This window comes from Caretta caretta, chromosome 6 (assembly GCF_965140235.1).
Source record: "Caretta caretta isolate rCarCar2 chromosome 6, rCarCar1.hap1, whole genome shotgun sequence".
In the NCBI taxonomy this organism is placed as follows: Eukaryota; Metazoa; Chordata; order Testudines; family Cheloniidae; genus Caretta; species Caretta caretta.
Window position 1 is genome coordinate 38,470,167 of NC_134211.1, and position 471,202 is coordinate 38,941,368.

At 41.7% G+C, this 471,202-nt stretch overlaps 3 protein-coding genes, 2 long non-coding RNA genes and 1 pseudogene across 16 annotated transcripts; 4 read left to right on the top strand and 2 right to left on the bottom strand.

Moving 5' to 3' along the window:
- The first annotated feature begins 18,378 nt into the window (after positions 1-18,378).
- On the top strand, positions 18,379-20,812 carry C6H11orf91 (chromosome 6 C11orf91 homolog). 2 transcript variants are annotated; one of them, XR_012668728.1, is made up of 2 exons: positions 18,379-19,649; positions 20,179-20,248. XR_012668728.1 is itself a non-coding variant. In XM_048853238.2 (2 exons), exons 1-2 carry the CDS (start codon positions 18,414-18,416, stop codon positions 20,265-20,267), a joined length of 492 nt encoding a protein of 163 aa, XP_048709195.1. In that variant the 5' UTR covers positions 18,379-18,413; the 3' UTR covers positions 20,268-20,812. The 2 variants fall into 2 exon arrangements, 1 of the variants encoding a protein (XP_048709195.1); XM_048853238.2 differs by having other exon boundaries at positions 18,379-18,816; positions 20,179-20,812.
- Positions 20,813-29,640: 8,828 nt separating this feature from the next.
- KIAA1549L (KIAA1549 like) lies at positions 29,641-240,338 on the bottom strand. Of its 2 annotated transcripts, XM_075129443.1 has the most exons (21): positions 239,881-240,325; positions 135,911-136,237; positions 132,368-132,952; positions 130,018-130,130; positions 127,076-127,295; positions 124,716-124,849; positions 117,515-117,677; positions 113,052-113,111; positions 111,375-111,526; positions 109,620-109,791; positions 106,660-106,823; positions 100,400-100,590; positions 90,796-90,923; positions 72,981-73,159; positions 71,277-71,494; positions 64,916-65,045; positions 57,198-57,545; positions 50,668-50,765; positions 49,177-49,325; positions 43,303-43,454; positions 29,641-38,133 (listed from the first exon to the last, which is right to left on the bottom strand). In XM_075129443.1, the coding sequence occupies exons 1-21, from the start codon at positions 240,095-240,097 to the stop codon at positions 37,852-37,854; spliced, it is 4,182 nt and encodes a 1,393-aa protein (XP_074985544.1). In that variant the 5' UTR covers positions 240,098-240,325; the 3' UTR covers positions 29,641-37,851. The 2 variants fall into 2 exon arrangements, with proteins under 2 accessions (XP_074985544.1, XP_074985543.1); XM_075129442.1 differs by having other exon boundaries at positions 132,368-136,237; positions 239,881-240,338.
- On the top strand, positions 239,842-262,103 carry LOC125638141 (uncharacterized). Of its 2 annotated transcripts, XR_007357162.2 has the most exons (5): positions 239,842-239,960; positions 246,833-246,939; positions 255,561-255,769; positions 255,849-255,940; positions 260,527-262,103. It is a non-coding gene; the product is annotated as an uncharacterized LOC125638141 (long non-coding RNA). The 2 variants fall into 2 exon arrangements; XR_007357161.2 differs by lacking the exons at positions 255,561-255,769; positions 255,849-255,940.
- Positions 240,688-241,356, top strand: LOC125638139 (small ribosomal subunit protein uS3-like; annotated as a pseudogene).
- On the bottom strand, positions 249,770-404,340 carry HIPK3 (homeodomain interacting protein kinase 3). Of its 8 annotated transcripts, XR_012668909.1 has the most exons (18): positions 403,872-404,340; positions 367,837-368,938; positions 294,445-294,568; positions 286,499-286,618; positions 284,594-284,680; positions 283,130-283,314; positions 281,919-282,078; positions 281,180-281,303; positions 280,345-280,452; positions 270,196-270,317; positions 269,857-269,981; positions 269,590-269,748; positions 268,206-268,502; positions 265,423-265,563; positions 261,839-262,074; positions 261,402-261,529; positions 255,153-255,566; positions 253,716-253,802 (listed from the first exon to the last, which is right to left on the bottom strand). XR_012668909.1 is itself a non-coding variant. In XM_048853458.2 (17 exons), exons 2-17 carry the CDS (start codon positions 368,934-368,936, stop codon positions 253,326-253,328), a joined length of 3,693 nt encoding a protein of 1,230 aa, XP_048709415.2. In that variant the 5' UTR covers positions 368,937-368,938; positions 403,872-404,285; the 3' UTR covers positions 249,770-253,325. The 8 variants fall into 8 exon arrangements, 7 of the variants coding, with proteins under 7 accessions (XP_048709415.2, XP_074985545.1, XP_048709416.2 ...); XM_048853458.2 differs by lacking the exon at positions 255,153-255,566 and having other exon boundaries at positions 249,770-253,802; positions 403,872-404,285; XM_075129444.1 differs by lacking the exons at positions 255,153-255,566; positions 403,872-404,340 and adding an exon at positions 403,653-403,746 and having other exon boundaries at positions 249,770-253,802.
- Positions 404,341-404,500: 160 nt separating this feature from the next.
- LOC125638140 (uncharacterized) lies at positions 404,501-447,164 on the top strand. 2 transcript variants are annotated; one of them, XR_007357160.2, is made up of 7 exons: positions 404,501-405,800; positions 408,817-408,905; positions 409,696-409,753; positions 409,882-409,996; positions 440,040-440,119; positions 446,321-446,494; positions 446,583-447,164. It is a non-coding gene; the product is annotated as an uncharacterized LOC125638140 (long non-coding RNA). The 2 variants fall into 2 exon arrangements; XR_012668910.1 differs by lacking the exon at positions 408,817-408,905.
- The last annotated feature ends 24,038 nt before the right edge of the window (positions 447,165-471,202 follow it).

Genomic DNA, 471,202 nt, shown 5'->3' on the forward strand with positions numbered 1-471,202 from the left:
TGCTGGCAGTAGCAGAGCATTGCCACCGCACTTTAAAAGGAAAGGAGGAACAGTCCTCCCAAAAGTTAATGGCTCTGCAGATACAGCATTATTCAGGACTAAGCAGACCACACCGGGGACAGGGACGGGGTTGCGGAAGGGGGCGAGGGGCTGGATTTACTGGGGTTTGTAACTACTGTAAACAGCCTGGACACTGGAAAAAAGAGTGTCCAAGACGACCTAATAAGTGTATGGGAAATCAAGTGAACCCCCCGCTGGTTCCTCCAGCTGATCCCCAACCCTATTTTTCACCCCAACAATGACGGGATGCTGGGGAACCTCACAAAGTTTTAGCTCCCTTATTACCTCTGTCCCCTACTGGAGAATGTGTCTTGACTGTAAATGATCTCTCTCTCCCTTTCCTTGTTGATACTGGAGCTTCTCTTTCTACAATCCGCACCACTGACTTGCCTGAGGTTCCCCGATCTGGAAAATCTGTGTCTGCTGTTGGCATTACAGGGATCCCTACCTCTTTTCCCCTCTCAAAACCTTTGTCTGTTCAGGTTGGTCCCCTCTCTGAGGAGCATGCATTCCTCCTCTCTGATTCCACCCTGCAAACCTTCTGGGACGGGACTTGCTATGCAAACTTGGCTGTTCTATTTACTGCTCCCCAGATGGTGTCTATCTGCAAATCCCTCAGTCTTCCTTATGTGATTCTGTAGCCTCCCTGCTGTCTGAAACTTCCCTCTCACTCTGGTCCCTTGCTGTCCCTTAACTCCGTCCCTAGAGTACCTAATCTCTCAGGTTCCTTCCTCCCTATGGCCATCGCATACCTTCTTTTCCAGTGGTTCCTAACCCTGCTACAATACTAGCGTCTATTCCTCCAAATGCAACCCACTTTACTGTTGTAGATTTGTGCTCCGCTTTCTTCTCTGTCCCAGTTCACTCTGAATCCCAGTATCTCTTTGCCTTCTCCTACAAGGGTCAGCAATATACATGGACTACCCTTCCCCAGGGGTATACAGAGAGTCCATCCTATTTTTCTCAAGCCCTAGCCAGGGATCTCGCTGATCTGGTTTTCCCATCAGGATCCACACTGATCCAATATGTGGACGACTTACTCCTGTGCTCCCCCTCTCTGTCTGCCTCAGAAACTGATTCACTAAAACTTCTCACAGCTTTAGCAAACAAGGGTCATAAGGCTTCTCGCACAAAATTGCAGCTCTGCCAAACCTCTGTCACATACCTAGGCTTTCTTCTCTCCCAGGGCTCCTGTACACTCTATCCAGCCCGGGTACAAGCCATCCTTAGCTTTCCCCAGCCTTGCTCTCCACGCCAGGTCAGAAAATTCTTAGGCATGACAGGGTTCTGTAGGCAATGGATTCCCCAATATGCTTCTCTGGCTAAACCACTCCAAGAACTCACTTGATCCTCTGTACCTAACCCCATGCCATGGCCACTTGAAGCAAATGCTGCTTTCATCTCCCTTAAGCAGAATTTAGCCTCTGTCCCTGCCTTAGGGTTACCTAACTATGACAAGCCTTTTACCCTTTTCTGTCACGAACAATCTGCTTGTGCCCTCGGGGTTCTTACTCAGGAGCACGGTGACAGAAATCGCCCGGTGGCTTATTTTTCTGCAACCTTGGACCCTGTAGCCCAGGGTTTACCCCCTTGCCTACGCGCCTGGTCGAGATGTCTGAGTCCCTTGTCCTCCGCTCTCCTCTCACTCTCATGGTTCCCCATTCTGTGGAAACTCTCCTTCTGCAACGCAACACTGCTCACCTCTCCTCTGCTCGCCTCACTAGGTATGAACTTTTGCTGCTTTCAGCCTCACATATCACTATTAAGCGCTGCTACCCTCCTTGCTTTACCTAGTGATGGTGAACCCCATGACTGCCTTGCAACTGTCTCCGCTATCACTGTCCCACGTCCCGACCTTTCAGATGTACCTCTCCCTAACTCTGACCTGGTATTATTCACTGATGGGTCCTGTTATAGAAATGACCAAGGCCACCTTCTTGCAGGGTACGCTGTGGTCTCTCTCTCTGAGACCATAGAAGCTGCGCCCTTACCCTCTATGACCTCTGCCCAGGTGGCTGAACTGATTGCTTTAACCCGTGCCTGCTTTCTAACCGAGAGGCTCTCTGCCACTATTTTTACTGATTCTCGGTATGCCTTTGGGGTTGTGCATGACTTTGGCACCCTCTGGCAGGCTCGAGGTTTTCTTACATCTACTGGTAACCCTATCAAGAATGGCCCCTACATTGCCGCCCTCCTGTATGCAGTTTTACTACCATCTGCCTTGGCAATTGTTAAGTGTACTGGCCACGCAGCGGCAGACACCGAGGTGGCAAAAGGTAATGCTGATGCTGCTGCAAAACATGCCGCCACTATGAAACCTTCACCAGAAGCGTTTCTTGGTCCCCTCTCTGTCTCTGTAATGCCACCATCCCTGTCTCATCTCGCTCAGCTCCAGGATTCTGCCCCAGAAACAGAGAAAGACTCCTGGAGTGCTTTGGGTTGCTCTTTGCATTCTGATTCCCTTTGGCGATCACCCACCGGTACCTTCGTAGCCCCCCTCTCACTCTACCCGTCTCTAGCCGCCCTGCTACATGGTGTTTCGCATGTCAGCAAGGAGGGGATGGTCTCTGCTATGAGTAAGGCGGGGTGGTGGGCTCCCCATTTCAGCTCCTTTGCAACCCACCACTGTGCTGCTTGTGTTACTTGTCAAAGCCACAATGTAGGCAAATCTGTAAAAGTAACACAAGTGTTCCGGGGTTTGCCTCAAGCACCTTTCCTACACTGGCAACTTGATTTTGTACAAATGCCGAAGTGTCAGAAATATGAATTCATTTTAGTTATAATATGTCTGTTTTCGGGTTGGATTGAAGCCTTTCCCTGTCGCAAAGCTGATTCATTGTCTGTTGCAAAATGTCTGTTAAACCACATTATCCCTACCAAGGGAATTCCTGCCACTTGGTCTAGTGACCGGGGAACACATTTTACTGGAAAAATTGTTCAACATCTAAACCAGGTATTACATGTCACCCACCTGTTGCACTGCCCTTACCATCCACAGAGTGCAGGGGCAGTTGAAAGGTGAAATGGTGTGCTTAAAAATAAGCTGGCAAAAATCTGTAGTTCCACAGGGTTAAACTGGCCAGCTGCTTTACCACTGGCCCTTATGGAAATTCGGTCATCCCCATCCCAGAGACACAAATTGAGTCCATTTGAAATCATCATGGGACGCCCTATGCGAACAATGGCTATTATTACCCCAGCCCCAGACCTAAACCTAACTCACAGCACGCTCCTCCAATACTGCAAAGGGTTAATGCAAGCTGTGAGCTCCTTCCATTCGCAGGTGCGAGCAGCTTGGCCGACGGAACCCACCTCTGCTGCCTGTCACACTCTTGAGCCTGGTGATTGGGTCTACCTGCAGCACCACCTTCAGAAGCATGCCTTGGAACCCCAGTGGAAGGGTCCATACCAGGTACTGCTCACCACCCAGAGAGCAGTGAAATTATCCGGCATCGCTGCACGGATCCACGCCTCACAGTGTAAGCCAGCGCCACCTCAAGGGGACCAAGCACCTCTGCAAGACCACGCAGAACCAGCTTCAACCACAGAAGACAAAGAGGAACAGCCTGCAATACCTTACAATCTGCGCTCTCGTAAGGGTTGCCAGAAGCAGAAGGTAAGCAGACAGCAGGACCCAACAAACAAGAAGCAGTAGTGAGCCTAGCGCCTGCTGGACGTAAAACCGTGACTGCGGTTCCCTCGAAAGGGGTTGTCGGAACCAGAAAGGGTCCTGCTTCCGACATGTGTCCTTTGAGAAGCTTAATCCTCAGCTACTGTGTCCTGAGGGTCTGGGGAATCCAGAGTGACAGTGACAATTCTTTCATCCAACAACAGGTGCAGATAGCCCAGATCCTGAATATTTCTAATTGCTGGGTCTGCAGCCACATCCCAGCTCACTCACAAGCTAGTATCCCCACCATGGCAATCCCTTTGAATTCCTCAGAGCTTGCTGGAGAACCCTATCCACTTAAAAGGACATGGAAGGAAAATGACACTTGGGGGCTGGGAAAAACATATGTTCCTAAACTTATAAGTGTGGTGAAAGGAAAGGGCCACTGGTGCTGGGTGTGTAATGGGACAGGGCTGAATCTAGGGAGGAGCAGCTGTCTCCAATACATCGTGTCCCATGGTGTATGGGACTATTCAAACAAGGTTGGAGAATGGCGAACCGAGTATGGAAAGATAAACTTCCCCTCAACCTGGGATCAAACCAAAGATTCAATCCCTTGCTCCCCCTACAGCCTCCCTGAGAAAAACAGCACCATCTACAAATGTCATGTGAATGCTACCTCTTCTCCCAGTGAAAATCATCCTGTGCCCTTTGGGGGATACTATTCCTCCTTCGTAAATTCTTACATGTCAAAGGGTTGCAGTCAACCCTTCCCAGCTTTAATGGGACATCATTGGGTTCGTGGGGAAAATGCTTACACTGTGTTACCAGCAAATTGGTCAGGTATCTGTTATCCTGCTCAGCTTTTCCCACAATTCCGGGTGCTTCAATCCCTCCCACGAAATCGCCTCCGTAATTTCAGGCGAAAAAGGAGGGACTTGCCAGATGCTAAATGGTATGTGGAGAACATAAGCCCCCTAACTTGGGAAGAAGCTGTTGGCATTTCTTTAGTCCCAGTAGGGGGGGTAATCCACCATGCAAAAAGGCTTTTAAGGTTACAAGCGGTGGTTGAGATCATGGCCAATGAAACAGGAGAGAGCTTAAAAGCTCTAGCCAAAGAAGCAGGAGCAGTCCGACAAGTGGCCCTCCAAAACCGTTGGGCATTAGATATAATACTGGCAGCCAAAGGAGGGACCTATGCTCTAATTGGAACAGAATGCTGTGTATACATACCTGATTATACTAATGAGGTAATAAATCGTGCTAGCCATCTGCAGCAAATTGCATACCTTCCCCACGAAGAACCAAATTCCTTGTGGAAATGGATAAGTAACTTATTCAATTTCTCTAGTCTGGGAAACTGGTTGTTTCAAGGAATCCTGACTATCCTATTTGGAATTCTAATAATCTTTGTGTGTTTTCAATTGATTTCTTGTTGTATCCAAAACTGCACAAGACACACCATCCATCAGGTTACCCCTAACCAGAGTGCTAATCTAATGTTGTTAAATGTCACCAGTGAAAGTAATGAAAAAGAACGATTGATGTATGGAATCCAGTAAGTCATTGGTCATGGGTGTAGCCTTGACCAAAAGGGGGGATTGTGGAAGTATAACGTTGTATAAGGGGACATGCTGGATACATTGTATATGAGAGGGCATGCCAAAACATGTTACAAAAGTATCTGAGGGAGCACACATAGGGACAGTTAGCTTTTGAATGGAAAAGCAATTAAGATAGAGCCAGCACATCTAAGGGTATGTCTACACTACGGAATAAGGTCGAATTTATAGAAGTCGGTTTTTTAGAAATCGGTTTTATAAATTCGAGTGTGTGTGTCCCCACAGTAAATGCTCTAAGTGCATTAAGTGCATTAACTCGGCGGAGCGCTTCCACAGTACCGAGGCAAGCGTCGACTTCCGGAGCGTTGCACTGTGGGTAGCTATCCCACAGTTCCCGCAGTCTCCGCTGCCCATTGGAATTCTGGGTTGAGATCCCAATGCCTGATGGGGCTAAAACATTGTCGCGGGTGGTTCTGGGTACATATCGTCAGCCTCCCGTTCCCTCCCTCCCCCCGTGAAAGCAAGGGCAGACAATCATTTCGCGCCTTTTTTCCTGAGTTACCTGTGCAGACGCCATACCATGGCAAGCATGGAGCCCGCTCAGGTAACCGTCACCCTATGTCTCCTGGGTGCTGGCAGACGCGGTACGGCATTGCTACACAGTAGCAGCAACCCCTTGCCTTGTGGCAGCAGACGGTACAGTACGACTGGTAGCCGTCATCGTCATGTCTGAGGTGCTCCTGGTCGCCTCTGTGAGGTCGATCAGGAGCGCCTGGGCAGACATGGGCACAGGGACTAAATTTGGAGTGACTTGACCAGGTCATTCTCTTTAGTCCTGCAGTCAGTCCTATTGAACCGTCTTATGGTGAGCGGGCAGGCGATACGGACTGCTAGCAGTCGTGCTGTACCATCTTCTGCCGAGCAGTCATGAGATGTGGATGGCATGCAGTCCGTCTGCTGCCAGCCAAAGATGTAAAAGATAGATGGAGTGGGTCAAAACAAGAAATAGACCAGATTTGTTTTGTACTCATTTGCTTCCCCCCCCTCCCCTGTCTAGGGGACTCATTCTTCTAGATCACACTGCAGTCAAGGTGCAGCGAGATAAATCTAGCCATGTATCAATCAGAGGCCAGGCTAACCTTCTTGCTCCAATAAGGACAATAACTTAGGTGCACCATTTCTTATTGGAACCCTCCGTGAAGTCCTGCCTGAAATACTCCTTGATGTAAAGCCACCCCCTTTGTTGATTTTAGCTCCCTGAAGCCAACCCTGTAAGCGCCCCTCCCAGCGTCAGAGCAATGGCAAACAATCGGGCATCTGAGAGTGCTGTCCAGAGCAGTCACAATGGAGCGCTCTGATGGGGCTAAAACATTGTCGCGGGTGGTTCTGGGTACGTGTCGTCAGGCCCCCGTTCCCTCCCTCCCTCCGTGAAAGCAAGGGCAGACAATCATTTCGCGCCTTTTTTCCTGAGTTACCTGTGCAGACGCCATACCACAGCAAGCATGGAGCCCGCTCAGGTAACCGTCACCCTATGTCTCCTGGGTGCTGGCAGACGCGGTACGGCTTTGCTGCACAGTAGCAGCAACCCCTTGCCTTCTGGCAGCAGACGGTGCAATACGACTGGTAGTCGTCCTCATCGTGTCCGAGGTGCTCCTGGCCGCGTCGGCTGGGAGCGCCTGGGCAGACATGGGCGCAGGGACTAAATTTGGAGTGACTTGACCAGGTCATTCTCTTTAGTCCTGCAGTCAGTCCTATTGAACCGTCTTATGGTGAGCAGGCAGGCGATACGGACTGCTAGCAGTCGTACTGTACCATCTTCTGCCAGGCAGGCAAGAGATGAGGATTGCTAGCAGTCGTATTGCACCATCTTCTGCCAGGCAGGCAAGAGATGGGGATGGCTAGCAGGCGTACTGTACCATCTTCTGCCAAGCAGCCATGAGATGTGGATGGCATGCAGTCCTTCTGCACCGTCTGCTGCCAGCCAAAGATGTAAAAGATAGATGGAGTGGGTCAAAACAAGAAATAGACCAGATTTGTTTTGTACTCATTTGCCTCCTCCCCTGTCTAGGGGACTCATTCCTCTAGGTCACACTGCAGTCACTCACAGAGAAGGTGCAGCGAGGTAAATCTAGCCATGTATCAATCAGAGGCCAGGCTAACCTCCTTGTTCCAATAACAACGATAACTTAGGTGCACCATTTCTTATTGGAACCCTCCGTGCAGTCCTGCCTGAAATACTCCTTGATGTACAGGCACCCCCTTTGTTGATTTTAGCTCCCTGAAGCCAACCCTGTAAGCCGTGTCGTCAGTCGCCCCTCCCTCCGTCAGAGCAACGGCAGACAATCGTTCCGCGCCTTTTTTCTGTGCGGACGCCATACCACGGCAAGCATGGAGCCCGCTCAGCTCACTTTGGCAATTAGGAGCACATTAACCACCACACGCATTATTCAGCAGTATATGCAGCACCAGAACATGGCAACGCGATACCGGGCGAGGAGGCGACGTCAGCGCGGTCCCGTGAGTGATCAGGACATGGACACAGATTTCTCTGAAAGCATGGGCCCTGACAATGCATGCATCATGGTGCTAATGGGGCAGGTTCATGCTGTGGAACGCCGATTCTGGGCTCGGGAAACAAGCACAGACTGGTGGGACCGCATAGTGTTGCAGGTCTGGGACGATTCCCAGTGGCTACGAAACTTTCGCATGCGTAAGGGCACTTTCATGGAACTTTGTGACTTGCTTTCCCCTGTCCTGAAGCGCATGAATACCAAGATGAGAGCAGCCCTCACAGTTGAGAAGCGAGTGGCGATAGCCCTGTGGAAGCTTGCAACGCCAGACAGCTACCGGTCAGTTGGGAATCAATTTGGAGTGGGCAAATCTACTGTGGGGGCTGCTGTGATGCAAGTAGCCCACGCAATCAAAGATCTGCTGATATCAAGGGTAGTGACCCTGGGAAATGTGCAGGTCATAGTGGATGGCTTTGCTGCAATGGGATTCCCTAACTGTGGTGGGGCTATAGATGGAACCCATATCCCTATCTTGGCACCGGAGCACCAAGCCGCCGAGTACATAAACCGCAAGGGGTACTTTTCAATAGTGCTGCAAGCTCTGGTGGATCACAAGGGACGTTTCACCAACATCAACGTGGGATGGCCGGGAAAGGTGCATGATGCTCGCATCTTCAGGAACTCTGGTCTGTTTCAAAAGCTGCAGGAAGGGACTTTATTCCCAGACCAGAAAATAACTGTTGGGGATGTTGAAATGCCTATATGTATCCTTGGGGACCCAGCCTACCCCTTAATGCCATGGCTCATGAAGCCGTACACAGGCAGCCTGGACAGTAGTCAGGAGCTGTTCAACTACAGGCTGAGCAAGTGCAGAATGGTGGTAGAATGTGCATTTGGACGTTTAAAGGCGCGCTGGCGCAGTTTATTGACTCGCTTAGACCTCAGCGAAACCAATATTCCCACTGTTATTACTGCTTGCTGTGTGCTCCACAATATCTGTGAGAGTAAGGGGGAGACGTTTATGGCGGGGTGGGAGGTTGAGGCAAATCGCCTGGCTGCTGGTTACGCGCAGCCAGACACCAGGGCGGTTAGAAGAGCACAGGAGGGCGCGGTACGCATCAGAGAAGCTTTGAAAAACAGTTTCATGACTGGCCAGGCTACGGTGTAAAAGTTCTGTTTGTTTCTCCTTGATGAACCCCCCCGCCCCTTGGTTCACTCTACTTCCCTGTAAGCTAACCACCCTCCCCTCCTCCCTTTAATCATTGCTTGCAGAGCCAATAAAGTCATTGCTGCTTCACAGTCATGCATTCGTTATTCATTCATCACACAAATAGGGGGATGACTACCAAGGTATCCCAGGAGGGGTGGTGGAGGAGGGAAGGAAAATGCCACACAGCACTTTAAGCACAGCACTTTAAAAGTTTACAACTTTAAAATTTATTGAATGACAGCCTTCTTTTTTTTGGGCAATCCTCTGTGGGGGAGTGGCTGGTTGGCCGGAGGCCTCCCCACCGTGTTCTTGGGCGTCTGGGTGTGGAGGCTATGGAACTTGGGGAGGAGGGCGGTTGGTTACAGAGGGGCTGCAGTGGCAGTCTGTGCTCCAGCTGCCTTTGCTGCAGCTCAACCATACACTGGAGCATACTGGTTTGGTCCTGCAGCAGCCTCAGCATTGAATCCTGCCTCCTCTCATCACGCTGCCGCCACCTTTGAGCTTCAGCCCTGTCTTCAGCCCGCCACTTACTCTCTTCAGCCCGCCACTTACTCTCTTCAGCCCTCCACCTCTCCTCCCGGTCATTTTGTGCTTTCCTGCACTCTGACATTATTTGCCTCCACGCATTCGTCTGTGCTCTGTCAGTGTGGGAGGACAGCATGAGCTCGGAGAACATTTCATCGCGAGTGCGTTTTTTTTTCTTTCTAAGCTTCACTAGCCTCTGGGAAGGAGAAGATCCTGTGATCATTGAAACACATGCAGCTGGTGGAGAAAAAAAAAGGGACAGCGGTATTTAAAAAGACACATTTTATAAAACAGTGGCTACACTCTTTCAGGGTAAACCTTGAAAGTTAACATTACATACATAGCACATGTGCTTTCGTTACAAGGTCGCATTTTGCCTCCTCCCACCGCGTGAACGGATTTTGGTTGAATGCCAGCAAACATACACTGCAATGCTTTGTTCTACAGTGATTCCCCAGTACGTGTTGCTGGCCTGGAGTGGTAAAGTGTCCTACCATGAAGGACGAAATAAGGCTGCCCTCCCCAGAAACCTTTTGCAAAGGCAGAACCGCAAATGCCAGGGCAAAGTAATCCTTTCACATGCTTGCTTTTAAACCATGTATAGCATTTTAAAAGGTACACTCACCAGAGGTCCCTTCTCCGCCTGCTGAGTCCAGGAGGCAGCCTTGGGTGGGTTCGGGGGGTACTGGCTCCAGGTCTAGGGTGAGAAACAGTTCCTGGCTGTCGGGAAAACCGGTTTCTCCGCTTGCTTGCTGTGAGCTATCTACAACCTCCTCCTCATCATCTTCTTCGTCCCCAAAACCTACTTCTGTATTGCCTCCATCTCCATTGAAGGAGTCAAACAACACGGCTGGGGTAGTGGTGGCTGAACCCCCTAAAATGGCATGCAGCTCATCATAGAAGCGGCATGTTTGGGGCTCTGACCCAGAGCGGCCGTTCGCCTCTCTGGTTTTCTGGTAGGCTTGCCTCAGCTCCTTCAGTTTCACGCGGCACTGCTTCGGGTCCCTGTTATGGCCTCTGTCCTTCATGCCCTGGGAGATTTTCAGAAAGGTTTTGGCATTTCGAAAACTGGAACGGAGTTCTGATAGCACGGATTCCTCTCCCCAAACAGCGATCAGATCCCGTACCTCCCGTTCAGTCCATGCTGGAGCTCTTTTGCGATTCTGGGACTCCATCATGGTCACCTCTGCTGATGAGCTCTGCATGGTCACCTGCAGCTTGCCACGCTGGCCAAACAGGAAATGAGATTCAAAAGTTCGCGGTTCTTTTCCTGTCTACCTGGCCAGTGCATCTGAGTTGAGAGCGCTGTCCAGAGCGGTCAGAATGGAGCACTCTGGGATAGCTCCCGGAGGCCAATACCATCGAATTGTGTCCACAGTACCCCAAATTCGAGCCGGCAACGTCGATTTAAGCGCTAATCCACTTGTCAGGGGTGGAGTAAGGAAATCGATTTTAAGAGCCCTTTAAGTCGAAATAAAGGGCTTCATTGTGTGGACGGGTGCAGGTTTAAATAGATTTAACGCTGCTAAATTCGATCTAAAGTCCTAGTGTAGACCAGGGCTAAGAAGCAGGCATCAGAATGGAAGGTGTGAGGGCAATTAGTTAAGTTAACTGGAAGCTGTTAAAGGAAATTGTTAAGGGTGGCAGGTAATTGAAGATACGTGACTGGTCTCAGGGATCTCGAAGGGTGGTGACTAAAATCTTTTTCTTCTTTTGTCTGAAACTTGTTCTCCAAAAAACTGTATAAATTAAGAGACACAAGCCCCACTCGGGGGGCTCACTTCTAAATGTATTAGCAGAGCAGCTTTGCTAATAAAACAGAGTGGTCTGATAAATTGTGAGTCTGAGTCAAACTTTGACACTCCCCACCCCATTTTGGGTAAACCATTTCCCTCAGGGAAAGACTCAAGGCTTCTGCTCTCCCCATGGGCTTGCTCCTTTCCTTTCTAGGCCCAGAGCATGATGGCAAATCTCCACACTACAGCCCTCTACTCCTTTTCAGATGGGTTCCATCTTCAATTAGTGCTGGTCAGTCAAGCCTAAGTCTCCCCCCAGGTGCATCTTACTAGGTTAATTAACCCCTTCTGAGCCACCTTAGCCCCTTCAGGGGTGTGTGGGGTAAACATTCTATCATAGTCCCTCCATAGATACTTCATGAGATTGCACTTACCTGTTCTGCAGTGATTGAGTGTGTTACATTACCCATTACAAGACACTGCATATCCTCCCATCATGTTCAGCCAGCTTGGCTGGGAGGCATGCACGAGAGGTGCCTATTCCCCACCTACTGCACTTACTCACAGGAGGGAGGGTCCAAAACACATCCCTGCTCAACCCATACACCAAGCCTCAATCTACATACGGTGCCACATGTGAAAGGCTTACTCTCCTGTGCAGCTGCGTAGGACAAGAACATCACACAGACCTTAGTGAACTTCTAGAAAGCTTACTTTTGTTCCTGTTAGTTATACCAAACAGCAGCGCTTTTTCTCTGATACCAATGTCCTTTATCTTATTTTGTAGAAGAAGAATGGCCATACTGGGGTGAGATGGACCTTTGGTCTGACCAGTATCCTGTCTTCCAACAGTGGCCAATGCCAGGTGCCCCAGAGGGAATGAACAGAACAGGTAATCATCATCAAGTGATCCATCCCTTGTTGCCCATTCCCAGCTTCTGGCAAACAGAGGCTAGAGACACCATCTCTGCCCATCCTGGCTAACAGCCATTGATGGACCTATCCTCCATGTATATTTGGTTTTCTGAATGCTCTGCTCTAAAAGACATCAAAACAACAATGTATCCAACTTAATAACCTCCTATAAAAGTAATCTCAGTATTTTTGCCATTTAGCTTGACCCCTAGACATGACTATTTACATTAATAGTCACACATTAACCCAGGTTTCAGAGTAACAGCCGTGTTAGTCTGTATTTGCAAAAAGAAAAGGAGTACTTGTGGCACCTTCGAGACTAACCAGGATGTCTGTAACTAACTACCGAAATACCAAATTACACCGAAAGCATCTTGACTAATAGCCACAGTCCCAAGAAATGACTAGATAGCAATTTGAAAGCTGTTATCCTCATTTCAGAATATCAGGACTAGGAGCTTTTACTTGCCATCCAAACAAGCTTGCTGTCAGCGATTACACATGACATCAAGGAGAGAATCACGCAAGTTACGAGTATCAGGAGAACTTTAAAATCCATGGTATGCCATAGTGAATTATATCTGACAGCCTTTCCTTGTTACAGCTGTCCCATGCTTAGTGTCACTCTTCTGCCCTGTATCTGATCCCTAATTCTTTTTATAGGTTTCAAAACTTTTTTTGTGCTAAAGACGTTACCAGCATATTGACTGTCACATGGAAATTAAGCACCCTTTAATACAATGCCAGAAACAAACACTAGATGGCACTAAAGACAGCAAAATCCATTTTATTAGCACTAGTAGCATATGCTCCCCATTTATTTTTTGTGAAGATAAGAAAATTCTTGTGGTACCAGATTCTTTTTAACTATGTAGAACCCATTTATTTTGGGGAAATGCAACTAATCACTTTTATATTGTCGATCTTTGTAGTATCTAATCATGGGAAAGGAGACTAGCAAAGGAAAAACTGCGTGCTATAACTACCTGTATTACGTTATCTTCTCTCAGACTTCCTTCTTGAATGGCTCCTCATACCTTCCTCCTACTCTTGCCTTCACATCTTCTTCCATGTTGTCCTTTACAGTTGAAATTCCCTCCTCTTGTTACAAGAGTTTCCTCTTCACTATTCTCTCTCCCAGGAGCACAGGATTTGCAAAACTGCATCAGTGCCAACGTCCATCTCATCCAGTGTTCTGCCCTCTGATAGTGGCCAGTACCAGATGCTTTAGAGAAATGTGTAAGAACCACACATTATGCAGATGTCAGATATCTGCCCCCACATTATTTCTCATCCTGATCCCTAATACTTGGAGACTGGCTTAAGCCCTGAAGCACAAGGTTAATATCCCTTACAAAAATTTTATCAGTAATTATGATAGCTCTGGATAGTCTTGATATCCATATAATCATTCTTAAATCATATTAAAACATTTATTCCATGTGGGCTTTCGATAATATGTAAGAGACAGAGGGATTTTAAAAAAAAAGAATCTGTATCATATTGACAGGTTTCAGAGTAGCAGCCGTGTTAGTCTGTATTGGCAAAAAGAAAAGGAGTACTTGTGGCACCTTAGAGACTAACCAATTCACAAAAGCTTATGCTCACTGTAAATGTGTTAGTCTCTAAGGTGCCACAAGTACTCCTTTTCTTTGTGTATCATATGTACATGTATCCTGTGTCAGATTTACAGTAAATTCCTTAGAATACTTTTATGACGTCAGAGCCAAACACACAAATAGTGACAAAATAAAAGGACTATTATTTAATTTCATCATGAAACACAGTAAGTTTATTGAGGACCACTGCACCAGCCACAGTGGCCACAGTTGATGGCTTCACCCCAGGCATTGTGGAGTTCCCAAATCCAGCACAGTCCTGCAAATCCACAGATCTCTGGGACCGCCTCATGGATGGCATCAAGTCGGCTCAGCGTGCACCTTTTCGTGCACTGACGGAGAGATTGAGAGCACGGTGTGCTGGGGTGTTTTTGCCCAACCTAGCAATGTGGATGAAATGCATACAATGCCGCTTTTGAATACGAGTGAATGAAAGAAAGCCAGATGTCTGACAGACTGACATTTTGTTTAAAATCAAACCATTTTATGGTCAGGATTTGTCGCTGTGTATATGAAATGCCTCTAACCACTCCAAGTCTGCCTGTAAGAGGTTTCATGTTTCTGACCCATTTAGCAAAAGAGGTAGTATACAGATTTGATAGATTCTGAACTTTGTCTCAGAGCAAAGATGTTTTTACATCCATAAGTGAAACATGGACTTCATGGAGGAGCCAGCGAGATCTATTTGTCAAGGAATGACAATTTGGTGCAACCATTTGAGCTTCTGCATGCCACCAATCCAATGTTCCTCCAATCTAACTGGGAATGACCATCTCTAGAGAAAAGGGTAGTTTTTACTCTATGTCCATTCAATGCTCAGCATCTCTACTGACATTGCCGATCAGTGACAAGTGATGTGGTGGTTGCCAAGATGTGGATACCTGCCCAGTAGGAAATGGGCTAAAACTGAGGACTCATTTCACATAAGCCACTCAAGAACCAACATACAGAAATTATTTTTGGTCACTACTAACATGAACTGGACTGAAATCTGTAAAGATTCTCTCATTACCGAGACTTCTGAACCATCCAGTACCCTTCTAAAATCGAGTTATAAAGATGTGTTCAGTTCCTCAAGAACACGAGTGGTGTTAATATTTTAGCGTTAACACTTGGGGAAGAATAAAGAGTTTTACTAGCTGAAGCACCTTTCACATACCACCATAATACATCTGTTCTTATTATCCATTTAAATTAAATATATTCCATAAATAATACAAAGGGAAATAAAGTTATGGCATGAACCCAGCCTTTTATCTTTCAGCTTCTAATCGTATTCAAAGGCACCGTCAGTTGCTTTTATATTTACTGTCTGTATCTGCAAAATTTCAAAAGCAACACCCACTCGTATATTAGCCAGCAGCACAGAATATTACAACTAGAAGAAAGCTGCCTGTTTTTAGCAAGATAATATCAAAATACGCATTTTTAGTGCCTTGCAAATCCACAGATATCTGCTTTATATCTGCAGATAGTGGATACAAATTTTGTATCTATTCAGGGCTCTGATGGGAAGAGCTGGGCGGGCAGCTGTGAGGAACCGCGGCACGGATCCTCCACCTGCCCGGGGGGGAGGGGGGCGCTGCTTGGGCCCCAAGCTCAGGGCAGGTGGAGGGTACGCCGCGGCTCCCCACAGCTGCCTGCCCAGCTTTTACTGTGACTAGGGGCTGCAGCTCCGAGCCACCCCCCCTCCCCAGCCAGAGGCGGGTCGGGGAGAGCTGCGCTGGCAGCTGTGGGGAGCCTGGGTCCCTCCACCTGCCCTGGACGGAGGGGCTGGGGGGCAGGGACACGTGCCGGGGGCTGCTCGGGCTCCCCATCCAGGGCAGGTGGAGGGTCTGCTGCAACTCTACCCAGCTGCCCGCCTGGCTCTTACCATGGTTGGGCTGCGGCTCCGAGCCACTCCCCTCCCTGGCCACAGATGGGTCCAGGAGAGCTGCGCTGGCAGCTGTGGAGAGCCTGGGTCCCTCCACCTGCCCTGGGCGGGGGGCTGGGACACTGCCCGGGCGTTGCTTGGGCCCCCGCCCAGGGCAGATGGAGGGTCCGTCACAGCTCCCCACAGCTGCCAGTGCAGCTTTCCCTGACCCTGCTCCGGCCGGGGAGGGGGCGGCGTGGAGCCACAGCCCAGCAATGATAAGAGCCGGACGAGCAACTGTGGGGAGCCGCAGTGGACCCGCCACCTGCCCTGGGCGGGGGGCCCGAGCAGCAGCCCGGGCAGCTCCACAGGTCTCCCCTCTCCCACTGGCCCGCTGTGCGTGGGGAGACGGGGGGCTGAGAGCAACCCCCCCAGCTATGTCCCTGCCCCCAAGGCTCCCTGGCCGGCCGAGGGCAGGTGGAGAGTCCGCGACTCCGTTCAGGCTCCCCACAGCTGCCTGCAGCTCTCCCCAACTGAGCTCTGGTGGGTGGGGGGGGGGGATGCCTCAGAGGCTCAGTGTGGCCCCCAGTGTAGAGCCCTTCAAATCCACAGATATCTGCATCCACGGATGAGGATATCTGCAGATAATTTCTGCGGATAGGATGCGGATATACATTTGTGAATCCGCACAGGGCTCTATTCATTTTATTCAAGAAAAGAATGAAAAAATATGATGGGTTGAATTCACCTCAATGCATGGACTCCATGCAACACTTAAGCTTACATCAGCAGTTCAATGGGGCTTGTGCAAGCTCAGTGCACTGTGGTTAGCTTCACCCTATGTGAATTTACTAATTGTGATACGGCCACAAGCCCTAAAGACCTTTCACCCACAGAACAGATACAACACTAAAATTTTCAGGCTTCCTATCCCATGGAAAAGGTTCATCTCTCAGTATAGATTATCACCAAGACTGCCAATTACTGCCACATGATCTGTGGAGTTTTGTTATGGGAACACCTGTTTACTGAGTTCAGGACTGAGATCACCAGACTGATTTCACACAGACCATCAACTTGCCATCTCATGTTAATGACATAATGACTCCAGATCTTGGAGTCCTTGAACTCCCAAAATTCCCACTGACATCAATGGGAGATTTATTTGCAGAAGAAATGCAATCTTGGGCCCACAGACATGTTCAACCTGGGTTCAATTTGAACAAGCAATCTAAAAGCGAATGCCACTATAATGTCATTACTAACTCCCTCCTGGTCCTCCCCCACCCTCAAAAATCCACTTCCCCCTATTCATGGGTGGGCCTAGGGATAGACAGCTAAAAGACTATTCTTTTAAGGCACTATACTGTTCAATAAGTAATTGCAAAAACGCTGCTTTCTGAGTCTATCATGCATCCTTGACAGGCAACATCACATTTTCAATAAAGGAAGTGTTCAGAAGATCCCTTGTCTCACTTCATGCACAGTTCTCAGGAGGCATGGAAGTTGTAGCAGGATTTGCTCCATATGCATTTGAGCAAATTTTAGTAGTTAGGTGCTACTGGTAACGATAAAGGATACAAAAGTAATTTTTAAGTTAAAAGTGTCCCTTTAAAGTACACTTTTACTAGGCATCCAGATGTTCTTGGGGCACTTGGTTGGCTGCTCAAAGACAGAAATAGGTCTCTTCTACAGACTAATTTCTTTAACTTATTTCTGACACAAAGTGATCTGTAACAGTAGTGACTATCTATGGCCATTCCCTTCCAGAATTTAATCAATATACACCAGAATTGTTTCTGTGAGCATTATCCCTTTCAAGTTACTCTCCTCAGCGTCAGGCTGTGGCCTTGGAGGGACACACACAATGTCTCTGTGAGGAAGTGATATTGGATGAAACACAGAATCTCATACCCATCAAATTTCTGTCAGTATTGTTGATACTCATTTGTTGTAGGCCATTTATCGCTATCAGTAACTAAGTTCCATGGATATAGGGGCACCGTGGTTCCCAGCCAATGGGAGCTGTGGACCTGGCATTCAGGGTGGGGGCAGTACGCTTGAGCCCTGTGGCTGCCCCCGAGCCAGGGGGACATGCCAGCCATTTCCAGGAGCTGCACAGGGCAGGGAGCCTGCCAGCCCCTCTACGCCGCCAATCAGACTTTTAACAGCCGGGCCAGTGAGCCGCCAGGGTCCCTTTTCAAAAGGGCGTTCTGGTCAAAAAACGGACACCTGGCAACCCTACCAGCAGGTCACTGAGAAAGAGGCGCTCTTGGCACCTGCTCCTTGACCCAGAGTTAGACTTGGCTAAACAGAGGAGCCCTGTGCCAGGCTGAGCTTTGGGGTTTCGGCCAGGGCAGGGGCCGGGAACAGCTTCAATGTCCCACCTGGAATGAAGCCTCCCCTCTCACAGCACAGGCACAAAGGGGCTCCACCCCCACGCAGGTGCCGCTGGCACCTCTGGGTCCAGTGCCTTTCTCCCCACAGTTGCCCCCACCCCTGAATCCCTCTTCCCGGCTGGTGCCCTCACCCCCTGCCCCACCACCTGGTGCCCCTTCCCCCTAGGCCTCCCACCGAGGGTTACCAATTTTGGTTGGACGCATTCCTGGAGATTTCATCACGAGGTAATTCCAGGAGTGGCCGGGAGTCTCCAGGAGAGTTGGCAACCCGACTCCCACCCCATCGCCCTCAGCTACTCTGCCCCTCCCCTTTGCCCCCATCCGCCCCACTCTCCCCTTCCTCCCTCCCCCCCCCGGCTCCACCGCCGTTCCACCGTCGCCAGGGCAGCGGCGGTTGGCCGGGGTCGGCGGCGCCATGAGCCAGCAGCCGCAGCAGCGGGCGCCGCGGCCCCTGTACTTCCCGTCCCTCTACGACCGCGCCGCGCCCAGCGCCGCCCCGCTGGCGGACTGCGGCCTCTGGCGGAAGCTCTTCGTGCCCCTGCGGGGGGGCGCGGCCGGGCCCCAGCGGCCCCCTCCCGGCCTGGGCCCCCCTCCTGCCGCCGCCCGCAGCTGCCCGCGCCCCTGGCCGGCCGGGCTGGCCCCCATCCCCTACGAGCCGCTACGCTTCTTCTGCCCCGCGGCCGACAGCGGCGCCGCCCCGCGGGGCCCCGGGCAGCAGCAGCCGCCGCCGCCGGACGGGGAGATCTGCGAGCTGGGCATCCGCCTCAAGGAGCTGGAGCTGCTGGCGCTGACCGGGGACGGCTCCGACCCGCAGCAGTGTGCGTGTGCGGGCAGGGCCGGCCCGGAGCGGGGCTGCTACCCCCGGCCCGGCCCCGCTAAGCCACCCACAAGCTACCCTCGCCTGCTGCCCAGAGCACGAGCACAGGCCCCCGCCCCCGCCGGGCCTGGCCCCGGCCCCCAGTGCCCCGCCCAAATCCTCTGGATCACGGCGGGTCCTGGGCTGCAGCGGTCGCTACCCACTAGCTGAGGCATGGGCACCGTCCCCAGCCCTAAGCACCCCTCACTCACTCCCTTAGTCCCCACATGAGGACCCCCCAGCGCAGGGGCCTGGACCTTCCGCCCTTTCCCCTCACCCACCCCCCCCCCCCCATTCTTTGGGCAGGGGTATTCGTATCTCGATCCCTCCACAGGCACATCTCTGCATCCGTGCCCTTGAAGGAGCTGTCTCCCTGGGGGCTACCCCTATGTCCTTAATCAGGCCAGCACCTTGTGAACAGACTGCATGCAACTTCCCAGCCTCACAGCCTTAGATGGTTTGAGAGGTGCTCAGGATTGCTCCCACCTCTGAAAATGCTCATGCTGGCCAGAAAAACGGAGTAGAGGCAGAAACAAAATGGTGGCGTTTTTCCCTCCTGTGAAAAATGGCATTTCCCTTTATTGAATGTAGAGGGACAGATGGAAGGAAAGTTACCTTGCTCTTACAGGTTTCAGAGGGGTAGTAGTGTTAGTCTGGATCAGCAAAAAACAACAAGTCGTCCTTATGGCACCTTAGAGACTAACAAATGTATTTGGACATGAAGAGCTGAACAGGCCCTAGCACTGGTACTGGGATATAGAAGCACTCAGCAGATCACTACTGAAACCAGCATAGGTCAGTAGTGACCTGATGTTGAAGGCTAGTGGTGAAATGCCTTTGGCGTTTTCATTTCAGTTCCAAGTGAGCAAAATGTTCACAGGAAAGGAATAAAACAGAAACATGGCTGATATCCATTTTTGGCAGTCTCAGCAGAGAAGCCAATCATTGATTGGACATGAAGATTCTCATCTCTTCCCCCAAGCAGAATCACATTAGCAGGAAAATCTGAAGTCTTTCAGGAGATCTAAAGTCACACAAAAATTAAAAAGAAAATTTAAATCTATAAGATACAAAACCTCTAAAATATCTAAAAGAAGTTGTAACATGTAACTTTAATTCAATTACTTTACCTAAGAGCAAATTAATGGATTGTGTGTGTCAAAATAGTGGATACCTTTTTCCACTTTAGTATATGATTATCTTCAGTGAGTTGTAGTGGTTTACTGAATTTCACATGAAAGTGAGAGTTCTTTTATGAAAATATTTTGTATTTACATTTTTAAGTAGTAGAGACAAATTAATGTTCTGTTCCATTCCTTTCTAGATAAGCTTTTGAAGGCACTAAAAGATGAAAAAGTTCAAGGCATAAAGACAAGACAGAATCTGAAAAAACAGACACCTACATCATCATAAGGATTATTTCAGTTAGCTGTTCTATCATTATGTTACCTTACAGCTTTGTAATGGACTCTGTGTGATATTATTTTACTGATTATATGCTATTCAGTTATATTGCCAAGTTAGAAATTTACAGTATATATTCTCTACTTGGCTTTTTGTACTTTATTTGTCCAATACTGAATGTGTCAAATACACAATACTTCTTTTTGGGTATTAATCTTTATAAAATAACTTGAATATTAATATATGTTTGGTTTACCCTAATAGCAGTGAGAAAAAAAGAAAAAGTGACATCTTGCTTATGTTTCAGGATGAGAGCTGATCTTGATCACCTGGTTACAGCTTTACAAAATTGATGAGGTATATTATTGAAGACAAAGGGGATGGATATTGCCTTCCTCAGAAAGATCAGGAATTTAACACTGCTGGAGGCAGGATACTAGTCCAGTGACCCAGCATGGTAAAATCGTATGTTCTTATGACAGAGAAAGCACAATAATTTTAAGATACCATGCAGTTCCCCAAAATATATTAAAATACATACTAAGAACAAGAAACTTTTCCCCAGTGTCTCTCTGATGTACAATATGATGCAATAGCTGAGCTTATCTAACTCCCCACAAAAATATCATCATCACCTCCTTCCATCCTAGCCTGTCTTGTTCCCCAGCATGACCCATTTCTCACTAACTGGTTCATGGGCCTAGGACCAACAGACAGCAATGTAAGGATTTCAGGGTGCAGGTAGATGAGGGTTTGCATTAGAAGGAAGACAGCATCCCATTTTCCACAGTGATTACCGTAAAGCAGTGGTTCCCAAATTAGGGGCACCACTCGTTCAGAGAAATCCCCTGGTGGGCCAGGCTGGTTTGTTTACCTGCCGCATCCGCAGGTTCGGCCAATTGCAGCTCCCAGTGGCTGCGGTTCACTGTTCTCGGCCAATGGGAGCTGCAGGAAGTGGTGTGGGCCGAGGGACGTGCTGGCCACCACTTCCCACAGCCCCTATTGGCCTGGAGCGGCAAACCACAGCCACCAGGAGCTACGATTGGCTGAACCTGCGGATGCGGCAGGTAAACAAACTGGCCTGGCCCGCCAGGGGCTTTCCCTGAACAAGCGGCACCCCTGGTTTGGGAACCACTGTCCTAAAGCCTAGGAATTTGGTCAATTCCTAGATGGCTTATAATAGCAGGTTTTTCTTTTCCTGAAAAGCCAGTCCTCTTGGATCTAATATGGGACAGGTTCTTTTATACTAATTTCAGTATTGCGTTCCATCTGCGCTCAAAATACATCTTTCATATAGTGTGGAGCATAATGTTATCCATAAGGGGAGGGAGAAGAAAATAAATCTATGACTACTTTGTTCTAGCTGTTTTGAATCATTAGATTTGTAGTGGTAGAGCACAGAACAGATGTAATCTATAAACAATAGATCATATTTTCCAAAAATCATTTTAAAAACAACATGATGTAGTGAATGGGACAATGGAAAAAGAGGATATTATTGAACTAAATATATTACCCTGACTGCAGTTTAGAAGAAAATGATTCATGGGTCCCTGGCTACAGAAGCTGCTATTGCCTCAGAAAAATATAAATGAGTTTTATCAAAAGGAAGAAATCAATTTACTATAGGCATTGTTGACCATGCAGCTATACCGCAGACCACAGGTCTTAGGACCTGAGATTGTTTTGGCAAAACAAAAGATATACTTTCAGAGCTGCACTTACACGGAGGACTTGTACTGCTTGACTAAAGAATGCACTTCTCTCTCACACTTTCATCATGCCACACACGACTGACTACAATGGTGGGAGACTTAAGAAAAAGCTCATTGTAGACCAGGCCAGTTTGATAGTTACATTGCAGCAGAGGAAGGATGGTCTTGTAATTAAAGCATAGAACTGAGTCAGGAGACCTCAATTTTATTCCTATTTGTTCTTGGTCAAGTCACAGCCACATTTTCAAAAGTTTCAGAGTAGCAGCCATGTTAGTCTGTATTCGCAAAAAGAAAAAGGAGTACTTGTGGCACCTTAGAGACTAAAATTTATTTGAGCATAAGCTTTCGTGAGCTACAGCTCACTTCATCGGATGCATTCAGTGGAAAAAAAATGCATCCGATGAAATGAGCTGTAGCTCACGAAAGCTTATGCTCAAATAAATTTGTTAGTCCCTAAGGTGCCACAAGTACTCCTTTTCTATTTTCAAAAGTGGATCTCGAATGTTGAGTGCCTTCCTCCAGCTTCAGTCTCCTAATATCTGCACACCTGCAGTTGCATTAGAAGTCAATGGGAGTTGTGACTGCTCAGCATCTGAAAGTCAGGCCATATTTGTCTAAAGCTGGGCACCCAAAACTAGAGGCCATTAACTGAAGATTTTGGCCATGATCTCTGCCTGTGTCCCAATCTACCTCAGGTAACTGCAAGGCTCAGTTAATTAAATGTTAGTAAAACAGAGCTTCTCACATATAACTACAAAGGTAATTTTTTTCTTAATAAATTATTTGATTAAGTTCATGTTTTATGACTTTTTGTGTTTGATTGGGTTTTGTATTGCCGGGGCCATAATAGATTTTATTGTTGTTTAGAGGTATGTAGCATTTTCAGAGCGATAGATGTCCTGGTGCACCTGAGAGGACTAACTGTTAATTGAAAACGGTGTTCAAAAGGAATGTCATTTCACAAGCAAAAACAGAAGCAACAATGGTAGGGAGATTGAAGGCCAAGAGAATAGCTACAATAAGTGCATAGAGCTGCTTACTGTGAATCCAAGAAGAGCACAAGGAAGGAAGCAAGAAGGAAACATGATTATCTAGAATTATATGACTTCTTGTAGGAAATAAGAGATTTTTTTAATCTTGGTGCATGTCCACTAGATGGCGGTATTAACCAATATTTACAGCAGCTCAAGGCGGGACTTTAGAGTGCAACAAGGTAATTAATGTATCAAAACCAATCCCATCATCATTCCATCCTGGGACTAACAGAGTGAACAAACTATTCAGCCCAGCTTTGGGAAAGGAGACTATCTGAACTCTGGGATGGACGCAAACAGCATATTACCACCACCTTGTTGCCTGTCTTCCCTTAGATATAAGCTGCACCATATATATGGTTAGCACCAACTGTGCCAAAACAAATTCTGCAATATTGTCTAGTCAGGTTTCAGTGATACATGCAATGGCAAGGGTCTCATCCTTCATACAAATATGGAGTTGAACTTTAGTAACCAAGACCTTGTATTAATCAGTATGAGCCAAAGGTTAGGATATTTATCCCCCAAGAAACGATTACAGGTGAAACCAATGGAATCAAGATTAAACATAATTCAGGTTTATGCTTTACAGTCCTGTCACACCCATTACCACAGAATTCAAGGCACCTAAGTCTTAACAACCAAATCCGCCAGGTTTAATATATCCCTGGACATATGATCCAGTAGCTGGGACACTAGCCTGCAACTTGAAAGACAACTCCTGCTCCACCACAGTCTTCCTGGGTGACCTTGGACAATACAGTTAGGTCCACATTGTTAAAGATATTTAGGCATTGTTCTGCTCAGTGTTGCAAGGCCAAAGTGATTCCCATGGCTAACTCCCATTTTCAAAAGTGACTTAAGCCCTCAGGAGTCCCACGGACTCAGTGGGGATTAGGCCACTTCTCCTTAGCATACGTGCAACAGGCCGCAGGTGACACGTGACCAGGATTCATCACCAAATTCGGTCTGCCAGTGAGATCATTAGCTTCCCTGGTTTGGGCCAAATACCGATGGGGAGTGCAATGTAAATTCGGATCCTTCCCCCCCATTAAGCTACTGAGTGCCTTACAATGATGAGCAGAGCAATACCTAAACACTTTTACAAATCTGGACCTTAGAGAACTAAGGCCCAGAGAAACTATTTGAAGAATAGGTATAAAAGTACCTTTCAGAGGGGTGCTGAGGATAAAGACAAAGACATATTATGAGCACAGGCACTCACTTTTCAAAGGATTAGGTTACTCTGTCAACCTTCCTTCCCTCAAATGAGTGCTCCTATGAGACTATGAAAGTTACAACTTTATTAAACATAGCAGGACACATTGCTGTAGTGCAATGACTTCTATGGAGCCTATGTTGTTCACTAAAAGGTGAACATGGCCCAGTATGTATAAATCATCAATTACAAAGTCAAGCAACTACATAAAGGGAAATGGGGGATATTTTATTAAATATCTGTCACCGGGTTACAGTGTGCATGGTAACACCCATTGTTTCATGTTCTCTATGTATATAAATCTCCCCACTGTATTTTCCACTGAATGCATCCAATGAAGTGAGCTATAGCTCACAAAAGCTTATGCTCAAATAAATGTGTTAGTCTCTAAGGTGCCACAAGTCCTCCTTTTCTTTTTACAAATACAGGCTAATGCGGCTGCTACTCTGAAACGGGTTCAGGATGCAATCCAGCCCTGTGAGGGGTTGTGTCAACACTTGTCCTGCAACTCTGGGTGCCTTACAATGCTTTGCTACTGTAGCTCCCAGCCTGGGATGCTCACAACCAGCCAGCAAGTCACATGCTGAAACGTTTGTGTGCTAGATACAGCCCCTCAGGTTCAGCCACTCTGACCCCAGCAGCCTCTCTACACCTTCACAGCCCCACTCTGGCTTCTAACCAGCAAGGTGACCCCAACACATGTCCCGTTCCAAACGTCCCCAAAATGGTGTGCTCTATAGCGTCTAGCACTCTCCAGGACAGCTCAGGGAAATAATAGGGTTCATTTATTCCTCTGAAGACACAAAAGCATATCATAGCTTATTAACTCAGCTGGTGTGAATACACCCTTACATTCAAACTCCAGCATTGAGAGTTGGTTTACTGTTAAAATAATACAAGTGCATTAAGAGGACATAATGAGGTAAATGATTATGCCCAGTAAAAGGAATAAAGTTAGAAAGGGTTACATGCAAATAAAAGTGAAAACATATCTAGAAGATGAGAATTTAATCTAGCAAAATACAGACTTTATTCAAGATGGTTTCTTACCTATATTCAGCTTTCAGGGACTTCAAACATCCCTGCCTTGGTTGAAGGGCCCATCTTTCTCAGCTTACAAGAGCTGTTCCCTTGTGTCTGTGTAGCAAGGGATGTCAAAGATGGCTTTTTTCTTTGCTTGTATCTTCCAAAGGTCAATAACTTTTGTTTCAAGAGGCAGGATGAGGGTGTCCTATCACCCTGTATGTAAATGAGACTTCCATTTGTTTTGTTTCCACAATTCTTAATTTACATAGGAGATAGGTAAAGAGCTACTTTATCTCCTGTCTGGGAGTGTACAGGAGTGAACTCCTCACACTATCCCAGCAAGCACTGGATTAGACTGCAAGCAGGGGAGCTTTAGGCTGGAGGCAACTAATTAGAAACAGGATCACCTGTGCAAAGCCAGGTAGCTGGCTGTAGTAGGGGCAGCTGGGGAAGGCTTCAGAAGAACAGGTAGCAGTCACTCCCTGGGAAAAGGGAGATGGGTTGTGGTGTGAGAGATGGAAGGAGGGAAGGGGAAACCAAGCGTTTTAAGAAGCAGTCCAGGGAAGGAACAGTGAGCAAAGAGGAAAGCCCCCAACTGCTGAGCTGAGGGTCCCTGGACTGGAACCCAGAGTAGAGGGTGGGTCTGGGCTCACCTACCAGCCACTGGAGAGTGGCAAGGGTGTTGTAGGTGCCAGCCAGCAGGTCTGGAAAGACTGAATTTCCCTGGAAGGGGAGGACTTTAGTGACCTGGCCGGAGTGCCAAGCCACAGAGAGGAAGCTGCAGACCCAGGAGTGAGCAGGGTAAGACAAAATGGGAGAAAACCTCCCCGGAGACAATGCAAGCTGGCAGAGCTAATCCCCAGAACAGCCAGCAGGAGGTACTGCTCATGGTGAGTGGACCCTGTGACAGGGAGGAAACCTGTTTCTCCCTGTTTGGCCACAGACCTTAAAGCATACCAGCACTGTGTTATTTCCTTATAGTGTTAATCACCGGTGTGTTATTGGCTTTCAAAAAAAGACCTCATTATATACACTTCTATAATGCAGTAATATTGCATACAATCAGTTGATTCAACTGCCTATCACTTTAAGTTCAGGTCCCTCAGCTGCCCCCCAACTTTATAGTAAACCTTTGCAATGTATTCTTTGAAAAGTAAGTCAGACTAAGCTTCTCTCTCATGCTTTTGTCTCCTCTCCCACTTGGGTTGAATTGTTTACCTAATATGTAAAAATGGATTTTCATTGTTGTTGCCTGAAAACTGGGTGGTCAAAGACTCAAATACACATGAGACCTTGTCCAAGACAGACTGTGCCTTTGCCTTGCTTGTCAAATACATTTTAAAAATATAATTCTAGCATATTCATAAGTTTTTGTACACCCTGGGCATACATCATGCAAGAATATGAATGGTTAGCGAGTTATTGGTTTTCCAATGATACAGATTATAACCATAGTGAATTGAGGTACACTGAACCCATCAGACCAGCTGAAACTTGTTACCTGATAACAGTGAGCCTCTGGCACTGGGATGCTCTTAGGGTCACATTTTTCTCCCCTATACAGCTGCAGGAAGGTTAGCCACTGGGTGACACGAAGGCAGCCAACCAGAGCCCCCTTTCCTGTATGGGCAGCTGCCACCATATTTTCTTTCCCCTTCATATGGAAGAAACCTGGTTTGTCACCTTTGTCTGTTTACAATCTTCAGGACATAATGTCAGAGTATCCATAATTTCACCTACCAAGCTGTTACAAAATTTCTTAGTGTCATTAATGACCAGTGTGGTGTTAGATTTTAAATGATATTACATATCACCTTTTAAATAAATATCATGACACCAATGTGTGAGGTGTAAAGAGCATGCAAGGACTGACAAGAGTTGCTGGATATGGAGTAGTGAACCACAAATGGGCCTCTGCCACAATCTGCCACTGAAATGAAGCATAATTGTTAATCGAACTTGGAAATATAAGGACGTTTGCAGAACTGTAGGCATGCACTTGCCTGCAATGTGTGTGTGCACATAAACTGCATATGCTATTCCTACAGTTTGAATACAATTGCATTAATGACCCATGGAAACAAAACAACCAACATTAATGACATAAAAATGGTTATTTGTACATGCAAAATTTTTCTATTTTTCTTTCCTGTTTTCCTTGGATTTTGTTACAAATAGTTTCTCAACTATGGTGGCATATAGTGCATTCTTTCTTTATACTAGTTAGTGCATCTGCAAACCTTACGTTTATTGATTTCCTTTATAGATATCATAAAAATATATGAACTGGGAAGACAATACCAACTTACTATTCACAGTGTTTAAATTGTTTTTGCCTGATGCAGACACTAGTTAGGAAAAGGTAACTAGACATTTAAAGGTTTGTGCCTCTCAGACCAATTTTGTAAAGCACTCTGGTGAATCAACCAATCCATCTGCACTGCACTCAGGAAAGCAACAATTTGATTTACGGGCAAAGTTTTCAAAATGTCAGCAAGGTGTCCCCTTTCATTTCCAGCTTTTTAACAAGGAAGGCTTCTCAAAGAGCAGCTTGTGACATCTCCACAGCCAACATCAGGGTTGATCAATGATACCCATTGCTCTGAAAGCAGTGTGTGTCCATAGTGATACCCATTGTTTCCTCCATGGAATGCAGTTAATTATTTCACTTCAGAAATCTGAAGCGGCTTTGGCTGCTTTGTGGAACAGTTAGATACTAGGACTTTAGAGACAAGAAAACATTTGAGCTGTATTTTAAAGTACTTTGCAAAAAGCAACCATGTCCACCAGCTTTCAAATCTCTTCCTCTTGTGAGCTCACTATGACAAAATGTTCCAAACATAGGCCTAACCTCACCATAAGGGATCATTAGAGAGTAAAATAGTCTTAAACAAGAACTACTCTAATTTACCCTGGAACAGCTGATATACGAAATCCAAAACCAGTATGTTACAATACCAGTACCGCTTCTATTTTCAAAGAGGTGTGCAGAGTTTTAGTCACCTGACTTTTGAAAATTTTGGGCGAAGGACCTAGCATCCATACTTAAAAGCAAGGAAATTAAGAGCTATCCCTTAACTCTAGGAAAACTGGCCATTTTGAAGGTGGTTGATAACTGGAGACTGGGCTTGATAGCAAATAGGAGTCACTAATCAATAGATCAAGCATGATTTCTAGGAGCTGGTAGATAGGACAGGTTGAGATCTTGAAGCAAGTCATGAATAAGACTAGTCAGTTGTTTAGTACCACAGATTTACATAAGGAGATATATGCTACACCACTACATGGGCTGAAAAAATAACACAGCATAAAAATAGAGCAACTCCAGGGGTCATTTAATTTTTTACAGCAGCCTCCCAAAGTCTGACCTACAGTCCAGAAACATTGTAGTGATGTCCTCTACTGGGACTCCATTAATGGCCCTATTCTGTGTCTGTCCTGGGGGGAAATTCCCTCCTGGGTCTTTCTGGCACAGTTCCAGCCTCTATATGCCACCAAGGTGAATGGTCCCTTGAAATGTGTGTTAACTGCTTGTACTAAGCAGTGACACTTTGAGTTAGTTTCCCAAACTCGAAGAAGAGCTCTGTGTAAGCTCAAAAGCTTGTGTGCATCTCTCTCTCTGATAGAAGTTGGTCCAATAAAAGCAATTATCAGTCCCCCCCTTGTCTCTCTAATATGCTGGGACAACATGGCTATAACAGCTGCATAGAACAACATCAAGAGTCCCAGAAAACGAGCGGGAAGGGAATATTATCAGGCAACAGCCCCTCTTCATTGCATGCTCCCTTCAAGAAAAGAAATCCATGCAAGAGTAAATTACTTTCCTTTGCAGCTTCTGGCCCTGCCTGAAAGGGATAATGTGCACAGATATAAGGGAAGTAGCCAATTGCAACAAAGATCCCAAGTTGAGAGGGAAACTCCAGAAAGGAGACTCGGGGTCTACACGCCATCCCTATATTCTGTGATGCTTGGCCTTTGTGCTCCTGCCCCACTTCAAGGCTGCACACACCTCCTCCTCGGAGGGAAGAGCAAAACTCCAACATGCGGCTCTTTTAGCCTTATTTTCTCCCTCACTCAAGTTTTTACATGTGAGGGGAGCATCAGGACCTAAGGAGGTCACTCCATGCCCTTGGAAGCTCTAGCGATTCCAAGAGAGCTGCATAATCACCATTAAACTTTAGGGCAGCATATTTCAAAAGATCATATAAAATGCTGCAAATAACTGTTTCGGTTACATGCTTTACTTTGGGGGTGAGACAGAAAGGGAAATAGTAATCAAAAGGAGAAAAATGAGACATGCTCCACGATAATGATGATAATATACAATCTCCAGCAGGCAGCCAGAGCATCTCATCTGTTGAAAAGGACACATCAGGAACAACCACCAGTTAGCAAAGCATGTTTTAAGATGTTTTATTTAATTTGCCAAAATTGCCAAGAAAGAACATGTACAACTTCAGCTTAGCGAAATCAACTAACATTAAAAACAAATTCTATGAAACCATATGCTTCTATTCTGTAATCACGCTACAATTCAGAATGAAACCAAATCCATTTGTAATGACCCAAGCATGTTAACTGGTTATTTGTCAATGATATGTATAATTGTAGCATTAGTACATGTCATGTTTTTAATCAGAAAGGATACAATTCCTGGATATTTCATTTTAATTGCATAGTATAGTATTAATATTCATTATTCTCTTTCAATTTAGTCTCTAGACTTTGTCTAACAAATTGCTGCCCAAACTCTTAATTATGCAACTTTTCTTGATTTCAGAAATCTAAAATGGGCAAATTGGCTTGAGAAGTTATGAACAATTTTCATTTACACAACCTTTTACAGTGAAGAGCAATCATGCTGTGAACAAGATAAAATGACTATTTTCATCATATGCAGGACTAGTCCTTTTGATAACTCAAAGATGCAAAAAATACATTTTAATTGAAAAGTGGGCTGATTTGCATGGAACAGGAAGCAATTTATGTAGTTAATAATTTATCTTAGGAAAATCTTCTAAAATTTAGAAGCTAATACTGGAAAGCCTTCCTAGCATATATGAGTACAGCCTCAGGTGGAGATTTTCCCTTTAAATAACTGCATTTTCCAATGTTTTTAAAACATCTGGTAATTTGGAGACTCCTGTACAGTTGAAAAAAATCCACAACAATAAACATTTTGTACTATTATAACAGCTTCCACCCAGGGATCTCAAAATACCTAACCAATATTAGTGAATTACACCTCACCTGAGAGGAAAGGCAATATTATCACACCCCTCCCCTCCCTTTACAGATTGAGAAGCTGATGCTTAGCAAGAAATGATTCATTGTCACACAGGAAGGCTGTAGAAAAGACAGAAACAGACCTCAGATCTCCCAGCTCCCAAACCTGTGTTTTAACCACAGGACCATCCAGCCTAAACAGATGGAAACAAGGGCTCACGCCTGCTCCCTTGAAAAATTGGGGGAATTTTGACAATGGCTTCAATGGAGGAAGAGAATTATATTTGTCTTTTAATGCATTTTCTACCACAACATCAGCAAGCTTCAGCAAACAAGACACTGATCTATGGAATATCACAGCAGTTAATTAATATATACATTACCTTTGGGGCCTGATTCTCCTGTCACACCAGTTTTATACCAGTGTTTTAAATGAAGTTACTTTTGATTTACACTTGTGTGAAAGCAGAATTATAAAATACGTGTCTACAGCAGGTAAAGTGTTATATCAAGCAAAAAGTTGAAGAACCTTTCATGCTGTATCCATTTTCTTTTTTTAGGAGAACAATACAACCATAGCGAAAATGTTACTTGAAGTTGGGCTAACGGTGCTGCGTTGTTGAATTCTGACCTATCATTCACATCCAAAGGCTAGCTCCATCTTGGTTTTGAGTTTTTGGACACTACTGTTATTCTCAATGATGCTACTGTGTTTCTGGTACTATACTAGCTAAGGGCTGAATGAACAAGTCAGAGGAAAAAAAACTAAATATTTGCAGACTCTGTGGCATGCAGAGTTCTATGGAAACTAACTTTGGGTGGTTTCTTGCACTTTTCACAGTTCAGAATGTAGACAAGGCCAAAGATAGTGTGTACACCCAGAATTTACCTACGCTCAGATTTTTCCTGTCTGAGGGGGGGTTTTTAAACAAAAAGAAGAAGGGAACAAATGCTCCGCTAAAAAAAAGTACATAAAACTAATTTTAAACAGCTCTATTCAAACCAATAGTGCTGCCACTTTCCAATGTATGTTAACCCCCATTTCCTGTGAGCCCATGCACTACAAGAATCAAGAGATCCTGCCACTTGCTGTTTTACAGTGGTGACAGGCTTCTTAGGTCCTGGTCAATCAGCTGGCATGGGCTGCATTATTTTGCTGGTCCATGTGATCTATGCTAAAATATCCATTTTTTGAAAATTTAAGTCATTTAATTGAGCCTAAGAGCATATGTCAGAAGGAGCTGTTTAAAAGAAATCATGTACACAGCACTCTTCACGTTGTCCCATTGGAGTCTGCTAAATCCAGTGCTCCATGCCATAGGTGTGTGACTTTAAATGATGACATTATATGCCATAGTGTTTTGAGAACAGTTTACAGGCATAGAAATGCATTCAGCTACAGCAAACTAAGGCATATCCTTGAATTTGATCTCCTTTGTAAATGTGTCACTCAGTGGAGACAATTTTCTGTATCATTTACACTCCTTTGGAGCCTTTATTATCTACAATGTAAATGCATATTTATTAATTATTTACAGACTATAATAGATTGAAACTGTTTCTTGGGAACTGATAGTTGAGTGTTGAAAACTATATTCAGGCACTTTTAAAAACAAACATTATTTTGACCTAATGTAAGGTTTCTTACAATATCTCTGTATTGTATTTAAACCATAGTCAAACCACATATTATTATTATTATACTTGATAAACTAGCAGCTCAGAGCCTGATGCTTTCAGCAGCTTTACTCAAGTGTAACTGCTTGGGGCTAAATCCTTTGCCATGCCTGCGGAGAGCTTGATGTAGCAAAGATGGCTTTAAGGATCAGATTTTTAAAGGTATTTAGGGGCCTAAAGCTGCAGATAGGCACCTAGTGGGATTTCAGAAACACCTAGGTGCTTCCGTGGGGATTAGGCACTTACTGACTTTTGAAAATCCCACTGGGCACCTATCTCCTTCTAAATACTAAATTTAGGTGCCTAAATACTTCTAAAAATCTGGTGCTAAACTACATTTCTGCCCCATGATTATGAGGCAGGCTGGCTGGCTGGTTGCCTAAGGGTTGCTTTAATTCACATCTGCTTATAATGGCTAATGATAAGCAGCTGTAACAGAGCACACTCCAGTCCACACCCCGTCAGCACCTGTCCCACCACCACCAAGGCATCTATGCTACACTGGCTTTATACTGTACGAGGATTCCCTATACAAGGGACCTCACCAGCTGCGTCTTTAGGGTAGTTTTCTAACTACTTGGCACTGCCTCACCAGTACAAAGCCACTATACTGGGGCGAGGGAGAAGGATCCGACCTATTAATTTCTGTGGAGTTATTGGTGCAAGTGAGAACAGCATTAAGCCCAGAATTAGTTTTGTGTCATTTCCCAGCAGAGCTATTGTAGTGGTAGCTAGGGATGATTTTCAAAAACCAATTACTTGGTCATCTTTGTTAAAATTCATTTTTTAAAATAGCAAATGAGCACCCAGTACATATGCTAAGCTAAAAACTTATAAATCTCATTTCACAAGCAAGGCTTTGTATTGTTTGGTCAGATTAGATATGTAGTGTTCAAAAAAGCATTCAAATCAAGGAAATCTATTGTTCTGTTTTTGCACTCCTACAATTTAAAAAAAAATGGAAAAACAACTTCGTACTTCTATAAATTGGTAAAACAAATATCTCACTCTTGGGCTCACAGTTCAAGAATCAAGCTTCAGCCGAGAGCAAAGGTTTATTTTGACCATGGGTTAAACTCCTGGAAGAGAGAGTTTGGCAGAGAAATTGTGATTGACCGTTAGCTATATTGGCAGTGTTTGGCACTGCTAGGACATTTACACACAAAATACTACCTGTAAATAACACAAATGCTGATATACATTTCACCTTGAACTCTCACCCATTTGAGAAAATTGCTCAACACACCAATAATTTTCTTTGGAGCTATTGCAGAGGACTGGTTACAAACGATCTGGTTCCACACACATTTTGAACAGTGTGTATCATTTACTCCAAAAGCTGTATTTTGGCACAAACGTTAAAAAAAAGAAAAGGCATGCGGGGTAGTGGGAATAGTCTTTGATCTGACAGGTTGGAGCCAGGGTAGTATACTGGGTACAAATATATTGGAATGCTTAGAATACATGGTATTTCTGTGTGAGTGATTTTTTCCCCCATTGTATTTTGGACCCATTGCACTCTACTCCAACAGTTCTTCAGGCCCAGAAATGCAATCCCTATCAAGGCAAAAATCCTGGTGCAGACAATGTGCCTGATTCCTCCTACAGTTTTGTCCATGCAGCCCTAGGGATTCTTTAGGGTTCCATGGTGTAAATAAAGGCTGTTACCCTGTGAACACTTAGACGAACACAACACTGAACACAATGAGCCTACCCCACCATTGCCTTGTGCATCTATACCAGTACAGTGTGACTACAATGAGTGTGAAATGCCACCATCCTTATAATAAGGCTACAGTATATCAGTGTACAAGTGGGTTAAAATCCATTTGATTGCGACCATATTATAACAAGTGTATTGTATGATACTGCTTTTTAAATTTTACATTAGGATACATTCAAAATATATTAGAGTGACATGTAACATGCTGGTACACATTATACTTGTCATGTCATGCACACTCTTGATAACTAGAAGCCATTCTGCCAAACAGAAGCCTGATGTAATTCCATTGCCTTACATGGAGTTGCTTCAAGAATAAATATGGCTTATTGTGGCCATAGAGAATAGTGGTAATTGGAGGTTTTAATTCACAGGCTATTTTGGGATAGTATGAGGTATAACGGATATCATTTCCCTACGTTAATTGGATGTTCAGTGATCCTCAGCAACAAAAAGCAGTGAAGCTGCTGTAACCCCAGAATTTTCTGATCTTCAGGAATCACCATGCCCAAAGGGAGCTATAGATCCCGGAGTGCATAGATACTCTTATTTTTGATATTATATTGAACATGTTCTCTCCCTAACCATTCTGTGGCCACGGCTACTCTGAAGCTGTGTCATATGCACAAGGACACTCTGGTTCTTTAGGATCCATTCCCCATTTTTACAGAGTAGATAGGATTTCCATTCAATGCTACAGAGACATGATGAGACACAAATACTGTTCACATTTCTGCTGTGTTCAGACTTCTTGCAAAACCCAGATAAATTAGTTCCTTCAGAAAAAAACCCACTATTTAACAAATCACACCCCCTTATCCACCTCAAGTTACTGTTCTACAGTTAATTACAAAGAACACATATTAGAGACAGATTATTGAGTGTTGTAGCACATATACTGTAATGTAGTTCAGTATTATTTTTCAAGTTGAAGAGGTTTTTTTTTTTAATTAATGATTTACACATCTGAAGACAAGACATTGATCAGGATATCACCATTTCTTATTAACAAAATCCTAAAATGTTAACATGGAAATGCTATTTAAAAGAATGTTAAAGATTTGTGGGCAGATCTGAGAAGTCACTTTCAGGCTAGGTCTTTTCCAGTAAAAATTGCATCAACATACTTCTGATGAGACTGCAGCTCTAACTGGTAGATAAAGTCTATTTCCTTCTTTTACATCACTGTTGGAAAAACTATATTGCAACTGCTGGCATACAAAATGTTTATTATATTACAAATTATTTGTACACTGTATTTTAACTGTGTCATTGCATTGTGCTCAGATAGCATAATTATAACATGATTTCTCTTTCCACAAATGTCCTTACTGTTTTCATATAACCTTTTCCTGTAGTTCTTTTAAAAACTGCGAAATGTTATAAACAAGATAAAAAGCCATTATGAATGAAGAGATTAAAATGTATCTGTGAATAAAGTGCACCACATTGTTTTTCGAAGTAAATCATGGAATTTTTCAACAGATAGCACATCTTCAATACTATCCCAAACAGAATTAACTTTGGATATCTAACAGTTCTTCCCCAGGTGGGCGGGGCGGGGGTGCGGGGAGGGGGAGGAGTTGATTTAACTTTGCCATCATAGTTTTTTCTCTCTAGGAGGATGCTAAGCTAAAATTTAAATGAAAATTATACTGGTGAAACTTGCGTGTAGATAAGGCCTAACAGACAAATTCAGCCTGGTGTGAGAGTGTGCAGTTCCTGCTAAAGCCAATGGGAAATAGTCCTGCTTACGGCAAACCCAATATCTATAAGCCTTCACTTTCAAATGCAATATTTTCAGGGAGACAACAATTAACACAAAAAGACATTTCGATGCATTGTGTTATGCTCATGAGATTAGTATTAGTTGGTTGATAGGGAACTGAGACACCAGTCTGTCTTCATTAGACTCATATTTATATGAAAGGCTGAGTTTCTTTGGTGCTTTGTTCACTCAAGTTATCCAACTGCCTATTTGTGTACTCTAGGCATCAGGTATGAATCTTCATCAATAAGTTGCTCAAGATTTTTCCCTTTTTTGCAATTGGTTTATGGTAATTTTCTGTCCATAATAGATTGGTCAAGTGTATAAATATACAGCATATTTACATAGAGATTACAAAAATACATTTCATTTATATCTAATTAAGTAACAAAAATGAAATTTCACATTTGTTTAAAGATCAACTAGCATTCCAAAATCTTTGAATAGTTAAGGTCTTTAGAGCAAGAGACATCTGTTTTTTCCAGGGTAGCTATGCATCACTATCTGGAATGAGTTTTTTTAATTTTAATTTTTTGAAAAAATAGCTCTGTTTTAAAAGTTTGTGCTTCAACAATTTCAACGTCTCATTCCAATCTTTTTTTTTCCTGTCCAGTCAGGTTTTTTTCAAATGGCCATAAAGCTAAACCAAGCTCCCTTTCTCACCTCAGTAAAGACCAAAGAAACTCATTACAAAAATGGAATGACCAGATAAAATAGCATATGCATCTGAAGCTGAATAAATTAACAGGATGAACATTACCTTTAACTTCACTAGCCAAACATGCCCAGAACACAGCATCCCATAAGCAACTTCAGTTCCCAAATCTAAATTATTACTGAAGGAACTGGAAGTATTTTGCATCATCTCCTAACTATTTTGTGAGACTGCAAAAGATGAATACCGTCAAATTCAGCTGTTTAGGTTTTTGTGGCGGTTGCACTCATATAACAGTGCAGTATAATCTTTATCTTGAGCAGTCTACAGTCATCATAGGTTCAGCAAATACCCCCCTTTTTCACAGAACAATAATATTTTGTTAAATCCACATACTTGTTTACTTATTTACACTTGAATGTAATCAACAGGTCCTCTACATTCAGAAATCCCTACAGAGACTGAGAATTCTAGAGTTCGTGTATTCACTGCTCCAGTGTAATCAAAGTCAGTCACAGCTTCAGGTAGCATTCTCTGGCATCACTTTACTAGATGTCATTGTTCAAGAAAGAGTACAAAGCACTGTGTTAAATAGAGGCTTTCCTGTCAAAGCAGGTGTATTCATTATTCCAGGCTGGATAGATTTGCTCAAGGTTCTCAAATTTACCAGCTTCACAATGCATTCAGAATGAATACCTCTTGAATGTAGGGCAAAACTCAAATAACTATTTTTCATTTGTGGGTTTCTGAAAGTTTTTAGCACCCACTTCCTTTGTTAATCTTTCTTACCATCATGCAGCATAAGCTCTCTTAATATTGCAAACACATTCTCGGTAACTCAACAGTGGCATTAATGAACACTGAAACCACCAATTACCCCAATACAATTAACTCTGTTCACAGTCTTCTCTTGTTTCTGGCCTTTGTACTCATCATAGCATGAGAGCTGGGACTATTTACAGGGTACATTGTTTATATTACTTATTCACATCAAATTCTTGTGGTTTGAATGTGGTCTCTAGAAGGAAAAGACTGACGTTGCTTTGTTGCATTCAGCCCTGCTTATTCTGTAATGAACTATTAATATTATCTCTATCATAGAAGATTTATGGCCTTTAGTTTACTCAGTACTACCATATTTTCTTCTTTAATCACAGAAATAAAATTGACATGCAGAAGTTATTTTAGACAGTTCTACTTTTGTGCCTCTTGTGATTCTTAATAGACTGCAGTATTACACAGACATATGTTTAATAGCATCCTAGTGAAAAAGGGCTCATAGGACAAGAGCTAAGTAACAAACAATTGCATATCATAAATAGAACTTATCAGTATTAAAGAGTTGCCTGGCAGCATACCCTTATCCAGCAAACAAACAGAGTGCGTATCTTCAAGTCCTCTTGTTCTATTTCATTCCATTTCACAATAACCTAGTGTTGATCTTTCAGGAGAAAAATTCCATCACTTTGCAGCAAGTTTTTAACTGAAAATTAAGACTTACTTCCTTGGCTACAACAAGGTATGTGATACAAACACTGTGCACAAAGGTATTAGACCTGGAACTCAAACATGTCTGTTTGTTTCTTGGCCAGTTTAGCAACCTCCTCTCTTATTGCCTTCACTAGAGCAGCTGTAGAAATGTTGGTAAGAGGTGCGTCAGAAGGGTCGTTTTCTGAGAGGCTCTGCTGAGAAGCTGCAGTAGAAGGCAACGGAGCCTGTTCCAGACTAGGATGCATGTTTGTTGACTGACTGTACTGGCGGGGAAGTCTTGAAGGAGAGTTATGTTGGTAGCGTGATCGTGGATAAGCCTCTATGTAACCAGGGAGCGGAACCTATAGAAGAGAGCAATCACACAAAATAGCTGGCCTTCAGGTCACCTATTACTTAATCTAACACTCCAGAGAACTCCATGCAGTCGGATCCAAATGAACATATGCCTCTTGGGTCCAAGTTAACAGAAAGCAGACTTCATACTCATAGTGCCACTTCACTGTGTACATTTTTGTATGTGCTGTTTGTAAGCAACAATCACTGTTAAGTTCCTAGCTATTCAAATTGTGTGAACAAATTCTCTTTGCAGAGGAAAAAAACCTGTACATGCTAAACTGATCACCACTACAAGGGCAGATGGATGCCTTGTTGAAAGAGTGTCCCTTTATTATTTTGTATGATGCTTTGTTTTCCTATAGCTGATTTCAATACAGAGATATTTTTCAGGATACTGTGATAAATCTAAGGCATAAATTATACTTAAAAAGCCAAGAAAAGAAGAAAGGAGTTTGCTGGCTTGAAGCACCACTGTCTAATCCACATCAAGCAAGCAGCCAGGTTCTGAGTCTTAATGCTTCCAATAAAAACTGACAGTGGACATAGCATTAGAGACAGGCTATCTGGGTTTTTTTCGCCTTCCCCTGCAGCATAAAGCATGGGTCACTTGCAGGTTTAAACTAGTGTAAATGGTGGATTCTCTGTAACTTAAAGTCTTTTAAATCATAATTTGAGGACTTCAGTAATTCAGCCAGAGGTTATGGGTCTATTACAGGAGTGGGTGGGTAAGGTTCTGTGGCCTGCAATGTGCAGGAGGTCAGACTAGATGATCATGATGGTCCCTTCTGACCTTAAAGACTATGAGTTCATGAGTTCAACACTAAGGAGCTGCCTCACCATTTACTAAGGGGAAAATGAAGTGTTCAACCTGTCTGCTAAAATTGGGATGAAAATCCTCTCTCTATATATCCCCGAAACCCATCATTACACAGCTGGCTATGTGCTTTATTGGACAAGGAGCTTTGACTTCTCTGAAACATCAGGTTTTATGGCCAAATTCAATGCCGGTGGAATTCTTAACTCAACTGCAATTATACCAGAGATGAATATGGCCCATCGTGTCAATCATAAATAATGGTAATTGGAAGATTTTATTCCCACATTGGACCAGATATGCCACAGTTACATTTCAGTTTTACTTTGCCCTAACTCTGTGGATTTCAGTGGAGTTTCAGTGGCTTAAACTAGAGTAGCAGTGAGGAATCAGGCCCTTCGTCCCTACAGGATACTAAATGTTGCTGGTGCAACACAATGATCCACAATGGCAAGCTCTAAATTCTTATCAAAAACTGAATTTGAGGACGTTTTAGAACTCAGCTTCTAACTAATTTTATTTGTTTTGCAAACTGCCTAGCAAATTGGTAAAGAAACGACAGTGCTTAGTTTTAAGGGATGTTTTAAGCCACTGTGTTTAAAGTTCTGGTTCATTTTCTTAATTAGACAAAGTAACTTTACCCAAGAGTTTACTGATACAGAGTAACCATTTTAAATCCAATTAGAAAAAATGAAAAAGAATCTCACTGATTTTCAGATTTGAAGAAGTGATTGGCACAGAATCCTATGGTCATCATAAATCAATAGAAAAGCCATTAAAATGCATAAACATAGAAATTCTTTTACTTTTAAATAGATAATTCTTTTACTTTTAAATAGAAAAGGACACAGGGCCAGATTTTCAAATGAATTTCGTTCCCATTTAGGCATCTAAACGAAGTTGCCAGATTTTCCAGAGTGTTCGGTACTGAGCAGCTTCCACTGAGAGCAATCATCGCTGTTGGGTAAACTGTTGATAGCTGAGCACCTTTGGAAATTTGGCCATTTTATTTAGGTGATAAATGGGAGCTCTTGGGTACTGAACTTCTGAAAATCTGGTCACTAAGGGATGGATTTTCAAAGATATGAGGTGTCTAACGTTGCAAATAGGTGCCCAGTGCGATTTTGAAAAGCACCTAAACAGGTGGGGAGGGGGGACAAACTTCTATTGAAACCAATAGGAGTTACGCACCTAACTGCTTAGGGCTGGAGAGGGGACAAACTTCTATTGAAACCAATAGGAGTTACGCGCCTAACTGCTTAGGGCCTTTTGGAAATCCCATCAGATGCCTATTTGCATCTTCAGGCACGTATCTTTGAAAATCTGGTCCCTCATATTACATATGTGCTGCACGATTCAGGGTATTTCCATTCACTTGTTGCACAAAATATAAAATCCACCAGGCATAGTATTTGCCTGAGTACTAGATGAAAGTTGTATTTAAATACAGCCAGGAGGCTGCACCCCTGTTTAGTACAGAATTGGACTGATCACATAGGAAGCATTCCTATTGAACAATATATAAAAACCACTAGAGGTCACTATTTTATGGCTTTTACTCAGCAACAACTGAAGATTTGCTTGGACGATCATAGCCCCGCCAGATACATTTCCCTTCCTCCACCAAATATAAAGTTTCAAATCTTTGCTTTTCTTTGAGAAAGAAGTGCATTAAAGTAAATGAAGCTTAAAGTAAATTCTCACAATTTCACCCATATTTGGTGTTTTTTAAAGCCCCAGCTCCAGGAGGCATGCGATTAGTGGAGAATCTCAGTTTTCATTTTTTAAAAAAGTAAGGTTCTAGCCCTCATGATTTCAAAAAGAAAGCATGAAACCAAGACTCAAGTGCATTCTAAAAACTCACAAACCAGAAGACAGAGAAACTCAAAATGTTTTATTTTTAATTTCATGATTTTTGAGGACCAATTCATGAGGACCAATATTTTTGAACATATTGAATTGGCAATATTGTGATTCTATTCCATAGTGACAATTTTCAGATTCAGGAGATCCCTGGGCATGATATAAATCATTTGGGGGCAGAATCTTGGTTAAAAAGGGGGGGGGGATTTTTTTCCACATTGTTTCTTTTCTTTCTCTTGCCTACTAAGTAACCCCATTTTCTGGCTGTGGGCTCATAAGGAGATGCCAGCCCCCTGTTTACGAGGAGGTAGGGGCTAAAAGCTCTGAAGGGTAAATGTAGCTGAAGGAAATCTGCTGCCTTCTCCTCTAGGAGAGGGATTCATACCCCCTCCTGCCACAATGATCTTTTGGGAGCCCTCCCTCCCCCAATGCTTCCTCTTTGCCTCCTCATATACAAAGTTGGGGACTACTGCCTGTAGCAGTTGCCCCAATACCGCTCCTGTGACCCTCTCTCCACCACCCAGGCTCTCTGGCCTTACCAGAGCGTATCCCCTTCCAAAGGAAGGAATAGCAGGCCGGAGTTTCCCTCCAGCTCCATTCACCTTCTTTAGAGCCGCCAGTTCCCACTACGTGGCAAATAAGATCTGGCCATCACTTCCTTAGGCTATAGACAGAAAGTAGGACCATAGGAAGGAAAGAGGTAAAAATTAAATACTTCACCTATGTTTTTCAAAGTAGAAGTCTAAACTCATTGATATGGTTCCAAGGGGCCTCCTAAATTTGAAAGAGTCAGTAGGGTTACAAACCAGGCTTACCACAATTTAATAACTGAAATTCTCCTCTGAAAAGAGACTTTAAAAATGACACCACAGGGCACCATATCCTCAGGACTCTTCAAAAGATACTTTTTCCAATGGCCCGTGCTACAAATTCAACCTGGAATCAGAGTCCAGCTTGGTTCTTTCCTTCTCATGTGGCAGTAATAAAGGTCTGATAGGCCAAATGGGGTCCTCAGCAATACCTCATTGTTTCCAGTGGCGTTGCATGGGGTAACTTATTGGCCCTGTAATGGCAATTTACTAAACAGTTCTATTGATCTACAGGGAGAAATTGAACACATCTCCCTTTCTGTTTAGCTGAGTTGGTTCTGCAGTAACAGGAGTAAACTGAATCCACCAAGGTAGCAGATTTGTTGAGTAAGAAGTTACCATTTTTTAAAAGGTCATTTTACAGGAAAGTGGGAAAACAAAGTCTAATTGTGAGAAATGGTTTCAAATATGAAAAACAACTCAAGTTCACCTTACAATCTTTGTATTTCTACAAAGCTACTTAGATTATGGACTGTCACGCTAAATATTATAATGAATTTGTGCTCACATGTGCTAACTTGTAATGAACATGTGTTAACTTGTAATGACCATAGCCTACAGTACAAACAGCTAATAATAAAACAATTTATTTTACTTTTACTGAACACTATCTATTCTGATTTTAAGTATCATTCAGCTACTTACTCTCAGGCTCAACTGGGCTTAACTGAGCAACAGAAAGCCTAGTCTTTTTTTAGTCTGTTTTATAAAAACGTACTGTTTACCATTAAGGGAAATTAAAACTTCTCTCATGCTCCATTTTTGTATCCTCTTCCCAGTCTCATCTTCACACTCTCTCCCATGCTACTTCTTAGCTGTGGAACATTCCCATCTTTTCATGAGCCAACCTCTTGCTCCTCTTCAAATCTCTCCCCAAAATACAATTCTTCCACGAAGCTTTTTAAAAAATGCGAGATTCTTATACCACATCTGTCTCATGATAGTATAAATGCCTTTGATCCCAGGCAATGCCCTGGCTGTTTTGTGCCATTCCTCTTGCCCGGGGGGATACTAAGGAAGTAAGGATCCACCATAGCAGCTCCTATGCCACATCCCGTGCCTATGACTGGAACAAAGGGCATGGGTATGGCCAAGGCTTCCCTTGAACCTTTGCAATACACATCTTGTGTAAAAAGCCCTTTGGGGCAGGTTGCCCCACATAAATGGAATGGTGGCTTTTTGCTGAATTGATCCCAATACAGTTGGATGTAAGACAGTCAGTTAGCTATTTGCATGTTGTCTCTAAAGTTAACAGTCGCAGTTCTCCACTGCCTCTGAGCTACAATCAGACATAGTCGAGAATGGTGGCTGTAGAGAGCCATTTATGGCTTCCCAATCCCCCAGATGCCCTATTCAAGCAGAAGTTAGAGCAGCCAGTGAGGGATCAGGTGCAGTGGAGCTTGGCTCCCCTTCCCACCCTGTCTCGGGCATTTCCCCAGCCTGTCCCCTCTTTCCCATTCCTATGGCATCTCTACTACATCTTTACATTGCTGAAGATTCTCCGCACACTGGGAGAATTCTCCTGTCCAAATTTTCCAGCCTCTTTAAGTTCACTTTGCACCACTTATGCCCTCTATGTGTAAACCATATGACATATTATTATAATAGAGAAAAACAAGAACACTTACCGAGTCTGCCCATTGCCCTGGTAATTCATTATCTCCAGCATAGGGCATCCAGGCTTGGTTCCTGTATGCTGTGGGTGGTGTTGGGATGAAATAGCCTGTGAATCCAGGTCGGTTTGCTGCTGGTATGGCAAACACTGCTGGTACTGTATTTCCTATGAAGCAATGGGGTAGAGATGATTAATAGTTGATAATCTTAGCTATAAACCTAGAGGATCATTTCAAAGTGTACCTCAAGCAGCCTAGGGAGACACTCTGAGTGTTTGTGAGAATGTTGATAACAACAAACTAGAATATGATTGCTCCCATCAGCTGCACAGAGCCCCTTTCTAAAAAGGCAGAGCATATTAGAGAAGCTAAGGACTGTATGTTGCAGATCAGAAGTGAGGTGTATTTGTAAAGTTGTCTCAAGAAGTATGCACAATAGTTGTGTCAGAAGGAGGAGAGCTCAGTGATATGTAGCAGATATGGATGGCTTCTCCCTTCCTACATGGGTTAGGGGTCATGCCCCTCATACACTCATTATCTCATGACCAGCCTCCAATATCTATCTACAACATTCATAGAATCATAGCATTGTAGACCTCGAAAGGTCACCTAGTCCAATCCCCTGCACTCATGGCAGGACTAAGTATTCATGAGAGAGCAGAGGTCTTTTTGTGCTGGATTTTCACTACTTTTGCCCCTTCTCCCAACTGACACGCATATTTTGTCTTTGTAGGCTCAAAGAAGACCCCACTCGGATCAGACCCATTCTCAAATAACTGATTTCTATTCAAGCTGAAAGTCATTACAAAAGACTAGCGTAAGAGGGCACACAAGCCTCCACACAAGACAGGAAATTAGCTAAAAATAACCCCAGAAAGGGGTTTAAGAAGAAGAACCCTGCTAAGCTGGAGACGAGCAGGCAAAAGTAGCAGATGTAGAGTTCTTTCTGTGGGAGAGAAACTTGCCAAGGCCAAGACGGTGCTTAGCACATCTCCCAGAGGAAAATACACTTCACCTAGTGTATTGTTTTGTCTGAGAATAACTGGCAGCAGCTAGTTCCACCTATTTTGTTGGGATAAAAAAAAGAAACAGTCTTTCAGCGTGTCGATCACAACGATGGCATACAATCTCTTCTGACGTCCCACCTCAGCCTCTGTTTTTAAACAGACTTGTAAAGAATGTTAAGCTGCCAGGGCTGACAGATGCTTGGAGTACTGTAGATGTGGTATGCTCAGAAATGGGAAGACTCAGGCAGTGCACTTTAGCCTCTAGGGGAGTGCCCTAGGGCACACTCAACACAACTCTACAACCCAGTTAAGGAGAGCAGTAGATAAGCTCCCAGTGGAGCTTAATGCAGCCCTAGGCCGGAAGGATTGTGAATGCAATTCAGGGCTCATAAAGAGGGGAAAGATACATTTTACTGCTAACTTCCCTCTCTAGGACCATTATTGTTAGGAAAGATTTATAGGGAGCTGTACCTTTACACTGCTCTTTATAGTCACAGGGCTAGATTGTGGCAGTTAGGCACAAGCCCCCAGCAAGGAGTGGTGTGGAACTGCACCACAGCAGGAAAAGCATTGGGGATACTGTCTTAGGCAAGTACAGTCATCTTGGTGCTGGTCCCTGGACAGGGAGGTGTGCAATTCATACCAGTCATTATGACTGGCACAGAATGCTACCTGCAGTTTGCCAGCTCCTTTCCAGGAGCAAATAGTGAAGTATTGGGCCATTAACCCACCTCTTCCCGGCTCCCTTTTCAGAGCACCTGCTCCAGGAGTTGCCAGGGTAGAGGGAGGAAGAGGGACAAGTGCCTCTGTGCATCCCAGAGCATAGAGCACATGATGACTGGTATTGTAAGACGATGTGCATGGCTGGGGGAGAAGCTTCCTGCTCAACCATGCACAGATAAGGGGGTGGCCATCCTGCACTAAAACATGCCTTCTGCCCAAAAAGCTTACCATCTAATTAAGAAAAGGCAAACAAACATACATACTAAGTGTACAATGATAATCCTGTGTGATACCTTATTGTAATTCTTACTTAAGAATTTCTTGTAATTTCTTAGTTTCAAATTAACGAGCAGGATTTTCACCTAAATTAGGGCAACTTTGTGCTGCTCCAGGCAGAATCAGGATCTGGGGCAAAATATAGCTATATTTAAAGCTGGTGCTTATCTAATCAGAGAGGTAGAATCTCTTTGACCCTAAATCATTCCATTGACTACTCTCACACTGAAGGACAACTCAAGCATTCTCAGCTGTCCAAGTACTTATGATACTTTCATCCAAGGAGCCCATTTTATACAAACTTAAACCAAATATACACAGCTCATTTTATCCTCTACTGAAGTGCAGCATCTCTGAGGAAAAATATGTGATTTTCCTTTTAATACAGCACAGCAATAAATCTCCAGAGTACAGGAGAAGAAGTGAAGAATGTTATCTAGTTGAAACTGCAGGACACATATCCTACCAAAGGCACAGTATATAGAAGGGGCATTCTAAAATGTGGGATATTGTATACTTCAAAATGTTTTAAAATTATAGGGTTGAGCCTCAGTGCTTCCTTTTAGATACTTATGTTCCACAGAAGTTACAGGCAACAGATTACAGTTTAGGGTATCCAAATTTTTATACTCAGTAGTACATGGTGAATATGATGCAGATAACTAATACTTCTTAGGAGGCTGCAAGACAAACTGTTCAGAAACATTAAAGAAGTGATGTCTAATAAGCCTGTCAATTTCAAGACCCAGTCTTAGTCTTTAGAATTTAGAAAGCCAAATTTTTGTAGCTTTTCATTAATAGTTATATTTTGTCAATGGGAAGCCATTTTCTCAGGCAGATGTTAGCCAGGTAAATAGTGTCAAAACAATATGGCCCCTTGGTCTCTGCACTATTGTGCCTCAGTCAGACACTATGCCCCAAAACACACAGAGGGGAGCAAAGCCATTGCATTACCCACTGACCGCATGCAATCTGGTGTGCTGGGAGTGGGGGTGGGATCACTTCTTCCTATCCCTTCTGGGAGGCTCTTGGCTCATGGGTTATTTCGGAAGCCAACTAGGGGATTTAGCTCTCTCAATTAGAGTTGTGTGATTAAATCTCAGTCAACCTTGAAAATGTCAACCATGTGCTCTGGTGCATGCAAGGACTGTCATTGTGCCCAGATCCTTGCACCCTTCTCTTCCCCTACCTTACACATCTGTTCAGGGCCAAGCACCGTGAAGCCTACAATGGAGATATTTCTGTGGTGCTACCTATGGCCTTGATCCAGCAAAACACTTAAACACATGCTTATCTCTATGTACTTTGATAGCATCAACGGAACTATCCACATGCTTAAAGTCACAATGAGAGTATCCATGTGATTAAAGTTAAGTGTAGTTTAAATGTCTTGCTGAGGCAGGGCCTGGCCTACACTTGACTGGATTTGCTGGTTTTGCCAGATCAGCAAACCCCATAGTGGAGATGCAAAATTATACCTGTAAATGATCTCTCTCTTTTTTTTTTTTTTTTGGTATAGCTTAGACAAGTTCCTTGAATGTAGTTAGCTATCCTGCCAAAAGGCCTTTTGTATTGGTATAACTATATCTACACTCGGGCTTTTGCAAGCACAGCCCTGTCAAATGAGGTGGAAAAAAAATCACACGCGTGAGCAATAGAGCTATGTCAGCAAAACTTTTAAGGGTAGGCCTAGGGCCAAAGGCATTTAAGTGAAGTGTAAAGGAGCCCTTCCTGCTGGGCACAGTACAGCTATTTATTTGTTAGTTATTCTTTTGTGAGTGGTCTTGTTAATATCAACATACTATCCCATACCAGCATGTAATAAGGGTGGTTCGAGATTTATCAGAGAGCAGACCAACAAACTAACGCCCTGAAGATCGGTGATTCAAAACCTCTTTATTTCAGATCCTCATAGCTAGACTCAGGCTTAGTGCAAGCAGCAAACAAAATTAACTACTAAGGTATTTTATTTCATATATTGGAAGTTTTTATAGTACCAAATTCAGAGAAATCCCCACCCTAACTAAAGTCTATCTTCTGATGAGGTCTTCACTCATGGTGTGGAGTGTAAGTGTGTGTGTAGATGGGGGGGATTAGTGAGGTCAATACACAAGTGGAGAAGGTGTTTAGATTTGTTTTATTAAACAGACAGCTAGGCTGGCTGGCGGGCTGACTGGTGTTACAATATTATGGGGGGCGGGGAGGGGGGGAATCTCAGACTTTGCTTGAAGGGCCTGAGGCTGCAAAGAGCCGCAACTCTCACTGTGAGGGGAGTGAGCAGAGCTAGTGAGAGGACCACAGGAATTGCATTAAACTAGCGAGAACAAGGGAGTAAAATAAATGCAACAAGTGCTGGAGAAGAGAGAGGGAGAGAAAGTCTCTCTTTTGGGCCTGCTTTCCTCAAACATATTTCACCCTTTTATTCATGGTTTTCTTTTCCTCTGTTTCCAAGTAGAACAATGACAAACTTAGTGTTTTGTTTTGCAAGCAGCTCCCTTCTGGGGTCAAAGTGCAAAAGACTCAGCTCCCATTAACTCTTGTTTGTTTTGATCACTACAGACAAGGATGCTTGTGCTCTGCTGCACTCTATACCTACATTAGGTGGCAAAGTCCCCCCAGTTTATGATGGAGCAGGGCTAAATTATGCAGCAAGGTTAACTGACTACTGAGTCATTCAAGAATCTTCTCTCTTAGTGCATCACACAATGAAACACTAATTAATCCAGGCTCTGACTTGCACTGTAGCAGAGGATACTAACAGTTTTGGTATTTCCACAATGGCAAAGCTTTGGAAACAAAAACAAACAATCAAAAAGACATTTTAAGTCACTTTTTCTTCATGTCCTGCTGGGTGTGAAGTTAATCAGGAATAGGTGGTACAGACTCTGACACGAGAAGTCTGTGAGGAGGTGGGGAAACGTTATCACAGTAGAACCTATAAGCCCCAGCTGAGATTGGAGCCCTGTACAAACACATCATAAGAAACAGTCACTTCCCCAAGGAGTTTACAATCAAAATAAAAAAGCCAGATAAAGCATAGCAGAGGAAACAGAGGTAGAGAGGTGACATGACTCATTCAAGGTCACCCAGCAGGTTAGTAGTGGAACCAGGAACAGAACCCTGGTCTCCTAGTCCTGTGCCCTCTCTACCTGACCACACTACCTCCCTTGAATGGGACTCCAGCTGCTCTAGCCTCTACTGTCAGAAGTTAATTCATCTGACTTCAGAAAGTTATAATTCATTCCAGTGAATAGGGGGAAGGGGCAGTTGATATTTGCTGCTGCTGGGGATTTAAAACATATTGAAACAGGACAGTGAGCTCTCACTGCACAAGCCAGGGAGGAAGGGGAGCTCTTTCTATACTTTTAGCAGCACTGGACAAGGAGGCAGGAGAGCTCTGTGTTTAGGAGATGGGTAGAAGCTGCATTTTCCCCTGCTCTCCCCTTATTTTAACCCTGGGTTGCTGCTATTGTTTTTTCAGAGACAGTGTTCAATCATGCAAGGCTAGGAGTGTGGCAGGCAGATTGTAGTTCTAGCAGGGTTCAGAAGCTTTGCATGGCAACTGCCTCCTACAAACCAGGACTCAACAAGTAGTGTGGCCATACTTGCTTCTGATGAACTCCCAGGCCCTTAACCAAGCCACACAATCTCCACTCCATAAATTCCACCGGTTTCCTGGTAAATATGAATTATTTGACGTGCATGTGACAAGAGGGGCAAGACAGAGTACCCCGTGTTGACCCTCAAGCCACCAAGAAAAGCATTTAATAAATCCTTCTCCATAACAACGAATAACAATGTGTGCTTGCAATATCCCATACACTCATCTGTACACAACACAGATTGGGGAGGTGATTTCTGTTTGTACTACACTCGTTTTCACCTGAGTAGTTCAATGCTGACTGATCCAATGGACCCACAGATACCGGAGCTCTTGAACCTGGGGCAAAGGATGCAGGATCATGCTGTTGGCCCTGCTCTGTCCCACTGGATTCAGATATTCTTGTCTTGCTGCCAATATCTGATGTTGACCTGTGCATCACAAAAAACAGCAAGAAACTTTGATAATTCTGACTGATAAGCAATATCCTCAACAAGGGTGGCAGGAGTTCCAAGCAGAAAACAGTAGGGAACTATTTGCTTTTTCTGTGGCATCCCTGGTTGCAGGAATATCAATAGAAAGCAACTTCCTTTGTCCTTGGCCTCTATCTTCTACAGTATTTTTTACAATTCTACAGCCCATTCACTCAAAACTCCAAAATGGATCCAATAATAAGATACAACAGACAATGCTGGATAATTACCACTTGGTGTGGTGTTATAAAGCAGAAGACTGAGTGATTTTAGTTATGTGTAGAGCACTGTTGTCCCTAAGAAATGCCATGTGTCAATTGTCTCCTATCATGAAATTTAACTGACAAAAATAAGCCAAGCAATGAGAACTATGCATTTCCTGAGGTGATGATATCATTGGCAGCCAATCAGAAGAGCTCCATTAGTGTTTGGCATTCTGACGGAATTTCACAGTAACAGCCAGCAGGCATACATGTCCTTTAGGATCATAGTTTGCCCCAGGTGGTGTTATACAGCACATGGCTGAAGGCCAAGTGACTTCATCCACCTGAAAAGGGCAATAATTGCTCAGAAATGCCTTATTGCTATGGTGAAACAAAATGTATATATTAAAAGTAAAGAAAACAGACATGCATTTATTAGTCCTGAGGAACATGGGAAAGAAATATCCAGCAGTCAGTCAGCAATCCGTGACTGAGTCCTGAGTTCCAAAAGCCATTTTATTATTTATCCGTATCATTTTCTATTCTATAGGGCTGGACGATTTAGAAAAAAAAAAGCAGAGAGGATGTGAGTGTGAAATATCCACTACTTTATACAATATATGCCATTTTGTCTGTCTTTTTAAAGTCGAGTTAAACTATGGCTTGAGAGATATCAGAGCATAGATTTGCTAAATTTATTAGACAACTCACTAGCTAATAGTGGAATATGGGATCCTTTGGGGTTTATTTTCTTCTACCATGTTGAAATTTAAGCACCGGAAATGAAAAGAGAGAGTTCCTAACTTCATTAACATCTCTTCATTACGAGGAAGGTGGCTACTACATGCCACTACAAGTTATAGGTTTCAGAGTAGCAGCTGTGTTAGTCTGTATCCGCAAAAAGAAAAGGAGTACTTGTGGTGCCTTAGAGACTAACAAAATAGCTCACGAAAGCTTATGCTCAAATAAATGTGTTAGTCTCCAAGGTGGCACAAGTCCTCCTTTTCTTTTTACTAGAAGTTATAGTTATGGAGTCATTCTCATTAGAGCAATAGAGATTTACAGTTCTTGGCTGTAGCAAAATAATAATGAATTACCTCCTGAGAGATGCCACAGCCACAGGACCTGTTCTGGGAGGAACCGGGGGTGGGGGAGAGCCCATTACCATTTCAGGAAGCTGAGAAAACCTGTACGCCTGTGAAAGAGAAAAATGAATATTTTCTAAAACTTCAATTGACCTTATTTTAAAAAAACAACAACATGAGAACCTAAAAAGTGAAGGTATTTGTTTAAATTCATTCCAACAGCCCTTAAAATTGTGTGAACAGTTCTATAATCGCTGACTGCTAGGAAGTTAACTTTTGGTGGTGCCTATAGTAGTAGGTATTTTATTTCAGATTTTATAACAGGCCAAGTGATTTTAAAATAATGCAGAAAGCATACACACAGATGGTATCACAGAGCTACAGCTGAGCAATTAAAAAAGAAGAAATAAGAAAATAATGCCTCAGTCACTGTAATCCAACCTGAGAGGTAAATCCTTCACAATTTTGGAAGACTCATCCCTTCCTGAAAACCCCCAGAGAGTGAGATCACAGTACTTTTTGCCCCTCTGAAAGTTAAGTGTTTTTAAGTCAGTATATCTGGAAGCATCCTCAAAGCAACATATACTGAAATGAAACTGCCTGCAAGCAATTACTTAATATTTGAACTTCTTTTTTCTGGCCTTTCAGGGGATTTTTCCCCCATTTTCTCCTAGGCAAGAAAACCAAGGTTCTTAAACCACAACACTCTAAAGCAATGGAAGTCCCAAATAAATCCACAAAGCAAGGTAATTCAGAGAAACCCAGGATCAGACTGTTGAGTCATGAAATCGAGCATCCAGCCTCCAGCAAGGCTGGATTTCATCTCTAGTACATCTAGAGACTGTGCAATGCTTACTGTATGTCAACAGAAACATCTTCCTGACCCTCATGGCCATCAGCTCATGGTCCAAAGAATGACGTATCACCTTTATCCATACTGTTGCTACAAATATTATTTGTCAGAACTTCATCTAATCTGCTTGGAAATGCAAGTGATCGTGTATAATTCTGCTTAGCAGTAGATTGAACCTCTTCTCAGACACTCCCTGATTTACTTTCCCAGACAAGTCTAGGTACTGAAGACATCTTAGAGCAATGCATGGGATTACAGTTAATGCAACTGAACCATAACTAAGATGATACAACATGACAAGGTATTAGGAGACTGTCTAATCTCCTCAAACCTATGAAATCAGAGGCTGAAGTCCAAATGTCTTCAGCCAGCAGCATCCTACAGTGATAATCAATAAAAACTTAATCTTTTTGGTCCCACACAGTTATTTTCTGTTTTAAATATCTGCAAAAATGTGGTATCACAGATACCTTGTGAAAAACTGACTTCTGATGCAGACAACTGTAGATATAATAGCATTAAAAACTATTCTCCCTCTAATCTACTGTTCAGGTCCCTGAGTAGAAATGTCAATGGCACTCACTTTGGTATTCAATCTAAACTAATTCAGACTGGAAATCAGGTGGAACTTTTTAACAATGAGAGTAGTTAACCACTGGAACAATTTAAAGGGTTGTGGGAGATTCTCCATCACTGGCAATTCATATATTAGGATTGGATGTTTGTCTAAGAGATACGCTAGTTCAAGCAGGAATTTATTCAGGGAAGTCCTGATTATGTGTTTGTTTCTTAATCTTACTTTTGTGTTTTAGCGGATTGCATCTATTTTCCTTTATCATACCAATTCCAAAAATGAGTTGCAAAGATAAAATAGGTTTAAGAGTAGCAGCTGTGTTAGTCTGTATCTGCAAAAAGAAAAGGAGGACTTGTGGCACCTTAGAGACTAACCAATTTATTTGAGCATAAGCTTTCGTGAGCTAAAGCTCACTTCACCAAGCAATGAATCACCTGATGAGGCACTTGAAGCCACTCAGAGGAGTCACTTGACAGAGGGTATTGAAACCTTATAAAAGGACTCTCCTCTCTCCACCAAATGTGGGGAGACCAGAATAAGAACACAGAGCTGGGCAGGTGGAAAAAGAGGAATCCTAACTGCCCTGGAAGGACATTAAAACCCTAAGGGCCCTCAGGTGAGGTGAAGAAACTGAGGCAGGGACTTATATGCAGGTTTTGTTATTTTTCTATAGCTATATATATTTCTTGTGCTGTGTCTAGGATTAAAGCTGGTTCAGAAATTCCTTTGCGAAATCTGTGTTACTGCTTTGACCCTCACGAAGCCCCAAAGAGGGGAAACCAGTCATTCAGAGGATCCCCAGCTGTGGTGGGACTCTGGGGAGTGTGCAAGAATGAGTGGGGAGGCTGAGTACAGCTGGCACTAAAGAGGAAGGCTTGTAATTGGCTCTAATGTAATTGGCTCAGACATTAGATAATTTGATTTCAGTATTAATATTTAATCAGCTTCAGGTTATCGATTCAATTGAGCTGGGTGCCATTTTTGAGTTGAGGGTTATAACCCAGTTAGTAGCTGAAAGCCTGTGTTGTTGCATTGCTATAGTTCATAAGCCCATGTGCTTTAAAGAAGAAGGCCAAAAAACGGCTGAGAACTAAAAAATTGGCCGGAAATAAACTACGCATCTCAGTAATGATTGAACCTGTGATATTCCAAGCTCTCGACCATGCTTGTAGCTGTTTCTTTCACTTCACACTGACTCTGACATTCTAGGCTTCAGAGTGATATTTGGAGTTATTCCCCGGGTGGGCTGGGCTGTGAAAGCTGGGTGGATTTGTGAAGGTGGCAAATGAGAGGTATGTGCTGCAGAGAGGACTTATGAGTTTGGGGTTATCGTGTGTGCTGGTGATTGTGTTGATTTGTGTCTAAGGGGGTTTGTGCTGGGACATTTGTGTTGATTTGTGAGAGTGGCAGTAGGTATATGGGTGTGGACGTTGGGTCAAGTAATGCAGTCTCCCTCACACAACCAATGAAACTGTTGCATGCAGATAAGCTGCAGAGTAAGGATAGTGATTGGCTGAGTTATCTCTGATATCATCATGATCTAGGATCCTTGGCCTGGCATACAGAGATGCCTTATTACAGCATGGGTGTAATTCATAAAGTCAAAATAGCTGAAAACTTAAATTGGATGGTAACAGACCACAAAACCCAGTGATGATTCAACCTATTGATATTCTGAACAAAGAGAAGGTCTCAACCATGCTTGTAGCTGCTTTCATCACTTTACACTGACTCGGATATCTTAGGCTTCAGAGTTACAATCCTAGAATCTTATATATATATATATGAATAGCCACCTCTTTATATCACTTCTTAGGGTTTACTATGTATTAATCTGACACTTTAACTAAATTGATTCCAATCCAATATTGATACTAACTTGTTGATTTGACCGTGATTTGATTGTGGTTTAATAGTTCAGTTTATTATTATTTTATTATTATTATTAATGGTAGCTTAGCTGTGGGGATATGTTTCCTTGATTTTAATTTTAATAGCTGTAAAAGTTTACAAAACTGATATTGATTCACATTTGCTTCAATAAGCAGCATGGGTCTAGAATCTTTGAGACGCTGGCTGAATATCAGCTAGTCAAAGCCGGACCAGTTCTCCCTCATTAGTCTTAGTTCTCACATCAGAATCAGGCCCCCTTTATCATTATCTTCCCTCTTTGCAGAGCACTAAAAAGAGGAGAGAGATGGTAGCTTGCCCAGAGTCCAAACTAACAAGGCTCTGTTATTCTGTGGTTTTCAGTTCTGGTCTCCAGGAAAATAATTGCCATTTTTCAGACTACAGTTCTCAGCGTGGTTCAGGCAGCTGTCAGGATTTCTGAAGTGGCAACTACAATGTTAGTATCCTTAAATGAATGCTTGAAAGGGTCTTAAAAAAAACAAAAAACCACCAACCCAAACTACAGATGTTGAGCCCCTTAGCTAAACACTTAAAGATAGGCTCCAGCTGACCCTTGCAGCTGCATGAAGTGCCTGAAAAACCTTATAAAGCCCCTACCATGATTCTTATTGGAGTCACGCAGCTAAACACTACAACCTACTTAGAAAAACAAAAATAGCATTTTAATGTCATTTTCCCAGTTTTTATTTAGAGATACATTGGAGAAATTTCAACTTCAAATCTTAGTGAAAATCCTGTAGATCCCTTTTATAAAGCATTAACGCTAAGATGCAGAGAACAGAATGACTAGTCTCTCTTCAAAACTACATAGCCATATAACTTTTATTTCACTTCAGAAAGACCTACTTTACTATAAAAGTAATTTGACTGGACATCTAATGACCAACACAACTGCTAATCTAATTCCAACCATAAAAAATGATCAAATGCAGTATGAACTGCAGTAGGGGAATTTCAAAGTGCCAGGAGTACTTTTATTGTGATTTAAATAGTATTTCCCTGAACGTGAGCATTTAATACCACTGGCTTCAAGTTATCCATGAAGGATTGTTCAGAAAAAGCATCCCTTATTGTACATTCTTCTGACCATTGAAGGTAAACATATCAATGATGATTCTGAGTTGTAACAATTTCTCTCTAAGAGTAATAGATTACTCAAATATAGACAGAGTCAAGAATCTTTATTTCTATTATAACTTTAGAAATGCCTTCTTTCAGAATAATATGTATTCCTGGCAAAAAAATCCTGCCATAACAACAACTTTGCCTTTTGATTTTTCTCTTTCTGAAGCAAATTTCCAGGTGTTTTCAGTAATTTCACATTCTTACAGGGCCTATTTTTCAGTTTCATTGCCAGTAGTCTGACTGCTGTTCTGTTTACTTCACCAGACAAAACTAATCCCAGGTTTAGCTTTGCTTATGATACTTGTGAAAGAAAATGTTTGTTTTGTAATGTTCACATACAGTACAGTAGAACCTCATAGTTACAAACACCAGAGTTACAAACTGACTGAACAATCACACACCTCATTTGGAACCAGAAGTACACAATCAGGCAGCAGCAGAGATAAACAAAAAAAGCAAATATAGTACAGTACTGTTCTAAACTACTAAACAATAAGGAGAAAGCAGCATTTTTCTTCCGCATAGTAAAGTTTCAAAGCTGTACTAAGTCAATATTCAATTGTGAACTCTTGAAAGAACATCCATAATGTTTTGTTTGGAGTTACAAACATTGCAGAGTCACAACCAACCTCCATTCCCGAGGTGCTCATAACTCAGAGGTTCTAATGTATCGGGAACTTTAAAACAGTGATTTTCAACCAGGATCATGGACAGCCGTTCTGATACCGCTATCTACATACTTTTCAAACTTCATCATTGAAGTGTCTGAGCACTCCAGTCATTCATCAATTTATCCTCTCAATACTTGAGAGGCAGGAAATATCTACATTACAGATGAGAAAAATGAGGCACAGACTGACTTGCCCAAGGTTGCACAGGAAATCAATGGCAGAGGCCGGAACTAAACCCAGCTCGAGTCCCAGACCAGTGGCTTAAGCACAAGACTATCCTTTATAGACCACACTTTGTGGTCCTTGCAACTGGTACACTAGGCCCTCCTGCCAAGATAACCCTCCGTGTATCCTAAGTATAGCTGCTGTCAGCTCCCTGTCCAGCTGTGTATTCTCCAGCCATCTATGAACATGAGCTTCTCCAAATCTGACTTTCCTAGTCATTAACTGATGTGCTAGTGTGTGAACAATGAATAAGAAAAAGCAGGTAAATGAGGCCTTGGTCTGATAAACTGCTACAGTTGCCCCCATAATGTTGAGAACCACCATTTTAAAAAACAAGAAGCCACTTACTGTACTTGTGTTGAATGTGTGGGATGAAATTCAATGTTGATAAATGCAAAGTAATGTGCTTTGGAAAACATAATCCCAACTATACATACAAAATGATGGGGTCTAAATTAGCTGTTACCACACAAAGAGATGTGGAGTCATCATGGATAGTTCTCAGAAAACATGCACTCAGTGTGCAGCAGCAGTCAAAATAAAGCCAACAGAACATTAGGAACCATTAGGAAAGAATAGATAAGACAAAAAATGTTGTAATGCCACTGTATATATTCATGGTACACCCACCCCTTGAATACTGTGTGCAGTTCTGGTCACCCCCCATCTCAAAATAAATATTAGAATTGGAAAAGGTACAGAGAAGAACAACAAAAATGATTAGGGGTATGGAATGGCTTTCATACAAGGAAAGATTAAAAAGACTGGACTGTTCAGTTTATAAAAGAGATGGAGGAGGGTACGATAAAGGTCTATAAAATCACGAATGCTGTGGACAAAGTGACTAGGGAAGTGTTATTTTACCTCTTTACATAAACACAAGAACCAGGGGTCACTCAATGAAATCATTAGGCAGCAGGTTTAAAACAAATGTAAGGAAGTACTACTTCACACTATTACATAAACAGCCCAGGTGAGGGGCCCATTATTAAAACTGGAAATTAGGAGTCTTCTTTTAAGTGTGTGTGCACGCACACACCTACAAATGTGCACATAGTTACCAGAAGTGAAAGTGCATGTGTGTTTCATGCACATGTACATGGGGCTCTAGCTTTTAAAAACATAGCCCAGAACACCAGTATCCCCATGATAGTACAGTGTAGTAAATAATATTTGAACTTACTGGTCTTGGTAAGCTGTACTGATACATTTCTGGTCTATATGTTGGCACCCACTGTACTCCCCCTCTGGGTCGGGTCATGGTACCAGGGGCACTGGTCACAACTTCAGAGTATGGTAAGTGTTGTGCTGAACTGTGAGCATCTTGTCTGTTCTGCCCTCCATGGCCTGCAGATGCCAGACTAAATGCCTCTTCCAAGAGCATATGCATCTGTTGTCTAACTTCATCAATGGAAGGCTGAGAACTTAAAGTTGATGTCTCAGAATGGCCTTTAGCCTGACGGGATCTGGTATAACTTCGAGGTTCATTGACACGGTCAATATTTGTTTCTTCTATCACTTCAGGTTCGGTCTGTTGGATAAAATAAAAGCATTTTATATACACACACACTTATAAGAACAGTGGTCTGTGCTGCTTCTTTACATATTTTCTTCAATACAGGTATACCAGAAGTATCTCATGCCCAGGCACAAAATGGTATAAGTCATGAGACCATATAAACCATATAGTACAATTTTTATGTCAGTTGCAGCTGTGAGTGCCCAGAATTTCTGCATCTCAGATCCGGGGTCTCAAGTCAAGCAACCAAAAAAATGAGGAGCACACAATTAGTGACCACCTGTAAAAAGTTTGGTTTAAGTGATATGCCCAGCATGTTACAGGAACTCTGACAAAAGCAGGGATAGAATTCAGATCTCTAGGACAGCTTTCAACTGCCTTAACCATGAGACCATCCTTTCTCTTCCTGCAATTCTCTGCCTCATTCTCTACAGCCTTCCAGCTTCTGCAACAAATGAAGCCGGGGTCCAAGAGACAGTCTTCTTCACTACACAGTTCTGATTCATCCCTAGAGCATGTCCATTCTGTGCACTAAATAAGGCAGGGGGAGTCTTGTGGAAAAAATAGTATGACCATATAACTAAAGACTATCATAATGCACATGAGAAAAGGCCCTATTTCTGGCACGTCCTAACTTTTGAGTGTTTGACTTTGCAACCATAAAAACTTTATTTTAAAATGTGTGTATTGGTAATTATTGTGAAAGCTTTAATTCTTCCTCTCTTTCACATTTAAAGGGACATCGTTAACTTTAAAAATCACACACCTATTAGAATGTTTTTTCCTTCCAATGTAAGAAGGAACACCTAAGAAATTAGAGAGAAATACTGCTATTTTCATCTTTCTCATTTCATTTACTTTGTGCATTCATGGGACATCATTTCCTCCCTTTAGGTTAGTCAGTTTCCTTTGTTTGTGTGGGTCTTCCACCTGCCACACATGAAGGAGAAAATCTTTTTAAAAAATAGGTAAATATAATTGTAAAGCCAAGAAAACTGCCAGGGAGACTCAGAGGTAGGTGAAATTATTTAACTAATTTTTAAAAATTAGAGTTCAAGTTGACAATGTTCCTTTAATTCTTAGTATTAATGAGTCCAGTGTGTACCAAAAGAGAGACTAGCCCCACAAATGTTACAAAAACCATACATGATCACTTGCGAAGGGCGTGTGTGTGTGAGAGAGAGAGAGAGAGAGAAATAGCTGGCCAATTGTGTGCATTCCCTGGCTCTCCCAGTCTTTAAAACTCTCTGGTTTGTGATTTGGGATAAGATCTGGATTATTTGCAATGGGTGTCAGTGGTGAGTGGAAAAAAATGATCTTCTCTAGTTCTATTCCAAATCCATAGAGTAGCCTTTGCGAAAGGATGGTTATACATTTATAGAGGTGGGTTGTTGTTTTTTAAATCCATCCATGGTGTTATGGACCAGAATGTAATCGGTTGGGCTTATTAGAGCAGGAGTCAAGTCTAGTGGGTGGAACAGGTATCCAGTTTAGAGAACAACGCCAAGGGTCAGCACCGGAGTCAACTGCCAATTACCAGAGCCAGGGGTCAAAACTGAGGGTCAGAGCCAAGGTCAGATACCAAATGCCAGAGCCAAGGGCCAAGCCAGACTCAGGGTCAGAAGTCTGAGGCCAGGGTTGGAGCCAGGACTGGTAACTGATGATTGGAGGCGAGGTGTAAGGGCAGGAACTGGAGGAGAGGCAAGGATCAAGCATGGGGAGCACAGTATAGGGGTGATGCAGGAATCAGGAAACAGGATTGGGTGCAGGAGACAGGCACAGAATGCAATGGTGAAAAACAGGAACCTACAGTTGTTTCTAAGAGGTTCCAAATTCCAGCCTTGCTTTGCCATAGCTTATTTTTCAGAAAAAAAAAGTCAATGCACTTTGGAATTAAACAAATCACTACATAGAATCAATTCTCACAAACACTAAATATCAGAAGTCTGATTTCTATTTAACTGCCTGCAGTTAATGTGACACTGCACCAGAAATCATTTGTACAAATATATTTCCTCCCTGATTGTTCTATTTATGTAGAGGATGAACAAACAGGCAAATTCCAGTATAGTAACTATAAAATATGGAGGGTTTTTGTGTATACACATAGCTAATAAAGCTTCAGAGGTCACAGTGCTCCCTCTTTCAAGATTAATAGGTATAATCCTGACCTATTTCCTCAAGCCCGTAAAAGTGTCAGTGACTAGAAACCCACAAGAGATCTATTAATACCTAATGCTGAAATAAATCAGGTGCCCAACTACAGCCCTGTAGTTAAGCCATTACACTTCTAGAGGCTTTGATCCGTTCCTGAAAATGAAGAAAATAGTGCTAAACTATACCATAAGAATAATGATTCCTTACTAGAACTTCATGCTACAACCTGACTCAACACTAATATTAGGATGACCAGGCAGATTTTGGAGGAGGTTGTTGTGAAGGATGAACATTTATTCAAGTTTTAAAATCTAGTTGCATTAATTCATCATATATGCTGGGCTTGTATTATTTACTGTTTATTTTCATTTCACACTGAAAAACATTAGAATTATAAATATTCAAGAATAAGTGTGAATGTTAAATTGTGAAGAACCTGAAGAAGAGCTCTGTTTAAGCTCAAAAACTTATTTTTCACCAACAGAAGTTGGTCCAATAAAAGATATTACCTCACCAACCTTGTCTTTTTAATATCCTGGGAATAAGAACATAAGAATGGCCATACTGGGTCAGACCAAAGGTCCATCTAGCCCAGTATCCCATCTTCTGACAGTGGCCAATGCCAGGTCATGAATGAACAGAACAGGTAATCATCAAGTGATCCATAGCATAGCTACAACACCATGGACAACTACTGAAGATATTACAATGCCATTATATAAATCAATGGTATGCCCTCACCTGAAAAACTGTATTCAGTTCCAGTCACGCAGTTTTAAGAAGAAGGAGATAGCAAACATAGCAGTCCAGAGAAATCCATGGAAAATGGTTATAAGGAAAGAAAGACTTTCATACAGGCCAAAGTCAAAAACTTTGGACTGTTCAGTTAAGAGAGCAAAAAGATAAGAGGGGACGTGATAGAGCAGTAGTTCCCAAACTTTAATGGCCCGCAAACTCCTTTCACTAAATTGTGAAATCTCGTGAACCCCCTCCTAAAAATGAATATTTCCAGGGATTTAAGTTTAAATTTCCTCTGCACTCCACGGGGCTCCTGCTGCTGGACCCCGTTGACCGCCCCGGTCAACTGAGCCCAGGCTGCAGGTCCCACTGACTGGGGCAGGGCTCGGGCTGCCAGCCCCAACTGCCGCGCCCCGTTCTCCCTGGGGCTTGGGCTGCCAGCCCTGCGCAGAGCGCTGGGGTTTGGGCGGCTGGCTCCCCCGCTCACGGGGGCAGGGCTTGGGCTACCAGCCCCAACTGCCCTGCCCCACTCTCCCTGGAGCTTGGGCTGTCTGCCCTGCAACAGAGACCCATCTGCTGCTTCCAATGCCTGGGGTCCTCTGGCCGCCATTAATGAAATGTTTCTGGCGAACCCCCGGTAACGTTCTGCGAACCCCCAGGGGTTCATGAACCCCAGTTTGGGACAAGTGATTATGTAAGAATTCTCAGCTTACATTTAAAAAAAAAGAATAAGTTTCTAGCCTTCATGGTGGAGAGAATAGCAAGAAAGTGTGATCCGAATGATCCCAATTGCTCAAAAAAACAGAAGGCGGTTAGAAAAAACCCTAATTAACAATCTCATGATTTTTAAGTCAATTTCATTATTTTGGGGTAGCCTGATTCATTTTTTTGAATGGTTGGGGTTGGCAAGACTATGTGCATATACCTAATAATTAATCTGTGTAATTAATTGCCACAAGAAGTGGATTCTAAAAAAGAAGGATTAGACATTTATTGGTCTGAAAACATCGGCAGTTACATCAGAGAGGATGCACTTGAGGTCTTCAGGCAGAACTAATTTTATGCAAATTACTACTATATAGCCATAGCCAACTATAACGTGAGAGGAAGAGGAACAGCAAAGGCATGCTTGATGTACATAAAACATGGAGTTTGAGATTAGGGCCTTTTGGAATATGAATGAATTAGTTACATTACTTATAGCTTTTTTAAAGACTCGCGCTACTTCCCCCCCCCCCCGCTGCCGCCGCCCAAAAATAGCTTAAATTCAGCACCATAAAATCCTTACTCTTGTATTTTTGAGTTAATGACAGGAATCCATGTATGCCTACAGAAAGTTTTCAACTATTGATATTCCAGAGCTGTGTTACCTACAACCCTACCCAAATCTATTATTCATTAGCACATAATACAGATCTGCTTTTCTTCAGTCATTCAATCTTTTGATTACCTGGGGAGGCTGGACTTGAAAATGTTTGCTACCTAAATGTTTCTTTTTAGAGAAGCTTGCATAAGTAAAAGATACTGAAAATACTTTATACAATCCAATAGGAAGTGTCAACATGCAAGAAACATTTAAGAAATCTGATGTGTATAAAATGTTTAGATCAGGGTGGATAAAAATTGATGACTTTTAAATCAAATATTTTTGATTTTGTAAATTTAAATTAAATAAATGTTTATCTATAAAAATATTTAGAATTCAATTTGAAATAATGACAACCTATGTGGAGACCTAAACTGAGTATCATCTATTAAAATAAATTTAATTTAAATAAAAAATATTCAAGCAATATGTTGGCTGCCAAAGTTTTCAAGAAAGTTAGGCCACCAAACTGGTGGAACTCACTGGCTAAGCACCTGGAGCCTGAGTTTATTGATGTGCTAAACCAGCTTTTGGCTGTATTAGTCTCTGCTGCAGGTGCAGAAAGTGTATTTTCTTCATTTCGGTTTATTTATCTGCCTCAATTCAATGCATAGTTCATTCAAAATTAAGAAACAGATTAGAGTTAAAAGCAGGAAAGTTTATTTTTCTCTTCCAATCTAACTAAAAACTAACTGTGAGAAGATAAAGTCTACTAGTTCTAAAACCATGAAGAACATGGTGACTAGAAACAATTTATTCAGTTCACTAACTATAGATAATGCTTTCTTTGTTTAATAAATCTGTTAGTTTTAAATGCAAAACATGTTTTGATATACTTACTTTGGCATTTATATTAGGTTTATTTAACTAACTGAAAACAATTTTAAAATGCTGTTTTTGTGCATTCTTAATTAATTCCAATATCCATCCAGCTTGACACAAATAATGAATAGAACAATTGTATAGTAAGAAAGAAATACATCTGTCAGTTACTGGGCTAACTGTACCTTCTCCGGGTCTCTCTGAGTGCACCTCACACAGGTGTCAGGACTTGAATTCCACCCCAGGAGATGTAAAGGTCCAACATTTCATCTACTCTCACACCAGGACCTAGGTTACAGTTGCTTGGGTATCATGCATGACTAATTAAATAGGTCCAACTGGAGTTGGATCCTCTCATAGCATGTTTGTAGTGATACACAGAAACACTTTTTCAGAACAAAGAATGACTTATTTTGCCCCAAAGATACACATTGCTTGGAGAAACAGCTTTAAAATAGACAAAGAGGCCTATATGCATATTCACTTGCCTAAACTTAATCTCTCTATCTGCAGCTCAGACAGGTCTGGCTCATTCAGCATCTGATCTAGGAGGAACAGCCTACATTGCTTGAAGTGTCCTCCCTGTCTCTGTGACTCAGTCTGTCAGCCTTTCCACTGTCACATCCTGGCCAGCCTCTCAGCTCAACCCAAGCCAAACCCCTCTTTCTTTTATAACGTCATTGAGGAGTTAGGTCTCCTTTTAATCCCAGTCTTAGACTTGGGAAGAGTAAAAACATCCTAGGCCTGAATGGAGCCAGCTGGGTGAATTCTCTCACCAATTGTTGGCCCAGCCACTGTTACCTTAACGCCTTTGAAGCTGCGTACCTGACCTCTGTCATTTTTTTGCCTTTCCTGCAAGGTTCCATAACAAGCCTTTTTCAGCCTCCTTTGATTTAACTTTTGGCATTCAGCTAATAGCACCAAACTGAACAGCAATCGGAGTCACACAATATCTATAAAAAATACAGACATGTTGCCAGTTCAGCAAGATGTCACTCACCATTTTCTAACATAATAAAAAAAGTAAAATTTAGAATCTGAATAAATATTTGCTAAACTGTATAAATGCTTAAATAAATACATACACATATAATGTATCTTCCCGGGAAAAAAAACAAGTACCAAATTGAGTGTAAAGGCTATACTGGGTCGCAAATCAAGATGTTTTAATGGTTACCAACCAATGAGCATTAACTTTTGTTTCGGAAAATAACTTAAAAGTACAAATACAAAACAAGATTAAAATGATTATTTAAATCAAGGTTTCTGGCTTGCTGATTTAAATTATTATTAAAATTGGTGATTTAAATTACTGATTTAAATCAATCCACCCTGGTTTAGATTTTGCTGAACATATTCCCTCACATTGCCAAATTCCTTCACTTATCTAAAAACCAGTGCTTGACAGTTGGAGTTAATTATTAAGTCACATGCAAAATGTCAGTCTCTCCAGAGGTTAAAGGATACCCCTTACCCAGAAGCACTCCCTTATTTTTCCAAAACTTCCTCTCCATCTTTTACTTCATCTCTAAGACCAGATCCTGTGGTATGGCTGAGCTGCAGGATTTGAGATGAGGTTGCAAATATTGCATTATGACACGGTTTTACTCTTTTGCTTCCTTGATTCAGGAGGCCTGCAGGGGCAGGACAGCACAGAGGACAGCACAGAGGCAATACTTAATGCAACTAATGATGGCTAAAATAGCCTTTTGGGGCCATTTACCAGTCCAGGATTAATGGAGCACAACTTGCTCTGAATATGCAGCCTCTTGCCCCTGAAACAAGAGTGTAGTCAAGATCTGACTACACTGGCTTTGTGCCAGCTGGGAATTCCTCTACTCAGGTGGAATCCCTCAATGGCTATGTAACCCAGTTTTCCATCTCTTTTGCATCACCCAGGGTGTGGAGCAGGGTTGAGGATCTGGATCCTAATTTCAGGCAACAAAACAATGGGTAAAAAATAAAATTGCCAGTCGGTTATAACTGGTTGTAGACTTAGTGCAATTATTAAAATAAAATAAGATTTAGAAATCAATGGTTTAATTTAGTACTGATTTTCAAGGAGGAAGTTGTGTTAACTATTCTTACACTGCAAAACAAGCTGCAAATAGAAAGTACATTAAATGTTTTGCATTTGATTTCAGTAATTTGGGGCATTGAGGAGATATAATGTACCTTAAGGTTAAACTCATAAATGCACTCTGGTTAGCTTATCCTATGCTTTTTCTCTTTTCTTTTTTTAAAGACTGAATTAAGGATTTACTGAGCAAACTTCATTGAATGCATCTGATAAACTTACATCATATCCACTGTTGCGGATCCCACGCCTTGGTCTCTCCCGGGTAACTAGAAGATCCATCTCAGTTTCTCCTGGGCTAGGGCTGTTCAGAGACTGTCTGCTTCTGTACACAGAGTTCTTTGTCTGCTGCCTGGAGAAAATCCAATGAGAAAATATTAAAATGAAGGCAAAGCACAAAAATAAATGACAGACAGTATTCTGCAATTATAACCTTTATTCTAACATTATCTTAGTTATTACAAAAGAGCCACTTTAATAGGATACCCTTTCTATACACACACAAGTGCTGGAAGAAGGCAAAATTACAGAAGAGATCATTATACATTTTGTTTTCCATTATTAAAACACAAGAGTAAAGGGCTAAAGGGCACAGGAACCATAAACTGGAGCTGCCCAGAGGAGCTGAGCTCCAAGTGAATACCAGGATCCTTTGTGGTTTATAGCTGATAGGATTTAAAATAATTAGTTATAACTAACATTAGTTTGTCAGTTCAACGGGTGCTGCAAGTGCTGAGAAACTTTGAAATTCAGGTCATTTTATTTAGATGCCCGAGTGGGTTTAGGTGCTTAGCTTTAAACACCTACATTTGAAAACTGTGATTTGGGGCAAGTAATTTAGGAACACCGAATATCACCAGCAAAACCAGGATTAGAACTCAGGAGAAGTGAAGCGAATTATCATTGGGCCTGATCCTCAGCCCTTCCTCCCTTTCCAAATGCTTGCTGCACTAGCAGGACATCTTGAGGATTTCCTGGAGTAGAGGAATCTACGTGTGGAGGAAAGCCCAGGTACAACTTCTGTGCCACCTGCTCCCAGCCCACCTGGCATAGTTATGTTCCAGGGAAGAGATGAAGTTTAAGCAGCTTTTTCTGCCACTTCTGTGGTCTAACTGGGTAGCTATGTCTGCTTTACACCACCCCATTTTCAACCCCTCAGGCTGGAGAGAGCAGGGGGCTCCGCACTCAAGCTGATCCCTGACTGGGTGAGTCCCTTAGGTGCCATTATGATATGAGGCTGCTCCAAGTTGCACTGGGGACCAAGCCAACCCCAGGATCAGTATAGTGCAAAGCTCCCCGCCCTCAGACAATGGATAACTAAGTACACAAACTATTCTGTAGTCACAGAGTTTAAGGCCAGAAGTAACCCAGAACATCTAGTCTGACCTCCTGTATATCACAGGCCACCAACATCACCTATCCCCACACACTGAACCCAACAACTGACACTAAACCAAAGTATTACAGCCCACAGGAGCCTAAACTATTACATACCACAGAGAGAGAACAGGAGGGACCAAGGTGTAACAATGCCTGAGGCCCTTGCAATGGTAGGGAACTGATTGAGATATATTCAGATAATCCCAGCAAATGACCCACTCCCACACACTGTAGAGGAAGGGGAAAAACCCGCAAGGTCACTGCCAATCAAGACCAGCGTGGGAAATTCTTTCTGACCCGTATGGCAATAGGTTAGACTCTGAGCACATGAGCAAGAACTAGCTAGCAATGCACCTGAGAAAGAGAGAGAATGCTCGGTCTAACCTCAGAACCCTGGTCCACCCCATCCAGTGAGAGAGAGAGACACACAATTATAAATGTAATAATCAGCAGTCAAAGCACTTTCAGCTGCCTAGCCATTGTCACGTGTTTTGAGGGCATCAGAGGAGATTTGAGTTTTGACAGATCTGAAGGAGGTTACTGGAATGAAGGGGATCTCCTCCCAATAAATAAGGGATGGCATGGTAGAAAGTGTGAAGGTTTTTGTGGTGAGATTTGACTAAAGGGCAAAATAGGCTGGATTCATAGATGGAGCTGAGGGCTTTATGCCAGACAACAGATTTTAGTATGGTAAAGATAAACCATGAATGACCTTAAAAGTTTTGTCTTAAAAGTAACTGCCTTGACTTGAAAATAGCTATATATGAAAAAATCATCAAAAATTAGAGGCATGGAAAGACTTCGATATTAGAGAGATTGAAAAGATCAGAACTACTTCAGATACAGCCACACAAGAGAGAGATGTGAAATAGAGAGTGGCACAGAGTGCAATCAAGTACTGCTATTTACCCTTTTAGATGATACAAGAACAAGGGGACAGTCAATGAAACTAAGAGACAACACATTTAAAAGACATACTTGATAAAAGGATACACTGATTTACACAATGAGGAATTAGTCCATGGAACTTACCACCACAAAGTATACTTGAATCAAATAGATTACGAGAATTCAAAAAGCACTGGACATTTGCATGAGTAATAAGAATATCACACAGTTACACTAGCTAGGATAAAATATTTAAAGTATATTAACCATCAAGCCTAAGGGCCCTGAATCAACAAAGCGCTGAAACACCTATGACTTAGGGGAAGTTTCTTCCTAACCCACTGTTGAGTCCTGATTCCGCAAAGCTCTTGGAATTTTCAGAAGTGCCTGTGATATATAAAGGGGACCGATAGCTCCCTTTGACGGACACCCAGCCAGCCAGTTAGCTGTAAAATCCCTCTTGGTAGCTGTTCTTTACTTGCTTTACCTATAAAGGGTTAAAAAGTCCCCCAGGTAAAGAAAAAAAGTGGGCACCTGACCAAAAGAGCTAATGGGAAGGTAGAACTTTTTAAAATTGGGAAAGAAACTTTCTCTTTGTCTGTTGTTCTCTGGGCTGGAGGGACAGAGCAGCCATGCTAAAAGCAACTTAAGCCAGGTATGATCATGAATCATCAGATCATGCCTAGAACTGCTTATCTGAACTCCAATGTGTAAGTAGATCAGAATGTTTAACTAGATGCAATTAAGGTTATTTCTTTTATTTCTTATTGGCTTGCGGATTCCTCTGTGCTAACCCCAGATGCTTTTGTTTGTTTGTAACCTTTAAGCTGAACCCACAAGAAAACTATTTTGGGTGCTTGATTTTTGGAATTGCTCTTTTAAAATCTAACAAAAGCCTAAGTTTCAGATGTATTTTCTTTCTTTCTTTCTTTTTGTTTTTAATAAAATTTACCTTTTTTAAGAACAGGTGTGGATTTTTGGTGTTCTCAGAGGTTTCTGCATGTTGTTTGATTAGCTGGCAGCCATTCCCCGGGGGGTGGGGGTTAAAGGGCTTCAGGGTACCCCAGAGAGAGGAATTCCCAAGTGCTCCTTCCTGGGTTCAAAGGGTTTTTTTTTTGCATTTGGGTGGTGGCAGTGTTTACCAAGCCAAGGTCAGAGAAAAGCTTTAACCTTGGGAGTTTAATAGAAGCCTGGAGTGACAAGTATTAATTTTTAAAATCCTTGCAGCCCCACTTCTGCACTCGGAGTGACAGAGCTGGGATTCAGTCCTGACAGTGCCCAAGGGATTCAGGAACACAAGTCCCACTGAAAGTGGATTAGGAAGAAACTTTTCCTCAAGAGTGGATTAGGTAGAAACTTTCCCGATAAAGATATTATTCGACCATTGTTTATTATAGGGATTTATCCACCTTCTGCTGAAGGCTCTGGTGCTGGCCACGGCCTGAGACAGGATATGGGATCAGATGGACCATGGATCTGATCTAATATGGCAAATCTTATGCTCCGAAATTAAAGGCATTTAGAATTACATGTGTTTCTTTCAAAAGGACAACAAACATTTTCTCCTGCTTATACAGTTAGGGACACATTTCCTAAAAGGTTCACACATTTAGTGCTCTAATAAATGCACACCCTTGACCTGATTACATACCACGCAGTGAAAAACTGAGACCAGTGCATGCCATCAGCAAGGTTTTTAAAAATTGCCCTGAGATTGCCAATTAGCTGATTTAAGGAAGACTCACTCATGAGAAGGGAGGTATCAACATTAACAACTGGCAATCACGTGGTATGTGTCTTCTGGGAACACAACTGCAGCATTTTGAAGCATGAATTAGATGCACGGAATGCTCAAAGCAATTGAAAGCACAGGGTGTTGGTTCTTGTACAAACCAAATTATTTCGTGATAGTGTTTTGTAAACAATTTTTAAAATGCTGTTTTCCACAAATCTGAATATATAAAGGTCAGCCTGAATAATGCATTTAATTTATTTTTTTCCTCCCATAATGTTTTGGAAGTCACATACATACAATTAATATTAATGGTAGCTATACCAGTGAAACAAGAGGGTAACATGCCATTTTTTCCAGGAACTCTGAAATCTTTATTATTTTACCTACTTCTACAGTACGTTATCTTTAAAAATGTGAACTATTTAAAATATAGGTTTTTAATTGCGAATCAATATCTGGACAATGATAAAAGCAAGCTGTATTAGTCTTATGCTAAACTAGACTGCTGTAAGAGTGATGGTTTTTATTATAGAAATTGGATTATATCAGTTCATCTCTCAGAGAGTTGCACTAGGCTGCAATATCATGTTACTGTATTCATCCAATAAACTTATATTCTGTAAAAAAAAAAAAAAAAGAAAAGAAAAGCTTGAAGCTGGGAAATGTCCTGCAGCATATCAAATTAGGTATCTACAGCAAATATGTCATTCTAGATGTTGGTGTGGGGACCATAAAAGTGGTTGTTTTCAAAAAAACGGTCAATTTTTCTGTGGCAAGAAACATTCCCAAATTTTGAAAATGCCTGACATCTTTACAGAAAGTGCATCAGGGAATGATACCTTTGTTTTTAGTTCCTGTAGCCCAGCTCTATTCAGCAAGCATTTCTAGTGTTTGTACAATAAACATTTAATGGCTCGGCCCCAGTAGGCAGAGAGATCATTCCTTGACAGTTCAGAGTACTTGCCTAGATGCAGTTTTTCGTAACAATGAACTTTGTCTAAAATAGCTTACCCATTGGTTTACACAATACATTAGAAAGCACACTTAGAAAAACAAAAGTATTCCAGGATCTGTCAGCATACTGGTGCATAAACAAACAAATATTGGTATATCTAACAAAAAGCAGATAGTTAATATTAAAGCTTCATGTATAATGTTCTAAACGTTTCCCCACACCACTTAGGATACATAATAAATATCCAAAATATGGCTTCAGTACTGGATTGTTGTATTGTACACATTAATATTCATGTTTCTGCAGGCCTCACTTATATTCTCAGGACAGATTGTGGTAATAAAAATAGGATTACTGTAAAATACTAATATTCACGTTCAATATCTTACCTTTTCTATGCATATGTAACAATGTATTCCTCCCTCACTGAATTCCTGTTCAAGGAACTGATGCCCCAGACCCTTCAGCAAGGACACTAGATACAATTTAATCAGAATCTTTTTTCTTCATTAATCTACTGGTAAAACCCTGGGACAAGGCTTCTCAAACTCCACTTCCCACTCTCTCCAGGCCCTCACATAAACAAGCTCGTTTGTCTGCAGCTATTGCTTATACTCCAAGACCAGCGCTTTTAGAATCCTGGCTACAATCTCTCTCACCTGTGAAATGGGGGAGCATGCCGACTGTGCTGCCACTCCCAACAAGGCCGGCTCTACTAGTTGTTGAGGGGAGATCTTGGCGTGACCTCCTCGCTTTGTAAGGCAACTTGTGCTCGAGGTACACTACTGGGGGAACTTAGTGCAGACCAGAGCCTGCAAGGATGGCCAGCCCCGGTGCAATGCATATAGTTGGGGCTCCTGGCCCTCTCCTCCACTAGTTCATCTCTGTATCTGAAAATGAATGCTCTCCATTTGTATATTGCCTCCACGAGCTATAAAGTGCCACACAAACATTGATGATGTCTCACAATACCCTTACTCGTTTTAGAGATGAGTAAATTATGTCAGAGATTAAATGACCTACCCAAGATCCCAGAGCAATGAAGTGAAGAAAGCACCGTAGCAAGTGGTTACCATTAACTGCTGAAAGAGATACTGAAATCAACAGACATAATGGTGGCATGTTCTAATTTGCTGGGTCTAAGTTACCTATATCTTAGATCCAGCTCTGGAAATAATTACAGGTGTGCCTAGAACAAAATGATAGATTGGATCACTGTTGCACTTTGCAGAAGATCGGAGTCAAATGCAAATTCCTGGCTCAAATCCATTTCTAGAATAATCAGTCTTTTGAATAATAACCTGAGCACATTTTCAGCTTAGATCACTTTAAAAATGGCTCACAAAAGTCCTGGAACCATGCAACCTTCAAGTAATTTTGTTCTCTTTCCACTTCTTCTTCTGTAACCATGTTATGGTTTTACTAAATGTGAAACATTCAGAAATAATCTTGGGCAATATCAATTTTCTTCATGAAATAGGAGGCACGGAACAGATTAAACATTAATATGTAATACACCTTTTCGTCATCAGTGATGGATGTTTCACTTCAGATGAGTCTTCTGCCCTACAGCCCTGAGGCAGTGCCTACTTTCTAGATGTATATAAAAAACAAAAACATCTCACCTGTTTTTAGGCTCTGCAAATGGAGAAGATACATCTGCCTCTGGTTCCAAAACATGGTCTATTTCCTTTTGTGCTTTCTCATATATCTTTTTTCTTTCTGTCAGCCCCTTGTTGTTGTCAATCTGAGGGAAATCATAGTATCCTTTCCTCTTGGCTTTCAAGCGCAGCTTGTTGCGATAGTGCTCTATATCGGACTTCTGCTTCAAGGCTTTGTTTACCTAATGGAAGGTGAACGAATTTCAGATGACTATGCCATGCTGATGATTTCTCAACTACATTTTAAAAGTGTATTTGATGTGCAACGCTTTGCTCTGCAGAGTGCCTCTTGCATCACACCAGGCCATCTGTCAGCACTAGGGAAATGCAAGGGACAGAGTCGTATTTTGTACGACTTGCAGATGGTTAAATAAATTTTAATCTCCTGGAACTAAGTACATCATAACAGTGACTCAATCCACAGCCACAGAAGAAGAGAGCTGATGTCAGCCAACCATCTTCTTGACCCAAACAATGTTTATTTTTAGGGAGGCCTGGGGGCAGTATTCTGTATATTTGAACAAATTTCACTTTTGCCCAAAGTTGACTGTGTAAAAAAATGTCTGCTTTATTTAGGGTTTGTAACTAAAAAGTCAAATTCTATGATCTCCTTAAGAACTCCATCATATCTGTGAGTATGTAAGGGAATAGCATTTGTATGTTCCTAGGTCTTACTCTGATGATACACAGCCCACAATTCTTGGAAGAAAAATAGGCATTGAATATTGTGCATGCCATGACGCTGGATATAAAATGACAATTGTGACGCGTTAGAGCTTAAAATACAAGCACAAAAGTAGAACATGATATAATGCCTTAATCCGGTCTCACGCGGGTAGCTTGACTACACTGTCTTTTATTGTATTTCTAACTGGCTAGCAGTTTAAAGTGTTGATTTTGTCCAATAAAGAGTTAGCCTTTACATAAGTGTGCAGCATGGAGGAGCAAATAAGAAGCCTTCCCTCCACATTAGGTATATAAATTCCCTCATTCCCCATAAAAGCAGTTTGTTCTAGAACAAAATCTAAATAAACATATTTACAATATTATTTGTAAAATAATACAAGTCTCAGAGCCAAGCTGCGGCATTTAGTCAATGGCCCCATTAGATCCCAGTGCAGACCCACAAGATTCTATGGGGACCTCAGAAGCAATTGTACCTAATATGCAAGCCAGCACACAAACAGAGCGAAGGCATGGCCCTGCTTTCTCCCCATCCCACTGTGAGCAGGAAGGATAGTCTAAGGACTTATGAGATCTAGGTTCAATTCCCAGTTCAGACACGGACTTCCTCTGTGAACCTGAAAAAGTATGTCTTAATCTACCCTTTGCCTCAGTTCCCTTTTTTCTAAAATGTGGTGCTGGGAAGATAAAATCCCTTAATGACTGTCAGATGTTCAAATACAACAGGGATGAGGGCTGTAAAAGTACCTAGATAGGCTTTCTCCTTCAGGGCACCATACATCTATAGGTGTGCAAGGAAAGAGTGGGTCCTGAGCACAGAGACTGCATTTGTGACAGGATTTTACATAGGCCACACAAAGGGTGAAAGGCTTCTAACATTTCTCCTCTCTCTCTTCAATGCACCAACCTAAGGTCCTATCACAATGTGTGCCTCCAGATATAATCAAGAAACCAGCAGGTGAAACACTGTCAGATTACTCTTACCTCTCCATTAATGATAGCAGATTCCTGGCTCCTGTCTGATGCAGGGTGAGCGGGAGGCAATGCTACAGGTTTGATAGCAATCAGCTGTACAGATCCAGAAGATGTGTCGAAGGGATCAATGGCAGACTTGGCGATGTTCTCAAAGAGAATGCCTCCCTCCTCTTCATCACTTAGGGGCACTAAAGCATATTACGTTTATTGAGCATATGCTCTCAATAGGTTTAATACAGGTTCACGTGACAACTAAGTGAACACACGCAATAGACTAATACTGAGGTGCTCAATAAAACTAGACCCTGAAGACTTCCACATTGGAAGAACTCCAGTTAGATTTTAGATGGATGAGAAACTTTCTTCTAGGGGATTGTTTCTTTACATGCTCTCCCAAAAAGGGAAGATTGATTTTCACCTATGGCATGGAAGGAAAATTAGAAAAAAGATTGATGTAGAAGAAATTGTAGGAAAATGATAATGGAGAACAAAAAGCACATCCTTCCATATACTTTATACAAAAGAAGATTGCCTGTGAGTTTTCAGATGCCACGACACGTATAGAAGTATCCAGCAGAATCCCACATTAGCACTTTATGTCAATCTGAAAATAAAGCCACTGATTTTAGCAAGGACTGTAAAGATGATTACTACTGAAGCTGTTAAAATGAAGCTCAGTGTTGAGTGTGCAAGTATGCTCAAGTAACTGCTAGTTCCCCAGCTGATGTAATCTTTTGCTTTAGAAAAATAGCACCTCCAGTCATTTCATAAAGTTTGTCAGAATTTGTGACCAGAAAGGAAAAGACTACTAATATAAAACAACTCTGAATGTTTACAATTAAAAGGCACAGTCAATCCTCTATTTGTAAATCTCTGATTAAAAGGGGAGCCTTCAAAAAAACCAAATTAGCCACTTCCCCCAAATTTATGTTGGAAAGAGGGCATCACATTATCAGTTGTTGAAGCCTATTTTATCTTTGTTTTGAAAAAAGTTAACTGTAAGGCATAAGGGCAAATTCTGCAGAGATCCCTCCTTAAATAATTGTGCTATGAAAGAAAAAAATGTATTCTATCTGTTTGAGACAGAAGTAGAAAGCAGCTTCCATTAAAGAGAAGAGTGGTATGCTCTATATTACTTCCTCTGAAAATATATTCTGTTTTAATCTTTAATCACTGCAAGAATTATAATACACTAAAGGCAGCTCAGCAAGAGATAGATTAGCCCTGGTTAAACAACTAAGATAGATAGTTTGGTAAAAATGTTTGATAGAAGATACATAAAATATGAACCCACTGTATAAGCTTATTCATCTTTCTCTGTGTATTCACAGTAGGCTGAGTTGACATCATTTGAACTGTTGAAAAATACAGGTTATATCATGCTGTCACTAAATAATGTCCCTCAGGATTTGTGAAATTGCTCAGATAAAATGGTCTTTATTTTAGTCTACTGGGAACTCCTCTCAGACTTTTACAGAGGGTAGTAAAGCACATGAATTCTGAAGACTCTTATTAGTAAATGGGGTGAAAACCTGGCTCAGTGATGCCAATGGCAAAATTCCCACTGGTTTCAATAGGGGCATAATTTTACAGTAGGAGTATTAGATGAACAATCTAAAGCTTACATACTATACTGTACTACTTAATAGGAGAACATTTAAAAATTATTATTAAGTCCAGACACTTTTCCCCCCCAGGTATTTTTAATTGCTTAATGCTTGTGAAAGGCATGCAATTAAACAGCTTAGGACCATGGGCTTTTAAGCTAAATAGCTATATAAACTGCTGTTTAGTCAAAGAACAGTTACAAATACAAGCAGTTGGACTGCAAGCTTCCTACATGCTGCCATAACAAGGTGCTTCAGTTGTGGAGGGACTGCCTCTAAGGGAGAAAAATGAGTTCATTAGCTTTTTGATGGTGTTTTTTGTGAAATGGATAGCTGTACCAAATATTGTACCAAGACCAGAGTTTTATTTTACATACACAATTGAAAGGTTGTCAAGAAGGTCATGACTGACCTGAACTTGGATAGTATCTAACCAGTAACCTAAATGCAAAAAGATACAAAATCAGGTACTAACTCCCTCACCCGCATCATATAGGCCTTGTCTGCACTGGGCCATGAACAGTGTGTGAAAACCAAGTCTGAACTTTATTTAAACACTATTCCTGCTAAACAAGTTTTAGACATGGATTGATGGCCAGCACTGACTGGACCAAACTGTTTTGAAACCACTTTCAAAAGTTAGTCCCAACCAGGCTCAAATATGATTTTTGTAATGGCTGCTTTTTAACAATGTGGTCCAGTCTACACTGTTCAGGCCAATCACAGAGGAAAATGACTTAGCTGGAAGTGTTCAGTTTAGTTCAGATTCTAATTTCACATCTAGCTCAAAGCCCAGCAAAAACATGACCCCAGGCTGCAATGTCTTTTTTCTCTAATCTTCAATTCCAGAACAATAATGTTTTCAAACAATCCCTGCCCATCACATTGCTTGCAGAGAGCGCAGGGGAGCACAACTGTGTTACTGTCATCAAATATTTCAAGAGTATTGTACTTGTTAATTAAGGTCTCAATCCTGTAATGAAGTCCATGCAGACAAAGTCCCGCACCCACACAGACTACTACTGGCTTGAAAATGGCTCAGCATCGGCATTCATCTGGCTGCCCAGAACTAGGGTGACCAGATAACAAGTGTGAAAAACTGGGACAGGCGGTGGGGGGTAATAGGCACATATATAAGAAAAAGCCCCCAAAATCGGGACTGTCCCTATAAAATCGGGACATCTGGTCACCCTACCCAGAACGCATTGCAGGATCTGGACTTAAGAGTGCTTATTTACCTACTATTTCTTTGCGTATTGGACACATACTTATTCAATTAAAAGAGAAAGGATGAGTGCAGAGAATCAATGGTCAGCTACTTTTGTTGTTTTGCATTAGCACAAAGCAAAAATACCATCATCACCTCTAAGAGCAGAAAAGTATATCTTCAGCATCCAACATAGTGCTATTTGTATGGATAAATTAACTCTAGGGCTGTCAAGCAATAAAAAAATTAATCGTGATTAATCATGCAATTAAAAAAATTAACTGTGCGATCAATTGCACTGTGAAACAATAAAAGAATATAATTTATTTAAATTTTTTTTATGTTTTCTACATTTTCAAATATATTTATTTCAATTACAACACAGAACACAAAGCGGACAGTGCTCACTTTATATTTATTCTTTATTACAAATATTTGCACTGTAAAACAACAAAAGAAATAGTGTTCATCAATTCACCTAATACAAGTACTGTGGTGCAATCTCTTCATCATGAAACTTGAACTTACGAATGTAGAATTATGTACAAAAAAAACCCACTTTCAAAAATAAAACAATGTAAAACTTTAGAGCCTACAAAGTCCAATCAGTCCTACTTCTTTTTCAGCCAATCGCTCACACAAACAAGTTTGTTTACATTTGCAGGAGATAATGCTGCCCAGTTCTTGTTCATAATGTCACCTGAAAGTGAGAAAAGACGGCTACCTTTTCCATAACTGGTGTTCTTCGAGATGTGTTGCTCACGTCTATTCCACAATAGGTGTGCATGCTAGCCACATGCACGGGTGCCGGAAGTTTCTTCCCTAGCAGTATCCGTAGGTAAACTGGAGGGTGTAACCCTGGGTGATGGTGTTGAGGACCCATCGGTCCAAGGTTAGCCGCGACCATTCTGGTAGGAAAGCACACAACCAGTTGGAGAAGGGAAGCTCTATTGAGGGTGGATCCCTGATGAGGACTGGTGGAGTGCCCCCGAGCGTCCTGTCAAAAACGCCTTTTCCCCACCTGCTTGCCCTTGGAGGACCCAGGCTGGGGGGCAGGCCGAGGCTGCCTCTGAGGGCGTCTCTTATAGTCCTGCTGCTTCTTATGGGCGGCCTCATACTTCGGGAGGGCAGCCTGGGTGGGAGTCTGCTGCAGCTTGAACTTAGGTTTTGCTGGAGCCGGGACATAGAGGCCCAGAGTCTGGGGGGTCATGCGGGAGTCTTTCATGCCATGCAGCCTTGTATCCGTTTCCTCTGCAAACAGAGCTTGCCCATCAAATGGGACATCCTGCATGGAAGACTGCGCCTCGCTGGACAGCCCAGAGAGCAGGAGCCACGACACCCATCTCATGGACACCGCGGAGGCCATTGATCGTGTGGTCGTGTCCGCAGCCCTTCCTCCTAGCGGCCGCTGGCCCTTCCTCCATTAGCGCCTTGAGCTCCTTCCTATCACGCTCCTGAAGGGATTCTTCAAACTTGGGCAGGGAGCCCCACAGATTGAATTCGTACTGGCCCAGGAGAGCCTGATGGTTTGCCACTTGTAACCGGAAGCTCGAAGATGAATAAACTTTCCTTCTGTCAAGGTTCCTTCCCCACTCTGAACTCTAGGGTACAGATGTGGGGACCTGCATGAAAGACCCCCTAAGCTTATTCTTACCAGCTTAAGTTAAAAGCTGCCACCACCAAAGTGTTACACAAAGAACAGGGGAAGTGCCCACTTGGAAACGTCTCCCCCTCCAAAATATCCCCCCAAGCACTACACCCCCTTTCCTGGGGAAGGCTTGATAAAAATCCTCACCAATTTGCACAGGTGAACACAGACCCAAACCCTTGGATCTTAAGAACAATGAAAAAAGCAATCAGGTTCTTAAAAGAAGAATTTTAATTAAAGAAAAAGTGAAAGAATCAATTCTGTAAAACCAGGATGGTAAATACCTTACAGGGTAATCAGATTCAACACATAGAGAATCCCTCTAGGCAAAACCTTAAGTTACAAAAAGACACAAAAACAGGAATATACATTCCATTCAGCACAACTTATTTTATCAGCCATTTAAACAAAACAGAATCTAACGGATATCTAACTAGATTGCTTACTAACTCTTTACAGGAGTTCTGACCTGCATTCCTGCTCTGGTCCTGGCAAAAGCATCCCACAGACAGAGAAGACCCTTTGTTTTTTCCCCCCTCCAGCTTTGAAGGTATCTTGTCTCCTCATTGGTCATTTCGGTCAGGTGCCAGCGAGGTTATCCTAGCTTCTTAACCCTTTACAGGTGAAAGGGTTTTTCCTCTGGCCAGGAGGGATTTAAGGGATTTCCCTTTACATTTATGACACCTTCTGAAAGAGTCCAGTCTCCAAGAATCTTTCTTTGTTCTTTGGGGTCAGGGCTGGCTGACCCTGACGTTCCCTGTGGTTGACCAACTCGACCACCAGGGAGTTGGGCACCGGGTGGGTATACAAGTACTCATGCCCCTTAGTGGGTACAAAGTACTTGTGTCCCACCTTTTTAGAGCTGGGGGCCAATGAGCATTTGAAATCTTAGCCACCCCTTCATGGACAGGCAAGGCCACCCTACCCAGTGCCGATGGGGACAACACGTTAAACAGAGAGTCTGAGGGCTCCTCCATCTCCTCTGCCTGGAGGTGGAGTCTTGCTGCCACCCTCTTTAAGAGTTCTTGGTGGGCCCTGAAGTCCTCCTGCGAGACGGAGTGGGGTGGGGCTGCAATCACCTCCTCCAGGCGGTGTGAAGAAGCCAGTGTGGTGCTCTGGGTGTCGGCCGGCACTGGAGGGTCCACCACCTGGTCAGACTCCGGGCATGGTGCCAAGGACGCGTGTCCCACTGCCTTTCTCAGGAGTCTGGAGAGGGAGGCCGACGGTGCCTCCGAAGCTCCGGCCACCGAGCGAGCTCCCACCAGGGGCTGCACTGGAGGCCACAGTGCCCACTGGTACCATTGGGCCGGCCACGATGCTCAGTGCCACTGCACCTGCTCTGGCACCATCTGTTGGGGTTGGCTGGCCTGGCCCATGGAAGGACGGCTATGAATGGAGACCAGGCTGCCGTAAGATCTGCTGCTGTCTCTGGACCAGGAGGAGCAGCAGTGCCGGGATCTAAGACGGCCACAGGACCACGATCTCTATGTGGAGGACCAGTACCAGTGGTAACAGCTGCTCTGCGAACGGCCTCCATGGGCAGACCCGCAACAGCAAAATGTCGGCGATTGACGCCCGGGCTGCGATGTCTTGGTGGAGACTTGGAGTGGGAGTCTGAGAGGGAATGGCATCGACAACCGTGCCGTGATCGACTGCGGTACCCTCTCCAAGACCAGGACCGATGGTGATGCTCGCTGCAGTCCTGCCGATATTCGCTCCTTGAGGATGAGCAGTGCTGCGAGTCCCGGCCGGCCGGAACCCAGCCGGACAGTCTGGTCCGTGTCAAGGGCGATCCACCTGGACTCTGCCCCGAGCGATCACTGGGCAGTGATTGGTGTCGGGAACATTCCCTTGACTGAGACCGGTACCGGGCCAGAAGCGACTGTGGAGATCCCAGCTTGCCTCTGGAGCACGGGGCCAACATCGGCGCTGTTCCAGGCACCAGCATGGACATAATGTCCTGGGCCGCCTGGAGAGCTTCAGGCATGGATGGCTTCTGGACATCCAGAGAGGCCTGTTCTGAAGGGGCCAGGCTAATCTGCTCAACATGAGTGGGAGGCCTGGGGCCCAGTGGGGATCGAGGACTGCCAGACATGGGCCTAGCCTCTGTCCCAGACTTCCCTCAGTGCCGCTGCAAAGAGGGAGTCTTCCTGGCCCTCTTGGCATGCCCCATGGATAGAGAGCAGTGCCGACTGGTCAATGGCACCAGAGGATCACCCCATACTGACGCTGCGGTGCCAGGTACCGGTTCGGAGCGGCATGCCGGGGTTGGGGTCAGCACTGACTCCATCAGGATGGCCTGGAGCCTAACGTTCCTTTCTCTTTTGGTCCAAGGCTTAAACGACTTGCAAATCTTGCACCTTTTGCTGATATGGGTTTCTCCCAAGCAGCGCAAACAGTCTACATGCAGATCACCTCCTGGCATAGAATGCCTACAAGAGCTGCATGACTTAAACCCCAGGGCGCGGGGTATGCCCCGGCCTGGCTCACTGACTAACTAAACAGCTAACTAACTACAGGTACTAACGCTGAACGAACAAACAGTTCTGGGGACGAGCTACAGCAAAGCTGGAGCAGAGCAGTTCTGACGCACCTTCACTGGTGGCAAGAAGGAACTGAGGGTGGGGGGAGCGCGCAGTTCCCCTTATACCCCCCCAGGCAGGCACCACTCCAGGGGTCATGGGAGGCGCTCCCCCATGGGTACTGCTAGGGGAAAAACTTCCGGCACCGGTGCACATGGGGAGCATGCACACTTATTGTGGAATACACATGAGCAATCACTCAAAGAAGAACAGGTGTTCTTATGGCACTGTTGTAACAAGTGTCGTGAGATATTTACGTGCCAGATGCGCTAAAGACTAATGCTTCAACCACCATTCCAGAAGACATGCATCCATGCTGATGACAGGTTCTGCTCAATAACAATCCAAAGAAGTGCAGTCCGACGCATGTTCATTTTCATCATCTGAGTCCAATGCCACCAGCTGAAGGTTAATTTTCTTTTTTGGTGGTTCAGGTTCTGCATCGGTTTCCACATCGGAGTGTTGCTCTTTTAAGACTTCTGAAAGCATGCTCCAGACCTCATCCCTCTCAAATTTTGGAAGGCGCTTCAGATTCTTAAACCTTGGGTCGAGTGCTATAGCTTCCTTTAGAAATCTCACATTGGTGCCTTCTTTATGTTTTGTCAAATCTGCAGTGAAAGTGTTCTTAAAATGAACAACATGTTCTGGGTCATCATCCGAGAGTATTATAACATGAAATACATGGCAGAATGTGGGTAGAACAGAGCAGGGGACATACAATTCTCCCCCAAGGAGTTCAGTCACAAATTTAATTAACGCATTGTTTTTTTTATGAGCGTCATCAGCATGGAAGCATGTCGTCTGGAATAGTGGCCGAAGCATGAAGGGGCATATGAATACTTAGTGTGTCTGGCATGTAAATACCTTGCAATGCCAGCTACAAAAGTGCTATGCAAATGCCTGTTCTTACTTTCTGGTGACATTGTAAATAAGTGGGCAGCATTATCTCCCGTAAATGTAAACAAACTTGTTTGTCTTAGCAGTTAGCTGAACGAGAAGTAGGACTAAGTGGATTGTAGGCTCTAAAGTTTTGCATTGTTTTGTTTTTGAGTGCAGTTATATAACCAAAAAAAAATCTACATTTGTAAGTTGCACTTTCACAATAAAGAGATTGCACTACACTACTTGTATGGGGTGAACTGAAAAATACTGTTTCTTTTATCATTTTTACAGTGCAAATATTTGTAATAAAAAATAATACACAGTGAGCAGTGTTATAATTGAAATCAATATATTTGAAAACATAGATAAACATCCAAAAATATTTAATAAATTTCCATTGGTATTCTATTGTTTAACAATGTGATTAAAACTGCGATTAATCATGATTATTTTTGTTATCGTGATTAATTTTTTTGAGTTAATCACGTGAGTTAAATGCAATAAATTGACAGCCCTAATTAACTCTAATCAAATGGGACCAGAAACTGAATGTTTATTCCACACTAACTTAACATTTGTCTATTAAGTGTCATTTGAATCATGAATGTAGCTTTTTCTATTGCACTTCTTTTCATTGCTGGGTGAGTGATAAAATGGGGATGAGATCTATAGATTTGAGCAAGCTGGTGTAATTTAGATAGGCAGTGAACTGCCAGAAAGCACTTTCACATTTGCTCTCTTTTGTCTTTCCCTGTGAATTCAAGAAGAGTGCTCAGAATCTGATTAACCACAACTCACCAAGTCACTATCAGTAAACCAACCAATGGAAGATCATATGGAAAACTACAAGTCCTTGAGGGCTACTTCATCTGCATCTATACAACATGGTTCAGCACATTCATTTCGTCTCTGAACATGTGGTTGAGGGGAGAGGATGTGAGATTACAGAACACTTAAAGAACATTTGGATTATATTTTAATCTTAATAGTCACTCAAAAGGGGGACTTTAATTATAATTAGTGCCTGAAAGGGAGGAAACCTGCAACAACCCACACCTAAAACAATACTTTTAGTTTGTTGTTTTTAACCAGTTGAACATGAATAAAAGAAAGTTATGGATAATTCCATCCCTCTTTCTGGATTAAAACAAATACTGACCAGTGCAAGTTTGTGGGGGCAGAAAGAAAGGTTACATATACTTACCTATCTGTAATTTTTCCTTCTCAGAAGTAGGCACCTGGTGCTTCATGACCCATTACAACTGGGTTCTTCCTTCTCATCTTCCAAGCATGGAAGCTCTCTTTTTTAAAAAACCCTTTCACTCTAGTTTCAAAGTGCAGCACCAGCAGATGGAGCTAACCCATCATCTCTGTACAAGAACTGTGAGAGTCTGGCCCCACCCCATAAACAGCTGATTCCTCCTGCATTTTTGGTCAAACTGAACTGTTCGCAAATCTTGGTCAAATCTGGTGTAACCCTTCTGCCCATCAGAGTTGGCAGCAACAAGGGCCGGGTTCAATATCTAGGGGATCCATTCCAATAACACAACGCAAACCGGCTCGAGCCCCCACCCAGTGACCTGGGACAAATATATACCACCCCCGCTGGGCGCCTCCAAGAGGCAATACTTCCCCTCTCGCAAGCACATAGTCTGAGTGTAGCAAAAAGCCTTTTAATAACAGAGAGAAACAATGTGGCATTATGTTGGGGAAACACCACCAACAGGATTCATAACACACCCCATGAGCAAAAAAACCCACCCCAAGCAAATTGGGGCATGCCCCTTTCCCTTTGGTTCTTGAGTCCAGCAATCCCAAATCACCCAAAGTCCCAAAAGTCCAGTGACCCAAAAGTCTCTGTCCCTGGTCAGGGCAGCCCCAGAGTTCGAAAGTTTCTCTGCGGAGCTTTACCTCCCAACCTGGGTGGAGATGGGATGGGGGTAAGAGGCACCTTACATGATCTGAAGCTGACCGCCCCACAGCTCCATAGGCCTTCGCTTCGCTTTGCTCCGCTCTGCCAGCCACCCCACGAACTCCTTTGCTCAGCTCCACTCCGCGGCCCACAAGCAGCTCCCACCGTCCCACAAACTGCTCCACCAGCTGGTCCACAAACTGCTCCACATCCCACAAGCAGCTCCCACCATCCTACGAACTGCTCCACCGGCCTGTTCACAAGGCACTCCAGCCGTCCCGCAAACTGCTCCACAATATATCTTCAGGCTCCACCACTACTTAACACAACACTCAGTGATTTCAGCTCTCAGTTCAGCTCTTTGGTGAATTCAGCTTGCAGTAGGGGAGCCTCAGTGCTGGTGCACCATTAGCCCAAAGTGAGCTCAGCAGCCTGTAACTAGACTCCTAATGGAATCAAAATTAGCTCTGATATTCCACAGTGGAGAGAGGAGGAAGTGCAATTAGCATGTAAAGCCCTCACCAAGGGGCCCACGCCACCAAGTATTAATACTTGTCCCCAGCCTCTCTCCAGTCACAGAGTTTTAAAACCCATGACCCTTGCCTAGCGAGTGCTACTTAGTTGAGGGTGAGTCCCTCCATCATAACAAAAGGCCAAGTACAGTTCCAAGCACAGTTCCCATAATCAGGGTAACAACAATTTATTCTTCCTGCCCCAATAACAGAGACACTGGGGATCCCACAGCAGCCAAAGTGACCATTTGGGCAGCTATGGCCTCATTCTAGGCGGGGTGGGTGTGCCTATGCAAATGAGATCGGCCCCTGTAGTTCTTTTCCACAACTTGCCACACCTCACCACCAGATGTCAGGGTGGAGCTCATCCTGACACTGCTTACACTGGCAAATAATTTCAGCTGAATAAAAATGAAGGAAGACAAATTCCAAAGAGTCAAAACACTTGATTTTGATATTTTCAAAATGAAACATTTTGACTTTTCATTTCAAAATGAAATTGTTATATTTTTAAAAACCCAACATGAATAAAAGGGTAAAAGCCACCACAAAATGAAACAACATGAGATTTTCATTTCACCAAGAAAAATAAAATCATTGTTGTCTTCAGGTCAACTCAAAGCTACAGGTTTTTCTTAGCATTTTTTTTTAGCTAGTTCAAGATGGCCTCTGCATATTGCCACTTGTGGACTTTCACTAGCAATACAACACTCAGGAAAGTGGGCGAAGTTCTACGAAGGATGTCCCCACTTAGGCGTTGGTCAGAGAGCAGACAGGCTGTGTCCAGAGCTCTCAATGCTCCCCCTGCTGAAACCCAGGCAGTATAACTCAAACACAGAGGTAACCAGAGCTGAAATGGATGGGGGAGACAGCAGAGGGAGTCGGTTGGGGTCAGGAGCCTGGAGGCGTGCAGCAGGAGACTAACTGGGAGTCATGGAGACAGACTGGATGAGGAATTTGCGGGGAGGGAGTAGAAAACTGAATTGGCAGAACATGGAGTTTGGGGACAAGGAGCCACTGGGAAAAGGGGGAAACGGACAAGGGACACAGATCAGATGAGAAGCCTGGGGATGGGGCACAGTCGTGGCTGGGCAAATAGCTTGTGCGGGGGAAGAAAGAAGACTGGCATGAGAGGAAGAGAAGGAAGGCTGGTAAACAGCAGGGGAAAACTGGGACTGGCTAGGGAAGGAGACTGTAACTGGGATGAAAAGTTGGGAGGAGGAGAAGAGAGGACTGGGACAAGGCACAAAGGATCAGTTTTGAAGGATGAGGGGGTGGAAACAGGGGCAGAAGGGTCTGTGCCTAGTGTCTCATTTTGCTCTAATGCTGGTCCACATGATTAGCACTGATAGAATGATAACCTACTACTTCTATTTTTCTCCATTAGCTCAAGTGGCAGGTGATCTAAAGGTTCCAACCCTGTTGTGTTCTATGTTGGTGTAAATATTATTCCACATGATGGAATTTATATTTTTTCAATTTGCTTTTGTAAAAAACTAGGAAGGAAACACACAAGGAAACCTATATTATATGAGCACTACGACTGCAAAAATCAAGCACTCATATGTTAGGAAAATGCCAGAATTAAGGTTCTCCATGTCACCTTAATTGGCTGGTGTATGATGAGCCAGCAAACAGCTCAGCTGATCTGGATGTGAGTGTAGGGATTTGCTCCCCACCATCCCAAGCTATAGCCGGTCTCTCTGGTAGAGAAGACAGGGGAGTACTACCATGTCTTCTCCTGCACTCCCGCCCCTCCCAACCTTGCTTGCTCACCTATGTGGATTCTCTTCTCAATTCTTATTCCTCCTATGAAAATATGTAGGCACTTTTTCTTAAGTCTCCTGATCTGTATGGAGTGTCATATTTACTAATTCAGCTGTGACAAATTAGAGCAAAGGCTATTAAACGTTATTTCCAGTCCCAATAGCTAGACTACGTCCAAGAGATTGTAAAGATGATTTGCTGGGTGAAGTCTGAAGCCTGTGCAACTTTTTTTTTAAGTGAGAAGAACTCAAAGTAAATAGAATAAAGTTCAAAATTTCAAAAAGGGTCATTTTAAAAATAATTCTTCAGCAAAGAGTGACTGAAAAAATTCAGTTTTCCTACAAACAGTTGAGTTTGATCATTAAAGTCCAACATAGAGGGATTTTAGCCCAGTTTTCTATAGAAACTGCAACACAACCTCAGCTATAGAGTCCTTGCTGAAGCCTCCGTAATATCAGTTCCTTCAATCAAGACTTTTTATATATCCTGATTTCGTATTTGCTGTTTATTCACTTGGAGTGCTGAAATACTGTAGGCATGAATTACGAGTAGGTTTTGAAAGTAGACAAATAGAGTTTATCTATTAAATAAACAACCAGTGCTGTCATTTTCCTGTACAACTGAGTTTCAGTGAGGAACAGAATCTAAAATTGGTTTGTTACTATGGCAACTAATGAGCCAATCAAACGTGGAGTCCCCAAATCAACCATGTGACTAGCAAGGGATTCATTCCAATTTTAAGATGCTGATTTTCAGGGGAGAAAATATGCTGCTCCTTTTCCTAACATGGACATTTGGGATGTCAGGCTACAATTGTGCTGAATAGCTTGAGCAGTCGAAGGCAAACATCTAAAAGAAAAACAGGCTCTTTGTTAATCTGGAAGGACAAATAGCTGACACATTATCCCTACGCTAATTACCTTGGATAAAGATAAAGTCCTGCAATAAAAACACCACTACAGATGACAGCAATGTCTGAAATCATAGCAAAGGGAAATACGACAAACATTACATGAAGAATATGATGGCTTATTGCTTTGCGTTTTTAATTGAAAAAATAATATGCCTGTAATATCAATAACCCAAACCTGGCATTTTAAAGCATGATCTTCCCCTCCTGAGGGGCTAAGTAGGAAGGAATCTTAGATATCCATGAAGAAAATCTTTCTTTTTCAACTGTTCTATCAGAAGGGGAAGATTTCCCCCCTAAAAAAAGAAAGCACTGTAGGGCGGGCCCACAAACTCTGCAGGATTGCAAGTGATGAGTGGGAGGCCCTGTTATCTCCCATGCCTGACCTATGACCCCCAACATCTTTCCTCTTTGGAACTGTGCTGTTGGGGTGGCATCAGGGAGCCCTATTAAAAGGGTATGTCCCCTACAGAGCTGGTGGGAGAATGATGTGTGTACCTCTGTCTGCCCACTCCCCACCGCCTCCTCCTGCAATGTGTGCATCCAGGAGACCCCTGGAGTACTCTCTGCAATGTCCAGGGAAGTAGGGGAGATCATCCTCTGAAGATTGCTGAAGCCCTCTTCCATTCCGGAAGGGTGTGATGTGAGCACTGGCAGAGTGGGGGATACAATCTGGCTCTTCATTAATAATTTATAATTTCTGATCAACAGAATTATTTTACATAGGGGGAAATCATGCCCCTGCTCCCCAAATACAGACTGCCGAAGACACAGTGGAAGTAGTTCAATACCAGCATGCAAGGGCCTGCATGCAATGTGGTTTCCCTGTGCCAAGAAAGTTGTTAGGGCAGTTACAGGCAGTAGATCCTCTGCTACATAGATCCACTAGCCAATGGCCTCTCAGTGGAGGGGGTAGGGGCATACAAGCAGCAATGGCTATTGCAACTTTAGCATGGCAGTAATAGTGGCTATAAATTAGTATATACTAGTTTATACTATAATTTTCACTAGTATAAATAGTATATATTAATATAATATATACTAATATAAATAGTGGCTATAAATCCATTGCTACTCTGCACCCTAATGGAAAAAGATTCAGCCCTAGACAGTTCCCTTGCATCAACTTAGCTAGCTGAGCTTGGTGTTGGAAGGACAGGAGAAAGGAGTGTCAAATACACAAGAGAATACAGCAGCTATTAGTTTTCCAGTACAGTTTGAAAAGCACAAAGTCATTGTTTGCTAATAATGGTTAAACTAAAATTCACCTAAATGGAGATTTTAAATAAAGGGCATGTATTGTCTTGTACAGTATCACAGGTTTCTTTTAGACAGCTATTATGCCTATTCTGCAGATGCACTAGAATTCTGATCAGTAGAGATTATGTTAAGTATTAGTCAAATGTTTAAGAAAGAACTTACCAATTTTCTTTGATGATTTAAAACCTAACATTCTAAAGAAAACCAAAATATAATACCCCCACCACAATATTTTTGACCAGATAAATGAACAATAAATGAAGTTGTGTTTGACTGAATGGTCTCTCATGTAGAAAAAAATCATAGCCTGGAAATACAATATTTACCTCTGGAAACCACTAACATTTTTGTACTATAAAACAAGCAATATTTGAAACATTAGGAAAATGATTAGGACATTAAGAAAAATTGATAGATTGTTGTCTAACACAGCTTGTTTTATATGGGCCGTAAAAGATTTTGGTTCTGCTCCTGCACATTACTCCTGGGGGAAATCCGTGCAACACTGCACATGCAGAATTCATGTCCCCTGTAGATTTTTTTTATTTCTCCTCAGAATATAGATTCTGCTAGAGAGGTTCTGCAATTACACCATTTGCCCACCAGAGGCTGCCTTGGCACCAGAAGAGAGGGAAGCCAGCCGGCAGAGAGAGAGAGGGAAGAGACTGTGTTCCTCACAGCGGGGGAAGATGAGGATCCATGGCACAGACAGAGTGGAGCACACGGGGCTGTTGGGGGGGGGGGGAGGGTGTCACAGACTGGAGTTCAGAAAGACTCGTGGGGGTACAGACTGTGGCATGGGCACAGGAGATAATGAGGTAACAGCATTGAGCCAGGATCTCAATGGGAAGGGGGCTGCAGGGCCACAAGGGAACGGGGGAAGGAGAGTGCAGAGATACATGGGGACAAGGGGTAGGGGTCTGCAGGGACACATGGGGACAAGGGCAGATGTGCCTCACTGAATGGGAGAAGCTAGGGGTCAGCCAGGGTCTGCATGGGAGAGGCTCCCCAACTCTCAAACAATCTTTCACCTGCCACCAAAAAAACCTGTTCCACACTTCTCCCACCCAACAACTATCCAGGTTCACTTCCAGGTTCCTTCCCTCTACCTCAGGCTCCTCCATTATCCCTGACTCCCCCAAGCCTTTTAACTGCTTCTGAGGGGTGCAGGAAATACATTTCTGTATTGTAGTTTAAATGAATTACTCAATGTTCTGTATTAATACACCCAGAAGGGAATCTATTTGTCAAAAAAGTCATTTCCTGAAACTTTTTGTTTTGTCTGTATTGTTACAGACATACTTGTTGACAGGTATTTTGAAATAAATTACCCAAATTACTGAAACTGGCATGATTATATTGTGTTCTTTTGACAAATAAAATATGCAGAATTTTAAAATATTGTGCACAGAATTTTTAATTTTTTGGCTCAGAATTTCCCCAGGAGTATGCAAGTAGAGGACCTCATTGCCTTTAATGGAGCAACATACAGGTGCAGGAGTCCATCAGAATGGGTGTGTAACTGGGTTTACAAATCCCAGACTGAGCATGGGCAGAAGGGAGAGGAGAGTCTTCTCTGCTTGCAGGCTGACCACACCCCCACACACCTGCCAGAACTGCCAATCATGAAGACACGCACCCACAGCTGTGACCAATAAAGAAAACAAGTCCAGCTATAAAAGAGGGATAACAGAGAGGGAAGGGGAGGCAGAAAGGCCTTGGATAGCAGTGGGGCAACAGACCCATTCCAGGCTGTCTCTGAGAAACTGACAGAGAGACAAAAGGAGACTGCAAGCCATGGAGTTTAAGGGCTGATAGACTCAGTTTAAGTTAAGAGGTTATAGCATGGTCTCATCTTGATGAACTGAAGGGGGACCAGTTAGGAGAAAGCTAGGACCCCTAGAGAGACTTCCCCAAGAGCAGTTGACAAGGTGTCATTGCTGGATTGGGGATCTTATTAGTAAAATCACAGCTTTGTCAGCAGAAAATAATACAAACAGTATGAGCATGCAACACAAAGAAAAGGAATGTGTTCTATACATTAATTTCTAACAATCATAATAAAAAGAAAAGGAGTACTTGTGGCACCTTAGAGACTAACCAATTTATTTGAGCATGAGCTTTCGTGAGCTACAGCTCACTTCATCAGATGTTTACCGTGGAAACTGCAGCAGACTTTATATACACACAGAGTATATAAAGTCTGCTGCAGTTTCCACGGTAAACATCTGATGAAGTGAGCTGTAGCTCACGAAAGCTCATGCTCAAATAAATTGGTTAGTCTCTAAGGTGCCACAAGTACTCCTTTTCTTTTTGCGAATACAGCCTAACACGGCTGTTCCTCTGAAACCAATCATAATAAAGTCATTTTAAAAGAGAACATTTCAATTGTATCAATACTATATTCCCTGTAGAATGCACTGCTACTAAATATACAGAAACTGCAGAAGGAATAAGAAAATGTAGTGCAGTTTTGCCAAACAGACCATCGAGTTTGTCTGTTATTCTATGTATCTGTGTATATGGTATTATGTTTTTGTTAAACAGGTGGTATTTAAGCCACACCGCATTTTGTATCACATATAAGGATCACCACAGGGAGATGTTATGATTGTATGCCATTTGTATCATAAGCACCAAAGAGATTACACTACTGATGTACTGAAGTAGGAAGGGGTTAAAGATTTGTATTAAGATTTTCTGTTTGCTTCAGCTTCCCATTCCCTCCCTGAAATATCTTGAACAAAGCAGGAATTATCCTCTTGTGCCTGTGACAGAACCTTAGCAGGTCACGTGTATTTTAATTCTCCCCCTCTAGAAGCAATCGTTATGTCTCACTCAGAGTCTGGCTTCACAAGGCTGTGAACACAGGGCTAAAACTGAAGAGGAAGAAGGAAACAAGCAAAAACAAAAGCAAAAAGAGAAGGGAATTAAAATCCAACACTTATTAGATACACCTTATACACTTTAAATCACAAGATTGGCATCATCACAAAGGACTGGTAAACAAAGTCTAGTGCCGTATCAGACTCTTAGTACCAGGAAGAGCTGTCACTGAGGCCATTAGCAAAGAGATGGCAAAAAGGAGGAGGATAAGAGAGCGCATCGAACTCTCATACCTTTTCACAAAAAACTGTTACCTGATGAATGTACTTTATCAGATCTGGGCCAGCTGAGAGGTAGCAGCAATTGAAATGAGTGTCCTAGGGCATACACAGAGACACACCAAACCCAGTCTATCCCACCAAAAAGCACTACATTTCATTTCACTGGTTTGCTGCTAAAATCAGTAAAGGCTTAAGAAGGCCCGGAAAACTGTGCAAACATCAACCGGTTCCATGTCAGATTTAGGGAAGGCACAGCATATTATGGCTCAGAAGAAAAAGAGAAGATATAAACAAGAATAGATGCATGAAGGACTAGTAAGTGTAGGACAAAAGTGTAGGAGAATTTCAACATGGCATAGCTCTGTGTTGGTATCTCTATGGAAGTAACTGCAGGCATACAGTAGGTCTTTCATCAGGAAATACTTCTCACCATTTCTCTTTCTTCCTTCATCTTTTGTCATTTTCTGCTGGACCACTACTTTCTGTGAAGAGCTTCTGCCTGAACTGGGCTTTCCTGATTCGTTGCTGATGACAGAACCATTCTGACTAGGCGACCTGCTGTAAGTAACCATAGCAACAAGGAAGACTGTAAGTTTCATCTGTATAAGCCTAATTTCAAGGTTATTTCATTTGCACAGTTTGCATCATTGGCTTTTTAGTCTTTGATTTTGTACACAAAAGAGATAGGAAATAAACCACACAACAGAAACACAATGAAAGCAGAAATGCACTTACAATATTAAAAAATTACTTTTATGTAGGCTCAGTCCTGAGGAGGATTTTAGTGAAATCAGAACTGATTATTTCTCCTGCACGAACCCAAAAAGACACAGGAAAATAATGCAAAAGGTAAAAGAAGACATCATTTGTTTGGTATCCATTAAGCAGTTCAAATAAAGCAGATGGTTTTTAATGCCAATTATTTCATGAACATGGCTAAACAGATTCATTGCAAGCACTTTCCCACGATTTAGTCTGCATCTGGGTTCGCAGGTTTTGTCAGATGAGGCTGAAATTGGTTCCTTATTCCCAGTTCCTTAATCGTGGTACTAGCACTTTAATCATGGCTCCCCGTTCCTTATTCAAAGGGCAAAATTATTTAAAAATAAATCAGTGTAAGATTAGATGTTTAGAAAATTCATCATATTAAATTTTTTATCATATTCAATATTATTAATTATTTAATTCTTTATTAAAGAAATTATCAGATAAGGAGCCGGGGTTGGACTGGTTGCTGTCACATCTCCACTTCCATATAGTATACAGGGCTTGACTAAGAAGTTGGGTTTTGATTGGCTGTTTGTACCAAAGTGCACCTTGGGTCACCCGAAGTGATAAAGCCCTGTGACTGTCAGCTTGTTCTGAATGATGTGAAATAAGTCTCTCCTCTAATGAAAGCTTTTGTTCCTGCATGTTGTGCTGCCAAATGCCACCCCTCTCTCCCATCTTCCATTTTGAATACAGAGTTTGAATAAGGAGCTGGGGTTTGGCAAGCTACATGTGATAAAGTAAGTCTCAGATCACCGCAAGTGACCTGTCCCAACAACCATGAAGCTGTGATGTACCGGAGGCATGGAACTTCCTGACTTGAAACTTATTCTTTGAGAAAAATTGTGGCCCATGTCACCAGCCCTTCTCCCCTCCCCTCCCCATAGACCCCATCCCTGCCCCGACACCCTTTAGCAGAGCAAGAGGAGTGGCAAATGGGTGTTTTGGAGAGTGAAGGTATGAGTCTATGCTTGCAGATAGAAGGACTTGGCGGCAGGTGTTGTATTTGTACCATCTGTTGGTTGGTTGTTCTGCATGAGTGTTGTGTGGCTGAGCTTTGGACTCCTGAATTGGCCAGCTGAGAAAGGTCTGTTTGTCTCTCAGTGAGGGCCTTGTCAGTTGGACCCCTGCGACTTTGAATCAAACCAGTGTTTGAAGTCTGAGTGGTAATTCCCTCCCTGTGTGCTAGGGAAGAGGCTGAGCAGTGATATTAGTCAATTGCCGGGTGAACAAGAACAGCAGCAAACTGGATCAGTTTCAGTGAGACTTTGGAGAGGTAGTGAGATTCCTGTTTTAGGTACGGCTCAACACTATACCAGGTAGCAGATATGGATGGTGAAAGAACAATTGCTGTGACCTGCCTTGGATGTACCATGTTTTCCTTTCTGCAGGAAGACCAAACAGATTTCTAGAGTATGAAATGCAAGCTGGTGGAGGAGAAGATACATGGACTGGAAGCACAGGTTGTAACATTGTGCAGCATCTGAGAACCGAGAGACTTCTTGGACTACCAGATTTGGAAATCATTCTCACAGATGCCACAAGGGGACAGATCATCAATAAGGAAACTGGAGAGAGTAGAAACCAAAAAAAGTGGACAGGCAATTTGTAACCAAGAGGGGAAAGAGAGGCAAGATGCATTCAACTCAACTTCAAGTATCAAAACATTTTCAGATACTGAGTAAGTCAACTCCAGAACAGCTTGTCTCTATAGGAATGAAACAGAAAGCTATATAGGACATACCTGAGGGGGATCCTTGCAGTATGAAATAAGCAGCAACCAGGAGAGGTTTTTCAAACGTTCTAAGAATGCAAACAATCAGCACTGGTGGCTCCATATTAAGAAGAGCCAACAGAGTTCAGCAAGGGACACAAAGACAATAGGATGATGTGCTGTCTCCCTGGAATGAGGATATGATTTTTCACTGTGGTATTAGACAGAATTATGAAGTTGTTTGGCAAGTCTCCACCGATGATGATGATGATATGGCATCACATGGAACTATGCAGATTATAGAAGATTAAAGCATCTTGGATGGGAAAGGAAGAAAAGGGAAGTGCAATCTTCTCAGAGACCCTACTGCTCCAGTGAGCAGGCAAGAGAGAAGATACTGTTGGCTGCATGATGTGTGTGAGGTGGAAGGTTTTGCTTTGTTGAACATTGGGCCACATTTCAATGGACGAAGAAGCTGTACAAATGGGATGGCCTACATCTCATAGTAGGGGCTAACCTTTTTGGCTGGAGACCAGCTGAAGCAGCTACGAGGACATTAAACTACCAACTCAAGAGGAGTGTGATAAGGAGGCAAGTGTGGCATAAATCTCAAATTCAAGATGCCATCAACAAATTGAACTGATGTGGCAAAGAATGAGCAAAGAATAAATTTTTCAGCTGCTTATATACCAATGCGAGAAGTCTGGATAGCAAGTAAGAAGAATTAGAAATTTTCATCGATGAAGAAAAAATACTTACATGACTCACCTACTGAAACCTGGTGGCACAAATCACATAAGTTATGAAGTGTAGGAAATCGCTATGGGTAGCTAAAGACAAAGCCTGGCTGGCAGGGCTAAGGACAATAACGAATTTTTAAAGAAAGAAATCCTAGCAATGGCACAAAGCTATAGGCATTTTACTAGATGGAGATGGTAAATTTGTTTATGATGATGCAGAAATTGTTCAATAAATATTTCTGTTCTCTATTTGTATCACATGAGGCTGCCAAACTACTTTCGAGCCCATCAGCTAGCCCTAATAACATGCTCCCACGTGTACTCAGAGTTGGCTAAGGATGTCAGGCATCAGGGCCTGCAGCAGAGGTAGTCTCCAGGCAACCTAACAAGCACAGCTGACCTGTAGTAGTCAACCTAATTGACTGTACCACCTTTTTGGTTGGCATAGTCAGCAATGGGCAAATGTTTTAAGCAGCAGTTCAGCGGCTGCTTAAAGCATTTGACCATGGCTGCAATAGCTTCTGTACCTGCTTGATCCCAGCCTTGCACCTGCATTGGACCCAGCCTTGCCTCACTCCCCTGGAAACCTGGTTTTCACCCTCAGCTCCAATTCCTGACTTCTCCTCTGACTCTTGGCTCTGGCATCTGGCCTCTGACCCCGCTTCTGATCCTGGACTCTGACCGATTGATGCCTACCCCAACCACTAGGCACAACTGCCCACACACCAGTCACTGACAAAGGAGAGCTGTGGCCCACCACTGTTAATTTTTAATAAATTTTTGAAACTCAGGAAATTCCAGAAGATTGGAAGAGTACTGATCTTGTGCCAATACTCAAAATGTGGAAGTGGTATGACCTAGCTATCCAAAGTCCGGTTAGCCTGACATCAATCCCAGGCAAAATAATAGAAGAGCTGATATGGGATTCAGTTACTAATGAGTTAAAGACAGGAATATAATGAATTCCTGTCAAAATGGTTTTATGGAAAACAGGTCTTATCAAGCAAACTTGATTTCTTTCTTTGACATTGCAAGTTTGGTTGATAAAGATAAAGCATTCGCATCCACCGTGCAGTCTCCTGTGTTGATGGTACATATCTGCAATTGGCCAATTAGAGTCATAGCCTAGGAGTGCTCTACAGAGTCCTCACTGGCACTAAGCTCCCATATAGCAGCAGGTGCAAATAATGCTTTCTGTCATCTTTGGTTGGCTAGAAGACTCCATCCCATCCTAGTGGAAAATGACATGGTCTTATTTATATGTGCTTCGTCACCTCTTGTTTGGACCATAACAATGCGATATACCTAGGCATGAAGCCTTCAGCAATTAGGAAACTCCAACTAGTATAGAATACCGCAGGACATCTCCTCAGCCATGCAGGCTTCCACTGACATGTCGCTCCTGTCTTCCACTCCCTACCCTGGCTTCCCATAGAATTTTGAATTGAGTTCAAGGTTTCGGTCCCTACCTGGAAGGAGCTCAGTGGCCTGGGCCCAGGATAGCTAAAAGATTTTCTAAGCTCCAGAATGAAGACTGGGTGTAGTTAACAACTCTGCTCCCCAGGCACAATGGCATTATCTACAATAAGGGTAAAGCTTGTCTGTGCAGCAGAAAGAACTTTCTTTGGGGCCAGTCCCTGTCCGTAGAATGAATTCCTCCATCACAAACCTCACCACCTTGTGCTCCAAGGCTCTTTTCTTTCACCTTGCCTTCTAACACATAGCACAGGGCTGGGCAAACTTTTTGGCCCCGGGCCACATATAGGAATAGAAATTGTATGGCGGGCCATGAATGCTCACAAAATTGGGGTTGGGGTCCTGGAGGGGGTGAGGGCTCTGGTTGGGGGTGCAGGCTCTGTGGTGGAGAATGAAATTAGGAATTCAGGGTGTAGGAATTTCAACATGGCATATCTCTGTGTTGGTATCTCTATGGAAGTAACTGCAGGCATACAGTAGGTCTTTCATCAGGAAATACCTCTCACCATTTCTCTTTCTGCTAGACCACTACTTTCCGTGAAGAGCTTCTGCCTGGACTGGGCTTTCCTGATTCGTTGCTGATGAATTCCAGGAATTCCAGGCTGGGGAGTGGGGTGTGGCCGGGCTGAGGGCTCTGGCTGGGGGTGCAGACTTTGGGGTGGGGCTGGGGATGAGGAATTTGGGGTGTAGGATGGTGCTCTGGGCTGGGACCGAGGGGTTCAGAGGGCGGATCAAGGCTGGGATCAGGGGGAGGGGATTGGGGTGTGGGAAGGGGTGCAGGCTCCAGCTGGGGGTATGGGCTTTGGGGTGGGGCTGGGGTACAGGAGGGTGCTCCGGGCTGGGATTGAGGGGTTCGGAGGGAGGGAGGAGGATGAGGGCTGGGGCAGGGGGTTGGCTCAGGGGTGCAGGCTCCGGGCGGCGCTTACCTCAAGCGGCTCACGGAAGCAGTGGCATATCCCTTCTCCAGCTCCTACGTGGAGGTGCAGCCAAGCGGCTCTGCATGCTGCCCCATCCTCAGGCACACCCCCCTGCAGCTCCCATTGGAGCGCTGGACGGGGCCATTGGAGCACCTAGGAGCCGGAGGAGGCCATGCTACTGCTTCCGGGAACTGTGTGGAGCGGCCCCCGACCCTGCTCCCTGGCTGGAGCGCTGGAAGCCCCTGACCCCACTCCCCAGCGTGAGCTTGAGGGCCAGCTTAAAACAGCTGGCGGGCTGGATCCGGCCCACAGGCCATAGTTTGCCTACCCCTGACATAGCAACTTGTGGTTTTTATTATTTAAATATAAATGTTAAACCCTGCAAAAACAAGACACTCAACTGCATATGCTTCTATCCCTGGGGAGAGGATGAGAGAACAAACGACATATGACATGTATAGTCATGCTGTTTAATGCACTTCTGGAAAGCGCTCAGATACTGTGGTGATGAGCATGATAAAAGAACCACTATAGAATAGATATAATATACTTAGACTGAGTACCACATGACATTTAAAAATACATCAATGCAAGGTTAGTTTTAGAAATGTCATCACATTAATGACTGAATATGATAAAAAATTAAATTACTAATTTATCTATTAAATAATCAAATGGGGATGAATACTGATTTTTGATGATTTTTACATGCATATTGTATGTTTACTTAAAAAAACACAAAATAAGAGTTGGCTAATATATTTGTAAGACCAGAAATAAATGGCATATCCTCATCTCTTCATAAATTATCAGTCACAGGCATATGTCACTTGGGATGACCCAATATATATTTTGTCACAAACAGCCAATCACAGCCCAACTCTTCATTCAGCCTCCATGTACAACATGGAAGTGGGGTGGGGGCGAGATGTTGCAGCATATTGGGCAAGAACAAAGCTTTGGGCTATTTCAGCTCCTTCAGAACAGTAGGCCAGTCACAGGTATGTGTCACTGGGGGTAACTTATTTTGTCATGTACAGCAGTCAAAACCCAGCTCCTTATTTGAATATTTAATTAAAGAACTAAGTAATTAGTAATTTGTTAACACATTCAATCACATTAATCTGATAAAGTTCAATCTTACATTAATGCATTTTTAAATAATTCTGGCCTTTGAATAAGGAACCGGGAATAAGGAACCCACTTCAGCCTTGCTTTTGACAGCCATAATTCACAAACACAAACAGACTCCTTTTCTCCCTCTGAACACCACCCTATCAAGCCAGTGCCACTTTTTCCTGACACTCCCAATGAAACATCATTTACATGACCATCTTCTTTGTCACTGTACGGATTGCTTAATGCCCTGAAGCTGCTACTGCAGCAACCATGGACATGGGTGCAAGGGTGCTGGAACAATTTGTACAGGGAGGTGCTGAGAGCCACTGAACCAAACTATAAACCCTGCATATGAAGGAGACCACTTCAAGCCAGGGGGTGCTGCTGCACCCCCAGTACCCCTAATTTCAGCACCTATGCTGGGGTGGGGTCAGAAGTGTTGAGAAGGGGTATTCTCAGACAGCATTCTCCCTACAGAGGGCACAAGAATGCAGAATAAATCTGGGGCATTCTGACAATTTGGGTATCTGCCCTCACACACAATTCATAAATTGTGCAATTATGAACTCTCTGTATCTCTACGAAGCTGCAAACTTCATTTTGAAGGTGGGGGCTTGTTGCCTTCCCTATAGTCTCTGCCCCCAGGCTGGACCACGATTTCGAAGTGTAGTGATACAGCACTGACAATGGCTGATTGTTCAAGACCCACAGAGGCCTTACCTGTGGAGAACAAAAGTGTAACTGCATCCTAAGGAAAAACTGTTCTTTTCAGCTTCCCTCAACAGCGAGCTGGTGGATTTAGAGAGTGGAAATTCCCCAAGAAGCACATAGCATGTCTACACTACAGACCTCACTGCGACACAGCTGGGCTGCTGTAAGGTCTCCTGTGTAGCCGCAATATGCCAGCGGAAGAGAGCTCTCCTGCTGGCATAATTAAACCACCCCCCACGAGCGGCGCTAGGTATGTTGGCAGGAGAGTGTCTCCCACTGACATAGTGCTGTGCACACCGGCACTTCTGCCAGTGAAACTTTTGTCGGTCAGAGGGGTGTTTTTTTCACACCCCTGAACAACAAAAGTTTTACCGACAAAACTGCTAGTGTAGACATAGCCTAAGTAGGAGCTTTTAAAGAGGACTCATAGGGGGAAGACAGGAAGGAAACACACAGGAAGTTAGGACAGGAGAAGGTCTGAAGGAACCTTGCTGTCAGTGGGAAGGGGGTAGGATCCAGAGAAACAAATAAAGGGCAGCTGTCCTTGCAGGATCACTGCCACCACAGAGCTTCTAAGTGTTCCCCTTTTAAAAAAGAAACTCATGTTTATTAAGCTGAAATTTCAAAGTTTCTTTCAAAGTTCAATTATGACAAAAAAGTGTCTGCTCTGATCAGATAACAGCCACTTCATGAAAATCTGATACAAGATGACCTTTCCAGGTTGTGAATTGGCCTGGAATGAAATTGCAAGTATCTCAGATGGTCATGTAATATTTTTCATTTTCACAAGTCAATAGGCAAGGGACACCATCATAGGACCTAACCACATCAGCCACACCATCAGGGACTCATTCACCTGCACATCTACCAATGTGATACTTTCCATTTGCCCAGAAAGGCATCACAACAGTACCGTACTATATGTTCAACCCACCTGACAGTGGGAACCGTCTTCCAGTGAATTCCTGAATCAGTAAAAGCTTACTGATCAGAATTGGTTTAGGAACGCAGAGATTTATTACAAAAGGATTTTGGAGAGACAGGGTGGGTGAGTGAATACCTTCGATTGGACCAACATCTGTTGCTGATAGAGACAAGCTTTGAGCTTACACAGAGCTCTGCTTCAAGAGGATTTTGCATATACCCAAAGCAATTAATGGATTTTTTTCTATTAATGGGGAGAGTTAAACTCTGTGTGTGTGTTTACACAAGGGTGAGAGTCAGGAATCAAAGAGGCTTGAAAAACATCTTTAAAGAACAGCTCCTGATGAGACTTATCTTTTAGGAGCATAGCACCAGCACCTACAGCTGTTACAGTGATAATTTCCTGTGTGGCATTGTGTCAGAGAATTGGAGACTTTAAAAAGGACAAGTACCACTGAGTTCATCTGAACTGGATAACTTGACTCCTGTGCTCTTCAACAAACATAATGATCTGTACATAGCGTACCTAATACATCACTGACTTTAAAAGCCGGAAGGATTTTAGATGAGAAGAGCAAACTAATCCTAGGAACCAAGAAGGGCTTTTTAAACTAGTTTTTTCTGTTTCCTATGTATACTATCTCTGAGTAGCCTCCTCCTAGATAATCTATTATATAGGAGACAATTACCAAAGCGAACATGTTAACATACCTTTTTCTCTGTATGTAAAAGACAGAAACTTCTAAGTTTTCTAAGTCATGCTAAGTTTTCTAGGTATTTCTGACAAAGCAAATCTGGTAGAGTGCATTGGCAAGTATAAAATAAGATGAATAAACTGAGATTTTCTTTCCTACAAAGCTTCTCTGCACAGACCAAATAACCTCCCTTTAAGCAAACAGTCTAAAAAGCAAGGATTTTATAACTTCAGTGAAACTGACATTAACTCTAGCCTTCATTCTCACCGCTAAAACAACAGATCTATATTTACTCTATTCCCTTCAGTAGAAAATTTCAACATCAAAAATTCTCATGTTCTTCACTTGTAAAATGAATTTAAGTGACCCCACTCATTCACTGTGAAGGAATACGAGAAATATCTAATTTTACATAGTTTTTCAAGCACCCCAATCCATTGGATTGGAGCACTGGATACGCATTGTGTTGCTGTTGCATGTGCTCTGGACTCTGACACTTAATATTATTTACGCGTTGTTTGGGGCTCTGTTCAGCCTTTAATAAAGATATGGGAGCAGATCCTTAGGTGGTATAAATTGTCAGTGTAGCTATGCCAATTTACATGAACCGAGCATCTGTCCTATTGTCCATTTGCAAAATTCAGATCCAGGTTCAGATTGAGCCTTTCCAAACTTCAGATCCAGGGTTTTGGTTCTGACCCATCACTAGCTAATATGTTGTAACATTTTCCACTCATCTCTTTAGCTAGTTACACATATGAAAATGTCTGCTAAAGCCTCACTTCATATTATCCTACTTTCTTTAGCAATCTCACACATATGGTGAAAAACATCATCATATGCCAGGCACTTTTCCTGAGGAACCAGATGCTGCGGGCACTGCATGGGTGCCAACCTCACTGTTGTTTCATTAACAGCCAGCAGCATCCAGCCCATTCCTGCCTTCAGCTGAAGTTTGTTCAGTGCATACCTTTTTCTTGTTTCATTGGACTTGGCAGTTTTAGTGGTGCTCCCATCCTGAGCAATTTCTCTCTCCTGGGAGGCAGGAGCATCTCTAGCTGGCAGTGGTAGTACTACAGTCTCCTGAGTCACAGGTAAAACCTCATCTTCAGCTCCCTGCTGACCTAAATGCTGTTTGGCATAGTCAAAACCTTGTACTGGCTGCAGAGAAGGAAAAAACAAAACTGTGGGATTCCAACATGCATTATATGTTCAGACAATATCTTTTGCTGTTACCTATTAGCATGCTGCATCACTGCCAATTATCTATATTATGGTTATGGTTGCAACTTTTAACTGTAGCACATACCCTTAATTATATGCGCTACAGTTAAAAGTTGCAACCATAACCGTAATTTAGATAATTGGCAGTGAAGCAGCATGCTAATCAGACTTTTATTCAATGTGTTTTAAACCATTAATGGATATTAAATTGTCCTTGTTTTGAGTAAGATAATTGAGAAGTCAGAACTGAATGTAAAAAAAGAAAGAGGAAAAGAGGGACAAAGATAACAGAGGTTTCATATCCATTATAGATTGAATTAAGTTACCAAAATAAAGATGTCATTTTTTCTTGGATACATGTGGTTGACACAATGCTATAAACATATATGAAAGCACATTGAATGAGGAGATGATGGTGGTGCTTTTTTTGTTCCCAGAGCAATTCAATTTTACCCTCACTGTACCCCTAAAACATGCCCAGTAACATTCCAGTAAATAACACGTCAAAATTATAAGCCTAGTGCTTGAAAAGGCTCCTTCAGGCTCTTCTGACATTACTGAACATTTGAGTTACTCTGGAAAAATAGCCATCCAGATTTGAACTTTACAGTTGGGCCAAAATAGTGAGTTATCCACAGTATCTTCTGCTTTGTATAAACATTTGTTCCACTTCTGTCCCTTCATGACAATAGTCAGAGACATATTTTGTGGGTATCTGAGTCTGAAAATTTTGCCATCTCTAAGAAAAGATCACTTTCATTCTGTTGAAAGTGGCTTGTCACATTTTCAGTCTCCTACTTAACACTAATGCTGATTTTTAAAGATGCATTGACAGTGATATTCATCTGATAAGCAGCTCCAGCAGAAGTGCACTAAGCAGATACTAAATGGACTAGCATTGATTTGGACCAACAAAGCCTTAGCACATTATAGCAGTGAAGCTTACACCATATCAGAAATGCTGGCCCCATTAACAACCATTACTCGCAAAGGACAATGCTATCTGCCCCGTTGGGAGCTTTATATCTTCCCAATACTCTGAAGGGAAAGTACCAAAAAAGATGCCATTAGATCAACTTCAAGGGGAGAGGGAATAAAAAAAGGGCAAGAAAGTCATATGAAGGACAGCTAGGGAGAAATACCATAAGCCATCCTAGACGCTAATAAAATGAGTAAAATTAATGGTTTAAAGTATTCATTATATATGTTAATTGTGAGCAGAGAGCATCCTAGTTATTTCTGTAAAAGGGGTATTAAAACAGAAAACCTGTTACCAGACTGGTTAACAGACATTACCATCCCCCCTCTAAAAATGGATCAATATGTTACAAAGTATACTTCAGTCTTAAAAAAAAAAAAAAAAGACAAGAATCAGCAAACAAATATTTTGACATAACTCAAGAGTGGTGTAACCATGATCTGATTCCAACAATGCTATATCTAATCATTTTCAGTTTTTACTTACCCCTCTCCCCCAATGACAAAACTTTGTTAAAGGAGGAGCTGGAGAAAACATTCTCATTAGCTGACCTACTGTACTAAACAACAACATTTGATCTTGGAACTCTGCTCTGTAAAAGCCCGCATGAGCAGGGGGCTTTAGCATCCCAAACTAAATTGGCAAGACTAAGATCTGTTATCATGATTTACTCTGCACTGCAAGGAAAAAGATATCATCTGGCAAGATTTCTGAGAAAGATTTAATGAGTGGGATTTGAGTAAGGCTGTTGAAATGATATTTGAACACAACTGCTCAAGTAATTTCTTACATTGGCTGGATGAGACTAGAACAGATGGTATGGGTTGCTGCTGACATTTGTTTCTTTGGAATTAGAGCTGTCTGGAAAATGGAAATCTCTTCCTGTGAAAAATTTTCACATTTTTGAATATTTTTATACTGAATCAGTACAAAAATAATTTAAAATTTGAAAATTTTTCCACAGGAAAGAATTTTCAGAAAGATTCCATTTGGGGAGAACTGAAACCAAATTTTTCAGCTTGCCCACTACCCACCTGAAGGCTCTTGTAAATTTCACTTTCTCCTGCTGGAGGCTGAGTGTCTAGACTCTATGCCTTCCCCCTAGCCCAGCTGCAGCTCCCCAGATGCATGTACATAAGTCATCATTTCAATTTTCCCAGTGAAAAAAAATCAGTGTTTATAGCACAACTGAAGTCTTCTCATAGAAAAATTTGATTTTGTAAAAAGGACACTTTTGGTCAGAAAATCATTGTTGGAAGATTCCTGGCCAGCTCTATTTGGAATGGTGATGTAAAAGCTGATAAATACCAGAATGACCATGTATACTCTGCGTCAGGCGATTTTTTTTCCCCTTGTATGCTCTCTACAAATGAACGGTGGCTCTCTCTCAGGGCCTGCAGTATTTATTTTTGCTTGAGGGACTTAGACTGTGGATGTTATCTATATTTATCTAAGAGCTTATTCGTCCTTTAAAAAAATAAAGAGGGGGAAAAAAAGGTGACAGACTATACAATAAGATTATGGCTTTCAAAGGCATGCTATGAATTAGAACTGAAGAGACGCAGAAAAAGAAGTTAATATCTGCCCAAAAAATCCCCCATATACAAACGTAGCATTTAAAGACTATTAAAAAAATTCCCATCCATTCATTTACTCACTGCTCCAAAAGTTTCACATTCCTCAGTTTATACTCTTTATTTTGGAACTAATACTTTATCTGAAACAAATGGTAATGGTGCCTTTTCCCTGAAGCTCAGCACACACATTGCCAGCTATTAAATCAATCTAGACTGGCAACAGGATTTAACACAACTCCAAAGAAGGCTGCTATAAACTACACTGTTTATGAGCAGCTAATCTTTTCTAACTTCATTTATTTATTCATCCTTCAATAAGTTACAATAAGGGTGGTTCCTATATTACCATGCTGAAGCAGGAATCCTGCTTTTACAGCAAATACCGGTGTAACAGGCTGTCTGTCTGACAAATGTCTCCTCATGGCGGGGGGGTGGGGGAAGACAACACTCTGCAGGCAAACTGCCACACTTTCCCTCTCATTGGATTCCTCAATAGCTCACACAGTCATGTTATTTTAAAGCATTCCCCTTACAAAGGGGATCCAGTTTATTCAGTCCATACACACATGAATATTCCATGCCAGCTGGCCATTGGTTCCACAGTTCAAACAAACTGTTTTCTCCCCTTGCTTCCTGGAGCTCGGTTATAATCCCAATGGTCTTGCTCTCTGGGAACCAAGAGTCCTCAGGCCTCCTTCCCACAGCTGGGTTCAGTTCAGTCTCCCTCACTCCCTGCAAGAACCAGTCTTGCTTCCATCAGCTGCTTCCTCAAACCAGCTACAGCTTCCCAGACTTCTGTCCTACCAGGGCCTCTCAGCACCCTAACCTGAGCGTTACCAGCTCTCACTTGAGCTCCCTCAGCCCTCTCCTTTATATAAGGCCTGACTAAAGATCATGTGACCAGTGAGTCAGATGACTCATTCTTGCCTCCTGAAGAGGTGAATTTAGCTTGTCATAGGTGGACAGATTACTATCTCCCCTTAAAGTGCCAACCACCCAGTGACACCTAGCCTATAGAATGATATTTAAATGCTAAAGGTTTTATTACCCTTCCACCCTTTGTTCACTAATTTAATTCCATTCACACAGGAAGGATTCTGTGAAATGATGTAATAGGCAGCTCTATCTGAAGAACTGCAGTGCCCCCGTTAACAGTAGGAATAGGACTGCAGCAATGAATAGGCAGCTCCACTCTGCTAGTTTTCTTTGACATAAGGCTTCTGAAATCAGATCACATAAAACTGCACCACTAAAAAACAAAATAAGATACGAAGGAGGGTTCTCCTCACAGAATTTTAATTTCTTTTATTTTAACGCAGAACAGCCAAAAAGTACCAGAAACCCTGACTCTGATAAACAGATTTCAAACACAAAATATACAGAAGTGAGTTTTAAAAACTGCTTCTTAAACTGGAAATATCTACTGCAACTCCATTTTTTGAACAGATTTTGGCCTGGAAGATTTGCAATAATCAAGTGGTTTCAAGCACTTTTGTAATGAAATTGTACATGTTTACTTTAAAATATTCTATACATGTTACCATCAATCATTTATGATTCTGTAGTAATTATAGCACTGGTACTTATTGTTATGCCTAATAGACTCAAACTCTAAGTAGGTTAAGATGAAAATATATTGTTCTTCTTGAGATATTCTTATTTCATTATCTTCCAAAAAATATATTTCTCAGACCATTTTAAGCAGAAACATCAACATCAGAGATGGGAAAGACCTATTTAACCATCCAGTCCATCTCCCTGCCAGTGCAGAATTGTTACCTCTATCATCTGTTCAATCTACACCTTCCAACTGGAGCTGATGGAAATGTTTCTGACAAAAGAGTTTTCCATCAGAAAATTTTTTCAAGAACGTGTCATTTAGATAAAATATCCTTTGGAAAAAAATCAAAATGAAGCACTTTGATAAGGTTGAAACATTCTATTTTGACCTTATCAAAACGCTCAGAAAGCAAGCAGGGTTTTTATGATTTCAGTCCCCTACCTGCGAAAAGAGGGAAGCCAACAGGGAGAGTGAAGGGATAGTGATGTGCACATATGCTCATTAGCCTAAAAACACCTCACCCAGTCCTGGCTTTGGTGGGTTGCCTAGCCTAGAAGCTGAGATTTTAGTAATGTTGGGTAGGTTGGCAGCTTTTTTCACTATGGGAAGATATAGTGCTTTAAAACAGAATATGTGATTTTCTAGAGGGAGATTCAAATGGGGGACTTATCTGTCAGTGCCCCTATAATTTACATGGCTCATTAAGTAAAGGGGAAGTATAATTTCCTTAATTCACTGTAATCTATATTTGCAAGTAAAAGAAAAGAGTGGTGGTGAGGGAAATGGTTGGCATTTCTGCATTACTAATTGGCTGGAACCGTTCTAATTTAGTACTAGATTCTCAGCTTCTGTCAAAGCAAAGAACTTTAACTATTGAACTCTGATTAGTGCTAAAGGGAACTGCTTAGCAGAAATTCTGTGCATAGAATTGAGAACATCTCTGTCACAGGGCAGGGCTTCTCCCCAACTTCTAAACTCACTGCCAGGCCCAGTCTCTTTTAAGAAGGTTTATTCTCTTAACAGAGGCAGGTAAACAAAGTGAAAACACTTTATGTCACTCCTTTCTCTGCACAGGAAATAGACACCCATGTCTGGCCCATGCCAGCCAACCCGGGCTTGTGGGACTTGGTCTGTGTCATTGTTACACAGACTTCCCAGCTCAGGTTAGGGCCTGGGCTCTAGAACCCTACAACATGGGAGGGTTCCAGGGCTCTGCACAGGAGTTCACTCTGCTCCATTCCACTCCACCATGGCTTGGCTTGGCTTCCCTAGGCATAGCCTCTCCCAATCACTCTATCTTCCATCTCCCATTTTCTGCCCTATGGCAGTCCAAGGGTAGCCCAGCCCCCTTTATTGGCTAGATTGGGCTCACCTCTTCTTCCACAGGTAGGTGGGCTCAGTTCTACTGGCAGGGACCAGCTACACTGTGACAACCTACCTTAGAAACAGATCAAGATTTGATTTTCCATTTTTATCTTTTGCTCCCCAATTGACATAAGAGACAAATGCCATGGGTGAAGCATGCTTAGTCCTGTGGGAGGGAATAACCATCTTCTGTATGATTAGACAGAAGTCGTTATGGGGTCCAAGGAGAGTCCTATGGACTCCAGCCCTTCTAGGGTGGAAGGGTGATTGCTTTGGCAGAAGGTCTCAAGTGGGGGGCATAATCACAAAGCCAGGAGAAACTGAGGCATAGATCTTTCATTTCACTCCAGGAAAAAGCAAACAGGTTCTGTAACAGCTGAGAAAGTCCTAGCCTGAGTGTACTGACCAGTTAAACTCTCAAATGTCCTTTAAATATGTTTAGGAAGGGATTTGAAGAATGAACACTCTGGAAAAATTAACGAATGTGCTGAGACTAGACATCTCCTGATTGAACAGACACTTACTTTAGCTCTCTGAGGCAGGTTCATCATGGGGTCTGGTTTGAAATCATTCTTGTTCTTCCTGCACAGAACTGCTGTGATGATGATGATGATAACCGTAACCACAGCAATGGGAGCCAGTACTGCTGCAATGATCCACAGGTTGTTTGGTGGGTTTTTCACCACAGCTGCAAAAAATCGCAAGCGAGAGAGAGTCAGTGCTCCACCATCAGTTGCTATGTAAAAGCAACAGAAGAACTAGCTGGGCACTTCCTTAAATGGTCTTCACATAACAATTAGTACAAAAGATTTACTTATTCATTTATTTCAAGTTGGATGAGATCTCACTCAAATGGCTCTTTCACAATATAAGTAAAATAACGTTGAATGAAACAAGCCATCGGTGTTTTCCTAAAATAAAACGCCAGCAGAGCTTGGACTGAGATAGTTTCTGTGTGAAAAATGTGCACACTGTACCCAGTCCTGCTCCTACAGAAGACATTGGTGCAGACTCACAGCTGCTATAAATTTGCATAGCTCCTTTGAAGCCAATGAACTTAAGACAACTCACACCAGCTAAGGATCTGGTTCATTGAGCATTTTGCCATCGACATCAGCAGAATGGTCCTTTTGTAGGGCTGCTGTTGTGCTATAGCTTTTTTGGTGGTCACGGGATGGGTGTCGCAAAGAGGACAAAATGTGGCACTTGGGGTGGGGGTAAATATAGGGGCTGGGAAAAATCATTTTCAGAAATATTGATAATTGCACTGGAATACGAATTATTTCCATGTATTACCATAGTGCCTAGGACAAACCCCACTATGCTTGATGCTGTACAACACAGCACTAATGCATATCTCACCTTGTATTACTTGTTAGAACATCTTTACCTAGAGGGCACGCTAAGATTTTAGATTCCATTTTATTTGAGTAAATTGCCCCTTACATCTCTCAGCATATACATCTAATTAGTGTATATATTAAATATCCTGCTGTGAAATAAATGCAGAGTTTTCTCATTTCATTTCTTTTTGCAAATGCTTATGCTAATCACCACATTTTGTTTCTTAATTTTGTTTGACTATTAAATGATTAGGCTTAACCTGTATTCTGTATTTATTTTCCTATCTTACTGGCTCCTAACATGGAAAAGGCGATTATGAAAATACTAGTGTGACATTTCTAACAGTCTTACTCCACTTTCTATTTGACTTAACAGACTATACCAAAGACCAGATTCTGAGAAGTGACGCATGCCCTCAACTGCCACTGACTCCACTAGCTGTCAAAGGCACTTTGCACCTGGTAGCACAAAGCCCTAAATGTATAGCATCTGGCTACCAGTAATTACCATAGTACAACTAGCTAAAAGCCTGTCCGGGGCTTGATCCTGTCATCCTTGGACACTCAGACCTCCTTGGAAATCAGTTGTAATTTTGATGTGCTGGAATAACACAATCGGGTGTTCAGTGGCATATTTTTGCACAGAATCTAAACTGGAATAATATGTTTCACTAGATCTCAAAAGAGGCAGTGTAGACTCTGAATTTTAATCAACAGTGTCCCTCTTAATAAGCAATGTTCACCACTTAATGACCTTAGGTCATTAAATTAATATCTTACTATGGGCTATTTTTTGGTTTGGGGTGTTTTAAACAAAGGCTTCAGTCCAAATTTTACCTAACATCCACTTTAATAACCAACTACCCCTGTAAGCAGCAAGCAATTGTAGAAGAGGTTTATATTATGAGCACTGGAAAATGTGCTGTTCTTCCAGAAGAGTGTAGCGAGAAAGGGATGATCTTGTGCTTCATACAAAGGACTGAGACTCAAGAGATCTGGGTAAGTCACTTGCGACCTGATTCAATGCCCAATCAACAGGAGTCTTTCCACTGACTTCAATGGGCTTTGGCTCAGGTCCCTAATCTCTCTGTCTCAGTCCCTTGGTCTGTCTTGTCTACTCAGATTGTAAACTCTTTAGGGCAGGGATTCTCTTTCGCCATGTATCAGTGCAGCATCTATCACACTGGGACTCATCCAGGCACTACTGTAAAACAAATAAAAATGCATCAGAACGAAAAATGTGTAAAATATCTTTCTTGTAATTACAAGGAAATACTTGTACTATGTCCAAAATGAGGCAATGGGAATATTTTATTTTACTAGCAAGGTACTGTGATGCTTTGTCTCCTCCATTCAAATAATCAAATCTGAGAGTCTTAGCTATCCAAGTTCATAATTTCATTTAATGATGCTCTGTAAACTCTTGACTTCACCTTGTACGGAACCAGAATACGTACACCTACAGATGAGCAAGGCCTCCTTATAACACCATGCAAGTACAAGGTCAGGTCAGCTCAAATCTTGCAAATGCAATATAGTCACTCAAACATCCATTTCAAGAGCATAAAAGCATGTACAGAGGATAAGAGGACAGTATGTTTTTCTAATTTACATCCATTTTAGCAGGAAAGGCACTTTGAAGCATTTTTATGAGAAACAATGTAATTTAGAATTTGAGGGAACGTAATTTATGCAAACAGGGGTCAAAAATCTCTGTTGTCTGAAGAACAACAAAGACTGAAAATCAATAATACAGTGTGATCAAATCTAGGACCAAACACAGAATGTACTGTACTCACTGGAATTGATATTGCACCTTTTGAGCCATTTTTCTGACTTCATCTCATGCTTATAGCCAATAGTTTAATCATTTGTCAAAACCATTTCTCCTTTTTCTATCAATGTTCTTTGTAGCTTCTCTAATGTCAGTCCTTCATCCAAACAGATGGAATTACTACACTTTCATACACAGGAAGTGCCACCTGACTGAAGATTTTACTAAAACAAGTTCATTTGAAATTATAGAGTGTGGTTAATGAGCATGTCCCGTAATGAATGTTGCATTTTGAATATTCGTTCTGAGAAATGACAATAAATGTGATTAAAACTGGGGATTGAAAACTTAAGAAAAGAATTCTTACGATCAGCTTGTACTTGGATGACATAACCTAACGTCAAGGCCATCCTTTGAGAATCAACAGTACTCAACATTTTGGCAGCTGCAGTTCCCAGCAGAGGTTTCCCGTTGTATAATGTATAATAAGTCAGTTCAGCAGGCTCCTTGGGTCCTGGAATACGCTGCATTTTTACCATCTTATTATAAAAGGAGAGAGAAAGAGACAGACGCTATGTTTATATTGTACCATCACTTAGATCCTGATCCTGCACAGAGCCACCTCCAGGCAGACCTCTGCATCTGTCAAGAACTCCACTGAAGTTAATGGGATGCCACACAAGTAAAAGCTCAATGCAAAACTTCTCACAGAATTTCAGGGCCTTACATTGTTTCATAGTATTGCTTTGTTTACCCAGCATACAGCAGTCCTTCCTGACACCCTTTATAAGGATCTTTTAAAAATATTTATAATTTGAAATCCCTAGATGAGAAAACAGAGGCAATGAAAAAATATAAGTAAAATAGCAAACAAAATGTCAACTCTTTTTGGGGTCTCTACAGTGTAGCCCTGGTGTCAGCTTGCTTCTGCGCCATGAAAAAGCAATTAAACTGAGAGAAATTTAAATGTGCTTTTATTTAAAATTACACTTCGCTGGTATTCTGTGAGTAACAAATCCTTGCACCCACTACCCACAAGCAAACAAAAAGACTCTTTTGGTTTTGTTCTGTCATATTGGTAGAGGTTTGAAAGTGCACCTCTTTATTTTTCCTGTGGTAAGTGGAGTTGTACTAATTATTTATAATCACATGAAAAAGAAAAGGATTTTTCTTTTTTGCATTTTGTTATGGACTCAATGTTTTCATGTAACATTTTTCTAAGATTCATGATTATATCAAATAAAAATGCCCTCCCTTTTAATTGTTTCATATTGAGAACACAGATAATTGTGGGGAAGATGTTTGCAATGCAAATACTAGAAAATAGTCCTTTTTTAAAATATTTCACAGTAAATGAAGTTTGGAGAAAGGTGCAGAGAACTGACAACTTAGCTTGTGAAATTTTGCAGGCAGAAAATTTTGAATTACATGAAAGTAGGGCAGCCGGCTAACTCTGGTGTAGAAACAAAATAAGCTCTGGTGGAAAACACTGACTGGGAATTGAAAGCTCACCAAAGAAAAGACAAAGGTCATTTCACAATGCAGTATTCTGTCTGAATCAATCGTAAAATGTTCAGGTTTCAGACCCTCATTTCAGAATGTGATCTGTGTCCCTGCACAGAACAAGGCCATATTAAAAAATAAATAAAATTTAATTTTAAAAAAATCCCTGATTGCTTTGCACAGGATCTCATCACAATGCAGAAATCAGATACAACTTTTACTTATTGTGTCAGCCATATGAAAGAAGACCTATAGAAATTCTCTTCACTCTTGAGAATATAGCAAAGCTCTTACTGAAGTTAATTTCACTACTAGATTCTTTCTACTAAATTTTGCATGCTACATAAACATATATAGTAAGCAGAGAGCAAAATATTTCCTACTGCAGAGCAACCACTGTCTATTTCCAAAGAGAAAAGAAACATGAAAACGTGCCTGACTTTGGAAACAGAAACTCCTTTGAGTGACCTGCACAACTCTCACGCTGGTTTGGTATTCATGAATAAGAATGTCCAAACTCATTCCAATTAACTATTTTGCACAGCAATCCATGCAGTATCTATGCACCCAAAGCCTTTTAGAAATAGTATCTGGATACAACTTGTATCCTATTGATCACCTGCACAGTGTAGCTGCCCACTGTAGTAGCACGTTTAAATCGCCTTCCTTGTTGATGGGACATCACGAACAGTGGGGCCAGCCGCTGCTCCATTAGTCTTGCAAAGCTTTGGTTGTTAAGTCCCAGTAACGTAATGTCGACCCCTTGTATAACTGTGGCAATGGAGAAAATCTCATATCAGCATGGATGGATTAAATAATACATGGCTGCAACTGTATGTGATAAAGATGTACAAGCTAGTTTAGAAGATAAACAACTAGATAACAAATTTACACACTCTAAATAATTTCCATTGTGGGTATAACATGACTTTCTGTTTCCAGCCACTATACAGTTTTTCTCAGATAATTTATCAGCTACATTTCTACACACAGAGAATAAAATCCTCCAACAGTTGTTCTCAGCTTTTCGGTTTACCAATAGGTCTTTGAGTATCTCTACATCTACACCAAGCTTCAGTGCAAAATAAAAGCAAACCCTTAAATGAAAAACATAAGAACAGACAAGCCTCAAGAAGGTTATCAAAGGACAATTATATGCATTTGTCAGGTAAGGGGACAGTTTTTCATCCAAGGGTCTGTAAATCTGAAATTGAAATTCTACAGGATTCAGTTTGACAAAACATTCTGTGTTCTAGGGCATTGAATGATTTGTGAATACACATTTGATTTAATAAAGTCCAATAAATTGTAAAGCATATACAGTATACTTTACACAATTCATACATGTTCACTGTATTTTTGAAGTCATTTCAAAACTTTAAAGGGCTTACCCTTGCAGTTGGAGTTATATTTTAAAAAACTAGAATATCTGTAGTATCCCACTGAAGTCAATAGGAGTTTTGTGTCTGCAAGAACTGGAGCATCAGGCTCATTGAATCTGATCCAAAGCCCTCTAAGGTCAGTGGGAGTCTTTCCACTGATTTCAGTGGGCTTTGGATCAGGGCCGTGATGAATTGCAATAATCTTCTACATAAGGGTAAGTCTTCATCTCAAAAACATCACAACATAACACAAATAAGCAGAACAAGGATACCAAATCACAGGAGATATACAATAGAATTTGATCCATTTCATGTAAGGTTTCATTTTATTTTCACTTTTGAATTAATAGTAAGGATTCCAAGTACTGACACAATGATATTGTGAAATTTAGTTTTCTATTGGATCAAAGATGCCAAAAAAACTTTACTGGCCCACCTATGACTTCTAAGCGTAAAAAGGATTCTCAGTAGGAGTGTGATATAGTGAATATGATTACACTGTAAATACAGTATTGTGAAGATCATTAGCATTCTCTGCTGATGTACTAAAGTTATATAAAGTTCAGATTCAGAAACTCTTGCATCCAGAGACAGCAAGTGAGTCATCACAAACTTTGTTACATTCTACAATATTCATTTTTTTTCTGGGCTTGAGTCAAACCTCTTTGAATTTTAGATTTAAATCCAAGACCTACATAAAAACCAGAAATCCTGAGACAAGTACTAGACACAGGAGACTGCCACCACTGAAGCTGGAAAAAATCACAACTGTGCCTGCCCGGGAGTAGCTATAAATAGGTGAGTAGTCCTGCTATATGCAATGGGACGTGTTCAGTATGACTACTGTTCATTTTCGTGTGAAGTCACTCACTGGTATGCTTGCAGGACTGAGTTCTAACAATAGAAAAAAGTACCTGTAATCACCCAGTAGTCTCTAGTAGTTTCTGAGACATCAAGGTTTGGATACTCCAAAGCTTAAAAAAAATTAAAAATTATTTCATCATATTCCAACATCCAACACATTATACATCTCAAAAAATATAAAATTAACCAAGCACTAGGAAATAAGGCTAAAGTGTGGCTTTGCCACAAGCCCCACGTATGGGGCAAAACATTAGTGTGCTGTCCAGGAGCAGACCTGGAGACACAACAGAACTCCAAGGGTCACCATCTATTTCCCAATTTGTCCCTTGCTTTGTGGGAGTGGGGCAGCGGTCAAAAGTACACTGGGCCAAGTCCATTCCTAGCACAACATACATGCCCTGGTGCAGCTATGCCAGCTGGCATATTGGGAGGGGATGGAGCCAAGGCACCTTCCATTCCAGAGATACCATCCTTGCTCAGACTTTTAGGGACATTTATGAAAAAATTAGGGACGAATTAGGGAGGCTGCTTGGAGCAGCAGCAAATGCCAAAGGTGTGAAGCCAAATATACAAAGGTGGCCTGGGGTACTGCCTTGAACGCTTGTGGTGCATTTTAGATGCACTTCTGTGCATGGTAGAGTAATAACAGCGGTAAGCTGAAGTAACATTTAGTAACATCAACTTCTGTGACCAGGAGTGACCATGATATTGGCCATATACTCACTCCTTTGCAAGCACTTCTGACACCATTTTGCACGGTTTTTTGTTTGTTTGTTTGTTTGTTTTTTGGAGTTTTTGGCTGATTTTGTCCCTGGGTTAGGGCACTGATAAAAGGCAAGCTGTGGCAAGTTTAAATGGGTTGGGGCACAGGATTCACTGCCCAAGCCACAGGCTGCATGTTGTGCTCTAACTACCCTTTGTGGACCTGCTGTCATGCTCTAGATACCTACAGTGTGTTAACATAGTCCAGCAGGTCCATATGATTATGGAAAATTAGGGTGGGCTGGCACCTCTGCCATTCTCTACTTCCTCCTGCTCACAAATGCAGAGGCTCTACATAGGCTGCTCTTCCTACATTGGGGAGCCTGTGTAAGGGAGTAAGGGGACATTTAGTGCCTCCTTATTCCCCTGTGCAGCTTTACAAGCCAGGGCATAATTTGGTACTAAATAAATAATAAAATAAACCAGAGTCTGATTCTACTAGCCCTACTCAAATACACATTGAATAGAGCCCCACACATCACGTAGTCCTACTGAAACCAATGATTTCAGTAGGACTGCTCATGGAGTAAGGTACTATTTAATGTAAGGCTAGCAGAAGCTTATCCTAAATAAACAATATATAAAAATAATGTATTTAATATATGTATCAAATATATCTGTTTGTGTGTGAATTATAGATGAAACAAACAAAACTGACCCTATTTCATATTGCCAAACTATATGGCATCAAACATTCAGTGTATGAGGTTAATATGCCACCATTCATAGTATTATATATGCTGAAATTTACTAGATGGCTGTGAGAAACTCATGTTTTACATTTTGACCCACTTGCACTTTTACATCTCAAAAGTGCTTTATAATGTGGAATTCACGAGCAATTAATTCACAATCTAGATCTGCAGCTTTTTCATTAAAAAGGAAAATGTGGAAAGGATTTAATCTATGGCATACAGCAGCTTTAGTTACTGTAGAATTTTAGAAAACAAAATAAAGTGATTTGAAATATTAAACTTTGCAAAGCATCTGACTATACACAGTAATTACTTTTTATAAGGAATTGTATCACTGCTTACTTTAACTGTCGCCTTCTTCTTTGTACGGCTGATGTAAACGTAGAGCAACAACTATAATTTTACATTCAGATGGTTGAGCCAGATAATCGCGTCAGGAGTAGTGGAGTGTATCGCTCTAATGCCTCCTTCCTATTTATGAATCAGGCATTGAGTCGTTATATGTTCCATGGTCTGTTCTGGGTGACCAGATTCGCACACTGGAGAGTTCTTAATTTGTCATTTGTGCAGCAAGTATCCACATCTGCCATGATTTGTGCAGATGCTGTTCAGGGTTCCTTGACCTGTGCATGTATATGATAACTCCTGAAGGCCCTGAAGGAACCACTACAGCCTTCTGGGAAATAATGAGTTCTCACAAACATAGGAATAGTTACCTGGTAGACTGATACCATTACGGTGTCAAGTTAATAAGCACAAAACAATTTCCTAAGTAAATATTTACAGAACAGTCAGTATCAGGCTGAGGCTATATATTTTGCACGCATAGCAGGTTCATCAGTCAGCTGCATACCTGCTGTGGGGTGAATTTAACCAAGACCTGCAACTACTCTTTGAAGCCACTACATGGCGTGCTACAGTAGCACTAGCTAAGGACTTTATCATGCCTACTAGGCACAGACCTGTGCTGGGGGCAGTGAGGAACTGCATTACCCCATGGGGAGCTCTGGCAGGGATTCTGCCTCAGTGAGAGAATGCCTTTCAGAAGTCCCTTGCAATGAGGAGCATGCCTGCTGCTATACCACCTTTGTGGAAGGCAGCATACTCCTCTCCCTTGCACACCAATCCTGCTGCGGAGGCTGGTTTGAAGAGAGGGCCAGGGCCTTCGTCCCAACCCCTCTGGGAGCTCTCTGTGCACCAGAAGTAGCCCTGAATCTGCAGCAAGCATGTGGAGTTGTGTCAGCCATGCAAAGAAAAAAGGCTCCTTGTGCATGACTCCCCTTTCACCTGCATAAATTTCATAATCTGGAACTGATAAACATGTTGAGCAGGCCGATGCTGTGAAATTGTCCCAAGATAGAATTGTCTCAGGCAGTCAGAGATGCAGTACAGTTAGTGATGCAAAATTGTACAGTTTCAACCACAGTAATTCAGTTCCCTGCACGGCAATTGGTTGTGCTGGGCTAATTTGCACAATCACAATACGGTTATTTCTCAATGGTAATCCACTATGTGAATCCCTGTACTCTGATTTCAGAGTAGCAGCTGTGTTAGTCGGGTTAGGCTGCTTCTCCTGGCCTACTCGCATTGGTGAGTGAGCAGTTACTCATGCAAATGACTTCAGGGGGATTATTTGGAAGAGTAACTCATCATCACTGTGAGAAAGGGGGTCAAAATATGGCTCTATATGGTTATTTCTCAAGAAGGAAGAAAGGACCAAAAAGGTGATTTAACATTTCCCTGACTTCTCAAGTGTGACAACACTGTTTCATTAGGCCAGAAAATGTATTACAGTTTCTAAGGATTTTATTTTAAGATACAAACTCCAATAATTCAGAGGTAGGAGCAAAAAGCTGTACTTTGCCCTACTCTGTTAGGGCTAGTTATTGCAACACATACGGAATGGAAAATAACACACTGAGAATCCCATGAAATAAATAGGTCTGATAGGCTGGGTCGAAGACAGTGTTTGAGCCTTATCATTGAATTTCTTGGCTACTGTAGGCTTAAGCCAGATCTTTATTGTTCTTCCAACACAGTCTTTAATATTTGAGAAGTGTATCATGAAGACTTATGCATAATAAGATCAACTGGAACCTGCCCTCTTTTAACTCAAGACCATTATTACATATTAATGTCCCCCCATTGTGTCTTTGTCTCCATTTACACTGATCTTTTCCTGTGAATAGCAAACTCGTAATTATACTGAGCCTAATTTCACAGGCTGAATTTAAATGATCAAGCAAAAATCCCCATAGCCACCAATATTCTTGTGTCTTCACTCATTTTATGGAAATCAGAATATTACATGGGTCAAAGAAAATACATTCTGTGCGTACTGCCCTGAGGCATGATTTTCATCAATTCACAGCATCCTTGCCTCCTCATAATACAGGGAAATAAGAGGCTGCATAGTATGAAATGAATACTTCATCCTGAAATATTTAAACCTTGTTTGTGATTTAAAGAAATGTCTTGCAAAGTTAGCATAAGACACTCAGAAATTGCACCAAGAGTTGTTTCAAATAGGTTTTCAAACACAGTTCCTCTGCTCTTCACTTCAAGGCCTTCACCCATTCACCACTCTATTGGTTTCAAAAGCACCTGGATCTGTTGACATTCAGAGCACTACAAAGTCCATCTATTTCAACAGGCATTTGGGCTCTAATTCTGCTCCTGCTAAAGTTAATGTCAAAACTCCCATTGATATAATGGTGCAAAATCAGGCCATTGCTGAGGGCTGATGCTTGTTGGGTAGAGAGAGAGCGAGGGATGTCTTGTTATGTTTTCTTGATTCAGTGCTGGCTTTATACTTGTGTGAGATCTGCTGCTGTTTTGTCACTGGGAGACGGGTGTGGGGAGGAAGAAGTTTTATGCATTCTTAAATATTTACCAGGGTTCCTAGAGGCTGGGATAGGTGTCTATTTAATAAGTTAAACTGAAATAAATAAATAAATAAATAAATAAATAAAACGCCTTTTAAATTTCCATTTGTTACATTTCAAAGTACCTCAAGCAGGATCAGCAAATCAGAACACTATAATGTAAGAGCTTACATTCTGCAATGGTCAGTGGCGGGTAGGTAAGGTAGAATCCCACCAGCTCAGCTGAAAGCTGATTAAGAAGGTAGCTGGAGGTGGTGCCATTTAGGGCTGTACTTTGATTGCTCACCACATAAAACAAAGTGACCGCTTGGGAGACATTTGACGTGTTCAAAATCTGAAACAAAACAAAAGTAAGGAAATGGTGGGAGGCTACATTTCAACTCGTTAGTTCACACATTTTATATAATCAGTCCTAATAACAAATCAGAGAAATGTTGACTGTGATCATCATTTTCTGTAAAAAGGATGTGCTCTGTTTAGCACATGTAGCTTCATTACCGAACAGAGGCAGGTGGAACAGGAGTGGCCCTAAGTGAGGACCAGAAATTCTATTCCTGATTTTCAATGGAAAAATGGCAAAAATACAAGGAGGGTGAGACTGATTATTTGATAGATAAAATATTAAAAAGGCTTTACTCAGGCAAAGTGGTGTCACGTCCCCATCCCCCCCATGCGATCCTCAAGGGGCATCAGTCCCTTCTCTATCATCCTACTGAGGTGGCAAAAATCTCCTCCTCTCTCTTCCACCTTCATGGGAAAAAGGTCCTCCCCTTTCTTTCTGATCTTACTGCTCTGTTGAATGGCTTTCTGCTCCCTTCCTCACCCCCATCTCTGAGCCTGCCTCTATCCATACTGTGACTGGCATCTACTAAGGAGTACAGGAAGGGAAAAGGGGTGCTGAGAGAAGCACCGTTGTACCTCCCATCTCCTCCTATATTGCCACACATACCAGACACAAACTAGGAGCTTATTGAGGTATAAAAGAAAAAAATGTTAACTTTACTGTTTTTATGTAGGTTTTGCTTTATGCTTATTCATATAAATCATCATTTAATTTAACTGCCTCTTTTTAGGGTTATAGAGTAACAGCCGCGTTAGTCTGTATTCACAAAAAGAAAAGGAGTACTTGTGGCACCTTAGAGACTAACCAATTTATTTGAGCATAAGCTTTCGTGAGCTACAGCTCACTTCATCGGATGCATACTGTGGAAAGTATAGAAGGTCTTTTTATACACACAAAGCATGAAAAAATGGGTGTTTACCACTACAAAAGGTTTTCTCTCCCCCCACCCCACTCTCCTGCTGGTAATAGCTTATCTAAAGTGATCACTCTCCTTACAATGTGTATGATAATCAAGTTGGGCCATTTCCAGCACAAATCCAGGTTTTCTCCCCCCGCCCCCAACACACACACACACACACACACAGAAACCCACTCTCCTGTTGGTAATAGCTTATCTAAAGTGATCACTCTCCTTACAATGTGTATGATAATCAAGGTGGGCCATGTGGGCCATTTCCAGCACAAATCCAGGGTTTAACAAGAATGTCTGGGGGGGGGGGTAGGAAAAAACAAGGGGAAATAGGTTACCTTGCATAATGACTTAGCCACTCCCAGTCTCTATTCAAGCCTAAGTTAATTGTATCCAATTTATAAATGAATTCCAATTCAACAGTCTCTCGCTGGCATCTGGTTTTGAAGTTTTTTTGTTGTAATATTGCAACTTTCATGTCTGTAATCGCGTGACCAGAGAGATTGAAGTGTTCTCCGACTGGTTTATGAATGTTATAATTCTTGACATCTGATTTGTGTCCATTTATTCTTTTACATAGAGACTGTCCAGTTTGACCAATGTACACGGCAGAGGGGCATTGCTGGCACATGATGGCATATATCACATTGGTGGATGTGCAGGTGAACGAGCCTCTGATAGTGTGGCTGGTGTTATTAGGCCCGTGATGGTGTCCCCTGAATAGATATGTGGGCACAGTTGGCAACGGGCTTTGTTGCAAGGATAGGTTCCTGGGTTAGTGGTTCTGTTGTGTGGTATGTGGTTGCTGGTGAGTATTTGCTTCAGGTTGGGGGGCTGTCTGTAGGCAAGGACTGGCCTGTCTCCCAAGATTTGTGAGAGTGTTGGGTCATCCTTCAGGATAGGTTGTAGATCCTTAATAATGCGTTGGAGGGGTTTTAGTTGGGGGCTGAAGGTGACGGCTAGTGGTGTTCTGTTATTTTCTTTGTTAGGCCTGTCCTGTAGTAGGTGACTTCTGGGAACTCTTCTGGCTCTATCAATCTGTTTCTTCACTTCCGCAGGTGGGTATTGTAGTTGTAAGAATGCTTGATAGAGATCTTGTAGGTGTTTGTCTCTGTCTGAGAGGTTGGAGCAAATGCGGTTGTATCGCAGAGCTTGGCTGTAGACGATGGATCGTGTGGTGTGGTCAGGGTGAAAGCTGGAGGCATGTAGGTAGGAATAGCGGTCAGTGGGTTTCCGGTATAGGGTGGTGTTTATGTGACCATCGTTTATTAGCACTGTAGTGTCCAGGAAGTGGATCTCTTGTGTGGACTGGACCAGGCTGAGGTTGATGGTGGGATGGAAATTGTTGAACTCATGGTGGAACTATCAACTGCATGAAAAAACTTGTACAGATACAGTCAGACATCATCTTCCTTTCCAAATGCAAACAGATGGACATCGTACCAAAAGGACTGAAGGTAAAAAATCCATTACCATCTACATAGCACACAGACTATGCTGACAGCTTGTGCCACACGCTCTCAAAGAAACTGCGGAACCACCTGATCAACATCCTCTATAGCAAACAGGGAAAGATAAAGAATGAGCTCTCAAAAATGGATACTCTCATAAAAAACCAACCTTCCACACAAACTTCCTCGTGGCTGGACTTTACTAAAACTAGACAAGCCATTTACAACACACACTTTGCTTCTCTACAAAAGAAAAAGGACACTAAACTTTCTAAACTACTACATGCCACAAGGGGCCACAGCAATGGTTCCCTCAACCCACCCAGCAATATTGTTAACCTATCCAACTATACTCTTAGCCCAGCAGAAGCAGCTGTCCTATCTCGGGGCCTCTCCTTCTGCCCCTCCACACCCACGAACATGATACAGTTCTGTGGTGACCTAGAATCCTATTTTCGACGTCTCCGACTCAAGGAATATTTCCAACACACCTCTGAACAACATACTAATCCACAGAGACCTCCCTACCAACACTACAAAAAGAAGGATTCTAGGTGGACTCCTCCTGAAGGTCAAGACAGCAGACTGGACTTCTACATAGAGTGCTTCCACCGACGTGCACGGGCTGAAATTGTGGAAAAGCAGCATCATTTGCCCCACAACCTCAGCCATGCAGAATACAATGCCATCCATAGCCTCAGAAACAACTCTGACATCATAATCAAAAAGGCTGACAAAGGAGATGCTGTTGTCATCATGAATACGTCGGAATATGAACAAGAGGCTGCTCGGCAGCTCTCCAACACCACTTTCTACAAGCCATTACCCTCTGATCCCACTGAGAGTTACCAAAAGAAACTACAGCATTTGCTCAAGAAACTCCCTGAAAAAGCACAAGATCAAATCCGCACAGACACACCCCTGGAACCCCGACCTGGGATATTCTATCTACTACCCAAGATCCATAAACCTGGAAATCCTGGGCGCCCCATCATCACAGGCATTGGCACCCTGACAGCAGGATTTTCTGGCTATGTAAACTCCCTCCTCAGGCCCTACGCTACCAGCACTCCCAGCTACCTTCGAGACACCACTAACTTCCTGAGGAAACTACAATCCATCGGTGATCTTCCTGATAACACCATCCTGGCCACTATGGATGTAGAAGCCCTCTACACCAACATTCCACACAAAGATGGACGACAAGCCATCAAGAACACTATCCCCGATAATGTCACGGCTAACCTGGTGGCTGAACTTTGTGACTTTCTCCTTACCCATAACTATTTTACATTTGGGGACAATGTATACCTTCAGATCAGCGGCACTGCTATGGGTACCCGCATGGCCCCACAGTATGCCAACATTTTTATGGCTGACTTAGAGCAATGCTTCCTCAGCTCTCGTCCCCTAATGCCCCTACTCTACTTGCGCTATATTGATGACATCTTCATCATCTGGACCCACGGAAAAGAAGCCCTTGAGGAATTCCACCATGATTTCAACAATTTCCATCCCACCATCAACCTCAGCCTGGTCCAGTCCACACAAGAGATCCACTTCCTGGACACTACAGTGCTAATAAACGATGGTCACATAAACACCACCCTATACCGGAAACCCACTGACCGCTATTCCTACCTACATGCCTCCAGCTTTCACCCTGACCACACCACACGATCCATCGTCTACAGCCAAGCTCTGTAATACAACCGCATTTGCTCCAACCTCTCAGACAGAGACAAACACCTACAAGATCTCTATCAAGCATTCTTACAACTACAATACCCACCTGCGGAAGTGAAGAAACAGATTGATAGAGCCAGAAGAGTTCCCAGAAGTCACCTACTACAGGACAGGCCTAACAAAGAAAATAACAGAACGCCACTAGCCGTCACCTTCAGCCCCCAACTAAAACCCCTCCAACGCATTATTAAGGATCTACAACCTATCCTGAAGGATGACCCAACACTCTCACAAATCTTGGGAGACAGGCCAGTCCTTGCCTACAGACAGCCCCCCAACCTGAAGCAAATACTCACCAGCAACCACATACCACACAACAGAACCACTAACCCAGGAACCTATCCTTGCAACAAAGCCCGTTGCCAACTGTGCCCGCATATCTATTCAGGGGACACCATCACGGGCCTAATAACACCAGCCACACTATCAGAGGCTCGTTCACCTGCACATCCACCAATGTGATATATGCCATCATGTGCCAGCAATGCCCCTCTGCCGTGTACATTGGTCAAACTGGACAGTCTCTATGTAAAAGAATAAATGGACACAAATCAGATGTCAAGAATTATAACATTCATAAACCAGTCGGAGAACACTTCAATCTCTCTGGTCACGCGATTACAGACATGAAAGTTGCAATATTACAACAAAAAAACTTCAAAACCAGATGCCAGCGAGAGACTGTTGAATTGGAATTCATTTATAAATTGGATACAATTAACTTAGGCTTGAATAGAGACTGGGAGTGGCTAAGTCATTATGCAAGGTAACCTATTTCCCCTTGTTTTTTCCTACCCCCCCCCCAGACATTCTTGTTAAACCCTGGATTTGTGCTGGAAATGGCCCACATGGCCCACCTTGATTATCATACACATTGTAAAGAGAGTGATCACTTTAGATAAGCTATTACCAACAGGAGAGTGGGTTTCTGTGTGTGTGTGTGTGTGTGTGTGTGTGTGTTGGGGGCGGGGGGAGAAAACCTGGATTTGTGCTGGAAATGGCCCAACTTGATTATCATACACATTGTAAGGAGAGTGATCACTTTAGATAAGCTATTACCAGCAGGAGAGTGGGGTGGGGGGAGAGAAAACCTTTTGTAGTGGTAAACACCCATTTTTTCATGCTTTGTGTGTATAAAAAGACCTTCTATACTTCCCACAGTATGCATCCGATGAAGTGAGCTGTAGCTCACGAAAGCTTATGCTCAAATAAATTGGTTAGTCTCTAAGGTGCCACAAGTACTCCTTTTTTTTTTAGGGTTATAGTCAACACACAAAATATGTCACAGTATAGTCACTCAATAGACTTCTCTGCTCTGATCGTCACTGGTTATTCTACAGGATATTAAACACACAGAGAACTGTAATCAATAAACCCAACATTTAATGTATTTGTCACTAACACAGGCTTTATAAGGATATGAGTACACTGCAACATAAGCCTGAGCTTGAGCTCAGCTTAAGGCTAACTCCCTCTTGCATCTACATTGCAATTGCTCAGACCCAAAGGCTGGAGGGTCTGAGCTCGAGTTAAGCCAGGACCCAGAGTCCAAGCCCTATTGTTTGGCAGCATAGATGCAGCCCTGCTTGACTGAGGTCCCAGGAGTCAGTCAGAAGTATCCCACAGTTCCTTGGGACAATTTCCATAGTCCTTTCTATCCCAACAATCTGCAATCCACTCTATTGAAAACAGAAGCCAGCCCCCACCACCCGCCTCATGCGAATGGCAGAGTTAACCCATTCTTCTCTGATCACCAATCTGCAAGCACACTATCAGAGAGCCTCCTGGGTTTGCAATGGAAAGTGAACCTATCAAGCCTTTTGTAAAGCGAACTGCTTCCGGGTCACAGGAGCACAGCCAGATTTTGGTGAATCTCTGGTGCAAGGCCAGTAAAATTGTGGAAAAGCAAAAGCACCAGGAATGACCACGTGTACCAGCAGACAGATAAAAAGCTGGCAGCTCTGCAGATTCTCCAGACAGGTTATCATTGTAGGGAGCATATTAAGAGGCTGAAGAGTGAATACCAGAAGACCAGGGACAAGAACTGCACTTTGGGCAACCTGCCAATTACATGCTCATTTTATGATTACTTTGACTAGGTCCGGGGCTCTGCGCCCAGCATGGAACCATCCATGTTTCATGAGGACCTGGTGAGCTGGGATGGTGCCCTGCTGGCCCCTGAAATCAGCATGGGAACTGATGGGAGCCCAGCACCAGGCTCCCTGTCAAGAGCATGAAGTGACTCTTTTAATAGAACTAATCACAGAGGAGTAACTACATGAGTAACTTTAGGCATGTGAGGACTCTCCTCTCCCATAAATCTTTGTACAATCTTTGCAGAATCAAGCCCATGGTGTACAGGACAGATTTACAAACATGGAGCATACAGGACACAAAGAAAGGCGATTCATTCCCTTGGTTCTGATCCTGCAAACACTTGCACATCTTTAACTTTACACACATGAATAGACTCACGGGTTCTTAGTAAGAGTGCTAGATATGACATGTTCTACTCCTCAAAGTTCAGTAAACATATAGAGAAAAGTATCTTACACTTGATTATCAGAAGGAGTTTTGTTGGAGCTGACTTGTAATAAATATAAATAGTATTAGAATGATGACTCTACTTAAACCTGAAACTCAGTAAATTTTCAGTTCAGAAAAGTGACATGAATAATGGTTATTCAAATAATAAAACAGCTTTTCGTGCAACTGTGCTTCATTATCTTTTTTCAAAAATGTTGCATCCATAAGATCTTAGCAAAACGTAAAACAGCATAACTTAATATGAAAATATAAAAACATTTCCAAAGGAACTATCAAGTTTATTATGATGACATTAACATAATGTCTATAAGCTCTCTTAACAGCAGGGAATAATCATATGTGATTTAAAGATTGGCTAAAGAGGTTGTATTTTACCTGAACTGTTAAGTTGTTGCTAGTGTTTAAGACCTTTCTTTCAGCATCCTCGAATGCTTTTTGTAACCGTTGCTCCATGGTCTGAACAAACTTGCATGACTGTATGTTGTCTGTTTGACCAACAAACTGCAGCTCTAGAACAGGAACAGTATGTATGTGTTTTAGTGAAAATATATTCCTAGTCTGCATAACTCTTATAATGAGTCACACCAAAACGATCGATTTAAGAAATTAAACAAGTGATAGTAATATCATGCGAGGGTTGCATATGTTTTTAAGTAGCATTATAAACAGTTCATCATTAATATAGAATACAAGAATTAAAATCTGTGATTACAAGCATAAATAAAAGTGATATGTATGATTGAAAATGTTCTCGTTCAGAGGCTAAGGGACAAACTAAAAGCATTTTAAAACATGAATGATATCTTTACAATCTTTAAGTCATGGATTCCTCATAGGAAAGAAAAAATCATCATACAGATTCTCATTCTTTTTTCTCTGGATAATAGCATATGCAACAAGATATTTGTAATATTTTTATATATTTATGAAATCTCTTCCCCTCCCCCAGCCCAGTCAGTGAAATTCAAAATGTGTCCTTACAGGCTGACCTGCTAGTGCAACACTTCACCTAGTATATGGGGAATCAGTCTGGAGACACAAGGTAAGTATGGACCAATTCCCCCACATTCTCCTGTTACTCTGCACTGAGCACTGCTGTAGTATTACAGAGAGGGTAAAATGATAAAACCAGGTTTAGGATGTTTGGAATCCAAGACCCCAGTTGGTCCAGCCAGACCTTATATGCATATATGGGGCTCTTGGCATCATAGGAAATACATAATATGCTTCAGAATACATTTCACTCATTTAGTTCAGGGTCTGACGATTTCAAAAATGTAAATGTATTGGGCCCAATTCATCCCAGGTGTAACTCCACTGTTTTCACTGTTCTCACGTTTAAAGAGACAGCATGGACAATGGGTACTCCTGGAGGAATTCTGTGCCACTGCGCAATGCAGAATTTTGCAGAAATTAATGTGTGCATGCAGAATTTCCTTTCCCCCATGGAAATGGGCTGCAGTGCTGCTAGCCGCCACTAGGGGCCACTGGACCCAGCCCAGCCCAGCTTGCACATAGAAGACACTGCTGGGGGGAGGGAGAGGGAGATAGAGGGTTCCTGGCAGCTGCAGTTCCCAGCATGCCCTGGGGGAAGGAAAGGACGGCTTGCAGGAAACTCTATGCAAGCCTGGGACCGAGCATCAGTCTGTTTCTCCCTCTGTATCCCTGGGCTCTGGGAGGGAGGGGGATGGGTGAATGGGCAAGGGGCCCTGCAGCTGGGCTCTGGGGAAGAGAGTGTTCGGGTGCATTGGCTGGAAGCGTGGCACAGGTGGTCTCTGAGGGAGAGGGATTGTGGGTGTCTGGCCCCCTGACTGGGCTTGGGGAGGGGAAGAGGCAGGAAGAGGGCAGAGAAACAGGAACTGGGTTGTCATAGGGGTTTCTTTAACTCTCTACTCCTGGGGGAAAATGTGTGCGTGTCCGTATTGTTACAGACATACTTGCTGACAGGTATTTTGAAATAAATTACCAAAATAATTGAAACTGACGTGATTATGTAGTGTTATTTTGACAAATAAAATTTGCAGAATTTTAAAATATTGTCTGCAGAATGCCCCCAGGAATAAATGGGACTGCACACATCGAACTGGGTACCAAATTTAGAGCACTGTTTTCTCTGAGGGGAACTGATTGCTGAACTGACAGTAAATTGTGTACTAGGAAAAGAGCCTGAGACATAAGCCCTTGTCTCAGAGGCCTGCTATGAGGCAGGACCTGCTCACATCATATGGAAAGAACGGGGCTGATATTGCAGAAATACACATTCCTAAGAAATGTTAAGTTCAGAGTACTCATGCAAACACATCCCAATATTAAGGATGGTACAAAAACATTCCCCAAGGATAACAGAAACACACTGACCCCTCCTAAAAGATAAGGTCAGGATGACAGTACGTAACTTGTTTGTACTGGTGTATAAAGATGTATCTCTTTGGCCAGCCTTGGAGGCAGTGGAAAGTCCCGCCATGGACTGAGCTGCATCCACTGTCATAGGCATACATGTCTTAGTATCCTCTTAGAGTGCCAGGTGCTATTACTGTGCTTCATCAACAATAATCCTCGCTGGGTGCCTTCGTACTTTAAAAGATCTTGTGATCATTGGGCGGTACACTCGAGGTCTGCTGTGCCAACAGTCTGCGCAGAGCTGGGACAGCACACAGGGAGAACATACACATGCACCAAATATCTAACCACAAGTTGTGCAACTGTTACACCAGATATGTGATTTTGTTACTTGCCTGTTTTCAGCTGGAAGTGGTATGCAGGTAATGGATTCCATGGCAAGGCCAGTACAGCAACAGACTGAAGATTTGGCACATGCTGCTTTATGTCCGCTGTGGTGTTGCTAATACCATAAGCAATGAGCATTTCAGTAACAACAGCAGGTATAAAAACCAACCTCCCCTTCGTAACGTAGTAACCAACTGTCACATTGTTTGATTGTTCCAGAATTTCAACCTAAAACACACAGGGAAAATGTCTTTTTAATTTCCATTTTAAGTACTATGCTATTGGATTTTTTCATTCTGAATGGGATTTCCTAGAGGTTTTGTATGCAATCTCCTTTAGGGCAGGAGGGAAGCAGGTGGTGCAATATACAGTAATTTTAATTTTGAATCTGAAATCTAAAGTTCCCATCCTGAAAACCCTGATACACAAGTAACTTCACACACAAAAAGTTCCACTAAGTTCTCATGTGTGTGTCAATGTTTGCAGGCTCAGGACCAAAAGAGTGTAAGGATAAAATTCTTTACTGCCTGACCCCCCCTTAATTTCACTTGGGGCTCTGTTCTGTGTACTCAGAGCTCTCTCAGCAGGCAAAGCTATCATTGTGATCACCAGAAGTTCTGGGCATAGATCAACTACAGAATGAGCACAACAGTGAGCTACAGCAAAGAACAGGAATAGAGAGAAAAATTTTGCCCCAAGAACATACAATTTCTTGGGTTGTTAGACTCAAAACTTGTCCTTAGCACTACATCAAGTTGGGATCCTCCATTAAAGGGGAGAGGAACACAACCCAGAAGGAGAGGAGTAACAGTACAGCTGCTCTGCAGCCTGTATAGCCATCGTGGGGTACAAGCTCACTTCTGCCATCTTCCCCTGCTGACTTAGCATGAGAAAGGGAAAGGAGAAATTTGTAAAGTTATAGCTCAACAACAAAACTGGACTTTCCACAATTTATTCAAATAGGATGATTTTTGTCCTTCCTCCATCATTTTTATCAATGTTCCCTTTTTGTGTCTTTACTCACAGCCAATATGCCATAAGCAGAGCTGTGCAAAGAACCCCTGTTTACAGCAATGGGAGCTCCGTCCCTCACTTTATACAGAATATGGCTCTAGCAATCTATTTCATTCTGGGCTTACATTCCAGATAACCCAGAATTTCATGTCATTTAGATGGAAAGTAAGGAACATGCCACTCATTTATTTTAGTAGAAATTGTTTACTCCCAACTGCAGGGTTTTTTTGTCACTGTAGAAGCGAATGTATCAGGTACTAGGCTTCCAAACTGGATGGATTGACAGCAGTGATAACCCATTTACTGGTCTTGCTGTTGCAGCTGATCCGTATTAAGCTGTGGAAGCACTTGGCTCACTACATGGCTATACTCATTCCTGGCTTTCAAGAGGAAGAACCTGCTGCTGTCAGTAGCCATCTCCCACAATGTGCCAAAGAGACAACTGCCTCTCTTCCGCCTTTTTACCTTTTAAAATAAAATGACAGCCATCATAAAAGTGACCCTAAAATTGTTAGAGCCCACATAGTGTTTGGGCCACCCCTGCCTTTCTCCCATGGGAAAGCTACAAAAAGCCCTGCACTTTCTTCCAAGACAGATTGCCACCTCTGTAATGCACCCAATTTCTGCAAATAAAATTCCCCACCTTGACTTGCCCACAAAGCAGTCCAATAAAGCTGCAGCCAATTTATAAAAAATAAATACTGGTAAGTCAGGGGCTTTCATAGAAAAGACAGTTTTATTTCTGGTTTAAAGAAGATTAATAGAAATGTTGTATCTTCAGAACAAGAAAAACCTGTCTGAAAATGACAAAGAAATACTGTATACGCTCGTATTTAAAGTTAGCCTGCTAAACGCAGCTACAGAGTTATACAACAAGCCGTTACATCAGACTTATAGAAAAACAAGTTAAATAAATTCTAACCATAAAAAGGAGAAATACGTGCTAAAGTATAACTTTGTCCCTTGACATGCTGAATTGCCATTTGGAGTTAATCATACCGGTGAAGTTCTCAGATGCTTGGAGAACTGTATTACTTAAAGACCAAAATAAATTCTCCAAAACATAACAGTTTGCCATTAACTGGACGCACAGTCAAAACAGTCTGTTGTTATTAAACAGTAATGATGTTATGAAAGTTTTTGGAGAAAAATGTTTCCTTCTCTATCTGTCACTGGCAATAAAATTTAAAAGCCTCAGAATGTGTAATTCTAATCCCCCCCCCTTTTTTTTTTTAAAGCTCCAAACACCAATTTTCTGGTTTTTTGTTTTTGTGCGGGGGCAGGCCTTGATGAGGTGAAAGAGAAGGGGAAAAAATTGGGTAAACTATGGGGTTAAATATTCTCACTACTGCATAGCCAAAATCAAGCCTGCCATGTGCCATGCATCTTGTCTCTCCCACATTTGGCAGCCCTGAGATTTCTCACATCCAGCAGGGCTGCAGGAAGGGCCTGCTGGCCATCAAGGGCCATTACAGCACCTGCTGAGCAACAAGTCAGACAGCCTCTACTTCACATCACACTGCTCCCTCTGCTAGAGCCAAGTGGATAAGGAACAGTTGGGAAGAGAAGGCGATTACTCCCTCAATCTTCCAGTAGTTAATACCATCCTTAGATTATCTAGAACCAGTTCATGGACTGAATTCCATTCAGTACACAATTCCATCAAAAGGTACCTGGCTCTGCGTATCACAAATGCAAACTACTCAGTTTTGTGGGTCTTGGAGGCCTTATTCCTTTTTGTTTGAATTGGGTCTAATGGAAATAAGATGAGATACAAGAGTTAGAAACTAGGATGCCCTTAATTCATATTATTAAAAACACACAAAACCCCCACAAAAACAACATCTTTCACAAACTACTAATATTCAGTACAAAAGTTCTTTTGGGAGGGCGGGGGGGAGACTTATTTTACTATATGCTAACTAAGCTTGCTTACTTGAGCATTGACATTTTGGTTGAAAGCTTGTCTCAGTGCCTGGGTCAGTCCTTTTGTCACATTCTCTTTTAAGGAACTGCTGATCAGCAGCCTTCTTGTGTTCAGGAACAAAACTGTTGAACAACACCAAGTTAAACATTAGTTTGAAACATCAATGTGCTGTTTGCTTGAGGGTTGGTTTATTTTTTCTTCTAATTTTGATCACAGTCATTCGAAACTCAAAGACTATCCATAAGAAGCTATGCTGTGCATCAGGTACACGGAAGTTCAGTACTGCAGGGGCTAGACACAACCCGATTTCTCAAGTCCTCAGTGTACAAGGCCTATCTGGGGGGGATCACGGACTAACAGTTGCAGTAATATTTTAAAACACTGAGTTACCAGCATGCTGCTGTTTTGAGGAGAGTACTCTATAACCAGACTATCTGAAGACAGACTGATGAAGCATTCTAACACAGCTGATGTGGCATTGCCTCACAGGGCTCATGGTACAGGAAGGTTCAGGGAGGACTGTGTGGAAGAATATGCACTGCACATTTTCATAAAGAGAACAAATTAATATTTTTACTTCTCAAAAGTGGAAACAAACAAATAAAAATGGCATTTCATATCCACTGTGACTTTCATTATAGAAATTGTCCGAACTTTTGTTTTTTGCTCTGGGGCAAAGACTGGGTCATTTACCCGTGGCATCTTTGTAGCATAATTTGCAGACAGACTAAGGGCTAGTCTACACTAGAAGCACTACATCGATGCAGCTACTCCAATGCAGCTGCGCCACTTTAGCACATCTGGTGAAGATGCTGTATGCTGACGGGAGAGTATATGCATAGCTTTAGAGGGGAGATGGCATCGAAGGCTGATAACAGAGGACGTTCATTAGCATCTGTACTCCCTCCTAGAGAAGGTACATACAATGCCGCAAAAGCACATACACAATTGTATTTTAATACATTGTGTCCCAAAAGTATCAAACCTACTTCAATAAGGTTTAGCTTAATTCAATAAAATTTATCTAAATTCCATAAGATTGTTCAAGATATTACAGGATATTGTCATTCTGTCACAGCTGCTGCCCATGTCGTGTTAGTGCAGCAGATATTTAGGGGCCTCAGACATAGGAAAAAGGATATAATATTTCCAAGAGAGGATCATTTCCAGATTTCACTCTCCCAAGCCCCTCTCATGCCTGTATAAATTGACATATCCTTTTATCTATACCTCCCCCTTCCTTTTGTAACTCTCAAAGCCAAGTATCTAATGTGGTGATACACTATGCCAGTGGTTCTCAATCAGGGGTACATAGAGGTCTTCCAGGGGTACATCAACTCATCTCTATATATTTGTCTAGTTTTACAACAGGCTACATAAAAAGCACTAGCAAAGTCAGGACAAATTAAAATTTCATACAATGACTTGTTTATACTGCTCTATATACTATACACTGAAATGTAAATATTTATATTCCAATCAATTTATTTTATAATTTTATGGAAAAAATTAGAATGTAAGCAATTTTTCAGTAATAGCGTGTGGTGAAACTTTTGTATTTTTATGTCTGAGTTGGTAAGCAAGTAGTTTTTAAGTGAGGTGAAACTTGGGGTACACAAGACAAATCAGACTCCTGAAAGGGGTACAGGAGTCTGGAAAGGTTGAGAACTACTGCACTACACCACCAGCATAAGTCTGGTAAAAAATTATTTCTAAAGACCCATTCAATTGACTGTTCTTAGGAGTGGCCTTACCTTAAGTTTAAGAAACCAAGATTAGAGCAATGACAAGCGGTGCTATTATCAAAATTTAGTATGTCAACATGTGACAATAAAATATTTTGAAAACGTATGATATGAAATGCTTTTTTGAGGCACTGTTATGATATAAACATTGCTTTGAAATTCTTCTGTACATAGGAGTTTACAGAATGACATGCCATTCCATATCAGAACAAAAGTCTATCTAGTATATTAACCTGCTTCAATCTGTTACCTCTGCCTGTCACCTCTGCCTGTCACTGCAGAGGAAGGAACAAACTATCATAATGTGCTTGACCACCGTGCAGCTCATGCCCTGGAGCATGGGATTTGGTTACCTCCTTTGAGCATGTATACGGTAGAATGTAAAAGTATATATATAAATCTATTATCTATATTTACTAACCCCACCATAACCTATCTATTTGGCTTGTTAGTGTAGTCATCCCCATTGTATCTAATCCCCACATTAATCATTATAGCTCTTAAGTTATTTAGTAAACTAACCAGTATTTAAACAACTTTTCTATTTATGATGAACTATACTTCATACAAAACGGATGTATTTCTAATCAAACAAGCTGAATATAGATCCATACCTGATTTAACCATAAGGTTACTGGATAGCTGGCATTCCGGGGGGGGAACTGTTGTCACATTAGCAAAAGTTGCAATTGCAGTTGTAGGAGCAGCAGAATTGTTTTCCACTGGAGCAGGGGGGAGCCTAGTTGTTTTCGCTGATGCTGTAATAGATGTCAAAGCTGCTGTAATTGTCAGTGGATATGCAGTTGATGTTTTGGTGATTTCTGAGCTTGTAAATTTCTTGGTGTCAGGTACTGTGGTTTCTATCTGTCTTTGTGTGTGTGTTGTGGATGTCAGTGTGGAAGCTGTGACTGTGCTAACATTATTGGTTAGAAACATAACGGTGTGGGGGCGTGATGTAGGTGTGTGTCTTGGTGCAAACGGAAAGTTTGTATGTGTTTCTACTGTTGATGTCATTTTTGAGGCACTGTTATTTTTTGCTAGTGTTGATATCAATGTGCTTAATGCTGTCACAGACAGCAAGGGTGCATTTTCACTGCCTAGAGAAAACAAGGATGAAGTTGGCGCAGATTTTCCTGTTACTGATTTTGCTTCTGAAGTTGCTACTGTAGGTATTGCACCTGCCGACACTGAAGGTAGCACTGTAATGACAGAATGGGTAAAGTTGGTTGTTGGCAAAAAAGCAGAGGTTATATGTGTTGGTGATGCATGGACAGAAGTTATGATGACTGACTGTAAAGCATTGGTGGTATGTGTTTGCGATGGGGTGCCATTGGTAGCTTCATTAGGTACAGCAACTGTAATTAGAATATCACCTGTACCATTTGCATACCACCTTTCTGTACTAAACGTAGCTTGTTTTTGAATAACACTAGTCAAGTGACTCGGTGGTTCTGAAACAGAGCTGTTTGTAAAGTCTGTCAAATTTCCAGAAGACAAGTATTTTTCTGGAGTTAGAATAGATATCAGTGTTGAGCTTGAAGATTGTTTGGCTATTGGAAAGGAAGAAATTGTTGGTTGTGTACCACTGATAGAACTAATTTCATTATTAGCTGAGACAATCAAATTGTCAGTGAATTGAGAAGCCAGTGGTAGCTCAGATGGTGTTGTGTATAAGGCTTTTGTTGATGAAGAGATATTGTCACCATGGATTGTCTGAGATTTCAGAGTGCTATAAGCAGTACTTGTATCATCAGTTGCAAAATCCTTCACTGTAGGCAAATACAGATGGGGGGATACTTCAAAGTTTGCAGTGAAGTTAGTGTCCCTGAGAGTGAAGAATTCAGTAACATTTTGAGTTGTGTCAGTATCTTTTTTTGACTGGGCTGCAGGTAGTGCTGTAGTGGTAGCCTGGGGCGAATACTGAACACTAGACCTTTCCAGGGCAGATGAACGTATGTTAAATTGTGTGAAATTAGGAGACTTAATTTCAGTCAAAGGTGAAGTTGAAACATTTTGATTAGATTTTGCAGATGTAGACGTTTCTAAAGTTACAGAGATAGAAGCAGTTTGTTTGTTTGTAACATCATTTATTTGCTGTTGCAGACCTGAAATTGTTGAATATGGGGCGTGATACCCAGTTTCTAATGAAGAAGTGCTTGGAGAAACTTCCATTATTGGAATGTTGGTTGTTTCTTTTACTGACAGAACACTAACACCAGCTGAAGTAAGCACGGCTGTAGTAGTCCATTCAGAAGCTGAAGCACTGATTATAGGTATAGGTATCTTTGTGGTATCTAAACTGCTTTCAGAGGCAGCATTTGAAATATTAGAGAAAGCTGACGCTGGGCTGTGTGGAGCTTCTGTTGCTGGAACAAATGATGGCAATGCATATAATTCTGAAGGCACAATAGTGGTCCATGGTTTTGTATCATCTGTGGTTGAAACTTCATCAGTGGTAAGATCAGGTTTATTTAAAGCTTGTAGAGGGGCATATTCTATATGTGGAGTGACAATGGTGAATGTTTCTGTATCTGTTTCTTCATTTTCTGTTAAGTCTACAGCTGGACTTTCTCCATTAATAGCTGAAAGCTGTGAAGTTGTAGAATTATGAATAGCAGGTGTATCTTTAATAGTGAGCACAGATTTTGAAAGGCCTGTATTGGGAGTGGGTAATGATACTGCAGATGTAGTAACAGAACTGATGACTTCTGTTTTCAAAATACTTTCAGGCAGCACTGTTCCTGTTGTGCGCTTGCTGGGTCGAGTTTCTGGAGAAACTCTGGAACGCTGAGATCCGTAAAAAAGGACATTGTTAGAATCTATGTTGGTGTATACTTTGGCTGTACTACCTGTTTCGAAAGACTGATGGGGTGCCTCTCTAACTAAAGAGCCATCAGAAGGTTGCAAAGTATGTTCAAAATCACTTGATAATACCACTGTATTGGCCTCAAAACCTGTATCAGTCACCTCTTTTCCAACAGCTTGACTGATTGACACTGCTGAGCGAAAGGACGAAATATTTATTAGAGGGAACACAGAAGTGTTCTCATAGGCTGGTGTTGAGTTTGTTGCATTGTTAGTATGTGCTATAATATTAAAGGTATGATTTGTCACAGTTATTAAGGAAGATTCTTTATCTGTTGAATAAGGGAGTGTGTTTTTTCTGAAAAGAAAGTCTGATATACTTGTAGGTGCTGGCGGTGGAACTACTGCGTTGCTGGTGCTTATTGCATCTGGAATAAATTTTCTTGGCACAGTAAAGGAAGACCTATTTTCTGTTGAATGGGAGAGTCCCACTGGATTATTAGAAGCTGGTGATAAAAATATTGTCTTGGTAGAACCCGACATGGCATTAGTTGATGTGGAAGACTGATGACTCATCACTTTTGGTAATGCAGATATAGTGCCCACGGTATGAAAGAATGAAGTACTAACCATTGGAATCTCTGATTTACTATTAAAAGCTGGTGACGATGCATCTGGGCTGAGGTCATTCTCTCTGTCAGTCACCACTGCCTTGAATGGCAGATTGGTGGGTATTGCTCCAGAAGAAGACACGTTATCTGTTGAGTGAGACAATGAAGTTCTTTCAGTAGGAAACCATGACACAGTTTCAGAAGCTATTGGTAGGAAAGACTGAGAGGAAATTACTGACAGAGAAGTTGGAGAGTGTGCAGAAAGTAGGGAGGTACTTTCTGAGGGTGACACTCTTCCCATTGTCTTTGTGGAATGTATCATTGTTGATCCAAAGCTATTAAGTGATGTGGTACCCGTGACCTCTTTGGGACCCCTTCTGGATAATGTGTGATTCAATGTACTGGAATTTACAGCAGTGACTGTGCTTGGTGGATTATCTCTGCTTGCACTAAAATGAGAGTCAGTTGAATCTATGTGGAAGGAACTTTCAGTATCTGTGGATAAAGGCACTTTGGTGGGTAGTACAGTCAACTTAGAAAAGATAATGGTATGAGGTGATTGTATTACCAATGAAGAAAATGATGGTGATGGAACAGTTGCAAGAATGTCTGATCCTGATGTGGTTTCTTTTGAAATGGAGGGTGTTTCTAATGATGTTAGCTGAGATGGTACAGCAGTACTTGAATGTGTCATTGATGGTTTTGTGGACAATGTGGCAAACATACTGATTTGAGGCAAACCTGATACAACAGCTGTTTCATTTACATCTTGAGAGGATGACCTCACTGGTGATTCAGCTGAAACCTCGGAAGGCTCCTGGGATGCACTATTTCCGCTGCCTTGGTAAAGAGTGGGCGAAAAATTAGTTTGATCCATAGTTCTGGCGCCAGTCAGTGTTGTTTTTATTTTCTGAAGCAAGTTTGCATTCTCCAATGTCTGTCTCATTGACATGTCAGCCACTGAGGAAGACTTAATTTCTGTTGAAGGCCATGTTGGTGAAAATATAGATCTCCAGTGAGCAGGAGACTCTGTAGAAGGGGCAACATTTATTTGGTGTTGTTTGGTACCTGTAAAAAATAATTAAAATGAATATTTTGCAAAAAATGTGTTATCTTGATACACTACACCAGTGAATCTGAACAGAAAATGTTTAATCCTAGGTAAATGACTTATTTCTCTGTGTTGGAAGGACATAATGAATGAACCATCAGAGAAAGTTAAAAAATATGAACATGAGAAGTGCAATGTGAGTAAAACATAACTCTCTAATTGTTTCATTATACAGAAAAATTAAAGATAACGCCAAGCTTTACTCACAGTGATAATACAAAATAATTACTAATATTGCTCATAAATTAGGATGGCTTAACTTAATAGGAAGATAAGTTGTTGCACCCGAGACAACTTCTGATGTTATCATCTTCATACTGTGTCAAAATATTATATGCAATGTAGTTGTAACCGTGTTGGTCCCAGAATATTAGATACACAAGGTGGGTGAGATAATATCTTTTAATGGACTGGCTTCTGCTGGTGAGAGAGAAGCTCAAATGCTGGTCCAAATAAAAGATATTACCTCAACCACCTTGCCGCTCAAAATATTAGGGATTAGAAGCAGCTATACAGAGGGAATGGATTCTGACAACCAAACATCACTGACTTAGCATAGTGTACACTATGGGAATAGAGTCAAAATTGGTTGGGTTCCTCTATGAAGCATCTGTACGTGGTCATCTTGCCAGCTGTAATAACGTGTGTAATTATAGGCAGAAAGGCAAGAAAATATAACAGGAATGAAATTGATTAGGGGGGGATTAAAAACAAATGAGGAAATTAAACTCCTTATTTGATATGTGCAGATGTATAAAACATCTCCAGCACCAATTTATTTAGCATTCTACACCTTATTGTTCCTAAGCGTTGTTTTCTTAAAATGATTACACAGTACGCTTAAAAATCACAATTCAGAAAACCTTACATTCTTTTTATTTTAATTATGACTCAATCAAGATTAAAATTAACATTTTGTTGTTGTTTTTCAGGAGATAATCAATCAACTAAAGCTTATCATTGTCCTCTTCCATTTCACTGTGAGCCAGATTGTGGCCCAGCCTATGTACCCAGTCCATAAGAGGAAGCAGACCCCTCCCCTGTAATGGGCGTGGGTAATTATACTACAGATGTAACAAAACTGATGCTTTCCCTGCACATACATACACATTGCTATGCGACTTCAACCAATGTTGGAGTAGATGCTACAGACCTCCTAATCCCCCTTGAAACCACTTATAAACTTGAAGTGATAGCTTGTAATTTTAACAGTTTTCAATACTTTGCACCACTCAGTCAAGTGGGTAGGAAGTAGGCAGGGCATTGGCTCAGCCTCCCAATAAGCCTGTCAGTGCAGCTGAGCCAGCCCGGGAAGAGGTAACCTACTACCAGTAGGGGCCAGTGCAGATCATGACTCCACTGGAATAAGCAAGGAACATGGAAGATATCATGCCAGTCTGAGGCCACTTACTGGGGATTGATGCTGCTGCGATTGATGCAGTGAGGGTCAATTTAGCAGGTCTAGCGAAGACCCACTAAATCGACCTCAGAGTGCTCTCTGGTCAATTCCAATACTCCACCAGAAGAAGAGTAAGGTAAGTCAACAGGAGAGCATCTCCCGTCAACACAGCACGGTGCAGACACTGCAGTAAGTTGACCTAAGCTACATCGACTCCAACTATGTTATTCACGTAACTGGAGTAGCATAACATAGGTCGATTTTCCCCTGTAGTGTAGACAAGGCCTTAGGCTCAATTCCTTCTCTGTGCAGCATCTGTGCTGCAGATTGTCCTGTACACATACACACAGGTCAGAATAGATGATCAAAGTGGTTCCTACTGGTCTTAAATCTGTGATTCTATTACTCTAGTCCTGTATTTGGGCTCCAACCCACCATATACACAGATTTTCCATTCAAAACACTTTAACTACAAATACGCACAAGTGGCTGACCAAGTACCGCAGAGTGAAAGGTAGTTCAGATTAGTTTATTACTAACTCAATATTATTGTTTGCCATATAGCAAACATCTTAATGTGAAAATTAAATGCAGAGTCCAAACTATTTTGAAACCAGTATTTTCATTTAGCATTAACACACTGTAGTTAAGCTAATATCAAGTCCAACTAGCATTTTCACATTACAGGGATTAAAGACCTTTCCTCTTACTATGCTGTTTAAGAATTGTATTGGATCATGATGAGAAATGGCTTTGTTGCAACATATGCTGAGAATAAAGCATCCAGATACAAATTATTTTAGGGAAGGAGCATACTTAATTGGAATGAAAGAAAGAGGAGAATATTATGCACCAAAATGAAATCCTCAGATATTTCCTAAATATAGGCAGAAAAATATTATATAGGGGGAAATTAGTTTAAATTATTGTACTTACAATGGGCTAGATTGTGCTCTTCAGTACAGTCCTGTATCGGAGGTATTACATAAACCACACAACCTCCCAGGGGGAGCCCTGAGAAGCAATGTGACTCACACAACCCTATGTCTACAATACAGATGTTACACCCATTGTTCTCCCCTCAATTGATTGAAAAATACCTTGCATCCACACACAAAAGGGCTTCCACCAACAATGGATTGATGGAGAAGCAACAATCACAAGTCACAAGACTGAAATGCCTGCAAGCTGCATGGAAACTTTTAAAAAACACCATAATAGAGGCTCAAATTAAATGTATATCCCAAATTAAAGAGACTAATAAGAGGACTAAGAAATTGGCACCATGCCTAAACAACAGAGTAAAAGAAGTGGTTAGAGGCAAAAAGACATCCTTAAAAAAAAAAAAAAAAAAAAAAAGCATGAACTCTGGCAAGTCAAGTGTAGGAGTACAATTAGGCAGGCCAAAAAAAAAAAAATTTGAAGAGCAAATACCAAAAGACTCAAAAACTAACAGAAAAAATATTTTAAGTATATCAGAAGAAGGAAGCCTGCCAAACAATCACTGTGGCTCCTGGATGATTGAGGTGCTAAAGGAGCACTCAAGGAAGACAAGGCCGTTTCAGAGAAGCTAAGGGCTTGTCTATACTGGCACTTCACAGCGATGCAACTTTCTTGCTCAGGGGTGTGAACCCCGCCCCAAGTGCTGCAAGTTTCAGCGCTGTAAAGTGCCAGCATAGACAGTGCACCAGGGCTGGTAGCTACGCCCCTTGTGGAGGTGGCTTTTGTAGAGCAGTGGGAGAGCTCCCTCATCAAAAGCTCTTAAGCAAAATAAGCAATCATGAGATAAGAGAGAAGGTCCTTTCTTGGATCAGTAACTGGTTAAAAGTCAGGAAACAAAGGGTAGGAATAAATGGTCAGTTTTCGTAGTGGGGAGAGGTAAGTAGAGGTGTCCCCAGAGATTTGTACTGGGACCAGTGCTGCTCAACATATTCATAAATGATCTGGAAAAAGAGGTAAATAGTGAGATGGCAAATGAGGATACAAAATTACACAAGATAGTTAGGGCCAAAGCAGACTGCGAAGAGTTTCAAGGGGATCTCACAAGACTAGGTCACTGGGCAACAAAATGACAGCTGAAATTCAACGTTCATAAATGCAAAGTAGTGCATATTGGAAAACATAATTCCAACTGTACATGCAAAATGATGGGGTCTAAATTAGCTGTTACCACTCAAGAAAGAGGTCTTGGAGTCACTGTGGACAGTTCTCTGAAAACATCCACTCAATGCACAACAGTAGTCAAAAAAGTGAACAGAATGTTAGGAATCATCAGGAAAGGAATAGATAATAAGACAGAAATATATCATATTGCCTTTATATAAATCCATGGTACACCCATACCTTTACTACTATGTGCAGTTCTGGTTGTCCCATCTCAAAAAAATATATTAGAAATGGAAAAAGTACAGAGAAGGGCAACAAACATGATTAAGGGTTTGGAACAACATCCATATGAGGAGAAATTAAAAAGACTGGGACTATTCAGCTTGGAAAAGAGGCAACTAAGGGGGGAGATATATGATAGAGGTCTATAAAATTATGGTGCGGAGAAAGTGAATAAGGAAGTGTTATTTACCCCTTCACAACACAAGAACTAGGGTTGCCCAATGAAATTAATAGGCAGCAGGTTTAACACAAACATTAGGAAGTACTTCTTCACACAATGCACAGTCAACCTGTAGAACTCATGCCACCCTTAGCCATGCAATACAACCAAGTAAATCAAATCAATTCAGGGCTCTAATGCCTAATGCTCTAAGACCCCCCCAAACAAAAAAAAACAGGGGAAAAACACTTGCACATTTACAATAGTTAGGGCAGGGGTTTCACCTGGTTCTGAAGCACTAATTATAAGTCAATAGCAAAGTACATGGTTCTGTACAATACATCCCTACAAAATTAGCATCTGGATTAGTTTAGCACCAACAAAGTGAAGTTTCATTTATATAGGATTGCTATTGTATGAAGAAAACACAAAATTAATTGCCAAATGTTAATCATAGAACTAGGAACTGAAGGGAATTGCTACACAAACCACTGAGGTCCTACATAAGTAACATACATTTACATCAAATTTTTGCAATCTACCACTTCTACTCTTACACATGATTACCCAGCCACATTTATTAGCATTCGGTAATATTCTTTGACTAGATCATTAGAATAAGGAAGAAACTTGAAGGACTGAGCTGTCTAGTTTTCAGGATTAGCTTCTAGTAATTCCTATGATAAACAGGATTATTTAGTTAATAACACCATTCACAGCACCAAGAAGGTATCCAGGACTGAACTCTGGGCCAAAAATCATAATCAGACTTTCCGCATTAACCAATAAGGTCCAGGAGCCTTGCACCTATGATGGAGTGATTTTAGCAGTGTCATTTCTGAGACAGAGGCAAGTAGATGGGGCAGCATTAGTAGCAAGAGGAGCTAGGCAAACAGAGGAATCGTGATCAGCTAGAATATGGCTATGCCAGCCAACCTCGGGGTGGAACTACCTCTGGATGCTAACCACACCCAGTGAATGAGATGCTATTTTATAGGGGAAAGAATGGAGTGGTGGGCTGGAAATGACGTTGCAGAGCCAGCTCAGGAGTATCAGCCTGCATGAAAAGGCTTGCAGCACAATAGGTACTGTCAAGGCCAGGTTGTGGGAAACCAGATCTAGTGGTCAGACCACACTAAGGAGTTGAGAGTCAGCTGGGTCAGGATACCAAGAGATCTGAAGCAGGAGACAAACTGGAGATCAGAACCACAAGCTGATAACCAGAGTCAGGCGGAGTCAGGATACCAGGGGGTCAGAGGCAAAAGACAAACTAGAGCTCAGAATCACAAGTCAGAGTGCAGGAGCCAATCTGGGACAGGATGCTGGGAAGTCAAGCTGGGGGAGCAGGAGTAGGAGCAGGAAGTACAACACTGTCCAGAGCAGGGTGGATCACAGTTCTTTGGACAGCTTCCTGTTCCCTTTGCTGGCTTAAGTACAGGCAGAAGGCCTATTGGCTGCCCTGGGACTCCCTCAATAGGATATCAGGGATGGAGCCTCAAACTGGGGCTGGGTTCATGGATCCTGGGTCAGCGGTTGTCAGCAGGCTGCCAACTGGAGGATTGAAGTGTGGTTGTTTCTGTGGACTGAGGTCCAAGGCCCGTGTTTCATGACAAGTACACTGCAACACTTTGGTCTCTATGCTGCTGTTCCTGTTGTTTGTGGCTCAACGAGTTACATGTCTTGAACATTACTAGCCACTGTGACAAAGTTCCTGCTCTACCTTGGTGGGTCTTGTGCTTATTGGCGGATTTGCTCGCCTTGGAGCCCTCAGCTTGGCCGTTTTTCTGAACCCACAGTCCAGGTCGACTCCTCCTGTGCCTGACCAGGAGTTGGGAGGATTTGGGGGGAACCCGGGCCTGCCCTCTACTCTGGGTTCCAGCCCAGGGCCCTGTGGAATGCAGCTGTCTAGAGTGCCTCCTGGAACAGCTCCATGACAGCTACAACTCCCTGGGCTACTTCCCCATGGCCTCCTCCCAACACCTTCTTTATCCTCACCATAGGACCTTCCTCCTGGTGTCTGATAATGCTTGTACACCTCAGTCCTCCAACAGTCCGCGTTCTCACTCTCAGCTCCTAGTGCCTCTTGCTCCCAGCTCCTCACATGCACACCACAAACTGAAGTGAGCTCCTTTTTAAAACCCAGGTGCCCTGATTAGCCTGCCTTAATTGATTCTAGCAGCTTCTTGATTGGCTGCAGGTGTTCTAATCAGCCTGTCTTAATTGTCTCCAGAAGGTTCCTGATTGTTCTGGAACCTTCCCTGTTACCTTACTCAGGGAAAAGGAACCTACTTAGCCTGGGGCTAATATATCTGCCTTCTATTACTCTCCTGTACCCATCTGGCCCGACCCTGTCACACAACCAAAACAGTTGCAGTGGCTGTGTGACGTACAGAGTGTGTTCTTTAATGGTGTATCCTGTACAATACAGAAACTGTTGTCTGACATTAGAACATTTAGGAGACCTTAAAAAGCAACTATGGGGTGCCTTCTTTCCAAACCTTTAGCTCCAGTTCAGCAAACCACTTAAGCATGTAATTAACTTGAAGTCCCATTGACTTCAATGGAATTTTAGCATGCACTTTGCTGAATAAGGATAGACTCAAACACATGCTTAAAATTAAGCACGTGTTTAAGTGCTTTGCTGAATCAGGGCTTTAGCCAGTCTGTGGTTTAAAATTGCTTTAAATGACCTCAAAATTCATCATTGCCCAGTCTGTTACACCACTAACAAATTGTACTAACTGACTATTGGTACACATACTGTAACAGAACCCAGAGCCAAAGCCTTCTGCATGGTTTACATTATACAAGACTCACCTACTGCTTTCTGAAGTGAGTCCTAGAGGGAAACATGGAGAGAGATTTATTTTTTTTCTGCAGGCTTTGCTTTCTAGAACATCAGAATACATCAACATCAATCCACGTATGATCTGTAACATTCTCTCTCTCGTCCTCTGTTCCTTCACACTTGAAGGTCATCATTCTCATCAGCAGCATACAAGAGATACTGTAGACTCAAGATAGTGTCAAACTGACATTATCACAGTTTGACACATAGAGGAAAGCATGGCATAACTTAGAGTAGCAAAAAACAAATAAGAATGTCATCTGCTATGGAGTCATCTGCTGTTTCTCTTCCACAACTCACAGCTACCCAGCTCCAGTCCTTTTCTCCTCACTTTAAAGTAAAGTATTTTTCTATGCCAGCTGATAATTTTTCTTTTACATCCTTTGGTGAACAAAATCCCCCAGGCATCCACACTCATTCTGTGAGGTTTACAGAACTACTTACCAGGTGTTCTTTAGGCAGATTCAAAAGACTGTCACATTACTGCTGTGAAATTTCTTATGATTCCATCTGGCTACCAGTGCATTTCTAGAAACGTCTCCCACTCTCACATAACTTGCCATCTTCCATTAGCAAGCAGCTGGGGTACTCGGAAAGTGAGAGAATCCTCCCATTATGTGAAGTTTAATCTCAAATTCATGTACATTTGGGCAATCCCTTTCCTAGTTGAGAATGGATGGATTAACATAAGCACCTACCGTTCTGAGATCAAATAATAAGAAAGATATAAAATGTGTATGTGAGTGGTGGGCAGAACATACCAAAATGGGACACAAAGAAACAGCTGCAGAGATGAGGAAGGAGAAGCAAAGAAGCAAAAATGAGGGGAGACCAACAAATAAAAATGCATACAGGTTGCAGCAACACTTCCTTTGGAGGCCCCTGCCGTATGTTTAGTAGCAATTGGAGAGGAGAGGACCAAATCCCATCTTTGTCTATAACATAACTACACCTATAACTGGCCTTGGGGGAACCTGGAATACTGGTTATCACTGCAGATATAGAAGGAGCATAAATGACTATACTTCTTGAAGTATAGTCCGACACATATATCAAAGCTGTGTGAAAAGTTTGGAAGACTTGTGTGTAAGGGGACAGAGTTATGGAAGGCTAAAAAAGCATGCAGGAAAAGCTTGAACCTAATACTCAGGAGATCAGTGCACACATTTGGAGACAGAGCACTGCGAAAGAAAGATAAACTTAGCTGTAGTCTTTTTTAATGGAGAAGATTTGGAAAAAATAGGTGACAAGGGGACCAATAAAAATGTGGTTGCGGGAGAGCAGACAGGAAATTACTGGAGTAATTTACTGGAGTAAATTTAAATTTACTTAAATGGTTAAGATTTTGGCAGTGGGGACAGATAGGAAAGGAAGAAACAACGTGGCAGGATTTCGCAAGGGCCTAGATGTGAGGGAAATGGAGTGGAAGAGTGTCAGCAATGGCAGAGAAAGTGGGAGAGTAGAGGATTTGGAGGTGGAGCTGATAAACTCAGTTGTAGCCATGTTGAATTCAATGTGGTGAGAAGACATCCAGGCAGAGATATAAGAAGTGGGTGGAGAAGAGGGACTAGATAGAGGGTGAAAGCTCAGGAAGAGGACAGGTAAAATAGAGAGTGTAATGCAGCTGAACCCTTAGGTGGTCTTGCTCTCTCCTAGAAGGAGAGACTAGAGAAAGAGTGGAGAGGGCTAAGGAATAAATCCCTGCAGCACCACAGCAGACAAAGAGATGGGAAAAAGAGATGAAGCTATTGGAACAAATATTCAAAGATTGGCGAAAAAGCAAACAGGAGAACCAAGAAAAAATAGCATCTCAGAAGCTCAGGGAAGACATTTTGAATAGCAGTGAATATTCAACACTATCAAAGAGAAGCAGAGATATAAAAATTATTAATTAAGGGCAGAATGTATTTAGTAGCAGGGTGAGAGCAGGCATAATGACTATCAACATGCATTTGATATTAAAATGCAGATAAATAACAGCCAGAAAAGTATAAGTACATGGTGAGGTTTAAGCAAGATCCTAACGAGGCAAAGGCATTGAGTTGTAGCATGAACACACAAGTTGTGGTGTGCTGCCTACTGGAACATTAAATCTTTAACTGGCTATCTCAGGAAGCAAGGAGACCAGAACCAAGACACATGAAGGAACAGACATGGCCTGACAGGACATGCATGCATGAGTTGCAGTGGTAGCAACTGGAGACAGCTTTAGTAAATCCACTGAAACTAAAATTCCTTCCACATTTACAACTTCTGTTTCAGATTAACAGCTTCTGAAAATGCAGATTAGCACAACTAATTACAGTGGTAAAGTGTCTGCCCAGGAGAGAATGTGACCTTTACAATCCACCAGCAACTCTAGCACTTGGCAAAAGCAGCTAAAGAGCAAATTGAACTGAATATGAAATTAAAAACTCTGTCTTGAGAACTCTGTACTCACTTAAATTACACACCCAGCCATAGTTTGTACATTTCATTAGTTATTTATCCTATTTAGGATGACCTTTTGTTCTACCATACTTCAGGCTATTGACTTACTGCCTTCTTCTTAGGGCTAAAACCCATTTAGCAGTGAACTCATTAAAACAACCATTATTGATTAATAAACTTTTTCATTTCGGGTAACAGGAAATATTTCAAAATGTGCCAAGGCAGGAAAGAGAGAAAGCAATCAATTTCAGAGGAAGTTATGCCTTTTCACCTATACAAACAAACGCAGGGCTCAATCATGAGCCCTCCTGTGACCTGCATAGAGAAGTAAGAGCTCATAAGGAGCCTCCTTACCTTAGGTCCCCACCCAGTTCATGAGTGGCCACTCTCTCTTCTGCACAGGTGGTTTGGCAGGGTTGGGAAGTGTGTGAAGCTTTGACTCTGCCCCCTACTGCACCAGTTCCTATACCACAGCTGATGCAGACAGGACAGTAACCTGGGTCATCAAAAAGGATGTTGAGATTATGTCTCCCTGGAAAAAGGGGGAAACTCCAGGACCACAGTCTGGTTCCTGCCCCGCTCCTGAGGCAGTGCATGTAAGCACTGCCCCTTATACAGACTGGATTCTGAGGTTTCAGTCCAACCCACAGTAAAGGTGACTATATTGAAAAAAGGTTACAACCAACAAAAATGCATGTGTGTCTGCCATGTCCATAAAACCTTGTATTTTTGTACAGCGTTTAGATCAAGCCACCACATATGCAAATTGCACACTTACAGAGCTGAGGTTTGAAAACTTGGCCCTATTTGCTTTATGATGTTAGAAGCCAGGGAATATGAAAAAAACTAGTTGCAGAGCACATGTTCTACACTAGATCAGGTAAGGAATGGCTTAAGTCCCTGCTCCACGCTAGAGAACCTACCTATTCAGTCTGTCAATTAGAGAGAGACTCCGTCTCCCATAAACTCATCAGAGCAGGCTTTTAAGCAAGAGGAGGAAATAGCTTGGGGTCTCTCATAAAGAACATTTTCTCTTTTCTTCCAGCCTAGGACAGAACTGAGCCTGGAGACTCTCAGAACCAGCCAGACTGAGAGGTCGGGAGAAACTGGGGAATAGACTGCTTCATCCCTGCCAGAGTACTGCACCCCTCAGAAAAGACTGTTTGCATTTTCTATTGATTTACAATGACTGAAAGGATCCTGCCAGGCTCCTTGGCAGTAGATTCTACACAATGATCCAGTTCTGAGGATAGCCTTCTGAGGATAGTTTTACCACTCTGGAAACCAAATGGAACAGAGAGGTTCCATGCCGGGAGACTGCTGCATGAAATGGTGTTATAGTTTTTCTTTTGTGCCATTTTTTCCTTTTATTCTGTGGCTCAACACCACAGCCCCAGGATGGCCTTTTACAAGTCCCTGTAAGAAAACTACCAAATACAGTACGCAAGTTCAATATCTGACACCCCATTTTTCAAATTTAAAAAACCCCAAAACACCAATTCTTCGTTGGGTAGACATATCTATTAATAAGACAAGGAACAGCTCAGTGTTTCAGTCATTTGGAGTCTGGACTTCTTCAGGGGGTGTGATAATCCTGGAATAAACTTAAATGACTTAAACCAGATTTCCACTTTTATTGCAGAGAGTTACTTTCCAATGTATATTCAGGTCATCAAGATTTATTTATTCATCTTTACTAACTATATCTACTTGAAGCTCTAAATGCAATACAAAATATACTTAAAGTAGCTTTTAATAAAATATCAATAATACATATCAAAATAAGGCACTAAAATAAGGACTTTCGCCCACAGATCATAAAAGAAAAAGACCTCAGCTCTTCTACAATATCTTCCCAACCTAAGACAACTTCCCTAAGCAAGCATCTTCTATCCACCAATCAGCCCTTCTCTTCCCTTTCCCAAGAGAAGCCTAGGAGATCAAGTAGGTGTTCCAGCATGTCCTGAAGGTCACCATATCCCAGCTCTGGTTAACTACGGAAGGCAGTGAACTCCAAACCAAGGACTCCTCTCAGAGAATGCCAGTTCTGTCCTGTTTATACAAGGAGAGGCCTGTTTGCTTGAACGCCTCAGATGATCTCAACTGTCACGGTAACACACAAAAACAATCAGCGTCTCAGCTCTGGTCTACATTACAGGGTCTACACTACGGGGTTAGGTCAAATTTAGCCGCGTTAGGTTGATTTTAAAATGAATGTGTCTACACAACCAACCCCGTTCCATCGACCTAAAGGGCTCTTAAAATTGACTTCTGTACTTCTCCCCGGCGAGGGGAGTAGCGCTAAAATCGACCTTGCTGGGTCGAATTTGGGGTAGTGCAAACGCAATTTGACGGTATTGGCCTCCGGGAGCTATCCCAGAGTGCTCCAATGTGACTGCTCTGGACAGCACTTTGAATTCCGATGCACTAGCCAGTTCACAGGAAAAGCCCCACCAGGAAATTCTGAATTTCATTTCCTGTTTGGTCAGCGTAGTGAGCTCAGCAGCACAGGTGACCATGCAGTCCCCCCAGAATCGCAAACGAGCTTCAGCATGGACCAAAAGGGAGACACAGGATCTGATTGCTGTATGAGGAGAAGGATCTATGCAGGCAGAACTCTGATCAAAAAGAAGAAATGCTAATATATAATGCCAAAATTGTACAGGACATGGTAGAAAGAGGCTACAACAGGGACACACAGCAGTACCGTGTGAAAGTTAAGGAGCTCAGGCGAGCCTACCAAAAGATAAAGGAGGCAAACGGTCACTCTAGGTTAGAGCCCCATACATGCCGCTTCTATGATCAGGAGCATGGCATTCTGTGGGGGGGGGACACCCTACCACTACCGTACCACTGTCCATGGACACCTGCAAGGGGCAAGTCTCACGCAACAGGGAAGATGATTCTGCAGATGAGGAAGAGGAGGAGGAGGAGAATGCACAGCAGGCACGCGGTGAATCCATTCTCCCCAGCAGCCAGGACCTTTTCACCACCCTGGAGCCAATACCCTCCCAAGGTGGGATCCCTGACCCTGAAGCTGGAGAAGGCACCTCTGGTGAGTGCATATTTGTAACTACAGTACAGGGTTTAAAAGCAATAGTGTTTAATGTTTGATTTGCCCTGAAGAATTGGGATGCATTCGCAGCCAGTACAGCTACTGGAAAAGTCTGTTAACGTGTCTGCGGATGGAGTGGGAATCCTCCAGGGACATAAAATCATGGAATCATAGAATATCAGGGTTGGAAGGGACCTCAGGAAGTCATCTAGTCCAACCCCCTGCTCAAAGCAGGACCAATCCCCAACTAAATCATCCCAGCAAGGGCTTTGTCAAGCCTGACCTTAAAAACTTCTAAGGAAGGAGATTCCACCACCTCCCTAGGTAACACATTCCAGTGTTTCACCACCCTCCTAGTGAAGCTCTCCTAGAGGTACTCTGAAAGCCCTTGCAGAAGGTTTCTAGGGAGGGCTGCCTTATTTCATCCTCCACATTAGGACACTTTACCACGCCAAGCCAGTAGCAAGTCGTCTGGAATCATTGCAGGAAAAAGCATAGCATCGAATGGTCCTGGGTTTTGGTCGCATTCAAGCAACATTCGGTCTTTATCTTTCTGTGTTAGCCTCAGGAGAGTGATATCATTCATAATCACCTGGTTGAAATAGGGGAATTTTTGTAAGGGAACAGTAAAAGGACCCCATTCATGCGGGGCTGTTTGCGCTTGGCTAAAAGGGATCATTCCAGAGAATAGCCACGCGGCAGAGGGAGGGGTGAAAGGATCATCCCAGAGAATAGCCACGTGGCGGGGGCAGGGGTGAAGGGATCATCCCAGAGAATAGCCATGTGGAGGGGTGGGGGGAAATGTGTGCTGCACATCCACCCGAAAACCACAGCCCCTCCTTTTAAATGTGAAACCCAACTGGCATTGCTTGCAATGGGAAACGATGGTGCTGCAGTTTGAAATCATTCCCACATGTTATGAAGGCGGAAGAAACCAACCCCGTGTACCAAAAGGCTTACCATGGCTGCCTGGAAACCGAATTCTGTTGTCCAGCCATGTGTGATGTGTCACCATACTGGCAGGCGCTCAATATAAAAGGCAAAATGCGACCTTGTACCTAAAGCACATGTGCTGTCTACTGTGAATTGCTTGATTCACTGTGAAACAGTGTCCCTTTTGTTCTCAGAAACGTATCATCTTAAATTTTACTCTCCCTTTTTATCTTCCCCCAGGTGCAAATATTTCTATGCTCCCCCTATCATCTCCGTCCCTGAGGTTATCGCAGATTAGAAGGCGAAAAAAATGCACTTGCGATGACATGTTTTCCAAGCTCCTGTAGTCCTCCTGCACTGTAGTCCTCCTGCACTGCATGGAGGCATTCAGTGGCAGAGGCCAGGAAAGCATTAAGTGAGCATGAAGAGCAGAGGCAGGAGGCGATGCTGAGGCTAATGGGGGAGCAAATGGACATGATGAAGCGTCTCTTGGAGCTGCAGGAAAGCCAGCAAGAGCACAGACCCCCGCTGCATCCATTGCATGACCGCCTGCCCTCCTCCCCAATTTCTATATTCTCCTCACCCAGACACCCAAGAACATGGGGTGGGGGGAGGTGCCGGGTACCTAGCCACTCCACTCCAGAGGATGGCCCAAGCAACAGAAGGCTGTCATTCAAACAGTTTTGATTTGTAGTGTGACTACAATAAGCAATGTGGCCTTGGCCTTCCCTCTTCCTGCACCCCACCCCACCCGGGCTACCTTGTCAGTTTTCTCACTTTTTTTTTTAATTAATAAAGAAAGAATGCATGGCTTCAAAACAAAAGTTACTTTATTTCCTTTGCCAGCTGTGATTGAAGGGGGGGAGGATGGTTGGCTTACAGGAAATTAAAATCAACAAAGGGGGAAGGTTTGCAGCAAGAAGAAACACACACAGCTGTCACACCGTAGCCTGGCCAGTCATAAAACTGGTTTTCAAAGCCTCTCAGATGTGCAGTGTGCCTAGCTGTGCTCTTCTAATCGCCCTGCTGTCTAGCTGCTCAAAATTGGCCGCCAGGCGATTTGCCTCAATCTCCCACCCCACCATAAACGTCTCCCCCTTACTCTCACAGATATTATGGAGCACACAGCAAGCAGCAATAACAATGGGAATGTTAGTTGCACTGAGGTCTGACCTAGTCAGCAAACAGCGCCAGCGAGCTTTTAAACATCCAAAGGCACATTCTACCACCATTCTGCACTTGCTCAGCCTATAGTTGAACTGCTCCTTACTACTGTCCAAGCTGCCTGTGTAAGGCTTCATGAGCCATGGGAGCAAGGGGTAGGCTGGTTAACTATTGGCATTTCAACATTCCCAACGGTAATTTTCTGGTCTGGGAAGTAAGTCCCTTCTTGCAACTGCTCAAACAGCCCAGAGTTCCTAAAGATGCAAGTGTCATGCACCTTTCCTGGCTATCCCACATTGATGTCGGTGAAACGTCCCTTGTGATCCACCAGTGCTTGCAGCACATTGAGAAGTACCCCTTGCGGTTTACGTACTGGTTGGCAAGGTGGTCCGGTGCCACGATAGGGATATGTGTTCTGTCTATTGCCCCACCACAGTTAGGGAACCCCACTGCAGCAAAGCCAACCAGTATGACCTGCACATTTCCCAGAGTCACTACCCTTGAGAGCAGAACATCAGTGATTGCATTGGCTACTTGGATCACAGCAGTCCCCACAGTAGACTTGCCCACTCCAAATTGATTCCCGACTGACCAGTAGTGGTCAGGCGTTGCAAGCTTCCACAGGTCTATCGTCACATGCTTCTCAACTGTCAGGGCAGCTCTCATCTTGGTATTCCTGCGCTTCAGGGCAGGGGGAAGCAACTCACAAAGTTCAAGGAAAGTGGCCTTACGCATGCGAAAGTTCTGTAGCCACTGTGAATCATCTCATACCTGCAACACTATGCAGTCCCACCAGCCTGTGCTTGTTTGCTGGGCCCAGAATCAGCATTCCACTGTATCAACCAGCCCCACTGCTGCCATGATGTCCCAATTGCCAGAGCTCATGTTTTCAGGAACATCTGTGTCCACGTCCTCATCACAATCGTCCTCGTGCTGGTGTCTCTTAGCCCAGTTCTGCACAGACTCCAGGCTAATGTGTGAGGTGTTTACAATGCTCACAACAGCAGCAGTGAGCTGAGCGGGCTCCATGCTTGCCGTGGTATGGCATCTGCACGGGTAACCCAGGAAAAAAGGTGCAAAACGATTGTCTTCCGTTGCTTTCATGGAGGGAGAGAGGGAGGAAGGGAGAGAGGAAGGGACGACTGACAACATGTCCCCAAAACCACCCTCGACAATGTTTTTGCCCCATCAGGCATTGGGCGCTTAACCCAGAATTCCTATGGGCTGCGGAGACTGCAGGAACTGTGGGATCGCTACCCACAGTGCACTGCTCCATAAGTCGATGCTAGCCACAGTATTGAGGACACACTCCACCGACTTAATGCGCTTAGTGGGAACATACACAATTGACTGTATAAAATCGATTTCTAAAAATTGACTTCTATAAAATCAACCTAATTTCATCGTGTAGACATACCCTCAGATAGCTAAGACCCAAACCATAGAGTGCTCTAAAGGTCTAAATCAACACCACAGATTGACTGGAAATCAGTTGGTAACCAGTGCAGACCATGGAGCAAATGTAACGTGGTCTCTTTAAACCTGTTTTACATGGTAAGCACTGCATTCTGCACAAGCTGTAATATCTGAATGGTTTGAAGATACAATCCCCATGCAGAGCACATTGCAATGATCTAATTTTGAGCTGACAAAGGCATAGATAATGGTGTGGAGCTCTCTGCATGTGAAGGGAAGAGATACAACCTCTTTTGACACATTCCACCTATAGGAAGTGCTCCTGACAGCTTCTCCTTACTTGGGAGTCCAGCAAGATGCCCAGGCAATGAATTATGGACACAGAGGATGGAAATATCCTGTTAACCATGAGTGCCGATATAATTTCGGCTATTTTCTCCATTTGCTTAAATCCTACAAGTTTATCTCAGTCACGTTTAGGTACAGCCTATGCCACACAGCCAATTCAATTACATTTTATTGACTCACATATGACATATGTCTTTTGCTAATACAAAAAGAAAAACATACACAATCTAAAACAGCAGCAACAGCGATATAATACTCAGAATGTCACTCAGAACCTAATAAAATCTCCCTCCTTTGGCACAACGCAGAAAAGGGCAAAAATTGCCACCAATTTGCTTATTACCAAGGATTGAGAAAAAACTAAAAACCTTATTATTTTGTATGCAAAAGAGGTAAAATCTAGCATTCTCAGAAGCTGGAAAATTCTACAATGCAAATGATAATGAGGTAGATCTTCCAATGCTCCAGATTTACATGGGCAAAAATGAAGATGTGAAGGAACTTTTGCATATCTACCTTTAAGGATAGCAGTTTCCATGATTTGGAGTCTTAACTGAATATATGCCTGACATAAAAAAAAATGATTTGATTACTCATTCAAATGTGGTTCAAAAACATGAGCCCTCTTCAAAGTAGAAAACCAAAAGGCAAACGTAGAATCATGAATCATAGCTAGATGTTCTTGCTGGATAGTATCACTCGCTCTCTGTTTGAGTAATTGGTTATGTTGATTAGAAGATATCAACAATAATGAGTAATAGAAAAAACCATCCTAGCTATAACAAACAGAAGGGTCTTACACAATGGAAATAAGGAGTACATGGATTGTTCCTCCGTCTCCTGGAGGTAAAGAGGGGACAATGAATAATCTGGAAGAGTACAGATCTTACACCAAAATTTAAGAAAAGAACTACAACAAGCTCTGCTACTTACAGAAGGAACACCCACCTCTGCATGTAAAAATAAGGCAGGGGGGAATTTGAAAGAATTAAAAGCCCCTCAAATATTATTTTGAACAATCTCTTAGGCTGAAATTTGGCCACTAAACCAAACTTCAGCCCCATAGAGTGTCTGCACTATTATTTTAGCATTAAAAACTCTTAGCACTGGAGCAACTCTGTTCCCACCATAGAAGTGGGTAAAATAGGACTCCCCTGGAGCAGAGCCAAGGGCCTTTTATTTAAAATCTTAATACAGGGACCAGCAGCCTGAATGATGAAACTTTATCCCTAGTTAAGTAAAAGCACACACTTGTTCTACAGAGTGGCCTTCTACCTGCCACACAATTTGTGGAGAGTTCTTTCCAAAGGTCATGACCTGGTCTTGAACGTTACAATAAGAGGAAAAAATGAGAAGTGACGGTGGCCTCTTGGAGTTTGCGATAAAACAACCAGATCATTGGTGTATAACACCACCACAATAAATCTACCCCGAATTTGCAGCAGAGAAAAATTATCTTCCTTTAAAACATCCACCACATTATTAATAAATAGATTAACAAGAAGGCATCCCTGGCATGCTCCCGTGGAAACAGGAGAACCTTCGTGCATTCTCCATTGTCTTTACTTCTTACCCTAGCCATATTACCCTGGTGTAGAGTCTCCAAAATGTACAAGTCTTAGATCAATACCCATCCTTCTTGATTTCACCCAAAGTTTATCTCAGTTAATAGAATCAAATGCTATTTTTAAATCTATGAAACAAGCAATCTAGTACCCTTAACCAGAGTATATTTATAAACCATATAGAATAAAATAAAACAAGTATCAGTTGTAACTCTACCAGCCTAAAGTTGGATTGTTCTTTATGTAACAAATTAGCTTCTGAAACCAGTATTTCAAGTTTAGAAATCGGAAATAAATTCCCTGTCACATCTAACAGACTAATAGGTCTATATGATGCAAGATTCTTTCTATCCCCCTTTTTAAAAATAGGAACTATTATACTGGACTTCCAGACAGATTGAATCCATCCAATATGATTAATGACAGTAAATAATTAAGGCCAAGATTCAGATACTGCTGAAAAACTTCAATGGGGAGAAAATCTTCCTCTGGAGATTTTTCCTTCATTGGGCTAAAATGAAGGATTATATGTCACTGTCTGTTACTGAAGGTCAGAGTGGTAAATCAAAGAGAGGCTTCCTGATTGCATCAACTATGGTAGAATTAGATTTTAAAAAACTGTTTGGGGGAAATCAGTAATGACCTGGCCAAAATGTACTATCCAGGCTTCATTAATATGGGGTTCCTCAGCTGGAGTACATATACCAGAGCAGAAGGCCACCATCTTCCAAAACACAGAAGAATTTTTTGCGTTAGCTGCTGCTTCAAAATCCTTCCACAAGGATCTAAGATAGTCTTGGTTTTTGTGATATAATAAACCTTTATATCTTTTTCTGACAGCTACTAAATTCTGAAGACAATTAGGAGGGGGATTGCATCTTACCCTAACAGCTATATACACGAGAGCAGATTTCTCCTGCACATTGTCCACATCAAATTGTCAGATAATTCTCACCATGTCCCAGTCGCCATCAGACACTCGATAAATTATTCTGCAACACCTTAAAGATCAGAGAAGACTGAAATATACAGCTGGGTGACATTTTCCAGACACTGCAACTCCTACTTCCTCACCAACCCCCATTAGCAATACCAAATACACAGTGAAGAAGACGAGGAAAGATGGAATCCTGTGGAACCCCTAGTTAGGAATACCTTCAGAACTGATGAGTACTTGCTCACTCCCACCCTTTTCAGATTTCTGAGGAAAGGAACAGACAATCAAAAGTGAATCCTCCATTCATAACTAGTTTCTGTGGTTGTGTCAAAAATACTTCTATAGTAATGGTAGCAAGATGCTGACAGGTCTAAAAAGAATTAGCAGATACCTGATCTTCATCCATCATCAGGCTGAAATCATCAACACCAGCAATCTAGTTTCTGTAGAACATTCAGGTCTAAAACCTAACTGGCTGGAGTGAAACCGTTTTCATAATCCTCACCAAATTTATTACAAGGCAAAGATTGCATACGTTGAACAAGGTTTTAACAATTACTTTTTTATGAGAACCTGAAACCTCGCCTTTGCTTAGGAAGGCACTGAGAATCACTTCCATTAATGACCCAAATTACTTCCCATTGGCTGTTATCAGCTGCTTCATATATACCCAGCAAAACTCAGAGAAGACTGAATTTGTCCTTCTAGAAATGAACTCCACTTCTACTGAGGCAGTAAGCACAGTCCAGTTCTAAGTTATCTTACCCACAAAATAGTTAGAAAACTCATCACCGTGAGAATTACAACAGAATACCAGGTTCAGACAGCCACAGTTAATCGAGTTGTCTAACACAGGAAACAGCTCCACTGATCAGAACTTTGCAGATACTATGGTGGAGGCACAGGAATACTTCTTGGCCTCCTGCAGAGCCATGGCATAAGATTCTGATAATGTTTAAGACCCAGCCAATCCAATTCAGACTTGCGCCACAAGTACTCAGGCTGTTTTCCCACTTACTTCGTTAGTCACAGGTCATCTGGATATCCAAGTGGCACAAGTGTGAAGCCGAGAAAGAGAATATTTAGGAGCTGCTATATCAATGGCCATCGAAAAAGTCTTCTAATAGATACCGCTGTCAGAGATGTACTATATGACTTCAGGAATTTTAATCCACGTTCTTCAACCAAGTTTTTATTTTCAAGTTTGGTTGATTAAATTATTAACATAACTTCTAAGGAGCACCAACACATGAATGAAAAATATTAATTATGTTAATGTTAACTGCTGTGAAGGCTCAAATTTACTTCCAAAGGTACTTTAATTTACAGCATTCTAAATTACACACAGACAGACCATATAATGGTGACATCCACAGGATAAATAGCATTATCATGCATCTTTGACCACCTCATCTTGATTCTGCCCTTCTAATCATACTACTCTCGGACTACTGCTAACATTCCAAACCTGTGAAATGATCCAAAGAGCCACTAGTTAAAAATAAAAACATCCATAAAGCTATTTCTCTCTCTCTCTCCCCGCCCCAACCCCCAATATTAAATTTTCTCTCTGATTTCCAGTAGTACGAGGTGCAGGCTGATCAATATTCACTCCTGGACTAGTGATAATATAAGGTCTAATATATCATCAGCAGTCAGAATTAGAAAAAGAAAGTTCATACCAGTGGAAGGAAGAGATCCCCGGCTTTCCAAAGGAATGCACAGAACTTGCGTCTAGCCTTGAAATGTCCTGAGATATTGAACCTTAACATCATGACATTATTATAAATGTACAAGCTATTTGAGGTCATCTTAGAGGTTGCTAAAATGTATTAGTTATATTTTTTTTATCCCAGTACAGTTGTACTCATGGTGTTAAGGGAACACAGACTTTAGGGATGGAGGGATATGAAAAATGCTACCAACAGAAATCATAAATATTCTCTAAGGCATTTTAAAAATAGGTTTCCTGCAAAAATATGTGGCATATCCAGAATACATGACAATGTGATACAAAGATTTTAGTGGCACTTGCTTTGGTGAGCTGCATAACTTATTTACTGGCGTCACCACTTGTGAGTAATGCTGCCATTCCAGATGCATGTTGATGACCATTATGCATCTGTCTGTGGCCCCCATCTGGCAGAGACTTATACATAAGCTTACCTTTACACACTGCATACAGCTATAGAGGACAACAAAAGATATTACTGAGGTCAAACCAGTGTGACAAAGCAATGACTAAATTCCTCCTGAGCACAAATCAGTTATAGTGTGTTATGAGTATTTTTTACATTTTTTCTCTCATACATACAGTTTTCCATTTCAATAAGTATAAAGAACCAGGAACTGCCAATGAGACTACATTTGCAGCCAAATACGCAATATGAGCAGTATTTCATTTAAATTTTCACCTGTACCACCGGCCACCTATTAGCTGTGGTTGACAGAAGCGTCAATTGAAACCAGCAAACAGTTCTCTTCAGGTTTTCCTTCACCCTGTCATCATCTCCTATTTAGCCCAGACACAAGGTGGATGATATTCAGGAGAGCACAACATGCATGCAAATCCTTCAGGGCTGTCATCAATGACACTTCAGGAACTGACAGGCTCATGTGGGTTATACAAAATGCCATCCTTCCCTAGGGGTTAAATATGTTTCTTTTGTGACACACTGAGTTCCAGTAGGATACTACAATAGTATCCAGAAACTGGGTGTGGAGAGAAAGATAGAGGATAAACTAGAGGATAAAAGACAATACACAGAGCCAGAGTGAAACTCCATACCCTTGAAGTTGAGGAAATAGTTTTGCCACTAGCAATTACAGCTGCATCATCTGCATAAATGCTTGTTATGTTCAGAGAGCAGATGTTCAGTGGGATCATTAGTAAATATAGGAAGTAAATGTGGGTTGAAAGCAGAGCTTCATTTAACATAATATTTTAGGGTAATAGCAGCTAATCATATTGAATGCAGAATCTTCAATAATGGCTATTATCTTTGCGCCCTCTAAATATATATGTGTGTTTCCACCACCCGATTTTTACTTGGGTGTCAAATTATTCTGAGAAGATAAGGGAAATGGCTAACTTCAAAAGTGTGATTTTTTTTGCTTCTCTAAAGTGCAGCATTTTTTTTAGGGGCAATGCTCCTCTGACCCAGATATTTTGCCTCAGCATTTTACTTACCCATTAACATTTGTAACCAAACATTTACATAGGCTTTTAAAAAACATGTTGTACTAACCTTTGCTAAATAAACATCAGTTCAGAAATCAAAAGGATACATAAAGAGGCTTCATTTGTATGATTTTGAGTGTTGCTAATTCTCATTATTTTATCCCAAGTCTTGTCTTTGGTGTTTTTCATGTTTTTTTTTTTTTTTAACGTTTGGCGTTGGTAAGACTAGAAGTAGCCCCAAAGTGTGAATGTACATTAAAGGATTTTTTGTTGCTACCTATAATAAGTACTTAGACACCTTAGGAACTGAAAATGTGGCATCTCCTTGATTTTTCACAAGTAGTTTCAAATCCCAGATGGTGCAGCCTTTAATTTATATGCAGAGAAGAAATGGGTTTTCTTGAACAAAGGCTCCTGAAGCATCGTACTGTTTGCATAAAGCAGGCACAGTTAACACACAGCAATCAAGTACAAGACCAAGCAGAAGCCACTGAAATAATCCCTCCTAAAATCACACACATTATCCTTGTACTGAACCAAAATAAAATTGTGCTCTCTTTTGAGCTTGCTAAAACAGCTTTCAAAAGGATGAACCAGCTGTAAAATCAGTTTTAATTTCAATCATGTTTTCCAACAAACTCCAAAATAAAAATCTGACTTAAAAAAGACACTTCTGACTATTTAAACTAAATGCGTTTTAATTAAAATTCCAAAAAAGAAGCAAAAAGGTTTAGAATTGACTAGCCCTTCAAAGTTCTGTTTAATATTTTTAAGACTTGTAACCCAAATGCATGGTTAGATTTCTTTTACACAGCTACATTAAAATGGCTGTTTTAAATGAGGTTTTGAGACAACCAAGAGAGCAGGTTTCAGAGGAACAGCCGTGTTAGTCTGTATTCGCAAAAAGAAAAGGAGTACTTGTGGCACCTTAGAGACTAACCAATTTATTTGAGCATGAGCTTTCGTGAGCCACAGCTCACTTCTGATGAAGTGAGCTGTGGCTCACGAAAGCTCATGCTCAAATAAATTGGTTAGTCTCTAAGGTGCCACAAGTACTCCTTTTCTTTTTCCAAGAGAGCAGTTAATTCTCCCTTTGGAAAGGGCATGATTGCAGAGCTATCATGTAATATACATGGAGGTGGTATGTGTATGGGGAGTGACACCTCCCGTATGGCCTTTAGGTGTATATGTGGCACCTTTTCCAGCATATTATGCAAATGACAAAATGAGGTGTACAAACACAAATTTTCACACGGGGCTGGAGGATGAGCCTGTCCCACACTCAGCAGTGGTGGCTACTGTCCCACAGGGTTGGGCCCAGGTGTTGTGTGGCGCTGCAGCTCCATGCACGATGGTTGCAGCACCACTCACTCAAATTTGGCCTGTCCAGGCCTCCTTCATGACAGAGGGTAGGCCAGGCCAAACCTGAGTGATGCTGTAACCGTGTGCACAAGGTCATAACACCTGGAGAGGAGAGCTGAGTCAGTGAGAAGCGGGCTCGCTCTCCAGCCCATCACCAATAAACTCATCTCCCCACTAGTTGCAAAATCTGGCTCCACTTCTGAATGCACAGAGTGAATATTTGACTCTGTAATAAAGTCCATCTGTCACATGTACAGTATACATGGAAAAGGGATTTCCCCGTGCCTTATGTTGTCCTGTGTTCTTTACTGAGAATGTCCACATTTTGTAGATTCTATCTGCAATCAAGGACAAAACAGTGAAGACTGAAGGAATGCATTGTTTATTCTGTACAGTGCCTCCCGCCATGTGTTCTAGTAGAGCCCTACTGTTAATGCTTTGTAAGCATAAAAGCCACACTTCTAAAAATCAAAGGCATCTCAGATTATCTCATTAATAGAAAACTTGTTCTTCTGGAGAAAATGTCAGCATACTCTACATAATTCATTTTATTTCCTATTTGAACTGCTTCTGTAAGGGTGCATTTCAAATAAAGACAACTAAGTTACAATCTGAATTGAACCTAATTCACTCTGAAATCCTATTCTGGGGTTCAGTTTTGTGCTATGGTACCTGTCTTTAACCATCTTGGACTCAGGAGTCAGAATTTACTAAATCTAAAGAAATTTGCTGCTTAACTCCAAAATACATTAAGGTTAAAGTAGCAGATTCATAGGTCTGCCAGCATCAAAGAGGTAACAAACATAAAATAAACAGAAATGTGGAACTCTTTCCACATGAATGAATGGGTCTAAGTACATGAGCTCTCTTTAAAGAAAGAATCCTTGAAACCTGTGGGATTCTTAGGTTACAAAGATTCTTTCCTGAACTTGCTTGATCGGACAAGTGGGTAAGTAATGGGTACAGTTCAAGGAGCTGCTTTTTCATTTCCTGATTTTTTAAACTATTATTATTATTTTAGGGCAGAAATCATAAACTGAATGGAAGACCGGCTGATATGCTGTTTTAGCTTCTTCTCTAATTCACATATACCAACTTGTGACAAGCTGCCATTTTAAATCACATCTTTTCCAAAAATCTTTTTGTTTATTTAATACTACCCTTTGAATTCTGCTTCTTACACATACTGAAGCAAAGAAGTGAATCCTCCAGAAAAAAGAAACCACTGCTATGAGGGGCAACTCCAATTTCAGAGGACAACAAAAGATATTACTGAGGTCAAACCAGTGTGACAAAGCAATGACTAAATTCCTCCTGAGCACAAATCAAACTGCAGTTTTGTTATAACCTGAAGTAGCCATTTAAGATGAAGTGGAATATATTCTACAATTAAAAATGACATCTTAATGAACTATGCATATTAACTAGGCTAATCGTAAAGCTCATTGTCTGCATCATTACAGTAATAACTATAGATCAAGCTAGAAAGTGGTGTGTAAATGTTTGGAAATGTTTTTCATTTCCTTTGACTTTCACTGTGCTTTGTATGGCAGTGAAATAGATTATTAACCTTCACTTTTAGGTCTTCTCTCGGCAGCCCAAAAGAGGTAATAGCTTGCCTTTATAGTAGTGTGTCAGCTCTTTCACCTTCTCACTTCTTGAAAAATCACTGTAAATGCTATCTGACATGACACCGTTACCATCAGTAATAAAATCAGCAATCCCTATTAACAGAGCAGGAGAGGCTAAAAGCAAACAGGGGAAATCTGGTCAATGTAAGTTAAATAACTGCCCAATCAAACGGAAATTAACATATTAGCAGTCTCCAATTAAAACCTGCGTGGAAAAGATGAACATATGCAAATATATGACATTTGTTTCTATATGTGTGAAAGAAATGGTAAGCATTGGTGAACTAGGTAGCTCAGAAGGTTGGTAATGAGTTATGAAGCTTGTGACTTTATCATTAATAGTCTGAATCCAGCCTGGGTTAATAGTGACTAAAATTAATTATCTGATGAGTATTTAGAGGCCTATATGGAGGATGGACTCAGTCCATGCCTAGCAAGCAAGCATCTAGATTGCAAAAATCACTACATAAATCACTACATGACACCCCCATTGGCAGTTTCAAGAAATAGGTCAAGACTGAATGGACGTGGGGATTAACCTAACTTCACATCACTAGAGGTCTTCCATTTCATTTTTGGGGCATTTTATGATGAAAGGACACATGGCAGGCAAGTTAATGCTGTGTTAAGGAGAGATTTTAGAGGAAAGGCCTATTTGGGGAAATATTACTACAGTACTAGCACAAGATAACTAGAATTCAAACAAGTGTACAAGCATTTTCTATGGGACCAATTGGTATTGTTTAGCATCTCATTATACAAAAATATAGTTTGTAAAATATGTATGTATGTAAGCAACTGAACAATTCCGAATATAAACACTTTCCCATGTATTTATAAACCAGGCATTTCCCTTCTTTGGTTGCATTTCTCATGCTTTGGGAATACCACCTTGACAAAGAATTTGGGATTGAAGCTGAAGAGCCATACAACATAATCCTGCAGTCAAGAACTTTAAGTGTTGTGCATACACTGAGGTGCACAAAGGATATAAAGCGAGAGGTCAAATTTAAGCCAATATTCCCAAAACTGTTATAGACCAAAGAACTTTACAATCATTTGTGACTTCAAAAGAAAGAATATAAATGAGTGGAACTGAAATGCAACTGGAATTGTCAACACTTGTGAAAACTGCTGCATAGGCCAAATCTCAGTGAAAGGAAAGGGACTGGGAATGAAGGAAGCTTACTGAGATCTGGAGATAGAGCTCAGATAATTGTTTCTGCTTTTTTGTTCTTTTTCCTATTTTGCGGGTTTGGCTCTGCTTTCACCTCCAAATTACTTATTCTTATTGTGGTGAATGATCTGAGAGACACTAACTAAGGGGGCTTTGGATCAAGCCCTAAACTGAGAAAGTTTGCACCCATGTATTTCTAAGATCCCTGCCCAATCAAGGAAATTAAGGCAGCATTTTTAAATTAGGTAGCCTAAAGTTTGGTACCTAAATCCATATGTAGGCGCCTAAATAAAAGTGGCCCTATTTTCACGTGCTGAGTAAGGCTAAGATTTTGTCATGGTTATTTTTAGTAAAAGTCACAGACAGGTCATGAGCAATGAACAAAAATTAATGGAAGCCATGACCTGTCTGTGACTTTTGCTGCTGCAGCTCCATGGCTTCCCCCACCACGGTGGTGGCTGGGAGCAAGGTCCACCCTCCTCCCGTGGCAGCTGGAAGCTGCAGGGTGACCATATTTCCTAAAGAGAAAATGGGACATCCCCAGCCACTTGTCAGAGCCCCCTCCCACCCCGCCCCTGTGTGAGGCTGTCGCCCACCACTGGAACCCTGAGGAGGGCCCCCTGCGGAGGCTGTCGACCTTCGCTGAAACCCTGATGGGGCCCTGCTGGCTGCCAGCTCCAGCCCCACAGTCCCTGGGGCTTCCCTGAGTTCTTGATCTCCATGTCATAAATGTAGCCTGAGTGCTGAGCATCTGCAACTCTGACTGACTTCAATGAAGGCTGTGGGTCCTCAACACATGAAAAATCAGGCTACTTTGATTTTGATGTCTACACAGGGTGCCTAACTATAGATAACCAAGTTTAACTATTTTGGTGTGACACTTTAACATGAAGGAGAGATAATACGTGTAGACCAGTAGTGTTTCCAAATATCTATTTAGCTGGTGTATCTGAGAAAAGGAGCATTCTATTTGGGAGAGCACTGCCTCTTTTGACTATTAATCAGTTCAGGGTTGGCACCCACATAAAGAGTCCCTCATAACACATTAGTAAACTAGAGAAATAGAATTTTTCTGGTGACAACAGGACATTTTCCTATGCGCTGGGTGAAAGTTATGCTCTTGTTTGTGGTCGGATGTTGTCCTTAGTGCCACAAGTAGTTTTACCTGAAATAATGGTATATGCTAGGACATGGATGGGAGTAAAATCTGATATTTATAATGGGACCTTAAAAGAGCAATTTTATTATAGTGAATTTCACATGCATTGAGAGCAGAATTTTATTTTAAACATACAATGGGTATTAACTATGCAGACTAATATACCCGAACCAAAAATAAATAAGTGTAAATAAATAATTAAATCAGGGGTGGTCAGCCTGAACCTGAGAAGGAGCCAGAATTTACCAATGTACATTGCCAAAGAGCCACAGTAATAAGTCAGCAGCCCCCAATCAGCTCCCCGCCCCCAGTGCCTCTCACCACCAGCAGCCCCGCCAATCAGCACCTTCCCTCTCCCTCCCTGCACCTCCCGATCAGCTGTTTCATGGCGTGTAGGAGGCTCTGGGAGGAAAGGGGAGGAGGGGGAGGAGCGGGGGCACAATAGGCTCAGGGGAGGGGGTGGGAAGGGGTGGAGTGGGGAGAGGGCTTGGGGCAGAGCCAGGGGTTGAGCAGCGAGCACCCTCCGGCACACTGGAAAGTCGGCGCCTGTAGCTCCAGCCCCAGAGTCGGAGCCTATACAAGGAGCCGCATATTAACGTCTGAGCCACAGGTCAGCCACCCCTGAATTAAAAAGTTACAATAATAGAGTCTGGTGGAAATAAAGATTTAGATCCACATAGAGGTTATCCTTGCAGTTCACTGATCTCATCCCAGCTGTATCACTACACGAAGGAGAAACCATAAAACAATGTAGCTAGTCTCAATAACAGGACTACTATCAGTAATAAAAATAACTGACCATTCTGAGATTTGGCTTGTATCAGGTAAGGCAATCCATAAAATCAGTCCCCAAAAGTCAGAGATACAGCATATTGAATAATGACAGGTTTCAGAGTAACAGTCGTGTTAGTCTGTATTCGCAAAAAGAAAAGGAGTACTTGTGGCACCTTAGAGACTAACCAATTTATTTGAGCATGAGCTTTCGTGAGCTACAGCTCACTTCATCGGATGCATACCATGGAAACTGCAGCAGACTTTATATATACACAGAGAATATGAAACAATACCTCCTCCCACCCCACTGTCCTGCTGGTAATAGCTTATCTAAAGTGATCATCAGGTGGGCCATTTCCAGCACAAATCCAGGTTTTCTCACCCTCCACCCCCCCACACAAATTCACTCTCCTGCTGGTGCTAGCCCATCCAAAGTGACAACTCTTTACATAATCAAGTCGGGCTATTTCCTGCATAAATCCAGGTTTTCTCACATCCCCCCACCCCCATAGAAAACCTGGATTTATGCAGGAAATAGCCCGACTTGATTATGTAAAGAGTTGTCACTTTGGATGGGCTAGCACCAGCAGGAGAGTGAATTTGTGTGGGGGGGTGGAGGGTGAGAAAACCTGGATTTGTGCTGGAAATGGCCCACCTGATGATCACTTTAGATAAGCTATTACCAGCAGGACAGTGGGGTGGGAGGAGGTATTGTTTCATATTCTCTGTGTATATATAAAGTCTGCTGCAGTTTCCACGGTATGCATCCGATGAAGTGAGCTGTAGCTCACGAAAGCTCATGCTCAAATAAATTGGTTAGTCTCTAAGGTGCCACAAGTACTCCTTTTCTTTTAGCATATTGAATATTCATATTATGGGAAAACTCAAAACTACCTGTAACACAGAGTTGTATATTTTACATTTTTTAGATTTCATAATTTACTCTGATACCTGGGGATATAAATTGCTCCAGAAGATGAACCAGGAGAGAAATATTAAACTGGTTGGACTACCAGACAACTTAACACAAGGCTTATGAAGACGTCATTGCTATCCAGTAAAAATGTTCATAGAAATCAAAGCAGGAATATAAATTACTGACTTTAAATTTAGCAACCTCGAAACTCACAAAGACCTACACTCAGAGATAAGACACAGAGATGTAATTTTAGATTGTGGTGCTGTCACAACCACCAGCTTGATATTGCTCCAAAAAAGAAAAAAAAATCTGCAAAACATCAGCTTTGAGTCGGAAGAGACAGTTCTAGTGACATACTTGAGTATGAATGAATCAGTTGATTTCCTCACCTCATTGTGACGGTATAGACATTCCCTGTTCTGAGAGAGGCAACAGTAGGCATGTGACATGAGCAAATGAAGAGGAGTCTTCAGTCACAGAATACAGTTAATAATGACAACAGTCTGCCTACACAGAACAATTGCTTATGAGAGCAAGCTGAAGTCATTCTTGAATGTAAGCTCAGTAAATTGTTAATGGTTACTAAAGAGAGCAAGCAGCTGGTTGCACAAAAATCCCACAAAAATAAGATTCACTGCCAAGAGCAAGGGGCAGCATTACAACAAAAAGATGGTGCTTCTTCCAGATGGTGTTGTGAACAGTGCTACTCAACTTAGTGACTTTCCAAATTAAAGCTTCCGATTCCAAAAGAAATTACTAGGATCCTTGACAGAAAACCAAATCAAATACTCCCTAAGAAGGCTTTAAAAACATGCAACAGGCCAAAGGGGACACATTTTTCCTTTACAGGAACTATCTTTTTTCCAGTACAGTAATTCAATGTAGACGATATATTTCTGACTGCTAACATGCTCTCTCTCATACATATAACAGAAAGATAGAAATGGATCTAATCCAAAACTCCTCCCATCCCAAATCCCCAGCTGAATCTAGCCTTGTAATTTTGAGTGCAGGTCAGACCTAAAAAGCCAGAAAGAGCCTGGCTTTTTGATCCCGTTTGGATGCAGCCATGTCAACCAATTTCACATGATTCTGCCATTTTGCTAAAATGTCATGAGCTTTTAGTACTCTCTGAACAATCCTGAAGCCTAGCACGGGCTGAGCCTCAAGCCTAAAGTCCAAACATGAGTCAAATCCTGTTCCAATCACTGCCTTCTGATTCCATCTCGAGAGACACCTATGGGCTATATATTCGCATATGAAAGAAAGAGAACAGAGATAGAGAGAAATTACGCCTTGTCTAAATAGGCCTTTTCCTTGTCTCTAGACTCTGTGAATGTGTTTGTGTTTTTATGGATATAACCAAGGACTTGATTGTTTCATATCTGTCCCAATTATCAGGTTGAACAGAACCCAAGGAGCACCTTTACCTCACATAAGGTATTTCTACTGAGATAAGACCTCCTAGGAAATTTAGAACTGAGGTAGGAATTATTTGGGAGAAAATTAAAGGCAATAGTTTTAAAAAATTAAAGCCTTAAGAGAAGCAAAGACATAAAAGTAAAGTGTATTAGGACTGCCAAATCACCTGAAAATTCACTACTCATACAATTAAATGACAGTTGTCTCAAAGCACAAATGATTTGAAGTTGAAAAGAAAGATCTCCTGTGATTATATCATTGTTAAACAGAACCCTAAGGAGGTCAGAGGTTCTTTCCTGATGCAAGCAATATCATAAGCAGAAGGCATTTTCTCTGTGGACTAGAGCTGGGTATACAGTGCACAAAAAGGACCATTCAGTTGAGTTTTTAAATGAATTTGTTTAAGTCAGATACTTGCCCTTTCTGGATTTGTTTTTTTGTTTGTTGTGTGTTGTTGTTTTTTACCAACATCCACGCTGTTAAGTCTACTAGCATGAATATTTACAGAAAGTGTACCTCAGAGTCATAGGGACAATCAGAGACATCAAAGTTCACATTTGCAGGCACAAATATTTGCTCTAGGTGTGCTCCTGTGTTCCTCCATCAACCAGGGTGAAGAAACAAGACCATTGTGACTTCTCTGACCAATCACTATTAACCAACATAGCTGAGACAGCAAGCAATACTCATAGAAAACTATTCCTGGTCAAGCCATAAAGTAAAAAAAAAATGGTGCAAAAACTGCATTGAATAATTCTGAACCAATACATATGAGGAAAACTCAATCTGCTCATAGATCTTCCACAAGCAGGAAGAGGCTGCATATTGTCAAATAATGTATTGCTCCTATTATTCACATGGCTCGGTGGTATCTAAACCATGACCCTCAAGGCTCTAAACTGTAGCCCTGGAGCATGACTGGGTGACAATGAAAATGGTCTGTTTGTCTGTGAATTGAAACTTTGTCCCAGGGCCGGTAAGTTTTACACTAGTGTTTGAATCAGCACCACACTTAAGGGGAGGATGCGGAGGGCACTGCCTCCCCAAATGACACCCACTGATTCCCTTGCAGCCCCAGGAGCAGCTATGGTGTGAGCTGGGAGTCCTCCAAGTCCCTTCCCTGCTGCAGCTGTTCAGCAGCTTCCCCTACTATCCAGCTGCTGCATTGCAGGGAAGCCTGGAGAGTAGCTCTGACTGCTCCATTGCCTGCTTCCCTGCTGGGCTGAGGGAGCCTCTTGGAGGCTTATGTGGGCACCCTCCTCCACACAGCCAACCAGCACAACTCAGAAGAGGAGGGAAAAAGAGGAGAGCTGAGAACGAGCCAGAAGTTGTGGCTCCATGATTGTCTGCAGATTAGAGCGCTCTAAAGTGCGCCAATAGGCTATGGTCTCCAAGGGACCATGAAGCAGCTGGGGATAGCCAGAGTACAGTCTACTCCAACCATACCCCTTCCCTGCAGGCTGTGGATAAAGAAAGGGAGAGATGTAGGGGCTGGTGATTCCTGTTCTATACCCCCTAGGGATTTCTCTGCAAGGGATCTGTGGCTTTTGGAAATAATACATCTGGCCCTGACACTGCAAGTATTGCACACCACTGATCCAGTAATACTGAGGATTACATTTCTCATTCTCTGGAGGAAGGCTATACCAGCTGAAAGACAGGTTCCATTTTCACTTGACTTGAAATTAAGACAAATTATATAAATATTTGAAGCTTTTTACTTGTAAGAATGCAGAGTGGAGATGTCTATTTAATACTGGATAAGTATTTTGCCTCACTGACTAACATTTATTTCATTTTCACATTTGATCAAAATTAAAACTATATGAATCTAAATAAAGATTAATTACTTTCTTCATTTTTCATTGAACAATGCTGTATTCACTGACATGTGATACTTAATACCATCCATAGGATGTATTCAGAAATGTGATGAAAATCTAAATGACCAAAATTTTCATTGGGAATTAAAGGATATAAAGCATCTTTTAGTCTCAAAAATTAAAACTTTAAAGTGAAAATTGTTCTTCAGTCATTTTTCATTTCTTATGAACCATCCAGCTTTACAATTCCCAACAGTGAGCTTCTTTTACTACAATAAATATTTCAAACAATATATAAACACATAAAAATGTTGACAATGGCAAAAATCTATTTTGGTGACTGAACACAATGCACTAACAAAGTCATTTAATAACAGCAGCCATGGGATCTAAGCATTTTAAAGTGATATAACGAGACTGTGTTGCTATAAAGGGTAATTTACAGGTATAACACTTAGCTAGAAGCCAAATTACTTTTAATATCACGTATGCATATGTGTAAGAAAGAGAATGTTACAGGAATTAAAAAGGTTTCAGAGGAACAGCCGTGTTAGTCTGTATTCGCAAAAAGAAAAGGAGTACTTGTGGCACCTTAGAGACTAACCAATTTATTTGAGCATGAGCTTTCGTGAGCCAAGTGAGCTGTGGCTCACGAAAGCTCATGCTCAAATAAATTGGTTAGTCTCTAAGGTGCCACAAGTACTCCTTTTCTTTTTAGGAATTAAAAAGAAAGGCATTAGTACTGGCAGAACAATCCAGGCTTTATTGAAATTCTTTTCAATTGTGTGTGGGGGGGGAGGAGTTGTGTTCTTTCCTGGCAGTATAATTTTCTTGTCATCTATGTATGGTTTTGCACATCATGGGTGCAAAGACACTAGTTGACCTAAGCAGATAATTCAATTAGGTTAGTGAAAGCGGCTTCACTTAACAGATGACCTGCTTTCTTCTTGCTCAACCTTTTTAAAAAAAATAAATAAATACATAAGCACCTGCCAACCTGCTGTAAACACTGCGAACATAATTCCTTGCTGCCTTGCACCACATGGTATCATTTACACCTATATGAAGTGACTGTAACATACTACTTGTCTGGGTCTCCTTTACACTCAGGCCGTTTTACATCAGTCTAGTCATGTGAAGGGGCTTTAAAGTGTATGACTCCCACTTCAGAGCCCTTTTATAATGCCAGAGCCACTTAAAGTGGCCCTTGTGCAAATGAGAATTGGGCTATGCCATTCTGATCTGGTGGCCTTTTAAACTGACTTTGCACAGGTGTAAATGATTACATAAGGAGCAAGAGTGGAGACTCAAGCTCACTATGAGTGATCAGATTGGAGCTCTGTAGCCTCACATTTCTCTGCAATTTCACTGCAACCTAGCTAATTATTAGAGGGATTTGACATTATATTTAAAAATCTCAGACACTACCACCGGCAGACACAAAACTCACTTGTTCTGCCTGCCAACCATCTAATGAAAGCAGGCAAACCCCCTCAACCCCATAGTTGAAGTAGACAAGTGGGCAACATACCCCCTTTATCATAACAGAAACTAACATTCTCATGAATTTCCCCAGTCACTGACCTAGATTTTCAAAAGTGACTACTGATGTTGAGAGCCTCAATATTTGAGGGCACAACTCCAGGTGCCTTAAAAGAGAATGATTTTCAGCAAGTCCTGAGCACTTACCCTCTGGAAATCAGACCCCTTTAAGGTATCTCAAGTTGGGCATCCAAAATCACTAACCACTTTTGAAAATTTTGGCCATCAGCTTTCCACAGTGGAATAAATCTAAATGAGAATTCTATGGAGGTTCAAAGAAACCCAGCTGGTACCATCTACAAGAGCTATGGAAGGAAGTCTCTTGAGTACCAGCAAAGAGACAACTTAGATTTCTGGATTCAGGGAGGGTAAAGTAATTTTAAAAAATCTAATTTGGAAGGTCATCTTGACTGCAAGCTTTTTCTTACCCCTCTTAGCTAGTGGGAGGGTCACCTCAACCCTCCGTTTGTGACTGTCAAATGGAAAGGGATACGCAAAAGCTAATAACGAAAAATATTACAAGCACATATTCACACATTGCCGAGGCTGGAAAAATCCATGATGAAGATTTTGTATTCATCAGATGAAAGTACTGCAGATGGACAAAGTAATGAATAGATTACGCAGAACAGTTTTCTGATCAGAAACATTGTACCAATGCCTAGCACAACACAATAAATCCAATCTCAGTGAGAAGACAGAACTAACACTGTAATGTATGCAGTACGATTGTGACTGTCAACATCAGAATGTCTGAGATACCTCAGTGCAATTACACAAAGTGCCAAGGAACTCCTTCAGAAATGTTAATTAGTTGTACGTGCACACCATTATTCAGGCAAACTATGTTCAGTACGGCACAGCATAGGCACAAACAAAGACATTAGTTATGATGAGCTAGAACCAGAGCTAGAACCAGAAGCAGCCTTATGGTTGCTATGAAGCTCAACGACATAGGTCCCCTGATTAGCAGGTAACTGGAACTGTAAATAAGAATCTTAGTTTTCTGCTTTTCTTTATTCCCCTCTGAATATATTGTATCTTTAAAAGCATAAACCAATATAAACCGATTGCTACAGGTTAAAGGATTGCCACTCATTTTTCAAAATGATCTCAGGTTATTCACTCTTTCCCCAATAGTCCCTCACGCCTGCCTTTGCAATATATGAAAAACCTGCTTTTTTTGGAAGCATCTCAGATAAGTTTGCAGTATGGCCTACCTCAACTATTCAAAAAGCATGCGTCCAGTCCCCAACAATCCAGAGATTGGCTTAAAAATGAGATTTAAAACATAAGTGTTTTATTTGCCTTCTGTTTTGTAGAACTTTTAGAGTTCATGTTTTAAAGCTTTCCTTCACAACCATGAGGGCTAGAAACTTTTTTTTAAATTAAATAAAATTGCAATTTTTCCCATGATCACTCAGGGGCTGGGGTTTTAAGTAAAAATAACCAACATAGTGAGCGTTGCAATAATATTCTGAGAGGTGTAAGGTGAGGTTGGGAATAGGGGGTCGGCGTGCAGGGCATGCTTGGGGCAAAGGGCTGCGGCCAGGGGAAGAGGCCCCTCTCCCCTTGTCCTGGCCCTGCTGCGGTGGGGAGAGGGCTGGAGAGAGTCCTCTCTCCCCACTGCAATCCTGGGGCAGCCTGCACCCCAAGCCCCTTATTTCTGGCCCCACTCCAGAGCCCACACCCCCAGATGGAGTCCTCACCCCCACACACCCAATCCTCTGCCCCAGCCCTGAGCCCACTCCCACACTCCGAACCCCTCGGGCCCACCCCTGCCACCCATCACCTCCATATTGGTGTACATAGAATCATAGAATATCAGGATTGGAAGGGACCTCAGGAAGTCATCTAGTCCAACCCCCTGCTCAAAGCAGGACCAATCCCCAATTTTTGGCCCAGATCCCTAAATGGCCCCCTCAAGGATTGAACTCACAATCCTGGGTTTAGCAGGCCAATGCTCAAACCACTGAGCCATCCCTCCCCCCCATAACAAAGTTTATTCTGCACATGGATGAAAAAATTAGAGGGAACATTGGTGGTGAGCTCTTGCAGCTGCCACTGATTTCACTGTGAGCTGTGGCTGCTCAGTGCTTCTGAAAGGAAAGCAACTTCTATGTAGGTGGCTAACGATGAAATTTGCAGTATAAAGTTTAAGTGCCACGTTTGTAAATTTTGGTCATATTGCCCAAAAGTATACTGGTTGCTTTAAATGTTTATACATCTAAATAATTGAAAACTTCAACAGCAGAAGCCCAGAACTTAGTATGTTGCATCCCTGTGCATACCCCTAGAAAATATTTAGGTCAGCAGACTGTGATTTCAACTTTTTTGTATGTATGCGGTATTAAAGATTTATCAAGTACCTTGCTCTTTGACTTCTGAAACACACACATTCTCAAAGGAAAAGTTTAGTTCTGTAAGCTACTTGGAAGATAATTTTATAAACATCTAATAGGTCCTTGGCATTTACAAGCTGTTAGACATGCAACCAGGAGTCTTTTCCGTAAGAGTATGGATTATTTGTCCTTTGTGAGCCAACCCAGAAGGAAAAAAAAAAGACAGCTCTGGAACTGGTAATATTATGCAGCTTTTGTCAAAGATTGACCTGTATGTTTTTCATAAAACATAGCCCTGAACATTTTGCTATTTATCTTGAGCAAAGTAAAATTAAGCATAGAAGTATCATTGATATTTGGAGGAAATACAGAAGTGAAAACCCACACGACCCTACTGAATAAAGATAGAACCATCTTAAGAGATCTGCTTTCCGTGTGTACTGAAAATCATATCTGTCTTCCATAGTAATAAAAAGGTTTTACTACCTTTATTTTTACTCTGGTTTGGCCCTACAGATTCAACACAGCTGTGGAAGAGGGAGATGGAGTCCATTTTTGCAGGTGCAGTCTCAACCAAATTCTTAATGAAATTCTAACTAAAGGGCCAAATTCTGCCTCATGGAAAGGGATTAAGAAACAAATACTTCTTGATAAATATAGACTAAATATAACTCGTGGGGCAGGAGAACTGGTTAAAAAAAATTTGTGAACTAGATCCCTATTAGAATGTCAAGATTTTGAGCAGTGCACAGTTTCGTCTATACCCGTCTTTGCATGAAGCTAGAGAACGCATCAGTCTTTACAGTAATGCTCTAAATTGATTTACTGCCAGCTGAAGCATTAATAAAAGCACACACATTGAAAGATGTAGCTGGTTTTCAACATACATAGTGTTAAGAGTTGTTTCTAGTACTTCTTCTCTACAATGGAGTCTTACAATAAACTCACAATAGGCTAGATTGTGACATTACAATATGCCTAATGCAGTCCAGGAGGGAGTTTGTGACTCAACCTTCTCTGTGGAGGGAATAAACTGTATCCACCAGCACATAGGCCCCCCAATACTTTGGCAGAGCTATGGTGCTGGGTGCACTGGGGGGAAGGGGAGTGATGACAAGGCTGCATTCCTGCACACACCTGTGCGGGGGGTGGGGGGGAGAAGAAGTAGCAGCTCTGCAGAGTCTACTTCCCCTCTTGTGCTACTAATGCACCCCTAATATTGCTGCACCACTGCACTAGCCAAGCCATGATTCAGATCAAACAAGGCAACCACTGAGCTGAGAAGAGTGTTAAGAAAATCGAAAGCTCCTCAATTCCCACCAAGCCCGTTATTGAAAATGTTCCTCCTCACTCCTCTGGCTGTGTGTATATTATTTGTGAGTGTCTTCATACAGTTCCAACCACGGCCCTGACTGTCCCACAGACACTACTGCAGAACGTCAGTATTTCTTCTTCTTACTGTTACACAGCTGTATCAATGGGAGACAGGAGAACATTACTTTTGAATTCCTTTCTTCTTGTTCCCAACCGAATCACTTCAAAACTCCACACGTGAAGATCACACCATGCCCATGGATGCATGATTCATTATAACTGTAAAACTTCTGCCTGTGATTTCTAACTAAAGCATTGACATGAACAAGCTTTTTAGGGAGCTTCCATTGTTCCCCCACTGAAAGCACATACCACACAGTATCATAACTGTTAAATGCAACCTCCACAAACAAACCTATGTCTTTGTTCCCTGTCAGAGTGGCAACTTCTAGCAAACAATACACCAATGTCCTATTTTTTGTAATTGCAATTTCTAGAGAGGTGGTAGACACCTCTCTTTTCAATATTGTGGTTGCTCTGTTCAACAAATTCTTCCATTTTCCTCAGCAGAACAGAATTAAATGAGATAATTTATCATCATATTTCAATGTAAAACATCTTCAATTTGTATAGTCATTTCAGATACAATGCACTTTATAAAGGAGAGCGGTATCATTATATCCATTTGACAAACAGGGACACAGAGGCATTCAAAAGTGAAGTCATTTGCTCAGGATCACACAGATGACCAGTGGCATAGTCACAAATAGATCCCAGGTCTTTTGAGTCACAGTCTAGTACTCTAGCTGCTAGAAGCTCCCTGGTTCTCCTCACACTTGCTTATCACAAATACTGTACATTCAAGCAAGCATGAGGAGTTAAAACTCAGAAGAAAGACAAAAAAAAGTTTTAATCTTTTATGTTTTAAATCTTACGTTTTGGAATGTTCATGATTTGGGGGTAGGATGGGTCTGATGAGTTTTGTACTTTTTGAGATTGTCAGTATTGTTTCAACTCAAACATTCTTATAAAAGATGAGGAGGGCAACTTAATAAAAGTCCAAGTGAAGCATATGGAAACTCAGCATTTTGATTATACCAGATCCAGCTTTGTGCAACAGTCTGGTTGATCAAGCTTTCTGGTACACGCACATGTTATTTCCATCCACTAGTTATAGAGAAATCAGGAGAGTGAAAGGCTTGCTTGACTTTCTGAAGTGACTGAATTGCTAAGTAAGGGCAGTAAGAGCCTGAATGGTGGATGCTACCTACTGAATGGCAAGTAAAGCTCAGGATAGCAGTTTTAGCCATGCATTCACTGTTTTACCTTCCCTTCGCAAACATTAGTATGTGGGTAGAACTGCTAAGCGGGACAGTGGAGTGCATGTACTGTAAATCCCAGCAAGGTGTGATGCTGTTTCACAAAGGGATTCCTTATCTTTATGCTCTTTAGAATGGAACACACCAAAACCCCACCACCACCTCACGGACATTTAACATGATATCCAAAAGGTTATATGAGGATGCATTTTTGGTTTACTATGTAATACAACATGAACACATTCAAGATAATCTTGATGGTTAGTCCTCTGTATTGCTTATAGTGATGTGCCCGGCCCTATGTGATGTGTAGAAATAAATACTGTGCCTTATCCTTGACTTGTCCATCTACAGGCACGAACAGGAGTCCAGTATAGTATGAAGTAATACAGCGCACATAATTTAGAGTGCAACCTTTAGAGGTGGACTATTTCCAGGAACAACTATTTTGAGAAGTATTTGAAGGAGGGCACTTAGGGCCCAACCCAAAGTCCATCAGAGTCAATGGAAATTAGATCAGACCCTTAGCAGACAATAATTGGTAAGCTGCCCCAAAGATGTGGGAATGACATGAAAAGGGAATGAAACTGTGCTGCCTAGAGAGCAGGAGAGAGCCTAGTGATAAGAAAAGAGATTTAGACAGGGTTATGGTGCGTAGAGTCTTGAAAATGAATGTAAGTGTCTCGAACTTGGTGCCAAGGAAATTTGAAGCTGCTGTAGGCATTTGAGTAAGTGTGGGAGGATAGCAGGTAGGGGTAGCTGATCTTGGCACCACAGAGCTAGATCTTTAGCCTGTGAAAATAGTTGTAGCACCATCAACTTGAGTGGAGCTGTGTTGTTTTACACCAATTGGGGATCTGGCCCCCAGACTTTTAAAGGACATTTGATAGCCTGCACTTGGAGTTACTGGCATGGCATTTCAGACTAGAGAAATACTCGGTTCACAGTAGAAATTTGTTGTGCAGTGTGAGCTGTTCAGAGAGACAAAGAAATGTGTATGAAATGAAAGTTGTGAGGGAGTATGCTGCTTGCTGTGTGTGGAAACTGATTGATGAGAGCAGGTGTAGATGAAAAGAATACTGAAATCCTTTGTCTCTAGAGCCAGGCAAATTGCCTGACCTTGATTTCATTGATGACATACTATTGATTTTAACACCAACAGAAAATTTTCAGCAGAGAATAGATGAATAAAATAATGCCAAGAAAACCAACACAACAAATGTTATCTTTGTATTAGTAGTAAGCATGGAAATAGCAGGTGGGGGGGGCAGGGGAAGGAATTATCTATGAGGTGCCAACTTACCTGTGAAAGGAAACTCTAATAAGACAAAATTGGATGAAGGGAGGGAGAGAGAACTGGTGTAGTGGACCCCAATCAGCCAGCATATCCCAGGGCATAGGCTCCTGCAGGCAGAAAGCTGACCAAAAGTATCAGTCTTTCACTATGAGGTATGTTTTCCCATCCTTTAATCATTCTTATGGCTCTTTGTTGAACTCTCTCCTGTTTATCAACATCCTTCTTGAACTGGACACAGTATTCCAACAGCAGTCTCACCAGAGTCACTGCTTTCCAGGTTGCGGTCTGAGAGGCCATACAGAATTAAGATGCTAAAATAACATAATTGATGATTTCACGGAATTAGGAAAGATCATGGAGGCCCAATCCTGCTCTCACTGAAGTCAATACAAGCTTATGGACTGAACCTGTAAGCATTTACACAGGTGAGTTTCTTTACCCACATGAATAGTCCCATCAAAGTAAATGGGGCACTCTCATGAGTACAGTTATTCATATAGGGTCTGATCCAAAGACCATTTAAGTCCATGGGTAGCTCTCCATTGACTTCAGTGAGAAATGGCCCATAGTTACAAACATATAATTAACAAATCTGTGCCAATCAACACCTTAATCACTTGCTTGTGTATTATAGCCCCCACACAGACACTTTATCTGTTTTTATGTCTTTTAAATTGTACGTTCCTCAGAGCAGTGATTGTCTAGGTCTGTACAGCTCCCAGCAAAACTGGGCCCCAATCTAGCACAAAACTGTCTGCACACAGTTTACCAGTCATTCTCACAGATGTCCCTAAAGGTGGATGTGATGTAGACATGAAAGGTCACAGTGCAAAATGATAAAATGCACATTGACCATATTTTCCCTCAAATAAAAACTGTCATTTTTTTAATTCAACTTTTAACAATATATGATATTTCATGCATATACCAGTACAAATGCATTCACAGACATTTTACAGATTGTTAGACCTTGGGACAAACACCTCTAAGCAAACCCCTTAGATGAACGAGGAAATACAACAGACAGGGAAAAAAAAGAACTTGTTACAAGTGAAAAACTACAATGAGTCAAAATCCATGGATCCTTCCCCTAAACCAATCAAGCATAATAAATGGTGATGGGCTATTCTCTATGCCAGGGGTTCTCAAACTGTGGGTTGGGACCCCAAAGTGGGTTGTGACTCCATTTTAATGGGGTTGCCAGGGCTGGTGTTAGACATGCTGGGTCCGGGACCAAAGCCTGAGCCCCACTGCCCGGGGCCAAAGCCCAATAGCTTCAGCTGTGGGTGGCAGGGCTCAGATTAGAGGCCCCTCTCCTAGGGCTGAAGCCGTGGGGCTTTGGGACCCACCCCCCATCTGGGGCGATGCAGCTCAGACTTTGGCTTTGGTCCTCCCCACGAGGGTGGTGGGACTCGGATTTTGGCCCCCCCAGCCCAGGGCGGTGGGCTCCGATGGGCTCAGGCTTTGGTCCCCACTCCTGGGGTTGTGTAGTAATTTTTGTTGTCAAAAGGGGGTCATGGTGCAATGAAGTTTGAGAACCCCTGCTCTATACCACACTAAACTGCCTGGTATTGTTCTGGTGTGTGCAAGATGACATGGCAAAATAAAATGGATTAAAAACTACCTACAATACCTCTCAGGAATGCCAGGAAATATTAAATATTTTGTTGATGGAAGCTGTGCTTTTCTAGGGGGGAAAAAAACAGTGTTTGGGCATGTGATTGATTATTGTGCATCTTCACATTTCTCTGTGAAGCCACAAAGACGCGTTGACAATGTTTTGCATTTTCTCTCCTTAAAATTCTGAGAAACTCAAGGACAAACTAACCTAGATAACACAGACTTAACTGTTCCTATCATGATGTCATTGCATTTGTCTATTGCACACTGAACTAAAAAAACAGTAGCAATTACCAAGTAGAAAATCCATTAGGATAGTTAAGGAGTAGAGATGCATTTTTTTACAATGAGTCTAGATATGACACTCGTAATGCTAGATATCAGAACAAAGGGGAATGTGGACATTTATGTTCTTTACTTAGGCAGGGGTAGGCATGCAGTGACTCGCAAGCTTCACTAGTCCAAACAGTCCTGAAATGGTCCACATTTCATTAATGAGACGACCAAAGCTCCCCTTCATCATTGCATCATACAGCAACCTTTCTGGAGAGATGGCATTGCAGCTACATCTCCCTTTAAAGGGGGGAGGAGTCCCTATCACAGATGGAGTTTCATGGGAAAGCATATAAAGGAGCATCTCGGTGGGACTGATGAGGGGACAATGAGCATCTCAACCCAATACGAGGCCAATCACTCCCCATGTCCAAGCCTGCCCTATCTGCACACTAACTGTGTGGGATGGGTGAAGGAGTGTAGGGACAATGTCATGGAGGCAATTGAGACCTTATTCCATATGGATTTTGGGAACACACTCTGGGCCATGATATGATAGATAACTAGACACTAATTTCAGCAAGCTATTTTCTCCAGTGGCCAAGTCCTGGAGTCCCTACTTAATCCTTATTCAGGCCATAGTCCCACAGATGTTAAGAAAGATTTTACTTGAGTGTGACCCAGTTAATGATTTAGGGATTTGGCCCATTGTATTTAGTCCAGAATCTACTGTTGTCTATGACAGTGGTGCTCAACCTTCCCAAACTACTGTACCCCTTGTAGGAGTCTGATTTGTCTTGCATACCCCCAAGTTTCACCTCACTTAAAAACTACTTACAAAATCAGACATAAAAATACAAAAGTGTCACAGCACACTATTATTGAAAAATTGCTTACATTCTCATTTTTACCATATAATTATAAACCAATTGGAATATAAATATTGTACTCACATTTCAGTGTATAGTATACAGCAGTATAAACAAGTCATTGTATGAAATTTTAGTTTGTACTGAGTTCGCTAGTGCTTTTTATGTAGCCTGTGTAAAACTAGGCAAATGTCTAGTTGAGTTGATGTACCCCCTGGAAGACCTCTAAGTATCCCCAGGGGTATACGTATGCCTGGTTGAGAACCATGTATGAGAAGGAAGGCAGCCCATGAAAGAATCTGAATCCTAAGAAGTGTTCCACAATGTGAAAAAGATTATGAACCCGAGGAACAGGCCACAGGCATTAAAAGGTTTGTAATGACTGTGCAAAGCTTAATCAAAACAGAAGCCAATGTGAGCAAACTTGAGCCAGCATTGCCGAGGTTTCACTCGGCTTTAAAACATTCTGACAAAGGGAAAGGTCGTGGCATACAGGAGTAAATGTTAAAAATATACACTGCACAGGAAATCTGATTTGTATCCACTCTTGATATCCTGCCAATTGTTTTAAATACTCCCCCTTCCTACACCCATCTTGCCCCTGGTCATTAATTCCCTTCAGGGAAAGATGCTTTTTCTACGCACAGACATAAAGTATATTATATATCTATTGTACCTGTCATCTGATGATCTGGAAGTTTTTCAAATATTAGTTATCCTAACAAAAACCCCAGAAGGTAATGTACTATTATTAACCCTTTTTTAAAGATGAGGAAGGAAACTGAGACACAGAAGATAAATGACTTGCCCATGGACACACAGCAAGACAGTAGCAGAGTTGAAAAGGGAAGTCAAAACTCTTGATTCACAGCCCTGTGCTTGAGCAACTACACAGTGCTTTCTCCCTTTCATGTTTTCAGACACTTACATATACAAGTGTTTTGCTCATTATTAATATATCACATTTTTAAGAAACTATATTAACATGCTCTTGCAAAGTTAAACCCTCTAAAGTTAGGAAATGGACCCTTGGCATATGCATTATAATACAATCTTTAATTACATGATCACGTACTATTTTTCCCCAGATCCCGTGCCGCATTCAGTGCACAGGATGGACAGTAATCAGGGAATGAGATAGCTGTTCAATTTCTTTTTTATCATCCTCATTCAATGTGTGACCCCTATTAGTATTTATTAATGAGGTTTTGTATTGTGCTCATCACTAGTATCTAAGATTAACATATGTTCATGAATTTGTCTTCACACACCTGTGTCAGAAAAGGAAAGTTTTCAAAGACAGGGAGCTCAGGCACAACAAAATTAAGACTAAAATTTGCAAAAGTCTCCACTAATTTTGGATACTGAACGTGAGCCTCCGCTGGCCTGATTTTTCAGAGTACATAACATTATATAGCACTTTATATGTTCTAAGATCGGTATACATGGAGATTAGCTAATTTTTACAACACCCCTGTGAAACAGGTGGGTAAGTGTTAAGATCCCATTTTATAGATGGAAAAACTGAAACGGAAAGGGAAAATGTCTTGCCCAAAGTGACAGGATTCAAATATAGGACCAGAGTAGCAGCCACGTTAGTCTGTATCCGCAAAAAGAACAGGAGTACTTTGTTATGTTATTATGTACTTATGTTATTTGTTATGCTCAAATAAATTTGTTAGTCTCTCAGGTGCCACAAGTACTCCTGTTCTTTTTGCAAATATAGGACCAACACTGTACTCATTCCTCCTGACCATGCTTCCTTAGTTGCAGAGGTATTGAACATCCAAAGAGCCTACTGAATTAGCTGCAGCTGTGAACTCCTGCATATCAAACCCCCAGTGTCTGAAGTCAGGCACTGAGAAAATTAGGAAGACAGTTAGTGGCCACCTATAAACATTTTGGTTTAAATGACTTGCTCAGCATCACATAAGAACTCTTATGGTGGAACCAGGAATGAAATCCACTTCTCCAGGAAAGCATTCTATTGCATGAAACCATGAGACCATAGTTTCTCTTCCTGCAATCCCTGCCTTATTCACTACATGCCTTCCAAATTCTGCAACAAATGAGGCAGGGGTCCTGTGGGGGAAAAAAATAGTATAATCATTTAATTAAAGACTATCACAATACATATGCAGAAGGGGTCAATTTAAGGCTGCACAAGCAATCTTAATTATGCCATTTCCTAACTTTTCAGTGCTTGATTTTTCAAGCTAAGTAATATATTTTAATGCATATTTCTATATGCAATTTCCTAAGTTGTTTTCTTTTTAAAACCCAGCAAATTCTATGTGGGCAACTGTAAAACCACCTTCTGCCCCATTGTCTCCAGGGTTTGAATCCTGGACTTTCAGCATGGTAGCTCAGACCTCTACCACTTGAGCGAAACAATTAATTAGAATAGCCGAGTCTAGGAACAAGCTCTTGACAGCCATTAGCAGAAGATCTCTAACACTGTCTAAAGGAACTTCATTTTAAAGGGAGTATAGTTGAGTATTTAGATTAGGCCTGTTCTTCCTAAGAAGCAGTGTAACAAAGTGGTAGAGAGCGGAGTCTGCCATATTAGAGAGCAGGGTTCTATTCAGCTTTTGTAACTTTTCAGTGACGCAAGAGGACCTGCTCAGCCATAAAGGATGATGGAAAGGCACAATTATTAACAACAGTCAGCACAGCAGAAGAAGTGAGTCTCACATACATGGCCTCCTGGTTCCCAAAGGGGATACATTTGGTCTCTTCCCTTCCAGAGGTACTGGGGGAGTGGGGGGCACTAACAGAATGTCAAGGGTTTTGGCAACAAGCCAATAACTTTAATGAGCAAGACCACATTAAGAAATAATAATTTTCAATAGCTCATAATTTAGTCAAATCTAAATGGACTTACATGGAGCTGTGACCCTCAGACAACCTCCCTGCCAAATTTTAAATTCCTACTGTAAATCATTGAGGTGCTAGAGTTCTCCCAAAAAAAGTCTTAAGAATTACTATCATGGAAAGTGTCAGGCAGCCTAAATATGGGGGTTGCTGCCACTCCCCTCTAGTTAAAATTGTTAATAGTATTTTTCCCCCATCTTACTGTTAGAATGAGTAGAGGCAATCCTTTATTTTCTGTAACAGCAGTTACTGACTGGCCTTGAATAGCTGAAACAAATCCATTTAAAAAAATCAGAATTTGTGTTTTCCTTTTTTCTTGTTCAGTGACATAAATTTGTTGTTGAGCAAAGATCTAAACCGCTAAGAGATGATTTTAGTCCAGAGGAAAATCAGACAAATAATATTTTGGGGTTTTTAACAGATTGGTAGGCTTTAACACACACAAACGAGCTTTAATGCGCCTCAGATAATCTGTTTCTAGTCTGGTCCCAGTTACAGAAAAATCAGAACTTTCTAAAGAAGCTTGGTTTGATATGCAGACTTTAGACTTTTTAATATCAAATTAGGAGGTGTGGTTGTAATTCTTCACTTCCAAGACCATATTCTGTCCTTGGATGCAAGTGCAGAGTTTCCAACGCAATACTAGCGTACAAAGTAAATATTAGACAACTTGTTTATAAAGCGCCACTGGGACCTGAAAAGCTATTATGGATCCTATCCTGCAAGACCATTATGTAACTGGAACAGCTAAATTCTAATTTAGATCTCACACTGGTTTTACACTGCTATAACTAACACCTTCGATTTCAGTGGAGTTACTCTGGTTTTCATGGTGAAAACAAGACCAGAGTTTATGGGAGAAGAAATTCTGCTTTCACATATCTGAGCATGGTTCTCATTGTATTCAAATGAGTCAGATTCTCAGATGGAGTAAATCAGTGTGGCTCCATTGAAGTCAATGCCAATTTACACCACGTGAAGGATCTTGATTTATGCATTTGATTCTATTCCAAGGAGAATTAGAAAATTAGTTGTAAAATGATGTCTCTTTCCCAACAAACTGGGCACAAGTAACAAAATCATTAAAGTGCTAAATAGAAGGTGACCATTAAGCATTTTGGTTCTGTTATGGTGCTTCATGCACTGAGGACAGCTACTACATTACAAAGTGGGGGGGAGGGATAGCTCAGTGGTTTGAGCATTGGCCTGCTAAACCCAGGGTTGTGAGTTCGATCCTTGAGGGGGCCATTTAGGGATCTGGGGCAAAAATTGGGGATTGGTCCTGCTTTGAGCAGGGGGTTAGACTAGATGTCCTCCTGAAGTCCCTTCCAACCCTGATATTCTATTCTATAATTTGAGTATTAATGGCTAATTTGCAAATTCTCCTTGGAATAGAATCAAATGCTTAAATCAAGGAAAGTAAATCACTAGGATTAAGTACTAATGACAGGTTTCACAGTAACATCCGTGTTAGTCGCAAAAAGAAAAGGAGTACTTGTGGCACCTTAGAGACTAACCAATTTATTTGAGCATAAGCTTTCGTGAGCTACAGCTCGCTTCCTCGGATGAAGTGAGCTGTAGCTCACGAAAGCTTATGCTCAAATAAATTGGTTAGTCTCTAAGGTGCCACAAGTACTCCTTTTCTTTTTAAGTACTAATGGTAGTATTTAAGTGATACAGCTTGGTGTCCAATGCAGTCATGGTCACTTACAGCTAAGAAGCACGGAAAAGTGTAATTTCCACTAAAAAGGAAGCTGCTCATTTTCACAGGAGAAGGAAGCAGTTATGGGCCGGAACAGAGGGAGAGGAGGCAGAACAGATGGAGCTGGATGGAACGTAGGTGGTTTGTACCAGCAGGATTTTTTTTTAAGTGATTTGTTGCGATTACTAGGAGTCAGAACTATGTATCCACACATTTCATGTAAGTTGTTTCTCATTTTTTAAAGTAACAGTTGAAGTATTACCAACATGACAGATAGATCCCTAAAACAAATCTTATTAGATGGATGACAGTAAAATATGGGGAAAATTCTGGACTTAGATTAATAAACTGACAAAAGGGCCATATTGTTAGCTGACATCTGACGACAGATCTAATAGCTGAAAGACTCAAAATGAATGTCACTTGAAAAGAAGTTGACACATGATGGTTGAAAAAGACCAGAGATACCAGGAATATATTTTTAAGAGTATCTCAGAGATATTCCGTGAAACCTCTAAACATATGTGAAAATATTGCTTATAAAACTATTAAAATATTTACCATAAAATTGTAAATGTAACGAGCAAAATCAAATTTTGAAGGAGCCTGGCCTCTAAAATCAAGGTTCCAATTTTACATGTACAGTTTTTTAGGGCTACAAATTGGGTTGCATTTGTGTATGCAGAGTGAGTAGATATTTACCTGATTTTTTGCCTGATAAATTGAAGTATGCCCAAATTGTACTCCAATGTTAGAGGCCATTTTTAAAAATAAACTTCAAAAATCTCATTTAAACCCACAAATGTCAAGACATTCTTACCTCAGGTTTTTCATAGCATGCCTTGTGCTCAGATGCAGTAATGTATAACCCACTAACATTTTCATATTAGGATTGTATAAACCTAAGATTCAATAATAAAAATGCTGTCAATTCCTTGACTATAGAGGCAAGGACAGTGTCACAATCATCATTGCTTGATTCCAAATAATATCAATTTAATTATGTAATGGTTGTCTGAGGGTTTGTCTACATGGGGTGGTGTTGTTTTTTTGGCCCTACGCTATTTAACATTTTAATGATCTGGAAGAAAACATAAAATAATCACTAATACAGTTTGAAGATGACACAAAAATTGAGGGAGGGGTGAATAATGAAGAGGACGGGTTGTTGATATAGAACAATTTAGATTGCTTAGTAAACTGGGCACCAGCAAATAATATGTGTTTTAATACCACTAAATGTAAATTTATACATTTGGGAAAAAAGAATGTAGGCCATACTTACAAGATGGGGGCCTTTAACCTGGGAAGCAGTGACTCTGAAAGAGCTCTGGAAATCGTGGTGGATAATTTGCTGAACGTGAGCCCCCAATGTGACTCTGTGGCCAAAGAGCTACTGTTCTCCTGAAATGCATTAACAGGGGAATCTCAAATAGAACTATCGGGGTTATTTTACCTCTATATTTGGCACTGGTGTAACCGCTGCTGGAATATTGTATCCATTTCTGGTGCCCATAATTCAAGAAGGATGTTGATGAATTTGAGAGGGTTCTGAGAAGAGCAATGAGAATCATTAGAAAACATGCCCTATGGTAATAGACTCAAGGAGCTCAATCTATTTAGCTTAACAAAGAGAAGGTTAAGGGGTGACCTGATTACAGTCTATAACTATTTACATGGGGAACAAATATTTAATAATGGGGCTGTTCAATGGAGCTGAGAAATGTATAACATGATCCAATGGCTAGAAGTTGAAGTTAGACAAATTCAGACTGGAAATAAGGTATAAATAGTTAGCAGTGAGAGTAACTAACCATTGGAACAATTTACCAAGGGCTGTGGTGGATTTTCTATCACTGACCATTTTAAATCAAGATTGGATGTTTTTCTAAAAGATCTGCTCTAGGAATTATTTCGGGGAAGTTCTAAGGCCTGTGTTATAGAAGCAATCAGAGTAGATGATCACAATGGTCCCTTCTGGCCTTTGAATCTCTGAACCTATGAAACTGGATCAAATTGATTTTATCAGTTTTGAAAATGCTTGCATATACATGATGCTTGGGAGCTCTAGAGTCTTCCAAAGTGGACCAGGTTTGCTTCTAATTCAGTTAGTTTGGTCTTCTGTTTGTGTGCACACAATTGCTGTGCACTAATTTTTGCATGCTACCAAAAGCTATCCCAGTGCTTTGCAGGCTGACCTTTACTGACCTGTCCATTTACTCGTGTGTCCTCCCAGCCTCATTATCAATTTTGCAGGATGACCCTTCCCCCTTTAAAAGATGGCACAGAGCCAGATTTTTCCCCTGTGCTCCTAGCTCCCAGTGTGTCATTATTCTGGCAATATAACTGTGATAACACTTCAGAAGCCCCACAACATGCCTCACACAGTTGCTTGGAAATTCACTGAAACCCTGGATCTCTTGCCATCTGAGGAAAAGTACCAGTTCAGGAAACTCTTGTGGCTAGCCACAGGAGTAAGGACCTTTCTGTGGACATTGCAAAGCAGTGCCAGATAAAGCACAAGCGACTCAGGGGAAAGTACATTGAAATGAGGGACAAAAGGAGACAATCCAATAGGGGACATTCATGGGTATACAGATCATAAGACCAGAGGGACCATTGTGATCATCTAGTCTGACCTCCTATGTAACACAGTAGACCACAGAACTTCCCCAAAATAAATCGTAGAGCACATCTTTTAGAAAGACTGTCAAATCTTGTTTTTAAAATTGTCAATGAACTGGAAAGGATTCTCCAGAACTATAGTATGACCCGTCCCAGACACCATTCAGAGCCTGCTGCTCCTCTCCAAACCACCAACAATGACTGGCGAGACCCCTGGAGGATGAGCAGGAGGATGCCTGAGAGGAGCTGTCCTCTAACAGCCAGAATCTTACTGGGACTCGGGAACGTGGCTTCGGCCAACTGGAAAGCTAGCCCCAGTCCTGCCTTGCTATGATGGACCCCAATTCTTACCCTGAACTGGCTAAGCTTGAGTCCCAGCCAGAAACCCAATCTCAGACTGAAGAGTCAAATCATCTGGAGAGAACTCAGGCATGTAAGGACCTATCTTTACAAATTATTATTATTGTTGGCAGATGTGAGCTAGGAGTTGCCACCTCGCTCCCCACACCGCTTCATGCAGCTTCAAAATGGCACCCATGAGCATGGCACAGTCACAGTCTTAACCCTGCCCACTTCTGCTCCAGATTCAAATAATGAAAACATTCATTTGTGCTAAACTCAACAGTTTGAGACAGTGCTTACAGGATAATAAAGATCCGATGAAGTGAGCTGTAGCTCATGAAAGCTCATGCTCAAATAAATTGGTTAGTCTCTAAGGTGCCACAAGTACTCCTTTTCTTTTTGCGAATACAGACTAACAAGGCTGTTACTCTGAAACAGGATAATAAACGTTAGTTTTTGTAGTTTACAAGGTATAAGGACATTACTGCTCCCTGCTGAGGTACAAATGCCCTGTAACACGCATTGTAGCTGACAATCATTGTTGGATGCTATCTGTTCTTCTCTGCATTTTCTCCATGCCTGCAGAGGAGATATAGCAGAACATAAGCCTCAGAAATAGCTTGATTTTGTTTTGCACCTTTTAGGAATAGCTGCATGCCCGGTATTGCAGCCCCTTTTGCTCCTGAAGCACTTCTTGTGGAGGAACAACCTGGTGAATAACTTCACAGCCTATCTGCTGATCTGCCTTTTGCCTTTTTGAATAACACCAGTCTCTTCCTCCTAGTCAGCTGCCTCAACATAACGTCACTGAGAGTGAGGACAGTGTCGATGGGATGTAGCAGGGATTACTGTCCATGCCCCTCATAACCTCCAATACTATAGAAATGCCTCCAGCACACAAACAAAACTGCAAAAACAAAACCTAGGGGTGGTGTAGTTGGAGCTAACAGTATGAAAGCAGACACAGTAGACTGAAATCCAAATGCAGCCAGGACTATCTCTGGGATATGAACAACAAACAACTACTTTTCTCCCTTACTCCCATAGCCACAGCACTTGCAACAGCCAAACCATCAAGGACAGGGCCTGTATCTACTGAAGACAGGCTGGTCAACCATATAGGGAGAAAAATGAAGACTCAGGACAAGATGTTTGCAGAACTCATGGCAAAGTCAGAAAGGAAAACCAGGCTGGCTGAAAAATGGAGGCTGTACATGAGGACCCAGAGGGAGAAAGAAATGCAGCTCTCCCAGGAGATTTTGGCTGTGGCCAAGGACAGCATTGCTATGGCAAAGGAGAGCATGGAAAAAAAGAGAGATGCAGAGGCAACTCATGGACACTATCATGAGTCTGAATGCCCCCCTGCAAAACATGTTCCTGATAGGTCAGCAGGCCCTGCAGTCTTGTAATTTGGGACCCAGCCATGTCCTTCAGCTCCTTGACAATGCTGGCTGCTGAGACTGGCAACCATTCCTTTCCCATAGAAGTACTCTCAGCGGCTCCCATTCACCTCTCAACTCTGACCTCTGGGCACAGAGAACACTTGCACCTTGGAATCAAGCTCTTTTGAGCCCTCCAATGCCTGTGAGAATTTTGAGCTCAACCCCAAAACTCAACCCCAAAACTCATGTGGACAAGAAGAGACCAGGCATATACTCACCTTTAACTTTATGCTCCACTTCCCCTCCACAAATTATTGTATTTGCAATGTTCTTATTGTTGCACTTTGAGTTTTCTTTGCACTGTTGCAGTAACTAAAGGTTTGTGAATAGATGGTTACTTAAGAAGACTGGAAATTTATTTCACTAACCAAATACAAAAATATTATTTTTCTATTCATTTCATTAAAATATTATTGTTTTTATTGTTCTTTCATAATAAACTTACAATATAATAATTTACAATACATCTATTATGAGTCATCACTGCATTTAACACAGCAAATCCCTTTTAGATAAAATAAAAGCTGAAATAATTCATTGGATTTTACAAAAGCATATAGGGAAAGTTCAACTTCAACCACCCCCATACAATACCCCCATGGTCCCAATGTCTGCATCCCAGTGCTCATGGGCTAACGTGTTCAGGCATGAGGCTCAAAATACAAACTACAGGCATCCCTGACAGCAGTCCCCCGGTATTTGCTTTCTCTATGGGGTGCCTTGAGGGTTGCTTGAACCACCAAACAAGTCTCCGCACTCCAGCCTCCCACCCATCGGTAAGGCTTTCCCCCTTGCTCTCACAAATATTGCACAAATACAACATGCAGTTATAACGGTTGGAACATTTTTTCCTGGTACTTCCAACCTATTCCATAAGCAGCAGCATCTGCCTTTCAAACAGCCCAGATGCACACTTGACTATCATTCTGCAATTACTCAGGCGATAGGTCAAATGTTCCTTCCTTCTGTCCATGCCTTCATTAGCCAGGGCATCAGGTGATAAGCCAGATCTCCCAAAGTAACCAGACCAACCTTCACACCAATAATGTCCACATTATTTCTCCACTGATTTAAACAATACTGAGTTTGGAAAGATCCTAGCGTCAGGGACCCTTCCAGACCACCCTGCATGTATGTCTGTAAACCTGCCACAGGGGCCAGCCAGTCCTTTGAGCGCCATGGAGAAATCTTCCTTCCTGTGTATAAATTCTGCACCCTGGCCAGGTTGGGGGAGAAAAATGGGAAATCATAGGCACCTGGGTTCCACCAACAGCCCCAATAAGTTTGAGCACCCCATGCATGCAAACCCATCAATAATCTCCTGAGCATGACCCACTTCAACAGCACTTTATCAATGGTAGAGCAGACTTGCACGGAAATGGCCTCAACAGTTGATCTCCCCACACCAAATTGGTTGGCTACAGACCAGTAACATTCTGGGGTGGCCAGCTTCCAGATGGCAATGGTAACTCATTTCTGCATGGGTATGGGATAGTATTTGTTGGCATACTGTTGCTGAAGCTCCAGGATCAGTTCTGCACAGATGATAAAAAAAGGTAGCCTTTCCCATCCTGGAGCACTCTCACCATCGCTGGCTGTCCCAGCTCTGCAGCACGATCCTCTCCTATCAATCCATGCTGGTTTCCTGGGCCCAGAAACAGTGCTGAATGCTGCTCTGACCCAGGAACTGTTTGTCTTGTTACAACAGCTCGGCGTCCTTCACCTCATCCTGCTGCCATGGCTGCAGAGTATGCTCCTGCTACCAGAGGAGCAGCTGCTGCTGCCATAGACTAGTCTCCTGTTTCCATGTCATCTGTTTGGTGGTGAGATGGGCAAAATCCAGTGCCAAATTCATCCAGCTATGAGTGCCATAATACAAGCAGCCCATGCATAGTCTCACTTGTCACCATAGCAATGCGGAGCATTGTTGGGTCCATGCTGGCCAACAGCCTCTGGAAAATGGCATGAGCCAGCCCCAAAAAGGGTGAGGAAACATGGGGTTTTTTTAAGAAAATTGAACCCATGGGATACCTCTGGAGACTCAGCAAACTGCCTTCACATATTCACACCATGTGAACTGAAAATGCCCTGGGGCTAGCGATTTAAAGGAGCCCAGAGCTCCGGACACCGCTGCCGTGGTCTGGAGTCCCAGGCCCTTTAAATCGCCACTGGAGCCCCGGGCAGTGCGGGCCAGGTGGCCTGGAAGGGTTGGCTAGGGGATGCTGACGCCCCAGTCCAGCCCCTTCTGCCCGAGGCCCCGCCCCTTCCAGAGCCAGCCCCAGCCCCGTATCGGTAAGTGACTGGAGTTATTTTCACCCCTACTAACAACTGAGCTAAAATTAATAAAGAAGGTCTTTGTATACTGGTGCTTTAATCTCTGCCTCTGTTGTCAGATTTGTAAAATGGGTATAATAATGGTCATTTACCATGCAGGGGTCTTGTTAGAATTAATTTAATATTTGTAAAGGTTCATTGAGTTCCTTAGATACACATGACCTGCATATGTCCCTGAGAAAGCTCTGCTAGAATAGATAGAAGAGTTAAATATTTCACATATAAAAAATAATGTATCCATTGGGTATTAAAGACGGTTTGTCAAATAGGTCGGCTGCCCTATGAATTTGAACACCTTCCCTGGGTTTGTTAATAATAAAATACACATAGTGGCAGAGAAAAAAGAAAAACCTACATCTGAAGGATATTCAGCTTGGGATTTGATCACAAAGAAAGCTGAGAAAATTTTACCAGCACAAAATTCAGTTCAATCATGATTTAATTTTCCTAGAGGGGTTTTTGTATGTCTCCCTGGCCCAGGTGACCAATTAATCAGTAAATGCTTCAATACAGTTTCCTGATAAACAATTTAAGGCAATGAGTAAGCCAATAAACAAACACATCCCTTAGAAAATTCAGCTGCATGAGATACAGTTTTACAGCCGCTACTAAAGGTCTGATCCAAACAATCAAAACTCCTGTCAGCCTATGAGACTAAAAAAACAAAACAAAAAAATCTAGACTGTGCAGGAGGGCTCTGAGAGATCTCTAGTGCTGCTGGCCACCTGGGGTTAACAAGCAGGATCTTTCCTTTGGGATTTTTACACATGATCATCTGTATACCCAAAAAACAAGCCCATGTGTAAATCAGCTCTTTGAAGTGCCTTATTACAACCAACCTCACTGGTCTTTAACCAAAGGCTGTAGAAACCATCAACCAAGTGAAGCTTTTCAAACATCTGTTTTCAGTTCTGCCCTTGATGCTGCGAATGAAGCGGTGGCGTTCATTGCTTTGGGTGGCAAAAAAAAAAAAGGCAAAAATGTTACCATGAAAGGCCCAGAATAATTCACTTCACAGCATTTGGGACAGATCTTAGCCAAGCTGCAGTCATTTGTTTTAAGAACTGAAATCATTACTAAATAAAAGCATAGGTTGAAATTGAATTTTCAAAGCAGTTTTGAAAGGGAAATATTTCCCATCCCCCGTAATGGGATTTTCTTGGTGAGAGCTGCTACGCGACGGACGGGTCTGCTCAGAAGGAGCAGGCTCACGGCACAGATTAAGCAGCGGGGAATATGACTCCCATTAAAGTAAGTAACGGAAAGGCAATGTTCTGTTTCCATGTATCAGGAGAGCTGGGAAATCTCCACCCTCACTGCAGAAAGCTCCCTATGCTTCCAGGGATCTGCTGAAAGCTGCTGCCTACTCTCTATCCTCAGCTGTGGCTGCACTAGGGGCTGCTGACTTTAGGAGCATAGAGTTGAGGAAGAGACACCCACCTGCCCAGCCGGAGGTGAGCAGGCAGAAGTGGTATCTTTTGCCAGTCATCAGCACAGGTAATAAATGGACACAGGCACTGGAAAAGGAGGTAAGGGGGAGGGTAAGAGACACCAGGGGATTGATGGGGAAACAGGATGCAACACCGGTGATTTGGGAGGCATGAAGAGATGGACAGGGACACCAGAGACTTGGGAGTAGAGGTGTGTGAAATTCAGAATTTCCATCCCATGGGAAAGTCAGATATTTCAACATTTGCATTTGTCCCAACTTGGGACGAAAAGTTGAAATACCGAACTCTTCTGCAGAATGAAATAATCAAAAAATGTCAATTTGGAAATGTCAAAATGAAATGTTTTGAATCAGTTCAACATTAAACTGCATTTTTCTATCGTGGCATATTGTAGCATAGGAGTTGTAGGTTGCGAGTCTGATGCTCCCATTCTCTCTTATGGGCCAGACACCCTAGCCCGACTACATCTCCAGTCATATGACTCCCATGATGCACCACAAAAAATGGTCAGAGAGTCCATGCTGCGTCATAGGAGATGTAGTCCTCCAAAGGCCATATTGCATCACAAATGTAGTCTTCCAGGGGTCCCAGCCCAGGGGAATGGGGCTCTGAACCACAACTCCCATGAGGCAATGCATCACAATAGGGAAATGCCATTTAATGTTGAACTGACTCAAAATGTGTTGGGTCACTTCAACAATCTGAGATAGTCCAATTCAGGTCAAACCCATGTGAAACAAAATATTTCAATTTGATTTTCCCAATGGAAAACTGAAAATTTTAGGGAAAATTGACATTCTCCTGAAAAATTTCAATTTTGCAGAAACTGTATTTTTTGTCAAAATAATTCCAATGGAAAAATTCCCAACCAGCTCTACTTGGGAGTACGTAGGGGTAAAGAAAAAATGGATGTGGGTTAGGGTGGTCATTTTGGGTGGGTGGCAAAAGCATGTTTGAATTTGTGTGAGGACTCATCCAAAGATTGTTAAACTCCTGGGCAATGCTGGACGTCGGTATGGAGAGGTGCTGAAATCACTGAGCTGCCTTCTCAGCAATGCAACCTGTTTACTTGAATCACTCTCATAATAATTTCCTGAATCCCTCTGACCTTTAACCATATTCTTTTAAACAAGCTCAAACAGAACAAATACCAATAGTGGCACAATAACATAATTATACTGACTCCGAATAAGACTAGAATGGCAGAAAGACGCTATTTCAAAATACAGCTTAAAGAAACCCCTCCCATTTAAAAAAAAAAACAAACTTCAAGTACCAACATGATGCCAAAAGGAACAGGAAAACAAACAGGTATGAAATATACTTGTAAACATTTACTGAAAGACAAATCCCAAAAGTTTTCCCCTAAAATAAAAGTAAATAATTTAAGAACTGGGTACCAGTTCATTGCTGTATATTAAAATATGAAAAGGTCACGTCTTTAGTTGAAACAATGGTGTTTTAGCTAAAATCCTAGTTTATATTTAAAGCTCAGAATGAAATAATATACTTCTTTCAATAGTCTTTTTTAAATGTCCTCAGAATGGTCAAATGGAAATAATTCAACTTTAATTTCTATGATAGTAACATATGAAGCAGAACTAAAAAAGCAACTGTTTACATAAAAACTTCTTTTGGAATTGTGCAGAATTGAAATTCCCATCTATTTCTAATAGTTTATGTTATGTCTTTCTATTTTGTACTGCTCTGTTATCGAGGTTTGCCAAGGCCAGTGATAGCAAAGTTATTACAATGTCAGTAAATGTTAATGAGCAGTACAGTTTTAATAAAATGGTCTTTATCTGGGGAAAGTATGCAATTTCTTGGTTGGGAAGAATAGCCACAGTCAAAATGAATATGCTGCCAAGGATATATTTCTTCCTTCAAAATCATTCTGTGATTATCCCAAAACCCTAGCAGACGTACAGAGGATGTTGTTAAAATTTATATGAAATAGGAACAGACTGAGAGTGAGAACAGATACTTTGTACAGACCCGTTAAATAATCCAGATATTAACTCAAATCACAAACCAGAGATCTTCAAAGATTGTTAAAGCCATGGAATAAACATGGTTGGTCAGCAATTCAGTAGAGACATTTTCTAAATTATTTAGAGACCTAAACTAACCTTAACTGGCCCACTCTTCCCTAGTATCAAGACTTCCAAGTCAGACATTATGTTTCTCGACTTTCTAGAAAAATTGTTTTATGAAGAAAGCTACCATTAATAGACGCAATGGTCAATTAGGTTAATCAACATCTGGTCAATTAGGAAACAATAAAATTATAAATAATTTATATCAATCTTTGCAGACAGCTTTCCTAATAAAAAAGCATCCATATATGACATACTGGGGAAAGGATGTGAATTGACAAATTACCCCAGTGGACTGGGGTTTGATCTAGAAAAGAGAACCAGCAACCTCAGTCTGTACATTGACAGAAGAAAATTTACTATTTCAGTGAACCTCACATCAGTCAGGTTATACTTTGTAATGTTGGAGAAACTGTGGTGAAAGAGATTTTATGCATATATGGTGGACATGTCCAATCATTAAAGCAGTGGGACGAATCCATACCCAAATATCACAAATTATTGGAAATAATGATCCTTCGGTAATCCTCCTGGGGCTTCCTAGTGGGAATGGTCACACAAAAGGAAATGAAGAATTAATCTCTGATTTGCTAGTCACTGCTAGCCTCCCACTGGAAAAAGAAAAATACCATAAAGGAATGGTTCAAAAAAATATGGGAGATTGAGGGGTTGTGGAAAAATTAACACACCAATTATGTACTCAGCTTAATAGACAGAGGACAGATAGATATTTAGATATGTGGTTACCTTTTATTCAATACTCAGAAAAAATACATTTACCTGCAAAAAAAAGAAAAACAGAAAAGCACATCTAGCCAATTTTTTGATAATATTGATAGCCATGCCTCGTCTGTTAAATAGGTGTGCAACTGTGCCTCAGAGGGTCACAACTGAGGATACCAAATTCAGGATGAACTGCTGAAAAATAGGGCAGATACATCCCCCAGAGGATATAGCAAACCAGCAACAAAAGTAAACTTCTGTTCCACCACCACGGGCTAACAAGAAGTTATAAAAACAGTTTCCTTGGACATCCCAGTCCTTGCAGTACTACCGAAAACACTGGATTTAAAGGTGAGTGGTTCTTTACAACCAGACTCATCAATAAACAGTTCTTCTGATCCCAAAGGACCAGCCACACAGCCAGGTCAATATATAACTTAGATTTACTCCAAAATCACACTGATGCCAATCCTTTAGTATCTAAAATCTAAAGGTTTATTCATAAAAAGAAAGAGAAAAGTGTAGAGTTAAAATTGGTTAAAGGAATCAAATGCATACAGTAATTTGCAAAGTTCTTGATTCAGGGTTGTAGTGGTGATGGAATAAACTGCTGGCTTAATAAGTCTCTGGTTGCTTCCAAATCATTAGAAGGTCCTCAATTCCTTGGTTAGAATGCTCCCACTGGTATAAGTTCATAGTCCAGAGATTTGAGCAGGACAGAGGCCAAATGGAGGGGTTTCCAGGGCCATTTGTATCGTCTGCCATATGGAGGAAAACCCATTGTTTCAAACAAAAAACTCAGCACTGGTTAGGGTGACCAGATCCCAAGTGTGAAAAATCAGGACGGGGTGGGGAGTAATTGGCACCTATATAAGACAAAGCCCCGAATATTGGGACTGTCCCTACAAAATCGGGACATCTGGTCACCCTAGCACCGATAGTGGAGTATCACAGGTGACCAGTACTGATAAGTATTTTTTTTGCCAAGAGTAAGGACTGGTCATAGTAAGTCACACTGGTACTCAGCAGTAACTTTATGGTTAAAGGTCAGTTGGTGATTACATTATGCCACTGTATTAGGTAGTACACCACACTGGCTAACAACAAGATAAGAACAGTACCTAATATTTACTACCTAATATGTTCAAAGCATTTTCTAGATGTTAATGAAGTGATTTTTAAAAATGCCTAAATGAGTTAGGAGCCCAACTCCGATTGAAAACCAATAGGAGTTGGGTGTCTAGCTCTGCAAGGCAACTGAAAATCATACCATAAGTAAATAATTCTCACAACACCTCTGTGAGGGAGGTGGGTAAGCATTATTACCCACTTTACAGATGGAGGAAAGAGTGGCAAAAAGGTTAAGTGACTGCTCAAAGCCACACAGCAAGTTAATGGCAGAGCCAAGATTAGAACTCAGTTCTTCCTAACCCTTGCTAACACCTCTAAATCACCCTGCTTCAAGAGACAATTGCAGGGAACTAATACAAAGAAATATAAGATACCTGTATACGTAACATAACGAAGTTAAGATGGTGCTGTCTTTCTCTATATGAACTAGTGAGGATAGTTCTTATGAACCTCAAAAGTTCAGCTCAAAGAAGCAGCCAAAAATGTGGATATCAAATTTTGTATCCACAATTTAAATGTCTCCCTTCTCCTTTTGTACTCCACTTCCCTCTCCCCACTCTCTCTACTCTACTTCCTTCACAAGCAAACATATCCTTCCTTTTCCTACTTCCCTCATCCCACTATTCCACATCCTCAATCACAGGTGATGATGGTAGGGTGTCCTCAGGTCTGAGGTTGTGTACTGAACTCTGGTGACTGCTTTATTTAAACATTGTGCTTTCTGGAGGTTCTTCTGAGTCAGACACACCACAGAATGCATTGCCTCCCCTCTGACACCTGGAAAACCATGCAAGTCATAAGCTATGACAGCAGCCAACCCAGCAGATATTTCTTCAGATCCCATGATGGATTTTAGCAAAGTTGATTCCAACAGAGACCATGGATGTGGTGAAGTAATAATATTTTTGTACCCTAAACATAACGTTCAGGGAGGGATTTGGGGGAAGGTCTCAATTTTTACATCCTGGTTCTGGCATCCTTAATGTCAATAAGACAATAGAGGAAATAAGTACAAACATCTGTGTAAAGTAATACTGAGAGCCTGACAGACCGACAAAGGCAAAAAAAATCACTAACATTACTCCATACTGTAGGTAGTGCGTATGTTATATAAAAGACAAAGCCCGTGCTGAGACCCTTATAGTCTGAATTAACAGGAGGAGTCAAAAGGAATTATGGTTCAGCTTCATCTGTGAATTTCCAGCTTTGTACTTCCCCTCTTCCCCACCCCCAATCTTTCCAACATTGGATTTTATGCAGTATACGTGCAAAGGAGAATCTTTTAGGTTTCCCAAGCTCTTCTAGAAATGCATTGCAATTTTGTGCTGTGCTGTTCCATTGATCGTTTGAATGCATCAGACTTCCTTAGGTAATTATTATTCAAATTCATAACAAAAATAAAAGCATTTTGCATACTGGAACACAAATGTACCTAAGATGACTGGAAAGGTTTCCCTAAAGGCTTTAAAGTGGTATTGTATTGTTAATGTTTAGGATTCACTTTGCTGATAGACATCTTCAGTGTTATCTGCAACTTATCCTAACGTGCCCTGACAGAACAGACATTGAAAAAGACTCCTGGGCACAGTAAATTTCATTAAAGCAAAGAGAGAATCAATTATTTCTGTTTCTCCCTTTTTGTTAGATGGGGGAGGAAAAATTAAAGGATTCCTAATTCTATACAAAGGAAATCAATTAATTCAGAAGGGAGTGTGAGCAGAATTTTGTTTTTGTATTCCCTCTTGCCAGAACAAAATCACTTCTGTTGTATTAAAAATATAAATGATAAAAGAAGAAACAACCATATGTTAAACAAATGATATCAGTGAAATAAGCATCCAGATTCATACATATACAGATAAATATAGCAGGCCAGGGGCGGGGTTTGTTGTATTTTTGGGAGGTTTTCTGACAAATGGGAGGTAGGCAACAGAGGACAGAAACATTAACCTACTGAGTGGGATTACCTCCAGTCTTGAGCTAAGGATGGGTAAATCCTTTCAGAGTTTATATAGGATGAACTGGAATGTGGTGGGTTGCAGCATTTGTGTTTCCTAAATCTCCTCACAAATTGCTGCAAAGGAGAGTTTGACCCTCTTTACTGATCCACATTCAATTAATCTGAATATTCACAATTCCAGTTAGGAAAGATTTTGCACCAGAGTTGAGGGTGGTGCCAAATCCAGGGTTTCTAATGCTTTAGGAAAGCTGGAAAATGTAGACCCCTCATAACTACTCTCATAGTAAACATTCCCCAAGTACTTTGCTGACCTAAGCAAATGCCTGTTCTGCTGATATGAAAGAGGGGCAGCTCTGACTCCAGTGTGTCAAGTGCAGATAGATGTCATTGCATGTTTCCATTTTTACAACGATGCATTTTGTAAATGCTGACAAACAGCTCTTATTTAATTGTTGATAATATCCATTACACAACAGAACTTCCAAATAAGGGGTCTATCGGAATTTTGCCATTGATTTCACAGGTAGCAAGAGTAGGCCCTAAAACCAGTAAATCAAAGGACATCAAAGTCTTGAGTGAACAAGAACTTATGTCACTTGATCCATAACAGCATCCTGGACAGAATGGGATTCAGACATTACACAAAAGATGTCAAGGAAGCCCTGTAGTTCTGTAGCACTACATTTATTGGACACCACAAGTGAATTGACTACCTCTCCTTCATGACAGCATCTTCTGGCAGAAAAGTGCTCCCCAACTAAATTAACTCTAGTCAACTTACTTCTAAGGGGAAGGGCCAAAATTATCTTCTGATCTGAATTACTTCTCTTCCCTTTCCCTGCTCTGCACTGTACCCCTCACTACTTCCACAGTCACAGATTGGGGCTGAAGTTGTGTAATTGATTACTTTATTTCTGGGATTATCGTCTCCCCAATCTGACTCATCCCAGTAGTTTCTCAATTTGGAAGTAGGGCATGATTTTATTTCTCATTATCTGCCCCGATGGGAGAGAGGTGAAGCACTGAAACAGCAAATACATACAACTTGGGATTTTTCATCTAAGAATTGTACACTTTTGGAAGAACTTCTTTGGGGGATGAAAGAGAAGGGTGTGGCTTGGCCCTCGAGTTCCTCAAACCATCTCCAGTATTGACACGAACCAAAGCAGCAGTTACAGATTCAAGGGAGATTTTAAGAAATTAAAGTTAGTGTAATGGTCTCAGAATAGTTCCTAAGGAATGTCTATCCCAATCAAAGAGCCACTATTTGGCTCAGTTATGCCTAATTAGACTATTTGGCACAGTTATGTCTAATTCAGCATTGGACCTAGAGCAGCAAGGGCTATTGTTTGTCGGGGACTCAGTGGAAATGATTACAGTATGTGGAAACTACTGTGCATGGCTGTATTATACTCAGTTCTGGCCAGTGATAATTCCATCAACTCTCATTTTCAAGAGCTTTTTTTTTTTTTTAAACCTACAATAAAATTAGAAACCCTTCAGAGGCCTATTTAAGGAGAAGCCTCAATTGGAACTGAAAGAGGAGAAAGATTAATTTTAAGCCACATGAGAGTCTAGAGTATTCTGTCCTCATGTCAAAATAAATATAGTTTGAGAGACTCTGGGTGCAAATAAAAAGGCATCTGGATCGGATTCCAGGATTTTATGTGCATGGTCAGCATCAGCTGTAATTTTCTCTATTAATGCCTAGAGTTGTTCTGACACATAGTACATGTAATTTTGATGCAGCGAACAAACTCAGCCAGCACTTCAGTTGGCATTAAGTGTTGTGTTGGCATCATTTGTAAAGAGCTGCTGTCTCCTGAGGAAAGAAAAAAACTGGAAGCAGGAGACTAGAGGGAGACTATTTCAAAGTGTTCGGATCAATATCTGGCAAGGAAGTCTGCAGGGTACAAATCCATTGCTACAAGTGGGTGTCTTTATGGACACTAGCATTTCTGCACTAATAGAAAAGAGAAAGAGAGAAGAATGCAGAAGCCGGGAGAAGTAATCCTAATGAAAGAGCAGATCTTAAATTAGCCTGACTGTACAGTATCAATAAAGAACAATATTTGGCTAAACTAACAAATATTTAGCACCAAAGCAGATGCTGTAGTTATAACAGGGTTAATATTCAGTGGTACTGAGAGACAACATAAAATGTCACTTCCTGCTGCCAATGGAAATAATGGCTTCAGGTTACTATAGCATGCCAACAAAATCATATGCCATGCCCACAGGGAAGATTATCCATGTTAACACTATAGTAAGAAAGCATGATTAAATCATCAAGGAACAAGTACATGAGTGATATTATGGAGAAAGTTCATGCTAGTGATTGCAGTGGTCTTGAATATATTTTAACCTCACAGTAACTCACGTCCTAATGATTAAATTGCACTACAGGGAGAAATCAGCAGGTGCTTTGACAGAGAGGTTAGAGAAACAACTCTGCTGGCAGCACTAGTTGGTGTATTATTCATAATTCTTTACTTCACCCCTCAGATAAACCAGAGTTTGACTTTATACACAGATGGTTATGATGACACCAGCCAAGGCCCATAGAGTGCTCACATACACATTGCAGAGGCAGCCATGCACACTTTAACTCATCACACAAACCGACTGCCACTATCTGCAGAGTGAAGTCAGGGGTTGAAGCAAAACCTGGCTGCTCCAGATGAGGGACCAGACAGACAGCTCAGCTAAAAGAGCAACTCTGCTAACTCCAGCGGCCAAAGATTATTGAAACACAGGGCAAGTTTACACTACAGTGCCTACCTTGGCGCCGCTGCACCAATACAGCTGTGCTGCGGTAATGCGTCTGGTGAAGACTCGCTATGCCAACAGGAGAGCGTTCACCTGTTGACATAATTACTTCACCTCCACGAGAGGGGGAACCTATGTCGGCAGGAGAGCGTCTTCCACTGACTTAGCAACGCTGTGGACAGCGCTTAAGTCAATGTAACTTGCGTCACTCGGGGGGGGGGAGGGAGGGGGAGGTCTTTTTCACACCCCTGAATGACATAAGTTACATTGATTTAAGTGGCAGTGTAGACCTACCCACAAACTGAGTCCTCTAGGTCCTAGTCTTGGTTTTGTATTGTAATTACAAGATTAAAACTGTCTCCATTTATTATCCAAATCGAAGATTAAATCCTCATTGGTACTGCTCAGCAGGGCTAGATAAGGCGTAGATACCAGATCCACGCCTAGAGCTCTGGTTCCTGGAGTCCTGCGATTACATCAGTCTCAGCTTTCAATTAAAAACAATCATAAAAATAATTCTAGCCCTCATGCTGGAAAGGAAAATCTTGAAAACATGAAGTGAGAGTAATCACTGCAGCAATCATATGCCTGAGTCAGCAGATTGTCTGAAACACTAGCTTACAGATTGATGAACTGCCTTATTCATCTCTATGGGGTACTGACTCCAAGACCCATTGGTCTGGAATCCCAAGCAGAGAACACTCTGAGTGACAGGAGAAGAGTGTGACTGGACAAAGAGGAAAGGAGTTCCTGTTGCTCCCTGTTGCCAGCTGCCACCACCTCTTCTGGACTGGGGGTGGAGGGGCTGTATTTAAGCATGGGGCCGCAGGGGCAGAGCCACAAGGGGCTGTGGGTTGTGGCATACCTGGGGCTCCAGATTGCCTTATCCATTCCTGCTAACCACCTGCAACTTCTATTGGCAACTGCTCAGAAGCTCTCAGAGTTTGGCCTGTAGCCTTCAAGAATGTCCCAGAAGCCCCTTCATTTTTAGAATATATATCAACGCTTTTCTCAGTGAGCTCTTCGCTATATTTAAATCTAAACTGTTACAGTCTGTAGGATGAAGGCTTCAAGCAGAGGTGGAAAGAATTTTCTGTGACCAGTGTAACAAAGTGCTACAGTCATCTCTCAGGCAGAAGGGATCTACTGCTGAGAAACGTGTTGAAAGATAGCAATAACTTGGTTTTTTTTCCTCTCTCTTGATTTTGCTGATAGTGGTTTCTATGTGCTCTTGGTTCATTTTATGTAACGACCAATGCTGAAAATCATTAGGGAACAATTCAGTTGTGCTACATTAATGACGGACGTGATAAACAAGGTCTTATTTTATTGCTCCACTACAGTAGCTTATAAACATAACCTTCTAGAGTTAAATTGCCTTTCCCTTTAGTAACCTTAGCCAAATCAGGAAGTGCTGCCTTCCTCCAATACAGTAAAAGTTTAATGGTTGATGCTGTGCATTGATACTTAAATGAACAAGGGACTAGGACTCTGCAGATACAGGGCCAAATTCTATCCTAGTGCACCTGCTGAGGGATTATGAACATTCCAATTAAATTAATGGGAGCTGTGCACATGCAATTAAGCGCTGAATTTGTGTGCTTCCCCTATTCATTAATTTGGCTGGCAGTCTAGAAAAAGCTATCCTTCTCGGGGCTAATCATCGATAACAGCTGTGTCCACTAGAGTAACATGGCACATTAGTATATGTGAGCCAGTGTTGCCATCCCCTGTCTCTCCTTCTCCAACTCCCCTCTTCACCTCCGTGCACAAAATATACCATCGAGGGAAGTTTGTGCTCATAGTTCAGCAGCTGAATGTTTCAGCACTGCCAGTCATGCTAGGTTGGGAGCAGGTGGGGAGATGAGAAACCGTTGGGGTACCACTGGTAACAATGGACAAGCTCATCCTCCCACAGTAAGCCATATGGGAGAAGGGTTAAATTGGAATCTCTTTAAGGGTCCCCCCTTATACAATCCCTCACCTGTTATTCCATTGGGGGCAGGCTTGGACCATCCATACACAACAAATCACAGGGCTTCCCCAAAACCTAGTGTATCCACAGGGACACATGTGGGACCTTCAGCGAGCCATCCATGCCAGCTCTGTGCCTTATGTGCCCCCCCCCCCCCCCCGCTTCCCACTTGCTTCCTTGCAGTGTGCCTCCAGCGGAGCTCCACTACCAAGGACTCCTACTGTCCAGAGGTGCACCAGGGATCCCCTCTAATACGTGTTCAGGATAGGCAATACAGGCCCAGGCCTGACATTGTATGGTTTTTTCCAAGGAGTCCTCATGCAGTCCTCGGGGTGGGTTGGTGTGGAACCTCAGGCTTTGCCCCACAAAGCATAGGGCTGCCCATTCCCCACACCAGCCTGCTCCCGTGATAACCTCCATGCAGATCTCCCTCCTGCAGAGTGGGGTCCTAGGAAGGGATAATGATGCCATGGTCTGATGGGAAAGATCCACGTGTGGAGGATTCCATCTGCAGGTAGATCTTGGGGTGCAATCTGGTCCAATACACATTTTATGATTACTGGGTGACATGCTTTAAAAATGAGAGAGGTACTATAATTGTATTGTAATTCTTACTCATAAGGGGGCAGCATTAAGACTGTGCATGCAACCCAAATTGTAGCAGTGTGTGACTCCAGAGTGCTTAGCCATGCTAATGTAATGTTCTCTGAACACAGTTTTAGTATGGAACAGAAACTCAAGTGGAGCTACACTGTTATAAGTTTTCTTCCAACTGCCTCAGATTTTCCACTTCACTGTAATTCTGTGCTATCACCCTGCAGAGAATCTGAAGTAGAAACGCACAAAACTCCTTCAAATAATTTTCACACAAATGTTTTTCTGTTTGTTTTTTATCTATTTCTAGCCAAATCAACCATTACACTTCCATCTGGATTTAAGAAAGAAGAGACAATGCTTAAAAATAGAGAGAAAGAGGAAGGAAGGGGAGAAAAAATAGGAACTTTCAACTATGACATATTAATAATACTAGTTTTTAATCGAGAGTTTTGTCTACAGAAGGCTGCATCTGCCAGCAAGGAACAATGTAGCTAGCAATATTTCAGGAATATATGGACCATGTTTCTGATTTCATATTTATCTCCTTTTCTCCCAGGATCTGGTCTCTGCCTTATACAAGTAAGCTCTGTACTTTTTGGAAGTCAGGCACCAGCTGCCATGTATGTTGTTGAACAGAAGCAAATCCATCCCTAGCTGGAGACCTGAAATTTCTAAAGTACTCTTTTTCTAAGTTCCAGACTCTAACCTTTCCAGAGGAGGCTCAAGAAAATCCACAGAGAAATGGGGATAATAAAAAGGAAGAGTTCACCATTGACAGAAGGGAACTGTGGGAGAGCCAGGTTTGGCACCAGTTATTTGGTATGACACAGCCAAAATGTGCCGATTCTTTGTTTTAGAGTAATATCAAATGAGGTTCAGGATTGAATGCCTGTTTATAGCATGGACAGCCATCACCATTGGGATGGGAAAAAGGTGAAGCATTAAATGATTTAATTAAATTTTAAAGACACGCTAATTAAGAGCATTGGTTCATTTCAGATCTGGATTTACAATTATGTCACTTTAAAAGCATGGCAGACTTGCTGGTCACCCACAAAGTCCCACGTAACACGTGAGAACTGCCGCCACAAAACTTCTACAGTGAGAGCAAGTAGTCCCCGCTAACTACTGACATTATCCTAAAATGGCTGCTTAAGCATTGCCTTATTACAAGAAAGTAGTCTTTAATCCTTGCATCAATGCAAAGAATGCCTGTAGCTGATTTTACAGTGTCAAATGCTTATCTGGTTGTTTTAAAATCCCTAGGAGGGAGAGACTACAAATAAGTGGTAACAACCTGGAGAGTCCCATGGGAGATTGTTGCACTTTCCCCACAACAGAAAGGATGTGGACAAATTGGAGAGAGTCCAGTGGAGGGCAACGAAAATGATCAGGAGGACTTACAAAGAGAGGCTGAGGGAACTGGGCTTGTTTATTCTGCAGAAGAGAAGAGTGAGGGGGGGATTTGATAGCAGCCTTCAACTACCTGAAGGGGGGTTCCAAAGAGGATGGAGATCGGTTGTTCTCCATGGTGGCAGATGACAGAACAAGGAGCAATGGTCTCAAGTTGCAGTGGGGGAGGTCTAGGATGGATATTAGGAAACACTATTTCACGAGGAGGGTGGTGAAGCAATGGAATGGGTTACCTAGGGAGGTGGTGGTATCTCCATCCTTTTAAGGCCCGGCTTGACAAAGCCCTGGCTGGGGTGATTTAGTTGGTGTTGGTCCTACTTTGAGCAGGGGGTTGGACTAGATGATTTCCTGAGATCTCTTCCAACCCTAATATTCTATGATTCTAATACCCTCTTTTCCTCAGACCTGCCATTCCCTCACTACATATCTCTGTAAATTGTCATGAACCAGAGGCAATAGAAAAATTGTTTACGTTAAAGAAATTGATCCCATATCAAACAACGTACACCTGAGCAGGCTTCATCTCTCCACACAACTCAGAAGGGTGTTTCTGATTGCTGAGCCCCGTCTGTGGATGTTACAGCTGTGCATTCACTGGAACAAGGCAAGAATGTTCTGAGGCATAATTATGAGCAGTCAGACTTTGTGAGATGGCTATTTAGGCATTATAAGCCATGCTTGGATATTTCAGTAATCTGTCCATAGGCCAAGAATCATCATTAATCTCTGACGGAAAAGACACATGAGATCAAGATGCAAAATTTAGCCTATGAATATCCACAAAACAACAAGTACAACTGCATTTCTTCACCTGTAAAACAACTATCAGTAACAATCAAATTATCCCACATTTCTTTCCTTTGGAGAGTTCTGCTAAGAGTCACTGACAGGAATATCTGCCTTCATCCAAATTAACAGCATGCATTTTCATCACTCCCTGAGGCCAGCTGTCCTCCTCACCAGCATCCAAATCAGGTCTTGAACTCCTACTATTGAAATACAAAAGGTTAGTGCACTAACAGCCAGAACATTAGCGTACTGAGTTAGCCAACCAGCTTCAGTTCCGTTTCTTACTGAAGAAGCCAAGGAAACACCATGTACATTTTAAAATTAGATAATATGTGATGTTGCACCCCATAATGCTTTATGGGAATATGCTTATGGAATGTATATATGTCATAACTGGAATATGTTTTATGCTACATATGCCATGTAACAGATCTCTGTTAAGGTTACGATCTGCTGAATATATTCGTCCTATTTGTATGCATGTATCATATTTGTATTTGAGGTTATGAATATTGGCTATGTACTTGTTTAATTTTAAGTAGCCTTAGTGAAGCAGTTGGTCAGTTTTCTGAGAAAAGACTATTCTCAGTAAGTGCTCAATCAAGAAACACTTAAGCCAACAATGAACTTGGAGAAGCCAATCCACATCTGAGCTATCCCAGGAATGTGGCCTGGCTGGTAAGGAACTCAGTCATGCATGGGCATGTGACTTGCCCATGTGACTCCAAAACTCCATCTTGGAGCTGAATTCTGGATAGGAAAGAGGAGGGGGTCTCCACCCACAAGAGAAAGTCTATTTAAGCCCCTGGGAGACCCCTCCATTTTGTCATTAGCTGGCTCAAGAGATAGCCTCTTCATCCCCAAAGGATACCTGAAAGAAACTGGAACAAAAGACAGTAACCACAGGGGTGTGAGTAATTGCTGGACCCAGACTAGAAGGAGGCTAGTCTGTAAAAAAAACAAAAAACAAAAAAAACCCACATCTCTGAGGGTGAGATTTCAATTGTAATCACTTTCTTACCATATTAGGTTTAGACTTGCATGTTTTATTTTATTTTGCTTGGTAATTCACTTTGTTCTGTCTGTTATTACTTGGAACCACTTAAATCCTACTTTTTGTATTTAATAAATTCACTTTTTACTTATTAATTAACCCAGAGTATTATTAATACTTGAGGGGGGGGGAAACAGCTGTGCATACCTCTCTATCAGTGTTATAGAGGGCGATCAATTTATGAGTTTATCCTGTATAAGCTTTATACAGGGTAAAATGGATTTATTTAGCATTTGGACCCCACAGGGAGCTGGGCATCTGAGTGTGGGAGACAGGAACACTTCTTAAGCTGTTTTCAGTTAAGCCTGCAGTTTGTGGGATATTGTTCAGATCTGGGTCTGGGTTTGTACAGGCTAGCATGTCTGGCACAAACCAGGCAGGGTTCTGAAGTCCCAAGCTGCCAGGGAAAACAGGGTCAGAAGTAGTTTCAGCACATCAGTTGAGAGTCTCAAGAGGGTTTCTCTGATCCAACCCGTCACAAGAAGCATAAAACAATAACAGCTATAAATAAAAAGTACCATACATTCCTGCTACTGACTGTAAAATCTTATAAAGTATGCAAAATTCATTAACGTAAAATTCTACAGTTCTCAAAGCATTTGCTCCTGCAGGTGAGACTAATGGAACTTCTCATTCTCACATTCCTGAGAAATAAAATGGATACAGTGATTTACCATAACGTTCTGTTGTCCCTTCATCTCTTAAAAGTCAGTCATAGATTGCACATAAATCTGTCCTTTCAACTAAAATAATGAACACATTACCTTATGTCCATTTGGTTTTAATAAAAAGGTTTGGCACTTAAAAAAAAAAGTTAAGCAACAGCCTACTTGCAAAAAGTTGATGACAGAGGATATTTTTGTTTCATTTAGTTTTTAAGGAAAAGAGCTCTCTAGGGATCTATATGGTGCCCTGGTGCAGCAGAATTGCAATGACTATTCTTAACTTGAAAGGATTTTAATTTAGAAGTTTAACAGGACTGCATAAGATGAGACAATTCTTGTAATATGATGGACTTGGATAGACATTTCATATTGAAACAATTTATAACTGTACATTTAAATCACTTGCACAATATCAGTTATACAATTATTTGAGTGTGATACACTCTATTTAGATCTCATATGGTTTGCAGAGATGAAGCATAATATCTCATGAGTAGTCACCACTGACAGTAGAAACACGTGTTACAACAAGCAGGGAAAAAATGATCCGAGAATGACATCTTTGATAGCAGTCCATGTTCAGAGGCTAGTGGAAAGTGTATTGATTTACTCACCAAAACTACACAACAATTATGTTTAAATTCAATAATTGTTTTGCCTATTTGGGAAGAGCACTAGATAATAATGAGCCAAATCCATGCACATCCTCACTCCATTGACTGTAGAGGAGTGACACCAGGGATGAACTTGTTCCAGAAAACTAGATTGCAAGTCAATGCTCTTATGATCTCTTTTCTATAGAATTCCTAAACTAATCTATAGAATTCTATAGTTGGGGTGTAATTCTCTATTAAATTCTATGAGGTTTTAAGATCAATTTCCATATAACACCTTTGAATTGCTATAGATATAAATAAATTTATTAGTCTCTAAGGTGCCACAAGTACTCCTTTTCTTTTTATAGAACCCCAGTGATTCTATTCTTATAAAATTCTATAGGACTGCTCCATAAGGGCTGAATTTTTCCCCAAAATTGTAGCTCAAAAGCAGCAGTTTCCTACTACTGACATTAAACATCAAAATTAAGTGCATTATTTTATCTATGTTTAGTGTTAACTAATTTCAGTCTTCTACAGTAACTGCCCTGCTGTTGGGCACAAGTTCTGGTCTGCATTAGCATTAGTACAAGCTATAAGAAAATGTAGATGCCATTCAGATCAACATAACATTATGTTTTGTTTAAATTATTAGCCTAAACAATCTGAGCATACACATAACAAATCTTGATTGTTACCATATTATTAGTTACATACTAGACATTTTCAACCTAAAACTAAATATCTATTGGACTATTAATATCCAGCAAAAAAATTCTTCTTAATGGCTGATCAGAGCTTGTGCTTTGCTTTTGACACACTGACAAGCTTGATCAGTCAGGAACAATTAAGATCACAGCTGCAATTGCAGTGCTAACTCAGTAAAGACACAAAACCTCAGGAGAAGCATTTCCCTAACAAGGAAGGAGAGTGGTTTTATTGCAATGTTCATTATACCAGTGGATCAATCAATATCTCCTCATCACATATTCTTTAGTTATAAGTCATTTATATTAACAAAGCCAGAGATCTCTAACGAGAGACTCAGCTGTAAATATCATTTCAGGTTTAACTGTTTTTTGCCATATTCTCCCTTGACATAGTTTTCCTGCTCAGCAATTTTTATTCCCCTCTAAAAGGGCTACTCATCGTGTAAAGCTGTTTTTGTAAATCCATATTTTTGCCTATAATCCAAACTTTAAAATTAATGAAAGAGGAAGGATAGTTTTGCGGTTAAGCTACTGGACTGGGACTCAGAAGATCTGGGTTGAATTCCTAGATCTTCTGGGAATATATAAGCCTCTGAAATATGACAATTCGTTCAGTAAAGGCAGGTTAGAGTTTGGCAGCATTATTCTCCTAAGATTCTGTCTCCTCTGAAAATGCTGATCTTTCTGTAAATCTGGTCCCAGGAGCCTCCAGTAAGGCATCCAAAAAACAAGGAACATGCAATTAGTGACCACCTGTGAAAGTTGGTTTAAATGATTTGCCTATACCTTGCATAGGAAATATTTGGCAGAGGCAGAGATAGAATCTAGTTTTCCAGGGCAGCATTCAACTGCCTTAACCATGAGACCATTCTTTCTTTGCCTGCAATCCCCGGCCTCATCCCACACCTCATTCCACCTCTACACACCTTTCAACGTCTGTAATAAAGGAAGTAGGGGGCCACACAGACAACAGACTCCTTCCCTATGCAACACTGATTTATTCCCAGAGCAAGTCCATCCTCTGCACTAAATGAGGCAGGGTTCCCGTGGGAAAACCAGTATGTGATCATGTCACTAAAGACTGTATATTCATAATGAAGGCACACAAGGTGGCTGAATTAAGACTGCACAGGCAATCTTTATTATGGCATTACCTATCTTTTGAATAGTTGACTTTGAAAGCTCAGTAATATATTTTCGTGTATATTTCTAAATGTAATTTCCTAGGTTTCTTTAAAAAGACAAAACATTTCTATGATGTGCAACTATAATACCACCCTTCTTTCTCCCCATTGTCTGCAAGGTTTGAGTCCTGAACTTTCAGCACTGTGGCTCAGAACTCTACAAATTGAGCTAAAGGATTAATTACAATAGCTGCTATTAGTTGACAGCCATAATACATAATACACAGTCTAAAGTAGCCATTTTAAAAGCAGCATAGCTAAGTTCTTAAATCTGGCATACTCTTTCTAAGAGGAAGTGCAACAAAGTGGTGGAGAGTTAGGTTTGCCATATTAGAGAGCTAAATTCTAGTCCCAGCTTTTGTATTGAATTTCAGCCCCAATCTTATTCCTTGCATACCCTAAATTCTTATAAAATACTAATTGAAATGAAAAACTAGAAAACAGTTCTGTTAAAATAATATTTCTATGCAACAAAGGTATTCACTTGAAATGGTTTCTGATACCACAATTATGAAACAGGTGAGAGAAAATGATTGATCCGATTGACTAATAAGATTTCCAAACCATGAGTGCAATCAGTGCAATTTACCACCAGCAGTAAATTGCACTGCGTATATTTATGGCTCAAAATTCAATAACCTCATCACTTAATTACCAACATAAATAATTTTAAAATATTTTATTTTCACTTCTATAATGGAGAGTTTTATTTAAACAACATAACAGGGTGTAAATAGTGCTCTTTTGATGTAATGTTAGGTATGTAAGTCCAAGGTGGACACAACCAGCATTCTAGACATAAAATAATTAAATCCAATACATGTATTGGATTACTTTATTTTAATTAACTGTATTAATAGAAGGTTTAATAATTGCAATGAGACCAGCACAAGAATTGTATTCTATTAATTCATGCCTAATGGTGTTTGTAGCACCCAGCCTTGGGCCTCAATCCAAACATGTTAAGCCTTAATATAAAATCATTCCATCCTGGTTGTCACACAGAAACTCTACATTATGCATGCATGTATTTTACCTGGTGGGGAGGTTCTAGGCAAGGCTCTTCATTAAACTTAAGCCCTATATTCATCCTCTACAGGGGAGAAAGCTGTGAATGGTTTACTAAGGGTCAGCTCTGCTGCAGGCTAGTGCAAAAGTTGTTGTCATTGAGGATAAGGCAGGCAGGAGTCCCTGGGCCCATGGTTAAACAGATCCAGTGCCCTAACACATCATGTATTCCATCCTGTAAACATTAATAAAGGGTTTTAAAGATTAATGAAATAAAGGCTACCACTATATTCGAGTCATGAGTGTAACCAATACGTATTGCAATTTACATTAATACTACACTGAACACAGTGAAGATTAGAAAAAGAGATCACACTGACACTTTTGATTTTTACAAAAGTCACACTGTAACTTTTGATAGTTACATCATCAAGCTCAAAGGGAATGCAACCACTTTACAACAGACATGACTTGCGTGATGCTGTGTATAATCTTCCATTTTGATTTGGAATGTTAAATCTTTATCATCTTATTACACCAGGCTTAAACTATTCACACACCAATCTTTAAGTCCAAATCTTCAACAGCAGTTTGATGTAATGTTGAGTATAGATTTTTGTCCCCTCTGTTAGTTTAATTAAATTGTATAGTCTTGAAACATAAATAGAAATATAGGGCTAAAGCATTTTCCGAATCACCATATTATTGATGATACTCTATTCAAATGTGTTTTGGAACCCCTACTTCTGACAGAAACTGAATTATTTTTAAATGTAGTTGTCTGACACCATCAACTTAAAAGTATGCATTCTATAGCTTCAAAGCACTGAAAGAAACAACCCAGCAGAAGTGACTATGCTTCTTCATGATAAATCTGCAACCATCTAACCTTTACTGTGTTTGTAATCTCTATTCAGAATTCAGAAGGATCCCAAGAACTGGGTACACAGAAAAAAAAATCCATTGAATACAATTCTAATAGGCCTGATAAAAGTTATTAGCTTGGTAGATAGAACACAGCCCCTTAAGGTACATTGGATCTGCCTACCATGTGTCAGGTGTGTTCCTAAAGAACCTCTCTTTAGGATGTTCCTATTATGTTTGCATGATAATTAGAGAAGGGCCCAAAGTCACCAGTTTGGATCCAATGGCCCCAATAATGTGATGCAAAAATTTTAACTAGAAGTTCAATGGTCCTGTTTAACAATGTTCCTGCTTAAAACCAGGAGTGTCTCCACTTGCAGAAAGGAAGGGGCGAGGAACTGAGAAATATATTTATTTCCTTACTTAAAGAAAATTGCTCTGATAACAAAGGACGGAGGCAACACTGCTTAGAAAACAAACTGGTGTTATGGTAAGTGCACTCACTGGATACAATGTAATTTTAAAATATATATATAAGTGAATATATTAACCCTGTAGCACATTGTTCCAGTACAGTCATTTGGAGAGCTGAAGTGGAGAGACCTAGGGAAGCTATTATTCCAAATGGTAGGCAATGCAATAGAGAAGCATAACAGCGGCAGATAGAATGAAAGGACAGAGATAATAATTGTAAGCTCTTTGGGCAGGCACTGTCTTTTTGTTCTCTGCTTGCACAGCATGTAGCACAATGGGTCCTGGTCCACAACTAGGGTTCCTAGACACTGCCAGGAAATATATAATCACCATCATGTGCTAGGTTACTGTATACAGAGGTAAAGAGAGACAGGGAGGCTGCAGCAAATCCAAGGCTTCTTGTTCTTGGTTTCGTGTTTGTAATGTCCCAGTGGCTCTGGATAATGTAAGAGCAAATAGGAGGATAAATGGAGGCTGCTGGGTACAAACACAAACGCCTTCAACCATTATCAACACAATCAACCAAGGAATCTGTTTTAAAAAAAACCCACAACACCACACATAAGAAACCTTGACTATGAATTTTTGGGACATTTCCCCCTAGTGTGAAAGGCACTCACCAAGCAGGGAACCATGAGCCACAATGCTGACATGCCCTGAAGAATTTTGTAAGGAAGATTCAACTAAAACCTTGACAAGAAGAAGTTGACCGTTGGCTCACCCATCCATTCCACAAAAACAATCAAAACACAGAAATGAACGCTGCACTTTTCCCTACCAAAAGTGACACAATTGCCTTGATAGTGAAGTGTTTAAAAAGCTCCACAGGCCCTCTGCCACGCTCATTGCCAAAAATGCGCTGACACTTCCAGTAGCCAGGTTTGAGTTCAGCAGCAAGACACCCACGTTTTCAAACTGGCAAGACACGATGACGACACCGTAAGGCTTTAGTGTACAGCACCATTACCTCCTCAGTGATATGTCAGATTACTGAGCCATGAGATTCATGAAATGAAGTTGATGTTACTGGTGCATATTTTTCCAACTGTTTCAAATTTTACTAAAACATTTTTTGCAGGGGCAGAATGAGGGGGTGGAATCCTCTGGGACCTCCCAATCTCCTTCATAAAGGTTCCACAATGCACTGGAAATCTTTAAGGAGCAGATGCTGAAGAGGTACTTCATGGAGGTGTATATGTGAAGTAAATCAGTGGCAATGTAGCTGTGAGACAATGATGGGAGAAATGAAGGCGCAATATGGTGGAAATGCACTTGAAGTAGATGGAAACCCTACAACTCAATCAGTTCAATCTAATATCCTGAATCACCACCTTGACATGATGTACCTCGTGGCCATACATTTCCAACTGAGGGTGGGAGGATAATCTTCCCTGGAAGCCCCTTAGTGAGAGATAAAATGCTTACATGCAGGAAAAAAAGAAGGAAAATTATATTCTACTGTAGGGTTTCTACACATTGATCCTGATTTACAAAGGCAATCAGCGGTAAAAATAACCTGCCTGTAGTGGCATGGGTGGCTTTCAAGTTGCATTCATATCAGGAGTGAATATAGTTTTGGGGACAGGAAGGAGGAAGGGGAGGAGGAGGGAGATTTGGTATTAGTTTCTCCCATATATTCTGAAGCTACAGTAATAGTTAATCAATAAACACATAAATGATGGAACAAGGAATCTTGTATATGATAAAAAATTCATAAAAGCAGCAGATTGAAAGCTACCACTTTCAGATAAACATCTGCCAGCCTTGCAGAACCACAGGAAAGGGAAGGGGGAGAAATTACCTCTTTAAAAATATATATTTATTTAATACACTTGGGCCTACAGCAATTATAATAGCATTCAATTCTATATGTACAAGCAGACAACATGCATGTGAAAGGATTCTTCTGAACCATAAAAGATCATTTAGGCTGCCACTTGGAATTCATGCAAGGCTTAGGTCCAAGATACAGAAATAAGCAACAGTCTTTTTGCCCACGGGCGGTGCTGAATGAGCCAAATAGATTAGGTCAGCATTGTTAAACTAATGCAAAATGAAAGTGGTGTCATGTCAGCTATTTTTCACTGTTTTGTATTAGCATCATAATGTGTTAGTGAATTTGGTGTTTAGTTATAGAAGACAAATACTGATGATTTGATGTGAGCAAAAACTAATAGGATAACCTAAACTATGCTATCATTCAAACAGGACCACAGAGGTTAGTGCCTGAATACATCACATATATAATATTAAACACATACAACACTTGGGGTGAGCGTTGAAACATCTAACTTTTAGGTACCCAGAAAATCACTGGAATCCATAAAGCCTGAGTTAGGCACCTAGCCTCCCTGTGCATGCAAAGGTGCCTGAGAATGGGATCCACAAAAGCCAGCACACTAGGAAAGGAGCCAGCTAAGCTAACCAATGGGAAAAGCTGATGAGAGGGGCATGTCCTATGCCCCACACCTCTCATGGAGTTCAGCACCTATTTCAGCTTGCAAATCAGAGCAGGAACCCTCTCCTGGAGTCTGGTAGCTAAGCAGCTCTCGCAACTCTGCACAAAATGGTCGAGGAAGGGAGACTCTGAGCACGCCTACCAGATTGGACCTTACAGGTGAGATAGGCAAGGACAGGCCCATCTTGCCCTGGTTTGAGGGTCACACTGGGCCATAGGCAGGAGACAGCTATCCTTGCACCTACCTGAGGCAGCAGTGCACATGCTAAAAAGCAGAAACATCGGCCCCAAGGGAATTTTTACAGCAAAAATTTAGGCACAGAGTGATCTTAGGTCCCTGCAGGGTTGAGCAGCAACTGAGGAGGGGTTTTGTGGATTGCAGTGGTGCCTAAAACTCTGGGGTTTTGTCCCTTTGTGAATCTGGCCCTAAGTGCCTAAATTACTTTTGAAAATGGGACTTGGGCACTTTTGACAATTTTATTCTTGATCTTTAGCCAAAAAGCTAAGAAGAAGAAAAGGGGATAGGAATAGGAAGGTGTAAAACTTCATCCAATGGACCATAAAAGCTGATTCAGGCCTCAGCTGTAATAGCATGCAACACATGCACACACACAGTGCCCAGTGGTAGGGTACCCCCATTGATTAAATCCTTGTAATGTCTGGCACAACAGTACCACAGTGGCATAATGTAATAGTCAATCACCTCCAGATAACTAGAGTTAAATCCTAGTTTAGCTCAGAAGGGAATGAGAGCTTACAGGCATCTTCTTACTCCTCACTTGTACCATAAGAAAACCAGCACACAGACTCAGTGACTGCCAGTCTCTGTTGAGTAGAAGCCTGTGAGGGAAATAAAAAGGGGACATGGGCAGAGAGGGATGAAGAAGTTTGTAAAGTACTTGCCCGACTGTTCTATGAGTCTGATACAACTCCCACTGATGTCATCTCATGGATTTCTATGACAGCTGCCGGGTGCTTAGCACTTCTGAAAATCAAGTCACTTGTTTAGGTGCCTAAATGTGGATTTATGAGCTCAACTCTAGACCTCCAGCTTTTAAAATCTGATTTTAATAAATGGCATAGACAAGCTGCACCATCATCTATTTCTTCACAACTCTCAAATTTTTCGAGCAGATTTTTCTGTCTCAGCCATGCCTATTTTTTCCTAGTTGCTATTGCCTTACAGCTATCAAATTAAAACCCATTGTATAACCTTATAAAAGTCCAGAAGTACCAAAACAACAGAGAAGCTGCTATCCTGCCAATCTGCTGACACAGAGCCTGCTCCTGAAGTCCTTTTGCAAGCAAAACGCCAAATAAATTAGTGGAAATTTTGCCTGAGTGTGGATTGCAGGACTGTGTTCACAGAACCTGGTCCTGAAAATGGATCCAGCGACAGACCCTTCTATCCAATTAGTGAGGCTCCAGTGGGCACAGGGGTCCACCTGGGTGGATTCAGTTGCAGATTAGGCCCATGATTTATGAACATTATAGGGTTTCCAACCCTCCAAGATTGTCCTGGGGGTCTCTGGGAATTAAAGATTAATCTTTAATTAAAAATAATGTCATGTGATGAAATGTCCAGGAACTCGTCCAACACAAGTTGGCAACCCTAATAAACAAGGAAGTGCTGCTCAGCACGAGAAGGTATGAGAAAGTCAGGAGACTTTCACAGTTAGTCTTCTGCTAAACATGGTTAAGTATATTTGGTTAATTTCAAATTGCTTTAATATAAATATTTAAATATCGTCCTAGTCACACCCTTCACCATAATAGAAATTATTTACCTTAAAGTTACACTGTATTAGGCCATGTCTACACTACAAAATTATGTCGACCTAACTTATGTCGGCATACAGCCACCAGTTATTAAATCACTAGTGTGCGCTCCCACTTGGCTCCTAGTGTCGGCAATGTGTGTCCTCACCAGGAGCGCTTGTATTGTCAGTGTGGGGCATTGTGGAATGTCTCCTGAAAGCCAGTAACAGTCGATGTAAGAAATGCAGAGTCTTTATGACTTGTAGGCTCTAAAGTTTTACACTGTTTTATTTTTGAATGCAGGGGTTTTTTTGTACATATTTCTACATTTGTAAGTTCAACTGTCAAGATAAAGAGATTGCACTACAGTACTTGTATTAGGTGACTTGAAAAATACTATTTCTTTTGTTTTTTACAGTTCAAATATTTGAAATAAAAATAATGTAAAGTGAGCACTATACACTTTGTATTCTGTGTTGTGACTGAAATCAATATATTTGAAAATGTAGAAAACATCCAAAAATATTTAAATAAATGGTATTCTTTTATTGTTTAACAGTGCAATTAATCGTGCGATTAATTTTTTTAATCGCTTGACAGCCCTACTTTGAAGAGGTAACCAGTGCCTGCAGATATGCTATGTTTGTAGAGATTATCAGAATTATATTCATAATCACAATTTCATTACAACTAACATATCAAAAAGATATTAACTAATGTTTTTACGACAGTCATTTGAAACTTTTGTTGTGCATTGATAAATTACTTACTTAAGGCCAGTAATATTAAGATTCGGTACTTATAAAGAGCCAGTTTTCTATAAAGATTATTGTTATGATCATTTCATAAAGAGACTGATTAAGGGAAGATACACATAACCTGTATAAGATCACTTTAAAGGGCTTCTGGGATTCACCACTGCTACAGGAGATAGAAGCTTTTGGATAGTACATCCAGGATGGTTTGGATTGTTCTGAATATCCCTCCCACAGGCTCTAAACTCATGCTCAAAACTCCCACTGACTTCAAATGGAATTTTGGGTTCATAAGGACCAGAGGGGGCTAGCCCCAAATGTATTCCTTATCTCTGGGTAATCTCATCTGCAAACACAAATTACACTACCACCATCTTTATGCTGATGACCCACAGTTCTCTACTCCAGGTCCATCTCCTGTTGAAACTAAAACCACAGCTTGTATCTCCGACATCTCCCCTTGGATGTTTAGCCAACGATCAGCGCAATCTCAGTAAGGCTAAAACAGAACTCTTAATCCTCTCTCTCTCCATTCCCACCCTCTCCGCTACCTCCTTTCTTGATCAATGTGGACAAACCACTATCCTGCCTGACTTGCAGGCCGGTAACCATTGTCTTTGACTTGGACCTCTCTCTAGCTCCTCACACCCAACTTATGTCTAAATCTTGCCAATTCTTTCTGCATAACATCTCTAAGATATGGCCTTTCCTATCCATTCACACAGCTAAAACTCTTGTCCAGGCTCTCATCATCTTCCATCTTGATTACTGCAACATCCTTCTCTGTGGCTTTGACAAATACAATCTTGCCCCGCTCAGATACATTCAGAACGATACTGCAAAAATAATTTCCCGAGCCCAGTGGTTCTCAACCAGGGGTACGTGTCCCCCTAGGGACAGAAGTCTTTCAAGGAGTTCATCAACTCATCTAGATATTTGCCTAGTTTTACAACAGGCTACATAAAAAGAACTAGCGAAGTGAGTGCAAACTAAAATTTAATACAAACAATGGCTTGTTTATACTGCTCTATATACTATACGCTGAAATGTAAGTATGATATTTATAATCCAATTGATTTATTTTATAATTAGATGGTTAAAAATGAGAAAATAAGCAATTTTTCAGTAATAGCGTGCTGTGACTTTTTATGTCTGATTTGGTAAGCAAGTGGTTTTTAAGGGAGGTGAAACTTGGGAGTACGCATGACAACTCAGACTCTGAAAGGGGTACAGTAGTCTGGAAAGGTTGAGAGCCACTGCCCTTGCCCATTGCTTTGACCATGTCATCCCTCTCTTTGAATCTCTCCACTGGCTCCCCCTTCTCTGTCGCATCAAACACAAACTACTTATTTTCACTTTCAAGACCTTTCACATTCAGTCCCCACCCAACCTATCATCTCTCATTTCCTATTGAGCTGTCAATACACAGTACTGGTTGGCCTATGATGCCAGCCTTCATCGGCCAGTTGTTAAGTTTCAAACAAGCACCTTCATGCTGTCTGCCATGCTGCCCTTCACACTTGGAAGGCAATCCCCATAAATAGCTGAAAAGCTACCTCATTATCCACCTTCAAATCCCTCCTTTTCCATCCTGCCTACAAAATCTTGACAATGGTTAGACTGCAGATGTGCTGTGGCCACTGCCTATCATGCTGACCAATATTGTCTCATTGTATCTCTGTACACACCCATCAGTCGGTATCCATCTGATGTCTCCTGTCTTCTACTTAGGCTATGTCTACACTGTACACCTTACCACGGCGCAGCTGTGCCACTGTAAGGTGCACAGTGTAGCTGCTCTTTGTCGCCGGGAGAGCTCTAAAACTTTTGTCGTTCAGGGGGGTATTTTTCACACATCTGAGCAACAAAAGTTTTAATGACGAAAGTGCCAGTGTAGACAAAGCCTTAGATTGTAAGCTTCTTGGGACAAAGATGATCTATTTGTTATCTGTTTGAACAGTATCTAGCACAATGTAGGTCCTGATCCATGACTTGGGCTCCTAAGTGCTAATAAATAATAATTCAATAAAATGCTACATTTATGTTGATTGTATTAAATTCAGAATGAGCTATTAAAATAACTTGTAACAGATGACTATACTCTGATAGGCCTCAGGCACTGAATTCACATGGCAATTTTGTTTCATAACTTGAGCCCTACTTACTATTTACCATGGCTATTCTAATTATTTCCTGATACAGAACTAATGTAAAACTCAAATTAATGTTCTGAAAACTGTGACTCAACCAGCCTAAAAGACAACTATTAAATACTATTAGATAAACCTGTCAATTTATAAAGCCTTTCAAACATGTAATATACAACAAATTAGGTAAATGTATAAACAGGAAGCCATCAAAATGTGAATACTTGACACTAGAAAACAGGAGCTTCTTAGGGCCATAGTAGTCTAGCATAGTGTTGTACCTTTTCGACCCAAGTGGATGATCAAAGTTTGGGACCTCGGGAATGATCCAACTCAGAGTAGAAATTGATGATAAAGAAAACACCAGACTCTGATGCAATCTTGTTTATTTACAACGAATGTACAAAGTTCTGCTTCTCCAAATGCAGGAGGGAACCAAGAACAGAGGCTAGCTTCTCTTCTTACACCTTCAAGAATTTTAGCCAGCACAAGAGCCAAAAGTGCTCTCTTGACTTCTCACAGGGTCACACTGGGCTAAAGGTCTTCTGCTTGGCATTCTTTCTCTGCTTCTCTCTTTCTATGCCAGTTTCATGTCTGCCCCCACTCCCCATCAGATTCTTTCACACCCACAGAGAGACACCCACCCACCTGGTCAGAACAATACCCAGAGGAACCCTCCACTACCTGGACATAGTTTCCGGTCAGACTCCATTGTGCCTTGTTTTAGGTGTGGCCCCTTAACTGTCCCTTACAGCAATTTTAAATGAAGGGCACATTCACGCATCAGTTTCAACAAGGTTTTAACTCAATGCATAATAAGTTTTAACCCAGTTCATTACAATATTAATATCCTTACAGAGACTTCTCAATGAAACGGTGCCTTGATAGAACATAACTGTTTCAGACCAGATCACTGTTTACTAAATGGATTTCAGAACTATTGGGCATTTCTTCCAAACAAGAAAAGGTGTGTGTTCACATTCAAATACCTAACTGGATGTAAAATCCTAATAGCACAAATCACACCAGGCAAGGTGTACCGTGCCAAATTCGCCTCGCTGCCTCATGATAAACTGTACAAGTGCCTGGTCTCCACTTCAGATTTTACAGCAAACTAACTATCTTGTGTAACTTACCTCACTGCAAAAAAATAACCGCCTCCTTTGTGCTAGTGAAAACAATTGAGAACTGTAGTGTTGTGGGTCTTTGAACAAACAGATTGTAAAGGTGTATTACTAAGTTATCATTGGTGGACCAATTCTGTGCACCATAAATCATTATGAAATTTTAGAGGCAAAGCGTGCAATAATGTGGTTTTTAAAGCTCTAGTTTACTGAGTGTAAATATTGCTTTCAACGCAGTGGGGATAAATGTTTATTAAAATAAATTAATTCTTTATCATTAAAGCTACGGATAAGCAAATCTATTCTTATCTCATAAACAGAAGCCATGTTTACTGTCAGATAAGAAAGAGAAAACAGGAACAACGCTTCTCACATACTTACGTGGCCCAGTAAGAATAACAATGCATTTGATTACACGCTGATATGGTATTAGAAAAATAGGTAGTCAGTCAATAGCAACCAAACTCTAAGCAGTAACAGCCCACAAATATATATACCCATAGCGTATGTGGCATACTTTTAGACACAGAAATATTACCAGCCAGCTAAAAGGCCTTGAATATATCAACAATTTGCTAGATATGAGTAATACATTTCCACTAGATGCACATTTCCTCCTCAATTGCACTGTTCACTAGTGAACAGTCACAGCTCACATTTCCTTCAATGGGAGCGGAGGACCCTGGAAAAATCAGGACACTAAACTTCTGTATGACTCAGTTTACCCATCTCTTAAAATGGTAAGAATGTTTATGTAGGCTTCATTAGTGTTTGCAAAGTACTTTGAGATCCTCAGATGGAAAGTATTACAAAAGTACAAATTACCATTATTACCGTTGAACCAGATGATTATTTCTACAAGCACTCAACATGAACGCTGCCATAGCTTCCTTATTTAGTCAGTTTACACTCACTTTATAGGGGTACACTCAGAGAGACAAGGACATAAATTCTCTTCTGCTAATTTGCATAAACCACTATAAATGTTTAACTGTGGCTTATTGACTTACTCCAGCTCTCATAGCAACCATGCTTGCTTGGTTACATATCTATACAGTTAGTGTCGTGCAAAAAGAAAATCTGGGAATTCAAGCATTAATGGCAGCTTTAAATGTGACTCCCAACATCAAAATGAGATGTCACCCTGACAGTTTTTCATGGACTAACTTCGTTTATTGTAAAATATTAATAGCAACCAAATCTCAGGGAAGCTAAAGACAATGCATGGTCTTATTGCTAAGAGAACACGTAATCCTTCAGCAGAGCATTGATGAGGATTCCTGGAGGACCATTGCTAAAATCCCACCACCAAAGTGAAGGGATACGTGATTTCTCTACATCTGATGGAATTCAACTCCCTTCTTGGATATTGCTACATTTTTCCTGCTGGAGATGGCTTATCCCTGGAGCTCATAAAAGTACTGCTAAGAGCAATTTTTTGCCTTTATAATGGACCACATTGCACATATTTTAAAAAAAAAATCTCCAAGGGATGTTCTCCTCCCCCGACACCATGTCCTACTTAGGGTTGCCAACTTTCTACTTGCACAAAACTAAACATCCTTACCCCGCCCCTGCTCCGTCCCTTCTCAGAGGCCCTGCCCATGCACAGTCCCTTCTCTGAGGCCCCACCCCCTGCTCACTGCATCTCCCCCACCCTCACTCATTTTCTCATTTTTACCAGGCTGGCTCAGGGGGCTGAGGTGCAGGAAGGGGTGAGGGCTCTGGCTAGGGGTATGGGCTCTGGGGTGGGACCAGGGATGAGAGGTTTGGGGTGCAGGATGGGGCTCCAGGCTGGGGCTGAGGGGTCTGGAGTGCGGGAGGGGGCTCCAGGCTGGGGCAGAGGTTGGGGTGCGGGTCAGGGGTGCAGGCTCCAGATGGCGCTTACCTCAAGCACCTCCCAGAACCAGTGGCGTGTCTCCTCTCCAGCTCCTATGCGGAGGCGTGGCCAGGTGACTCTGCACGCTGCCCCGTCCACAGGTGCCGCCTCAGCAGCTCCCACTGCCCACAGTTCCCGGCCAATGGGAGCTGCAGGGGTGGCACTTGGGGCGGAATCAGCATGCAGAGCCCCCGGCTGCCCCTACATGTAGGAGCAGGAAGTGGGACATGCCAGCTTTTTTCCGGGAGCTGCAAAGCGTGGAGGCTAGCAGGGAGCTTGCCAACCAAGCTGCATGGAGCTGCCAATGGGACAGTCAACGGGCTCCGTTGTTGACTGGAGCTACCAGGATCCCTTTTCTACCAGGTGTTCCGGTCAAAAACCGGACACCTTGTGACCCTAGTACACATACACACACACACACCATTTCAAGTGACACACATTCAACCCTGTGCTACACTAGCAATATTCTCAGTATGTATTTCTAGAATCAAGTATAAACAATTCTAGTGAAGTGCACTCAACATATGTTCTGCATGATATTTCTCCTACCTTGGTTATAACAATCCAGTTTTGTTTAAATGGAGAAGCAAATTAATACATTCTCCTGTCACTCACCCACTCCTCTGAGTGCATGTGCTCCCCTGAGAGACAGAATTTATCACAGGTGAAGTGGGACCATTTTTGTGGGAGCCCATGCTATAATACTGACAGCACATCACTGCCTTTCAAATAATCACCTTAGCTGAGGATTGTGCTAGTATGACACCAGCAAAAAAATGGCAAACCTGCTACTGGGCATGAGAACAGGCCCCTGAAAATGCACAAATTATTATAAATCAGAGTATCAGTACATTATGCCCACAGGAACAATGACATCCTATTAAGATGTTATTTAATATGGGAATAGGATAATGAAAGTGCATTTATTTTTCTTTATATGATTTCTGGGTTGTATTTTCTTCTTTTTTTAAAAAAAAATCACAGAACAGCATTGCAGAGAACCAACGCACAGCGTGAAAGACGGAAGTTTCCTGGACGCTAAGTAGACATCAAATGAGGAAGTTGGCAAATGATGGATAAATCATTATTTTTAAAGCATTAACCTTGTGTTTAAAAGACAATATAGTGGCATTAATACTTAACACACATGGGAATGCTCAGGCATATACACTACTAGGAGCAGAAGTTAAGTTTAACTTCTTCAGCAGGTCAAATTTTGCTGTTCAGGGTAAGGTTCAGACACCAGGTGAAATTAAAGCAATCCGATCATTTAACCACAAGCCACACCAAAGGACCAATAGTAAAAGGTAGACAGACTTGAAAAAAGAGAGATGTATTGAAAAGAAAGTGGCTTAATGTGGCCAAAACTATCAGCCAAAGTTGTGGTTTGCTACTGGATGAAGGAAAATGAGATAAGCAGCATGCTTTTTACAGCAATTATTTTCCTGTGAAGACCACAGGAAAAGTGGTTACAAACAGACCATCAGTCAGAATTTTCATTAAAGAAGAAGCATGAATCATTTTATTTGATTCTCTTCACTTTAAGTCAAAGAGCATCTGGATAGAAGATCTAAGAGATATGAGTCTAAAGAAGCGACCCCTTGAAGACCCATCAAACACAGGCACTTATTCATGGTATTTTTCCTTCTTCTAATAAGAAAAGTCCATGACATTAAAATTGTAATTACATAGCACTTTGACTGAAAAAGTTCCAGCTACTCTTCAAGCTGACAGCTCCAACCAGAGTGGAGACATGGACATCTGAACAGTGCATCAGTAAGTGTTATGTAATATAAATAATAAGTAATAAAGCTGACTTTTGTATACTGCTTTCTGGATGACAGTCTATCTAGTCTATTGAAATAATTGACCATTTCTTAGAAAATGCATACCTGGCTGTAAAGAGATCTGAATGACTCGTGTATAACAGTTACTCAACATTATGACTAATACTTACTGTATGCTACTTACCCAGTTCTCTTAATACCGAGACCTTGAAGACTCATTATTTGAATAATGATTGTATACAACACTTGTAAGCACCTTAGAAATACATATATCTATATTATATTTATATATGCATGTATGCCCGCCCTTTGGGATAGGGACTGTCTTCCATTATATCTAAATAATTCCACCCAGTACGTTTTCAACTGAATGAGTCCCTAATGCAGCACTCTAAACCCTATTGTCATCGAAAACGATAAATTCTTTGTATTTAGAGTAAAATTAATCCCCATGCAACAACTGCATCAATTTCAAGCTGGTGCTGCTCTTGCTGGCAGGGGCATTGTGGTTAGAAACGGAAGCACAAGTGTGAGCATCCCTGAAGGACGGTCTTGGGAAAGAATTTTTAAAAGGAAAGTGAAGTGAGTGTGGAGGAAGAAGTGGGAGAGTGATGAGGCCTGGTCTACACTACAAAGTTAGGTAAAGTTGTGCATGCACCTATACTTAAAATCGTCTCCCATCAGTTTAAGCACCCTGCTACAGCAACACCATCTCCCAAGTGGCACTGAGCCATGGTCAACACATGGAGATTGACACAATGCAAGTATAGACACTGCGTGACCTATATCAAGCCTAACAGTCCGCCAGCAGCGGTCCCACAATGCTCGACACTGACAGCTCTGGTCACAATTGTGAATTCCATGGACTGTGAGTCACATAGACAGGAAGCCACACACCCCTTTAAAAACCCTGCAAATTTGTGAAATGCCTTTTCCCTGAGTGGCCAGTGTGGCAAGTATATCCAGCAACACTCCCCTGTTGTGTGCAACTGCCCAACCGACCATGCTGGCAATACGCTCCAGAGGTGCTCTGGCCTGGAGTAGTCAGGAGATATTGGATGTCCTGGCCTGTGGGGAGAAGAGGCTGTGTAGACACAGCTATGGACCAGCTGCAGAACACTGACATGTGTGAGCAGATTGCACCAGGGGATGCAGGAAAAGGACACAACAGGAATCAGCAGCAGTACCACCTGAAAGCAAAGGAACTACTCCAGGCACAGGGTGAGGGAGACCAACAGTCAATCTGGTGCCGAAACACAGACCTGCCACTTTTACAACCAGCTGCATGTCACACTCAGCGGAGACACCACCAACGCCCTGCTGCCCACAGTGGAACCCTCCGAGGGGCCCAAGACACAGACCCCTGCCATGAACAGCAAGGAGGAAGAGGAAAAGGAGTAGGATAGGGGACAGGTAATGGGGGTTCAGCTATACCGCAAGCCATGACCTGTCTGAGACTCCACCACAGTCCTATCAGTCCCAGCAGTTAAGCTCGGGGGAGCCCAATACAGGGGAAGGAACCCTGGGCAAGTGTGTGAACACATCTCCCATTACAGTGTTTAAATTTAGGGACGGCGCCCAACCCCAGCATAGCAGGACACAGCTATCAACTTTTCATTAATTTACTCATAGTGGAAGAGGTAGCGGCACAACAAGGAGAGGCAGAGCTGTTGTTTGCTTTTCATTCCCATGTAGCGTTGGGGGAGGGGCGGGGGCGGGCATGCAGAGCAGTTTGTGATGAACACAGGGAGGTCCCCTGAATCCTCCTGAGAGATCTCAATGAAATTTTCATGGAAACACTCGGCAATCCTCTCCTGAAGGTTTCTAGGGATGGCTGCCTTATTTCTTCTTCCACAGTAGGGCACTTTCCTATACCACTCAGCGGCAGGCACCATTGCAGTACACAGGCTAGCAGCATACGGGCCCGGGTGGCTTTGGGACACCACAGCAGCTGTGCTCTCCTGTGCCTTTGTTACCTTCAGCAGCAAAATATCAGCTAAAAACACCACCGCCTGTGGAAAATAGTATCAGTGCTCAGTGCCACTATCCAGCACTCAGACCCATGGAAACAGAGGCCAAAATTGTATTGTTTCATGCAATTTCTGCCTCATTTCCCTTCCACCTAAGCCCCTTTTGGGTTGTACTCACCACGGCTGGGACTGGAGAGTGGTGCTGTGCAAAAGTGCTCCAAGGCTGCAGTGTCAATAAGCGTGTCGTGTTTAAAACTATAGGGAAGCAAGGAAAGGGAGTTTTGAATCTTAACTTTCGCTTTCCATTGTGACTATACTGACAATGATGCCTCTCTGTGTTTTTTCTGTAGCTGCTGCTGTGACCTGGACGAGTTCCCCCCCTCCACACTTGCAGAACACCTGACCAGATAAGGAGGAAAAAGATGAGGACTCAAGATGACATGTTCAGCGAGATCTGGAAAGCCAGCGCCGCAATAGACCACGAACAGAGGGCCTGGAGGGTAAATATTTCAGAAAGAATGGAGAAAGAAAGAGCGGACAGATGAAAGGCCCAGGAATTCCAACAGGCAAAAGAGAGAGAGATGCACCAGGACATAATGGGGCTTCTCTGGCAGTAAACACAAATGCTGCAGACTCTTGTGGACTTACAGGTTGAACAAGCATGGACTCATCTCCCTTTTCAGTCAATCGAGAACTCCATTCTAGCACCTCCCTACAGCCCCACAACATCCCACGTGGCATCAGGGGCTGCATCCCTTCACCTATCAATCCATCCCCGGGCCGGGGTAGTATGGACAACCACAGCTTCACATACACTGACCTGTGAGACCCACAGTTGCCGTATGTGCAGCCAAAATGGACTGAAATGGACAGGAATGTTGTTTTCCCTTGTTTAGTTTTGTTCCATTAACTATTTCAGAAGTTCTTATTGTATTTGTTTTTTTAACTACACATAATTTCTATGCACTGGTTTTGGTATGCAATAAAAATCTATTTTTGGGAACATAGTTTACCTTTATTATTTCACAGCATGATACAGAATGCCTAGCACTACTGAAAGCACACAAAACTTGTTATTGTGCAGGCAACAGAGCTCATGGGATCAGTGACACTGTCATAATTATAAAAGTACAGCAAGCACCACATAACTGATAGGTGCATTAACAAACAGTGTGATACTAATACATGTGTAGCAAGCATCATACAATTCCTAACAGTCCCCAAAACTTAAGAGCAGGCTCAGTATAGTTCACCAAACTGGGTGACTGGTTAAGTGACCTTTCAAGGCTTCCCTGAGCTGTCTAGTTGTGTGATGAGCTCTTCTAATAGTCCTTGTGTCTGGCTATTCAAGCTCAGCAGACAGTTGCTCCACCTCTGCCATGGTGCAAGTTGTGCCCCTTTGCCTCACAGATATTATGCAGTACACAGCAAGCAGCTATAACCACTGGAATATTTTTCTCACTGAGATCCAGTCTCATGAGTAAACAATGCCAGCATTCCGTTGGTGTGCCAAAAACACATTCAACTGTCATTCAGCACCTCCTGAGCTGGTGGGTGAATCTTTCCTTGGTGACATGGAGGTTGCCGGTGTACGGCTTCATGAGCCGGGAAAACAACAGCTAGGTTGGGTCGCCCAGGATCATTACTGGCATTTCACAACTTCACCAATTGTAGTCTGCCAGTTGGTAAAGAATATCCCTGCTTGTAGTGATATACTAACTGTGACAGCTTTATGTCAACATAACTTGGATTAACCAAAGTTTGTTGTATAGATACAGCCTCAATGGCACCTACAGAACAAACCCACATGTTCACAGAAAAGGTATTAACTTTCCCACTCTTACTACACGGAGGATGAGAGCTACCTGCTCTGAATGCAAGGATTTGCAGCATAGAAGGGCTAGGACGGTCATTGTAGGAAATTAGTTAATTTCCACAGCACACCATAAAGAGTGATGTGTTGTGGGGAGACAGGAATCAAATCTGGCAGAACGTGTCAAAAAAATAGTCTCCAGAAAGAGGACTGGGGCTGAAGGCAGAACATGATGGGATTCTCTCTTCCCTTCTGGAGTCTGGCTGATGTGAGCCATCCCTTTACCTTGGGTTAAAGAAGTTCTGCAGTATTTGTGTTTGGCCCTGAAAGGAGCAGGATACTTTTTACATCTACCTGATTAGGAATTGCCATACTGGATCAGACCAGTGGCCCATCCAGGCCAGTAGCCTGCCAGTGACCATGGCCAGCACCAGATGTTTCAGAGTACGATGGAAGAAACCCTGCTTTAGGCAGTTATGAGATAATCTGCCCCCAGGAAAAGATTGGCTGATGCCCTGACTAAGGGGGTTTATATCCCTCATATATCTTATATCCCATTTAGTATTTATTCTGGTTATCCATATAGGAATGTAGAAATTGCCAGACTGGATCAGACCTGAGGGTAGGGTTGCCAACCTTCTACATGCACAAAAGAGAACACCCTTGCCCCGCCCCTCCTCCAAGACCCCACCCTCACTCACTCGCTCAGGGGGTTGAGGTGTGGGAGGGGGTCAGGGCTCCGGCTGGGGGTGCAGACTCTAGAGTGGGGCCAGGGATGAGGGGTTTCGGGTGGAGGAGGGGATTCCAGGCTGGGGGGGTGAAGCTGAGGGGTTTGGAGTATGGGAGGGGGCGCAGGGCTGAGGCTGCGGGTTCTGGGGTGGGGCCAGAAATGGGGGGTTCAGGATGTGGATGGGGACTCTGGGCTGAGGCAAGGGGTTGGGGTGCAGGGGGGGTGAGGGCTGTGGTGTGGGGCCAGGGATGAGGGATTTGGGGTACAGGAGGGGGCTCTGAACTGGGGCTGAGGGGTTGGGAGTGCAGGAGGCGGCTCCAGGCTGGGGGTTGGGATGTGGGGATGTGTGAGGGCTCCGGCTGGGGATGAGAGCTTTGCGTTGCAGGAGGGTGCTCTGGGCTGGGAACAGGGGGTTCGGAGAACGGGAGGGGATCAGGGCTTGGGCAAGGGGTTGGGGTGCAGGGGGAGGGCTCCAGGGTGGGGCTCGGGATGAGGGATTTGGGGTTCAGGGTGGAGCTCTGGGCCAGGGCCAGGGGTTCAGAGGGCAGGAGGGGGTCAGGGCTGGGGGAGGGGGTGGAGGCTCCGGGGTAGGGCTGGGGATGAGAAGTTTGGGATCCAGAAGAGTGCTCCGGGCTGGGATCAAGGGGTTCGGAGTGCAGGAGGGGGATCAGGGCTGGGTCAGAGGGTTGGGGTGCAGGAGCGGGGTCGGGATTGCAGGCTCCAGGCAGTGCTTACCTCAAAAAGCTCCCAGAAGCAGCAGCATGTCCCCTCTCTGGTTCCTTAGTGGAGGCACAGCCAGGCAACTCTGCACACTGCCCCGTCCACAGGTGCCACCCCCGCAGCTTCCATTGGCTGCAGTTCCAGGCCAATGGGAGCTGCAAAGCCAGTGCTTGGGGCAGGGGCAGTGTGCGGAGACCCCTGGCTGCTCCTAAGCATAGTAACCAGAATGGGGACATGCCGCTCCTTCTGGGAGCCACACGGAGCCACGGCAAGCAGGGAGCCTGCCTTAGCCCTGCTCTGCCACCGACCGGACTTTTAGCGGCCCAGTCAGCAATGCTGACTGGAGCTGCCAGGGTCCATTTTCGACCAGGCATTCCAGCCAAAAATTGGACACCTGGCAACCCTACCTGAGGGCTGTCTAGCCCAGTGGTTCTCAACCAGGAGTCCAGGGCCACCTAGGGGGCTGCAAACAAGTTTCAGGGGGTCCGCCAAGCATGGCTGGCATTAGATTCGCTAGGGCCCAGTGCAGAAAGCCGAAGTCCCACCATGCGGGATTGCAGCCTGGGGCCCCGAGCCCTGCCACCTGGGGCTGGAGCCAAAGCCTGAGTAACTTAGCTTCGTGTTGCCCCCTATGGTGTGGGGCCCCGGACAGTTGCCCTCCTTGATACCCCCTAACACCAGCCCTGGCTTTTATATGCAGAAAACAGTTGTTATGACACAGCTGGGCCATGGAATTTTTATAGCATATTCAGGGGGCCTCCAAAAGAAAAAGGTTGAGAACCCCTGTTCGAGCCCACTTTCCTGTCTCTGACGATGGCCAGTACCAGACACTGCAAAGGAGGGTGTAAGAACTCTGCAGTAACCAGATCTAAACCCCCCACCTCCTCCAATAAATCTCATCCTGATCTGTAATAGCTAGAGACTGGTTTAAGCCCTGAAACATGAGATTTAATATGCCCCAAAATTTTATCATTAATTATGGGAACACTGGATATGCTTGTTATCCATATAAATGTCTAATACCTTTCTCAATCTTGTTATATACATCGTTTGATAGAGTTTTTGAAGAGGACTTCCCAAAATTATGAGAGCGTGGAACAGAGCTTTGCTTTTCTTTTCTTTCTTTTTTTTTTAAAGTAGGTGGCATGCTAGCAGAATAATATCAGAAAAATTATTTAATGCTGCTGGGGGATTGTATTCAGGCACCTAAGGCTTTGTATAGGTGCATTTTTTATTTTTCAAATAAAAATAACTGAGGGCAATTATTATTATTAATATTGCAGCAGCACCCAAATGCCCCAATAAGAATCATTGTACGGATATGGAGGTAAGCACTGTACAAATATGTACAAGGATACAATCCCTGCCCCCCAAAAAACTTGCCTTATGTTTTCCAGTATAGCATCCCATACTACGTCTACACTCCACTGACTAATGCCAAATCTCTTCTTTCTCCAACTGGTGTGTCAGAGATAACCCTACCCCACACTCTTTGTAAAACCCCAGGTATCTACCTGGTTCCCACTCTCTGTGCTGAATAGGAAGGCTGATACAAAATTTTAAACTATTTTCTCCATTGAGTATACTTTTGTTTGTAAAACAGCAATGAGTTTAGTTCTCCTCAGTAGTTAATGGGTTCATGAACAATATTTGTACTGAGGTATTTATGCAGTGTGGCGATTCAATGATACAACCAGGACAGCCAGAATAAGAGATTCTGGGTCATTCAGATTTAGTTACATTTACATTATTTTGGACAGTTGAACCCTGAATAGATTCCCTGTGTGTAATGGTATTATTAGCTGAGCTGGCTCCAGCTTTGAAAACACCTCTGCTGGTACGTATTTTGTACATATCCTGAGTTATGGAAGCCTGTATATTGATTGTCATTCATTGGTGTTTTTTAAGTCTATTACTTATGTTACTGTCATTATACACTTCAGATATCATTGGGGAAAAGACAGTTTGATTTTCAGAGGTGCTGGGCATCTACAACTCCAGCTGAAATCTGCTGTGGACTCTCAACAGCTCTGAAAATCAGCCTTTAACCATTTACTACAAGCAGAAAAACCTCTCATCCAAAATGTTTCTGATATTGGATCAAAGAAATACACTGAAACCTACAGTAGCACAGAAGCATAATCAGACTGCAATATGCTAAAATTAAATTAAATTTAAACAGACCACTGTTTGCTAAAAACCAAATGAAAAGGAGAGTTTTGAGGATTCCCTCATACTGCCTCTGGAATCTCCAGTTTAAAGACCACAGTTCTTAGAACATCCTGCAATCATGGAAAGTGATAAAGCTGTGCATCATTTCATTTTCTAACTAGCCATGACTCTTATAAAAATTCAGTCCTATACTAGCGATACATCCATCTGCCCCAGCAGTTCATTAGATTAAAAGGAAACTATACAAAGAAAGGACCAGTTAAATTTATAATGGTTTCTTTTAAATCAGCTTCTCAGCACTTCAGTGACATATAAAATAACAAGCTAGCTCCTTTTGTTCTTTTCAAAACAAAGAACCACTATTTGATAATTAACTGTTCAAGGATAAACTAGTTTTTCCAGCTCTTTTCTTACCATTTTTGCTTTTGCAACCTTTACATTTATTTTAGAAAACCCTGTTCAAAAAAGTACTTATTTCATTGTTTAAAGAAATGTGAAAAAGTAATACATCTTATTTTTCCATTACTTTGCTAGAAACGTAAAAATTTTTCATTTTAATTTCATATAAATATATAAATTAATTTGTAATGAGCCACTGCCTTTTAAAAATTTGTTCTACACCATTCACAATTTGCACTTCATAACAAAACAACTTCCCTGTGCTACTCTTAGCAAATGACCATCAAAGGGTTTCCTTTCATGAATACAGATCCTTTGAAGCCATTTAAATTAGCTAGCTAAAGATTTTTCATTTATTTCCATACAAACAAGCATTGTAATGACAGTCTAGGTTCTCTATAAGGTGGAACACCACCAAATAATCCTGCTAGATTTTGCTAACTGACCTTCAGATGGATTTTTTTGGTTTGCTTTAGAAATTTTACATTTCATTGTACAGGTACATTGTTTCCAGGTGTGCGGCCTGTAAATAAAGTGGCAGGCAATCTTACGTTCAGTCATCCTGAAAGAAAATGCACATGTGTATAAGGAAGGCAGTGAAGATTTTCAGCAGCAGGACTAATCAATGAATCATAACCCAGTCACCAAACTACGAACAACAGCACACACGAACAGGCCAGACACTGGATCTCTGAAAATTTATACTGTGACAACGAATACACTTTTTCCACCATATTCTCAGATACAGAAATAGGACACACTGATTAAAAAGTAGTGGGGAAATGTCACACCTCTGTAAAAACATTCACTGAATAGGGTTGCCAGGCGTCATTTTCGACCGGAATGCCTGGTCGAAAAGGGACCCTGGCGGCTCCAGTCAGCATTGCTGACCGATCCGCTAAAAGTCCGGTCGGTGGTGTGGCGGGGCTGGCAGGCTCCTTGCCTGTCCTGGCTCTGTATGGTTCCCAGAAGTGGCAGCATGTCCGACTCCTAGGCACAGGGGCGGCCACAAGCACTCTGTGCGCTGTCCCCACCCGCGCACCAGCTCTGCAACTCCCATTGGCCAGAAACTGTGGCCAGTGGGAGCTGCGGGGGTAGCACCTGTGGGTGCGGGCAGCATGCAGAGCCCCCTGGCCCCTCCATCTAGGAGCCAGAGGGGGGGACATGCCTCCACTTCAGGGAGCCATGTAGAGACAGGGAGCCTGCCTTAGCCCCGCTGCGCCGCAGACCGGGAACTGCCTGAGGTAAGCACCACCCAGCCACAGCTCACGCCCCAAAACCTTTCCTGCACCCCAAACCCCTGCCCAGGTTGGAACCCCCTCCCACACCCGAATGCCCTCCCGGAGCCCACACCCTGAACCCCCTCCTGCACCCCAACCCCCTGCCCCAGGTCAGAACCCCCTTCCACACACCAAACCCCTGCCCAGGGTTGGAACCCCCTCCTACACCCAAACTCCCTCCTGGAGCCCACATCCCCAACCTCCTCTCCCAGCCCTGAGCCCCCTCCTCCAGCCCACACCTCTCATCCCTGGCCCCACCCCAGAGCCCTCACCCCTTCCTGCACCCCCAGCCCGGTGAAAGTGAGTGAGGGTGGGGGGACAGCAAGCGACAGAGGGAGGGGGGGATGGAGTGAGCAGGGGGAAGGGCAAGGGTGTTCTCTTTTGTGTTATTAGAAAGTTGGCAACCCTGTCACTGAAGCATTAACAGATACAAATGCTCATTCTATTACACCGAATGTATAAACAAGTGAGTTAGAGAGACCAGGTGGGTGAGGTAATATCTTTTACTAGACCACATTCTGTTGGTAAAAGAGAGAACCTTCTGAGCTTACACAGAGCTCTTCTTCGGGTGACCTAAACTTCAGGTTTTTCGGATCTAAAGAGCAGCTCTGTGTAAGATCAAAAGCTTGTCTCTCTCACCAACAGAAAGTGGTCCAGTAAAAGATATTACTTCACGCACCTGGTCTCTCTAATATCCTGGGACCAACACGGCTACATCGACACTGCATAAACAGGAGAGTGGCGAGTAGGAGTAGGGAGGTGAACTTACCTCTGTATATGGCACTGGTGAGACCAATATTGGAACAGTGCATACAGTTTTGGTGTCCATATTTTACAAAGGATGTTGAAAACTGGAGAAGGGGCAAAAAAGAACCATACAACTAATTCGTTGGCTGGAGAAAATATTTTACAGTGACAGACTTAAAGAGCTCAATCTGTTTAGTTTATCAAAAAGAAGATTGAGAGGTAACTTGATTACAATATAGAAGTACCTCCACAAGGAGAAAACAACAGGTACTAAAGGGCTCTTTAATGTAGTGGTGAAAGGCATAACAAGAACAAGTGGCTGGAAGCTGAAGCCAAATAAATTCAAATTAGAAATCAGGCACAACTTTTTAACTGTGAGGGTGATTAACTGCTGAAATAAACTACCAGTGAAAGAGGTGAATTCTATATCTTTTTCTGTCTTCACATCAAGACTGGACACCTTTCTAGAGGACATGCTTTAATCAAACACAAGTTATTGGGCTTAATACAGCGGTAATTAGGTGAAATGTAATGGTTTGTGATAGACAAGAGATCAATCTAGATGATTTAATGATCTCTTCTGGCTTTAAACTCTACAAATGTCTGAATATTTACTAACGCAGAATAATAGATGTTCCCATAATTATACTTATGGGTACATTTAAGCTAAATAAAAACACACATGAAAAAAAATAATTAATATTCTAAACTTCTCTTCCTCCCTCTTGCACTTTGGTAGACTAGACTTATGTGAAGCTGCTTTGCATTCTGCTTAGGTACACATTCATTTAGGGCCTTCACCAAAGTCTATTGAAATCAACAGGAGGTTTCCCTTAGAAAACAACACTGGTATATTGAAGATGGGTGAAGAAATAATGGACAAGATATTATACATGGCTTCCCCAGAGCTATAATAATATGTGTATGAAAAAGTCTGGAAATAGTTTGCAGCTGCTAAGAGTTGAGGGGATTTTTTAGTCTAGCTCCAAGTCTTCTTTCATTTGTCCCCACCACCCTCCGGCTCCCACAATCCCAGAGGGAATTTCACTGGTTTGACTATAAGGAATATAAAAACTGTGTGTTTGTTCCATTTTTCTATACACACTGTTATAACTCATTTCTAGCACAAAGTCCAAAGAACACACCATAAGCAGACTTTCATCTTTAGTTTCTGAAATAGCTCTCCAGTTTAGGAGAAGAAAGTGAAACTGACGCTCATTGGGCTAGTGCTAATGGGTCATCTAAAAGCATGATCTGTGTTCATGGATATACTTCAGATACCTACCAGCATGTTACTTACATCTCAGATTTTAAGAGCATTCAGTTCTTCAACTGTAAAAGAAGGATAATACTCCCACCTCGTAAGGGTGTTGTGAGGATACAATCCATTAATGATTGTAAGATGCTCAAATAATACAGCGTTGAGGGCCCTAGGAGTAGGTACAGCTGGCTCAGACACTGGCTGCTGGAACGTGGGTGTAGCTGAAGTAGTGTTCCAATATTCAGAAGCAGCAGCACGCTCTTCTAAGGGAAGATGAGAAGTGAGGGCCCCAACTCATGGTGGCAGCACCAACTGCTCCCCTCAGGTGCATACACAGCAGTCTTTGAGCTTTAAGAAGGAGAAACGTCTATCTGCTAAGTTGTCTTTTTACTCAAGCAGGTGGTATTACTGTTACTGGAGGTGCCAAAAAAGCACTACCCCAAAGTCAGTTAGAAGTAGAGGCATTAATAAAGTAAACATCGACATACCTTAAACATGTAACCCTAGTTTATAATATAATTCACTTGTCCTACCTGACATAGGATGTGGTATCATACAACCTATTTAGATATTAATTTATTTGAGATATCTCAAATCCTCCATCCCCACACAAACATCAAGACTAAACTAGCTTTGCACCAATTAATATGTGTTCATTTCGGACAGGCAGTGATTACAAATGGCTACACAAATGCTATGACAGCCGACAGGGCTCTCAATCTACAAGGACCAGGTTTACGTACTATGTATATATCAATCATGCCTTCTAATGCACCCACATAAAGCAGCACAATTCCCAGAGATGTACAGACCCTTCCGCATGCTCTCCATGTCCTACTTCCTCCATCCCATGCAGCAGAACCACAGTGGTTCTACTGTGTTTTGGCCAAAATGAGCCAAAACTTGAGACTTTGCGAATAACAATTCATTGGTTAATTTCCAACTTCATTTGTCTTGTTTATTTTCCGAGGGCAAGCATTTACATACATTTTGTTCTATCTGAATTATCAAAACCATTAAACGTCATCCATCAGGAAAAGAAATTAGTAGTTTAATGCTCATGAAAAATGCTGGATTGATACGTCTACAGAATGAAGAGAAAAAGGATAGTATGGCCAGTGACACTGCAAGCTTCTCATAGTACCTCATTAATGTGTGTCAGCTCTGCACTGGAAAAACCACCTTAGCATTTAGAAAGTAGCTCATTCACCATGCACATGAAATCCTTGGCATGCTCACTGAGGCTAGCAGCAAAGGTGCCATTTTTTATGGCAGTTTTTGTGCTGTGAACACCCGTCTACCAGAACTTTGACTGAGATATACTTACGATATGCCACTTTGGGCAGTGATCTCATAAGTTACTCAGTACTCAGACAGAAGACATGCATAGAAAACCCCAGATCTATGGAGAATAGTGCTGGCAATTCACCAGGTGACACTGTGCTCTCCGAGTCATTGAACAAAAGCTCCAGCTAGTATTAAGGGGCACTGCACTGAATGTGCCGTTATTATTTACGCAATTATTGTTACTTATGGTAGGGCCCCATTGGGCTAATGCTCTGCAAACACAAGAGAAGATATGGCCTTTCCCATGACAAGCTCACCATCTAAACTGAACAGACTAACTATCAGCAAAATGTAAAAGGCAACACTTTTTAGTTTCCATTTTTTTTCATGTCCCCCAAGCCCACCAGCTGCAACCCCTCTATCCAAATGCTCCAGCCAATGTGCTCCACCACTGCAGACCAATAGGTCCTTCTTCCAGCCTAGATAGCTCCAGCTGTTTTCCCTTGCCACCTCACACTGCAGAGTAGGTGCCCTGGGTTGGAAGCTGGCCTGTGATCTCTCCTGTCCCTCTGCAGTCCTTGCAAACAGCTCCAGATGCTCTCCCACCTGAGCTTACCTACACACAAGAGAGCTTTGGATCTGTTGCTTTCTCTAAGGCTTTGTATCTGGCTGATGAATCTTTCCCATATGCTCAGGGTTTAGCTGATCGCCATATTTGGGGTCGGGAAGGAATTTTCCTCCAGGGCAGATTGGAAGAGGCCCTGGAGGTTTTTCGCCTTCCTCTGTAGCGTGGGGCATGGGTCACTTGCTGGAGGATTCTCTGCTCCTTGAAGTCTTTAAACCACGATTTGAGGACTTCAATAGCACAGACATAGGTGAGAGGTTTATTGCAGGAGTGGTGGGTGAAATTCTGTGGCCTGCGTTGTGCAGGAGGTCAGACTAGATGATCATAATGGTCCCTTCTGACCTAAATATCTATGGGAAAAAAAAAAAACACTGGGGCCCGGTTGTGTTTGGCTCTGTACAAGCACAGAGGTAGAAAGACTGATCCTGTAAGGAGCTCCTTGCAGGGGAATTAGTTCATGTCACATTTTCTACCAAGGTCAGTGGACACATGTATTTTTGGTAGCTATAATCCCCCATCACCAACCTTCAGGACATAACCACTATTTAAAAATCAACTCCACTTTCACAAAAGTTCTTCTTTATGAATTGCTCAGGACCTCAGGGCAACCATAGACCATATTCTCTTTCCCCTCCATGAACAAAGCACACTTCTTTGCCTTCACACACAATAGGCCATTCACAAACTATACATTAAAACAACAACAACAACAACATATTGTGCAAATTCCCCCCCGCGGAGAAGCCTGGAGAAGGAATAACACATAACAAATAATAGTTACATTGCTTACTGCACCATTGGAAGTCACTCAGATAACACAGTGATGGGCCTAGTATAAGAACCGATACAACCACTGAAGTCAATGGTTAGTGGTTGAGCCAGTTACACCAGCAGATAATTTGGCTGCACATATTTACAGTAGATTCAATCTGTTTCACAACCTATATCTAAATGGAAAGCAGAAGCTTTTATGCTGATGAAAATTCAAATTCAACACCATGACAATAAAATAAATTAATCAGAAGTCCATATAAATATAAGGATGCTGTATTTGTAACTTCAGTCAAAGCTCTACATAAATGTTACTAACTACAATAGGTTTAATTATGTTCCAACTGCTTCATTTCAAAATTATGTATCATTCCTATTTACACTAGATAAAAAATTGGTCAGTATTTTTCACTTCCTGTATTATGCTGCTGTTACGTAGTTTTGCTATATGCTATTTAGCAAATTATCAGCTTTTTATTCCACTATTGGCAATGTGATTCATATATAGTTTTGCAAATGTTTTGGTAGTCTTCTTAATGAAATACTACACATAAAGGTAAGCTCATTATCATTTCACAAAGGTGATCAAGGAGCAATCATATTGTAAATACTTTTGTTCACTACTAACCAGAATAAATGATGTAGAGACCTTAACAAGAAAAAAGCATTATATCCCATTGCCTTCCCCAAATTAAAAATTCAGTTATGAAAGTGGATCTATTTCATTTTATAATTTTGACTTAATATGAGAGTTAATATGAAATGTAGATTGAGTTGTCAAGTACGATGCTTATAGATTAAAAGAAAAATGTCTAGTCCCCTGATCCTGTGCCCACTATTACCAACAGGAGAGTGGGTTTGTTGGGGGGAAAGGGGGAGAGAAAACCTGGATTTGTGCTGGAAATGGCCCACCTTGATTATCATACACATTGTAAGTGATCACTTTAGATAAGCTATTACCAGCAGGAGAGTAGGGTGGGGGGAGAGAAAACCTGTAGTGATAAACACCCATTTTTTCATGGTTTGTGTGTATAAAAACATCTTCTGTATTTTCCACAGTATGCATCCGATTAAGTGAGCTGTAGCTCATGAAAGCTTATGCTCAAATAAATTGGTTAGTCTCTAAGGTGCCACAAGTACTCCCTTTCTTTTTCTAAAGAATAATTTATCTTATATAAATAAATCAAACTACAGTATTTGTAAATTCAGAGCAAGTAAAGTACGAAGCACTGGTTTTTTTTAAACTCACAATTTGTAAATTAGAATCTGTATTACATTATAGCCATACCCTACATCAATTGCACACAATTACCGTACATTCATTCTAAAAGCATCTAGATATGAGAGCTCTATATCAAAGAAACTGAATTACCTCTTAGTTAGCCAACTACAGTATTCATTTTACCATTTATCTGCAAACATGAAACAGCAATAGAAATACAATAAGCAACAAGAGATTTGTCAAAAATAGGGCAGTGTATACATTTGTGTTCTTTTTTAAAGCTAGGGCACTAATTTAGCCTTATATTGGTACTAGTCAATTTCTATTGTATTAGCATAGCCTTAGATTTACACTTCTTGGCATCTAAAATGTTAGTATGATACATCTAATTATCACTCAATACACATGCCCACTGCTCTTTCCAAACAGTAACTATTCTTGCATTGAGGTCAACTAGTAAAATTATTACTACCAAAACTAAAGACAATATAGAATGGACTTCCAAAACAGTCAAGGAAATAAGAAAAATATAACCTAGACATACTTAGAATTCTAAATTGCATTTGAGATTTTACACTGAGATCTCATAAGAACCTGCCCTCCCCAGCAAAAAAAATGCCCACAAAGGAAATGATCCTGTAGTTTAACAAAAGCCTCTTGCAGTCTCTCTTTCCCTGCCAGGTACAAGAGCTAATAGAAGCAGACTATCCCGCAGGAAAAGAGGATGATATTAGTCTTGTGTTGGCCAAAAAGGACCAGAGAGCTCCTTATGTTGTAGGACTTCTACAAAAAAGAAGAAAAACAGCTAGAATGCCTCTCTTCCATTATATTTAACCTCTGCTGGAAGGGGGAGGAAGTCTGGATTTTACACGCTAACATATTACAAAGCATATGTTGGACTTCAGTTATCAGTTTATCTCACCATTACCAAACAATGTATTATAGACATATACCAAATATAACACACCCCTTTGCCATTGCAGTGAAGTACGGCGAATATGCAGGTAGCTGTAACTTTTATTTAATCAAACCCGAACCGCCCTGCAAACCCATCCCCTCTCAATGAATGGTACTGTCTTCCGAAGGCAGGTTTCTGACACTGCAGTAGCTTGTAACAAAAATATGGATATGCACCCTGCAGCCATCTCCGTGTAAGAAACCAGCCCCCCGACCCCCCGGCAAGAGAGTGGTCCCTGCTCAGTGCATTCACCACTCCGGAGAGGACTCAAAGATCACTGCGTGTTCCTTACCCTGCTCAGCCTGGACACTCTGGAAAAGGGCTAGGATCACCCCAATCAGCATGACAGCCCTGGAGATGGCCCCGTGGCTGGTAGGTGGCTGGGAGCTCCGCCGATCAGGGCATCCTAGGGCTCTGCCAGCTGCCCAAGGCAGAGAGGCGGCAAACAGGTCCCCCAGCTGCCCGGCATGCTCACACCTCTGATCGGCCCCCTCCGCGCCGAGAGCCATTTGTGGGGCTCACACATCAATGCCGCTCCCTGCTTCCAGAAGCGCCCGGGAGTCCCCCGCCCCACGGCTCACGGAGCTCCGCTGGCCATGGCCCCCCGGCCCCGGGGGAGGGTGCAGGAGAGGGCGCCGCGCCGCCGCCGCCACCTTACAGCCGGCGCAGGGACTGCGAGGAGCGGCTGAGGCTGGGGGACCCCATGGCGCCCGCGCCTCTCCCCGGCCGGGGGACGCGCTGCCGCTGGCCGCCCACGCTGGGCTCCGGGGGGCGCGGCGCCGGTGCCCCCTCGCCGGCTGCTCCGCTCCGGCTCGCGCTCCGCGGCTGGGGCGCGCGTGCAGCTGAGCCAGGCAAGGGCGCCGCCGCGACAAAGGAATCACGTAGCAGGCAGCCGCCTCCCCCCTCCCTCCACTCCAGCCCCGCTCCCGAGCGCGGGGAGCTGAGCAGCGGAGGCGGCGCTGCCGGGCCGAGGGGGACCCCTTCTGGGCGCCTCAGCCACCGGGAACCCGGCCCCGCCCCGCTGTGCAGCGTGGGGCACCGGGGTCCCGCCCTGGCAAGGATTATTCGGGCACAGCGCGCTCTGGCCCGCCAGCGTCTTTCCCCTGACGCCCAGGACCAGTTCCCTCGGAGCGGGTCCCCCTTTCTCTGTGCGGCCTCAGAGCCCTTGCCCAAGGGGGGCGGGGGGCACAGCACGCTGGGGTGGATCAGCCAAGGGCCTCCCATAGCTCTATGCTGAGAAGAGGTCTGTGTGCTATTGCCCACGCAGAGGCCCTGGCGTTACAAACTTCGGGGAGGGTTAGCAGTGCGGCGAGCCTGCTGTGGTGTCCTCCGCTTCATCATGGAGAGTGGTGCTCAGGGCTGTGAGGTGGTGGTGGCCGGTAAACTCAGAGGCCAGCGAGCCAAGTCTATGAAGTTTGTGGATGGCCTGATGATCCACAGTGGAGACCCTGTAAACGACTCTGTCGACACAGCTGTGCGCCACCTCCTCCTCAGGCAGGGTATGCGGGGTATTAAAGTAAAGATTATGGTGCCTTGAGACCCAGGTGGGAAGCCTGGACCCAAGAAACCCCTGCCAGACCATGTCAGCATTGTGGAGCCCAAGGAAGAGATCTTACCCACCACACCCATCTTGGAGCAGAAAGGTGGCAAACCAGAACAGCCAGCCATGTCTCAGCCAGTTCCCACTGCATAATGGGATTTTTCAATACTTGGAAGGAGAAGGTGGACTGTGGCCCATGAGAGGATCTTAATAAAATCATAAAAGACATAGCTTCTCCTCCACCCTGCTGGAACTGTTGAGCTGTGACTATCCCCCTCCCGCCTCATGAGTTTTGGGGTATTGTCCTACAGGCAGCAATGCTACTTCCACCTCTCTCTTCAATGAGTGACCATTTTAAATTAAAACAGCACAAAGAAATGAGTCAGAGATTGTTAGTCTACTTGCAACCATGCCCTGCCCTATAACTTAAGGGGGGCATAAGGAAGAGGTTACAGCTGACCGTCTCAGCAAAGCCCACAGCCTGTTAAAGCCCAAATGTGAGAGAGTAGCCTTTAATACAACAAAAAATACACAAGAACCTGAAAATGATGTGGGTACAAGCACAGGGCCAGAGGAATGAAAGGGGCACCTACCCCAACTTTTTTTTTATCCTATTGACATCCCACTCATGGCAGTTTCAGTACATATGCCTGGTCTTTCTCATAACCTTTTTTATTATGTGAAGGCACCAGGATGCAGGGGTCTTTTATTTTTTAACATATGAATTAAGCTATATTAATTCAAATACCATTCCTCTGGCAGTGATATAAAGTTGGCAGGAATCTAAAAGTTACTACAATGGATGGGAGTTCATTGGCCTCTGTGGAACTAATTGAGGGCTTCAATCTAATGGTCATGTGTCAAAAGCACAAATACAACCACCACCAATATCAGTCTTGGAACAAGTAATGAAAGGGGATAGACACTGAACTGTAAACTCACCCCTTAAAGGGTCTCTCCAAGTCACTGATGTCATTAAATGGAATAGTGGGGTTCTACTGCTGTTCTGGAGACAGAGGGCTTCAGAAATGATGGCTCTTATTGAAGGCAATGTGAGTTTTGCCATTGACTTCAATAGGGCCAGGATTTCACGCTCAGTCTCCTGTGCTGCCAATCTTTCATCAGAACAAAATTCACACACAACTGCAAAATATCTATGAGGGTCTAGACATCAGCCAGGGCTGTACTCACTTAAGGCGCCTTGTACTTCAGACTGCAAAATCTGCTATTCTCTATCCAGGCCAGGAAGAACTGGGTGTGCTGAGAAGTCAGGACTCAAAACCTGAAGGTGAGAGAGCACCTCAAATCACTATGACAGACACCAACTTATCTGAAGCAAGAAGAAGTAGCAGCATAAAAATCAGAAAAGTGTAAGGAAGTAAACACATATAGCAGGGCTGACTTACAGCGCAGCATGGCAGAAACATCCCCCCCTCCCCCGCACCGCTGTAAACAAAGGGAGGATGACTCCTGGTTCTACAGCTCTTTGCTCTGTGAGGCTAGGGAATTCCTTTCCCCTCTCTTCCGCCCCTCTCCCCCCCAATCAGTAGCCCCTTTCCCTCAGCCACCTGCTAAGCCTCCTCCCCCAGAACATTTTCTCCCCATTCAGTGGCACACCTGGCTAAAGTTGGAAATTGAAAAGCCTAAATATTTCATCTGGGCTGCTTAGGGTTCAAACTTTCTCTTTAGCACGACCAAAAAAAAAAAAAAAAAAAGGAAAAAAAAAAAACCTAAGAAGAAATGTTTTTCTTGAAATCAGTAAAATAATATATTCCTGGACAGAAGGGACTTCAGTCAACAGTGGGGTGCAGAAATTCCAGAACCATCTTCTTACAGCATAACTAAACAGAACCGCTCATTATTCCTTCTCTCCTCAGTTCCACTTCACCCCACAACTGAGCCTGGAGCATCCCACAAACACTAGAGCAGTGTTACTCAGACTGAGACTCAGGAACACTGTCTCCTGGGCGGTGGCCTCCAATGTCAGGAAGAAGATGACTTTCACATACCTCTTGGAGGCCACCATTCTGGCCGGGGGCCCTACCACCTGTGCCAATGCCCGCACATCAGTTTTGACGTGGGGCAAGGTGACCACCAGGTAGGGTGACCCACATGTCCCGATTTTATAGCAACAGTTCCAATATTTGGGATTTTTTTAAATATATAGGCACCTATTACCCCACACACCCCCTGTCCTGATTTTTCACACTTTCTATCTGGTCTCCCTACCACCAGGAGGCAACAGACACAGTGCTTCCTTGTCAGGTTGGTGAAGGGGCCCTGGCCACCATTGATATTGGAAGAGGAGGCAGCAGCAGTAGGAGGAGCGGTTGTGGCAGATAGCGATGAGGCAGTAGGTGGGGCCTTGACCACCTGGGCATAAACTCTAGTGGCTGAAGAGTGAGCACCCCTAGAAGGGAAGGACGCTCGCTGGTAGAAGAGACATCAAGGGGAGGGGGAGCTGCAGTGGTAGCAGCTGTCACCACAAAAGGAGCCTTCTAGGCAGAGCACTAGACCTTTTTTCTGCCCCCCCTTTCTGCCAGCCGAGGGGTCCCTTGGTGATGGCAGGAGTTTTTGCAGCAAAGACCCGTCCTGTGCCTTCTGTGCCAGTCCACTGGGGGTGCTGGTAGTACCAGAAGTGGTGATAGCTGCAGGGACAGATGGGGGAGAAAGCGGACGTGGCAGCAATGGCAGGGATTCCCCCTCCTTCAGTCTCCCCCTGTCTCCCAGACAAAGCTGTGGGAGTGGAAGGCTCACCTGGTATGGCCAAGTCAGGGTCTGCCACCGAGTGCAGGTGACAGGACTAGACCCTGGAGGGGAGGGTAGAAATGTTAAAGGGAAGGGTGAAGGTAGGGAAAATGGAGGCTGATCCCTCCTCCCTAATAGGCTATATATGGGGGAGAAAGAGGCAAACAAAATAAAGCAAGGAGGGTGTGGGGCATAATAGGCAGTGTTCAGGGGGGTGGGGGGCACTGACTACTCTGGCTGCACTTGGTGAGAGGCAGCTGTAAGTGTGAGAGGGATGCAGGGAATAGAGAATGACACAATTTGGTGAGGGGAAATCACAAGTGCTGGGAAGCTCAGGTGTATGGAGGAAACGGGACAGGACTGGGCACAGCAGAGAACAAACAGCCAGGGAAGGGGGCAGTGAACAAACAGCAAAAAGTGCAGGGACTGGGAAAGAGAGTACAAAACAATGAGGGGAGAGTCTGGGAGGGGCAGGTACTAGACAGCAAGAGGAGGGGGCCCCAGGAAAAGCAGGTAACCAAATATTAAGGGGGAACGGGACTCAGGCAGGGCCAGTACCAAGCAGCATATGGAGAAGGTGGCCCAGGCGGGGTAGGTAACAATGTGGCAAGGGGAGGACTGCTCCCCAGGGCAGGAAACAATAAGGAGGAAACCCTGGGTGGGGCAAGGGAAGCAGCTAACAACAAAGAGAGGGCAGCGGAGACAGGTAGCCAGTTGGGGAGAAGCCAGATGAAAGTGGGGGAGGATTGCAAACACCAAGGGGTGGGGCAGGTGGGCAATCAGAAGCAGGTTGGACACCAGTTTACTGCAAACTGGGAGGAAGGGAAGGGGAGGGAAAGCCCAAGGTTAAGTACATTCACTCATGTATGCTTGCAATAACGTCTCCATTGCAAGAGTTCCAGGGTAGGCAGGTGGAGGCAAGCCAGCTGGCTAACAGATCAGCAAGCAGATGGTCTTTAGGGGCAGTAGGTAGAATGGGCCTCATTCCATGGGGGGAGGGCTCCACACCACTCCCCTTTTCCCCAGCAACAGTAACAGCAGTAGGGGTAGCTCAACTAGTAGCAGCCAAAGCAGCAATGGCTAGCCCTCTCCTTCAGGCTGTGTGGAGGGGAATGCAGTTTCCTGGGTACCAGCCTGCTTCTTTGGCTGCTGTAGACCAGCTCTCTCCTCAGCTTATTGGCCCACTGAGCCTTATAATTAAATCTGTCCCTGACACAGAGGGGAACAAGCAGTGCTGTCAGCAGGTAGTGTGAGTGAATGGTAAGGAGGCTAGAACAGTGATTCTCAATAGGGGTACGCAGAGGTCTTCTGTAGGGTATGGCAACACATCTTTATTTGCCTAGTTTTACAACAGGCTACATAAAAAGCACTAGTGCAGTCAGTACAAAAAACTAAAATTTCATACGATTTGTTTATACTGCCCTATACGCTCGATACACTGAAATGTAAGTACAATGTTTATATTCCAATTGATTTTTTTTATAATTATATGGTAAAAAATGAGTAAGCAATTTTTCAGTAATGACATGCTGTGAAATTTTTATATTTTTTGTTTGTTGTAAGCAAGTCATTTTTAAGTGAGGTGAAACTTGGGGTACATAAGACAAAGAAGCTTCTTGAAAGGGGTACAATGGTTTAGAAAGGTTGAGAGCCACTGGGCTACAGGCTAAGAGGCCTGCCCTAATACAGTGGTATCTATGGTGAGCGTGGAACAAGATGAAAGATACTTTGGGGGGAAATCATGACCATTCTTATTCCAAGGTCCTGGAAGTAGAATTGCTTCCTAAATGGGGAAAACAGTACTTGAAGTAAAGGAAAGTACTATTTTCTCCTTGTTACAATAATATGTTTAAAAAACAGAAGGAAAGAGGAGTTCTCTTTGTTAAATGTTCACAAGGGAGGGAAAATAGATCCCAGCTATGGGAACCTGCAGCTGCAAATCCCCAGATCCTTGCAATACTGATAAGTGAAATTACATATTTGTTTTACTAATTTGGTACCGTTGAAGTGGTAAGGTATGTCTACACTGAGAAGTTGTTGACAAAACTTTTGTCTTTCATGGGTACTTAAAAAAGCCCCTCCGGGAAAGACAGTTTTGCCGACGCAAGTGGCAACGCTTTCCTGCCGACAAAGCTAATGCCGCTTGAGGGGGTTGGAAGTATTTTGTCGACAAAAATGCCGACAAAGAGCATTTACACATGCTGACTTTTAGTGACAAGGCTGTGTCGACACAGCCTTGTCGCTAAAAGCTGCGTGGTGTAGATAACCCCTTAGTTGCATTATGCAATAGCTAATGTGTCCCATTTGTGCTATTTTACTCAATTTTTCCTCAAATCACTAATTCATCTTATCCAGAATTAGCTTCCATCTGGTGACTATTAGTAATTATCCACACAGAAAAGATGAAAGTTGAATGGTTCTTACAGGTATGTATGTTGTAATGGCTAGTTCACTCATTACTGCAGGGGTTAGTTCTAGCAGATGTATTTAGTGCAGTGCCCTCTAGTGGTACCCTGTGTATAGTGCCTTCTACTAGATAACTTGCCTAGTTTGCTCTTTATGTTAATTTGATTATTTCTAACTTTTGGTAATGAAAATCTGCAATAAAATGTATATGAGGCACACGTGCACCTGAAGTGGAGCACCCATAAAAAACCTCAAGAAGAAGAGTTAGTACCATACAATAGAACCTCACAGTTACCAACACCTCGGGAATGGAGGTTGTTCATAACTTTGACATGTTCGTAACTCTGAACAAAATGTTATGGTTGGTCTTTCAAAAGTTTACTGAACACTGACTTAATACAGCTTTGAAATTTTAGTATGCAGAAGAAAAATGCTGTTTTTGATCATCTTAATTTAAATGAAACAAGCACATTTTTTTAAACTTTTCCTTTAGTTTTTAGTAGTGTGCATTTAACACAGTACTGTATTTGCTTTTTTTCCCGGTCTCTAGTGCTGCCTGATTGCATACTTCTGGTTTCAAATGAGGTGTGTGGTTGACCAGTCAGTTCATAACTCTGGTGTTTGTACCTCTGAGGTTCCACTGTAAACCAGTAACAGGTAAGAATTTTGCAATTTTAGCTGTGTACATCTCTCTCCCATTGTGGACTCAGAAACGAGGCCAAAGTCCTAACATCCTAATTTAGAATAACTAGAGTGGGTCAGATTGGGGTAAAATGTTACCTGATCATTTCTGTTATGGAAGTAACAGATTTTTCATTCTGGATCATATTCCACCCAAACTGTGATTTATAGGAAGTAGTGAGGATCAGGATTATTGAAGGGGAAAATGATCACTAAAAAGCAAAAACAGATACCCTCCTTCCTCAAAAAATAAAAATAAAAAACCAGCTATTTGGAGACTACTATATGCAACACCTTCTTACCAAAGGACATATTTGCAGAGGACAGGAATTCTAATTTGTAGTCTTTGGCTGCTCTACAAATTTTTTATGTTGTAGCTGTTGCATTTTCCATGCCTTGCCATTGATTGCTTTTTCCTTCTGGGATTCATTTGTTAGGCCTGGTTTACACTAGGAAATTAGGTAGGTATAACTGTTGCTCAGGTATGTGAAAAATCCACCCCCCTTGAATGATTCACTTCCAGTGTAGACAACAATAGGGAGATAGGAGAATTCTCCCATCATCCTACCTACCGCCTCTGGGGGAGATGGATTACCTACACTGATGGGAGAAGTCCATCCGTTGTCAGAGGTAGTGTCTTCACTGAACCACTACAGCAGTACCACTGCAGCATTTTAAGTGTAGACAAGCCTTCAGATTCCTTTTATGCTTCAGTCACACTGCACTTCATCTAGCTATGGACAATGTGGATACCCTAGGAACTGAACGCTTCAGGTGAAAGGATACAAACTTGGAAGTTAAACATTTCATTGATTGCATTCATTTGAGGTATATTTTCAGTGTGCTGCATCTATCTAGATTGTGCCATAGCTTCTCTTTAGGGAGGTGAGAAGGACTACCTAAAACGAATGGGTGGTGGCAGAGAGCTGCTCTTCACGTTGATTACAAAGCTGTGGGACTGCAGCATGTCCAGATGTTGACCTCGTTGTTTCTCAGGATGATGTCCCTATGAGAGTTTTATCAGGAAAGGGCTATAGGTGTGCTGCCAGGAATATGAACCTTATATTACTACATGTTTATGAAAACCCTGAGATCTTGTACTGGAAATGGGAGTTCCCATATACAGACCTCAGCAGACAGTGGTGTTATGGGCATATGGAAATATGACAATAAGCATCTGGTAGGTCCAAAATGTCAGCAAGTATCTCTGGAGATATTACTGCTACAAATTTGTACTATAGCTTTCATCCTGAATTTTGTTCTCCTCATCCAGCTGTTTAATCATTTGAACTTTAGTACTTTAGTCCTGCAGTTCCTTTCTGTATGATGAATAATATAAAATACAGATTCTGAAAATATTTCTTCTGTTATCTGGAAGGATAAAAGATATACATTTGCCAGCATGATGACTTAGGGAGGAGGGATAGCTCAGTGGTTTGAGCATTGGCCTGCTAAACCCAGGATTGTGAGTTCAATCCTTGAGGGGGCCATTTAGGGATCTGGGGCAAAAATTGGGGATTGGTCCTTCTCTGAGCAGGGGGTTGGACTAGATGACCTCCTGAGGTCCCTTCCAACCCTGATATTCGATGATTCTATGACTTCATGATAAGATCCCTCACCCTTAGGGAGGAGCAGTGAGTAACTGTAAAGAACTGTTTCCTGAACCCACTTGTCCTGGGTCTATTTGACTTCATTGTTGGGGAAAAAGAGATTCAGCCTCCTAGACATCTCTGTTGCTGCAGGCATATTTGTCTATTCTTTGGTTCCATGGCCTCTCTTTGCCATCTCTGGCTGCTGTAGGACTGAAAAAGCCCTTCTGTTGGGGGTGATAGCTTATCTCTTCTGGTCCTTGGAAGGAGATGGGAGGGAGTGTTATAACTTAGGCACACACACAAAGAGCTGCTTTGACTGGCAGACTGTATTTGAATTCTGATTTCAAAGAGGAGGGATATCCATACTTCTTGTTTCATCCTGGAAAGGGCTTTGCAAGTCCACCCTGAGGGCGGAGAGGGTTTGGAGTCTTAGTTGTCTTAACAGGCAAAATAACCAAATAAGTCCATGGGGCTGATACATGGGGACTCTTAGGCTGACAGCCTTTGTACATATTGTCAAGCTCGAACTACAATTAGTTCCATTTGGCTGAAGATTGTTATAGTAAAATAAATGTTTTTCATGGAAATCAGCACATAGTCTTAATACAGTCTTGCATTAGATCCTATCTGGAGCCCTAGCACACCACAACATGGGGATGGGGATTCTGTGGCTCGACTCCTCCCCTTTAGTGATGGCTGGGGACCTACTCTTCTCCCAGAGAGGCAGGGGTAGTGGCATGAAGCCCCATTTTGCCTCTCATGCAGCAGGAGGAATGGGGGGGAGGGGGGCAGAAAAGAAATTTAGCACTTACCCCAGTAGGTGGAGTATATCTGCTTGAGTGGATATGAGGGCCGGGCTCAATGCACTTTTCTGCTGCCACATGCAGATATCTTTGTTGGGGTGGTAGTGGTGGGCCACCCCCAAAACAACGGATCTTGGAGTTAATACTCTCTCGAGATGCTTGGAAGTGTCCACATCTTTCATAGTTAATGTCTCTGGCTGTCTGCACATGCAGGCATTGGTCGTATTTGGTTCACATTTTCAGACTTTCCCCTCACAACCACAAGAGTCAGAAACATACTGTTTTTTAAATAAAGCAAAGCTTTGACATTTGAATATATCAGAATCTAAGAGCTAGAGCCCTACACACTGGTTTTATCGTGTCTTAATCTGGCCTTGAAATGATGTCGTGAAAAATAAAAGCTGCCAACAATTTATTTGCTGCAATATATATTTTAATCCAAAGTGAATCTCAACAGTAATACACCATAAATTCTTATTTTGACACTCACCAAAATAGTCACCTGGAAAACCCGCTTTTTGTGACAAAGTACAGAAGGCTTGGTCACATTTAAATCACTGAGAACTAGAGAGAAATACTATCGCAAACTGTAAGAGACATTACATCCATAAAAATTTTTCCCAGTCCTCGTATTGTAATATTGCACAGTGCAATTGCTACATGGCGAACTAGTGTAGCATAGAAACCAAAAGCAAAAAAACAAACAAACAAACAAAAAAAAGCCACAAGTCTACAAATTGTTAAACAGTAACAATTCAAACTTAATAATCAAGTCTACATCCTTGGGTATTTCTAAAACAATCTTCCTACAGCTTGCAGTGTGATTTAACTTTTACTTAACACAAACCAAGTTAAAATTAGAAATGCAGAAAATTTAAAAATTTAAACCAAAAGAATTAGTTAATACAGTAGCATATCTGATTAATAAAAACACTCTGAATTAAAGTTAAAAACTGAATACAAGAAATTCATATAAAATAATTCACAAATTAAAATAGTATGCAAATATGCAATTCTGTAGTCATGCAGTGTTTTATTTAAAAAAGGCATTAAAACAATCTGATGTGTATATGCTTCACTGATGAGGGATGACTGTTTCCACAGATTTAGGCACCAATCCTGAAAGCAGTTCTATACAGATGGACCTTGGACACCTGCACAAAATCCCACTGAAGTCAACTGGACTCCACATGGGTGCAAAAGCTTATTGCAGGATCGGTACCACACAAACATTTCATTATTCAGAATTTAGGTTGTGGCAGAATCCCAAATATTTAGTTCTTTGAAATTCAAACACATTTCTATTCTTACAATATATAAAGAGCAGCAGGCTTAATTTGGGGCACATTTACAGTACATTTTTCTTGTGAATTTATAGGATAATATTGTGCCATACAGGTAAACGTGTCAATTTAACAAGCATATTAGCTTTACATCCTAAGTACAGTAAAAAGTACAGTAAATATATTAAAGCAATGGAGATTCCCATGGCCCCAAATAAAGAACACTGTAATTTTTGTTATCATAATACAAAAGTAAATGAATCCTTTTGTGCTGGTGGTTCTTGGTGTGTCCACTGCCTGCAATGGAGGTAACACCAAGAGAACTCAATTCCCAACACCAAGGTGTTAACTGAGGATAGGAATCTGCTAGAACAGATAGTACAAGTTTGAAGTGTTAAGGTGTATGACGAATTTACTTGAATATTTTCTTGACTCCATATATTTAGGCTTTATATATGTGCTGATAAGATTTCAAATTAATCAGGCTACTCTTAGTTTCTAATGTATACTTTACATATACATTTATATTTGTAAAAAAGGCATAGAGTTGGTTACTAAAAACACTGAATCTTGTGGGAAAAGTTAGGTTTCTTTTGCAGTGTGATTAAAAATGTACTGCTGGTATTGGTTTATGATATAACACTGTTGTATTTCAGTTTTTGTTATTTTTTAAAAAACAACATCAAATATAGGCACAGTTATTTCATTTGGACATTCATTAAATAAAACACTGCTTGTATTAATGGAGTAAAGAAAAAATCTACCAGTTATTAGCTTATTGACAGAGTTAAACAAATACTTTGCACTCTTATTCCAGTCAATGCTGCAAATATTGTATTCCAGAATATTTTTTGTTTAAAAAAAAGTTAAGTCAAGCCTGCAAGTTACAGCTTCTTAAGTGTCTACATAATGCAATATGAAAACATAAAAAATTAAGTTACATCCATCCATCCACTTATATGCAGTGATGAGCCCAAAGTTAATGGAGATAAAATACTGATGCAAATAACACCCCAAAATAACATATTCAATTAAACTTCCATCATTTACAATATAGTAGTTACGACACTCCAAACGTAAAAGCAAAATAAAAATCAAAACCCCCACTTCTATTTCATGTAATTAGACTTATACAGAAATTAGAAGGCTAAGAAAGAACTAGTTAATCAACTAATTTCACAGCTATCTGAAGTGGCAATCATGATATAGCAGCTTATCTATGATACATTCAAGATAATGATACAATTTATTACTTACCCATAAGCTAACACACAGCCTGTTTAATACCTTCTTTAAATCCCATCTCTACACTACAGTATACTTGAGGTCTATGAAAAAAGTAGCTACCTTTTATAGAAAATGGATGATTAAGTCTTTGGTGCTGCAAAAGCAACTTCATTTGAACAAAAACAAAAAACAAAAAAGACAAAACTTTCTAGGAAAGAAACTGCAAAAAGCATGTAATTTACGTCCCTGACGGAATGTATTAAATAAGCAAACACCCCAACAAGCTAAAACAAATACTATAATGAAAAAGGCTAAAATCTCTCCCATGCATAAATGAAAATTGCACACAAAGAACTCACATCTTTTCAAGCTTCAATAGTAAATATTCTGCTACTACTTATTAAATACTGCATGGTTTGCTCAAGCTAAGATGAAATCACATCATGAATCAATGAGCATTTTGCTTTTTCTTTCATAATCTAGTCAAAGTCATGCCTACTGCACCTCTAAACATATTAAATCCAATTAGACAAACACTTTGAAAATATACTACTTAGATTGTATTGCAGTTCCATTTAACAGTATAAAATACTGTTTTGTGTTTATCACTACAAGCTACTGAATTGACTTTTCTTAAGCACTACTAAATTCTTCTCTTGAAGCTAGATCATTCTGAAAAAATCAGACAGCAGAATTCAGCTACAGCAAAACATGCTGCCTCCTTGACAACGAAAAACACCCAATACTAAAATCATACCACACAAAACCCCAAATGAGCATTACTCTATCAAAAAATCAGAATATCTGAATTTTAAGTGCTGCAGTCTTCAACATGTATATATAAGTAATAACATTAACAACCTCAAATATTTAAGGCACTATGTGTGGGAACAGTTTACAATGCAGATGAGAGTATTAGGACAACAACATTTAAGAGCAATGTCTAGGCAACTCTTCTTTGCCCATGCAAAAGACACATGCAGTGTGAAGAACAGCTCAACTTTTTAGATAAGTGACTCAACATTTAAACACCAAGATACACAATACAAACATTTTACTTGTACACTGTACTGCTGACATATGTGCATCTGTTGCTCTAAATCTGTACACTGAATGGCTTCCCAAATGTAGACGTGTCTTGCACTAGTTAGAAGGCAATTTTATAAAAAATAGAAGGAGCAAAACTGGAATTCTGCTCCAGTAAGTCACCTGTCTGGAGTTACTATATAAGAAGATAATATGACCAAAGATACAAGTTATACCAAATGTGCAAAACACATTAAAAGTGAGTTTTGTTTTGTTATTTAAAGCTCAAGGTTGTTTAAATTGCACCCAAATCTACATGATTCAAAAAATAATTCTCTTGTTGTGCCATGGCTAATATTTATTAAATACCATGTTTCTTCTTAAATCAAACATTTATCATTGAGCTTCCTATACATACTGTACTCGAGTTCTCACATAAATGGATACTGGCTGAGTTTTGTTGGACTTAGTGGAAATCCTGTGTAAGCAGGTGATGCTGCAATGTAAGAATGTGGTGCAAAAATAGGTTTGTACTGAGTCTGATGAATGGTTGGGGAAGGTAAAAGACGGGGATTTATGCCCACTGGGACTTGGTGAACAATGCCACTGGGATGAGATATATTGTAGGTTGGATGCTGCAATATAGGTCTTGAGGTACATGATGAGGCTAGGAGGTGGGCTACAGGTGCCGCAGTATTAAGGGGTGCAGATGATGGATACGGAAGAATAGCAGGCTGTCCTCCAAGGTGTGTACTTCCAGCTAAATGTGCATGCACCGTACTGTGATTTGGACTTCCATGTGGAAGGGAGAACGGATGACTGGCAACACCAGCTGGAATGTATGTCTGCTGTCTTCGATGACTGTAGTTTCCATTCCACTCCTGAGGCCCAGATCCAAAGTGCTGAACCTGTCCACAAAGAGAAATTGCTGTGTGTTAATTTTGCAGTACAGCTAGAGTATGAACTCAAACTGGAGAAATGTTTAAAATTAATAAACTTAAATTCTGTAAAGAAATATAAAGGAATAATCAAATGAACAAATACAGAAAGTGGAAAATACTAGCTATTGAAATAGTACCACGAACATGAAATTTGAAGGGAATAGTAGATGTATAAACTGAACACAAGTCAATGCAGTCCTCTTGCAAGAAAAGGACAAAATGGTATGCTGTTTTAACACAAGAACCATATATCACACAAGCAAGGTGATTATTCCACTCTGCTCAGTTGTGGCTTGTACACCTGGCGAACTGCACTCATTATGGGCACCACAATAAAGGCACAACTAGTGGAAACAGGAGAGAAAATTTAGAGGAGAGCAGGAAAAAAATGAGGAATGGTTTGAAAAGTATGTGACACACACAACTAGGTCTAGACTAGTGACCCATAGAAGATGTGCTAATTGTTTACAACTATTAGAGAGAGACTATTAGTCTCATTAAATAAGAAGGATAGAACAAGTAGTAGTGGGCTTCAACTACAGCAGGGAAAATTCAGAGAAAGTTTAGTCATCATAGTAAAGCCCTGCAGTGGAACTGTGTCTGTCAAAAAGGTGGAGGAATTTGCAATCTTTGGCAGTGGTCAAAGTTAGAATAAACTGATCATATTAGGGTTAGTTTAGGATTAATTAAATCAATCCTTCCATGATGATGCAGGAGGATGTACTAGATGACCCAGAGATCCTTTCCAATCTGAATTATTCTAAGTAATAATCAATAAGCCTCCTATCTGTATATGGCAGACTTTAACATTTTGTTTTAATATTTACTATAATCAGATGAGCAGGGTTTTGTTTTTAAATGCACTGCCCCTCCAAATAGCTAGATGTTATTTTAAAAGAGTTTTGTTAATGTAGCTACTGCCCAGAATCTGGGGATGAGCGACAGGGGATGGATCACTTGATGATTACCTGTTCTGTTCATTCCCTCTGAACCACCTGGCATTGGCCACAGTCAGAAAACAGGATACTCAGCTAGATGGACAATTGGTCTGACCCAGTATGGCTGTTCTTATGCCCAAAGTAAAATAATTAAAATAACTTAAATTTAGTAAATGTAGTTTTCTATATTATGTATGGGCTAGATCCTGGGGTGCAGCAGAGAGATACTTGGTGTAGCACTAAGGAGGTAGTAAATTGGCTTTGTAGCTCTTGATCCTTGGACCAACCTCAAGGCTGTTGTAAATTACACCCACTACCCAGGACCACACAAAGTGTTTCTGGCTGCTGAAGAACTTCTGGAGAAATGGAGATTAGTTACCTGTAACTGGAGGTTCTCTGAGATGTGTGATCCCGAGCTTTATTCCGCATGTGGTGCCTGTGCACCATGCGCAAAAGTCCAGAGATTTTTAGTAAGGAGTGTCCGTTGGTCCGCACATGTACAGTTTGTTCTCCTCTGAACTGAGTGCATAAGGGGTCATGCAGACTGATGCCTCTCCAGTTCCTTCTCATCACAAATCCAGATATAATCTGCAGCAGAGGGGATGGAGGGCAGACAATGGAATACAGCTAGGGATCACACGTCTCAAAGAACTAACCTCCATTTCTTCTTGGAGTGATGGTTCCTATGTGTAGTCCACAGGTGGGAGATCAGCAAGCAGTAGTCAAAATGGAGATGGGTACGAGGACACAGAAGTGATGGCTGATTGTAACATTGCTGTCCCAACAGCTGTATCTGCAGTAGAAGATGAACCAAAGCATGAACTTTTGTGAAGGTGTGCAAGGAGCTCCAGCTGCTCTTCATATCTCTAGCAGATGCAGCAGAAGTTGCCTCCACGCTGGTGGAGTGAAACCTCATCCGCTCCGGGGAAGGAATGTGGGCTAGTTGGTAGCCAAGAATAACGCAGCCAGAGATCCATTTAGAAAGTTTCTGCAGAGGTATAGCTTGACCCCTTGATCTCTCTGCTGTGAAAACAAATAGTTTAGGTGTCTCTCTCATAGCTTTTGTTCTTTGTAGATAAAAGGCCAGTGCCCTTCGGACACCCAAAGAACGTATATTCCTCTCTTCATCAGAAGCTTGCGGTTTGAAAAAAATACAACCCACCAATGGTAAATGGATGGTTTGACTCATGGGAAACTCTGAATTTACTTTAGGGATGAATTTCGGGTGGTGGCACAGTGAGACCTTTTCTTTATGGAGGGTAGTATATGGCGGGTCTGCTATGTGTGCTCCCAGCTTTACTGACTCTTCTGGCTGATATTAGGGAGACTAGGAAGGGAACTTTCATTGAGAGTCGGGACATAAAACCGGAGGCTAAAGGTTCAAAGTTAGGTCTGGTGAGTGATGAAAGAATGAAGTTGAGGTCCCACTAGAGTGTGAGCTTCACCATTGATGGGAAGGATCGAAGAAGCCCCTGCAAAAATTTAGTGGCTGTAGGATGAGTGAAGATAGTATGGCTGTCAACAGCAGAATGAAAAGCATTGATTGCTGCCAAATGAAACCAAAGGGAACTAAAACAGATACCCAGTGTCTTATGGGTAAGTAGATACTCAAGAATAGCAGGGATTCCAGCAGATTCTGGAGATTGGCATTGTTAAGCCCAAGAAGAGAAATGCTTCTATTTAGCTAAACAACATCTTCTGCTAAAAATTTCCTGTTAACATGTAAAGCAAAGAGGTCGCAAGACGGCATTCCCCACTGGATGAAGACCTTGTTTAGGACCAAATTGTGAATCTCCCATTCACGGTCTGCAGCAGAATGCCTGCTGAGAATGTCTGCTAGGGAGTTCTGCTCACCTAGTGAACGTGCTGCTGAAAGGGTTATGTGATGGCTGCTGCATCAGTTCCAGAGGTTCACTGGATGTACACACACAAGGAGTAATATCATTCCCGCCTGCTTGTTTATTCAGAGGACAGACCCATTATTTGGATATGCCCGGATTGGATGAGTGGGAGGAAGGCACTGCAGTTCTGACGGACTGCTCTCAATTCTAGTAAATTGTTATGAATCCTGGACTCCTGAAGATTCCAGGTCCTTGTGCAGTATGATCATCCATATGAGTTCCCCAACCTAAAAGGGTGGTATCAATAATGATACTTGCATTGAGTGTCAGTGTGAGGAAAGAGATCCCCATCCATACTTTCTCCACCAGATGAGAGTCCGGGAACTTGGACACAATAGTCACTTTGGCACAGATATTGCCCCTCTCTGGTGAGTAAATGGACAGAAGCCAGCTTTGCAGACAATGAAGATAGATGGCATCATGTGTGCACAAGGTCATGTGGCTGAGGAGAGAACAGGCAAGTTTTGACTGCAGTCTGTGGCCTGAAGGTGACCTGGTTTATGAGAGTACCCAAGGTATGCAATCTCTCAATAGATAGATAGGCTCTTGCTGTGGTCAAGTCCAAGGTCGCTCCTATGAAGTTTATGGACCTTGTGGGGGTTAATGTGGACTTCTCATGATTGACACAAATGCCTAGAAAAGGAAGTAGATGAAACAGGAAATGGACTGCCAATGAGACTTCCTCATATGACTTGCCTGTTGGAGCCAGATATTGAGGTATGGAAAGACGATGAACCCATTTCTTCTCATTCAAGCTGTCACCACTGAAAATTTTTTTGTAAAGACCCTGGGTGCTGTGGCTAGCCCAAATGGAATGACCCTGAACTGGCAGTGATCTTGACTGAAGAGGAACCTCCTGTGGGATGCGTGAATATCTATGTGAATGTACGAGTTTTTCCACGTCGAGATCTGTGCAATCTCTTCCAGACATGAAATTATTGACACCAACGTGACCATGCAGAATTTTGGGGGTAAATATAGTTAGTTGGTGTAGTTTGAGAATGGGTCTCCATCTCCTGTTCTTTTTGGAACTAAAAAGTATGGAGAGTACAATCCTTTCCCCTAATGCTGAGGTGGAACTTTTTCTATAGCTCTCCAATGGAGAAGGGAATCCCCTTCTTACAAAGAATTTCCTCATGAGACTGATCCCTCAAAAGGAACTTGGAAGGAGGTTTGTGGGTAGGAGTTGACATACTCAATCACATAGTTGCAATGAGTACTTTCCAGTACCCATTTTTTTGCTATTAGAGCCCTCCAGCTGCAGGCAAATTGGGTAAAGTGGCCTCCAAAAAACTGAGTGGGGGCGGGATGATGTGGCATCAATAAAGGGACGTGGGTCTCACCAGATCTGTCTCAAGAAATTCCTTAGTTGAGGGTTAGAGTGAGGTGTGGCAGTGGACGTTGCAGGAAACCGTGGATTTTGTATGATATATTTGGTGAATCCCAGGGACACTGATAGCAAAAAGGCTGAGAAGATGGTCTTGCTCTGTAACTCTGCCTAAGATGCTTTCTCTTACAAACAGGTATAGATGCCCAGTGAACAAAGAGTTGTCCTTGGGTTTTTGAGGGAGTGGAGAGACTCATCTGTCTCATGGAACAGATTAACTGTATCGAAGGGCAGATCTGAATTGTGTACACTGCACCTCCCTATGAAAATCTGAGCATTGTAACCAAGAATCTTTCAACAAGGGCCGTAGCCATCCCCCTGGGCACAGTATCTGCAGCATCTAGTGCAGCTTAGAGGGAAGTCTTGGTCACCAATTTGCCATGATCAATTAAGGACTGGAGTGGGCTCCGTTTTCCTGAGGAAGTTTGTCTTTAAAATCTAAAAGCTTTGTATAATTGGTGAAATTGTGTTCAGCCAGAACAACCCGGTAATTTGAAATCCTGAATTAAAGAGAGGTGGAGATGAAGATCTTTCTTCCCAGGAGATCGAGCCATTTGCCATCCTTGTCTGAGGAAGTAGTTTTTAGGAATTGCAGCCTGGATCTCTTGGTAGCCACTTGTACCACCAAGGAGTTAGGCAGTGGGAGTGAGAATAGAAACTCTCCTGCCTAGGATGGAACAAAGTAGTGATTCTCAGCCCTCTTTGGGGTGGTAGCACAAGAAGCAGGAACAGACCACACCCTTTTTGCTGCATCCATGATGGTCTTCTTGATCAGGAGGGCCACACACCTGGGGCCGAAGGGTGCAAAATCTCCAGTAATCTACAGTGGGGCTCCTGAACTTCTTCAAGATGTATCTGCAGCTCATACACCACTCTCTGCAGGAGTTTCTGATATTGCATGACATAGCCAGACAGAGAGAGCAAAGATGGGATAACTGCTTGATCTGGGGAAGACAATGAAATTGCTCCCAGAATCATCAGATCTCATTCACCTTCCTCCTGCCAATACTCTGATGGAGACTAGTTGGGGTTGGCCAGGAGATGGTAAATAAGGCTCATGTACTGATCCTGGGTGCCAAGGGTAAGGATCCCAAGGGCCCCAGATGTGCCGGGACAAGGGATCAACCAGTAGGGGAGGATCCCATGGCATTGCTCTGTCTCTTAGCAAGTCATGTCTGGCTGGAGGATGGAACCCCAATCTCCTAGTGCTTCTGTCCCAGGCCATCCTCTGTCTGGTAAAGTAGAGACCCCTGTGGAGCTTCTGATCCATTGGATTACCAGTGGAACCGAGGGTACCAATGGTCAGGCTCACTAGTGGGAGAGGAGGGCAGCCCTGCAACTTCAGACTAGCTTTGTCCTCTGGGGTAACTATGTCTCTGAGTAAAGGACCAGAGAGGAGGGATGAGTGAGGGTAGTGGAGAGCGAAAGTGCCCTCCGGGGAGACATAGGTCGCTGACTGCCCTTGGGTGCAAGGTGAGCTCATTGGTGGAGCGGTCAGCTCTAGTGCTTCTCTGGTCACAGTGGAAGTCGGGTCCCACCAGGGCTGTGATAGTTTTGTCACTGAGTCTGATCTGAATATTGAAGGGAGTGGCCATGGAAGTTTGCTGTACATTTTAGATGTATGAATCAGTACCAGAATCAACAGATCTGTGCCTCTTTGTGCCACTTTCTCTTGCCAGAGTTTTACTCGGGTCTATAGCCTTAGTATCCATGGCAAGGGATCTCTTACCTTTGAAGGGGTCAGGGAAGGATCTTTGCTCTTGACAGTAGGCTTGGATAAAGGAGGTTTGTCTCAATACTTAAGAGAGTGCCCCTTACTCTCACAAAAAGAAAAGGAGGACTTGTGGCACCTTAGAGACTAACAAATTTATTTGAGCATAAGCTTTTGTGAGCTACAGCTCACTTCATCGGATGTAGCTCATGAAAGCTTATGCTCAAATAAATTTGTTAGTCTCTAAGGTGCCACAAGTCCTCCTTTTCTTTTTGCGGATACAGACTAACATGGCTGCTACTCTGAAACCTGTCATTACTCTCACAAGAATCCTTCTCCTTAGGCTTGAAAGTCTTAGCCTCAACTCTGGAGCTCATGCTCAGAGGGGTGCACCTGCTGGAGGCCAACATACTGGGTGATCTCCCCGGTCCACATCTGATTGGGGTCTCATGGCCTGCTCCATCTGATTTTTAAGTCTTAGCTCCTAACCCTCATGAGTTCTGGGAGGGAAGAAGGAGTGGCAAACGCTGCATTTGGCTCAGATGTGAACCTTGCCTAGCCAGTAGAGGCAACGCTGGTGTTCGTCACTCACAGAAAACGAGCAGGGGCAGGAAAAACAATTCTTGAACCCTGGGACTATGGGCATAATCCTAGCCTTCTGGGAGAATTTCCCCAGAGTAAGATAAAAAACAACTAACTACAGGTCATACTAAAAGATTAAAATACCAAAAAATTATTTATAATTTATTTACAGAATGACACAGTTGGGGAAGAAGCCAGACACACAGAAGATTCTTACTCAGGTGATGCCGCAGTAAGAAGGAACTGGAGAAACCCCACTATTTACCCTCCGTTCAGAGCATGAGGAGATCAACTGTGCATGTGCAGACCAATGGACACTGTTTACTAAAAATCTCTGAACTCATGTGCATGGTGCCAATGTATACCATGTGTGGAATACAGATAAGGACCTCACATCTTTAAGAACCATGTACACGTGTGGAATACACATAGGACCATCACTTGAAGAACATGTGCCTTTTTTCTCAGCTATGCTCACAACATACCAGGGAAATAGTGAATTACAACTGGATGCATCATCTCTACTACATTCTGGGATTCCCCTTAACTAACAGAATTCTCAGCTGGACAGATACGTTGGGTTTCCAGTTCCAGTTCAACAAGGCTGAAAATATGGCCCTACACTTAACTCCATGGTACAAATATTTTACCATTTGGAAGGAGGAAAAGTGGTCAAATATATATGATCATGTCTCGGGCTTTCTACTAAACTTAATGTAGTTTGTAATAATTTTCCCAGTGCTGTTTTTCCGTCATCTTTACAAACTCATCTGTTCAATCACTACCAAGGCTGCTAATTTAGGGACAAAGTAGAAGATATTTCTGACTTGCACAATAGGCTAGAGAAGCCCATTTTTCAGGACTTCAGCAGCTTGATTGCAGACGTCGGGCATATTTTTTACTGACTTGAGACCTGATTTTTCAAACATGTGGAGGAGCCACAGCTCCCATTTAGTTCAGTGTTGCGGGTATCCAGCATTTTTTAAAATCAGGCCCTCAAACCTTAAGACAGTGAAACAGTTCTGAGCTGTGAATGAATGCACATACCTGACTGAAATTTATAGGTTGCTGATGGAATGCTGATGTAAATTTTTGCTGACGGTTACCCACAGCAGGAGGCTGGTTTACTCTTCCAGGGATAGATCGGCTTTTTATCAGCGGCTGGCATGTGTTATCTGGCAAGATATAAACAGGACATAGTTTTGCCTTTGGACAAATAAAATCAAATACTAGTACCAAGGCAAAACTTCAATTCTTTCAACTATTCAAATAGGCAATAGTTGTAAACCAATAAACTAAGAAACTTTGAAAACATTTTAAAAATTAATTTATGATTAAGATTTAATAATTTAGGTAAAATACATGATTAAATAAGAGAGAGGTAGCTTAAATCTTATGTTTGGTGCATATACCTATTGAATAGGCTGCTCAAATTTCTGACTTACCCATTATTATAAAAGAGAAGACCAACTAAATTAGTTTACCTGTATTCACCATCTGCTCATCTAAATTTAATCTGTTTTCTATTCTTATTGGTGGCACCACAACAGCGCAGACAGCGGGTTTGGTTTCTGCGTTAACCGAGTTTCTGGTTTCTGTATTTTGATTGGTGTTGTCTACAAAACTGCTTTCTACAAATGGACTGTCATGTCCTGAAGAGTCTGAGGCTGGGGAACCATCCACAGTATCACAGCCACTCTCTTGTTCGTCATCTGACATACTATTAAAAAAATAAATATTGCATAATAAGCAGAGTGTTCTTCCATTAGCGTTCTTGTAATGTATGACAAAAAGATATTTACACAAAATGTTTAAAAATAAAAAAACGCAGAGAAAAACATAACTAAAATGTAAATTTTAAGTGTCTAAAGTTAAAACCACACAAGCTGGGAATTCAGATGGAAGCTAAAAGTCTAAACTCATCTTCCAGCCTTAAATGACAAGTTGTGGAAAGGATATGGTCACAGTTACTTTGCTAAAAGAAATTAGCGAGAGTTATGGTGAGTTGCACATTAACCTTGCTCTAATAAATCACCCTAATCCATATTAAGTTTTAAATTGTATTCCCACCACACATATGCATACTAATTACCTCATTTTCTTCCTAATTCAAAGAATAAAAGCCTCGCCATGGTTATCATGCCATAGGAAGAGGAAGACATACTTTATGCTTCTAAAAACAAGACACAGGCCTAGGGAGATTGTGTAAGTGTCTACCTAGCACAAAGAGATGCATAATTACATGTGAGGAATCAGGAGAACACTGCTGGCACAGTAGCTAGTTATTGTTGGATTAGCCTCTAGATATAGGTGGTTACATATACAGGTGTAGCCAAGCACATAGGTTTGACAGATTATTTCTGACAGTATTTAGGGTAAGAGGAAAAGCAAAGCCCCATTCTCAAACGACAGTCTATAGAACAGAGGTTCTCAAACTGTGGTCCATGGACCACCAGTGGTCTGCGAGCTCCATTCAGGTGGTCCGCAGATAGTTCCCTCTAAGGTGCACACCTGGGTGGCCGCACACGAGAGAATGAAGGGCCATGCCTGCGCATCTCCACTAAATTAGGTACCTGGACCCTGGAGAAGACGCACATGTAAGGTGAATGGTGGCCTTGGGGGGACGAGGAGGCAGTGGGGTGAGAAGAGAGGGTGGGGGGAATTTGGGATGTGCAGGGCTGTGGCCACCAGAGAAAGAGGTGACTTTCCCCAGCTTTTGGGTTGCGGCTGCTGGGGAGAGACGACCCTCCTTCCCAGCCTCATCTCTGTGGCTGCTGTGGTGAGGGAGAAACCCCCGTCTCCTTCCCAGCCCCAGCTCGGGGGCTGCCGCGGCAGGGGAGAGAGGGCAAATCCATCGTATTAGAAAGGTAAGATTACTGATATGAAAATATGAGTTGTGTGCTTTTATTTGTAGAACAAAAAAAGTTTATAATTTTTTTTTATATAGTGCTTTTATCCAAAGCACTTTACAATAGTTAGCTAATGGTTCAAACAACATTTGGAAAGATCATTAAGTGGTCCGCTGAGACCCTCAGCAATTTTCAATGGTCTGTGAAAAAAAAAGTTTGAGAACCACTGCCAAAGAACATTTGCTGGTGGGCCATGGAGTATATGCTGATCAACTGATGCATACCCCTCGTCTTTAAAAAATGTTCCTCTTGAAGCAGCTGGTAAGGAGAGGAGGTGGAAATGCCAACCTCTATAATGGTGGGTGAAAAGGGGTTAGAGGAGCTTATAGATACCAATCAGAGAAGAAGTGTCAGTAGGACAAGACCCAGGAATGGCTAAGCAAGACCACAACCAACAGTGGAATCAAAGCCAGGTACTTCATGGAGAGTAGGGGAGATCAAGCAGTGAGGCACTGGGGAAAGGAAACTAACTTTGTTTTAAAAGTTAACTGTAAATGTAAAAATTCACACAAATATTTGTACTACAATGGTGCCTGGAGTCCCCAAATGCATTTGGGACCCACTGTGCAAGGCACTGTGCCAACACATGGTAGGAGACATTCCCTGCCTCAAAGAGCTTTACGATCTAAATAAGTCATAAGGGTTTGTGAGTAAATTAATCTAGGTGCTCATATAGCACCCATCAGCATGGTAGCTGGATGTGTTCATCACTGAGAGGAGATGTGCCCAAGATCATTTCTTTTTAAGAAGTCGTCTAGGAAAACATGAGAATGCTGATCTACAGAATAAGGCACTGATCCGGCAAAGCACTTAAATACATGCTTAACTTTAAACACCTGAGCAATTCCTAACCTTAAGTCTGTTCCCTTGTGTGTGTCCATTATGATATATTTTTTAATTACATGATCACTCCTACCCCTGCTCCCTGCCATGTCTTCCCCCAGAGCACCCGGCTCACTCAGCACACAGGATGGAGCACACTCCAGGAGTGCATCAGAGTTGCACAGTGAGGCTCTGCAGGCCCCCTGTATCATTTGTTATGGAAGTCAGAAGGTGTATATAAGTGAAAAGAGGTGTGGGATGAGGCAGGGGATTGCAGGAAAAAAAGAATGGTCTCATGGTTAAGGCTGTTGAATGCTGCCCTAGAAAACTGAATTCTATCCCTGCCTCTACTACATAAGTTCCTACACAAGGATAGGCAAGTCACTTAAACCAAACTTTTAACAGGTGGTCACTAATTGCATGTTTCTTGTTTTCTGGGTACCTGACTGGAAGACCCTGGGGTCTGATTTGCAGAACTGCTGAGCACCACTCACAGCTGCAGCTAAATCAGTGAGAACTGTGCTTTGAACATATAAAGTGCTCTATAATGCTAAGTACTTTGAAAAAGTCAGGACCTAGGTGTCAATCCAGGCACCCAAAATCAACCCAATTTGTTGTACACCACCACTAGGTTTGGAAACTTTTGACCTTGTATATCATCTCCTTACCTCATAGGGGTGTTATGAAGATAAACTAATGTTTGTGAAACATTCAGATACTATAGTGATGAGTGTGTCACAGAAGGGGCCATGAAAAAATTAATAATTTTGTCTTCAGAGCAGGGTTTAAATAGTGAAGTAAGGAAGGCATGTGGCCAAACACTGAAGGAGAAAACAAAATATTCAATAGCTGCTCACAAATTGAGCACCATCCATTCTGTGCATTGCATGAAGCAGGTACTATGGAAAAAACAGTATGTGATCATGTAATTAAAAGACTGTACTATAACGGATGTGCACAAAGGGCTGAATTAAGGTTGTTTAATTTTGGCATTTCCCAACGTTTTAGTGTGTGACCTTGCAATCAATGTTCTTCTAATGGAGTTTTTTGTGTGTATTTTTTTTTTTTTTTTTTACACACTGTATGAATTATTGCCATTCAGTTTAACACTATGAAACCATTCAATGAGATGAACTCAATTTATCAGGAACAATTAATAAACTAGCTATGATATATAAATAATATACATCATTAACATACATATAATTTTTTCAAAACATAAGTTAGCCTGTGAAAGAGAGAAATCTGGCAATGTAAAAATACAATGAACTAAAAATGTCAGGAGTTTCACTAAAAGCAGACTTCCACTGTATCCTGGAAATAACATAGCTTTGTACCTGTTGCGTCTCTTACAAGGCGATGGACTAGACTGGCCAGAGGAGCTGGTGCTCAAAGTGCTGTCAGGGCTGCTTAACGAACATACACGATCAATATTCATAGTGCTCTGGCAGGCTTCACAATCTAGGCTACCTTTACATCTGAAGCAAAGAAAAATAATTAAGACAAAAAATAAATACTGCCTGTCATTTGGCAGGTCATTCATTCCTTCTACACACAGCAAACCTTAAAGTAATACAGACAGATCTTTAATATGTCATTTAGTACTACATTGGAAAGAGAATGGGGCCTATCACCCAAAAGATAAAAAGCAGTGATTCTTATTCCTGTTTAGTGTTCCATTCGTACACAATCTAAAGATTTTTGGGGTCCCTTTGGAAATTTTGACCGAAATTTTTAAATTCTGAAGCCTAAAGTAAGGCTCCTGAATCCACAGTTAGGCATTTAAGTTCAAAAAATTAAAAGTTCGGAATCTATGAATACCCATTCAGGTATTCCTGCAGATATACAACACCTTTGAAAAATTAGGTCATTTTTATTTTGGTGCCTAAATGTGAATTAGGAACCTTAGGCACTCAAAGTAAAAAAAAAATTGGCTACAGTCCAGACCAAATCTTGCAGTCTTTACTCAAGTAAGTCTTCGGCTGGCTCCACTGATTTGATTTACGAACAACTGTAGGCTATGGCCCTAAATAATTTATATATATATATATTTAAAAAAAAAAAAAAAAAAAAACCTCTGTACCATCTCTGCCATAGAAGTAGCTGATTCTTCTCACACTCCCCACAACATGCAATGAAAATGAAATGTGACATAAGTGGGGAAAGTGTGGGTGCAAGCATGAAAAAGATTTTTAAAGCAGTCCTGGGTATTAAACACACATCTTCTATTAGAATTAATTTAAGCTGTGTGGCACCCTGGACTGCCTTGAAAAACATCAACCAAATGTGTGTGTATGTAAACCAACACACACACACGAGTGCCTACATATTCAATTTGTTGTACACCACCACTAGGTTTGGCAGGATTTGATTTAAACAGATGTTAGTAAACATCGATTTCAGCTAACACTGAAATCAATAACAAAAAACATCCATTGGTAAGGATTGGGTGTCACTGGCCCTGCGGTAGCACACAGAGCCATCTGCAACCCTGCTGTTGCAGGAGTGAGCAAGTGGGCCCATGACAGCAGAATTGGAGAGGGCTTCTTGGACAGCCAAGGGTCTGGCAACATCAGATCCTGGCAGGCACAATGTGTAAGGAAGGCTGTGGACCTGATGGGTCAGAGCAAAGACCCTCTCCCCCAGCCAGGGTTGCGAGCAGGAGGACAAGCCCCCAGCCATGGGGGAGGTCACCCTGCTGCTGCATCTCTCTGTCCCTGGATAGGAGCCATTCAGTAATGGGGTGGCCTTCCCCACGGCCGCGGGCTCGTCCTTCTCGCATCCCTTGCTGGAGGTCTCTGCTTTGACCCACCAGGGCCACAGACTTCCCCTGACCTTGTGCCTGCGTGAATCTGGTGTTGCCAGCCCTGCGACTGTGCAGGAATCCTCTGCAGCTCCACTGTCACAGCCCTACTCGCTCACCAGCCAGGAGTGCAGGGGCCCTCCCTGGGCAGGAATGGTCAGGAACAGGGTGGCCTCCCCCAAAGCCAGAGGCTCATTGTTCAACTTGCAGCACTGGATGGGAGCAGTCTCTACTCTGCCGGTCCAAGACTGCAGCCTCCATGCACCTGGGTGTCTCTGGCCCCTTGGCCACGCAGAGAGCTCCTTGCAGTCCCACTGTCAGTTCTGCACTAACCCCAATCCTACCCCCCCTTAACTCCCCGCAACTGTAAATATAAAAATAGTTAATATTGATTTTTATCGTTTCCCCTACCCCAATTTTTGACAAAACTTGCAAAAAAAACCCCAAAACCCAAATATTGCCAAGCCTAACTACCGCTACTGAACATAAATGCTGATATACATACAAACCTTATTTGCACTCAATTTACACATGGAAGTATTTTATATGTTGAATCTATGGTTTGCATGCACAAGCAATGTGCAAAAATTATATGAATTAATTTTACATAAACTGTACACATACGACAATCATATTTTGAAGATATGGCCCTAAATTTTTATCTTCTACTTGCCTGTTTACCAGTTTCAGATTCACAGCCTGAACAATCAGATGACATCAGGCTTCCTCAAACTTATGTTTAAGGAAAAGCCATAATTCACAGCCATACGGAATGTAAGTGCATTCAAACAAAACTGACCTCTTTTCTTTGATTCACAGTAATTTAATATGGAATAATTTATTTCATAACTTATAGAAAAATCATTTTAGGATAAAATTTCTAATGCCTATACTCAACTTCCAATTTCATACACAGATACTTGTAATGCTACAGAGGTGGGTACGTATGAAAAGTGCAAGCCAATATTAAGAAATAAAATCAATAAACATGCTATACCTAAGAGTAGTCAATTTTCAAACTTTAACAACTTATCTACTGTTATAACAAGAATTCTAAACATTAAGTCCCTGTTATGAATGCACTGCTTGCATAGCTATGCAAAGCAGAATTTTACAAGTAGCCTTCAGTTTCCAAATAAGATACTGCCATGGAGTTGCCTTTTGTACCTAAAAGTTGGAAGCACATTGACTGCCATTGTGTCTAAAATCAAATATTGACTACACACAATAGCTGAACTAGAGAATATTGCTGGAATCACTGCACGTTTCTTAATATAGGTAACAGTTTAATAAAACTAGACTTATTTAAGCTCTTACTCTCTTAGTGAATGCCTTTGTCCTGTATCGTCTTCATCCGTGTCACTACTGATGGTGATCACACTGACTGCTGGACTTGGAGAATCTGCAATGATGATAGCCTGGCGCTGTTTGTTTGAAATAGATGAATCAGGGTCCTGCCTGACAGATGTTTTGCAACAGTTCCTCTCCTGTCCTTCTGAGTTATGATTGTCCTGTGCTTCTATACAACTTACTCTCTTGACAGACTTCACATTAATTATCTTTGGAGATATAAATGCTGAATTTTGGATATTGGTATTTTGTAACACATTACTCCTGTGAAGAAGACACCTCGTTAGACAGTTAGTAGAATCTTTGTAACATACTTGGAAACTTAATTCTATTCTCCTCCTCACAACTTAAAAAAGCCAAGTAGATTGAAACATCATTGTTATACATCCATGAATAAAAATAAACAGTAAAACATAAAGCAGTGAAGATATAGGTAAATATATTGCATATATGGTAATTCATAACAATGATGGCAAATTTTCCACGTAAGTATTGCAAATAGCAAGCAGGTGTTCTGGATGTTGCAACGTAAGGTCTAAGGCTGGATTTACCGGTGAAATGTAATACAATATGCTGAAAGCACCATTCTCTTATAAAGGAAAGAAGGAATGAAGAAATGCTAGCTTGGACACTACAGACATTTCAGTCCTTATTCATTGGAAAGATTCTCACTGACATCAATGGGCTTTGAATGACACCTTGCCTTAGCAAACACTAGAAAAGGAGTCCAGTAGTATAACCACTACCATAATTGTTCTTTATAGCCTTGGTTTCTCCATTACTAAAACATCCCATACCTTTGCAAACCACTTCTGTAGTGATGGGGCACATTTTCTCCAGTGAGCAGCAAAAGAGTTTCTCGCTGCCAGCAAAAGACAGACTATTCTTAATACTAGTCTAGCCATATTATGACCACTATTATATAACTTCTATTTATTTTTAATTCTTTGATGAATCCTCATTCACACAGAATTAGAAGCATCTAATTAGGACTAGCTCAATATATTTTTAAACCCTTACCAAAGGCCATTTAAGCACATATGTAGACAAAACTGCTACTATCCCAGGCAGAGAGTAGATCAAAGGTAAAAAAAAAAGTTTATTTCCATTTCATGTCTCCCATCCTGTTTACCAAAATGCTTCAGAGAAATTGATGAAGCAGCTAGCTAGGTGTTTATTTTCAAAAGGGGCAACAGAACAGTTTGAGCACAGTCACTGACCTTAGTGAGCATGCATTATTCATATCTCTCTCATCCACTGTACAAAGGTTGTGAAACTATGACCTCTCAATCTACACCAAATTAAAAAAAACAAACAAAAAAAAAAACAAAAAAAAAACTATTTCACCAACCTGTTCTGGCACAGTTTATTTCTTTTGGTAGCTGCAGGTTGTGGCCAGACAACATGTGCAATGCCCACACTAATTGGCTGAGTGGCAGACAAAGTTATTTGATTTAAGAGAGGCTGTGGCATCACTGAATTGTAATGGCTGCCATGAGGAATCACTTTCCTAAGGAGAGAAGAGGGGAGTTATTAGCTGTAAACTTTTCAACTCAAATCCATATTCTTTGTTACGCAAAAGTCCTAAAAAAAGGTGTACAAAATTGTTTGGACCTACCCCCAGTCTCCAAATCTTTGTGGACCAGCCACAGGATCAGAGGCTAGAGTTGCAGTAGAAGGAGCCACAGGTGTTATTTGTTGCCAAGCAGGAATCAATATTTGCTGAGTTTGATTAGACCATGGCTGTTGTGAAGTAAAGCAGATTTCATTAAGTGGTAAATGACTAGTATTTATATTAGCTTCTTAAAACTCAGCATAAATCCAAAAAAGTGATTGAAATGGGACACTTTAAGAACATATCGAACACAATCTTTACAAATATAAGATTTCTTAAGTGCGTAGTAATATAAAATTTTTAATAGCCATTTTTAAAATACACAATTCCAAATGAACCAACCTGAGAAAGGACTCCTGCTCGTATCTGTAGTGGCTGTATAGTAGGGGCCTGTGTCACCAATGGAACGGTATTATCTACCCTTAATGAGTAACCAGTAGGCTTACCATGGTTTGTAGGAATTCCTAATGGGAAAAGGAAAAACAAATGAATCATACAAGCTTTAAACAAAATATTACTATGATATAACTAGAGCAAAATAAAAACACTGATGAGGAGAATTTTAATCAGACAACTCATTTTTCTTGCTATGCTTATAATTTAGTCGTACCACTGATTTAGACTGGATTAATCAATGTGAATTATCTTAGGTCTGGTCTACACTACGAGTTTATGTCGGATTTAGCAGCATTAAATCCGAATTAACCCTGCACCCAACGAAGCCGTCCACACAACGAAGCCATTTTTTTGACATAAAGGGCTCTTAAAACCGATTTCTGTACTCCTCCCAAACGAGGGGATTAATGCTGAAATCGACATCGCCATTTCGAATTAGGGTTAGTGTGAACGCAATTCGAAGATATTGGCCTCCGAGAGCTATCCCACAGTGCACCATTGTGACTGCTCTGGACAGCACTCTGAACTCGGATGCACTGGCCAAGTGTACAGGAAAAGCCCTGGGAACTTTTGAATCTCATTTCCTGTTTGGCCAGGTGAGCTCATCAGCACAGGTGACCATGCAGTCCCAGAATCGAAAAAGAGCTCCCGCATGGACCGAACGGGAGGTACTGGATCTGATCGCTGTATGGGGAGAGGAATCCGTGCTATCAGAACTACGTTCCAAAAGACGAATTGTCAAAACATTTCAAAAAATCTCAGAGGCCTCGAGGGACAGAGTCTATATCAGGGACGCAACACAGTGCCACATGACACTTAAAGCGCTCAGACAAGCGTACCAGAAAACCAAAGAACCAAACGGACGCTCTGGGACAGAGCCCCAGACATGCCGCTTCTACGCTGAGCTGCATGCAATTCTAGGGGGGGCCGGCCACCACTACCCCACCCCTGTCCGTGGACTCCGATGATGGGGTACTCTCCGCCATGGCTGAGGATTTTGCAGATGGGGAAGATGAGGAGGACGACGAGCTTTGGGAGAGCACACAGCACACCGTTCTCCCTGACAGCCAGAATCTTTTTATCATCCTGACTGAAATACCCTCCCAACCCAACGAAGCCAGAGAAGGGACCTCTGGTGAGTGTATCTTTTTAAATATAATACATGTTATAAAAGCAAGCATTTTTTAATGATTAAGTAGCCCTGAGGACTTGGGATGCATTCGTGGCCAGTACAGCTACTGGAAAAGTCTGTTAACGTGTCTGGGGATGGAGCTGAAATCCTCCAGGGACATCTCCATGAAGCTCTCCTGGAGGTACTCTAAAAGCCTCTGCAGAAGGTTTCTGGGGAGAGCAGCCTTATTCCGTCCTCCATGGTAGGACACTTTACCATGCCATGCTAGTAGCAAGTAATCTGGTATCATTGCATGACAAAGCCTGGCAGTGTATGGTCCCGGTGTTTGCTGGCATTCAAGCAACATCCGTTCTTTATCTCTCTGTGTTATCCTCAGGAGAGGGATATCGTTCATGGTAACCTGGTTGAAATAGGGGAATTTGATTAAGGGGACATTCAGAGGTGCCCATTCCTACTGGGCTGTTTGCCTGTGGCTGAAAAGAAATCCTCCCTGCAGTTAGCCACATGGTAGGGGGGGATATTGGCGCTGAGCTGTTCGCGTTTGGCTAGCAGGTATCTTCCCTGATACCAGCCAGGCGGTGGGGGGAGGGGAAAAGCGATCATCCCAGAAAATTGGATGGGGGGGAGGGGGTTAGTTTGGTTTCTGCTGCTGCACATTAACAGGAAAGCTGCAGCAGTAAATGGCCAACTCAACGGGCTTTGCTTGGTATGGGAAAGGAGGGGGCTGCTGTTATGAAGGTTGCAGAAGCCGAAAGCCTATGGCTTACCATGGCCGCCTGCAAGCCGAATTCTGTTGCCTGGCCCTGCGTGTGTGATCTCTAACACCAAAGCCACAGGCACTCAATATAAGATGCAAAATGCGACCTTGTACCAAAATCACATGTGCTATGTAACGTGAATAGTATTGTTCACCGTGAAAGAGTATAGCCATTGTTCTGTAAAATGTATCTTTTTAAATACTTCACTCCCTTTTTTTCCTCCAGCAGCTGCAAATGTTTCAAGCCTCCCTCCTCCGTCCCAGAGGCTCTCTCAGATAAGGCGGCGAAAAAAATGCACGCGCGATGAAATGTTCTCTGAGCTCATGCAGTCGTCCGGCACTGACAGAGCTGTGTGGAGGGACACAATAGCAGAGTACAGGACAGTGGCCGATGAACATGAGGAGAGGTGATGGCAGAAAGATCAGAGGAGGCATGAGGAAATGCTGGGGCTACTGCGGGATCAAACGGACATGCTCCGGCGTCTGGTGGAGGTTCATGAACGGCAGCAGGATCACAGACTGCCGCTGCAGCCCCTGCTTAACTGCCCTCCCTCCTCCCCAAGTTCCATAGCCGCCTCACCCAGATGCCCAAGAATGCGGCGGGGGGGGAGGCTCCGGGCACCCAACCACTCCACCCCAGTGGACAGCCCAAGCAACAGAAGGCTGGCATTCAACAAGTTTTAAAGTGGCCTTTTCCTTCCCTCCTACCCTCCTCCCACACCCCACCCGGGCTACCTTGTGAGTTATCTCCCTATTTTTATAATCAATTAATAAAGAATACATGTTTTTTAAACGATAGTGAAGTTATTTCCTTTGCAAGCAAGCGGTGATCGAAGGCAGGAGAGCGGGTGGCTTACAGGGAATTAGAGTCAACCAAGGGGGCGGGTTTTCATCAAGGAGAAACAAACAGAAGTGTCACACTGTACCCTGGCCAGTCATGAAACTGGTTTTCAAAGCTTCTCTGATGTGCACCGCTTCCTGCTGTGCTCTTCTGCCTGCCTTGGTGTCTGGCTGCGTTTATTCAGCGGCCAGGCGATTTGCATCAACCTCCCACCCCGCCATAAAGTCTCCCCCTTACTCTCACAGAGATTGTGGAGCACAGAACAAGCAGCAATAACAATGGGAATATTGGTTTTGCCAAGGTCTGAGCGAGTCAGTAAACTGCGCCAGTGACCCTTTAAACGTCCAAATGCACACTCTACCACCATTCTGCACTTGCTCAGCCTATAGTTGAACAGCTCCTGACTACTGTCCAGGCTGCCTGTGTACGGCTTCATGAGCCAGGGCATTAAGGGGTAGGCTGGGTCCCCAAGGATAACTATAGGCATTTCAACACCCCAACAGTTATTTTCTGGACTGGGAAGTAAATCCCTTCCTGCAGCCATTTAAACAGACCAGAGTTCCTGAAGACACGAGCGTCATGAACCTTTCCCGGCCAACCCACGTTGATGTGGGTGAAATTTCCCTTGTGACCCACAAGTGCTTGCAGCACCATTGAAAAGTACCCCTTGCGGTTTATGTACTGGCTGCCCTCGTGGTCCAGTCCCAAGATAGGGATATGCGTTCCGTCAATAGCCCCACCACAGTTAGGGAATCTCATTGCAGCAAAGCCATCTAGTATGACCTGCACATTTCTCAGAGTCACTACCTTTGATAGCAGCAGCTCAGTGATTGCGTTGGCTACTTGCATCACAACAACCCCCACAGTAGATTTGCTCACTCCAAATTGATTACCAACTGACTGGTAGCTTTCTGGTGTTGCAAGCTTCCACAGGGCTATTGCCACTCACTTGGGAACTGTGAGGGCTGCTCTCATCTTGGTATTCTTGTGCTTCAGCGCAGGGGAAAGCAAGTCACAAAGTTCCATGAAAGTGCCCTTAAGCATGCGAAAGTTTCGGAGCCACTGGGAATCATCCCAGACCTGCAACACTATGCTGTCCTACCACTCTCTGCTTGTTTCCTGGGCTCAGAATCGGTGTTCCACAGCATAAGCCTGTCCCACTAACACCATGATCTCCAAATTGCGGGGGAACATGGTTTTAGAGAAAAGCGTGTTCATGTCCTCAACACTGCACTGCCGTCGCCTCCTCACCTGGTTTTTCAGGTGCTGGTTCTGCATACACTGCACGATAATGTGCAAGGTGTTTACAGGTTTCAGAGTAGCAGCAGTGTTAGTCTGTATTCGCAAAAAGAAAAGGAGTACTTGTGGCACCTTAGAGACTAACCAATTTATATGAGCATAAGCTTTCGTGAGCTACAGCTCACTTCATAACTGCTGTGGTGAGCTGAACGGGCTCTATGCTTGCTGTGCTATGGCGTCTGCTCCTGCTCAGGCAATCCAGGGAAAAGGGCGTGAAACGATTGTTTGCCATTGCTCTGGTGGAGGGCGGGGCAACTGAAAACATGGTTTACCGGGTTGGCTTACAGGGAATTAAAATCAACAAAGGGGGTGGCTTTGCAAGAAACAGAATGGCCCCCCCTCAAGGATAGAACTCAAAACCGGGTTTAGCAGGCCATTGATTTCACGGAGGGAGGGAGGAGAAAATGAATACAAAACAAATCTGGTCTATTTCTTGTTTTGATCCACTTCATCTATCTTTATACATCTTGCTGGCAGCAGACTGTGTAGTACGACCGCTAGCCACCGTCATCTCCTGGGTGCTCGGCAGAAGACGGTGCAGTATGACGACTAGCCATCATCTTCTGCTAGCTGCAGGTTAAAAGACAGTGCACTGCTGGTACGACTCAATCGCCACGAGATGAAACTTAAAAGGGAAGTGACCTGGCTGAGTCACTCCCATGTTTGCCCAGGCACCCCTGACCTCATCGAGGTTGGTTAAAGGAGCACCCTGGACTACGTCGACGACGGCTACCAGTCATACTGCACTGTCTGCTGCCAAAAGTCATACCGCACTGTCTGTTGCTGTGTAGCAACGCAGTACCACATCTGCCAGCACCCAGGAGACATACGCTGACGGTTAGCTGAGCGTGCTCCATGCTTGCCGTGGTATGGCGTCTGCACAGGTAACTCAAGAAAAAAGGCACAAAACGATTGTCTGCCCTTGCTTTCATGGAGGGAGGGAGGGAAGAGGGGCGTGACGATATGTACCCAGAACCACCTGCGACAATGATTTAGCCCCATCAGGCATTGAGATTTCTACCCAGAATTCAAATGGGCAGCGGAGACTGCGGGATCTGTGGGATAGCCACCCACAGTGCAACGCTCCGGAAGTCGACGGTTGCCTCGGTACTGTGGACACACTCCGCCGACTACATGCACTTAGAGCATTTGTGTGGGGACTCATACGATCGACTGTACACAAACGCTTTCTACAAAACCGACTTCTACAAATTCGACCTAATTTCGTAGTGTAGACAAGGCCTTAGGAGATTTTGTTTCAGTACCTATCTGTTCAAGTGTGTGTTACTGTAATTTGTGTAATCACTATGAGAACACATTCTATAGAAAGAACCAATTATATTTTATCCTCAGCAGAATGACTCATGCTAAAAGCTTTCTACAATGCTGAGAGTTTTACTATCTATTACAAATTTCTTCAGTTGCAGGGCAGCCAAGGAAAAACAACATTGGGGGAGGGTCAATGGCTAACTTCACTGCTCCCCACGGAGGCCTATGGAACTCAATCACTTCCTACCTACTAACATTTTCTTTCCACAAGGTGTCCTTATCAATTCCTCTAGCTCTTAACAGTGATGCCTGTAAGGAAGCCACATACATGGACCCCTTCTGTCCACAGATGGCGCATGAGTCTTTCGTTTGGGAAGGCTACTCCAGGATCACTGGAAGTACCCTAAAAGTGGGGGGCCACCGGTATGCAGACTGCCCTCCGCCCTGAGGCTCCACCCCACCCCACCTCTTCCCACCCCACTCCACTTCTTCCCCCCGAGGCCCTGCCCTCTTCCAGCCCCTAATCTACCTCTTCCCCCAAGGTCCCGCTCACCACTCACTCCCCTCACCTCCTCCCACATCACTTGCCTTGAAGGCAGGAAAAAAAGTGGAGGTGACCCACATTTGTCCCCTGCATGGCCAGCCTTTTTTATTTTGGGGAGGGTAAGTCTCCTCAAGCCTCTTATACATGCCACCCATGCATCTGTCTGGTTTTAGGATCTTCTGTGGGGAACCAGTATTTGATTCTCCCTACAATCCATAAAATTTTTCCAGCAGAGCCCATGACAGCCAACCCACAACCTGCTTCTCTTGTGTGTGTTCTGGCACTGTGAACTGACACACACCTGAAATATTACAGCAAGAACAGTCCAGGAAAGACACCCTCTCTAATGTTCTATGAGTGTTTTAATGGCTTGTCATCCCTACTGGGCTTTACCAGATTCAGACAGTCACAGATAAAAAATGGTGCAATGTTTAAGCCACGGAATAATTTTCAGATGACCTAACAATATAAATAGGGAGGGGGCCAGTAGTTTATTTTTTCAACAGCATTTTCTAATAGAACAGCTTTCTTTCACTGCAGGTTCTACTGTCAATGAGAATATACTAATTTTGACTTCTGGTCTTGCCTTTTACATGACACACACTGCAGTCAATTACTAAGCCATACACATATGGGTGACAGGAAACTACTGCCTAAGATTATACATTCATTTATGCATTAGGAGGTTGTTTTTATCTTTTATTTCAATGGACTGAACATCTTTGAACATGCCACATTGCTATACTAAGTTGTAACTGTTTGATGAAAGGCTTGGAATTTAAAAAACTTTGTTGAGTAATTTCTTCCATCCAACCATATAGACCAGCAGCACCTTAATTCTGCCAAGAGCAGCAAGACTCAGCACTTAGGATATTCTACACAGAAGCCAAACAGGGAATGATGAACAGCACCAACTATTGTTAACATTTCTCTCCCATCACCTCCCCACCAAAAACTCAGCTTGTCACAGAGGTGCTGAAACCAGTATGTTTGTTCTCCCCCATTCAAGCTATGACTAAATTAGGACTCTAATTCAGCAGTTCAGCACACTACTAAGAGCAGGCAATGGAATCCAAAGACAACTATTTTTTCCTGTACTGTCTCCTTTTCAATATCCTATTTATTAGGTATTACTAAAATAGTAACATGCATCTTTAAAAAAAAGGTACCATTAGCAGAGAATAAATTACTTACCTATAATTAGTATACTCAGAAGGAAATAATCTGTGCATAAAGTTATATGTTTGGCTCAAATAGTCTATAACATTTTGGGCTGGTGTACTCAAAGCTTTCAGAAAGTTCTGAAACCCAGGATAGAGGCAACAGCTATGAATAACATAGTTGGTAACACCTGCTGGCTCTATCTTTATCTTAAGAAAGGGTAAGTTTTCTTGGGTTCTGAATTTAAGTAAAAAGGCTTTTCCTCAGCCTATGTCTATTAGGGTCTCTATGACTTCCAGTTGGTGAGAGAGAATTAAGCGGGATTTAGCATAATTTACAAAGAACTCCTTAACACCTGCAGCTGTCATAATGATTTCATTTTCCCTTTCAAAGACTGGCCATTTTCCAACAAGAACACATGCCCTCTCAATATAGGTGCATTGCAGCAATGGGTAACCTCTTCAGAGAAAAAACAAAGATGAAAGAATACAACCAAACTGAAAACCAAGACCCAAGTGTCACCTAAACTGTCTTCTCTTCTCCATAGTTGACAGTGACTTGAGATGAGAAAGACAGTTCTTGTCAAAACAGTTTATATCTGATGGGTTGATGTTAAAAAATACAAACAGCAAAAACTAGAGTCTCTTCCCATAAATATCTACTGTCAGATTCCAGATACTGTCTGATACAAGTCCTTCAAACAATAAAACCTCTGTTTACATGAGGTGCATGTGCTTGTTTAGGGGAATAAAGCCTAATCTATGTTCTTATATACATGTAGAAAGGTACACATCCCTGTGGTATTCCAGCTGTTTTCTAGTCTGCTTCAGAGGAAGTACTTGTATGCTAACATTGTCACCTCATCAGCTATCAATCATTTCCAATAACTGGGTATTAGGCATTATCTGAAGATTTCTTTTCAGGAATTCCAAAACATCTATCTCAAATGGATGTTACAGAATTATTGTAAGGAAAGGTTCTGCCAACTTGTTATCTCCTTCCCTTAAGGACAGTGCAATTTAACCAATATCCCCAAAGGTAAGGTGGAATAAATTTTATTGATGGTGCTGCCTGTAGGTGCATATCAAATGCTTAATTTTGGTGTTCATGTGATAACTGTAAATGGTGTTTTAGCTAAAGATAAGAATAAATTACTAAACTTAAAACTGATTGGTTCCTCTTCATCTCCCACTTCTATATTTTTTCTCTATAAAAATCCATTTTCCTTTTTATGTCCTGTTTGATTTCCCCTCCCCCTTCCTTTTTGTTGTTTTCTGTCCTCTTCTTCTGTATCTCTCTTGCCCGTCCCCTTCAGCACTTCTCCTATTGCTTTCCTTCCAGGACCCATCTTACCACACTGTTCTAAGACCCCTATCCATTGCTCACACTTACAGAGATATGCCTCAGAGCATGAAGTTTTCACAAGGTCCACTACCCCAATTCCACTGCTACTCCATGCTCCCAAAGATAGATTCCTGAAGAGCATAACGAATCTTCTGGGATAGCCAGTTTCCTTCACCAGGCCCTGCATAAGCCTTAAGAGTCTGGAATTGCACAAGCCAAAATATCATGCAGATGCATGAATCATTTGGGACTTGGACTCTCAGACTCCTGTGGGCTACAGTCATAATTCAGCTTTTAAAACATTGTTGGAGTATTTGGCTAAAGATGAGTATCAGAATTATGATAAAATTCTGACCTAAAGCTGAAATTTAGAACCATCATAAAGCTAATACAGAAGAAATCAAGGAATCAGTTATGTGCTCTAGACCCGAATTTAAGGTTCTCATAGTAAAAGAAAAATTCATTCTGCGGGGGAACTGGACACAGATCCTTACATCTAAGTCACTGGCTCAGATCAGGCTTAGAGTGACTGTTCCTACCATTTTTCAGACTATTTTGCCAAAAGTAAAGCATTCTGCACTGAATATTTAGGTTTCATACTTGTTTGGGCGGCTACCAAGTACAGTGGTGTCCAACATTTGACTCAAGATTCCAAGTTGCCCTGAGGGCAACTCTGTTAAGATTTGTATTTAATTATGAATTAAAAATATATTCTGTGAATTGTAATTTTTAATCTGAAATATTTGGAAGATCTAGATGGGTTCCCTACCAAGCTGTGGAAGCCCCTAAGACAGCAGGATAGGTGCTCAACTGGCTTTGCCAGAGTCTAAGGAAGCACCAGCAAAGGACGGCCCCCTTCTCCTCCACAATTACCCAATGATAGCCTAAAAGAGGAGAACCAACCACCAGTTTTAACTCCCTGATCCTATTATCCAGCCCAGGTTAGAGCTAGAGGTTGCTCAACTTGTGCAAGCTGGCTACTATCCCCACGAGATCATGAGCCAGAGAGTAGCATGCTCAAGGTACTCTTCTTCTCCACCTGACCCATCCTGTGTGCCAGGAGTGATGGGGGAGGCATAGGAGCTCTGTGCATCCTGGAGATTCTCCCACAGTGGGAATTCCTTGCAAGGAGACTTGGGGGTGGGCTTCTGCTGTGTCTGTGCTGCCCGAGTAGCATAATGGGAACACAACAGGGCAGAGAACCTGCCACAAAGCATAGTTGTGGCCACCTGACCTTTTTGAAACAGTATGTTCAGGCTGCAATGGTCAGATGCAACTGTCCTAATTCATCATAATGACACACAGTAATTGTAGGATCCAGCAGAGCGGTAATTACTCAGGGTAATTATACATGCTGTCTCCATGGATCTCCAACATTCCTAACTGAAACCCCAAAAGATTTCTCCCTATTTTGCCCAAACTTTAAACCTATTTCACACATGCACAGCCTTAAGATCCCATGCTGTGATCATCCTCATTTAAGATGGGGACTGCACAGGACTGCTTTGGATCTAGACCCTGTCATTCTTTTCAACTGGTAAGCAGGTTGCTGTTTGACATAAACAACACTCTACCCACACCAAAAGTACACTGTTCATGTTAGGCTGGAGACAGAAATCAAATCTTGTTCTCTGACATTATAGAGCACAGTATCACATTATTATTTACATCTATGCAGACATATCTAAAAACAAGAAAGTATTTCAGATTTGTGCTAGAAGCATAGCAGTTCCAGTTCATAGCAATACCTTTTGGCCTGGTGCTAGGATCTCTAGTTTTAAGAAGACAACATCTGCCCTGGAATCCCACAGGTAAAATGAGTGAATGAGCTCCTAAACTGCTGTAAGGAGAAAAAACTGACAATTGGATGTTAGGACATGGTATACAGACCTTCCTTTGGGCTGCCTTAATAAGTGGTTTCTGCAACTTTTGAAAGCTTTGAGAGAACTCTAAATCATGTATGCTTAGAGTCACATATAACCAAAGTTGAGTATATGCAACAACATTTGCCTTCACAAAAATGAACTTTATGAACTACACTATATTTTATGTCTTAACATCTGCTATCCCACCAAACATGAAGGCATAAATGTAAAAGGTCAGAAAATTTAGCAGGTCTCTCTCAAATAAGATGTATGTGCTTTGCACTATAACGGTCTCAGTCAAATCTAGTCTGAACAAAGACCGTGCTCTGCTAGTCTTTCTCACATCATAAGTTAAAATATCTCAGCTTGATCTATTTTACATATTACACTTCAAAAGTACAACAGGACAGTGGCAGAAAGCTAGCAAAACATTTTGGAGAGGCTAATAAATTCTTGTTTTAGCATTCAATTTCATTCAGAGGGCTGTGGATTAAAATATGAGGAAAATTCACCTAGAAATGCAATGGTAGGACTCCCATTATCCAGATAGATTTATTTAATCAAAAATATTTCCAGTTTCAGTCTGGGGAGTTTTTTTTATAGCAGAACTGTAAATTTCTCAGACAAAGTTTATAGTGAAATACAGACAATTAACGACTCCAGTAATAGCTGCTGCTTTTCAAAATTCAGAAAATGAAACAATTTCAGTTAATCCTACCTTGGATAGTTGGGGGGCATATAATCAGTGCCTGCTGAAAAGCATCATTGCAACCAAACTGAGCAGTTCCTGCCTGCAGTGGTATTCCATGATGTAAAACTGAATGGGCAGATGCAGTTAATGCCTGAAACAATAAATTTAGCATGGATGACCACATTAAATGAATGTATATTTTATTATCATCTCTCTCTCTCTCTCACTCTCACACACACACACACACAAATACAGAGCAAATAATTATTAATTAATTCCACTGAAATAGAAAAAAGAAAAGGAGTACTTGTGGCACCTTAGAGACTAACCAATTTATTTGAGGATAAGCTTTCGTGAGCTACAGCTCACTTCATCGGAAAGCTTATGCTCAAATAAATTGGTTAGTCTCTAAGGTGCCACAAGTACTCCTTTTCTTTTTGCAAATACAGACTAACACGGCTGCTACTCTGAAAACTGAAATTGAAGTTTCAAAACATTTCAGATGAAGAAATACCATTTGACCACTCGAGGGCACTGTAATAAAGCAAACCACTTTCAGGATGACAAGTCAAAACCTAAACGTTTTTGAAATCAGGCTTAGAAAACTAACTTTTTCAAACTGAACAGAAAGTGAACAACTCTAGAAAGGGGGAATAAAATGTACATAAGATTTTGCAGCTATTGTCAAATATGATGATTCCTGGATCATATTTTGAAATCAAAATGAGAAACTAAATTAATAGAGCTAATAGCCAAAAATTCTTACCTGACTCCTCACTGTGCCAATTTTGGTGAAGTTTGCAGTCAGATTAGTAGCTCTGCCTGAGGCAACTGGTCTTATAAGTGGCGTTTTATTGCAATTACTTATGTCATATGAGTTTGATCTGTATTTGCAGACATCCATGATATGGAAACAAGATTTCACTCTGTTAAAAGAAGAGAATTTTTTTATTTAAAATTTCCATTTTAAAAAGTATAAATTAATTAATTCCACTGGAGGAAGGAGAAATGGTTCGGAAAACACAATTTCATGATTAACATAATCCTGCATCTTTGAAGGAAGTTAGACTAGATGACCCTTACGATCCCTTCTAACCCTATGATTTTACGATTCTGTAAGGCAAGATACAGCTAGAATTATGCTTATGAGCATCTCTTCTCTAAAAACCCAAAATTCTTACAATTAATGGTAAACCTATTGAATCTATGGTTTAATATCAAGAAAGATAAACTGTAATTATTTTCTGCTTCTAGTGTCTAACAGTATTGCTGAGTATCTGCTAATAATTGGGGTATGTACCAAAAGAAGGTGATGGATTAGACCAGGGTTTCCTCAAACTTCATTGCACCGCGACCCCCTTCTGACAGCAAAAATTACTAGAAGACCACAGGAAGGTCAAAGCCTGAGCCCGCCTGCCCTGGGGAGGGTGCCAAAGTTTGAGGGCTTCAGCCCTGGGGGCAATGGGGTTTGGGCTTTGGCTTCAGCCCCAGGCCCCAGCAAGTTTAACGACAGCCCTGGTGACCCGTGACCTACTTTGGGGTCCCGCCCACAGTTTGAGAACCGCTGGATTAGACATATGAAAAGTTCTCTCCTTTGTTAGACTTCTGTGTATCTATTTTATTTATCTATTTATTTATTGTTCAAGTATCTATTTCTAGCATTTTAAAAACTTTAATTGGGCTTGGGAATTAGGGCCTGATTCTATTAAATTCTGAACACCAATTCTATGAGAATGGAGGGTACTCAGTTCTTTTTAGAATCAGGCCCTAAGACTATTGGTGCCTCAGCATGGGAAATTTTGTATTCTAGGCATCTCAACACTATACATACTTAGCATTCTATAAGTTTTAAGCAACAGAATATATATATATATACACACACACACACACACACCACCCCACACACATCAATTTGACTGTAAAGCACTGTTGTAGGTCTAACACAACACTGTTTTATTATTACTGTATATAACATACTGGTTGCTATGTGGAAAATCTAGGAGATGCTTCATGGTAACAAAGGGATGGTTCAGTGTCTCAGCTGGAGTAATTCTTAAATCAGCATCAATCAGCAACATTTTCTTCAACAGACTGACAAATTCTCTTCTATCTGCCTTCTCTGCCAATAGGTCACTTCCTTCCAGATCCATCACCATGTTCACCTGGCATGGAACAATTTTTTAAAAAGTCAGATAAAACAAACATGCATACTGATAATACTTCCTTTGGTTCCTTTCATTAAATTTTTCCACTTCAAAAAACTAACATGTATTGCTTTTAAAAAGTAGGGCCAAGTGAAATATTTGGAATTTATTAGCTTGTCCAGACATGTTTATCTTGGGGCTAATGAATCTGACCCAAGAAACACCTTTCAAGATTTTACTGTATAAATAACTGCTCTTCTGACAGTACCTGCGCACCTAACATCTATTGAAAGCCTTATACCACCTATCATTCCAAATTTGGGATTTGAAATTTAACAGTCTGTTTAGGAGGTGGAGATTAGAATCCTTGAAAAAGAAACCCAGTTATCAGTAGTACTGGTGCCCGCACCTGCCTCAAATCATCATCCCTGGAAGTGTTTTCTTTCAACTGATACATTTTTAATCAGTGATGCTCACTCAGATTAGGGAACCCATGTGCCTGACATACGAGACAGATGAGATTCTCTGTCTGCTTCCATGCCACTGGAAGTCTCTCAGAACTAAGTGGAAGATTTTGCCAACCTCTGAAAATGGAGGAATAAAAGATTCAAAGTAACAAAAACCACCAGATCCTCTTACTTATTTTTGCCTTGAAAGTGGAAAATACTAAATAAATGTTAAGTATTACTCTTTTTTTTAAGGTTGAGCTGTGAGAACAGAGCTAGTACATGAAGAAGACAATTTCAAATGTGTATAGTAACACCAGTCCTGAAATGGAATTGAGTATTTTCTCAGGATGTCAAAGAAGAAAGAGGGGGAGGAGATTTCCTTTTATTAGTGATTAAGGCATAGAAAGCAGTAGAAGTATAAGGATGCAGTTTAGTTAAAAACAAAAGGGTTTGGGAAGCTGTCAGTGTCTCTAGAAAAAGGATGAAGACAAATGATACTTTTACTATAAACAAAAACCTAGATATAAGAATCATTTTACCTAGATTGGTAGATGTTACAGTAGAATATGGAATATACTGCACACTATTTAAGATCTTTTTCACCAGGACAAATGTAACTGCACAACAATCACAGAACAACAAAAGACGACGAGATCTATGCACCAAGGAACTTAGACAGGCATAGATGGACTGTTTCCACAGAAGCACACTAGGCAGGTATGGATGAATGGAAAATATTCCCAGAATGTACTCTAATTCACAAAATCTAACTGATAAAAGTTTAAAAATAAATCATTGTGCATCTCTCAGCTGTATTGCTTGCAAAGGAAAAATACTTGAGAACTCACATGCACTATATCATCCAAACTGTTGAAAATATACTTTCTGGCCTCTTTAGACTTCATCCCTGTCTCTGTCTCATGCTCTTCCAGTGTCTTAAAAGGGAAAAAAACAAACACTCCGTCAATTAAAAGGACACTGTTAGTATAAAATATGTACTGTTAGTAATCACACTTTAGACAATTGAGAGACTTTAATTTGACATTTATTTCACTGTTATGCTTTTTGCTGACTTTTTGTATTTCAGTCAGTTTAGACAACAAAAATAGCCAATTTCACTTCCTGGCTCTTCTGAATAATCACAATGCTATACTACAGTATCTGGTTTGCAAACAACTCAGGAAATAGCGAACATCTAACAAAAACATGCTTTATGAAAACTTTTTTAATTGGTATTTGGTTTCTTACATAAAAGGTTTTTGTTTGTTTGTTGTTGGTTTATTTTACACATTCACCTACCACTAACTTTTGGAACTAAACTAGGTGACAGTATCACTTTAAATAGAATCATGCCCCTTTCAATTTCTCTCTTCTTACAGGGTTGTTGTTTCTGTTTTGTTTTCAAGTACATTTTATTTGTTCAGAGCTACAGTGACAGAGAAAGTATCTGAAATATTAAAACATCATAAACAAATAAGGCCTAAAGGACAAGTATATACATCAAGACAGTAGCATAATGAAACTAAATACCTTACTCCTCACTTTCTGTTATAATTTCCCCAAAATAAGTAAATAAAACAAAGCAACACCTAAGTCCCACTCTCATCCTGCAGTAGGGACTCTTGCATGACCCCAAAAGAAAAAAACACCACTATTTAAAAGTACATTAAAGAGAAGCTTCCTCAGCATATTATCTAGACTAGATTCAGCAATGTTTTTCTAACAATCTGGAAAATAGTTCAGCTGTGCTCTCCATACATCAAAACAATTTCCCTTTCCTCTCCCTCCAAAGAGTAGATTGTTTAGTCTGGTATGTGAGATTTAACAATCTTAATATCCAGAGACAGAAGGGTGACTTGTCTTGTATCCAACATAAAAAGATACATTCTCTAGCCAATAAAAGCCCCATTCACCTCCATTCATACTGAAAGAGATCAGATGGAAGTTAAAGTGAGATCCAACAGAAATATCAAAGTTGGAGACCAGGAATAACCACACTAAAGCACTTAGAAAGCTCTAACATAACCTGGGTCCAAAAGGCATTAATTTGTGGACAATTGCACCAACAGTACACCCAGTTAGCAATCCTCACTTTTCATTTTAAACATACTAAGCAAAATAAACCAAACAACTTACTATGGAATGATATTTTATTTTGCTACTATTGCTTCAGAATTTCATGACCATTCACCAAGATTTAACTCCATTTGTTATCTGTACTTGGCTCTTTACTCAATACTGCCTAAGCCTTTGTAGGTCCCACTCCAGAGATAACATGGGAGCTACTTAATTCTTTATACAGCAGAGAAATTAAACCACATAGGTCTGGGCGGCTGTCTTCACATACAGTGCTACAGTGCAGCTACACTGATATAGTACTTTAGTAAAGACGCGACTACGCTGAAGGGAGAGCTTCTCCCATTGGGGAGGAGGATTAGCTATGCCGACAGGTAGTAGCTATGTTGAAGGAGAAGATCTCTCGTTGACATAACCCTGTTTATGAGAGGGATTAGGTCATTATAACTACATCACCTGCAGATGTGGATTTTTCACACCCCAGAGCAACGCAGATATACCAATATAGGTTTGTAGAGTAGGGCTGGCCTAACATTACTTAGATAGAAGACATAATTCTATCTTAGTTTTGCAAATTTGTGAATAAGATCTCCATGTTATAAATAAGAAACCTTAATTTGGCCTATGTGGCATATGTATGCATTATACTATTTTTTCAATTATTTAATACTTTTTACCTTTAACCTCCAACCAGAATATGGTGCATCTGTTTCTCTACAGAAAAATCTTGCAGTTTTCGTTCCCATGTTCAACAACTGCTCTCCTGGCAAACCTTGAGTCTGTGAAATGTAACGAATCTGGAGGAGGAAAAAGTAGAAGGAACTTAACTTTTTGTTTTCAAATCATGATCTACAAAGAGAGAAACTTGCACTTCGTCATTTCCCACACTAAAAAATGCAAAGAGGACTAAGAGTGGGCAAACAACTCTTACGCAGGAGAGAATCAGTACTTTAAAAAGTTGTGTATTGCTCTCTCCAGGTATTAGCAGGAGAAAACCCTAAATATCCAAGGTTTCAGAGTAGCAGCCATGTTAGTCTGTGTCCACAAAAAGAACGGGAGTACTTGTGGAACATATAGTAAGAAGATATATATATACATACAGAGAAGGTGGAAGTTGCTATACAAACTGTAAGAGGCTAATTAATTAAGACGAGCTATTATCAGCAGGAGAAAAAAAAACAAAAAACACTTTTGTAGTGATAATCAAGATGGCCCATTTGTCAACTGTTCCATTCTGTGCAGCCAATGAAGTGGGCTGTAGCCCAAGAAAGCTTATGCTCAAATAAATCTGTTAGTCTCTAAGGTGCCACAAGTACTCCTGTTCTTTTTGCTAAATACCCAAGCATCTAAACTAGTATAGTTAAACAAGGACATAATTCTGGTCAGCAATGAGTCTTTTATTTACATTACTTACTGGTTCAAAACTACTGCAAACTCTGCAATAATCATGACTCCATATGTATGGAATGCTCTCCGGGAGCAGTTTCACAAAGTCACCATCCTCCCCTCATTCAAATCCTTATTAAGAGCTGAACTGAGGCCTTACAGATAAGCTCAGGAAAGATGTTTGTTCCATTCAGAAGAGGAGAGAATGACATGAATACTCAGTTTTCCCCTTAGAATGAACATACAAGGCACTATTCTTCTAATAATTCAAAAATCATATTTGAAACCAAGTGACGCATGGGGTCCCAGCACAAGTAACATTTTACAGTGGTATGGGTTAGGTGTATGCCACAGTTCTTTCAAAAGGTATTAAAAGAATTTCCACACAGTTTAATGACAAGACCATATATATCCACAGTGAAAAGAAGAGTTAATTTTTTGTTCCATTTTCTCCGAACATTCTGATGATTGCCATTTTGCAAATGTGCTATATAAAAATGTTAGACCCCTTTTGATACAGGTATTAACTCCCCACATTCCAGCCAAATTTCATTTGGCTACTCACATTCTACCCACCTAAAATTGTCCCTGTGTTTTCAGTTAGATACAGTATTCTTTGGAAGTTTTTCACTTCCTTTATACGTTGTTGTGCTCTGTTACATAGTGAATATGTGTTTCACTCCAAAGAAGGCTGCATTTCAGCAGTGAGTGAAATTTCAGGATATTGTTTGTCAAGTACTTTGGAATCCTTCACTATATAGGGCCTGATCCAACATCCATTTAGAACAATGGGAGTATCTCTGTTGACTTCAGTGGACATTGTATCAGGTCTATAACTAACTGTCTACACCAAGATGTTTTACTGTAACAAGCCATTTACAACACACACTTTGCTTCTCTACAAAAGAAAAAGGACACTAAACTTTCTAACTACTACATGCCACAAGAGGCCACAGCAATGGTTCCCTCAACCCACCCAGCAATATTGTTAACCTATCCAACTATATTCTTAGCCCAGCAGAAGCAGCTGTCCTATCTCGGGGCCTCTCCTTCTGCCCCTCCACCCCCACAAACATGATACAGTTCTGTGGTGACCTAGAATCCTATTTTCGATGTCTCCGACTCAAGGAATATTTCCAACACACCTCTGAACAACATACTAATCCACAGAGACCTCCCTACCAACACTACATAAAGAAGGATTCTAGGTGGACTCCTCCTGAAGGTCGAGACAGCAGACTGGACTTCTACATAGAGTGCTTCCGCCGACGTGCATGGGCTGAAATTGTGGAAAAGCAGCATCACTTGCCCCACAACCTCAGCCGTGCAGAACACAATGCCATCCACAGCCTCAGAAACAACTCTGGCATCATAATCAAAAAGGCTGACAAAGGAGATGCTGTTGTCAACATGAATACGTCGGAATATGAACAAGAGGCTGCTCGGCAGCTCTCCAACACCACTTTCTACAAGCCATTACCCTCTGATCCCACTGAGAGTTACCAAAAGAAACTACAGCATTTGCTCAAGAAACTCCCTGAAAAAGCACAAGATCAAATCCACACAGACACAACCCTGGAACCCCGACCTGGGATATTCTATCTACTACCCAAGATCCATAAACCTGGAAATCCTGGGCGCCCCATCATCTCAGGCATTGGCACCCTAACAGCAGGATTGTCTGGCTATGTAGACTCCCTCCTCAGGCCCTACGCACTCCCAGCTACCTTCGAGACACCACTGACTTCCTGAGGAAACTACAATCCATCGGTGATCTTCCTGATAACACCATCCTGGCCACTATGGATGTAGAAGCCCTCTACACCAACATTCCACACAAAGATGGACTACAAGCCGTCAAGAACACTATCCCCGATAATGTCACGGCTAACCTGGTGGCTGAACTTTGTGACTTTGTCCTTACCCATAACTATTTTACATTTGGGGACAATGTATACCTTCAAATCAGCGGCACTGCTATGGGTACCCGCATGGCCCCACAGTATGCCAACATTTGTATGGCTGACTTAGAACAATGCTTCCTCTGCTCTCGTCCTCTAATGCCCCTACTTTACTTGAGCTATATTGATGACATCTTCATCATCTGGACCCATGGAAAAGAAGCCCTTGAGGAATTCCACCATGATTTCAACAATTTCCATCCCACCATCAACCTCAGCCTGGTCCAGTCCACACAAGAGATCCACTTCCTGGACACTACAGTGCTAATAAACGATGGTCACATAAACACCACCCTATACCGGAAACCTACTGACCGCTATTCCTACCTACATGCCTCCAGCTTTCACCCTGACCACACCACACGATCCATTGTCTACAGCCAAGCTCTGCGATACAACCGCATTTGCTCCAACCCCTCAGACAGAGACAAACACCTACAAGATCTCTATCAAGCATTCTTACAACTACAATACCCACCTGCGCAGGTGAAGAAACAGATTGATAGAGCCAGAAGAGTTCCCAGAAGTCACCTACTACAGGACAGGCCTAACAAAGAAAATAACAGAACGCCACTAGCCGTCACCTTCAGCCCCCAACTAAAACCCCTCCAATGCATTATTAAGGATCTACAACCAACACTCTCACAAATCTTGGGAGACAGGCCAGTCCTTGCCTACAGACAGCCCCCCAACCTGAAGCGAATATGCACCAGCAACCACATACCACACAACAGAACCACTAACCCACGAACCTATCCTTGCAACAAAGCCCGTTGCCAACTGTGCCCACATATCTGTTCAGGGGACACCATCACAGGGCCTAATAACATCAGCCACACTATCAGAGGCTCCAGAGTAACAGCCGTGTTAGTCTGTATTCGCAAAAAGAAAAGGAGTACTTGTGGCACCTTAGAGACTAACCAATTTATTTGAGCATAAGCTTTCGTAAGCTACAGGCTCATTCACCTGCACATCTACCAATGTGATATATGCCATCATGTGCCAGCAATGCCCCTCTGCCGTGTACATTGGTCAAACTGGACAGTCTCTACGTAAAAGAATAAATGGACACAAATCAGATGTCAAGAATTATAACATTCATAAACCAGTCGGAGAACACTTCAATCTCTCTGGTCACGCGATTACAGACATGAAAGTTGCGATATTACAACAGAAAAACTTCAAAACCAGACTCCAGCGAGAGACTGTTGAATTGGAATTCATTTGCAAATTGGATACAATTAACTTAGGCTTGAATAGAGTCTGGGAGTGGCTAAGTCATTATGCAAGGTAACCTATTTCCCCTTGTTTTTTCCTACCCCCCCCTCCACCCTTCCTCAGACGTTCTTGTTAAACCCTGGATTTGTGCTGGAAACGGCCCACCTTGATTATCATACAAATTGTAAGGAGAGTGATCACTTTAGATAAGCTATTACCACCAGGAGAGTGGGGTGGGGGGAGAGAAAACCTTTTGTAGTGGTAAACACCCATTTTTTCACGGTTTGTATGTATAAGAACATCTTCTGTATTTTCCACAGTATGCATCCGATGAAGTGAGCTGTAGCTCACGAAAGCTTATGCTCAAATAAATTGGTTAGTCTCTAAGGTGCCACAAGTACTCCTTTTCTTTTTGCGAATACAGACTAACACGGCTGTTACTCTGAAACCTATCTATAAATTACCATTAGTGTAGAACAGTGGTTCCCAAACTTGTTCAGTCGCTTGTGCAGGGAAAGCCCCTGGCAGGCCAGGCCAGGCCGGTTTGTTACCTGCTGCATCTGTAGGTTCGGCCGATCACGGCTCCCAGTGGCTGCGGTTTACTGCTCCAGGCCAATGGGAGCTGGTGGAAGCGGCATGGGCCGAGGGACGTACTGGCCACCACTTCCAGCAGCTTCCATTGGCCTGGAGCAGTGAACCACTGCCACTGGGAGCTGCGATCGGCCGAACCTGCGGACGCAGCAGGTAAACAAACTGGCCTGGCCCGCCAGGGGCTTTGCCTGCACAAGCGGCGGAACAAGTTTGAGAACCACTGGTGTAGAAGGTATGATAGGTGTTATATCTTTTCAAAACAGTGAATATTATTAACAAGCCACACCATCATACGATAATCATATCACTTCACAACCATTTGTTTCTTTTAAGTACTGCAATTTTAAAATGTTGGATCATCAGAAATATTAAAAAGTGTCAAGGATTTGACTTAAATCCTTAAAAACATGACAGAGTAACCAAAGCTAAGACTGATATTTTTACCTTAACTCACATTGTTATGCATGAGTATTGTAGGGATCTAAGAACATCACATGATGTTCAATAAGTGAATACATGTTACAGCCTTCTCTTTACATTTTCTTTCTGTTGTGAGTTTAAATCAGATCTTTGAAGTTAGCTGAACCTGAATTTTCTGTGTGGCAAATTATAAAAAGGAGGAAATATGATTTTGAAACCACAGCCAGGTACTTCTCCACATTTTGTACATTTCTCATTAACTTTAAAACAGTGCATACACAGGGAGCAACTGACTGATTCATTCCCCACTCAAGCAGCCTTGTAACCCACTGTTAACTCTATAGGGACACAGATGAAGTTCTCCAGAATATAAACTGTAAAAGATAAGATTAAGAATTTCAGGTTAATTGGAGTCTGTATTATAGAAAGAGATGAGCTGCCAAAAAATCCCAAATGACCATTATATTTTTTCATTTTTTTTAATTTGCAAAACTATAGCAACAAACAGCAATAATTTTGGCTGACATCCTTGAGACCATGCAATGATCTGTCAGTAAAAGTGAAGTTCTGGAATGTGTTTATACTAGCAACATTCTGTGAAAGTGAGATTGCCATATTGGTATTTAAATCTTCCCTGTTACCTTTGTCGGATTTCTACTTATTTTGGGCCAATTTTATTTTGCAAAAAAATATTTACAAATGGTTTGGGGGAGTGGGTATATATAAAACAATGACAGTAGTATCTAGAAGAGCTCTTTAGGGGATTTTCACTATTCAGTTCTAGAATGCCCTAAATAGTACCTCTCGTCAGCTAAATATTGGGTGAAAAATAAGATCCACTTCAATTTAGGCTTAAACAGTTTCTTTTAGCCTTTATGTTGTACATTTTAAGATAAATGTATTATCCCCTATGAATTACTTATACATGCAAAAACAGATAAGGCAAGAAAGATAATCAAACTACCATCCTCAGGGACAGGACGACTCTCTTTAAATCCCTGGTTTTTATGTTTGATTAGTCTTTCCCTGTGCCTCCTCCACTCTTTTTTGTCAATCACAAATCTTTTACCCCTTGTTCCATAACTTTATCAGGTTACCTCAATTGTGTACCTATCTATTCTAAATTCCTAATTAAAACATTCTCATGCATAAATTACAACTAACCTAAACTAATATTTTTGCTTATCCTGTTAAAACTTCCTTTTATCTGTCAATTTCTATCATCTATTCTCTGCTCTCAATCCCTCTGGTTCCATCCAGTTGCTTTCATCTTACTGGCCTATTTTTGTGGCCTTGGGTTTTTATTTATTAGCGGTCTTGCTGGGGGGAGAGGGTGGGTGTACCTGGAGCTCACAATTCTCTCATACTACTTTGCTTCATTCTGATATTTGCATAGATAGAGGATTTTACCGATAAGAGAGACAAACCAGGTTTCCTGGTTTACACAACCATGAAGCCTTTTCAGCTAAGTTTTGAACAGCTGCATCAGCAAAGAGAAATACAAAAAGCAAAAATTCCTTTATTTTTTATAATACTATATGTGAAGATTCGTTTCTCTAACATTATTTAATATATATATTTGACTAAAATTAATAACATGGTTTTCTAACATTTCCCTGCCTTCAGGCATCTGACCCTTGGGCAAGTGCCTCACTTTACTTAGGACTGTGTTGTAAGGTTATATAATCCGACATTTGTTTATTTTTTCATTGTGTGTTTAGCAGATCTCCAAGCATGCATTTAACTTTATGACACATAAGCATTATTACAATGATTGTTTCTTGTACTAGTAGCAAGAAGCAATAAGTAGCAACACCTTGAAGCTTAAATCAATAACTGGATGTTGTTTTGTAGATATTTCTCTCCCCAGTTAGTGGTAGGGAAAGTGATAAGTAAACCTGCATGTCCCCTCTAAGAGGGCTGCAGTTTAATGGTCAATATGAGTTCCCCAGCTTAAGAGTGAAGCATCAGTAATGATAGTTGCCTTGGGTGTAGGTATGAGGAAAGGAGTCCCCACTCAAACTTTCTGTGGCTTTGTCCACCAGACAAGAGAGGCTAGAACCTTGGTCAGAGTTGTTATTTTAGCAATTATGTTGACTTTTTTTTTAGCGAACATATGGAATGAAGCCAGGTTTGGAGGCAATAGAGATGAAGCCTGACAAAGGGCGGCATGCGTGCACATAAGGACATGTGGCTAAGGAGGAAAGGCAAGTTCTGACTGAAGTCGAAGGGAATAGGGAACTAAGAGGCCCTGAGCCTTAACATGCTGACATTGCCACAAATCCCAATGACAAACATTTTATTCCCCCTTCCCCCACCCCCAAAAAAACTATAAAATGAAGTACCAAGAACGTACAAAAACCCTTCAGATTTGAGACAGAAAACTGCAGTACAGGTTGAGCCATAAGTCCTTTAACAGTCAGAAGGAAATATGGAGGTTATAGCATGTGCTATGTCTCCACTGCAGAGATGGCACTCAAAAACAGGGCATAACCCGGAAGTCTAGAGTTTTGCAGTAAGAACACAGATCCCCACAGTGGAACAGAGATTTCAACATGTATCTTTAAAGAAAGGATCTGTATGAAGACTAGAATTTAATTCCAAGTAACAGATTGTGGGTTACAAAAATGAGAAAAACTTACAGTATTTGATGAGGGATGTACACCTATTTGTCTCCATATCAACAATATTTATCTAGAATGTTGCAGAGTACAAATAGGGTCAAATTATCAGCTGCTTTAAATAGGCATAACTCCATTAATGGGTCAATGGGGCTACGCCAATTTACAGAAGCTGAGAATCTGACACACAATGCCTAGCATAGTACCTCAATACTTGGAGCATTTAGTATTTTCCTTCAGAAAATTTTAATAAAATCAGAAGTAAATTATTTAAGTGGACTCTTTCACGTAATCTAATTCCATTAAACAATGTAGTACAGGTTTGTCTTTCACATGAGAAAAATCACAGCACACGAATTTAGCCGAGAATAAAGAAATGATGCATTCTTTTAAAATACAAAGTCATTCATAGAGCTATTCTACTACCTGGTCATATTCCAGGGCTCCTGGATACAGCGGCCACCCAAGGAACAGCTCTGCAATCACACACCCCAGCGACCACATGTCTATGGCTTCACAAAACGGCAACCCCAGTATAATCTCTGGTGCTCTGCAAATTAAATAAATACAGTTATTACATTTTTGCCTTTAAAAAAATTAAAAAGTTTATCATTTGAAAATGTGCTATTTATGTCTTAAAAGTAAAACCTTAGGGTTTTTTTTTCTTTTCAAGATAATCCACATTAGAATATTACAGTAGCATTGAAGAGACAATTTTTCCATGCCAGACCTATATATTATGCTTAGGTTATTATATTCCTGCATTTTCTACTCTGTATTACAGTGTCTTAACTTGCTGAGATTCTTTTCACAGTCTAAAATCTTCATTAAATGTGAAAGCAATCACAGAATTCTCTTAGAAATTATTATTCCTGAATTATTTACTACTTTAACATTTCTATTTTTCCTCCAACATCTCCCCACCCCCAATCCAAACTTCCTACCGCTGTAAGTACTGTATTCTGGGACAGACGCTTGATATAAATATTTTCTATATAAAATATTCCCTCTGGCAATACACATTTAGCCCTTGCATGCAACCAAAATGCATTAAAATCAATTTAGTTACATAGCTGCAAACTTCTAATGCAGACACACTTTATCTTGATCACCTTAACCTTGCTTGCACCCACTTAACTTGATTTTTATATCAGTTTAGCTAAACCAGTACACTTTTCTAGTGTAGACCAGGCCTCCTTTGTTACCTAATACAAATGTATGGATGTGGATAACTACTGTAATCACAGAATCAGGGTTGCCAAGCCTCCAGGATTGTCCTGGAGTCTCCAGGAATTAAAGAGTAATCTTTAAATAAAGATGGTCATGTGATGAAACCTCCAGGAACATGTCCAACCAAAACTGGCAACTCTACACAGAATGTAGAAAAAGTTGTTGTAATAAAGCTGCAAAAGTTATGGGGCTGTCAACATTTCTATTTTCAGGAAACACGACTTAGTATTCTACATTTATCCTGAAGCATGTATTTTAACCTGTTTCATTTTTTAAAAAGTCAGTTCATGCAAGTTATAAGAGGAAGTGAAAATATATTTACACAAAAACGCACAACAGAACCCAGAGACAGTAAATACATTAAACTATTTCACCCCAACATGGTCTAAATTAAAAAGAGCCAAGGATATTAAAAAGGTGATCTGCAAATTTAAAATTAAGACCCACAAAATATGTAATAAAAGCATTCAAAAGTAAAAAATGATTTTCAGCAAATTAGTAACAATGTTTTTGGAAATAAAGTTAACTATTAGTAATATGCTAAATACCCAGTTACCTTTTTATCTACTAAATAATGCTAACTTATTTTGCTTTTCCTTTTTAATTTGCAGGTTGCTTTAACATTAAAAAAAACAAAAACACAGAAGCTGCACACAAACCTGCCCAAAGTGCATATGCTAGAATTTCTCCCCCTCCCCACAACCATCAAAGATTTTTTTTCCTGTTTATCATAAGGAGAACAATAACCTCTATTTAGATAACCTAACACTTTCCCTTATTTAAAAAAAAAAAAAAAAAAAAAAAAAGAAGAGGTGGTTCCATATTCATGGTCTGCAGTAGGACTTTCAAATGTAACAAGGGGGTAGTCCTAAGGTCAGGGAGCAGTCTCTTGCTAGCCTCATGAAAATCCATCCAGATATGGCTGAGTTAAGACTTTTGGGGGGGGATGGTGGAGGGAGGTCACTATTTCCTATCCTGTAAAACTGACCCTGTTGCATCACTTCAGCAATCAGCACATGGAGTGGAAGCTCTGAACAGTAGGGGCAAGCAGGAGATCATGTGTTCTAGATTCACTTCTTTTACTAAATGGTAGTAATAATTCTGTAATTTTCACAATTCTTATTGAGCACGTTGGAAATACAATCCACATCTCTTATTTGGGAGACCCACTTAGCAACAACATCTTTCAGAAAGTCTGCCAAACATTTACCCCGACTATGCTTCCTATAAAACAGGACTGCTCCTACATATGTAACTCTGTTTCTGTCCGTTACATTTTGTCATAAAGTTTGTAGTCCGCAGAGGGAAACAATATTCTCTTGAGGCAGGTAGAGCAAGGATGTTCTTGTAATTCAGGCAGTTGAATGCTTTACAGCAGAACTATGCTTTGTCTGTGTCTTTGTCACAGACTTCTCTGGGATGCTGGAAGTCAACCTACTTCCATGGGGTGTTGTGAGGATCAATTAGTTAATGCTGATATAGCATTTTGTACATGTAAGTACTATAAAAATATTTACTCTGAAAGAACAGGCCATAAGAGTATGGGGTGCTGTCAGGAAACAAAACTAGGAGACTTTTGCAAATGTTGTCCTTAAAAATATATATATGTGTGTGCCTCAGTTTCCCTACTCTCAAATAGGGATAATAGTCTGCTATCTGACATGGGAACTGTGAAGATAAACTCATTGATTTTGCTATGCTGTGCATTGAAAGAGGCAGATATCCTGTGAGAAAAACAGCATGTGATTATGTATCACTGCATCACTCAATAGTAGGATTACACAGCTAAAAACTGCATACACACCAGGTGAGTGGGAGGGAGGAATTAAAATTATACAAGCAACCTTAAATTCAGAATTTCCTAACTTTTGAGCATTCAACTTTGCACCATAACCAACACTGATTTAGTAGTTCTTCATGTGTAATAACGTATGTATTGTCTGAAATAAATACATATCAAGTAAGTAAAAACACTTTAAATATGTTAAATACATTTAACAGCCATTTCTATAGTCAATTTAAATATGCCATTAGCATCCATCAAGTAAACAATTATAAAAGTTGTCACATTTGCACAACAGACAAAGTGGCTCTGTTTCTTTAAACCCTGGTCTATTCTGAGGCGAAAGAAAGGTGAACTCAGCAAAAGTCATTCTATAAGAGCTTGACAAATCAGCTCACAGGAAACTTTCATGTCAAGGAGAGTTGTACTGATTACTTTCTGAAGAAGTTAAGTTTTCATTCATTCAAAAAAAATCTAGCACTTACTGTTACAAAGAAAACCTATTAGATGCAAACTGACACGGTGTTACCTTGCTGAATCTGCAGAGAGCCAGCCTTTCACAACAGAGATATGGACTGTCTGAAGCCCAAATCCTGATTTCATTGTCTAATGCCAACAGACCCTGGCTGTCGGCGGGCAGGATTGAACCGGGGACCTCTTGAACTTAGTGCATGAGCCTCTACCGCAGGAGCTAAAAGCCCACTGGCTGTCAGCTAAGACTGTAGGGCAGACTCATTTAACTCTAAGTGGTCTTGGTGCCACTAGATGGGACAAAACACCACACCCAGAAGGTGTGTGGATTACAATTGCACACCTTGAGTGGCATCCTGTGTGCTGAGGATTGCCTCTGAAAACAGGAAGGGAAAGAATCCTCCCCCTCAGGTTATTCTGTAGTAACACAGTCACTAGTTTGTCGTTACATTCAAGAGTCAGGGCATGGGTAGCCTCTGCCCTTTTTGTGTACCCATTCATTCCATGAGGGGCGAGTGGAAATGAATAGCAGATTCTGCATAGAGCTGAATCCACCACTCAGGCACTAAATCCCTGCTGTGAATTTGCTTAAAGCCTTCCAATAATATGGGGTACACATTCCCTGGAAAGATTCCCCAAATTCTACCCCACCCTTGAACAATGGAACTACACTCCTAAGAGGGCCTCTGTGGCTACAGAATCATAGAAATACAGTGCTGGAAAGGACCTCCTGAGTTGGGGCAGAATCAAGTAAACCTAGACCCTCCCTGACAGGTGTTTGTCTAACCTATTCTTAAACACCTCCAATTATGGGGATTCCACAACTCCACTCGGAAGCCTCTCCCAGTGCTTAACTGAGTTAGAAAGATTTTAGAAAGATTTAGAGTTAGAAAGATTTTCCTAATATCTAACCTTAATCTGTCTTGCTGCAGATTAAGCCCATTACTTCTTGTCCTATCTACAATGGAGAACAATGATCACCATTCCCACCCCTTAACATATTTGAATAGTTATCAGGTTCCCCCTCAGTTTTTTTTTTTTTTTTCAAGACACAATATGCCCAGTTATTTTAACCTTTCCACATAGGTCAGGTTAGGTTTTCTAAATCTTTTATCATTTTTGTTACTCTCCTTTGGACTCTCTCCAAGTTGTTGACTTCTTTCTTAAAGTCTGGCACCTAGAACTGGACACTACTCCAGGTGATGTCTCACCAGAGTGGAGCAGAACAGGACAATTACTGCCTGTGCTTATATACGTCACTCCTGATAATACACCCCAGGATGATATTAACCTAACCAGTTACTCCCTATTTTGTAGCTGTGCATTTGATTTTTCCTTCTTAAATGTAGTACTTTGCATTTTTCTTTATTGAATTTCACCTTGTTGATTTCAGATTAATTCTTCAATTTGTCAAAGTCTTTTTGAATTCTACTCCCATCCTCCAAAGTGCTTGCAACCACTCCCAACTGGGTGTCATCTGCAAATTTCCACCAAGTTTTTAATGAAAATACTGACTACTACCAGACCCAGGACACACCCATCTGATTCCACTAGATACATTCTCCCAGTTTGACAGCGAACTATTGATAACTACTTTTTGAGTATAGTCTTTGAACCAATTATGCACTCATCTTATAATAATTTCATTTAGACCACATTTCCCTAGTTTGCTTAAAAGAATATCACGTGGGAGTGTGTCAAAAGCTTTACTGAAATCAAGACAGATCACATCTACAACTTCTCCCATATCCACTAGGCCAGTAACCTCGTCAAAGATAGAAATTAGATTGGTTTGGCATAATTTATTCTTGACAAATCCATGTTTGCTATTACTTATTACCCTCTTATCCTCTACATGCTTACAAATTGATACTTTAATAATTTGTTCCAGTATTTTCCCAGGGATTCAAGTTAGGTTGAATTGTCTATAGTTCTCCAGGTCCGATTTGTTCCCCTTCTTAAAGACAGATACTATTTGCCCTTCTCTAGTCCTCTGGGACCTCTCCCATCCTCCAGGAGTTCTCCAAAATTACTTCAGATATATTTAAATTGGCAGGGCCAATAAGGAACTATAACTTATCTAAATATACTGTTCTTTCCCTATTTTGGTTTGTGTTCCTTCCCCCTTTCTGTTAATATTAATTTTTTAAGTATCTACTCACAATTAACCTCTTAGTGAAGACTGAAGCAAAACAGGTATTAAACACCTCAGTCTCCTCGATGTCATCCATTAGCTCTTCTTCCTCATTAAGTAGTGACCAACTCACTCCTTTCTCTTGCTCCTAATGTATTTAAAGCACCTCTTCATATTACCTTTTACACCACTTGCTAGGTGTAACTCATTTTGTGCCTAGGCCTTGCTTGCGCTATTCTTTAGTACTTGTCCTTTTTGATTTTTAGGTAATAAAAGAGCTTCTTATGCAGCCATATTGGACTCTTATTAGTCTTCCTACCCCTCCTTTCCATTGGGATAATTTGTTATTGTGTGTTTACTATTGTCTTTCTTTCAGAAACTGTCAGCTCTCCTGAACTCCTTTATCCCTTAGATTTTCATCTCCATGCAACCTTACCTACAGTTCTCTGAATTTGCTGAAGTGCTTTTTTGAATTCCATTGACCTTATTCTGCTGTTCTTATTCTTTCCTTTCCTTAAAACATGAAATCTATCATTTCAAGATCACTTCCACCCAAATTGCCTTAAACCTTCAGATTCACAGCCAATTCTTTCCTAGTCAGAATCAAGTCTAAAATGGTTGTCTCCCTGGGTAATTCCTCCACATTCTAAAACAAAAAGTTGTCCCCAGTATATTGCAAGAATTTATTGCAAATGTTGTTTTGACATTATACTTTTCCAACAAATGTTGGGGTAGTTAAAATTCCCCCATACTACCAAGTCTTGTGTTTTGGATATTATTTGTTCTAAAAATGTCTCTCCACTCCTGATGATTTAGTGGTATAATAGACCCCTCCCATGATGCCAAACCTGTCTTTTCCCGTTTTATTGTCACCCACAGCATTTCAACTGCTCTGCCTCCCACCTCCTTCTGGACCTCAGAACAACTGTGTATATTCTTTATATACAATGCAACACCTCTCCCCCTTTTCCCTGCCTGTCCTTCCTGAACAAACTATGACCCCGTCTACAACATTAGATTTATCCATCAAGTGTCAATGATGCCAATTAAGACAATTTAGCTTATGTTCCAGTGCTTCCAGTTTTTTCCTTTTTATCCCCGTACTTCTTGCATTTGTGAATAGACATCTCAGATGCTGAGCAGATTTCCCCATTGATTTCCTTCTTGTTGCTCCGATGACCCTACTGTAATTTTCCTGCTCCACCCCTCCCACACCACTCTTTCAAGGTTGCCTTTTTGTTATACCTTCCTGTGGGTTTTGTCACTTGTCTCCTTGGAACCTAGTTTAAAGCCCTCCTCACTAAATTGGCAAGTCAGTGTCCAGAGATGCTCTTCCCCTTCTTGGTCAAATGAATCCCCTCTCTTCCCAGAATAGCATCCTGTGGTCAAGGAAACCAAAGCCCTCCTGTTGATACAATATGCAGAGCAATGCATTCATATCCAGGATGTGTTCCTTTGCCTGGCCCCTTACTGTTTATCCTCCCGGTTGAGGGTACTTGCTACAAAAGAATAGTTAACTACCTCCACTCATTTCAATGGGTTTAGTTTTGTGCATTTTCACCACAAACCCTATGCACACTTTCAGCACTAGCAGCCCGTAGGATAAGCTTCTGGGTAGTGGCCTACTGGATTATTTCTCGAAGGCTGTCTTCTACTGCATTCAAAGATTTGACCATGCTGAATGTCTCGAGGTGCAACCTATGGAATGTTTTTCTGTAATACGTTAGGTTATGACATTGTAATAAACATTGGTGGTTTTGGCAGCTGAGTAATAAATTAAAAATACCTACATGCCACAAGACTAGAAATAGTGATAGAAATGTCTACATCCCCAAATGGTGGATGGACAGCACCCCACGTATTGCTGTTTATCTTTATTAAAATAATTTTGTATTATATCAGGTTACAAATCTGAACTGTCATAATGACTACAGAGCTTATGAATATAGTGAATTTAACAAATGCATCTGTTGAAACTATATTAAAATATGTTTTATTTAATCTTTCATAGTATCTTCACTAAAATAGCCACCAGTCAGTCAGTCTGTAGGCCCTTCCTCTGAGGACAAGTACAGGAAGAGAGGAGAGGTGCTGAGGTACAACAGAGAAAGGGAGCTCACTCTAAGGTCCCAAATGTACCAATCTGTGAGTTTTTCCACAGGTGCCAACTACTTTTATACTATATATAAAAATGCTAATAAATCATAGTGGGGGCATAATCAAACAGAAAAGGGGAATCTAAAATCCTTCGCTTGTCAGCATTTGTTACTAGAAGAATAGAAAATAAACGTGTTCCCAAAATGGGCTGCCTGACAGGCTAGTAGGGTACCAAAGCAAAAACTAATCTCCAAACAGCTGAAGGCCAGGAAGATGAACATAGTCAGCTGTTATTCCACAATACTTTAAAGTCTGCTGTCTCACTAAATTGTCTGCTAAAATGACTTGACTGTCACACGGTCAGTATGTTGCTAGGAAGACAAAAATGGAGGTAGAAAATTTATTTTTAATTGAGCTATTTTTTACGTGTTAATTTTAAATAGCTCCAGTACTTTTGAAAGGAACAAATGTCTGTTTATACAATTATACTCTGAGGCACACAATAATTTTCATTATTAGCCATTTAAAAAAATCAATTTGGTCTAAAACTGGCTTCCCTCTTTAAAATGAGAAAAATAAAGTGCTCTAAAATGGTTTAAAGAGTTCCATAGTTTGAAAAATGAAACTGTAAACTACATGTGATATAAAAAAATTCCTACTAAGAGCAAAATCCTGCACTTACCAATTACCTGTGGAAATTTGGTTAGGAGATAAAGGTGCAAGCTCTCCTAGCACCATCAGGTTGAAAGCAGAATGACTTATGCAGAAGAAGGGAGAGGAGACACATAATAGGGGACCATACCTTTAGTACTCGTGAGACAAATAAGACAAATGATTATTAACTAGAGGCCTTGAAGACTATAATCTGAATTTGGACTTCAAAATTTTATATTTATATGTATATAAATACGTGTGTATATATCTACATATACACAAACACAAGTCAATGCACATACTAAAACTGAACTGTATACACAAATAATAACAACTCTAAAGGAATTACTAATGTTATGAAAAATTCTGCCTGAGTCACCAACAGTTGGGTCATAGTGGTTTTTCTTCCCATCTCAATAAATAATTAAGTACAGATTAAGGGACAGATTCTGATTCACACTTAAGGCGCCTTTCACTGCCAGAGACAAAGTCTCTTTTGTCCACTCTATGTTATTGTTTCTCCATGCCTTCAAGTTAGAATTCCAAGTGTTTTAATCAATTGAATATAGTCACTACCTTTCAGATGGGTGAAAACCTGCTAAGCAAATACTCCCTAACGCATCTATACCTTAGGCCCAAGAAATTACCATCCACCTACAGAAGGTAAATTCAGTAACAAATATACATACCCCTGTGCAAAGCATAGTTAGTTAGTTACTTCTTTGCACTCTGTTCTTCAATATAGGCTCTTGGACACAGGCGAATATTAGGCTTCTTACTAGAGCGCTATGTCCTGGCACCCATTCTTGATATTGGCCATTGCTAGATGTACAGAAAATTGTGAGCCTCCTATACACTCTTTCCTTTTCTCTCCCCAAATGTTGTAAAGAAGAAACAGTACATCTCCCACCTTCACTATAAAGGTCCATTCTGATAGAGGGCAGCCAGGTATGATGTGGAGGTGGGAGAGGGGAGAAGGGCATTTTTTGCCTAAAGTGAAAGGACGTTGACACCTATAAGCAAGACCTAGAGGTATGACACTTATGAAAAAAGCTCATCAAATACAACACCAACTACCTTCCAATTTAGTAGTGAATTTTCATGATAGCATATATTTTGTTGGTAACTCAGCTATTCTATTCCCACTTCATTCTTAAGCTCCTTCCAAATTCTTCTATGAATACCATCCAGTACTGATGATCTTCTTGCTATGTGTTCCAATACGTACTCTTTGAACATTTTGACCTGTGATAATGCCTCATCTTTGCAAAGTCTAGCTCCGTACCTCCTACTGTACTCTAGTTAAGACATGCAAAAAGTTTTTTTAACTCATTTACATTGTCCTTATCCTCTTTGATTGCTCCTATCATAAGCCCAGGCCCTGAGCCATACCTCAGTTTCTTGATTATATAAATCAGTCCCAAGTCAGACTTTACCTTCATTAATCCCTTGTTTGGGGTGCCTTTATTTATTAATAACCAATAAACTAACAAAGAAAGAGTCCCAGAATTCAGTTTCCTCCTCACTAGAGTCTTCTTCTCACCACTGTCAATAAATTGCCAGGAGCATCACTTGCTTTCCATACTCAGTCCCCATCCATGATAGGGTTCAGTCTCTTGTTCTGCTATTCCTTCTTGGAGAGCATCTTTCTTAGTTACTTGCTCCCTCTCCAGTGTCTCTCCCTCTTTGCCAGCACACTCTTCATCTTCTTACTCTCTTTCCAAGAGTCAGGCTCAAACTCTAAGCCTCAGGAGTTCCCCATGGTCTCCCTTTCCTAGAGACTCAGACAGTTCTCTTAGGGATCTTACTGTCACATCTAAGCCATTATTCAGGGCTTGTCCCCACAGAAACCTATTCTACCTCCTGTGGGTTCCTCCAGCCTGCAAGAGCTGCAGGGCTTCTCTAGAGAGACCTTTCCCCTCTCAAAGGCAAGTTCCTCTTTATACTGTTCTCCCAATCTCCTCCTAGCTCAGCTGCTCCATTTCTAATTGGCTACAGGGTAGCCACTTGGAGCACCTCATTGCTCCCAGGTACTCCCCACAAGGTCATCACGGGTCCTGATCCTTACTGAAGGGCCACTAGCCCATTACAGCTCCTTTTATTCCTTAATTGTCTTGCAGACCAATGGACTCTTGCAGGCTTCCTCCTTCTAATTAACTTAAATAATATCTTGTTTGTTTGATTTTCTATTTCTGACTAGTTGCTTTTTAAGTCCCCTCTTAACTCTGCAAATTCCCATTGTTGTCGGGGATTATACTTTTTTTGTGAGCTGTGCACATCTTCCCCTGATGAATCAATGGAACTTGTGTAAATACATCCGATTTGACTTCAGAACCAAAATCATCCGCAAAGATTTCAGACTGTTTTGGGCTGTTATTACAATTGCAACAAGAACATACAGCTTGTCAAAGAGCAGCCACTAGAAGCTGGGTAATGGTCACCAGAGACAATCAAATGACTCCAAAGACCAGGCTCTTTCCCTGAGCAGATGGGAGGGTGAAGAATAAAAGGCAAATTAGAGGCAGCAAAAAAAATTAGTAAGAGTTGGTCATGGGAGCTTCAGCAGAATGAATTTCATCCTCTGCAAGCACCAGTCAGTATTTTTGACACAAGGGATCTCAGACCCTCTAAATTACATTGGGAGGACTTTGGCAAATATTCCAGGCCAGAGACCAGATCCCAAAGCAAAAGAAGTGACTCCCTTTATCAAGGGATATAGATTACTTGATCCTGTCCTCCTCAGAAGCACTTGAATCTTTGCCCCACCTGAGCAAAGTGAGGGGTCTTGGACAGTGACAAACAATGGTTTAATTAGGGCAAGATCCAATCTGACAGGAAGAGAGAGACTTAACTGCTTCTGGAAAGCACTTCACCTCCAACTACATCATGCATCCTCTCATATACCCCTACCACTGAAGTCCCTTACGTGTGGCAATAGGTGTCACTGTCTACAAACCAACATTTATGTACTCAAGAATGAGGTTTTTTGTTACTGAGTTCTCATTAGTTTTAGTCAATATATTGGCTTTTGTGTAAAGTGGGTCCATTCACTTGGAGCGTTAGGGAAAAATTGAACTGTAGGGTTTTATATCATTAGCCCATTTGCAACGTCTTTGTTTATCCAGCCTTTGTTACAGTTTTATATTTTCAGTTTCTTTCTGTTACTTTTTAAATAAAGCTGTTCAGGATGGACTGTCCATGGATGGACTGTTTTAGTGAGTCCCTAGATTGCAAACACTGTTCTCATAGCATAAGTAGGTTATCATAGGTTTCCATGATAAAGTTTCTTGGGGAAATAAAACCTGCAATCACAATGTGAAAATTGTCTTCCCACATGAACGTACTGTGTGTTAGTCCATATGGGATTGTGTTTATCTGCCTGAAGAACCCTCACAAGAGTCTAACCGCTGTTTCCAGCTTAAAGCTGGAGGACTGCTGCCCAGAAGGTGGTACCCTTCCCAGAAACAAGCAAATGTGAAGTCTGTGAGAGGCACTGCATTATGTTCTAGCTGCCATAGTTTGTTCTTTTCAACAGACATTGCTTGAGGGATTTCCACTTTTTAAAATATTTTTTATGTCTGCTTCTATAAATTCTTGCTACACTTTTGATATATTTTAGATATTTAAATTTATGACATTAGATTTAACTTTGGTAGATATACATTTACTTGGAATTTCCAAAAGCATCTGATCACATTAAGAGTTTACAGGGTAAAAGGTAAAATTATGGCTCAAAAATCGCTAACAGATGAAAAACAGCAGCAATAAAATGATCAGTATTTAACATAGAACACACTTCAAATTATTTGAAAGGGGGTGAACTGCATGGTGGCAAAATTTGTAGATGATGCAAAATCTTTGAAGTCTAAAGAGGACTATGAGGAACTTAAGAATGACTTAAAGCTAGGCTATTAAGCAACATGATAGCAGGTTACACACTGTAGGTAAGTACACAATAATGCATATTGCGAGAAATAATTTGGATTACTCATACACACTGATGGGTTCTAAATAAACTAACTTCCTAAAGGAGAAGACCTAGACTTCTTTGTGGACACTTCAATAAAAGCATCTGCTCAAAAGAGCAGTAAGAATTTAAAATGCAAACAAGATATTAGCATGTATTAAGAAAAAGATAAGAATAAAACTGAAATTCTTATGCTTTACATAAAAACTGGTGGTATTCCCTCACCTTGAATAGAGTGCTCACTTTTGAATTCTGTGTTCAGTTTTGGTGACCCCATCTGAAAAAGGATACAGCAAATAGAAAAGGCCCAGAGAAGGATAATAAAATATATTAAAAGGCTTAGAAAGATTTCAACATGAGAAGAAATGTGATTAGGACTATTTAGTTTAAAGAGAACAGGAATGACAGAAATAAAATATTAGAATGATATAAAATAATGAAAGATAGCAAGAAAGTCAATCAGGGGCTTCTATTGCCCTCCCTTGATGATACAAGACCAAGAGAATATCCTCTGAAATTAAGGCAAACTTAAAACTGATAAAAGCACATGGTTTTCTAACTCAAAACATTATTATCCTCTGGAATCCATTGACACTATTTGAAGTAAATAGGTTAGTAGGATTAAAAAATATTAGAGATGTATATGGATAAAAATATACACAGTTCTTCTAGGTAGGATAAAAAATAATACAATCTAGTTCATAACCATGAACAATTCAGATAAGTAACCCTTCACTACCTGGGGTTAAGAAGAAACTTCCATAATAGGAATATTACAAAATAATTTTACATTACGGGGGATTTATAGATCCTTTGAAGAATTTGGTTTTGGCTCTTGCTGGAGAAAAGATACCAAAATACGTGAACCATTGGCCTGACACAGTATGCATCTCCTTTTTTCCTTTATCATATTAAAATTTACAAAGTTACACATGAAGACAGGTTATGCAAGCCCACATCCTCTTTGCTCCAAGCTAAAAATACATTATTTTAATTTTTCTTTCCTGTCTGAGATAGTCATTTAGCTTCCTTCTGCCATTTAATTTGATCAAGATAAGTAATCCCCAAAATATTGGGTCTTAAACAGCACATTTCAGTGAACATGAAAAATCACGGTATTTCTGCAACTGAGTAAATGTTTCTTCTTCAGAAAGTCTGGCCGGTTAGTTGTCTCTTGCTTAAGTGTATTTGGGCATTAGAATCCAGACTAATGTCACATATTCCCTGCACGTTTGCTCTTTGAAATGTAACAACACTATGAAACACTATGAAAAGCCAGACAGCTAAACCAGTTTTTCCCTGGTCATGTGGGGAGGACTATTATCTTGATCCTACAGAGTCATTACAGCTAACTACTTGCACATCCTGGGTTTCTTATAACGTGAACAATAACAGATCAATTTAGTAATGATTTTACATTAAAAATGATGAAACATTGTCTTGTATGTTGTTTGTCATTTCTAAACCAAAAACTACTAATACAAAGTGAGATTTTGGTCTAAAAGCAAATTGGTTTCAAGGTCCTAACCTCAAGGAATTTCAATACAGTGGGCAAGGACTGTATTTGTGTGTGAGGTTTCAGGAAGCAACCTGAGTCACCGCTCTACAATTTAGGGCTATACACACCCTAAAGCCCAATCCTTAGAAGGCACTGAAATCTAGGGGATCTCCGCTTGAGGGGGCATGAAAAGCCCCTTACTTTGCAGGTGCACAGAAGGGTGCAAGATTTAGGTGGAGAAGAACGGTGAGGAAGGGAAGACGGGCAGAGGAGGCATCATATCGCCAGGAAATCCACAGGATATGTGTGGGTAAGTTAATACTGTGATATTTTCTTAAATCTTGTACAAAATGACTTTTTCATTAAACCGGATGATGCTAAAGGGTTAGAACAAACTGTTAATCATCACAATTCTCAATTTTCATATACACTCTGACAAAACTATGTCAGTATCTGCCACTTTGCCAACTTTGAATCCTGACCCAGATCTGACCTAAAAAGAAATAAAATGTTTCTGATATAACAAAACATAATGAGGAAATCATCCAAAATCTGGATCATTAAGAGAAGCAGTATCTGCAATAAATACATTTTAAAAGTTGGGCTCAATTTTACAACTAAACAAAGTGGAAAATTCTGATTTGGAAATCAAAATAGATTATTCGAGTACTGCAATGGCTGGTTTAGCTAAGGAAAACAAAGTAAAGAAGGAAGATCATCCCCATCCCAAGGCTACCACAACTCACTTATAGTACTGGCAGGGAGGAATTCATGTGGAAATGGCTACTGGAAGTCAAATCTATAATTATCCTGCTACTGTTAAGAGCATTACTGAGGACCAGAAATCTCTATTTACAATTTTGCTTGCCAGCACCTCAGTTTGCAACAGAAAATGAATTGAGAATGACAAGACATGTTGGAGAAATAATTTAAAATGACTTCTGTGAGATTCACTCCTAATTACTCACCATACCTGGTGAAAAGAAACATTTTATTGATAGCACAAAGTGTCTACGCTTTGGGTTTTGATTCTGCTTTTACTGGTCTCAGCAAAGGTGTAACTTATCAGGTGATTTATTTATATGCTGCTACCCTGAGGACGCAGTTTTGGAAGGCATCACAGCAGGCAACGACATGGAAACTTAACCAGTAAATGCTGATGTGGCAAATTAATGAAGGAATAGCATGCATAAACAAGACTAGTCAAATAGTCTATTCCCCAGGGAACTTTTCTAACTTGTTACAGATAAAAAAAAGATGAGTTCTTATATTTGAATACTGTTACCATGTTCTAAGTTTTGGTTCTGAATATTCAAAATGTAAAGAGAGGTTACTTACAAGTAACTGTTCTTATAGACTCACAATCATGGGATATGGCAAGCTGCAAAACTATCTTGAAAAGCCATGTCTCTTTTGGGGGTACATGAGAGATCTTGTGCATGGGCAACATCATTGCCTACTCTACTAAAGAGAGTGCATCTCCCTTCCCCATACAGCCTCAGTTCCTCTCCCTAACTGCAGAGTTCCAAGGCTACACAGAACTCTGAGGTAAAGGAGAAGGTGGGCAAACAACAGGAATGAACAGAGGTGACTCTCGATGAATAGCAATTACTGGTAAGTAGCACCACTCTCCTATGCTGGGCATTAGTGCACGATGTTAAATCAAAGGACCATCTGGTGAATGTGTGTACTGAATTCCAAGTTACTTCTTTGCATGTCTCTACCAGCAGAATTTTACAAAGGCACACCATTTATGCTGTTGTGGTTCTTGTAGTATTGTTTCCTAGATAAAATCTAACAATGTTCTATACATCCCCCATCCAGTGAGAAAGTATCTATTTGGTAATGTGGCATCAAATTACCTACTGGTCTTTTACAGGTAAAAAGAGCGCCCTCTAAGTTATGAAGAAGAGTTTCTTCTGGATAGGAATAAGGGCTGGGGAAGAATAAAGGCAGGGAAGTACATTGAGACATGGAAATGGGGAGACTTCTTTAGGCATAATGTTGGGATAGAGCCTCATGGTGGCTTTGTTTTTGTTCACAGTCACAGTAGAAGTTCCATTGCAGAAGGAGCGCTCATGCTCCAAGTTCCCTCTAAACTGTGCAGCCCGGCAGTCGCCCAGCAAGCTATCAAGTGACGCACACTTCAGGTGTCCCTTTGCCCACTGCCATGCTGTTCCTGCCCTCTGCCTTGGAGCTGCTCCCGGGAGCCTCCTGCTTGTTATGCCGAGCAGGGGAAAAGGGGGATCACTGATGTCAGTGTGTCCTCCTGCCCCCACCCCTGTACCACATCTTTGCAGAGCTTGTGGGGCACAACAGGGCTCAGGAGTGGGACAAGGGAGCTTCCTGGTGGCTGCTGCTGTTGCTGTGTCTGCTTTGAGTGCCAATCTACTTAAAAGGGCAAAGTACAGCAGCAAATCATAGGGCTGAAAAGAAACAGTACGACTCAGGATTTTAGTGAGGCTCCACCATTTGGGCTGCATTTTGCCATTATCTGAAATTCTGCACTTTAATTAAAAACAATCCCTGAGTTTCTATATTTTTCCATTGTGAATATAGAGTCATAACACTGTAAATTGATGTGTAAAGACTAGAATGACAGTAACCTCCACAGAGCTACCTGTGGTGGAGAGAGGGGGCTAGGTCCTCCATAGAATAAGAACAAAAAAGGGCCCCTTTCAGTGAGGAATACAGTCTGCGAGATATGTTCTCCCACCCTGGATCCATGTTGCCTGGGACTGGGGCAATGGCCTGACTTCTCTATCGGCACACAGCTCCATGTCAGAGCTGTCGGGCAGGACTCCACACTTTGGGCATAGGAATACTTTAAGTTTTAGTCCCCTGACTATAACTCAGAATGGGAAGAAGCCACTGCACTTCTCCCAGAACTCAAGGAGATGATGTATATACATACTTCTTCCTCAAGATCATCCTGGTGTGCCCATGTATAGACACTGGGGCTTTAAGGAAAAGCACAAAATAGCATGAGAGGTAGCAATATTGATTACCTGAAGGATGCCCCAGGGCCACTACAGTCCACTAGGGCCAGGCTGTGAATGTACTTAAAGGGACAATGCATCTCTCTCTCTCTCACACACACAGTGTCTCTCTCTCTCTAACACACACACTCTTTCACACTCACCTCCCAACACATACTTGTACTGTTGTTGTTACTTCTTGGTACTTCCTGCAATAGACATATATTCTCTGTAATTTTATTCCTTCGAAGTGCTGTTTGAGTTTTTTTGACTGGTCCGTGCATTTCATTATTTTTATTTCTCTCTTGCGTTTAAATTTAATTCTTTGAGTAGTGAGTTCTAAAATGCCTAACCTGTCCTGGTTGAAGTAATTACCCCTATGGTAACTTTTAAAAATATATATTATATCTAGGATTTTTGTTTCTAATGGTGGTGCACATTCGCACATTACCTCGATAAATTGGTCACATAACAAAATTCATTCCGCACATGGATGGTAAAAATGAGAGGGAACATTGCTCATGCTAAGGTCAATGCTGGAGCTGACCTCCAGTGCAGGTTTCACAGAGTCCCACACGTAGAGCCACATTAGGAGATGAAGAGGGCCCTGTATATGGTCCATCCAGAGTGTCTGGCTTTGAGGCAAAGGGAGTGCACTGGATCTTGAGGTCGAGTCAGGAACTCTCCAGGCTCGTCTCTAAAGGAGTTAAAAGGTAACCCAGGGAAGTTCCAGGTCACATCCAAAGAAATCAAAACAGGCATAGAGTCAAGCAGTGGAAAAGGATGTGGTAGGGGTGGCTAATAGCACTGACGGTGAACTCACTCAGGCATGGAGAGAGAGAAGGTATTAGAGAGATCCAAACTGGTGAGAAGTCCAGGTTAGTCAGTGCTGACATACAGCTGTGGAAGAGCTTGGAAAAGAGGTGACAGCAGAGCTATTTGAGAGTTAGAAGCCCCCATGGGTCAAAGTGTACAAAGGAGGAGAAGCATGGTGCTTCTTTTTCTTATGTTCATCTTGTGAGATTTGCTTCTTCTTCTCTCTTTAACCCTGATAAGTATCTGCATGGACCTTTGGTGACAAGACAGATGTGTCAGCACCAGAGGATAGGTCCAGAATTGGTGCCAAGAGTAAAGGTGCTAAATGAGGAAGAGCAAGCTTAGAGGTGGGTGCTTTCAATGTCATCACCAAGGCTACCGAGGCCTTAACAGGCAGTGCCAGTTTGGTCTTTGTTGCTGCTTTTGATTGAGCTAGTTCCAGCGATGCTAAATCAGAGATTAGTTTCCATCATTTACCTTACTCTGTTCGACTAGTCTGTATTACACAAACTGGGATGGAGTTTACATTATCTATTTTTCCGGTATTAGTATTCTGTGTTAATTGTATTAAGAGTAAGAATGACATCATGCTGAATAATAACCCCTTCAGTAAACTGAAGTTTGTTGACCACAAGTTAGTCTTTCTCTCAAAGAAAGATTTGTCAGAAGTTTTCATGATACCTTAAAAGAAAAAGCACTAATTTTAGAAAGCAAAGGATTAAATGCTTTTATTACACAGCACTCACAATTTTACACAGTAGTGTTGTATTCATTCTTGTGCTATTTGTTGTATTCAGTGGCATACAAGACACAAAAATTAGAGATAGAACCACTCCTAATAAGCTTGCAGTCCAAAAAGATATAAAACAAGGGACCCATAAGAGGGAGCTAACTTAGAAATTTTTAAAAAAATATCGGGGTGGAGATGGCATTTGTATTGTAAGTATTCAAAATTAATTAAAATATTTTTTAAAAATAGTGAAATACTGTTACCATAGTTCTCCATATAAAGTTAATGCTCTGTTCACTGAACTAATGAAAAAAGGGATCCATTTCAAGATAGCTCACTTGCATGTCCACCAATGTAAAGTTTTAACTAGAGCAATGGTGCACAAACTTTTCCAGTTGCTCCCCCCATTACCAGTAATGGAATCTGTCTGCACCTCCCTCCATTACTGCACAGTTGGCTCAGCAGAGGAGCTTGGACTGAAGGCAGAGCTGGAAACAGAACTGGGGATGGGGGCAGAAAGGGAATGAGGGCAGGGCTGACCTGGGTGTGGAGCAGAAAGCAGAGCCGGTGACTGACTGGGGAGCAGGGGGCCACAGCTGGTGCCCAAAGGAAGAACTAGAGGCCGGGGTCCAAGAGCAGAGCCGGAGGCCCGAGAGTGGAGCGGGGGCTGGGCGGCTCTCCCTCCCTTCCCCCCACTGGGGCTGACCTGGGCCCTGCCGCGCCCCCTCCCCATGTTCCTCTGTGCCCCCTAGGGGGGCACACCCAACAGTTTGGGGACCACTTAACTAGAGAAACAAGGAGAGTGAAGTACTATCTTTTATTGGATCAACTTCTGTTGGTGACAGAGAGAATTTTTCAATCCATACAGAGCTCTTCTTCAGGTCTGGGAAAGGAATTCCCAGCAGGAAAATGCAAGGTGGATCAGATTGTTTAACATAAGCAGGTCAGTGCATATTGTAAGCGACCAGTTGGTCCAATAAAAGATAGTACCTCACCCATCTTGTCTCTCTAATATCCTGGGACCAACACGGCTACAGCTACACTGCATACAAGTTTTAACTAGTCATTTAATAGGTATGTCAGCTGTTACACAGGAAGAAAATGAACAGACATAAGTACCTGATGAGGGAGTATCCACCATAACTTGATGGGCTAACTACAAACAAAAAGCATCTGCTTATTTAATATCCATGTGATACGATGACTAGTGTTCCACAGTTATTGTGGATACTCCCTCATCAGGTACTTACGATGCTTCTGTTCATTTGTGCAGTAAAACATTTAAAAACCTTTTGAGCTAGATTTAAATCTGCTGCTTTTTAACAATTACAAGCATATCTGGCACACCTTCTAGTTGGGGCTATGGTCCCAATTCAGAAAAAACAAAACAAAAACAAAACAAAAACATATGCTTAACTTTGAGTATTTGCTTAGTTCCAATGAATTCAAACAGGACTCAAGCACATGCTTAAAGATTAGGTGTGGGCTTAAGTGCTCTGCTGAAATGGGGCCTGTACCCTGCACCAGCAAGTGAATGGAATGGATGGATGATCCAGGAAAACTTTTCCATCTCTAATTTTAATTATTAGAAGTGTGTCTCTGCAAAATTATCATCATTAGGTAAAAAAATAAAAAAACCCGAACACCCAACTTGTTACTAGTACTGTCTTTCCACTAAGATCATCACTTAAAATTGCCCTTCTAAGACTAAACATTTAAGCACTTTTGAAAACAGATTTTTACATTTTTTACATTTGAGAATTAAAGAAAACACTGCTTTTACATCCCCTGATATTTTTTGTCAAAATGAAGAAACTTCATGAGACAGATGAACATCCTTTGAAGTTAAACCTACAGACTGTTTGTAAGGAAAATCATTTACCATAAAATTCAAGTCTGTTTTGGCAGCCTAAAATTTAAGGCTTCAACTTTCCAGTCTGTGATATCATGTTTGTCAACATACTGTGTAGTTTGCTTACAGAATCCATAACTAACAGCCATCCCTTCATGCATTTCCCCACTACCTCCACCCCCCTACCACTTTAAATTTATTTTAAATTTTTCTCCCCTCATGTTTCTTACTTACATGTTTTTTCCTATCTGCTTTTCTCCATTTTTCCTTTTTTGGTTTCATGTTTTAATTTATCTTTCCTTTCCCGTTGAAAGAAGAGCTACTCTATTCTTAGAGCAGTTTTAGATCCCAAAATAAACTGCTTAACTATGTATCTATTACAACTGGATTGATGTAATATCAGAATCTGACCACAACATGCTGCAACAGGAATGTGACTACAGTAAAGAAACTGAATATTTCTGCAAGTTCTGTTTTGCAAATATTTTTAAAATTAGTACTTCATGCAAATAAAATGTAGCTTAATTCTTCCTTTGTATCTGTTTGCAAGGTTTATATAATGCATGTGTTTTGTGTGGATCTTTTTTTAAATGCTTAATTTTTTAAAAAAGTATTTGCCAGACATCCACAACTCAAGAGCAGTTCAGCAACGAATGAATATAATTGCATTGCCGTGGGAAAATTTTGCTAAAAAAAAATTATAAATTTTTGATTGCTATTATAAAAAATAAACGTTAGAATAAATAAAAAATAGACTGGTGTAATGAAAGACTGATAATGGGTCTGAGGGGTTTTTAACTCTGGGTAAATCCTCTGAGTCAAGCCAAAGCCAGTAATAATTGGAGGTGGTTACTATTTGATAGCTATGATCTCCATCCAGTTCCTAATATAGTTAGATAGTCACATCACAAAAACCACCCCCTATGACACCCTTGTTGACAGTCTTAACAGAGGCACCAAGGATCAAATGGTCATGAAGACTGAGCTATCCTCTATCCACTTTCAAAATAAGGCTCCGATACATTGACAGAACAGCAGCTTATGGAGGTGTTTTATTATGATTCATTCATCCAAAAGAACAGGAATGGAACTTCAGCACCAGTGCATAACTTTATTTTAAAATATAGGGAAACCATTATAAAAAAAATACTTTCACAATGTCTTGTGAAACAAAAAATAAAACAAAAAAACATTGTTGGCACCCTAAAGTATACATAGAAATTTCAAAAATCTACTGGGTTTAAAAGAGTAGACACTTGCAAAAACAGAAAACCAGTTACTGAAATAAATACACTTTATAAAATATGAGACCCATTAGGCAGATTTTTGTTGTTTTTAAAACTGACACTGATATAATTTTGATAACTTAAGGAACTCATACATACACATTAAGGACCAAAAAATCCAAATCACATATTCTATACTTCCAAGGATATGTTCAATTTTAAACTGTTTATAGCAACGTACACCCTACAAAATTTATCAGCTGAACTCTGGACTTCATCTTGATTTACTAAAAATACCAACTGCAGAAGAATTACAGAAATGACAACAATGTTAGGTCCTCAGCCAATTTTGTACACAGTCTGTATCCCTATGGCCAAAGCCTAAACTGTGTTCTAAATGCTAAATCCTTCTGGAAACCTAAGTAGTGGAATTTTAGAACTACTGTTCTTTGATTATAGAGGCAGCAGATGGCAACCTCAATATTTAAGTTGCCTGACACTTTGTTATAAAAGATTCTGGTGATCTTTGTTAGAGAAGTCTAACACCCCTACAATTTTCAGTGAGTCTGCTGTAGCTCACGAAAGCTTATGCTCAAATAAATTTGTTAGTCTCTAAAGTGCCACAAGTACTCCTTTTCTTTTTGTTTCCCTTCTGTCACTTGATTTACTCGGGGATGCCCTAATATTGTGCTAGGGGGCACTGTGCTGCAGAAAATGCCATCTTTTGGGTCAGAAATAAAGCAAAGAGGTGTTTACCAATTTGGTAATAAAAGATCACAAACAACTTTTTAAAAATAAATAATAAAAGTAAACCTCAGTGTCTGGCCACATTCCAACTCAGATTATTACATTCTACCTACCATGCCACATTCTCCCAGCAGTTTCATAGACTCAGACTTTAAGGCCAAAAGGGACCATTGTGATCATCTACTGAGATCTCCTGCACATTGAAGGCCACAGAACCTCACCCATCCCTTCTTATAATTGACCCATAACCTCTGGTGTCGTTGCTGAAGTCCTCAAATCATGATTTAAAGACTTCAGGTTTCAATTTAATATGGTAAGGGTTCACCTTTTAGATTAAAAACATTATGCGGTGACACTACACTGTTAAACAGTTACTAAATTCCCCTACCCTCAAGATGACTAGATTCCTGTGGGGTTCAAAGTGACTTGTATATAACAAGCATCTTTGTTATGGACATGGTCTTGCAAAAATTGATTTAAACTTAAAATCACTGGGATTATTCCAGCTACGTAAAATTATGTACATGTGTAGATCTTTGCAGGATCAGGGGCTATGTTTCTAAAGTCCTTTTATTCTTTTAAGTGTAATGAAAAGATTTTAGTATGACCAAAGATCTGCATATCTTGTCTGAGTTCCTGGATGTGTTCACAACAGATATTTACAATTATAGCAACAAAAATAAGAAAATTAGTGCTTTAAATGTATTTTCAGATATCAATTCTGAGATCAGCTAGTGGTCACAGAACTACAACTAATCTGCTTTTATTTTGATATTGTACCATATTTCATATATTACATAAAAAATACATTAAAAGAAGTTTAAGATTGCAAAGCAAAATCCAGCACTCAAGTTAGGAAACTCCCAAATTAAAGTTGCCAATTCAATCTTAATTCAGCCTCCTTGTGCATATGCATTATGAAAGTCTTTAATTACATGATCACATACTATTTTTTACCCACAGTGTCCGTGCCTCAGTTCAGTAAAAGGATACTTAGAAATATTTCTATTTATCCTCTTCTTTCACTGTGTGCTCCCAGAGCTTATTTAAACACACACAAACCAAGCCTTACACTAAATGCAAATATTAATTTCCTCATGAACATTTCTATGCAATTCTCATCATAATATTGAGTATTTCATAAACATCAATGAATTTATATTCACAATACTTCTGAAGAGACTATACTCTAATGGTTATAGACCTTGGTGCCACTGTGACCTCAGCCTGTTTCTGACCCTCTCTGCTCCTATCCACTTCCTTCTCTCACCCTATCCACACACATCCATCCCCAGGCTCCTGCCCTCCTCCCCCCTGCACTCAGATCTCCTCCCCACCAGCTCCTGTCACCCTCTATTGGCCCCATGAATTCCTGCCCTCCTTCCTTTCTCCTCTGCTCCTTTCCTCTCAACTCACTCCTCCTATTCATCAGCCCTCTGCATTCTATTCAGGCTACTTCCTCCTCCTTGCTGCCTGGATGACAACAGTGAAAACATTAAGAGCATAGTAGGGTGTGTGTGTCTGCTCTCAATTCCCATGCGCAGCACTACAATGGCCTCTGGCAGTCAAGAGCAACTGTAGGAAAAGTCCTACTGAGTCCCTGGCACCTCTGGGCTGAAGCATGCCTGGTGCAGATGGAATTTTCAGAGAATTTAGCTGCCAAACTCTAACAAGTTTCTAGGGTGCAGAGGTCAACTGTAATTTTTCAGAGGTTCATAACCTAACCAAGTTTTGGCAAACTTTCATGGGGAAGCCAAAAGTCACATGCCTCACACCAGACTGACCACCCCCATTGCCCAATTTCAAGCCTATCTTCCAAATCATAAGGGTTCTAGAACTTCCCGAAACAGTTGTAAGGATTTCGTTTTAATGTGGGAAAGAATTTTCCCTCCTCTCTCTCCCCCTCTCAGATATGGCTAAACTATTTCAGATGAAACGTTCAAAAATAATTGAATATGAGGCGGATATATCCAGTATGGAAAATTTCAATCCAATTGGTTGAAGTTTAATAAAGTTATATGTAAATTATGAGTGTCTTATAATGAAAAGTGTTAGGCAACTTTAACTATAGGTAGTACTACCAACTCCATCTGTAAAAACCCAGAAAAAGCCATCTCAAAAACAGGTTTTGTTTTACAGAATAAGGACAGATTCCTTTTGCAATACACATCTTCATCTTTGACTGACATTATTACACTAATTCAAAACAGATAGATATTAAACTGAAAGGGTGTATCTCAGATGTTAAAAGGAAGATTTTATCCACACTTGTTATAAATCTCTATATTCAGAGGTTTATACTACAAAAAATTAACTCAATTGAAATCATCACACAGGCTCTGAGTCTGGAAACTCTCTTTTCCTATTAAACAGTTTCAAAACAACTTGGAGAGAAAGATTAATAACTGAATTCCTATGTTTAGCCTTTGTGGGGAGAAAAGCACCTCTGGAAGGCTGCTATTAAATGGCAAAAAAAATAATTAATTAGCGCAGAGTTAACTCCTGGTGGTATATCTTGTGTTCTTCCAGAATGTCCTTCAGCAAAACTCAAACTTGTGAAAACCAGGAAATACAAAGTTAAGGTGAATGCCCATGCAACCTTAATTGTACCCCTCTGGAACTGGCAATAATTATTGGGAATTATCTGCATGTACTCCAGCTGCATGCCCTGTGTTGAATGGTGAAGGAATTAGTTGGAGTAGCTTGGAAAAGCTGTGATTGTGATTGTGTAAGAAAAAATCAGGGGGGCAGAGCGTTGTGGCCCTCTGAGGCATATATGTGAATCCCTGTCCCTGACCCTTTTGTGTGATCAACTGAAAGAGGTTCATCTCAGCCTTGAGAGATCCAGTATGTCTCATTTCAGCAGTGAGTTGTGTCACTAGCAGGGCACAGAGGTCTTCTTGCCACAGGATTGTCATCAGATTGGTGGCAGATGAGTATGGTTTAATAAAAGGTAAGTGAAAGAATAGCGTTAGATGGCACTTATGCATCTAAGGGTGTAGGCTTTGTAAAAGGGGCTGAAGAGGATGTAAAATGTAGCAGATGTGGTTTTCCTGGGCAGTCAGCTAAGTGTTTGAGTGTAGGGTGGGTGTAGGTAGCTCCAGTGCAGTACAGAGCAAAGGCTGTCAGTCTGGTTTATGGGCAAACTGGGGCATCACTCGAAGAGAGCAGACATGAGAAACACCATCTTGCTACCTTAACACTGCATTAGTGAAGTTTTTTTGCCATTTAATTTCCTCAATTTTTGAACAGAACAGAAAATGTTGTTGGTAGGAGTTAGTGGTCATTTAGACAGTCATAATTATGTAGCTGTGCAGTTCAGATGGTACTGTGGCCAGGTAAAGATACTAATACCTAGCTTTTACATAGCACTTTTCATCAGTAGATCTCATGGAGGGAAACAACATTAACCCTATAGGACAGATGAGGAAACTGAGGCACAAAGATTTAAATGAGTTGGCCAAAGTCATCTCACAGGACAGTGACACAGCCAAGAATAGACCCCTGGTTTTCTGAATCCCAGTCCACTGCTATCTCCAGTGGACCAGACAGATGCTATGTGATTGCTAAGTGTCATCTGTGTTCTCCATGGCATACACTTTGTCATAATGGAATGTGCATAATGGTTGTGCTTTTAAATGTTTGTATGTGTAGTTGTTATCATGGATCAATGAGAAAAATCTCAGAGAGTCTATATGTCCCAAGAACTTGACAATTTTATAACAGGTTGGTTACAGGAATTTTAAGCTTGTGAAAGAAGATTGTGTGTCTTTCTTCGCTGCCTGCAAATTCCCTACAAGATATAGCCCCCATCCCCACCACCCTCACCTTCTAGCTCACCCTCCCCTTTCTATCCCATTAAGCCATTAGCATTTTAGAATGTATGTACAAAAAAAAGGTGGTAGAAACTGTGAACTTTATTAAATGATATTTTCCCCCAAGGAGACTGTAACTTGGGAACCCTTTGACCAAATTACCCCAAAAAGCATTCAGAGTAATTGTGCAGATTTTAGAGCACTAAGAAGAGTCAAGATTTAATCAGAAAGCTGGTCCAGACATTAACTATAGTAGACCTGCCCCTTACCTGAGGGGATGGCTAAGCAGAAGGATTTTCAAGGGTATATAATACAAACACAACACAAGAAGAAATAGCTCAGCTGCAGAAAGGAAAACAAAACAAATAAACTCTACTCAAAACTTGAACCATACTGAAGTCCACTAGCCTCTGAAGATCCAAAATCATCTTGCTGAATCCAAAAGGGAAAGAAATGAAATTTTACTCCAACTTTAAATAGCCACACTGAACCAATCCGTGAAATTGACAGGATTTAAAATAAATAAATAAAGTGTATAATTAATAAAATAAGTAAATAAAGCCACTTGTGTCTCCACTCATCTTTTAAAAAAAAATAATTGCAGCCTATTTGCTGTGTCAGGCAGGAGTGAGGGTGGCGTTAGAGTGTGATGTGGGGATGGGAGGGTGTAGTTCGTCAGTCACTCCAGATAGGACATGCCAGAAGCACCCAAAAAAAATAAAAAATAAAGGAGGCCCAGAAAAATGGGACCCGTAAGAGTTAAGCAGAAAAACCCATGGGCATCAACTTGTTTAAAACATAAATTAAAGACAGAAGTCACTTTTGGGGGGATACCTTGGCAACCACAACCATTTGTATCAAGGAGATGTTCTCAACTGAAGAACACCACCCCATGGAGATTAACACAGTCTGTAACAATAGCTCTGGAGATGTCTCAACTGCTCCATTTATGTCAATGGGTATTTCCCATCCCCACTCCCCAACATTTGGACAGAGCCTGTGATATGCAAGCAAACAAACCTGTTCAACTCCTCACATCAGTGTCAGCAGTGTGATCTTGGGGTGTGCTCCTAGAAAACTGTTCTCAGTTTCACACCCAGAGGGGCAGGGTTCCCCCATATCCTGGCTCACATGGGGCAAAGGTGAAGGAAGAAGGGTTCTGACTCTCTCCCAGAGGGACACAGCCCCATATCTCAGCTCACATGAGGGGAATAGCAGCAGGTCAGACACATGCCCCCCCACAAGATCTGGCATCCCCCAGATCCTGGTACACACATGAAGGTAGGGGCAGGGACTCAACCCCCACATTTGGCACATCAGCCTTAGAACCGCTTGGAACACACCTATCTGGAGAACCGAACTTTGCTAATAATGTTGTGATTTGATTTCCCCTCAAAGGGCAAGTGGGTGGCATGCACTCTGTTGAAGTAACTCTTGATTGTTTACTTGTGGCACCTTAGAGACTAACCAATTTATTTGAGCATGAGCTTTCGTGAGCTACAGCTCACTTCATCAGATGAAGTGAGCTGTAGCTCACGAAAGCTCATGCTCAAATAAATTGGTTAGTCTCTAAGGTGCCACAAGTACTCCTTTTCTTTTTGCGAATACAGACTAACACGGCTGTTCCTCTGAAACCTGTCTTGATTGTTTGAGAACCTGGTGTGAGGACCTCTGCCCCGGACTGTAGAGGTCTGCTCAGGACTCATTTTTAGGCCTTCCCCAGACCTAACTCAAGTGGGTCTAATCTTTTTGCAACCCAACACTTCTTCTTACTCTGAACCTGAATGGACACTGCCACTGCTCCTGCTGCCTCCTGTCTGTGGGGTCAGAGCGGTAGCTACTGCGTGTCCGGCTCCTGTTGTCCACCACCCCCGCCTGCTCTGGGTGTATGCTGAGGAGTGTGCAACTCCTTGGCGCACTCAATCTACAGCTCACACAGTGCAGTAGGGGACAGTGGAGAGCAGGGGCAAGGCATGCAGCTGCCCCCACACTGACCCCACAGGCAGGACACGGAGAACTGACCTGACACAAACTAGATAGGGTCCAGTTCTTTTCCCACCCAAAGTGGAGCGGACGTGTAGTAAGGTCCCACTTGGCTGCAGGGCTCTACTTGTTTAATCCCTATCTGAGCAAAAAATAAAAGGTGCCAAAATGTGTCAGTCTTTAGAAAAGCTGAGCATTTGTTTGTTTTGTTTGGGGGGAAGGGAGCGGCTGTATCTTGGGAATCCCGTGGTCAAATGGCCCCAAATTTGGAACAACTAAACCCCATGACCCCATGAGACACACCAAATATAAAGGCAAGCTGAGTAACCATTCAGCTTTTAGAGCACTTAGAAAAGTCAAGCTTTAAACAAAAGCAGACCTTAGCCTGAAGTACAGTAGTCGACGTGGTGCTCTGCTAGAATGTCGAAGACACTGATACTTAAAGAATTTTATAATCTATGGAACATGGGAAACCACCTTCTAAACTTCTTCAACCGACTCAGTCAATGTGCCCCAATACTAGCTGATTTAGTTGGGGATTGGTCCTGCTTTGAGCAGGGGGTTGGACTAGATAACCTCCTGAGGTCTCTTCCAACCCTGATATTCTGTGATTCTAGGCTTTAGGGAAATCTAAAGGGCAAAGAGTCTATCTGATTTATCCTGTTAATTACAAATATATGTGAACGCAATTAAACTTAAAAAACAAACAAAAAAACCACTTAAACATGACAAAAACTAGGAAATTTTAAATTAAATTTTGATACGGCCTTTGTTCTCTCCACATGGCCTCAGATTAAACCCGTGTACAGTTTTAACCCAGAAACTGACAAAAGCCAGATAATTCTATTACCACGTCTACATTTTAGATGTCTGTATTACTGACATTGTCAATACATTTTTATCTGATAACCATGTCAAAGAAAAAAGACACACTCTGATACAATGTTTACAAGTTCTATGGTTACTTTTAAAGGCAATTTTACTGGAGCATGTGACTATCAATTTGCCTATTTCCCTATGAAAGGTTTTCTACTTAGGTGGATTATCGTGCTATTGATAGCTAAATTCTGCTGATACAGGCTACTGTCAAGTCATCGTTTCTGGAACAAACCTATAAAGCTATTTCTTTATTCAGGATGTCTATTAGAACTAGCTCACCATGAATTTGCTCCAAAAATGCATTTTAAAACAGTTGTACAGAATATTCAAGAGATGCATGACATGGGATTAGACATTTCAATGAAATCAGACAGTACAATTTAAAGGGTTTAAATATAATTTGCAGAAAGCAAGAGATTAACACCTCATTTTCCAGTACTTATTCTTTATGTTACAGAAAAGACTGTCCTGTTTTCACACTGCAGAAACAAACTGTAGGCCAAAAGACAACAAATCCTAGATGTTTTAGACCAAAAATTTAAAAACTGTATTTTACAAATTTCATGAGCATCATTACAATTTCTCAATTTTTAGCTCTTTTATGTTTTTATTCTGAAACCTCAAGTTCATTATGGGTGAAATTTACTCACATCCCTACAATCCCTCTGTCCACTACCCCACACGCAGAGCACTCAAGTAATCTGTTTTTATACCGGGAAGTCAGAAAGGTTGAAAGTATAGAATCCACACACCCTAACTCACAGGAAGGTCTCAGAATGGTACTCCCTCTGTATACTGCATATGGACATTTAGGTGTATAGCATAAGCACTGTTACAGTAGCTCAGCCCCAGCAGCAGCATCCATGCATGGCCACTCTGTCTGCACCCATCCACTCCTGCAGAATAGTAATGTGGAGCTTAAATGATACAAAAGACCTTTAGTTAGATCTCCTCAGTTATGTGTAATTGCTAAGAGTGAAATTCATCCAAAATTTATTCTAGTCTCTCCGGAGCTCTTTCAATTTCTTGTTGATTTATTTTCCAGATAGAAGCAGAGATAGATGGCTTCATATGGTTTAATCACTATTATCCTTGACAAATATATATATTAGAAACTTATCATACTCATTTATAAATGAACCAATGAAATAATTCATTGTAAATTTTTTTTTATCACAGTAAAGAAACTTGTTCCAGCTAAATGAGGATTTTGGAGGACTACTCTCCCTCTCCCCCAGCCTCCAACTGCACTGTACATCTGCAAACCTGAAAAGCGCTGTTTAAGCTCAAAAGTTTATCTCTCCCACCAATAGAAATTGGTCCAATAAAAGATATTACCTCACCCATCTTGTCTATCTAATATCCTGGGACCAATAAGGCTACGCTACTGCTTATAACATTATTAAAGTAAAAAGAAAAGGAGTACTTGTGGCACCTTAGAGGCTAACACATTTATTTGAGCTCAAATAGAGGCTAACACATTTATATGCTCAAATAAATTTGTTAGCCTCTAAGGTGCCACAAGTACTCCTTTTCGTTTTGCGAATACAGACTAACACGGCTGCTACTCAGAAACCTGTCATTATTAACGTAACAATTCTCATCTCCAGATACAGGCCTCTACAAACACATGATAAGGGAAAACAGTGTATTAACATTCTCTATCTAGAGGTCTGTTTGTACCAAGAAGAAGTCTCTGCACTCCCTTTTTAATTTGTAGGCAATAACCAAATTCTTTTAATCACAAATTGAAACTTACAATGAACATTTTCTAAGAAACATTCTATATGAATTCTTGGGAAATGAAGTTTAATCTTTCATATAACTTTTGCACTATATTGGTCAATAAAATGGAACAATACAAAGAAACTAAATGAAAATCATTAGTATGTGAAAATCATTTATTTCTTTACAGCACAAACTTCCTCTTCAACTATGTTAGGAATGTATTTTATCTTTAATTTAAGCAAAATTATTTGTAGAATCATCTAGTACAGATGTTAGTTTCAAGGCATAAAGACTAGTAATTACATTGGTTTGCTGTTTATAGTTACTTTCATGACTCCAGACAGCAGACTGTTAACTCATTCTGCTGAGCAATTATGGATAGTTCTCTAAATCCTGTTAAAAGGTTATCATATTACTGAAGATCAGATGGTGACCGAACAAGAAAGCGGTTTCCTCCAGTTACAATCTACATGCTTAGAGTTTCTTAGAGAATGATGCAATGTGATCATTTAGTCCTTTATAATATCATGGGACATATAATGGAGAGGTACCTCATATTATACGGTTTCCATCCCTTTTTAAAAAAACATTTATACACTTCAGGAGAGCTGGACAAAAAAAAATAGTCTGTTTGCCAAAATATTCAGTTTTGATCAACTTGAAACTATTCATAAATTCATGTTGCGTTCACTGAATAGTTTTAACCAAACCAAGAAACCAAAATGTTTTGGTAATGTCAAAAAAAAAATTGACATTTTTCAAGCTGAAGTCATAAAATGGCCAGAGGAGGTAGTGATAGTAATGGAGAATGAGGAGATGCTCTCCTTACAACCTTTAGCCTGATGTTTAGGGAACTTACCTGCTCATGCAAAGAAGGGCACTGAACTTGGGTCTCCTCCATTGCAGGATTGTGCCCTAGCCACTGGGCTATGGAATATTCTGGTTTGGGTCTTTCCCAATCTCTCCAGTTGAAGCTATTCCACTTTATATAACGGGCAGTCAGTCACCGCAGCAGGGACTTGCAATTGGGTTTCCCATTTCCTTAGTGAACGCCCTAGCTACCTGCTGTCAGTCTCTTTCCCTGGCCCAGTAACTATTCATCCTCCTCGTTCTGTGAAATCTGTCTTCCTTTACTTCTCTTAAAATGTCCAAAATTGAAATGAAAAATTTGAGTCAGGTTGAATGAAACATTTCATTCCATCTAACTCAAAATCTTTTTACTTCAAGTCACCAAAAATTTTGTTTTCTGTTTGACCTGACACTAGACTTTTTTCAATTTTTCAAAACTGCCAGTGAACCAACAAAACCTGCCCAGCTCTACCCTTCAGTTTTAAAAAAAAATGGCCTTTGATTGTTTATGATATATATTCACATGCATTAAAATGGTTAAGCTTGAGCTGGACTGGAAAGGCCACCTCCTCCATCCCCACTGACATACATGGTGCAATCGGTTTTCTTGCATACGCAATGAAGCATTCATTTGTCTCAGTTTTCCAAACCATGAGCGACATGGTTGGCAAAAGCTGAATTTTTTCACAGGGTTACAGTTTAAAACAGAAAAGTTAGTTTCTCTCTGAGACCTCCTCTGAAGAAGTTACACAGCCAGCTTTAATGAAACCTGGACTCTTCATTTGTACCCTTTTAGATCATCAAAAATGAAAACAATATCAGTGCAGAGTAACAGCCGTGTTAGTCTGTATTCGCAAAAAGAAAAGGAGTACTTGTGGCACCTTAGAGACTAACCAATTTATTTGAGCATGAGCTTTCGTGAGCTACAGCTCACTTCATCGGATGCATACCGTGGAAACTGCAGCAGACTTTATATACAGATCTCTGTGTGTATATAAAGTCTGCTGCAGTTTCCACGGTATGCATCCGATGAAGTGAGCTGTAGCTCACGAAAGCTCATGCTCAAATAAATTGGTTAGTCTCTAAGGTGCCACAAGTACTCCTTTTCTTTTTGCGAATATCAGTGCAGTGCATGTGGCACTAGCTGATAAAATTGATTGCTTTTTGTTCTCCAACTATTCGGGCTCACCATTCCTACACTGGGGGTTTCCTTTGCTCTGCAACTTCCAGAAGCAGGCCTGAACTCAGTCACCAGAGAGGGATGCAAGAATTAATCATAAGTGCATGGGCCTAAAGGAAATGAACAGTAAAAATTGTGTCCTATTCTGCCTCCTATCACAAGTGCACTCTTAAACTGATGTCAGTCAAGAAGGGATAGCTTTGAATCCCTGAGTTTCATCAATAAATCAACACCTTAATTACCTACATTTGATGAGGCCCAAGAGTAGGACCCTTTGAGACACATCTAGGTCATATAAAACTTGAGAACTAGTTGTTGTAACAGTCTGAACAGGATGTACAGGAAAGTTCCCTAAGGTCAGAAGAAGAAATTGCTACACAAAATGATTGCCAAGGTGAACTTTGAAAGTTGATGTTTTTACTGACCTGGGGAGGTTGTTCAATCCAAATAGCTCAGGTACCTCCAACCCATTTGATAGAAAAATGAATATATTATTGGTCCTCCAAGAGCCTCTCTAGCCTTGGTACTGTTTCAATAGCCAGCAAGTAAGAATATAGTCTCTATCTGCCTCTACCTCAACAGGTTCTGAGGTACAGCAGGGGGAAGGGGGGACACGACAGACCATCAGCTGCAGAGGAATCTCTGGAATTCTGTTGTGCAGCTCTAGACCACTTCCATTGCCCATCAATCCAGGACAGCGCACTGGGCTAAGAAGTCTACTCCCCAACCTCCAGGGATCCCATTCTCCTCAGAACACACACAAAGAAAAAGAACCAAGCATTCTTGTTGCTGATAGAAGATTGCATAGAAATGCCACTTTTGGACAGCTGCTGGTCACTAATGAACATCTGGAGACTGCTGGCTGCAATAGCGCTGGACTGCTGTCTGTGCTGCTGCAAGGAGCTCCTGATGAAATGTTACTCCCCAGGCTGCCAGTTTCCCTTCAGTTTGGAGACAAGCTACTAGAAGTTGTTGCTGCATCTGGGGATGCTAGTTGGAACACCACTTTTTCCTCACTTCATAGAGCTCTTTACTCTCACTGGGGAAGGGTTTTTCTTGGTTTTAAAATTTCTTCCACTGGACATAGAGGCAGACACGAGGCACTTCTGTCTTTGTCTCTGCTGCTGTATACTACAAATCAAACATCCTTTGCCCTGAGGAGAGAGGCTGCTGGGGAGTACAGAATGGGTCTCAGCTGGACCAAACAGAAGACGAAATCTTGAGTCAAATTAGAATTAGATATTTCTTATGTCAAGAAGCTCAGGGAAAGCAGGAAGCCTGGAGACCATCTGTTGCTTGTGCCAGGAGGCAGAGTACACTGGGGAATTTTCCAGAAAGCCCCCCTCTGGTGACTGACAGGCCTGATCCTGTCTCCTAAAGAATGGTGAGCCTGTATATGAAAGATACCCTTTCTTGTGACAATACAACACTCAAAGATAAGACTGACAAAAATTGAAGGAATCTACTTGTACTATTTCTACTCCCCATTTTAAAACACAAACCTTTAGGTACCATCTTAGTCAATTTAACACAAAAATTCATCTCCCTAAAATATATCAATTCTTTCCGCACCACCACCAAAAAGAAAGAATCCTTCTCACATAACCCACTTCTTCAGAAAAACCTTGAAATCAGCACAGTGTCATGACCAGAAGATCAACAAGTTTTGCTTTTGTCAGAGGGAAGCTAATTTCAGAGTTGAGTGCCCTTCACTGGAAACACCTTGTCAGTCAAGCATTCCATCATGCCATTGAAAACTGACACACACAAGGTGGGTGAGGTAATCTCTTTTATTAGACTCATAAAGGAACCAATACAATAGATTATCAAACCCACCTTGTCTCTGTGACATCGTGAGACCAATACAGCTACAACAACACTGCAAACATTCAAATCTGGGCAGACATCTTGAACTCCTCTGCTGATCTCAACTCTTGGAGAAGAATATGAGGAAAGAGGCAATTTCTAAAGTAGCTAGGACTTAAACCCCCAGAGACTTTATAAGTCAAAACCAAGGTTTAGAAATACTCTCAGAACTGAATTTGAAAGCCTGTGTCTGGCAGACAATTATATTACACTTCATGTGTCAAATGTCCCTTTGCTTTCTGCAGTATTATACGCTAGCTGAAACTATCGAATAGTCATCAGATTTAGAGTTTGGTATAACTCATTGCAACCCACTTATACATAAAACTGAAGATAATTTAACACCTCAATGCATTGAGGATTTTGATACATTAAAATGTATGTAGTTTGTTTTTCTTCAAGAAAATACACAAGTGATTATGGATTTGGGTCATTAAGGAAAAATATTCCTACTAGGTCTAAGACCTCATTCCAGACCCCTGTGTCGGAGTGGGGCCAAAGACAGAAGAAACTTGAGTGGGGGGAAGAGAATTTTGTGTATCAGTGAGTCAGATCATCTGCACCCAGAAGTTTTTAAATGCTCACAGAAGGAACTACAGAATCAACACAACGTGGAGCCTTTGAAGGATTCTTTTATTTTTACTATTTTTAAAAATATTTGGTTTTAATACATGAAAAAGTAACTTTTTGTTCTGAAGTTCAGAAGCATTCACACTCTTGGAGATTAAAGATCAGTCCAGGCTTACAGACTTTTTTGTAAATTCCATTACAATCATATCAGATGTGTTTCCAGTGCAAAGGCATTTTGGCTTTCATAGAAAGAATCATAGAATCATAGAATATAAGGGTTGGAAGGGACCCCAGAAGGTCATCTAGTCCAACCCCCTGCTCGAAGCAGGACCAATTCCCAGTTAAATCATCCCAACCAGGGCTTTGTCAAGCCTGACCTTAAAAACCTCTAAGGAAGGAGATTCTACCACCTCCCTAGGTAACGCATTCCAGTGTTTCACCACCCTCATAGTGAAAAAGTTTTTCCTAATATCCAATCTAAACCTCCCCCACTGCAGCTTGAGACCATTACTCCTCGTTCTGTCATCTGATACCATTGAGAACAGTCTAGAGCCATCCTCTTTGGAACCCCCTTTCACGTAGTTGAAAGCAGCTATCAAATCCCCCCTCATTCTTCTCTTCTGCAGGCTAAACAATACCAGCTCCCTCAGCCTCTCCTCATAACTCATGTGTTCCAGACCCCTAATCATTTTTGTTGCCCTTCGCTGGACTCTCTCCAATTTATCCACATCCTTCTTGAAGTGTGGGGCCCAAAACTGGACACAGTACTCCAGATGAGGCCTCACCAATGTCGAAATGTACATACCTTGGCTTTCTTGTAATATTAACTTAAAAATATTTTGCTCAGGTAACAAAACAGGTACAAATATTGCCACTCAAAAAGCTTTAAACAGTCTTTTCTAAATGATCTTGGAACTTGGAACTTATCTACTAGCTGGACAACACTGGCCAGAATACACATCCATTAAATTCAGTCTATGCTAAAAGCTAAAAATATAACAATTAAAAATACACTCAGTGCAAGGCTGTGTAATCTTTTGAGTATGGCTGGGAATAAGCCCAATAATGCAAAATAAATCCTTTACACTGAATAGCACAGAAGTACCATTTTAAGTATAAACACAGTACGATGGGATCCCTGGGGTGCAACTTGAACTGTGGCACCGCTGAGCCCTCTGTCCCTCCAACCTGAGAGAGGGCATCCCTCTCACATAGGACGACCAGATAGCAAGTGTGAAAAATCTGGGCATGGGGGGTAATAGATGCTTATGTAAGAAAAAGCCACAAATATCAGGACTGTCCCTATAAAATTGGGACATCTGTTCACCCTACTCTCATATTATGATGCTGTATCAATCCACAAACCTCTGGCAGATACTACATTTGCACAGACAACCACAGGCAAGGGACACACCCAATTGAGTTACATTAATGATCTCTCAGCCACTCATGAACCATCAATAGGGAGGCTCCAGCCAATTCCCTCCAGCTCAGACCCCTAGAACTATACCGTCTTGCACCAGTCAGAAGCCTGATCAATGTACGTTCAGTAAGTTCGCCCCTCCCTCGATGTGGAGAGGAGACACACTAGTCTTCGTAAACTGAGCTGAAATTTCCCAAGCCCTTCAACCAAAACACACTGTTTTAGGTAAAACATAAAACAGAATTATTAACTACAGAAAGATAGATTTTAAGTGATTATAAGTAGAAAGCATAGAGATCAAAGTTGGTTACCTAAGAAATAAAATAAAATAATTTAAGTTCTATAAACTAAACAGGATTTGAATCAAGCAGTGTATCACCCTGGCAGATGGTACAAGCAGGTTGCAGATCTTCCATACACAGGCTGAGACTACCATTCCCCAGTTCAAAGTCTTTGTCCTCCAGACATGTTTTCAGGTGTTGAGTTGTGGGGGAAGTGAGGTCAAGTCAAGATGTCAATTCCCCGCTTTTACAATTTATGATTTATGCTGTGACATGGGGGTCCGCCCCCAATGGTTAAGCATTCTCCATGCTCTCTCTGAGAAGTCTTCTGGGACGGCCTTTGGGAGAGTGGATTCCAATTACTGGGCCATCAGCACATCTGGCTATTCCATTGTTGTACCTGAAAGGCTGGTCGTGGGTGTTCCCAACCTCGCAACATATTTCAGTAACACACATATAGCAAAACTTCATAACTTCACATACAATGATAGCACATACAATCCAACAGGGTATTAATGTTCAACAGACCAAGACTTTTAAAATGATACCTCATAAGGCATACTTTGAACAAAACTTATCATAATTATATGACAGTGGTGAATATGGGGGTTCAAGGGTGCTATTCTGGAGATACAGTGTCACACACAAACCTAGGAACATCTAGACGCGACTGAACCCATTTTTAGCAAACTGAACTCTTTCTGCTATACTTATCTACTGGTATATAGAGATAGAGAATACATGTGTGGCATCTGCAAGTAAAATGTATACAATTTATCAATATTCGTCAAACACCAGCAATGCAAGTCACTACTACAAATCATACTGTTTTCCCTGTATTAAATCTATTCTTGGATGCTGAAGTAAGTTGAAACATTTACTTCATGAAACGCTGGATCTTGAAACTAAACAATGAAGTAGTCTGTCTAAGTTTAAAGGAAGCTGAAACTTTTCAACAGCATTTTAACCTCATTTGTATGCGGTAATGAAATACGAACATAGGGGAAACAATATTTTAGAACAGTATGAGCTAGCCATGTTTCTATACACCTTCTCACACACCCAGACTACAGGAACTAAGGAACAAGCCAGCCAAGTCCTGGCTGTCATAAATGGGTCAGCCTTCAGGAAATGCTTGCTCCGGAAAAGAAAAGACGAGTATAGTTCTCAAAACAATTGCCAAAAGTAGAAAACAATGTTCAGCAACACACTGCTCTTAGTAGAATCCATCGGTCTTCAAGTAAAACTGATGAGATTATGGAAACTAAATATGGGTAACTGATTATAGGATAAAAGAGCCAAAAAAATAGTGAAGAAAGAAGATGGCAGCTGCTAAATCTAAAGCTATGGAAGGTTTATATGCCCATCTTGAAATGAAGGAGGGTGAGAAAAAAATATACAGACTGGCAGTGACTTGCAATAAGAGAATTAAAAACACTGGTGAGAGCAAAGTCATTAAAGATGAATGTGGAAATATATTAATCAATTGGAACAAGATTAAGGAATGGTGGAGAAACTAATCTGAAAGGTTTATGAATGAAAAGAATCCAAGAGAACTGTGCCATAATATGAAACCAAAGCAAGGTCTGGTGGCATCAGTCATAGATGTAGTAGTTGCAGAAGCATTAAGCAACATGAAAAATAAGAAAGCTCTTAACCCTGATGGCATACCAGCAGAAATATGGAAGTACCTGGAGCAAGTATGCATGAACACATTGACAACTCCTTAAATTTCATTATGAGGACTCAGAAGATACCTGATGCTTGGAGAAAGAGCACATTAGTACCAAATATTAAGAGAAAAGGAGACGTACATGATTGCAATTACTACAACTGCATTAAATTTATGAGCCACACAATGAAGATCAGGGTGAAAGTTATGGATAAAAGACTATGAAGAGAAGTAAAGGTCAGGGAAAATCAGTTTGGATTCATATCAAGCAAGTCAAGCCAATGATTTAAGATGGCTGTGGAAAAATATAGAGAAATACAGAAAAGGCACCTATTAGTCCTAAAAGTTCCCCTTAAAAAACAAACAAAAGAAAAAAAAACAACCCTAACCACTGCACTAGATCTCAAGATTTACCTCTGCCAGGTAAATCAGCCAGGTAAATGCCAGCTTTACAAGCTGCAAAAATACAAGACAACACGAAACAGAACAAAGAATGCTAAATTTCTTAAAGTAATCTATATTCTAATGCAAGCTAATTATGAGGCATACTTGAAAATTCATTCACTACTCAAATAGTAAGTGCTGTAATTTTGAGGAAGATACAGCATTCTTATAACACAACACGCTTGAATTCCTTCTTCAAAAAGCACAAAACTCTATTCAGTCATAACTCTGGAGCCACAAATGACATCCCATGGTGGATGGTTGGTGTAGTAGTTTGGTGCATCTGGAGTGAGACTGGTAAAGAAAGAGCTAGAAAGATGGCATTCCTAAGGGAACAGAAATAAAGTCGTGCTGTACCACAGTTGTAAGGAGTATACTTGTTAGTGCAGAAGTAGACAGTATGTGTTAAGTAACAATTTTTCATTTCTCTACTTGTGTGAGCAGTGTTACAATCTGACCCAGTGCCACTCTGTGCAGACACCGATCTATTGCAAGTGGATCCAAGCGCTGGCTTCTATATGCTTCTAAGCCAACAGGGATCTTGGTAGGGTTCAGGTTTGATAGATTTCCACTCCATACGGCTAAATGCAGTGCCTTGCATAATGACAGGTTTCAGAGTAACAGCCGTGTTAGTCTGTATTCGCAAAAAGAAAAGGAGTATCCGATGAAGTGAGCTGTAGCTCACAAAAGCTCATGCTCAAATAAATTGGTTAGTCTCTAAGGTGCCACAAGTACTCCTTTGGTAGGGTTCAGTTACTCTTTGTAGCTCTGGGATTCTAGGGTGCTTTCCCAGGCTCAAGCCTCTTGTCCCAAGGAAGGGCTCCAAGAAGGGACCTGGCAAGTCCAGCTGCCCTAGTCCCTGAAACCAGTGTCCCAAACCTCCCAGTTGCTTACACACAGTATGCGTGAGTTCCACCTAGCTGTGGGAACTCTGACTTCTCGTTTAACATCTCAGGGGACAATAGAGCAAGGAACTCAGGCTTAGCAAAGGAATTGCTTATCCACAATCACTTTAAAAAGCACTAGATAATTACTGATCTTTGCAAAAGCCCTGTCTCCCCTTTCCAGATTTGAACTTATCCCTTTGAGAATTCAAAGTTTTGTCTGTGTTTCGTGCTAGGCAAAGCCCCTCTTGCCCCTTCCCTCTCTCCCCACAGCCTGATGATCTTGCATATCGTGATGGGTGGCCCCTTCTAAATAGTCTTGCTCACTTTGACCATGTGCCCAGGCTGAGAACCTGCAGATCCACCAGCCATGCTGGTGCCCCTGTGTAGAAAATCTACTGTTACAAGGGATTGAGCCAGCATCTGAGAAACAATCCAAACTGAGGATTCCAGATTGCTCTGTGATGGCTTCTCAGTCACAGTACTTCAACTGGATGTCAAGTATCTTTCCTGGGCTGGGAAGCTGCCAAGTATACATCATAGCTACCCTGGCCTTGGGCAAGGTGAGAAATGTGTTCAACACACAGCAGTAAGTGGAGGTTGCAATATACAATGGAGTTCATAATTTGACCCAGACACATTGCATTCGGTTATGAAATGTTGTGCGTAGAGCAACTTAACTGTCACAACAAAGTTGTTTTGCCTAGTCCTTTCCAGTTTAAAGTACAAACGCAATAATGTTACATTCACATGCAAATTCACACAATCTCTGCTTCTCGTTTCTCCCAGCCTCAGAAGGGAAGCTAGTAGCAGTCTCAAGAAATTATATTTCCTGCATTTTGCCATAGGGGAAGTCCTCCTGCAGCAAACTATGGGAAGCTTGTCAGAAGACTGGCTAGTCAAGCCCCGAGCTCTGCTTTTAGAGGAGTTTGCCTACCAGTCTCCCCTAGCCCTTCATCTTTTACGGGGTGGGACAAATCAGGGTGAGAAGAGAAGTGGGGATTGTAATGGAGGAGAATAAGGGAGGGTGAAAGTAGTACTGCCAAATACAATTTTTAAAAAATCACGAGATTTAAAATGTCACTTATTTCCAGTTCTTCTGGTTTGAGTATTTAGGGCAAAGCTGCCAACTCTGTTCACTGCTTGGAGGAAGTTGCCTAACTGCTATTCTAGCATTCTTCCTCTCAATCCTTCCCCTATCACTAAACTGCCTCCTTGACCCAACTAGTGTTTTATCTCATTCATTTTCTCCATCCACACCCCTCCCGTGTCTCTTGTTTTAATACTTCCCTCGGACTCATTCCCCTCACATTCTCCCTCCTATTTCCCTCTGTGACACAAGCCCACTGGTCCCTAGCCTCTGTTTGCCAGAAGCTGGGAATGAGCGACAGGGGATGGATCACTTGATGATTACCTGTTCTGTTCATTCCCTCTGGGGCACCTGACACTGGCCACTGTCGGAAGACAGGATACTGGGATAGATGGACCTTTGGGCCAGTAGGGCCATTCTTATGTTCTTATGATGGTTTACTATTCTGTCTCAGTAACATTATTATGTTATTAAAATGTGTTTGGTAAGCAAAAACATAAGCACAGTTTGCCCTAGACAAAAAGATGTGTATTTATTTTTCTGACCAGACTGGTCATCTGGCAGAGACAAAGAAGGTAACATTTACATAATAGGTAAACTAAACTACCAATCTATAGAGCAGGAAAAAGTCTCTCACAGAGATCTGAATAGCAAATGATAAATAATCAACTGATTGTATACAATATTACCATATTATACAAGTATCAAAGTAAGGTCTTTTCTGAAGGCTACGACACATTTTGTTGATTAATATTATTGTGAAATGTATATATTAGCATTATATGAGGAAATATGTGTACTTAATGATAGTATGCTTTAAAGTCTGTTGCCAAATACAGGGAGAAACAGGTTTTCTCCCAGACAGGAGGGAAGGAAGCTATCTACCTATCTCCAATGAAGTTAAGTAAGATGTGATCAAAAACAATGGAAGTCCTATTTACATATGAATGAGCAAGGGGACAGAAAGTCCACAGGCAGGGAAGAACAGTATGAGGTCATGCTGAGTCTGAGGACAAAACAGTGAGTTTGGAAAGATATACAGAAAGAAAAGCCATCTTGGTATTCATCACAAGGTGCGAGAGCACTCACAAGCTGAAAAAGATGGGTTCTTCAACAAGGGAGGTGAAGTCTTTGGAAACTGAACTGAACATAAGTGAAAAACCTGCTTAGGTAAAGATCTTTCGCCTAGGAAGACAAGGGAAATCAGTACCATGTGTATTTCTGTGCAAGGTCCTGAGAGAAAGTCTGGAAAGAAAAAGATTGGTAAGACGTCTGCCCTGAACCAAGGCTGTAGGTTGCTCAGTTATGTCTTAGCCACTAAAATACGTATTTTTTACTTTTGTATGTTTGTAACCCTTTTAACTTTATTCCTGCTACTTCGTATCATTTAATCTATGTCCTTTTGTAAATAAACTTTCTATTTTTACAATAAACCAACTCAGTGCTATGGCTGAAGGGAAAGGTTTATTTACCCCAGTTAAATTAATAAACTGCATGCTTTTGTCTCTTTAAAGGAGCAATGGACCTTATTACTCCTCTGAATGTTCCAGGAGAGGGCTGGACATTTCAGGGCAGACAATTTTGGGGAAATTTGGGACTGGAGGTGTGCTGGGGCCACTTGCTTAGTAGTAACTAAGGCTAGTGGAGACCAGAGTGTGGCTGAGGTGTTGTAAGCAGGCTGCTGGAGTCAGAGTTTCTGAACTATGCTGCTTAACACACAGACATTCAGTGCATGCTTGTAGGCTGGTTGGGATCACCCAGACAGGGAGCTAACGCAGCAGAGCACTCAAGATTACAAGACAAGTGGTGACAAACTCTCACTGGTCTGGGTTGCACTTCAGAACATGACACTCTCCTCCATCCCTTACATTTCTGAGCAAATGAGTTTCCCATCCTGCTCTACACATTATTTTGTACATGCACCTCTCCCCCATTTCCATCTCCTACCCTTTCTACCTCCCACATGTTCATCTGTTTCTTCCAGTGCCCCCTCTGAATCCAAACGGAATAAGGAGTCACCATCTTCCCTGAAAGAAGATACCTTCCCAACGGGAGTGAAGTCAATTAGCCGTACTTGCTTAGCGCAGTCTAAATGTCCTTCAGCACAATCTGTAGAGAAAAGGTGAATAACTTAGCTGAGTGCAGCCTGAGCTGTCAGCCCCAGTGATAACAATGGGAGATGACCGCCATTTTGAAAGAGGGAAATTCCTGGCAAGTTTCTCTGGAGATTGTGTGTGCCAGTCTCTGCTCAAGGATAAACTTTTAGTTATGGAAAATAACAGCAAAAAATGTACATTTAATCCTGAAAATGTATTGTCAAGAACTATCTGTTTACCAGATCTACTCAAGATTTACCACTTCACTGTTTTGGGTTGATATATAATGTATTTTTTAGAAGTGCAGAAAAATGTTCTTATTGCATAACCCTCAAAAAAAACAAACAACCAGGGACAATGCACAAATGTGTTTGGATAACTCTAAAGTAAGGTGAAGTCAACAAGATGATGTTGCTGCAGCAGACAAAATATTTTTAAAAAAATCTGCGTACAGATCCCGCTACCCATGCAATTCACAAATCTCAAGCACAGGGATAAAAAGAAAGAGTTGAGCAAAAGTTTAAAGATTTTAGCAAATTAACAATTACTCCCTAGCCAGCTCCACATGAATCAGAATATAAGAACGATTGAACACAGAAACACCATCATCATCTAACTGGCTAAATATTAAGGGGACAATATATTCTTAAAAATGCAGTACTCCGCAAAGTAACATTTTTGTTATGTAGAACATTGCTTCTTTACGGACGGATATTCTTTCCTATTCTTCTGAGGAGTCATTAACATACCCACCTGTAGAGAATGGTTGAAGTTCAAAACAAGACTCAGATACAAATACAAAATGGAAAATTGTGGCAATTTCATCCCAAAATGGGAGTGTTTTAAAGGAAGTTTTTTATTTCTTTTTTTCACACAGAGCACTAAGTAGAAAACTCAGATTTCATGGGTAAAGTCTAATAGATGCTTCACACTAATTTGGTCAGTAAGGTGAAAAATTGAAGATCCCAATTTATCAAGTCTTCATTCTCTTTTTGTGACAAGGTCACGTACAGCCAATATACACTATCTGTTCCGGGTAATACAATCTAGACACCAGTTGATTCCTGAATTATTTACTGGCCACTGCACTGGCATCATTCCACACAGACCTGCAGAACTTGCCCTGCCAATGGCATCATGGGAGCTAGAATCTGTGCCAGTATCAAATGAAAATGCTGAAGTGTCAGGAAACACACACACAAATACACAATTGCGTAAGGGCATGAACTCAATCCAAACTCTGGTGTCAACTCAAATCTGTTTTGCTAAAATGCCAGACTAGTTTTTATTTTATATTAGAGTGGATAGACCACTTTTCTAGAACAGAGGGGAACAAGTAATTTGATATGGTTTAGAGAACATACTAAAAGCGTCTCCATGGATATAAATATAACTTCAACAAAACGGAGTTTGTCATTTGTTTGTAGCTACTTTACCGGTATAAGCAATCAAAAAATTTCTCAGGTCAAGCATACTAATGAAATAAAATTAGCATTTGCATGGCTTAAACAGTTCTGCATTTGTTATGCATTTACAGCAAGAGAACAGATAATTTGATAACTATAAACTAACTTGGCAGCAAAATAATCTTTCAAGTATGTGTTACACCACCTTCAGTCATTGTTACTTCAGTGAAACAATTGAAGTGACTATTTTTCCCAGCCCCTTTGACTCTGTTAGCTGGTGTTTATTCCTCTCTGTCTTAAAATACAGAAGTGTTATAATTTTGTTCTATAGTTAATTATCTTTCAATTGTCTAACATCCTTCCATAGCACTTTGGCCCACAGCTGTTTAAAAAGATTGGTATGAAACTACTAAGTAAAGAATAAGAGGCCAAGCTCAATGGTAATGTAAATAGTGGTGTAAGTTACATTCACAGTGTAAAGGGTACGATAAGGTAAAAACTGGACTGAATACAAAAGTAGTACAGCTTAACACTGGCTAAAGTGGAGGATAGAAGGTAGAAAGAATTAGTCATGGATATCAATAGATGTTTTCTAACAGTGACATCTATTAGGGCTTGTCACCACAGAGAAGTTCATCACCATATTTATACTGCTACAACTCCTCATGTGGACACAATTATTCTGAAATAAGAGTGTCCATACAGGGAGTTACACCAGTTTAACCACAGCAATATAATTATACCAGTAAATTTTACCAAGTAGACAAGCCCTTAGACTGAGGAATAGTGCCCCAACAAAAGTTGCTGAAACCTCATAGCTTGGAATAATTTAAAACTAAACTTAACAAGAGACCATTAAATGTACAATATAGAATGGGTTAGTAAGTAGAGAAGAAAAAAATAATCAAAGAGGTTTTTCCCTACCTATTTCTAACATCTATGATTCTATTAACAAAAGGGTAGATCTTGGCCCCTGCTCCAGCAAAGTGAAGGAGGTGACAATTGATTGCCCCATAGTGTAGGGGCAGGTAAGGGGTATGGATGGAGCATGCTGCACTTCAGCTACCCTCAGCTGGAAAAGGCCTCGTTGAGAGCAGTCATCACCTGACAGTTTAGAGCAGGACTGCTCTAATCTCCACCAGGGCTGACATTTCCAAAAAAGTTATTGTGGAGAAGGGGGAGGGGTCCCAAAATCCTTGCATGGCCAATAAGTTGCTTTATCTGATGCAACATTTCTCAACCAGTGGGTCGCAACCCAAAACTGGGTCACCAGAATGTGTCACAGGACTAGCTGGGTTCAGCTGCCCGTTCCGGGAGTTAAAAGCTGGTTCATGGGGTCACAGCGTCTCTCAAGTTTGGCCCAACTACCCCTCCATCATAATGACGGGGAGATTGACAGGCCAAACTTGAGTGGCATTGCGTTTCCATGTGGCGGGTCACAATGCCACTCACACTAATTTGGCATGGCCAGTCCCCCTTCAAGGGAGCCATGGGAAACCTGAACAGTGCTTCTGCCTACGAGATCACAACACCCAGAGCAGGGAGCCGAATCCAATCAGCCTTGTGGGACAGGAACCGGGAGGGAGCATTTGGTGTCTCTTTGCATTAGATGCAGCAGGTCACCCTGGGATATTGGGGGGGTGGGGGAAGCCAAGGATTTTTGTGGGGGGGATGGAGCTGCTCCCATACCTTGCCCCTTCTTTCCGGAAGGGGGGAAAGAGCAGATATCTGCTTTGCTTCATAGATAACGCGTTCTCCAACCAGATCCCTGATGTAGCACTTGCCCTGCAGCCAAGCAATACCCCTTCTTCCATTCCCATCCTGCCCCCCAACCCCATCTAAAACAGGCCCCCTAGTATACTCCCTCCCCCACAGCCAGGCAACTCTCCCTCTGTCATACTACCCATCCTGGCACCCAGATCTTCCCCGAATGCACACCCAGACCCTTCTGCCCCCAAATCCCCTCCACTTTACTCAAAGGAACCAATTCCCAACCCCACCCCCTTTTTACTCTGCCTCTCCTGGGCCATGGGGGGTAGGGGAGCTGTCTACTGACTGCCCCTCCCCTTTGTTGGCAGTGGGGGCAGTTCACATCCGGCCAAAGCATCTGGAATCTTAGTACTGAAGCCCCCGCAATAGACCCCAGCAGGAATGTGGGGAGCATGGGGTTAGGAGGTGTCTCTGGGTTACAACAGGACATCAGGGTTTACAAACGGGTCCTGAGCCCAAGAAGGCTGAGAACCACTGAGCTAATATGTGAAAATAACAAAGCTAGACATTAGACAGAGAGGGGAGTGGGATGTCGAACAGAAAGGAATTGCTTAAGTATGAAAACATAGGTTAGAAATTCATTTCAAAATACAGTAATGGCAATATTATCAATGATCCAACAGAAGTACTGGTTGTAGTACACAGTGCTCTACTAGCAAGAGCAATACAAGTATTTGAGCCCATTAGTCATAAAAGAAATCCATTGACAAGTGTAGTCAAGTGAGCTCTAGCTCACAAAAGCTTATGCTCAAATAAAATTGTTAGTCACAAAGGTGCCAAAAGTCCTCCTTTTCTTTTTGCGGATACAGACTAACATGGCTGTTACTCTGAAACTTAATGCTTGATTATCTATAACTTGTTCAAATCCCCAATGTTTCATATACAAGTAGATTAAAAAAGTCAAATGTGTCCAATTTGCTGATAAAAAACTATAGTGACATTCATCTGAAAATTGTTACCTACATTGAAAAAATATATGGAGAGGTTAAAAAAGTATGTAGCTTTAGAACCACTTGTACATAAGGGTTGTAAATGCATGCAACGGTGCATGCATTCTTTCAATTAAACTATGGAATACAATTTAAGATGTCAAAATACGACATTTACTTTTCAAACAACATTTAAAAGCGTGATAAGGTCAATACTGAAAACTTTATTCCTATTACAATGTTAGGACCAACTAGTTTATGTATTTAGAAAGTGGAATCAATTTAAATTCCATACCTCATCTTGTAAGATCATTTCAAAAGACATCCTCAGTTGTTAGGTCAGTTCGTAAGTTTATTCCATAAAACTTGTATGATTTCTTAAGTACTCATATACAAGTACTTAAATGTTAAAAATATTTAATCTATTCATAACCACCAACCATCAGGTAGAGCAACGTACAATGCTCTTTGAAAACAATATTTTTTGCCGTTTTCAAACAAGTCAATCAATCAAAGTGCAGTTCTGAATAGGCTCACCATGTTTTGACTGTCAAATTCACAATTGTAATGGCTATTGTTTTATTAATAATGTGCTGTTCTTACCCAGAGTTGCATACTCCCTCATTTGCATTAAATACAAGTTAGGTGTTTTTTCTGTTTCACAGAAGCTCTTATACTGCACTCATTGCCATAGTATCAAAGTTCATTAAGTAACGTGACTAAAGTGTCATGTGTGGTTTGTTCACTGCCCTCCTCTCGCACCTCCAAAAGGGGAGGAGGAACTGTGCATGCAGTGTCATGTTATGTGTTGGTAGGGATGTGGGAGTTATTTTTTAAATGTACATGCTGCTAAATGTCTCTTAGATAAGACAAGGTTAAAAAAAAAAGCAGCATGCTCTGCACTTGGAGTGGAAGGTGATGAGATTTGTTATGGCCCCTCATTCCTGTGGGAATTCATCCCATAGTCTTGGACATGTCTCTGGGAAAGCTGTCCCTTGGACAGATAAGCTTTAACTATGGGGTAAAGCTCCACTGTGCTGGAGGAAGATAATTGTCTACCATGATCTTCATCTCAGAGTTTTATTAATATTTTAGATATGGTGGGCCCAGGCCATCTAACTCCTTGAAGATAAGGGCCAAAACTTTGAACCTGATTCAATACATATTCTATGGGAAGCCAGTGCAGAGAGTGGAGGACAGACCTGATGTGCTCACAGTAGCTTACACTGTGCTAAGGAGATGCACTACAGGATTTTGTAGTGATTGAAGTTTCCTGAGAGCTTCACGCCCAAATATACAGTATTGCTGTAGTCCAGAAGGTACAGTACACTGCTCTCCAGAATATATACCTCCAAAATTACCTGATTTTGAAATATCTTTAACAGAGAGAAGTTTTTGAAGAAACAAGCTTTTTTTCCCCCTTTTTTCTTTAAATACTGGGTCCTTTGGGGGGGGGGGGGGAAACCCCAACCAAACAAGTAATTCTGCAGTAATTGAATAGTTCTCCTATTTATTGTTAGTAAAAGAACTCAGACTTTTGGGAAACACAGAAAAATGTAATGAAGCCTGGTGAAAGGTAGAAGAGCTGGTGCAGTTTGACTGAAAAATGTTATATAAAACTAAGCTATTTCTCTATTGCTTTATTATATATGGGCTAGATTGTGCTATTCAGGGGAAATGTGGAGATAAAGTTTTTGCATAGGAATGTTAGAAGGCATTCTACATCAGACACAAAATGTCTTCCACAGCTCATCCTTTGTGGAATGCAGCTCACTATTCCTCTGTGCTGCTGGCAAAAGCTTTACCGATCAGGATACGGTAGATATTACTACGGCCTTTTCCTCTTCCTTGCCACTTTCGGGACATTGTGTCCCGCACGGAAGCAGGGTTAGTCCCTCAATTTTCCCCTGAGGGCAGGGATCGTACTCACCAATTTCGGAGTCAAATATAATATGGCTCTATACCTATTTTCCCTCAATGCAGCTGCAGAAGAAGGTCTTGTGGTATTTTCAGCTTGCATTTGAAGATGAACCCTTATTTCAATTCTACCCTGCATACTCTAATTCCATTTGTAACCATGTACTTCATTTGTACACATGCTACACTAATCTGATAATCTACAAACATAATTTGCATAATTTGAATATTTTAATAATCCATAATGAGAGGGGGAAGAAATAGTTAACTTATCTGAAATCAATTTTAACTATAAAAAATGTTTCTCTCACTTCATTTGTCAGAAGGTACTTAAGAACAAACCCTCAAAAAATTAAAATACGTTAGTGTGGTGAAGTCAAGGAACTGCTATATTAGAAGTGTGCATATTTAGGACAATTTATTTTCATATAAAATTCTATAACTGCATAATTACTTACCAGTTTACTTTTATGTCAGGCAGAATGATCATCACTTTTGACAGTTTTGTGTGTTTTAATTCTAATAAAGAATATATATTATGAAGTTTTCACATCTTTATCACATTTTTATTCATATTTTAGGTTATTGGTTTAGATCAATAAAAGTAAGCGTTAATCCAGTCTAAGTGTGTATACATGCGTAGTTTACACTGGTTCATCAGTTTTTAGATCTATTTAAATTGATACACTTTTCTAACATAGATAAGGCTATAAGACAAAAATACAGAGCTAGATTTCCAAAAGAACTCAGCATTGGAAGCAGCTGGGCCCTGTGCATTTTTGAAAATCTGACCCTTAGTATTTACTACACCTTTACCCCAATATAACGCGGTCCTCGGGAGCCAAAAAATCTTACCGCGTTATAGGTGAAACCGTGTTACATCGAACTTGCTTTGGCCTCAAACATTTCCATTATTAACAGTCACTTCCCACTCCCTGACTGACCCCTCAGAACCCCCGACTCATCCAACCCCCCCGCTCCGTGTCCCCTGACTGCTCTGACACCTATCCACACCCCTGCCCCAACAGCCCCCCCGCCTCCCCCCGGAACTCCCACGCCCTATCCAACACCGCTGTTCCCCATCCCCTGACCGCCCTGCCCTCAGAACCTCCCAATCATCCAACCCCCACCTGCTCCCTGTCTCCTGACTGCCCGCTCGAGACCCTCTGCCCCTTATCCAAACCCTCGGCCCCAGCCCAGCACCCTTAACCCTTAACCAGACATGCTGACACCCTGCCCTCCAGAGCGCTGCTTTACCTCGTTATATCCGAATTCATGTTATATCGGGTCGCGTTATATCGGGGTAGAGGTGTATTTAAAATTTTTCTAAAATGAATTCTAAAACAAGATTTCATGACATAGTAACAGAACATTTAAATTGGTATATAGCTCAAATTACATTCCATTTAAACTGTTCTTATTCTCTTGTTTTTCTGAACAATACCCTAAACCTACTTCCCATCACTTTTCCGGTGACCAGATGAGTACATAAATCATGGCCAGCCTAGCAACGATGTATATGCAGAACAAAGAGCTCCTACCCTCCTCCAAAGTCAAAGGAAATGCATTCCGCTACATTTTTAAACTGTATCGCTCTAAAAACCAAGAAAATCCTCCCATGAATTCTGATTCACGTATCTAATCCCAATAACACTGGTAATTCAGAATCTATGGTGCCATTCATTGAAACCCCCCAGCAGATGGGCAGTAGCAGCCATGAAGGAAACAGCATAAGTTAATGCTCCTGGAAGCATCTAAATTCCATTTGGAAATCCACTGGATCAGAAAGAGACAATGCCACAGAATGAAAGCTTGGGCCCTGTGTCATCCACTCATCCATGACAGGGAAGATTACTGTGCCATCTCAGACAGGGGAAGAAACACTACATACTTGTAACTTCCTCCCCCTTCCACATCACACAAGAAAGATCTATTGCATTTATTCCTCTATACATACAAAAACAGAGAGGATGGAGCCTGCCCTTAGATTTGGCAGAGACTGTATGACACTGGGCTGCAAACTGATAAATGAACTGAATTGCTTTAGCTGTGATGAATTAAGATTCCTCAAGCTGGGGACAGCTAAAGACTTTGCTTATGACCTGCCAACTGTGAAATAAAAATTTAAATTGTAGAGCCAGTTAAAACAGATTGCTGAACAAAGCACAAGAAGCAAAGAAAGAAGACTGCCAGGCAATGACAGAAATTTGTTCAGCAGTTAAAGGCTACAGCAGTTTCTTATGATAAAGCAATTTGTTTACATCTATACTTCCAGCCCCAACATTTGCAACTGTAGAGAAAAAATTCTTAGAACTGTGAACCTTTCTTTTCAAACTCATGTTACCAGTACCCTGTATTCATACAGAAGCCCTATATATTCCTGACAGTAACCATGCTCACAAGTATAACAGCTGACTTTGAGCATGCTGACCTTGAGCAAATGAACGCCCTTAGCAGTATGTACTTCTGGCTTATTTCACTGCAACAGCGAAACAGCCTCACCATCTATAGTAGTCAACAGTCTCTGGCCACCACTCCTGACTATTTTAAGATATCCCCACTACATTTCAGTGATGCACAGTTCAAAGTGATAGAATAACATCTGCTACCATGTTCAAATGCAAGTTGTTTACAGTGGAATTTTGGGTTTGTTCTCATACTGTGCTTCCCTTACTTATAAAAAGCAAAACCTGATTTATGAACAGAACTCCACTTCCTGTTTACATTTGTAAAATCCAAAAATTACTTTTTGTTCACAGAATACAGGAGACCATGAAACGTGAATAATCAAGCACAGAAAGTTTTCACAGAAGGCATATTTGGTATATAACATTGTATAGCACGATGTCTGGATTTTAAAAGGTAGTAACTTCCTGATGTTCACATTGAAAGCTTATGGCCATCATGTACAAGGTTGGAAGTATATTACTGCCAAGCAGTGGCAGATTAGCCTCTGGGCCAAAAGGGCCCGTGCCCAGGGGCCCCAGTCAATTGGGGGGCCCTGGAAAAATTGGCACCTCCGTGCCCCGCCTGCCTGCAGTCCCTAGCAGGAGCGCTAGGCGGGCAGAGCAGGGAAAGCCCCCGCGCCCTGACCCCACTCCCCGGCAGGAGCACCAGGCAGGTGCACCAGGCAGGTGGAGCGGGGCAAGCTCCCGCACTCTGACCCCATTTCCCCAGCAAGAGCGCTGGGGGGGGGCAGGGCAAGCCCCTGCACCCCAACGTCATTTCCCCAGCTGGAGAGCCAGGAGAGGGCGGGGGAGACTGCAGGTGGAAGGGGCCCCCACTTGTTCTTGCCCAGGGCCCCACAAAACCGTAATCTGCCTCTGCTGCCAAGATATCATTTTTTCATTATTTATTTTTCTTTTCAGTTAACATCTATTGTATTCACTTGTCATGAGTATTTTATTATTTATGTCAATGGAAGAATCATTTTTATATCTTTATACATTACATTCTTAAACTGTAGTAGAAAACTGAGTCTAGCTGAAATATGTTTGTCTACTGTATGGTTACAGTAATATTTTCAAACAGCTCAGTACAATTATTATAGAGCATTTTTTCCCATTAACATGTTATGGAGCATGCTGATTGTCATGAAAGGTGGGAAAGGAAGTCCTCTGAACCAACAACAGGTACAGTATTGGCAGTGGCAGAGCAAGTTTCCACATACTGTTCTGCCAGGCCTGACCAGGAAGAGAGACAAGTGAGAAAGAAGCTCCAACACCCTGCCCATTCAATCTTTGGCCTCTCTACCGAGAACACCAACAATGTTGCTTTATTTTGAGATTTGTAAGAGCTGTCCAACAGACAACCTTTAGGCATATTTAAACTACACATTAACAAGAAAGGCAGACTCCACCTTCAGAAAAGGTGACATTTACTTTATCATAATTTTATCTTTTCTAAAGTGGACTCCTGTTGCTCCATGATTCAGTACAATTGGTTCTCCCCAATCTTCCAAGCACTGAGGTGCCTCCCTATTTTCTTTCCTCTCACTTCCTTAATATTGTGCTAGCAGGCGGAGCTGCTCAGAATACTGCGTGCATCACCAATGCCCCAACCAACTGCCATAGATGGAAAGACACACTGTAAATTCTGATTAACTGACTTGTGAAAGATTATTCATTTCTAGGCAGAATCCCTTGTTCTTTTCTATTTTCTTTTCAGTAAGAGCAAATCCTTGGATTTCTTCCTCTCTACAATAAATGTTCCTTAAGGGGTTGGAGGAAGAGAAAGAAAGTGATTAAGATATCTCACCCCTCTCTGTAATTCTGAACCCCTGACCTGAAATAAAAACAAATTAGGCAAAACTGAATAGAATCTCACAGAACAAGAGGCGTCCATTTGAAAAAGGATAAAACCATAGTAAAAAAAAAAATTAATTTTACCTTTCTCCTCCTGGGCAAGGAAACAAACTTGAAAGAAACAGAGCGAGAGAGAGAGAAACAGACAGACATCTTTGAAGGTTTTTATGCAGGAAAAACGTATTAAAAGACTGACAGACCTTTCATATGATGAGACAGTGATCTATTTTATAGTGCTTGGTGAAAGAATGCACTGAAAACCAGTTTATGCTGTAAACTTCCTTAAATTAAGCCCTGTACAACACTGCTCAAAGAATGGTCATGTGCCTTGCTGAATCAGTCCTCAGTGAATAAGGGAGACTTATTTGAACTTCTCGCCAATTATTTATCCCTACTTTATCTGTGTGGAAATAGCAGGCGTGGAAGCTTTGCACCCTTCTTAGGTCTTCTTTCTAGTCCTAAAATATCAGATTTTCTACAAGGTTGCTTTTTGTATAAACAGAATCTTTTCTGCTAAGTCAAATTCTAAGCGTGAAACTTTCTCCTGGATGTGGAAGGGCTTAGAACACCAAATAAACTGACCGATTAAAATAAAAAGCTATGCAAGTTTTGTAGGGCAGTAATTCTGGTGTGGGCCTGAGAATCATCTCACCTGCATATAAGCTGCATATAAGCAGTCTGGACAGCTAAATCTCCCAAGTTTATTAAGCCTCTTTGCCAGCGTGACTGCTAACTGTATATCAATTTAATGGAATGCCACCATTGGATAGTCTTTGTATATTCAGAAGGAAGTTTTGTCTGACCCTGTGCTACAGGGTGTTGCCAACTTTTTGGCCTGAGGGCTGCACCGGGTTTCAGAAATTGTATGGAGGGCCGGCTGGGGGGGGCTGTGCCTCCCCAAACAGCCAGGTGTAGCCCGGTTCCCTCCCGCAATGCCCCCCTCCCCTGATTCTCAACGCCTGACGGCCCCCTCCCCCAGGGCTCCTGCCCCATTCACCACCCCCTGCTCCCTTTCCCCTAACTGCCCTCGGAACCCCCACCCCAACTGCCCGCTGCCACCCCATCCAACCCCCCCTCCCATTCCTGACTGCCCCCCGGGACCCCTGCCCCATCCAACCATCCCTTCTCCCTGACTGCCACTGGAACCCCTGTCCCTGACTGCCCCCCCCCATCCAACCCCAGGGGCCAGGCAGGAGGGTCCCATTGGCCGGATGTGGCCCGCAGGCTGTAGTTTGCCCACCTCTGCTGTAGCACCTAAATGTTCTTCTACTCTTATGACCAGGAGTTTCTCCAGGGACGGAGCTTTAAGGAACTAGGAAACATAAGGATGCAGCAAAAATGAAGGGACCAAAAGTGGAAGGGAAAGCCATAGTTCTCCTTACGCTAAGATTTGGACCATCATGAAACTAGCTCTCAGATCCAAATACAGCCCACCTAGAAGGAAATTCAATACATCACCTTGGTCATGAAAAATAAGATTCTTGCACTTTCAAGTTCTCAAAATCTCTTGAAACTCCCAGATAAGCAAACTATTTCTAGAATTTTGAGCAAAAAGTCCATGAGCTCTCCTGAATATCCATCCTATTGGAAGCAATCCCTCATGTCCCTGGACTAAAAGGTCCCACTGAATTGGAAGGGTCCAAGGATGTAGACCAGAAATCTGTAAGAGTCAGGAGAAACACAGTTGACTACTCATTCTCCTGCAACTACCTGTCATCTGCCTGCCCAGTCAACCTGTAGACTGCTCCTTGTAAGTGGCTTTGATCAACATGGTACAAGACCATGAAAATTTCTTGTTTCATTCAGGATTGTGGTGGGGTTTTGTTTGTTTGTTTACACTTTTGCTCCATCCTGGTAATTCCATTTACATGCAACTGTCACTTTTCATATGAACGGCTGTTAAATCCAGCGGGAGTTTTAGGAGTAGAATGAGAACATCCTCCCGTGAACTGCAGCTCCAGAAAGCAGTTGTGATGAGATCCCTGGGATGACTAATTTCCCTGAGATGAATGGGGGCCCATCTCAGCTCTCTCAGAAATGCAGAAAAGAACACTGTTCTTGATTCAGTAAATTTGATTTAGTAAATTTAACTGATAAATCAGGAAAATTTAGAATATGGGGTGCAGAATTACCATGAACCTGTTTCCACATAGGTCATCATCAGCCCAATTAAATGAAGACACTGGCGGTCAGATACCTGAAGAGTTCCCTAATGAAATGCCAGATTTTGTGAAATCTTTCCTTCAGCAATTAGGTTACAACCATGTTTGTTTGATAAGAACTGGTGTACCACCAAGTATTCTGGGAGGGCTTCTCTGAAAATGGATGAAGCAGCCTGGGACTTGACCAATTAAAAAGGCCAAGTTGTTACAGAAAGATATAATTCCTATACAAACAGTGAGACTATATAAATGGATTTCTGTCTTAGACTGGGAATCAGAACTACCATCAGCTTCATGAAAACCAGAGGAGCAGAAGAAAGGCCAGTGGGCAACACCAGGAATTAGTAACAAGTCTAGTATTGTTGCTAAGTTGAGATAGCTTTGGTGGCACAGGCAAATCAGGGCAATGGAATGAAAATCCTGAGGAGAAAACTCTTAATTAGAAGTGCCTGGGACTCTATGCAGAAAAGAGGGGCTACTCACTGGGAACTGTTCTGCAATGATTGCTTCTGTGCATTCACACTAATTGGTCATGGAGCCTCTCGTGTCAAGCTGCAGAACTCTATGAAAAAAAACGTATCTGCTGGGATGTGCAGGAACACTTGCGTTTGGTTAATAAGATCAGCTCCATCTGTGTACCCCCTGCCCACCTCAATTCCCTCTCCTTAGACTGAAGAGTTCTGAAATAGAAAGAACTCCAAAGCAGAGGGGAAGGCAGGTTGTTGTGAGACTGCAGAGAGGCAACTCTCAAAGAACAGTTAGCGATACAAGACCCCTCTTTCTTCTTTGAGGACCTCTGTGCATTCCTAGTAATGGGAGATTAGCAAGCAGTGCCACCATCACAGAACAGAAGGCAAGGCAAGGCAAAAAAATTCTAGGTAAAAATGGACCATAGCACCACTTTATCAATTCGAGTAGCAGAACAGAATGCCCAGTCTAAAGATAGTGCTTAGTGAAACTATGGATACTGATGTTGATGCTTTCCAAATCTTTACCAGGGGAACTTGTCTTAGACAAGCTAGGAATGTAGCTTGTGGAGTTTCTCTAGAGTATGTCTTGAACCACCTGTGTCCTCGCCTCTTGGCTAAAGAGGAGCAGTGTTCAATACATCTCTTAATCCAGTGGGCAAGCAATTATTTACAACTAAATTCCCCTCTACATCTCTCCCTGTAATCCACAGTCTGATTTCCCACAGGGTTTGAACCTTTGTAAGCAAGAACACAGAACTCTTAACATTCAGTGAGTGCAAATGGGACTCCTGTGGGTGAGCATGGGGTCTGGGGAAGAAAATGGGGAGGGAGATACATTGCAATGAGAAAACTGGAAACAACCTTATGAAAAAGCTAAAGTGAGGCATCATGACAATTTTTTCTCTGTGTACAACCACATAGGGTGGAGTGGCCATTAAGACACTAAAGCTCACTAACCCTCTTTGCAGAGGTGATGGCTGTTAAGAACACTGTTTTGATAGACATATATAAAGACTGTCTGAGCCAGGTGCTAATAGGGTGGACCCATAAGCATTGTCAGGACTAGATTAAGTCTCAGGTAGGTGAGGTTCTACTAAAGTGTTTACACATTACTCGATCCCTTAAGGAAATGTGGAACTGTGGGGTGAGAGAATATAGGTTTATCCTGACCAAGCTGTGGAAAGCCAAGACAGCTGCCAAATGAACCGTAAGGAAAGTTACCACTAGCCCCTGTGATTTCTAATACAACAGACATTCTAAATTGCAGGGATACCCACCCATGACACAGTTAACCTTTTAGTCTTCACCCAACACAAACTATGTCCATTTCAGTGTGTAGTACTTCAGGGCAGAGTTCTTGCTGAATTGCAATAGTTCTGACTGGACCCTTTGTCAGAACATACCCTACCTGAAACAATCTCAGAAGGCAAACAGCAATTCTCTGACCAGTAGAAAATCTGTGGACCTGTTCTGTTTGGGCCACAATGCTTCTGTGCTGTCTGATTTTCCCTATGACTGATGATCAGAGGGTGTGAGGGGCAGAGAGGCGTAGGGGAGATAACTGCTCCAGTCCAACGGAAATGCTGATTGTGATTTTCTGTCCCTGTGAGCTCTGTTCAATTAGTGATTTCTCCCACCTGAGGAAGAATAAGGATGTCACAGACTGGTTTAGCACCATTCATGTTGATCAGACAACTTCCCGTTTAGTGCATGTGCCTGCACATTCTCTTCCTATTATCATGTAAATATGATGGCAGATACTTTGCCTCTGCAGACAGGATTTGAATGTGCTCCTCAAATTATATATATAATACATAGACAGAGTATTGTCTGTGGGCATCTATACCACGTGATTTTGTATGGAGGAGCAGAAGACCTTTAGGGCCCATCTCAACACTCTGAGTTCCAGGACAGTAATGTGGAGTTTGAACTCCCAGGTATTTCACCGGCAATGTACACAGAAGTCCTAGCAATGAGCACTCTAACCTAGATTGGAGGAGTCTGGTGTCGTCATAATAGTAGGGGATGGATAATTGAATGACACTCCCCAGAGCACACAGTCTCTGATCTCTCACCAGTGAAGCTACTGAAGCATGGGGGGGAAATAGGAGGAGCGGAGTTTGAAATAAAGGAAGAAGATGATTACCTTCCTTTTCAGGCTAAGTATGTAATGTGATGCTACTCACTACTGAAGGGGCCTCACTGTTAAGCAGGAAAAACATTTTACGTAAGTTGATGAGGCCATGATATGCAGAAGCCTCAGGAAAAACTACGGTGTTTACAAACAGACTGATCCTTAAGAGTTTGGGGAATCTCTTATTTTCAGAAATCTGTCTTCTGGGAGGAAGACTCTGGCTTGAGTGAAATCCAGGACTGCCCCAATAAAGGAGATTTGCTGAGAGGGTTGAAGTGAGGATTTCTGCCAATTAATGAGGAGCCTAAGAGACCACAGAAATATTTGGTGGCAAGTTGGCCTTTAGTAGCCAATAGTCCAATTAAGGGTAAATGAATATTTCCTTGTCTGAGGTGTACTACAGATAAGAAGTATTTTGTAAATACTCTTGGCACTGTGGACAATCGAATGGGGGGAGGAGGGAAAGGACATGGAATTTGAGGTGATTTGCTCCCACACAGAAACAAAAGGTACCTGATGTGGACACGTTTTATTACTACACAGAAGTATATGTCTCTTAAGTCAAGAGTGCACAGAGATGGTATATCATCTCCCCTCTGTTAGGACCCTGAACTTCAAAGTTTTTATGGTTCTCAAAACTTTTGTATTAGTGACCCCTTTCACACAACAAGTCTCTGAGTGTGACACCTCTTATAAATTAAAACTATTTTTATATAGAACACTATGATAAATGCTGGAGGCGAAGCAAGGTTTGAGGTGGAGGCTAACAGCTCATGACCCCCTGACGGGTCACGACCACCCATTTGAGAACCCCTCTTTTATATTCTGTTGAGGTTTCCAAGGTCCAGGGTGGGTCTCAGATGGTCTCCCTCCTTGGGTATTTGGAAAAATATGGAGTAAAACCTATTTCCATTGTGTTGCACAGGAACCTCCTCTATTTTATCCTTTTGAAAGGAACGTAGCTAGTCCAGTACAAGTTTCTTGTGAGAAGGGCTCCAAAGGGGAGGGGGAAGAGAGCGAGATCTGGTTTGAAATTGGATTGTACAATAGTCTGAAGGTATCTAAAACCCAATGATATGAAGTACTCACACCAGGCTAAAGAGAATGGGGGAAGAGGTCAAAACTACAGAAGGACAAGTGTGTGCCTCTCTAGCTCCTGTCAAAAGTAATGGCTGGGATGGGAGCTGGTAGTGAAGACAAGCAGGATGAAGATCCTGCTTCTGTATTGCATTCTTTTTACAGGAGTCATTGTAGAAGAGGCTAGAGACTGCTAATGCCTCTGAGATTGGGTACTCTGTTGATGTTGAACAAGAGGAGACTGTCTTTGAAATTGAAAGTGTATATAATATAGCTCTTTTTTAGCAGTAGATGCAGACTGAAGGAGCCCCAGAGGCTAGGCTATCGCTCCCAGTTTTCAACTTTTCTAGACTGTCATCCACCTTATTACTAAAAAAGTAGGAACGCTCAAAGGGCAAATCTTCAATCAACTTCTCGGTCTGGGGCCAGTCTGATGTTCAAACCACGAGTATAGTCTCCAAACTATATCAGTGGCAACAGGCCTGGTTGTTGAATCTGAGGTGTTATAAGTGGCCCTCAGAGCATGCCTGGCTGATGTTCTCCCATCAGCAACCAAGTTCTGAACTTTGCTCAAGTAATGAGCCCAGGATGAAGTTAGAGTTCTATAAGGATGTGGGTGGCCTGTCAAGAGGAAAAAAACCTTGTAATTTGCCACATGCAAATCCAGGGCAGTGGAGGAGTATATCTTTCTTCCAGTTGCATCCAACGTTTGCCCATCCCTATCTGAGGAAGTCCTAGTACAGAACACTGCAACACCTTCAACTTCTTGCTATATTGAAAACAGTCCATTTAACTCCTGTTTTTTTTCCTCTCTTACTAGTTTCTGGAAATTTCACAGACAAGAAGAAAAATTCCATTTTAAGAAAATGTAACAACTCTCGTGGTCTAAAAACACTTTGATTTTGAAATACATACACACATGCTTAAATATTAAAGCATGTGCATACGTATTACACGATCATACAATCTATGATTCTATAATCCTGAAATACATATGCACATGCTTAAATATTAAGTAACTGACAAGTACCATTTACTTCAATACTTCAAATTTAGCGTGTGTAATGTCTGAAAAATCAGGGCCTATATTCATAACAGATCATAGAATATCAGGGTTGGAAGGGACCTCAGGAGGTCATCTAGTCCAACCCCCTGCTCAAAGCAGGACCAATCCCCAACTAAATCATCCCACCCAGTGCTTTGTCAAGTCTGACCTTAAAAACTTCTACCTCCCTAGGTAACGCATTCCAGTGTTTCACCACCCTCCTAGTGAAAAAGTTTTTCCTAATATCCAACCTACACCTTCCCCACTGCAACTTGAGACCATTACTCCTTGTTCTGTCATCTGCTACCACTGAGAACAGTCTAGAGCCATCCTCTTTGGAACCCCCTTTCAGGTAGTTGAAAGCAGCAATCAAATCCCCCCTCATTCTTCTCTTCCACAGACTAAACAATCCCAGTTCCCTCAGCCTCTCCTCATAACTCATGTATTTTAGTCCCCTAATCATTTTTGTTGCCCTCCGCTGGACTCTTTCCAATTTTTCCACATCCTTCTTGTAGTGTGGGGCCCAAAACTGGACACAGTACTCCAGATGAGGCCTCACCAATGTCGAATAGAGGGGAATGATCACGTCCCTCGATCTGCTGGCAATGTCCCTACATATACATCCCAAAATGCCATTGGCCTTCTTGGCAACAAGGGCACACTGTTGACTCATATCCAGCTTCTCATCCACTGTAACCCCTAGGTCCTTTCCTGCAGAACTGCTGCCTAGCCACTCGGTCCCTAGTCTGTAGCGATGCATGAGATTCTTCCGTCCTAAGAGCAGGACCCTGCACTTATCCTTGTTGAACCTCATCAGTTTCTTTTGGCCCAATCCTCTAATTTGTCTAGGGCACTCTGTATCGTATCCCTACCCTCAGCGTATCTACCTCTCCTCCCAGTTTAGTGTCATCTGCAAACTTGCTGAGGGTGCAATCCACACCATCCTCCAGATCATTTATGAAGATATTGAACAAAACCGGCCCCAGGACTGACCCTTGGGGCACTCCGCTTGATACCGGCTGCCAACTAGACATGGAGCCATTGATCACTAGCTGTTGAGCCCGACAATCTAGCCAGCTTTCTATCCACCTTATAGTCCATTCATCCAGCCCATACTTCTTTAACTTGCTGGCAAGAATACTGTGGGAGACCGTGTCAAAAGCTTTGCTAAAGTCAAGGAACAACACGTCCACCGATTTCCCCTCATCCACAGAGCCAGTTATCTCGTCATAGAAGGCAATTAGATTAGTCAGGCATGACTTGCCCTTGGTGAATCCATGCTGACTGTTCCTGATCACTTTCCTCTCCTCTAAGTGCTTCAGAATTGATTCCTTGAGGACTTGCTCCATAATTTTTCCAGGGACTGAGGTGAGGCTGACTGGCCTGTAGTTCCCAGGATCCTCCTTCTTCCCTTTTTTAAAGATGGGCACTACATTAGCCTTTTTCCAGTCATCTGGGACCTCCTCCAATCGCCATGAGTTTTTAAAGATAATGGCCAATGGCTCTGCAATCACATCTGCCAACTCCTTTAGCACTCTCGGATGCAGCACATCTGGCCCCATGGACTTGTGCTCGTCCAGCTTTTCTAAATAGTCCCGAACCACTTCTTTCTCCACAGAGGGCTGGTCACCTCCTCCCCATGCTGTGCTGCCCAGTGTAGTAGTCTGGGAGCTGACCTTGTTCGTGAAGAGAAAGGCAAAAAAAGCATTGAGTACATTAGCTTTTTCCGCATCCTCTGTCACAAGGTTGCCTCCCTCATTCAGTAAGGGGCCCACACTTTCCTTGACTTTCTTATTGTTGCTAACATACCTGAAGAAACCCTCCTTGTTACTCTTAACATCTCTTGCTAGCTGCAACTCCAGGTGTGATTTGGCCTTCCTGATTTCACTCCTGCAGGGTCCGTATTCTGCTGCTCTCCTTTCTTCCTTGTGTCAGGATCCTGAACTTGACCATCTCATGGTCACTGCCTCCCAGGTTCCCATGCACTTTTGCTTCCCCTACTAATTCTTCACGGTTTGTGAGTAGCAGGTCAAGAAGAGCTCTGCCCCTAGTTGGTTCCTCCAGCACTTGCACCAGGAAATTGTCCCCTACACTTTCCAAAAACTTCCTGGATTGACTGTGCACCACTGTATTGCTCTCCCAGCAGATATCAGGGTGATTGAAGTCTCCCATGAGAACCAGGGCCTGTGATCTAGTAACTTCCGTTAGTTGCCAGAAGAAAGCCTTGTCCACCTCATCCCCCTGGTCCGGTGGTCTATAGCAGACTCCCACCACGACATCACCCTTGTTGCTCACACTTCTAAACTTAATCCAAAGACTCAGGTTTTTCTGCAGTTTCATACCGGAGCTCTGAGCAGTCATACTCCTCTCTTACATAAAATGCAACTCCCACACCTTTTCTGCCCTGCCTGTCCTTCCTGAACAGTTTATATCCACCCATGACAGTACTCCAGTCATGTGAGTTATCTCACCAAGCCTCTGTTATTCCAATCACATCATAATTCCTTGACTGTGCCAGGACTTCCAGTTCTCCCTGCTTGCTTCCCAGGCTTCTTGCATTTGTGTATAGGCACTTGAGATAACTTGCTGTTTGTCCTGCTTTCTTAGTTTGAGGCAGGAGCCCTCCCCCCTCGTGCTCTCCTGTTCATGCTTCCTCCCGGTATCCCACGTCCCCACTTACCTCAGGGCTTTGGTCTCCTTCCCCCACGAACCTAGTTTAAAGCCCTCCTCACTAGGTTAGGGAGCCTGCTTGCGAAGATGCTCTTCCCTCTCTTTGTTAGGTGGAGCCCGTCTCTGCCTAGCACTCCTCCTTCTTGGAACACCATCTCACGGTCAAAGAATCCAAAGCCTTCTCTCCGACACCACCTGCGTAGGAATTCATTGACTTCCACAATTCGACGGTCTTACCCAGGCCTTTTCCTTCTACAGGGAGGATGGACGAGACCACCACTTGTGCCTCAAACTCCTTTATCCTTCCTCACAGAGCCGTGTAGTCTGCAGTGATCCGCTTAAGGTCATTCTTGGCAGTATCATTGGTGCCCACGTGGAGAAGCAGGAAGGGGTAGCGATCCGAGGGCTTGATGAGTCTTGGCAGTCTCTTCGTCACTTCGTGAATCCTAGCTCCTGGCAAGCAGCAGACTTCTCAGTTTTCCCGGTCGGGGTGGCAGATGGATGACTCAGTCCCCCTGAGGAGAGAGTGCCCGACCACCACCACCTGCCTCCTTCTCTTGGGAGCAGTGGTCGTGGAACCCCCATCCCTTGGACATGAAGTGGTTATACCTCAATATTTTAACTAATTGTTTATTAATGTAAATTGAAAATTTTTTTTATTGAAAACTTCAAGAACAGCATATGTCGATACAGTCACATCTTGTTAATTTACATTTGTTTCATGGTTTTTGATTAGGCATTAACTTAATATGTATTTTACTGACAAGTATCAAACCAAATAGTTTTTATGATCTTATACCGAAATTTCAGATAAATTTGACATTGAAGACTGTCTATTTTGTAGTTCTACCCATTATTTTATACAATACAGACAGTATTACGGACAGAATATTTTACTTTTAGTTAGGAATTTGTTCACATCACTGAAGCATTTGGCTAGGATAGAATTTTCTCAGGATTACAGGTTTCAGAGTAGTAGCTATGGTAGCCTGTATCAGCAAAAACAATGAGGAGTAATTGTGGCACTTTAGAGACTAACAAATTTATTTGGACATAAACTTTCATCTTATGCCCAAATAAATTAGTTAGTCTCTAAAGTGCCACAAGGACTCCTCATTGTTTTTTCCTCAGGATTATATATTTTTCAAAGCAACTTTTTTTCACTGTAGTAGGAATAGCTTGGACACAACAAAAAAGTGGTAATTTGCTTTAAGAAATTGACCATTTTCCTAGTTAGCAGAATGACAACAAAAAAGCAATGAGTTCCCTGCAGTGGTAGAAAGCTGGTGAGAAATTTAAGAAATAGAATGGGTGAGAAAAGATGCTTACCTACCTGTACAGTAACTGTTCTTCAAGATGTGGGCACAGATGTGTATTCCACTCAGATGTGTGATCACCCAGCTCACTGACGTCAGAGAACTTTCCCTAGCAGCATCTGTGGGGGTGAGACCCCTGCCCTCTGACCCCTCCCCCAGTTATTTATGGCTATGTAAGGGCAGTGCTGCTGCTGCCCTCCTTCCTCCGTACCCCAAGTTCCTTCAAACGAAACATCATGAGTTGAGACTCCGATGCAGAGGGATGGAGGGCTGGTCATGGAATACACATTAGCACCCCCATCTTGAACAGTTTCCACACAGGAAAATAAGCTTTTCCTTTGTGGTTGCAGATGAATACTACATTCTGCGGAAGCTGTACTAGTAGGAGATGGGGCTCAGAGTCTGTCTTCCCAAAGTTTGCATTCGATCTAGACACAGCTGTAATAGCATAATGCTTGGCCAGAGTATGTACAGAACACCAGGGTGCAAGTGCCAAATATCGAAACATCACTGAGAAATGCAATCGATGTCTCTTGGACCGTAGTTGAATGAGCCCATAACCCTTGTGGAGGTTGTGATCTGAGCTGCTCCATATGCCATCATAGTTATCCACCTAGAAATTGCCTGGGCAGAGACCACCTAACCTTTCATCAAATCTGCATGGGAGACAAAAGGTAAGGTGATAAACAAAAGATTTAGTCCTCTCCAAATAAAATGCCAGGCTTCATGTCGCACCCAACGTATGAAAGCACTGTTCATCTATGTTCGACTGTGGCTTAGGAAAGACTACCAATAAGTATATTTGGTTTATGAAAACTATGAAAATACTGCAGTCAAAAATTTTGGATACAGCCTTAGGGTCACTTTGTCCTTGAAAAACTGCATACACAGGGTCTCTAACATTAAAGACAGTAGTTCACTTATTCCCATGCACATGTCATAGCAACAAGAAGGGCTTATTTTTGGCACTGGAAAGACAGAGAACACGTTACTAGGGGTTCAAATGGAGGACCCATAAGGGCAGCCAGCATTAAGGTCCCACAAAGGAACCACTTTTTTCACCAGTGGAAAGAGACAGATGATTCCTCTTAGATATCTCACCACCATGGAGTTCGAGAAAATTGACTTTCCTGGGATCAAAGGACAGAAACCCAAGATTGCCACTAAGTGGACCTTCAAGGACTGAGAGAGAGACCAGAAGACTGAAGAGGTAACAGATGCTCCAAAAAGTTCTGAACATAGGCTAGCATTGGTAGAATCCTATGGGCTAAAGCACAAATCAAAAACCACTTCCACTTGACCCAGCAGGTAACTCTGGCAGAGTTTTCTACTATTCGGTAGTACCTGTCTAGCAGCTTCCAAACAGCATTCCTCTTCTTCATCTATTCATGCAGCATCCATGCTGTGAGATCCAAACTGCTCAGCACTGGATGCCAAATCTGACCATGGTGTTGAATCACTGCGTTGGGAATAGACAGGGGTAAAATCTTTCTTGGGTAAAATTACTTTGTATAATTAAGAAATTGAACTACAACTGTTGTTTCTTTGCCAATTTGCTAGGCAATTTGAAAAACAGATAAAATTAGTCAGAAGCTGAGTTCTAAAACTTCCTCAAATTCCATTTTGATAAGATTAGAAAATCAACACTGTACTGGTCAAGCTGGTGCAATCAGAAATCAACTTCAGTCTGAGCATGAATTTTGGCATGATTCAGCTTCAATTTGAGAGTAACCCAAGGAATGAGTGGGACTGGGGAAAAAGCATACATCAAAATGAGACGGAAGGTTTAGGAGCTAGTACTGAGACCCACTTGAGAGCAAAACTGAGGTCACTTCTTGCTGTCTTTTCTGACAAGAAGATTGATGGTCAGAATGCTCCCATCTACAAAGATGGAGCTTAGCATACTGTTCTTCAGAGACCACTCATGATTCTGGAAAAAATTCCTGCTGAGGTGATTGACCAAATAATTCTGGAGCAGCTGTGGGAATTACATTCTCCTTGATAGAAAACTGCCAAAACTTTGCCTCCTGACAAAGCTGCTTGGAGCAACTCCTCCCTGCTTGTTCACTTAATACATTGCAGTGGTGTAGCTGGTGATCATATGAACTGCTGTGTCTTCAATCTACATCCAAATAGTTCTGCATTCATTGTAAATGGCCTGAAGCTCCAGGCCATTGACATGAAGGAAAGATTCCTGCTCTATCCACAAACCTTGGACCTTCATTGTCCCCAGGTGCACTCTGCAACCTATTGTGTGCTGGACCACGTAAGTACATGCCACCATATCACTTAGTAACTTCAGGCACAAATTCTAGCTGAAGGGTGAGAGCAGACAGGCAGGCACAGGCAACAAATTGTTTGAAATCGTTCATTCTGTAGAAATGCCCTCAAACTTGGAGAGAGTCTAGTAGGGCCGAAACGAACTCAATTTTTTGTGTTGCCATTACCGTTGAATTTTCTCTGTTCAAAATCGGACCCAGATGATTGAAGAGATCAAGTGTGAATTGGAGTTTACTTAGTTTTTGACTTGCCCCTCACTAACCAATTGTCCAGGTGTGGAAACACATGAATTCCTCTTTTTCTGAAATATGCTGCTACAGTCACACATTTGGTAAATACCTGCTGAGCCAAGAACAAAGGGAAGCAAAGGGAAGCACAGTGTTCCGATAATGCTGACCTGCCACTACAAATCTCAGACGCCTCCTACGGCTCAGGAAAATCATCACATGGAAGCAAGCATCCTTAAGATTGAGTGTAGCAAACCAGTTGTGATTCGAAGTGGGAAGAATAGTAGCTATAGTAACTATGTGGACTCATGTATTTGTTCAGACTGTGGTACATCAAGAATAGATCTCATCTCTCCTTGGAATATGGAGATGACGAAGTACCATGAGTAAAATCCGTTTCCCTGATGCCACACGGGACCTTTCTCTATGGCCCCAGAAGCCCAAAGAGCCTGAACTTATCTGTAAACGTTGCCATAGCCTCACAATTTATAAAGTGCTTTGGTAAAAGCACTTGCTGATTGGCAACGCACATTTGTAAGGATGAGGTAGAATAAAGTTTGCTTTCCAACACGTCCAGTCTTTTAGAATCTTTGTCTTTTGGAGTGGACTTGTATTTCCCATTTTAACCTCTCATTACCTGACATTACAACAAGAGAGTTAGGCACCAGATGCAAGAAGTAGTACTCAAAACACTGCATAGGTATATATCTGTCATCCATATACTTCGCTGTGGGTGGTAAGGATGCCAGGGTGTGCCATAAACTTTTTGCAGGTTCCACAACAGTTTCATTTATGAGGAAAGCCACTCTTCCTGGAGCAGAGGACTGAAGAATACCCAGCAACTTATGGGTGTTCTGAACAAATTCAACCTGAATTCCCAAGTTTGAAGCCATGTGCCTCCAGAGGCCGTGTTACAATTTAAAATCCTCATGTACAGGAGAGGAAGAATTTGGCTCCCCAGAATTGTCTGGTGATGAAGAGGAAGGAATTGGAGCCAATGGAATCTCCTGTGGTGTCTGTAACAACAATCAGCAGGAGCAGGAGCAACCCCAGTCTGTGGCTGCAGTACCAGAGATTGAGGAGGGGATGCTATCAGAATAGGTGACCTTGTCCTGGATTGAACCAAGCATCAGGATATTACAGACTACACAATATCCCTGGGGTTCCAAGGAGGCCACTGTGGGTAGAGGTACAGCACTGGTGGCCAGTAGGAGCTGGGCCAAGACCCTATAATGCAAGTGGTGCCAAACTCGATACTGATGGTGATCCCCAGAAAATCTCGATGACTTTCGAGAGCAGTATTGCAAAGGGAAGGGGACAAAGAGGGAAGAGGACAAAGATGCCTCTGAGCCTGACCCTGAAGAACCTTCCAAACAGTCCTCAGGCAATGGAGAAGCCACCCCCAGAGGGACCAGTAAACATCCTGCCTTATCTGAAGCCCAGATAAGCAGGCAGCATCAGTACTAACAAAGAAAGAAATCAGCAATTTCAGTACTGATAGGGGTCTTGCAATCACACACTGTACGAGAGCAGACGTCAGTACCGAAGTCCAAACTGGCACTGGTCCCATAGATGTAGTGTGCACAAGAATTGTTGTCAGCACCGAAGCTAATACCTCCAAGCAATAAACCACTCAATATGGAAAAGGATGGCGACCTCAACTCTTCACCCTGAATTGGAAGTAGTGCAGAAGACTGCCAAGAACAGCAGCAGGTGCGCAATCAGGCCCAACAGGGCCAAGGACATTGATGAAGAGGTCACCACAGCTAAATGATCCTGAATTAATGAAGAGTCATGAAAGACAGGCAAAGCAAGTCCACTGGGTGGAAACGATCGGTGATGACACTGACTTCACTGGTACCAGATTCAACCAATGCCCCATGAATGGTGCAGAAGTCAATGGTATGGGAGTCCAATTGCTCTCGCTTCAGGACAGGAGAACAGGTAGACAGTCCTGCTTTATCTCATGTACTGGAGGAACCGCACTCCCCTTAGAAGGGAAGGAATCTCTCCTAGGTCTGGAATGGCCCCAGTCTGTTTTATGAGTCCTTTTCCTAGGAGAACCAGAGGAAGGAGAATTATCTCTCTCCCTCCTGGGAGAGGAATCCAAATCTGGTTAAACAGCAGCCCATGCTGGTTCAGACACTCTCTGGGGGGCCTGACAATCAGTGGATGTGTCTGGTGAGAATACAGGCCTCATGGCCTACTCGAGAAAGTGCTGAATCAAGCTCAAGTCTCTGGCCACCTGTATCCTCTTCTTGAGCGAATTATTGATGGAACACCTTTCTTTAACGTGCCCTTCCCCAGGGCACAAACATACATCAAGTATGGAGGTCACTAACAGGAACAGCCACGCCACACAAACGGCAATGTATTAAACCTGGTCAAGGCATCAGAAGAGGCTAAATTTTACTAAGTTAATTCTACTACTACTAATTTAACTTTATACACAAAAGCATAGAAAATAATGACAGAGAACTGTGAAGTAAAATACCACAAAAATGCTCCAACTCAAGCACTGGGGTGGGGGAGAAGAAACTGAAGGTGACTGGGATGGCACCACCCTTAAATAGCTATGGGAGGAGCTAAGGGCACCACTCCTATCAGTACCACTAGGCAAAGTTTTACGGCTTTGGTGTGCTGGGAACATACATAATGTGTGCCTGCACCTACTCAAAGCAGCGGCATAAATCCCTACATTGGTTGCACTGTTGCTTCTAAAAGGCTGAGCAAGCAAACTAAAGAATTCAAGCAGGCACAGTTGCTAGTACATGGGCAAAATGGAGAAACAGATTAGCCCCACTTTCATCGGTAAAGCACACATGTAGGATTAAAAAGGTATATAAAGGATTAATTAGTTTAGCTTGGCTAAGAAAATATACGTGCTTTGTAGCTTATATAATATGTAGGTGGTTAGCAAAATGTAACAAGGCCTTGAAAATAATATGCTCAAGAACTAGGAGAAATGTGGCATCTAACAACCAAAGTTTTGGGAAGGATGCTAAGCTTGGAATGTGGTGTGTGGAATCAGTAGTGACCCCCAACATACCAATGTTTGCTTGGAGAAAGAGGCACAGTTGTAAAAATCTTGTCTTCTCCAGGCTTAAGGAGGGGGTCAACTCCAAACTGTTAGCTAGGATAACAGTCAATGAGACATCATTTATTTGTTGCATTGTATAAAAGAACCAAGCTCTCGGGGAAGGAGGGGGGTATTTAGCAGATCCTACCTGACTATACTGGAGCTAGCCAGGGTGAGGGGATTATCCCTGGGAATGATCCTTTTGTGAGTATTCTAATCTAAGGTTTATAAATGTTTCTTACTGTATGGGTGTAAAAACTGCTTATTGCTTAAGCTTTTAGATATGTTAAAAACAATTATACAAATATTCAGACTTGAGATTTAATAAAGGGGTGTAGATGAATTGGTGTCGTGGTAATAACCTGTATTCTTATCATCGTTATTAATAATACTAATTCCAAAACCATACAACTTTAAAAATAGTATATGGGCAAAGTTTTCACAAATGTCTAAGTGACTTGGGATCTTAAGTCCTATTTTCAAAAATAACTATGAATCAAGATTGTGTGTGCTTTGCTGAGAAAGTGGGGCAAGTCTGTTCCTACATTTATATCCTAAAGCTCTTACAGTACAGACTGCATCTATAGTTCAAAATATACTTAAAAAAAACCACTCTCACTACACTAATATTTGTACAGGTATTTTCTTGGTAAAATATGTTTGTGAGAAAAATATCTGGGTTGAATCCAGAATCTCTCTTACCCTGCTTGCCCTGTTGGGCAGCTGTATGATAAAATTCTCCCCAGTGAGAATTAAACATACAACTCACAACAGCAAATGAAAGGATTAGCCAGTGAGCAAGTGACGAAGGCTTTGCACCAATGTATAATCAGCATGATCACAGTAAACAGCGAATGAGAATGAGAATGTGAGGAGAGAAGAGGGATTAACCTATTAAACAAAATCTCTATTTTCAAATTACTCTTGATGGACATTTCATTAAATAGAACCTCTTATAAAAAGAGAGCTGATCTCTATCTAAACCAATTACATCTCTATTAAAATTGAATATATTATGTTTTTCTATGTAAATTCAACAGTGCTATAAATTTGATGAAGAAAATAAAGGTCTAACTTTTAGAGAAGGCCACAGTATTCATTTATTTATTTTTTAAAGATGCAGATCTTGGCCTGGATGGCAAGAGGCACTGTTTATTGTGAAATAAATTGTGTCTCTATCCCCCCACCCCCTCCCTGTTTATGTGCTCTCTTATGCTATGTAATCTCTGAACAGCATGCCTCTCCCCTCTACTTCCTTGCTGCTTTCCGCTCCAAATTCTTTATTCGAGCTCAGTTCTGTGAGGTGATGAGCACACTTGGTTGCCATTCAGGTCAGTGGCAGTTGAGGGTGCTCAGCAACTTACAAGATCAAGCCATTATCATCTAACATTAGTAACATTATCTAAGTGCTTGTATAGCATTAAGGGTTATAGCAGTGCTATTAGCTTTAGACAGCAATGCCCTTAGTCAGACAGCATGCCAAGCTACCCAAAAGGAATTTGAATTGCTCAATGTCTACGGTGCTATGCACCCGCAATGCAACCCAACTTGCTGAAATGAAACTGCAGTTACTAGAAACAGACAGAAAATTCCAAGTAATAAATTTCAAGTCTCTTTCCAAAGGTTAGGTTTCCGGTTGGAGGATTAACACAAGAGTTTTAGAATAGTATCCGCATTAACAGGTTTGGGGGTCCCCCCTCCCACGCAAAAAATAAATTAAGTCCAATTCTCAATATATTTCAAATATAGATATAGTTATGAGATACAATACAGTATAGATATCATATAAATCATTTTGACCTCAATCCTGCAAGCTGCTCCATGTGGGTGGACCTGTATCAGCAGCGTGAAGGCTGCAAGATCAGTAACCTAATTCACACTTATTATCTCTGAATAAAAAATTATTTTTAAAAATGTTTTTAAACATAACTTTATATTATTTACTTCCCAGAGATTTGTAATCTTGTAATCTTCTACCAGACTATTTACAAGGCACCTTATAATTAAATTACAACAATTGAAATTTTATACTTTCTTAGCATGTGCACCTACGTGCATCTGTCCATCAATCCTTTGATATGAGGCTAACGCCTTCTCTCTGCGAGAAGTTCTTAAAGCAACATGACACTGTAGGCACACAAAAATCATGCGCCTACAAAATTTGAGCACTCTTAATTTAGAGATATTATCTTTTTCACACACAGAAATACTTTTAAAATGTATGTATTCAACAAGCACTATACATGCAAGGTACAGTGCGATACAACGGAACTAATATCTAAATTATACCTTGGATAATAGATTACATGTTGGTTTTCCAGCATACAGACCTGCTTCACTTGATGAATGTGTCCAAATTCTATGCCATGAAAATAAATATTTATGACAGTCTTACTTTTCCTTGTTTTACATTCTGTAATTTTTTCATATTCAAAGAAAGCTAGAAAAAAATGCTATTCTGATAAGAACTTTCCATAGTCCACATTCTCCCTATGGTGAGAACACAGTGAGTAAATTTCAATGGGTCCACAAAAATTATAAAAACACTGACTGTCAATTGGCTGATGTAACCACAAAGAATAAATACAAGACTAAAATGTTTAATAGGGAGCAGAATAATTGCGTCAATACAATAATGCGATACAACTATCAGTGCCTGGTGTACAATCTGAATCAGAAGCAGAAAAATGACATAGTAGTAGTATACCTATGCAAGTTTCAGTAGGGTCATCCAGTCTGGGTCCATCACTTTTCAAAGCACAAAAAATAATACATCAATAACCGAAACTATAATTTTCTAGCCAACATCAGAGGTAGTAAAATCTCTACGTAGGGAGCTATTCAATACCTATTGAATTGTGGTCTTAGCTATGCTAGAAATCTAAACGTTAACAGCTTGAGCCCCAGTCATGCCACCAGGGGACTGGCACTCCTGGCAGGAAGTTACAGGTGACTGGCACCTTTACCCTCTTCCAATCCTGTTCCAATTGGGGAACAATAATGTGCATGCTTAGGTCACTTAATTTTTCATTTCCTCTCTTTTATGAGTTTGTGTCAGGCACATTGTGTGTGTAGCAACTCTTAACTGCTTCCCAATAAAGCTGTGTGTGTATACATTTGTGGGTTTTTTTAGTGCTTAACTTGGGTCAGAGATTAAGCAATGGGGGAACTGGGAGGCAGAAGTGGAACTGCTAAAGCAGAACAGCAGCTGTGCATGAGCCTCTCTTTCTTGTAGGATCCTCATTGAGAAGATTTTGGGTATGTCTGTGCTTCAATAAAACACCTGCGGCTGGCCGATGTCAACTGACTTGGGTTCACAGGGCACAGATTGTAGGGCTGTAAAACAGCAGTGTAGATGTTCAGGTTCAGGCTGGAGGCCAGGCGCTGGGACCTCTACGAGCCATAAGTACAGGATTCACTTCACCAGTCCCTGAAGTTCACTGAAACCGATTGGAGTTGAGGGCACATAGCATCTAGCATAAGTGTACATACATGGTAGAAAAACTATAAAGAAAGTATATATATATATATATATATAATCTCTTCTATAGAAGATACCACTACAAATGCCACATTATTTCCAACTGCTTAAAGAGAGAAATTTGTATATTAGGTGAGACAAGGAAAAAGGAACATCTGCATAGGAAGTTGCATGTAATTGATACATAGGACTTCTGTTTTAATGGCTTTCAATCTAACAAAAAATATATACCATGAAGTTTAAAAAAAAAAAGCTCTCTTTTAGAAAGTCTGCTTGACAAATCAGAGGTATTTTCATGGTGCATTAGGAGAGAATGCAACATTCAAAACATAATTCTGGAGGGAACTCATTGTAGGTAGTAATGTAAAGAGCAAACCTACTGCCAGTGCAGTAAATAGTCTTCAAGTCAGCAAATTGTATCTAAAATCATGATCAACTATTTTATTTTACAATTAAGGAAATGAATACATGGTCAATTTGAATCAAATTACTATTTACTGTCTGAAAAACTGTAGTTTCAAAACCCTTTGGCGTTATTTTTCATGGAGGAGAATTTTAATATTCATTAAAAAGAAAAAACAAAGCAAAAAAATAGAATGAGCACCTACCTGTAATACCGAGACTGTAAATAAGTTGAACAAACAGTCTTTGACACGTGGCTGGCAGACCCAAAGTCTATTACTTTAACCCGGTATGGCTGCCGGACAGGATCCACCAACATAATGTTCTCCGGTTTGAGGTCAGCATGGATTAAACCAAGACTTTTTAGTTTTTTCAGTGCAGTGGCCACTTGTTGCAGAATTGGCCGTATTACTTTTAGCTGTAGAGGGCTGAATTTGTTTTGCTTCAGAAAGTCATATAAATTCTGTTCCAACATCTCAAACACCAAGCAAGTATGGTTACGATGCTGAAAGCATTCATAAGCTCTCACAAAATTAAACTCATCCGCATTTTCAGTACTTAGTCTTGCTAATATGCTCACTTCTATTTGTCCTTGACGTGCATAAGAAGGATGATTCTTCAAAATTTTGATTGCGACAATCTCATTTGTCCCCCTTGTCCAACATTTTACTACTTGTCCAAAGGTCCCTCGCCCAAGGAAATCCAGGACCTCATAAGTATTTTTCACAGAGCACAACACCTCATGCTGTACTAACTGATAATCTCCATCTCCACTGGTACCACTCTGTTTTGAAGTTGCAGCAGTTGTCACAACCGTCACCGGGTTTCCCATATTTGCTTGCAACATTGCAGGTAATATAGACAGTTCATCAACTATCTGCATTGCGCTACTTTGATTATTCAACTCTTCACTCTTACGCTTCAATCCACATCGCTGGGATCCATCCAGTAAATCTAACCTGGTTCCCTGTGTACCAGTCTGAGGTGCCTCAACTTGAAGTTGTTGCGCCTGCACTGCTAACACATTTGTAGCACCTACAGTATTTTTTAAAGCAACAGCACTTGTCTGCAACAAAAAGTTCTGTCCTCGAGGTCTGTCAAATGGGTTCTTAGTCTGAAAGTAAGTACTAACCCTGTTGGGAGAACGAGCAATTCCAAAGTTTTTACCATTCACATAGATCCGTGGGTAGATTCTTTCGTGGTACACACAGCTGCTTGGCTCTACTTTGAGTTTCTTCACACTACAAAAGGCACTTGACTGGGTTTGATAAACATATGGTGGATAGACCAAGACTTGTGAGGCCATACCTGAAGAAGGAAGTTGGGGGGAGGGGGGGGAGAACAAACCACAATTTAAAATTTGTAGCAATTTCTTCCCCTGAGAAATTAGAACACTCAAATTACCCACTTCAGTTTGCCGTTAAATGGTTTGATATTTAAATTACCCAAGTCAGTGGTTCCCAATTTTTTTTAAACCAAGGTGACCCACCAACTCCATTTTATCTTTTTTGGCAACCCACCCAGAGTCCAAATTCATCATAGGCCAGCATCCTCTCCTCCTCTGCTGCTCCTCTTCACCCCTCTGCAGGGACACTGACCACGTGTAGCGGCATGCTCTGCCCTGGCACTGCAACCCTAATCCCAATCCAGTCTGGAACAAGGTTGGAGAGTGAGCCCGCCTCGCATATACCCAGCAGCAACAGCTCCTGTCCCATGAAGCTCGGCCCTGTTCACCAGTGTATGGGATGGCAGCGCCATTAAGGTTTAGCCTTGCCAAGTCACACTGCCTCCATTCTCCTCCAATGTATGAAATTGGACCATTAAAATTTCAGGAGTTTAGAGTTGTGGCTATTGTACATTTTGGACTGGTTGTATAGGGTGGTGCTGGGATGGTTTGCAGCAGCTCAGTAACGCCATCCTTTTTTGGGAAGGAGAAGCTAACTTTCTTTCGCTCCAGAACCTAAGCTTTAATTAAAAGAACCTTCTAGCTCTCATGGCTGTGAAGATAACCTTCAAGTTATGAGCAGAGAACAACCTGATGCAGTGATGTCCGCCTGTGTCTACGGATACCCTGCAACAATAGCCCTAGGTGTGAGCATATCCTAATATCCTGAAGTATTAACTCAGAAACAGGTTAATTTAAAATGCCAACATTGCTACCATTTCACTATGATAAAAGCATATATGAAAGAGGGATGAGCATCAGCTAACATCACTGCTATCAGAGCACACAAGAGGAGAATGCTATTATGAAGAGCTGCGCAATCTGCTGTAAATGGTATCTTATTTTGATGTGTCTAGTAAGAAACATGGGTTTTGTACCAGGGCTGAGATATATAAAATATATACACACACATACACACGCAAATTAAATATTCCCAAACCAACATATCATTCATAAATTTACCATCTAACCCTATTACAAAATGTTAGATGCTTACTGTACTTCTGAACGGTACACAAAAATGTTATTGTATAGCAAACAGAAAATCCCAGATATTTGTTGTGTAGATAAATTGTATATTTTATCTTACAGTACTATCTATTTACATGTACCCTAAAAATAGAGAGGCATGTAAAACATTTAAATGTACTTTATAAGCCAACATTCCTGAGAAATTCTATGGGAGGTAGCTTTACACAGGCACAAAGGTACTGTATAACGAGAAAAAAATCTGATTTTACATATACGCTGCATCAAGTTAAATCTGTTCTGTTTTCAAGGCCCTAAATAATACCATCCTAGTCCCTATCTCGAGTTTCATCTCTTATTACATTCCGGAACTCCATACCCTCTCCTCTGTAAAGAATACCAGCCTCAATGCCTCATTCGTCTGTTTCTTCCACAACAGGGTGGATACAAATAAATGTGGGGTTTTAAATAACATTTTTAAAATTTAAATTCTGTGTCTTTTCTTTCAAAAATAAACCTATTTAAAATTAAATTTTAAAGTATGACAACCTATGTGTTCAGGTTTAAACTTACTATAAATTATTAAATTTAAATTAAATTTAAATATTAAGCAGTACACATTTGCTGCAAAAGTTATAAAGAAAGTCAACTGATGGAAGTCAAGGTCTAAGCACACAGAAGCAGAATTTGCTGAAGTGCTACACCAGCTTTACACTGTGCAGGTGCAGAGGGACTATTTCCTTCATTTGAGTTTATTCAACTAATTCAATTCAATGATTAGTTCATTCAAAGTTGAGAAACTGATTAGAAGTTGAAAAAAACCAGGAAATCTTATTTTAGTTTTCCAATATGTGAACAAAAACTAAGTGTGAGACAATGAGATCTACTATTCTAATATCTTGAACATGATGACCTGAAGCAATCAGTTTAATTCGCTAACTACAGAGAGTACTACCTTTGTATAATAAATCTGTTTTAAATGCAAAACTTGTTTCGATACACTTTTTTCCTTGTATCTCTGGCATAGTTAAGGTAGTTTTATGTAACTAATAAAAAAAACTGAAATGCTGGTTTTGTACATTTTTAACTGAATTCTAATTTCCATGGAAATAGAGCTGGATACAAATCACAAGTAAAAATAAATCTAGTAAATAAAATGCATCATTCACTGTTTGCTAACAATAAAAAAAATGTAAAAATTAAGAATCTGAATCAATGTAAAGTAAGTGATAGAACTGCTTAAACAAATGTGAACAGATATAGTGTATCCTCCTAGATAGCAAAGGAAAGCAACAGATTTAGTGTAACAATTGTATTTAATTTCAGATTAACATGTTTTAATGGTTACCAACCAATGCGAAATCAACCTCTCTTTAGGAAACTACCTAAAAGGTACAAATGCAAAACAAAATTAAAATTGATTATTTGAATCAATGCTTCTTGCTTGCTGATTTAAATCATGATTAAAACCGATAATTTAAATCAATCCATCCTGTCCCAAAGTCCATCAAGCCACCAGCCTCTCCATTCAATTCCCTCCTAAAGACTCACTTCAATGATACTTGCAAATAGTGAGTCAACCAGAACTCCTAGCCACTCCCTCTTTAGGGTTTTCCAGCATCTCATCCACTCCAGGTTTGCACTGTACAAACTCATCAGGGCACAGACTGTATATATTTTATCTTGTACAGCAGTGGTTCTCAACCAGGTTCTCAACTAGACCATAACTTCAGAATTTGTGTATTGATATGCCAGAATCCTATGGTCAAATAAAACATGAATTTCTACCAGTTTCAGCATATCAGATCAAAACCATCACTGTTTTTGTATTACAGTCCTGCTGAGAGGCCCCATTCAAGATCAGGACTCCATTTTGCCTAAGCAATGTACTAAAACATGTATTAAGAGACAACCTCTTCCCCAGATAGCTTACAAATTAATTTATTACTGTGTATGTCAGTAGTGCGTTTGGTGCTGTACAACAGTCGTTCTCAACCGTTCCAGAACACTATATCCCTTTCAGGAGTCTGAGGTCTTCCAGGGGGTACATCAATTCATCTAGATATTTGCCTAGGTTTACAATAGGCTACATGAAAAGCACTTAGCAAAGTCAGTACAAACTACAATTTCATATAGACAATGACTTGTTTATAATGCTCTATATACTGTATCAGTTTTCTCGACCTCGGTGTTGTGATTTATTTTATAATTATATAGGAAAATTGAGAAAAGTAAGTAATTTTTCAGTAATAGTGTGCTGTGACTCTTTTGTATTTTTATGTCTGATTTTGTAAGCTAGCGGGTAAGTGAGATGAAACTTGTTGTATGCAAGACAAATCAGCCTCCTGAAAGGGGTACATAACTGCACTCAAAAACTAAACAAAATACGAAACTTTAGAGCCTACAAGTCCACTCAGTCCTACTTCTCGTTCAGCCAATCACTAAGACAAACAAGTTTGTTTACATTTACAGGAGATAATGCTGCCTACTTCTTATTTACAATGTCACCTGAAAGTGAGAACAGGCTTTCGCATGCGACCTTTGTAGCCGGCATTGCAAGATATTTATGTGCCAGATACGATAAACATTCTTATGCCCCTTCATGCTTCAGCCACCATTCCAGAGGATATGCTTCCATGCTGATGACACTCATTAAAAAATAATGTGTTAATTAAATTTGTGACTGAACTCCTTGGGAGAGAACTGTATGTCTCCTGCTCAGTGTTTTACCCGCATTCTGCCATGTATTTCATGTTACAGTAGTCTCAGATGATGACTCAGCACATGTTGTTCATTTAAAGTACACTTTCACTGCAGATTTGACAAAACGCAAAGAAAGAACCAATTTGAGATTTCTAAACATAGCTACAGCACTCCACCCAAGGTTTAAAAATCTGAACTGCCTTCCAAAATGTGAGAGGGACGAGGTGTGGAACACCTGTGAAGTCTTAAAAGAGCAACACTCCAATGCAGAAAACTACAGAACTTGAACCATCCAAAAAGAAAAACAACCTTCTGTTGGTGGCATCTGACTCGGATGATGAAAATGAACATTCGTCAGTCTGCACTGCTTTTGGACTGTTATCGAGCAGAACCTGTCATCAGCATGGATGCATGTCCTCTGGAATGGAGGTTGAAGCATGAAGGGACATATGAATCTTCAGCGCATCCGGCATGTAAATATCTTGCAACGCCGGCTACAACAGTGCCATGAGAACAACTGTTCTCACTTTCAGGTGACATTGTGAACAAGAAGCAGGCAGCATTATCTCCTGCTAATGTAAACAAAGTTATCGGTCTTATCGACTGGCTGAACAAGAAATAGGATTGAGTAGACTTGTAGGCTTTAAAGTTTTACATTTTTTTATTTTTGAATGCAGTTTTTTTTGTACATAATTCTACATTTGTAAGTTCAAATTTCATGATAAAGAGATTGCACTACAGTACTTGCATTAGGTGAATTGAAAAATACTATTTCTTGTTTTTTAAAGTGCAAATATTTGTAACCAAAAATGAATATTAAGTGAGCACTGTACACTTTGTATTGTGTGTTATAATTGAAATCAATATATTTGAAAATATAAAAAATAATTAAATGGTATTCTATTATTGTTTAATCATGCAACAGCCCTAATATTTAGTCACATCTCTCACTTTACTTCACTTGATGGGAGATGGCCTCCAAGAAGCTGACAAAATATCTTCCCCCTCTGAGAAGACTGTGCTCAGTATATAATTGTAGAAGTACAGTATATGTGCCTGCTCTACTCCGAAAAGCTCATTTTATAGTCAAATAAATCCCCATAGTCTGGGATCGCTGAAGTGATTGTTTCTTTTTTAAATCAGGAGTTGTACACACTATATCATTGAATCTTTGAATATCAGGGTTGGAAGGGACCTCAGGAGGTCATCTAGTCCAACCCCCTGCTCAAAGCAGGACCAATCCCCAATTTTTGCCCCAAATGGCCCCCTCAAGGATTGAACTCACAACCCTGGGTTTAGCAGGCCAATGCTCAAACCACTGAGCTATCCCTCCCCCCTGGGATATATATGGCTGTAGTGTGATATATGATCACACTATATGGCTACTAATCAAGGGAGAAAGAAGATTCTAATTTAGGTTCTGATTTTAAAACTAAAAATTCTGGATTATTAGTGTTCCTATTCCTAAACTCATGACTATAGTGACGAGAACTCATGAGAGAGCAAAAATTGCTTTCTTCCACTCCTTCACTGCTCTGGCAACATACCACTATTTCCTACATCAGACAAGGACCCCAATGTCTCCATTTTTTCACCTCCAGGATAAACAACAGCTTCCTAATTAACACCACAAAGTGACCTGGATATGATCAATTGCAAGGGCAGTTCGCATTAACAATTTTTGTCCCTTATGCTCAGTCCTGCTTGTGAAGAATTAAAATTGGATTAGAAAGAAGGTAAATATTAATAGCAGGATTCAAAACTGACTGCAGTGTGCAGAAAAAAGAAGTGTAAGGCAAAAAGCCTTACAGGAGACACAATAATTCTAGCAGGCACAACAATCTGTTGGCAGAAATCACATCTATCTTACTGTAAAGGTAAAAGCCCTTGAGGAACTCCTATGTGAAGCCCTTTTTGTAAATGATTGTGCTCTACTTAGTCAAGTGACCTTCAGATTATCCTTCACAGATTCTGAGAGGCAACTAAACAGTTTGGACTCACCAGTAGCCTGAAAAAAACTGAAGCCCTCATCCATACAGCCCCATCAACAAAACTAAAGAACATCAGTAACTTTACACACCTTGGCAGTACCATCTGAAGTGATGGTTACCTGGATGAAGAAATAAATATGAAAGGCAAGCCAGGCTTTGGGAAGACTTTGCCAAAGGATACTCAACCAGCATGCTATCAAACTGTCAACAGAAGTGATATACAATGTAGTAGTGAAATCATCCCTTTCACATGAGTGTGAAACATGGGCAGTTTACCTTTAGACATATCAACTACTTGTACTGTCTTTGCTCTATTCTGAAGGTCCACTAGCAAGATAAAGTGATAAATGTTAATATCCTTAAAAGAGAAAATACAACCAGCATCAAGGCAATGATTTCCAAAGCTCAGCTTCGATGGACAGGTCACTTTATCAGAATGGATGATTACAGATTCCTGAAAAAAGTCCCCTATGGTGCACTGAAACTCAGAAAGCGCAGTAAGGGCAGGCAATGTAAACGCTTCAAAGACACTCATAAGCCAAATCTTAACTCATGAGGCACAAATATTGATCATTTCTAAAACAGAGCAAAAAGACAGACCTGAGTGGACAGCTACTGCCTCAAAAAGTTTACAAGCTTTATTGAAAGACAGGCATGAAAAACTGATTGATAAAAGGGCAGAGCATAATGCCAAGTCTTCAGCGAGAGCCTACACATTCCTACATAAGATCCGTTCACAACCTTGCTCCTCACAGATTGGTTTAGACAGCCACAAGAGAAGACACAAACTGTTGTCATACCATCACTGGATACAATGGACTGTGATACATATCTATCAAGGTGAAACAAGAGTAACTCATTCTTCTGAAGTGGTACACTGAAAGTTCGTAAGAATGGCCACACTGGGTCAGACCAATGGTCCATCTAGCCCTGTATACTGTCTTCCGACAGTATACTTCAGATGCTTCAGAGGCAATGAACAGAACAGGTAATGATCAAGTGATCCATCCTGGCGCCCATTGCCAGCATCTGAAAAAGAGAGGCTAGGGACACTTCAGAGCATGGTTTTGCATCCCTGCCCATTCAGGCTAATAGCCATTGATGGACCTATCCTCAATGAACGTTAGTTCTTTTTTGAACCCTGTTATAGTCTTGGCCTTCACAACATCCTCTGGCAAAGAGTTCTACAGATTGATTGTGCGTTGTGTGAAGAAATACTTCCTTTTGTTTTAAACCTGCTGCCTATTCATTTCATTTGGTAACCCCTAGTTCTTGTGTTATGAGAAGGAGTAAACAACACTTCCTTATCTACTTTCTCCACACCAGTCAAGATTGTATAGACCTCTATCATATCACCCGTTGGTCATCTCTTTTCCAAGCTGAAAAGTCCCAGTCTTATTAATCTCGCCTCATACAGAAGCTGTTCCATAGTCCTAATCATTTTTGTTGCCCTTTTCTAATTCCAATATATATTTTTTGAGACCAGATCTGCACTCAGTATTCAGGATGTGGGATACCATACATTTATATAAAGGCAATATTATATTTTCTGTCCTATTATCTATCCCTTTCCTAATGAGTCCCAACATTCTGTTAGCTTTTTTGACTGCTGCTGCACATTGAACAGATGATTTCAGAGAACTATCCACAATGACTCTAAGATCTCTTTTTGAGTGGTAACAGCTAATTTAGATTCCATTATTTTATATGTAGAGTTGGGATTATGTTTTTCCAATATGCATTACTTTGCATTTCATCTGCCATATTGTTTCCCATTTATGGATATGTTGAACAATACTCGTCCCGGTACAGACCATTGGCGGATACCACTATGTATCTCTCTCCATTCTGAAAACTGACCATTTATTCCTACCCTTTGTGTCCTATCTTTTAACCAGATACTGATCCATGAGCGGACCTACCCTTTTATCCATCAACAGCTTTCTTTGCTTAAAAGTCTTTGGTGATGGACCGTGTCAAAGACTTTCTGAAAACATAAGTACACTGTAGCCCCTGGATCACCCTTGTTCATGTGCTTGTTGACCCCCTCAAAGAATTCTAGTGGATTGGTGAGACATGATTTCCCTTTACAGAAAACAAGTTGACTCTTCCCCAATAAATCATGTTCATCTAGGTGTCTGATAATTCTGTTCTTTGAATGTTTCAAATGAAGTTAGGCTTTTTGGCCTGTAATTGCTGGGATAGGCACTGGAACCTTTTTTAAAAATTGGCATCACATTAGCTATCCTCCAGTCATCTGGAACAGAAGTGGATTTAAATGATAGGTTACATGCCACACTTAGTAGTTCTGTAATTTCACATTTGAGTTCCTTCAGAACTCTTGGGTGAATACCATCTGGTCCTTGTCACTTATTACTGTTTAATGTATCCGTGTTCCAAAATATCCTCTAATGACACCTCATTCTGGGACAGTTCCTCAAATTTGTCACCCAAAAAGAACGGGTCGAGTTTGGAAATCTCCCTCACATCCTCAGCTGTGAAGACCAATGCAAATAATTTATTTAGTTTCTCTGCAATAGCCTTGTCCTCTTTGAGTGCTCCTTTAGCATTTCAATCATCCAATGGCCCCACTGGTTTGTTTGGCAGGCTTCCTGCTTCTGATATACTTAAAAAAAATTGTTGTTGTTACTTTGAGTCTTTGGCTAGCTGTTCTTCAAATTCTTTTTTTGGCCTTCCTAATTATATTTTTATACTTAACTTGCCAGAGTTTATGCTCCTTTCTATTTTCCTCACTAGGATTTAACTTCCACTTTTTAAAGGATGTCTTTTTGCCTCCAACTCCTTACTTTACTTTATTGTTGGAACTTTTTTCTATGTTCTATGTTTTTTAATTTGGGTTATACATTTAAATTGAGCTTCTATTATGATGTCTTTAAAAAGTTTCCATGCAGCTTGCAGGGATTTCACTTTTGGCACTGTACCTTTTAATTTCTGTTTAACTAACTTCCTCATTTTTGTTCAGGCATATTCTTATTTGCATCATTCATTTTGACTGTATACATACTCCGTTTCTGAAGCCAGCAGAAATGAGAAATAGCAATGTTTTATTTTATGAATTGTAAAATTGACAGCAACTCTAAAGTTATGCTTTGATTTATGAAAAGCATCATGTGTTTACTGTAAGAAAATGCTTATTTTAATAATTATTACAGTGGAATACAACTGTTCAGATATTAAAAATTGTATACAGAATTTTCAATGTATCAGGAAGTTTCACTCTTGACAATATACTTAGTTCTTAAAAAGGGACAGTAGTATCTTACTTGTTATCTAGTACACAGCTGCAACAAGAAATCTCCTCCAAGTCTTTAATTTATAAGGGTTTTTAGCACCCCAGACATATTTGACGAAGCTGAAGTTGGTATTTTGAGACAATTTTTCTAAAGTGCTCCACAAAATGCCACACATGACCATGCAGCTTTTGCAGGTTCTGAGTATGCAAATTGCTGTCCCTATTAAATCTACAGATCCATATTGGAGGCCAATTTGTAATTGCTGACCTTTACAGTACCACTGGCAAATGGGAAAACATCCCTTTTCTATAATTTATTTCAACAGGTACCTTAAATAAAATCGGTCCACTCAAAACCTGTGCCTTTACCAGTAGAAAGCACAGTCACACAAATGAAAGTTCATACAGGACAAAAGAACGTAATACAACACTATCAGAAGCAAGGTAGTAACAGCCTTTAGTCCAGTGTATTTGTTTTAAAGGATCACCAAGCAACTGTTTCTAATACACAATGATGTGAGTAAAGATACAAATATGTGGAACAGAAAAGTAAACCATCCTTTTAAACCCCTACACATTTCCCTACTTTGTACCAACAGTTAACCAAAAAAATCCAACCGCTCTCCTTCAAAAAAGTTAGCCTACCACCTCACTTCATTTATTTGAAAGGAGGCTCTCCTACAATGTAACACTGCATTAGATAGAGATCAGAAATTTATACTTTTAATATGACCATGGTACCTTCTGATTTTTTATGTTTACTATCTTTTTTTTAGCCTTTAAATTCCATTAAAAAAATGTTTACAGTTGTTATACTAATCACACAGAAGTTCTACTGAAAGTGTCAAAAAGAAAAAAAAAGTGAAAAGCAGAGATTTGCTTCTTTTCAACTATAACTGAACATAAGAAAGTTACAATTTGATTGTTGGATTCTATTAAAATAACCATATATTCATGTAAAAATTAAACTACCTTAATATTGGGAAGCTACAGTTTGATACAATACTGTAATCCTATCACAATACACGAATTCAAAATTGTGAAACTGATCAAATTCTCTTTGTGTTTCAATATATTACTTAGGAAGTGTAAAATATTAATAAAAATACACAAATTCTTTATTTTATATAAGCCACTCAGTCCTTTCACAACAGGTTTTAAGTGTACCATGGCTATGAAACTTTCTTCGCTTGTAGGAAACCTTCCTTGCCTAACCTTGTGGTGTTGAGCAAGGGAACGAACACAACAGCATACTGTGAAAATACTCAGAAGACAGAACACCGTCACCACCATAAAACTGATTCATCAAGCTTCTTGAGAACACAGGAATATGCACATGCTTAAAATACTTTGCTGATTCAAGGCCTAGATCAGGGGTGAGCAAACTATGGCCCGGGGGCCACATCTGGCCTTTGAACTCCCACCAGGGAGCAGGGTCCAGGGCTTGCCCAGCTCCAGCCAGGGAGCGGGGTCAGGGTCTTGCCCTGCTTTGCGCGAGCCATGGCTCTGCGTGGCTCCCTGAAGCAGAGGCATGTCCCCCCTCCAGCTCCTAAGCATAGGGGCAGCCGGGGTCTCCACACACTGCCCCCACCCCAAGTGCCACCCCTGCAGCTCCCATTGGCCTGGAACCGCAGCTAATGGGAGCTGCAGGGGCAACACCTACAGACAGGGCAGCATGCAGAGCCACCGGGCTGCCCCTCTGGTGGGGAGAGGGGACATGCCTCTGCTTCTGGGAGCTGCTTAAGGTAAGTGCCACTCAGAGCCTGCATCCCTGATCTCTCTCCCACCCTCCAATCCCTCAGTCCCAGCCCGAAGCACCCTCCTGTACCCCAACCCTCTCATCCCCTGCCCCACTCCTGAGCCCTCACCCCCTCCCGCACCCCAACCCCCAATTTTGTGAGCATTCGTGGGCCACCATACAATTTCCGTACCCAGATGTGGCCCTTGGGTCAAAAAGTTTGCCCACCCCAGCCTAGATCCATAAGCACTCAGAGGTAATCAAGAAGAGTGTTCTATGTAACAGCTGTGTTTGTTTTGCAATCCACCATAAATGGACAGGATATTTTGGCTTTGATCATCCACCAATTGGGTGGTGATGCTGCTTTGTTAATTTATTTCTTTAAAATGTTAGGAGAGAATCTATTCTCCCAGGAGTATTAGTGTGAATTCCAGTAAAAAGCGAGAGCCGTGTGTACTACCCATTACAATTTAAGCACATACTTAGTGTTTTGCTGAATCAGGGCCTATGTCTTTGTGATACTACAGCTTTATTTTTTCATTAAGTTCTCATTTTATCCCTTCGGGAGTAGTTAGAGCTCCAAAACTGGCTCCCATTAAGCATCTGAGAGTGTACATATATTTCTATGTATTCAGCTAATCATGGAGGTTTCAGTCGTGACAACTGCCATAGAGCAAATCTAAAATCCCTGTATCACAATTTAGAGATTTAATTTAGTCTGCAAATTCAGCACACTAATTCCCACAACAACAGAATTTTCTGGGTAGTTTTACTACAATATTTATTAAGTTTTGCAAATTATATATTTTAAAGGAGTTCCCTTTTTTAATGTTTCCCTTATATTTCTTTGGTTCCTCTAGCTAAACAACTGGCGTCCCCACAAACTCAAAACTTCTCTCTCTCTCACCCAGACCGGTAATATCACAAACCAGGCATCATAGTTCAGGGCAACTGCACTTGTATTTCACGTCTGTGGCCAAGCAAGGGAATCCACTCTCAGGCTTCCAGATCCTCAGCTCTTGCCTCTCTTGGGTGTAGACATGCATCTCTCCCCCATCTGACAAGGTTATTTCTGTGCTGCACAGTTCCCTGCTTTCACTGTGTATTTCCCAGCATAGACAGGTTGCCTTAGGACACCTGCTTTCTTTCTCTTCAGAGGCAGTTAACAGGTGTAATTGCTAGTTATAAAAGTAAAACCACACAGCATGCCCTATGCAAGCCTACTTTATTCTTAAGGGGAAAAAAAAGAGAGAGAAAACATATTAAAAACAATAAAAACCTACACGCATGCTAATAAACTTACCAAAATTAACCCCCACTCTAACATGGATTCTGGCAGGAACAGTCCTTCAATGACCCACTGAAGTGGATTCCTTTGAAGTCACAAGTTCATTACAGCTCCAGCTCAGAACAAGGACTGGGGTCCTCCAGATACCAGAGGTCCTGTCCATTTGCTGGATCAGGAAAAAAGCCACCAGCCAGTTTAAAACCAGATTATTTATCTAAAAACCTTTTCTTTGTCTTTTGGTCTCTGGAAAATCCAGTTTGAAATAAAAGGAGTACTTGTGGCACCTTGGAGGCTAAGGGGCAAGAGGTGACAAGAGGAGAGGAGATACATTTGGGGAGTCTAAAGTCTTCATAGCCATCTGTGGCTCCTAGCTTCTCATGTGGAGAAGTCTTTCACGCACCAGTGCTTTATGCTGAGGCACTTTGTTCCCAGGTGCTACTGCCTGAGTTTGCTAAGGAGCCAAGGCAGCAGTACTGATTTGTCTGTGTAAAGATACTGATTTGTCAGTGCATAAGAGACAGAGATCCCGTTCTACACCAGCTTTGTCTCATTCCCAGCCTAGGGAATGGAAATGGAAATCGCCCACCTTGATTATCACTACAAAAGGTACCCCCCCCCCCCCCCGCTCTCCTACTGGTAATAGCTCACCTTAAGTGATCACTTTCGTTACAGTGTGTATGGTAACACCCATTGTTTCATGTTCTCTGTGTATATAAATCTCCCCACTGTATTTTCCACTGAATGCATCCGATGAAGTGAGCTGTAGCTCACGAAAACTTATGCTCAAATAAATTGGTTAGTCCCTAAGGTGCCGGAACTACTCCTTTTCTTTTTGTGAATACAGACCAACACGGCTGCTACTCTGAAACCAGTCTGAAATACTATATGCTTGCCTCTCCAGTGGGGTGGCTTCAAGGGGATGATAACGGAAGTAGTACATTAGCATTCCACTTTTCTACAAACAATGCCACAATAACATATACACGGTTGCATTTGATACAATATACCACAAAGGTACTAACCTTACTTCAGTAGGGTTCAACAATTCAATAAAGTTCATTCAAGGTATCGCAGGACATCAACAGTCTGTCACACCAGCCACTTTGAAGTTTTGAAATTAAGCACAAAAGTTGTCCTCCTCATTCAGGATAACCTGGGTTTCACTAAGATGTGCTCACAGACCTGCTCAGATTCAACACTCTATGTCTTGCTAGCTCACCAGCTGTGCTCTGCACATAACTTGTTGAGCCATACTGGGATAGGAGGGGGAGTCTGAAGGATGTGGGGGCCCTAGGCTGGGAATGAGACAAAGCTGGTGTAGAACGGGATCTCTGTCTCTTATGCACTGACAAATCAGTATCTTTACACAGACAAATCAGTACTGCTGCCTTGGCTCCTTAGCAAACTCAGGCAGTAGCACCTGGGAACAAAGTGCCTCAGCATAAAGCACTGGTGCGTGAAAGACTTCTCCACATGAGAAGCTAGGAGCCACAGATGGCTATGAAGACTTCAGACTACCCTAATGTATCTCCTCTCCTCTTGTCACCAGACACTTTTTACCACTGGTGGACAACCTGTGGACTACATGTGAAGAGGATGAATACCTCTTCCAGAGCTGTAAGGGGGAGGAGCATGGATGGATCCCTGCCTCCATACATCCCCACTTTCTGTCCCTATCTTCCACACCCACAGTAACCCCACCCACCAAGACCACAGCTGCCCAATCCCCAGAAACACCATAGGGAGTCAAAGCAGATAGGATGAGAAGCCATGTACAGTAAACCTGGGGACCTGATGAGTGGATGGGAGAGAATGTTGAAGGTATACACGTACGGGCTAGGGGAAGCCTCCAGTTGAAGCAGAACTCCATTCCAGTTCATCACACCAGCAGAGATCTTTAGTGAACCACCTCAGGTTCATAAGAACAGAGCTCCTCTCTGCTTCTCTCAGTGTAGGTCCTCAGTGCACCCTCACTTCAAACTTCATTTCCACATGCTCTCTCATATAACTCAGCTCCATTTCCCTACTATACCACTTCTCAACATGAACCCACCACCCACATCCCTGCTCTGCCTTTAGATACATCTAAAAGGTGTTTGGTGTTGGAAGAATTTGAGCATCCCTCAAGGTAGAATATGTTCTGTAATACTGATATCAAACCTGGATTCTTGCTTGGATTACTAATCTAAGCAATAATGCTTTATAAACATGTACAGAAACAATCATGAAGCTGCTTTGCTAATCTCCTGGATAGAAACAGTCCTGATTAGCCACTCAAGCTGCTCTGCCCCAAATGGGATGAGCCTTGACAAGACATTCAAGCTACAGACCTGTCAAACTGTAACAGTGAGAGACAGAGACAGGTAGTCACTTAGACAAGGTTCGCTCATTAATAGCGGAAACTACTGCATTGGCTTGAAGTGAAAGAGAGCAGGGAGGACGACAATCTAAGGGCTCTAATACACTCCAGATAAAAACCTATAAACCTTGTCACATCAAGCTTGTGGAAAAGCAATTTGCCAACATAGGCATGCTGGTGGGGGAAAAAAAACAATGGCATGGTAATTAGCTTACTACGATGCAAGTTTATTGCCAACTTTGGAAGAAATGAAGGGCAACATTTTCTGGCATATTAGGGCAAAGATCCAGCCAGTGGAGAACTCCCCTAACACAGGGGAATCTTTGATTAGTCTAGAGCTGATATAGCTACACATATACTGCATCCCAACACAAAGAATGTTTCTAGGGAACCCCAAATGCTTGTCAAATCTCTACAGTCATGCTGGTTTCTAGGATCCACTGGCACTCAGCACAATTCTGAGCAACATGAGCTGCTATAAATTGCAACTGGAAACCAGCCCAGGAGTATCAAGGGGACACAAACTCACTCTTTCCACTTCCCCTTCAGTCTAGTGTTAAACAGCTCAGTTGGAGAAGCCAGCCCTTCAAAACAAGTCTGCAGCATCATCTTAACCTTGTGGACAATAGTGCAAGGTGGACCAGTCATTACAGCCTGAAGTTCACCACTCTGGGGACTCAAAACAGTGCCTCTAGAAAAAAATCGAGATGTACAAAACAATCTCTCAAACTGGCTCAAAAAGTATTGTGTCGTACAATATCTGTGGGGATTTTTTAAAAAATGTTTAATGCGTCAAGCCCTACACAAAGCATGTTACAAGGGACTGCAGATAATCTGATATACTTTTGATGCATTCATGAGAGACTGAAATAGCTACTAACTGTCTATTAAGAAAATGTCATGTTTATCTTAGAAGAGTGAAGGTGGTAGTTAAGCAGTTTCTGTGCATGTGGTATTTAAAAAAATCCACACAAACCTTTTTGCACCAAAACACAAGCTTCTCCCACCCAAACTAAGTCTGACAGTCTTCTTTTGAGACACTAAAATGATTTCATATATCTCCTCAAACTCTATGCCTCTAATGTTCTATCTACCAAAAAGACATGCCAGTAGGAAGAGGGATTCCCGACGGCAATGCCCTAGGCCTGAGTGATCATCTGTGGCCAGACTCCCAGATTGCTAACGAGCAGCCATGCTCCAGCCATTTGAGGCTATTATCATCAACTTTTTGACTTGAGTTTGATTTTTGTTACCAAAGTACAGTAACTCCTTGCTTAACGTTGCAGTTATGTTCCTGAAAAATGTGACTTCAAGCGAAACGATGTTAAGCGAATCCAATTTCCCTATAAGAATTAAGGTAAAGGGGGGGATTAGGTTCCAGGGAAATTTTTTTTTGCCAGACAATTCACATATATAGGTCAAAATCAGTCAGAAGAAACCCGTATCTCAAATCTGCATCCAGTATTTCAGCACATGTTGGCTATATGTACTCTATGTAATTTCTCATGTGAAGTTCTGTTCTTTTCAGCCTATATCAACTCCAAAGCTGTTGAGATAAGTGTCTTTTTCAGCAGTCCACCTAACAGTGTATTGGATTTTAGTAGCAATTCAGGGTTGCTGTAGGGTTTTGCAGATGCTACAACATGTTCCAAAATTGTTTAAATAATAAAAGTAGAGGAATTGTTCCAGAAAGTAGATTTACTGGTGAAATTATGCTAAACCATAAGATTTTAAATATATCTTTGGCCCCAGTCCAAACACAGGCATAAATGTTTGCAGGAGTGATGGTGTCCTAGTCTGTTTGCCAGAAGCTGGGAATGAGCGACAGGGAATGGATCACTTGATGATTACCTGTTCATTCCCTCTGGGGCACCTGGCATTGGCAACTCTTGGAAGACAGGATACTGGGCTAGATGGACCTTTGGTCTGACCCAGTATGGCCCTTCTTATGAGTGGGGCTTCAGTGGTGGCCTTTGTAGACTCTTTTCATCAATCCATTAATAGTTACTAAAATTCTCAGTATTCCCTGTATGCAAGTGTGCATATTTTTAAAAACTCAGTACAGTAACTCCCCACTTAACGTCCTCTCGCTTAAAGTTGTTTCGATCTTACGTCCCTGCTCAAGTACAGAACATGCTCCATACAAAGTTGTGCAATGCTTCGCTATATCATCGTTTGGCTGCCTGCTTTGTCCACAGCTGGCAGCCCCCCTATCAGTTCCCCTACGGCCCCCCCACAGTGCCTCCCACCTGCCAGCAGACCCCACAGATGAGCGCCTTCCCCCACCTCCCCCCACAGCAATCAGCTGGCTTGCAGCATTCTGGAGGGAGGGGGAGCCTGCATGCTGTGTCCTCGCTTCTCCACACTCCCTCCAGAAAACCGCAAGCCAGATGATTGCTGCAGGCAGGAGGCAGGGGAGGGAGGGGGGAGGAGGGAGGACGCCGCATGCGGAGTAAAGGAGGAGGGGGAAAAGAAGAGGTGGGTTAAGGGTGGGGGCTTGGGGGAAGGAGTGGAGTGGGTGGGCTGAGGGTTGAGCCCCTGTCCTGGTGCTTGCTGAGTAGGGGAAGCTGCCGCCGCTGCTGCACAACATGCTTCTCTTAACCTTCAGCCTCCTTGCCGGCCTCATTGTCTCCAGTGCCAGTGGGCTGTGCCTGTGTGGGGTAAGGTGGGGGCACCTCCCAACTATAGTACTGTACTGTATGGCAAAAAAAAAAAATTCCTGGAACCTAACCCTCCCATTTACATTCATTCTTATGGGGAAATTGGATTCGCTTAACATAGTTTCACTTAGTCGCATTTTTCAGGAACATAACCACAACGTTAAGTGAGGAGTTACTGTATAAAATTTACTAACTTGACTTCTTTCATTAGGTTTAGCTGTCACCCTCTTATATGCAGGAAAGAGTATTTTGTTTTGAATTCCAAGGTCTGTTCAACTTTCCAGCTATACTGTAACAAAGAATCTAGAGAATATACTGACAAAACATATCAGTATGGCTCACTGTTAAATAGATTCATGTAACTTAGAAAACTATTTCAAAGTTTGAACAGTAAATAAGATACTGATTTTTTTGTTGTCGTTGCTGGAATGTGTAATGCAATCAGTACAAAATATCAGTCAGAAAACAGTGTTATAAATTCAACTTATTTTTCCACAAATATTTTACACAATAAAGGCTGACTTAAATAGGTAGCATGACCATGAGGTTAATTAAGTATAAAGTGGAGAAAATTTAACTTCATAATTTAAAAAAATGTTAAACACCATGATCTTTTAAAAAGAGCATTCTAGAAATAATTGAGATTTTTCATAAATGCAACTCTTCAAGCATACTAATAAACTAGAAATTGAAAGGTGCCCTGTGAAGGAAAGAGAAAAATTATTTGTTCTATTCTTCCCCACTCCCCATACACACCTTTCTTTGTTATATATAAAGAAAGTCTGAAAGTTTTAAGTTTTTTTTAACCTAAAAATCCTCAAGAATGTCAAGTCCTGTCTCTAGGATAAAAGTCGAGCAAGAAAAAAAAAAGTTTTTAAACATGTTAGGCCTTCTTTATACATCAAAAAGCAAAATATATATATATATATATATATATGCATGCATGCATGCATGCAGCATAAACCCGTGTTTCTTCTTGCAAGTCATCTTTATGGTGTCAGTATAGAACAGAATTTAGTTTTCATTACTAGCTTCCATCATAACATTTATTCAGCACCTTCCTTACAAACATATCAAGTAATTATTTAATTATAAAACTTAGTACTTACATAATGTCTTCCATTTTCAAAACACTAACTAACTAATCATATCCAAGGATCCCCAAACTGCTTCACAAAGCAGCAGATTAAAGAGTGATATTGCAGCAACAGCAGGGTGAGTAAAAATTGGATTTTTATTGTTAAATTATACGTTTTTCTTTTTAAAAATAAACTTCTTTAAAATTGAATCTGAATTTAATATTATTTATGTATGGCCTAAAATTTATTATAATCTCTTAGAACATTTAAGTAAAAAATAAATATGCCGAATTCATTAGCCTCTATCAAAAACTTTAGAGTCAAAGGCTGCTTTTCTATAGATAGAAAAAAATCTGGGGAAAAGCCATCTAAATTTGAAGGTCAACCTTTATAAATATGGCACAATAGTATAAATAAGAATTATATCATTCACCATTTTCCAACATATTAAAAATGTACAATTAATATGTATCTGAAAATAGTAAACTATATAATTGCTTAAATAAATGTACATAGTGATAGGGTACCCTCCTAGGTAACAAAGATGTACCATCTCTAGAGTAAAGGCTCTGTTTAGTTGTAAATCCTTATGTTTTAATGGTTATCTCAACCATTGAGAATGCACCTTTCCTTAGAAAACAAGTAAAGTACAAATGGAAAAGTTGATTAAAATTGATTTAAATTGAGGCTTTCCACTTGGCAATTTAAATCAATCCACACTGAGAAACTCTAGGCTAACGTGGGAGCCATTAAGCACTCAGCAGTAACTCAACCACAGCCTTTGTTGTTCAAATCTATTTTATCAAGGAAAAGTAATGTCAACCAAAACACAAGGCTGGGAGCAAACTGCTTTGAAAACAGTAGCACTACTTGAAATCTTGAACCATAACCTAGACAGTCAGTAGAGTATGGCAAAAAAACAAATTTGGTTCAGATTCTGACCAAAAAGGCCATACCTATGCACCTGTGGACAAGACAGGGTAAGGGGAAGAAAGGAAATGTCTATATACTGTTGTTAGTAGAATTGCGTACAATGCCCACATCAGCCTGTTGCAGAACTCCACGCAGAAACCTTGCAGGAGTCAGACTCACGTTCATGTGGACCCTCTTGCTGAGACTACTAACAGGAGCAAAGACTTGTTTGTTTCTTCTCTAAACACTAGAATGTACTTCCTCCTACATGCAGTCAGTGTCCATTTTTTATCCTCTTTTTAGACGAGTTTCACTGAACCTTTACACGTCTCTTCTCTCACAGTTACTTAAACTAGCATCCACCCTTTTTTAGAACCCCTTCCCTTGCTCAGATACCCTCATCAGCCACCCAGTGTTTCAGGTTACTAGAGAAGCTGTCCACATCACTCTCAAACCCAACATTTCTCATTAACTGTCACTAAGCCAACAGAACTGCTTCTGTTCTCAGTCTGTTTGCCCCTTCCCTCCTGTTTTTATTACTCTTCCTTCTGTCTGTATCCCCCATTCACCTCTGCTTTCACATTTGTATAGTCGTCTTCCCCTGCTAGAGAATCATACCTATATTCCAGCACACAGATCATCTCTTGTGGCACTGGCATGCACAAATTGAATTAATCTCCACAGTTCATCCTCAGGTTCAAATGTAATAGGGTAGGACAAGTCCACACTGGAGCAAGGCAGAAAAGAGTTAATGATCTCTACTGGAAACAGGAGCTAACATTTACCCTGTCCCACAACACCTGCCAGAAACAATAAGTCTGGAGGGAGGGCCTCTAACTGAAGGAAATAAAACAAAAGAAAGCAGGCTTCAGAACTGGGTCTCCCTGACAGAAGGATTTGGGGTATGAAGCAGAGAGGTGCCGGCTGAGAGCCAAACTGAGAGGAAAGGACCGGACTGGCCATTCTACTAAACAAATAGTCAAATTACAGGAAGGCAGAGAGTTTTGACCATACAAAACACAGTCTACATGTTCAGTGTAACAAATGAACTGGGAGAGTCACATGTTCACATATGTTCTGTTCAGGAGCACAAGAGGAATTCTCTCCAGGTTTACAAATTAACAAAAAGAGAGAAACAGGAGATAGAATAGTACACAGTTCTCACAACTTCACACCAAGTTTAAAATTCTACAGAAACTTCACATGCAACTCTCAAACTTTTTACTCTATGAAATGGAATACATTATATTGTCAGCTTCGTACTAGTTGTTGTAGGGAAGCTCAGAGGATCCCAAAGTCTATTACAATTATTTTTGCAGTCTTCCAAAAGGCTTAGAAAGTTTGTAAGAACGGTAAACTTGGCAGTCTTTGTGACAACCTCGAAAAGCATGGACTGTTCCAAGTTTTACAACACTAATTATTAACTTCTTAATGACATTTGATTTCCCCATCCCAGAAAAAAAGGAAACTTATATTGCTGAATATTATGCATGAATGTTCAAGCAACTCTTCACACTATTTTAGAACTGCATTGACTAAAGTATAAACAGTTACTTAATATACAGTTACAGTAATAATCAGTTACAAGTTACTGTTGCTGTGGCAGAAACCATGATAATATGCAAAGCTTAACCACATGCTACAAAGCTAAAACAGTAGTTATACTTTAACAAAAACTTGTTTTCTAACGTCTTTCAGACAATTTTTTTATTAGTGAGCATCTAATTCTAAATCATAATTGTTAAAACCATTTTGTTGTGCAATATTACTAAATACCTAAGCAGATTTTTCCCAGATACTATATTTGCTAACAAATACAAGGTTCCAATTACCATCCATTACAGACAGCTTACTGTTACACTGTATTTTAAAACACTGTACAAGACACCAGCTTAGTATGTTATCCCCTATCTTAAACTCACTGCAAATTTTCAAAAGGCATAATTCAGTTCTATCTTTTATTATGAGTGGTTTCCAAATAGTTTTTGTATCAATTTAATTATAAAACAGATAGTTAAATCAGTGTGATCCCTAGCATAGACACAGTTATACTGGTAGAAAGGTGCTGATAGAAGTATTGCCTATTTCACAATTTTATGAAAATAAGCCATACTGACATGAGCTCCTACATAGTGGTATAACTGTCTACACTAAAGGATTGTACTGATTTAACTTGATGCTGTTTCTAAACTGACAGAATTAAATTGATACAAAAACAAAATGTGACAAATCCTAAAAGATCTCTGGATACAGCAAGAAAAATTTGTCTCTGGACATCAAGCAATCATGACAACCTGACCAAAAGGTCAGAGAGCAGATTTCTTTCAAGAGATGTACGTTGTTCACTTTTCTTTTCTCTCTGTAACTATCTTAAAAATGCCTTATTTAAGTTTAGCTTCTGGAAGATGTAAACCCAGATAGTAGGTAAATAGCTATTTCCTGTTTGAAATCAATCTTATTTTTAAGATTACTGTTGTATGGGTAATTTCATTCAGAGGTCCCCAAAAAGTAGAGAACCTTGTAACCTGTAAGGAGAAGTACTGAAGAGTAAACACTTTCCGGAAACTACACCATCCTCTCATTTTTGGTCAAGGGGCATAAACAGATGTATCATCTCACAGATGTGTTCACTTGCTACAGCTAGATGGTAACACAAGGGGGGAAGCAAGAAAGACCAAGCAAGACATTGAGTTGGGGTGGTGTTGGTCACAATGTTATATAAAGCAGAGTTTCTCAAACTGGGGTCTATGGACTACTCTGGGGGTTCGCAAGTAATGTCCTGGGCCGCCAGCCCCGCTGATTAACTCCTCCCCCTCCCAGTGCCTCCTGCAAGCCATGGAACAGCTGTTCAGCAGCATGTGGGAGGCACTGGGAGGGAGGGGAGGAGCAGGGAGGAGGTGCGCTTGAGGGAGGGGTGGAAAGAAGCAGGGAAGAGGAGAGGCGGGGGTGGAGTGAGGGCAGAGCCTGGGGCTGAGTGGGAGGCTTGGAGGACCGCAAAAAATTTTAAATCAAAATGTGGGTCCTCAGGTTGAGAACCACTGATATAAAAGTATATTTTTAAACTGAAGAAATACCAGGCTTCTGGACACATCCTCCTCTGCATGCAAGCCTGCTGGCTATTCAAGATAACAGTAGTTATCCAAATGAATAGAGGGGATTATATTCATTTATACTTCTACTGTACTTTAAATTTTCTTAAGTTTTTACTCTAAGAAAATTATGCAGCTTCTGCCCCAAATTGAAAGAACAGGTACATGAAGGTGAAAGAAACACTCATGAAAGAAAGAGATGGATGGAAGAATCCTGAGACACTGTAAAACAAATGGACCACATTATACCCTCCATTTCCATTGGTGGAAGGGTAAAGGGACACAACAGATCCCATCCCACAGAGATCTGCCTTTGTGCTGTCATTTATCCAACCCTATCATTCCTCTAACTCCATAAAGGCACTTTGAGCTTCTGAAACAAGAGCAAATAAATATCTAGAGTAAAATCAAAGGCTATAGAGTCTAGTTTCCTCCCAAATCCATGGAGGCCTGTAACTTAGTGGTGCTGAACCAGAAGAGCCTGAAAAAGCTCCAGGGTCAGGAAATACTTGAACACATACACTCCTACCTGACTGGAATGCAGGGAGAGACATAAAAGGATACTCAATGCAGGATAAGCACTGAGCAGGTAAAAGAGCCAGAACAGCAGGTGAAGAGATGACGCTCCTACATAAAGCTCATTCATTGAAAGAACTGACTGGAAGATAATAAGGAGGGCAAGCTAAGAATGAGAGGAGGTGGCATGCAACCACGAGTTGGGGTGGGGAGGAGAGGGGTATTGGAAGGGACCAACATCATTTCAAGCTCAAGAGTAGTATTACACAGATGATATACTGCACTTATCTCAATATAAAATTCTAATAATTGGAAGGCAGTGTTACAGGACTTTGTATCTGTACAGCCCTTTAAGGTCCTTAGATAGAAGGCTTAGACAGACTTCTTTATTAACAGAATTAGAATTCAAAACAATTAGGTGAGGAGAATGATTTGAGCCATTCCTATCATGCAATTTCAGTTCATAGGAAAAGATTGGTATACATTCAATATAAATATTTAAAGTATTTCAATTACTGACAATGTAAGTTCAAATGAAATTGGTCAGAACTCCATTGTTTCAATACATAAAAATTATTTTTTTTAAACATAAGAAGTGTTGAACTAATAAAATGTAAAAAGGAAATTCACGACTTAGTGGTGTCCTAAATTATTTCTGAAAGTCAATTATACCAACAGTAATAAAGAAAGCACAAAGGCATAATCATTATATTCATACTGTAGACACGTCAAAAGCTAAACCTTGTGATCCCAATATGACTTTAGTCACAAATACAAATGGGATGAACAAACTTATTTTTTCTTCCTTTGCTTGCAAGCAATAAACTAGGATGCACAGGGAGAAAAATGAAATATCTGCCACCGGCTCTGAATCAGCATAGGCTATCCTCAACACAAACAGTAGATCTGAACTAGCTTGAGCATCTACACGCAGACTTATCAGTCTGATCTCTTTTTTTAAAAATTAATTGATCCTTCATTCACCTAAAACAGCAGATCTACTGAAATAAAAAATTCTCAAATGACTGGATAGAACTTTGTGTGGGCCCCTCTCCTATATGGGTGAATTTCATCTTAAGAAAATAGCTTATATGGTCAAGAACGAGGCTTGAAAAACCTCAACCAAAACAAACAGAAATGTGGACAAGCAAGTGGTCTGGAGAACTACTGACTCTTTCACAGGAGAAAAGGGAGACAGGGAGCAGAGTGATAGGAGAGAGAAGGGCAGAAAGTTGCAGAGGATCCAGGAGCAGTAAAGAAGCTGACAAGCAGAAAAACCTGTCCAAGCCATGGAGAGAAGCAGTAGGAACTTTTCAGTCAGGGAAAAAGTAAGACCTGCAAAGAGGTTTCTGAAGGGTGTGTATGGAGGGTGTACTCCTGGGGGGAATTCTGCACCACTGCACAATGCAGAATCTTCCAGAAATTAATGTTGTGCACGCAGAATTTCCTTTCCCCCACAGAAATGGGCTGTAGTGCTGCTGGTCACCACTAGAGGCTGCTGGGCCTGGCAGAGCCCAGCTCACACCTGGTAGACACTGCCGGGGGTGGGGGAGGAGGAGCTGGAGGGCTCCCAGCATCTGGAGTTCCCTGCACCCCCTGAGGGAAGGAGACAGCAGCATGCACGAAACTCCACGCAAGCCTGGGACCAAGCATCAGGCTGTTTCTTCCTCTGGATCCCTGGGCTCTGAGAGGTAGGGGGACAGGGGCTCTGCAGCTGGGCCCCATAGCTGGGCTCGGGGGGCGGGCGGGGAGAGGTTGTAATGTCTGGCCCTCAGCTGGGCTCTACGGGGAGTGGGAGCAGAGAAACAGAAACTGGATTGTCATAAGGGTTTCTTTAACTCTCTACTCCTGGGGGAATTTTTGTGTGTCTGTATTGTTACAGACATACTGGCTGACAGGTATTTTGAAATAAATTACCAAAATAATTGAAACTGGCATGATTATGTAGTGTTATTTTGACAAACAAAATTTGCAGAATTTTAAAATATTGTGCACAGAATTTTTATTTTTTTGGTGCAGAATTCCCCCAAGAGTAAAGGTGGAGAAGTTTGAATAGAAGTTAAATATGCATACCATGAAGGGAGAGGGAAATGGCACACATTTTTAGGCTAGCACGCTCAATCCTTAAAATAATAGGTGTTGGGTAAATTTAAATTCTAATCAAGAACTAAGATTAAAATCTATATAATACAGACTACGTAGGACACTGAAAGGTGTTCGTAAATTTCTGCTTAGATTTAATGATGGTTTAATTGTTTTGAGATTTTAGGGTATAACTTTATAATAAACTGTATCCAGTCTATTTTCATTGATTTCCTGTAGCTAATGGTTATTGTGGTCCTACAATGGGGAATGTTTTTTATTTCATTGTGGATTTAAAATGTTGATATGTATTACTTTTCCTATAACTACAACTTATTTTACATTTCTATTTGCATTTGTTGAGTCAAATTTCAAAGTTAAATTCTTCACTACAACTGTTGCATTTTACATGACAACATACTCATTTTAGGCCCAGATTCTGTTAGCTCCTATGTATGTACAGATACCTGTTCCCCTGCAGAGCACCACTGGCTTCGATAGAGCTCTGTGTAGGAATTCTGGCACATTCTGTCTATGTGCATGAGTTTGTAGGATCAAGGCCTTAGTGATTTCTCTGATTCTAATATAAAACATCTCTGCAATAAAAAGATTCCACTAAGTGTGAAGCATGGCTATTTGTCACAATAAACATTTTAAAACTTTAGTTTATCTATTCTTTGTTCTATGTCAAGTTTTTTCAATACTGGAACCTAGACATTAATTGCAAGAGTTTATTTATCATCCCTCATAATGAGCACTGTACAAATGAAATCAGCACTTATTTTACAGTTCATGTTCTTTTCAGTATTGCAACCAAGATAAAAACCCTTGTGACAACACAAGACAAGTCTGTAAAACACCAAGTTCCATACTTCGTTTGCCTCAAAACCACGAACACTTCAGAGACTCTTCAGTTCCATGACAATAACATTTCTACTATATATTTTGGATAACTTTACTGCTTTCATGTGTGTACCCAGTAAGTTATATTCATGGAAACATGTATCTTGTCTATTCTCTAACAAGTAGTCTACATTCTATGGAAAAGACATAAATCAAAATAGAAAATTAAGTTAAACCACGCATTAAATTAAAAGTAATTTAAGAGGTATTAAATGGGAAATCATTCCACAGTGGCACATTAATTGTGTGAAAGCTGTGACACCACACAATGAATATCTTCTTTTCCAAAACTACTGATTTATTTTATCACTAATTGGACGAGAGACTAAGATTACATTTTAAATTAAGAATTGTTTCATGGGGAGGGGTTTAGCAATATATCCAATTTTCAATGAGTAGTCTATAGGTTACCCATTGCAGAGAAATTTACCATTTAGGAACCATTCTACCTCATTCTTTTACTTTTAAAAAGGGCATTCATACTTTTAAAGATCTGATACTATCTCCTTAGAAACTAAAAAGTAATATTTTCCCCTACTAATTTTGTTCTAATCCATTTTACCAGCACCCATTTTATCTCTGTGTTTTGAACGAAGCCAAAATTAACGTAACTGTTTTGTTTAGCCCCAACTACAACTTACACAACATCTTATTTTTGGACACCATGGAATTGTGGGGGTTGGGAGCCAAAGTGAGTCCCCCAATTGTGGAGCAAATTTTAATAGCAATACTAATCATAGCCATATTTTAAAAGGCTATTTTTCTAATCCTTTTATTTCCTAAAATAGCCTTAAATATGGAAAATGTTCACTAAGTTTGGAAGTATGTCATGGTAATTTTTCCTAACAATCCCTGGTTAATCAGTCTCACCAGACATACAAACACAGAGTTTATTTTTGATGCCCGTGGATTCTGCAGCTATACATTGCCCAGTTTTGGGGAGCCTTAAAGAATCATTTCTATGCCACCCCAAAAAATATATATACACACACACATTCAGTCAAGGCAGAAAGGGAGCACAATATACTATTGTGGCACGCCGTGCCTCAAAGCAGCACCCTGGAACCTTCATATTCACCACGGTCATATAATTATGATATGTTATGTATTAAGTATGCTTTGTGATGTACCATTTTTAAGTCTTGATCTGTTGAACATTAATATTCCGTTGGATTGTATGTGCTACCATTGTATGCAAAGTTATGAAGTTTTTCTATGTGTGTGCTACTGAAATATGTTGTAAGGCTGGGAAAATTTACCATTTAGGAACCATTTAGGAACAACCAGCCTTTCAGGTACAACAATGGAGTAGTCAGGCAGGCTGATGGCCCAGTAAAGGGAATCCACTTTCCCAACAGCCATCCCAGAAGACTTCTCAGAGAGAGCATGTAGACAATGGAGAATGCTTGACCAATGGGGGTGGACCCCCCACATCACGAGCTTAGATCTTCCCAGAAAGCTGGAAGAAACTATAAAGAGAGGAAGTGACATCATGACTTGGCCTCACTCCCCCCACAACTCAACACGTAGAAGCATATCTGGAGGACAAAGACTAAACTATGAGAAGGTGGTCCCAGGCTCGAGGAAAGTCTCTGCCTATATACTGAAGGACTATACCATCTGCCAGAGTAAGACACTGCTTGATTCAAATCCTGTTTAGTTTATAGAACTTAGACTGACATTTTATTTTATTTCTTAGGTAACCAACTTTGATCTCTACACTTGCTACTTACAATCACTTAAAATCTATCTTTCTGTAGTTAATAAATCTGTTTTATATTTCACCTCAAACAGTGTGTTTTGGTTGAATTGATTGGGAAATCTCAGCTCAGTTTACAAAGGTTAGTGTGCAGGGCCGTCCCTATCCATATGCAAAATACACAGCTGCGTAAGGCACCAGGAAATTTGGGGCATCAAATTTTCTGGTGCCCTGCACAGCTGCATGCTGCTCCAGCCCCTGCTGCACCCCAGCCCCGCCCCCACTCCACTCCCTCCGCCCCAGCCCCGCCACCACTCCACCGCTTCCCCAAGGCCCCTGCCCTGCTCCTCCCCTGCCCCTGCTTCACCCCACCCCCGACCCCACACCCCGGAGGACTGCTGCAGGGCCAGACTGGTGAGTGCTGGGGAGCGGTTCCCCCCGACCCCCAAGCCAGCCCACAGAGACCTGGGGCCCGCCGCCCCATCCCTCTGGAAGCCTGGGGTCCCACACACACACCCCCCGCGGGACGACTGCATACGGCCTCAGAATAGCTAGGGATGGTCCTGCTAGCGCGTGTCCTCTCCACATCGAGGGAGGGACAGACTGGGTAATGAACTTACACTGGTCAGGTTTCTGACCAGGGCAAGATGGTACAGTTCTGGGGTGCAAAGCTGGGAAGCTGGGGCGAAATGGCTGGAGCCTCTCTATTGCTGGTTTATGATTGGCTGGGAGAAGCACTCATGTAACTCAATTGGGTGTGTTCCTGCCTGTGGATGTCTGTGTAAGTACAGTACCTGCCAGAGCTTTATAGCTTGCCAACAGCACCGAAGAAGGGATACTCCAGGTTGATGGGATGGGACAGAGGGTTCCGTGGTCCCACAGTTCAGGTTGCACCCTGGAAACCCTGTCACAACTATATTTTAGTAGATCACATAACAGTAAGTCATTTTAAATAATCTCTGAAATAGAGAGGTTTTATATATGTATATACACATACACACACGATTATGGTTGTACTAGAAATATGTAGTTCTAATTAAGAAATTAGAGAATGTTCCACATAAGTTTTCAACAATGTAGAAGTCAGGTCAAATATTTAAATCTAAAAGCCTTAAATAGCCAGAAATATTTCATCATGAAATTGCTGACTGATTTAAGGTTTTGTTTTTAAAAAATAATTGTTTTCTCTTCCAGTTTTAAAGCAAAACAGTAAATTAAAAATTAATTGTTAGAGCTAGAGAGTGCAGCACACAAGACATGACAAATCACAAAATGTAATTTGCTGGGCTTGTCTACACTTAAAACACTGCAGCAGTGCAGCTGCGCCACTGTAGCGCTTTAGTGAAGACACTACCTACATTGCCTGGAGGGGTTTCTCAATCACCATAGGTATTCCACCTTCCCGAGATGTGATAGCCAGTTCTACAGGAGAATTCTCCCATAGATCTGAGTGCTGTCTACACCAGGGTTGGATGGTTTAACTGCATCACTCAGGGGTGTGGATTTTTCACACTCTTGAGCAAGAGAGTTATACTGACCTAATTTCCTAATGTAGAACAGGCCCTCCTATTCCCAGAGTAGGGTTTAACATGATTTGGCTTTATACAGAAAGATGAATTACTTCAGATTACTATGACCCTTCAGAAGAGTAGTATAAAACATAACTATAAATGTTCCCTACCTGCCCTCAACCTCAAGCTGAGAGATCACATCTTGAGAAATTTCTGCAAGATGACAAAAAGCAAATCCCCATTCAATTTGACTGTATTTTCTCAATAAATTGTACAATAGCCTTGTTAGAGAAACACTTTTAAAAGAACAAGATTAAAATATATGTAGAAATAAAAGCTTTTTCAAATGAACACCCGGAAGATAGGACTAAGCTTTTAAAAAACAAACTGCAACCATACAAGATGACATAAAAGATAATGAGCAGATTAGCCAGGAATATGAGAACATGCACTTTGAGCTCCATCTTTATATTTTTCTGATTTGCTTCTGAAAAGTTAATGCCCCAAAAGGAAAGTACAGCATCAATGTCACAAAGACTAAGATACAAAAAAGGTTTTAAATTAAGATTTGTCTATAGACAAATGAGCAGTAGGATTTTTCAAACCACATGCTCCAGTCCAGGTCTGCTTGTCTGCCTCCTCTTATGCTACAGAGAAAGCAGTTCAACACATGTTAAAGCTGATAAATTACCAACAAAAAAAAAATTCAAATTTCATTATCTTCCTGTGGGGAAAAAAATGGAGAGTATCTCTAACCTGTTGTGCTAGCTGCAGAAATAGCAAGAAAAAGCTTGAAAATATAGATATGCAAACTGAAGTCCAGTAACATATAATGGAATACTAAACTGTTAAAAACTGCTTTAACTATTGTTACCAAGTATATATGGCCTACTCATCTTCTCTCTAAAACTGCCCAAAATTCGTTCCTACAACATTGCACCACTTGTTTTCTTGAACTTTGGTCTCATGTGCAACCGGCTAATTTCAGCCACTGAACACACACTTCCTATTTTCTTTTCTTTCCAGTTCACCTTCTACTACTTCTTGCCCAAAAGTGCACATACTGGAATAAAACGTGGTCTCTAATCCTTTCTACTTTAGAATATCTTTCATGCTTCATCAATGTAGAAATGGTATTCCCCCCACTCAGCCCCCAAGTAACATAAATCCTTTAGGTGTTAGTGAAGGCTCCCTTAATTAATTGCATCTTCCTAGTTTTCAATACAAAAGTTTTTTTAGAAGTAAAAATTATACTTAAATTTGTTTTGGAAACAAGTGCATTTGCTTCCACATAAAAATAGTTAAGTTTTAAAAATACTGGAGCGCCAAGTGCAATCTACAGCTGTTTCCACATTTTTAAAATAGCAGTAGAGTTAATATTTAGAACAGTCAGAAATGAGTAGCCTGACCTGCTGCAGACCACATTACCCATTTAAATGGCCATCATAATCCAAGTTGAAGAAATAGTACATGTCAGAACACATTCTTCAATAAATTAACATTAGGGCAATAATCTTAAATTCTCTTGTAACTGTGCAGCAGTCACAACAAGAGCTCCTCAATTAATTCATCTGAGGGGGGTTTGCAAAGATACAGATGACTAGAAGCTCTTTCTTACACTGAGATATGGGTGTAATTTCATTAATGGCTGAAGAAGATTAATAGTCATTACCATGTTTCATTTTTGCTCATGAGACTATTCTACCTATCTTTATTACATTTACTGTAGGAGTATAAACACACATCAGGAAAAGTAGGGTTGATAAACTACAAGCAATTTAGTGCTCATTCTCTCTCACACACACACCCCATAACTTGTAGACTGTTTGACAAAACAGTGCAGATTAAAATGTAGAGGACTTCTAAGTTTATACAATTTAACTTTATTTTGTGTTTGGTGGTATTTTTCATCCAAACCGCATTATGCCCCCCCCAATGCCTTATGGAGCGTGCACACACACATACAGCCTACCAATAGTTACAGTTATTAATCAATATATTAGCTGAAAGTTAAATAGTATCAGAATTCTAAAATTGAAGTTTTTCCTCTGCATTTGACATTACTTCTTAAATTCAGAAAAAATAAGCCCAGCCATGTGTAATCACATCATTGTCCATGCAAAAAGACTCATCAACTGAGAACTCTGCAAGTGAGGGCAAACTTGTAATTTTTTTTTAAACGTCAAAAGTTTGTCACAATAAACGAGAACATCTTATAATTTATCAGTATAGTGGTAGCGTGAAAAACGAAAATTGTATTTTGATTTTTATTCTCTACACTAACATATTAAGGCCCCAAACCCACAAGCTCATACATGCAGGTGGACTCCATGAACATGAGCCTGCAGAATCAGGTCCTAAATTCACAATACATCTGGGTGGGATTTTCAGAACCCCTCAGTGTTGGCCTAACTGGTAAAACTCCTATAGACTTTAATGAGAGCAGTATCAAGTCCACACACTAAGCACTTTAAATATATATCTATATCTGTATCTCATCACACCTCTAAATCATCACACGTTGTTCCTTTAAAGCAGTCTAGCAAAACAAACACACTTGTCGAAAAAACTCTCTAATACTGTTATAACTATGATTTCTCCCCCACAATTTCTTTACTTTGTATATTTGATATCACTTTGTTTTCCCTGTTTGTGTCTAGTGGTCTCCCACAAAAGAAAGATGACAGAAGAAGACATCCAAATACAGTAACTCCCCACTTAACATCCTCTTGCTTAACATTGTTCTGAAATGGAGCAGGGATGTAAGATCGGAACATGCTTGTTAAAAGTTGTGCAATGCTCTGATATAACGTCATTTGGCCGCCTGCTAGGTCCATGATTGGCAGCCCCCCTATCAGCTCCCTATGCCCCCCCCCCGAGCACCTCCCACCAACCGGCAGACCCCGCGGATAAGTGCCTTCCTCCTGCTCCCTCCGCCTCCTGCCCGTGGCAATCAGCTGGTTTGCAGCATTCAGGAGGGGAGGACGCGGCGCGCAGGCTCCCCCTCCCTCCCCTGCCCCTGAATGCGACAATCAGCTAGTTTGCGGCATTCAGGAGGCAGGAGAGGGAGGGGGGAGACTGTGCGCCATGTCCTCGCTCCTCCCCCCAGCCTCCTGAATGCCGCAAGACAGCTGATTGCCGCGGGCAGGAGGCAGGCGCGGGGGTAGAAGAGCTGATAGGGAGGCTGCCAGCCTGTTTAATACCTATATTAAATTGCTTGTTTAAAATTGTTTTAATACACATATAAGTTTTAATTGCTTGTTTAAAATTGTTTTAAATGTATATAATACCTTTTGTCTGGCAAAAAAAAAAAAATCCCCTGGAACCTAACCCCCCCATTTACATTAATTCTTATGGGGAAATTGGATTTGCTTAACATCGTTTCGTTTAAAGTCTCATTTTTCAGGAACATAACTACAACATTAAGTGAGGAGTTACTGTATAAGAAACCACAGAAGTTGGCAGAGGGGCTCAAGGCAGACGTAGCTCCTTAAACCACTTTAATTTTTTTTCAAACTAACCAGATTTCAAGGTGATGGAGTCTGTCTAATTCTAAAATGTTTGCAAATACAGAATCATATTAATACCACAAAAGCACCAGTCATAACTTCAACGCAAATAAATCTATGAAGAAATAATTTACAAACATAATACCACGCCATGGATAGGAAGCAAAATAGCATTACAATTGAAGTCTCCAACATTTAGCGCAGTAAACAAGCATAACTAGTCTAGCAAATTCTTCTACATGATTAGATAAATCTAGTTTACCATATACTCATTGTCATGTTTAAAATATGCTGAGATAATGTAGTCATCAATTTTCTCCAATTAAGTCACCTTCAAAAAATATTACATTGCTGTACTCTTTATTTGCAACCTCATCGTGCCACTTCAGAATACAGTCCTGACCTATTTTTCAGCTGCTTAATTACTCTCCTTGCTGGCTGACACGCTTGTTAAAGTTAAGACAGTTTTTAGTTACAGTGTGTATTTCAAACATAGTTCCTCCTGTAACAATATTAATTTGTCAAAGGTCTCTATAAACCAAACCTCTGGAGACTAGCCAATATTTTTATTTTGCTCTCAAATCAGCTGCTCTGTTTGAACAGATACTTTGTGCAACTGCTATAATGGTATGTGAAAGTAATATTGAGAGAATACAACACTATATTTAACTCTAAGTCTTGTTATTAGTGAACTGCAGCTTTAACATCTGTTACTTCCACACTAACAAGGTACTTAACCTGCATTTAAAGATAGTGATCAAAGCAAAAACACATTTTAAAAATGGCATTTAAAAAACATTTAAGATCTGTTAAGTAAATTCAGAAGTCTTAGAACATTATGATTTAATATAATAGCTAGGAATAACTTGCTGACCATAGGATGGATGTGATATACATTAGTTTCTGGCTTTCTCATTTTAAAAATTAGACATTTAGCATCTAATATCAACAGAACCTCTACAAAAATCATTTTAAAATACTACCTATATCATTTCTAACTCATTTATGGCTTGATATAAAAAGAGTTATCAATATTTATCTTACAAAGTTAACTAATGCGTATGCAGTAGCTGATTTTTTATGGTACAAGGGTGATAAGACACTCAGCGCCTAAAACCAAAATGGTGCTGGGATACAGAACTGACTCCATGGGGGGGGAAAAGTTATAAAAAGTAACTGTGGAGTCTGCTCAAACTTTTATGCAAACAAGAAACTGTTGTTTTTTTAAATAGTCAAATTATAAATACCAGAAGACATTACCTACTTTAAAGCTAATGACTGGCAAATATTCCCCTTTAAAAATAAGTGCCTTTGTGATAGGTCAATATAAAAAAAAAGCATCTTAAACCGTGAGAAGAGTTAGTTTTGGCCACTCTCTAATCAAGTGTTTCAAGTACAAAGCAGCAGCTTATTCTATCTAATTTTTGTTAAGCTCCAATTTCGATATTTGAAAACAAAACTGCCAAAACAACAACAAATAAGCATTTTCTAAACGAGCTCTTCGTAATAAACAGACTAAATATACCGTCACCTGGGAACAACAGCAGCATTTCACAGAGTTTGAGAACACCATACAAGGACTAAACTAACACTTATTACTAAATCATGGGGGGGGGGGGGAAGAAGAGAGGGGGAGGAAGAAACCGCAGCAACGTAAGTTCCAAAGGAGCTCCACTGAATTGTCATCAGTCCCACGTACCATTTTAAGCTATTCGTTTCCCCCTCTGAAATGGAAATAGACATACTCCTTCCCAAACTACATTTGCAAATTACCTCTGTATCCCAAAGGGAAGCAATAACGGCTGTAACAAGAGACGCTCGGCAGCCACGCCTTCCTGCTGGCCTGACAAGTTGCAAACGGAGGGTATCACATTTCTTCGATCACAACAACAATCACACATAGATCCTCAGGTTAGTTTTACACATCGAACAAACCCCTCCAAAGAGAAATTGCAGAATGCACGGGAGAATGGGGCAAAGACAGGGAAAAGAATAAAAGAAGGGGAAGCTTAGGGGCGCCAGAGAAAGGGAAGGGATGATAACAGTGGAACGGGAAAACAGAAGGGACACTCGGTGTGGGACCAGCCTGCTTGTTTACCACTAGATTTTTCGTGGGAGCGTCACCTCCCTGTGCAAACTTCAGTGCCAGGGGAGCTGGAAGGGGAACTGCGCAGTGCGTGTGCGAGGTGGGGCAGCCCCCTCGCCCCAAGGGCTGGCAAAGAAGCTAGAAGGGGCAGGGGCGGCCCAACCTAGGACTCAAAGTTTGTTAGCGCCAACGTCGTCACCCCCCTCCCCGCCACCCCGCACCCTGACTTGCCTGGTCCCCGGCAGGAGGCGCCTTCGGGAGCAGTGGGCTCCGAGCTCCTACCACTCTCCAAAGACAGGGCAAGAAGCACCCGAGTCTACTCCCGCCCGGACTCTCAGCGGCCACAGCCCCCACCCCCAGCGGGGCATTTTGCGGGCGGCCTCGGCCTCAGCCCCAGGCGGAGAACAGGAGCCGGGTCCCCCCCTTCGGCAGGCAGGGCCGCCCCCTCACCTTCACAGGTCGGGCAGCGCGAGTGTCCGAGCCGCCGCCGCCGTCCTGGGCATGTCCGGGAGAGTCACGGGGAGGCGCCTCCCAGGCCGGGCTTAGCTCTTCGCGGCTGCTGCTCCTGCGCCTGCCGCCGGCGCCTCGGACGCTGCCATCTTGTCCTGGCGGCTGAGAGGAAGGCGCCCCAGCTCAGCCCGCTCTGTTCCCCAGGCCTCCGCCTCATCTTCCCGGGGAGGGACCCAGCCCTCCCCCGGCCTCCTCCTCCCACTGCCGCTCCTCTCGCCGCCGGCGGCCTAGGCGCTGGTGCCCATGGTGCACGCGGAGGGGCCCGCGGGACTCGCTGCACTTCAGCCCCGCTTGGACATGGCTCGGCTCGGTTCCTAGCTATGGGGTCCTCCCTAGCGGAGACTGGGCGAGCTCGAGGCCTCCGCCGCGGCGGCAGCGCCACCGCCCGGGCCCTGCCTGCCGCGCTGCCGCCGCAATCGGAACTGCGGCTCAGCCCCGCCGAGGGATCAGCCTCCCCGCCTGCTGCCCCGGTTCCCTTCTTCCGCGCCAACCCCTCTGCCAGGCTCCTCGCTGGAGCCCAGAGAAGAGGCCCTGGCTCCCGCCCCTAGGAGATGGTTGGATCTCTCCCTTTCCCCCACCCAACCTGTTCTTTCCCCGCTTTGGGAGCCCCGAAAGCCCCTTGCTCCCTCTGCAGCCGCGGGTGAGCCCCTGGCCTGCCCGGGAAGTGCAAAGTCAAACTCCCTGGTTCAGCCAGGGCCCTCCCCCTGGCGCAGTAACGCCTAAGTCTTCTAGAGCACTTTCTAGCCCTGGAGCTGTTATACCCCTTCACAAAGGGGAGTAAGCATCATTGGCCCCATTTTACAGCTGAGGAAACTGAGGCACGAAAAAGTGAAATGACTTTCCTGAACTTGTGTGTCGGGTCAGTGGTGGAGCCAGGATTAGCACAGGAGTCTCCTGGTACTAGTCCAGTGCTCTTTGAAGTAGGTCACAGGGAACAGGCTGAAGTGCTAGTGTGATATCTACTGTTCATGCCCAGGCTGCTGTGGGGGGGAGGAGGACAGCTTTGTGCTGCCTGTGAACTCTTTAGGGAGCCCCTGACAAATCTGGATACCTTCCCCTTTACCACCATCCTTTGAAACCCATCCTAACTGTGGCACCTTTCCCATTCCCACTCCTCTGGCTCACAGAAATAGAGCTGGCAGGAGGAACCCACTGATTTTTGGCTGGGGGAAAAGTTTTTTGTTATAACTTCCTTTACATCAAAATGATACATTCGGTCAAAGCAGGAAGCATCAGTAGAATTACTTAATGGCTGGTCCATACACACAGACGGTGGCAGGACACCTAATAGGCATGGCCGTACAGGTGGTGGTAAGGACAAGGGATGGATTCTCGCAACTTACGAGCTCAGACAGGAAGAAGACACAATTAACAGAAGGGAGTTCCTGATTTATGTAAACCAGCACTGCTGATTTATAAGCTGCAAGCGTTCATGTTCTGTCAGGTACTGCCCCTAGCAAGCAGCTCTCAGCAGCCAGGAGGGTCCACTGCCAATCACCAACTGCCTTGGAACCTTCTGGCTGCACTATTCCATCCCTTCCTGGTTAAATAGATCCCTGATGGCTAGAGAAAGAGAAGTGACTTACGTTGTAGCATCTAGAGTTCTCTAAGATGTGCGGTCGCTGTCTGTGTTCCGCTGGTGGATGTGCATGTGCTTTAGGCACCTGAGACTGGAAGATTCTTACTAGCAGTGTCTATTAGCCTGCACCTACACCCTTCTCATGTTGCACACCAAGAGTATAAGGGGCAGCATGGACAGATCGCTTCTCCAATTCCTTCACCACCACGGATCAAGGCAGAGGGGAAGGAGGACAGGTAGCAGAATACAGATAGGGACTACACACCTCAAACTACTTCAGTTACTATAAGGTAAGGAACTTCTTTTTCTTCTTTTGGTGCAGGTGCCTATGTTCATTCCACTATGGGTGACTAACAAGCACAAAGGATGTCCACTGTGGAGGCTTGTACTATAGCAGAGTGTCTTGTGAAGGTCTGAATGGAACTCCATGTAGCCACTTGGCTTATATCAGGGAGTGATGCTTCTTGAAGCAATGCTACTGAAGGTGCTTGTTCTCTGGTAGAATGGGTTCTCACCCCTTGTGCAGGAGGAAGATGTGTCAACTGATATCAGAGCAGGATATAACCTGAAATCCACTTAGAAAGTCTGTGACAGGAGATTGCTTGACCTCTCATTCATTCCACTAGGGAAACAAATAGTCCATGTGACTTCCAGATAGATTTTGTTCTTTGCTGGTAAAAGGCTGATGCACAGCAAGGAATAGAGTCTCTTATTCTCAACATTGGTATGAGGCCTTGTGGGGAGGAGGGGAAGGAGGTACTTGTATTGTCTGATTTTCAAGAAATTATTTTAGGAGTTAGTTTCTGATGAATAACAGGGCCCCTGCTTCCTGAGCAGTTTCCCATGGCCAGAGTTCTCTTTGCAGCTACCTCCTTCTGTTCTCTCTTTCTCTCTTCAGGGCCCCTTAGGGTATGTCTATACTGCAATTAAAAATCCACAGCTGGCCCATGCCAGCTGACTCAGACTCAGGCTATGGGGCTGTTTAACTGCAGCACAGACATTCAGGCTCAGGCTGGAGCCTAGACTCTGGGACCCTGTGAGGGTCCCAGAGCTGGGGATCCAACCCAAATCCACATGACTACCCTGTAATTAAACAGCCTCACAAGCCCAAATCAGCTTGTATGCCCCAGCTGCCGGTGTTTAATTGCACTGTAGACATACCTTTAGAGATTCTCCACAGTCTCTTTTAGAAGTCCTATCGCCCTTCACTCAGGGCTGGTTTAGTGCCCGCAAACTGTTCCAAACAGTCCCACCAATTAAGTCCATTACTGCCATCCAAAGGTTCATACTGATTTCTGGAGGTTCTGCCAACCATACTGAGCTCTCCTACCAGCCTTGTCTTCGCAGGGTCATGTTTCATAGCCATGTCTCCCTGGTTTAGCCTTCTAGCCTCTAACTTCCTTCTCTTACCAGTGTATCCCCTGTTCTGAGCGAAAAGGCAGTCTATATACTGCCTTCCTCCAGAGAGCTCCTCCTAATCGGCTGGAAGACAGGGGAGGCCCTGTCCCATCCTATGGGACACGGCTCCTGAGCCTTTAAAGGGACAATGCCCTGGTGTTTTTCCCCATCTGACCACTTCCTCTCTTCCACTACCAGGGCATTTCCTGGGACCTTGTTCATTCAAACACCCTGGAACAGTGTGACCCTTCCACCCTTAACAGTATACCCTGTTACAGGGTCCAATTGCTATGAGATCTTCTCCTTATGCAATACAGTATACAATGGGTCACCCATCAGAGATCTAAGTTTCTCTATGCTTCTGGCAGAAGTGATGGCTACTAGAATTGGCCATTGTCATCAGTAAATGAGACAAACACATCCATAATGGTTCAAACAGTGTTCTAGTTAATGTTAAGAATACCAAGATAAGATCCCAGGTTGGAGTTGATTTGGTTATTGGTGAAAAAGTTCTAACTACACCTTTGAGAAAACATACCATCACCATGCGGGTGAAGATAGTGTGGTTGTTAATTGAAGGGTGTCAGACACTGATTGTTGCCATCTGAACTTACAACAAGCTAAGAGAAAGGCCAGCAGACTTGAGGGTGAGGAGATAATGAAAGATAGCAGAAATCCGCACTTTCTCTGGGGACATGTGATGATGCTGAGCTCAAATGGAGAATCTCTTCCACTTTGCTATATAGCATTTTCTGGTGGATTGTTTCCTTCTATGGTGAGGATGGCTTGTCTTCTGAACTTCTCTGGTCTAGGTTTGATGTCCATCTGAATACCAGCTGTGAAATGGAGAGTGTAGATTGGGATGTTGGACCTTACCAGGTCCGGGGTCAAGGACTCTGGAAAGAATTGGAGGCTGACGGATGGACAGATTGACAGGTGAACAAGGCTGGAAAATGGGAGTCACAAGAATGATTATTGCTGTATCCTGTTGGATCTTCTATAGGACTTGAGATAAGAGTGGAATGAGTGGAAAGGCATCCATAAGATTAGCAGGGCAATGCCTCTAAAGCCCTGACCCAGAGTCCCTCTGGAGCAGTACATTTTGCATTTCTTGATCACTTGGGATGCAAAGAGGGCTTTCCACTAAATTGTATAACATCCACTCATGGAAGGTGAAGCAATGAGCCTGTCTGCTGAGAACTGTGTTTTCCAAGAAGTGAACTGCTGATAGGGTAATCTCATGTTGAATGCCCCAGGTTCACAGACTGACTGCTTCTATGTAGAGGGGAGTGGATCTTGCCCCTCCCTGCTGCTTGATGTAGAACACTGTAGTCCTGTTATCCAGCATCACTAGAATATGATGGGATCATATAACTGGTAAAAAAGCTTTGCAGGCTTCCTGGACAGCTTTCACTTCTAGTAGGTTTATATACATTCTAGGCTCCTGAGAAGTCCATATGCCTTGTCCTATATCCAGTGCGCACCCTAAAAAGTAGGAATTCATCTGTGTTCAGCATTCTCTCGAGTGTGGGAGGGAGGAAGAGGACTTCCCCCACACATATTCCTTGTTCATCTACCACTTTAGAGAATCCTTCAGTCTGGAATGGAACATTATTACTGTGTCCATGCTGTGTTTTCTTGGCACACAATCTGTTTGAAGCTAAGTTTATAGACAAGAGAGATGAAACCTTGCAAAAGATGTCACATGGGTGCATGACACTATGTGACCCAAGAGGATAAGGCAGAAACAAACTGATGTCTGTGGACTCTTCTTGGTTGATTAAATTGTTCATTGATGGGAAGCTGTCTAAGGGAAGATAAGCTTTTGCCCTGATAGAGTCCAGAGTTGCTCCGATGAATTCTATAGTCTGTGTTGCAGACAGGATAGACTTTTCTAAATTCACACAGATCCCCAGTGATGCCAGAAGATTCAGCAGAAATTAAGTTGATGTCAGAACTTTCGACCAGAACTTGCATATCAAGAATCAATTTTCTAGGTAAGGAAAGACTGTCGAGCTCTTGCAATGGACACGTACTGCTTCTACTGAGAATACCTTTGTAAACATTCGGGACTGCTTGTGATATTTCCACCTCAATGCTGATATACATACCCAAGGAACAGGAGGGTTGTTGTTGAGTCTTTTATGCTGTGTCCACACTACTAGCTACAGGTTTCAGGTTCAGGCAGGTACATAGTCAGCTAAGCCATGTTTCCGCTACCCATGCTACCATCCCCACACTACTCGTGCTAGTTGAATGTCAGGCCCGCTACCCATGCTACCATCCCCACACTACTCGTGCTAGTTGAATGTCAGGCACATGGAATGCATGTGTGTAACACACAGTGAAATACACATAGGGACCAGCACTCAAAGAACCTACTGATCCCACTGTTAAAGTAACATCACCAAAACATTCACAGGGGAGAGCAAAGGTAATATTTGTCCCACACGACAATGGCAGAATTTTCCCTTGCTCTCAGAGTTCCTGACACAATCACAGGAATGCACGCAGGAGGACATTTTACCCCTCATACCACAGTTACCTTGAAAATATCAGTGGCTGGCTGCAGGACTAGCCAACTGCTGAAAATTGGATTCTTGACTCTGGTAGTAGTCAGATTTGGAGTCAAAATCTGGATTTTAAATTTAAATACTCGAAGAGAAGGAAGGAACTCAGGATTATAAACCTCTCGGCTTACCTTTGAATTTTGGATCAGTCATTTTAGCTAAGTAATGGAAAGTTTCCAAAGCATTGTTTTTCAATGTTGTCCTTATGTTGTTCCAGATTTTTGTTAATTAGATCACACCAGATTTCCACTCAAACTGCAACAGTATAATCATGAGTAAGTAATCTGTCAAGTCCCTCTGAAACCTCCTTCAATGTTTTTTTTAAAACATAATGCCTCTCTGTAGAGTCCTTTATTGTGTAAAGTATGTGCTGTGTTATGACTAAAGGCCTCCTTGTGTACAGTGCAAATTTCATCAGACGTGGGACAGCTGAACATAAATTCAAGACTACAGTCCTCCTGAGAGTTCTCTTGAGCGTTATTGGAAAGGCTTATCTGTTCTGGGCTTCCCTAAAAGAGGTAGGTAGAGACTTGGAGTGATTGTTACAGGGGATTATTTATGGTGGGATTTTAATTAATTGTTATAGTGGCTTACTGTGTGGTTACATGAACTAAAGTATTTTGTGTCTAGGATATGTATCCTCTAGTGCTTTCAGAATTGTTACAGGTATTTAGAGTTATGCGAGATGCCTTAATATATTTAAATAAAGAAATTCCAATGAACAAGACTTTGTGAGATTTTCAGAAGTGCTTAGCACTGGCCTAACTCTGCCTTAAAGTATGGAAAGTCTGACTTAAAATATGGAAAGTTAATCTGCAATGAGATGCACTTTGAATTAAATTTTATAAGGGCCTAACTCCTACTGAAATCTAACTTCAAAGGGAGCTGAGTTGGACCAACAGTAATAACTTTTGAAATCCCTCCCTTCATTATGATGAAATTGAGGTTGCAGACACATCAGTGTATTGACTATATATTACTGTACCATTCAGAAATGGTAAAACAAATAAATAGAAAAGCAGGACATTTTAAAGTAAGGTTGCACTTCCAAAGTAAACCACAGTCATTCTCAGATAACTGCAACCTTAAGTCTGCACCACGGAGACAACTAAAATCAGTCATCCTCAAAACTTACAGAAATAGCATTCCATTACATTGAACAGCCACCAGTGAGTGCAAGTAAAGTGGGCATAAGGTTCCATTATGAGTTGGGCCCTACTAAACTTACTTCAAAGTGCACTGCACTGCAGATTCATTTTCCATACACATCCAGTATTCTAGGTGTATACATTCTGTTGCTATGCACATAGGGAAAACTACTTTCAAATTCAAAGCAAATGTGCTTTTCATCTCTTTCAAGAGTTAAAAGTTCAAACTCAGAGCACTGCATTCTTAATTAAGAAATGACATTTATTTTCTTAAGGTATCTTAGCATTAAAGTTATTTGGAAAATACAAGGCTGCATACATTAGTATTTCCCATTACTGTAGTGTCTACACTGGAGATACTTGCTAGGAAGGTTGGTAAATAAACAGTACATCAGAAAATAACCTTGAAGATCTCACACGGTGGTGTTTATCTATTGGAAAGGAAAACATACTGGGAATTACTGATGTTTCCTTGTTTTCAAAAACAGCATTATGGAAAGACAACACAATTGTAGTCTATAATGTTTTTGTCATAGTTGTCTATCAAGCAACAGAAAGCATGCAGAAAATTAGAGGAACTTGAATGAAGTATTCAGCATTGATGTCAAAGATTTCTTTTGTATTACAAAAACAATCACTACTAAAATAACTTCCTCAGATGTGTATTTCTTAGACATTTGCCTTTTCAAATCCCTATTCCTTTAATTATTGAGGATCACAGTTGTTGAAAATGCCCAGTGGGACATCTAAATTTCAAACAAATAATTGGCACCTTGCCAAATGGTACAGAATATTTCACACTGGAATATTGTAGAAATGTTATTTCTATGCATTTGTATCTTGTGTTAATATCACAACAGTGAGTACTGACTTTGCATGTTTTGTTTTTTACTGTGTTTTAAAATTGATTTTTATGTGATTTGAGAACACATACATTGGGGCTGTTGAAAATTACAAGCCACTCAGAGTGACACAAAATTATTTAGAGCCGCTTAAATGCTTTGACTCGACCAAGTATAAACTGATTTTCTAATTTTGTAACTTGCTACTGTAAACTTTTTTGTTTAAAGCCTTTTTGTGGTATCTATGTATCTAGATATTTAAGATCCAGAGCCCATTGAGGTCAGTGAACCCTGCATCAGGCCCTTAATCTATGTCTGTTGACCAGCTGTACGTGGAGATAACACTTACCTACCTTACACTGGTATTGTGAAGCTAAACCCATAAATATTTGTGAGGCATTCAGATACTATGGTAATGGGGGCCATAAGGAGAAGATAGAAAGACTTCCTAAGTATTACCATTCCTTTTTATTATTTTTACTTTGCTAAACAACACAGACAAAAATGTTTTAGTACAAAAATAAATGGGGATGACCAAACATTGTCTCTCTCACCAACAGAAGTTGGTACAATAAAAAATATTACCTTACCTATCTTATCTCTCTAATATCCTGGGACCGACACAGCTACAGCACCACAGCATAAAACACTCAAATAACATTTTGAACAAAAATAGTCCATTTCCTACTGTGACCGGAGTCCCGGGGAGCAAACTGAGGTCACTCAATTAGGGTGAACTGCAAAGAATGGGGCAGACAATCCCCAAAACTGGTGGATATTCCAATACTTAGATTTACCAAGCCAGCACAAAGCAGCTTCTATAATACCTCACTGGTTACCCAGAAGCCAACAACACAGTTCCCTTAAAGTAACCCAGCCTTAGGCCTCTACCCAGACACCCAAGTCAAATATGATGAGGATTACTGAAAATCTTATTCATTATATAAGAACATTCTACCAATCCCAAGGGATCGGACACATTACCTCCCAGGTTAATGAATATTCCAGATCTTACCCAAATACATGCTTATGCCAATTCTTATTGACTAAACTAAATTTATTAAAAAAGAAAAGAGAGAGAGAGTATTGGTTAAAAGACATAAGTACAGTTCTTGAGATTAGATTCATACTAGAGATGGCGCACTTTGTAGTTGCAAAGAGTTCTTTTAGAAATACGCCATAGTTTATAGTTCAATGTTCATATTCAGGGAGATCCAGTCAAGACTGGAGATCTCAGCCTTATAGCTTAAGCTTCTCCTGCATGAAGCATCAAACAGGTCTGAGATAAAAAGGATCAGGACTCAATGGTCTTTTATAGAGCTCCAGGCCTTCTTTGACAGGTCGGAGTCCTTAGGGGAACAATAGGCAATTATGGGGATTTTGAAGTAGACCTATTTCCTAAGCATCACTAATAATTAGCTACACAGATTAACATAAGGCAATTTATCCATTAGGCAGTCTATCACAAACTTTAAAGAGACATATAGACAATGACATTATTTCACCTAAGATTCATCTAAATGTTAATATTCCCTTTTGATCTTTGAATCAATAGCTATAGTGACAGACAGGAACAGTTTGTTTACATGGCTAACATTTAACAAGATATGAGTACACACACACTATTAGTATCATCTTTAATTTCTAACAACGTAGGCTAGAACTTTGAAATGCAAACCTATCTACCATGGAATGGCCCTAATTACCATTCGCATACTTTTCTAACATATCTCTAAAGATTGAATCTGGGTCATTTATCCTGCAGAATACTTAGCCCTTTCAGGGCACATGTCACATTTTGTATAAGATTTGTTGCAATTATACAACGGTAGCAACAATGATTTGCATGGTCATATTTTAATTAGACATCACACCTACTATGTTCATGTTACAATAAAGCCAAAGAGTTGGCACTAAAGTGTACTTTTTTGGTAGTTAAAGCAAAGAGAATAAGGACAAAGTAATGGAGCTTGAACTACACTATCACCCTGACAGTGGTGCCTCCAGAATAGAATTGAGGCTCATTGGTGGGACAATGTGGGAATGCCTACACTGTTATTTCTTTAGTAGAAAGAAGTACAGAAAAGATAAGCTCATGAGCATTCAGCTAACTCAGAACAATTCAAAAATTAATGCAAGAAAAAAATTAGAAAGCACCTCAGATATGAACAAGTTTAAATACTACTACTCAGCACTTGTATAGTATTTTGCAACTTCAGAGTACTGTACAAACACGTAGTCTTACAACACAGCTGTGATGTAGGTAAACATGAATTATGCCTATTTTGTATATAGGGAAACTGAGACAGAAAGGAGAAGTAACCCAAGGCTGTGCAATGAGAGAGCCAGGATTAGAACTCAGGTTCTGTAGACCATACTGTCACTTTAAAAAACAAAAAATACAGCTATTTACCTACTGGTATGAAATATGGGACTTGGTGTGTAAAACAAACAAGTATGGAGTTTGTTGTTAAAAATAATCACTAAGAAAATCAACTCAGAAATATTACAAAGTTGGATGAAAATATTCCTACCTCAAAAAGCAAACTAGAAAAGTATATGAGACTTTTTTCTAAGCAGGAGAGAAAACTGAATGATTAAATCAAAAGTAAATAAATTTCAGTATAACATCATTGTTGCTTTTACAATTCTTTTGTGTAGAAATAATTGTAATTAATGCTATCTGGAAGTGTCTTCTGCATGTCACACAAAGCATGACTATAAATAGGAGTGCTGTCCAGTAATAATACTGAACCTCTTTTTTTACTTGTTGACTGATCACATTCTTTTTTTAGTTACTGATCCACAGCAAGATCCAGACCAGGAGACAGGTGAACATCACAACTGTTCCAACTGACCTCACTTTCCTAAATTTATTGTTCCTGAATGTGACTGTCATTAAAGTAGCTGGCGTAGGCCAGTCATATTTTTCAATTAGAGCCTGATCATATAAAATGTTACTCACATGAGTAGTTTTTAGTGAGTAGTCCTGACTACTAGTGAGCAGGTTTCAGAGTAGCAGTCTGTATTCGCAAAAAGAAAAGGAGTAGTAGTGGCACCTTAGAGACTAACCAATTTATTTGAGCATAAGCTTTCGTGAGCTACAGCATCCGATGAAGTGAGCTGTAGCTCACGAAAGCTTATGCTCAAATAAATTGGTTAGTCTCTAAGGTGCCGTTAGTACTCCTTTTCTTTTTACTAGTGAGTAGTTTCACTGACTTCAATGGCACTACTCATGTGAGTAACAGTTTGCAAGAGTGGGCTCTTAGGCCTGATCCAAAGCCCACTGAAGTAAAAGGGAATCAGGTCCTTAGGGAGCACTGTCCTTTTCCATGTGAGAGTCCTAGTTTGGGCAGATCTTGTAACCTGTTGGTCTGGTAGCGAAACACTGGTGTAAGGCACTTAATCTTCAAGGGGTATGAGTCACTCTTCAGTGCCCCTTGGTAACTGGTTTTACAATATAAGCACATTACAGCATTAGAATAGATAATAGAATAGTGAGGATTCCAGGCACATAGGTCATGTAAATTTATTTTTGCGGGGAAATGTGGCTAAATAGATACATTGCAAACTGAAATTTGTAACATCTCTGTGAACCTATCTCTAAGGATACATTTGAGAAATATATACTTTTTTACCTCAGAACATTTTAGGAACAGGAAATGGCATCTGGTCTAACATTCTCTGTTCCTTTTTCTTTTATTCTGACCTTTTTATTTTATCATCAGTCCCCTCATTCTCATGTGTTTCTTAGCATTTGGATCTGCCTGCACAGCAAAGTTTTCCATGTTGAGGCCCCGTGCTTTTAATATGATAGGGTCTTATCCATTTTACGACATATTTGGGGCATGCCAAACTCTTATTGCCTTTACATGTATAGAGTAGGAATCAAATCCAAAAGGGGCAGTTGAAGGATTCTCCCTGTGGAGGTGAATCTCTGGGTGGTATAAAGAGAGCCAGCTCTAAACAATCTGCTCCCACCCCACCAAACAGCCGGAGCATTCTGTGTTCCACTGATACAAGGCCTTTGCTCTTGGGACAAGTTAGATTACTTCTGAGGTTGTTTAACTTCTGCCAGGGGACGGGGTTGAATCAAACCCAAGCCTTCCACTGGATTGAGAAAACCCCCATTTTCCTTTCCCTCCTAATGTATGCCTTGAGAGTAACTGAGGATCTGGTGCTATAACATGGTTACAATAATTCAATACCATTCCCACACACAAAAAAACACTGCTATAATATGTTAGGGCCCTGACAGTAAATTTTGCTGTGTTGACACAGGCCCTTCTTATGCAGCAGTTCTGTCTGAGACTACTTACACCAAGTTTTCTAATGTACTTGATGTTTCCGAGATGCTGAACTCCTTACTATTGGTAAAATATATTACTATTGTATTTATGGACTTGTTTTTATAATTTTGAAAAGCTATGTAAAAGCTACCTCAAAGTCACCCACCTTTTTTCCAATGAGATGACATTCATGAAATATTAGTTACATTATAATTCTATAGACTCTCCTTTTGGCAGAAGCAAAAACAGGAAAGATTTAATCACACAAGTTATGAAGCCAGGAGACTGACTTGCAAATGCTTAAAAGAAAAACATTTCTATTTATAGTAAAGAGCATATTTTGCTCTAAATTCTTGTTTATTCTGAGTTACAAATATTTTTAAAATAAATTTTTCCGATATGTTACAAGATACCAGACAAGATTCACAGAATGGGCTTGTCTTTATGTTTTGTTAATAATTTTCATGTTCCAAACCAACAAGAGTCTGATTCCATTCCAAGGGGAAACGTGATGTTCAACTGCAGTTTACAGAATTGGTTTGACAGAATGAAATAAACCATGTCCTCTCTTAGTAATGAGACATTTGGCAAAAAGTATCACATCAGAAGAACAATAGCAGCAGATTGTCATTACGGTCCACAAAATTCTTTAACCTCTATGCAATATCCCTTTAAACAATGGAGGGGAAGCTAGAATTATATTTCTTCCTTGGCTAACTGATTTTTTCCCAAACATTTCAGGTTTATAGAGTTTTGAGGGATTTCACTACTTTTGGGGAAGAATTAATTTAAGTCGTATTTTTGAAGTTGGTGATCTTTTTTTACATCCTGCTAATAGTAACACTTAAATGCATAGCTGATATTTTTACATAGATTTAGATGTACAGAAACACTTTCTGGACTAAACAACTAATTTTTAAAATATATTAGAAGATCATAACATCATTTAGTGGTATCTGTGAAAGCAATGTTGTATCTATGTAACGTGACCTAAATTTTTATGGCAGAGTCAGGAAATATGGTTAGGTGCCTTTCTTTTTTATATTTTGATTTAATTAGTGCTCTCTGGCATTTATAGAGTCTATGCCACATCATATGTACCCTATGTGGTGTTTGACTCTAAAGCAAGATAGCGAAGCAGCAGCGGAAAGGAAAATGGCAAATTTGTATTCATAAGTAACTATTTAGTTATATGTTACTTGATGCTCAATGCTAAAATAAATGAGAATAGGTTACAATAGGTGAGGAAATGAACAAATCAGGACTGTGTATTATCTAACATGGGTACACTGGATACAACAGTGAAGGCTATGTAAGAGGTTATAGTGGGATTTTACTTAAATTGTCCATGCAACCAACTTTGATGATCTCTCTCAACACTCCACAATAACAATCAAATCATCCTCTTGCTGTTTCTTTTGAGAGGGGAGGGGAAACAACTGGGAAATTAATGTCAGAAGACAAGCACAAGAGCAGCCCTCTAAAATCACCTTCAGTTTCTATGTGATACGGAGTTCTGGTTTTGAAAAAAAACAGAAGAAATTGGGATTCTTGCAAAGATACTATTTAAAGCCACAAATGTTGCCAAATTGACCTTCAAATATTTATGCTTCGACATCAGACCAGATACAGCTCTCTCGTCAAAAAAGATTGCTTCCATAATAATACAACAATGTAAGCTATTACAAAAATAATGTAGCTCTCCTGGACTAAGAGGGGAAACATGGACTGCTACTCAATAATTGAAAACTAATTTTTTCCTCTACCAACTTAAATAACAAACATGCACTTTCAGATTTACAGATTTCTCTCTAAACCAGATTCTAAATCAGTAACAAAAATACACATCCAAGAGTCAAAGGCCTGGAACATGAAGTTGCTTTGGCATTCAGTACAATTTCACAAATGTTAAACACTGTATATAGTATACTAGGTCCTTCACACAGCATGTATACCATTTCTCATAAAATAGCATTTTACATGTCTGGATATTTCTTCAAAATGCCCCTGTTGTCCGATGGAAAAGGTTATGTATGATATCAAGAGAGAAGAGGTCAAAAGAAGACATGATATATTAACAGCCATGTATGTAAAATACACTGGAACGTCTTAAGTAACTCAAAGGAATGGGGGGGGCAGAGGGTGAGAAAACCTGGATTTGTGCTGGAAATGGCCCAACTTGATTATCATACACATTTTAAGGAGAGTGATCACTTTAGATAAGCTATTACCAGCAGGAGAGTGGGGTGGGAGGAGGTATTGTTTCATGGTCTCTGTGTATATAATGTCTTCTGCAGTTTCCACAGTATGCATCCGATGAAGTGAGCTGTAGCTCACGAAAGCTTATGCTCAAATAAATTGGTTAGTCTCTAAGGTGCCACAAGTACTCCTTTTCTCAAAGGAATAGTTTCAGAGAACAGCTTCAAATCCTTTGGTCTTCCCTGCACACGCATTTGGACAAGAGAGAAAAAAACATTATTAACTCAATAGTTGTGGACTTTCCAATCTATTGCTTCTTATACATTTAAAGTAACATTGAATCATCTGCTTGAAGATTTTATACTATTATTAATTTGTTTTGGAGCATTACAAACACATGTACATAAGGTTTTAGTATTGAGTTTATTAGTTTGTTTTATATGTTCCATTAATATATTAAAAATTGATACAACACATTTTTTTTTAAAAGGCAGGGTCTTGCGAGGAGGCTTTACTGAATTTAGTTAGTAAGTGGAAACATCACTTGGATAGTGGCCTCAATGGGAGATTTGCATCTGAAAGTACTGAAGGTTTCCTTATACTACAGATGTTCTACGTTGATACAATGGGTCAGTTTTCAGCAGTTTCCATGGCAACAACTATGAGAAATGCACACATAATTTTACATACAGTAGAGAGTTGTGAATGTGCCCAATATGTAACACAGGGAATCCTTTTTCTTATTTGCCATTTTTCCTCTTCTCTTTACACTTCTCATACAATCACTCTAAACATCCTGCTTCCTGATAGGTTTTTAATGATGCAACAAGGATTACTGTTATATTTAACTACATTATTAGCCATGAACTGTAGAAGATTTGGGAATGAGCCAGTGGATTAACAGTAATGTGGTTTGAGCTAAGTTCAGGTATAACTTATATCTTGATTTTAGTAAGGCTTTTCACACAGTCCCACATAACATTCCCATAAGCAAACCAGGGAAATGTGGGCTATATGAAATAACTATAAGGTGGGTGAAAAACTGGTTCAGAGACCTACTCAGAGTAGTTATCAATGATTTTCAGTTAAACTGGGGGAACCTCACAAAGGTCTCTTCTGGGTCTGGTACTATTCAATATTTTCATTAATGACTGGGATAATGGAGTGGAGACCATGCTTATAAAATCTCAAGTCTCTTACTTTCTGAGATGAGACTAACATTATCTGTCTACAAAAGGGGATTAGTAGATAGCTGTTCACCATATAAACAACCTGGCAATATTAATTATATGTTTATTATTATTATTATTATTTATTTGTATAAGCATAGCACTTAGGAATCCCAGTCATGGACAAGGACTCTATGGTGCTAGGTGCTGTACAAAAATATGGTCCCTACCCCCCAAAAGCTTACAATTTAAGTAAAAGACAAGAGATGGATATAGGAAGACAGATGGGGGAGTACAAGGAATGAATCGATGAGACAATACTGGTCAGCATAATAGGTAGTTGTGGTATCAGCACACCAGAGCCCTAACTGTCTCATAAGTCCTTAAGACCAGAAGGTAGAGTGTTTGCCTGCTCCAGGGTTATTTAGTATTTTATGGATCCCTCAGTTTTTTCCTTCCCTGAACGATGAAATAAAAACACTGAGAACCTTAGAGAAATGTGCAACACAGTATAAAACACTGGGTAAAATCTTGCACTGACATCAATGGGAGTTTTGCCATTGACTTCAATGGGGTCAGGATTTCACCTGTTGCCTCCTTTTTTCTCCATAAACAGACTTTCCATTCTGACACTGATCATAGGTAAATGCTTGAAAAATGTACCAGATACCCACAACCCTGAGAACTAAACCTACTAACCAAAGTATAAAATGATGGTCCCTAACAGCCACCCTCCACCTACAAGTGGGCGGGTGGATTTTTCAAGCCCTGATCATGACTATTATTAACGCCAACAGTTTCATACACGTTCAGATGGTTGGCAGAAGCACTAAGTTGGCAGCCACTAGGCAGCAATTCTGCAGACCTACAAAAGAAATAAGAAAAAATAATTTAAACATACACGTTTCCTGAAATTGCAACTACAAATATCTGTTTGGGATCGCATCTGCATTTAATAGGTAGACTCAACGTTTTCATTCACCTTTAGCAGTCACAAAAAATATGAAGCTCTCTCCAAATTGGCATTATGACAACTACTGACTTGTGAGTTTAGAAAGAGTATAAAAGATTTTTCTTTTAAAATACAAAAATCTTTGTCAATAATTACTCACACTTACCAATCTAATCAAATGTTATTCTGAGTATTTAATTGCATTTCTTCAATACTCACAGAGAAAATTCATCTACTGTATTAGGAAACTAATAACTACTTCACAGCAGGGCATGTGTCTCTTCATCCATCTTTTATGAAATAGTTGTATCTATTACATACTGTGTGAAAGGTTGATTTATCTGCTAATTAACAGGTTTTTAAATTAGAATAGCATATTGCTGAGGGGATGACGTTGAAGAGTTCAAGCTAATGTTTAGCAGTAGCTACTTTAACACCTTTCTACTTCAATTGCAACCTCAAAATACTATGTTTTAATTAAAATATAGTGGGGAAATGCATACTTAATGCTTACAAATGTGTACTTTTTAGTTATGTTCCTGGTGCTTTAAAAATAATTTTATTAGTGTCAGGGTAGTTGTTTGCACATACATTCTTATTGTTCGAGGGACGTGATCATTCCCCTTTATTTGACGTTGGTGAGCCTCATCTGGAGTACTGTGTCCAGTTCTAGGCCCCACACTACAAGAAGGATGTGGAAAAATTGGAAAGAGTCCAGCAGAGGGCAACAAAAATTATTAGGGGGCTGGAGCACATGACTTATGAGGAGAGGCTGAGGGAACTGGGATTGTTTAGTCTGCGGAAGAAAAGAGTGAGGGGGGATTTGATAGCTGCTTTCAACTATCTGAAAGGGGGTTCCAAAGAGGATGAATCTAGACTGTTCTCAGTGGTGGCAGATGACAGAACGAGGAGTAATGGTCTCAAGTTGCAATGGGGAGGTTTAGGTTGGATATTAGGAAAAACTTTTTCACTAGGAGGGTGGTGAAGCACTGGAATGGGTTACCTAGGGAGGTGGTGGAATCTCCTTCCTTAGAGGTTTTCAAGATCAGGCTTGACAAAGCCCTGGCTGGGATGATTTAGTTGGAGATTGGTCCTGCTTTGAGCAGGGGGTTGGACTAGATGACCTTCTGAGGTCCCTTTCAACCCTGATATTCTATGATTCTATGATTGTTAATGAATATTACTGCTCCCCTGTTGCCTCATAAATTTAAGCTGCTACCTAGATATAAGTACTTGTCTCCTTGTTTTAAAAATGTTTTCAGCATAAGGTCCTGATCTAGCAAAGAGATTCACAGAGTGGCATTTCCGAACTTTTGTGTGCTTCATTTTGCAATCTTAGTAATGTTACTGTAGATTTTCTGTGTGTAGTTATAATAATATAATTCTAGTATTGACACTCATTGAACGATTCCAGAATTGAAATTATTAGCTTCCATTATGGGGCTATTTTTGACACTCTCTCCCCTCTGACTTTCTGAAAAAGCTAACTTTCCATAATATTTCTTATGTAGTTTCTTCCCTGGTAGCATTTTTTTTTTTAATTTTGGGTTAATTGGATAAACCATTTTGGGGTTATGAGGTTTCAAAAGGGATTTGTTTTCACTTTTTGAACATTTTTCTACCTTTTTCGTTTAAGTCAACACAAAATTGATTTAGCTTAACAAAGTTAACCTTGTTTTTCACACTAATCCTCAATGGTGCACAGGGGATAAATCGGAGTGCAAAAGCTTATGGTTATTAGAAGCAATCTGTGTGGAGATTATAACTTGAGCTAATCAAAACTTGGACTTTCTGTTCTGTGTTAGGGGGCTTATTCCTTCACCCACTTACTTCCCTGGTCCTTCTCGCATGAACAGAGAGCAACAATACCCGAAGTCCAAAGGTGCAAACAATTCAATGTTTATTGGGGTGAACTTCCAGCAAGCATGATTCCAGTTTCCTTCCTTAGTATCCTCCTTCCCAGCTCTGACACCACAGAGCCTTACACCTGTGTCCCTGTTCCCATTCCTGCCCTTAGCAAAACATGATTCCAATTTCCCCACTCCCATTCCTTGTTCCCATTTCCCCCTTTAGCAAAACATGATTTCAATTTCCCCACTCCCATTCCCTGTTCCCATTTCCCCCACCCACACACCCACCCCCTCACTTCCTGATTGACTGCAGGCTATATAGTAAAACTTGAGTTCTGCTTAGCTATACCTTAACCAATCATTTTCCTGAAATTTAACTAACAATACAGAAGTGAGGATTTCACATCCCAGCTATTGATAAGTAAGTTCTTGCCAGACAGGAGGCTATCAAACTAAGTTTCTTTTTACATTTTATAGGCACTTCCCTTTCTCTGGAGGTGATAGGCACTATCAGGACAGGATTGTATTCCTAACAGCCCAATAGCACCTTATTTCAATGTGACTAGTTTGGAATGTGAGGACGTGACCGTTGGCTTCCCAGCTTATGGCTGCCTCTGCTGCTTAGCCAAAGGCCTTAGCCTAAGAACAGGGCCTCAGACTGTAACAGTAAGAGAAGGACCTTACACCAGCAGACAGTGATTTTGATTCTTTCTTTTATACCTCTATAACTAGCCAAGTGATAAGAATACACCTAAATTCTTCGAGTACAGGCCTTTACCGACAGGCCTGAATATCTATATCCTAACATTCTGTGGGAAATTCTAGTATTCAAAACTTCCTCTTATCCAGAATTGGAATGGAAAGTAAAAATTTTGAATTTCCCCACAAAAAAAGTTTGAAAATTTTTGTTTTGGAAATTTGGAACATTTCCAACCAGCTCTACTTATAACTTCTCTGAGAAAGTTGCAAAGTGTTACAAACTTTGTTTTACCTAATCTATGCTTTCATTTAAAAAAAGAAAGTGTGCCAGAGAGGCCAATGAATGAGACAGTGCTTGAACCCCTTTCAAAACAAGGTAAGCTGAAGGGCACACAGGCCCAGTATGGTTGGACCCAACCACAGCAACCTAGCGAGTGTTCAACTCCAGTTCAGGGAGCTCTACCAAGGCTGAGACACATACTGGAAAAAGGTGGGAGGCAGTTTGTTGACCAGTCATTGGTATTATTACTACAATGACAGCTAGATGTGGATTGCCCTCTTTTAGGAACTCTGGCCCAGATCCTTTGGCTCCTAACTTCCATTTAAATCAATGGAAGTAGGAAGCCTAAATACCATTGAGTCTCTAGGCCTCTCTTCCCTGCATTCCTTTGTGGGCCTGACCCTTTAAATTTTGCAGAGCCAAGCAGCTGCAATCTTAATGTGGTTATTTTGCAAAAGGTTGCTTAACCTCTTGCTATTTCTGCTCATATGTTTTCCCCCGTCTTCTCGAGTACAATGTAAGTAAAATCCATTTATTCATGTCTGAATACTGTGACATCATAGCAGAATTTTCAGAAGCCTTCTCAATCCATTGCTAACTTCCCACACTCAGCAGCTGACCTCCCAGTGATCTGTCACAAACCAGGTATCCATCTTCTTGCTGATCATTCCCTTCTGTGATAATCCTACCATTCCTTCCATGATAACTTCTGAGTTTATTCCCATGTACACCTGAAGTGATCATATTCTCAAGTAAGGAAGAGGAATTTAAGACAGAAGAGGGCTTTATTGAATCAGACTTAAAAACATATACTTTAAATTTTAAAAGTATATGCTGTATATTAGCTAAACAAAATCCAGAATAGATTAATTGGATTCATCACTTTGCAGTGGATACATCACAAACTAATTTTACTAAAATTCAATAGTAATATTCATCTCTGACATACTGCTTTTCATCCATATATCTCAAAGCAGTTGCAAAGGAAGGTAAAATTCTGATTCCTGTTTTCACATGGGGAATCTGAGGACCAGAGTAATAAAATGATTTGCCAGAAGTCACACAGCAGGTCAGAGGGTTACTGAGAATAGAACACAACTTTCTACTTCCCTGCCTGATGCCGTCTATATTGTCTCAGTTGAACCAGGGCCGGATTAAGACCTTTAGAGGCCCTAAGCACTGAAAAGATTATGGTGCCCCCCCATATGTAATTCAAAATAAAAACAATACTATTCCGTAAAATAAAATTTCATTTTTCAAAATGACACAAAACTTAGATGTATGCTGAAATTAAAATAGCTTCTTTCTAGATTTTCTGATTGCAAAATCTGATCGCAAAATTCTGGATAAGTTCATCGAAGCTGACTCAGTGAAGCATGTCCACTTCCATACACAATAGGGAAAGTGAATCAAGTCTGTCCTGACACATTGTTGTTCTCTGAGGGTCTTTTATTCTTTTCAGCTGAGAAAAAGAGCATTCTGTGGAGCAGTTAGTAATCATCAATGTTAGAAAAATATGTAGTGCTATCTCTACATTTGGAAATACGTATTGTATTCCGTCTTTCAATATTGTGTCATGAAGATCAATGTGACTGAATTTCATTTTTCCTGTTTCCTTAAACTTTGTGCACATATAACAGTGGAACTGCCATACTTCTCCACAGAGATTCATGTTCAAGTCAACGGGGTATGAGTCAACTAGCTTTTGGGAACCTTGTGAATATTGTTCATCAGATAAGTCCATATCGTGTAGAAAAGAAAATCTCCTTGATACTTCTTTGTACACTTCACCTCTCTTCTTCATATGAGCTTCAAGTGTATCAATTATAGAGTAGTAAGTAGATATGCAAAATTTGTCTGTTTCTGTTGCACTGCTATCATTTGCTTGTTTTTTCCTGATTTCGCTTGCGGGACTGGGCTTCTTTGTAGTTAGTATCAGGCAAGATATCTTTTGATATGTCTTCAGATCTTTCAAAATCATTCCTCAAAGTGTTTAAGTGGTCTGCTAATGATTGTACAGAGGTCTGCATATGTTTTCAAATCCGATTCTTTTTCTTGGAGAGCTTGACCTGTGTGATAAAAGTGTTGTAAAATTTCATTCCATATGGTCAACATGAATACAAACTCTAGTTCTTGCATCTTGTTTGCAATGTTTTCTGCCTCTCTTATAGTTTCTCCCTTTTGTGATTGATCTTCAGCTATGCTTTATAATGCATCCACAATCTTTGAGTTGGACTCCAGAATTGCACTTGTTGCCACTGCATGTGCCTCCCAGCGAGTATTAGAAAGAGATTTCAACACACGATCATTGCCCAAATATGTTTTAGGAACTGCCCATCGGTGTGTTGAGGCAGAGAAAAATGTATAAAGTAACTGGACTGTTGAGAAAAGCTTACTGCCACCAGACAACAATCAACAGCACTGCAGCCAACAAGATTGAGAGAATGTGCAGCATATGATATGAATATGGCATATTTGTTCTGTTCTAAAAGCTTCTTCTGCATTCCTTGATAACTCCCTGACATGTTGGCAGCGTTGTCATAAGATCGACCTCTGCACTTTGAGAAATCTGTTTTGCAAACTCGGCACAGATAATGCAGTACTTGATTTGCCATTTCTTCAGCAGTGTGGCTTTTCAAATTGAGGAATGTTATAAATCGTTCAACTGGTTTTCCATCTGTGGGAGACACATATCTTCGTACAATACTCAGTTGATCAATATGTGAAAGATCAGGTGTAGAGTCGACAGATAAACTGAAGTACCCAGCAGTACTTATTTCATCCACAATGGCTGAACAAACTTTGTCACTCATTAGACCAATGAGTTCATCACATATTGTCTTGGATAAGTATGATGGGTTACCTTTGCCAGCATTCCCATATTTTGAGATATGGCCTGCTAAAAATGGGTCAAACTGAGCCACAAGCTCCAACAATCCCAAGAAATTTCCATTCTGCAATGATCCAAATGTGTCATTTGATCCCCAGAAAGGCAGACCACGTTCAGCTAATATTTGAATAACAGCTATAACACACTGCAAGACATGTTGCCTGTATTCTTGTTCCCCTTTAATTTGTTCTTCCAATTTTTGTGTCAATCCAAAGCCCTGTCTTCAATTTAAATATGTCAACATTGAATCTCTTTGAGTATTGCTATTTTCATGTTGTTCAATTAAAACAGTATTCTGCCAGTCACTAAATCCATCTGCAGCAAACCGGGATGTTGAAGGTTTATATGCAAAAAATTTGCAAACAAAACAGTACACAGACCCTGTTGATGGTGACTACAGTAGCCATTCTCGAGTGTATTTCTCACCATTCTCTTTCATGCCGAAAAATATTTTTTGTGGACAATATCTTGTTTGTTTTCCATTGATAAAAGCCCGACGTGATTTCTCAAATGGCCCAGTGTGGTGTTGACAGTCATTTGGTCCACGATCTATCCAGTAAGCTACATCATTGGTACTGAAATCAACCCACATACCAGGATCTTTTCTCCTATTATTTACAGCATGAGCAGGCTGAGTCTCTGACACATCCACACCTTCTAGAACAATGTCTGTTTTACCACTGGGAGTAGGATGATCAGTTACAGTCTCGGACACATCCACATGTTCTGGAATGGTGTTTGTTTCACCAATAGAAGAAGGGTCAGTCTCTGAAACACCTACAGGTTTTGGAACGATGTCTGTGCTACTGAGAGAAGATGTTGCTTCTGATGGATTTGCTTTGAAAAATTATGTCAGCTTTGGAAGATTTTGGAAAATTTCACTAGTTTTTTGTTTCTTTTCTTCCGCCAGTTTACTGTTCTGTGCTCCACTCAGTTGGTTACATTTCATCCTGCCCCTTATCTCAGTTATCTGAACTTAAAAAAAAAACAAATTACACAAGTACACTATTTTTATGTATATATATAATATATATATATAAGAAAGAAAAAAACAAATCAAGTACGTATAACTCAGAAGAATATATCAATAATAAAACATAAATTTATTGCAGTACATGAAAGGATCTGATTTCCTCGCATTATTTCGATCTACATTAGTAGGACACCCCCGTGGCTTAGGTGGGGATAAGTAATAAAAAGAGAACAGAAAAACGGGAGAAGAGTGTGTAGTGGAGTGTAAGGAAGTCTAACAAAGTTCTGACTTTTCCCATGATGACTACTTCAATGCTTTTTTTGAAATATCAAATATCAAATTTTTTCCAAAAAAAAATCTCTTTTTTTTTGGTGCCCCCTGCCTTGCTGGTGCCCTAAGCACATGCTTAGTCTACCTATTGGATAATCCAACCCTGCTCAGTTGAATGGAAACTAGGGGGAAATGAACAAAGGTTACCAAAAATACAATACATACTTTATAAACAGTGTACTGTAGAAGTGATCTTATTTCCATGGACGGTGATTTACCCATCTTTGTTAGCAGATAGGTATCCAAATCCCCACACCATGAGAAGACTATATATCCTTGTACTGTTACTTTGTATTCATGCTCAAAATCCAGAAAATGCAATACTTCTTTTATCTTAAAACTTATACATTCAAAAATCCCCTTCTTAGATGAAAAAGAGCTAATAGTGAGTGCAAGTAATATTAGTTGGATGTATTATTGTTCTTTGCTTTGAGAGGATGTACATTTAATCTATTGTGCTTCATTTTGATGCAGAAAAAGCAATGATGCAGAACTGAAACCAGAGTAATCAACTCTGACAGGAAAATACATTAATAGGAGCAAGTAAAATAAACTGGAGATCTAAGTAATGGCTAATCAACCTAAGAGGATTTACCTAATTAATCCTGTGTTGCAGAGCTATCCAGATTGCTTCTCAGTCTACTCCCTATGTAACTATTTATTACTTACTGTCAGCTTTCTAGAAAGAAGTAAAACATCTTGTAATGAGGAAGACTACATTACCTATTTTTGAACTGCTTTTTTGTTCTACTGCACAGGTAGTCCCCAATATTGCTACTGTACAGTGAAAATATTTCCAGAATTTCAAACATTTTGCAATCATTCTTAATCATAGTCCAACTGAAAAGTCAAGAAAAATAATAATTTTGAAAGTCATATTTTTTATAATATTTCCTGTTTTCTTTAAAGAAATTGTGAAGGAAAACAATTGTTAACTATCAGAAGGCTAGATTGCCTGGGATAGATACAGTTGCAAAATCTAGCCCTTATAAAAGAAATTTAAACTGTGGTCATTTTTTTTGTTTTGCTTTGTTTTTTTCCTTTACATAGTTACATCATTTGCTGAAGACAATCTCACAAAAAGTATTTTGTAAGAAAAAAAAAGCAAATGGTTAATGTTTAAAGAACATTATTTTTGGATAAATTTTAAATATCTTACAAAGAGGTTTCAGAATGTGGTAGATATGTGTCGTGTATACATTTAGTCTAAGTAAAGCAACCATATGAAGAGATTTTAAAAAATAGATTAAGTGTTTTATAATCTTGCCTACACGAGCCAGCTGAAGGCTTTAAATAATTTAATCCCTACAGCAACTGCCAGTCCCAACTGGAATACTGAAACAAGGCCTGAATTCAGTTTGAAACCCAACAGGTGCAGTCTAATAGTGCTTCCTTAATTCAGCTACTGATCTGAGTTTATGCTCATGGAGGACACTATATTCTTAAATTCACTAGGGCATTAATTAAATTAGTCTAAGTGCCTCATGTTTTGTCCGATCTTCCACTATCAAATTTACCTCAAATGTTACTCTAATTTTCTTCCCCTCCCTCCTAGAAATTTTTGGTTTTCATGCCAGATGCAATACAAATAGCTTTAAAAAGCTTTTTAACGTAAATATCATCTTATAATTCTATGCTATTATGATGAATTCGGGCTATATCTGTACAATTTATGAATTCTGGTTATACTGTGAAAAACTGCTGTGTCGTGAATGCCTATATGTATGTGGCTCCGCTGTTGTGGTCCTGTACAGTACATAAAGAGAGAAACACTGGAGTGGTGTTTAAGACTCATAAACAATGGGTGAGCTCCATCCTTAGAAAACCAGCTTTAGCTTAGCTCTTCTGAAGGGGTGGAAAAGGCAGGAATGGTGGAAAGTTATCTAAAAGACAAAACAAAGGAAGCTGGGGCAGCGGAGTTGGGGGAGGATGTTAAATAGTAAGAAACGCATGCTCTCAGCGCAGCCTGCAAGTGGGCTCTTGTCCAATTTCCCTCAGTTCCTTGCATGAACTCAGAACAGCCTTCAGAGTACATGAACAGCCCTTTTGTGAGAAGCCTTTTTTTACCAAAACTACCACTACCATAAACCAGAACCCTTCTGGGGTTTGGTGAGAGATGTTGGATGTGGGGATGAATGTTGTTTGGATTGTACTGGGGTGAGGGGAAGGGTTCTGGTACAGTTCTGGCATCTCTCTCACCGTGGCTCAGCTCAGCTGAGGTATCTCTGTCCACGGCTCCTATATCTGGGATCTTTCACCACCCTGTTTCCTTCCCAGTTATGGTTCCAGGCAGCTCTTGCCTGGAGACATCTGCCAGCTCAGCCTTCCATCATTCCCAGCCTTCAACCCTCTCTGGTCCTCCAACTTCAGGTCTCTAGCTCAGATAGCCAGCAAGCATCTCCCTCTCCAGCTCTCAGCCTTCAGCCCTCTCCAGCCCAGCTGTGATGTTCTAGCATGGGCTGCCACTTGGGTGGACAGCACTTGATGCTGGGCACACAGTCCTTTTGTAACCTCCCATTGCCGGGCGAATTATTACAAGTCATGTGACTATTTCCTGCTACAAGTTCCCACAAAACTTCAAAAAGAGCGCCAACTGGGCGATAAAGAAAGGGGACTAACATGGAGGGCAAACAACAACTCAGGCAAAAAAAAAAAAATGGCGAAACCAGCAAAAGAGTGAAATTGCCCCTACTGAGAGAGAGGAAATCTTCTGGCCGCAGTGGGCCTGCCCAGGCCTGGCTCTAGGCTTTTTGCCACCCCAAGCTCCGAGAGCGCAACTGCCCAAGCCAAAAAAAAGAATAAAAGAAAGGATGGCCAGAATGCGGCCCCTGGAATTGTGCCGCCCCAAGCATGTGCTTGCTTTGCTGGTGCCTAGACTGGTCATGGGCCTGCCATATGACTGGGAAGCTGATCCACTAACAGGTGTTCTTTATCATAATAGTATTCAGTTTAGCTGGAAAGAAAATAGCCTGATGCATGACCGAAGTGTGTTGTGCCCCCTGCAAGAGTCTAACATCAATTTCCAGCTGGGAGAACCACCATCCTTTTGCAAGGTGCCTGTTGCTGAGTCATTGGCCCATCTACCTTCGGGAAAAATTTATTTTACCTGAACCTGTTTTAACTCTAGTTCCCCACTGAGTTCCCTCCCTGCTGAGCAGCAGGAGCTCTGTGCCATTGAAGGAGCCTGCTATCAAATCAAGGTGAGAAGTACAAGATAGGATTTCATCATGGGCAGCGCGTGAACCGCCGGCTGGGGGAGGCTAGCCCCAGCCCTCCCGTTCTGTCTGAGGCCTCACCCCTTCTACCCTCCAGCCCAGAGCCCTCTTCACCGCTGCTACCAGCCTCAAGCCCCCACCCCAGGCTAGCCCCCACCCTGGAGCGTCGGGAAGGCGGGCAGGCAGTGCTGTTGCAGCACCCACAGCCCCGGCTGGAGCATAGGGGAACTGGAGGTCGGTGCCACGTGCAGGCAAAGCAGTGGTAAGCAGGAGCGGGGGGACCTGGGCATGGCAGAGCATGGGTGGGGCCACACCCGGCTGTTTGGGGAGGCACAGCCTCCTCCAGCCTATGGGACCCACCACCCATGGATTTCATTATTTCCATGAGTCAAGTGGCAGACAAAGCCAGGCAAAATCTGCTTAAGAATAACTTAATGGAGCGCTGCATGGCCCAGAGAATATATAAAGGGATACAAAATTATCTCTTTCAGGTCACCAAGTCAGCTCTGACCCAGGTTAGTAGCTACCAAAAATCATGCTTGCAAGATTTATTGTATGAAATTAGTTGGTGGTCTCAGTCTAGTTCCCAGTGGATAGGTTCATATCTGTCTCAGCAGCAAGGCCAAAAAGTAAATGGAGGCTTGTGACAAAGTGTGGATTTTCCCTTGTTATGTTGTTTGTGAGTCTTACTGTTGAGCCTATGTGAATTTTACTGTTTTGCATGAATACAATGTGAGCCTCAGTTTCCCTGTGTGCTGCACCAATACCTCAATGGTGGGAATAGGGGTGTGTGACTTTGGCTGAGACCTCTGGGGCAGGTGAAGCTGCTCCAGCTGCCCGCACATATTCTATGACTGGTGCCCTTTGTAACCTGAGACCCAGGAAGGGGATGTAACCAGGTGACAACCAGGTGACTCTTTGCCCATGAAGCGAGACAAAGAGAAGGAGGCGGAGCAACAGGGGTGTCTGAGGTCGAGTTGCTGGAAGCTGGCAGTCTGCTTGGGGGGACTGGAAAAGGGGGAGTCCAGGTCACCTGGTCCAGGACTCCCCAAGATATACTTGGCTGAAAGTCACTGAGTTCTGTGCTAACAAGTTCTGTTCTATGCTGTATTCCTGTCAACTAATAAATCTTCCATTTTACACTGGCTGAGAGTCACGTCTGGGGTGCAGGGCACTCTGGATTCTCCAGGAGCCCCGCCTGGGTGGACTCACTGCGGGAAGTGCATGGTGTGGAAGGGGATGCTAAATGCTCCAAGGTCAGACCCAGGAAGGTTGAAGCTGTGTAAGCTTCTTCCCATGGTGACAGTATGCTCACAGAGAAGAGACATGCTCCCCCAGAGTCCTGGCTGGCTTCATACGGAGTAGTTCCAGAGCATCGCTCCAGTGACTCTGTGACAAGGCTGAACCACCAATCCACAGATTCCTGCAAATCAGGGTGAGGTACTAAAATAGAGCGAGTTGGTGCACCAGCTATTCATGTTATAATATAAACAGAATAGCTGCAGCGACACTGTAGGATTATCAAGAATCCAAAAGCCAAAAGTATAGGCTTCTATCAGCTTAAAGTAAAACTATTTTTCAGGATAAACCACTCCATAGGCAACCTTAAAGAAGAAGGTAAGTTTTGTTCCTAGCAACTAGGATGCAAAGATATCTGGCTTCTTCAAGTTTTCTCAAACCCCTTTCCACGGGGCTTCTGTTATGAAGAGTCCAGAACTTCCCATCAGGGTTTCTGTGGGTGTAACCTCAACTGGGTAAGTTTGGCCTAAAAAAAAATTGCTTTCAAGGCAAAATAGTTGAAGGCTTTTCTCTGCATCTTTATTCAGGATCTTCTTCTTACATCCCTCTGCTCCCATATCATCTCCCCAGAATCTCCGTTAGCCAAGTTCTAACAATGCAAAACAGACTTTGTGGATGAGCACTGCTTTTTTTTATGCTTACTGTCCTCCAATATTCTGTTGTCATTTGGTATTGGTGTAAGTGATTTAAATGGACTGTCCAGTATGTAAAGGTGTATTATCTAATCATATGCACAGGGAATGAAACACCAGAAGAACCAGCCCTGGCTTTTCTGAGAAATGTATCTTGTATTTAAGGTCAGAACATTATTAATGGATTGAGTAGCAAGTGCGTGACTGTAGTTTATTTTAGTTAAAAAGGAGGAATCAGACTTCTTTTCGTTCAGCTGTCTGTGTACCTAACGAAGGGACACTACTAACTATTCTCTGGTTAACGTGCAGTGTGTTGCCACAATTTAAATTACCTGAGATTGCCAGATGATGCACTAAACAGATGAGGAGATATGAAGGAAGGCACAAATGTGCGAGTCGGTTAGTATTACCAACATAAATAATAGCAGTAATCACGTATTGTTTGCACATCCCAAAAGTGTCTAGCTGCTTGTATAAACTGAATGTTTTGTTGGGGGTTAGTCAGCTAGTTAGGATAAAATAAGAGCAATAACCTTATTGCTGTGTTATGACCCCAATATTTTAATAAGAGATTATGACTTTACCCAGGGTACAGTCTGGACTGTTGAATGGCTGTATCCCCTCAATCCTCCAGCCTGGGTGCCTTTTACCCTGCTTTGCTGTGAGAGCAACCACTCCTGGTTTGCTCATACACAGCTTCCGGCAGGTAAATCATTCCCACATATACTGTATGAGTGCTATGGCCAGCCACTGTTGAGTTACACAGCAGAGTAACACCAGCAGATTCCCAGTCCCACCCTTGCCCCCAGAAAAATGAGTCTTGTACTATCCAGCACCCTTCTGCACAACACAAGCTCATATAAAGTCCATCATTTTAGTAATAGAAAATTATATGGACAAATCCTGTTATCCCAAATGGAGTTTCCCAAACACTTCAGTCCAAGCACATTGGTGCTCATAAAACAACAAAACAAATGTATTAAGTACAGAATGATAGATTTTAAGTGATTACAAGTAGTGAGGTATAAAAGTCAGAATTGGTTACTAGGAAATAAAACATAAAATGCAACTAACACCTGACTGAACAAGCTAAGTGAATTCAAAGAAAAGTCTTCCTCACCACATGTTCCTCAGGAAGGCCTGAGTCAGTTTAAACACAGCCTTTTGATATCAAACCCCTTGTCTGTTGACCTCTGGAAAATCCACTATATGCAAGCCTACCCGGGGCTGCCACTCTGGAGGTGCTTACAACACTGAGTGATTCACCTTACTCAGCCCTCCTCACCATTTATAGGTCATGGAGGAACTGTGGAAATCTTCCCCATGGCCCACAGTGATACATAAACCATTCATAACCTTAATGCAGTATACTTCCCCTAAAAAGCCTGCATTGGGTGCATCCCCAGTGCAAAAGCCCTCCCATCAGCATAGGGAGTGTCTTCACTGAAATGCTACAGCAGTGCAGCTGCACCATTGCAGTGTTTTAAGTGTAGACAAGCCCTAGAGTTGCCAACTTTCTAATGGCACAAAACTGAACACCTCTGTCCTGCCTCCTGGCCCTTCCCAAGGCCCTACCCCAGCCCCAGCCCTTCTCTGAGGCCCCACCTCTGCTCACTCCATCTCCCCTCCTCCCTCACTCACTTTCACCAGACTGGGGCAGGGGATTGGGATGCGGGAGGAGGTGAGGGCTATGGGATGGGGCCAGGGATGAGGAGTTTGGGGTATGGGAGGGGGCTCAGGGGTGGGGCAGCGGGTTGGAATGCAGGAGGGCATGAGGGCTCCTGCTTGGGGTGGAGGCTCTGGGGTGGGGCTGAGGATGAAGGGTTTAGGGTGCAGAAGGGAGCTCCAGGCTGGGACCAAGGGGTTTGGAGTGCGGGAGGGGGCTCAGGAGTGGGGCAGGGGGTTAGGGTGTATGAGGGGGAGGTGAGGGCTCCAGATGGGGTGTGGACACTGGTGTGGGGCCAGGGATGAGGAATTTGGGGTACAGGAGGGGCTCCGGGCTGGGGCAGAGGGGTTCGGGGTACAAGAAGGAGTGAGGAGTGTGGGATCCAGGCAGCGCTTACCTAGGGCAGCTCCCAGGAAGCAGCTGGCAGGTCCCTGCGGCCCCTAGGCATACGGGGGGGGGACAGGGGACAGGGAGGCTCCATGCACTGCCTGCCCCCACGGGCACCGCCCCCACAGCCCCCATTGGCCACAGTTTGGAAAGAATGATGGCCAGAAAGGTAGGCTTGAAATTGTGATCAAGAAAACTGTCTCCTGCTTCATCCTACTGCATGCAGTGAACCAGGCTTTTGGGCACATTCTTTGTAAGTGAACAGGTCTGCAGCACAGACATACCTGACATTTTTATTCTAACAGAAATAAACCATAAAACCTGAATACTCGCTAAATGCAAAAAAGGGTAAAACTATGGAGCTCAGCCATCCCTTCGGCAGAGAGAGGTATTGTGAACGTTCCTGAGAAAAACTGAGACAACTCCAGCAGATCAATGAACTAAACAACTTAAGGGAAAGTTAAATCCTGGCCCTGTAGCAGGTGTGCATCCACTGTGTACCAAGGCATACTGGACTGGCACTAAACCGCAAAATCTAGCCTGAGGTGCTAAGTAGCAAATAGGAATGAAGCAGGAACCTGGTGTCCTAGTGCAACAGACGCTTCAGCTGTTGCATTAAATAGTGTCCATAGCACAAGTCTCTGCACAGAGCACATAAATGTTGACTGATGCCCAGGAGAGGGTGGAGTGTGGTATGCTGCATGCTTTGGCAATATAGAAGAGCGGTGAGGTGTTATGTGCAAGGAGGCAAGCAGTGAGGAGGCATGTGGTATTGGTCCTTGTGTTGTCTTGTGGAGTCGTAAGAAGGAAGCACAGTCTGGACTCTTAGAAGTGAGGCTCTTTTATAGCCAAAACATAGTTACATAGGAGAGCTATGTACTCCTAGCTGTGTATCTGATCAAGCTGCCGCTAGACTGCTTCCAACCAGTTCTCATTAAAATGTGTTCTGCTCTTAAAGGCAAGGTACATACTTTGAACACTAGTGCCCGGGAACTGGGAGGTCGTTGACTACAACAGGGAAACCACATGTGGTAGCGTGACCACCTTTTCAAAAGGCAAAAGGGGCCCCCTGGCCCTGCCCCCTGCTCCTCCTCTTCCCCCGAAGCCTCGCTCCTCCTCTCCCCTCCAAGGCCCTGCATCCTGGCCAGGCCAGAAGGCAGACTTGGGCCCTGGTAAAAACCACCCAGGGAGCTTGGGCCACTGTGGGGAGCCCCAGACCCTCCCTTGGGCCACTGTGGGGAGCAAACGTCAGGTGGAGGGTCCAAGGCTGCCCACAGTAGCTTGGGCTACCTGGGCAGCTCTTACTATTGCCTGGCTCTGGTTGGCTTCCAGCCTGGCCAGGGGGCCAGGCCTCAGCAGGAAGAGAAGGAGCAGGGGTGGGGCCTCATGGTGATGCGGGGCTAAGACACACCTCAGCATCCCCCATCAGGAAGAAGCTGGTGCCGTCCCTGAGCCTCAAGCAGGCACAGAGTGGCACCTCAGGGAATCCGGGAATCCCAGTCAGCATGGGACTGGGACTTTAAATCTGCATTTCGGGACGGTTCCACCCTAACATGGGGGAATATCTGTTTTTTGATTTGGAGAAATGCAGTTTATTTGATGTGATTGGTGCAGGAGCGTCTGATATTTAATAGGGGAATACAGAAGAGAGCTATGATTGTCACAGGAGATGTCTGGCTTTTCAATGCTTCCTGCAAATTGCTTAGTGTTCTGCAGGCCATGAAACAATGAATTCATTGCGGAGGAAGCCCTCTTTCTATTTAATAAAAAGGGGGGTTACTTTGCAAACTTAGCCTTGCATTGCCCTGATGATCATGCAGCCAACCCCCTAAGCTTCACAGGAAGCATAACCTTGGGCTGGGCAAAGCCTTTGTGGGCCTCTGTCCTTGAGGGGAATTCGCAGACTCCAGCCTGTCTCTTTCCAAGCAGGCTCAAAGATTGACTCAAGGCACCACTTTCTGATAAACAGCTCAATTCCTGAAAATGCTGCCTCAGCCCACAAGGAACACCAAACTTAAAACTGACTTTCACTTTCTCTTTTTGACTTTCAGCTGGACTCTCTCCTTTTCTAAATTCTAAACTCTCCCACTAATCTCTGTCTCAGGATTCGGGCCTCTGGGTTCTAAACTCAGTCTTGCCAACTTCAAGAGATCAAAAATCATGAGTCAGACCCCCCCAAAATCATGACAGTTTAAAACACAATCATAGTGTGTGTTTTAGGTGAGTCTCCTGATTTTTGAACTCCCCATGCCCATGCCCATACCCAGGGTGTGTGCATGTGACAATTTGTGTTGCCCACTCTCCCATGTACTAGATAAGGTCATTTTGGCCCCCGCTGCAGGAGCTCTCACCCCTGTGTAACCCTTCTGCCCATCAGAGTTGGCAGCAACAAGGGCTGGGTTCAATATCTAGGGGATCCATTCCAATAACACAATGGAAACTGGCTCGAGCCCCCACCCAGTGACCTGGGACAAATATATACCACCCCCGCTGGGCACCTCCAAGAGGCAATACTTCCCCTCTCGCAAGCACATAGTCTGAGTATAGCAAAAAGCCTTTTAATAACAGAGAGAAACAATGTGGCATTATGTTGGGGAAACACCACCAACAGGATTCATAAGACAACCCATGAGCAAAAAACCCACCCCAAGCAAATTGGAGCATGCCCCTTTCCCTTTGGTTCTTGAGTCCAGCAACCCCAAATCACCCAAAGTCCCAAAAGTCCAATGACCCAAAAGTCTCTGTCCCTGGTCAGGGCAGCCCCAGAGTTCGAAAGTTTATCTGCGGAGCTTTACCTCCCAACCTGGGTGGAGATGGGACGGGGGTAAGAGGCACCTTACATGATCTGAAGCTGACCGCCCCACAGCTCCATAGGCCTTTGCTCCGCTCCGCTCCGCCAGCCGCCCCACGAACTCCTTCGCTCAGCTCTGCAGCCCACAAGCAGCTCCCACCGTCCCACAAACTGCTCCGCGGCCCACCAGCAGCTCCTGCTGTCCTACAAACTGCTCCACCAGCCTGTCCACAAGGCACTCCAGCCATCCCACAAACTGCTCCACAATATATCTTCAGGCTCCCCCACTACTTAACACAACGCTCAGTGATTTCAGCTCTTAGTCAGTTCAGCTTTTTGGTGAATTCAGCTTGTAGTAGGGGAGCCTCAGTGCTGGTACACCATGAGCCCAAAGTGAGCTCAGCAGCCTGTAACTAGACTTCTAATGAAATCAAAATTAGCTCTGATATTCTACAGTGGAGAGAGAAGGAAGTGCAATTAGTATGTAAAGCCCTCACCAAGGGGCCCATGCCACCAAATATTAAAACTTGTCCCCAGCCTCTCTCAATTCACAGAGTTTTGGAATCCATGACCCTTGCCTAGCGAGTGCTACTTAGTTGATGGTGAGTCCCTCCATCATAACAAAAGGCCAAGTACAGTTCCAAGCACAGTTCCCATAAGCAGGGTAATAACAATTTATTCTTCCTGCCCCAATAACAGAGACACTGGGGATCCCACAGCAGCCAAAGTGACCATTTGGGCAGCTATGGCCTCATTCTAGGCGGGGTGGGTGTGCCTATGCAAATGAGATCGGCCCCTGAAGTTCTTTTCCACAACTTGCCACACCTCACCACCAGATGTCAGGGTGGAGCTCATCCTGACACTGCTTACACCTACATCTGTCCATCTCCTGCCCAGCAAATAATCCTATCCCCCAGTCTCCCATCAGTTCTGTCCCCATCCAACCCCCATCAATTCAGCCCCCCCCTCAGTTCAGTCCCCCTCAACCCCATCAGTTCAGCCCCCCCTACCTCAGTAACTCCCATCGCCCTCAATTCACCCTCCCAGCACTCATCCCGCCTGCTCAGAACCCACCATCATACAGCCCCCCATCCCTCAGTCCCCACTCTCTTCACTTCAGTCCCTCTGCAGTTCCTAGGCCATAGTTCAGCTCTCCCAGCCTCACCTCTGCTCCTTAGCATTCTTCATCCTCCCCGGGCTGGGGGGTCTGCAGTGGGGTCCCCTCTCCCACTTCCCAGGCTAGTATGGGAGCAGCCACCTGGGGCTGACAGTGGGAGCCCTTGCTGCCCCGCACCTGGGGCTTGACAGTGGGAGCCTGGCCCTGTTGCCCTGGCAGCTGAGAGCTGGATCACCGACCAGTGCTGGCTAACAGCCGGAGCCTCTCCTTACAGTAGCAGGAACTCCCGCAGTCAGCCTGCGCTGTGAGGAGGGGATCCTGCTCTCAGCCCCTGCTGGCTGACAGTGGAAGCGTGGACCGGGGCTGACTGACAGTGGGAGCCCTGGCCATCCAGGGCTGACTGATAGTGGGAGCCCAGTGGACCGGAGCTGGATGACAGCAGGAGCCCCCTAGTGATTTGCATGTAAAATTAAAATGAATCATGTTCTGGGGATAGAACTCTCAAATATCAGTATAAAAACAAAACAAATCCTGACCTTTGAGAGCTCTATCGCGAGATCATGAGTCAGGCTTACTTTTACTTAGAAATCGCATCACTCAGAAGGAATTCACAAGAGTTGGCATATCTGTAAATTCCCCTTTCAGCCTTTTGAACTCTTATAACTTCCAGGGGCAACCTCACCTTCCTGATTACACTAAACTAGTGCACACCTCCACTGGAACAGGAGAGCAGTCTGAGTCCTATTTCCTTTAATGGGTCAGCTACCCTTTATAAAGCTATACGGGAACAGAATTCCCAGACAAGCAGAGAAAGCATTAGGCCGGAGAGAGAGAGAGGTTTCCCAGCATATAGCAGCCTAAGGGGGGAGGGAGGGGTCCTGCTTGCCTTTTTTTATCCCAAATTGCTCTAAAAATTCTAGAAAACTCAAGAAACTCAGACTCCAACTCAAAAAGTGCCCTGCAGTGGTAAGGAAACTGAGGCAGGGACATATAAAAGTACATTAATGTATTAGACTCTGCAAAGTGTGTTATATGCTTCACAACTGCTGTGGGTCCCTGAGGAAATTAAACTATAAACCAGAGGCTTCACCTCTTTTTGGGGCGGAGTTTTCAGAGGGGTGTCTAAGTAACTGTGATATCTTGAAGGTTTGTGCTGGGCTTGGGAGGGTGTAATATAGGTGGATTGAGAAGCTCCATTTCAAAGAAACAGTAATAGACTAAGGTTATGTCTACACTACCACTTATGTTTTCAGGGGTGTGAATAAGCCACCTTCCTGAGTGACATAAATTACACCAATCTAAGCACCAGTGTTGACAACGCTGTGTCATCAGGGGAGCTTCTCCTACCAACATAGCTCCACCACTTGTGGGTGGATTAAATAAGTCAACTGGAGGGGGAGAGCCAAACGGCTGAAGACATTTAAAAGTGACTAAAGATACAAAGGCTCTGACCTGTGAGGGAAACCTCATGATTACAAAAGGAAGAATAAACAGAATCCTGATCAGTTGGCATAGTCTTGACTCCAGGAACAGTCTGCAATAGCCACCTCTGCTCTTCAGGTAGCATAAACTAAAATACCCTGAAACCTGGTGGGAAAAGATTATTTACACAGTAGTGTAAAAAGGAAAAGAATCTTTAAAAATTGAGCTACTGCTGTTCTGTTGACTATGTGAAGAGAGTTTTGTACTCTCAGTCCATTTCCCACTTCACAGTTAAACATCTTGAGTCATACATGTTTGTCACTGTTTTTCATGATTCATGTTAATGCTCATTTAATCTAGTTTTATCTTTTGCAAAACGTTTGTTGATCTCACTTGGAGAGTATTTTACAGGTGCCACATGAATGAATTATTGAAGCACAGATTGTAACCTGGAGAGGATCCAAGGTTGATGGTATCACTTTACCAACCAGGTAATAAGAACCTGAAATTAAAATTCAGATTAAAAAATGCCTATTGCATGATCATGGATTTTGAAAGCAGGAAAATAAGAACTGTCATGCAACAAGAAAACAGCAGAGAAGATAGGAGGCCTGCTCTGGGAGAGGCCAGTAAATGATAAACACACTATATCAACAATTAAGATAACTTTGAAAGCTTTATTGCAGAAATCCATGGCTTTCAAAAAATGTATAGTAAGTGGGCATGTCATCTAGGGCCCAATCATAAAAACACTGACAAGAATAATCCTTACGTGAGTATTCCTGTTTAAGTGAGATGTGAGTAAGAGATTGTGGCATCAGGTCTATATTGTGTGATAGCCATTCTTGGCTTGATTATTCAGGGTGGATTTGATTTAAATGGCTTTCTACATAAAAGTGCATTCTTGTTGGTTGCTATACCTTTAATACATATTCTTCACAACTCAGAGATAGATGTAGGTTTCATTTTTAGAAGATACACACTATACATTTTTAAGTGATTTATTTTGAAAACTTTTCAGATTAGTTTTACAGCTATATCAGAAAATGAATGATTATTTGGTTATTTCATTTACCAAAGGTAATTGAAGCAGATATTTATGAAATCATTGGGAGGTAAACTATGGCCAATTCAACAGGTTAATCATTAATATTTGGAGTATTTTCTTGCCATGTTCTATTAGAAGGAGAACATCGCCAGACAGACATTTAAATTGTTTTATTTAACTAAAACAACAAAGTTATGTGTTCTGGATTTTTTTCTTCAACAGCAGACATACAATATTTTAACAAAGCATATGAATTTTTGAATTTAGTTAAACATTCAAGTTTTTTAAAATCAGGTTTGTTTTTGTTAAAATTGTTTTTAACTAAAACAGTTAAATGAAATATTTAAAAAACAAAAACAAAATTAAATCAACTATGTCAGACAGGTCAACATGAGAAACTTAAAATATTGGCTTCTGCAGCTAACTCAGTCGTCTTCACCTTCATTTTCCTGTTTGTTCATAATCTGGAAAAGAAAAACAAGCTTTCCTGCTCCTTCATGTCCCAAATGATTTCTCAATTTGCAATGAATTAGTCCAAAGGAAGAAGCTATTCCTTCTACAGTGGCAGAAGAAGGTACTGCTGTTAAAAGTGAGATTATCACTTCAACAGTCTCTGATTCCAAGTGCTTAAGTGACTTCCACCCAGTTCACTGGTGTGACTTTTTTTAAAACATCATCAGCAAACATATATTTCTTGAATGATTCACCCTTAGCTCTGAAGTTTATTGTAGTTGGCATTATGGAGGGATGATTGCTGGATGTCCATGTCATACCCAACTCTTCTTCAGCAGTTAAGGTTTGACCCTGGTACCAAGTATTGAGAATATTTGGAAGAAAATGAGCTGGAGACAGTGTTTGTCCCATTCGCTTTTTTAATGCTTGTAGTTTAACTCTGTCATTGCATATTTCTCTTTTTAAGATCTCACTCAGTTCCTTCCAAATTTCAACAGCGTCAGCAATAAAACAGCTATTTCCCTGTATTTTGTTCAAGGCTACAGAAATAGGCTTCAGGGTACTCAATATGTGTTCAACATTTCTCTTAAGCCCAATGTTGAGAACTTTGGCTTTGACAGTGCCATCTATTTTTTCACAATTTAGTTCACAAACTGTCATCAGAGTAGGCCAGTTCTTGATACAGTGCTCATAACAGTCTACTACTGAGTTCCATCGCACGTCTTGTGGGAGAGTTAGCTTGATTCCTCCCACTTTTTTCAGAGCAGCTGCTGCAAAGTGGTTGTTAGGGAAGTATTTTGCAATTTCAACAACATAAGCCTTTATTTCTGAAACACTGAAATCTTTTGCTAGGAGGTGCATCAAATGAGCACTGCAACTGTATGTTATTAGCTTGGGACTCTCTTCATTCTCTTCTAAATTTCTTCTCATCTTGGATACATTTGTAGCATTGTCTGTGACCAAGCTGCGCACGAGACATTTTAAATTTTTTTCAGTTTGTTACAGCTTTTACTGCTACTTCTTGTAAGTATTCTGCTGAGTGTGCATTTCCTGTATCAATTGTTTCTGTAAGGAAGACATTCCCTTCTTCTGTTGTCACACAAACACATACAACAGGATCATTGTGAACATTGCTCCACCCAGGAAGACTCAGGTTAACAATTTCACCCACTAGACCTCTTGCACACTGCTCAATTTCTCTTTCATACACTTTATCCAGCAATTTGCCTGTGACATCTGCTCTGTTGGGTGGACTGTATCCTGGTCTTAATGACTGAACCATGTTAATGGAATGTGGGTTCTCAATTATACGGAAAGGAGAGTTATTTGCATAAACAAACTGGGCAATTTTTTCATCAATTACCTCTTTTTGTAATCTCCTGGTTCTTATCACAAACTTATCTATGGCTGTTTCTGGATGATGGAGGGTTTTTTTTCTTTTTGCTACAGGTGATATACTGTGGCCATGTGACATACATGATGTGACTGAAACACTATCATTGGCAGATAACTCTGAAACTATAGAAAATGATGGTGATCTTGAGGGTGAATAGTCTTCAGAATCCTGTACGTTGAGGATCTCCTAAACAAAATAAGTCAATGTAGTTATTTAATTATTATTACCACACTGCTTATTTAGTATTACTCATTGCATTCACTGACACTCAGTACTACTTTAATGGTGAGATTCTAAAAGGAAGATCTGCCTATTTCAGCTATTTATTTTTTATCACAACTGCATCTAAAATGATAGTACCATAGAGTAAGAACTATATTTTTTGCTCAAACATGAAAATTCAAGAATAGTCCAGAAGGAAGACAGGCAGTCCTTAAGAAAGAAGTATGAAATAAAAAAGTTTACCAACCTGAAGATCCTGCATGTTCAGACATGTTCCTTTCATCATCTTCAACGCAGCTTCCTCCAGAGAAGGAACACTTTTCATGATGTTGTTTCATTCGGGCAACCAGGCTTCTATTGCTTTGTTGCACTGTTTGCATTTTGCACACATGCCTGTCTTACCCACAGGTAGAGGAACTTCATTAAAATATTCCCAAACTGGGTCTCTTTTATGGCTTGCTGCCATTATAGGTTTTCCCTTTTAGTGACAGAATGGTATGGTAGATCTCAAATCAATGAAAGCTACACTCAGAAAGACCTCAAGACTTCTGGAATATGCTTCTCAAACAGTTTCACTTTTGTTTCTACTACCTGTCTCTCCCTTCTCACATTTATCTCCAGACTTTTTCTCCTTGTCCAGATCTATTCCACCCCCAACAATCTTCTATTCATTGAACTTTTTGAAACTTTGCACTTTTAGAGAGAGGTAGGGGATTGACTCTGTGTACACAAATTTGGAGAGGGACAATAGGGTTGAGGTCTATTTCTCACCTCTATATATTATTTATTTATTTTAAACCATTTTTGCTGTTAACAAGCATGTTATCTCTGGAGACACAAATCCATAGTTTGAGAACTGCAAAACTAAGCACCTCTGATGGTGTCTTCTAGACTGAGCACTGAGTCCCATTGGGTAGATAGAAAGATTAACCTAAATAATCTATACAGAAGCCCCTGAAATCACATAAGATTGAATCCCTAATCCATGAACTATTGGAACTCATTTACAGAGCTTTTCTTAAACATTACATTACATCTCATACTATAAAATTAGAATTTATAATCCCTATTCCATGATGAAATATCTTTGAGCTATGATGTATCTTAATTAAAACTATCTTTAGATAGGCATTTTCCTCAAAAAGCATTTTATCAAAAAAATGCGATTTAAATTAAAAATATCTGATTTTTTTTTAAAAAATCATTGATTTTTATCCAACCTGATTATCATTTACACAGAGGTCCCTTTACACTGCAGCAGTGGGTCCTTTCCTGAGTCCCTGGGTGTGTGAAAGTTGCACTATCAATAGTGCCCATACCAAAAAAATCATAACAATCACTTAATCCTCACTAAATTAAAATAATCAGTTGTGGGTTCCTTTTACTTGGCTTCTGGGTTTCAAGCCTTTAGAGCAGGAGTGGGCAAACTACGGCCCGCAAGCTGAATCCGGCCCACAAGCTGCTTTAAACTGGCCCACGAGCTCCCGCTGGGGAGCAGGGTCTGGGGCTTTACCCACTCCAGCAGTCCAGCCAGGGCACAGGGTCAGGGGCCACACCACGTGGCTCCCGGAAGCTGTGGCATGGCCCCGCTCTGGCTCCTATATGCTCCAGTGGCCCCCTCCGGTGCTCCAATGGGAACTGCAGGGGCGGTGCCTGCGCGTGGTGCAGCGTGCAGAGCCGCCTGTCCATGCCTCCGCGTAGGACCTGGAGAAGGGACATGCTGCTGCTTCCGGGAGCTGCTTGAGGTAAGTGCCACTTGGAGCCTGCACCCCAGAGCCTCTCCCCCTGCCCCAACCCCCTGCCCCATCCCTGATCCCCCTCCCTCTGAACTCCTCGATCCCAGCCTGGAGCACCCTTCAGCACCCCAAACCACTCATCCCCAGCCCCACCCCAGAGCCTGCACCCCCAGCTGGAGCCTACACCCCTTCCAGCACCCCAACCCCGTGCCCCAGCCTGGAGTCCCCTCCCACACTCTGAACTCCTCATTTCTGGCCCCACCCTGGAGTCCGCACTCCCAGCCAGAGCCCTCACCCCCTCCCACACCCCACCACCAATTTTGTGAGCATTCATGGTCCACCATACAATTTCTATTCCCAGATGTGGCCCTCAGGCCAAAATGTTTGCCCACCCCTGCTTTAGAGGATAGGACAAGAAGCAATGGGCTTAAACTGCAGCAAGGGCATTAGGAAAAACTCCTTACTGTCAGGGTAGTTAAGCACTGGAATAAATTGCCCAGGGAGTGGTGGAATCTCCATCATTTGAGATTTTTAAGAGCAGATTAGATAAACACCTGTCAGAGATGGTCTAGACCAGAGGTTCTCAAACTCTGGTACGTGGACTACCAGTGGTCTGTGAGCTCCATTCAGGTGGTCTGCAGATAGTTCCTTCTAAGTTGCATGCCTGGGCAGCCGCACATGAGAGAATGAAGGGCCACCCACATAAAGCAGGCATGGTTCCACTAATTAGGTGCCTGGAGCCTGGAGAAGATGCACATGTAAGGTGAGGTGGCAGCCTTGGGGGGAATAGGGATGGGGCAGTCGGGTGAGAAGAGGAGGTGTGGGGAATTTGGGACATGAAGGGCTGCGGCTGCCAGAGAAAGAGGCAACTTTCCCCAGCTCCAGGACTGCAGCTGCCGGGGAAAGACGGCCCTCCTTCCCAGACTCAGCTCTGTGGCTGCTGTGGTCGGGGAGAGACCCCCTCGTCCTTCCTATCCTCATCTTGGGGGCTGCAGCACTGGAGGACAGAGGGAGAGACACCCCACCTTCCTAGCCCCAGCTCGGGTGCTGCCACGGCGGGGGAGACACCCCTCCTTCCCAGCCCCAGCTTGGGGACTGCTGCAGTGGGGGAAGAGAGGGAGAGACCCCACCCTCCTTCCCAGCCCCAGCTCAGGGGCTCCCGCACCAGGGGAGAGAGGGAGAGACCCCTCTCCTTCCCAGCCCCAGCTCGGGGGCTGCCACGGCAGGGGAGAGAGGGCACATCCATTGCATTAGTAAGGTAAGACTACTGATATTAAAATATGAGTTGTGTGCTTTTATTTGTAGAACAAACAAACTTTACTTGTTATTAAGGTTTTTTTATATCGCGCTTTTATTCAAAGCACTTCACAATAGTTAACTAGTGGTACAAACAACATTTGAAAAGATCATTAAGTGGTCTGCCAAGACCCTCAGCAATTTTCAAGTGGTCCACAAAAAAGAAAGTTTGAGAACCACTGGTCTAGATAATACTTAGTCCTGCCTTGAGAGCAGGGGACTGGACTAGATGACCTCTCAAGGTCCCTTCCAGCCGCACAATTCTATGATTCTGTATCCCCACCTCCTTTGTAGCAGTGTTTGTCCTTTGAGGTCAGTGGAGGGAGAAGCTCCTGCTCTTCCCCATGAGTAAAACTGTGGTTGTCTGGCCTAGAGTGGAGCACACAATTGGTGGGGTATGCTCTCTGTGCCCTATTCCCCTTGTACGTTCACACAAGAGCCAGGCACAAACTAACCTTAAATTGGGGAGCAAGGTACTAACTCACTTTTATGTATCCATTAAACTATTTCTATTTGATTTTGCTATTAATTTGAATGAAAGATAGCACTGATGCAAGTGAGAAAATAACACCAATTGCTAGAGCCAGATGTGATGTGAAGAGACAACATATAGCTTCCCTTCAAAGCTCAGCCAATCCACAGCATTACTGAGTCATCTAGTCCTGGGAACTTCCTGAACAGAGACTGCCAAACAGTGGTGATTCAGCAACCTAGGGTAAATGTCCAAAACTCCTGCCATCCAACCTACTCTGCTATTCTGCAGAATTATTATTAATGCTGTAATCTTCCTTTTACTCTATCAGGTTTGTTTGAAGAGCACAGCCATTGCCTTATCTAATCGGTGATCAGTTTTAATGAACAGAAAGGACCTTGCCCTTCCAATTCCTCAGCTGAACCACAATTATGTATGTGTTATTTTTGTTTGAGAGGGTTTTGTATGTTTATCTTTTATTCATTCGTGAGCCTTCATTATTGTAAAAGGCTATACAGATACGTGTTGCACATCATGCAGTGAAAACAGTCAGCCCAATTTAAACTGATCTCCAGTTGAAGGCCCATCAGGTAGAATGATTTGCCCACTCTATTGTATTGTCTTTCTTGTAATGTTATGGCCCAACCTGCAGGGTCCTGAGTGTCCTCAACTCCCACTGAAGTCAGTGGGAAATGAGGCTGCTTAGCCTCTCATAGAACCAACCCTAGAATATTTTAATCTACTTATGGGTTTTTTTTAATATTCATTATGTTCTTGCTGTCATTTGTATATATGTCAGAATGATTAACAGATCATTTGAAGTAACAGTGCTTGTACCTCTGTTACTAGTTATAAAAGCTACATCAATGTATTTTAAATACTGTAAGTACAATATGAAATGGCTGTAAGTACAATATAAAGTACAAAATAAAATACAATATTAAATACTGTAAGTACAATATAAAAACTACATCACAGTCAATTCCCTGTCCATTTTTCTGGCTATGACAGCACATATGGGAGCAGATGATTCCTCCCCAGGGGTTTCCAGATTTGGAGACAGGTAGTTTTCCACAACCCAAAGGGCTGTGCCTAACCTGCATATAATAAGGATACTTTATACTTGTAAGGCATTTTTTCCCAAGTGTTTCAAAGCATTTTACAAATATGAATATATGTATTATAAGTATTTTTAGTATGGCTGTCGATTAATTGCAGTTAACTCATGCAATTAACTTTAAAAAAATTAACTGTGATTTAAAAAAATAATTTTGATTTAATCACTCTGTTAAACAATAGAATACCAATTGAAATTTATTAAATATTTTGGATATTTTTCTACATTTTCAAATATATTGATTTCTATTACAACACAGAATACAAAGTGTACAGTGATCACTTTATATTATTATTTTTATTACAAATATTTGCACTGTAAAAATGATAAACAAAAGAAATAGTATTTTTAAATTCAACTCATACACGTACCGTAGGGCAATCTCTTTATTGTGAAAGTGTAACTTACAAATGTAGATTTTTTTGTTACATAACTGCATTCAAAAACAAAAAATGTAAAACTTTAGAGCTTACAAGTCCACTCAGTCCTACTCTCTTATTCAGCCAATTGATAAGACAAAAAAGTTTATTTACATTTACGAGAGATACTGCTGACTGCTTCTTATTTACAATGTCACCTGAAAGTGAAAACGTTCAGATGGCACTTTTGTAGCCAGCATTGCAAGGTATTTACGTGCCAGATATGCTAAACATTCATATGCCCCTTCATGCTTCAGCCACCATTCCAAAGGACATGCTTCCCTGCTGATGATGCTCGTTAAAAAAATTAGTTAATTAAATTTGTGACTGAACTCCTTGGGGGAGAATTGTATGTCTCCTGTTCTGTTTTACCTGCATTCTGCCATATATTTCATGTTATAGCAGTCTTGGATGATGACCCAGCACATGTTCGTTTTAAGAACTTTTTCACAGCAGATTTGACAAAATGCAAAGAAGGTACCAATATGAGATTTCTAAGGATAGGTACAGCACTTGACCCAAGGTTTAAGAATCTGAAGTGCCTTCCAAAATCTGAGAGGGACGAGGTATGGAGAATGCTTTCAGATGTCTTAAAAGAGTAGCCCTCCGAAGGGAAAACTACAGAACCCGAACCACCAAAAAAGAAAATCCGCCTTCTGACTCAGATGATGAAAATGAACATGCGTCGGTCCGCTCTGCTTTGGATCATTACCGAGCAGAACCCATCATCAGCATGGACACATATATTCTGTAACGGTGGTTGAAACATGAAGGGACATATGAATCTTTAGCGCATCTGGCACGTAAATATCTTGCGATGCCGGCTACAACAGTGCCATGCGAACGCCTGTTCTCACTTTCGGGTGACAAGACGTGGGCAGCATTATCTCCTGCAAATTGTAACTAAACTTGTTTGTCTGAGTGATTGGCTGAAGTAGGACTGAATGGACTTGTAGGTTCTAAAGTTTTACATTGTTTTATTTTTGGATGTAAGGGGGTTTTTTTGGTACATAATTCTACATTTGTAAATTCAACTTTCATGATAAGGAGATTGCACTACAGTACTTGTATTAGGTGAATTGAAAAATACTATTTCTTTTGTTTTTTTATAGTGCAAATAATTGTAATCAAAAATAAATATAAAGTGAGCACGGTACACTTTGTATTCCATGTTATAATTGAAATCAATATATTTGAAAATGTAGAAAACATCCTAAAATACTTAAATAAATGGTATTCTATTGTTGTTTAACAGTGCGATTAATTGCGATTAATTTTTTGAATTGCACAATTAATCGTGATTAATTTTTTTAATCACTTGACAGCCCTAATTTATAGAGAACCTGTAGATGATAGTGTCCGATACTGGCCCACTGAGGTCAATAGGAACTTTACCATTGACTTCAGTGGGTTCAGGATCAAGGATCAAGTGCTCAGAGGAACCCTGTGAAGAAACAGAGGTATTATTATGCACATTTTACAGACATGGGGACTAAGATTAAGTGATCTTTTATTATATTTTGGATTTTATACTACATTCATCACCACAGTATCTGGGTGCCTTCCAGTAGTGCATTAAGTGATGTGACTAACAGCTGTCACATGTGGTTTATTCTCCCATCCTATTCCCAGGAGGAGAATTTTGTGTGCAGTGGAGTATTTGTTTTGGTAGGTTTGGGAGTTTGTTTTGTTTGGGTTTTTTTATTTTGTTTTAGTTTTGTTTTGTTTTTTGGTTAATGCACAGGCTGCTGTGTGTTCAGAGAAGGCAAAGGCAAAGAAGTGCACCTTGCTCTTAGAGCGGAGAAGTGCACCTGGCACCTACAGCAGGAGGTGGTGAGGTTTGTGATAGGATGGCCTTGACTACTCTGGGAGTTTGTTCCAAAGTCTTGAACCATTCTCCAAGTGGCTAAAATCACATAGCGAGTTTGTGGGACACAGAATCTCAGGCCTGGTTTAACTAAAGGTATGACTTTTGAACTGATTTAGTTGAACCAGTGCAACTTTCTTGTGCAGAGAAGGCCTGGGAATCTAGACTCCCATTCCCCACTCTAAACATTAGAACAATTTTTTTTTGCAGAATGCATAGAAACATATTTGCTTGTGCTTCAATCTACCTTGAGAAATAAACATTACTAGTTGTTTGAGTTAAAATGGAAAACATACAGAGAAGGGCATCGAAAATTATTAGGGGTATGGATTGTGACAGATCCAGACCAGTGGGGTACAGGAGTTTGATAGAAGGCAAATATACTGGCCACTGGATGAATAGTTTTCTGTTCCCTGAGTGACCACAGCAGGGGCTGCACTAGAGCAATCAGGAACCTGCTAGAACCAATTAAGACAGGCAAGCTAATTAAGACAATTGGAGCCAATTAAGAACATACTAGAATCAATTGTGGCAGGCAGACAAATCAGGACACCTGATTTAAAAAGGACCTCCCATCAGTTAGTGGAGGGCATGCAAGGAGCAGGGAGTGAGAAGGCGGGCTACTGGAGGACTGAGAGTACAAGTGTGATCAGGCTTCAGGAAGAAGATCCTGCAGTGAGGATAAAGAAGGTGCTGGGGGGGAAGCCATGGGGAAATAGCCCAGGGAGTTGTAGCTGTCCCGCAGCTGATACAGGAGACATTGTAGACAGCTGCTATCCACAAGGCCCTGGGCTGGAACCCAGTGTAGAGGGCGGGCCCAGGTTCCCCCATTCCCCCAACTCTTGATCGGTCACAGGAGGAGTTGACCTGGTCTGTGAGCAACACCAGAACGGAAGATCTAATTTGGAAAGGGATCTGGCCTGTCCCCGACCCACTAGGTGGGACAACAGAGACGGCAGAGATTGTTCTACATTTCCCCCATGCTGGCCAGTGATGAGGTTAGCTGAGTGAACGGCAGGTTTGAGCCTCTAACAGAAGCAGCCAAACTGAGGGCTGCCACGAATCTCTGAGGCGAGCAAATCCGCCAATAAGCGCAGGATCCACCAAGGCAGAGGATGAACTTTGTCACAGGATCAGCTTCTATTTGAAGAGAGATTAAAAAGACTGGGACAGTTCAGTTTAGCAAAGCTACAACTAAGGGAGGATATGTTAGAGATCTATAAAACCATGAATGGAGTGGAGAAAGTGAATAAGGAAGTGTTATTTATCCCTTCACAAACACAAGAACCAGGGTCACCCAATGAAATTAATAGGCAGCAAGGTTAAAACAAACATTGGAAAGTACTTCTTCACACAGCTAACATGTGGAACTTTTTGTCAGGGGATGTTGTGAAAGCCAAAAGTATAAATGGGTTCAAAAAAGAAACACATAAGTTCATTGAAGACAGGTCCATCAATGGCTGTTAGCTGAGATGGTCAGGGATGGAACCCCATGCTCTGGGTGTCCCTAAACCTCTGACTGCCAGAAGCTGGAACTGGAGGACAGGGCATGGATCACTCAATAAATTGCCCTGTTCTGTTAATTCCATCTCAAGCATCTGGCACCAGCCCCTGCAGAAGAAAGGATACTGGGTTAGATGGACCATTGGTCTGACCCAGTATGGCCATTCTTATATTCCAAAAAGGTCTCAGGCTGGTGATTAGTCCTTCAAACCCCACACAGGAGTTTTTCTTATGGTCAGAAGTTCACCACAACTTTAGCTCAGAACAAGCACCAAGTCTTATTGGTATTCAGTAGGCCAAAGACCTTCAAACCTTCCCTAAGGGTGGGGGCCCCCTTTGACCAGAGGACCTGTCCATTTGCTGGATCAGAGAGAAGGCCCCCAGTCAGTTTAAACTCAGGCTATTTAACAGAAGTCCTTGCTTTTTTTGTTGGTTCCTTGAAAATCTAGTTTGAACCAGTATATGTGAGCCTTTCCAGGTGGTGGTAGCTCTCTGGAGGTGTTACAACCTCAGTGAACAGTTTCAGAGTAACAGCCGTGTTAGTCTGTATTCACAAAAAGAAAAGGAGTACTTGTGGCACCTTAGAGACTAACCAATTTATTTGAGCATAAGCTTTCGTGAGCTACAGCTCACTTCATCGGATGCATACTGTGGAAAGTATAGAAGATGTTTTTATACACACAAAGTATGAAAAAATGGGTGTTTACCACTACAAAAGGTTTTCTCTCCCCCCACCCCACTCTCCTGCTGGTAATAGCTTATCTAAAGTGATCACTCTCCTTACAATGCGTATGATAATCAAGTTGGGCCATTTCCAGCACAAATCCAGGTTTTCTCCCTCCCTCGCCCCCCCCCCCCCCCGCCCCACACACAAACCCACTCTCCTGTTGGTAATAGCTTATCTAAAGTGATCACTTTCCTTACAATGTGTATGATAATCAAGGTGGGCCATTTCCAGCACAAATCCAGGGTTTAACAAGAACGTCTGAGGATGGGGGTGGGGGGCAGTAGGAAAAAACAAGGGGCAATAGGTTACCTTGCATAATGACTTAGCCACTCCCAGTCTCTATTCAAGCCTAAGTTAATTGTATCCAATTTGCAAATGAATTCCAATTCAACAGTCTCTCACTGGAGTCTGGTTTTGAAGTTTTTTTGTTGTAATATCGCAACTTTCATGTCTGTAATCGCGTGACCAGAGAGATTGAAGTGTTCTCCGACTGGTTTATGAATGTTATAATTCTTGACATCTGATTTGTGTCCATTTATTCTTTTACGTAGAGACTGTCCAGTTTGACCAATGTACATGGCAGAGGGGCATTGCTGGCACATGATGGCATATATCACATTGACGGACGTGCAGGTGAACGAGCCTCTGATAGTGTGGCTGATGTTATTAGGCCCTGTGATGGTGTTTCCTGAATAGATATGTGGGCACAGTTGGCAACGGGCTTTGTTGCAAGGATAGGTTCCTGGGTTAGTGGTTCTGTTGTGTGGTTGCTGGTGAGTATTTGCTTCAGGTTGGGGGCCTGTCTGTAGGCAAGGCTTGGCCTGGCTCCCAAGATTTGTGAGAGTGTTGGGTCATCCTTCAGGATAGGTTGTAGATCCTTAATAATGCATTGGAGGGGTTTTAGTTGGGGACTGAAGGTGACGGCTAGTGGTGTTCTGTTATTTTCTTTGTTAGGCCTGTCCTGTAGTAGGTGACTTCTGGGAACTCTTCTGGCTCTATCAATCTGTTTCTTCACTTCCGCAGGTGGGTATTGTAGTTGTAAGAATGCTTGATAGAGATCTTGTAGGTGTTTGTCTCTGTCTGAGGGGTTGGAGCAAATGCGGTTGTATCGCAAAGCTTGGTTATAGACAATGGATCGTGTGGTGTGGTCAGGGTGAAAGCTGGAGGCATGTAGGTAGGAATAGAGGTCAGTAGGTTTCTGGTATAGGGTGGTGTTTATGTGACCATCGTTTATTAGCACTGTAGTGTCCAGGAAGTGGATCTCTTGTGTGGACTGGTCCAGGCTGAGGTTGATGGTGGGATGGAAATTGTTGAAATCATGGTGGAATTTCTCAAGGGCTTCTTTTCCATGGGTCCAGATTATGAAGATGTCATCAATATAGCGCAAGTAGAGTAGGGGCGTTAGGGGATGAGAGCTGAGGAGGCGTTGTTCTAAGTCAGCCATACAAATGTTGGCATACTGTGGGGCCATGCGGGTACCCATAGCAGTGCCGCTGATTTGAAGGTATACATTGTCCCCAAATGTAAAATAGTTATGGGTAAGGACAAAGTCACAAAGTTCAGCCGCCAGGTTAGCCGTGACATTATCGGGGATAGTGTTCTTGACGGCTTGTAGTCCATCTTTGTGTGGAATGTTGGTGTAGAGGGCTTCTACATCCATAGTGGCCAGGATGGTGTTTTCAGGAAGATCACCGATGGATTGTAGTTTCCTCAGGAGGTCAGTGGTGTCTCGAAGGTAGCTGGGAGTGCTGGTAACGTAGGGCCTGAGGAGGGAGTCTACATAGCCAGACATTCCTGCTGTCAGGGTGCCAATGCCTGAGATGATGGGGCGCCCAGGATTTCCAGGTTTATGGGTCTTGGGTAGTAGATAGAATATCCCAGGTCGGAGTTCCAGGGGTGTGTCTGTGCGGATTTGATCTTGTGCTTTTACAGGGAGTTTCTTGAGCAAATGCTGTAGTTTCTTTTGGTAACTCTCAGTGGGATGAGAACACCACTAGCCGTCACCTTCAGCCCCCAACTAAAACCCCTCCAACGCATTATTAAGGATCTACAACAATTAAGGATCTATCCTGAAGGATGACCCAACACTCTCACAAATCTTGGGAGACAGGCCAGCCCTTGCCTACAGACAGCCCCCCAGCCTGAAGCAAATAACTCACCAGCAACCACACACTGCACAACAGAACCACTAACCCAGGAACCTATCCTTGCAACAAAGCCCGTCGCCAACTGTGCCCACATATCTATTCAGGGGACACCATCACAGGGCCTAATAACATCAGTCACACTATCAGAGGCTCGTTCACCTGCACATCCATCAATGTGATATATGCCATCATGTGCCAGCAATGCCCCTCTGCCATGTACATTGGTCAAACTGGACAGTCTCTACGTAAAAGAATAAATGGACACAAATCAGATGTCAAGAATTATAACATTCATAAACCAGTCGGAGAACACTTCAATCTCTCTGGTCACGCGATTACAGACATGAAAGTTGCGATATTACAACAAAAATACTTCAAAACCAGACTCCAGCGAGAGACTGTTGAATTGGAATTCATTTGCAAATTGGATACAATTAACTTAGGCTTGAATAGAGACTGGGAGTGGTTAAGTCATTCTGCAAGGTAACCTATTTCCCCTTGTTTTCTCCTACCCGCCCCCATCCTCAGACGTTCTTGTTAAACCCTGGATTTGTGCTGGAAATGGCCCACCTTGATTATCATACACATTGTAAGGAGAGTGATCACTTTAGATAAGCTATTACCAGCAGGAGAGTGGGGTGGGGGAGAGAAAACCTTTTGTAGTGCTAAACACCCATTTTTTCATACTTTGTGTGTATAAAAACATCTTCTATACTTTCCACAGTATGCATCCGATGAAGTGAGCTGTAGCTCATGAAAGCTTATGCCCAAATAAATTGGTTAGTCTCTAAGGTGCCACAAGTACTCCTTTTCTTTTTGCGAACCTCAGTGAATTTGCCTAACCACCCCACCACTGTTCTTAGTTCCTGGAGATCTGTGGTCCCCCTTCCCCATGGAATTACATACAATCCCACAATAGTACATAAACATTGCATTTACCATATATACTCATTCATAAGTCAAATATTTCTGGCAAAAAAGTGACGCATCAAAGAGCAGGGGTCGGCTTATATACGGGTCTACACCACAATTTGATGATTTTAAACTCTATGAAATCATTGAATTGAATATCTAATAGATTGTCATTTTGTTTACCTGGAGTGTCTGCAGACATGGAGCCCCTCGATTCCCTATGGCCGCGGTTCACCATTCCCAGCCAATGGGAGCTGAGGGGCTCCGTACCTGTGAACGCTCCAGGTAAACAAAACATCCCGACCCGCCAGCAGCTTACCCTGACAGGCCTGGAGCCAAAGTTTCCCAACCCCTGAAATATAGAGTCGGCTTGTGAAAGGGTCATACAGTTCTTACTATTTTTACCTATCCATCTTGGGGGGTCGGCTTATAAACGAACGGGCTAATGAACGAGTATATACGGTATATTTTTAATACAATGAACTCCTAAAACACCTATGCTTAATTCAGAAAGGTTTGCCCAGGATATTGTCTTTTCTGTCACAAACAGGAACTTGGTACTTATTTTTCGGGCCATAGTCTCCACCTCTTCATGCGTGTTGATACACTAAAACCTGCATATACAGGTAATTGGGTCTCACAACTTTTTGTGCAAAAAATACTGGATAGAGAAGGAGGTCATTTTGATACCCCATGTAAAATCTGGCCCTCTTTATACACAACCTACAGAAAGGGGAAAAACATGAGGGTTATGTTCTGAGCTTTTGGGATCATATGTACACATCATAGCACACAGTGAGGTGTTTTCTTTTCTTGATGCACTGACCTCTTATTTAATTATTTTAAACATGCAGTTACATACATGTCTAGAGGAGAGGATTAGATTCCTGCAAGGAGTTTGGAGGCTCAACAGGGCCTCTGCAGATCAAGAACTTTTGCGTCCCCCAAAGCAGACACCTCCCTCTGCCAAACTATGGTTAACACCTGTCAAGGTTCCTTCCCCACTCTGAACTCTAGGGTACAGATGTGGGGACCTGCATGAAAACCCCCTAAGCTTATTTTTACCAGCTTAGGTTAAAACTTCCACAAGGTACAAACTATTTTACCTTTTGCCCTTGGACTTTATTGCTGCCACCACCAAGCGTCTAACAAATATATAACAGGGAAAGAGCCCGCTTGGAAACGTCTTTCTCCCCAAAATCCTCCCAAGCCCTATATCCCCTTTCCTGGGGAAGGCTTGATAAAAATCCTCACCAATTTGCATAGGTGAACACAGACCCAAACCCTTGAATCTTAAGAACAAGGAAAAAGCAATCAGGTTCTTAAAAGAAGAATTTTAATTGAAGAAAAAGTAAAAGAATCACCTCTGTAAAATCAGGATGGTAAATACCTTACAGGGTAATCAGATTCAAAACATAGAGAATCCCTCTAGGCAAAACCTTAAGTTACAAAAAGACACAAAAAACAGGAATATAAATTCCATTCAGCACAATTTATTTTATCAGCCATTTAAACAAAACAGAATCTAACCCATATCTAACTAGATTGCTTACTAAGTTCTAAGAATCTATTCCTTTTCTGTTCCCGGCAAAAGCATCACACAGACAGGAGAACCTTTGTTTCTCCCACCCCCCTCCAGCTTTGAAAGTATCTTGTCTCCTCATTGGTCATTTTGGTCAGGTGCCAGCGAGGTTATCGTAGCTTCTTAACTCTTTACAGGTGAAAGGGTTTTTCCTCTGGCCAGGAGGGATTTAAAGGTGTTTACCCTTCCCTTTATATTTATGACAACACCCCTCTGCCCCCACCTCTGTTTAGTATAGTCATCTATAATTCGTTTAGTACAAAAATCTGGGTTATTGTGGTGAAAATAGTGTATCAAGCCTTGGTTCAGGAACCAATCCCCCCCTTTATACCCTTGATTCCTATGGGAAAAGCAGTTTCGACTTACAACGTTTCGACTTACAACGCAATTCTGAGGAACGAATTGTGTCATAAGTCAGAGAACTCCCTATAATTTTTAAAAACAGGCAGATCTCAAAAAATATTCTCTCCAGTTCAGGGCTGGACTTGTATCTTACACAAACACCCTATATATGCTTTTTTAAAAAGGCTTACACACACATCCCATTTTCACTGCTGCTGTCATGTGCTATGTGGCCTCTTAAAAAATGTACTAAATATAAAAACAGAATGAAAGCAATACAACTAGAAAAGTGTGCAGATGCACACTTGAGATAGCTATATGGATGAATGCATGGATTTAAAAAAATTAGTTATAATGCTTTCCAATTGGTTGTCTCACTCAGTGTTTTGATTTTAGTATTAGTGATGTATGATAAAACTTTTAATTGTCAGTGCAAAGCTGAAACCAGCCGTAGCAGCCCTTGAATCAGAAGTCCTGGCTTTTGAGTTTGACTAGAAGATTAAGGAAATGTTTTGCTATGATTAGTAATAATCATTGCTCACCATATTTAATGCCAATGTCCATTCCCCCCCCCCTTTTTTTTTTGGTATTAAATTACTTTCTTATTCAGAGTTCTCACTTCACTGACATGGTAGAGCAATGTTTTCCCACCAGACTCAGAAGTGTTTGGAAATGGAGATACATAAAGTAATGTTGTATATGTCCTCAGTACATCTTTTCTCTTGATGATATTGTATTTTGCATTAGTAACTTGCATACAAAAATGCAGAACCAGGTAGGGCTGGACAACATAAGAAGTCCCAAAGCTTGTAAATATATGCATAATCCAGCCCAGAAATTCTCAGAGCACATCTTCACTAGCAACGTTAAAGCAGCAGCGCTTTAACATGGCTTGTGTAGTTGCAGCATAGTGATGGGAGAGAGCTCTCCCAGCTCTATTAAAAAAACCACCTCCGCAAAGAGAATAGCTCCCAGCTATTTTTTCCACACCCTGAGCGAGAAAGTTGTAGCGCTGTAAAGTGCCAGTGTAGACAAGCCCTCAGTGAACTTGTGAATGACAGTAGCCAAAAGAAGGCAATAGGACCCACTGTAGAAAATAGGGGGCAATACCTTATGTGTAGTAGTAAAAGACAGTATTGTATAGAAACACTATAAAGGTTCTGTGAAATGCTGCATGAATCAGACAGGAATACAGGATAAAAGGCTCATTTCTGGAGGCGCAAGAGGGCAGATCACAGAACCACCTGGGAAAAAGATTTTGAGTCAGATTAGATACCAGAATCTTTTAACTGTGATGTATCACACAACCCCTCCCTCTACAAACCCAGTATCTTTCACTTATTTAAACACAACTGCCTCCTTTGTTTGTTGATCAAGTAATTAACCTTGACACCATTATAGGCTCTGTTCTTCTGCCCATCACATACAACTTGTACCATTATCAATTATTCACTGCTCTCTCTATAAAAGTTTAGGATCTTTTTTCATGTACTTCAGATGTTTTGCATTAAAGTTTTTTGCGGTTGTTGCTTGAAAGAGGCCCAATCCACATCATAACTTCTTTGTCATCATTACCCTTGTTGTGCTATTAAAATAATATGCCTTTTTCAGTGCAAATACTTTCCTGTTTAATTTTTTTGTTAAAAGCAGCTCAAGACAAAATAAATTGTACTTTGTGCTGTACTGGCTGAGTTAAACCCTGTCATGACTTAAGTTTTAGAAGGTGTTCGATTGAGCTAGCTAACATGATCTAGCATCACACCTTTAAATCTGTGACTATTTGTATACTAGGCAAAAAGGTGTACATCTAACACACCTTTTTGAGTGAACACAAGGCCCTAGTCAAGACAAAGCCTGAGTTCCTATGAAAAAAAGGCTATAACACACTTTTAGATGACATTGGGTGTGCACTTGTCTTTCTGTCTGATCTAACTACTGCATCTATACTATGCTCATCATGATGGGATCTGAATGCTTCATAGGCAAATATAAAGACACAATCCCTGATTTAAAGAGTTTACAAACTAATGCCCCAAACCTGCAAGTTCTTACATACATGAGTAACTTTACACAAGTGAGTGAACTCAGTGGGACTACTCATACGCATTGTTACTCCAAGCTGCAAGTGCAGGATGGGGGCCTAAATTTAGACTAAAGATTTAAGAAGTGAAGGTTATTTAAGAAGGTTATTGCCAACCTCCAGTGTTCAAAAATCATGAGCCCCCAAAAATCATGAGGTCTAGAAACTTTCTTAAGATTTTTTTGTTTAAATGAAAGCACTAGTTTCCAGGAGCTGGGGCTTTAAGTAAAATATTAAACATCCCAGTTCCAAAGCAGCCCCACTCCCCCATTACCAGGTTGGGTGATTGTTCAATTTCACTTCCCCCAGCTCTCTGGACTCCACACACAGGGAGCCAGAATCATCAGATTTTATGTCCGGGGTGTGAATTTCATCTTTTGAGCATAGAATTTCCATCTAAGAAAATAAGTGTTCTACACAAAGCAGGTACAGAATTGAACCTATGTCACACAGGTGTTGGTGTAGTAATATATTATGAAAACACATAGCAGTCAATGGTCGTTAAACTCACTCTTCCACTCGTGCCATGTGGTGCTTAAATGTTATTCAACTATACTAGAAAACATGTAGAACAGTGCAGGCAAGACTGACTAAGTGTTTTGTCTGCAGTGTCTACTTTTCCTTTTCAATAAGCACTGGCATTTTTTTAGAAACAAACAGACCTAAAAATTATTCATCATCATCCTGATGACCATTAACCTGTGTACAGTTCACCCAAAAATATAAATTAAAAAAATTTTACATTTAAAAAGTTTTGCATGTACGTTTATAGCCAAAGCCTGGATGAGAGACAAGGTGGGTGAGGTAATATCTTTTATTGGACCAATTTCTGTTGGTGAAAGAGACAAGCTTTCAAGCCACACAGAGCTCTTCTTCAGGTCGAGGAAAGATACTACAAGCCTCAGAGCTCAATGTAAGGTAGAACAGATTGTATAGCATAAGTCTTTAGCACATATTCTAAGGGACCATTCAAGGTAGATACTTAATACCCAAACATGTGACACACAAAATACAAATATGCTCTGCCCCACCTTGAGCTTTATTTTCTTTTTTAATTATTGGATATTAATCACTGCTTAAACTATTCTAAGGCTATGTTTACACTGGCAACAGAACGACAAAACTTTTGTCTTTCAGAGGTGTTAAAAAAAAATCCTGAAAGACAAAAGTTTTGCCACAACAAGCGCCAGTGTGAACAGTGCATTGTCGGCAGGAGCGCTCTTCTGCCGACAACGCAAATGCTACTCATTGGGGGGAAGTGTTTTGTTGGCAGGAACTCTGACAAACAGCGGCTACACTGCACAACATTTTGCGGAACGGCTGTAGCGACACACCCATGTCCCTAAAAGCTGTGTAGTGTAGACAGCCTCAATATTAGGAGCTGTTCCCTCTCTGAATGACATTCAGCTTTTAACATCTGCTTCCTCCCTCCCACATCCCCTTGCTTGCTACTTTTATCTCTACCTTGAGTGCAAACAGCTTTAGAACTATCCTTCTGAAATAAGGCATAGTTTGAATATTTAAAAAGTGACCCATCATTGCAGGATGAGTGTCCTGGAGGGGAGTCATAGAAAGCCACATTCGCTGTGACATAGGAATGTGAGAGGGTAGAGTTCTGGAATCTAGATATAAAACCACCAGAAATTACAGAGATTCCATTTTCCCTGTTGGACTGTTGCCAGGAATGAGCTGAGCCTCATGACCACATGCTTTCCAGAACTGAACTAAAGAGTTTTTGCTGGAGTTGTATTAGTCTGCCATCTAGCGAATTAGTGATAACACTGAAACAAACACTTGCCAGAATTTGAAGGGATGTGAGAAAGAAAAATTTGGTTATCACTTGGTGGTGGTAAAGATATGATTTAATTACACACAAAAAAGACTTTGTTAAAAGAATGTTATTTAGGTTGCAAAGTCTAGCACTCAAAAGTTTGCAAATGCCAGAACTAAGGTTTTCTGTGGAACCTTAATTATGTACCTTTGTGAGTATATGTAGTTCTTATTACATGTTCACATACTATTCCCTTCATTCGGTTCACAAGTAAGACAGTGTTGATCAATATTTCGTTTTACGTTCATCTCATTTACTGCACACCATCCAAAGCTTTCACTGAATACAGACATACTTTACAGACATTAATTTCCTCATGGTCTTTTCTAGTATGTTCATGCCTCACAAATGTTAATTAATTTATCTTTACAACCCCACTAAGAGCTAGGAAGATATTTTATCCCCATTTTATAAGTGGGTAACTGAATCACAGCGAGATTAAAGCCAACATTGTCAAAAGTATCCACACATTTTGGGTGCCCAGTTTGAGACATGCAGAGCTTGGTTTTTCAGAGATGCTGAGCTGCATCTCTGGCTTCAGTGGGGAGTGCTCAGCTCCTCTGAAAAGGAGGCCCTAGGTGTCTCAGGTTGAACCTAGAAAATTTGGGGCACACAATTAGGCCCCAATCTTCCAAACATATATGTCTATTCTTAACTTCAAGCATGTGACCATTTCCACTGAGGCAAATGAGACAACTCACTGGCTTAAAGGTAGGGACAAACATAAGCATTCACACGATTGCGCCTTAAATTACTACTGCAAAAGAGGATTGCTCTCTGCCCTCAAATTAGCTGAAAACCATTATATAATTCTCTTCTGTATAGACACCATTTCACTCCTGAAGATTTCCAGCAGTTGAGAGCCAGAATACCCCTAATTGTTGGCTTAATGTGGATGTCATGCTGTTCCTGACGTTTAGCAGTCCATCTTCAGTTAAAAAGTGAACCCTGAAAATAAAGTACTAATAGAAAGACATGCAGCTCTAGATTCCAGCTTGTTAAGTTTCCAAAAGGGTTTACACGAAAAATGTAAATAAAAAATTATTAAATAATAAAAGTTGACTAATATTTGTATAAGAAAGAAAGAGAATTGATTGAGTGGAGAAGAGTATTCAAGTAAAAAAGGAACAGGAATTAGGAAAAGAGAAATAAATCTAAATACAGGTGAATTATATATACTTCCTGGAAAGCTCACCCAAATATTTCTAAGGATGTTCATTTTTATTTCAGTATTGTGCTAAAACACACAACCAGGGTGAAATCCTAGACCCACTGAAGTCAATGACAAAACTCCCACGGGCTTCAATAAGGATGGGATTTCACCCTTAATATTTGTTTATGCCACATTTATGGTAATATCAATAAATTCCTTAGTTTATATTATTGTGCTAAACTACATTTAATTTACACATTTCACCCCTTCCTGCACTCTGTCCACTAAACCATCTCTGACTACTTCTAATATTCCAAATCTCTAAGCATCTTCCACATCCTTTTGTGTACTAATGTTAAAACATGAGTAGCTCCTGTCTACTCAGTAAAATTGAACCATCCTTTATTCGCATTGTATCTGGGTCCTCTGACAGAAGTATTTCATCGGTTCATAGGTTTTAAAGCCACAAGGTACCATTATGAGCATCTAGTCTAATTTCCTCCATAACATAGGCCATAGAACTTCACTCATTTGTAATGCTGACAAGACCAATGATAATCACCAACACCTTGAATTGCACCTGGTAGCGAATAAGGTGTGAGCACAAAGACTTGAGAACACATGTTAGATGCCTGCAATGGCCCATTCTGCTCAGAAGGCATCCTGCATCAGATGAAGCTGCTGGTTGATCTTTTAAGCTATCCCTGAATGGCATGGTATTGCCACCCTTACTTCTGTGCTACTGCTGGCGGTGGTGCTGCCTTCGCAGCGGGGCAGCCATCCAGCAGCCACTGCTCTCCCGCTGCCCAGCTCTGAATGTGCACAGTAAGCTTTTTTCCCCTAAAGCTTCTCAGGCCCCCCAGAATACATTCTGCACTCCCCACTTTGAGAACATCTGTTCTAGGTCATTTGTTCCAGTGCTTAACTACCCTTACAGCTAGGAAGTTTTTCCTAATGTCCAATTTAAATCTCCCTTGCTGCAATTTAAATCAGAAATAAATGTAGTCTTCTGGCCATTATAGATGATAAAAGGGACCCTCATTGTATCTGAGAGTCTGGGAGCAGCAACAGAACCAATAGCACAACTCAGCTGAATTATTTTGGCAAAAGGTGGCTATATCAAAGGCGTCCATGATTCTTGAAATACACTTAGGTTCTCAATAAGAAAAGGAGTACTTATGGCACCTTAGAGACTAACAAATTTATTTGAGTATAAGTTTTCGCGAGCTACAGCTCACTTCATCGGATGCATACTGTGGAAAATACAGTGGGGAGATTTATATACACAGAGAACATGAAACAATGGGTGTTACCATACACACTGTAACGAGAGTGATCACTTAAGGTGAGCTATTACCAGCAGGAGAGCGGGGGCGGAGGGGTGGGGGAACCTTTTGTAGTGATAATCAAGGTGGGCCATTTCCAGCAGTTGACAAGAACGTCTGAGGAACAGTGGCGGAGGGTGAGGGGGAGGGGGGATTAAACATGGGGAAATAGTTTTACTTTGTGTAATGACCCATCCACTCCCAGTCTCTATTCAAGCCTAAGTTAATTGTATCCAGTTTGCAAATTAATTCCAATTCAGCAGTCTCTCATTGGAATCTGTTTTTTAAGTTTTTTTGTTGAAGTATTGCCACTTTTAGGTCTGTAATCGAGTGACTAGAGAGATTGAAGTGTTCTCCAACTGGTTTTGGAATGTTATAATTCTTGAAGTCTGATTTGTGTCCATTTATTCTTTTACGTAGAGACTGTCCAGTTTGACCAATGTACATTGCAGAGGGGCACTGCTGGCACATGATGGCATATATCACATTGGTAGATGTACAGGTGAATGAGCCTCTGATATTGTGGCTGATGTGATTAGGCCCTATGATGGTGTTTCCTGAATAGATATGTGGACACAGCTGGTAACGGGCTTTGTTGCAAGGATAGGTTCCTGGGTTAGTGGTTCTGTTGTGCAGTGTGTGGTTGCTGGTGAGTATTTGCTTCAGGTTGGGGGGCTGTCTGTCAACAAGGACTGGCTTGTTTCCCAAGATCTGTGAGTGTGATGGGTCATCCTTCAGGATTGTTTGTAGATCCTTGATGATGCGTTGGAGAGGTTTTAGTTGGGGGCTGAAGGTGATGGCTAGTGGCATTCTGTTACTTTCTTTGTTGGGCCTGTCCTGTAGTATGTGACTTCTGGGTACTCTTCTGGCTCTGTCAATCTGTTTCTTCACTTCAGCAGGTGGGTATTGTAGTGGTAAGAATGCTTGATAGAGATCTTGTAGGTGTTTGTCTAGGGGTTGGAGCAAATGCGGTTGTATCGTAGAGCTTGGCTATAGACAATGGATCGTGTGGTGTGGTCTGGATGAAAGCTGGAGGCATGAAGGTAGGAATAGCGGTCAGTAGGTTTCTGGTATAGGGCGGTGTTTAAGTGACCATCGCTTATTAGCACCGTAGTGTCCAGGAAGTGGATCTCTTGTGTGGACTGGTCCAGGCTGAGGTTGATGGTGGGATGGAAATTGTTGAAATCATGGTGGAATTCCTCAAGGGCTTCTTTTCCATGGGTCCGGATGATGAAGATGTCATCAATATAGTGCAAGTAGAGTAGGGGCATTAGGGGATGAGAGCTGAGGAAGCGTTGTTCTAAGTCAGTCATACAAATGTTGGCATACTGTGGGGCCATGCGGGTACCCATTGCAGTGCCGCTGCTTTGAAGGTATACATTGTCCCCAAATGTGAAATAGTTATGGGCAAGGACAAAGTCACAAAGTTCAGCCACCAGGTTTGCTGTGACATTATCGGGGATACTGTTCCTGACAGCTTGTAGTCCATCTTTGTGTGGAATGTTGGTGTAGTGGGCTTCTACATCCATAGTGGCCAGGATGGTGTTTTCAGGAAGATCACTGATGGATTGTAGTTTCCTCAGGAAGTCAGTGGTGTCTCGAAGATAGCTGGGAGTGCTGGTAGCGTAGGGCCTGAGGAGGGAGTCTGCATAGCCAGACAATCCTGCTGTCAGGGTGCCAATGCCTGAGATGATGGGGCATCCAGGATTTCCAGGTTTATGGATCTTGGGTAGCAGATAGAATACCCCAGGTCGGGGTTCCAGGGGTGTGTCTGTGCGGATTTGTTCTTGTGCTTTTTCAGGGAGTTTCTTGAGCAAATGCTGTAGTTTCTTTTGGTAATCCTCAGTTGGATCAGAGAGTAATGGCTTGTAGAAAGTGGTGTTGAAGAGCTGCCTAGCAGCCTCTTGTTCATATTCTGAACCTATTCATGATGACGACAGCACCTCCTTTGTCAGCCTTTTTGATTATTATGTCAGAGTTGTTTCTGAGGCTGTGGATGGCATTGTGTTCTCTGCATTTACAATGTAGACTGGAGTGTCAAATGAATTCCATTTTTTAATTAGGGTCTGTGGAGATGAGGTATACATTTTGGATTACATTCTTCCTTCAAACCAAAGAACACCCATTGGAAATCAATGGGAAGATCGTACAAACTTCAAGGGTAGAATATGGCCTTTATGTAGTAATGGGGCCACCCACACAAGAGCCATCTGCTGAGCCCCACCACTCTTCCCTAGGTAGATTTCATCCTCCACAACTCCCAACCAATGCTTCCTCGTCTTCAGGCAAGCAACAGTCCATCCTACTCAGCAAAGGACTCTGTGTGGTATTCCCTGCCAGCACTACCTCAGAAGAACTATGATGGAGTGGGAACAGTGAAGGCTTCCCACAAAGCCCTCTGATGGAGTGAAGAGCTCTGGGTTTCAGAGGTAACCCCTAATAATTGAACAGGACAGTTCACACCTCTTAGAGACATTGTTTCAGGCCTGGTCTATGTTTAAAATTTAAGTTGACCTAGCTACATCACTCAAGGATGTGAAAAATTCACACTTCTGAGCTACATAGTTAAGCCAGCCTAAGCCTTAGGTCTGTTCTATACTACGGGCGGGAGGATCGATCTAAGTTACGCAACTTCAGTTACATGAATAACATAGCGGTGTCTTTACTGCGGTGAGTCAACTGCTGACATTCCCCCGTCAACTCACTACGGTGGAGTACCGAAGTCGATGGGAGAGCACTTGGTGGTCGATTTATCGCGTCTAGACTAGGCACAATAAATCAACCCCCGCTGGATCGATCACTGCCTGTTGATCACTGCCCGTCGATCCAGTGGTAATGTAGACAAGCCCTAACTGTAGACAGCATTAGGTTGATAGAAGAATTCTTCCATTAATCTATTTTCCACCTCTCAGGGCGGTGGATTTGCTGCTGATGAAAGAACCTCTTCCATTGCTATAGGGTCTACACTACAGTGCTACAGCAGCAACTATGCTACTGTATCACCATTTCTAGTGAGGACCTAGCCTCAGGATGTCTCTAGACTCAGGAAGACATAGTTATCCACTACACTCAGTTCACATTTAGTAGGTTTTCTTCAAAATGTAGAAGAATTCTGACAATTGGAATATGTCATGAGGGCCAAACACATGAAGTGGGCTGAATGTTTGACAGCAAGAAACTTCTGAATAGCTTGAGATTCAGTTATTTGAAAAACTACCTCTTACCCTATACTCTGCGGTAGCAGTTAAATAGCATCTGGGCAACCAATGATTTGGCTATCTCTGAGAGCAGTTGCCTTTGAAATCTGCTCCACTCTGTGGTCTGCCAGGGTTTGAATTTCACAACCTTCAGGGTGTAATGTAAAGTCCATTTATCTTGTTTAGCATTTGATTGACCGATTCTACTTTAATTGTTTCTTCAAGCAGCATGTAATTTGTATCTTTAATTTTTGTAATTGAAGCACCTAAGGTGCCACAGTAACAGCTGCTATAAATATTGGTACCATACATAAACTCCTTTGTGTTCGTCCACTGATGCATAACTCCTACCATACTCAGTTATTGAGCAGTGGAGTCTACAGAGAATTACTCAAATAATTCACACTTAGTTGTGTATTTGCCCTTCAGCTTCATGCCTATTACTGAACAAAGCATGAATCACTACAGTGTAGCTCAAATTAGAAATTGTCTTGTTGCTTTAACTATGTGAGCCTTTCAAAAAAAATTCAGAGAAGCTCTGTTTAACAAGCAAGCTCAGATCTATAAACTGTTTTTCATGTTATTTCCAAACACAATCTATAATTTAAACAACACAGCCCTTGCAAATGCATTTGGGCTGACTCTTGTTAGGTGACAGACTTCACCTCCCACAAATAAAATAAAAAAATAAAATGCCTTTCTAATCACACTACTGTGAAAGCCAATAAACGTAATTGAAAAAAACATTCAAAGCTTCAACCAGAATTTGCAACGACCAAAACATCTACAGGGATTTTTCTAAAGGAATTTTATTTCTGTAACTTAGGCGCCTCTTTTAATTCTCTCATGTTGGGCTGTAAAAGAAATAAAATGATGGGGCATGCCCACAGTTGGTGTAAATTGTCCTGGTTCCATTGACCTTCACTAATTTTAATGGAGCAAAAGTTTACACCACCAGAGAATCTGCTCTCATATTTCATACTGGCTTACTTTGTGCCTGGATTGTAGTAAGAAAGTAATTCTGTTTTTAAAGGATGGAGTATTATTTATTACCAATAAATTAAATAAATAAACATACCAGTCAGTGAATAAAGAAGAAGGGCCCTGAAGAGTTTACAGTCCAAAGACAGGAAAATAAACAGACAGCAGATAGAGAAAAGAAGAACAAAAAATATAGAGCTATTAGGGCTGTCGAGTGATTAACCGTGCGATTAATCGCCCTGTTAATAATAGAATGTCATTTATTTAAATATTTTTGGATGTTTTCTACATTTTAAAATATATTGATTTCAATTACAACACAAAATACAAAGGGTACAGGGCTTACTCTTTATTTATTTTTGATTACAAGTCTTTGCACTGTAAAGAACCAAAAGAAATAGTATTTTTCAATTCACCTAATACAAATACTGTAATGCAATCTCTTTATCATGAAAATTTAATTTACAAATATAGAATTATGTACAAAAAACTGCATTCAAAAATAAAACAATGTAAAATTTTAGAGCCTGCAAGTCCATTCAGTCCTACTTCTTGTTCAGCCAATCGCTCAGACAAACAAGTTTGTTTACATTTGCAGGAGATAATGCTGCTGCTTCTTGTTTACAATGTCACCTGAAAGTGAGAACAGGCATTTGCATGACACTTTTGAAGGAGCATACGAATATTTAGCATATCTGGCATGAAATACCTTGCAAATTTCAATTGGTATTCTATTGTTTCAGTATGATTAAAACTGATATTAATCACAATTAATTTTTTGGAGTTAATTGGGTGAGTTCACTGCGATTAATTGACAGCCCTAATAGTTATATTCCTCTAACAGCTATTGTGTGAGTGATATAAAAAATACTAAGCTTATTTTTCTTCCATTAACTTGTACATTGGTAGAGGTTATTTTTATTTTGTTTTGCATTCTCTATGCTAGAAAATTATCAGAATACTGAGAGACCAGTGTGAGACTTAAAATATTCACAATCTCAGTCTTGTTATTTTCATAATTATTTGAAAGTGATCTTTAAAATGCTATTTAGCTAATATATGGATATGGAGAAGAAAAATTTGTTTTCAAAGCCACCAACAAGGCTCAAATGGCGATAATTTTGAAGACCCAGAATACAGTATGTGTGGTTTTAAGATGTAAATGGTTGTGAGAGTCTCTATGGGCCATGCTCTGAATAGTTCCTTCTATACCAGTAATTGAGTAGGATGAGAAACTGGGAAGGGCATTACACTACTGAATCAGAAATCGAGCTACTTTAAAACAAGATTGTATTTATAACCAAAAATCTATTGCACTGAAAGTCATTGTGGAGAGGAGGAAATTAATAACCTACACCTCTACCCTGATATAATGCAACCCGATATAACACGAATTCGGATATAACATGTTAAAGCAGCGCTCTGGGGGGCAGGGCTGCGCGCTCCGGTGGCCTGTTAAGGGTGCTGGGCTGGGGCCGAGGGGTTGGATAAGGGGCAGAAGGTCTTGGAGGGCAGTCAGGGGACAGGGAGCGGGGGGGGGGGGGGGAGTTAGATGGTTCAGAGGTTCTGGGGGCAGGGCGGTCAGGGGATGGGAAACAGGGGTGTTGGATAGGGCATGGGAGTTCCGGGGGGCCTGTCAGGGGGTGGGAGTGTGGATGGGGGCGGGGCAGTCAGGGAACAGGAAACCGGGAGGTTGGGTAGGGGTGAGGTCCTGGGGGTGATTAGGGACGGGGGGGTCTCTGGAGGGGGTGGTCTGGGACAAGGAGAAGGGGGGGTTAGATAGGGGGTGGGGTCTTGGGAGGGGTGGTTGGGGTGGGGAATCTCTGGAGGGGGTAGTCAGGAGACGAGGAGCAGGGGGGTTGGATGGGTTGGGGGTTCTGAGGGGTCAGTCGGGGGTGGGGAGTGACTATTAATAATGGAAATGCTTGCAGCCAAAGCAAGTTCGATATAATGCTGTTTCACCTTTAATGTGGTAGGATTTTTTGGCTCCCGCATACCACGTTATATCGGGGTAGAGGTGTATATGTTAGGTACATCAGGCAGGATGAAGTGGTGCAGACCCCAGTGAAGTATTAAAGTCATGTAACTAATTACATTCTTGATTAGCAATTAGAGTGAGCAGTTGGAAATTAGACCAGTGTCATAAAACCCACCATCATCTCCAGAATTCTGAGGTTGTGGCACTTTACCCGTCGGAGTATTTTGATAGTTTGTCTTCGAAGGCAAATTGAATCAGAACTCTTTACGAAGACCCAGAAGGAAGATACTGTTCTTCCCACAGGCTGCTCTACTGTGAGTTGATTAGGATGCTATATTAATCTTTTATCCTCAGTCAAGTACCCAGTGGGCACTTCTTCTTTCTTTGCCCTCAGACTTCCATGGTTTAACAGATGATATGTGAAAGATGTGGCAGGAGAGAAACTGACTAGAATGCCAGTATCAGAAGTCTTTAACTAAAGCTGAGTGACTGTATCATACAGAGAGATTCAGAATTCTTACGTCATTGCTGTGCAGGAGGCAAAGAAAGTTTTGGCTTTCACCTCAGCTGGGGTTCCTAGGCAGTGGCACTGTGATAATGCAAATAATTAAAAATAATAATAATAAATAGTGTATTTGTTTCACAAAGCAGACAGGTTGGTTATTCTAAATTTCTTCCTGTTGTGGAGAAGTTTCTAATTATTTTGCAGATTTAGAGTGAGCTGTCTGGTTCTGTGGCTGCAAAGCAGTATAAATGCTTTCTTCTTTGGATGAGTTTGGGGTAATACTCACTGAGGTACTAGAGGTGCTGGGAGCTCTTCATCCTATAACCTGTCCTTTTAACAGGAGTCCCTTTTGGCTGATGTGGGCCTCCTAGAGATAAAAATTGATCCACTGCTGGTGAACATTGTTGACACTTTCCTTATGGAGGGTAGCATGCCAGCTTATCTTAAGTAAGCTGTTGTGCAGAAGACGAACCCACATGATTCTAACAAGCTAGTTAATTATTGCACAATATCTAATCTTCTAGTTCTGGATAAGACTAGAACACCTATATGTCTGAGGTCTTCAAACAAACAGCACTTCTGGTAGATCTCCTCTTAGTGAGGATGATTGGGTTTCCATACTGATAGATTTAATGCTATCAGTTGTTTTTGATATTATTGACTTTGAGGAGTTACTGATTCACCTGAAAACTGTGGCAGAAATTGACAGGGCTGCTCTTGGTGGCCCTATTCCTTTTTTTGCTGAGCATTTACAGAAAGTGATGTTGGGCAATTGCTTTCATTCTTAAGAGTGTTGTCTTGTGCGAGCTCCAGAGGCTTCCATCTTGTCTCCCCTCTTGCTGAATATGTATACAGGTATGTTGAGAGGATTAAAGAGGAGATGTAGGCTGCTGTGCTGGTGCTCTGTATCTCACCAGACCCTGCCACTGCAGTTAGATGCTTGGCCCAGTGATCCAGGCCTAGATGAGATGCCAGTGGCTGAAGCTCACTCTATATAAAATGTAGGTGATGTTGGTGCATTGGGGAACTCAGCCAGTTGATGGTGGGAGATGATGGATGGTGTTTCTACCACTTGTCGGGGTCCTCAGCCAGGGGTGCTGTTGGCTCTCCCGTTAGTATGAAACAGTCAAAGGGAAGCGGGGCCCCAAAGAGGCTTTCTCCCATCTCTCTCGGGCTACGGGGCTGCAGCTACTTCTTGTAGGTGTGATCCCGGTTCCTCTGCCTCGCAGCACAGCCACGCCATTCGTCTGGCGCAACGCGCTCTGAGGGGGCTGCTCTTCACCAG

Excerpts from the sequence above, each read along its gene's own strand:
- KIAA1549L (XM_075129442.1), bottom strand. The coding sequence starts at position 240,097 with ATGGCTCTCGGCGCGGAGGGGGCCGATCAGAGGTGTGAGCATGCCGGG. Across the intron at positions 136,238-239,880 it reads GAGTGTCCAGGCTGAGCAGG|GTACCAAACAACACCAAATA; the intron begins GTAAGGAACACG and ends TATTTTTTACAG. Across the intron at positions 111,527-113,051 it reads AGACTACTGGGTGATTACAG|TTATACAAGGGGTCGACATT; the intron begins GTACTTTTTTCT and ends CCATTGCCACAG.
- C6H11orf91 (XM_048853238.2), top strand. The coding sequence starts at position 18,414 with ATGAGCCAGCAGCCGCAGCAGCGGGCGCCGCGGCCCCTGTACTTCCCG. Across the intron at positions 18,817-20,178 it reads CGGCTCCGACCCGCAGCAGT|ATAAGCTTTTGAAGGCACTA; the intron begins GTGCGTGTGCGG and ends ATTCCTTTCTAG.
- HIPK3 (XM_048853458.2), bottom strand. The coding sequence starts at position 368,936 with ATGGCCTCACAAGTCTTGGTCTATCCACCATATGTTTATCAAACCCAG. Across the intron at positions 283,315-284,593 it reads GTTTGGATGATATAGTGCAT|GTGAACATGGTGATGGATCT; the intron begins GTGAGTTCTCAA and ends GTTCCATGCCAG. Across the intron at positions 265,564-268,205 it reads CAAAGGCATTCACTAAGAGA|ATGTAAAGGTAGCCTAGATT; the intron begins GTAAGAGCTTAA and ends TCTTTGCTTCAG.